Here is a 569,625-nt window from a genome sequence, read left to right as displayed (position 1 = left end):
GGAGTAGTGTTTGAAGATGATCAAGCGTAGTAAATCCAAATTTTTGCATCGATATCTGACAATGGATGAAATATGACTCCATCATTTCACTCTGAAATCCAATCGACAGTCATCTCAGTGGACTACACACGATGAACCCGCTCCAAAGCACGAGAAAACGCAAACAGTCGCCTAGGTTATGTTGTGTGTGGTTTTAGATGTGCATGGAATAATTTTCACTGACTATCTTGGAGAAGGAAGGACCATCAACAGCGACTATTACATAGCCTTATTCGACCGTTTGAAGGACGAAATCGCCAAAAAACGGCCGCATATGAAGAAAAAGAAAGTGCTGCTTCACCAAGAATGCACCGTGTCACAAGTCAGTAAAAACGATGGCAAAAATCCATGAGTTGGGCTTCGAATTGCTTCCTCATCCACCGTATTCTCCAGATCTGGCCCCCAGTAACTATTTCCTGTTCTCAGATCTCAAAAGAATGCTCTCTGGGAAGAAAGTTTCGTCGAATGAAGAGCTGATCGTCGAAACTGAGACCTATTTTGAAGTAAAGGACAAATCGTACTACAAAAAAGGTATCGAAAAGTTGGAGGGTAGCTATAATCAGTGAATCACCCTTGAAGGTAATTATGTTGAATAAAAGAGACTAATTTTGCCAAAAAGTGATATTTTAATATAGTAGGCCGGGGACTTTTCAATTAGAGTGTTAGTTAAAGAAAAAAGAAAAATCAGGAATCCTACAAGTAAGACAATACTAAATCATAAAATGCAAAGGCTTAGGCGACCAAAAACTAAAAGGAGATTCAAGAAAAACTACATTCAAGGACCATCAACTTACCATATTCCAATTGGTGAAGTACATAGGAATGAAATCCATAAAATTTTGAATGAATTCCGTGGTTTCGTTTGTTTTCTCCAAGCTCAACAAATAGACCGCGATCGATGACCCATAGCCCATAGCGTACAGATCATGAACAATGATCACCAAATGCAACAAGAACCTGGTCACTATCGTCGTACGTCTCATTTTCGATACCGTATGAGAACCCTGCGGAACTGAAACCCGTACCGGCTCGCGACGCCTATTTTATTTGACGAAGACGAAGTAAGAAGACAGAATCATCCGTTTCACTACTAATTTTATTTACAATTTTTAGCTGTTTAAAAAAAAGGCTATAAAAAGATAGATAATTAATTGTTTTTAGATAACGCTCGTGTGTGTGTGTGTTTATGCGTGTTCTGGGTGGTTATTACGTCAAATGCTAATGATGTCTAGTGTTGGAGTTAATCTATTTGATGTTTGTACACAATAATGATAGATTATCTAATATAGATTATCATTATAATTATTTCTCAGTGGTATTTTGCAGTGTTATGATTTAACATATATATAATTTTATTCCACTGACATCAAGCATTCTACTGACCTAACATCAAAGAGATGATTTATCAGTAAATTATAAAGCCAATTCGGACCTATGGGATGCAAATATGGGGTTGCAATAAAAATTCAAATCAACTAGTCATATAACGCTGTCAAAACAAGGTTCTTCGATTAATAACCAATGCTTATCGCTACAAAACAAACGAAGAGCTGCACGATGACCTCAGAAACAAATGGATACACAAATCCAAGATTCATGATTTCCCATTAAAACATGAAATAAGGTTGCTTGATTGCAGCAACCTGGAAACACGCAGGAAATCAGAAGATTGAACCGAACCAAACCACTCGAACTTGTTTAGTGTTAGGTATATTCTTAATATTGTAATTATAATTCTTAATAATTGTCAGTGATAAAAATGTATATTAAATATGTTTTCATCATGTGAATTTGTTTACAATTCTCATTGATCTAAAATTATCTCAAAAACCTTCAAATTTGAATATATTCTAGTGTATTACATAACTTGATGTGTATTATTCCCGAGAAATAGTACCATTAGTATCATTAATAATTAAAAACAATTACATCGTTAATAAGAGCGTTTTTTCTATTATCGAAACATAATATTTTACGTAGTAGATAATCGTAAATGAATAACATTGAAACTATTGTTGGGATATCATGAAACATCAACTTTATCTTCTTATTTAGCTTCAAATTTTACGCATATTATGTACCAAGGCAAATAAAGTCTGCATAATAATATAATTTCAAATAATAAGTTTCAAATAATTTCCAACGGGCTTAATAATCTACTATTATAATATATACAATAATAGTTCAAATTTCAGGAATTTGTTCAAATAAATGTGTTCGAGATTTAAGGAAGTCTATAAATAGTGTTATATTACGTTAGTTTCAGAAGTTACTGGGTTAGTTTGAAATATAACGGTTAGATGTCCTTAAGAATGTAAGAAGAATTTTGGATAATATTTAAGCTTCTTTCGTTCAGAATTCCTACTGTATTGGAAAGTCTGTAAAAATCTGCGGTTATCTTGATCCTTTTGAATATATCTCAGATATAATACTAAGGTTCCCTGTCGATCATAGCTGATCCAATACTGTAGAAATTCTGACTAAACAATATTCTGTTATAGTATATACAAGAACGGTCAAAATTTGAGAAATGTATTCAATTAATTGTTTGATATTTAACGAAGTCATCCGTAGAAAACCGAATAATTCGAATATAAGCGAGTATAGCCGAATATATTCGAAAACCTAATCAAGCTTTGTCGAAAATAACCAAGTTATTACGAGGATTCACGAATTTATCCGAACCCCACACAGAGTTCTTAAAAAGTTATTTAATTACGTTAATATCGAAATTTACTGGAATAGTTTGAAATATAAACGTCAGATGTCCATATAAATATTTATACTTTTGCAATACATCGTATAAGATACTGTCTTAAGAATTTTGGATAATATTTAAGCTTCTTTCGTTCAGAATTCCTACAGTATTGGAAAATCTGTAAAAATTTGCGGTTATCTTGACCATTTTGAATATATCTTAGATATAAATCTAAGGTTACCTGTCGATCATAGCTGGAAAAAACCTCAACCTGTTCTATATTATCGACCAACTCACCGAATTCCAACTAGTGAAGAACAACAGTCTGAAATCCAACAAATCCTGTACTCCTTGAGGAAGTGACGCGTAATCCATCTGCTCCAGTGTGTGATAAATGCCCAACAAACACCATATCACCACAAAATGCTGTAGAAGCACGGAGAAATGGAACAACAGCCTCACAGTCTTCCACAACATCTTGTTTGTATTTAATCCGACACGAGGCTTTTACATATTATATGAATAACGATTTTTTCGTGTTAGTTAATTAAATATTGTAAGAATATTATCAACAGAGTGTGAGATAACATAACTGAGACGGATATATACTGTACCAGTGTAAATAAAGTCTATATAATCGTATATTTTAAAATAGTTTTAAATAATTTACAACAGACTAAACAATATTCTGTTATAGTATATACAAGAACGGTCAAAACTTGAGCAATGTATTCAATAATTATGTTTGATATTTAACGAAGTCATCCGTAGAAAAACGACTTAATCAAATATTAGCGAGTTTACCCGAGTAAGTACGGAAACCTAGTAAAGCTTTTCCGAAAATAACCAAGTTATTACGAGGATTAACGAAGTTATCCGAAAGCCACATAGAGTTCTTTAACAGTTAGTTGATTACGTTAATTTTAAAAGTTACAGGGATAGTCCGAAATATAACCGTCAGATGTCCATATAAATACAATTTTAAGAAATTTGAATAGTTTTATGTTTACTTCTGCTGCTATCTTTATTCTTTTGGAAATATTCTTATAGTTTTTAGGTGTATTCTTTTTCTGTTGTTTCAAAAAAACAGACTTTAGGCTTTGGATCAAAAATGTTCTTCCTATTTTTAAAATACTTATACCAATAATATTAACATAAACCAATTTACACTCACCAAAATATCACATCAAGATTTTTTACACTTTTTCCATATATATACTCAGGAAAAATCGCGTTTTTTGTCCATTTTCAGACTTTTTACCATAACTTTCGCCTAATCGAAGATACATAGGTAAAAATATCACTACTTATCGCAAATTAGGCATTGAAAAACGTGGTAGTATTATCGTTTCAATTGAATTATTTGTTTTCAATATATTTGTTAAAATGTGATTTTAACTAAAAATGCTTTAAAAGCAATTTTTGTGGTTATCTCAAAAGCTATTTACTCTACATGAAAAATAACCACTCTATCGCATTTTTTAACACAATTTGCATATATTCTCATAGTTTCTGCTTATTTGGAGATATAAAACCTGGTAGTATTATCGTTTCCATTGAATTATTTGTTTTCAATATATTTGTTAAAATATTATTTTAACTAAAATTCCATTAAAGGCAATTTATCTAGTTATTCAAAAAACTATTTACTCTACGTGAAAAATAACCACTCTATCGCATTTTTTAACTCAATTTGCATATATTCTGGTAGTTTCTGTTTATTTGGAGATATTAAGATTTTTTACACTTTTTCCATATATATACTCAGGAAGAATCGCGTTTTTTGACCATTTTCAGACTTTTTATTATAACTTACGCATAATCAGAGATACCTAGATGAAAATATCACTACTTATGTAAAATCAGGCACTGAAAAACCTGGTAGTATTATCGTTTCCATTGAATTATTTGTTTTCAATATATTTGTTAAAATATTATTTTAACTAAAAATCCATTAAAGGTAATTTATCTAGTTATTCAAAAAACTATTTACTCTACGTGAAAAATAACCACTCTATCGCATTTTTTAACTCAATTTGCATATATTCTGATAGTTTCTGCTTATTTGGAGATATTAAGATTTTTTACACTTTTTCCATATATATACTCAGGAAAAATCGCGATTTTTGACCATTTTCAGACTTTTTATTATAACTTACGCATAATCAGAGATACATAGGTGAAAATATCACTACTTATGTAAAATCAGGCACTGAAAAACCTGGTAGTATTATCGTTTCCATTGAATTATTTGTTTTCAATATATTTGTTAAAATATTATTTTAACTAAAATTCCATTAAAGGCAATTTATCTAGTTATTCAAAAAACTATTTACTCTACGTGAAAAATAACTACTCTATCGCATTTTTTAATTCAATTTGTATATATTCTGGTAGTTTCTGTTTATTTGGAGATATTAAGATTTTTTACACTTTTTCCATATATATACTCAGGAAGAATCGCGTTTTTTGACCATTTTCAGACTTTTTATTATAACTTACGTATAATCACAGATACATAGATGAAAATATCACTACTTATGTAAAATCAGGCACTGAAAAACCTGGTAGTATTATCGTTTCCATTGAATTATTTGTTTTCAATATATTTGTTAAAATATTATTTTAACTAAAATTTCATTAAAGGCAATTTATCTAGTTATTCAAAAAACTATTTACTCTACGTGAAAAATAACCACTCTATCGCATTTTTTAACTCAATTTGCATATATTCTGATAGTTTCTGCTTATTTGGAGATATCAAGATTTTTTACACTTTTTCCATATATATATACTCAGGAAAAATCGCGATTTTTGACCATTTTCAGACTTTTTATTATAACTTACGCATAATCAGAGATACATAGGTGAAAATATCACTACTTATGTAAAATCAGGCACTGAAAAACCTGGTAGTATTATCGTTTCCATTGAATTATTTGTTTTCAATATATTTGTTAAAATATTATTTTAACTAAAATTCCATTAAAGGCAATTTATCTAGTTATTCAAAAAACTATTTACTCTACGTGAAAAATAACCACTCTATCGCATTTTTTAACTCAATTTGCATATATTCTGGTAGTTTCTGTTTATTTGGAGATATTAAGATTTTTTACACTTTTTCCATATATATACTCAGGAAGAATCGCGTTTTTTGACCATTTTCAGACTTTTTATTATAACTTACGCATAATCAGAGATACATAGATGAAAATATCACTACTTATGTAAAATCAGGCACTGAAAAACCTGGTAGTATTATCGTTTCCATTGAATTATTTGTTTTCAATATATTTGTTAAAATATTATTTTAACTAAAATTCCATTAAAGGCAATTTATCTAGTTATTCAAAAAACTATTTACTCTACGTGAAAAATAACTACTCTATCGCATTTTTTAATTCAATTTGTATATATTCTGGTAGTTTCTGTTTATTTGGAGATATTAAGATTTTTTACACTTTTTCCATATATATACTCAGGAAGAATCGCGTTTTTTGACCATTTTCAGACTTTTTATTATAACTTACGCATAATCAGAGATACATAGATGAAAATATCACTACTTATGTAAAATCAGGCACTGAAAAACCTGGTAGTATTATCGTTTCCATTGAATTATTTGTTTTCAATATATTTGTTAAAATATTATTTTAACTAAAATTCCATTAAAGGCAATTTATCTAGTTATTCAAAAAACTATTTACTCTACGTGAAAAATAACTACTCTATCGCATTTTTTAATTCAATTTGTATATATTCTGGTAGTTTCTGTTTATTTGGAGATATTAAGATTTTTTACACTTTTTCCATATATATACTCAGGAAGAATCGCGTTTTTTGACCATTTTCAGACTTTTTATTATAACTTACGCATAATCAGAGATACCTAGATGAAAATATCACTACTTATGTAAAATCAGGCACTGAAAAACCTGGTAGTATTATCGTTTCCATTGAATTATTTGTTTTCAATATATTTGTTAAAATATTATTTTAACTAAAATTCCATTAAAGGCAATTTATCTAGTTATTCCAAAAACTATTTACTCTACGTGAAAAATAACTACTCTATCGCATTTTTTAATTCAATTTGTATATATTCTGGTAGTTTCTGTTTATTTGGAGATATTAAGATTTTTTACACTTTTTCCATATATATACTCAGGAAGAATCGCGTTTTTTGACCATTTTCAGACTTTTTATTATAACTTACGCATAATCAGAGATACCTAGATGAAAATATCACTACTTATGTAAAATCAGGCACTGAAAAACCTGGTAGTATTATCGTTTCCATTGAATTATTTGTTTTCAATATATTTGTTAAAATATTATTTTAACTAAAATTCCATTAAAGGCAATTTATCTAGTTATTCAAAAAACTATTTACTCTACGTGAAAAATAACTACTCTATCGCATTTTTTAATTCAATTTGTATATATTCTGGTAGTTTCTGTTTATTTGGAGATATTAAGATTTTTTACACTTTTTCCATATATATACTCAGGAAGAATCGCGTTTTTTGACCATTTTCAGACTTTTTATTATAACTTACGCATAATCAGAGATACATAGATGAAAATATCACTACTTATATAAAATCAGGCACTGAAAAATGTGGTAGTATTATCGTTTCAATTAAATTTTTTGTTTTCAATATATTTGTTAAAATGTGATTTTAACTAAAAATGCATTAAAAGCAATTTTTCTAGTTACCCCAAAGACTATTTACTCTACATGAAAAATTACCACTCTATCGCATTTTTTAACTCAATTTACATATATTCCGATAGTTTCTGCTTATTTGGAGATCTTAATTTTCGCCTAATTGAAGATACATTGGTAAAAATATCACTACGTATGTAAAATTAGGCACTGAAAAATATCGTAGTAGTAGTAACTATCTCTTATCGATCTATTTCTTTTCGTATCGATTTTAGCTAAAAATGCTTTAAAGGCAATTTTTCTGGTTATCTCAGAAACTATTTACTCTACGCCAAAAATACCCTCTTTATTTTTATACTAACCACTTTATATGAGACGTACTATAATGTTAAAATAAATTATATTTGATAACATTGTTCAATTATTTATTTAGATTAGAATTTTTTGTATGTCAAACCCAAACTGAACAAAAACTCAGAGATGATGCAGTTGATGATGAGTTGATTTTAACATCACAAATTCATTGATCTTCGTCTTTTTTTACCCACTTACAATATAAACATTGTCAACCTAACATAGTAAATTATTGTCGAATTTCGACCACCAGTTAAAAATAAAACTACCTATAGTCAATAATGATTATATTTTAACATGGCCTCGTATACAAAATATTTAAACTAACAAAAAGTCGTGTTTATATCCCAAATTTCTTTAGTAGAGGATTCGCCCGAGAAATCCGGGTCAGATGTCATCGCGATATGGGAATAATTCCAATAATTTTTATTAGATTACATGAAAATAGTATTGAACGGCTTATAAATTATAAATAAAAGAATTATCGTGTATTTGCACGTCATCAGATGGTTTAAAATTCCATATTTGAATATTGTGCGAACTTCTGTTCGACGTACAACAAGCAGGCTTTGTAAAGGAACTCCACTTGTTCCTAGAAATTAAATAAAACCGCTGTTAGCAACACTGTTGTAAGAAAGATCAAGATAAGTTCATACCAAGGTGTCTGTAAATTGTTTTCGACTAGTTCGGATGCTTCTGATAGCTTGACACACGTCACATTCTTGTTCTAGGTTGATCTTTTCAATCAAGAAGGACATAGCTATAAAAAGACCGCTAGCAGTGGCTCCATCGCTGAAAAGAGGAAATAAAATTTAAATTAGCTGTCGATTCTGTAAACTGGTCATTATTTTAACTAATACGCGTCAGTCGTACATTGACGTTCATCGTGGAAAGATGGTATAAAACGATATAGACGTTACGAGTGTGTAGAAATTTGGTGAAATATACAAGTGATCTTTTTTATAATTTATTTATTGCATTGTTACTAGTCGTTGCCGACTAACGTACAATTTATCTTTACATTAACTGAAATCTAGGTATATTATGTTCAAAGTTATTTTGTACAAACGTCATTTAAATTTGTGACATAAGAACGTCGCAGTGTTGCCGCATCAACTCTGAGTTTTGGTTCAGTTGGTTAAGGGTTTTTATATTTACCACATCAAATGATCATTTTGTCGTCTTTTTTTTAGGTGGGACAAAAGTCCTGCTACCATACATTTTGATTGCCTATAACTTTTGAGCTAAACGTCATATAACCAGGATGGCGCGCAATGAAAACGGTAGCCGGACTTTCGCCCCACCCATTTTGATAGCCAGCAAATAACGCTATACTTGATCAAGTGCCTTTATTAGAAAGGCGATTATCGCACTTACTAGCAACTTATCAAGGCCGGAGTCGATTTCCTGCTAATCCTGATCACGTCCTCGGTAAGGGAGATGAAGTCCTCGAAATCCGGCAGGTTTACGGAGGTGTTCCATCCCTTAAACTTGATTATCTCCACCGTCATGTTCTTGTCCTGCGTAAGAGATCAACACTTGGATGAAAGGAATATTTGCCGCGCGGTCTTCCTCTTACCTCTTCCATGTACGGGGCTTCCGCTTTAATTTCAAACGTCATCACGGTGTAGAACCTCAAACTTGAGGTTTTCACGTGTTGGACGCTGATGAACTCAGTCAGTTTCATTTTGGTTTTGTTTCTTGGCCAGAAAGGTTTACAGGTCTGTGGAAAGAATATTTATTAAAACTTTTCAACTATGTCTTGGCAACAATTTAAAAACATCTGAACTAAAAATAATATAATACATATATAATTATATACAAATTGCTTAAAAATATTTTATATATATATATATGATAACTTAAATATAGGTATATAACTTGGAAGACCCATCGGCCCTATCTCAGTCTCTGGTGAAATTATGTTTATAATGTCACTGATTTATTTTTTATTATATGCACTTCACTACACAGCACTACACAGGATGAGATGCTTTGACTCTTTTGAATCTATGTCCTGTTCTGGTGGTATCCAAAAGCTGCAATTCTTCAACATTCTCATGAGAATGTAGTCTTCCCTCATGCCCCCTTGCAATTCTCTTGATTTCTTGACTGACCGTGGGTATCTGAAGGTCTCGATGAAACTAATCAGTCCTATAGTATTTGGGTGCGTCTACAATATCTTTCAGGACTCAAAAATTTGTATTTTATTAATGTTACTTTTGCAAAACATCCCCATAATTGAACTCCGTATGTCCATATAGATTTCAGTATTTGCTTATATGGTAGCAATTTATTATGTACTGATAATTGTGATTTTCTCCCAATTAGCCAGTACATTTTCCTATATTTCAATTCCAGTTCTTTTCTTTTCTTCTATATATGTTCCTTCCGGCGAAGTTTTGCATCTAGATACATTCCGAGATATTTAGCGTTGTTGCTATAGGGAATGATAGTATTATTTAATGTTATTGGTGCTTGTACGGTCTGTTTATAGATGAACTGTACAGATTTACTTTCATTAATTCTTATTTTCCAAACTTGTGTCCAATTATTTATATTGTCACTTGCTTGTTTTAATTATCGTGAGGCTTCTTCACTATTGTCTCCGACAGTTATAATCACAGTATCATCAGTAAATGTAGCCATCGTAATATTATCTATTTGTGGTATATCGCAAGTGTAGAATAAATAAAACATTGGTCACAGTACACTTCCTTGTGGTAAAATAAATATATAATAAAGAATATAGCAAGATTTACATAAAATTAGATGTGAAATAGTAAAACTTGTTTTATAATAAGGATATATTAAAACAAATAATGTACAATTGAAAACTCGTATTTATAACATCTAGGATAGTTGATTGGTTATGACGTAATTAAATTGACATTTACCTGATCTTTCGAGCTGATTTCGTTGAGACATACCACAACGTAAATGTTCTTTTCGATAATCAAACGCCAGTAGTCATCGATACAGTGCGGCAGTGGGTATGACGTGACGACATAGCGTCCTTGCTCGCCATAGCCATCTACGTGGATGGCGTTGATGTATATCGATGATTCCGTGGCAGATCCTGGCGGGAATGGGTACAAATACACCTGGGAGTGCCGCTCTAGAATCACATAATTGTTGGTGTGAAAAACCATAGACGCACATGAATTAACTATTTTTTGTACGACCTTGGACAGACGGTCTCTCGTATACAAACATTTTCACTGTTATGGAGTGATTCAAGGAGCTCGCAGAACACGATCGTGCGGGCCAAATGAATAATAACAATAGCGATAGCGTGAGTTATTTCACTGGCCCGCGTTACAACAAAAATTCGCGAATGCTAAGTCGGATTTGCTTTTTTGTAAGTAATAAAAAATATTTTAGTATTTCAGTGAGATTACATAATAATTTTGTGGGAGCTTCTTCAGTTTTTCTTTGGGAGTTCTGCAGCACTGCATCCCTTGTATACCAGCCGTCATTGCATCAGGTCTTCAAATTACACAGCGATAGGTAGTTCTTAGATTTATAGAAGTATACACAATTATTTATTACGAAGCTACTAGAGCGCATTCTAAATATCAGGGATGCTTACCGGGCTGTATATTCGGGAACCTATCTTTTTCGGGAAACAGGGTTTGGTCACTGCTCTGCTCCAGGCAGATGGTCTTCATGGAGTCATCCTGCCACTCGCACTCTCTGATGTACCGCATCTGCGATTCGGCGACGTCTTCCTCCAGGATACGTTCCACCTCCTGGCAGAAGAGCTTGTTGATCGGGATGCTCGTCCTCATTCCTTAAACATGATGAAATAATTTACCGAACTAAGTTTAACTAAGTAGAACATCTACGAAGATAGAAAAAGATCGATAAACGTAGCAGGCGTAGATTAAACTCTTTCCAGGGGCATAACCCTATGGACAGTAGGTTGAAAAATATTAAGTAAAGAAGTGGATAACATAAACCCAAAACATAGAAGCAGGACGTAGCACTACTAACACTGAATAAATAATATAGTCGAGATAAAAAAGAAAAAAGATTAGCGAACGTGAAACAGAGCAACAGTAGGCGTTAGATATGAAAGAAAAATTGATTCCCGAGCAGAACCAGTGTTGCAACACTGTCATATAGTCTATCCAAAATTGCAGTGAACTCACGTCATCGAGAGTTTGTAAATTCGTTTTAATATCAGACAGTATTTTCCTTCATATTTCATTCTATTTAAAAGGAAATACAACGCTGTCTGGTGCATATATATATATATATATATATATATATACATTAGATGCACTATAACGTTAAAGTAAATTAAGAACTTTTGACATTTTTAAAATTATTTTATTTACATTGGAATGTTGTTAAATACGACAACATTGCCACGTTTTGACGTCACGAATTTAGATGACGAGAGTCCACTGTTTTATTGGATAGACTACGGATTTATTTGCTCACCTTCAAGACAGTTGAGAATTACCAGATGAGCCAGCTTATACTGTTCCACGTTGTCCACCATGTTTGGTCGTTGGTTTCGGAGGTGTTCCATCATTGCAAGCACGTCAATCGCCCCTACTGCGGCGGCCATGTGCAGACAAATATCGCACAGGATTATGGTACCGGTACGGCCGACACCAGCGCTAGAATTCACCACACAGATCAGCATCCTTCCACCAAAGCCCTAACGAGGAACTCACCTGCAGTGAACAACAATGGGGGAGTTTACGGACCTCAGCGTCAACATCTTCTGAAGGAAGGGTACCAGGGTCTGCGGATATAGCGGTACCCCGTGGTCAGGCCAAGCCTTAAAATGCAACTGTCCTATCTAAAATTGAAGCTGCCCATCAGTGAAAGACATATACAAAACAATCCCTAACAAAGTTAATTCACAGTCTTTAAAAAGATATCAGTCACATCTCTACATAACGGACATGTCATGTTTTAAATTAATAATAGATGCCTTTAAATTAATTATGTAAAGAAATCCTTGGAAATTATTTCATAACCGATAAGTACAGCCCTAAAAAAGTAGCTACACCGCCTGTGTGGTTTCAATATCCCGTGTTTAATATGTTTTCTCAAACTTGATACAAGTTTTTTGATTATCACTGATCAAATTTTAACACAAAGCAGAAATAAGTTACAGACAATTTACCGGATTTTAAGAAACAGGTCAAAATTGTAATCGCCCTTGTGACTGGATGTGGCATTTGGAATCACTACATAGTATAAAACAAAGTCGCCTTTTCTGTCCCTATATCCCTATGTGCGCTTAAATCTTTAAAACTACGCAACGGATTTTGATGCGGTTTTTTTCAATAGATAGAGTGATTCAAGAGGAAGGTTTATATGTATAATACATGCATAATATACTAAGGCAACATTGCTAATTTTAGAGGTTTCTAACGTGATGTCGTAAATTAACCTATTTTTTTAGGCTTATTTAGCAATTAGCAAAAACGCTGCCTAACCCTACGAGTTAGATCAAATTAATGTACTACAGTATTGTACACCATAAAAAGGTCTACAAAAAAGTCCGCGATGGTATATGTTTATCTTTTAGGGATAACCCACATTAACCATTTTTATTGTTTACTTTTTACGTGAGAAAATGGCTTATTTACGAAGCTATTTTAAGCAATACGGCATCAATCCTTATCGAATTAAGTACCTTAAATACAGTGTGCAATTAATATAGATCAATATGGTTCCTTACAGCATGTAAATTAAACAAATATTTTCGGAGATATTACAAATTTAAAATTTGCGTTTAAAAATGTGTAATGTAATAAAAATTGTATGAATTTAGATATTCCAAAGATAGCAGGAAATCTTCATAGTAAGTATAGGGGAAGAGGAATTGTTTTACTCCAAATTTAATGCGTGCGGGCCAAGGGCAGTAACGAATGAACAAAAAATACTGGATCGATTTTAATCATGTTTTCATTGAGTGACATAGGCATATATATTTTATGCCCGTGCAAAGTCGGAGCGGGCCGCTATGTTTTTATATACAACGTTCATATTTTTTCTGTAGTGTATTTAATTTAGTATCAGCATTGCACCCGTGCGAAGCGGGGGCGGGTCGCTAGTTAATCTACAAAATTAGAAAACTGTTACCGTGAAATTACTGACGAGTTCTGGACTCATATCTTAGAAAATCGCATAGAAAATGTAATTTCAGTCGGTGTTAGTACATCAGTAAGTATTTCCCAAATTACTTAATTACACTTACACCCTAAACGATTTCGTGTGGTTTGGTTGCCTTCAAACTTCAGGTTTCCTGCGTGTTTTCCAGCAGCTGAATTGCTTCCACGTTACTATGATTTCTCAACTTTAGTAGAAATTTTAAGCCGACATCTTGGTTCACTTGGAATATTCATTTGATTTCGAGGTCATCGTGCAGCTCTTCGTTGGTTATGTAGCGATAACCATTGGTAATTAATCGTAAAACTTTGTTTCGACTCCGTTGGATTAGTACTTGGTTTGATGTTTAAGTGCAACCTCTATGCACCCCATGGGTCCAAATTGGCTCTATGATTGACTGATAAACCAATCTCTTTGATTTTAGGTCAAGTTGAAAGTATCTTCCGACTAACCAGTACTTTTTCTATCTGATGATGTTTCCAGTTTAACCTATCATCGGAATGTATGTCAAGGTATATGGCTGATTCTGCTTGAGGAATCGAGCATCCGTCGAGTGATATAATCAAGTGTTTGTCATTTCGACGCAACGCAAAATTAACATGAACAGATTTCAAACTACTAAGCTGCATTTTCCAGCCCCTAGTCCATTTGTAGATCTTGTTGACCGCTACTTGTACTTTTGCTACAGGCTTAGACAGAGATACATATTTTGCCATTATAACTGTGTCATCGGCGAATGTTTCAAGTACTGTTTCTTTTGTTGTTGGGATATGAGTAGTATAGACCAGATACAACAAAGATCTCAAGACACTATCCTGTGAAACTCCAGCCAAAATAGGTTTAAGTGTTGAGAAAACCCCTTCACGCGAAACTTTAAACTTTCTTTTAAAAAGATATTATTCTAGCAGTCGACGGTAATTCCGCGGTAGTAATTTAATTTGTTCATTTTGTAGATTAATTCCAGATACCATAAAAAACAATTATACAAATGCAATTAACTCGAATGTTGATAAATGTTTCGCATTCTAAATTGTAGTTAAAATATTTATGGAAAAACGCTCCGTATAAACTTTAATTGCTAATTATTGTTCGGGCTTTCTATTCACATATAACAGATTATATCCAGTGTTTTCAAATAAATTCATAAATCCGAACAATTACATTATGTAATAGATGTATGTAGTATATAATGCATGATAATCGATGGAGTGGTATCAACCAAAATTACCTTCTATATAAGAAACAACCGTTGACAACTGATTTGAGAAATGGTAACCCATTAGAGGTTTCTTTCTGACCAGCCGATAAAAAAAATAATAATTAATAACCATTGAGATCAGGATGTATTTAGTATCTGGGTCATAAGAATTATCTGACGGTACTCAGACCTCCAAATATATCATTGACGGTGAATTAAAAGAGACAAAATTGACATGACAACTGAATATATATATATATATATATATATATATATATATATATATCAATAGTAGGTGTAATTAGAAACATCATATTAGACAAAGAGCAGAGAAGACCTAAAGTCAAGCAACGACATTGAGAGTATCTTCCGACTAACCAGTACATTTTCTATCTGATGATGTTTCCAGTTTAACCTATCATCGGAATGTATGTCAAGGTATATGGCTGATTCTGCTTGAGGAATCGAGCATCCGTCGAGTGATATAATGAAGTGTTTGTCATTTCGACGCAACGCAAAATTAACATGAACAGATTTCAAACTACTAAGCTGTATTTTCCAGCCCCTAGTCCATTTGTAGATCTTGTTGACCGCTACTTGTACTTTTTCTACAGGCTTAGACAGAGATGCATATTTTGCTATTATAATTGTGTCATCGGCGAATGTTTCAAGTACTGTTTCTTTTGTTGTTGGGATATGAGTAGTATAGACCAAATACAACAAAGATCTCAAGACACTATCCTGTGAAACTCCAGCCAAAATAGGTTTAAGTGTTGAGAAAACCCCTTCACGCGAAACTTTAAACATTCTTTTAAAAAGATATTATTCTAGCAGTCGACGGTAATTCCGCGGTAGTTATTTCCGTTTAGAGTTTATAACTAAACCATAACTTAAAACAAAACGCAGAAGAAATATCGGACGTTATTTCCAACACAATTTAATATATCGAAATACTAACTAATAATATGTCTAATAGATCGGCATAATTATACCATAAAAAACAATTATACAAATGCAATTAACTCGAATGTTGATAAATGTTTCGCATTCTAAATTGTAGTTAAAATATTTATGGAAAGACGCTCCGTATTAACTTTAATTGCTAATTATTGTTCGGGCTTTCTATTCACATATAACAGATTATATCCAGTGTTTTCAAATAAATTCATAAATCCGAACAATTACATTATGTAATAGATGTATGTAGTATATAATGCATGATAATCGATGGAGTGGTATCAACCAAAATTACCTTCTATATAAGAAACAACCGTTGACAACTGATTTGAGAAATGGTAACCCATTAGAGGTTTCTTTCTGACCAGCCGATAAAAAAAATAATAATTAATAACCATTGAGATCAGGACGTATTTAGTATCTGGGTCATAAGAATTATCTGACGGTACTCAGACCTCCAAATATATCATTGACGGTGAATTAAAAGAGACAAAATTGACATGACAACTGAATATATATATATATATATATATATATATATATATATATATATATATCAATAGTAGGTGTAATTAGAAACATCATATTAGACAAAGAGCAGAGAAGACCTAAAGTCAAGCAACGACATTGAGAGTATCTTCCGACTAACCAGTACATTTTCTATCTGATGATGTTTCCAGTTTAACCTATCATCGGAATGTATGTCAAGGTATATGGCTGATTCTGCTTGAGGAATCGAGCATCCGTCGAGTGATATAATCAAGTGTTTGTCATTTCGACGCAACGCAAAATTAACATGAACAGATTTCAAACTACTAAGCTGCATTTTCCAGCCCCTAGTCCATTTGTAGATCTTGTTGACCGCTACTTGTACTTTTGCTACAGGCTTAGACAGAGATACATATTTTGCTATTATAATTGTGTCATCGGCGAATGTTTCAAGTACTGTTTCTTTTGTTGTTGGGATATGAGTAGTATAGACCAAATACAACAAAGATCCCAAGACACTATCCTGTGAAACTCCAGCCAAAATAGGTTTAAGTGTTGAGAAAACCCCTTCACGCGAAACTTTAAACTTTCTTTTAAAAAGATATTATTCTAGCAGTCGACGGTAATTCCGCGGTAGTAATTTAATTTGTTCATTTTGTAGATTAATTCCAGATACCATTACCCGGCCAGAAGCTTTAGAGTTTATAACTAAACCATAACTTAAAACAAAACGCAGAAGAAATATCGGGACGTTATTTCCAACACAATTTAATATATCGAAATACTAACTAATAATATGTCTAATAGATCGGCATAATTATACCATAAAAAACAATTATACAAATGCAATTAACTCGAATGTTGATAAATGTTTCGCATTCTAAATTGTAGTTAAAATATTTATGGAAAAACGCTCCATATAAACTTTAATTGCTAATTATTGTTCGGGCTTTCTATTCACATATAACAGATTATATCCAGTGTTTTCAAATAAATTCATAAATCCGAACAATTACATTATGTAATAGATGTATGTAGTATATAATGCATGATAATCGATGGAGTGGTATCAACCAAAATTACCTTCTATATAAGAAACAACCGTTGACAACTGATTTGAGAAATGGTAACCCATTAGAGGTTTCTTTCTGACCAGCCGATAAAAAAATAATAATTAATAACCATTGAGATCAGGATGTATTTAGTATCTGGGTCATAAGAATTATCTGACGGTACTCAGACCTCCAAATATATCATTGACGGTGAATTAAAAGAGACAAAATTGACATGACAACTGAATATATATATATATATATATATATATATATATATCAATAGTAGGTGTAATTAGAAACATCATATTAGACAAAGAGCAGAGAAGACCTAAAGTCAAGCAACGACATTGAGAGTATCTTCCGACTAACCAGTACAGTTAATCGGAAGACACTCTCAACTTGATCGACTTGATCCAAGCCAGCCATAAAAGATGAAAGAAGGTTGCTAAATCACAGCAACGCAGTAGTAATACAATTGCTGGACAACACGCAGGAAATCAGAAGATTGAAGCGAACCAAACCACACGAAATCGTTTAGTCTATAAGTGTATTCTTAACTTTAACTTAGGTAGATTAGTTTTATTCTAATTAGGGAAATACATACTGATGATTAATACATACTCTTGGGTACTCAAAAATTATAAAATAGAATATAGAGCAGAAAATATTTCAAATCGTTTACCTTTCGCGTTTCATCATTCTCTTTGGTGACTAAAAAGTTTCTGAACTCGTACCCAGCATGAAGCTCCGCTTTTTCATGAGCTATGTTGAAGTCCCCCACGTTCAATTGGTCGTCAGCATTGGGCCAGTATTGTTCGGTTTTTTTCTAATTAGAAAATAATAAGTAACATTTTTTATCGTTATATATCGACCATATCCTAACAATATAATGATGAGACTATAAGTTACTGTAGAGATCAAGCAATAATATGTGGTTGGCGAAAAGCAATACGAGTTTTTCTAATAGACAGGTTCAAAGTGACATATCTTTGATAATACTTGTTCACTCAAATCATACTGTATTCCCTGACTGCAACTGAAAATTAGTTTTAGCGACCCTCCAACTTTTCAATACCATTTTTGTAGTACGATTTGTCCTTTGCTTCAAAATAGCCCTCAGTTTCGGCGATCATCTCTTCATTCGAGGAAAATGTCTTCCCAGTGAGCATTCTTTTGAGATCTGAGAATAGGAAACAGTCACTGGGGGCCAGATCTGGAGAATACGGTGGATGGGGAAGCAATTCGAAGCCCAATTCATTGATTTTTGCGATCGTTTTCACTGACTTGTGAGACGGTGCATTGTCTTGGTGACTGTTGCGTTTTCCCACGCTTTCCCACGGAGCGGGTCCATCGTGCACAGTACACTCGGATGACTGTCGATTGGACTTCGGAGTGAAATGATGGAGCCGTGTTTCATCCATTGCCACATATCGACCAAAAACTCGGGTTTATTACGCTTGATCATCTTCAAATACTGCTCCGAATCATCAACTCGTCGTTGTTTTTGGTCAAAAGTGAGCTAGAGCGGCACCCACTTTGCACAGAGCTTTCTCATACCAAAATATTCATGAATAATATGATTCAGTTAATATCTTTACAGTGTCTATTATTTCATTCAATTTCAATTTAGGGTCATTCAAAATGATTTTGTGGATTTTTTAAATGTTTTCGTCGGTAACAACCTCTTTTGGGCGTCCACTGCGTTCACCGTCTTCGGTGCTCATTTCACCATGTCTAAACTTAGCATACCAATCCTTGATGGTTGATTTTCCTGGGGCAGTGTCCCGAAACTCGGCATCCAGACATGTTTTTACCTCAACCGTATTTTTTCCCTTCAAAAAACAATATTTTATCAACACGCATGAAATTCCCTTTTATCCATTTTTTTCACAATAATAAAAGTTGCTTCACTCAAAATGCTATAATTTACAAACTAATGATCCCACTGCTGTCAAATTTATACACGCATCTTTTGAGGGTTTTGGCTAACCGAAAAACATATGGAATTAATTCTAGTAGCACCATCTATGTGTCAGGCCGAGGACTTTTCATTTGACCTGTTATTTTCAATGAAAATGTTGGTGCTACCTTTGCAGATGAAACACTAAGACTAGTCGTTGAAGATAACAGTACTTAATCAATCGAAAAGTTACAAACACACCAAAATACAATGCTGGACAGAAAAATGGCCTATAAATATAATCAAGCAGTATATAAAAATCTACAGGTATCAACAGATTGTATTAGACATATATAGGTTAACATCTGGTAGATATCCAAGATATTTTCGGTTACATATCTAAAGAACCGTATTAGAGCAATTTCGATATGTTTGTTGAAGAGTAGTATACATCGATGGCCAACTAAAATACCTATTTTAAATTTGTCTAACACTTCTGAAGCCCTACCTTTCCACCCTCGATAACATTGGCTACTATAACTATCCATGACACCTTCTCCTGCCATATCATCCTCCAGAAATCGTAGACAGTCTGCTTCTTGGGTCCCTGAGTAGCTATATAGGCTTTGGGCATTTTGTAACCCTGAAAAATGATGTTCGGCATCAGTATTTTAGTTAAACCGACAAGAATGTCTTCTTACATCGATGTAGTTGGCGTTGATGTAGTCAGAATGCGGATCTTCCGCCAGTTTCTCCAGTTTCACCCTGGTGGCGTCGTCTGTCATCGAAAATAAAAGATGTTTAGATTGAGTTGTGAATACGCACTGATACTTACATGCCGTGAGATTGTTATAACGATTTTTCATCTTATTTTCAGGCAAGGAACCTTCGGTACAAGGTTTCACCACACCTCTCGGGAATAGCTAAATAATCGTTAAAATAATAGTGTTCAAAAAATAAATATTAGTGATTATCTTAAGGTAAGATGTTTATGATGTTTAAGATGGTTTATGTCAGATCCGCCAATACTGAAGGGATAAAATATTCTAAAATGCTCTAAAATGGTAACACTTGGAAAACGAATCAAAATTAGAGTTATACACATTAGCTCCCAAGATAATTGGGCTCCAGAAACATATCAAAAAAGTGTTTTTTGAAATCCAAAAATATTCCTCATACGTACGTCACTCAATAGTCCCAGGCCTAACTACTAAAGGAATTCTTTTGAAATCTGTAAATAAGCAATGGTCATTGGGCCCTAGATCTGGACTGTACGGTGGGTAGTAAAGCAAAACATCTTTTTATCAAGTTTACTCGAAATAAGACAGTGAACGAAGTGGTCAGAACTATAATACCAGTACCCTCGTTTGAACTTTACCTCTATCGATTAAAATTAAATAATTTAAGGTAAATTTAAAGAGTATAATTTTATCCTTTATGAGTTTCATGGATCAATTACCTCGTGCTGACGTCTGAGCTCGCCATTTTGCACGGATTCCTTCACGTAACTGGAGAAGTTTTCTAATTTTATCAGACAGGATTGTTCTGTTTTGAATAACGGATGACCCTGAAATAATCATTCATTAACAGTCCGTACGACTTACTTATTTAAAGATAACTTACGGGCACTATGGGTTCCAGTTTTTTCGGTTTCACTTTGGTAGGACCGGTCCTGGTTGGACGGGATTGATTGCTATCTGAAAATCAAAACGCTATATCAGATAAAGCGATTTCAGAGAAGAAAATGAAATATGTTCTGCGGTATTTTCAGATGTTGCTCAGGCTTTCGGCAAAATTTGGCATGAAGGCCAAAGCGTCAGCTTAAAATGGTTCTCCCTGACCAATATTCAAACATTTTAGAGTCATATATAACTGACCGATACTTCATAGTCAAACTAGAACATGTCTATTCTAACTTAACGAAAATACAAGCAGGTATGCCACAGAAAAGTATATTGGAAGCAATTCTTTATCTACTGTATACTCGAGTAAACAATTCGAAGCCCAATTCATGGATTTTTGACACGGTGCACTGTCTTGGTAAAGCAACACTTTCTTTTTCTGCAAATGCGGCCGTTTTTCGGCGATTTCGTCCTTCAAACGGTCTAATAACGCTATGTAGTAGTCACTGTTGATGGTCCTACTTTTTCAAAGTAGTCATTGAAAATTATTCCATGTGCATTCCAAAATACAGACACCATAACCTTCGACCAGCCGACTGTTGCGTTTTCCCACGCTTTGGAGCGGGTTTATTGTGTGCAGTGCACTTGGATGACTGTCGATTGGATTTCGGAGTGAAATGATGGAGCCATGTTTCATTCATTGTCACATGTCGACGCAAAAACTCGGGTTTATTACGCTTGATCATCTTCAAACACTGCTCCGAATCATCAACTCGTCGTTGCTTTTGGTAAAAGTGAGCTCGCGCGGCACCCACTTTACACAAAGCCTTCTCATACCCAAATATTCATGAATGATATCATGTACACGTTCAGTTGATATCTTTAGAGTGTCTGCTATTTCATTCACGATTTCAATTTACGATCTTTCAAAATGTTTTCGTTGGTAACAACCTCTTTTAGGCATCCACTGCGTTCACCGCTTTCGGTGCTCCTTTCACCACGTCCAAACTTAGCATACCAATCCTTGATGGTTGATTTTCCTGGGGGCAATGTCCGGAAACTCGGCATCAGGCCAAATAATCAAACCAAACAACAGCTGTCAAATTTATACACGCACCTTTTTGGGGGTTAGGGCTAACTAAAAAACATAAGGATTTAATTCTAGTAGCGCCGGGGACTTTTCAATTGACCTGTTATTGTGGATGTTCCTTGATATATTCGTAACGACAGTCTACATAAGGAACTGAAGGTAGAAACATCAGCACATCATTGATGAGGGTTTGCAGTTCCTAGATGATGGCGTATTCCGAAGATTAAGAGTAAAACCGTTAAAATAAAACTATTAAAAAAATGCCTAATTAAAAAGTGTGACATACATATTAAGCCCGAAGTGTCTATCGTATTATGTACTTTATAATTTTAAAACCATGACAAAATAGGATAAAAACAAGTAGCCTATTAGAGTTCATTTACTAGATTTTTATAATAAATAATAATAAAATATATAGTGATTAATATTTGGTCAATACTTACAAAGCGGCGTCAGTGATATGAAACTACTTTGTTGGTTCTGGTTGAAGTTCAGTTTCAAATGTCTGAAAAATTGTTTCAATAAAAAAATCTGGTAATAACATGTATGTAAATAATTTTTAGCTTTTTCTAAAGTCTTTTTCACAATCCATATCTAACTTCTCATAATTCACTATCACTATCAAAATAGTATTTCGTCTTCTATCGATATCCAGAAATGTTTATTATAGTAAATTGAAGAAAATATAGGTTTCAAATTAAAAGAAAACCAAAATAGCTAACCAATAATATCAAAATAAATCTGAAACCAGAGAAAGCAGCAGGATTCAATTAGATGGCTTTAAGCAATCTGCTTAAAATAGATTGTAAGTTAATATATGTAGCTAAATACCAAAGCTGTATAACCGAATATAATACCAAAGCCTAATAAACAATTAAGTAATAGTAAATCTTTTATACCTACATTTGAACTACCAAGAGACTTTACCTATTAAGAACTGTCTCGAAACTTTTAAGTGCTTACATATATTTTCATCAATTTCCATTGGGGAAAAAGCAAAGTATCATTGCAGAAAACTGTTAAACAACCAAATGTTCCGTCGAAGCCCATCAAATACTTTTAGAAACTTATGGTGATACTGCTTGAAGAAAGTAGTGATTTTGGTGTCAATGACGAAGGATAGCTTGGATGATGCAGTGATCGAAAAAAGAATTACAACACTTATTGGGCAAAAATTTACTTCAAGCTCCCAAAGAACCTTCATATAACATAGTTGTCAGCGAATCGACCAGTTCCCAGGCATCTACATACGATGGTAATGATTGTAAAGGCTAGAAAGAGCTAGCACGAAAATTGATTCAAAGTACTAATTCCAACTGTTTCAACATCACAGAGCTATTGCTTGCCATAAAAAAAAGTTTTCTAGAGGAGCTTACTGTGACTGGCTATGATAATTCTGTTTATTACAATAATCCCTAATGCAAAATGACTGGGTTAGACTAGTAGACATCCACATCCACACCGATAAGAAACATGGTGGTCATTGTCTGATATTTATATGATGGATTTAGCAATTACCCTGATGAGTTATAGTTGCAGCTCCAGTGAGAAATCCTGGTGCACTCATCCAGACATATCGTCTTCAAATTTCCACGTGTTCAGATTCGATACAGTAGCAGTTCAATTGAAAAGTCCCCGGCCTGGCACTAGATGGTGCTACCTGAATAAAATCCATATATTTTTTAGTTAACCCTAACCCTCAAAAGTTGCGTGTATAAATTTGACAGCTGTCGGATCATTAGTTTGTGAATTATAGCATTTTGAGTGAAGCAACTTTTGTTATTGTGAAAAAAATGGATAAAAAGAAATTTCGCGTGTTGATAAAATATTGCTCTCTGAAGGTAAAAAATACAGTTGAAGCAAAAACTTGACTTGATGCAGAGTTTCCAGACACTGCCTCAGGAAAATCAACTATCAAGGATTGTTAAAAAAATCTACAAAATGATTTTGAATGACCGTAAATTGAAATTGAATGAAGTAGTAGACACTCTAAAGATATCAACTGAACGTGTATATCATATCATTTACGAATATTTGGATATGAAAAAGCTCTGTGAAAAGTGGATGCAGCGCAAGGTCACTTTTAACCAAAAACAACGAGTTGAAGATTCGGAGCAGTGTTTTTGCGTCGATATGTGACAATGGATGAAACATGGCTCCATCATTTCACTCCGAAGTCCAATCAATAGTCATTCAAGTGAACTGCACATGATGAACCCGCTTCAAAGTGTGGGAAAACGCAATAGTCACCTGGCAAGGTTATGGCATCTGTATTTTGGGATGCGCATGGAATAATTTTCATTAACTACCTTGAAAACGGAAGGACCATCAACAGCAACTATTATATAGCGTTATTGGACCGTTTGAAGGGTGAAATCGCGGAAAAACGGCCGCAATCCAAAAAAAAGAAAGTGCTGCTTCACCAAGACAATGCACCGTGTCAGAAGTCAGTAAAAACGATGGCAAAAATCCATGAAGTGGGCTTCGAATTGCCTCCTCATCTACCGTATTCTCCTGATCTGTCCCCCAGCGACTGTTTCCCATTCTCAGATCTCAAAAGAATTTTCGCTGGGAAGAAATTTTCATCGAATGAAGAGGTAATCACCGAAACTGAGGCCTATTTTGAAGCAAAGGACAAATCGTACTACCAAAAAGGTATCGAAAAGTTGGAGGGTCGCTATAATCAGTGTATCCACCCTTGAAGGGAATTATGTTGAATAAAAAAAACTAATTTTGTCAAGAAAATGTGTTTTACTATGGTAGGTCGGGAACTTTTCAATTGACCTGCTATCTCTTAATTGGTACATGGTTTTGAAATAGAAATTGAAGGAAAATATTTCGATTGGTATATATTCTACCGATTTTTCTCAATAAACGCCCATTTAAAAATTAAAAAATTATCAATCAAAGCCTTGGATGTCTTTTGATAAACATTTAAAATTATACAGTGTGTGTGTTTTTATTACCTTATAAAATACCACCAAGAAGCTGTCACAACACCTGCTATAATTATTAGCGCCAGGAACACATAAAGTATCGTTAATGCCGAAAAACCACCTTCTACTGCCGTTACTAAAATCAAAGAAATGGTGTTAATTTTTTTTGCAAAAGTTAAAATGTATTTATTTTACTTACTGTATTCAATGTGTGTTCTGATAAACTGTTTGTATTTGAACAGCCATACCAAAGTGATGTTGTAGGCGTCGGTGCTGGTTATAAGTTGGTATATTTCCTGTTGATCAATCCGTATAGAATCAGATTTGACTGGTTGAGTGAAATTAAAGGATTTTACTATTTTCCATGAATCTGTTGGCGATAATAGCTCCAATGTATCCGTTGTATGACGTGCAGATATTTCATCTCGAGCAGTTAACAGGATATTTTCCATGTATTTTTCGTTTTTCTATTTGGTATATGTCAAATCAGAGGTAAGCACAATGAACCCGGTACTTACCACCAATAATATGTACAAAAATCGATCATAAGACGCCTTTTGCAGCAAATTTTCTTGCAATTTAAATTGTATACTTCCATTGTCATTGGAAGCCTTGGTTGAAAATATTGGTATTGGTGGTGGACTTCCAATATCCCGGAGAATTAATGGCGAAGATTCACCAGCTGAGTTTTTAGATTTTATCTCAATTTCGTAAGTTTTAGGTAATTCGATATTAAAGCTTATGATGATATCTCGTATCTGAAAATTTGATGAAAACTAGATTATTAACCGGATAACAAAGTAATTAGACTGATATATTTATAATTAATTCACTTTACCTGTTTTTGGTAAGTTATATTGTAAGATTCTTCAGATACATTATGAACATACTCTCTATTGTCAACATAAATAACAAAAGATGTGAGTGGGCCGTTCGTTCGATTCGGATGGTGCCACGATATCTCCATCGCGTTATCCTCGGTCCATTCAACACTCCCACCATATGGCGCTTCAGGTGCTACAAAGAAAGTAACGTAAAGGCCAGTATTCTAAGGATTCTCATACTTTAAAATACCTTCTTCTTCTATTTTAACATATTTATCTAAAGTAATATATTCAGAATAAACATCCACGGCTTTATTTTTTACTCGAAGCTGCAAAATAAAATTAGTATATACACATATATTAATATTATTTTAATTAAAAATAAGTACGTAATAAATAATAATAAGTGATTTATGGCAGTAATTTACTTCCTCATATCAAAATGTTTTTTGAAGTCCTTTCAGTGATTAACAAAAGAAAAATGGTCTCGAAGTTATTTATTATATGTATTCCTATTTTCTAATTTTTATATAATATTTTCATTACCGCCCCAAGTTGACAAGAGAGGGAATATTTAAATAGTTTTTGAAATAATTTTCATTTTGACTTGAAATGTTATATTGTCAAGCGTCAAAATTAAATTACTTATTGTATTTTACAATTAGAAGAAATTACTTTTTTAATTTCACAAAATTACAGTTAAAGTATTTGACAATATTATGTTTTAACGTTAAACTACCTTGAACTGGTAAGAATATGATGAATTTAAATTCTTGATTCTGTAACAGTAATATTCAGGCCATAGTTTGCATTTGTTTGCATCAAATACATCAGTCGTGTTCCAGTAATGTTTTATTGTCAACTCGTAATAGTCAATTTCCCCAGTTGGGGGATAGGGGGGCTTCCAACGTAAATCGGCATAAGTTTTACCTTTAGAAAAAACGTCAAATTCAGTGGGTCTGAGTGGAGCTGAAAATATACGAATAGTTCAATCAGTAAAGTAAATATTATTAGTTGTAACAGACAATTCCCAGTCTGATCCAAATAGAATTATACCTGTGGGGTGAGTTTGAAATCTTCCTTCTTTTTTTATGTCTACGGAAATATTACTTCGATAAATTTCTAATTGATATGTGTAGTTGCAGTACGGAACTAGTGATGAGTATGAAAATTCTACAGTCCTCATTTCTCCTACTGTCACATTATAAATTTTGGTAACATTTCCTAAGCACCATACATTTGTTCCATTTAATTTCAGTTTTGCAAGAAATGGTCCTCTGATTAAATGGCAATCACTAGATGAATATACAAATTTAAAACTTTTATTGTATACACTTAAGTTTTTAAATGTAATCTCTTCCTTTGATATTTGATCTGCAAATTAATAAAATAATTATATCCGAACTATTTACATTAATATATGTCAATCACACCTGAAGGCTTTGTCTGAATATCGATATAACCAGGGGGTCCACCTCCTATGCTGGTATAAGCCACAATTTCAACTGAATATAAGGTATATGGAATTAGGTTACTTAGCTCAATACTCGTACTATTGTGTGATATATGTGTTTTATTTGCATTAGTTTCATTTGTATTGCAAACCATAAACCGTAATACCTATGATTAGAAAAATTTTAAATTTTGATATTTCTTATTAAAATGCATTTACAAGATTGAATGTTAGTCTGATATATAAAAAGGAGTATTTATTCTTGATATGTGCCGTTCTCCGATTATAATGAATCTTTAATGGGTTTTAGATTGCCGCCCGCAAAGGTTTAGAGCCTAAAAAATGCGAAAATAGAGTAAACATAAAAGGAGGGTGATGTACAGATAGTATATATTTGAATAGATCATTCAATCTTGTAATTACATAGTGTATAGATCATAATTATATTTAATAGCGATTTTTTGTCAATAACACGCTTTTCGGTACAAAGAAGTCAATTAGATCTGTTATTTTGTGACATCTGTTGACTAAGATGTTAGTTTATAAAGTAAACTGTCATACACATATATCTTGTTGCCATCGACTAGTTGTTTACTGCTATACACTACCAGTAATGGTGATAAATATTGATCTTCAAAATTTATATCTGAAATTAAGAGCCTCTTCCAATTATAAAATGATTTCGAAACGTTTGAAAGTATTTGGGGTAATCCTCTTTTTAGTGCGTGTCTGGGTGGGTATTACAATTGACCGCAAGTATTACGTACAAGCGAAGTACCGAGATACTACCTAACTGTTAATTTTGATGGATTTAAACTTTCTCTGCATAAAATAATAGTTTTTCATTTGATATTATTGAGTTATTCAGTACATACAGCAGCCAAGCTGGGAATGCTCAAAGTTGGATCGATATTAATTACTTTTGTTACTTATTTTGTTGAAATTTACTACCAAAACCCGCCAGACCCTTTAGAAATGTGCAGTGAAACTGTTTGGACAAATCTCAATATTCGGTTTAGGTCATAATGTCTTTTAAGTGGTTGTTGGGATGTTAATGGTAAAGAACGGCCTGGAAGACCAAAGAGTCCAAATACCTTGGACTTATTACAACATATATACAACATTATACAACAAGACATATTGGTGGAAAAGTGTGATCCAACTCTTAGAGAACTTTCAAACAGTTCAGCAATTGTGGAATCAACTGTTTCCAGAAGTTTATGCACGATTGAAAAGGTCCGGAAGAAGGAGAAATACATTGATTGTCAGGTTCAAAGAAATTTCTATGGTGTATTGTGACTGCTGATGAAATGTGGATTTATTGCGATAATCCCAACGATCAAAAACCTGGATTAGTTCGAGAAGTGACTACAATACCTTCTTGTGGATCAGCAGGATGATTCACGAGTTATTAATATGTTACTACAAATATCTACCAACGTCAACTGAACATACTAAACTGAGAATTGTTGCAAAAAGGACCAGCAGTAACAGGTAGCAGATAAATAGCCACTCTTTTTCATGACAACACTCACACGTTGCAAATTATTGCAAGATTATTGAATAGCTGTCAAACCAACGTTATTCTTTCGACATGGTTTTCGTTGTCAGAAATATTGCTAGCGAAAAAGTTATAGAATTTAACGGGAAATATTCTAATTAATGTTGTAAAGTTGACTTATTTTAGCACACTATTTTAAAAAATGTTGTGTACAAAACAAACATAAAACGTATGTAGTTCGAGGGATTTTGAAACCCCCAGAATCGATTATTACATAACTTACGGTATCTGTTAAATATCGAAAACGTCTTAAGAGTAATATGATATTCTGTAATGATTTAGCTTTCTATTTGGAGCATTTATGCATTCTGCGAAAATTGAAATAACGATGATAAACTAAAATGCGAGGACGTCGCATCTACTTTTTGCTGAGTCTACTACCCTTACAGACACAAGCTACAGAAACAATTGCCATAAATGGCAACATATTTAGTCATTTTAGGCCAGATGTAATATATTCACATGTCCAAGAGACGTTAGAACTTCACAGTAGTTCATTTGTGAAGACAACACGATACTAAGAGTCACTACTTTTTATTCTTTTAATGTATTGTTTATTGTATTGTGCTTTGTGCTACCCAACCTGAAATTCATCAAATGGTGAGTGTGTTCAGAGTATTCCTGTTTTCTCTTCTTAATTTCACTCCATTCAATTTCTTTCATTAGTGATTTTCTATTTCTTTATTTATCTATTTCTCCAATTACCTTTATCTATTTTATTTTCCTGTATTTTATTGTTTATTCGTATCTTTCCCTTAATTAGTTTGTGTAAATAAAGTGTAAATTATAACTTTTTTATAATCCAGAAGCTGATGCCAAAGTCACGTAACTGATGTTAGTTATGATTTTTCAATAAATTGAAACATACGTTAACACCATCCAAAGGTTCCTGCTGGCTCTTGATGGCAGCGTGTGTAATGTGTGGGCTTTGACTTTTTTCCTTATGCGCATTGCACGTTTAGATTTACCCTACTAACGCCTACTTATCTTAGTAGCATAATCTTGTTCATCTGCTTTCCTCGATCTTATTGCCCGGCTATTATAGTTAGTGTTAGTGTAGAAGGTGGTACGTTGTGCGTTACATTCCCTTCGTACCGTCTGCACATGTCACCATGTGTATTGCTTCTTAGCATAGTTTATCATTGATATCAGTTATTAGTGATGTTTTATAATTTATCATTGTTATGGACCACTATAGACTATGGAAGATTGTCGTTAACCAGCTATTCCGACATTGCTATTGATTTGCATTATCATTATCTCTTATTAATATATTCAATACCATCAATTATCATTACAATTATTTGTTAGTACATTTATTTAGCAATATTATGATTTGTCAGCATAATTAATTACCCCTACTATTAACTGCCAGTAATTTTAGCTGTCAATATTATTATATTTCATTATTACGTGATATTTGAAGATTCTATAGTCATAATTATCAACCGTTGGTATATTTCATGTGTATTTTTGACTTCACTAGAATCATGGAAAATTGGTTGCCTAGGTACGTTTTCAATTCGTTTTCAGAACTGTCACACGCTTAGAATTCGCTTTATTTATTTTACCATTTATTGTATAAATAGTTGTGATCAGCTAGCTCAAGGAATACGTATCGGAATATTATAAAAACTCGACAAAAACACTGTTGTTATTTTATACGGGATTGTAAGCATTCAAATCGGTGAAATAGAATTGCTGCTATTTCTATTACATGACGCTTTTTCTTTTTTAAATGATAAAATTGTTATTTCTATAATTGATAATTAATATTGTCAAATAATATTTACCCTATAAGACAACATGTAATGGGTAATTACTCCGTTGGGTTCGGTCGGAGAATTCCATGTCAGTTTAACTTTTGTCGGATTTTTTTTCAACTTATAGTGGATATTCGACACGGCTCCCGGTTCTGAGAAATTTTGTATAATCTATAATTGTACCTATGCTGAAAACAGTTGATTGCTTTAACTTACTTGATTCTTTCGTTCGAAATTGTAAGAGCAATGAAATACGATTGGATTTTCTTTGTATTTTTAGATTATATGAAGTATAAGGTTTTAGATTTTGTATATGACCATTAGAAATAGTCGCACCATCAACACTAAACGTATAAAAATTGCTGGGACATCCTATTTTATCCTACAATATAATTATAGTACATATGTTAGAAATGAATTATTATAGTACATATGTTAGAAATGAATTATTATAGTACCTTTGTTGTTGCAGCAAATACGGCACTATAACTCTCTGGTTGGATTGTGATATCCGATGGCTTTATATCTGTTATAATAAAGAAATCTTACAAAACAATATTATTTGGAATATTAAAATCACCTTTGCATTTAGTAGCACACTCAGATAATTTGATATTTTGTTGCATGTGCATTAAATCCTCTAAATCATTCATAGTTGAATATCCAATAATTCTTACATCATATAAACTATTAATTTCTAAATTAGTTAAGTTCTTTTCGGAGACATATCCTGTATATGGTATTTCTTCGGTGTTAGTCCACTGATCCTCGAACCTCTAAAAGAAAAAAATTTTTACGTTAATTGAAAAACAAATGTTAAAGTATAACATATTCATAGAACAATAGACTCAATAGAGTATTGGAGACAAATGTTGTATCGTTTAGTAATTTAAGTGGCTAGGTTGCATTTTTTCTATAACCACCTATATAAAAAGAGTTATGTTTTTAGATTTGATTGGTTCTAAACAAAGCTGCGCAGTAATCGCCAAAAACTAGTTCGCTACTTGAGGAAAGAAGTACTGCCTTCTCTCTAATAAATATTATTCTTAAGTTGTCCGATTATGAAATTAGTCATAATAGAATGAAATATTTTTAAAAAATCTTACAATTTACTAAAGACAGTTAATACATTTTTCTCTAGACGAATCAGATGATTTTTTATTATAACAAAGGCTTTACGTATGTTCTGAAATATTCTTTTTGGGCATTTGTACAATTTCGTAAATTCCAATAAATTCAAAAAAAAAGGTTTATTCTTAGTCCAATATATAGATTTTAATACTTAATTAAATGTGATTTCGTTACAGAAATGAATCAGCATCACCTATTTATTTATAAGAACAAGGTAAAAATATATATCCATATGCTCTATAGAGACAATTGCATGCAAAGAAAGATAATTTATTTTATATTAAATCCAGATAATTTTGAATTTTGATCTTTTTAGGAAAACCATATATAATTTATTTGATTTTTGTTCTCAATGGAGTACACAAAGTCTTTAAACGTACTCTTCTCTAACGCAAACAAAAAATAGCAGAAGAATTCTAGTTATTGGGTGTCGCGAAACAATTCTCCAAAATCACATATAAAGTAATATCTCTATTTATTCTATGAATATATTTAACTTTAGTTGATGACAATCTCTATGGATTTAAATTTTTACACCTTGAATATTTTTAAAATACTTCAAAATTATTAATTAAAATAAAAGAAATATCTTGCCTTTTTATATTGGAAACGGTAATATTTTGGTCTTTCTCCTTTTCCTTCTATGGAATTTAAACTAAGTAGACAAGTGGTATAACTGGGTACTGTGTGTAACTTTCCTTCAAATAAATATATTCCTGCGGCTAAAACATCGTGAAGTACTTGTATTATTTTATAAAATAGTCCTATATTTTAAAAAAGTTTTTTTATTGGTAAAATTTAAAGAAGGTAAAAGGCTGTCATACTAATTGACTGAAAATGTAACTTAAATATCACAGTTTTTTGCTTATTACACTAAAAAGAAGAGTCTTCCTTGGCGTATTGAGCCTGTCAAAGAAAAATGGAACTACTAGAATAATTCCAAACATATGTTAGCTCTATAAACTGTGCATACGTTAAGGTCAACAATAAGTAACTATCAGAAGCGAATGGAACTGTTCCGGCCGGTGTCTGCCAACGTCAATTAAATAAATTGGACGACCTATTCTTGCAAAAGGGACCAGCAACAGCGAGTAACAGACACAACGACTCTCTTATATAACAACGTTCCATTATAAGTTTGAGGTTAAGAGTTGTGAGGAATACTAAAATGGAAACATATTTAGAACTTCTGATTATTACGATTAGAGTTAACATTGGAACATATTTTAATGATTTTGAAAATGAGTATAAATGCCAACCATTATCACACCCTCCTTAATCTGCGTGATACCATTATATATAGATATAGAAAAACACGCCCCTTAAATTGACCAATACGCAAACGGATTAACATATATTTAAATTTCAACTTAAATAAACCATTAAATAATCATGTCAGGCAAAAAATTAAGAGCTCATTAATTTAATTGATTCAGATTCAACAAGCCCCATTGAAAAGCGGTATCAAATCAGAATCCCTGAAGGCAAAACTAGACTAAACAATACCATTCAAGTTAACTCTATTCGCAGCTACCTAGGCTGACCATTATTATACTACAGAACACATCAATTATAAATGTTGAAGATGTATATGTATAAAATATAATATATATTTATATGTATAAATATCTGTATAAGTATAAATAATATAAAAAAGGCCCAGAAGAGATGTCCAACAACTCGAAATTATTTTCTATCTGGATGAAGTGAAGATGAAAATATAACAATTGCTACTCCAAAAGGAGGCTTTGGATTTCACGCGATTGCAGGAAATATTTTAAAGCGGTTTCTAGTTCAAGTAATCGTGTATGTTTTACACATTTAATTAATATTTATTTTTCTTTAAATCGGGTACCTATATACCTCGTCTTAAAGACTGGTCTCCTTATTGACGGTTATCTTTAAATTATCTGAAAAGTTATATTTAAAAGACTGAAACCACTAATAGATAGTAATAAAATCTCACGCGTCATTTAGGCTTCAACGACAAACACTTCACAGAATTACGAATATAATTGGAAGGTCATATAATGTGGTTCGGCCTTTTAGTAACACACTGAAAAGTCTCGGGCCTAATACATAGACGGCGCTAGTTTTATTCTGGCGCCACTTTTTCAGTTATTACTAACCTTGAAAAGAAAGCTGTAAAGAAATTTCATGAATCTACTCATAAGTTTGTGAGTTATTGTGCTAAGAGTGATACTACTTTTGTTATTTTCAAAACAATGGATCAAAACCAATTTCGTATTTTAATTTTACACTACTACTTGATGGGAAAAAAGACTCCGCTCTATCAGAAACAACAATAAAGTGTTGATCTTCTGATTTCAAACATAGTCGTAGAGACAGATGATGCAGGACGCAGTGGTCGTCCAAATGCGATGGTAACACCAGAAAACATCAAAAAATCCACAAAATCGTTTTGGATGACCGAAAAGTGAGGTTGCGTGAGTTAGCTGACATCACAAATATATCAAAAGGACGTGTTGGTTTTATATTGCATAAGCATTTGACTATGATGCGTTGGCTCACTGTTGATGATTCTGAACAGTGTTCGGCAATATTTAAATGTAACGAACCGGAGTTTTTGCGTCGATATGTCCCAATGGATGAAATATGAGTCAAATCTGAGTGAAATCGTTCCACAAAAGTGGCATTGAAACGTTAGAGCGGCGTTGGAATGATTGTGTGGATCTTAATGGAGATTACGTTGGTGAATGAAGCCAATTTGGACAAAAAAAGCATATAGGGATTTTATTTTAAATTATGCAAGACGATACCCAAATAATTTGCAGAATGGTTAAGGTCTTGAATTGAAATAAAAGCAGGAATGCTGCCATGTGGTGTGTTGAGTCCGACCATTTACCTAATGTACACTTGTTGAGTTGCAACATAGTATAATAACTACTTCTGTTAGCGATACTGCCATAATGGCTGAGTGTGCTGTTGAATATGGCTAAATCCGTCTACATCAATGTTGCGGATTAAATAAATCAACATATGCCTGCCAAAATAATCCAAATGTTATACGAGGGTCACTATTTATATTTCGGGAATAAGAAAAAACAAATAGTTAAGCTGCGAATATATTTTTATTGTTTTTCAAAATACTCGCCACGATGATCGATACCCTTTTGCATACGCTTAAACCAATTTTCAAAGCATTTATTCCATTCCGAATGAGGTATCTTCAAAACATGATTTTTGAACACTTCAGTAGCTTCTTCGGGCAATGAAAATCGTTGACCATGCACTTTATTCTTCACGGATGGGAACAAAAAAGTCTTGGGTGCCAAATCAGGACTGCATGGCGGATGACCCATCAATTCGATGTTTCGAATGCTCAAATAGTCTCTTGCTTGAGTCGATGTGTGAGAGCCGGCATTGTCATGATGAAGAACAATCCGGCGTCTTTTGTTGGTTTTCCATATTTCACTGAAGACCTATGGCAGCAAATGATTGCATACCAATCAGAATTTACTGTTTTATAATACTCTAGAGGCACTGTTACAATATGAGCAGTTTTCCCTAAAAAACAGGCCACCATTTTCATTTGAAGTGCTTCGTGCGCGAACAGCTTTTGTTGGATTTGGTTCATCTTGGAACACCCATACAGTCAACTGCTGCTTATTTTCGGGCTCATAGGAATATATCCGTGATTCGTCACCTGTCACGGTTTTATAAATGTCTTTCGAAGCACCGCGATTGAATTTCTTAAACATTTCTTTGCACCAATCGACACGACCCTTTTTTTTTGAGCGATTATCAAATTGTGTGGGATCCAACGCGAACATAACTTTCGCACAGCTAAGTGGTCATGTAAAATCGCATATATGCTGGTGGCACCAATGCTTAGGGATGCTTCACAGATGGTTCCTGGCACAGCACCCGATTTTGGACGACCTTCACAAGACTCGTCGGACAGCGAACTACGACCACGATTGAATTCACTAAACCAGCGATACACGGTGGTTTTTGGTGGAGCTTCATCACCAAAAGTCAAATTAAGTTGATTGATGCACTCTTGTTGTGATAATCCACGTCGAAAATCATAAAAAATCACCGCACGAAAATGTTCACGATTCAGTTCCATTTTATGCCGAGACGAAACTTTCAACTAAATATAAAATAAACACATAGCGTTCGTGCAATAAAATGTTCTGAGTACGTAAATCGTCAAAAATGTTAAACTTTACAATGGAACCGCCAGATGGACTCACATGACAACAGTGTTGTCAATTCCCGAAATATAAATAATGACCCTCGTAACTAAGCTAACACCGCAAAATACTTTGGAATGATATTGGACAAAAAACTACACTAGAAAACTCACTTAAATAGGGAAAAAGACGAGCTAGATATTAAATTCAGTTTGCTCTGTCGATATTTCATAAACTACTACCCTATAAACTAATATTTAAATACATATGGACATAAGAGGAGTCTTATTAATGCATCGTAGAAAAAATAGTTAAATCTGTAGATGCTTAGAAATGGACACCATTAACCAGATCATTGAAAAACTGACCCAGAGCCATAAGCAAAAAGTTTTAAACAATACCAATGTCTAGGCAGTCTGACTTCTGAATAGTGCGGAACGGCCAAGACGACTTAAGAGGACTAAATCATATGAGCAGGTATATTGTGATGTTATTATAATATAACCACAATATATTGATGAAGAGGACTTACGAACATCGCACTTTGGTCCGGAATAGTTATCCAGGCACAATTGTGAGTTGCATATTCCAGATATGGGATCATTCCAACAACCATCCTGACAGTTACTACAGTGTTGTGAACAGTCATGGCCATACTTATTCTCAGTGCAATTTGCTGTAAAATACATTGGGTATTTATATTTAAATTTTTTCGTGGCTAAATTTATTCTGTTCACTTTTACAATCTCCTCCTTTTGATCCTATAGTACAATGACATTTGACGCCGGTGCCATAATCATTTAGTTGACAATATTTATGGTTTCGTGGACAAGGTCCGTTAAAAATCGTCGGGCAACTCAAACATTCCTCCCCGAATTCATCTTCGCGACAGCGTACACCTAATAAATATGTCTCCTTTAATAAAATATTTTTATTTTATCGAATGATATGAAATTGAAGTAATTATAAATCATTACTTATATTAAAACTGCAAATACTAATTTTATAACATATACCTGACATTAATTTGGAAGCCTTTACTCCGTTTCGATTTATGACAGAATTTTCACCAACTAAAGTACAATTTGGTTCATCGTACTCTGCAGAAAAAACCCTAATCTCTGAAACAAGTACCTATAATTTTTTTTAGTTCGATATAAACATGTTTGAAGTTCGTACCATCCATGTGACAGTTTCGGATATTGTTAAAGGCCCAGAAGGGAGAAATAGAATTTTCACTTTCCCCTGTTTTAAATAGAATTTGTCTTTTTGTTTTGCCAGAAAATGGTACATTAAACTTGTGTTCCTTCCAAAGTTCGTCCTACGACGCATACATATTTAAGTTGATTAAGAATAGCACATTATTTTGTTTTACCTTTGTATCTATAGTTTCTTCAAAAATACTGTTGTTGTTCTTATCTTGAATTATTATTTTCAACCAACAATACTTACACATCACGACAAAGATAGACAAACAAACACTTCTCTCCATTTGATTCGTGAAACTTATGTCCCATACTGTCTCCGAACTATATTCAGAGTACCAATAGGTAACTAAAAGAAGAAAATTTAAATCCATTTTTTATTCATTTTATACGTAAAATAAACAGAATTCGTTAGCATGAAAGTAATTCTTACATAGACATGAATAATACAACGGTGCAACGCCATTATATACTATAAAAAGAGTAATTCTTATATACATGACCATTTCGACCAAAATCTAAGATTATGGTATTTGTGAGCCTAGAAAGTCAAATAATGTAAGTTCTACTAAATAAAAGCTTATTTTTTGGAGAATCTATGATTAGATAACTAATAAGAAAAAAATGGGTGTAAAAATCGATCTATTAACGTTTTGCTTCCCAATAAAATTATTTTTATTTCCATTTCTTTTTTTTTCTTTCTCAAGTTAGAAAAAGAAAAAAGTAAATGCAACGTTGAACGAAACAGTAACAGTTCTAGTCTATCTATCAGCGTTTTTAAATATGTTTCAAAAAAACAATAATCATTATCGTCATCAGTTACAATCCATTGATAAAAACACAAACACTTATTTGACAAAAATTTGGCAAAAATATTAAAATTATTTAATCTAATTGGAAAGAACAAAAATGTGACGCTATCTGAGACAGTTTGTCTCATATTATTAGATATTGTCCGTTCTCTCTTTATCAAACGTTACATTAGTTTATACAATGTAAAAAAGAAGAAACTATTGAACTTTATTAGAAAGTATATTGCTCCGATATGTTTAGAGGACATCTGAGAAGGACTAGTAAATAAAAGTTTCTGCCTCCGCTCTGTAAAGTTGAGCCTGTTAACTTGTAGATTCATTCTTCCAACACTTTGACTGGCCATGTTTAAACTCGTCTTTCTCTTGTTGTTAAAAGATTCAACCAAACAATGTCAGAAATTATAAATATAAAATTGTCAAAGGTTCACATTTTACGACAATTTAATACCGTGCGAAGGGCTATTTAATCTTGTAAAAGCAGGGTGCGAGAACTGCAGAGTGTTTTATGAGTAGTATATAAAGCTATCGAATAACTAGAAGATTTGCGAAAGCGTATATCTTAGCCTATGGTCAAAAATATCGTCGATAACAAGCACAGAAGAAAAACGACCATAATATAGATAGAAATATGATCAAATTATTTGGCAATGTGAAGCTCCACATTGAAACATGTAAATGAAAGGTCCCACTTCGAAAACAACACAAATTTATTGGAATCGTAGGTAGGATCAAAGTATGAAGCATTTTTAGACATTCTATCCTCATGGTGCTAGAGAAATGAGAAAAAGTAGAGCTAGTAATGGACAACATTTTCAATAAAACTGAAAATTCCAATATGTCATAATAAATACCTATCTTTTGTTTAAAAAAAACGGACGAATTAATTTGTCTTATTAACTAAGGGTGAGTGTTTGAAAAACGTACTTACAATTATGCAACTTCCAAATACCCCTAACTCTTTTGCTATGAATAAACATATATCTGGGTTCAAAAGTAATATTCTGTGGTTGTGACACAAATATCGTGTCGTTGTTTTTCATTAGGCTGTACTCCTTTCCTGATTTTGTGATTTTCATGTGAGTCCATTTGCTCTCGTTCACATAACCTGTATCTGGGGATGGAATCTGGAATATGGAGTTATATTTAATAGTTACATAAATAATTGCACACATAAGAATAAAAGTTTGACTAATACTAAATTGATAATGAATGAATATTACTAACTTTGTACGTTGAATTACCACAGGTTCCATTTGGAGCTTTGCCATCATATTTTCTTTGTATTTCGTATGCCTTGCATTGACGATGTGCCGTATATGTACCTTCCCATGCATCGATAAGAAACCAATAACAATTAGAAGACCAAACCGATTCAGATTCACACAAAAAAACATGTGCTTCGTGCTTTATTCGTAAAGAGAACGGTATAGAAAAATTAATTTCGTTAATTTCTAGAAATTTGACGTAATTCATTTCTTTTGCATCATCATCAACGTTAATTGTAACAAAACCAGGAAAATCTGAAACACAGATCGCAATGGGCATATCAAATTAGTCGTAAAGGGATCATCAACAAAAATTAATGTAAACCAATTCCTTCATCGGAATCAGACTTTCGTTCTTCTTAAAATCCCTTAACATTCATATTCAGACTTACCTTCCCAGCGGTAGTCAGTAACTAAATTGGGAACTCTATTGAGTTCAATAGCATTGGTAGATCTCCAATAAGTACAATGCTGGAAACACTGAAATGTTATTGAACTCCTAATTGGAGGAACAACAGTTGACCGACCTGAAAAACAAACGTTTAACAAACCCATATTATAAACAAATAGTAATTACCTTCTGCGAATTTACTAATACCAGAAATATTGTATATTTCTGACATAGCCTGGCTTGTGTTGGTGATACACTTATTACCGATAGAAGTCAAAATAGTTTGGCTGGTGTAGTGTATGGTTAAGAACCATAGACACAAATGACAGAATCGATGCCTATTCAACATAAAAAAAATATAGGGGGCCACTATTTGATCAACAGTACAATAGAAATGATTTTAGTGATCACAACCATAATATAATATAATAATTAAAGAATATTAATGAAGTATCAGACAGAAACTATATACACAGAGAAATAGAGATTTACTTTTATATGAAATTTTAGAGAAATGCTTTGCGACGTCCATCATCCAGATGTCGCTACTTTCAAGCTACTACTGTTGTTTATTTATTTAGGGTGCCATTTTCGGTGTGCCTAACGTAAGGCACAGCGCCTTTACATTTTTATAACGTTTGGAGAATAAGTTATTGGTATATATAAGCTGTTAGCATAATAAGAATAAGAAGTGTGGGGTACTCTAATACACAGACAGTAAAGAAATACAGAATCGCTTTCCTTCGAGGAAGTATTTGGCTGTCGGCTTGGTGGGCACTTACTGTTGCGATAGTCGCAGGCTCGAATCCCGCCGGGGCATCGTCGTAAATTTATGTTTGTGATAGTTTAATATTTGCAATTGTCTTTAGGCAAGAATGTAAAACCCGAAAAGGAAAATGATCCCGGTCACGCCAGTAACCAGGCTGGGTAAAACCGGATGTTTTCTGTTATGATCTCTAAATTTGGTCACTGGCCAATCGGTCGGCTTAATGCCGAGAACCGTGGTTCGGAACCCACGTTAGGTCCAGTCCAGACAAACCCTCGTTGGTAAAAGGACACTTTAGAACATAAAAAAGTATTTAGCTGTTTTTAAACAATGGTTGATGATATTAAAACTGCCAAACGGTCTGGATTAAGTATGAAAGAAATATATGATAGTCTATTCATATTAATAATCATATAAAATGTCAAATATCGATTTTTTAATTTTCGAAATTTTTCCCCTTTCGAAAGAATCAGATTATTTTAAAAGGTCAATTGAAAAATCTCCGGTCTGACACATAGATGGCGCTACTAGAATTAAATCCATGGGTTTTTTAGTTAGCCCTAACCCTCAAAAGATGTGTGTAAACATTTGATAGCTGTCGGATTGTTAGTTTGTGATTCACAGCATTTTGCGTGAATCAACTTTTGTTATTGTGAAAAAATGGATAGAAAGGAATTTCGCGTGTTGATAAAATATTGCTTTTTGAGGGAAAAAAATACAGTTGAAGCAAAAACTTGGCTTGATGCCGAGTTTCCGGACACTGCCCCAGGAAAATCAACCATCGAGGATTGGTATGCTAAGTTCAGACGTGGTGAAATGAATACCGAAGACGGTGAACGCAGTGGACGCCCAAAAGGGGTTGTTACCGACGGGAACATTTGAAAAATCCACAAAATGATTTTGAATGACTGTAAATTGAAATTGAATGAAATAGCAGACACTCTAAAGATATCAATTGAACGTGTACATCATATCATTCACGAATATTCGGGTATGAGAAAGCTCTGTGCAAAATGGGTGCCGCGCGAGCTCACTTTTGACCAAAAAGAACGACCAGTTGATGATTTGTAGCAGTGTTTGAAGATGATTAAGCTTAATAAACCCCAGATTTTGCGTCGGTATGTGATAATGGATGAAACATGGCTCCATCATTTTACTCCAAAGTCCAATCGACAGTCATCCGAGTGGACTACACACGATGAAACTGCTCCAAAGCGTGGGAAAACGCAACAGTCAACCGGCAAAGTTATGGCGTCTATATTTTGGTATGCGCATGGAATAATTTTCATAGACTACCCTGGAAAAGGAAGGACCATCAACAGCGACTATTACATAGCGTTATTGGACCGTTTGAAGGACCAAATCGCCGAAAAACGGCCGCATTTGAAGAAAAATAAAGTGCTGCTTCAACACGACAACGCACCGTGTCACAAGTCAGTGAAAACGATGGCAAAAATCCATGAATTGGGCTTCAAATTGCTTCTTAGTCCACCATATTCTCTAGATGTGCCCCCTAGCGACTATTTCCTGTTCTTAGATCTCAAAAGAATTCTCATTGGGAAGAAATTTTCATTGAATGAAGAGGTGATCTCCGAAACTGAGACCTATTTTGAAGCAATGTACAAATCGTGCTACAAGAATGGTATCGAAAAGTTGGAGGGTCGCTATAATCTGTGTATCACCCTTGAAGGGAATTATGTTGAATAAAAAAAATCTTGCGATAAAAGAAAATGACCTTAAAGACAAATTACAAAATAAAATATTTAAAAGAAAAATTGAACGGACTTCAAAAAATAAAGAAGGAACCCACTAAAGTTTAAAAAATAATCACTTAATTTTTAACGCAAAAAAAACGTTTGGAAATAATATATATATATATATATATATATATATATATAATAATCGTTGTAATAACTAAATAGAAATAAACAAAAAACTTATTTAACTTTTTTTATTTACACGTTTTACACGTATTTTATATTCGACTATATACACACAATTTAGCTTAATACCTACCTAAACCTATTTATCTATTTAGAATATTAGTTCAAGTACCACCAACTGATCATTTTGAAGTCGGTTCCGAACCCAAACAGTTATATTAATTTAAAGTTTTTTTGTTGGTAATGTCACAAAATTATATTATTATTTTTGTATTATACGACACCGACTTCAAAATGGTCAGTCGATGGTAGTTAAAATAACATTCTAAATAAATAATTGAAAAGTGAAATAAGTATGGGAATAATAGAAGTACCAACACTAGTGAGAACAGTGCTCAACCACAGACGTAAAAAATAGAATTAGAGTTAGTCACCACACTAAACGATAAAACAAGAAAATGTGTTCTTACAGTATGACAAGTTTGTGTTCATCTAGAAAGATTGTTTTAGGAGGTTTGTTTTCATTTCATTTAACAAGATGACTGTAAATCTATATATATATATATATATATTTATATATATATATATATATATATATATATATAATAATCGTTGCAATAACTAAATAGAAATAAACAAAAAACTTATTTAACTTATCTACTACACGTATTTTATATTGTACTATATACACACAATTTAGCTTAATACCTACCTAAACCTATTTATCTATTAAGAATATTAGTTCAAGTACCACCAACAAGTAGTAGATCACAAGTAGATCATTTTGAAGTCGGTTCCGAACCCAAACAGTTATATTAATTTAGAGTTTTTTGTTGGTAATGTAATTTTATGATATGTCACAAAATTATATTATTATTTTTGTATTATACGACACCGATTTCAAAATGGCCAGTCGATGGTAGTTATAAATAACGTTCTAAATAAATAATTGAAAAGTAAAATAAGTATGGGAATAATAGAAGTACCAACACTAGTGAGAACAGTGCTCAACCACAGACGTAAAAAATGGAATTAGAGTTAGTCACCACCCTAAACGATAGAACAAGAAAATGTGTTCTTACAGTATGACAAGTTTATGCTCATCTAGAAAGATTGTTTTAGGAGGTTTGTTTTCATTTCATTTAACAAGATGACTGTAAATCTATATATATATATATATATATATATATATATATATATATATATATATATATATATATATATACATATATATATATATATAATAATCGTTGTAATAACTAAATAGAAATAAACAAAAAACTTATTTAACTTATCTACTACACGTATTTTATATTGTACTATATACACACAATTTAGCTTAATACCTACCTAAACCTATTTATCTATTAAGAATATTAGTTCAAGTACCACCAACAAGTAGTAGATCACAAGTAGATCATTTTGAAGTCGGTTCCGAACCCAAACAGTTATATTAATTTAGAGTTTTTTGTTGGTAATGTAATTTTATGATATGTCACAAAATTATATTATTATTTTTGTATTATACGACACCGATTTCAAAATGGCCAGTCGATGGTAGTTAAAATAACATTCTAAATAAATAATTGAAAAGTAAAATAAGTATGGGAATAATAGAAGTACCAACACTAGTGAGAACAGTGCTCAACCACAGACGTAAAAAATGGAATTAGAGTTAGTCACCACCCTAAACGATAGAACAAGAAAATGTGTTCTTACAGTATGACAAGTTTATGCTCATCTAGAAAGATTGTTTTAGGAGGTTTGTTTTCATTTCATTTAACAAGATGACTGTAAATCTATATATATATATATATATATATATATATATATATATATATATATATATATATATATACATATATATATATATATAATAATCGTTGTAATAACTAAATAGAAATAAACAAAAAACTTATTTAACTTATCTACTACACGTATTTTATATTGTACTATATACACACAATTTAGCTTAATACCTACCTAAACCTATTTATCTATTAAGAATATTAGTTCAAGTACCACCAACAAGTAGTAGATCACAAGTAGATCATTTTGAAGTCGGTTCCGAACCCAAACAGTTATATTAATTTAGAGTTTTTTGTTGGTAATGTAATTTTATGATATGTCACAAAATTATATTATTATTTTTGTATTATACGACACCGATTTCAAAATGGCCAGTCGATGGTAGTTAAAATAACGTTCTAAATAAATAATTGAAAAGTAAAATAAGTATGGGAATAATAGAAGTACCAACACTAGTGAGAACAGTGCTCAACCACAGACGTAAAAAATAGAATTAGAGTTAGTCACCAGCCTAAACGATAGAACAAGAAAATGTGTTCTTACAGTATGACAAGTTTATGCTCATCTAGAAAGATTGTTTTAGGAGGTTTGTTTTCATTTCATTTAACAAGATGACTGTAAATCGTATTTTATATTTTGTAATTGATATTTTAAGTGAAACAAAATTCGACACATACTTATTAATCACACGTCTATGGCCTGATAATCCCAATCCACGCTAGGGCAGAATAACTGGATAACGACTTTTGTTTTTACTTACTGTATCATTATGTCACCATCGAATCCCCTGGTCACTATAGTATCCAAGGCTCAAAAACAAACTGTTAGTTAAAAAGTGGTTTTCGCCCATTTCCGTATTGAATATGGATAATGATTCATTTCGAATGTTGCGGTTCCACTGTATATTTATAGAGTTTTTATGTAAACGTTCTTATCACTGTTATACATATTAAATTGAAATAGTAATACCACACAAAAGGAATCGTTCAGCAATATAATAATAAACACAGTTTAAATAAAATATTTAATAAAAAATTGAACCGACTTACATTATAATCGTTTTATATTCTACTACTAACAGGTCAATTGAAAAGTCCCCGGCCTAATAGCTTCTAATTTCTTTCTTTCTAATAGGCCTTATTTCTTCCCAACGAGCATTCTTTTGAGATCTGAGAAAAGGAAATATTCGCCAGGGGCCAGATCTGGAGAATACGGTGGATGAGGAAGCAATTCGAAGCCCAATTCATGGGTTTTTGCCATCGTTTCCACTGACTTGTGACACGGTGCATTGTCTTGGTGAAGCAGCACTTTCTTTTTCTTCAAATGCGGCCGTTTTTCGGCGATTTCGTCCTTGAGACGGTCCAATAACGCTATGTAGTAGTCGCTGTTGATGGTCCTTCCTTTTTCAAGATTGTCAATGAAAATTATTCCATGCGCATCCCAAAATACAGACGCCATAACCCTGCCAGCCGACTGTTGCGTGTTCCACGCTTTGGAGCGGGTTCATCGTGTGCAGTCCACTCGGATGATTGTCGATTGGACTTCGGAGTGAAATGATGGAGCCATGTTTCATCCATTGTCACATATAGGCGCAAGAACTCGGGTTTATTACGCTTGATCATCTTCAAACACTGCTCCGAATCACCAACTCGTCGTTGTTTTTGGTCAAAAGTGAGCTCGCGCGGTACCCACTATGCACAGAGCTTTCTCATACCCAAATATTCGTGAATAATATAATGTACACGTACAGTTGATATCTTTAGAGGGTCTGCTATTTCATTCAGTTTTAATTTACGGTCATTCAAAATCATTTTGTGGATTTTTTAAATGTTGTCGTAAACAACCTCTCTTTCAACCATTTCACTACGACATACGTACAAAATAACTTTGAACAGACAGTGATCTGACAAATATTCTACCAAACTAGAACAACAAAAGGCCGTTGTCCCTGCCGGGAATCGAACCCGCGACCTCCACATGTCAACTGAACGCTCTAATCATTAAACCACAGAAGCACTTGTCCGCTATATTTCTACGACTTGTGATATGATATTATTAGTGTTTAATAAAGCAAACTACAACTTTTGCACTGAACGACTTTGGTTACGAAATATCCTCTAACTCCTAACAGTTGGGGAGTTGTCTTCCGTCACATAAGCTCAGCCAAAACATTAATCACAACTATTGAGTTATTTTAGATAAAAAATTACTTGTAAACATGGTACGTTTATTTGAAATTTGAGCGTTTCCCTTTTGGGGTGGGGGTGAAACAGTTTCAGGATACAAAACTATTCAGTTTGTTTTTAAAACACTAACTATGGCATATAAGAACTCATAGAGTTATTGTAGACAGCTGCTTCTATGGTGTAATGGTTAGAGCGTTTTACTCCCAAACGGAGATCCCGGGTTCGACTCCCGGCGGAAACCCTAACTGTTGTTTAGTTAGAACGTTTGTCAAATCACCTAGACCGGGTAGGACCGGACCCCGGGACCTGAAACATTCCTTATTTCCAATCATTGTTTCTTTATTCCTGTTTTTCTTAAAATAACTGCGTAATTTAATGAGTAAATATGGAACACTAAAAAGAGAAAAATTAAATGTTTTTAACAAAAAAATTGAACCGACTTCAAAAAATAAACAGGGAACTTTATAAAAAATTTAATAATAACCACACTTAGATTTTTAACATAAAAACAAAACATTTTAAAATAAAATATATACATAATAATCGTTGTAATAACTATATAAAAATAAACAAAAACTTTGTGTCACATGTCTACTACATCTAGTTTATATTCTACTATATACACACAATTTAGCTTAATACCTACGTAAACCTATTTATCTATTTACAATATTATTTTAACTACTACCAACTGATCATTTTTAGGTCGGTGCCGACTTTCACGAATACAAGGAATTTTACGTTTTTACAAACAGTATTTAGCAGTGTATTCTAAAAAATTCTAGTACAAAGTCTATAAGTTACAAAATTGCCTTTTACCCTGTTGTTTCGAATAAATTATATTTACTTAATCAGTCTTATTAATATTTACAAATATACAAAATATAAATTTACAAATACTTGTTACTTATATTTTACATGTCTTCCCGATAACCAAAGTGTCAAAAACTATTTCGTTAAAAAAAAAGAAAAATGAAAGCCATTGTCATTTGTCTTCAGTTGGACAACCGCTGGCTTACACCCACAAGTAGCTACGTCATTTAGTTAGAACATTACTTATTGTGCCTGTGTCTGAACAGAACGTTTATATGAATATCGCTAACAAAAACAGCAACTTTAGGGCAATTGCGGAATATCTGGCAACGCCGAGCAATTGTTTTTAATCTGCATTTTTATTGCTTTATGGGGTTATTTTGGTATCTTTAGCATATCGTCGCTCAGTATTTGATCATGTTTTATAACCGCTACCTGGCCTCTGGCTTATTTGGGATATTGAAAAATCTTTATAAATCACCACTGGCTAGAAGAGAAGGTGATTGGCAAATGCAGTTTAAATACAGCAAATACCTTTGGAATAAGCGTGACATACATGCCACCTTAAATAAGTCGAACCGAGATGTTCTAATACTCTTTCACTTAAAATCGTTCAACTCACAATTTGCGATAATTCGTGAGGTCAACAAATAGAAAGCCATAGAAGAGAAAACTGGTTTAGTTCGGCTAGTTTTTCTTATTAACAAGTATTGATTTGAAAAAATTAAATCAATTAGTAGACTATAAAAAAACTTTTTCACCGTTGATATGCTTTCTCGGCGTCTTGAATGTAACCAGCGTCCTTAAAATTAGAAAATAATTTGTCATGCAATGTTATAAAAAATTAAAATAACTGTAGATATAAAGTAATTGCAATAGATTTGGCAACGTGCTATTAGTTATAAACACAAAATAGTTTTGTGTTTACAAATTCGGGAACAACCAATGAAGAAATATAGGAATGCAGGTATCTAACATTTTTAAAAGCAGTAAAAGTAGGCTTAATATGAACAAATGTTAAATGTTAAATGTCAATTTTTTTTCGGCATTATGATGTTACGCATTAGATTTATGTTTTACTAAAATTTTCGTCGTAAACCATTGACGTCTCTTTAAAATTATAAAATAATTTATGAACATAAAAATAAAATCACCGTAGATGTACAGTAAGTGCAATGGATTTGGCAATTTGAATTTTATTGACAAACAATTTTAATTTTTTTGTTTTCTGTTTATGAATTGGGGAACTGTCAGGAGAACATAGATAGACGTGTGTAATAACAATTTATTACAAAAAGTACGCATAGAAGACTGAATGTGGACAAATAATATTACATTTATTTCTGTATTCTAATGTTACACATTAGATTTATCGTTTAATAAAAGCAACGTAGTTTTAACAGTTTATTGTTTTCAGGGTGGTCCGAGTTGGCCCTCGATGCTATCACTCTTTCTTGGCGGCCTTCTTCGACTTGGACGCCTTGGACTTGGTCGGTTTCGCCGGTTGCTTCCTCAAGAACTTCATCAGCAGGGAAATGACGATCCCAAAGACGAACGAGCCGAAACCAATCTGCAACAGGTAGGGGTTCTCTTTCATCACAGTGACGGTGAGCGCGAGCAGATCGTCGAACGGCGACTTGGGCACGGGGATCGCCTCCGGCTTGACGTTCTTGTGCCAGTCCTGCGCGAACGCCACCAGCGACCTGACGTCGAAGTCTTGGTTGTGGTACTTGTACATCTTCCCGCGCTTGAATAGAATAAACGTGGGCACCTCGAACACGTCGAAGCGTCTGGCGGTCTTGGCCCCGGTGGTGGCCCTGTTCACCCTGGCCACGTTGATGCGGCCCTTGAGTTGCGCCCCGACCGACTCCCAACGAGCGTGCAGCCGCTGGCAGTCTATACAGTCCGTGCTGTAGAACTGCACGAACCAATCTCCTAAAATCGACACACGCTAGATTCCAATCACCGAGCATATTCAGAGATTACCTGTGGTGGCCCCGGTAGCTGCCTGCGTCAGATGTTCGAAAGTGTCGTCGGTCAGTTCCTTGACGCTCGGTTCCTTGTTGTTGGTGAAGACGTGCATGATCAACTCATCGTTCAGGGGACCGTCATAAAGCAGAGGGACGCCGTGTCTGAAAAATACAATCGCCGGTTCCTAAAAAATTCCTATTTTTATAAAACATGACAACCAAAACATTACGGCTTACCAGACTGGGCGAGTACAAACGGGTCATAGAGCTGTCGACGAGTTTCACCACCCAAGCGTTGAGAGTTTCCACCAACTCCTCCCTTAAACCCGTCAGTTCTGTCTCGTAGTCCCCGCATTTCTCACAATATTTCTTCGTGAAGAGTGCCACAACGTACTTCTCGCTTCTAATTAAGTTGACTAGGTCCTCGTCTTGCACTACCTCCAGTTCGGCTCCTACGTACACTACAGGTAATAACGCTAACAATAAATACGTATGAAAATTCATATCTATCTACAAAAATTCAATATAAAATTATAAAGCTATACAACGGAATGTTCCGAGAAGTTGAAAGACACCTAACCTAAAATCTCCTATTAGTGATGGGAACTATCGATATATTCGATAATAGCGAAAATTCAAACATTTTTAAAAATAATTCTGGATATCTTCTGGTAGTAATTTTTATAAAACTGTTTCGATCTTTATATGCTAGACAGCAACCTGCAATGTAGAATTAATTTTATATCTTTTTGTAACGTTTGGTTTACAGAAAGGGAATGGCATTCGCATTCATGGACACTTTTCAGTTCGATATAATTTTAACAAACCGGATTATTTTGAGAACGACCTGCAATTCAATATAATAGATATTTTAAGTTGCCACGTATAGATCATTTTTCAACTCATGCATCTGATATATTTTTTAAAAATCAACCTTTTTTTGCTGTTCAATCTATGAAATATCCGTATTTAAAAAAAAAATTTATATATTGTTTAAATATCGATACTTTTTTGCTCTTAGTCTAAGAGTCATACGCAACTAAAATCTTACATCAACTAGTAATCAAAATGATTAACTAACTCTTAACTTCCTAAGAAAGAAATGACAAATGAAAAAACAAATGAATGAATTTTAATAAATAACTTGTTTTATTAAACCCTAAGTCAAGGAACTGTTGGCCCACTGTACGATTTCGGTCGGTATACCGTGAGATTTAGAGATGGCTTCGGAAATTTGCTGAGAGGTGACCAGCAACTTAAAAAACTGATAATCCTTCTGCACTCTGGAAGTGCCTTGACTGATCATTGACACCAGTTCTAATTTCTAGGAATATTAAAGGAAAAAATCAAGTACCCGTTGACGGCAAATCCTTTTTTTTTACCTCAATGTGTTCAAATGCCTTCATCACTACTGGCCTTTGAACGGTCTGTATGCTGGCGTGTTTGTTAGCGAATTTCACGTATCGGCTGTAAACCATCTCGAAATTCATGGGCTGATTGTCATAAATCTCCGAATGATGTTTCATAGCAATAATGAGGCATAATTCCAGTACACTCAAATCTTTTAGAACTTTAACAATGTCATCACTCTCCAACAAGTCCAGTTCATGCTCAAAAATGCGTGCTGTTAGTACTGAATTGTTTTCTGACAAGGAACAAATACATTTTAACTAAAAAATAACAAACTAAATCATCAATAACTAAGATAGAAAAACTTACCAAAATATTCTTTAACACATTAATATTCATATCTAAATCAATGAGTCTTTGTATAGTGTTTCTAAACTTTTTATCACCGATCAATGAATTGATGCTCTTATTCCACTCTTTTTTCACAGCACTCTTTATTTTCATAGATGCTTTATCGGGAAGTTCCAAATACCATTTTAAGATGTTTAATGTAAAATCTGTAATAGTTTTATTCTCACTAAAGATTATTTACCATGAAAAACCATCTTAATATCACACCTAAATCATTCAGGCTTTCATCTTCACCTGGGCCTGGATAAAGAAACATTTGTCTATGGGAAAATCTAGATTTGACACGTTTTTCCAGCAACTGTATGACATCCAGACGATATGTCACACCTAAAGACATCATAACAGTGATACTATTAATCTTAGAGGTCTAAACCATACCCAAAATGCAGACCGGAGTTTGAGCACTCTGTGAGATATCAAACAGGTTATACAGCAAAGTCTGATTGTGGTGCCCACAAAACAGATCAAAGCCTTCCAGGACGAAAATGACACTTTTAGAACTTTGTTTCTCTCCTGAAAAGTATATATGATAAACTAGAAAACACCAATCGCATCTCAAGTCACCTTTCCTAAGACAAGCAAGGAGAAAGGCTAAATTCTCCGCAAAACTACCGAAAACTTTTCCATCAACAGCATTATCCAACTTCATCTGAGAAGTTATACTCCTCAAAGATAACTTATCATCTGTATGTATCAAGCCATGTAATTTGACCAAAATAGAATCATGGTTAAAACAACCAGCAATTGATAGCTCATCAATAACACTATTTATCAGCTGAAACAAATCCGTTGTCAATGATTGTAAAACAAATGAGCGTCGGCATATACTGTTGTTTTCCCGACTCCTACAGGTCCTATAATCAGTATGGAATTCGATTCGCCATAGTTTATCGTGCGTTGTAAAAGTTCCATAAGTTGGCGCCTTTCCTTGTGGAATTTATATAGTTCATTATTGTTTAGTAATCGTTGTTTAATGTAGGATCTAATTGTGTTTATATCTTGTGCCATGATGACTGCGTTGAAGTTCGTAGAAATTAATGGCGGGAAAAATAATGTCAACCTTTTTGAAAATTTGTTCTTCTTCTTTCGGAATAAGTTGACGTGTAATTGCAAATATTTCTATTTTAGAGATATTGGCCACGGAATAAAATATCAGTATTTTTTCATAAAAACCCTTTTAAAAGCCAGTGAGATTTCAAAACAAATTTCAGTGCGCTACTGAAAAAACCTATACTCTAATTTAATTCTATCCCTACTTTTTGAAATGCTTATTTTATTTTTAACAAAATATTATATACTAGTACAACGTCCAGAGGGTGAGAAATCGATTGGAAGGTAAGACAATATTTATTTATAATTGCAAAATAAATAAAAGTTTCATACTTTTCCTATCTGGAAATTTTTAGAATGTTAAATAAAATAATGTCTTTGTTAAAAATATTTATTCGGAATTAACAACATTACATATCCTATATGAGATCAACTAAACCCGGCCTCCTTGAGGGTCTTCTCTGATTCCAGCCCTCCCTCCTATCTTGAAACGATCCGCTCTGATATCTCTCGCCAGACGGCAATTTTGGCGGCATTTGAATTTCGGAGCAAAGTTGCTCGTCCAGCGTCTGAAAAACGCAAACGATAAATCATACATGAGAAACATAGGAATTGCCCTCCACTTACGTCGTCCGAGATGTGATTCTCTTTCACCAAGGTTTCGTACAGCCTGTTAAAGTCTAGAGTTATTTCCGGGTCTTCCAGATTTTCAACTGCACTCTTCACTTTATCCAATACATTTCTATTGAAGGTCTGTAGGCTATCTACAGGTAGAACTATTAATAGAGCATCAAAAGGATATTAAGAAAATTACTTTTTGGAGCATCATTGCTCAACATCGTCTTTATTATTGTGATAATGTCATCAAACCTGCCCAGTTCGCACAGAGCGGCTACCTTGAGATTTCTGACGGTGGTGTAGTTCTGATTCTTACACAAACTGACTATTTCCAAAGCCACCTCGGGTTTGCCTTGGTTCAAGGCCAACGCCGAAGCGAATGTAGCTGCCCTTCGCATTGGTAAATGCCCGACGTTATTTAGTTCACACCACAGCTTCAGGGTGTATTCTAAGGACTCTTTGGAATTCTACAAGATAATATAATACAAGCAGGTGCAAACGAACACACCAAGAGCAAATTACCAGTTTGTAGCATGCAGCCAAAGCAAGAACCACAACGTTTCTTGGAAATTTGGTTCCATCAAATTGTTTAGTTTTAATTATTTCAGTAACCTCTAGAACCTCATCGTACTTCTGATTTTCATACAACAAATCCAGTAATATTTGGTATGTAATATATTGGTCAAAAATGCCCGATAACTCTTCAGATTTAAAGCACTAAAACAATTTTTAAAAATATGTTATATCATCACTTGTAATTAGTAAATACCTCCAGAGCCAGATCAGCCTTATTATGCACATAAAACATTCTCATAACAACAGGACCAAAAACATAATTACCAAACCTCAAGGATTTGTTTTGGGCATTGTACCTAGAAACCAAATCAATAGATGGCAAACAACTTCGACTTCCAACTCTACCTTTTCAACATCCTTACAACCAAATCAATATCTTTGTCATTATCGGTGATGTGGATCATGTTTTTCAAGTCTTCAGTGAAAATCATGTTTTTGGAATCTTCTCCAGCATACTCCGACATTTTTTCCTTGAATTTTTCTGATATACTCGTCATATGACTTTTTGTCTTTACTCTGTGTTCTTCAAAAGTGTCCAGGCCCAAAGTAGACTTTGCGTAAATAGATCTGACATCTATAAAATTATGTGTATAAATATATATATATATATATAAAATTATTAAAATGTTATATAAGAAAGACTCTTACTTTTTATGTTAAAAAAACACGAACTAAGTTTATTAAGACGACCTACAGTCTGTGATGAATTTCGAAATACCGACAACAAAGTACTAGCCATTGTTAATATTCTATCTCGATTTTATTTTTTCTACAGCAATTGGATATTATTAAAATGCGGCTCAAGTACAGGTTAAGTCATCTATTTTCTTCTCAAATGTATTTATTTACATATTAAAGAGGAATTCTTCTTCTTGGTATTTTTTTGAGACTTAATAATACATATAAGATTTTGGTGACTTGAAGCTAAGAGTGTCGCTCGCGAAGAAAAATATCAATATATCGTAGAGCTCAAAATGTCAACCAAACCAGACAATCCAAAGTTCATCTCATGAATACCGATATTAAAATCTTGGCAAAAAAAGTTCGATACTCTCATTTACAACTGTCGATAGTTGTTTATATCTAAGTTTTTTTCGACATCACTACTTGAAGTATTAAAATTTAAAATGATTAAGACATCTTTCATTTGTTTCAGTCAGTTTCAGTACATCTGTCATATTTGACGTTCGCGCCAGAAAAAGGGAGCGAACAGATGATTGAATGACAAAATCTGTTACTATGTTTCTTCATTTTTAACGGTTAGTGCTAGTTTTATTGCTTTATGTAACGGTGGTGGTCTGACTTGTTGGGTATAGTTAAAGTTTCTTCAGGTATTACCGAGATATATTTTTGTTTCTTGTTTTATATTGTCTCGCATGATTTCTGTTTATTTACGTTTAGGACACTGGTGATGTTATAAAGACGATCTTTTTTAGAACTGACTTTGACAACAATGACTACAACTTCCAGGAGGGATCGAATCTCATGGTGCCATGACCATTCGCCGTTCATCGCCGAACGGCGACGTAAACTATTCCCTACCGAGGGTTTCGATGTAGATTCGGAACTGGGCCATATAAGCCCGCTGGGTTCCGATTCGGACTGCGAGACTGAAAACACCAGTAACATATTAGACTATGACATCGTAGGTATAGTTCAAGACAATTGCCATACACCCACTGCCGTTGACCCGTTTGAGGAAACATCACCTGCGACCTCGAGTCAGTCTACCTCCAGCAGCGTAATAATCAAAGAGACGCCGAAAAAACTGTCGCCTTCTCACAACTGGAAGACCCCCCACGACACGTCGACCAAATCCAATAACGTGCTCCAGAAGGAACAGAAAATCTTGATGGAGCAGTCGAAAAGTGCGAAACGGAAGAACTTGCTGGAAGACTCTCCAGAATCGGAGAAAACGAAGCAGGACGTCAAGAATTCTAAGGTCAGAACGGCCCTGTTCCCCCCAAAGTGTTCAGAGGACATTTCATTATCGACCAAATCGTTCTATTCGAAGAATCAGGAGGATATGCTGGAAAAGATCAATCTGAAACGAGAGAGCAGTCTTAGAAAGCTAGTGAAGTCGCCGTCCGTGAAGACCAGTCATCGGGCCGGTAGGAAATACGGCCAGATAAACAACGGAGTGGGACATAAGATACGTAAACCCAAACAGAAGGTGTTGAGGAGGAACATTCAGAAGGCGACCAGGAACTTTTTGGGAGTGGGCGACGCTCTAGCCGAGTACATTCAAGATTTATCTGAACTGAAGAAGAAGCCGCTGACTGAGAGGCTTATTAATAGACCAGAGGTCGATAAAGAATCTCATCAACAATGTGCCATATCTCAAACGACTAAGTCTAAGGAAACGCTGTCTCGTGATGATAAGGAGAATGTTTGTTCGGTGGAGGATGCTCAAAAGGAATCTTTCGCGGTCGACGGGAAGTATTCAAAGACTGTTAATCAAGGGATAGAAGAGGGTAATATCTCGTCGGTGCTGACCAGCATCGAAAACAGGGTCGGGTTCGACAACAGTGACTTCCAGGACGACGACACGCAAGCGCGACCAAATATCGAGGGCATTCTGGATGCGTTGGACAACGAGACAGGTCGTTCCGCGGTCGATATCGACCACCGGCTGGTGTCTGCGGTAGCTCACGATTCTCCGTCCATCCAATGCACTCAGGTGCCCTCGGAAAACGTCGCCAATATGATCCTGTCCCCAATTTCGCAAATGTGCGACGTTACATCTGGTTTGGCTCTAGATAGTCCGAAGAAGGCGAGGAACTTGACGACCATCCTCAACAGCATGTCGAGCCCGGCGGGAACATCGCAGGACGCCACCCAGCAGGGCAAGCTGTATCCCATATTTTACGGTGGTGGTGTCAGGACGCCTCAGGGTAGAGGTGAGAAGAGGGAAAGAAGCGAATTAAAACGCAACGTGAAGCGATTCAAGGGTAAGTTGAAGCACTTTTTGTGTTTAAATTTATGTATTGCATTGTTAAATTTAAGTATTTATCTAGGAGGACCTATCGGCCTCACCTTAGTCTCTGGTATAATAATGGATACATATAACACTGCTTTTTTCATTACTTTCTTCTACTGTTATCCAAGTTGACTTGAGCCATATCTGGAGGTGTCTCGGTGTAAGTAATAAGTCCTATGGTATCTGGATACATCTACAATACACCTCGGGATTTTGTTCCGGATAATTTTTGTCGTATTTATATTACTTCTTGCAGAATATCTTGTATAAAAACCATTTATTATGTACCTGGTAATCATGATTTTGTTCCAAATAACCAATACATTTTCCTATATTTGAACTTCAGTTCTTTCCTTTTCTTTCTTAAATGTTACTTAGCGATAGAGATACTTTTCGTTGTTACTATATGGAATGATAGTATTATTTATTGTTATTGGTGACTGTGCAGTCTGATTATACGTGGACTTCGCATATATAGATTTACTTTACTTAATTTTTATTTTCCAGGTTTGGATCCAATTATTTATATTGTTACTTGCCTTTGTAAGTTTGGTGTCGTTTCTTCGCCGTTGTCTCCGACAGCAAGAATCGCAGAATCATCAGTATATGAATTGTGATATCAATTGTGTCTCAAGCATAGAAGTAGGTAAAGAATTGGTCCGAATACACGTCCTTGTGGTACACCTGCTTTAGCTTCTTTTATTGTAACATAGGCTTCCTCTTGTTTGACTGTAATCATTCTGGCTGTAATGTAAGATTTTACTAACTAAATGTGTTGTTTGTGTAACATTTTTTGTAGCTTGAATAAGGCGGTTAGGTTTTTTCTGTCTATAAACGGTTTTATACTTTTCAACAGGAGTTCAAATACCATATATATATACCTGGTAGCAGTGGAGTTTTATTTCACTTGGTGAGGTTTTGGTATAATGATCATTTCAGACATTTTCTAAACATCTGTTTTAGTCGAAATTGGCCCTTATTAGTTTTTGCAGCAGTTGTACTGTTTCAAATCATAGCCTGACGATTTCTTAACATTAATATCAACTTCTTCACTCAACTTCATTCAACTTTCTTTCGGTGTGACTAATTGAATCATAGTATTTTCATAGTCAATCATAGAATCATAGTATTCACATTCTATGTCCGGCAAATTATACACAACATACTTTCGTGTGGTTTGAAGGTTTTTTTTTTCTAAATGGTCAGAGCTAGAGAGAGGTAGTGGCCTTCCAGAGCAAATAATCCGTTTCCTTGTCACCTGTTAGATTTTGCCTATCTATGGATTTGTTTTTAATATCCAGTATTTCCTTTTGGATTATATCGTTAAAATATTTTTATTTTCAGATGCTTTATTTTGTTGACGTTCTTTTGGTAGCCTTCATTTTCTTGATGTATTTATACTATGATATATGAATCCCTTCAATTGTATTGTTGCTTGTTGGACATTAGATTGTTTGATGTTTCGGCAACTCCTTCCCAGTCTATTCTCTTGTTTGTTAATATATGGGTTTTGTTGTTTTCTTGTTATATTTTCGCTCAATGTCGTTTCAACTCATTTTTTCTCCATATTTTATGTTTTTATGTTTTATATATTTTTGTTTCTGTTGGGAAATGCCACCTTTGTTTTTTTGCTAGTCCGTTCGCTTCTAGGATGACTATATCGAAAATTCAGTTGGGTTATTGTTGTGTTTCTAGGTTTATCCTCCGACCAGATGCTCCTGGACGCCGGTCAAAAGAAATTCGGCTACACCTACTGCAGCGAGTGCAACATCGTCTACCATATGGGCGACCCTGGCGACGAAATCGAACACATGAACTACCACAACTCCAGTCACGTGCTGCGGTTCTCCGTAAGTTGATACCACCGGGTGTTCGTCGCACGCGCCCAACTAATCCTAACGTCGTTCCGAAGGGCTGGAAGAACGAGCACGTCGTCGCCGACTTCAAGCAGGACGGGCGCATCATCCGCGTGCTGCCCACCGACTCCAAGATCTGGCTGAAGAAGGTCAACGAGCTGATGGATGTGGTGAAGCGCGACCTGGGCTGCTACGAGATGGAACACGACATCTCCGAGTCGCAGGTGAGGATACGTTAAACAGAATATAATCGGAATGGTAATTAAAAAGCAATTAAAAACAAAATCTTTCAATATAATCTCAAAAAATAGAATACTCTAAAAGATAACTAAATAATGAAATTACGTTTTTTTACATGTTCTTCATTTACTGAAATTGTCTTTAAATAACATATTCCATCTTATACTTGAATTGAAACAAAAATAAGCCGCTCAATGTTGTTCAATGATTCTATATTATCAACGAGCTGAGACATAGAGTCATATTTATCTGTACTTTGACTTTCACAGGTCAACTATGCCTAAAATGTAATGACTATAGTGTAGAGTTGAATACAATTAGCAAAATTGAATATATACGTCCCTGGATGAAAATTCCTCATGTGTCTGTCTGTTCGAGTTGTTACAAAAACTTTTTGACAATATTCACACGATTTTTCTATTGTATAATCAAAATATGAACCTAACAAAGCAGAGCTCTTGTCAGGGTCAGAATTAAATTGGCCGCTGTAATTTCTCGGGTCCTACGTCTCGATCGCCTGCAAATGGCAACGGCGCAAAATTAGGGAGTCTCCAGAACTAGACGCTACTTATTCTTCGCAGGTGTTCCTCTACGTCAAGAACCGCACCATAGCCGGCTGCGTGGCCGCCACCGTACCCAGGGAGCCCGGCCACCGGATGCTGAGCACCATCAACAACGTGGCCGTCTGTTCGGAGGAGACCTACCCGATCAGGTGCGGCATATCGCACATCTGGGTAGCGAAGAACCATCGGAGGCGGGGCGTGGCCACCGCCCTCCTCAACTGCGTCAAGGCGAACTTCGTGTTCGGCCACGTGCTGTCCGACGAGGACATCGCGTTCACCTCGCCCACCGAGGATGGCGGGGCGTTCGCCGAGAAATACTTCAAGACGCCCAATTTCCTCATCTACTACGTTTAGTCAGTATTAAGTTTTGACCGGTGCGCTGCAAGTGAGCCGGGACAAGTTCATCACGTTTTTTTTTATATATATATATATTTTTTTTATTGTACATATTTTTGTTATATTAGGTAATAAGTATAGAACCCCCACCCCCTGAGAGTACAATATATGAAGGCCATTTTTTTGTATAACCGTTTATTTTTTATAGCTAATATATTTTTGTATGATTTTTTTGCATAAAGTATTTTACATGATATATCGCATAAGTAATATAAACATACTTTGCATGATTTTCTAAACCGTGTCTCTTTTATCTCTCCCGATCGAAACCCGGCCGTCATTTTGGAGAAGCGGGCCATGATTAATTTCATTTGTTTTCATCGATAACTCTAAATTGTTTCGTGACATCGTTTTGTACCTCCCGCGTTCTTTTCGATAGCTAACTGGCCTTTTTTGGCAATTTGGTGAAGGCGAGGACAATTAAAACACTGACTCGCTCTGTATTTGTACTTTACAAATAACTCGCTTAAAGCCACAACACAAGATGGCGGGATATTCATCCCTCCCGGGTGGCTGTAATACGTAATTCATATAATTTTATATTTCGAGGCATATATTCTAACATTTATTTATGCAACTATATATACACATGAGAGATAGTGATGTATAGGCGCCGCCACCCAATTATTTATATTTCCAACAATTTAAAAAAATTCATGTTCGTCCATCAAGTCTATATCTGGTTGACAATTAAATCAAAGCGAATAAAACTACAATATAAAAAAACAAATATATTAAATAATCACATGCGAAAATGACATCAAATCCTAAATAGAGTCTTGTGGCTCGGAGGAGATAGCCTCGCGATGCTCATACGCCCAGAAACCGTGGAACTCTATCAAAATACTGACGAAGGTGTCGCCTTGTCCACAGGCTATCAGATCGGCCAAAGTGATTTTTTCCGGGTGTTTCGGTCGTACCATATCGAACAGCTCGTCCTTCACGTCATGAAAAGACACCGACTGGTCGGACCCGTTCAACTTGATCTGTTCTTGTATGGCTCTAAACACTTTTGGTTGCGATGGCTCTGTTAACTAAACAGCAGTGCTACTCACCGAAAAAAATAGTTCAGGGTGAAGGCGTCCAGATATCCGCAACCCTTTATATCCAAGATCTTGAACAGAAACGTTAGGGCTTGAGGTTCGGAGCGATTCTCCAAGGCCAGCACCAGATCCAAATAGGTTTTGTAGTCCATCTCTCCGCCGTATGTCAGGCAAGTCTGGAACACCCTGTCCAAAAATGGTTGCGTCAAAGTTCCAGACCCATAGCCGGATAGTTCGGACTTGCTCAACATGCCATTGTGATCTCGATCCAAATTTAAGTAGTGACCTGGAAACATCCAGGTTGAAATCGATTTTCAACGCAACAGACGAACAAACATTACCATATATCCTAAGAGCGGATGGGGCACTGAACCAATTCTGTTCTTGCAAATCTTTACTTAAGTCCTCATCTCTTAGCTCCAACAAATCATCTAAAAAAGAACATGCCAGAATATCTAGGATTCTTACCTGGAATATAAAAATGAGCCTGTAGAGATAAAACATAGATCATGACTAAGCACAAACTCACCCTATTTGCTCTAACAACATCTAAGAAAAATAGAAACTTTCTAACGGCAGTGCATACATAAAAACTATGGAATGATTTTTCCAAACCATCCAGCTGACACAGAGTAGGCAACAAATCAGTAATGTAATTTTCAAGCTCTGTCTCTGTTAAATATCCTATAATAAGTTTCCTTATTTCTGTTCAACATAGCTAACAATTTATATCACTAAACTTACCTTGACCGTTACTATCATAAACTGATAATCCTACTCTAGTTTGATCAAGCCACACCTTCCTCATGACATAATTAAACAAGGAAATTATCGACACCCTACCCTGTGGATCACCCTGTTGAAGCTTAGCAAACATGCATGATCTAAAATATGGTTTCACTTTTGGTCCTGCTAACTGTGCGACTTTCTATAACACACAAAAATGTTTCAGGAAGTTTCAATCAGTAGGGTAGTAGTCTCACCCACTTGAAAATCGTTGTATGATATCAGTTGTTCTTCTGATGAGGTTTGATGCTGATCCAAAAGAATCCATAAATCATTTAATTCATTTCTATCTAGCAGTGGTAAGCTTTTTCTTTTCAAAAGGTTTGAACGACTCTCCTCTCGTAATTTTTGCCTTAACGGTTCTGTCTCGTTAGGGATCTTACTAAAAAATTTAGGGATGTCTTTATTTTTCTTAGTACCCTTTCCCCATTTAGCTAGTAGATCTTGAAATATTTCATCTTCTATTTTAATTGATTCATCGCTAGTTACAGCATTTTCATCTAAAAAAAAACATCTTACCATATTACAAACTTTACGACATTTATTATTTCCCCACCGTCCAGTTTTTTAATTTTCCTTTTTAATATCGCTTTTATGTCCATTCTGTTATTTGAAATACTTTCAAAACTAGTTTTAAAAATGACATCTAAACAACGGAGAAAAGGACAGAATACAATAACATTCCTGAGAGCGCCTAAAGCATACTAAATTTATGTTTATTATTGAATTTCCACTTCTGTATTTCATTCAGTACACATAATGTATTTTGATTTGCAATTCTAGGAAGCCCTGTAAAATTTAATTTAATCCCCATCCAATAATCTCAAATATTTTTAATATAATATTTAAGGAATGTATGTGTAATCCATAGACACACTTTGACTTTGACAGTTAAAAACCTTGCGCCACAGCAGCTCTTTAAAATATTTTTAGTTTTTCGAAAATTTACGGTATTTTCGTAAAATTTTATGATTTACGTGTAAAATGTGCGTTAGATTTTGAAATGTATAGTGAGTAACGGTGACTTTATTATTATCGTCAAGGTGTAAAGGGCGCCATATAAATACCAAATAAAAATGAAAGGAGGTTAGGAATGCGGGCAATCGCCCAGAGAAGTACTGAAAAGCAAGTATGTAAACTAATCGGATTTTTTAACTTTAAGGAATGTAGTAACTAATATCTTAGATTAGGCGATAGATTTACCTACCTGGGTTTTGTTTGATATAACCCTAGTTATTTTATTGTACTTGTAAAACATCTTTATATTAGTAAAATGTGTTTGAAGGTGTGCAAAACGAAAATAGAAAGCCAAATATATGGAGTTAATTCGTTGTGATTTTAGAATGAGATGATTTACCTGGAGTCATGGCAGAATTTTTGCCGCTATGCGATCTGCTATTCAACGTAGTGTCGCTAGCTGCTTACTTCTGCGATCTGGTATTCGATTTTTTGGTGGTTTATGCCCTGTATGAGCACGGACTCACCCTGCTGTTTGTACAGTGTCTCAGCGCGATTATTATCACGATGTTAATCTCGCAAATTTTGTCTCTGAAATGGTAATTATCAGCCGATATTTTTGCACCGTATACGACTATTAATAATGTGTTTTTTAGGTATTTATCCAAAAATTCCTCCGAATGTTCTAAAATCGTTGTGATGGGTTTGCACTGTTTGCAAATGGGAGTGTTATGGCGCTACGCCCGTCTTTTAGTACCTGTTCAATTATCCACTGTTAAGAGAGAAGTACGAGATCTCTGTATATTAAGACTGGTCCACGGATTTCTTCAGGCTGCCCCTATGTTATTGTTGCAGCTGAGCCTATTGCCAAGTAAGTTTTCTCCGATCCCTGTGAATGGGTAATATTTCAAGGAAATGCTGATGTTTATAGATACATCGAAATCACATGGAGTGCCTTCTGATCTAGTGACAGTGTCAGCCTCGCTATCATTGTTCTCAGTATGCTGGGCACTGGCATCATTTAGTAAACATGTACAAAGTGTAGATAGGTTAGTGTTGACGTGGTTGGGAGTTGTGTCGCAGCTGCTGTGGCGGGCTGGTACTGTAACCTCCAGAGCCCTGGCATTATCAGCCTACACGGCTGTGTATCATGGCTGGATTTTTTTGGTGAGTACCATGTAAACTTGCACTGATAGATGAAGGGAAGTCATAAATTTGCTTTGTAGGTGTTGGGGTTACACTGGGCCTGTATGTTCTTATGGTTATTGAGCCCGCGAAGCCCCTTCCACGGACAGCGAGGGCGGAAATTGGGACTGTGCGCCCTCATGGCCGCCATTTATGTGCTGGCCTACGTTAATCTGCAGGGCAAGCCGCACGGTAGGACAATGACAATTTTCTACGTCGTGATGTTGTTGGAGAATTGTCTTTTGGTGGGAGCCTGGGTGGCGGCCATATGGAATTTCCGATTCAAACACTGGGAGTTGGGTAAGTCACCGCGAGCACCGAACTTGTAATTAGTGTTTAGTAATTTAGTATTTTTTACTATCGACTATTTCAGTCGCTATTTGCGGTCCCACTGGTTTTATTACTGTTTCAGTCATGTACTTTCTTTTACTAATTTAGGACCTACTAGATTCATTCGACTGATTTTTAAGGTTCTGGCGTTGCCACCCTTGGTGTAATTTTGAAAGTAATATGTAGCTTTTATGCTTACCTAGATGTATACGGTTTTGTTTGTAATATGATTTTAGATAACAATATATTGTATATTAATATGGCTGCATTTTGGAACCCTATTTTTCAAGATTATTCATTAATGTAATAAGATAAAAAGAACAACATTTTGATTGACTTTTTCGATTTTCTAAGTATCTCGATGTTTATTCAAGCACTTTAAATGTCAAAACTTCGTTCATTCAGATTTCGACGAATCATAATCATAATAATAAAATATTTTTATATTAACGATAAATAAAATTATAATTGTATTTAAAAAGGGTGCGATGGCTAAGTGGTTGGTAAAGATCGATTGAGAATATACCATACAAATATTTAGAAACTGTTATTTTGAAGGTAATAAATTACAGGAATTATCTATTTCCTTTTCTTTCCCAAAGAAAGTTCGAAAACAAATATGTACATCTCCGTCACACTTATGGCGCGGTTGAAAAAAAATTACTAAGCACATATTGGAATGAAATAGAAATAAACCAATTACTTTTATTATATTATGTGATTGCTACTTTCCGAATATAAAAATACGATTAAATATATTTGGGGTCATTATTTCGTTCTTTGTTTCGCACTACCGCTTGCCAATTTAAAATTATTTAAAATGAACTGATCTGTACAGCACAGTCACCCAATTATCTTTTCCCTCGTACTACCTTGTACTACATCTGCGCCTGTTATCGCGAAATCGGAAAACAATGGAAGTGGGCATTTGACTGAAATAGTAACTACTATTTTCAGTCGATAGTTGCCAACGCAAGTTTTAATTTTGCAGTACCTATTCTGACGGTGGCGCTGTTCTTCCTGGGCATCGGGTTCATGCTGCTATACTACCGGTTCTTCCACGTGCGCCGTCTGGTGGAGAAACCGGCCGTTACGTCCGCTGGACCCCCCGGCGGGGTGTTCAACTGCCGCTTCGGCGCCTGCACGGGGCCGGCGAACGCGTCCGCCCTTTACCGGAAGAAGAAGAAACCCACCACGTTCGTGCCTCCGCCCTCGAACGGGACGGCGCTGGGACCGGTCGCGGTGCCCTTCTGGCGGAGACCGCTGCCCTCGAGTAGTGAGAACGAAGGTTGGTAGAGTCACCCTTCACCGGAAATTCGATCGTTTTTTACTGATTGTTCAGAATGTTTAGGCAGCAGCGTCGGCTCCAGGGTGAACATCCACCAGAAGCTGCAGGAGAAGAAGCAGAAACAGCTGGCCGAGCTGAAGATCATCGAGGAGGAGATCAAGCAGGGCAAGCTGGTGGGGCCGGAGGGCGCGGACTTCGACGATCGCCAGCCGATACCGCGCGCCAAGAAGCACCTCGAGCCGCAGCTGTTGAGCCTGGCCTCGCTCAATAACCTGGCCAGTTACGGCGTGAACTTGAACCGGAGGCCGCCGCCGCGAGCGCCCAGGAATAGGTAAGAGAATGCGGGAAAAGGTTAATACGCGCTTTTTTGTTAAGGTTTATTTTTTTTTACAAAAAAAAACAACCCTAGAGAACCAAAATAAGACCAAAGAATAACTAAAGCCTATCCAAAGTAGCAGTGAACTAATGTCATCTCAATGTATGACATCAAAGCGTCGCATTTATCTCTGGCGTTGTAGTTTAGAGTTGCTTTATTACATTTACTTGATACTTAGATCCCCCCCTAGAGGCCTAATTCACCTAATTAACAATTGTATATCCAAGTAATGTGTTTTTCTTTCATTTGAAATCTGCTGTATTTTCTTATCAAATCATTCTGATATCACTTTATTTCTCGTTGATTTCTTCTGTTACTACCTGTGCACATCTTTTTTGGTAAAATTAAGTTTAATCACTGCATTCTCCTTAATTCATTTGCCATATCTGCGTAACAGTTAGTATTCATTCTATCCTCCTATATGTTAACCAAAAGCTCATGTATATTCTAAGCAATGCGGATAAAGCCCATATTAGTTATATGCACCCTTAGTTGTTTCCACTCTCATCGTCCTGTCTTATTGCTAACATTGAATCATAATCCTACATCCAGAAAGTTAATGTTATTAATTTCCAATGTAACACTAGTTCACAATTCCATCATTTGTCAATTTCTCCTTCTGTGTGTCTGATGGGAGTTCTTGATCCAAATTGAAGGGTGTTACTGTCGACAATCCTTATACACCTGGATGACGCGAATTCATTGCTACTTTGAGACTAATTTTATGTATTTCCAATTGGAGAATCAATCTCCTATATTAAATAGAGCGAGGATTATATGCCGTTATTGTTTCCAGGACACCGGAACTGTTGTTAACGCCGCGGTACTTGTATTGCGACTGCGTGAGCGGGAACAGCGTGTCGAACGCGCAACAGCCAGCCGAACCCAGCGAGATGGCCGCGGGAAACGCGGCTGTTTCTCACCACTCCGTGGGGTCGGACCTGGAGAGTCAGGTCTCCCTCCCCCGCTCCTACACGTTACCTAGAGAGTTCAAGTACTACAGGAGGTAGGCGGTCGCTCCGTTATCGCTCCGTCCGTGCGTCTAAGGTTCCCGTTTTTTTTGTTTTTCAGGCAGAGAACGGGTCGACCCATCCAGACCGTGGCGTCCACGAACAGTAGCGACGGCGACGTGGACAGCGCGGACGACGAGTCTGATAGCAATCCACCGCCGCCGACGGTGGTCAGACCGTTGAGGAGACCCTTCAGGCACGAGACGAAGTTGTGACCAAGGCTGATCTTAGGCCTTCCTATTTATTGTATCTATTACCACTCCATTCCTAAACGAGACTATGTAAAAACGCGACGTTATTGTAAGGTCATGTATATTTGTAAAAAAGCCATTACCCCAATGCCATTTACAAGTTTTTTATATATATTTTTATATGCTGTATTATTTAACTCGGATTTTCTTATTTAATTTATTTTGTACATCGAAATAAAAACGTAAAACAACAGGTAGTCGTTTGATTTAAATCGTATACTCGTTGAAAGCGAAAACAACTACGATAGGGAAAAGACAAGCACTCATATTCATAGCCGATCGAAAGTACCTTATTAATTTAACTTTAAATTTTGATGAGCATGTTTTTGATGCCTGCCCTCGACATTAATAGACAACGGCAACGTATCCGTATTTATTATCAATCGCGCTTCTGCATCAAAATTTCGTTTAACATTTTCCTTGTCCGTGAATTCATTAGATGATAACGTATTGTTAATTTTTTCTGGATTATTGAATCGAGTGACGACAAAACAACATTGATGATTATTTTTAAGGACAGAATAAATAGTCCCTAGTTACGAGTATAAAAACGCATAAGAAATTCTTTTCTTCCGCCTTTTTAGACGGCGCGGGTGTACTTCTCACACAGAGTAAATGTTTAACTTTCTTCACTGTTATTAGACACTGCCTCGACAGATATATAAAAAAAATTATTTCCTATTTAAATTCAAAAACTTGTAAATATAAAAACAAAAGAGACTCGTTGAAATAAAAAAAGATCAAAAAATCTAGCAGCCGTAAAAACAAATGAAAACCATAAAAAACAGAATTAGGTATAGGACACATTTGCAAAAAAGTACATAAAATAACCTTAATTTTGTGTAACCATTTTATTATCATCCATCTACTAAAAATAAATACAAACGTGGATAATATATGAATACAGTAAATAAAATAAAAAACATAATCAACCAGCCGGAGTCTCGAGAAGGGGTTTACACTCTGGCACAGCACATTAACACATTCAACACAATCTTCTCCAATAGCAATTCAGTCGCTTTCGTAGATTTCATCGTCCTCGCTGAATTTCGTATCGTTCAGATCGGCCATCATCGTGTACCTAGGCGGTTTTCTCCATAGTATACTGGACGACCTAAAACAGAGAGTATTTACTGATAATCCGGAGGTAGGGGACAATGCCACGCTCGTCGTACCTCTTCAGTTTATTTGGATCTATCACTTCGAAGATCTCTTTCAAATCGGGCGTCTGGGCGTGCCGACAAAACAGCGTGTTTTTGATCTTGTCTCCGGCAGTAAGCATGGCCAACTGAGCTATTCTCGAGTACTCATCTACAAAAAAACATATGATTAACGGAGAACAACGGAGGGTCGTCTCTCGTACCCAAACACCAAGTTGGGGGCTTCACTGTTCTGTAACACGGATCGTCGGAATCGTAACAGTCCTCCGTGGGCAGCCTCGGCGGCCTGGTGGTCATGTACGTCGGCGGGTTCCGATTCTGTTCGGCCACTATTTTCTCGCGTTGCGCTTGCATCTCCTGCATCTTCTTCTTCTGCGCCAGCCGTTTCTTCTCCGCCTCCAGTTTCTGCTTCATCAAGTACTCCTCCCTTTCCAGTTCCCTCTGCCGCAGCCTCTCCTCCTTCTGTTTCTGTAACTGCACGCCACAGCGTTCGTCAGTAACGTCGGCTAATGCTAGACAAACCGAATTCTCACCTCTAATTGTTTTTGTTTCTCCGCCTCCAAGACCTTCCTCTGTTGTTGCGCCTTGAGCTGTTTCTCTTCGTTCAATTTCCTCTTGGCCTCGGCCTGCGCCAGCAGCATCGCTTCCTTCTTCTTCAGCGCCTGCTCTCGTTCCAACAATCGTCTCTGTCTGTCGCGGGAGTCTTTCTGAGCGCTCTGGAAAATATCGTCAAATCAACTTAGAGGTGAAAAAATAATCGGCGTTTGCTTTCCAATCATTCGAAAACTCTAGTTTGATAAAATGTAGACAAAAATGTTAGATTAATTAAAAAAATAGTTATCATTTTCAAACAAGTGTTGCGTTCAAACAAATTTTTTTTTGTTGAACTAATTATAAAAAAAATAAGAACATGTTCAGAAAGGTGATTATTTTCTCACCATGTTAAAGTATGAAAAAAAACAAACAAGAACAACCCATTTTGTTTTGTTGAACCACTAATAAAAACGCTAATAAAAAAAGAATAAAGAAAATCAATTTTATGAATTATGAAAAAAAAATAGGCTGGAACTTTTGATAAATATAGAGATATAAATTACTTTCTTACTACCATATTTCACAATTACCTTCATCGCTAACAGGGAATCATTATTGATAGTCTGCTGGTGACTGATCAGTCTCGACAGCTTGGACGTGCTGCTTCCGCTTGGCATAAACTTCGATCCCAAAGGGGTAAACAGTTTGGCCTGAAACACATCGCAGTAAATACAATAATAAAAGCATCAAGTCACCTGCGACCGCACCTTTTCCTTGACGGACGGGGTGGTTGACGTCTTGAGCGTCGCGTTAGCCTTGACCGGCATATCGGTGACCGTCTGCAGTTTCTCGAACGCCTCCACCTTCTTCTTCAGCGTGGTCTTCTCGTACGGACTGAACACCTCCTTGCTGCTCTTGGCCGGGACCTTCTTGGGCGTCGCCTTCAACTGAAACAACCATGCAATCAAATAAACGAGTTATTTTCGTCGAGACCGAGTGGAGACCTTTACCTCTCTGGAATCGTCGTCGGTCAGAAAACTGGCGGCTGTCGCCTCCTTGTTGAAGATGTTGAACTTGGGCTTCTCCACGATGATGGTGGCGTTAGCGTTGACGTTCTGAGGCGGTAAGTCCGATGCGGGAACCTTCTGATCACCGGTAACGTAGGTCGCGTTCAGAAGCGGTCCCTTGGCCGGTCCTGGAAATCGGGTGACTATTTTCGATCGGCCACACACACGAAAATCACGCTGGCCTTACCTAAACTCGACTCCGCATCCTCGTACTCTGTTTTGGAGGTGGTGTCGGCGTCGGCGTTGGTGTCGCGAGGCGGCGATTTCGATTTCTTCTTCGGCGCTTTCTCGACGGGATCACTCTCCATCGAGCGCGACCTAGGTCTCTTCGAGTGTCCGTCGGTGGTGGAGGTGGTGCTTTCGGGAACGTTATTTGCTTCGGCCGCTGCTTTACGGGTCTTGGTACGAGTGGATCGGGTCGCTTCGGCGACAGTCGTGTTGGTACCGTCTACCGCATCTTGATCGACTGCTTTCTTAATGGTTTTCGTGCGGGTACTTTTAGTAGGTGGTTGTTCGGTTTCTTCGACTTGTTTAGCAGGTTCCTCTGAAGCTACATAAGATAATAACTGTTAAATGATAATGCACATAACACTTAATATTTGATTTGAATTAAGGAAAATTCAGAAGTTTTAACTCAAAAATTACCGAAAATACCCGATCAAAAATAACGTGTTGTTGAGATGATAAAAACAACTAATACTACATTAATTAGAATATTTAGATGTTAAAAAAAAAACGTGACTCTCAATCAATAAAATGTGATACATCGCCAATCACTCTGGACTCAGTAGCTTTTCCTTTTCCTCTGTTGTCATGTAACAATGAATACAAACATGCCCACTAGATTTCTACTTGAAGTTAGTTTTAAGTGTACCTGTGCTTCCTTCGGTGCAATTATCAACATTGTTTGTCTCTACATTTTCTTTCTTGATATCCTTCCTGAGGGTTTTCGTTCGCGTACTTCTCGTTTCTGTCGGGATTTCCTCTTCCTCGACCTTCTTCCCTAAACAAAACGCATACAATCACCACAAAAACCTTAGGAAAAAACCACCAACATACCTTTCCTTATAGTTTTGGTTCGGGTGCTCCTCGTTTCCTTTATGACACTGCTTTCCTGTCCATTACTCTGCTCTTGACTATCTTTAAGACTCTCCACATCACTTTTGTCTTCAACCACCCCATTAACTTTGTTATTCCTAGTTTTTGTTCTAGTACTCCTGGTGGATGTTTCCCGTACTTGCGTCTTGCCACTGTCAGAGTCGTCAGAGTCTGATAAATGTATGACGGGTACAGCTGGTTGTTCAAGAACCACATCTGAATCTCTTGAATTTTTTGTTTCCAATACTAGAAATAATGTAATAAGCTTCACCATAGAGGAATAGTCTTGGAACTTACCTTTCTTTCCTTTAGTTCTTGTTACTCTAGTTGTAGTACCTTCTGTGGTACCCTTTAGTTTTCTTTTGGGAGGAATATAAGTGGGCGCAGGCATGTCGTCTTTCTCCATTTTGATATTCTCCTTCACCTCAGATATGCTCATTGCAGAATCAACTGAAGAACTTGTAACCGCCGATTGGTACCCTTCGGATACCTTCTCCCTTTTAATCTAATAATGTAATACTTAAAAAGACAGGCAATAAAATATTTTAGTCAAACGTACCAATACTGGCTCAAGAATGTTTTTATTATTAGTCTTCTTTTTAGTTCCACCGGTTGTGCTTCCATGTCCATTATGTTTGCCTAAAGCTTCCACTAAAACGACATCTATATCACCCTCTGATATTACACTCACCAAAAAACTTACCCAACTCTTTGCTTATACTTAAGTATTCACTGTCGATGGTATTCCGCAAAACGAAAGCTTCCAATGCCTTAGTGAATCCCTCTTTTCGCTAAAATAATCGCCTATTAAATACAAACACGTCCATCAAAAAATTACAAGACGTACCTTTTCGATTTTTTTAAAGCATTCTTCCGTCTGCTCCTGTAAACGTTTTCTCAGGTCGCCATAAGATTCTTCCTTGGCAAGGAATATACTTAAACTTGAATTGGTCATTTTAGATAATCGTTCGCTTTTTTTAAAAACGACAAACTAATTGAATTCCCTCATAAATAAAAACTTAAGGAAATGGCGGTTACAATACCAAAAAATCGTCAACCTCATTCAAACAACTGTCAATTTGAATTTCAAGCAGGCGCGTAACCGCCTAACCTTCTTCACTAAGACAAACCGATATTTAATACAGTAAAATTATCTAAATGTGGAAAAAAACATGATTATGGAATTGAAGACAAATTCTACTTTTCGAAGAATTATTAAACCTAATAGGTGAAACCATTCGAAAATTATAAACAAATTTATTCGTTAACTGTCAGTTTGAATTATGGCGGCCGTATATGTACCTAATATTACAGGCAACAGTATATTTAATATTGTGCCATAAATAAAGGGATTTATATAATTAATGCAAAATATATTATGATATAAATATTTAAAATATGAATATATTTTATCTAAAAGATCTAAATGCCAAACCAAACATTAGAATAGGCCTGCGTAAAAAAAAGAAGACTTTATTTTTGTTTATGTATTCATTATAAGTAAAATTTTCACGAAATACGGTAAAATAAAGGTTTTATTTTCAATGGACGATATAGAATGGAATGTAGTAAACGAGGGACAATTATTAGACGCTATGGTAGGACATAAACCAGTAGGTAAGTGTGACATGCCCTTATAATCGATCATGTTAACTGTATAACCTAACAATCACGTCAGGTGTAAATAAATATTTTCAAATGGCTTTGATCTGTGAGAAGTTGTCGGAAAGCCTAAACAAAGACGTGGACCCGCAAAAAATATGGCAGCACCTCGAGACCATGTACAACTTGGAAGCGCTGGACGATAACGAATCGGTACCTTTCCCGAATAACGAAAGGGAATTCTCTTTGCCGGCATCAGAGTTCGGGGTGTTGCTCAACAAAAAAGAGGAGGACGACAAAAAGTCCGGCCGCGAAACGCCAAAACTATCGAAGGAGGCGAAGAAAGAAGACAAGACTGCAAACAAAAATAAAGATGCCACTCCAAGGAGGGATAGCAAAGAGGGTAAGGAGGGTAAAATACCGGGCACCAATAAGAAAGAATTAAAGAAGGACAGCGAAAAAGGCGGAAAACCGCCGGGAAAAAGTCGAAATTCGTTGAGTGCTAAAGAGGACAAAGGAAAAGAAACACCGAAACCCACCAAGAGAACGAGAGGTATGAGTTAATTTGATAGGGGAATATTTTGATACTAATACCTTAATGAATTTAGGGAGTTTAAAACCAAACGACGATTCAGGATCCAGTGGGAAATCTAGTCCGGTCACAGTGACACCAAGTAGCGGAAAAAGACGAAGAATATAAAAAAAAACATTAATTACGCTGTGTGAAAAGATAGTGACAAAACTGATATTTTTGTAAATCTCCTCACCGAATTGTAAATACAATTTCGTAAAAAAAACATAAAAATATAACATTTCGAAAGACAATCATTGAGTGGAGGCTCCTACTGAGTAAAAGCTTGAGTGTTGAGTGATTGATTTGTTAATAAAACTGAAATTCATTGTTTTAAATTAAATTGATTAGATTACTTGTAAAATAAATTAGGGTAATATAAACAAATATTTTTAAGTAATTATGCTAGTTAATTTTTCTAGTCCCAAGTTAATTATTTGAATGGTCAAAACTAGTCTATTATATTTTAGTCCACAATGTTGCCAGGTTGTGTGAATCGTATTTATCTGAGAAATATAACGTACGTGTATCCTACATTTCACAATTGGTGTAAAGATTAGGAGGTAAAAAAAGGTATTAGTAAATTAAAAGTGTTATTGATCACCTGTTAAAATGAATTAATTGGTCATTTATATAGAAACCAAGAAAAAAAATTAATTTAAAGTTAGAAAAATCAACAGGGAAGTATCTGAACAAACTGGCAACACCGAGAATCCTCAAATGATTTGGACACATTAAAACGCCTAGAAATGTAAACAAACAATATCATTGGCCGCAAAAACAATTCTTTTTTGATTATGCAACCAATCATGCAAATGCCAGAAATATTTGAAAACACCTACATTAACGAAAAAAAAAAAGATGTTATTAGTTAACGAAGACCAGAGAGTAGCTCCTAGTTTATATTAAAATAGTTTAAATTACGCTTTATGAAAACATTATGCGGAAAACAACACCAGTTATCTTTCCAATCTACAGAAGAAGGCGTGTTTGGATTCGACCACATCGCTTCGGAAATACTTGTCGTAAAAATCAAGGACTACGTTTTCAACCTTGAAACCGAACTGCTGGTACAGGAAGAGCGCTGGATTGTTGATGGAGACGTGCAGCGTTATGTCGCGTCCCAAACTGGTCTGAAACAAAAATCGGAGTCGCATCGACGGAAGAGACGGATTCTTCCGTATAGCTCACCTGGATCAAATGGTAGACCATGAATTTGGCTATACCGCAGTTCCTCCATCCTGGCCTGGTGAAAACGAACGATATGTAGTTCTCGGTGTGTTTTACGTCCGGTACCAAGAAGGCGAATCCTATGATCAGCCTCTTGTACAAAACGACGCAACTAAAATCCGGATACTGCAACGAGTCGGTTACTGTGAAGACGTGCTCTTTGTATATTTTGCTGATATGAGACGATCGAATACTTACAATCAATGCCTGGCCAAAAGAACTGGTTGCACATGCTGTTGATGGCAGGTATATGTTCGGGTTGGACATAGGTGTAATCTATGGAAGCTCGCGGAGGCAGAACATAGTCGGGATTAATTCTATTGGCGGTTATTTGTAATTCCGCCATTAATTTCAGCCTGGAATGACGATATTTTCACGGACCAGTTATAATTTCTCGTCCAAAGTATACATACCAAGTGGGAAAAACTTCGGTGTCACGTCTGATGTAGGGCTTTAAGTATATGCCGCTGTACGGAGACAAAATCATCTCTTTCCTGACGCCGCCAGTGAGTTTGTTCTGTATTTTTTGCATCTTCAGTCGGGATATATCTGCAAAATCGCCATAATTTCAAAGTTAGGTCAGGGACGCATAAAATAAATCGAAAATCCTGCCGGCTAGATTCATATACATACCAATTTATAGTTAAATAATAAACTCAACTAAAAAATCGGTCAAACATAAATAAGTTTCAACTCAAAAATAGTAAAATACTAGTAGAAACAAATTATTAATACTGAAAAAAAAACAATTCCTTATTTAGTTATTCTTTAATAAATTCATTATTTAAAAAAATCCAAGTAGCCCAAAATATTTTGTTACCTTGGCAACCAGGTAATGGTAACTCCAAAATACGAGAAATGAGTTCACAAAAATAAAAATATATAAAACGTCATTTGGTTCTGCGAGAATTTTTATTGAATTTTAGTCTTTTGATTAATTGATTGAAGATAATTTATAATCGACGCACAGAATACAGGAGTTTTATGGCTTCGCGCTCAATTTTATTATATTTACTAACTGTATACCAACGTCACATCAAGATATTTATTTCTTACAATAGAATAACATTTATTGGAAGAAAATACCTGAACAAACCAACACTATGGCTTACCCCTCAACTATAAAAATACGTTCTATACCCAACGTAAAACTACACTAAACGTAAAATGGATTTTACATCTTAATACATTTAAAATGTGAAGTGATTCTCTACAGACAATTATCTCTATCCTTTTCTTTCGGAAAATTGGTACCTCTCCATCTTATGTTATTCCGAATGTTGAATATCTCCAAATGCTAGTTAAAAGTACTTACTGTTCAATGAGGTGTTATAATGACACATCGGGTCCAGTAATTTAAGAGGCGTCTTGACACTCTTCCTGACCTGCTTTTTAGATTCTCGCAACTGATCACAGATTTCCTCCCCGGATGCCTGGCACTCCTCCGTTAAGGACACCGATGAGTTTGGGGCCAGTTTGATTAATCTACACAATAATAGAAATGTTATAATTTTAACACTCGCTGTTATCAACTTCGATAACGTACTTTTTCGGTAAATCCTTGTAATTCGGTAAAATTGCCTTCCTTTTATTGGGTTTCTACAATAAATTGGGTAAATAATAAGTTGGAAGTTATCAACGCATATAAAATACCTTTCTCTCTTCTTCCACTTCACTGGCGAGGGATTCTAGATTAATGCTACCCTTGTTGGTCAGGTCAAAAGGTTGGATGAGTTCCTCGTCCACTATGTATTCCTTCAGTAAGTTTTTAAAGTGATCGGCATCAGCTATCAGTTTCTTTTCGTTTTTCAGCTTAGCTTTCTGTTTCTCCAAGTTCATCACGGCATCTAGGAGAACGATTAATTACTCAATTACCTCTATTTCGTTGATTTCTCCACTTACACACATTGGACAAGACTAGAGGGGTGATTTTGGGATACATCAAGGTCCACCAGGCTGTCTTGTTTATCACAGTTTTGCCCCCAGACAGGAAAAGGTACGTGCTGTAGTGAGATAAGCGTCCCGAAACAGTGCCTATCCACTTTTTCTTTCGTTTTACTTCATTGGGGAACAGCACGTCCCAGTTACGGTCGATGAAGGAGACTATGTGGTCTCGCCAGTGGAAGAACCCGTTGCGAGACAGTCCCGCGCTTTTGGATTGCAAGTGATATAATGATAAACTGATCGCCTGAAGCCTGTAATTTGCGTTACTATAAATTCAGTTGTTGTGTCTCAACAAAAATATACCATGACAATTTCTCCCGTATGAATATTTCAGTGCTGGTATCGGAACATTCTTGACAAGTAAAAGTGAAAAACAAGTCACCGTGTAAACCTCCGGGTACTGAACCTCTCTTAAGGCATCGAGCGTGAATATTAGCGTTACACACCGTACATTCAATCCCTTCATCTAGGCAGGGCTTTAAAGTCAGTTCGCAGTATTTACACGTTTTTATCAATAATAGTTCCTCCATTTTTTATTTTACAAGTTCAATTTTCGTTTAGTACATTTACATATTCCTTTAATTAACAATTTAATATTCCATACCAATAACAATATTTTGTTTTGATGCTTAGGTTATGTACAGATGATATACACTTCTTCTATAATCAGAATTATTTATCACTATTTTATAAAATGACATTTTAAAAAAACAATAAAAATTTCTCGATTAAACAATAATAGTAGTTCTGTTTTTCAATTCAAACATAATATATCATTAGCTTTGTACTTTTTTAATTTTAATTAACAGTATTTTGTCTTGTCTATTGTCAAAATTAAATTAAAATAAAAAATTATCTTTATATATATAAAATTTATTACAAAACGCATTATTAATAAACATTAAATTTGTCTCAGCACATTTTATTAATTGTATTTTAAAATAGATAAACCTTATAGTAACGTTGTTCATTTTTTTCTTTCCTTTTATATTTATTAGATTTGATATAATGTTTATAGATTTCTATTAACAAGAACCTAAAAAGCAATTACTACTCTCCTGCTACTACTTTTTTCTACAATTTGCAGTTTTTCTTGTGTATTACAAAATATAGAGAATGAATATGGTTCTATACGTTCGTAGTTATATCCGATTATACTGATATCATTCTATTGGTAATACGATATCCATTAACTGTAGAATACAAAAGTTTTAGTTCTCTCTTTAGTTGTTAAAATGTTTTGTGATCAACAAGACTAATCTTTTTAAAACAACTTATTACGATTTCAATTTCTGTAACAGAGAATCTTTACTTGAATTCAGGAATTTTGTGATAATACTTTCACTAATTTTTAGTAGTTACTCTAGGTTTTCAAATAAGACAAACCGATGATAGAAACATTAATAAAAATTTAATACTAGAAAACATATTGTTTACACAATGCTCGTAAAAATATACTTTTCCTTAAATTACTGGCTTCCCTTTGGATCTCTTCATTATTACTGGAGTTGAGCTCCAACATCCCGATAACCTGGGTGGCGCATTTCCTGCGCTGAAACTCGCCCCTCCTGTTGTGGATGTGGATGAGGAATTCGAGGATGTTCGTGTCCCAGAAACAGTGGTAGTAGGCGTCTACCGCGTCGTTACATGGTTTCTGTTCACCTGGAAAACGAGGAAGTTTATCGGTTTGGAGGAACGTCGAGATGTACGAGTAAGGAAAACCTGTACCCAATATCCTGAAGGCGAGAGAGTAGTCCGGGTCTTCGAGGAACTGACACAGTACGGCCGCCTGCGTGTAACATCCCAGGGCCTGACAGCACTTGATCATTCTCCTTGTGACGTGATCGTCGTAACGCACGGGGATGTTGAAATAATCGTTACAGATTATCAGGGATTTTAGGTAGTACGACATGGATATTTTGTAGTTGGCGTTGGCTGAAATGATTCCATAATGAATAGAGCGATGAGCAATTGTTTTGTACTTACCAAAGTTAATGTCACCCATCAGTCGCAACCACGGTACATTGAAGGGGTACTCTTTCAGCGCGTGAGTGAGAATCTCCGACAGCATTTCCGAGGTCGCCTTGACGTTGTACGAACCGGCGCTGCAAAAAAAAAGTTCCAAATTTTGCCATTATAATAACCGGACAGTAAAAACAAGAACTCTTGTAAAAATACATTACAATACCAAAAAAAATATAGATCCAATGGAAAGCACTTCGGAGATTTAAACGACCAATTATTAGATTAACGCCTATTAAAAATAATACAAATGAATGTGGGAAAAAACCTGAATTACTGGCAAGAACACTTATCTAACATATTCCAACCGAACGATATAGAACTCATCTATTGTGAGTCTGGTTTATCTTATATAGTAAAAGAGCTGTCACTAAAAGCAATAATCATGTTGCTAAATATATTCAATGCCTGTATGAGACTGAAGCATGTTTCGGAATGCCTTAAGGTTACTCGAATAATTATGCTTAAAAAAACCTGACAAACCGACAGAACAAGTTGGATCTAACAGTCCTATTTCGCTGGTACCTGCGATATCAAAATTATTTGAGAAACTGCTGTTAAAACGTATCAAACCATTTATAAAAATACCAGATTTCCAATTCGGATTTCGAAATCACCACTCGACAATCGACCAAGTGCGTACAACGGCTGTTGAAAAGCTATTCGAAGAAAAAAAATACTGTCCTGCAATATTTCTAAACGTCTCACAAGTTTTTTACCGGGTATGGCATTTGGGATTAATCTACAAAATGAGCAAATTTCTACCGCTGAATTATTATCGACTGCTGGAGTCATATATATTCGAAAATTTAGAGTATCGCGTGAAGGGGCATTCTCCACACTTAGACCTATTTCGGCTGGTGTTTCACAGGGCAGTGTCTTGGGACCACTATAAGTTAGAGAAGAAGAGAACTGATCCAAGATTCTGTCTTAAAACATGAAATAAGGTCGCTAAGACACAGCAATGTGGAAGCGATACTGGACAACTCGCAGGAAATCCGAAGATTGAGGCGAACCAAACCACACGAACTTGTTTAGTGTATAAGTGTGAAGTATGTCGAATTTTACATCGTGGAATAACTGTCTACAAAATACCCATAAATATAATCCCAGATGTTGAACACGGGCTGGGTGCTAGCAGCCAACTATGAAACGATAACGATTATCTGGTAACCCCGAGACTTTTATCCGTGATGTTATTGAAGGGTACTTTCGATCATTCAGTCACTGACCACAGTTCACTTCAGACGTGCCACCATCGACTGCCCAAGCTTCGTCACCAACTAACACCGCTGCCAGCCTTTTTTTACCACTTGTATTTTCACATTTTTGAATTACTTCATTAAATAACGGTCACATATTGTAAACACCAGTGTTTCATTTCGTTTTACCTCCATTCACTGAACCATATAACATGCCCAAAAAGTGTATTCTTAACTTTAGCTCAAGAAGTTTACTTTTATTTTAAATTAGAAAATACATACTGATGTATTAATCCCCTATATGCCTTGCTTGTGTATTAGTGCAAGTACAACAGAACTGTGGTAATAAATTCATTTGTAAATTAAGAAAGTACTGAGCATATTTAATGTAAGATGCAATTAATAAGCATAAATTAAAAAAAAAAACGTGGAAACCGTTGAGGTTCCCGATCTTACTTGCTCACTGAACCCGGCCACAGTCCCATGTAATCCACCTGCAGCTCCACGTTCGTCTCGTCCTTGAAGATGTTGTAGAGTCGAGTCAGCAGCGATATCACCACGGTCAAGCACCAGGAGTCCTTCAGTCGCAAGAACACCGACATGAGATTGTTCTTCATCGCGTTGGCGCCGTCGTTCGATCTTTTCGACTGAGAGGTCCCGGGGGCGAATATCGGCAGCACTGAAACAGAGGCGACGTGACAGACGCGTCCACCACCCGCCGGCCCCGGGTTCGGGGCAGCGGCGGCCTTAGGTCCTCACCCAGGTCCCACAGGTTCTTCGAGAACTTCTTGGAGCACTTGTTCTTGACGATCTCGTGACACGCCAGGGCTATGGCCGACGTGATGTCGAACATGGGCCACTTTTTCTCGTACCCGAGCAGGAACTCCCACCGGCCCAGGTTCAGAAGACAGATGGCGCATGATTCGATCACCTCGGCCCGAGGCAGTACCGAGTCGTTGGTTTGGAAACAGACCTCGCAGGCGTTGGCCAAGGCGGATTTATCTGCGGAGGGAGTGGTACGGTATGAGTATATTTGGGAGAGCATAGCGATGATGTTGGAGAAATTAATTTAAGTTTATATAGTTTATAATAGTTTATCTATGTCGGAATTATTTTACGAAAACAAAAATATATTCGAAACACATATACATTAGTTTGGAACATTCAGATAAGCTAATTTCTAAGATTTCGATTCTTAAGAGTGTGGAAAATTAGATGGGAAACTAGGCATATTTAGAACCGCAAAATACTTAAGATGAGGAGAGTGCCGACGCCCAGAGCCAGACATTTCAATCAATACATTAACATTTCATCCCCATGAAAGACATCCGACAGAGCTTATTTACACCAATATATTTTATACCAATATGATTCGTCGAGCTTCCACATAAGTTTCAATAAGTAAGGAATATAAATTCATCGAGCCTTTTTTTTTGCTAAACCGTCTTAGTGGTCTGTAGCGACACTGAGGCATCTCAACTTTTATATCGTGGAATAACGGTCTACAAAAATACCCAGAAATATAATCCCATGCGTTGAACACGGGCGAGGTGCCAGCAGCGCCAACTAGTATATAATAACAAATATCTGGCAATCCCGGAACGTTTATCTGGGATATTATTGAAAGGTACTTTCATTCATTCTACCGTTGGGAACTTTCGACTGAAATTGACTGTCGACTGTTTAGTAATTGACTACTTTTACTATCGACAGTTTCTGTCGCTATTTTTGGTTCGACTGATTTTAATACTTTTTACTAGTGACTGTTTCAGTCGTTATTTTCAGTCCGACCGATTTTGTAACTATTTATTATCGAGTGTTTCAGTCGTGTACTTTTAGTTACTATTTTTGGTTCTACTAGTTTCATACGACTGTTTTCTAACGTTCTGGCTCTGGCGTCCTAACCGTGACCTTGAAGAAAATGTATCCAATTTATGTAAATAATATATTGTATATTAATCTTATAGCATTTTGTTACGATAATTTTCAAAATTGTTAATGTAATAGGGTAAAAAGATCAAAATATTGAATGATAAATAGTAAAATAATTTTGACTGTTTTTATGGCAATAATTGTACATCTTTAGTTTTTAGGCTTTGTTTAAGCTTTATTGTATTGCCTATTTTATTATAGTATATTATTTAAAAATAGCAATTAACATATTAAAATACAATAAAACATTTTTGGGGTATTATTTCATTTCATAGAAAAATTCCATTCCTTTTTACAGATCCACAGAACATTCAAATATAAAAGTAATTCTACTACCTTTAAAATGAAATTATGAGTTCATGTTAATAGTATTCAGTAATTATTATTATCTCCGTCTCGCTTATACTACCGTTTGAAAATATAATATACAGGAAAGGGCTCGTACATCTTCGTCTGCTATCACGAATTAAAAAAAAAAAGTCGAATCGTGCATTTGACTAACTAGTTTGCTAGTTTTTTGACTATCGATTGTTTTGCGATTATCGACTGTTTTCAGTCGATAGTTCCCAACGCTAGAAAATAGGTTTGTTTCTGCGTAGGGACGATTCTCACCCACGTTGCTCCTGGGCCATTCCTCGATCAGTTGCGTGATCTGAATGAGGAGGACCTCCCAATTGACCATCTTCAGCAGCTTCAGGATGTTGGCGGGGCCCGATTGCAATTCCTTATCCAGCACGATCAGTAACTCCAGCGCCAGGTTCCAGTTCCTGTTGAACAGCTGCTCCCTGGATTTCGCCAGTAAAACGTAAGAATAATCCTGAAAGAACCCTATATCGGGAACAGGATACATTATGAACATCAGATAAGAGAACATATGTATGTGCTCACCTCGTGGGAGTCCCTTGATGACACTCTGCAGAGGAATGGGCAGCTCCCACTGTGGGTTTACCTCCCACACGGTGGTACCCAGATTCATCAGAGGCATAGTGACCAAGAGCTCCTTGATCTCTCGCCAATCATACGTGCCGACCAGTTGTCTTTCCAACAGCCTCAGTTCCATACGGGGTTTTCCTGAAAACGAGCGATGACTCAGCTACACGGAGGCACAAGAAGTTATCTTACTTTTTTTCGGGAAATCCATTAAGGTCGATTCGGTTTTGAAGAGACTGTCGGGTATGTCGTCCGCGGTGTCCTGCTTAGCGACATACTGCAGCTCGGCCTTGCTGAAAATGTTCGCCAAGGCCTCGTTGGACCTGATACGGTTTAGCAGTTCGGGTACGACACCCTGTATGATGACCTGCAGTAGATAGTTTTTGAGCAGCGCCTTGTCGGATTCTTGGTGTGCCCGCCAGTTTGTTTGTAATCCCTAAAAAACATATTTGTTAGGACGCTAGCGCGATCATCAGCCCTCTCTCTTATTCTGACCCATAGGAAGCTGTCGATGTTTTTCGCGTTAGTTAGCGGGAATTCGTTGAACATCTTTCGGTCCAGCACGCATCGGATGTGATTCAACGCCTTCACCTTGTAAAGAAGATCCCGGGCTACCGTGAACACGCCGCTGGATAGAGCGCCTTGAACATCCAACTCCAAGTTCAGTCGGTGGACCAGAGGTATCTCTTTACGAACGTTGTCGGCTTGTAGGACTGCCGTCAAACCCTAAACATACGATGACTCTTTAGAACAATGACACTGTTTATGACCTTACAGCCTGTTTGTGTTCAAAAAATTACACTTTAGTTTTATTTATACATCTGCGCTAATGTTATCATTTCCATTTTGTTCATTCACATAAGTTTGCATTATCAAATTCATATAACCTACTTAGATGAATACAATTAATATACACTGGCAACGGTGTAGATTTAATAAGTGGTATGTCACATTAATGTTCAGCCAGTGTTTCAGTGACGTTTATGTAACACAAATATAAAAAACGAAACTATCAGATGCACACCACAAACAAACAAATGAATAGTCAGATGTAAAAATGGCAATATATATTCGCAGGTCAATCATCATTAAATCAATCATTAAAAAACTTACCACAAACTGATTAACTACAGAATTATTAAGTTGCTCTGAAAGTGTTTTCGCGCCGAAATCACTGGTCGAGTCGCAGGCCTGCACATACTTCTCTAGAATGCTGCGATCAATCGAACAGAAACCATTCTGATGGGCGACTAAACGATAGAAATTGTAACACTTGTTGAAATACTGTTTGGCCAGCTCATACTCCTCCCTATAGAAGAAGCACGTCCCTAAGTCATAACATATCTGGGCACAGAACTCCTCCCTGAAATAGAGCCGATCTCTAAAACAGATCTCGTTACCGCCATAATCAGTATTGTACCTCGAAACCTTTTCCCCCTTAGTCCATTCAAAATCGAGGCCCTCGCTGGTTTCGGTGGGCATGTTAAAACAGTCACAAACCAGCATAGGTGGGATATCCTCCCATTGTAAGGCGTCGGTAAGGAAAGTGACGGTTTTTTCGATATTTTCCGGACAGCAAATAATATTTTCATCTGCCGGAGACATCTCGGACATCCTAACAACATTAATCACTACAAAAAAACCCACATAATCATTACACTTTACCCGTATCTCTGTTGCCAATTCGAGGTAACCCTGTGCATTGACGTGTTCAGTAACCACCTGTGGAACAGCAACAATGCAAACAAAAACTGGGGAGATGCTGTTTTGGTATCGGCCTGCTCTATATTGGGTATCTCCATGATGGTTTTTTCTTCACTCGTAAAATACATCAGATCCTGCAACAGACTGATCTGGGTCTTGAAAGGTAAGGATCTGATCTGACTCAAGTTCCAGTTTAAGAAAGCGGCCACCTTCAATGACAATATCTTCAGCGCAATATTTTTTATCGGATGTTTTACTTCACTGTTTCCTTCCACACCATCCAAGTTTTCTGGTTCAATCTTATTTCTGAGCGTCATAACGGTTGCATCGTAGAATTTTGTTATCAAGTCAGTCGGTGAGGGATCTGAATAAATGAGTTAGGCTTGTTTTTTAATTTTACGATAAAGGAAAAACATTACCAGCATTTGGTTTTTGCAGATGATTTAAAAGTAAATCCTTATCGAGCAAAAATTCGAATCCGATAAGGGTGTCCGGTGATATGGGAACCGTCCCTGGTCTTAATAAATCAACGTCCATTTTTCCGATTTTTTCTTATGTTATTATTCATGGAATAAATGTTATTATTCTTTCCATTACATCAATATACATAATAAAGATTAAGGTTGTTTTGATGTATATCTTCTTTTCATTATGAATTATGACTGTATTTTTTTGACAGTTGTGTGTACATTTACGCCAAAGAAGAGAATTCAAAATTTAAATCAAAGAGAAAAATAACGATTTGTTTGTGTGTTTCTTAAGTGTGAAATTATTTGTATTGAAATCAGATGCGCCTTTGCTTAATTAAAAAATACATTTTTGTTTATGATCCTCAGTCGAAGGGAGTGTAAATTATTCAAATCGTTGTTTGTTAGGTTATCAAGGGAGATTGTTTCTTGTTACAAATATTTTAAGAAATGTCGGCGAGTCAGAACAATAAGAGAAAGAATTCGCAGGATTCGGACTCTGACGATGAGGAGCTACATGGATCAGATGACGAAGGTACTACAGTAGACGGGATCTACATACCACCAGCTATAAAACCAACACTATCCTTTGATCCAACTGGGCCTCGATTGTTAATAACAAAGATACATAACAGTTTTTTTAAAAGTTACGCTCAGGACGTGGTTTTAGGCCCTTTCCATAAAGTACATATATGTGGAGCAGCTGTTTTTGTATATTATAATGGTTTGCTTTTTTGTAGTGTTTTAATGCCATTGTCGGACCAAATGGTAGCGGGAAAAGCAATGTCATCGATTCGTTGCTGTTTGTATTCGGATACAGAGCAACGAAAATCCGTTGTAAGAAAGTTTCTGTGCTGTTACATAACTCTGAAAACTTTAAAAATGTGCAATCCTGTACGGTTGCCATACATTTTGCCCTGATTATTGATAAGGTAAATATGTCATTATTTCTGTTAAATTTAGAATAACTCAAGCATCATTCCACTTTAGGATAGAGATAACTATGAAATCGTACCAGGCAGTGAGTTTGTCGTTTCACGTACTGCTAATAAAGACAATTCCTCATACTATGAATTAAATGGTAGGCGTGTACAGTTCAAAGAAGTCGGGAAATTACTAAAAAAGCACGGTATTGATTTAGACTACAACAGGTTCCTCATTCTTCAGGTAGGTATTATTTTCAATAACACCGATTATTAAATTAAATTAAAATGTATCTTAATGCCAGGGTGAGGTTGAACAAATTGCCATGATGAAAAGTAAAGGAGAAAAGGAAGGTGAGTCAGGAATGCTTGAGTATCTTGAAGACATAATAGGCACGACCAGATACAAGGTAACGTCGTTGATAGCTGCCAGATGAGATCTAACCAAACAAAATTTTAGAAACCCATTGAACAGCTGAACGAGAGGCTGGACATTTTATCAGAGAAAAGAAGCGAGAAATTAAACAGGCTCCGTTTGGTTGAGAATGAACTGGAACAATTGAAGGCTCCAATGGAGGAGGCCGTGGATTTCCTGAAAACGGAAAACAAAATAGTGCAAAGCAAAAATTTGCTCTACCAAAAGTCCATGTGAGAAATAAGGTTTGAGAAAGAAAAGGCACCGAAACGAATTGGATTTTGTGTTGCAGCAAATCGGTCAAGGAGAACATGGAAAGGGAGGAGGAGGTGAGAGCCGAAGCCGTCAGCGCTCAGAAGGCCGTGGACGAGCAGCTGGCCGACCTTGACGCGAAGAAGCGCGTGTTTATGGGGACGCAAGAGAAAGAGGCTAAAGTTTATGAACACCTGAAGAAAAAGAAGGAGGAGATAACGAAGGCGTACGACAACGCGGACAAGAAGGACGTCCAGCTGCAAGCCGACATGACCAGCACCAATAACCGACGGAAGAAGACCAAGGAAACTATTGCCGCGGAAAAAAAGAAACTGGCGAGGCTGGAGAACGCGCCCAAGGAGAGCCAGGAGGTTTGTTTGATTTTTTTTTGTTCAATATCAGTTGTATCCCATTCTCAGATTCATTGTTTAAAAAAAAGCTCCATAATTACAAATAACCACACTCTATTACAGAAAGTCGCCGAATATGAAGGCAAATTGAAGAAGACCATCAGCGAGAAGGAGCAGTACGAAGCGGAGAAGAACGTGCTGTTGAAAAAGATTCAAAAGGACACGGAACACCTGCAGCAAGAGAAGGAGAAGTTGCAGGAGAACCTGTCGAAGCTGATGGAGACCGTGGACCAGACAAAATCCGATGTAAACGCCAAGACTATATCCGTAACGGTATATGCTTCAATTAATTCTCGAATTTCTAGCTGGCTTTGGCGGAAACCGAATTGAAAGTGTGCGTAAGCAAGGAGGAAGGCGAGAAGAACAAATTGGAGAACCTGAAGCAGTTGTTCGAGTCTTCCGCGGTTACGATCAAAGAACGCGCGCGGCAAGTCCGGGAGCTGGAACAGAAGATCCCGGCGACAGAAAAGGCCGTGAATGAGGCCAACAGGGAGTTGTTGGAGGCCCGTCAAAAAGAGGCGACCCTCGTCGATAAAATAAGGTAAAAATAACCGTGGCGATAATAACAGTGATGTAATGACTGGATTTCTTGTTGCAGATCTAAGAGGAGCACCTTGGAGGACGGAAAGAGCGCCATGCAAGCGTCCAGGTCCAGCGGCCGGGTGCTGAGCGAGCTGATGAGGGCCAAGAGTCAGGGAAAATGTCCGGGACTGTTTGGAAGGCTGGTGGGTGCGCGGCGATTGTACAGCGACCTGTTGATATCGACCGGTGTTGGTTTGTTTCTAGGGCGATTTAGGCGCCATCGATCAGAAATACGACGTGGCCATATCGACAGCTTGCGGTCCCCTGGACAACATCGTTGTGGACACGGTGGACTGCGCGCAGTGGTGCATCGAGTACCTGAAGAAGCACGACATCGGACGTGCCGTGTTCATTGCCCTGGAAAAACAGGAGCATCTCCGGCATCAGGCCAACTCACAAATACAGACGTGAGTAGAATTAGATTCATCGAAACGATACATTTTTCCTTGCGACCGTCGATGTCATATCGATTAGAACAAGTGACCATCAAAAGTCGTAACACTGTTCCTAGTTCGATCCTAGTACGTTATTGTCGGAGAGCTAAATTTTTAACCCGCACAGCTAGCTGCTGGGTGGCTCTGGTTTTTGGTTATTGTCTCTCTTTGATTTTGATGTATTGTTGCATCAGTAGTTACCCTGGGGGTTGATCTAAAAAATTTTTCATTATAAAGGGTTGTCCTAGCTGTCATTTTCGTTATATTTTCACTTAAAGTTAACAAAACCCTGGAAAGAATCGAACTTTGACACAAATTCTATAGTATTTCAAAGGAGTTGAAAATCCCTGATCTTATGTACATCAATAGAAATTATAATAATCCCCATTTTTCGAATTCCACGAAAACAGGCCAGAAAACGTTCCGCGTCTGTACGACCTGGTGAGGGTCAATGACGATCGAGTAAAGACCGCCTTCTATTACGCCCTGCGAGACACCCTAGTCGCCACCAACCTGGACCAAGCCTCCAGGATAGCATACGGCGCCAGACGATATCGCGTCGTCACCCTCAACGGAGACCTGATCGAGACCACCGGAACAATGAGCGGCGGCGGCAGGAGGCAGTTGCGTGGGCGGATGGGCCAGTCGGTTGCCGTGTCCAACGTCAATCCCGTCGACATTCAGCAGATCGAGCAGGAGCTGCAACAGATGGAGAGCGCGGTGAGGGAGCTCAGATCGAAGCAGGCCGAGCTGGAGTCCAGGATCAACGAGCTGCAGCCGCAGCTGAAGACGATGAAGATGGACCTGGACAAGTTCACACGGGAGCTCAAGGTAACGTCGCGTCGATTCTGATTCTTGTTCAGGGCAATTACAGATTGAGGATTTTCAGAATCTGGAGCAGCAGCAGCCGAACCTGGCCCGCCAGATTAAACAGCAAGAGGTGCTGTCCCAGTCCACCAAGGTAGACGCTAAGCAGGTGGAGCGACTGACCGCCGTAGTGGAACAGAAGAAGGGCGAGTACGAGAAGGCCAGCGAGGCGGCCAAGGAGGTACAGGTCCAGGTCGACGCCATCAACAACGAAATCAAGGAGAAAACTACGGGCAAGATCCGAAAGATCGACAGCAGCATAAAGGCGTGCGCCAAGACCATCGACCTCTGCAAAAAGGAGATCGCCAAAGAGAAGGCCGGCGTTAAGACCGCGGAAAGGTGAGGTCGTTCAGTAAGGGTTTCTGACGTTACGATGACACTCTCGTTTAGGAATTACGCGGCCACTGAAGAAAACATCGCCCGTATGGAGCAAGAAGTCGAGGACATGGAGAAGAGCTTGAGGAGTATGAAGAAGGAGAGGGAGGACATGGAGGTGGACGCCAAGAAGCTACTAATTTGCCTGGAAGAGCTGACCGAGCAGTTACAAGACAAACAAAATCTGTTTTCAGGTAAATTTTCGCGAAAATACTGATGATAATGGCGCGAGATAACGATTCTCCGTTGCTTTGCAGAAGCCAAGTGCGAGGTCGACAAGATATCCACCGAGGAAAACAAGCTCAAGTCGCAGAAAATCGACGTGGACGAAAAGGTGAACGGCCACAACAAGAAACTGAAAGAGTATCAGGCTACCGTCCGAGCTTTCGAGTCTAAACTGTCGGAATTGTCGCTGCAAGACATACCTAATCAAGCCGCGGAGGAACTGCGCAAGTATACCGATGAGGAACTGGCGGGGCAGGACACTCACCAGGCTGAGAGAGAGTTGAAGGCGGCGGAGAGCCATCTGAAGGCGGCCAAGCCGAACCTGGATGTCATACAGGTAATTCATCATCATCATTCGTACAGTTAATCCTCAGTTCTTAATTTTTTTAACAATTTTACGGTGATTGAATTAATGGTGGTGATACTTAATCTTGATTGGATTGTTTAATTTTCGATATGGTCTGAAGAGGAGACATATAGAGCTTGACGTAAACATCGTGCCTGAAAAACTTCAAACTTACATGCCTCTATCACCAGAATCAGACTCTTAAAATCAAAGTAATATTTCCTTTCTTCCATACTCACTATCTTATAGAACCGAATTTTCCTGCAGCTTGACCAATTCCTCCAACTTGAAGAAGATTCATCGTTATATTTCTTTTCTCTCAAACGAGCAATTTCAGAGAAACAAATTCTGCTGCAGCGTGGCCAATTTCTCCAAATATAGAAGAGGTTCATTGTAATATTTCCTTTCTTTTACACACACTATCTTGAAGAAACAAATTCTTCTGCAACTTTACCTATTTATCCAAATCTAGAAGAGGTTCATTGTTATATTTCTTTTCTTTTAGACTAACTATTTTAGAGAAACAAATTATCGTGTAGTTTCGCTATTTCGTCGAACTGGAAGAGGTTCATTGTATTACTTCCTCTTTCTTCAGTGGCTTATACATTCCGTTTTCATAAAACCATAAAAATATCAGTCAAGTTATCTAACTCAACATATTTGAATATGCTCAATGCCAAATGAAACGAGTTGCAGACATTTTAATGTGCCCACAAAAAATAAGCACGAAATTAATATTAACCGAGATTATTTTCCCTAGCAATATCGGAAAAAGGAGGTCCTGTACATGGACAGAGCCAAGGAATTCGAGGAGGTCGAGATGAAGAGGACCGAAATGAGGATGCTCTACGATAAGTTGCGGAACCAGCGGAAGGACGAGTTCATCACCGGCTACAACATAATCAAGCTGAAGCTGAAGGAGATGTACCAAATGATCACGCTGGGCGGCGACGCAGACTTCGAAATGGTGGATACCTACGACCCGTTCACGGAAGGCATTCAGTTGAAGTAATAGCATCGCGTCCCGTTAATTTTGCTCTCTTTCTTCTGACTCTGGTATTTACAGCGTGCGGCCACCGCGTAAGACCTGGAAGAAGATCTCCAACCTGTCCGGCGGGGAAAAGACCTTGTCGTCGTTAGCTTTGGTTTTCGCTCTACATTATTACAAGCCATCTCCGCTGTATATTATGGATGAGATCGACGCCGCCTTGGATTTTAGGAACGTCTCAATCGTGGGAAATTACATTAAGGTGCACTATATCTGATTAATAACCACATAATTTTGAAAAATTAATACCGTTACTTACAGGAGAGAACGACTAACGCTCAATTCATCATAATTTCGCTTCGGTCCAACATGTTCGAGCTCTGCGATAATCTAGTTGGCATCTATAAGACCTACAACACCACGAAAACTATCACCATCAACCCGAAATTGTACGACAACGATCGACCAAACAGCGCCGAAGATAACGGCGGACGCGTCACTAATCCTCAAGCCAAAGACCACCGCGGAACAGTTTCGTCACAAGAGAACGAGGCCGAGAAAAACGAATCTCACCCGATTGTTATTAGTGATGGTGAGTCGGCAACAGTACTTTTTAATGTGTATTTCTAATACCTTGCTTGGTTCCAGACTCTCCAGAAAATCCCGTTCCAATGGATGAAGACCAAGTCTAACATCAATTTGTTGTTTTTTGTTTGCATTATAATAGTTATTCGATAATAATTAATAAATTTCATATTTTTTTAATTTGTTTTTATTTCTTTATAAATTACACTTAAAAGTATTGTCAAATTCTGCTGACATTTCAAACATTACCATATCGAGCGTTACCGAACAAAGCCGAAGTCTTAGGCGTCATCGAATTAACCGCTAAAATGAAATAGACGCTCCAGTATTTATTTGTAGATCAAAATAAAATTATGATTCCCCGAAATTTTAGTAGAAATTACATGGGTTAATTTATATGCATCTTTTTTTTAAACAGCTTCTTTGTCCATCAATGCCAAAAGTTGGCATTGGACAATTTCAACTTCATATGTCGTACTTTCAACTGTTTCTTCGCTAGGCCGTGTAAACAAAACGTCCCCGACAGACTATTTTATCTTCTCGCAGGCTTTTTTAAAAGATGAATTTCAATCCTACGATGGAAAACGTGAATCAAAACTTCAGCCCAATGTTCACGAATACGGGATGTTATCCGGAGAACAGTAGTAGTGACGAAAACGACTCCGGATCCGAGCACGAAAATGCCCTGCAGGTAGGATATTTTATTTTGCCAATATTTATTTTAATATTTTCGGCTATTAGATGCCGATACAGAACATTATGAACCACCCCACTGGCGGTTTGAACATGGGCTTAACGCCAATACGCAAGCGCAGAGGAAATTTACCGAAACATGCCGTCAAAATTTTAAAGCGCTGGTTGTATGAGCATAGGTATAACGCTTATCCTAGTGACGCGGAAAAATTAACGCTTTCGCAGGAAGCGGGACTTACTGTTTTGCAAGTGAGTGTTCATAATGAAGTACTTCAACCTTAGGTCCATCGCATATGTTTTTATAGGTTTGCAATTGGTTTATTAACGCTAGAAGAAGAATTCTGCCTGAAATGATTCGTAGAGAGGGTCACGATCCGCTCAACTATACCATTTCGCGTAGGGGAAAGAAGATTTCGGCTGCTAATTTCATCGGAGGTGATCAAGGTCGTATGGGGTACTTATAAAGTTTTATTAAGCAGTGCTGGGTGCCTATATATAATGTTTTGTTAGTTGGGGTGATGAATTTGAAGGACACAATGCGAAACGCATCAGAATGAAGCAGGAATTCGATGATAGCATGACGTTATTTTATCGTTCCGAGCCGGAGGACGGTATAGACTACGAGAGTTCCAGTCCCAGCGAGGAGGAGAAGTTTAACGCCTCTTGGCAGGGTCCCCTCCAGTATGGTGGCATGACTAACGAAGGACTATACAACAAGAGATACAAGTCAGGCAAGCGAAACAGTACTTGTTCATTAATTAACGCTAGTTTTTTAGTGCTCATTATCTGCCCGCCATAGTCCCCTCGCAAGCGGAACCCATGCCCAAAGTTCAGGTGCTGCCTGCAAACCAGATCGATCCTGAGCCCCCCATGACTGAAGAGGAGGAAAAGGAGCGCTTCAAGTGTCTCTATCTGCTAGTGGAGACAGCAGTGGCGGTCAGACAGCGCGAGAAAGAGCAGGAAAACTCCCAAATCGTTTAAATTGTTGATTTGTTGTTAACTTTACATTTTCTTAGTTCGTATAACAATTTACTGAGGTTCCAGGTTGTAATAATATTTTTGAAAGGTCAATAAAAATATGTTCATTAAATGTTTGTTAATTTTCATTCATTTAGTGTTTTAACTATAAAAGTCTTAAAGTTTTTAATAAGCTATCTATGGCTGTTCATAGACTGCTTAATTTAGACTGACAAAGAGATTCAAACTCACGATAGTTAACAGAGTCCAGCTTTACCAAGAACAAATTGATTCTAAGAACCTACCTATGATTCTTTAGAGTTTTACGATTCTTTAGAAATATTAAAGAGATAATAAGGGCTGGTGTCATTCTTTATTTGTTCAGTTTTAGCATACAGTCCAGCTTTATTACAAGAAGAGTGATTTTGGTTAACCTGCTATGATTTTACAGGCTTCTGATCCTAATATTATTTCAGAGCTAACACAATTTACTAATGACTGTTGGATGACATAAAAAAGAAAATACAACTGAAAATTGTAGATAATTTATTTTCGTTAAAAATAGCGGTGTTTAAATAATACCCAATATTTACATATAATTGTTTTAAACATTTACTATCAACAAATAGTGGTATATAGCTGACTCCCACAATCTACATCGTTATTGTACAAATATGCAGTTAAAAACCTGTACCATTCATTTAAAATGCTACTAAATAATCTTCCAACGCACCTTTCTCCTTCCCCATATGCCGCATCGGTAGTCGGAAGACGTATAGATCCACTCCACAGATCGAACACTTAGGAGGAGGTCAGCTTGGGCTTGTCGACGAACTCAACACCGTACTGAAAGATGTAGTAGGCGGTGGCGGCCATCATTCCGCCCCAGAACATCAGATACAGCAGGCATTCCGTGGAATATTCCGATGGGAATATCACGGAAGCCACGAACATCGTGGTAGCTACCAGCAGGACGGAGGGGAATGTGACGTAGCGCCAGCCAGGCGGCGGGGACAGCGGGGACATCACCTTCCCGTTTCCCAGGAACAAGTCGACGGAATCCTGCCGATAGCCGTCGTTGAAGTTGTTCTTGTAGTAGCGCATGAGCGAGTTTACACCGTCCTGCACCAAGCCGGCCTTGGTTCTTTTACCTGAAAATAATTACGACACATTTTAGCCACATTTTTGCATCGCTGCCAGTTTGACAATTACATTTTTCTGACTGAAGAAAGAGGATCACCCATTTATTTGTTCTGCTGAACTTCAGGAACAATAAAAACGATCAGTCAGTTCTTACAGAGCACAACTTTACCAAGAATAAATTGATTATGATTTTTTATGGTTTCATAATTTTTGCGATTATTCTAAGTGGTATTTATTTCCTTGAATTTGATAAGTTTCTGTAAATCTTAACGTATCTTGAAACCTACAGTATTAATGGATTAATTTTATTTAAACGTGGATATTATCAACGATCAATCTTGATGTATAGTGCTTCCAATAAAACCGCCAATGCGCGTCATAGATGATGTCAAATATACTACCAAATGCAGCTGGTAAAAAAGTAGAATTAGTTTTAATCTAGGAGCGAATTTTGTCTTCTCAATTTACCCTAGTTAAAAAAAAACACATACACTGGCAACGTTTTACCTTGGAATTTGTGAAAACCTCGGTTTTCCATGAATTTTATCAAACTTCATACATTTTCATGATGTTAATTATAAAAGGATGTTTATAACTTTCGAAATAAATAGATACAATCTGTTTTATATATTAGGGAAATATAGCAAGGCTTAAAAGAAATCATGACAACGTCGCAAACTGGAATATAAAAATATTGCGCGCCCATTTTTTGAAATGTTCAGAATACACTCCGGTAAATCTGAGCGAAATTAATTTTAATGACCTCGTCTGACGATTGAACAAGTAAAAAAAAATCAAGGCAACCTTATTTCTTTAATTAGCCCGCTATTTCCTGGTGTTTTTTAAAAAAATTAACAGACCTTTCACTCACCTGTTCGAGTAAAATCAGTTTTCAAAGCTCCCGTCCCCGAGTACTGGGTGCTGATGACGTCGGCATGATCGGCCCATACGTTCTTGAACAGCGTCTCGAATGACTGATGGTCCTCCAGTTTCTGCTCGGGGCCCAGCATCGAAAACCGCCTCAGAACGTTTTCTAGGTTCCTGTGCGCCAGCATGCTCTGCACCACGTTCGTGCGGTCCAGGCAGTCGATGCAGTTGGTCCTGAACACGCCCTCTTGCAGGGAGGACAACGTGCCGTCCCTCAGTATCAGGAAATAGCCCATTTCCTCTTGGTCCAGCGCCAGCCTGTCGATGAGGATGGCCAGCCGGTCCCATTTCATCTTCCGGCACTCGGCGTGAAAGTCGAACGGTTCGTAGCGGACGGACGGATGGGCCAAGGTGTCGATGGCGTCCTTGAATGCCTTCTCCAAGCGTCCTTCTGATCCCACCTGGTCCACCAGATCTATCATCACCTGTCTCCCATACACGCCCGCCAAAGTCTCGATGTGCCTGAGGCACGCGGACTGCTGGTCCAGCGAATCGATGCTCATATCCAGGGTTATAGAGGGTTTGTACCTCAGGTCTGGTTTTTGATACCAAAATAGTGGGATGGAACCGCGGATCTACAAACGTATGTTTTATTAGCAATGAGTAATGAGATTTTTTCACAAATTTCATGCACATACCTGGACAAAACTGGCTCTATCCCCCTCGCCTGACTCAAGAATCTGCTCTGTCTCCACGAAATTGGCAACATTGCCCTCTTTGTCTATACCCCTCCTAAACCACCGAGTTCCTGCTCTAAAATAACATCAACTCACATAGAAACACTCAGTTTACAATCTGATTTAAAAGAACTCACCTGTAAATACTTCTTCTTGATATAATAGCCCATGTGAAATTACAACCATTTATGACGCACTGATTAACAGACACAAAACCGTGCATCAATGGTAACCCAAATCTTTTCAATAATGGATCCCTGAACTGTTCTAATAAATGCTTATTCCATACAAATCTACATTACACAACACACATTTAACACCCTACAGTAATATCAGAAAAAACCTACCTGTAATCTGCTCTCTCTACTAAAGATTGCTGCCAAAATTCAGGATTGATATCGTGCAATCTTTGAATGGAATGAGTCAAATCATAGCTGTAACTAAAGTAAAACCCAGGCGTGGCTAATACATTCTCTACCATATGAAGATACATATTATTATCAGCCAATTTCTGACCATTTAAATGCAATAAACTTCGGCAATAAGGCAGTATTTCTGTTTTTACTAATCTCCATATCGCGTGTCCAGCAATATAGCTACAACATTATTCTTATTCTATTGGAGTCGCTAATTACTTAAATATCCTCATACCCGACTAAATCTCTTTGGGTAACTACAATTAAATATCTTCCAGCTAACAAATTAATAGAACCAAGAAGGCCGCAGAAATCTTTACGAGTGTTAACAGTGGGAATTTGTCCTGAATTGCGTTGTATAGAGACAGCTTCAGAAACGCGATCAATTACTAGTAACTCGTCGCTAGTTTTAGGCTCTATGTAATATTTTTCTGGAGTTATATATCTAGAAAAACCCCCCACGAATTAATGTATAGATTATTTTCTGGCCTAAGTAATACTTACAATGTCAAATCGTTGTATATATCGGATGAAGACATTTTTTATAAATATTTTTAAAGTGTTATAGAAGGTTATTACACGTTAATTTATATATACATAATTCTCAGCAAAACGATAGAAAACTTCAACATGACATATTTATACTCATTTGTCACATTTGACAAGTTAGATTACAATGACATCATTACCTATTTTATGTTTCTTTAATAACAGGATGTCTATTTTTTATTAATCATCGGATCAAATTCTAGAGTTTAATTAAATACCTCCCACTTGATTATATTATTTTTATAATGGAATGGTTTTTTGCATCACTAGCGTGATCTACTGAATTTCTCGTGAAATAACCCCGTAGGTGTGTCACAAAATGACAGAACAGATAACTGTACTGTCTTTTACATAACCTTCCATCATTAGACTTAGTTAACGTCCTTTTCTTCGAGGGATATGAAAAACAAAAATGCTGAACTGTATAATCCTTGCCTAAAGGAACAAAATTTAACTTACAAGTGTTACGATCGGAACAATTACGACAGGGAAAAGTGTTTTTTTGAAATCGAAAACTACAAAGCGTGCAAGAAATTTTGGGTGAGTGTATTTATAGAATTCGTGTGACTTGTAAACAGTAAACACCTACCGACGCTAAGATTTTGTCGTGTTGTAATAGCGGGAAAACAACAAAAAATTGATTTCAAAGTTTTGGTGATATAAAAGTGAGTTAATTGATGTGTTTTCGTTCAAGTAAACTCTATGCATTCGTAAATTTTTCATGTGCAGCTTGCAACTTTGAAATTAACACCTAATTTTTGTAAATCTGTCGTGGAGTCTGTTTGTATCACGTTTTTTCGTCTTTTAGGGGGAAGTTTCTTCATCTAGAAGGCGCCAGGGCATAAAGCCCCATTTACCACCGGTCGAAGAACGTGAAAAAATCAGAGAAGAATATTTAACCAAGAAAAATAAACAAAATTAATTATTTAAATTAAATTTTTAACTTGCTTTCGTTAGTCCAATATTGATATCACCATGGAATCTCCGCTTAAGGAGTTTAGGGTTAATGATTTTGTCTTTGGTAAAATGTCTGGGTTTCCACCGTGGCCAGCTATAGTAATGGCTGCCGATCCAGCTGCCCCTCCAAGACCGAAGGACAGTAAGTGGGTGTACTTTTTTGGGGAACACAATTATGCTTGGATCGAAGACAAACACATTAAGCCTTTTGAAGAATATAAGGAGCAATATAAAGCAACATACAAACAAACGAAATTCAAAAAAGCCCTAGAGGAATTAGAGAGCATTATAGGTAAGACTGTACAGGTTTGATGGTGATTTTTTGTATTGGTGTTTACGTTTTCTTTCTTGTGGTTAGAAAATATGCATAAAGACCCTGATTATAGAATAAATTTCGTCAAGTATATCTCGAAAGAGCACAGGTCGACGCCGAAAGAGAGCAAGAGCACTCCCAAGAAAATCAGAAAATCCTCTGGTCTCAACTCTACTCCTGTACCTAAAAAGAAAGCTAGGTAATGTTGTGTTTGTTGGGTTAGGTGATGTTTAGTGTTGACAGATGATTTTGCAGAACATCTAGTATGCTGAACGAGGATACCAATGATAACGATTCGATTTTATCGTCGCTTCCCTTGGTCGATAAGGTCCCGAAAACCTTGAACACCTCGAACGTGACGACTTCCGAGAAGGTTATCGGGTTCTGGGCGGGTAACTTATACGCAGGCGGCATCATAAAGGTAAGAGGTCTGGTTGATTGTTCGATTTGTGACCGTATTATCTTGTAGAATCTGATTAACTCGGGTCACCAACTGAATATATGGAGTCACAGTTCGACTTTGTGCGAGGAACTCGAGGAGTACGCTGAGCAGCAACGCACTTACCTGAAGACCTTCAATTCGCCAGCCGAAGTGGTATGTACCTTCAGACATCACGTCATAGCTATTACCCTGCGCTTTTTTTCATCAGGTCAGAAATTCCGACATCATATTCAGCTGTTTGGCGGACCCGGACAAGCCCAAGGAGCTCATCCTCGAGATGGGGGATCTTCTTAGCGGGAAAGGATACGTGGAGATGACCAGCTTGGACCCGGAAAGGTCAAAGGATCTGTCAGAGCTGATCAGTAATTCGGAGGGACGGTACCTGGAGGCCATGATCCAAGGCTGCCGGGAGGAGTCCATGAAGGGGGAGCTGGTGGTGCTGACGGCGGGTGCGGAAGAGCTCTTTCTCCAGTGTCAGTCGTCTTTCAAAGCTATGGCGAAGGTGAGCGATTTTATTCAATTTTTTCGGAAACACCCTCAACCGTTCCGTGTACTTATCACAGGCGACCTTCTTGTTGGGAGACAGCAAAAACCTGGGGGCGGCCTGCAAGGCCCACCTCATCCTGCAAGTGATGCGGGGTATTTTCCTTACCGGGTTTACTGAAGGCTTCGCCATGGCGGACAAGTGCGGCATCATCCTGAAAAGTTTCCACAACGTTTTCAGCTACACTGATCTGAGCAGCAGTTACTTGGAAGGTGAGTCTTCGAACTTCTACATGGCCGAGTGTGCTTTGCGATATTTCAAGGCACACTCCGTCTGTTTTCATTGTTATTTTGGACAAGAGTCTAGTTCTGGAAAATCCCTGCAAGTGCAAGAGTGTTCTAGTTCTCTATGTTGCCAGTAGTTGAAAATTATATGTATATTTGAAGTATATAATTATAAGTAGAATAAATTATCTTGAATTCACAAATTAACCTAATATTTGTGTTGAGACTCAAGTTAAAAATGTTTGATGAAGTATGGTCATGTAAAGTACATAGGGTCATATTTATTTGTACTTTGATCTTCACAGTCTATTATGCCTAAAATTTAATGTAAAAAAAATTATATAAATCAAAATTATTCCTCATATATTTGTTCAAATCAGTTCAGAGCTGTTACAAAAACGTTTTTGACAATATTCACACGGTTTATATAATGTAAAATCAAAATATGAATGGCACAACAAATAAACACTACGTTATTTTGACAGTTCGAACGTCACTCTACGCTGACGTAATTCGCTCTGATTGGTGTTCAACTTGTCGTGGCAAATTGCTGTACTTTCTGCTTACAGTATTTTAGTGATTGTTGATTATCTGTCACCATCCTATCTGCAAGGCCGATATGATTTTGACCTCGCTAGTTTTTTTTTCCTTTAAAACCAAAGCTTACTGGATCAAAGTGTTTTGAGTTGTTATTTCGTTACATACATGGCCGATATGATTTTTAATTTTGTTAATGTGTCTCCTTTTTCCTTTTATAACCAACCCTAACTAGATTTGAGCTGTTGTTCTTTGTTACAGGCAAAGCCGAAATGATCTTGAGCAAAAACTTCGCCAGCGCAGAAGAACCGCTGTCTCAGTTGCAGAAAGACCTGGCGTTGGGACTGGAGATGTCGAACAAATATAGGCAGCCGATGCCGCTGGCGTCGAACGCGAACGAGATACTGAAACACGCCCGCCGCCTGGGCTGTGATAACCAAGATGCCTGTTGTATATACAACCGTACGAGATATTGACACAGAGCTAGCCGGAACATTATATCATTGTCTTTTTCGTTTTCTTTCGGTTAACGTGTAATATTGCCCGCGCCCATTGCATTTATATCGGATATCAATTGTAGATTTCTCCAATTTGTCGGACGAGTCCGTAACGTTTATTTTTTAGTCTCATGGTACTAATGCTGTATTCTATATGATTTTTAATTGGTCGTTTTCCCGTCCCTGTAAATAATCTTTCCGGGTTAGTAGATGTGAAACGGATTTTAGTCTACTTTTTTTTCTTGTTTTAAATATTGTCTCTGGGCTAATAAATTTATATACAAGTTTTGCATATCATGTTTATTTTACCTCACCTCATCCCTACTCCGAATCCCATTTGTTTCCATCACATGCAGGTCTTTGTCGGATTATTGGGACAGAACCCTTGAAAGCTGGGCTACTTGGATACAATATTCATACATAACAACACTCACACATTTCACCAACTAGCTGTTCTACTTTTTTTTTTTTGAAGGGTCGAAGATTTTTAGGCTGCGAATTTTGAGGCAATGATAAAGATCGTTTGGCCAATCCTTTTTGCGAACTTAAAAAGAAGACCAGATGGATAACACGTGCTGGGAAAAACCTGAATAATCCATGGTATCTAGACATTCGGGTTCTCTTTTTTCAAGGGTTGTAAAACGGGACAAAATACAAATTTTTAAAGGTCAATTAATAATTTACGTCGAAATACTACCTAAAAATGAAATTGTTTTATTTCGACCGCCCTCGTCACCCTGCTCAGTTATACGAATTGTTAAGTTGGGTATGTGAAGAAATATTTCATGATACTAAAAATATTAAGCTATAAAAATAAAAAACAAGGTTGAAGCTAAAAACAAAACTGAATGAAATTATCATCTTCAATTGTTTTTAAACTCGTAAAACAAACATGACCTAATAATGACACTTGTGTATATCTATCATTAGCCTGAAGACTATTAATTTTTTCGCTGAAAATGAACAAATATAATAGATAATAAGACTTATTCCGAATAATATATACATATTATTTACAAATACCTGGTAGCTATATTTAAAAAGCCTAGTTTATTGTCCTTTAATTTTTCACGGAAAACATTCGAAGTGTTCGACCAATACCAAGACGATCTCGAGGATAACCGTTATCGTCGGCCAATCGAAAATCGTTCCGGTTGAAAATCTCCCGCGCATTTGTCAGTGGGTGTCAGTTTATCAAAAAGTTGGTCGTGAAGTACAAGTTTCGCGCAAGTGGCGCCACCAGCGTAATATTAAAGTGTTCTACTATTCAAGAAAACTGAATAATAAATCTTTATAATTACTATAGTTTTAGGGTTGTCAAAATTTATTTGAATTATTTAATATACCTCCAATACGTTGTTATTATTTTAAGAGTTAATGCTTTATATTATATTAGTTTAAAAAAATATTTTTAGTAGAGGATGAGGTAGAAAAATATCCATATTTGACCATCCATATTTTGAATATCCATATTTGAATATGACTATAAATATCCATATTCTATATATTTAAATTCATTAAATTGTCGATATAGGAAAAAAAATATCGATAATCGACATTAAAAATATATCTATATTATCATGAAAAAATTAAAATTTTATATATCGGCCCAAGAAAATATCGATATTGTTTAAATAATTTAGGAGATAGCCATGTTTTTAGTAAATTTTTAAGATTAAATACCAATTTTAAAGGTTTATTAAAAAGGTTGTTTTATAATGTTTAAGGAATATATTTACTTTTTTTTTAAAAATATCAAAAAAAGATCGGCTGAGAAAAATATTTATACATTCATTATAATTTATAAAAATTGTTGCTTAATATACTAAGGGTTTAGTGTATAGATCGAAAATATCGAGATATAATTTTTTTTTTAAATATCGATATATTTTTTAATATCGATATTTTTTATAGTTGCAAAAAAATCGATATTTTTTAGATTCAAAAAATTTCAATTTTTTCCTTGGATATATCGAAATTTCTCGCAGTCGGCGACACAACTAATGAATAATATATTAGAGAACAACATTTTTAAGTTTGCGTAATATATTTTTCTATTTATCTAATATAATAATTTACTAGATAAAGTTATTTCTACATTTATTTTCATGATGATACCACAGAATTTGACTTCCCCGCTTTAGATTCTCGCCAGCATGGCTGGCGTTATCTGATGGTGAGACGTCGAAACTCGGTGAATATATATAGTTGCCTGAGGCGCCCCTGTGGTTAGAAGGGTGTACTCTACGGGCGACCTGTATTTTGACAGATACCACTCAGTAGCTCTCACGCTTGTCATTTCGACATACAGTGTCAATTTTCGCAGACGTTCGAAGAGAGTCGTGTGATAGTGTAAGGTGTGACTTGCCGTCGACCTTTTTCAAAGTGTCCTGTTCGGTTCATGTACGGGTTATAGGAATTGAACGCGTGTGCGAACGCGACGCCTTTTCTTTTGATGGTTTCGTGCGTGACCTGGTTGATGCCGGAGCAGGACGGTCCAGCCAAATTGCTCTGGCTGAGAGTGTGGAATACACAGAAGGAGGTCGATAACATGAACTTGAGAGACAGTGACAACGACACGGACGGGATAACCAACGGATTCAACAACCACCAGAACACGATCATGAACGGGAAAGCCGACAAAAGTGGTAATTTTGCCCGCGCGCGGCGTACCAAGAGTGACATACGACCTAGTCAGCGGCCCCTGCATCGGAAATTCGTGACCGATTACGGCGGATGTCCCTGGAGACAGGAGAAATTCCATTACGCCAGGGGCTTAGTGGGGTAAGTACCTCGAATTTTTAGCAGTAACGAAAAAAAAACGTGCTCTCTTAACCAATATGTGCGATTGGCGTTCTGACATAAGATGGCCTATTACAGCGTTGCCGGATCTTCCGGGGGGAAAACGTCGAGATTTGTAAACAAATACGGGTTTTCTTCGAAACCACCGGGAATCCGTTTACCCCACTGACCTTTATACCGTCGTCCATTCGGCCTTTTCGATAATTTCGCCGTATACCAAACGTTTGGCTCGAGACACTCGAAAATAGGCGATTTTGTTACAAAACACTTTTTACTTATTTTATGTAACATCATTCGAGGACACATTTTGATAAGATCAAAGTAGGTTCTGAACAATATTGTTTATAACGTTTTTTTTTATTTTGTTTCCGTGTCTCTCTGACAGTTAACTATTTTTGTAAGGTTAAGTTGTTTTATTTACATTCTTCATCGCCATGGCATTTTTATCCTTATCCTGGTATATCGTCTATTAATTTTTTTAAAACCGTTTTTTTCGAATGGTCGAATTCCGACCTCGGCCCGGTGGAATAGTGTCAATTATCCGACAAATCGGCGTGTATTAGTGTGTGTTCTTATTGTGGAAATGGGTGGATATAAACTCACTAGCGTCCCCAAACCGATCGACTACAACGACGACGGTTTGAATCTGTACAAGACCTGCATGAGGTAATGAAATGGCGAATCGTTCCGTTGCTAACCTCCGAAAAAATTTCGAAAGGCATCGGTCGCTGCGCCACGACGGTTTCCAAGAGATTCTCGCGTTAACGTTCACGGATTCGGCGAATGCCGCTTTTTTTCTGCTGCCCCCTTACAATAACACGGCTCTTGCTCGGATGCCAGCGAGTTTTTGTGCGCGAGGCCTTAACGGTACCCTCGGAAGATCCGTTGGTCGAATCCATGGCCACCTACGATCCAATCGGAAGCGTCCGGATGATAGGCGATGGAAAAATCGACGCGCGATGTCGAGGAATTTCTCTTGTTCTCGGCCACGTTCTTTTCTACGGACACTTTCACGAAATTTCGATATTATGCAGGAAGAATAGCTTCGTACTTGGAATAATAAAAGTGATCGAATCCGATACGATTTCGACATGAGAGTCTACATGTGAGCGTTAACAGGTGTCTGATGTCTAGGTTTTCGGATTCGAACAGGAGTACACGGTTTTACGGCTTGGAATTATTCGGTGTACCTCCCTCAACCCCCCGTTTTCATTTCATGTCACTCCTATGGTACTAGTAGTTCCATTGTGCAGGTTTCTTAAACTCAAACCTTTGACCACACTATCTAATAGGAAGTCCACGTAGGCCTACTAGATTTATTGAGCTTGATGCACTTTGTGAACCTTGCAATGGTACATAAATGTGTTTTGCTGTAATACTTGAAAAATATAACGTCCGATGTAACAGCGCCCTCTTTCGACCCATAAAACTTATTGAACAACTCATTTAATCAGAAATAATCCGTCAGTTTGAAAGACATTTCCGTCATTATCGAGAATTACATTAACATTTAAAGCAAAAATAATAAATATTATATTATGATACAATAATCAAAAATATAATTAATAAAGATTATCGTTACCTTTTATTATTAAAGCATTTTTTTAAAATATTTACCTATAATCTAAAAGTAGTGGGTTAAGTAGCAAAAAATGACTTAACAAAAAATTAGGTTATAATTTAAGCGATGACAGTTCTCGTTATCATTATAACCTAATTTGACATCGTTTGTAATTTTGACAATTGAAAGGTGACTGTATTCTATCAGTTAAACTCTTATTATGAAATATTTCCAAGAAACACCATGATTTGTATAATATTTGATGCCAAACCTGTAAACTTATATTTCTTGTATCGCTTTTCCTTAAGTTTTACCAAATATTGTCGAAAAAAATGGGTCGTTATTTTTGACAGTTGAAATTCGATTGTTTTTTTGTTTCGCATCAAGTCAATACTAACACGGCGTTAATTTTTTCAGACTTCACCAGGAAATCGAGCATTTCTACAGCTACATGAGTCCCACGGAGGCGGAGCACAAAGTAAGAGCGGAAGTAGTCTCCCGAATAGAGGATATAATAATTTCCAAATGGCCCGAAGCACAAGTGGAGGTCTTCGGTTCATACCGTACCGGCCTGTACTTGCCAACCAGCGACATTGACCTTGTGGTCATAGGTGAGTTCAGTACTTCTTTTTTAAAGTCCGGCAATAATATATAATATATTTGACGTAAATTATGTCAGTAACTGTCAGATGTCAATGAATTTTTAAGATTATAAAAAGCACGCAGAGATGTTTACAATCGATATATTAAAAAAAATATCGATATAGTATACTTATTGAAATAAGCTACATTTTTATAATCATATAAATAACCTAATTAATTATTAATTCGTATATAATAGGCGCTGAATAAATGTAGTCTATGATAGTAATGTTTTATATTTTACAGTATGGTAAATAAATATAATAATAAATTACGTAACGAAATTGAGCTGTGGTTTTGAGGTTACCTTGTGGTTAGTTCAGTAAGTATACTATAAGTCCTAATAATTATATTCTTTATAATATATTATGCTTTACTCTATTTCAATAATTTCATAAAATCGTAAAAATAATTATTATTAAATAATTTAAAACAGTGAATAAAAATTATATTACATTTATGTAAACGTATAAAAAGAACAAAAAATTGTAATCGAATAAAAAGTACAGAAACCACAAGATATAAGCCGCGGGAAACACGTATGAGCCCGATGATAAACGAACATTATTCGTTTATTCAAGCGACGGCATTGGCCGAGCATTTCGTAATGTTAACGTATATCTTGATATTTTACTTAACTTTTTCTGTTATCTAGCAGGCGTAGTTTTCTGTTTTTTTTTAACTAATTGCAAAAAATTTGTAGAAAAGTATTACAAAATTTATGTTATCATATTTATACTGTTTGTATATTATAATGTAGACGACATGCACTTTGGGCAAACATCTATGTATACATTCTACCAATTCGTTCAAGAGGAACCGCGTTTGCCAAACCAGCGTGCTTTTTGTTTCCTTTTAGTGCAGCCACTTGATCGCCATACGTCGGATTGGTTGGGATCTCGATGCATTGTTGCCGATACCCGTTTTATATAAGCAATATAAGCAAATTCTAAAAAACGATATTACTTTCCCAGTTCATCGTCATTCTTTATTCGATTAGAATCGGTATGCTTGTTATACGTCGAGCTTACCGTAATCTGTCCGTAACCTAACGATACGATATCGTTCAGTAAGTGTTGTCGTTCGATAAAAACACGGTTTTCTGATTTGATGTACGTTTTATTCGTAATTGCGCTCGTCAATAGTCGACAGTGTAAAATCCCGACAAGTAAGACTGATGATCTCCAAGTGGCACTCTTGAAAGTAGTTTGGAGGTCGTGGTTTGCGGTGTATGCTAATGTTAAACACCGTTCCGCAGGTAAATGGACAAACTTACCTCTCCGCACGTTGGAACGAGAGTTCCTGGATAAAGGTGTTGCCCAGGAGGACAGTATAAAGGTGTTAGACAAAGCCTCCGTCCCCATCGTAAAACTGATAGACAAAAAGACTGAAATTAAGGTGAGCGCGATCAGAGAATACGCCCTCGAGAGCACGGCATCACCTCTGTTTCTCATTTCAGGTGGACATATCCTTCAATATGTCGAACGGCGTAAAGAGCGCCGAACTGATCAAGACCTACATGGAGCAGTTCCCCGTCCTGCCCAAGTTGGTGTACGTGCTCAAGCAATTCCTGCTAGAACGAGATCTGAACGAGGTATTCACAGGCGGCATTAGTAGCTATAGCCTCATACTAATGTGCATCAGTTTCCTACAAGTGAGTACATCGACCAACCCCCCTGCCTCCCCTCGACGGTTCTCGTCATCTCTTAAACCACCATCTTTATTTCCGCAGCTGCACCCGCGACAGGACGGCGTCAGGCAAAGCAATGCCAACTTGGGAGTGCTGCTCATAGAGTTCTTCGAGCTCTACGGCAGGAAGTTCAATTTCATCAACACGGGCATTCGAATAAGGGACGGCGGGATGTATATCACTAAGGTGAGTGGGTGCTTGATCACGTCTTGTCTTAAAGACACATATTTTGACCAACTTCTGTGATCTAGATAGTTGGACAGACCTAATTCTGTGTAGAACACCCCATGTTGTAGCCCATGTATTACCTACTTGGTTGAGGTACATTATTTTTTAAATTTTACATGGGTTTACAAAAACACTGGCTAAATTTAGCGGTTAGTGCCGAAAAACAGCTGGTTCCTCCCTGGTGAATCTATGCGGTCTAGCAATCGCTGGTTTTAAATGTCATATGATGGTACATATAAAACTTTTTTTGGACTTAATTGGCGAATCAATAAAGGCAGTAATAATAATGTTCGATAAAAAATATAGAAGATTACACCATTATTTAAGTCAGTAGTGAAAATTTTTCCATTCCACAATCTTTTCAGCTATAATCAAGTCAATGAGAAAAAAAATAACGTAAAGAATGCAACTTTGAGTGATCCTTTTTAACTTATCCAAGCGATAAATACGACATTTAATATATCAGTCGTGGCAGCCAACTGTCAACACTATCGGGTTTTGTATGATCCTTAGTAGTGTATAGTATATGAGACCCTAATGGTTAATTTGTATTAGTTTTAAATAGGCCTAGTGATGTGTGACAAGGGCTATAACAATTTTATTATTATTCCTATAAAATTATTGATGTAGCACAAAACTTAAGTATTCTAAATTTTTTGTCGTTTTCACTCGATCCACTCGAAAATAACTTCTAGTCATTAGAAGAGAAAGACAATTTAACTTTTCAATTGACCTGTTATGATCAACTATGATCCTAACTGCAATTTTTGCTACTATTCTTGATGGACAAACCCCATCAATGTATTGACTACCTCTAGCTTTTGGTTATTACAAGCTTAAAATGAATGGATGGTTAATTGCAATAAAATGTGTATAAAAATATTAATTACCTTTAGTATTTAGTAGTATTTCTAATACAATTATAATTGGATTTCTTATTTGATGATGTCTAGGAGGAGATGCAAAAGGATATGGTTGACGGCCATCGGCCCAGTATGTTGTGCATTGAAGACCCTCTACAGCCGTCCAACGATATTGGGCGTAGTAGTTATGGCATTCTGTTGGTGGGTAGCTCATGATAGTGAGTCAGCTCGACGTTCCCGCTATAACGATCTTGGGTTTTGTGTTACAGGTGAAGAAAGCCTTTGAATACGCCTACACCATATTGACGAACGTGGTGCATCCCCAGTCGGCCAATAACGACTGCTACCTCCAGAGTATCTTGGGCAGAATAGTTAGGGTGAGGGACAACGTGGTGCAGCATCGGCGGAAGATCGACGAGAGCGTGCGGGGGACGCAGGTCACCACCCAGGCGATCGCCTCCGTCCTGGTGGGCGCGGTAGGAGGAGGCGTCGTCGCCAAGCCGTCCAGGTCGTCGAGCACGGGCAGTACCAGCAGCGCGGAGGAGAGCGGCGTGAGCTCGGAGGTACGACCACGTCACCGCCCGGCTCCCCGAAACGCCTTCTACCCCTTCGTCTTTTGCAGGGATCGGACCGGCCCTCCCGCGACCACTCGCCCAACATCAACTACCAGGCCCGTCCGCTAAACGCGCGCAACAAGATCAGCAGGTGGAACAAGAACCAGCGCGGCGGCCCCTCCCACCACCATCATCATCAGAGTTTCAACTCGCACAATCACCGGAACAGCGGCCAGAACAACCTCACCATGACCAAGAAGAAAAAGCCGGAAAGACAATAGTGTATAGGTTAGCTTTTATTATCGTGTTGTACATATGTAGATTTAAGAGGAGGCCTTTCCCCGAGTACCCCTCCCAGAGCGCGCAATAACGCTTCTTCGTTCCGGTCCACGACTTCGAGAGACCTCTCACCGTAACTATCGTAAGACCATCTTGGTTTGCAGCGCGCGGCCTCCCGCAAGGACGCGTGTATTATCCGTGTACATAGTGAAATTGTTGGTACATCCAAATTATGTATGTTAATTCGTTCTTTCCACCTCCCCCTCTCTATCTCTCAACCCCACCCCATCACCACCACCACTCAAAATTCAGATAAACCGTACTAGATGTCCTGCCTGTTTTAAATCAACTTCGATCGTGCTAATCGGCGACGGGGAAAGGGGAAAGTACCCAAAACGCATCCAATACATTTATTCTCGAGGTGACTGGGAAGGGATTATCAACCTTCATCAATCTTTCTTATGATGAATTGCTTTCCTTTTAACCCGTAGATTTAGCACAGTGTACGTGTTTTTTTTTAATCGATTTTCTCTTCTTTTGTTTTTTAATAGTGATTATTAATTTTATCTTTTGTTCGGAGGGCATCTCGTATATTTGTAAGCGTATATATATATATTTACTGTATATATGTATAACGAAGGGAAGAAACCAGTTAAAATAGCGTTAGAAATGGTTAAAATAATAGAAAACTTACTATAAAATGTGATATATTTGATAATTACATATATTTTAAGTGAATTATGTATATATATATAGATATATGGTTTTTGTTTTTGTGTGTGTGTAATTTTGTTTATCGAGGAATAGTGATTTTTTTAGTTCATCATGACGTCGTGTCCCGTAACTCTTCTATGTTCAGTTTTTTTCTTTTTTTAACAAGAATGATGTACTTTTTTTAATCTCGTACTTTTCCGAAGAGCCGTATAACGGGGGAGCGTTCGCATTTTCTTCGGTCGAATACCACGCGACCGGTAGTGATCCTACAGATGTTCGATCGATGAAGGTGCGATCGCAGTCGCCCATAGCAAAACACACGATTCAATTTTATGTATTTTTTTTTCTTGGCCTTAGCATGTAAGATATTCTCCATTTATTATATATTATGTAAAAATTTTTTCGATCAACATCATCGTTTTTAATAGGGATGTATTTATGTAGACCTACTATGGTTAAGTACAAATTACTAAAGAAAATACCAAGAAAAAGTAAAAAAAAATCAGAATTTCTATTTGAATATATATATGTATATATATATATTTATTATGTGCGCTAAGAATATTGGATTTTTTGGGATAAAATACTGTCGAAAAATATATTTCAGATCAGAGCGCGAATCTGTGTTTTATTTCCTTTTAGTTAGTTTATTTCAAGATGTACATACCTTAAATACTGTAAAGTGAACCTACACTTGACATTAAATTTAAATTAGTCACTTGTATGTAGAGTTTTTTCTGCACTATTGGATATTTCAGAACTTCGTCGCTTTTAAAGCATTGTCGTATTTGACCGATATGTCAAATATAATGATTTACTCTTAATCAGAATAAGAAGAGATGTAAAGCTGGCTGTCAAGAAAACATTGTTTTGAAACGCCAAGAGTTATTTGGGAGATCGATTCAAAATCACCAACACTAGGTATGATATTTTGTTCCCTATAATCGTTTTTATTTTGTATTTATTTTTAATAAATTGATTTATAGAAATTTTGTTTTTGATTTGAAACCTATCCATAAAAATTACTTAACGTCCATGTTTTAAAGTTGTTATTGTCAACCTATCGACGTTGCATAAAAAGCGATATCAGCGCCACACGTATCTGTTGTCTTTCGTTTAAATAAAAAAATGAAAAATATTTTTTAATACTATTTTTCATTAATCTGCTTACAATACAGCCTAAATTTTTTGACATGCCAAGCATACCACCTTGGTTACAACAATTTATAAATTAAACTTCGGACTATTTTTCATTATTTTATTTAGTCTAAATTTTTTGACAACTACGTCAAATATATCTTCGAGGTTATAACTACTTACAAGTAAAACTTCAAACTGACTGTAGATCGAGTGACATATGATGGTAATAAAAATGAAACGCCGAAAGTAAAAATACACATTTATTTTCTTGCTATCTTTTTTCTCAATGATACCAGTGGGTATTACATAAACCACCGCGGGACATAAAAAATTATGCAATATAACAAAAAAAAATTGTAACAATGGTTAAATCTAAAACGCGATGAGGTTGGCGAATGGGGGAAGACGCGTTAAAAAATAAAGAAATTAATTAACTTCAAACAACGACTTTTTTGATAGAGTATAACTAAATAACACAACCGTACGGTATAATTTATTTTAAATGCATCGTAAGCCTAGTTTAAAATAGTTGTAGAAAATATGTCTTTAAAATATATGTATATATAGAGAGAGAAAGAGAGAAATGTATGTATGTCTTGGCGCCAGAGAGTTGACGGAAGAGTCGAGAACGTTGACACTGCTAAGTTTGTGGTTGTTCTACGTTCCCTGCTAGATAAATATGCGACGCAAGTAAAAAATAATCTCACAAAATAACACTATATAAACTATTTTGTTCAGTAAAAATAAGATTCCGTTATTTTCAGAAAACAAAAATTGTCAGACGTCAATGTTTTTTTTGAGCAGTTCATTGTTTCCTTGGGTGATCGGATTTTGGCAATTATCATAGGTAAACTATTAGTACTCGTTGAACACACAATTATAGATGCAAATGTACAAAGTGACCGATGACAATGATTAATAAAACTTCTTGGACTGGTTGTCTTTGCTGTCCCTGGAACAATGAGGTTTCAGTTAGGGTTTAGGACGCGAATTGGTATAAACATTGAAGACATTAGGGACGTGAAAAAGTAATCCGCGTTTCTTAAATTGTATTTTCTTGTTATTAAATAACGAATTAGGTTGATTACTTTCTCGCGAGCCCTATAATTAGGTGTTTTAAAAATAACGTCTGTTTTACAGTACTCTGAGACTGTAAAGTAGTAAAATGAACCCCTAAACTCACCGATAAACGTTATATCCTAAGATGATAGCAAGCTGCACTGCCACAATCACCAGTACGGTGGTCACGGTAACGCAGGATACTTGGGGACAGCTTCCTCCTCCTTGTCCGGTTTGACTGGCCATCTGATGAGAACAATTTGACGGATATATAATACGTGATCAACACACAACCGCGCCGTACTTACCTGAGCCATGTTGGATTTAACATGATTGAGCCCGTCTCGCATCTCGTTGATCAAGGCCTGCGTATCATATCCCACGGCCTGTACCTGGGCCGTGGGTGCTTTGGCCTGATTATTTATCACCGTGTCGATCCTCTGTTTTATCTCCAGTATAAACTGCCTGAAATGACGTTGGAATCAGGCCAGAACCACAGAGAAAATATAGATTTAACTTTATAGGCAATTTTGGAGGGATATTTCGCGTGTGTTATGTCTAGATGTCACTACTTTGACTTTATTACTTGTTTTAATCCCTACGCTAATAGCCGCGAAGGCATTTGATTGGTTCATTTCGTTTCTACGGTACCTTTGTTGTTTTTTTCTTGTTTTGGGCACCCTTTTCAGTGTTGGAAGTCATTAGTCGTTCGTACAATATAAGTATAATGCATCCATATCGTTTTCCTTCGAAGAAGTATCCCACTGGCTTTAAAAATGGTCTGATCCCCTACCCTAACTACGTAAACATATTCTTGGAAAAGCGTAAATTCAGTAATTAAATAGTGCAAAATTTTATGGTCCAACTAAAAACAGATGTGTTAATGTACCATCGATACTTTGAGGAGGTTCATATCAATCAAGAAAATTAGTTCCGGTAAGTATCTGAATAACTATATCGGTTTAAGGTTACTTAACCAACATAGTTTGGACATTTTTTTGGATCCATTAAAGCTCATGGAAAATTGTGAAGAGGATAGATGCTTTAGATAATTTATTTATTTACTAACGGGGGATGTATTACTAGGAGTTGAAAAATTGCAAACAAAATTTTACGTCGTACCATATGTAAATGTAATTTTTGTTTGTAATCAATTATGACTGACTTAGTAGATGGGCCAGTTGAGACTAATTTCATAGAGGCAAGGCAATGTCTCATGCTCCGAGCTCCAACAAAATTGTTTTATTATACTTCTAGTTCTAGTAGTTCTTTGAACCACCTCTTTTATTTTATCCTGCAATATTGCCACGTCGATATTATAATACAATTTTGGCAGATATTATAAAAAGTAAATTTAAGACCTTTTGATTACACAGTACATAATGATCTTGACGGTACTACACAGATATGAAAAAGGCGAAAGACTGAAGAGAGAATTTTTAATTTTTAAGTTCTTTTTATATAATCTCTATCAAAGAACCAACCAAATATTTTCAGAGCAAAATGTTTTCCTCAGAGCAACCTACAATGAAATTACCTCAATAGACGATTATCACCCCCATTCACAAACTACTCAAAATAACAGTGACCTCACTTCATCACAATGTCGAACGTATTGCCTATCGCAATTTGTAAATTCGTCTGATATATTCAAATAAGTAACTGAATTAGCCTACAAAATTCGCCTGGTTGCCAAACTTGTCTGCAAAAACATTAGTAGTAATAATTACAGGTCGTAAACTGGAAAAGTTGTTTTGGTACTTTGTTTTGATACATTACAAGTCGCCGCTTATTATTACTCTGATTTAAAATGCCGAAGCCACTAGGTAGTCAGAGTCAGAAACACATTGGGTCTCTGATGGATTAGTTCGATATGATAGATGTACTATAATGTTAAAATAAATTCTATTTAATAAACGGCAACATTGTGACGTTTTGACGTCATAAATTTAGTTGACATTTTATTGAACGGGCTATTGGTAGTGGACGTAGCGAAACTCTTCACCAAATTGAGTTTTCCCTCTAATACTCTATGGCTAGAATGCAATGAGCGCCTACCTCAACTCTCGGACGGTGTTCACGATTTGGTTCTGGTTGTTGAACATGGCGTCCACCTCGTGCCTCCGGATGGACTCCCCCGCCACAGCCGGTTGGCCGGGGGGCGGTGGGGGGATATTGGCGCCCACCGCGCCGTGCTGCTGCGACACCAGGCTGATGGTGCGCTCCTGTTTGCCGACGATCTCGTCCAGTTTCTTGTCCATCTGTTTGGCGGTGTCGTGGATGTTGATCAACCCTTGGAACAGTTGCTTGTACTCGCGTTGGTACTCGGTCTCGAACCAGTCCTCTACGTTCTCCTCCGCCTGGAACACATCGGGAACACTCAACCCTTTCAACTGAGACCACTATGCCCAGTATTACCTTTGGATGACTGCTTTTGTACTCTTCCTTCTGCTGCTCTAGCTTCGCCTGGTACTCCATGTACTCCTTTTGGAGTTTCTGTTGTTCGTCAGTTAATCCTGATTAAAAATAGGAATAACCACCCGATCTTAACAACATATAACAATTGATAACCATACCTGACTGGCTGGGAACGGAACCCGCCGTTATGTAGCTGCTGGTGAGGAAATGAATGACGTCGTGGTCATCCGCCAATCCCCCCGTGGCCGCCGACAAGCCAAAGTACCCGTTCTTGGGTAGAACCACGTTCTCGGCTCGGAAACACAATTCGTAGTCTTGCTCATTGTTGGTCATGCCGTTGTGGAACAGCAACGTCAACACGTTGTTGTAGTAGTCAATCTTGGCCCGGGTTGGAAACGGTTTATTACGGAAATCCCTCAGACATCCGGCCAGCTGTTGAGTCGAACCGTCACTAAAACACCATCGTTAACAAAAAAGAAACTGAACACCACAGACCAGGCCTTACTCTTGGTGGTAAAATTTCACGCTGCCGTCATTGACGATCGAGAAAATGTACGGGTTATTGTGCTTGTTGTCGTTGTCAAACGAATCGAAGAATATCCCCAGACCTGTCCACTGGTCCGACGATCCGAACGCCTCTCCGTCGTAGGCGCCTTTGTTTTGGGTATACCAGAACGCCTAAAAAAACACACCGTTTCTTTATTGTTCCCACCTTTACCTAAACACACTCACCATTCCGTCAGCGCCGATTCGACCTCTGCCGCTTATCCTGAACGCAATGTCCACTTCCCACGAATCGAAGTTGACGGGATTTTTCGTCCATATTGCTCCCTTCTGACTCCGCAACGAGGGAGCTAACCGCACGCTCTCCGAACTCGCTATCGCGTCTGTTGGAATGTACAAGAAAATCAAGTTAGTCTTGGTTTTACATATTCTAAAGGCATAAATTTAGTCATATTTGTGTTGAATAGAAACGGCAAAAAATGAATGAAACCAATCGGGAAAAAGGAATATATATCTTAACGTGACCGTTAAAGAATATTCTCGTAAAGGGCACATTTTAATTTAATAGAATTAAATTGTTTTTAAGAAAAAATATTAATACATATGTTTTTGGTTATATACGTGTCAAAAACTATCTATCAACGAGATACGTGTACCATGTTATTTGCATTAGATCCTATGCGCGAGAAAAAGACAGTGATATAAGGATACGTTGACATTTCAAGTAAAATTAACTGACGTGTACGAAAAAAGTCTACTTACTGCCGCCGTATTCCCAAAAGGGCACTGATCCATCTTTTTGAGCTAGATACGGAGGTTTGAATGAGTACTTATACTCGAACCTCTTTGGCACTTTAATACTACTCACTAAACTTACGAATAATAATAAAACTACCGAGGATATATTCAAAAACTTAACCAATCTCTCCATGTTTACATCTAGGCTGACAACTTGGCAAGCCGGCAAAAGTAAAATTGTGTTAGCGCACTGTTCCCAACAGAATGTCTAAAAACAATAAACCACGGCCTCTGATGGACAAAATGATGACACCGCGATGATACCTTGGTATGTGAATGTCAACAAATAACCTCAATTAGAGTGCTGATATGAGATTGTTGTCTTGGTGAAAAATGTTGCTAGCCTCGAACTATATTAGTTTCCTAACACATTTTTGTTATAATACCGTTAAGATTAATCACTCACACTCCCACTATATTTATTTGTTGTTAACCAAGGCGTAAATAATAGCAGGAGAATGAGCGAAAATAGTTGACGACAGTGGGAGTCTTGGCATTGGGCTGGCGCTTACGAGATCGGCGCTACAAGGTGAGTTAATTAGTGAAATTGACTCTCTTTATCTATTTAATTGATGCTTTTTTTCACTTTAAAATTTACCCTGGTAGTCGGTCGCTCGAAAACGAATCAACGTCCTTGCCAAAGCGCTAACCTTTTAATCAGCAGAAGTAACCCTAGAGAACGGTATTTTATGATGGATATGACCCAGAAATTTGCCCATAACGCCAAATATAAAGGCACGATTTTTTTTCGCGTTTCCCATTTCGGTCTGATCTTGACTTTCCAACCAACACTCTCTCCTAGTGCAACATGTTGAAGTCCTGCGTCGTAATTGTGAGTTTGTGTGAGTGAATTTGTGTTCCTAGGATAATATAATGGGGCCTAATTGTATACTTTTTTTTATTTTACTAGATGTTCTTGTAGAAGCTGGATATCATATAATACCTGGATCTTTACCGTATGATGGGTACCATGATTTACACCTGCCGCATGACCCCCCTCTATATCCGACGTATGCTTCAGTGCCCCATACTAACTTCAAATGTGATGACAAACCCTACGGATATTATGCAGATGTAGATACAGGTTGTCAGGTATGTATGGCTTTTTTTATATGTGTATATAAAATGTAGGAGAGACGTGAAAGTACATTTTTCAGGCTTACCATATTTGTAATGGCAAATTGATTGCCTCATTTTTGTGTACGAACGGAACCTTGTTCAACGAACAGTTCCAAATATGCGATCAGTTTTATAATGTGCGTTGTGGATCACCGTACATCGATTTATGAGTAACATAAACGCCACTGTTATTGTTGTTAATTTATTGCAATAAAGCTCCTTTATATACATGTTATAATCTTGTTTTTTTTCATTTGCTAATACCCAATAGTTTTTTTTGTAAGTACCATCGTTAATAGTTGAATCTGAGCGATGTCAATGACTTCGTCATCATATATACCTTAAAATAGAATTTTTTATATATAAAAGTATGCTATCATTTTTAACATAGGCTAGTATAATGAAATAATAATTTGCTATGGTATTCATAAATTCCTTACAGTTAAGTGATCGCAAGTAATTCTATAGAAACCATAAAATTATGTTGATTATCATTCGATAGCCCTTAATATGTTGCCAGACGATTAGGGTGTATTATATCAGTAGAAGAAAACTTTCCCTATCGGAATCAGGTATGATCACTATTATGTTCAACATTATAAAATTAATAATCAGCAATGTACATGCTCGCGAGGACCTGAACTCAAAATCATATCCAGTCGTCTAATGTCAAGACTGTCAATGTTATTCATTCGTTTCCGCTTTTTCTAGGCCTACCATTAAACTAAAAACACCGTTATATTCTTATTAATTTATTGAAATAAAGTTTTCCGAAACAAACACTATAAACTCGCTTATCTCCTGTCGGTCTTCCCGATGCCTCGTTTTCCGGTGAACAGGTGCTTTGGCATCTTGTTACCAATAAATCGATCGGCTTCACCTTTGAGACCCATCCTGGCCACCTTCTTGCTGATCGCTCTGTGTGCGATCTTCTCCAGTTTCCTCTTCATCTGAAACGCGAGAAAATCCTATGAGATCGGCCGCGATTCGCTTTTTTCTCCAAACTTACCGCCAAATCCTTGATTCCTTGCTCGTTCCTAGGCGGTTTCACCAGGGCCTTGCTCGCGGGATTGACCTTGACGTCCATGCGGGCCTTCTTAGCTATCGGGCCTGGAGAATAAAAAAATACGGGGTTAGCCACGTCGACAAAATCGCGGAGGGAGTTCATACCGACTGACCGGACCCTCTGTTTGGTTCTGGTGAAGTTGGCCTGGGTCGTTCCAGACATGTCCACGCCCAAAGCCTCCATGTTCTTGCGTAATTTGTTAACGGAGCGATCTCTGACCTAATAAAAAGCAAAAAACAGATAATTACATCGCGAATAATTCTCGCGGTAGTTGCGTTAGGTACCTTTGCACCGGATGTCCTGGGAATGACCGGCTTCCTGCTCTGTTTATTGATCCTGGCTTCGTCCTTTAGTATAGCCTTTTTGTTCCTACGGATTTTTAAAAAACATTCTAACAAAAGTCGGTATAGGTCAAGGAGTATTTGAGTCGTTCACGTATAACCATCATTAGTATACAAACAGTGAATATTTCTGACCGTTAACACAATTAGTGAAAAGAGAATAAAACTATTTAATCTAGTTCAGTCCAGAAAACGAGAGTTGCCACTTTGCATATGGATTCAGATTCGTTTATTTACGAAACATAAAAAAATGTTTACACTATGGTAAAAAATTATTATTTAAAGTTAAATCTAAACCATGACATTGGGGAATTTGTTTTTCCTAGATAATAGAATACCAATACGAGGGATGGTATGGAAGCAAGAAATTACCTTACAGATACAGTGATGGTGATACTGATATAATTTGATTTGGGCCACTTTTGTTAAATTGAACAAAGCAAAATATCAATTCTACCAAAACAAAAGGTTTCTATTTAATCCTGAAGTTTAAACTAGAGTAGTATGCTGTGGATCTCAACACGTATCAAGGCAAAAACCAAACAATTCTAGTGGTTTCTGGAAAAAAACGAAGAGAAATAAAAATAAGAGTTTAGAAAAACAAACAGAAAGCTGAAAGGTGTTTCTTCTTTATTTTTCCCATGTGTGTATAAACAGTCCAGTCGTTTTTGAAACAAGCGAATAAATTGAACAAACGATAGTTCCAAAAAACCATGTCGCAAAACTCGTTTTGCTCTCTGTGTATAGAAATAGTTTAGCAGTTTCTGGAAAAAGGAGAAATCCAGACAGCAGAGTCCTTAGAAAAACAAAAAACCAACAAAAACTGTAAGTATCAACAAATAACAATAAAAATACAAAAACATATTTTGATAGGAAGCTATTTAGACAAAGTCTTTGTGTACAGTAGTATCGGAAATATTCTAGCTCTAACGAGCTATATTATAGTTATAATTTTCACCTGATTTGTAGCGCCAACTTCTTGATTTCCATCATGGTGTCGTCCAACTCGATCTTGGGAACTACATACATGCCTGTCTGCTCCCTGATATCCTCCTCCTTCTCCAACTCACCCAACTTATCGAATATCTCTGGATCGATATAGTCGGCAATGTTGTGACCCTCCCATATTTCCGGTATGATGTCGTACCTTTCCTCTGGTAGCCGAAAAAAAACCAATTACACTCACGATTTTCAGAATTTCACTCACTCGCTCACCTTCGGGTATTTCCGTGTACTCTTTGGCCAAATCCACGACGAAATCGTCACCTTCCTCCAGTTCCACATCACGCGCGAGTTTTCGTTTCTTTTTCTCCGCCTCTCCTTGTTTCTTCAGAAGGATGCTCTCTGGTATACAGGGCGGCCTCTCTTTGTTATCCCGGGGTTTGGGCATCGCTACATGTAACCTGTTCAGGATGCCATCCACTTTTTTGGTTCTCATCTTCTGGTCCACCCGGAAACTCAGTAGTTTCTCGCAGGCCTCCATTTTCACAGACATGACGCCCTCCTCAGTGACTGTGGACATCTCGATGACCTCCAACTCCTTGTCCTCCTCAATTTCCTTCAGGGCTTCTCTTTTTTCTGATGGAAGATCTTCTAGCTTAACAATATCAGTTTTATTTGCCACAATTATAAGGGGCTTATTGGTAAACAGCGGCCTAATAGACTCAAATAATTTTACTTGTTCACTCAATGTATGTCCACACTGTTCTGATAGATCCATAAAATATAGAACACAAGCCCTTAAATGGGCTAGAGCTGTTACTGCTTGCATTTCAATAACATTCCTTTCTTCTAGTGCATGATCTAATATACCAGGAGTATCTATTACTTGCCAACGTAAATACTTGTAATCTGTGTGTCCAACATATAAACTTTTTGTTGTGAAGGCATATGGTTGGACCTCTACGTCAGCTCTGGTAATCTTGTTGATAAATGATGACTTACCCACATTGGGAAATCCTAAAATATTTCACTGAATGACAATTAAAAATTATGATTATCAAAAAATTTACCACATATAATTATTGTCCTTGTATAGGGATCAATGGAGGGTAATCTAGCTAAATGTTGTCGGACTTGTTCTAAGTACATCAAATTGGAACCCTGTCTCTTCATTATGGTGGCCATTCTCCCCAGGGCTGCCCTCTTAAGTTGCTTGCACCTATATAAAGAATCTCCATATTTCAACAACCTGACATAGTCTTTAGCTACATTGTCAATAAGATGTCGGGCCGTATTAATTTGTCCCAAAGCTAATTTGTAATGATCCTTGTCATAGAGAACGTTCATCAAGTCAGCATAGAATGGATGAACATCATCGAGTTTGGGGAATTCAGTTAAAATCTGTGTTAATCTATCGTGAAAGCTCTGTTGGGCGAATTTCACTTTTCGCATATAAAAAGCCCTTATCCTTGTGATCTTGTACTGTTTGTGGACAACAGTGGGTGTTTTTCTTTGGGTTTTTGATAAAATTATATCAATAAAGTCCTAAAAAGGTAGGGTTAAGTAATTGATTTTGCAATATTGTTTCGTATACCTTTGATGTGGGCACTACAGCAATTTTTTTAAAGTTATAGAGCGACATGATGTATACTATTGCTATTCACAGATTTTTTATTAATTTTATATTTTTTATTTTCATCGGCGAAATTTTCCCACGTGCCGAACTGACAATGGACAAATGTCAAAAGAACTACTAAGATGTTTGTTTTAACTATTTGAAGTAGAGTAGTTCATTTGTCACAAAAGGGTTTTCTTTAATGCTGAGGAACATCGAATATTACTATAAAATGTTCAGAAAGTTAATGATTTTAAACTATGGAATGTTGTTATTTCTGATCAGTTTTGTTTACCAAATTTAGAAGTGTTCCTCATCTGAAGACCCAAAAGATAAAGAAATCGGTTATTTTTACTTATACCCAAATGCCTACTTTTCTTGTTCCAAAGATGAGCGCGATTCTAGAAGAACATTGACGATGAAGATTCTAAGTATTGCCTTGGCTTATTTATCTTACTTTGCTTTAAACACTGGATCCAAAAAGCAATTTGATTGCTTTCCAGATATTGATAAACGGTGATATATTTATAAAAAAAATTTCCATTTGTAGATGTAGTAGTAGATTGGTAGTTTTAGTAGACCCAAAATATATTTAATTGTTGAATCTGATAAAATTGCTAGAAACAGTCAAATTTAATATCAGAATAAATTAACCATCGATTTATTTTAGTAGCCATCCCTATTTTTATAATTTTTAAATCAATCCAAAGTTAATGAATACTTTTTATTTGGATTGCAATTTACTTAACAATTTGTTATTCGCTTGTATCTGTAACTTATTATTTAACTCTCTGAATGTTGAAATTTGTTTATGTATAAATATATATTAAACAGAATAACAATGTTGATACTTGAAATGTCAAAGCTGTCAATGTTATTCATTTGTTATGAATATTAATTGTGTTATACTTGATGGTGATATTGATAATTTAACAAAACTTATGTAAATCATGTTTAGTGGCAGCGATAGCCATGATTGGGAGGCACATAACAGGCAAGTTGTGTTGGAAGGTACGCAAATTTTGGAACGAACCGGACAAAGTTTGGCCCGATCGAATCAAATAGCCATCGAAACAGAACAGATAGGACAGGAAGTGATATCGGAGTTGGGGCAACAAAGGGAGTCTCTTTTGCGGACGAGGGATCGCTTAGATGATGCGAACACGAATTTGGATAATACCAAAGCCATACTGAAAAGAATGGGGAGGAATGTTATATATAACAAGGTTATACTAATAAGTATTATACTTCTGGAAGTTTTAATTTTAATATTACTCGTATATAATAAGTTTTTCAAAAGATAACTACACTGTTTTTGTAGTTTTTATATTTTCATATTGTATATAAATAGTGTATAGTTTTATATTAAATAAAGTATCCAGACTTTTTAAATAAAATTTATTTTAAATAACTGTACACACTGAATATATTACATTCTTTCTGAAACTCTCGACGCAACACTTCTCAATTGTCCGTAGACCTTAGACGGTGGAGACCCCAGGATCAAGTTACATATAGCTCTTCTTGCGAGTTGGATGTTTTGAAAACTTCCTAAAATGTGTATTTTGCTATCTGCTAGCACTATCCTAGTTTTGGTCACATTCTCAATAGTAAACTTTGTTCTACCACCTTTACCGGCCAGCCGGCCAATTGCTCTTGATTGGTGATCACCTTTGAGGGTTTTTACATCCTTAATTTCAAAGGTTTCTACAAACAGATCATCTAATCGTAGAAGGGCTAAGGCATCCTCCACTTCAAAACCATATACAAAGGCCTAAAAATGATTTATTGTTTTATATCATAATATTTCTAATGCAAAGTTTGTGAAAAAGCTCTCAAAGTTTTTATATAATAATCTCTTTAGTTACAGCAAATGTCATACAATACATACCTTAACAAAATCAGCTGCTTTTTGTAAGTTGGCTATGTCTTTAGTTTCGTCACAAGATTTAATTTCCACGTTCCTCGTCTTTAAGTTAAATCTTACTTGTAGCTGTAGATGCTCAACGATTGGTGTGAAAATCTTCAACCAGTTTTCTTTTAAAGGCGTATATCTGTGTGCTGGGACTGAGACTTTTCGCATGTCGTCTTTACTCTCGGAAAATGATTTAGTCTTGTATCGTTTAGCTCTCGGTGGTCTCGTTTTACTCCTGCCCTCTATGCCGTTATGCGAGTCCACTTCCATAGCGTCTCCGACCGATTCTTTCCTCCGTTTTGGGGCTTTTATCGGTTCGAAATTGTTGGTGTCGATATTTACGTCCTCCATGTTGATTAAAGTCTACCTAACAACAATTAAATTAATTCAAATTTGTTGTTTTTACTGGAGCATCTCAAAGGCACGTGCTTGACGTAAATGTCAAAACAATGAAGGGATTGTAGGTTATAGGTTAGAACTTCTGATAACTTTAGTTTGCTAATAGAACGTTGCCGATTCTTATTGATGAAGAAGAGTGCGTTTCCATAGAAATTAGTATATACAACCAAATAATTGAGTTTCTAAAGTGTTTAAGAATAAAAGAATGCATCATTCACAGGTAATAATACGATAAAAAGAAAACAAACAATATTAAATCTATTTGTTTTAGGAGGAATTATTAGAAATGGAAGAGATAAAGTCTCCATTTAGAGATAAACTTCGAGCGTTTTCCAAGAGACAAAACAAAGTGCACACCCCACCATTTACTTCCCCAAGCCATGGCACTGATAACGACGTGACTTCGTTGTTTTCGGTGAAAAAAGTTTCGATTATGTCGGAAACCAGCGACAATACCATATCGGAGATGTCTGACGGGGTGTTCTCGTCGGCCAGCGGGAGAAAATCGAAGAACAAACAGAAGTAAGAGATCTCGGATTTCGAGGCAGTTGTTAAAACATGATTTTGCAGGTCGAAGCGCGAAAAGAAACGGTTTGGTGGGTCCATTGAACGCATTCAGGATGAATGTGCGCAAACAGACGCGAAACTACAAAGTATTCGCGAGAAATATCCATCATCAAGGAGTCGCGAAAAAGTAAACAATGTGGATTTTTTTTCGTATGAAAGACAGGCGGAAAATGAGACCCGGAGTAGTTTTGATGATGGTAGTACTCTGATTGCTTTTCGTCATGCGGAACCAATGAGTGTTAGTGTGAATATCGCTGAAGATAACCTGTATTTTGTACCAAGCAGGTGAGTGGTGCTGTAATAATGTATAAAACATATAGTCTGTTCAAAGTTATTTTATACATACGTCATTTTAATTCGTGACATCTGAACGTCGCAATGCGGCCGCATCAACTTTGAGTTTTAGTTCAGTTTGGCTTTGACATACAATAAAATTCTTATCTAAGTGAAATAATCGAACAAAACTATTGTCAAATATAATTTATTTTAACATTATAGTACATTTAAAAACTGCAGTTAATTATACAGCCACAATAGTTTATAGGTTACAGATATAATCTCTTATCACTAATGTTTTAAAGAATTTTGCATACGTCTGGCAACCGGACGACCTTGACAGCTTCGTTCGTTTACGTGTTCGAACTAATCAGACAGCATTGTGTCTCGTTTTAATTAGAATAAAATGCGAAAGAAAATATTGTCTGCTTCTAAAACTAATTTACAAATTGTGGCAGACAGATCTTGATGACGTTTACAAAAACTTTCAATAGACCTTATATGGACTACTGTGGCTATATAATTAACTGTTTTAAGTTCTTCGGTAATATATGCATTAGATGTACTATAATGTTAAAATTAATTATTTATTTTATTTATATTATTATTATTATTTATTTATTTTATTTATTTATATTATTTATATTTATTTATTTTATTTATATTTATTTTATATTTATTTATATTAGAATATTGTTATATATCAAAGCCAAAATAAACTAAATGTCAAAGTTAAATATGGTAACATTGTCACATTATGACGACATAGTTTGAGATGACGTGAGTCCACTGCTACTTTGTATAGACTGTAATTTGGTGTTATTTTAGCTGTTATATGCCATTTAAGGGAGGTGGAAAAACAGTGGAAAGGGACTGTATGGATGAGGATGGACTTTTTGTCTATACGAATAAAGATATATCGACTGTTCACTTGAATCTGATGAGAAGGAGGCTCGAGGCCGACGATGACAGGTATAGCTAAAGAAACTGAGCGATCAAACAACCTATTAGTCGCATACTTTCAGGCAGTGGTTCACCAATGGTCACCTGATCCTATTGCCGAACCCTATAACGCTCACCTCCATCAGGTCCGACCTCAGAGTGAAAAAGGAAGGTCTGGCGTACAAACCACCGAGTGCCATAGTGGACCTGGACGAAGTAGTCGTCGTCCGCGACCATATATTGGAGGTGGCTTTATCCACGATTAAATTCACCCACCACCCCTTGTTCAGCTTGGAACACGTCCTCGCCCAGCGCCTGGTGGAAGTCTTCGAGGTCTACGACGATCTCGTCAGGTCGAGCAGGGTGCAGAAGCTGAGGAACAAGATGGAGGCGTTGAGACACGCCAGGAAACTGAAAAAGGCGGACGAGGGGGACATGCAAGCGTTGAGAGACCAAGTTCTGAGCGCGGGGAAGCTGGAGAGGGACTCGGTGAGGATGATCCTGGCTGCGTGGAAGGCGATCAAGAAACTGAGACGGCACCAGAACTACGTCTGCACCAGGGTGAGGGTGGCGATCAACAAAGAAACTACAGACGTGCAAGGGGATGCAGAGGAGTACGAGGGAAATTTCAAGGAATTATTGGGGGACGTCCTGGACGAACATAGGCGGCGCTTCCGGCGGCGAATGAGACGGTATCGGATGAGGTTAAGGTCGCGGGAGGAGGAATCGTCCATGGATCAGTCAGATAGCGGCGGTGAATCCCACGAGGATCTTGCGGAACCCGTTTATGACGTCGACGAGGTGAAACTGGAACGCCGTCTACGGGCGCGATACGAAGACAGCTTTAGACCTCCAGGTACGGTATATATGGTCTATTCAAAGTTCTTTTGTGCATACGTCATCAGGATGTTTAATGTTTTGCCTGTCGCAATTTGTAAATTCGTTTTAGAATCAGACAATATTTTCCTTCTCATTTTATTCTAGTTAAAGAGAGATGCAATGTTGTCTGATTAGTTCGAACACGTAAACGAATGACTCTGTCAAAGTCGTCTGGTTGTCAGACATATGCAAAATTCTTGAATGCAATAGTGATAAGTGGTTATAATTCTATCCTATACACTATTGTGGCTCTGCAATCAACTGTACTGTGTAACAATACTTGAAGCCGGCTTAATGGCGCAGTGGTAAAGGCGACAGGACGGTCCTCCTACTGTTGCGATAGCCGCGGGTTCGAATCCTGCTGGGTCATGGTCGTAAATTTATGTTTGGACAAGAATGTAAAATCCGACAAGGAAAATGATCCCAGTCACGCCAGTAACCAGGCTGGGTAAGACCGGATGTCTTCTGGGATGATTTCTAAAGTTGGTCACCCGCCAGTCGGTGGGCTTAATGCTGAGGATCGTGGTTCGGAGCCCACGTTAAACTTTAGGCCCAGTCCAGATAAACCCATAGTTGGTAAAAGGAGAATTTAAAATATATTTAAAAAAATTACAATTGATAACATTTTTGTTCAATTTTATTTAGATTAGGATTTGGTTGTATGTCAAAGCTAAACTGAACTAAAACTCAGAGTTGATGCGGCAACATTGCGACGTTTTGATGTCACAAAATTAGATGACGTATGTACAACTTGACGTGTTTCTTCTTCGCCGATATATCGATATTTTTAGATACTAATGATCGCCCTGCATTACCATTTTCTGGTTCTGTCAGAACATACCAAGGAGACTAAATTAAAAAATATTTATTAATATTACTAAAACTTGTTTTGACAATATATTCAATATAAGATCAGAAATATATTTCATATATAACTTTCAATTAACAAATATCTGTGTATTAAAATACACGCACATTATCTCAAGAACTAACACTCACTAACCTTTTTTAAATGGCATTTAATTAAATATCTTATTTTCCATAAAATTTTAATAGTCAACAAAATATTAATAAGTGCAAATTACTACACTACTGAACATTATAATACAAGTATCATGAGCAAGATTATTTTCAGAACTGTAACAACTTCAGAGTATTAAATGTTTTCATTTACTTTTATGTTATTATCGCAAACATGAAATATTAAATGAACTAATGCATATTTGTATATTAATAAAACATTAACGAACCCAATTAGGTACTTAGTACAACGTTGCCAAATTTACGTCAAAATATAAAATTAGACGTTCGTAGTAGTCCATTTACGTACAACCGTATTAGACTTGTAGCCGAAAGCGGATCAATCAGGTTAGGGATGCTGAAAAATATCGAAATATCGATTTTTTTTTCGATGGGCAACGCTCCTAACTCAGGTCAAAATCAGTTAAAAATAATTTACTTATTTATAACGTTATAAAGTTACTATTCACTAATAATATTAATCTGACCGTTTTACTCTAATGAAGCAACATATTCACCAAGAACTTCGATGAGTGCAAATCGCGTGGAGCCAAGTCTGGACTATATGATGTCTAATTTTTTTTTTTTGAATTTTAAAGTCTGTTATTTCAGGGGAGCCAAAGATTTATCTGTTTTTAAAAAACGACGCTGTCGTCTCCGAAGACGTCGCCGAGACCGAAGACGCCAGAAGGAAAGTGGTGGCGTCGACCAAGTTTTATACGAAGTTTTTTTGCGACGGCGTATTAGTGTGTAAGACGAAACCCGTATTTCTAAACGACGACTTCGTATTGGACGTGAACGAAGCGTTCTCCATTCAACTCAATGACGTGCCGGAATTTTTGACCGTTGTGATCATCGAGCAACCGAAAGGGTAAGGAAACCCGTGCTAAAAGAATATTTTAAGCAAGTATCGTCAGTGGCGCTTCAAAAATAAACCGAAAGATGGCGCGTGCTTCATTTTCTCAACTGATTCGTTTTCGTTTTGCGTTCGTTCAGTTTACTCAAGAAGAAGGTCTGTGAACTGCAGTTGCCGCTGCCGAAGCTCAGTGAGCACAGTGGACGGTCCACACCTCAACGGATTAGTTTCGAAAAATCCGAAATAGTTCATTATAAGCACGCGGGGGTGGGAAGTGGATATACCTTCCGGAAATTGACAGATGACGTTGACATTGACTTAGATCTGGACCCGGATAAAGAATTTAACACCAGCGGGTATCATCAATTCGATCACTGTCAAAATTGTCGAGAGAAACAGTGTTTTTTTTTAGATTTTTAAAATACGAGTTCGGGTGGACCGCCGACGGTCAAGGAGCGACATCTACTGACCGAACAGCCACGCAGTTTGACGTACCGAAAATTATAAACAAATGGGGTGCCGTCAACACGAACCGTTTACTGTCCTGGATCGAAGGTAACCATGATATTCGACAAAAAATTTATGCGTCCCGTAAGAACGAGTTTTTGAACTTTTCAGGTCTCAAACTGGATCCCCAGGATCCCAAAAATTCGACGTTCTTCGACTGCGTCGGCGCCGATGGCATGAACGACTTCGCTTCGAACGGCAGGGATTTTTTTCGACTCGGCCCCTACACCGATTCCTTGACGTTCTGTAACATTTCCGAAATCGATCGGAACGTGAGGTTATTGTGTTTAAGGCTGAGAGACAAAAACGAAATCGAGTTTGACGGAGTGCCGATCGCTAGTAGGGCGAGGGAGGTACCGTTGGGACCCTTGAGAGATTTTCAACGGCGAAAATCAGCTGAAGGTAATGCGTCATAATTTTATGTCGACAGGGAAATATTCGGGAATTATAAAAAAGTTGCAGCGCCCTCTAACTAACTCTTCTTCCTCTTTTCTACACTGGCTCTTGTATCGACACAATTCATATATTTAACATTCTCGCATGCGGACGAAGGATTTGAATTTGCAACGTTGCCAGTTGTTGAAAATTATACGTACATCTGCCTATTGCAGTTTGTCGTTTTAACACCAGACGATGTTTTCTGTTTCTTTGTAAAATGTGTAGAGTAAAATGCGTTAGAGTGGTAAGTATGGATACTGTTAAATATTAAGCTGCTGGGGTTACTATTGGAAATATTTTTATTGTGTTGGAGCTACACTAAATATTAGTATAGACACAATGACTGAAATATCTAAAAAAAAGAAAAGTAATATAATTAAAAGAAAGATAAGTACAAAGTTTGGTGTTAGCTCTATTTAAGATTAAGTTTATGAAATGTAAAAAAAGGAGTACTTTAACAAAAAGGTACTTTGAATATAAACTTAACACACGAATAGATCCAATGCAACTTCCAGGCATTGCTCTTACAAGAATACAATTTTTAAGAGCATTTGATAAAATTAAAGGAGACTTCAACGTTATTTCAACTTTTGTGTACAATAATAGGTATTTTAAAATGGCCATCAACATTAAGGCATCCTTGGTAAGACGCTAACAGTTGGTGTAAAAAAGAAATAATAGTTGATTAGATTTTGCACATCATAATATTTTTAAATAATTCATTGTAGGTATATTGCATATGCTAGAAACATACGTTCCAACCAAGAGGTAAATATGTTCTCTAATGAAAATAAAATGCATTACTTAGATGTATAATCATAAATTAGGTGGATTAAGCCTCCAGAGAACACCACAGGTGGTTTAGAAAAGAGTTTATTGTAAATAATATAAAACAACAGTAACCTACAAAGTATTGTCTCTGTAGTTTACATCCTTCGATAATATACGCATTAGATATACTATAAAGTTAAAATAAATTCTGTTTTATAATATTTTTGTTTCATTATTTCATTTTCAAACGAACATTGTTATACATCAAAACTAAAATAAATTAAAGGTTAAAGCTAAATGCGGCAACGTTGCAACGTTTTGACGTCATAGATTGAGATGACGTGGGTTCACTGCTACTTTGGACAGACCATATATTTTTTATTTTGTATAATATTGGTTGCTGTACTGTCAACTTTCTTTCAGTTATCGAGGAATATGATCACGACGACACCGCTAGTGGGAGACATAAACTGAAACAGATCTATAGGAAAGTATTCCAGATGTGTAAGGGGACGGAGAACAATCTGAGCTACGAGAGCGTGGTGGATGAAAAAAACCTGGTCTACGTGGAGTATGTATAAAATAATATATATATTTTTAAATTATATCTTAAAACACTATCAATAAATCATCACATGTATACGTTTTGACGGGTGCTAGATCGGATACAGTTTGATAGGCACAGTGCAAGGATGGCTGCGATCACCTAGGGAGAAAAAGTGTATATTTTGGTGGTTTTTTTGAGTTTATCTGATTCTTACCTCGACGGCAGACACGGCGATTGCTACAATTCCTAGTAGGCGGGTGGATTTTTCGAGCCAGTCGATCAAAACCGCCCTACATCCTTGTGTGACACCGCTCGGACACTGAGGACCAGATGACGTCCAGTCACTTGGGCTGTTGTATCCGCAACATTGAAACTGTAAAGTTGTTCTTGTTTTAATGTCGGATTGGCAAAAAAGCAATATTTTTTGGGCCGATTTTTTTCGACTCGACGTATCGATAATTGTAAATGAGGATATCGAACTTTTAGTTGCAAAGTAAAATATCGATATCAAAAAGCTAGAGTTTTTGAAGCTAGAGTATCGAACATTATTTTGGGATTTCTCCCCCCGTACGTAAAGTGAATATTGCGTTGTTTTGATTTTTTTGATACATCTATCGAACTTTTGATTTGATTTTTTCGATACATGTATGAATTTTCTTTTTAATTTTTTTCGATACATGTATCGAAATTTTTTTAAATTTTTTTCGATACACATATCGAACTTTTGTTTCGAGATTCCCTGAAACATGTTTGAGTTTTCGTTTTGATTTTTTCGATACACGTATCGACTTATATTGAGATTTTTCGATCCGTGTATCGAACATTTGTTCTGATTTTTTTGATACATCTATCGACCCGGTCGGACGTATCGAACTTTCGTTTTGAGATTCCTCGATACATGTCTGAGTTTTCGTTTTGATTTTTTCGATACATGTATTGACTTATGTTTGAGATTTTTCGATACATGTATCGAACATTTGTTTGAAATTTCTCGATATATGTATCGAACTCCTGTTTTGATTTTTTTCAATACTTGTATCGAACGTTTATTTCGAATTTTTTCGATACACGTGTCGAACTTTCGTTTTGAGATTTCTGAATACATGTTTGAATTTTCGTTTTGATTGTTCTCGATACCTGTATCGAACATTTGTTTGAGACTTCTCAATACATGTATCGGAATTTTTTTTTGACTTTTTTTATACATGCATCGAACTTTTGTTGTAAAATTTGTCCCCGGTCTTCAAATAAATTTTACATGGAAAACTAGGATAGGATACAAATTCAACAAACAGAAATGACCCTCAAGAACCTTATACGGTCAACAGTTGGGTTGGAGTGTACAGTTACCCTTACGGCACAATTAGATTACAGTGGACTTTGAAGGAGATATAAGGAATCTGGAGCCGGAGGACCAGGAAGAGAGATGGTGCTCTTTGAAGCCTCTCTCCAAGGTTGAGGTACTTGACCGATCAATAATTAAGTATGTCGTTCGCAAAAAATGGCTAAAAAATTTGGTTAATGAATCTAGGACAATTATAAATAAGGTAACTGTATCCTGAGGGACTCTGGTTGAGAGTGGGTAATTGGAGGGGAGAAAACCTCCCAAAGGAACTCGAAAGGATCTGTTGGTAAAAAATTTCTTGACAAAGTCCAGGACTTTGCTCGTGAGTACAAAACAGTGTACATTTTTGATGCCTAAAGACTTACTGACTCTATTAGATGCATTTTGTAAATCTAATGATAGTGTCGGCAGATATTGATTGACTATCAACAGTCAGCCGAGTGGATTGGACACGATGAACCCGCTCCAAAGCGTGGAAAAAAGCAACAGTCGGCTGGTAAGGTTATGGTGTCTGTACTTTGGGATGCGCATGGAATAATTTTCATTGACAATCTTGAAAAAGCTAGGACCATCAACAGCGGCTACTACATAGCGTTATTGGACCGTTTGAAGGACGAAATCGCCGAAAAACGATCGCATGTGAAGAAAAAGAAAGTGCTGCTTCACCAAGACAATGCAGTCAGTGAAAACGATGGCAAAAATCCATGAATTGGCCTTCGAATCGCTTCCTCATCAACCGTATTTTCCAGATCTGGCCCCCAGCGACCATTTCCTGTTCTCAGATCTTAAAAGAATGCTCGCTGGGAAGAAATTTTCGTCGAAACAAGAGGTGATCGACGAAACTGGGGCCTATTTTGAAGCAAAGGACAAATCGTGCTACAAAAATGGTACCGAAAAGTAAATCGAATAAAAAAAAATAATTTTGCCAAAAAAATGTGTTTTACTATGGTAGGCCGGGGAATTTTCAATTGACTTGTTATAAGGGTGAAAGGAATATGGTCAGGTCCAGGAAGGGTGGGACGGTGGCGGTGGGGCCTAAGGAAAAATGCTCAGGTAAGAAGTCCGGGTTAACCGATGTATCTGAATGTTAATTACTCTTAGACCCCTCGTCAGCTAAATGAGAACAAGAGATATATACTTACAGTGTTCTGGATATCCTCCACGACTTTACAGCGATCACCTTTATTGTTCTGTTTACAATCGTCCATTAAATTTTTCAAAAGGTTTTCGACTTTGTTCGTGAAATCTGCTTTGTCCTTTATTGTGAGCAATGCATATATACCCAGGCCCACTTGTGCCAAGAATATAACGAAGAGGATGGCCCCGTACTGCAAAAAATTATGATATACTTTAAGTGATAGAAACACCTGTAGGGTTAGCTGTCATTTGAGGGGTGGCGGAAACCATCTTGTTCTGGCATTTATGCTAATTAAGCACGAACAATTCTTTTCGAAGGCAGATTGGTGCCACACTGGAGTAAGATACATCCTCGTCACGATATCCCAGCCGTCAAAAAAATTATGAATGCCATTTTATCGGAAAAGATATTTTTCCGTCAGCTTTATATATATGGTTGTACTCTTCCTGGTGTGTCAGTTGTTACTTTCCAACTTTCGTAACAGATTTCGCTAGACATAAGTATGTAACGACTGCTTTGATTGACAGCAATTACGTTCCGCCAAAATAGTGGCGTTATTTATTTATAATTATTTGAAAAATTCGAATCTGTAAACGTGCATTACTTTTCCTCTTTCATCTAAAGGAAAACGCATTTAAAAGTTACTGTGCGTATACTCCAATGAGAATGTGTGACAAGACAAACTACGTCTCGGCAGGCCGAGAGGGTTGAAGATGCGAAAATGCAGGAATTATTGAATGAAGGCCCAGCACAAACTCAGGAACCATGTACAGTGAAGTTTAATGTGTGCCGAGTATCAATCAGTGATCGATTACAAGCGATGGGACAGATTCAGAAGAGGGGAAGACTGGAACTTGAAAAATTCGTGGTTATCACCACCTATAACTTCTACGCTCCGTAGAAGAACATGTCCACCGGTCTATATCAACTGTCAACTCCCGCATATCTTGGTACGCACCTAGATCGATGCCTAACTTGGAAGAAGCACATACCCGCCAAACGGAAACAGCTTGAACTTAAACTCTACCAAATGTATTAGCTTATCGGGCGTAAATGCAAGTTATCATTAGATAACAATATATTGTTGTATAAATCTATACTGAAACCTATTTGGTCATATGGAATCCAACTATGGGCAACCGCTAGCAGGTCTAATATATCCATCACTCAACGGTTCCAAAATAAAGTGTTCAGTGTTATTGTCGATGCTCCGTACTATGTTTCAAGTGAAAAGATACAACGCGATATTCCTCTCGAGCCAATAATGAGTGTAATTCAACGTGTTTGTGTGAAGTACTTCGAAAGAGTACTCGCTAATCACCTAAATATAGGAAGTGACATATATAGACTTTAGAATCAAACTAATTTACTAAAGAGTACTCGCTAATCACCTAAATATGGGAAGTGACAGGGAACTGAGTAGACTAAAACATCTAACACCATCCGATCCGATTATTGGACATATATAGACTTTGGAATCAAACTAATTTACTAAAATAGTATTTTGTACAAAAGATAACTTAATGAAGTGATTTTTTACATGCCATGTATATATAATATAAACATAACAAATGCTTATTGCCTCACTGAACAGATTGTGAAACTACTAGGGGTAAATAAAAAAAAATCATTTGTCCTTATCTTACCGTCGTCAGCATGCAGGTGCTACTTCTCAGGGCGCCGCAGCATCCCAGGAAGCTGATGAATACGATGATGGATCCGACGCCAATGGCACTGATGCTCACGTACTTTACCGCATTATACTCACTCGGGATGATATCGTCGATAATGCTGTAGTTCCCATAGTTGAGAGCTCCAATAACAAGCAGGGCCACTCCCACCAGCTGAAAAGAGAATGGGTAATAATGAATATTCTGGCCAGTAATATTACGATTTTTCAGTCAACTGGTGTTTTTTTTTAATTGATCACAAGTTACCGAGCAACTGTTGTCAATTGCTCATGCGATAAGGGAGAGTTTTGTGTCTTGAGACTATTCCCGTGTCTGATCTACACTGGTGATGCCCCAATATCAAAATAAACAGTTCTTGGGACATTCGCCGACGACGAAGTCATTATTACAAAAGACATGTTTCTGTGTCGGGCTGTAGAAAGCAACAAGATCTGCAAGTGGACTAGATACTGGAAAATATAGCCTAATAGCTCCAAATCAGTCCATGACAATTGAGCGTTACTGCGAACTAAAAATTGAATGAGAGTGAATCACACATGAAACATGAAACGTGAGTGTATAATCACTATAATAACTGTAGGAAATATTATTGTATGGTGTTAAATATTTATGTGCACAAATATGTGTGTAGTTGTTCAGAATATACATGAGCATTTGATTAAAATATGCGAGGAGAGAAGAATAGTAACTCTTTGGCAGCTATGGCAAACTTAATCTAGTTTATCGAGAAAGATATATACAGGTAGTAACAGAACAAACTAAGAAGAAATACGGTGGTATTAAAATGATTTTACAAGGACACCCTGTACCGTAGAAAACAAGAAAAATGTGAATATGCTCTACAATGAAAGTGAAATATACTACTTGAATATACAGTAATAAATTAGGTGGATTAGGCCTCGAAAACGACCCAAAACCTACAAACTATTATAACTATATAACTAATTGTAGTTTTAAGTCCTTCGATAATATATGCATTAGATGTACTATAATATTAAAATAAATTATATTTGATAACATTTTTGTTCAATAATTTTATTTTAATTAAAATTTTTTGTATGTCAAATCAAAACTGAACTAAAACTCGGCATTGATGCGGCAGGATGCGAAGCTCTGACGTCATCACCTAGTTTTAAGTGATTCTAGTGCCGAATTGTAAGTTAATCGGCAACGACTAGTGATAACGTATTAATAAATTTTGAAAACATAATATTCCGAAAGTTAACGAGTTAGAAAAATGGGCAAATTATTAAAAACTAAACAAAGAAACCACGGGATGCATATTTTAAAATAAATACCAAGCGAGATAACGTATAGGCGCCATATTTTTTCTAGTCCCGCCGATGCTCACGCATGACACACTACGTAAACGCCATAAATTCGGAGGCGCGATAGATTTTGAATAAGCCCGCTTGGTTAGAGCAGTGGTAAATGCGACAGGACGGTCCATCTACTGCTTTGATAGTCGCGGGTTAGAATCCTGCTGGGGCATGGTTGTAAATTTATATTTGTAAGAGCGTGCAAAATGCGACAAGGAAAATGATACCAGTCACGCCAGTAACCAGGCTGCGTAAGACCGGATATCTTCTGGGTTGATTTCTAAACATATACTTAAAAAAAATTTAACAAACAAATACAGAATGATTCGCAATATTCACTATATCAAATTAAAACGCAACTTACGAAGAATGCAAAATTAACTATGAACACTAGCAGCCTCGCGAGACCTTCAGAACAGCCCATATTGATAAAAAAGTATTACTTCTGGTTTCGCGGTGATAAAACTGTAAAACTTACGTGCCGAGCCTATTTATACCTTTAAGCGACCTTATCTACTTATCTAAATCGGTAGATAAGAGTTATGAATCAACATTTCGCTGTTTTACGATTATTAATATATCCCTCTAACTGAGCGCGATACCAAATAGACTAGATACGGGCACAGTTAGGAATTTGTTTGAATCATATTGCAAATATGTGTATAACATCACAATTAAATAATACACGATTATTTCCAGAAAGTCAATATAAAATAAATAAGATAAAGAAAACATTGAGTGGAGCTTAGAATTAAAAAAAAATAATATTAAAAATTCTAAATTAAAATAATTTTTAAGACACACCCACTTCCCGGAAAATACTACGGCCTTAAGTAGGCGTGGCGTCCTTTAACTATATGGATTCGTTGGCCACGCCCATCGTCCGGTAAATACTAGGCGTTTGACCAATGGTCTCGTTAGTCACTGCCACCGTCCAATCAATACGAGGTTTTTAAGGAAATTGGGCGTAATTTTACTAAATAGATTCGTTCGGTCCCCACTACTCATTAGGAGCTACGCCCTTGAGGAGAAATTCACTTTTCATAATATAACTTAACTAATAGTCATCTAAAAATTATTTTACTATCATTTAATTTATTGCCAAACACTTTATAATGCGTCGTTATCTTGAGATTATCTGAATCGAAATGACAGCCATATACATGAACATGGTAAAAGGTTGTCGATTTTCACGACTATATATCAAAATAAAATTGCCAACTATTCTTATCTCTCGGATAAAAATAAACACTCAAAATATATGCTAAACGGCTCTAGAATGTATCGTGTTTAAGGTACTTAGGATATTTATAAACAGAAATCTTCTCATTAAAAAAAAACACTTCTCATTCTAGATCTAACAAACTAATGGTTACATAAAAATCATTATAGTATCATTCGATTCAGCGTAAAATTCTTTATTATCCGATATATTTTCATTACCCCGTGATTATTTGAATGCAAATGGCAGCAAGAAATTTGAAAATGGCAAAAAATATATATGTATGGAAAAATTGTCAATTTTTTTATCTCTGAGATAATGATAAATCACTTAAAATGTATGTACTTCAGGGTTAAAGAAACGAAAATCCATATTAAATTGCTCTAGGATTTAGAAGAATGACAAAAATAGATATTATGTATTATCTACGAAATTTTAATTAGTTAAAAAATATCATTTCAATGAATACAGAATTTTATGAGTAATATAGCAAATATGTGATTAACATCACAATCAAATAATAAACTTGGAAACGTTAATTATTAAAAAAAGCCAATATAAAAAATAAGAACATTAAGTGGAGTTTAGAATTCCTTTTTTTAAATTCAAACAATTCCTTCAGAAAATTATTATGCCACGCCTACCATCCAGTTCGTTGGTCACTCCGCCGTCCAATTAGCGCTAGGCCTTGAACCGAACGGATTCGCCTGCCACGCCCACTGCCCAATCAATAGAATGCCTTTGAAGAGGCGGGATACCACTAAATACTACGTCTTTAAAGGTGGGGGGTTGATTTCAATTCAATTAGTCAGGAGTAACAAATATTATTGATTTTAAGATTTTTGTTGAGGCAAATTGGATATTGTTCATCAATATTTAAATTATCGTACGCTGCTGGAAACTTACGATTGGCACGCTCTAACCTTAAAAACATGTGAGGCGTGGTTTCGAAGGCGTATACCGAAAAAATTTGAAGATGCCAAACTTCAAGTGTTATTGGATGAAAACCCAACACAAACTCGAAAATAATTGGCAGAAGCGTTAAATGTGGGCCAGAAAACGATTAGCGACCAAGTTAGAGCAAAGGGGAACAACCAATAGATGGGAAGTTGTTGAAACGCTGCTGAACAGTGATGGTTGATGAAAAGTAGATTCATTTTGAAAACCCTAAGCCAAGTCGTTTTGGTCGCAAGATAATGCTTCCTGTCTGGTGGTACCAGAGTGGCGTGCTGTATCACGAACAGTTAATAGTGATGGGTACCGATAATATATGATCAATTTGAATCATGAATTGGTCGATGAACGTCCAGAATGGGTTCGAAGATACGGTAGAGTTATTTTGAATCAAAACCGGTCGAGGAAGCGCATCCGTCGTACTCTCCAGACCTTGCACCGTCCGACTATCAACTTCTCGCATCAGAGCCCTTTGCCAATTTTCAAGTTCGCCGGCTTGGTAGCAACTTAAAATGTATTTTAACGCGAATTTCTCCTGTTTCACAGACAGTTTATTCAGAGGTCAATCAACGGCTTCCTGAACTGGTTTCGCGAGCGGCCCAAGGTGATCCGGCCAGTGACACGTCACGAGTCCCTCGGTTCAGACGCGGCGCCAGCCCCCCGTAGCAAGATCAGGGTGAAGGTCATCGGCGCCAAGGGCCTGCCCGTTAGGTCGTCGGGCGATGATGTTCGACCGTTCCTGCGGATAGAGCACCAGGACAGTCTGGCCAAAAGCACTAGTTGCTCCGGTAGCGATCCCTTCTGGAATGAGTCAGTGGAGCTGCCTCTGAGGTGAGTACTTTGAATGAGTTAGCGACCGTGACCAATTGTGACCGACAGCAACCGGCACGAGGATTATCTGTCGTCCGGCGCCCTGCAAGGCACGATTTCCGTGAACGTGTACGATCTAATCGATTCCCGAGCCTCCGACGACGAGCAGGACGGGGCGTTTTGGTTGGGGTTCGTCAATGTACCGTTGGTGGCGTTGGCGTCTGCCGCGGGGGTAAGGAAAGTCATGGAGACAGGAGTTTAGTTCTGGAGAATTCCCGCGTGCGCACGAGGATTTGAATTTGCAACGTTGCCAGTTGTTGGAAATTATACCTATATTTAAGGAATATAAAATATGTATAGGATAATTAATATTAAAGTTATAGTTCTTGTAGATTATTCGTATACTTGAACAGTTAAATATATATTCCGGAATTGACAAATTAACCTAAAATCTCACATAAAACTCCCGCTAAAGTTTACTGTCTATTATTTTATGTCTATGTATTATATCTAAGTTATTTAACTATTTATATTTATAAGAGGAGAAAATAAAGTAATATGTAAGGTGACAAATATAATTTTTTCATCAATACAGAAACGCAAGAATCCATTTATCAATAAAATTAATCATTAATATTTCTTGCGCGGTACTAAAATAAATGAACTATAAACAACAAAATTCTTAACCTTACAAGAAGAGCTCCTACCATTGCCAGGGTTAGATATAAAATGGCTGTTGCAGTGGGTTGGATTCTAACTCTCGATTGCTTGTAAACGGCAACGTCGCAAAATCACGCGGAATTCACCAGAAATAGCCACTACTGTCATTGAGATGGAAATCGTCTTTCAACATGCTCTTGTCTACCGGCTAGATACGGGGACATTTTAAAATGACCAAGCCAGCGGCGATGCTAGGCTACGTGGATGATGGCGACACCTACATCGACATGGATCTGAGAATTCACCCAACGGTGCCGGCGATAGAGCCCAACATGGACGAACTCCCGTCGAACGAGACCCCCTACCTGAAGGAACACATCCTCGGTTGGAACGAGTGGTACAACAACAGTTTCCCCGCCAGGAAGTTCAACGCTCTGACGATGGACAGTCAGGGTCGCACTAACTGTTTGACAAGGTACGGTGAGGTCATCCGTCATCCAACCCGAGACTCGACGAATACCTCCGTGAATGTTTCAGGTACATCAGACCTCTGGAGCCTCCCCAGGTCGAAGAAGACACGTTCGAAATAACTCCGGAGCAGTGCGTCCGGTACGTGTCACTGATACCTTTCGTGGAAGCCAGCGGTTTCTACCAAAACATTTGGTTAACTACCGAGGTAACTTAACGATAACCGAAGATAGTTGGGTTTCATTTGACTCGTGATTTTTCAGCAACTTCTCCATTACAACGTGGGTCACGTGGTTGATCATTGCGTCACGTTAACCTGCTTCCTGTTAGCGTTAAAACTGGACGCCTGGTTGCTGTTGGGTAATTATTCTAGTCTTATGCATGTTTAGGGACTGTGAATGTTTCACGGCTATATATATGGAAAAAGTGCCAATTTTTTTTACCTCTCAGATTAAGATAAAATTCTCAAAATATATGTATTCTGGGGTGAAAGAAACGAAAATCCGTGTTAAATCGGCCTAGCATTTATAGTTCTTAAGATAAGGGACATAAACCGAAATTCGCGAATTTCTTGAAAATACACTTTTCATTGCATAACTTAAAAAATAAAGGCTGTATAAAGATCATTATACTACCATTCGATTCAGCGTAAAATTCTTTATAAACCCAGTAATTTATATTAAGCTGAGACTGTTTTAACAGAAATGGGAACAAAAACATTGAAAATGGCAAAAAATCGCTAATTTTCCGACCATTTGCATGGAAAAATTGCCATATTTTTAAATTTTCGGAAAAAAATAAAACTCTCAAAATACAAGTATTTTGTAATGAAAGAACCGAAAATCCATGTTAAATTGCTTGTAAAGTGACGGTTTCAAAGATATGTAACAAAAATCGAGATCCATCAGTTTTTTGAAAATACACTTTTTATAATATATCTTAGAAACTAAACATTGTACACAATTTATTATGCCACCATTCGATTCGGCGTAAAATTCTTTATAAACCCAGTAATTTATATTAAGCTGAGACTGTTTTAACAGCAATGGGAACAAAAACATTGAAAATGGCAAAAAATCGCAAATTTTCCGACCATTTGCATGGAAAAATTGCCATATTTTTAAATTTTCGGAAAAAAATAAAACTCTCAAAATACAAGTATTTTGTAATGAAAGAAACGAAAATCCATGTTAAATTGCTTGTAAAGTGACGGTTTCAAAGATATGTAACAAAAATCGAGATCCATCAGTTTTTTGAAAATACACTTTTTATAATATATCTTAGAAACTAAACATTGTACACAATTTATTATACCACCATTCGATTCAGCGTAAAATTCTTTATAAACCCAGTAATTTATATTAAGCTGAGACTGTTTTAACAGCAATGGGAACAAAAACATTGAAAATGGCAAAAAATCGCAAATTTTCCGACCATTTGCATGGAAAAATTGCCATATTTTTAAATTTTCGGAAAAAAATAAAACTCTCAAAATACAAGTATTTTGTAATGAAAGAAACGAAAATCCATGTTAAATTGCATTTAAACTGACGGTTTCAAAGATATGTAAGAAAAACCGAGATCCATCAGTTTTTTGAAAATACACTTTTTATAATATATCTTAGAAACTAAACATTGTACACAATTTATTATACCACCATTCGATTCAGCGTAAAATTCTTTATAAACCCAGTAATTTATATTAAGCTGAGACTGTTTTAACAGCAATGGGAACAAAAACATTGAAAATGGCAAAAAATCGCAAATTTTCCGACCATTTGCATGGAAAAATTGCCATATTTTTAAATTTTCGGAAAAAAATAAAACTCTCAAAATACAAGTATTTTGTAATGAAAGAAACGAAAATCCATGTTAAATTGCATTTAAACTGACGGTTTCAAAGATATGTAAGAAAAACCGAGATCCATCAGTTTTTTGAAAATACACTTTTTATAATATATCTTAGAAACTAAACATTGTACACAATTTATTATACCACCATTCGATTCAGCGTAAAATTCTTTATAAACCCAGTAATTTATATTAAGCTGAGACTGTTTTAACAGCAATGGGAACAAAAACATTGAAAATGGCAAAAAATCGCAAATTTTCCGACCATTTGCATGGAAAAATTGGCATATTTTTAAATTTTCGGAAAAAATTAAAACTCTCAAAATACAAGTATTTTGTAATGAAAGAAACGAAAATCCATGTTAAATTGCATTTAAACTGACGGTTTCAAAGATATGTAAGAAAAACCGAGATCCATCAGTTTTTTGAAAATACACTTTTTATAATATATCTTAGAAACTAAACATTGTACACAATTTATTATACCACCATTCGATTCAGCGTAAAATTCTTTATAAACCCAGTAATTTATATTAAGCTGAGACTGTTTTAACAGCAATGGGAACAAAAACATTGAAAATGGCAAAAAATCGCAAATTTTCCGACCATTTGCATGGAAAAATTGCCATATTTTTAAATTTTCGGAAAAAAATAAAACTCTCAAAATACAAGTATTTTGTAATGAAAGAAACGAAAATCCATGTTAAATTGCTTGTAAAGTGACGGTTTCAAAGATATGTAACAAAAATCGAGATCCATCAGTTTTTTGAAAATACACTTTTTATAATATATCTTAGAAACTAAACATTGTACACAATTTATTATACCACCATTCGATTCGGCGTAAAATTCTTTATAAACCCAATATTTTATATTAAGCTGAGATTGTTTTAACAGAAATGGGAACAAAAACATTGAAAATGGCAAAAAATCGCAAATTTTCCGACCATTTGCATGGAAAAATTGCCATATTTTTAAATTTTCGGAAAAAAAAACTCTCAAAATACAAGTATTTTGTAATGAAAGAAACGAAAATCCATGTTAAATTTCTTGTAAAGTGACGGTTTCAAAGATATGTAACAAAAATCGAGATCCATCAGTTTTTTGAAAATACACTTTTTATAATATATCTTAGAAACTAAACATTGTACACAATTTATTATACCACCATTCGATTCAGCGTAAAATTCTTTATAAACCCAATATTTTATATTAAGCTGAGATTGTTTTAACAGAAATGGGAACAAAAACATTGAAAATGGCAAAAAATCGCAAATTTTCCGACCATTTGCATGGAAAAATTGCCATATTTTTAAATTTTCGGAAAAAAATTAAAACTCTCAAAATACAAGTATTTTGTAATGAAATAAACGAAAATCCATGTTAAATTGCTTGTAAAGTGACGGTTTCAAAGATATGTAACAAAAATCGAGATCCATCAGTTTTTTGAAAATACACTTTTTATAATATATCTTAGAAACTAAACATTGTACACAATTTATTATACCACCATTCGATTCAGCGTAAAATTCTTTATAAACCCAATATTTTATATTAAGCTGAGATTGTTTTAACAGAAATGGGAACAAAAACATTGAAAATGGCAAAAAATCGCAAATTTTCCGACCATTTGCATGGAAAAATTGCCATATTTTTATATTTTCGGAAAAAAAACTCTCAAAATACAAGTATTTTGTAATGAAAGAAACGAAAATCCATGTTAAATTGCTTGTAAAGTGACGGTTTCAAAGATATGTAACAATAATCGGGATCCATCAGTTTTTTGAAAATACACTTTTTATAATATATCTTAGAAACTAAACATTGTACACAATTTATTATACCACCATTCGATTCGGCGTAAAATTCTTTATAAACCCAGTAATTTATATTAAGCTGAGATTGTTTTAACAGAAATGGGAACAAAAACATTGAAAATGGCAAAAAATCGCAAATTTTCCGACCATTTGCATGGAAAAATTGCCATATTTTTAAATTTTCGGAAAAAAATAAAACTCTCAATATACAAGTATTTTGTAATGAAAGAAACGAAAATCCATGTTAAATTGCTTGTAAAGTGACGGTTTCAAAGATATGTAACAAAAATCGAGATCCATCAGTTTTTTGAAAATACACTTTTTATAATATATCTTAGAAACTAAACATTGTACACAATTTATTATGCCACCATTCGATTCGGCGTAAAATTCTTTATAAACCCAGTAATTTATATTAAGCTGAGAGTGTTTTAACAGAAATGGGAACAAAAATATTGAAAATGGCAAAAAATCGCAAATTTTCCGACCATTTGCATGGAAAAATTGCCATATTTTTAAATTTTCGGAAAAAAATAAAACTCTCAAAATACAAGTATTTTGTAATGAAAGAAACGAAAATCCATGTTAAATTGCTTGTAAAGTGACGGTTTCAAAGATATGTAACAAAAATCGAGATCCATCAGTTTTTTGGAAATACACTTTTTATAATATATCTTAGAAACTAAACATTGTACACAATTTATTATACCACCATTCGATTCGGCGTAAAATTCTTTATAAACCCAGTAATTTATATTAAGCTGAGATTGTTTTAACAGAAATGGGAACAAAAACATTGAAAATGGCAAAAAATCGCAAATTTTCCGACCATTTGCATGGAAAAATTGCCATATTTTTAAATTTTCGGAAAAAAATTAAAACTCTCAAAATACAAGTATTTTGTAATGAAAGAAACGAAAATCCATGTTAAATTGCTTGTAAAGTGACGGTTTCAAAGATATGTAACAAAAATCGGGATCCATCAGTTTTTTGAAAATACACTTTTTATAATATATCTTAGAAACTAAACATTGTACACAATTTATTATACCACCATTCGATTCAGCGTAAAATTCTTTATAAACCCAATATTTTATATTAAGCTGAGATTGTTTTAACAGAAATGGGAACAAAAACATTGAAAATGGCAAAAAATCGCAAATTTTCCGACCATTTGCATGGAAAAATTGCCATATTTTAAAATTTTCGGAAAAAAATAAAACTCTCAAAATACAAGTATTTTGTAATGAAAGAAACGAAAATCCATGTTAAATTGCTTGTAAAGTGACGGTTTCAAAGATATGTAACAAAAATCGGGATCCATCAGTTTTTTGAAAATACACTTTTTATAATATATCTTAGAAACTAAACATTGTACACAATTTATTATACCACCATTCGATTCAGCGTAAAATTCTTTATAAACCCAATATTTTATATTAAGCTGAGATTGTTTTAACAGAAATGGGAACAAAAACATTGAAAATGGCAAAAAATCGCAAATTTTCCGACCATTTGCATGGAAAAATTGCCATATTTTTAAATTTTCGGAAAAAATTAAAACTCTCAAAATACAAGTATTTTGTAATGAAAGAAACGAAAATCCATGTTAAATTGCTTGTAAAGTGACGGTTTCAAAGATATGTAACAAAAACCGAGATCCATCAGTTTTTTGAAAATACACTTTTTATAATATATCTTAGAAACTAAACATTGTACACAATTTATTATACCACCATTCGATTCGGCGTAAAATTCTTTATAAACCCAGTAATTTATATTAAGCTGAGATTGTTTTAACAGAAATGGGAACAAAAACATTGAAAATGGCAAAAAATCGCAAATTTTCCGACCATTTGCATGGAAAAATTGCCATATTTTTAAATTTTCGGAAAAAAATTAAAACTCTCAAAATACAAGTATTTTGTAATGAAAGAAACGAAAATCCATGTTAAATTGCTTGTAAAGTGACGGTTTCAAAGATATGTAACAAAAATCGGGATCCATCAGTTTTTTGAAAATACACTTTTTATAATATATCTTAGAAACTAAACATTGTACACAATTTATTATACCACCATTCGATTCGGCGTAAAATTCTTTATAAACCCAGTAATTTATATTAAGCTGAGATTGTTTTAACAGAAATGGGAACAAAAATATTGAAAATGGCAAAAAATCGCAAATTTTCCGACCATTTGCATGGAAAAATTGCCATATTTTTAAATTTTCGGAAAAAAATAAAACTATCAAAATACAAGTATTTTGTAATGAAAGAAACGAAAATCCATGTTAAATTGCTTGTAAAGTGACGGTTTCAAAGTTATGTAACAAAAATCGAGATCCATCAGTTTTTTGAAAATACACTTTTTATAATATATCTTAGAAACTAAACATTGTACACAATTTATTATACCACCATTCGATTCGGCGTAAAATTCTTTATAAACCCAGTAATTTATATTAAGCTGAGATTGTTTTAACAGAAATGGGAACAAAAACATTGAAAATGGCAAAAAATCGCAAATTTTCCGACCATTTGCATGGAAAAATTGCCATATTTTAAAATTTTCGGAAAAAAATAAAACTCTCAAAATACAAGTATTTTGTAATGAAAGAAACGAAAATCCATGTTAAATTGCTCGTAAAGTGACGGTTTCAAAGATATGTAACAAAAATCGGGATCCATCAGTTTTTTGAAAATACACTTTTTATAATATATCTTAGAAACTAAACATTGTACACAATTTATTATACCACCATTCGATTCAGCGTAAAATTCTTTATAAACCCAATATTTTATATTAAGCTGAGATTGTTTTAACAGAAATGGGAACAAAAACATTGAAAATGGCAAAAAATCGCAAATTTTCCGACCATTTGCATGGAAAAATTGCCATATTTTTAAATTTTCGGAAAAAATTAAAACTCTCAAAATACAAGTATTTTGTAATGAAAGAAACGAAAATCCATGTTAAATTGCTTGTAAAGTGACGGTTTCAAAGATATGTAACAAAAACCGAGATCCATCAGTTTTTTGAAAATACACTTTTTATAATATATCTTAGAAACTAAACATTGTACACAATTTATTATACCACCATTCGATTCAGCGTAAAATTCTTTATAAACCCAATATTTTATATTAAGCTGAGATTGTTTTAACAGAAATGGGAACAAAAACATTGAAAATGGCAAAAAATCGCAAATTTTCCGACCATTTGCATGGAAAAATTGCCATATTTTTAAATTTTCGGAAAAAAATTAAAACTCTCAAAATACAAGTATTTTGTAATGAAAGAAACGAAAATCCATGTTAAACTGCTTGTAAAGTGACGGTTTCAAAGATATGTAACAAAAACCGAGATCCATCAGTTTTTTGAAAATACACTTTTTATAATATATCTTAGAAACTAAACATTGTACACAATTTATTATACCACCATTCGATTCGGCGTAAAATTCTTTATAAACCCAGTAATTTATATTAAGCTGAGATTGTTTTAACAGAAATGGGAACAAAAACATTGAAAATGGCAAAAAATCGCAAATTTTCCGACCATTTGCATGGAAAAATTGCCATATTTTTAAATTTTCGGAAAAAAATTAAAACTCTCAAAATACAAGTATTTTGTAATGAAAGAAACGAAAATCCATGTTAAATTGCTTGTAAAGTGACGGTTTCAAAGATATGTAACAAAAATCGGGATCCATCAGTTTTTTGAAAATACACTTTTTATAATATATCTTAGAAACTAAACATTGTACACAATTTATTATACCACCATTCGATTCGGCGTAAAATTCTTTATAAACCCAGTAATTTATATTAAGCTGAGATTGTTTTAACAGAAATGGGAACAAAAACATTGAAAATGGCAAAAAATCGCAAATTTTCCGACCATTTGCATGGAAAAATTGCCATATTTTTAAATTTTCGGAAAAAAATAAAACTCTCAAAATACAAGTATTTTGTAATGAAAGAAACGAAAATCCATGTTAAATTGCTTGTAAAGTGACGGTTTCAAAGATATGTAACAAAAATCGAGATCCATCAGTTTTTTGAAAATACACTTTTTATAATATATCTTAGAAACTAAACATTGTACACAATTTATTATACCACCATTCGATTCGGCGTAAAATTCTTTATAAACCCAATATTTTATATTAAGCTGAGATTGTTTTAACAGAAATGGGAACAAAAACATTGAAAATGGCAAAAAATCGCAAATTTTCCGACCATTTGCATGGAAAAATTGCCATATTTTTAAATTTTCGGAAAAAAATTAAAACTCTCAAAATACAAGTATTTTGTAATGAAAGAAACGAAAATCCATGTTAAATTGCTTGTAAAGTGACGGTTTCAAAGATATGTAACAAAAATCGGGATCCATCAGTTTTTTGAAAATACACTTTTTATAATATATCTTAGAAACTAAACATTGTACACAATTTATTATACCACCATTCGATTCGGCGTAAAATTCTTTATAAACCCAGTAATTTATATTAAGCTGAGATTGTTTTAACAGAAATGGGAACAAAAACATTGAAAATGGCAAAAAATCGCAAATTTTCCGACCATTTGTATGGAAAAATTGCCATATTTTTAAATTTTCGAAAAAAAATAAAACTCTCAAAATACAAGTATTTTGTAATGAAAGAAACGAAAATCCATGTTAAATTGCTTGTAAAGTGACGGTTTCAAAGATATGTAACAAAAATCGAGATCCATAAGTTTTTTGAAAATACACTTTTTATAATATATCTTAGAAACTAAACATTGTACACAATTTATTATACCACCATTCGATTCGGCGTAAAATTCTTTATAAACCCAGTAATTTATATTAAGCTGAGATTGTTTTAACAGAAATGGGAACAAAAACATTGAAAATGGCAAAAAATCGCAAATTTTCCGACCATTTGCATGGAAAAATTGCCATATTTTAAAATTTTCGGAAAAAAATAAAACTCTCAAAATACAAGTATTTTGTAATGAAAGAAACGAAAATCCATGTTAAATTGCTCGTAAAGTGACGGTTTCAAAGATATGTAACAAAAATCGGGATCCATCAGTTTTTTGAAAATACACTTTTTATAATATATCTTAGAAACTAAACATTGTACACAATTTATTATACCACCATTCGATTCAGCGTAAAATTCTTTATAAACCCAATATTTTATATTAAGCTGAGATTGTTTTAACAGAAATGGGAACAAAAACATTGAAAATGGCAAAAAATCGCAAATTTTCCGACCATTTGCATGGAAAAATTGCCATATTTTTAAATTTTCGGAAAAAATTAAAACTCTCAAAATACAAGTATTTTGTAATGAAAGAAACGAAAATCCATGTTAAATTGCTTGTAAAGTGACGGTTTCAAAGATATGTAACAAAAACCGAGATCCATCAGTTTTTTGAAAATACACTTTTTATAATATATTTTAGAAACTAAACATTGTACACAATTTATTATACCACCATTCGATTCAGCGTAAAATTCTTTATAAACCCAATATTTTATATTAAGCTGAGATTGTTTTAACAGAAATGGGAACAAAAACATTGAAAATGGCAAAAAATCGCAAATTTTCCGACCATTTGCATGGAAAAATTGCCATATTTTTAAATTTTCGGAAAAAAATTAAAACTCTCAAAATACAAGTATTTTGTAATGAAAGAAACGAAAATCCATGTTAAACTGCTTGTAAAGTGACGGTTTCAAAGATATGTAACAAAAACCGAGATCCATCAGTTTTTTGAAAATACACTTTTTATAATATATCTTAGAAACTAAACATTGTACACAATTTATTATACCACCATTCGATTCGGCGTAAAATTCTTTATAAACCCAGTAATTTATATTAAGCTGAGATTGTTTTAACAGAAATGGGAACAAAAACATTGAAAATGGCAAAAAATCGCAAATTTTCCGACCATTTGCATGGAAAAATTGCCATATTTTTAAATTTTCGGAAAAAAATTAAAACTCTCAAAATACAAGTATTTTGTAATGAAAGAAACGAAAATCCATGTTAAATTGCTTGTAAAGTGACGGTTTCAAAGATATGTAACAAAAATCGGGATCCATCAGTTTTTTGAAAATACACTTTTTATAATATATCTTAGAAACTAAACATTGTACACAATTTATTATACCACCATTCGATTCGGCGTAAAATTCTTTATAAACCCAGTAATTTATATTAAGCTGAGATTGTTTTAACAGAAATGGGAACAAAAACATTGAAAATGGCAAAAAATCGCAAATTTTCCGACCATTTGCATGGAAAAATTGCCATATTTTTAAATTTTCGGAAAAAAATAAAACTCTCAAAATACAAGTATTTTGTAATGAAAGAAACGAAAATCCATGTTAAATTGCTTGTAAAGTGACGGTTTCAAAGATATGTAACAAAAATCGAGATCCATCAGTTTTTTGAAAATACACTTTTTATAATATATCTTAGAAACTAAACATTGTACACAATTTATTATACCACCATTCGATTCGGCGTAAAATTCTTTATAAACCCAATATTTTATATTAAGCTGAGATTGTTTTAACAGAAATGGGAACAAAAACATTGAAAATGGCAAAAAATCGCAAATTTTCCGACCATTTGCATGGAAAAATTGCCATATTTTTAAATTTTCGGAAAAAAATTAAAACTCTCAAAATACAAGTATTTTGTAATGAAAGAAACGAAAATCCATGTTAAACTGCTTGTAAAGTGACGGTTTCAAAGATATGTAACAAAAACCGAGATCCATCAGTTTTTTGAAAATACACTTTTTATAATATATCTTAGAAACTAAACATTGTACACAATTTATTATACCACCATTCGATTCGGCGTAAAATTCTTTATAAACCCAGTAATTTATATTAAGCTGAGATTGTTTTAACAGAAATGGGAACAAAAACATTGAAAATGGCAAAAAATCGCAAATTTTCCGACCATTTGCATGGAAAAATTGCCATATTTTTAAATTTTCGGAAAAAAATTAAAACTCTCAAAATACAAGTATTTTGTAATGAAAGAAACGAAAATCCATGTTAAATTGCTTGTAAAGTGACGGTTTCAAAGATATGTAACAAAAATCGGGATCCATCAGTTTTTTGAAAATACACTTTTTATAATATATCTTAGAAACTAAACATTGTACACAATTTATTATACCACCATTCGATTCGGCGTAAAATTCTTTATAAACCCAGTAATTTATATTAAGCTGAGATTGTTTTAACAGAAATGGGAACAAAAACATTGAAAATGGCAAAAAATCGCAAATTTTCCGACCATTTGCATGGAAAAATTGCCATATTTTTAAATTTTCGGAAAAAAATAAAACTCTCAAAATACAAGTATTTTGTAATGAAAGAAACGAAAATCCATGTTAAATTGCTTGTAAAGTGACGGTTTCAAAGATATGTAACAAAAATCGAGATCCATCAGTTTTTTGAAAATACACTTTTTATAATATATCTTAGAAACTAAACATTGTACACAATTTATTATACCACCATTCGATTCGGCGTAAAATTCTTTATAAACCCAATATTTTATATTAAGCTGAGATTGTTTTAACAGAAATGGGAACAAAAACATTGAAAATGGCAAAAAATCGCAAATTTTCCGACCATTTGCATGGAAAAATTGCCATATTTTTAAATTTTCGGAAAAAAATTAAAACTCTCAAAATACAAGTATTTTGTAATGAAAGAAACGAAAATCCATGTTAAATTGCTTGTAAAGTGACGGTTTCAAAGATATGTAACAAAAATCGGGATCCATCAGTTTTTTGAAAATACACTTTTTATAATATATCTTAGAAACTAAACATTGTACACAATTTATTATACCACCATTCGATTCGGCGTAAAATTCTTTATAAACCCAGTAATTTATATTAAGCTGAGATTGTTTTAACAGAAATGGGAACAAAAACATTGAAAATGGCAAAAAATCGCAAATTTTCCGACCATTTGTATGGAAAAATTGCCATATTTTTAAATTTTCGAAAAAAAATAAAACTCTCAAAATACAAGTATTTTGTAATGAAAGAAACGAAAATCCATGTTAAATTGCTTGTAAAGTGACGGTTTCAAAGATATGTAACAAAAATCGAGATCCATCAGTTTTTTGAAAATACACTTTTTATAATATATCTTAGAAACTAAACATTGTACACAATTTATTATACCACCATTCGATTCGGCGTAAAATTCTTTATAAACCCAGTAATTTATATTAAGCTGAGATTGTTTTAACAGAAATGGGAACAAAAACATTGAAAATGGCAAAAAATCGCAAATTTTCCGACCATTTGCATGGAAAAATTGCCATACTTTTAAATTTTCGGAAAAAAATTAAAACTCTCAAAATACAAGTATTTTGTAATGAAAGAAACGAAAATCCATGTTAAATTGCTTGTAAAGTGACGGTTTCAAAGATATGTAACAAAAATCGGGATCCATCAGTTTTTTGAAAATACACTTTTTATAATATATCCTAGAAACTAAACATTGTACACAATTTATTATACCACCATTCGATTCGGCGTAAAATTCTTTATAAACCCAGTAATTTATATTAAGCTGAGATTGTTTTAACAGAAATGGGAACAAAAACATTGAAAATGGCAAAAAATCGCAAATTTTCCGACCATTTGCATGGAAAAATTGCCATATTTTTAAATTTTCGGAAAAAAATAAAACTCTCAATATACAAGTATTTTGTAATGAAAGAAACGAAAATCCATGTTAAATTGCTTGTAAAGTGACGGTTTCAAAGATATGTAACAAAAATCGAGATCCATCAGTTTTTTGAAAATACACTTTTTATAATATATCTTAGAAACTAAACATTGTACACAATTTATTATGCCACCATTCGATTCGGCGTAAAATTCTTTATAAACCCAGTAATTTATATTAAGCTGAGATTGTTTTAACAGAAATGGGAACAAAAACCTTGAAAATGGCAAAAAATCGCAAATTTTCCGACCATTTGCATGGAAAAATTGCCATATTTTTAAATTTTCGGAAAAAAATAAAACTCTCAAAATACAAGTATTTTGTAATGAAAGAAACGAAAATCCATGTTAAATTGCTTGTAAAGTGACGGTTTCAAAGATATGTAACAAAAATCGAGATCCATCAGTTTTTTGGAAATACACTTTTTATAATATATCTTAGAAACTAAACATTGTACACAATTTATTATACCACCATTCGATTCAGCGTAAAATTCTTTATAAACCCAGTAATTTATATTAAGCTGAGACTGTTTTAACAGAAATGGAAACAAAAACATTGAAAATGTCAAAAAATCGCAAATTTTCCGACCATTTGCATGGAAAAATTGCCAAATTTTTAAATTTTCGGAAAAAAATAAAACTCTCAAAATACAAGTATTTTGTAATGAAAGAAACGAAAATCCATGTTAAATTGCTTGTAAAGTGACGGTTTCAAAGATATGTAACAAAAATCGAGATCCATCAGTTTTTTGGAAATACACTTTTTATAATATATCTTAGAAACTAAACATTGTACACAATTTATTATACCACCATTCGATTCGGCGTAAAATTCTTTATAAACCCAGTAATTTATATTAAGCTGAGATTGTTTTAACAGAAATGGGAACAAAAACATTGAAAATGGCAAAAAATCGCAAATTTTCCGACCATTTGCATGGAAAAATTGCCATATTTTTAAACTTTCGGAAAAAAATAAAACTCTCAAAATACAAGTATTTTGTAATGAAAGAAACGAAAATCCATGTTAAATTGCTTTTAAAGTGACGGTTTCAAAGATATGTAACAAAAATCGAGATCCATCAGTTTTTTGGAAATACACTTTTTATAATATATCTTAGAAACTAAACATTGTACACAATTTATTATACCACCATTCGATTCGGCGTAAAATTCTTTATAAACCCAGTAATTTATATTAAACTGAGACTGTTTTAACAGAAATGGGAACAAAAACATTGAAAATGGCAAAAAATCGCAAATTTTCCGACCATTTGCATGGAAAAATTGCCATATTTTTAAACTTTCGGAAAAAAATAAAACTCTCAAAATACAAGTATTTTGTAATGAAAGAAACGAAAATCCATGTTAAATTGCTTGTAAAGTGACGGTTTCAAAGATATGTAACAAAAATCGAGATCCATCAGTTTTTTGGAAATACACTTTTTATAATATATCTTAGAAACTAAACATTGTACACAATTTATTATACCACCATTCGATTCGGCGTAAAATTCTTTATAAACCCAGTAATTTATATTAGCTGAGATTGTTTTAACAGAAATGGGAACAAAAACATTGAAAATGGCAAAAAATCGCAAATTTTCCGACCATTTGCATGGAAAAATTGCCATATTTTTAAACTTTCGGAAAAAAATAAAACTCTCAAAATACAAGTATTTTGTAATGAAAGAAACGAAAATCCATGTTAAATTGCTTGTAAAGTGACGGTTTCAAAGATATGTAACAAAAACCGAGATCCATCAGTTTTTTGAAAATACACTTTTTATAATATATCTTAGAAACTAAACATTGTACACAATTTATTATACCACCATTCGATTCGGCGTAAAATTCTTTATAAACCCAGTAATTTATATTAAGCTGAGATTGTTATAACAGAAATGGGAACAAAAACATTGAAAATGGCAAAAAATCGCAAATTTTCCGACCATTTGCATGGAAAAATTGCCATATTTTGAAATTTTCGGAAAAAAATAAAACTCTCAAAATACAAGTATTTTGTAATGAAAGAAACGAAAATCCATGTTAAATTGCTTGTAAAGTGACGGTTTCAAAGATATGTAACAAAAATCGAGATCCATCAGTTTTTTGGAAATACACTTTTTATAATATATCTTAGAAACTAAACATTGTACACAATTTATTATACCACCATTCGATTCGGCGTAAAATTCTTTATAAACCCAGTAATTTATATTAAGCTGAGATTGTTTTAACAGAAATGGGAACAAAAACATTGAAAATGGCAAAAAATCGCAAATTTTCCGACCATTTGCATGGAAAAATTGCCATATTTTTAAATTTTCGGAAAAAATTAAAACTCTCAAAATACAAGTATTTTGTAATGAAAGAAACGAAAATCCATGTTAAATTGCTTGTAAAGTGACGGTTTCAAAGATATGTAACAAAAACCGAGATCCATCAGTTTTTTGAAAATACACTTTTTATAATATATCTTAGAAACTAAACATTGTACACAATTTATTATACCACCATTCGATTCAGCGTAAAATTCTTTATAAACCCAATATTTTATATTAAGCTGAGATTGTTTTAACAGAAATGGGAACAAAAACATTGAAAATGGCAAAAAATCGCAAATTTTCCGACCATTTGCATGGAAAAATTGCCATATTTTAAAATTTTCGGAAAAAAATAAAACTCTCAAAATACAAGTATTTTGTAATGAAAGAAACGAAAATCCATGTTAAATTGCTTGTAAAGTGACGGTTTCAAAGATATGTAACAAAAATCGGGATCCATCAGTTTTTTGAAAATACACTTTTTATAATATATCTTAGAAACTAAACATTGTACACAATTTATTATACCACCATTCGATTCAGCGTAAAATTCTTTATAAACCCAATATTTTATATTAAGCTGAGATTGTTTTAACAGAAATGGGAACAAAAACATTGAAAATGGCAAAAAATCGCAAATTTTCCGACCATTTGCATGGAAAAATTGCCATATTTTTAAATTTTCGGAAAAAATTAAAACTCTCAAAATACAAGTATTTTGTAATGAAAGAAACGAAAATCCATGTTAAATTGCTTGTAAAGTGACGGTTTCAAAGATATGTAACAAAAACCGAGATCCATCAGTTTTTTGAAAATACACTTTTTATAATATATCTTAGAAACTAAACATTGTACACAATTTATTATACCACCATTCGATTCAGCGTAAAATTCTTTATAAACCCAATATTTTATATTAAGCTGAGATTGTTTTAACAGAAATGGGAACAAAAACATTGAAAATGGCAAAAAATCGCAAATTTTCCGACCATTTGCATGGAAAAATTGCCATATTTTTAAATTTTCGGAAAAAAATTAAAACTCTCAAAATACAAGTATTTTGTAATGAAAGAAACGAAAATCCATGTTAAATTGCTTGTAAAGTGACGGTTTCAAAGATATGTAATAAAAACCGAGATCCATCAGTTTTTTGAAAATACACTTTTTATAATATATCTTAGAAACTAAACATTGTACACAATTTATTATACCACCATTCGATTCGGCGTAAAATTCTTTATAAACCCAGTAATTTATATTAAGCTGAGATTGTTTTAACAGAAATGGGAACAAAAACATTGAAAATGGCAAAAAATCGCAAATTTTCCGACCATTTGCATGGAAAAATTGCCATATTTTTAAATTTTCGGAAAAAAATTAAAACTCTCAAAATACAAGTATTTTGTAATGAAAGAAACGAAAATCCATGTTAAATTGCTTGTAAAGTGACGGTTTCAAAGATATGTAACAAAAATCGGGATCCATCAGTTTTTTGAAAATACACTTTTTATAATATATCTTAGAAACTAAACATTGTACACAATTTATTATACCACCATTCGATTCGGCGTAAAATTCTTTATAAACCCAGTAATTTATATTAAGCTGAGATTGTTTTAACAGAAATGGGAACAAAAACATTGAAAATGGCAAAAAATCGCAAATTTTCCGACCATTTGCATGGAAAAATTGCCATATTTTTAAATTTTCGGAAAAAAATAAAACTCTCAAAATACAAGTATTTTGTAATGAAAGAAACGAAAATCCATGTTAAATTGCTTGTAAAGTGACGGTTTCAAAGATATGTAACAAAAATCGAGATCCATCAGTTTTTTGAAAATACACTTTTTATAATATATCTTAGAAACTAAACATTGTACACAATTTATTATACCACCATTCGATTCGGCGTAAAATTCTTTATAAACCCAGTAATTTATATTAAGCTGAGATTGTTTTAACAGAAATGGGAACAAAAACATTGAAAATGGCAAAAAATCGCAAATTTTCCGACCATTTGCATGGAAAAATTGCCATATTTTTAAATTTTCGGAAAAAAATTAAAACTCTCAAAATACAAGTATTTTGTAATGAAAGAAACGAAAATCCATGTTAAATTGCTTGTAAAGTGACGGTTTCAAAGATATGTAACAAAAATCGGGATGCATCAGTTTTTTGAAAATACACTTTTTATAATATATCTTAGAAACTAATCTAAACATTGTACACAATTTATTATACCACCATTCGATTCAGCGTAAAATTCTTTATAAACCCAATATTTTATATTAAGCTGAGATTGTTTTAACAGAAATGGGAACAAAAACATTGAAAATGGCAAAAAATCGCAAATTTTCCGACCATTTGCATGGAAAAATTGTCATATTTTTAAATTTTCGGAAAAAATTAAAACTCTCAAAATACAAGTATTTTGTAATGAAAGAAACGAAAATCCATGTTAAATTGCTTGTAAAGTGACGGTTTCAAAGATATGTAACAAAAACCGAGATCCATCAGTTTTTTGAAAATACACTTTTTATAATATATCTTAGAAACTAAACATTGTACACAATTTATTATACCACCATTCGATTCAGCGTAAAATTCTTTATAAACCCAATATTTTATATTAAGCTGAGATTGTTTTAACAGAAATGGGAACAAAAACATTGAAAATGGCAAAAAATCGCAAATTTTCCGACCATTTGCATGGAAAAATTGCCATATTTTTAAATTTTCGGAAAAAAATTAAAACTCTCAAAATACAAGTATTTTGTAATGAAAGAAACGAAAATCCATGTTAAATTGCTTGTAAAGTGACGGTTTCAAAGATATGTAACAAAAATCGGGATCCATCAGTTTTTTGAAAATACACTTTTTATAATATATCTTAGAAACTAAACATTGTACACAATTTATTATACCACCATTCGATTCGGCGTAAAATTCTTTATAAACCCAGTAATTTATATTAAGCTGAGATTGTTTTAACAGAAATGGGAACAAAAACATTGAAAATGGCAAAAAATCGCAAATTTTCCGACCATTTGCATGGAAAAATTGCCATATTTTTAAATTTTCGGAAAAAAATAAAACTCTCAATATACAAGTATTTTGTAATGAAAGAAACGAAAATCCATGTTAAATTGCTTGTAAAGTGACGGTTTCAAAGATATGTAACAAAAATCGAGATCCATCAGTTTTTTGAAAATACACTTTTTATAATATATCTTAGAAACTAAACATTGTACACAATTTATTATACCACCATTCGATTCGGCGTAAAATTCTTTATAAACCCAGTAATTTATATTAAGCTGAGATTGTTTTAACAGAAATGGGAACAAAAACATTGAAAATGGCAAAAAATCGCAAATTTTCCGACCATTTGCATGGAAAAATTGCCATATTTTTAAATTTTCGGAAAAAAATAAAACTCTCAAAATACAAGTATTTTGTAATGAAAGAAACGAAAATCCATGTTAAATTGCTTGTAAAGTGACGGTTTCAAAGATATGTAACAAAAATCGAGATCCATCAGTTTTTTGAAAATACACTTTTTATAATATATCTTAGAAACTAAACATTGTACACAATTTATTATACCACCATTCGATTCGGCGTAAAATTCTTTATAAACCCAGTAATTTATATTAAGCTGAGATTGTTTTAACAGAAATGGGAACAAAAACATTGAAAATGGCAAAAAATCGCAAATTTTCCGACCATTTGCATGGAAAAATTGCCATATTTTTAAATTTTCGGAAAAAAATTAAAACTCTCAAAATACAAGTATTTTGTAATGAAAGAAACGAAAATCCATGTTAAATTGCTTGTAAAGTGACGGTTTCAAAGATATGTAACAAAAATCGGGATGCATCAGTTTTTTGAAAATACACTTTTTATAATATATCTTAGAAACTAAGCATTGTACACAATTTATTATACCACCATTCGATTCAGCGTAAAATTCTTTATAAACCCAATATTTTATATTAAGCTGAGATTGTTTTAACAGAAATGGGAACAAAAACATTGAAAATGGCAAAAAATCGCAAATTTTCCGACCATTTGCATGGAAAAATTGCCATATTTTTAAATTTTCGGAAAAAATTAAAACTCTCAAAATACAAGTATTTTGTAATGAAAGAAACGAAAATCCATGTTAAATTGCTTGTAAAGTGACGGTTTCAAAGATATGTAACAAAAACCGAGATCCATCAGTTTTTTGAAAATACACTTTTTATAATATATCTTAGAAACTAAACATTGTACACAATTTATTATACCACCATTCGATTCAGCGTAAAATTCTTTATAAACCCAATATTTTATATTAAGCTGAGATTGTTTTAACAGAAATGGGAACAAAAACATTGAAAATGGCAAAAAATCGCAAATTTTCCGACCATTTGCATGGAAAAATTGCCATATTTTTAAATTTTCGGAAAAAAATTAAAACTCTCAAAATACAAGTATTTTGTAATGAAAGAAACGAAAATCCATGTTAAATTGCTTGTAAAGTGACGGTTTCAAAGATATGTAACAAAAATCGGGATCCATCAGTTTTTTGAAAATACACTTTTTATAATATATCTTAGAAACTAAACATTGTACACAATTTATTATACCACCATTCGATTCGGCGTAAAATTCTTTATAAACCCAGTAATTTATATTAAGCTGAGATTGTTTTAACAGAAATGGGAACAAAAACATTGAAAATGGCAAAAAATCGCAAATTTTCCGACCATTTGCATGGAAAAATTGCCATATTTTTAAATTTTCGGAAAAAAATAAAACTCTCAATATACAAGTATTTTGTAATGAAAGAAACGAAAATCCATGTTAAATTGCTTGTAAAGTGACGGTTTCAAAGATATGTAACAAATATCGAGATCCATCAGTTTTTTGAAAATACACTTTTTATAATATATCTTAGAAACTAAACATTGTACACAATTTATTATACCACCATTCGATTCGGCGTAAAATTCTTTATAAACCCAGTAATTTATATTAAGCTGAGATTGTTTTAACAGAAATGGGAACAAAAACATTGAAAATGGCAAAAAATCGCAAATTTTCCGACCATTTGCATGGAAAAATTGCCATATTTTTAAATTTTCGGAAAAAAATTAAAACTCTCAAAATACAAGTATTTTGTAATGAAAGAAACGAAAATCCATGTTAAATTGCTTGTAAAGTGACGGTTTCAAAGATATGTAACAAAAATCGGGATCCATCAGTTTTTTGAAAATACACTTTTTATAATATATCTTAGAAACTAAACATTGTACACAATTTATTATACCACCATTCGATTCGGCGTAAAATTCTTTATAAACCCAGTAATTTATATTAAGCTGAGATTGTTTTAACAGAAATGGGAACAAAAACATTGAAAATGGCAAAAAATCGCAAATTTTCCGACCATTTGCATGGAAAAATTGCCATATTTTTAAATTTTCGGAAAAAAATAAAACTCTCAATATACAAGTATTTTGTAATGAAAGAAACGAAAATCCATGTTAAATTGCTTGTAAAGTGACGGTTTCAAAGATATGTAACAAAAATCGAGATCCATCAGTTTTTTGAAAATACACTTTTTATAATATATCTTAGAAACTAAACATTGTACACAATTTATTATACCACCATTCGATTCGGCGTAAAATTCTTTATAAACCCAGTAATTTATATTAAGCTGAGATTGTTTTAACAGAAATGGGAACAAAAACATTGAAAATGGCAAGAAATCGCAAATTTTCCGACCATTTGCATGGAAAAATTGCCATATTTTTAAATTTTCGGAAAAAAATAAAACTCTCAAAATACAAGTATTTTGTAATGAAAGAAACGAAAATCCATGTTAAATTGCTTGTAAAGTGACGGTTTCAAAGATATGTAACAAAAATCGAGATCCATCAGTTTTTTGGAAATACACTTTTTATAATATATCTTAGAAACTAAACATTGTACACAATTTATTATACCACCATTCGATTCAGCGTAAAATTCTTTATAAACCCAGTAATTTATATTAAGCTGAGACTGTTTTAACAGAAATGGAAACAAAAACATTGAAAATGTCAAAAAATCGCAAATTTTCCGACCATTTGCATGGAAAAATTGCCATATTTTTAAATTTTCGGAAAAAAATAAAACTCTCAAAATACAAGTATTTTGTAATGAAAGAAACGAAAATCCATGTTAAATTGCTTGTAAAGTGACGGTTTCAAAGATATGTAACAAAAATCGAGATCCATCAGTTTTTTGGAAATACACTTTTTATAATATATCTTAGAAACTAAACATTGTACACAATTTATTATACCACCATTCGATTCAGCGTAAAATTCTTTATAAACCCAGTAATTTATATTAAGCTGAGACTGTTTTAACAGAAATGGAAACAAAAACATTGAAAATGTCAAAAAATCGCAAATTTTCCGACCATTTGCATGGAAAAATTGCCAAATTTTTAAATTTTCGGAAAAAAATAAAACTCTCAAAATACAAGTATTTTGTAATGAAAGAAACGAAAATCCATGTTAAATTGCTTGTAAAGTGACGGTTTCAAAGATATGTAACAAAAATCGAGATCCATCAGTTTTTTGGAAATACACTTTTTATAATATATCTTAGAAACTAAACATTGTACACAATTTATTATACCACCATTCGATTCAGCGTAAAATTCTTTATAAACCCAGTAATTTATATTAAACTGAGACTGTTTTAACAGAAATGGGAACAAAAACATTGAAAATGGCAAAAAATCGCAAATTTTCCGACCATTTGCATGGAAAAATTGCCATATTTTTAAACTTTCGGAAAAAAATAAAACTCTCAAAATACAAGTATTTTGTAATGAAAGAAACGAAAATCCATGTTAAATTGCTTGTAAAGTGACGGTTTCAAAGATATGTAACAAAAATCGAGATCCATCAGTTTTTTGAAAATACACTTTTTATAATATATCTTAGAAACTAAACATTGTACACAATTTATTATACCACCATTCGATTCGGCGTAAAATTCTTTATAAACCCAGTAATTTATATTAAGCTGAGATTGTTTTAACAGAAATGGGAACAAAAACATTGAAAATGGCAAAAAATCGCAAATTTTCCGACCATTTGCATGGAAAAATTGCTATATTTTTAAACTTTCGGAAAAAAATAAAACTCTCAAAATACAAGTAATTTGTAATGAAAGAAACGAAAATCCATGTTAAATTGCTTGTAAAGTGACGGTTTCAAAGATATGTAACAAAAATCGAGATCCATCAGTTTTTTGAAAATACACTTTTTATAATATATCTTAGAAACTAAACATTGTACACAATTTATTATACCACCATTCGATTAAGCGTAAAATTCTTTATAAACCCAGTAATTTATATTAAGCTGAGACTGTTTTAACAGAAATGGGAACAAAAACATTGAAAATGGCAAAAAATCGCAAATTTTCCGACCATTTGCATGGAAAAATTGCCATATTTTTAAACTTTCGGAAAAAATAAAACTCTCAAAATACAAGTAATTTGTAATGAAAGAAACGAAAATCCATGTTAAATTGCTTGTAAAGTGACGGTTTCAAAGATATGTAACAAAAATCGAGATCCATCAGTTTTTTGAAAATACACTTTTTATAATATATCTTAGAAACTAAACATTGTACACAATTTATTATACCACCATTCGATTAAGCGTAAAATTCTTTATAAACCCAGTAATTTATATTAAGCTGAGACTGTTTTAACAGAAATGGGAACAAAAACATTGAAAATGGCAAAAAATCGCAAATTTTCCGACCATTTGCATGGAAAAATTGCCATATTTTTAAACTTTCGGAAAAAAATAAAACTCTCAAAATACAAGTAATTTGTAATGAAAGAAACGAAAATCCATGTTAAATTGCTTGTAAAGTGACGGTTTCAAAGATATGTAACAAAAATCGAGATCCATCAGTTTTTTGAAAATACACTTTTTATAATATATCTTAGAAACTAAACATTGTACACAATTTATTATACCACCATTCGATTAAGCGTAAAATTCTTTATAAACCCAGTAATTTATATTAAGCTGAGACTGTTTTAACAGAAATGGGAACAAAAACATTGAAAATGGCAAAAAATCGCAAATTTTCCGACCATTTGCATGGAAAAATTGCCATATTTTAAAATTTTCGGAAAAAAATAAAACTCTCAAAATACAAGTATTTTGTAATGAAAGAAACGAAAATCCATGTTAAATTGCTTGTAAAGTGACGGTTTCAAAGATATGTAACAAAAATCGAGATCCATCAGTTTTTTGAAAATACACTTTTTATAATATATCTTGGAAACTAAACATTGTACACAATTTATTATACCACCATTCGATTCGGCGTAAAATTCTTTATAAACGCAGTAATTTATATTAAGCTGAGATTGTTTTAACAGAAATGGGAACAAAAGCATTGAAAATGGCAAAAAATCGCTAATTTTCCGACCATTTGCATGGAAAAATTGCCATATTTTAAAATTTTCGGAAAAAAATAAAACTCTCAAAATACAAGTATTTTGTAATGAAAGAAACGAAAATCCATGTTAAATTGCTTGTAAAGTGACGGTTTCAAAGATATGTATCAAAAATCGAGATCCATCAGTTTGTTGAAAATACACTTTTTATAATATATCTTAGAAACTAAACATTGTACACAATTTATTATACCACCATTCGATTCGGCGTAAAATTCTTTATAAACCCAGTAATTTATATTAAGCTGAGATTGTTTTAACAGAAATGGGAACAAAAGCATTGAAAATGGCAAAAAATCGCTAATTTTCCGACCATTTGCATGGAAAAATTGCCATATTTTTAAATTTTCGGAAAAAAATTAAACTCTCAAAATACAAGTATTTTGTAATGAAAGAAACGAAAATCCATGTTAAATTGCTTGTAAAGTGACGGTTTCAAAGATATGTATCAAAAATCGAGATCCATCAGTTTGTTGAAAATACACTTTTTATAATATATCTTAGAAACTAAACATTGTACACAATTTATTATACCACCATTCGATTCAGCGTAAAATTCTTTATAAACCCAGTAATTTATATTAAGCTGAGATTGTTTTAACAGAAATGGGAACAAAAGCATTGAAAATGGCAAAAAATCGCTAATTTTCCGACCATTTGCATAAAAAAATTGCCATATTTTTAAATTTTCGGAAAAAAATAAAACTCTCAAAATACAAGTATTTTGTAATGAAAGAAACGGAAATCCATGTTAAATTGCTTGTAAAGTGACGGTTTCAAAGATATGTAACAAAAATCGAGATCCATCAGTTTTTTGAAAATACACTTTTTATAATATATCTTAGAAACTAAACATTGTACACAATTTATTATACCACCATTCAATTCAGCGTAAAATTATTTATAAACGCAGTAATTTATATTAAGCTGAGATTGTTTTAACAGAAATGGGAACAAAAACATTGAAAATGGCAAAAAATCGCAAATTTTCCGACCATTTGCATGGAAAAATTGCCATATTTTTAAATTTTCGGAAAAAAATTAAACTCTCAAAATACAAGTATTTTGTAATGAAAGAAACGAAAATCCATGTTAAATTGCTTGTAAAGTGACGGTTTCAAAGATATGTATCAAAAATCGAGATCCATCAGTTTGTTGAAAATACACTTTTTATAATATATCTTAGAAACTAAACATTGTACACAATTTATTATACCACCATTCGATTCGGCGTAAAATTCTTTATAAACCCAGTAATTTATATTAAGCTGAGATTGTTTTAACAGAAATGGGAACAAAAGCATTGAAAATGGCAAAAAATCGCTAATTTTCCGACCATTTGCATGGAAAAATTGCCATATTTTTAAATTTTCGGAAAAAAATTAAACTCTCAAAATACAAGTATTTTGTAATGAAAGAAACGAAAATCCATGTTAAATTGCTTGTAAAGTGACGGTTTCAAAGATATGTATCAAAAATCGAGATCCATCAGTTTGTTGAAAATACACTTTTTATAATATATCTTAGAAACTAAACATTGTACACAATTTATTATACCACCATTCGATTCAGCGTAAAATTCTTTATAAACCCAGTAATTTATATTAAGCTGAGATTGTTTTAACAGAAATGGGAACAAAAGCATTGAAAATGGCAAAAAATCACTAATTTTCCGACCATTTGCATAAAAAAATTGCCATATTTTTAAATTTTCGGAAAAAAATAAAACTCTCAAAATACAAGTATTTTGTAATGAAAGAAACGGAAATCCATGTTAAATTGCTTGTAAAGTGACGGTTTCAAAGATATGTAACAAAAATCGAGATCCATCAGTTTTTTGAAAATACACTTTTTATAATATATCTTAGAAACTAAACATTGTACACAATTTATTATACCACCATTCAATTCAGCGTAAAATTCTTTATAAACGCAGTAATTTATATTAAGCTGAGATTGTTTTAACAGAAATGGGAACAAAAACATTGAAAATGGCAAAAAATCGCAAATTTTCCGACCATTTGCATGGAAAAATTGCCATATTTTTAAATTTTCGGAAAAAAATTAAACTCTCAAAATACAAGTATTTTGTAATGAAAGAAACGAAAATCCATGTTAAATTGCTTGTAAAGTGACGGTTTCAAAGATATGTATCAAAAATCGAGATCCATCAGTTTGTTGAAAATACACTTTTTATAATATATCTTAGAAACTAAACATTGTACACAATTTATTATACCACCATTCGATTCAGCGTAAAATTCTTTATAAACCCAGTAATTTATATTAAGCTGAGATTGTTTTAACAGAAATGGGAACAAAAACATTGAAAATGGCAAAAAATCGCAAATTTTCCGACCATTTGCATGGAAAAATTGCCATATTTTTAAATTTTCGGAAAAAATTAAAACTCTCAAAATACAAGTATTTTGTAATGAAAGAAACGAAAATCCATGTTAAATTGCTTATAAAGTGACGGTTTCAAAGATATGTAACAAAAATCGAGATCCATCAGTTTTTTGAAAATACACTTTTTATAATATATCTTAGAAACTAAACATTGTACACAATTTATTATACCACCATTCGATTCGGAGTAAAATTCTTTATAAACCCAATATTTTATATTAAGCTGAGATTGTTTTAACAGAAATGGGAATAAAAACATTGAAAATGGCAAAAAATCGCAAATTTTCCGACCATTTGCATGGAAAAATTGCCATATTTTTAAATTTTCGGAAAAAAATAAAACTCTCAAAATACAAGTAATTTGTAATGAAAGAAACGAAAATACATGTTAAATTGCTTGTAAAGTGACGGTTTCAAAGATATGTAACAAAAATCGGGATCCATCAGTTTTTTGAAAATACACTTTTTATAATATATCTTAGAAACTAAACATTGTACACAATTTATTATACCACCATTCGATTCAGCGTAAAATTCTTTATAAACCCAGTAATTTATATTAAGCTGAGATTGTTTTAACAGAAATGGGAACAAAAACATTGAAAATGGCAAAAAATCGCAAATTTTCCGACCATTTGCATGGAAAAATTGCCATATTTTTAAATTTTCGGAAAAAAATTAAAACTCTCAAAATACAAGTATTTTGTAATGAAAGAAACGAAAATCCATGTTAAATTGCTTGTAAAGTGACGGTTTCAAAGATATGTAACAAAAATCGAGATCCATCAGTTTTTTGAAAATACACTTTTTATAATAAATCTTAGAAACTAAACATTGTACACAATTTATTATACCACCATTCGATTCGGCGTAAAATTCTTTATAAACCCAATATTTTATATTAAGCTGAGATTGTTTTAACAGAAATGGGAACAAAAACATTGAAAATGGCAAAAAATCGCAAATTTTCCGACCATTTGCATGGAAAAATTGCCATATTTTTAAATTTTCGGAAAAAAATTAAAACTCTCAAAATACATGTATTTTGTAATGAAAGAAACGAAAATCCATGTTAAATTGCTTTTAAAGTGACGGTTTCAAAGATATGTAACAAAAATCGGGATCCATCAGTTTTTTGAAAATACACTTTTTATAATATATCTTAGAAACTAAACATTGTACACAATTTATTATACCACCATTCGATTCGGCGTAAAATTCTTTATAAACCCAGTAATTTATATTAAGCTGAGATTGTTTTAACAGAAATGGGAACAAAAACATTGAAAATGGCAAAAAATCGCAAATTTTCCGACCATTTGCATGGAAAAATTGCCATATTTTTCAATTTTCGGAAAAAAATTAAAACTCTCAAAATACAAGTATTTTGTAATGAAAGAAACGAAAATCCATGTTAAATTGCTTGTAAAGTGACGGTTTCAAAGATATGTAACAAAAATCGAGATCCATCAGTTTTTTGAAAATACACTTTTTATAATATATCTTAGAAACTAAACATTGTACACAATTTATTATACCACCATTCGATTCGGCGTAAAATTCTTTATAAACCCAGTAATTTATATTAAGCTGAGATTGTTTTAACAGAAATGGGAACAAAAACATTGAAAATGGCAAAAAATCGCAAATTTTCCGACCATTTGCATGGAAAAATTGCCATATTTTTAAATTTTCGGAAAAAAATAAAACTCTCAAAATACAAGTATTTTGTAATGAAAGAAAAGAAAATCCATGTTAAATTGCTTGTAAAGTGACGGTTTCAAAGATATGTAACAAAAATCGAGATCCATCAGTTTTTTGAAAATACACTTTTTATAATATATCTTAGAAACTAAACATTGTACACAATTTATTATACCACCATTCGATTCGGCGTAAAATTCTTTATAAACCCAATATTTTATATTAAGCTGAGATTGTTTTAACAGAAATGGGAACAAAAACATTGAAAATGGCAAAAAATCGCTAATTTTCCGACCATTTGCATGGAAAAATTGCCATATTTTTAAATTTTCGGAAAAAAATAAAACTCTCAAAATACAAGTATTTTGTAATGAAAGAAACGAAAATCCATGTTAAATTTTTGTAAAGTGACGGTTTCAAAGATATGTAACAAAAATCGAGATCCATCAGTTTTTTGAAAATACACTTTTTATAATATATCTTAGAAACTAAACATTGTACACAATTTATTATACCACCATTCGATTCAGCGTAAAATTCTTTATAAACCCAGTAATTTATATTAAGCTGAGATTGTTTTAACAGAAATGGGAACAAAAACATTGAAAATGGCAAAAAATCGCAATTTTTCCGACCATTTGCATGGAAAAATTGCCATATTTTTAAATTTTCTGAATAAAATAAAACTCTCAAAATACAAGTAATTTGTAATGAAAGAAACGAAAATACATGTTAAATTGCTTGTAAAGTGACGGTTTCAAAGATATGTAACAAAAATCGAGATCCATCAGTTTTTTGAAAATACACTTTTTATAATATATCTTAGAAACTAAACATTGTACACAATTTATTATACCACCATTCGATTCGGCGTAAAATTCTTTATAAACCCAATATTTTATATTAAGCTGAGATTGTTTTAACAGAAATGGGAACAAAAACATTAAAAATGGCAAAAAATCGCAAATTTTCCGACCATTTGCATGGAAAAATTGCCATATTTTTAAATTTTCGGAAAAAAATTAAAACTCTCAAAATACAAGTATTTTGTAATGAAAGAAACGAAAATCCATGTTAAATTGCTTGTAAAGTGACGGTTTCAAAGATACGTAACAAAAATCGGGATCCATCAGTTTTTTGAAAATACACTTTTTATAATATATCTTAGAAACTAAACATTGTACACAATTTATTATACCACCATTCGATTCGGTGTAAAATTTTTTATAAAACCAGTAATTTATATTAAGCTGAGATTGTTTTAACAGATATGGGAACAAAAACATTGAAAATGGCAAAAAATCGCAAATTTTCCGACCATTTGCATGGAAAAATTGCCATATTTTTAAATTTTCGGAAAAAAATTAAAACTCTCAAAATACAAGTATTTTGTAATGAAAGAAACGAAAATCCATGTTAAATTGCTTGTAAAGTGACGGTTTCAAAGATATGTAATAAAAATCGAGATCCATCAGTTTTTTGAAAATACACTTTTTATAATATATCTGAGAAACTAAACATTGTACACAATTTATTATACCACCATTCGATTCGGCGTAAAATTCTTTATAAACCCAGTAATTTATATTAAGCTGAGATTGTTTTAACAGAAATGGGAACAAAAACATTGAAAATGGCAAAAAATCGCAAATTTTCCGACCATTTGCATGGAAAAATTGCCATATTTTTAAATTTTCGGAAAAAAATTAAAACTCTCAAAATACAAGTATTTTGTAATGAAAGAAACGAAAATCCATGTTAAATTGCTTGTAAAGTGACGGTTTCAAAGATATGTAACAAAAATCGAGATCCATCAGTTTTTTGAAAATACACTTTTTATAATATATCTTAGAAACTAAACATTGTACACAATTTATTATACCACCATTCGATTCAGCGTAAAATTCTTTATAAACCCAGTAATTTATATTAAGCTGAGATTGTTTTAACAGAAATGGGAACAAAAACATTGAAAATGGCAAAAAATCGCAAATTTTCCGACCATTTGCATGGAAAAATTGCCATATTTTTAAATTTTCGGAAAAAAATAAAACTCTCAAAATACAAGTATTTTGTAATGAAAGAAACGAAAATCCATGTTAAATTGCTTGTAAAGTGACGGTTTCAAAGATATGTAACAAAAATCGAGATCCATCAGTTTTTTGAAAATACACTTTTTATAATATATCTTAGAAACTAAACATTGTACACAATTTATTATACCACCATTCGATTCGGCGTAAAATTCTTTATAAACCCAATATTTTATATTAAGCTGAGATTGTTTTAACAGAAATGGGAACAAAAACATTGAAAATGGCAAAAAATCGCAAATTTTCCGACCATTTGCATGGAAAAATTGCCATATTTTTAAATTTTCGGAAAAAAATAAAACTCTCAAAATACAAGTATTTTGTAATGAAAGAAACGAAAATCCATGTTAAATTGCTTGTAAAGTGACGGTTTCAAAGATATGTAACAAAAATCGAGATCCATCAGTTTTTTGAAAATATACTTTTTATAATATATCTTAGAAACTAAACATTGTACACAATTTATTATACCACCATTCGATTCGGCGTAAAATTCTTTATAAACCCAATATTTTATATTAAGCTGAGATTGTTTTAACAGAAATGGGAACAAAAACATTGAAAATGGCAAAAAATCGCAAATTTTCCGACCATTTGCATGGAAAAATTGCCATATTTTTAAATTTTCGGAAAAAAATAAAACTCTCAATATACAAGTATTATGTAATGAAAGAAACGAAAATCCATGTTAAATTGCTTGTAAAGTGACGGTTTCAAAGATATGTAACAAAAATCGAGATCCATCAGTTTTTTGAAAATACACTTTTTATAATATATCTTAGAAACTAAACACTGTACACAATTTATTATACCACCATTCGATTCGGCGTAAAATTCTTTATAAACCCAATATTTTATATTAAGCTGAGATTGTTTTAACAGAAATGGGAACAAAAACATTGAAAATGGCAAAAAATCGCAAATTTTCCGACCATTTGCATGGAAAAATTGCCATATTTTTAAATTTTCGGAAAAAAATAAAACTCTCAAAATACAAGTATTTTGTAATGAAAGAAACGAAAATCCATGTTAAATTTCTTGTAAAGTGACGGTTTCAAAGATATGTAACAAAAATCGAGATCCATCAGTTTTTTGAAAATAAACTTTTTATAATATATCTTAGAAACTAAACATTGTACACAATTTATTATACCACCATTCGATTCGGCGTAAAATTCTTTATAAACCCAGTAATTTATATTAAGCTGAGATTGTTTTAACAGAAATGGGAACAAAAACATTGAAAATGGCAAAAAATCGCAAATTTTCCGACCATTTGCATGGAAAAATTGCCATATTTTTAAATTTTCGGAAAAAAATAAAACTCTCAAAATACAAGTATTTTGTAATGAAAGAAACGAAAATCCATGTTAAATTGCTTGTAAAGTGACGGTTTCAAAGATATGTAACAAAAATCGGGATCCATCAGTTTTTTGAAAATACACTTTTTATAATATATCTTAGAAACTAAACATTGTACACAATTTATTATACCACCATTCGATTCGGCGTAAAATTCTTTATAAACCCAATATTTTATATTAAGCTGAGATTGTTTTAACAGAAATGGGAACAAAAACATTGAAAATGGCAAAAAATCGCAAATTTTCCGACCATTTGCATGGAAAAATTGCCATATTTTTAAATTTTCGGAAAAAAATAAAACTCTCAAAATACAAGTATTTTGTAATGAAAGAAACGAAAATCCATGTTAAATTGCTTGTAAAGTGACGGTTTCAAAGATATGTAACAAAAATCGAGATCCAACAGTTTTTTGAAAATACACTTTTTATAATATATCTTAGAAACTAAACATTGTACACAATTTATTATACCACCATTCGATTCGGCGTAAAATTCTTTATAAACCCAATATTTTATATTAAGCTGAGATTGTTTTAACAGAAATGGGAACAAAAACATTGAAAATGGCAAAAAATCGCAAATTTTCCGACCATTTGCATGGAAAAATTGCCATATTTTTAAATTTTCGGAAAAAAATAAAACTCTCAAAATACAAGTATTTTGTAATGAAAGAAACGAAAATCCATGTTAAATTGCTTGTAAAGTGACGGTTTCAAAGATATGAAACAAAAATCGAGATCCAACAGTTTTTTGAAAATACACTTTTTATAATATATCTTAGAAACTAAACATTGTACACAATTTATTATACCACCATTCGATTCGGCGTAAAATTCTTTATAAACCCAATATTTTATATTAAGCTGAGATTGTTTTAACAGAAATGGGAACAAAAACATTGAAAATGGCAAAAAATCGCAAATTTTCCGACCATTTGCATGGAAAAATTGCCATATTTTTAAATTTTCGGAAAAAAATTAAAACTCTCAAAATACAAGTATTTTGTAATGAAAGAAACGAAAATCCATGTTAAATTGCTTGTAAAGTGACGGTTTCAAAGATATGTAACAAAAATCGGGATCCATCAGTTTTTTGAAAATACACTTTTTATAATATATCTTAGAAACTAAACATTGTACACAATTTATTATACCACCATTCGATTCAGCGTAAAATTCTTTATAAACCCAGTAATTTATATTAAGCTGAGATTGTTTTAACAGAAATGGGAACAAAAACATTGAAAATGGCAAAAAATCGCAAATTTTCCGACCATTTGCATGGAAAAATTGCCATATTTTTAAATTTTCGGAAAAAAATAAAACTCTCAAAATACAAGTATTTTGTAATGAAAGAAACGAAAATCCATGTTAAATTGCTTGTAAAGTGACGGTTTCAAAGATATGTAACAAAAACCGAGATCCATCAGTTTTTTGAAAATACACTTTTTATAATATATCTTAGAAACTAAACATTGTACACAATTTATTATACCACCATTCGATTCAGCGTAAAATTCTTTATAAACCCAATATTTTATATTAAGCTGAGATTGTTTTAACAGAAATGGGAACAAAAACATTGAAAATGGCAAAAAATCGCAAATTTTCCGACCATTTGCATGGAAAAATTGCCATATTTTTAAATTTTCGGAAAAAAATTAAAACTCTCAAAATACAAGTATTTTGTAATGAAAGAAACGAAAATCCATGTTAAATTGCTTGTAAAGTGACGGTTTCAAAGATATGTAACAAAAATCAAGATCCATCAGTTTTTTGAAAATACACTTTTTATAATATATCTTAGAAACTAAACATTGTACACAATTTATTATACCACCATTCGATTCGGCGTAAAATTCTTTATAAACCCAATATTTTATATTAAGCTGAGATTGTTTTAACAGAAATGGGAACAAAAACATTGAAAATGGCAAAAAATCGCAAATTTTCCGACCATTTGCATGGAAAAATTACCATATTTTTAAATTTTCGGAAAAAAATTAAAACTCTCAAAATACAAGTATTTTGTAATGAAAGAAACGAAAATCCATGTTAAATTGCTTGTAAAGTGACGGTTTCAAAGATATGTAACAAAAATCGGGATCCATCAGTTTTTTGAAAATACACTTTTTATAATATATCTTAGAAACTAAACATTGTACACAATTTCTATATTTCTACACAATACCACCATTCGATTCGGCGTAAAATTCTTTATAAACCCAGTAATTTATATTAAGTTGAGATTGTTTTAACAGAAATGGGAACAAAAACATTGAAAATGGCAAAAAATCGCAAATTTTCCTACCATTTGCATGGAAAAATTGCCATATTTTTAAATTTTTGGAAAAAAATTAAAACTCTCAAAATACAAGTATTTTGTAATGAAAGAAACGAAAATCCATGTTAAATTGCTTGTAAAGTGACGGTTTCAAACATATGTAACAAAAATCGGGATCCATCAGTTTTTTGAAAATACACTTTTTATAATATATCTTAGAAACTAAACATTGTACACAATTTATTATACCACCATTCGATTCGGCGTAAAATTCTTTATAAACCCAGTAATTTATATTAAGCTGAGATTGTTTTAACAGAAATGGGAACAAAAACATTGAAAATGGCAAAAAATCGCAAATTTTCCGACCATTTGCATGGAAAAATTGCCATATTTTTAAATTTTCGGAAAAAAATTAAAACTCTCAAAATACAAGTATTTTGTAATGAAAGAAACGAAAATCCATGTTAAATTGCTTGTAAAGTGACGGTTTCAAAGATATGTAACAAAAATCGAGATCCATCAGTTTTTTGAAAATACACTTTTTATAATATATCTTAGAAACTAAACATTGTACACAATTTATTATACCACCATTCGGTTCAGCGTAAAATTCTTTATAAACCCAGTAATTTATATTAAGCTGAGACTGTTTTAACAGAAATGGGAACAAAAACATTGAAAATGGCAAAAAATCGCAAATTTTCCGACCATTTGCATGGAAAAATTGCCATATTTTTAAATTTTCGGAAAAAAATAAAACTCTCAAAATACAAGTATTTTGTAATGAAAGAAACGAAAATCCATGTTAAATTGCTTGTAAAGTGACGGTTTCAAAGATATGTAACAAAAATCGGGATCCATCAGTTTTTTGAAAATACACTTTTTATAATATATCTTAGAAACTAAACATTGTACACAATTTATTATACCACCATTCGATTCGGCGTAAAATTCTTTATAAACCCAATATTTTATATTAAGCTGAGATTGTTTTAACAGAAATGGGAACAAAAACATTGAAAATGGCAAAAAATCGCAAATTTTCCGACCATTTGCATGGAAAAATTGCCATATTTTTAAATTTTCGGAAAAAAATAAAACTCTCAAAATACAAGTATTTTGTAATGAAAGAAACGAAAATCCATGTTAAATTGCTTGTAAAGTGACGGTTTCAAAGATATGTAACAAAAATCGAGATCCAACAGTTTTTTGAAAATACACTTTTTATAATATATCTTAGAAACTAAACATTGTACACAATTTATTATACCACCATTCGATTCGGCGTAAAATTCTTTATAAACCCAATATTTTATATTAAGCTGAGATTGTTTTAACAGAAATGGGAACAAAAACATTGAAAATGGCAAAAAATCGCAAATTTTCCGACCATTTGCATGAAAAAATTGCCATATTTTTAAATTTTCGGAAAAAAATAAAACTCTCAAAATACAAGTATTTTGTAATGAAAGAAACGAAAATCCATGTTAAATTGCTTGTAAAGTGACGGTTTCAAAGATATGTAACAAAAATCGAGATCCATCAGTTTTTTGAAAATACACTTTTTATAATATATCTTAGAAACTAAACATTGTACACAATTTATTATACCACCATTCGATTCGGCGTAAAATCCTTTATAAACCCAATATTTTATATTAAGCTGAGATTGTTTTAACAGAAATGGGAACAAAAACATTGAAAATGGCAAAAAATCGCAAATTTTCCGACCATTTGCATGGAAAAATTGCCATATTTTTAAATTTTCGGAAAAAAATTAAAACTCTCAAAATACAAGTATTTTGTAATGAAAGAAACGAAAATCCATGTTAAATTGCTTGTAAAGTGACGGTTTCAAAGATATGTAACAAAAATCGGGATCCATCAGTTTTTTGAAAATACACATTTTATAATATATCTTAGAATCTAAACATTGTACACAATTTATTATACCACCATTCGATTCAGCGTAAAATTCTTTATAAACCCAGTAATTTATATTAAGCTGAGATTGTTTTAACAGAAATGGGAACAAAAACATTGAAAATGGCAAAAAATCGCAAATTTTCCGACCATTTGCATGGAAAAATTGCCATATTTTTAAATTTTCGGAAAAAAATTAAAACTCTCAAAATACAAGTATTTTGTAATGAAAGAAACGAAAATCCATGTTAAATTGCTTGTAAAGTGACGGTTTCAAAGATATGTAACAAAAATTGGGATCCATCAGTTTTTTGAAAATACACTTTTTATAATATATCTTAGAAACTAAACATTGTACACAATTTATTATACCACCATTCGATTCAGCGTAAAATTCTTTATAAACCCAATATTTTATATTAAGCTGAGATTGTTTTAACAGAAATGGGAACAAAAACATTGAAAATGGCAAAAAATCGCAAATTTTCCGACCATTTGCATGGAAAAATTGCCATATTTTTAAATTTTCGGAAAAAAATAAAACTCTCAAAATACAAGTATTTTGTAATGAAAGAAACGAAAATCCATGTTAAATTGCTTGTAAAGTGACGGTTTCAAAGATATGTAACAAAAATCGAGATCCATCAGTTTTTTGAAAATCCACTTTTTATAATATATCTTAGAAACTAAACATTGTACACAATTTATTATACCACCATTCGATTCGGCGTAAAATTCTTTATAAACCCAATATTTTATATTAAGCTGAGATTGTTTTAACAGAAATGGGAACAAAAACATTGAAAATGGCAAAAAATCGCAAATTTTCCGACCATTTGCATGGAAAAATTGCCAAATTTTTAAATTTTCGGAAAAAAATTAAAACTCTCAAAATACAAGTATTTTGTAATGAAAGAAACGAAAATCCATGTTAAATTGCTTGTAAAGTGACGGTTTCAAAGATATGTAACAAAAATCGAGATCCATCAGTTTTTTGAAAATACACTTTTTATAATATATCTTAGAAACTAAACATTGTACACAATTTATTATACCACCATTCGGTTCAGCGTAAAATTCTTTATAAACCCAGTAATTTATATTAAGCTGAGACTGTTTTAACAGAAATGGGAACAAAAACATTGAAAATGGCAAAAAATCGCAAATTTTCCGACCATTTGCATGGAAAAATTGCCATATTTTTAAATTTTCGGAAAAAAATAAAACTCTCAAAATACAAGTATTTTGTAATGAAAGAAACGAAAATCCATGTTAAATTGCTTGTAAAGTGACGGTTTCAAAGATATGTAACAAAAATCGGGATCCATCAGTTTTTTGAAAATACACTTTTTATAATATATCTTAGAAACTAAACATTGTACACAATTTATAATACCACCATTCGATTCGGCGTAAAATTCTTTATAAACCCAATATTTTATATTAAGCTGAGATTGTTTTAACAGAAATGGGAACAAAAACATTGAAAATGGCAAAAAATCGCAAATTTTCCGACCATTTGCATGGAAAAATTGCCATATTTTTAAATTTTCGGAAAAAAATTAAAACTCTCAAAATACAAGTATTTTGTAATGAAAGAAACGAAAATCCATGTTAAATTGCTTGTAAAGTGACGGTTTCAAAGATATGTAACAAAAATCGGGATCCATCAGTTTTTTGAAAATACACATTTTATAATATATCTTAGAATCTAAACATTGTACACAATTTATTATACCACCATTCGATTCAGCGTAAAATTCTTTATAAACCCAGTAATTTATATTAAGCTGAGATTGTTTTAACAGAAATGGGAACAAAAACATTGAAAATGGCAAAAAATCGCAAATTTTCCGACCATTTGCATGGAAAAATTGCCATATTTTTAAATTTTCGGAAAAAAATTAAAACTCTCAAAATACAAGTATTTTGTAATGAAAGAAACGAAAATCCATGTTAAATTGCTTGTAAAGTGACGGTTTCAAAGATATGTAACAAAAATTGGGATCCATCAGTTTTTTGAAAATACACTTTTTATAATATATCTTAGAAACTAAACATTGTACACAATTTATTATACCACCATTCGATTCAGCGTAAAATTCTTTATAAACCCAATATTTTATATTAAGCTGAGATTGTTTTAACAGAAATGGGAACAAAAACATTGAAAATGGCAAAAAATCGCAAATTTTCCGACCATTTGCATGGAAAAATTGCCATATTTTTAAATTTTCGGAAAAAAATAAAACTCTCAAAATACAAGTATTTTGTAATGAAAGAAACGAAAATCCATGTTAAATTGCTTGTAAAGTGACGGTTTCAAAGATATGTAACAAAAATCGAGATCCATCAGTTTTTTGAAAATCCACTTTTTATAATATATCTTAGAAACTAAACATTGTACACAATTTATTATACCACCATTCGATTCGGCGTAAAATTCTTTATAAACCCAATATTTTATATTAAGCTGAGATTGTTTTAACAGAAATGGGAACAAAAACATTGAAAATGGCAAAAAATCGCAAATTTTCCGACCATTTGCATGGAAAAATTGCCAAATTTTTAAATTTTCGGAAAAAAATTAAAACTCTCAAAATACAAGTATTTTGTAATGAAAGAAACGAAAATCCATGTTAAATTGCTTGTAAAGTGACGGTTTCAAAGATATGTAACAAAAATCGAGATCCATCAGTTTTTTGAAAATACACTTTTTATAATATATCTTAGAAACTAAACATTGTACACAATTTATTATACCACCATTCGGTTCAGCGTAAAATTCTTTATAAACCCAGTAATTTATATTAAGCTGAGACTGTTTTAACAGAAATGGGAACAAAAACATTGAAAATGGCAAAAAATCGCAAATTTTCCGACCATTTGCATGGAAAAATTGCCATATTTTTAAATTTTCGGAAAAAAATAAAACTCTCAAAATACAAGTATTTTGTAATGAAAGAAACGAAAATCCATGTTAAATTGCTTGTAAAGTGACGGTTTCAAAGATATGTAACAAAAATCGGGATCCATCAGTTTTTTGAAAATACACTTTTTATAATATATCTTAGAAACTAAACATTGTACACAATTTATAATACCACCATTCGATTCGGCGTAAAATTCTTTATAAACCCAATATTTTATATTAAGCTGAGATTGTTTTAACAGAAATGGGAACAAAAACATTGAAAATGGCAAAAAATCGCAAATTTTCCGACCATTTGCATGGAAAAATTGCCATATTTTTAAATTTTCGGAAAAAAATAAAACTCTCAAAATACAAGTATTTTGTAATGAAAGAAACGAAAATCCATGTTAAATTGCTTGTAAAGTGACGGTTTCAAAGATATGTAACAAAAATCGAGATCCAACAGTTTTTTGAAAATACACTTTTTATAATATATCTTAGAAACTAAACATTGTACACAATTTATTATACCACCATTCGATTCGGCGTAAAATTCTTTATAAACCCAATATTTTATATTAAGCTGAGATTGTTTTAACAGAAATGGGAACAAAAACATTGAAAATGGCAAAAAATCGCAAATTTTCCGACCATTTGCATGGAAAAATTGCCATATTTTTAAATTTTCGGAAAAAAATAAAACTCTCAAAATACAAGTATTTTGTAATGAAAGAAACGAAAATCCATGTTAAATTGCTTGTAAAGTGACGGTTTCAAAGATATGAAACAAAAATCGAGATCCAACAGTTTTTTGAAAATACACTTTTTATAATATATCTTAGAAACTAAACATTGTACACAATTTATTATACCACCATTCGATTCGGCGTAAAATTCTTTATAAACCCAATATTTTATATTAAGCTGAGATTGTTTTAACAGAAATGGGAACAAAAACATTGAAAATGGCAAAAAATCGCAAATTTTCCGACCATTTGCATGGAAAAATTGCCATATTTTTAAATTTTCGGAAAAAAATAAAACTCTCAAAATACAAGTATTTTGTAATGAAAGAAACGAAAATCCATGTTAAATTGCTTGTAAAGTGACGGTTTCAAAGATATGAAACAAAAATCGAGATCCAACAGTTTTTTGAAAATACACTTTTTATAATATATCTTAGAAACTAAACATTGTACACAATTTATTATACCACCATTCGATTCGGCGTAAAATTCTTTATAAACCCAATATTTTATATTAAGCTGAGATTGTTTTAACAGAAATGGGAACAAAAACATTGAAAATGGCAAAAAATCGCAAATTTTCCGACCATTTGCATGGAAAAATTGCCATATTTTTAAATTTTCGGAAAAAAATTAAAACTCTCAAAATACAAGTATTTTGTAATGAAAGAAACGAAAATCCATGTTAAATTGCTTGTAAAGTGACGGTTTCAAAGATATGTAACAAAAATCGGGATCCATCAGTTTTTTGAAAATACACTTTTTATAATATATCTTAGAAACTAAACATTGTACACAATTTATTATACCACCATTCGATTCAGCGTAAAATTCTTTATAAACCCAGTAATTTATATTAAGCTGAGATTGTTTTAACAGAAATGGGAACAAAAACATTGAAAATGGCAAAAAATCGCAAATTTTCCGACCATTTGCATGGAAAAATTGCCATATTTTTAAATTTTCGGAAAAAAATAAAACTCTCAAAATACAAGTATTTTGTAATGAAAGAAACGAAAATCCATGTTAAATTGCTTGTAAAGTGACGGTTTCAAAGATATGTAACAAAAACCGAGATCCATCAGTTTTTTGAAAATACACTTTTTATAATATATCTTAGAAACTAAACATTGTACACAATTTATTATACCACCATTCGATTCAGCGTAAAATTCTTTATAAACCCAATATTTTATATTAAGCTGAGATTGTTTTAACAGAAATGGGAACAAAAACATTGAAAATGGCAAAAAATCGCAAATTTTCCGACCATTTGCATGGAAAAATTGCCATATTTTTAAATTTTCGGAAAAAAATTAAAACTCTCAAAATACAAGTATTTTGTAATGAAAGAAACGAAAATCCATGTTAAATTGCTTGTAAAGTGACGGTTTCAAAGATATGTAACAAAAACCGAGATCCATCAGTTTTTTGAAAATACACTTCTTATAATATATCTTAGAAACTAAACATTGTACACAATTTATTATACCACCATTCGATTCGGCGTAAAATTCTTTATAAACCCAATATTTTATATTAAGCTGAGATTGTTTTAACAGAAATGGGAACAAAAACATTGAAAATGGCAAAAAATCGCTAATTTTCCGACCATTTGCATGGAAAAATTGCCATATTTTTAAATTTTCGGAAAAAAATAAAACTCTCAATATACAAGTATTTTGTAATGAAAGAAACGAAAATCCATGTTAAATTTCTTGTAAAGTGACGGTTACAAAGATATGTAACAAAAATCGAGATCCATCAGTTTTTTGAAAATACACTTTTTATAATATATCTTAGAAACTAAACATTGCACACAATTTATTATACCACCATTCGATTCAGCGTAAAATTCTTTATAAACCCAGTAATTTATATTAAGCTGAGATTGTTTTAACAGAAATGGGAACAAAAACATTGAAAATGGCAAAAAATCGCAAATTTTCCGACCATTTGCATGGAAAAATTGCCATATTTTTAAATTTTCGGAAAAAAATAAAACTCTCAAAATACAAGTAATTTGTAATGAAAGAAACGAAAATACATGTTAAATTGCTTGTAAAGTGACGGTTTAAAAGATATGTAACAAAAATCGAGATCCATCAGTTTTTTGAAAATACACTTTTTATAATATATCTTAGAAACTAAACATTGTACACAATTTATTATACCACCATTCGATTCAGCGTAAAATTCTTTATAAACCCAGTAATTTATATTAAGCTGAGATTGTTTTAACAGAAATGGGAACAAAACATTGAAAATGGCAAAAAATCGCAAATTTTCCGTCCATTTGCATGGAAAAATTGCCATATTTTTAAATTTTCGGAAAAAAATTAAAACTCTCAAAATACAAGTATTTTGTAATGAAAGAAACGAAAATCCATGTTAAATTGCTTGTAAAGTGACGGTTTCAAAGATATGTAACAAAAATCAAGATCCATCAGTTTTTTGAAAATACACTTTTTATAATATATCTTAGAAACTAAACATTGTACACAATTTATTATACCACCATTCGATTCGGCGTAAAATTCTTTATAAACCCAATATTTTATATTAAGCTGAGATTGTTTTAACAGAAATGGGAACAAAAACATTGAAAATGGCAAAAAATCGCAAATTTTCCGACCATTTGCATGGAAAAATTACCATATTTTTAAATTTTCGGAAAAAAATTAAAACTCTCAAAATACAAGTATTTTGTAATGAAAGAAACGAAAATCCATGTTAAATTGCTTGTAAAGTGACGGTTTCAAACATATGTAACAAAAATCGGGATCCATCAGTTTTTTGAAAATACACTTTTTATAATATATCTTAGAAACTAAACATTGTACACAATTTATTATACCACCATTCGATTCGGCGTAAAATTCTTTATAAACCCAGTAATTTATATTAAGTTGAGATTGTTTTAACAGAAATGGGAACAAAAACATTGAAAATGGCAAAAAATCGCAAATTTTCCGACCATTTGCATGGAAAAATTGCCATATTTTTAAATTTTTGGAAAAAAATTAAAACTCTCAAAATACAAGTATTTTGTAATGAAAGAAACGAAAATCCATGTTAAATTGCTTGTAAAGTGACGGTTTCAAACATATGTAACAAAAATCGGGATCCATCAGTTTTTTGAAAATACACTTTTTATAATATATCTTAGAAACTAAACATTGTACACAATTTATTATACCACCATTCGATTCGGCGTAAAATTCTTTATAAACCCAGTAATTTATATTAAGCTGAGATTGTTTTAACAGAAATGGGAACAAAAACATTGAAAATGGCAAAAAATCGCAAATTTTCCGACCATTTGCATGGAAAAATTGCCATATTTTTAAATTTTCGGAAAAAAATTAAAACTCTCAAAATACAAGTATTTTGTAATGAAAGAAAAGAAAATCCATGTTAAATTGCTTGTAAAGTGACGGTTTCAAAGATATGTAACAAAAATCGGGATCCATCAGTTTTTTGAAAATACACTTTTTATAATATATCTTAGAAACTAAACATTGTACACAATTTATTATACCACCATTCGATTCAGCGTAAAATTCTTTATAAACCCAATATTTTATATTAAGCTGAGATTGTTTTAACAGAAATGGGAACAAAAACATTGAAAATGGCAAAAAATCGCTAATTTTCCGACCATTTGCATGGAAAAATTGCCATATTTTTAAATTTTCGGAAAAAAATAAAACTCTCAAAATACAAGTATTTTGTAATGAAAGAAACGAAAATCCATGTTAAATTGCTTGTAAAGTGACGGTTTCAAAGATATGTAACAAAAATCGGGATCTATCAGTTTTTTGAAAATACACTTTTTATAATATATCTTAGAAACTAAACATTGTACACAATTTATTATACCACCATTCGATTCGGCGTAAAATTCTTTATAAACCCAATATTTTATATTAAGCTGAGATTGTTTTAACAGAAATGGGAACAAAAACATTGAAAATGGCAAAAAATCGCAAATTTTCCGACCATTTGCATGGAAAAATTGCCATATTTTTAAATTTTCGGAAAAAAATTAAAACTCTCAAAATACAAGTATTTTGTAATGAAAGAAACGAAAATCCATGTTAAATTGCTTGTAAAGTGACGGTTTCAAAGATATGTAACAAAAATCGGGATCCATCAGTTTTTTGAAAATACACTTTTTATAATATATCTTAGAAACTAAACATTGTACACAATTTATTATACCACCATTCGATTCGGCGTAAAATTCTTTATAAACCCAGTAATTTATATTAAGCTGAGATTGTTTTAACAGAAATGGGAACAAAAACATTTAAAATGGCAAAAAATCGCAAATTTTCCGACCATTTGCATGGAAAAATTGCCATATTTTTAAATTTTCGGAAAAAAATTAAAACTCTCAAAATACAAGTATTTTGTAATGAAAGAAAAGAAAATCCATGTTAAATTGCTTGTAAAGTGACGGTTTCAAAGATATGTAACAAAAATCGGGATCTATCAGTTTTTTGAAAATACACTTTTTATAATATATCTTAGAAACTAAACATTGTACACAATTTATTATACCACCATTCGATTCAGCGTAAAATTCTTTATAAACCCAATATTTTATATTAAGCTGAGATTGTTTTAACAGAAATGGGAACAAAAACATTGAAAATGGCAAAAAATCGCTAATTTTCCGACCATTTGCATGGAAAAATTGCCATATTTTTAAATTTTCGGAAAAAAATAAAACTCTCAAAATACAAGTATTTTGTAATGAAAGAAACGAAAATCCATGTTAAATTGCTTGTAAAGTGACGGTTTCAAAGATATGTAACAAAAATCGGGATCTATCAGTTTTTTGAAAATACACTTTTTATAATATATCTTAGAAACTAAACATTGTACACAATTTATTATACCACCATTCGATTCGGCGTAAAATTCTTTATAAACCCAATATTTTATATTAAGCTGAGATTGTTTTAACAGAAATGGGAACAAAAACATTGAAAATGGCAAAAAATCGCAAATTTTCCGACCATTTGCATGGAAAAATTGCCATATTTTTAAATTTTCGGAAAAAAATTAAAACTCTCAAAATACAAGTATTTTGTAATGAAAGAAACGAAAATCCATGTTAAATTGCTTGTAAAGTGACGGTTTCAAAGATATGTAACAAAAATCGGGATCCATCAGTTTTTTGAAAATACACTTTTTATAATATATCTTAGAAACTAAACATTGTACACAATTTATTATACCACCATTCGATTCGGCGTAAAATTCTTTATAAACCCAGTAATTTATATTAAGCTGAGATTGTTTTAACAGAAATGGGAACAAAAACATTTAAAATGGCAAAAAATCGCAAATTTTCCGACCATTTGCATGGAAAAATTGCCATATTTTTAAATTTTCGGAAAAAAATTAAAACTCTCAAAATACAAGTATTTTGTAATGAAAGAAACGAAAATCCATGTTAAATTGCTTGTAAAGTGACGGTTTCAAAGATATGTAACAAAAATCGGGATCTATCAGTTTTTTGAAAATACACTTTTTATAATATATCTTAGAAACTAAACATTGTACACAATTTATTATACCACCATTCGATTCGGCGTAAAATTCTTTATAAACCCAGTAATTTATATTAAGCTGAGATTGTTTTAACAGAAATGGGAACAAAAACATTGAAAATGGCAAAAAATCGCAAATTTTCCGACCATTTGCATGGAAAAATTGCCATATTTTTAAATTTTCGGAAAAAAATTAAAACTCTCAAAATACAAGTATTTTGTAATGAAAGAAACGAAAATCCATGTTAAATTGCTTGTAAAGTGACGGTTTCAAAGATATGTAACAAAAATCGGGATCCATCAGTTTTTTGAAAATACACTATTTATAATATATCTTAGAAACTAAACATTGTACACAATTTATTATACCACCATTCGATTCGGCGTAAAATTCTTTATAAACCCAGTAATTTATATTAAGCTGAGATTGTTTTAACAGAAATGGGAACAAAAACATTGAAAATGGCAAAAAATCGCAAATTTTCCGACCATTTGCATGGAAAAATTGCCATATTTTTAAATTTTCGGAAAAAAATTAAAACTCTCAAAATACAAGTATTTTGTAATGAAAGAAACGAAAATCCATGTTAAATTGCTTGTAAAGTGACGGTTTCAAAGATATGTAACAAAAATCGGGATCCATCAGTTTTTTGAAAATACACTTTTTATAATATATCTTAGAAACTAAACATTGTACACAATTTATTATACCACCATTCGATTCAGCGTAAAATTCTTTATAAACCCAATATTTTATATTAAGCTGAGATTGTTTTAACAGAAATGGGAATAAAAACATTGAAAATGGCAAAAAATCGCAAATTTTCCGACCATTTGCATGGAAAAATTGCCATATTTTTAAATTTTCGGAAAAAATTAAAACTCTCAAAATACAAGTATTTTGTAATAAAAGAAACGAAAATCCATGTTAAATTGCTTGTAAAGTGACGGTTTCAAAGATATGTAACAAAAACCGAGATCCATCAGTTTTTTGAAAATACACTTTTTATAATATATCTTAGAAACTAAACATTGTACACAATTTATTATACCACCATTCGATTCAGCGTAAAATTCTTTATAAACCCAATATTTTATATTAAGCTGAGATTGTTTTAACAGAAATGGGAACAAAAACATTGAAAATGGCAAAAAATCGCAAATTTTCCGACCATTTGCATGGAAAAATTGCCATATTTTAAAATTTTCGGAAAAAAATAAAACTCTCAAAATACAAGTATTTTGTAATGAAAGAAACGAAAATCCATGTTAAATTGCTTGTAAAGTGACGGTTTCAAAGATATGTAACAAAAATCGGGATCCATCAGTTTTTTGAAAATACACTTTTTATAATATATCTTAGAAACTAAACATTGTACACAATTTATTATACCACCATTCGATTCGGCGTAAAATTCTTTATAAACCCAGTAATTTATATTAAGCTGAGATTGTTTTAACAGAAATGGGAACAAAAACATTGAAAATGGCAAAAAATCGCAAATTTTCCGACCATTTGCATGGAAAAATTGCCATATTTTTAAATTTTCGGAAAAAAATTAAAACTCTCAAAATACAAGTATTTTGTAATGAAAGAAACGAAAATCCATGTTAAATTGCTTGTAAAGTGACGGTTTCAAAGATATGTAACAAAAATCGGGATCCATCAGTTTTTTGAAAATACACTTTTTATAATATATCTTAGAAACTAAACATTGTACACAATTTATTATACCACCATTCGATTCGGCGTAAAATTCTTTATAAACCCAGTAATTTATATTAAGCTGAGATTGTTTTAACAGAAATGGGAACAAAAACATTGAAAATGGCAAAAAATCGCAAATTTTCCGACCATTTGCATGGAAAAATTGCCATATTTTTAAACTTTCGGAAAAAAATTAAAACTCTCAAAATACAAGTATTTTGTAATGAAAGAAACGAAAATCCATGTTAAATTGCTTGTAAAGTGACGGTTTCAAAGATATGTAACAAAAATCGAGATCCATCAGTTTTTTGAAAATACACTTTTTATAATATATCTTAGAAACTAAACATTGTACACAATTTATTATACCACCATTCGATTCGGCGTAAAATTCTTTATAAACCCAGTAATTTATATTAAGCTGAGATTGTTTTAACAGAAATGGGAACAAAAACATTGAAAATGGCAAAAAATCGCAAATTTTCCGACCATTTGCATGGAAAAATTGCCATATTTTTAAATTTTCGGAAAAAAATTAAAACTCTCAAAATACAAGTATTTTGTAATGAAAGAAACGAAAATCCATGTTAAATTGCTTGTAAAGTGACGGTTTCAAAGATATGTAACAAAAATCGAGATCCATCAGTTTTTTGAAAATACACTTTTTATAATATATCTTAGAAACTAAACATTGTACACAATTTATTATACCACCATTCGATTCGGCGTAAAATTCTTTATAAACCCAATATTTTATATTAAGCTGAGATTGTTTTAACAGAAATGGGAACACAAACATTGAAAATGGCAAAAAATCGCAAATTTTCCGACCATTTGCATGGAAAAATTGCCATATTTTTAAATTTTCGGAAAAAAATAAAAACTCTCAAAATACAAGTATTTTGTAATGAAAGAAACGAAAATCCATGTTAAATTGCTTGTAAAGTGACGGTTTCAAAGATATGTAACAAAAATCGGGATCCATCAGATTTTTGAAAATACACTTTTTATAATATATCTTAGAAACTAAACATTGTACACAATTTATTATACCACCATTCGATTCGGCGTAAAATTCTTTATAAACCCAGTAATTTATATTAAGCTGAGATTGTTTTAACAGAAATGGGAACAAAAACATTGAAAATGGCAAAAAATCGCAAATTTTCCGACCATTTGCATGGAAAAATTGCCATATTTTTAAATTTTCGGAAAAAATTAAAACTCTCAAAATACAAGTATTTTGTAATGAAAGAAACGAAAATCCATGTTAAATTGCTTGTAAAGTGACGGTTTCAAAGATATGTAACAAAAACCGAGATCCATCAGTTTTTTGAAAATACACTTTTTATAATATATCTTAGAAACTAAACATTATACACAATTTATTATACCACCATTCGATTCAGCGTAAAATTCTTTATAAACCCAATATTTTATATTAAGCTGAGATTGTTTTAACAGAAATGGGAACAAAAACATTGAAAATGGCAAAAAATCGCAAATTTTCCGACCATTTGCATGGAAAAATTGCCATATTTTTAAATTTTCGGAAAAAAATTAAAACTCTCAAAATACAAGTATTTTGTAATGAAAGAAACGAAAATCCATGTTAAATTGCTTGTAAAGTGACTGTTTCAAAGATATGTAACAAAAATCGGGATCCATCAGTTTTTTGAAAATACACTTTTTATAATATATCTTAGAAACTAAACATTGTACACAATTTATTATACCACCATTCGATTCGGCGTAAAATTCTTTATAAACCCAGTAATTTATATTAAGCTGAGATTGTTTTAACAGAAATGGGAACAAAAACATTGAAAATGGCAAAAAATCGCAAATTTTCCGACCATTTGCATGGAAAAATTGCCATATTTTTAAATTTTCGGAAAAAATTAAAACTCTCAAAATACAAGTATTTTGTAATGAAAGAAACGAAAATCCATGTTAAATTGCTTGTAAAGTGACGGTTTCAAAGATATGTAACAAAAACCGAGATCCATCAGTTTTTTGAAAATACACTTTTTATAATATATCTTAGAAACTAAACATTATACACAATTTATTATACCACCATTCGATTCAGCGTAAAATTCTTTATAAACCCAATATTTTATATTAAGCTGAGATTGTTTTAACAGAAATGGGAACAAAAACATTGAAAATGGCAAAAAATCGCAAATTTTCCGACCATTTGCATGGAAAAATTGCCATATTTTTAAATTTTCGGAAAAAAATTAAAACTCTCAAAATACAAGTATTTTGTAATGAAAGAAACGAAAATCCATGTTAAATTGCTTGTAAAGTGACTGTTTCAAAGATATGTAACAAAAATCGGGATCCATCAGTTTTTTGAAAATACACTTTTTATAATATATCTTAGAAACTAAACATTGTACACAATTTATTATACCACCATTCGATTCGGCGTAAAATTCTTTATAAACCCAGTAATTTATATTAAGCTGAGATTGTTTTAACAGAAATGGGAACAAAAACATTGAAAATGGCAAAAAATCGCAAATTTTCCGACCATTTGCATGGAAAAATTGCCATATTTTTAAATTTTCGGAAAAAAATAAAACTCTCAAAATACAAGTATTTTGTAATGAAAGAAACGAAAATCCATGTTAAATTGCTTGTAAAGTGACGGTTTCAAAGATATGTAACAAAAATCGAGATCCATCAGTTTTTTGAAAATACACTTTTTATAATATATCTTAGAAACTAAACATTGTACACAATTTATTATACCACCATTCGATTCGGCGTAAAATTCTTTATAAACCCAGTAATTTATATTAAGCTGAGATTGTTTTAACAGAAATGGGAACAAAAATATTGAAAATGGCAAAAAATCGCAAATTTTCCGACCATTTGCATGGAAAAATTGCCATATTTTTAAATTTTCGGAAAAAAATTAAAACTCTCAAAATACAAGTATTTTGTAATGAAAGAAACGAAAATCCATGTTAAATTGCTTGTAAAGTGACGGTTTCAAAGATATGTAACAAAAACCGAGATCCATCAGTTTTTTGAAAATACACTTTTTATAATATATCTTAGAAACTAATCATTGTACACAATTTATTATACCACCATTCGATTCGGCGTAAAATTCTTTATAAACCCAGTAATTTATATTAAGCTGAGATTGTTTTAACAGAAATGGGAACAAAAACATTGAAAATGGCAAAAAATCGCAAATTTTCCGACCATTTGCATGGAAAAATTGCCATATTTTTAAATTTTCGGAAAAAAATTAAAACTCTCAAAATACAAGTATTTTGTAATGAAAGAAACGAAAATCCATGTTAAATTGCTTGTAAAGTGACGGTTTCAAAGATATGTAACAAAAATCGGGATCCATCAGTTTTTTGAAAATACACTTTTTATAATATATCTTAGAAACTAAACATTGTACACAATTTATTATACCACCATTCGATTCGGCGTAAAATTCTTTATAAACCCAGTAATTTATATTAAGCTGAGATTGTTTTAACAGAAATGGGAACAAAAACATTGAAAATGGCAAAAAATCGCAAATTTTCCGACCATTTGCATGGAAAAATTGCCATATTATTAAATTTTCGGAAAAAAATTAAAACTCTCAAAATACAAGTATTTTGTAATGAAAGAAACGAAAATCCATATTAAATTGCTTGTAAAGTGACGGTTTCAAAGATATGTAACAAAAACCGATATCCATCAGTTTTTTGAAAATACACTTTTTATAATATATCTTAGAAACTAAACATTGTACACAATTTATTATACCACCATTCGATTCGGCGTAAAATTCTTTATAAACCCAATATTTTATATTAAGCTGAGATTGTTTTAACAGAAATGGGAACAAAAACATTGAAAATGGCAAAAAATCGCAAATTTTCCGACCATTTGCATGGAAAAATTGCCATATTTTTAAATTTTCGGAAAAAAATTAAAACTCTCAAAATACAAGTATTTTGTAATGAAAGAAACGAAAATCCATGTTAAATTGCTTGTAAAGTGACGGTTTCAAAGATATGTAACAAAAACCGAGATCCATCAGTTTTTTGAAAATACACTTTTTATAATATATCTTAGAAACTAAACATTGTACACAATTTATTATACCACCATTCGATTCAGCGTAAAATTCTTTATAAACCCAGTAATTTATATTAAGCTGAGATTGTTTTAACAGAAATGGGAACAAAAACATTGAAAATGGCAAAAAATCGCAAATTTTCCGACCATTTGCATGGAAAAATTGCCATATTTTTAAATTTTCGGAAAAAAATTAAAACTCTCAAAATACAAGTATTTTGTAATGAAAGAAACGAAAATCCATGTTAAATTGCTTGTAAAGTGACGGTTTCAAAGATATGTAACAAAAATCGGGATCCATCAGTTTTTTGAAAATACACTTTTTATAATATATCTTAGAAACTAAACATTGTACACAATTTATTATACCACCATTCGATTCGGCGTAAAATTCTTTATAAACCCAATATTTTATATTAAGTTGAGATTGTTTTAACAGAAATGGGAACAAAAACATTGAAAATGGCAAAAAATCGCAAATTTTCCGACCATTTGCATGGAAAAATTGCCATATTTTTAAATTTTCGGAAAAAAATTAAAACTCTCAAAATACAAGTATTTTGTAATGAAAGAAACGAAAATCCATGTTAAATTGCTTGTAAAGTGACGGTTTCAAAGATATGTAACAAAAATCGGGATCCATCAGTTTTTTGAAAATACACTTTTTATAATATATCTTAGAAACTAAACATTGTACACAATTTATTATACCACCATTCGATTCGGCGTAAAATTCTTTATAAACCCAATATATTATATTAAGCTGAGATTGTTTTAACAGAAATGGGAACAAAAACATTGAAAATGGCAAAAAATCGCAAATTTTCCGACCATTTGCATGGAAAAATTGCCATATTTTTAAATTTTCGGAAAAAAATTAAAACTCTCAAAATACAAGTATTTTGTAATGAAAGAAACGAAAATCCATGTTAAATTGCTTGTAAAGTGACGGTTTCAAAGATATGTAACAAAAATCGGGATCCATCAGTTTTTTGAAAATACACTTTTTATAATATATCTTAGAAACTAAACATTGTACACAATTTATTATACCACCATTCGATTCAGCGTAAAATTCTTTATAAACCCAGTAAATTATATTAAGCTGAGATTGTTTTAACAGAAATGGGAACAAAAACATTGAAAATGGCAAAAAATCGCAAATTTTCCGACCATTTGCATGGAAAAATTGCCATATTTTTAAATTTTCGGAAAAAAATTAAAACTCTCAAAATACAAGTATTTTGTAATGAAAGAAACGAAAATCCATGTTAAATTGCTTGTAAAGTGACGGTTTCAAAGATATGTAACAAAAACCGAGATCCATTAGTTTTTTGAAAATACACTTTTTATAATATATCTTAGAAACTAAACATTATACACAATTTATTATACCACCATTCGATTCGGCGTAAAATTCTTTATAAACCCGATATTTTATATTAAGCTGAGATTGTTTTAACAGAAATGGGAACAAAAACATTGAAAATGGCAAAAAATCGCAAATTTTCCGACCATTTGCATGGAAAAATTGCCATATTTTTAAATTTTCGGAAAAAAATTAAAACTCTCAAAATACAAGTATTTTGTAATGAAAGAAACGAAAATCCATGTTAAATTGCTTGTAAAGTGACGGTTTCAAAGATATGTAACAAAAATCGAGATCCATCAGTTTTTTGAAAATACACTTTTTATAATAGATCTTAGAAACTAAACATTGTACACAATTTATTATACCACCATTCGATTCGGCGTAAAATTCTTTATAAACCCAGTAATTTATATTAAGCTGAGATTGTTTTAACAGAAATGGGAACAAAAACATTGAAAATGGCAAAAAATCGCAAATTTTCCGACCATTTGCATGGAAAAATTGCCATATTTTTAAATTTTCGGAAAAAAATTAAAACTCTCAAAATACAAGTATTTTGTAATGAAAGAAACGAAAATCCATGTTAAATTGCTTGTAAAGTGACGGTTTCAAAGATATGTAACAAAAATCGAGATCCATCAGTTTTTTGAAAATACACTTTTATAATATATCTTAGAAACTAAACATTGTACACAATTTATTATACCACCATTCGATTCAGCGTAAAATTCTTTATAAACCCAGTAATTTATATTAAGCTGAGATTATTTTAACAGAAATGGGAACAAAAACATTGAAAATGGCAAAAAATCGCAAATTTTCCGACCATTTGCATGGAAAAATTGCCATATTTTTAAATTTTCGGAAAAAAATTAAAACTCTCAAAATACAAGTATTTTGTAATGAAAGAAACGAAAATCCATGTTAAATTGCTTGTAAAGTGACGGTTTCAAAGATATGTAACAAAAATCGAGATCCATCAGTTTTTTGAAAATACACTTTTTATAATATATCTTAGAAACTAAACATTGTACACAATTTATTATACCACCATTCGATTCAGCGTAAAATTCTTTATAAACCCAGTAATTTATACTAAGCTGAGATTGTTTTAACAGAAATGGGAACAAAAACATTGAAAATAGCAAAAAATCGCAAATTTTCCGACCATTTGCATGGAAAAATTGCCATATTTTTAAATTTTCGGAAAAAAATTAAAACTCTCAAAATACAAGTATTTTGTAATGAAAGAAACGAAAATCCATGTTAAATTGCTTGTAAAGTGACGGTTTCAAAGATATGTAACAAAAATCGAGATCCATCAGTTTTTTGAAAATACACTTTTTATAATATATCTTAGAAACTAAACATTGTACACAATTTATTATACCACCATTCGATTCAGCGTAAAATTCTTTATAAACCCAGTAATTTATATTAAGCTGAGATTGTTTTAACAGAAATGGGAACAAAAACATTGAAAATGGCAAAAAATCGCAAATTTTCCGACCATTTGCATGGAAAAATTGCCATATTTTTAAATTTTCGGAAAAAAATTAAAACTCTCAAAATACAAGTATTTTGTAATGAAAGAAACGAAAATCCATGTTAAATTGCTTGTAAAGTGACGGTTTCAAAGATATGTAACAAAAATCGAGATCCATCAGTTTTTTGAAAATACACTTTTTATAATATATCTTAGAAACTAAACATTGTACACAATTTATTATACCACCATTCGATTCGGCGTAAAATTCTTTATAAACCCAGTAATTTATATTAAGCTGAGATTGTTTTAACAGAAATGGGAACAAAAACATTGAAAATGGCAAAAAATCGCAAATTTTCCGACCATTTGCATGGAAAAATTGCCATATTTTTAAATTTTCGGAAAAAAATAAAACTCTCAAAATACAAGTATTTTGTAATGAAAGAAACGAAAATCCATGTTAAATTGCTTGTAAAGTGACGGTTTCAAAGATATGTAACAAAAATCGAGATCCATCAGTTTTTTGAAAATACACTTTTTATAATATATCTTAGAAACTAAACATTGTACACAATTTATTATACCACCATTCGATTCAGCGTAAAATTCTTTATAAACCCAGTAATTTATATTAAGCTGAGATTGTTTTAACAGAAATGGGAACAAAAACATTGAAAATGGCAAAAAATCGCAAATTTTCCGACCATTTGCATGGAAAAATTGCCATATTTTTAAATTTTCGGAAAAAAATAAAACTCTCAAAATACAAGTATTTTGTAATGAAAGAAACGAAAATCCATGTTAAATTGCTTGTAAAGTGACGGTTTCAAAGATATGTAACAAAAATCGAGATCCATCAGTTTTTTGAAAATACACTTTTTATAATATATCTTAGAAACTAAACATTGTACACAATTTATTATACCACCATTCGATTCAGCGTAAAATTCTTTATAAACCCAGTAATTTATATTAACCTGAGATTGTTTTAACAGAAATGGGAACAAAAACATTGAAAATGGCAAAAAATCGCAAATTTTCCGACCATTTGCATGGAAAAATTGCCATATTTTTAAATTTTCGGAAAAAAATTAAAACTCTCAAAATACAAGTATTTTGTAATGAAAGAAACGAAAATCCATGTTAAATTGCTTGTAAAGTGACGGTTTCAAAGATATGTAACAAAAATCGAGATCCATCAGTTTTTTGAAAATACACTTTTTATAATATATCTTAGAAACTAAACATTGTACACAATTTATTATACCACCATTCGATTCAGCGTAAAATTCTTTATAAACCCAGTAATTTATATTAAGCTGAGATTGTTTTAACAGAAATGGGAACAAAAACATTGAAAATGGCAAAAAATCGCAAATTTTCCGACCATTTGCATGGAAAAATTGCCATATTTTTAAATTTTCGGAAAAAAATTTAAACTCTCAAAATACAAGTATTTTGTAATGAAAGAAACGAAAATCCATGTTAAATTGCTTGTAAAGTGACGGTTTCAAAGATATGTAACAAAAATCGAGATCCATCAGTTTTTTGAAAATACACTTTTTATAATATATCTTAGAAACTAAACATTGTACACAATTTATTATACCACCATTCGATTCAGCGTAAAATTCTTTATAAACCCAGTAATTTATATTAAGCTGAGATTATTTTAACAGAAATGGGAACAAAAACATTGAAAATGGCAAAAAATCGCAAATTTTCCGACCATTTGCATGGAAAAATTGCCATATTTTTAAATTTTCGGAAAAAAATTAAAACTCTCAAAATACAAGTATTTTGTAATGAAAGAAACGAAAATCCATGTTAAATTGCTTGTAAAGTGACGGTTTCAAAGATATGTAACAAAAATCGAGATCCATCAGTTTTTTGAAAATACACTTTTTATAATATATCTTAGAAACTAAACATTGTACACAATTTATTATACCACCATTCGATTCAGCGTAAAATTCTTTATAAACCCAGTAATTTATACTAAGCTGAGATTGTTTTAACAGAAATGGGAACAAAAACATTGAAAATGGCAAAAAATCGCAAATTTTCCGACCATTTGCATGGAAAAATTGCCATATTTTTAAATTTTCGGAAAAAAATTAAAACTCTCAAAATACAAGTATTTTGTAATGAAAGAAACGAAAATCCATGTTAAATTGCTTGTAAAGTGACGGTTTCAAAGATATGTAACAAAAATCGAGATCCATCAGTTTTTTGAAAATACACTTTTTATAATATATCTTAGAAACTAAACATTGTACACAATTTATTATACCACCATTCGATTCAGCGTAAAATTCTTTATAAACCCAGTAATTTATATTAAGCTGAGATTGTTTTAACAGAAATGGGAACAAAAACATTGAAAATGGCAAAAAATCGCAAATTTTCCGACCATTTGCATGGAAAAATTGCCATATTTTTAAATTTTCGGAAAAAAATTAAAACTCTCAAAATACAAGTATTTTGTAATGAAAGAAACGAAAATCCATGTTAAATTGCTTGTAAAGTGACGGTTTCAAAGATATGTAACAAAAATCGAGATCCATCAGTTTTTTGAAAATACACTTTTTATAATATATCTTAGAAACTAAACATTGTACACAATTTATTATACCACCATTCGATTCGGCGTAAAATTCTTTATAAACCCAGTAATTTATATTAAGCTGAGATTGTTTTAACAGAAATGGGAACAAAAACATTGAAAATGGCAAAAAATCGCAAATTTTCCGACCATTTGCATGGAAAAATTGCCATATTTTTAAATTTTCGGAAAAAAATAAAACTCTCAAAATACAAGTATTTTGTAATGAAAGAAATGAAAATCCATGTTAAATTGCTTGTAAAGTGACGGTTTCAAAGATATGTAACAAAAATCGAGATCCATCAGTTTTTTGAAAATACACTTTTTATAATATATCTTAGAAACTAAACATTGTACACAATTTATTATACCACCATTCGATTCAGCGTAAAATTCTTTATAAACCCAGTAATTTATATTAAGCTGAGATTGTTTTAACAGAAATGGGAACAAAAACATTGAAAATGGCAAAAAATCGCAAATTTTCCGACCATTTGCATGGAAAAATTGCCATATTTTTAAATTTTCGGAAAAAAATTAAAACTCTCAAAATACAAGTATTTTGTAATGAAAGAAACGAAAATCCATGTTAAATTGCTTGTAAAGTGACGGTTTCAAAGATATGTAACAAAAATCGAGATCCATCAGTTTTTTGAAAATACACTTTTTATAATATATCTTAGAAACTAAACATTGTACACAATTTATTATACCACCATTCGATTCGGCGTAAAATTCTTTATAAACCCAGTAATTTATATTAAGCTGAGATTGTTTTAACAGAAATGGGAACAAAAACATTGAAAATGGCAAAAAATCGCAAATTTTCCGACCATTTGCATGGAAAAATTGCCATATTTTTAAATTTTCGGAAAAAAATAAAACTCTCAAAATACAAGTATTTTGTAATGAAAGAAACGAAAATCCATGTTAAATTGCTTGTAAAGTGACGGTTTCAAAGATATGTAACAAAAATCGAGATCCATCAGTTTTTTGAAAATACACTTTTTATAATATATCTTAGAAACTAAACATTGTACACAATTTATTATACCACCATTCGATTCAGCGTAAAATTCTTTATAAACCCAGTAATTTATATTAAGCTGAGATTGTTTTAACAGAAATGGGAACAAAAACATTGAAAATGGCAAAAAATCGCAAATTTTCCGACCATTTGCATGGAAAAATTGCCATATTTTTAAATTTTCGGAAAAAAATTAAAACTCTCAAAATACAAGTATTTTGTAATGAAAGAAACGAAAATCCATGTTAAATTGCTTGTAAAGTAACGGTTTCAAAGATATGTAACAAAAATCGAGATCCATCAGTTTTTTGAAAATACACTTTTTATAATATATCTTAGAAACTAAACATTGTACACAATTTATTATACCATCATTCGATTCAGCGTAAAATTCTTTATAAACCCAGTAATTTATATTAAGCTGAGATTGTTTTAACAGAAATGGGAACAAAAACATTGAAAATGGCAAAAAATCGCAAATTTTCCGACCATTTGCATCGAAAAATTGCCATATTTTTAAATTTTCGGAAAAAAATTAAAACTCTCAAAATACAAGTATTTTGTAATGAAAGAAACAAAAATCCATGTTAAATTGCTTGTAAAGTGACGGTTTCAAAGATATGTAACAAAAATCGGGATCCATCAGTTTTTTGAAAATACACTTTTTATAATATATCTTAGAAACTAAACATTGTACACAATTTATTATACCACCATTCGATTCAGCGTAAAATTCTTTATAAACCCAATATTTTATATTAAGCTGAGATTGTTTTAACAGAAATGGGAACAAAAACATTGAAAATGGCAAAAAATCGCAAATTTTCCGACCATTTGCATGGAAAAATTGCCATATTTTTAAATTTTCGGAAAAAAATTAAAACTCTCAAAATACAAGTATTTTGTAATGAAAGAAACGAAAATCCATGTTAAATTGCTTGTAAAGTGACGGTTTCAAAGATATGTAACAAAAACCGATATCCATCAGTTTTTTGAAAATACACTTTTTATAATATATCTTAGAAACTAAACATTGTACACAATTTATTATACCACCATTCGATTCGGCGTAAAATTCTTTATAAACCCAATATTTTATATTAAGCTGAGATTGTTTTAACAGAAATGGGAACAAAAACATTGAAAATGGCAAAAAATCGCAAATTTTCCGACCATTTGCATGGAAAAATTGCCATATTTTTAAATTTTCGGAAAAAAATTAAAACTCTCAAAATACAAGTATTTTGTAATGAAAGAAACGAAAATCCATGTTAAATTGCTTGTAAAGTGACGGTTTCAAAGATATGTAACAAAAATCGAGATCCATCAGTTTTTTGAAAATACACTTTTTATAATACATCTTAGAAACTAAACATTGTACACAATTTATTATACCATCATTCGATTCGGCGTAAAATTCTTTATAAACCCAGTAATTTATATTAAGCTGAGATTGTTTTAACAGAAATGGGAACAAAAACATTGAAAATGGCAAAAAATCGCAAATTTTCGGACCTGGCATGGAAAAATTGCCATATTTTTAAATTTTCGGAAAAAAATTAAAACTCTCAAAATACAAGTATTTTGTAATGAAAGAAATGAAAATCCATGTTAAATTGCTTGTAAAGTGACGGTTTCAAAGATATGTAAAAAAACCGAGATCCATCAGTTTTTTGAAAATACACTTTTTATAATATATCTTAGAAACTAAACATTGTACACAATTTATTATACCACCATTCGATTCAGCGTAAAATTCTTTATAAACCCAGTAATTTATATTAAGCTGAGATTGTTTTAACAGAAATGGGAACAAAAACATTGAAAATGGCAAAAAATCGCAAATTTTCCGACCATTTGCATGGAAAAATTGCCATATTTTTAAATTTTCGGAAAAAAATTAAAACTCTCAAAATACAAGTATTTTGTAATGAAAGAAACGAAAATCCATGTTAAATTTCTTGTAAAGTGACGGTTTCAAAGATATGTAACAAAAATCGGGATCCATCAGTTTTTTGAAAATACACTTTTTATAATATATCTTAGAAACTAAACATTGTACACAATTTATTATACCACCATTCGATTCGGCGTAAAATTCTTTATAAACCCAATATTTTATATTAAGTTGAGATTGTTTTAACAGAAATGGGAACAAAAACATTGAAAATGGCAAAAAATCGCTAATTTTCCGACCATTTGCATGGAAAAATTGCCATATTTTTAAATTTTCGGAAAAAAATAAAACTCTCAAAATACAAGTATTTTGTAATGAAAGAAACGAAAATCCATGTTAAATTGCTTGTAAAGTGACGGTTTCAAAGATATGTAACAAAAATCGGGATCCATCAGTTTTTTGAAAATACACTTTTTATAATATATCTTAGAAACTAAACATTGTACACAATTTATTATACCACCATTCGATTCGCCGTAAAATTCTTTATAAACCCAGTAATTTATATTAAGCTGAGATTGTTTTAACAGAAATGGGAACAAAAACATTGAAAATGGCAAAAAATCGCAAATTTTCCGACCATTTGCATGGAAAAATTGCCATATTTTTAAATTTTCGGAAAAAAATTAAAACTCTCAAAATACAAGTATTTTGTAATGAAAGAAACGAAAATCCATGTTAAATTGCTTGTAAAGTGACGGTTTCAAAGATATGTAACAAAAACCGAGATCCATCAGTTTTTTGAAAATACACTTTTTATAATATATCTTAGAAACTAAACATTGTACACAATTTATTATACCACCATTCGATTCGGCGTAAAATTCTTTATAAACCCAATATTTTATATTAAGCTGAGATTGTTTTAACAGAAATGGGAACAAAAACATTGAAAATGGCAAAAAATCGCAAATTTTCCGACCATTTGCATGGAAAAATTGCCATATTTTTAAATTTTCGGAAAAAAATTAAAACTCTCAAAATACAAGTATTTTGTAATGAAAGAAACGAAAATCCATGTTAAATTGCTTGTAAAGTGACGGTTTCAAAGATATGTAACAAAAATCGGGATCCATCAGTTTTTTGAAAATACACTTTTTATAATATATCTTAGAAACTAAACATTGTACACAATTTATTATACCACCATTCGATTCAGCGTAAAATTCTTTATAAACCCAGTAATTTATATTAAGCTGAGATTGTTTTAACAGAAATGGGAACAAAAACATTGAAAATGGCAAAAAATCGCAAATTTTCCGACCATTTGCATGGAAAAATTGCCATACTTTTAAATTTTCGGAAAAAAATTAAAACTCTCAAAATACAAGTATTTTGTAATGAAAGAAACGAAAATCAATGTTAAATTGCTTGTAAAGTGACGGTTTCAAAGATATGTAACAAAAATCGAGATCCATCAGTTTTTTGAAAATACACTTTTTATAATATATCTTAGAAACTAAACATTGTACACAATTTACTATACCACCATTCGATTCAGCGTAAAATTCTTTATAAACCCAGTAATTTATATTAAGCTGAGATTGTTTTAACAGAAATGGGAACAAAAACATTGAAAATGGCAAAAAATCGCAAATTTTCCGACCATTTGCATGGAAAAATTGCCATATTTTTAAATTTTCGGAAAAAAATAAAACTCTCAAAATACAAGTATTTTGTAATGAAAGAAACGAAAATCCATGTTAAATTGCTTGTAAAGTGACGGTTTCAAAGATATGTAACAAAAATCGGGATCCATCAGTTTTTTGAAAATACACTTTTTATAATATATCTTAGAAACTAAACATTGTACACAATTTATTATACCACCATTCGATTCAGCGTAAAATTCTTTATAAACCCAGTAATTTATATTAACCTGAGATTGTTTTAACAGAAATGGGAACAAAAACATTGAAAATGGCAAAAAATCGCAAATTTTCCGACCATTTGCATGGAAAAATTGCCATATTTTTAAATTTTCGGAAAAAAATTAAAACTCTCAAAATACAAGTATTTTGTAATGAAAGAAACGAAAATCCATGTTAAATTGCTTGTAAAGTGACGGTTTCAAAGATATGTAACAAAAACCGATATCCATCAGTTTTTTGAAAATACACTTTTTATAATATATCTTAGAAACTAAACATTGTACACAATTTATTATACCACCATTCGATTCGGCGTAAAATTCTTTATAAACCCAATATTTTATATTAAGCTGAGATTGTTTTAACAGAAATGGGAACAAAAACATTGAAAATGGCAAAAAATCGCAAATTTTCCGACCATTTGCATGGAAAAATTGCCATATTTTTAAATTTTCGGAAAAAAATTAAAACTCTCAAAATACAAGTATTTTGTAATGAAAGAAACGAAAATCCATGTTAAATTGCTTGTAAAGTGACGGTTTCAAAGATATGTAACAAAAATCGAGATCCATCAGTTTTTTGAAAATACACTTTTTATAATATATCTTAGAAACTAAACATTGTACACAATTTATTATACCACCATTCGATTCAGCGTAAAATTCTTTATAAACCCAGTAATTTATACTAAGCTGAGATTGTTTTAACAGAAATGGGAACAAAAACATTGAAAATAGCAAAAAATCGCAAATTTTCCGACCATTTGCATGGAAAAATTGCCATATTTTTAAATTTTCGGAAAAAAATTAAGACTCTCAAAATACAAGTATTTTGTAATGAAAGAAACGAAAATCCATGTTAAATTGCTTGTAAAGTGACGGTTTCAAAGATATGTAACAAAAATCGAGATCCATCAGTTTTTTGAAAATACACTTTTTATAATATATCTTAGAAACTAAACATTGTACACAATTTATTATACCACCATTCGATTCGGCGTAAAATTCTTTATAAACCCAGTAATTTATATTAAGCTGAGATTGTTTTAACAGAAATGGGAACAAAAACATTGAAAATGGCAAAAAATCGCAAATTTTCCGACCATTTGCATGGAAAAATTGCCATATTTTTAAATTTTCGGAAAAAAATTAAAACTCTCAAAATACAAGTATTTTGTAATGAAAGAAACGAAAATCCATGTTAAATTGCTTGTAAAGTGACGGTTTCAAAGATATGTAACAAAAACCGAGATCCACTAGTTTTTTGAAAATACACTTTTTATAATATATCCTAGAAACTAAACATTGTACACAATTTATTATACCACCATTCGATTCGGCGTAAAATTCTTTATAAACCCGATATTTTATATTAAGCTGAGATTGTTTTAACAGAAATGGGAACAAAAACATTGAAAATGGCAAAAAATCGCAAATTTTCCGATCATTTGCATGGAAAAATTGCCATATTTTAAAATTTTCGGAAAAAAATAAAACTCTCAAAATACAAGTATTTTGTAATGAAAGAAACGAAAATCCATGTTAAATTGCTTGTAAAGTGACGGTTTCAAAGATATGTAACAAAAACCGAGATCCATCAGTTTTTTGAAAATACACTTTTTATAATATATCTTAGAAACTAAACATTGTACACAATTTATTATACCACCATTCGATTCGGCGTAAAATTCTTTATAAACCCAATATTTTATATTAAGCTGAGATTGTTTTAACAGAAATGGGAACAAAAACATTGAAAATGGCAAAAAATCGCAAATTTTCCGACCATTTGCATGGAAAAATTGCCATATTTTTAAATTTTCGGAAAAAAATTAAAACTCTCAAAATACAAGTATTTTGTAATGAAAGAAACGAAAATCCATGTTAAATTGCTTGTAAAGTGACGGTTTCAAAGATATGTAACAAAAATCGGGATCCATCAGTTTTTTGAAAATACACTTTTTATAATATATCTTAGAAACTAAACATTGTACACAATTTATTAAACCACCATTCGATTCAGCGTAAAATTCTTTATAAACCCAGTAATTTATATTAAGCTGAGATCGTTTTAACAGAAATGGGAACAAAAACATTGAAAATGGCAAAAAATCGCAAATTTTCCGACCATTTGCATGGAAAAATTGCCATATTTTTAAATTTTCGGAAAAAAATTAAAACTCTCAAAATACAAGTATTTTGTAATGAAAGAAACGAAAATCCATGTTAAATTGCTTGTAAAGTGACGGTTTCAAAGATATGTAACAAAAATCGAGATCCATCAGTTTTTTGAAAATACACTTTTTATAATATATCTTAGAAACTAAACATTGTACACAATTTATTATACCACCATTCGATTCGGCGTAAAATTCTTTATAAACCCAGTAATTTATATTAAGCTGAGATTATTTTAACAGAAATGGGAACAAAAACATTGAAAATGGCAAAAAATCGCAAATTTTCCGACCATTTGCATGGAAAAATTGCCATATTTTTAAATTTTCGGAAAAAAATTAAAACTCTCAAAATACAAGTATTTTGTAATGAAAGAAACGAAAATCCATGTTAAATTGCTTGTAAAGTGACGGTTTCAAAGATATGTAACAAAAATCGAGATCCATCAGTTTTTTGAAAATACACTTTTTATAATAGATCTTAGAAACTAAACATTGTACACAATTTATTATACCACCATTCGATTCGGCGTAAAATTCTTTATAAACCCAGTAATTTATATTAAGCTGAGATTGTTTTAACAGAAATGGGAACAAAAACATTGAAAATGGCAAAAAATCGCAAATTTTCCGACCATTTGCATGGAAAAATTGCCATATTTTTAAATTTTCGGAAAAAAATTAAAACTCTCAAAATACAAGTATTTTGTAATGAAAGAAACGAAAATCCATGTTAAATTGCTTGTAAAGTGACGGTTTCAAAGATATGTAACAAAAATCGAGATCCATCAGTTTTTTGAAAATACACTTTTTATAATATATCTTAGAAACTAAACATTGTACACAATTTATTATACCACCATTCGATTCGGCGTAAAATTCTTTATAAACCCAGTAATTTATATTAAGCTGAGATTGTTTTAACAGAAATGGGAACAAAAACATTGAAAATGGCAAAAAATCGCAAATTTTCCGACCATTTGCATGGAAAAATTGCCATATTTTTAAATTTTCGGAAAAAAATTAAAACTCTCAAAATACAAGTATTTTGTAATGAAAGAAACGAAAATCCATGTTAAATTGCTTGTAAAGTGACGGTTTCAAAGATATGTAACAAAAATCGAGATCCATCAGTTTTTTGAAAATACACTTTTTATAATATATCTTAGAAACTAAACATTGTACACAATTTATTATACCACCATTCGATTCAGCGTAAAATTCTTTATAAACCCAGTAATTTATATTAAGCTGAGATTGTTTTAACAGAAATGGGAACAAAAACATTGAAAATGGCAAAAAATCGCAAATTTTCCGACCATTTGCATGGAAAAATTGCCATATTTTTAAATTTTCGGAAAAAAATTAAAACTCTCAAAATACAAGTATTTTGTAATGAAAGAAACGAAAATCCATGTTAAATTGCTTGTAAAGTGACGGTTTCAAAGATATGTAACAAAAATCGAGATCCATCAGTTTTTTGAAAATACACTTTTTATAATATATCTTAGAAACTAAACATTGTACACAATTTATTATACCACCATTCGATTCGGCGTAAAATTCTTTATAAACCCAGTAATTTATATTAAGCTGAGATTGTTTTAACAGAAATGGGAACAAAAACATTGAAAATGGCAAAAAATCGCAAATTTTCTAACCATTTGCATGGAAAAATTGCCATATTTTTAAATTTTCGGAAAAAAATAAAACTCTCAAAATACAAGTATTTTGTAATGAAAGAAACGAAAATCCATGTTAAATTGCTTGTAAAGTGACGGTTTCAAAGATATGTAACAAAAATCGAGATCCATCAGTTTTTTGAAAATACACTTTTTATAATATATCTTAGAAACTAAACATTGTACACAATTTATTATACCACCATTCGATTCGGCGTAAAATTCTTTATAAACCCAGTAATTTATATTAAGCTGAGATTGTTTTAACAGAAATGGGAACAAAAACATTGAAAATGGCAAAAAATCGCAAATTTTCTAACCATTTGCATGGAAAAATTGCCATATTTTTAAATTTTCGGAAAAAAATAAAACTCTCAAAATACAAGTATTTTGTAATGAAAGAAACGAAAATCCATGTTAAATTGCTTGTAAAGTGACGGTTTCAAAGATATGTAACAAAAATCGAGATCCATCAGTTTTTTGAAAATACACTTTTTATAATATATCTTAGAAACTAAACATTGTACACAATTTATTATACCACCATTCGATTCAGCGTAAAATTCTTTATAAACCCAGTAATTTATATTAAGCTGAGATTGTTTTAACAGAAATGGGAACAAAAACATTGAAAATGGCAAAAAATCGCAAATTTTCCGACCATTTGCATGGAAAAATTGCCATATTTTTTAATTTTCGGAAAAAAATTAAAACTCTCAAAATACAAGTATTTTGTAATGAAAGAAACGAAAATCCATGTTAAATTGCTTGTAAAGTGACGGTTTCAAAGATATGTAACAAAAATCGAGATCCATCAGTTTTTTGAAAATACACTTTTTATAATATATCTTAGAAACTAAACATTGTACACAATTTATTATACCACCATTCGATTCAGCGTAAAATTCTTTATAAACCCAGTAATTTATATTAAGCTGAGATTGTTTTAACAGAAATGGGAACAAAAACATTGAAAATGGCAAAAAATCGCAAATTTTCCGACCATTTGCATGGAAAAATTGCCATATTTTTAAATTTTCGGAAAAAAATTAAAACTCTCAAAATACAAGTATTTTGTAATGAAAGAAACGAAAATCCATGTTAAATTGCTTGTAAAGTGACGGTTTCAAAGATATGTAACAAAAATCGAGATCCATCAGTTTTTTGAAAATACACTTTTTATAATATATCTTAGAAACTAAACATTGTACACAATTTATTATACCACCATTCGATTCGGCGTAAAATTCTTTATAAACCCAGTAATTTATATTAAGCTGAGATTGTTTTAACAGAAATAGGAACAAAAACATTGAAAATGGCAAAAAATCGCAAATTTTCCGACCATTTGCATGGAAAAATTGCCATATTTTTAAATTTTCGGAAAAAAATAAAACTCTCAAAATACAAGTATTTTGTAATGAAAGAAACGAAAATCCATGTTAAATTGCTTGTAAAGTGACGGTTTCAAAGATATGTAACAAAAATCGAGATCCATCAGTTTTTTGAAAATACACTTTTTATAATATATCTTAGAAACTAAACATTGTACACAATTTATTATACCACCATTCGATTCAGCGTAAAATTCTTTATAAACCCAGTAATTTATATTAAGCTGAGATTGTTTTAACAGAAATGGGAACAAAAACATTGAAAATGGCAAAAAATCGCAAATTTTCCGACCATTTGCATGGAAAAATTGCCATATTTTTAAATTTTCGGAAAAAAATTAAAACTCTCAAAATACAAGTATTTTGTAATGAAAGAAACGAAAATCCATGTTAAATTGCTTGTAAAGTGACGGTTTCAAAGATATGTAACAAAAATCGAGATCCATCAGTTTTTTGAAAATACACTTTTTATAATATATCTTAGAAACTAAACATTGTACACAATTTATTATACCACCATTCGATTCAGCGTAAAATTCTTTATAAACCCAGTAATTTATATTAAGCTGAGATTGTTTTAACAGAAATGGGAACAAAAACATTGAAAATGGCAAAAAATCGCAAATTTTCCGACCATTTGCATGGAAAAATTGCCATATTTTTAAATTTTCGGAAAAAAATTAAAACTCTCAAAATACAAGTATTTTGTAATGAAAGAAACGAAAATCCATGTTAAATTGCTTGTAAAGTGACGGTTTCAAAGATATGTAACAAAAATCGAGATCCATCAGTTTTTTGAAAATACACTTTTTATAATATATCTTAGAAACTAAACATTGTACACAATTTATTATACCACCATTCGATTCGGCGTAAAATTCTTTATAAACCCAGTAATTTATATTAAGCTGAGATTGTTTTAACAGAAATGGGAACAAAGACATTGAAAATGGCAAAAAATCGCAAATTTTCCGACCATTTGCATGGAAAAATTGCCATATTTTTAAATTTTCGGAAAAAAATTAAACTCTCAAAATACAAGTATTTTGTAATGAAAGAAACGAAAATCCATGTTAAATTGCTTGTAAAGTGACGGTTTCAAAGATATGTAACAAAAACCGAGATCCATCAGTTTTTTGAAAATACACTTTTTAAAATATATCTTAGAAACTAAACATTGTACACAATTTATTATACCACCATTCGATTCAGCGTAAAATTCTTTATAAACCCAATATTTTATATTAAGCTGAGATTGTTTTAACAGAAATGGGAACAAAAACATTGAAAATGGCAAAAAATCGCAAATTTTCCGACCATTTGCATGGAAAAATTGCCATATTTTTAAATTTTCGGAAAAAAATTAAAACTCTCAAAATACAAGTATTTTGTAATGAAAGAAACGAAAATCCATGTTAAATTGCTTGTAAAGTGACGGTTTCAAAGATATATAACAAAAACCGAGATCCATCAGTTTTTTGAAAATACACTTTTTATAATATATCTTAGAAACTAAACATTGTACACAATTTATTATACCACCATTCGATTCAGCGTAAAATTCTTTATAAACCCAATATTTTATATTAAGCTGAGATTGTTTTAACAGAAATGGGAACAAAAACATTGAAAATGGCAAAAAATCGCAAATTTTCCGACCATTTGCATGGAAAAATTGCCATATTTTTAAATTTTCGGAAAAAAATTAAAACTCTCAAAATACAAGTATTTTGTAATGAAAGAAACGAAAATCCATGTTAAATTGCTTGTAAAGTGACGGTTTCAAAGATATGTAACAAAAATCGGGATCCATCAGTTTTTTGAAAATACACTTTTTATAATATATCTTAGAAACTAAACATTGTACACAATTTATTATACCACCATTCGATTCAGCGTAAAATTCTTTATAAACCCAATATTTTATATTAAGCTGAGATTGTTTTAACAGAAATGGGAACAAAAACATTGAAAATGGCAAAAAATCGCAAATTTTCCGACCATTTGCATGGAAAAATTGCCATATTTTTAAATTTTCGGAAAAAAATTAAAACTCTCAAAATACAAGTATTTTGTAATGAAAGAAACGAAAATCCATGTTAAATTGCTTGTAAAGTGACGGTTTCAAAGATATGTAACAAAAATCGAGATCCATCAGTTTTTTGAAAATACACTTTTTATAATATATCTTAGAAACTAAACATTGTACACAATTTATTATACCACCATTCGATTCGGCGTAAAATTCTTTATAAACCCAGTAATTTATATTAAGCTGAGATTGTTTTAACAGAAATGGGAACAAAAACATTGAAAATGGCAAAAAATCGCAAATTTTTGGACCATTTGCATGGAAAAATTGCCATATTTTTAAATTTTCGGAAAAAAATTAAAACTCTCAAAATACAAGTATTTTGTAATGAAAGAAACGAAAGTCCATGTTAAATTGCTTGTAAAGTGACGGTTTCAAAGATATGTAACAAAAACCGAGATCCATCAGTTTTTTGAAAATACACTTTTTATAATATATCTTAGAAACTAAACATTGTACACAATTTATTATACCACCATTCGATTCGGCGTAAAATTCTTTATAAACCCAATATTTTATATTAAGCTGAGATTGTTTTAACAGAAATGGGAACAAAAACATTGAAAATGGCAAAAAATCGCAAATTTTCCGACCATTTGCATGGAAAAATTGCCATATTTTTAAATTTTCGGAAAAAAATTAAAACTCTCAAAATACAAGTATTTTGTAATGAAAGAAACGAAAATCCATGTTAAATTGCTTGTAAAGTGACGGTTTCAAAGATATGTAACAAAAATCGGGATCCATCAGTTTTTTGAAAATACACTTTTTATAATATATCTTAGAAACTAAACATTGTACACAATTTATTATACCACCATTCGATTCAGCGTAAAATTCTTTATAAACCCAGTAATTTATATTAAGCTGAGATTGTTTTAACAGAAATGGGAACAAAAACATTGAAAATGGCAAAAAATCGCAAATTTTCCGACCATTTGCATGGAAAAATTGCCATATTTTTAAATTTTCGGAAAAAAATTAAAACTCTCAAAATACAAGTATTTTGTAATGAAAGAAACGAAAATCCATGTTAAATTTCTTGTAAAGTGACGGTTTCAAAGATATGTAACAAAAACCGAGATCCATTAGTTTTTTGAAAATACACTTTTTATAATATATCTTAGAAACTAAACATTGTACACAATTTATTATACCACCATTCGATTCAGCGTAAAATTCTTTATAAACCCAGTAATTTATATTAAGCTGAGATTGTTTTAACAGAAATGGGAACAAAAACATTGAAAATGGCAAAAAATCGCAAATTTTCCGACCATTTGCATGGAAAAATTGCCATATTTTTAAATTTTCGGAAAAAAATTAAAACTCCCAAAATACAAGTATTTTGTAATGAAAGAAACGAAAATCCATGTTAAATTGCTTGTAAAGTGACGGTTTCAAAGATATGTAACAAAAATCGGGATCCATCAGTTTTTTGAAAATACACTTTTTATAATATATCTTAGAAACTAAACATTGTACACAATTTATTATACCACCATTCGATTCAGCGTAAAATTCTTTATAAACCCAGTAATTTATATTAAGCTGAGATTGTTTTAACAGAAATGGGAACAAAAACATTGAAAATGGCAAAAAATCGCAAATTTTCCGACCATTTGCATGGAAAAATTGCCATATTTTTAAATTTTCGGAAAAAAATTAAAACTCTCAAAATACAAGTATTTTGTAATGAAAGAAACGAAAATCCATGTTAAATTTCTTGTAAAGTGACGGTTTCAAAGATATGTAACAAAAACCGAGATCCATTAGTTTTTTGAAAATACACTTTTTATAATATATCTTAGAAACTAAACATTGTACACAATTTATTATACCACCATTCGATTCAGCGTAAAATTCTTTATAAACCCAGTAATTTATATTAAGCTGAGATTGTTTTAACAGAAATGGGAACAAAAACATTGAAAATGGCAAAAAATCGCAAATTTTCCGACCATTTGCATGGAAAAATTGCCATATTTTTAAATTTTCGGAAAAAAATTAAAACTCTCAAAATACAAGTATTTTGTAATGAAAGAAACGAAAATCCATGTTAAATTTCTTGTAAAGTGACGGTTTCAAAGATATGTAACAAAAATCGGGATCCATCAGTTTTTTGAAAATACACTTTTTATAATATATCTTAGAAGCTAAACATTGTACACAATTTATTATACCACCATTCGATTCGGCGTAAAATTCTTTATAAACCCAATATTTTATATTAAGTTGAGATTGTTTTAACAGAAATGGGAACAAAAACATTGAAAATGGCAAAAAATCGCAAATTTTCCGACCATTTGCATGGAAAAATTGCCATATTTTTAAATTTTCGGAAAAAAATTAAAACTCTCAAAATACAAGTATTTTGTAATGAAAGAAACGAAAATCCATGTTAAATTGCTTGTAAAGTGACGGTTTCAAAGATATGTAACAAAAATCGGGATCCATCAGTTTTTTGAAAATACACTTTTTATAATATATCTTAGAAACTAAACATTGTACACAATTTATTATACCACCATTCGATTCGCCGTAAAATTCTTTATAAACCCAGTAATTTATATTAAGCTGAGATTGTTTTAACAGAAATGGGAACAAAAACATTGAAAATGGCAAAAAATCGCAAATTTTCCGACCATTTGCATGGAAAAATTGCCATATTTTTAAATTTTCGGAAAAAAATAAAACTCTCAAAATACAAGTATTTTGTAATGAAAGAAACGAAAATCCATGTTAAATTGCTTGTAAAGTGACGGTTTCAAAGATATGTAACAAAAATCGAGATCCATCAGTTTTTTGAAAATACACTTTTTATAATATATCTTAGAAACTAAACATTGTACACAATTTATTATACCACCATTCGATTCAGCGTAAAATTCTTTATAAACCCAGTAATTTATATTAAGCTGAGATTGTTTTAACAGAAATGGGAACAAAAACATTGAAAATGGCAAAAAATCGCAAATTTTCCGACCATTTCCATGGAAAAATTGCCATATTTTTAAATTTTCGGAAAAAAATTAAAACTCTCAAAATACAAGTATTTTGTAATGAAAGAAACGAAAATCCATGTTAAATTGCTTGTAAAGTGACGGTTTCAAAGATATGTAACAAAAATCGAGATCCATCAGTTTTTTGAAAATACAATTTTTAAAATATATCTTAGAAACTAAACATTGTACACAATTTACTATACCACCATTCGATTCAGCGTAAAATTCTTTATAAACCCAGTAATTTATATTAAGCTGAGATTGTTTTAACAGAAATGGGAACAAAAACATTGAAAATGGCAAAAAATCGCAAATTTTCCGACCATTTGCATGGAAAAATTGCCATATTTTTAAATTTTCGGAAAAAAATTAAAACTCTCAAAATACAAGTATTTTGTAATGAAAGAAACGAAAATCCATGTTAAATTGCTTGTAAAGTGACGGTTTCAAAGATATGTAACAAAAATCGGGATCCATCAGTTTTTTGAAAATACACTTTTTATAATATATCTTAGAAACTAAACATTGTACACAATTTACTATACCACCATTCGATTCGGCGTAAAATTCTTTATAAACCCAGTAATTTATATTAAGCTGAGATTGTTTTAACAGAAATGGGAACAAAAACATTGAAAATGGCAAAAAATCGCAAATTTTCCGACCATTTGCATGGAAAAATTGCCATATTTTTAAATTTTCGGAAAAAAATTAAAACTCTCAAAATACAAGTATTTTGTAATGAAATAAACGAAAATCCATGTTAAATTGCTTGTAAAGTGACGGTTTCAAAGATATGTAACAAAAATCGGGATCCATCAGTTTTTTGAAAATACACTTTTTATAATATATCTTAGAAACTAAACATTGTACACAATTTATTATACCACCATTCGATTCGGCGTAAAATTCTTTATAAACCCAGTAATTTATATTAAGCTGAGATTGTTTTAACAGAAATGGGAACAAAAACATTGAAAATGGCAAAAAATCGCAAATTTTCCGACCATTTGCATGGAAAAATTGCCATATTTTTAAATTTTCGGAAAAAAATTAAAACTCTCAAAATACAAGTATTTTGTAATGAAAGAAACGAAAATCCATGTTAAATTGCTTGTAAAGTGACGGTTTCAAAGATATGTAACAAAAATCGGGATCCATCAGTTTTTTGAAAATACACTTTTTATAATATATCTTAGAAACTAAACATTGTACACAATTTATTATACCACCATTCGATTCAGCGTAAAATTCTTTATAAACCCAGTAATTTATATTAAGCTGAGATTGTTTTAACAGAAATGGGAACAAAAACATTGAAAATGGCAAAAAATCGCAAATTTTCGGACCATTTGCATGGAAAAATTGCCATATTTTTAAATTTTCGGAAAAAAATTAAAACTCTCAAAATACAAGTATTTTGTAATGAAAGAAACGAAAGTCCATGTTAAATTGCTTGTAAAGTGACGGTTTCAAAGATATGTAACAAAAACCGAGATCCATCAGTTTTTTGAAAATACACTTTTTATAATATATCTTAGAAACTAAACATTGTACACAATTTATTATACCACCATTCGATTCGGCGTAAAATTCTTTATAAACCTAATATTTTATATTAAGCTGAGATTGTTTTAACAGAAATGGGAACAAAAACATTGAAAATGGCAAAAAATCGCAAATTTTCCGACCATTTGCATGGAAAAATTGCCATATTTTTAAATTTTCGGAAAAAAATTAAAACTCTCAAAATACAAGTATTTTGTAATGAAAGAAACGAAAATCCATGTTAAATTGCTTGTAAAGTGACGGTTTCAAAGATATGTAACAAAAATCGAGATCCATCAGTTTTTTGAAAATACACTTTTTATAATATATCTTAGAAACTAAACATTGTACACAATTTATTATACCACCATTCGATTCGGCGTAAAATTCTTTATAAACCCAGTAATTTATATTAAGCTGAGATTGTTTTAACAGAAATGGGAACAAAAACATTGAAAATGGCAAAAAATCGCAAATTTTCGGACCATTTGCATGGAAAAATTGCCATATTTTTAAATTTTCGGAAAAAAATTAAAACTCTCAAAATACAAGTATTTTGTAATGAAAGAAACGAAAGTCCATGTTAAATTGCTTGTAAAGTGACGGTTTCAAAGATATGTAACAAAAACCGAGATCCATCAGTTTTTTGAAAATACACTTTTTATAATATATCTTAGAAACTAAACATTGTACACAATTTATTATACCACCATTCGATTCGGCGTAAAATTCTTTATAAACCCAATATTTTATATTAAGCTGAGATTGTTTTAACAGAAATGGGAACAAAAACATTGAAAATGGCAAAAAATCGCAAATTTTCCGACCATTTGCATGGAAAAATTGCCATATTTTTAAATTTTCGGAAAAAAATTAAAACTCTCAAAATACAAGTATTTTGTAATGAAAGAAACGAAAATCCATGTTAAATTGCTTGTAAAGTGACGGTTTCAAAGATATGTAACAAAAATCGGGATCCATCAGTTTTTTGAAAATACACTTTTTATAATATATCTTAGAAACTAAACATTGTACACAATTTATTATACCACCATTCGATTCAGCGTAAAATTCTTTATAAACCCAGTAATTTATATTAAGCTGAGATTGTTTTAACAGAAATGGGAACAAAAACATTGAAAATGGCAAAAAATCGCAAATTTTCCGACCATTTGCATGGAAAAATTGCCATATTTTTAAATTTTCGGAAAAAAATTAAAACTCTCAAAATACAAGTATTTTGTAATGAAAGAAACGAAAATCCATGTTAAATTTCTTGTAAAGTGACGGTTTCAAAGATATGTAACAAAAACCGAGATCCATTAGTTTTTTGAAAATACACTTTTTATAATATATCTTAGAAACTAAACATTGTACACAATTTATTATACCACCATTCGATTCAGCGTAAAATTCTTTATAAACCCAGTAATTTATATTAAGCTGAGATTGTTTTAACAGAAATGGGAACAAAAACATTGAAAATGGCAAAAAATCGCAAATTTTCCGACCATTTGCATGGAAAAATTGCCATATTTTTAAATTTTCGGAAAAAAATTAAAACTCCCAAAATACAAGTATTTTGTAATGAAAGAAACGAAAATCCATGTTAAATTGCTTGTAAAGTGACGGTTTCAAAGATATGTAACAAAAATCGGGATCCATCAGTTTTTTGAAAATACACTTTTTATAATATATCTTAGAAACTAAACATTGTACACAATTTATTATACCACCATTCGATTCAGCGTAAAATTCTTTATAAACCCAATATTTTATATTAAGCTGAGATTGTTTTAACAGAAATGGGAACAAAAACATTGAAAATGGCAAAAAATCGCAAATTTTCCGACCATTTGCATGGAAAAATTGCCATATTTTTAAATTTTCGGAAAAAAATTAAAACTCTCAAAATACAAGTATTTTGTAATGAAAGAAACGAAAATCCATGTTAAATTGCTTGTAAAGTGACGGTTTCAAAGATATGTAACAAAAACCGATATCCATCAGTTTTTTGAAAATACACTTTTTATAATATATCTTAGAAACTAAACATTGTACACAATTTATTATACCACCATTCGATTCGGCGTAAAATTCTTTATAAACCCAATATTTTATATTAAGCTGAGATTGTTTTAACAGAAATGGGAACAAAAACATTGAAAATGGCAAAAAATCGCAAATTTTCCGACCATTTGCATGGAAAAATTGCCATATTTTTAAATTTTCGGAAAAAAATTAAAACTCTCAAAATACAAGTATTTTGTAATGAAAGAAACGAAAATCCATGTTAAATTGCTTGTAAAGTGACGGTTTCAAAGATATGTAACAAAAATCGAGATCCATCAGTTTTTTGAAAATACACTTTTTATAATATATCTTAGAAACTAAACATTGTACACAATTTATTATACCACCATTCGATTCGGCGTAAAATTCTTTATAAACCCAGTAATTTATATTAAGCTGAGATTGTTTTAACAGAAATGGGAACAAAAACATTGAAAATGGCAAAAAATCGCAAATTTTCGGACCATTTGCATGGAAAAATTGCCATATTTTTAAATTTTCGGAAAAAAATTAAAACTCTCAAAATACAAGTATTTTGTAATGAAAGAAACGAAAATCCATGTTAAATTGCTTGTAAAGTGACGGTTTCAAAGATATGTAACAAAAACCGAGATCCATCAGTTTTTTGAAAATACACTTTTTATAATATATCTTAGAAACTAAACATTGTACACAATTTATTATACCACCATTCGATTCGGCGTAAAATTCTTTATAAACCCAATATTTTATATTAAGCTGAGATTGTTTTAACAGAAATGGGAACAAAAACATTGAAAATGGCAAAAAATCGCAAATTTTCCGACCATTTGCATGGAAAAATTGCCATATTTTTAAATTTTCGGAAAAAAATTAAAACTCTCAAAATACAAGTATTTTGTAATGAAAGAAACGAAAATCCATGTTAAATTGCTTGTAAAGTGACGGTTTCAAAGATATGTAACAAAAATCGGGATCCATCAGTTTTTTGAAAATACACTTTTTATAATATATCTTAGAAACTAAACATTGTACACAATTTATTATACCACCATTCGATTCAGCGTAAAATTCTTTATAAACCCAGTAATTTATATTAAGCTGAGATTGTTTTAACAGAAATGGGAACAAAAACATTGAAAATGGCAAAAAATCGCAAATTTTCCGACCATTTGCATGGAAAAATTGCCATATTTTTAAATTTTCGGAAAAAAATTAAAACTCTCAAAATACAAGTATTTTGTAATGAAAGAAACGAAAATCCATGTTAAATTTCTTGTAAAGTGACGGTTTCAAAGATATGTAACAAAAACCGAGATCCATTAGTTTTTTGAAAATACACTTTTTATAATATATCTTAGAAACTAAACATTGTACACAATTTATTATACCACCATTCGATTCAGCGTAAAATTCTTTATAAACCCAGTAATTTATATTAAGCTGAGATTGTTTTAACAGAAATGGGAACAAAAACATTGAAAATGGCAAAAAATCGCAAATTTTCCGACCATTTGCATGGAAAAATTGCCATATTTTTAAATTTTCGGAAAAAAATTAAAACTCTCAAAATACAAGTATTTTGTAATGAAAGAAACGAAAATCCATGTTAAATTTCTTGTAAAGTGACGGTTTCAAAGATATGTAACAAAAATCGGGATCCATCAGTTTTTTGAAAATACACTTTTTATAATATATCTTAGAAGCTAAACATTGTACACAATTTATTATACCACCATTCGATTCGGCGTAAAATTCTTTATAAACCCAATATTTTATATTAAGTTGAGATTGTTTTAACAGAAATGGGAACAAAAACATTGAAAATGGCAAAAAATCGCAAATTTTCCGACCATTTGCATGGAAAAATTGCCATATTTTTAAATTTTCGGAAAAAAATTAAAACTCTCAAAATACAAGTATTTTGTAATGAAAGAAACGAAAATCCATGTTAAATTGCTTGTAAAGTGACGGTTTCAAAGATATGTAACAAAAATCGGGATCCATCAGTTTTTTGAAAATACACTTTTTATAATATATCTTAGAAACTAAACATTGTACACAATTTATTATACCACCATTCGATTCGCCGTAAAATTCTTTATAAACCCAGTAATTTATATTAAGCTGAGATTGTTTTAACAGAAATGGGAACAAAAACATTGAAAATGGCAAAAAATCGCAAATTTTCCGACCATTTGCATGGAAAAATTGCCATATTTTTAAATTTTCGGAAAAAAATAAAACTCTCAAAATACAAGTATTTTGTAATGAAAGAAACGAAAATCCATGTTAAATTGCTTGTAAAGTGACGGTTTCAAAGATATGTAACAAAAATCGAGATCCATCAGTTTTTTGAAAATACACTTTTTATAATATATCTTAGAAACTAAACATTGTACACAATTTATTATACCACCATTCGATTCAGCGTAAAATTCTTTATAAACCCAGTAATTTATATTAACCTGAGATTGTTTTAACAGAAATGGGAACAAAAACATTGAAAATGGCAAAAAATCGCAAATTTTCCGACCATTTGCATGGAAAAATTGCCATATTTTTAAATTTTCGGAAAAAAATAAAACTCTCAAAATACAAGTATTTTGTAATGAAAGAAACGAAAATCCATGTTAAATTGCTTGTAAAGTGACGGTTTCAAAGATATGTAACAAAAATCGGGATCCATCAGTTTTTTGAAAATACACTTTTTATAATATATCTTAGAAACTAAACATTGTACACAATTTATTATACCACCATTCGATTCAGCGTAAAATTCTTTATAAACCCAGTAATTTATATTAAGCTGAGACTGTTTTAACAGAAATGGGAACAAAAACATTGAAAATGGCAAAAAATCGCAAATTTTCCGACCATTTGCATGGAAAAATTGCCATATTTTTAAATTTTCGGAAAAAAATAAAACTCTCAAAATACAAGTATTTTGTAATGAAAGAAACGAAAATCCATGTTAAATTGCTTGTAAAGTGACGGTTTCAAAGATATGTAACAAAAATCGAGATCCATCAGTTTTTTGAAAATACACTTTTTATAATATATCTTAGAAACTAAACATTGTACACAATTTATTATACCACCATTCGATTCAGCGTAAAATTCTTTATAAACCCAGTAATTTATATTAAGCTGAGACTGTTTTAACAGAAATGGGAACAAAAACATTGAAAATGGCAAAAAATCGCAAATTTTCCGACCATTTGCATGGAAAAATTGCCATATTTTTAAATTTTCGGAAAAAAATAAAACTCTCAAAATACAAGTATTTTGTAATGAAAGAAACGAAAATCCATGTTAAATTGCTTGTAAAGTGACGGTTTCAAAGATATGTAACAAAAATCGGGATCCATCAGTTTTTTGAAAATACACTTTTTATAATATATCTTAGAAACTAAACATTGTACACAATTTATTATACCACCATTCGATTCAGCGTAAAATTCTTTATAAACCCAGTAATTTATATTAAGCTGAGACTGTTTTAACAGAAATGGGAACAAAAACATTGAAAATGGCAAAAAATCGCAAATTTTCCGACCATTTGCATGGAAAAATTGCCATATTTTTAAATTTTCGGAAAAAAATAAAACTCTCAAAATACAAGTATTTTGTAATGAAAGAAACGAAAATCCATGTTAAATTGCTTGTAAAGTGACGGTTTCAAAGATATGTAACAAAAATCGGGATCCATCAGTTTTTTGAAAATACACTTTTTATAATATATCTTAGAAACTAAACATTGTACACAATTTATTATACCACCATTCGATTCGGCGTAAAATTCTTTATAAACCCAATATTTTATATTAAGCTGAGATTGTTTTAACAGAAATGGGAACAAAAACATTGAAAATGGCAAAAAATCGCAAATTTTCCGACCATTTGCATGGAAAAATTGCCATATTTTTAAATTTTCGGAAAAAAATTAAAACTCTCAAAATACAAGTATTTTGTAATGAAAGAAACGAAAATCCATGTTAAATTGCTTGTAAAGTGACGGTTTCAAATATATGTAACAAAAATCGGGATCCATCAGTTTTTTGAAAATACACTTTTTATAATATATCTTAGAAACTAAACATTGTACACAATTTATTATACCACCATTCGATTCAGCGTAAAATTCTTTATAAACCCAGTAATTTATATTAAGCTGAGATTGTTTTATCAGAAATGGGAACAAAAACATTGAAAATGGCAAAAAATCGCAAATTTTCCGACCATTTGCATGGAAAAATTGCCATATTTTTAAATTTTCGGAAAAAAATTAAAACTCTCAAAATACAAGTATTTTGTAATGAAAGAAACGAAAATCCATGTTAAATTGCTTGTAAAGTGACGGTTTCAAAGATATGTAACAAAAATCGAGATCCATCAGTTTTTTGAAAATACACTTTTTATAATATATCTTAGAAACTAAACATTGTACACAATTTATTATACCACCATTCGATTCGGCGTAAAATTCTTTATAAACCCAGTAATTTATATTAAGCTGAGATTATTTTAACAGAAATGGGAACAAAAACATTGAAAATGGCAAAAAATCGCAAATTTTCCGACCATTTGCATGGAAAAATTGCCATATTTTTAAATTTTCGGAAAAAAATTAAAACTCTCAAAATACAAGTATTTTGTACTGAAAGAAACGAAAATCCATGTTAAATTGCTTGTAAAGTGACGGTTTCAAAGATATGTAACAAAAATCGAGATCCATCAGTTTTTTGAAAATACACTTTTTATAATAGATCTTAGAAACTAAACATTGTACACAATTTATTATACCACCATTCGATTCGGCGTAAAATTCTTTATAAACCCAGTAATTTATATTAAGCTGAGATTGTTTTAACAGAAATGGGAACAAAAACATTGAAAATGGCAAAAAATCGCAAATTTTCCGACCATTTGCATGGAAAAATTGCCATATTTTTAAATTTTCGGAAAAAAATTAAAACTCTCAAAATACAAGTATTTTGTAATGAAAGAAACGAAAATCCATGTTAAATTGCTTGTAAAGTGACGGTTTCAAAGATATGTAACAAAAATCGAGATCCATCAGTTTTTTGAAAATACACTTTTTATAATATATCTTAGAAACTAAACATTGTACACAATTTATTATACCACCATTCGATTCGGCGTAAAATTCTTTATAAACCCGATATTTTATATTAAGCTGAGATTGTTTTAACAGAAATGGGAACAAAAACATTGAAAATGGCAAAAAATCGCAGATTTTCCGACCATTTGCATGGAAAAATTGCCATATTTTAAAATTTTCGGAAAAAAATAAAAATCTCAAAATACAAGTATTTTGTAATGAAAGAAACGAAAATCCATGTTAAATTGCTTGTAAAGTGACGGTTTCAAAGATATGTAACAAAAACCGAGATCCATCAGTTTTTTGAAAATACACTTTTTATAATATATCTTAGAAACTAAACATTGTACACAATTTATTATACCACCATTCGATTCGGCGTAAAATTCTTTATAAACCCAATATTTTATATTAAGCTGAGATTGTTTTAACAGAAATGGGAACAAAAACATTGAAAATGGCAAAAAATCGCAAATTTTCCGACCATTTGCATGGAAAAATTGCCATATTTTTAAATTTTCGGAAAAAAATTAAAACTCTCAAAATACAAGTATTTTGTAATGAAAGAAACGAAAATCCATGTTAAATTGCTTGTAAAGTGACGGTTTCAAAGATATGTAACAAAAATCGGGATCCATCAGTTTTTTGAAAATACACTTTTTATAATATATCTTAGAAACTAAACATTGTACACAATTTATTATACCACCATTCGATTCAGCGTAAAATTCTTTATAAACCCAGTAATTTATATTAAGCTGAGATTGTTTTAACAGAAATGGGAACAAAAACATTGAAAATGGCAAAAAATCGCAAATTTTCCGACCATTTGCATGGAAAAATTGCCATATTTTTAAATTTTCGGAAAAAAATTAAAACTCTCAAAATACAAGTATTTTGTAATGAAAGAAACGAAAATCCATGTTAAATTGCTTGTAAAGTGACGGTTTCAAAGATATGTAACAAAAATCGAGATCCATCAGTTTTTTGAAAATACACTTTTTATAATAGATCTTAGAAACTAAACATTGTACACAATTTATTATACCACCATTCGATTCGGCGTAAAATTCTTTATAAACCCAGTAATTTATATTAAGCTGAGATTGTTTTAACAGAAATGGGAACAAAAACATTGAAAATGGCAAAAAATCGCAAATTTTCCGACCATTTGCATGGAAAAATTGCCAATATTTTTAAATTTTCGGAAAAAAATTAAAACTCTCAAAATACAAGTATTTTGTAATGAAAGAAACGAAAATCCATGTTAAATTGCTTGTAAAGTGACGGTTTCAAAGATATGTAACAAAAATCGAGATCCATCAGTTTTTTGAAAATACACTTTTTATAATATATCTTAGAAACTAAACATTGTACACAATTTATTATACCACCATTCGATTCGGCGTAAAATTCTTTATAAACCCAGTAATTTATATTAAGCTGAGATTGTTTTAACAGAAATGGGAACAAAAACATTGAAAATGGCAAAAAATCGCAAATTTTCCGACCATTTGCATGGAAAAATTGCCATATTTTTAAATTTTCGGAAAAAAATTAAAACTCTCAAAATACAAGTATTTTGTAATGAAAGAAACGGAAATCCATGTTAAATTGCTTGTAAAGTGACGGTTTCAAAGATATGTAACAAAAATCGAGATCCATCAGTTTTTTGAAAATACACTTTTTATAATATATCTTAGAAACTAAACATTGTACACAATTTATTATACCACCATTCGATTCAGCGTAAAATTCTTTATAAACCCAGTAATTTATACTAAGCTGAGATTGTTTTAACAGAAATGGGAACAAAAACATTGAAAATGGCAAAAAATCGCAAATTTTCCGACCATTTGCATGGAAAAATTGCCATATTTTTAAATTTTCGGAAAAAAATTAAAACTCTCAAAATACAAGAATTTTGTAATGAAAGAAACGAAAATCCATGTTAAATTGCTTGTAAAGTGACGGTTTCAAAGATATGTAACAAAAATCGAGATCCATCAGTTTTTTGAAAATAAACTTTTTATAATATATCTTAGAAACTAAACATTGTACACAATTTATTATACCACCATTCGATTCAGCGTAAAATTCTTTATAAACCCAGTAATTTATATTAAGCTGAGATTGTTTTAACAGAAATGGGAACAAAAACATTGAAAATGGCAAAAAATCGCAAATTTTCCGACCATTTGCATGGAAAAATTGCCATATCTTTAAATTTTCGGAAAAAAATTGAAACTCTCAAAATACAAGTATTTTGTAATGAAAGAAACGAAAATCCATGTTAAATTGCTTGTAAAGTGACGGTTTCAAAGATATGTAACAAAAATCGAGATCCATCAGTTTTTTGAAAATACACTTTTTATAATATATCTTAGAAACTAAACATTGTACACAATTTATTATACCACCATTCGATTCAGCGTAAAATTCTTTATAAACCCAGTAATTTATATTAATCTGAGATTGTTTTAACAGAAATGGGAACAAAAACATTGAAAATGGCAAAAAATCGCAAATTTTCCGACCATTTGCATGGAAAAATTGCCATATTTTTAAATTTTCGGAAAAAAATTAAAACTCTCAAAATACAAGTATTTTGTAATGAAAGAAACGAAAATCCATGTTAAATTGCTTGTAAAGTGACGGTTTCAAAGATATGTAACAAAAATCGAGATCCATCAGTTTTTTGAAAATACACTTTTTATAATATATCTTAGAAACTAAACATTGTACACAATTTATTATACCACCATTCGATTCGGCGTAAAATTCTTTATAAACCCAGTAATTTATATTAAGCTGAGATTGTTTTAACAGAAATGGGAACAAAAACATTGAAAATGGCAAAAAATCGCAAATTTTCCGACCATTTGCATGGAAAAATTGCCATATTTTTAAATTTTCGGAAAAAAATAAAACTCTCAAAATACAAGTATTTTGTAATGAAAGAAACGAAAATCCATGTTAAATTGCTTGTAAAGTGACGGTTTCAAAGATATGTAACAAAAACCGAGATCCATCAGTTTTTTGAAAATGCACTTTTTATAATATATCTTAGAAACTAAACATTGTACACAATTTATTATACCACCATTCGATTCAGCGTAAAATTCTTTATAAACCCAATATTTTATATTAAGCTGAGATTGTTTTAACAGAAATGGGAACAAAAACATTGAAAATGGCAAAAAATCGCAAATTTTCCGACCATTTGCATGGAAAAATTGCCATATTTTTAAATTTTCGGAAAAAAATTAAAACTCTCAAAATACAAGCATTTTGTAATGAAAGAAACGAAAATCCATGTTAAATTGCTTGTAAAGTGACGGTTTCAAAGATATGTAACAAAAATCGAGATCCATCAGTTTTTTGAAAATACACTTTTTATAATATATCTTAGAAACTAAACATTGTACACAATTTATTATACCACCATTCGATTCAGCGTAAAATTCTTTATAAACCCAGTAATTTATATTAAGGTGAGAGTGTTTTAACAGAAATGGGAACAAAAACATTGAAAATGGCAAAAAATCGCAAATTTTCCGACCATTTGCATGGAAAAATTGCCATATTTTTAAATTTTCGGAAAAAAATTAAAACTCTCAAAATACAAGTATTTTGTAATGAAAGAAACGAAAATCCATGTTAAATTGCTTGTAAAGTGACGGTTTCAAAGATATGTAACAAAAATCGGGATCCATCAGTTTTTTGAAAATACACTTTTTATAATATATCTTAGAAACTAAACATTGTACACAATTTATTATACCACCATTCGATTCGGCGTAAAATTCTTTATAAACCCAGTAATTTATATTAAGCTGAGATTGTTTTAACAGAAATGGGAACAAAAACATTGAAAATGGCAAAAAATCGCAAATTTTCCGACCATTTGCATGGAAAAATTGCCATATTTTTAAATTTTCGGAAAAAAATTAAAACTCTCAAAATACAAGTATTTTGTAATGAAAGAAACGAAAATCCATGTTAAATTGCTTGTAAAGTGACGGTTTCAAAGATATGTAACAAAAATCGGGATCCATCAGTTTTTTGAAAATACACTTTTTATAATATATCTTAGAAACTAAACATTGTACACAATTTATTATACCACCATTCGATTCGGCGTAAAATTCTTTATAAACCCAGTAATTTATATTAAGCTGAGATTGTTTTAACAGAAATGGGAACAAAAACATTGAAAATGGCAAAAAATCGCAAATTTTCCGACCATTTGCATGGAAAAATTGCCATATTTTTAAATTTTCGGAAAAAAATTAAAACTCTCAAAACACAAGTATTTTGTAATGAAAGAAACGAAAATCCATGTTAAATTGCTTGTAAAGTGACGGTTTCAAAGATATGTAACAAAAATCGAGATCCATCAGTTTTTTGAAAATACACTTTTTATAATATATCTTAGAAACTAAACATTGTACACAATTTATTATACCACCATTCGATTCGGCGTAAAAATCTTTATAAACCCAGTAATTTATATTAAGCTGAGATTGTTTTAACAGAAATGGGAACAAAAACATTGAAAATGGCAAAAAATCGCAAATTTTCCGACCATTTGCATGGAAAAATTGCCATATTTTTAAATTTTCGGAAAAAAATTAAAACTCTCAAAATACAAGTATTTTGTAATGAAAGAAACGAAAATCCATGTTAAATTGCTTGTAAAGTGACGGTTTCAAAGATATATAACAAAAACCGAGATCCATCAGTTTTTTGAAAATACACTTTTTATAATATATCTTAGAAACTAAACATTGTACACAATTTATTATACCACCATTCGATTCGGCGTAAAATTCTTTATAAACCCAGTAATTTATATTAAGCTGAGATTGTTTTAACAGAAATGGGAACAAAAACATTGAAAATGGCAAAAAATCGCAAATTTTCCGACCATTTGCATGGAAAAATTGCCATATTTTTAAATTTTCGGAAAAAAATTAAAACTCTCAAAACACAAGTATTTTGTAATGAAAGAAACGAAAATCCATGTTAAATTGCTTGTAAAGTGACGGTTTCAAAGATATGTAACAAAAACCGAGATCCATCAGTTTTTTGAAAATGCACTTTTTATAATATATCTTAGAAACTAAACATTGTACACAATTTATTATACCACCATTCGATTCAGCGTAAAATTCTTTATAAACCCAATATTTTATATTAAGCTGAGATTGTTTTAACAGAAATGGGAACAAAAACATTGAAAATGGCAAAAAATCGCAAATTTTCCGACCATTTGCATGGAAAAATTGCCATATTTTTAAATTTTCGGAAAAAAATTAAAACTCTCAAAATACAAGCATTTTGTAATGAAAGAAACGAAAATCCATGTTAAATTGCTTGTAAAGTGACGGTTTCAAAGATATGTAACAAAAATCGAGATCCATCAGTTTTTTGAAAATACACTTTTTATAATATATCTTAGAAACTAAACATTGTACACCATTTATTATACCACCATTCGATTCGGCGTAAAAATCTTTATAAACCCAGTAATTTATATTAAGCTGAGATTGTTTTAACAGAAATGGGAACAAAAACATTGAAAATGGCAAAAAATCGCAAATTTTCCGACCATTTGCATGGAAAAATTGCCATATTTTTAAATTTTCGGAAAAAAATTAAAACTCTCAAAATACAAGTATTTTGTAATGAAAGAAACGAAAATCCATGTTAAATTGCTTGTAAAGTGACGGTTTCAAAGATATGTAACAAAAATCGAGATCCATCAGTTTTTTGAAAATACACTTTTTATAATATATCTTAGAAACTAAACATTGTACACAATTTATTATACCACCATTCGATTCGGCGTAAAATTCTTTATAAACCCAGTAATTTATATTAAGCTGAGATTGTTTTAACAGAAATGGGAACAAAAACATTGAAAATGGCAAAAAATCGCAAATTTTCCGACCATTTGCATGGAAAAATTGCCATATTTTAAAATTTTCGGAAAAAAATTAAAACTTTCAAAATACAAGTATTTTGTAATGAAAGAAACGAAAATCCATGTTAAATTGCTTGTAAAGTGACGGTTTCAAAGATATGTAACAAAAACCGAGATCCATCAGTTTTTTGAAAATACACTTTTTATAATATATCTTAGAAACTAAACATTGTACACAATTTATTATACCACCATTCGATTCAGCGTAAAATTCTTTATAAACCCAATATTTTATATTAAGCTGAGATTGTTTTAACAGAAATGGGAACAAAAACATTGAAAATGGCAAAAAATCGCAAATTTTCCGACCATTTGCATGGAAAAATTGCCATATTTTTAAATTTTCGGAAAAAAATTAAAACTCTCAAAATACAAGTATTTTGTAATGAAAGAAACGAAAATCCATGTTAAATTGCTTGTAAAGTGACGGTTTCAAAGATATATAACAAAAACCGAGATCCATCAGTTTTTTGAAAATACACTTTTTATAATATATCTTAGAAACTAAACATTGTACACAATTTATTATACCACCATTCGATTCGGCGTAAAATTCTTTATAAACCCAGTAATTTATATTAAGCTGAGATTGTTTTAACAGAAATGGGAACAAAAACATTGAAAATGGCAAAAAATCGCAAATTTTCCGACCATTTGCATGGAAAAATTGCCATATTTTTAAATTTTCGGAAAAAAATTAAAACTCTCAAAACACAAGTATTTTGTAATGAAAGAAACGAAAATCCATGTTAAATTGCTTGTAAAGTGACGGTTTCAAAGATATGTAACAAAAACCGAGATCCATCAGTTTTTTGAAAATGCACTTTTTATAATATATCTTAGAAACTAAACATTGTACACAATTTATTATACCACCATTCGATTCAGCGTAAAATTCTTTATAAACCCAATATTTTATATTAAGCTGAGATTGTTTTAACAGAAATGGGAACAAAAACATTGAAAATGGCAAAAAATCGCAAATTTTCCGACCATTTGCATGGAAAAATTGCCATATTTTTAAATTTTCGGAAAAAAATTAAAACTCTCAAAATACAAGCATTTTGTAATGAAAGAAACGAAAATCCATGTTAAATTGCTTGTAAAGTGACGGTTTCAAAGATATGTAACAAAAACCGAGATCCATCAGTTTTTTGAAAATACACTTTTTATAATATATCTTAGAAACTAAACATTGTACACAATTTATTATACCACCATTCGATTCAGCGTAAAATTCTTTATAAACCCAATATTTTATATTAAGCTGAGATTGTTTTAACAGAAATGGGAACAAAAACATTGAAAATGGCAAAAAATCGCAAATTTTCCGACCATTTGCATGGAAAAATTGCCATATTTTTAAATTTTCGGAAAAAAATTAAAACTCTCAAAATACAAGTATTTTGTAATGAAAGAAACGAAAATCCATGTTAAATTGCTTGTAAAGTGACGGTTTCAAAGATATATAACAAAAACCGAGATCCATCAGTTTTTTGAAAATACACTTTTTATAATATATCTTAGAAACTAAACATTGTACACAATTTATTATACCACCATTCGATTCGGCGTAAAATTCTTTATAAACCCAGTAATTTATATTAAGCTGAGATTGTTTTAACAGAAATGGGAACAAAAACATTGAAAATGGCAAAAAATCGCAAATTTTCCGACCATTTGCATGGAAAAATTGCCATATTTTTAAATTTTCGGAAAAAAATTAAAACTCTCAAAACACAAGTATTTTGTAATGAAAGAAACGAAAATCCATGTTAAATTGCTTGTAAAGTGACGGTTTCAAAGATATGTAACAAAAACCGAGATCCATCAGTTTTTTGAAAATGCACTTTTTATAATATATCTTAGAAACTAAACATTGTACACAATTTATTATACCACCATTCGATTCAGCGTAAAATTCTTTATAAACCCAATATTTTATATTAAGCTGAGATTGTTTTAACAGAAATGGGAACAAAAACATTGAAAATGGCAAAAAATCGCAAATTTTCCGACCATTTGCATGGAAAAATTGCCATATTTTTAAATTTTCGGAAAAAAATTAAAACTCTCAAAATACAAGCATTTTGTAATGAAAGAAACGAAAATCCATGTTAAATTGCTTGTAAAGTGACGGTTTCAAAGATATATAACAAAAACCGAGATCCATCAGTTTTTTGAAAATACACTTTTTATAATATATCTTAGAAACTAAACATTGTACACAATTTATTATACCACCATTCGATTCGGCGTAAAATTCTTTATAAACCCAGTAATTTATATTAAGCTGAGATTGTTTTAACAGAAATGGGAACAAAAACATTGAAAATGGCAAAAAATCGCAAATTTTCCGACCATTTGCATGGAAAAATTGCCATATTTTTAAATTTTCGGAAAAAAATTAAAACTCTCAAAATACAAGTATTTTGTAATGAAAGAAACGAAAATCCATGTTAAATTGCTTGTAAAGTGACGGTTTCAAAGATATGTAACAAAAACCGAGATCCATCAGTTTTTTGAAAATACACTTTTTATAATATATCTTAGAAACTAAACATTGTACACAATTTATTATACCACCATTCGATTCAGCGTAAAATTCTTTATAAACCCAATATTTTATATTAAGCTGAGATTGTTTTAACAGAAATGGGAACAAAAACATTGAAAATGGCAAAAAATCGCAAATTTTCCGACCATTTGCATGGAAAAATTGCCATATTTTTAAATTTTCGGAAAAAAATTAAAACTCTCAAAATACAAGTATTTTGTAATGAAAGAAACGAAAATCCATGTTAAATTGCTTGTAAAGTGACGGTTTCAAAGATATATAACAAAAACCGAGATCCATCAGTTTTTTGAAAATACACTTTTTATAATATATCTTAGAAACTAAACATTGTACACAATTTATTATACCACCATTCGATTCAGCGTAAAATTCTTTATAAACCCAATATTTTATATTAAGCTGTTATTGTTTTAACAGAAATGGGAACAAAAACATTGAAAATGGCAAAAAATCGCAAATTTTCCGACCATTTGCATGGAAAAATTGCCATATTTTTAAATTTTCGGAAAAAAATTAAAACTCTCAAAATACAAGTATTTTGTAATGAAAGAAACGAAAATCCATGTTAAATTGCTTGTAAAGTGACGGTTTCAAAGATATGTAACAAAAATCGGGATCCATCAGTTTTTTGAAAATACACTTTTTATAATATATCTTAGAAACTAAACATTGTACACAATTTACTATACCACCATTCGATTCAGCGTAAAATTCTTTATAAACCCAGTAATTTATATTAAGCTGAGATTGTTTTAACAGAAATGGGAACAAAAACATTGAAAATGGCAAAAAATCGCAAATTTTCCGACCATTTGCATGGAAAAATTGCCATATTTTTAAATTTTCGGAAAAAAATTAAAACTCTCAAAATACAAGTATTTTGTAATGAAAGAAACGAAAATCCATGTTAAATTGCTTGTAAAGTGACGGTTTCAAAGATATGTAACAAAAATCGGGATCCATCAGTTTTTTGAAAATACACTTTTTATAATATATCTTAGAAACTAAACATTGTACACAATTTACTATACCACCATTCGATTCAGCGTAAAATTCTTTATAAACCCAGTAATTTATATTAAGCTGAGATTGTTTTAACAGAAATGGGAACAAAAACATTGAAAATGGCAAAAAATCGCAAATTTTCCGACCATTTGCATGGAAAAATTGCCATATTTTTAAATTTTCGGAAAAAAATTAAAACTCTCAAAATACAAGTATTTTGTAATGAAAGAAACGAAAATCCATGTTAAATTGCTTGTAAAGTGACGGTTTCAAAGATATGTAACAAAAATCGGGATCCATCAGTTTTTTGAAAATACACTTTTTATAATATATCTTAGAAACTAAACATTGTACACAATTTACTATACCACCATTCGATTCAGCGTAAAATTCTTTATAAACCCAGTAATTTATATTAAGCTGAGATTGTTTTAACAGAAATGGGAACAAAAACATTGAAAATGGCAAAAAATCGCAAATTTTCCGACCATTTGCATGGAAAAATTGCCATATTTTTAAATTTTCGGAAAAAAATTAAAACTCTCAAAATACAAGTATTTTGTAATGAAAGAAACGAAAATCCATGTTAAATTGCTTGTAAAGTGACGGTTTCAAAGATATGTAACAAAAATCGGGATCCATCAGTTTTTTGAAAATACACTTTTTATAATATATCTTAGAAACTAAACATTTTACACAATTTATTATACCACCATTCGATTCGGCGTAAAATTCTTTATAAACCCAGTAATTTATATTAAGCTGAGATTGTTTTAACAGAAATGGGAACAAAAACATTGAAAATGGCAAAAAATCGCAAATTTTCCGACCATTTGCATGGAAAAATTGCCATATTTTTAAATTTTCGGAAAAAAATTAAAACTCTCAAAATACAAGTATTTTGTAATGAAAGAAACGAAAATCCATGTAAAATTGCTTGTAAAGTGACGGTTTCAAAGATATGTAACAAAAATCGAGATCCATCAGTTTTTTGAAAATACACTTTTTATAATATATCTTAGAAACTAAACATTGTACACAATTTATTATACCACCATTCGATTCGGCGTAAAATTCTTTATAAACCCAGTAATTTATATTAAGCTGAGATTGTTTTAACAGAAATGGGAACAAAAACATTGAAAATGGCAAAAAATCGCAAATTTTCCGACCATTTGCATGGAAAAATTGCCATATTTTTAAATTTTCGGAAAAAAATTAAAACTCTCAAAATACAAGTATTTTGTAATGAAAGAAACGAAAATCCATGTTAAATTGCTTGTAAAGTGACGGTTTCAAAGATATGTAACAAAAATCGGGATCCATCAGTTTTTTGAAAATACACTTTTTATAATATATCTTAGAAACTAAACATTGTACACAATTTATTATACCACCATTCGATTCGGCGTAAAATTCTTTATAAACCCAGTAATTTATATTAAGCTGAGATTGTTTTAACAGAAATGGGAACAAAAACATTGAAAATGGCAAAAAATCGCAAATTTTCCGACCATTTGCATGGAAAAATTGCCATATTTTTAAATTTTCGGAAAAAAAATAAAACTCTCAAAATACAAGTATTTTGTAATGAAAGAAACGAAAATCCATGTTAAATTGCTTGTAAAGTGACGGTTTCAAAGATATGTAACAAAAATCGAGATCCATCAGTTTTTTGAAAATACACTTTTTATAATATATCTTAGAAACTAAACATTGTACACAATTTATTATACCACCATTCGATTCGGCGTAAAATTCTTTATAAACCCAGTAATTTATATTAAGCTGAGATTGTTTTAACAGAAATGGGAACAAAAACATTGAAAATGGCAAAAAATCGCAAATTTTCCGACCATTTGCATGGAAAAATTGCCATATTTTTAAATTTTCGGAAAAAAATAAAACTCTCAAAATACAAGTATTTTGTAATGAAAGAAACGAAAATCCATGTTAAATTGCTTGTAAAGTGACGGTTTCAAAGATATGTAACAAAAATCGAGATCCATCAGTTTTTTGAAAATACACTTTTTATAATATATCTTAGAAACTAAACATTGTACACAATTTATTATACCACCATTCGATTCGGCGTAAAATTCTTTATAAACCCAGTAATTTATATTAAGCTGAGATTGTTTTAACAGAAATGGGAACAAAAACATTGAAAATGGCAAAAAATCGCAAATTTTCCGACCATTTGCATGGAAAAATTGCCATATTTTTAAATTTTCGGAAAAAAATAAAACTCTCAAAATACAAGTATTTTGTAATGAAAGAAACGAAAATCCATGTTAAATTGCTTGTAAAGGGACGGTTTCAAAGATATGTAACAAAAATCGAGATCCATCAGTTTTTTGAAAATACACTTTTTATAATATATCTTAGAAACTAAACATTGTACACAATTTATTATACCACCATTCGATTCGGCGTAAAATTCTTTATAAACCCAGTAATTTATATTAAGCTGAGATTGTTTTAACAGAAATGGGAACAAAAACATTGAAAATGGCAAAAAATCGCAAATTTTCCGACCATTTGCATGGAAAAATTGCCATATTTTTAAATTTTCGGAAAAAAATTAAAACTCTCAGAATACAAGTATTTTGTAATGAAAGAAACGAAAATCCATGTTAAATTGCTTGTAAAGTGACGGTTTCAAAGATATGTAACAAAAATCGAGATCCATCAGTTTTTTGAAAATACACTTTTTATAATATATCTTAGAAACTAAACATTGTACACAATTTATTATACCACCACTCGATTCAGCGTAAAATTCTTTATAAACACAGTAATTTATATTAAGCTGAGATTGTTTTAACAGAAATGGGAACAAAAACATTGAAAATAGCAAAAAATCGCAAATTTTCCGACCATTTGCATGGAAAAATTGCCATATTTTTAAATTTTCGGAAAAAAATAAAACTCTCAAAATACAAGTATTTTGTAATGAAAGAAACGAAAATCCATGTTAAATTGCTTGTAAAGTGACGGTTTCAAAGATATGTAACAAAAATCGAGATCCATCAGTTTTTTGAAAATACACTTTTTATAATATATCTTAGAAACTAAACATTGTACACAATTTATTATACCACCATTCGATTCAGCGTAAAATTATATTAACCTGAGATTGTTTTAACAGAAATGGGAACAAAAACCTTTAAAATGACTAAAAATCGCAAATTTTCACGACTATATATATGGAAAAAGTGCCAATTTTTTTTACCTCTCAGATTAAGATAAAATTCTCAAAATAGATGTATTTTGGGACGAAAGAAAAGAAAATCCGTGTTAAATCGGCCTAGCATTTATAGTTCTTAAGATAAGGGACATAAACCGAAATTCGCGAATTTCTTGAAAATACACTTTTCATTGTATAACTTAAAAACTAAAGGCTGTATAAAGATCATTATACTACCATTCGATGCAGCGTAAAATTCTTCATAATCGCTGTAATTTTCATTGGCCTGTCATTATTTGGACAGAAATGACAACAAAAACCTTCAAAATGAGTAAAAATCGCAAATTTTCACGACTATATATATGGAAAAAGTGCCAATTTTTTTTACCTCTCAGATTAAGATAAAATTCTCAAAATAGATGTATTTTGGGACGAAAGAAAAGAAAATCCGTGTTAAATCGGCCTAGCATTTATAGTTCTTACGATAAGGGACATAAACCGAAATTCGCGAATTTCTTGAAAATACACTTTTCATTGTATAACTTAAAAACTAAAGGCTGTATAAAGATCATTATACTACCATTCGATGCAGCGTAAAATTCTTCATAATCGCTGTAATTTTCATTGGCCTGTCATTATTTGGACAGAAATGACAACAAAAACCTTCAAAATGAGTAAAAATCGCAAATTTTCACGACTATATATATGGAAAAAGTGCCAATTTTTTTTACCTCTCAGATTAAGATAAAATTCTCAAAATAGATGTATTTTGGGACGAAAGAAAAGAAAATCCGTGTTAAATCGGCCTAGCATTTATAGTTCTTAAGATAAGGGACATAAACCGAAATTCGCGAATTTCTTGAAAATACACTTTTCATTGTATAACTTAAAAACTAAAGGCTGTATAAAGATCATTATACTACCATTCGATGCAGCGTAAAATTCTTCATAATCGCTGTAATTTTCATTGGCCTGTCATTATTTGGACAGAAATGACAACAAAAACCTTCAAAATGAGTAAAAATCGCAAATTTTCACGACTATATATATGGAAAAAGTGCCAATTTTTTTTACCTCTCAGATTAAGATAAAATTCTCAAAATAGATGTATTTTGGGACGAAAGAAAAGAAAATCCGTGTTAAATCGGCCTAGCATTTATAGTTCTTAAGATAAGGGACATAAACCGAAATTCGCGAATTTCTTGAAAATACACTTTTCATTGTATAACTTAAAAACTAAAGGCTGTATAAAGATCATTATACTACCATTCGATGCAGCGTAAAATTCTTCATAATCGCTGTAATTTTCATTGGCCTGTCATTATTTGGACAGAAATGACAACAAAAACCTTCAAAATGAGTAAAAATCGCAAATTTTCACGACTATATATATGGAAAAAGTGCCAATTTTTTTTACCTCTCAGATTAAGATAAAATTCTCAAAATAGATGTATTTTGGGACGAAAGAAAAGAAAATCCGTGTTAAATCGGCCTAGCATTTATAGTTCTTAAGATAAGGGACATAAACCGAAATTCGCGAATTTCTTGAAAATACACTTTTCATTGTATAACTTAAAAACTAAAGGCTGTATAAAGATCATTATACTACCATTCGATGCAGCGTAAAATTCTTCATAATCGCTGTAATTTTCATTGGCCTGTCATTATTTGGACAGAAATGACAACAAAAACCTTCAAAATGAGTAAAAATCGCAAATTTTCACGACTATATATATGGAAAAAGTGCCAATTTTTTTTACCTCTCAGATTAAGATAAAATTCTCAAAATAGATGTATTTTGGGACGAAAGAAAAGAAAATCCGTGTTAAATCGGCCTAGCATTTATAGTTCTTAAGATAAGGGACATAAACCGAAATTCGCGAATTTCTTGAAAATACACTTTTCATTGTATAACTTAAAAACTAAAGGCTGTATAAAGATCATTATACTACCATTCGATGCAGCGTAAAATTCTTCATAATCGCTGTAATTTTCATTGGCCTGTCATTATTTGGACAGAAATGACAACAAAAACCTTCAAAATGAGTAAAAATCGCAAATTTTCACGACTATATATATGGAAAAAGTGCCAATTTTTTTTACCTCTCAGATGAACATAAAATTCTCAAAATAGATGTATTTTGGGACGAAAGAAAAGAAAATCCGTGTTAAATCGGCCTAGCATTTATAGTTCTTACGATAAGGGACATAAACCGAAATTCGCGAATTTCTTGAAAATACACTTTTCATTGTATAACTTAAAAACTAAAGGCTGTATAAAGATCATTATACTACCATTCGATGCAGCGTAAAATTCTTCATAATCGCTGTAATTTTCATTGGCCTGTCATTATTTGGACAGAAATGACAACAAAAACCTTCAAAATGAGTAAAAATCGCAAATTTTCACGACTATATATATGGAAAAAGTGCCAATTTTTTTTACCTCTCAGATTAAGATAAAATTCTCAAAATAGATGTATTTTGGGACGAAAGAAAAGAAAATCCGTGTTAAATCGGCCTAGCATTTATAGTTCTTAAGATAAGGGACATAAACCGAAATTCGCGAATTTCTTGAAAATACACTTTTCATTGTATAACTTAAAAACTAAAGGCTGTATAAAGATCATTATACTACCATTCGATGCAGCGTAAAATTCTTCATAATCGCTGTAATTTTCATTGGCCTGTCATTATTTGGACAGAAATGACAACAAAAACCTTCAAAATGAGTAAAAATCGCAAATTTTCACGACTATATATATGGAAAAAGTGCCAATTTTTTTTACCTCTCAGATGAACATAAAATTCTCAAAATAGATGTATTTTGGGACGAAAGAAAAGAAAATCCGTGTTAAATCGGCCTAGCATTTATAGTTCTTACGATAAGGGACATAAACCGAAATTCGCGAATTTCTTGAAAATACACTTTTCATTGTATAACTTAAAAACTAAAGGCTGTATAAAGATCATTATACTACCATTCGATGCAGCGTAAAATTCTTCATAATCGCTGTAATTTTCATTGGCCTGTCATTATTTGGACAGAAATGACAACAAAAACCTTCAAAATGAGTAAAAATCGCAAATTTTCACGACTATATATATGGAAAAAGTGCCAATTTTTTTTACCTCTCAGATTAAGATAAAATTCTCAAAATAGATGTATTTTGGGACGAAAGAAAAGAAAATCCGTGTTAAATCGGCCTAGCATTTATAGTTCTTAAGATAAGGGACATAAACCGAAATTCGCGAATTTCTTGAAAATACACTTTTCATTGTATAACTTAAAAACTAAAGGCTGTATAAAGATCATTATACTACCATTCGATGCAGCGTAAAATTCTTCATAATCGCTGTAATTTTCATTGGCCTGTCATTATTTGGACAGAAATGACAACAAAAACCTTCAAAATGAGTAAAAATCGCAAATTTTCACGACTATATATATGGAAAAAGTGCCAATTTTTTTTACCTCTCAGATTAAGATAAAATTCTCAAAATAGATGTGTTTTGGGACGAAAGAAAAGAAAATCCGTGTTAAATCGGCCTAGCATTTATAGTTCTTACGATAAGGGACATAAACCGAGATTCGCGAATTTCTTGAAAATACACTTTTCATTGTATAACTTAAAAACTAAAGGCTGTATAAAGATCATTATACTACCATTCGATGCAGCGTAAAATTCTTCATAATCGCTGTAATTTTCATTGGCCTGTCATTATTTGGGCAGAAATGACAACAAAAACCTTCAAAATTGGTAAAAATCGCAAATTTTCACGACTATATATTTTCACAACATGATTCAGACTTGAACTATCAGGAACAAAACATAACCTCGTTACTCGGTCATATAAATCCAAAAACCATGCTGACACATCCCGTCAAAGCCTGCTTCATTTTTTTGTGATTATAGGCGAGGGCATCCCTCAAGGTAACACCGCCTACGTGCTCATATGCGAAGAAAGTAAGGACAACAAGGAACCAGGCTACTTCATTATGGACGTTATCAGGAATGAGAAAATATCTCTATTAGATCCTTTGTGTCCTCTGCAGAGGGTCTATTGCCTAATAAATGGGTATAACGTAAGAAAATACTTTTTTAATTTGAAAACATATTTTTTAAATGATAAACCTTTGAATTGATGTCGAAAATTAAAAAAAAATTAAAAATAAAATTGCCTACGTCCACTATAACTAACTCGAATAACAGTTAATCCCATTAAAAGTTCTATCCTAATTTTTTATTTAAAATTAATATTTTTACGGAAAGAATAATGACATTTAAATAGGAATTGGAAAACTGTTCTTCGGACAAATAATAATTTTTGTACAATGATGTATTAAAAAACATAAAAATTCTCCGAATTTTCTAGACAGCATTCCTCAAATCCCATAGAGTTTAATTTATCATCATCTTATTTTTACAAATACTATTTCTAGGAAAACAAGGTTCCTATGAGAATTAAAATGATGATAATTAAGATAACGATAAGATACGGTAAAATAACAGGTAACACTCGTCGTTAACATTGTAATATATAACACAATAAATATGGATTAATAGTAAAAACAATTGCTAATATAAATTTCATTCGAAAAAAGTATATTTGAAAACGTAAATTATTTTTCTAGATATGGGCGAATATTCAACGGACTGACAACACCGCCCTCTTACGTTTCGACTTGGACAGACGCTCGGACTGGTCGGCGCTCTTCGACGTCAACGTCACAGCGCCCAGCATTTTTGTTAATAACAGGGTCAACTTTTCAACCATAATCGATATCACGACCCTAGAAACCCAATTAGAACGAAAAATCAAGAGGGCTTTCTCTAGATGGAGAGCTACGAATCGAACGACGTTCCATCATCGGTAAAACACGTCGCTGCATGCGTAACGATAATAAATCCCTTTATAATTTTAGAGTGACAACAGCATTGAAGAACTGCCTAAAAACTTTCGAACAAAATGTAGTTGTATGCAAAAATAACGTCGATATTTTATCGGATATAAACAAGATGTTTTCCCATTCTTCGGTAAATACTTTTATCAGGTTACTTCACTTTGGCATACATTATTATCTCGTAGATAACCGGGGTATTATTAAACGTGCCCTTCAGCGATGTGTCACACATTCTGAAACAAATAAAACAAACGCAAACACACGTACAACTACCGGAAACGACCGAATTCGTCCTAGCAGTGAAAATGAAAAGTTATCCCGGTCAGGTTATCTCAGTTTGGATATTTTTGGGAGTTCTCCAAGAAAAAACCGAAGACTGATTTATTGTAATAATTTTAAAACATTAATAAACAATTTCAAACATTCTTGATTTTTTTTATTTAGTAAATGCTAAACTATTACAGTAATTACACCTTAAGTAATATGTGACAAATATAAATCCAAAGGCACGCCTTAATACTTAAAAGAATCGAATTCGCTTTGACCAAAAAGTAGATATATATGCAGTTACTATTTCCTGTCATCGCTAAAATCATTTCGTAAAAATTTAAATCATAAAAATTGTAAATTAGAATTTAAATTAGTTTAGGAGAACAATCAGTTATATTACGTTGCAATGAGCGAGACCCCTCTTCAAACTAAAGTAAACTATATTTTTTATCAGTTTTATGACTAATCAGCTGTGGTATTAGCACTAGTTGTTGCCATCGTCCCTTAAATTAACGACAGATATTGCCAATTTGTCAAATAATCAATGGTGTAGCACGACCATATGTAACATACCACTTTACAATCATTTCATTCGATTTATTAATTATGTTTTGTTATACTTTTTATATTAAAATAACGGACGTCTAACGTAAAATAACACTTGTCTTTTGGTAGCGTGTTTGTAGTTGTATAATTAATAGAAAATAGAGACCAAGTTTAGTTCTTTTTAGAATTTCCTACAAAAAAGAGAAGAATGAAAATATATAATTCTATATATGTCAATACATTTAATTTTATTGCTGTTGCCATGTGTCAATTGCCTGATATATTAAGAAGAGCAAATTCCCGAACAGTTGTCATTTGTTGTTATGGAAATGTCATCTAGTAAAACGACCAAGTCTGTTTGGGTAAAAAGAATGTCAACTATGATTGTTTTTTAAATTTTACAACCGTTGACCATAAGGATAAAGTTGTAATAGTATATATCACCTTGAAGTTGTAGCCCAATGTGAGTTGGTTTTGCAATGCATTCCGGCATTGAATCGATTTTTTTCTGGTAAATACGCCGAATTAATTTTTCTTCCAGATGAGTAGCAGTCACCAGTACTTGAAAGCTTCAAGTTCTAAATCGGTAACAACCCGTTTAGGCGATATCGAGCACTTACCACAGCTGTCAGAGAATTTATCATCCCTTTGTCTCAGCCATGAGTACTCTGATATTATCCTGGTAGTTGAAGGACAAAAATTGTACGCTCATAAGGTTTGCGGACGTTATTTACGTGTGTAAATGCGATAGACAATATAATGTATATTTTAGGTCATACTAGCAGCTCGTAGTGAGTACTTTAGAGCTCTACTCTACGGGGGACTTAAGGAATCTACACAGGTAAAATCAACATTACAGTATAGTGGCATAGATTATATTACTTTCTGCGTTTAGTCGGAAATAATCCTACCAGATGCCCCCTTAAAGGCCTTCAAGATACTTTTAAAATACATCTATACAGGTAAAAGTTTTTGTTTTTACTTTCGATTAGTCCTAATTCAATTTCTATTAATCGGCGGTGTTCAGGACATATGTTCTTGATGACTTTGAAGGAAGATGTTGTATTGGACACTCTTGGATTAGCTCATCAATATGGTTTTGAGGAACTGGAAGTTGCCATATCGGATATCTTGAAACAGCTTTTGGCTTTGAGAAATGTCTGTGCTATACTGGGTAATGTTTACATGCTTTATCATAGGCAATCTAGGTTTTGTAACTTGCATGTTGTGTTGTTACAGATACTGCCCATTTGTATGGACTGGAGAAATTGGTTGGAGTTTGTCATACATTTTTAGATAAGCATGCTAGTGAGATATTATTGCATGAGTCCTTTGTCGCACTGTCACAGGTATGTTGTATATAACATAGATGTCATCTCTGGTGGCTTGGAGAAATGCTATTTCGCAGACGGCGCTGGTGGATCTGCTTCAAAGAGATTCCTTTTTCGCACCTGAAGTGGAAATCTTCAGGGGCGTCTGCAACTGGTGCAAGGCCAACGAGGACCCAGAAGACAGAGTAATGAAGTGCGTCAGGCTACCTTTGATGAGTGTCACCGACTTGTTGTCTGTCGTCAGGCCCGCTGGACTGGTAAAGCCCGATGCTTTACTGGATGCTATAGCTGACAGGACCCATTGCAGAACCAACAGTTTGCCTTACAGAGGGCAATTAGGTAGTAACCTCCGTTCGATTTTCTAGTATAATTTTTTAATATGAAGGTACCCGCTTCCTAGTGATCGATGAGAACGTAGCATGTCCCCAAACCGGGTCCAAGGTAGTCGCTGGAGAGCTCTCGGAATATCTCTTGGATGGAGATTACTACAGCTATGACATGGACAAGGGCTATTCCAGGCATGCAATCAATGGACCTGCAGATCAGGGTATTATAGTGAAACTTGGCACGCCTTCCATTATTAATCATATCAGAATGTTGCTGTGGGATAGGGATATCAGGCGAGTACTAGAATCAGTGGGAATATTTGTGAGTGACTTTGTTTCAAGAGTTTCCTCAAGATCGTTGTTATTTGATATAATAATGACTAGAAAATCGGAGGGGCAATAATAAATAATAATTGCACGAAAATATGTCAGGCCCATATGCTGGACGCGATAAAATCTTTCAGTTAATTTATCTATTCATAAAGTGATTTCATGACTGGGATGACAATCCGTTTTTAATTATCAAACACCCCAAAACGGTTCAATTACGTCGAAATACGGCAGGGTTTTTTACCCATAGTTGGAGCAAAATTTATTTAGTTTTCATGTTATCCCGTTTCATCGCAGTGGCCTTGACTGACAGGTCGTATTTTTTGTCATTATATTGTATATTATATAGGGCTTTAACGCATCTAGTTAGTCTTGTAAAGCAAACTATGGTGATTGAGTCGTACAGCCTGTCGTCGAAAGAAAAACGGAATTGTCACAAAATGTCAAACACAAAACAAACAAAAAAACACAAAATGTAAGTTTAACGTATGGGGGTTTTTAGATCTTACTCATATTATGTGGAGGTTTCCATGGAGCAAAAAGATTGGCTCAGGGTAGTGGATTACAGCCAATTCTCTTGTAGATCCTGGCAGTATCTCTATTTCGATACCAGGGTCGTTCAGTATATCCGAATCGTCGGTACACACAACACGGTCAATAAGGTAGAAATTGATCGAGGCTGGCCGTTCCGTGATTCGACTTATCATTTTTTTTAAGGTCTTTCACTTGGTTACGTTCGAATGTATGTACAAACAAAAGATTCCCAACATGGTGAACGACATCATATGCCCCAATTACAACGTGGCCACGTTGGAGAAGAGCGCCGTCGTCATCGAGGGAGTCAGGTACTTACCGAACCTTCTCGCGCTTTTATCCGAGTGCTTTTTGTTGATTCTCTATTGCAGCCGAGCCAGAAACGCCCTGCTGAACGGGGACACGAAACAGTACGATTGGGATTCCGGCTACACCTGCCATCAGTTGGGTTCGGGAGCCATACTGATCCAGTTAGGTAATGGTCGAAGATCGCGTCGGTTTCGATCGCCGTCTAGTCACCCGTGATCGGTATCTTTTCAGGCCAGCCATACATCATATCTAGTCTGAGGTTGTTGCTGTGGGACTGCGACGATAGGAGCTACAGCTACTACATCGAGTCGTCGATGAACATCTGGGAATGGGAGATGGTCGTGGATAATACCAGGGAGAGCTGCAAGTCGTGGCAGATCATCAGGTTCTCGCCCAGGCCGGTGGTGTTTATCAGGATAGTTGGGACCCGCAATACAGCGAATGAAGTAAGACGATATGTTGGTATATATATCCATAAAACTTGTCATATCAGTAGTTTAGAAATAACAAAGATAATTAAAGAATAATAATGTTCTCTAAACGTTTTTATGTGAATATTTTTTCATATTTTTCACATGAATCTTCATGAAACCTATCATATGAGTATTTAAAGTTAATGATTATATATTCGACACACTTATCTGGCATCTCTTAATTATTTATAGGACAAAAATATAATTGAGCCAACTGGCAACATCGCTCACATATGTTACTAAAACTTGTTTTCATAATATTTTCAATATAAAATCAGAAATATATTAAAATATATGCAGACTATCTTAAGAACGAACAGTCAGTAACATTTTTTAAATTACATTTAATTAAATCAAATTTCCATTAACTTTCAACAAATTACTACGCTACCAAACTTTATAACAAAGTATCATAAGTAAGATTATGTAACAACTTCAGAGCATCAAATATAAATACGTATACTTAACTTTTTTTAACCGACTTCGAAAAAGAAGGAATTTCTAAATATCTGACAGTAAAAAGAGAAAAATAAAATATTTTTAAGAAAAATATTGAACCGACTTCAAAAAATAAATAAAGAATTAGCGAGCTAGTAAAAATAATCAAACTTAGATTTGTAACGCATTAAAAAAAAAGGTTTTAAAATAAAATATGTACATAATTGTAGTAGTTTTCTGTTTAATTTTATTCAGTTATTATTTCTTTATTTTTATGTTATGAACATAAGTATGGAATAATAAGTGAAGTAATATAGTCTGTTCAATAAAGCAATGAATCCACGTCACCTAATTTGCGGCGCAATGTTGCCACATTAACTCTGGGTTCATTTGCTTTGACAGAACAAAATTCTAAACTATAATAGTGCGCTTTGCGGGTATGTACAGGGACCACAAAACATTTTACTAAATAAAGTGTTCCGAATTCGACCTTCTTTTTTTTTTGTTTAGGTGTTTCACTGCGTTCATTTTGAATGTCCATCCAGCGACGAGAATCAGAGTTGCTCCGTTACGATGACCGTAGGCAACAAGATCAAGGACTCCGCCAGCCCCGTTAACAATAGCGCCGACTCACCGGCTTCAGTTCAGTTCGCCGAGACAGCCACCGAAGCTGAAGAGATACACTAGATACATGGCGTGTAGAGCGGCGATATGGCAACAGTTCGAAAAATAAGACTAAGATTGGATACTCTTTTACGTATAGCTTCTATTTATTTCAAACTAGGACGACAATCTCTAACATATGCTTCAACGGTATGTTTGATTGATATCTTCGAATATTGTCTTTTCGATGGTTTGTTGGATGTTATGCATACACTTGTTTAATTGTTTATGATTATTGATATGATTAGTTTAAAAGTCTGTTATTTTTGTAAATAAATGTGATTGAAAAAAATTATTACAGCTTAAAATAAAAACGTCTTTTCGTCGTACTTATTTTGTTTTATTTCTTTGACAGTGATTTATCACCAACAAATAAAAAAAATACTACCCTTTGATCGTTCAATAGACATTGGTCAGAAGTTTAGCGGGAATTTCTTCCTACCAAAGAAAGTAACGCCTACCGGGCAGGTGCTCTGTATTATTAGGTTAGAAAACTGTCTTTGTTATGGTTGATTTTTAGAAAGAATTATAACCGTTTTTTTTTTCTTTCAAGCCAAAATCGTTCATCATAATGCAATCGTAAGTGATATTTGTTGTAGTTTCGATAAGTTTTCTATATGGTTTCATTGATATTGTAGGCCGAATCGTAATCTCGCCCAAGGGAACGCTAGTACCCTTTTAGAAAGAAGTCTAATACTCAACAAAAAGCGACATAAAATCAAAGACAGTCTATTTTGGTTTACCATAAACGCAGTCATTTTGTTAATTTTGATGTACGATTTGTAAGTTTCCGGTGTTGTGTATCGTAATGATCTTTAGCATGGGTTCTTTGTTTTAGATCACAGACATGTTCGATGTACTTCAATTACTATCATTACATAGAATACAGTTTAGTTATCATTTTTACCTTGAATGTTTTGTTTTATTTTGCCAAAATAGCACGACTCTATTTTAGTTCCAAGGATCAGATTTCGATTACAATGGAACAAAAAAAACTATTAGGTGTGAAGGATAGTGGTAAATATTAGTGTTAGTTTCTTTAATGATTGTTGATGTTCGTGTAACTTGTAGATCCGAATTATAAAATTGTTACTCCTGGGAAGAAAGATTTAAATGCCACTTCAGTCTCCCCAACAGTAAATACCAGTTTGAATGCTTCTCATCTAAGTTGGCGTTCTGGTATCTCCCATAATGAAAGTAAGTCAAACACAAACAATATCCTGATAAACATTGATGAACAAACATTTTTTTAGGCATGAGCGTGAATTATTCAATGCCCTCTCCCTCTTGGATTTACCACAAGGGTACTCCGGAGATGAACCAATCCCAGTATGCCAATCTATCTAACAGAAGAACGCCGAAATCGCCCCACTCTCCTTTATCTTCATATCACAACGTCTCCAGTATAGAGAATATAGATGACGAAAGTAGTTTGAATCAATACTTGAAGGAGCATGAGGAAGTTGAGAAGGTGAACAAAATGGCGAATAAATCACATAATTCTGCCAACCTATTGAGCTCATTTTGGAGTCATCCCATAACGAAATCCGCGAAAGATATGTCGACGTTTCTGAAGAAAAGCCAGTACCAGTTATCGAGTCAATCTCCTGGTAAGATTTGATGTTTTACTTTTTTGTCATAAAGAGGAATTCTGTGAGTGATATAGTAAAATTGTAGGTAGTAGCCCGTCCTCGAAACCAGAAGATAAATCAGGCGGTAACGTCCCGGCTCTCGAGGTGTGGACAAGGATAAATGTGGATACCGTAGCTCTGACTCAGTGGAATGAAAATTTACGAATAGTGAGTGGTGCTAAGGCCCAGGAATGATATTTTAATAAAACACGCATTTTAGTGGATATCTCAAACTATCTTAGAAAGACTAGTGAAGGAATTCGATGTTATTAACGATTCGCTGGAAAAACATGGAATGACTGATATTAGGATTGGTGGGGTCGGTTTGGACAGGTTGAGGAAAACTGCCCAAATGGTAAACGGTGGTTTTAGCGTTATTTTTTTTATTTATTGAATCGTCGCTTTCAGAGCCAAATTATTCAATTCATTCCATCTCTTTCGACGATATTACCGTTCCTGGAGCTGCACGCCAACCAAGATTATTTAGTGAAAAGGATCCGTGAATTGTCCCGAGGCGGTTGTATGAGTGAGTTTCGGTGGAATGCTGGTGGACATTATAACAGTAAGGAATGGGACGCTTCCTTACCCACCGATTGTTCGGTAAGTGATACCACCTCGCTTTTAAAGGATCCTGTTATCGGTTATAATTCATTCAGATCGTCATGCATCTGTTGGCGTCATATTTGGACACTCAACTGATGCCATCGCCAAACATGCCCGATACTAAAGCCTTCAGCTCTCAGTACTGCATTAGGGCTATAGACAAAGTTCCAGTGCTGACGGACCGCAGTCTCTTCATACAGGAAGTGACGGAGAAGCCGCCTCATTATCGCGTCGTAGTAGGCAAGAAAATTTACGAAATGGTGAAGGTACCTTTGTCCGTTAACGGCATCCCAAAAAGTTATTAAATCGTTTGTTTTTTTGCCAGGGTTACAATAATTTATTCCACAGCATCCTGTTCTTCATCTATCACGTGAACAAACTGGAACAGGGTATGCTGGGTAGGGTGAATTTGGGCAGAGCCGGGGTGAACATGTTGTGGATAATCGGCCAAAACGAGTGAATCGCCGCCTACTGGGATATCGATGCTGTATATTTTGCTTTTTTTTTTAGTTCTAAGCTTACTTGATTTCTTTTATTTACCAATTTAAAAAGTGTGCCAACCGGATTATCTTGTCTTATAATAAAGAATTATAATGAAATTTTGTTGATTCTTTAACAATTGTGATAGAAAAATAAATCATTTAAGTGAATACAGGACTTGAATAAGTTATTTTTTCACTGTCACAGGTCTATTTGATTCTTAACTTTAGTGTTTTAAGCGTACTCTGCTAACTTAGATGTCCAATTACAATATTCCTTGTTGATTTTTTCATCAAGCCTATTTGATTTTCATATTTAGCTATTCATGTGTATTATTGCAATTTATGTTCGTGATTGTGTCTAAATGTGACTGTCTTAAAGGCCAGACAAAGGAATGTGAGATCCGAGAAGAAAAATGATCCCGGTCATGCTGGTAACCAGGCTGGATAAGACTGGATGTCTCCAAGTCGGTAGGCTTAATGACGAGGACCGTGGTTCGGAGTCCACGTTAAGAGCAGTAGGTTTAATCGAGATAAACCCCCTAGTTGGTAAAAAGGAGTCTAAAACATAAGAAAATAATTTTTTGGCATATCAAAAGCGTCAAGGCCGACTCAACTTTAGCGATTTAAACATACTATTGATCGAGGACTAATTTAAATAAGGTGTTTCAGATGTGTTGTGTTAAAAATTGTTTTTACAGTATTTTGAATATAAGATAATTAATGTATTTGATACATAACATTAATTAAAATAATTTATTAACAGTTTTAAACTGCATTTAGTTAAATCTGATTTCCATTAACTTTCAATAACTAACAAAGTATAAATAAGTGTAAATTATTACGCCATTGAACATTATCAACATATTATAAGTAAGATTATAATTAACATTAATTAAATTAAATTAATTGTTACAACTTTAGGGCATCAAAAAATATACATGATCTTTTTCTGTATTATAAACATAAGTATGGAATAATAAATGATGTAATACATGTGTACATACTAAAACAAATATATAAACTAATTTTAAATTGATATGTGTCTTTAGCATGTATATTAATATATAAATTAGGTGATTTATTTTTTATCATTTAGGAATGTATTTACAATCACTAAATTAACTACTGATTTTCTGAACCTTAGGCCTATAAAATAAATAATCAAAATAATTGATACAAGGTTCAAAGAATTAAATGTCATATAGCAACATATGTTATTTCTTTGATCATTAAAAGCCTTAATATTTATTAATGCCTCAAAAGTTGTTGCATGTGTGTTGCATGCCTATGTGTTGCATCTATGCAAATTTTATGGTTATACATTACTTTTATCCATAATTCTCACCGAAATTATATATTATAAAAACAATAAATACACAAGACCGATTAAAAGAATACTTTATATAAAATTGAATTGTTCTTTGCTTATTTATTTCGCCTTTTGATCTCCCTCGTGCAAGATAGCTCATATTAGTTTGTCTTCTATAACTAATTTATCAATTACTTTCTACTTTGTCTTATGTTCCAAGTAATATTCTATGAAACTATTTTGTAACTGTTTATTTTGTATTGAATATTCATTTTAACTCTTGATTCGCAAATTAACGTATTTATTAGGTGCAATATTCGGTTAGTGCTTTATTAAGAAATACATTTACTAATGAAATCTAAAATTATTCAAAAGTCAATGGCAATAAAAATCTTAACAACCTTTAGTACAATGATATATTATGTCTTCGGACCATATCAATTAATAACAGTTCTTAAGGAAGAACAAATTTTCAAGCAAACAAGAACATGTCTTCTCTGAAAAAATGTAAAATATAACTTTACGTGACCGTACTACTCTTAATCGTTTTTTATTCAAACTTGTCATAACTCTTTGACAATTCCAATAATACCGAAATAATCGAAAGTAACACAAAACACTGCTTAAAATTAATTAATATCGTTTAATAATATTTTAATCACTTACTTTTCGTTTTAATAACGTCTGAAATGTAAAAAAAAACATTCACTTAATTTTAACGAACACAATTTTTTATTCCCAGCGAGATTTGACGCTAGTACGTTAATATCGGTTAGCTGACTTTTATTTAGACCGGCAGAATTTGTTAGTATATTTTGTCATCAAACTCACGGCTATTCCAGGTAACTTGATTTAGACGCTTTTTTCTTGTAGAAATACATTGATGTGTAGAGCATATTACACAAAAATATTTCGACTAGTACTTTGTTTTAATATAATGACATCCTGTTTTTTTTTAATATTGAATGTTCCGTTTTTTAATTAAGCCTATTTTATGTACGTCATATGGATAAAAAATAAAGGATTTCACTGAAGTTGTTTCCATTTTTCAATAAGTGGATGTACCAAACTTAAATAATATTGTAATCAGTAGATTTTGTAAAGACAACAGTGTAAGTTACGATTCATAATCATCCATTTGCTGGATGAAACAAAGGATGGGAATGAAATGCGAATAAGATTTCGTTTTTTTAATAATAACGAATATGACAAATGAACAGTAATGTAATCCGTATATTTTACACCTATTTTCTAATACTATTATTTACAGCTTGACCTCCTGGGTGTACAGACTCTCCGCGAAAACGATATTCCGCTTGATCGTCGCCGAGGCGTCCTCCATCTTCTTCTGCAACGCGGGATCGCCGATGATCTTGGCTGCGTCCCTCACGTCGATGATGGTCTCGTTCAGCTGCTGGATGCATCGCACGATGATGCCCTCCTGCACCTCCGTCAGCTTCATGATTTCCGCGAACGCCTCCATGTTGGCCCACCTGTAGACCACGTGGACCAGCGCGAAGTTCAGGTCGCTCTGGAACTCGTCCGTCTGGATCGCTAGCTCCTGCTCCATCTGGGCGATTTTCGCGTGGTGGTACTTGATCTTCGCGATGCCCTCCTTGAGGGTGGGCGTGAGATCTCGTTCGTAATCATTGTCCTCCGTTCTGGCGCGAAAGACGAGCGCGGATAGGAGGGCCGCCACCTCCGACGGATGTAGGTTGACGAACACGTTGTCCAGGACCAGTTCGGTTATGAGCAGCTCGTTCATGCCCATCTCGCAGGCGATGTTACCCTTGAACCTAACTGAAACCACAGAGAAAATAGAGGTTTAATTTTTATAGGCAATTTTGGAGAAGTGTGTTTTAGTCGTGTACTTTTAGTTACTATTTTCGGTTCTAGTAGTTTCATTCGACTGATTTTTAACATTCTGGCCCCGTCGTCCTAGCCGAGACCTTGAAATTATTGTACCGAATTTATGTCATATATGTTTTTTTTGTAGTTTGCTTGTAAATATTAATATATAGCAGCATTTTGGAACGATTTTTTTCAAGATTGATATTGTAATAGGGTAAAAAGATTAAAATTGTGAATGATAAATAGTAAAATACTTTTGACAGTTTTTATGGAAATAATATATTGACTTTTTTTTATTGACTTTTCGCTTCCATAACATTCTCGATTTTTGTTCAAGCCTTTTGATTGTCGAAACTTCTTTCCTAAAATGTTGAAAATTAAACAGTTTTAGGAAATCACCACAATAAGTAGTGCCTGATATATGATATCGGTAGGTGATATATCGAATATTTTTGGTACTTAATTGTAGGGGTTTATTCTCCGACGATATTTAAAAAAAAAACGAAATCGATATATCTGCAACATCAGCCCCCTCGGGACGAGTTTTCTCAAAAATTACTGAAGAAATCGCCTCACGATTGGGAGAAAATCTGAACATGATTATAATTTTGAAATATGTCCATTCAAAAATAAATGAAACTTTATTTAAAAAGGGTCTGGCAATTATTGTGCGATCATTTTTAGTTATGTCATAGATTAGTTTTCTTTCTATGATTAGGTATACATTTAGTTTAGTTCTAATGTCTTCATTGCGAATTGTTTTTTTAAATTGGCCAATCAAAATAGACGTAGCGCAACGTTTTTCCCAGCGAGCCTTATCGAGTTTTATCTCTTAATGTAGTTTTAAAGGAAGTTACCTCTGTTTTGGGGGTCTACATAATCCAGGGCCCTCAAAAGTTCGATCCTGTTCTGATAGTCGGGATAGAGGGTCAGGCTGGCGTTGGATAGTTTATACTCCAGGCTTCTCTTTTTTTCCTCTAAGAATTTCCGTGCGAAGACCATTTCAAACTGGAACATAATAAATGGTAATGGGTCGTTATTCGCGATTCATAATCTTACAAACCTGTTTCTCAAAGTTAGGTATGCGCGTACTGGATAATTGGTCGAGGTACTTCTCCTTGAGATCGTACATTTTGCTGATTCTCTCATACAACTCATAGTCGTTGACCTTCAGGTCATCGATGATGTGCAACAGCTTCAGGCTAGAGCTCCTGGGATTTTCATTGGCCCGCATCGACAACTTGATAAGTTCCTGGATAGCCTGCATGCAGTTCTGACCGGGGGGGTCGAGCTTGAACCGCTCAATCTGTCTCTTCTGCCAATCCTGCAGCACCAGATCTATCTTCACCTTAATATCCTTGGAAGATATCTCGAAGATATCCAGGCCGCTGACGGTGATTACGGTGTGACCGGCGTTGCCGCCCGGCACGAACAGCTGCTCCCTGGTCAAACCCAACATCTGGTACCACAGGTCGTTCTTATCCTGCACCGCGCTTTCCATGGTGGGGTCGGTCAGCACCATGACCTTGTAATTTATCGGGCTCTTGTATCGGTCCACCGACAGTATCAGCGCCAGCTTGTTGCAGTGGGTTTTGTGGGTTATTATAACCAAGGCCCCGGGCACCAATACTTTCTGGATCTTCGGATTGTTCAACAGTTGGGGCTAAATACGTAAAATTAACAACGAAATAGAGTCTAATCAAAATAACAGGGAACAGCTCTATATAAATAATAATAATAATAATATACTATTGAAAATATCCACAAAGATCCAAAAGATATACAGCTATTTGAGAGATGTAGAACATCAGTTCATACATTGTTGGATAATATAGGATTTAAGTGGTGTAAAGTTAATCCACGAAGGGGTTTAATGGAACTTCCAGAGATTGCTTTTAAAATGATACAATTTTTAAAAACATATAACAAAATCAAGGAAGAATTATATCAATTTATATATTTGAAAGAGACATTGATATTTCAGAATGAGACAATAGCATTAGGACAAGAAATGTTGATGGAAAAAGGTAAATGTTAGAATAACAATTTATTAGGTTTTTTTCATGCTGGAAACAGGAATGCTTAATAACACCTTCAGTTTGGATGAAATAGATCACACAAAAAGAAGAAATTGCCAAATAATGGAATCGTGAACAAATGCTGAATAGATTGGGAATTAACAGCTTAGTTATTCACTTGAATATGGGGTTATGATTCAATAGTCATAATTTCCAAGACAGGGCGAGGAGAGTGGAAACAACTAAAGGCACGCACATAATTAATAGAATAAAATTGTAGAAAATGGTACTGTAGAGCGTCAAAGATTTGTGTGCACAGATATGATTGTCATTGTTCAGAATTAAACATGAACATTAGGTTAGAAGGTATGAGGAAGAATGAATAATAATTGTTCTGTAGATATGGAAAATGCATTAGAGAGAATTCAGTGATTAATTTTATCAAGAATGGTGTACACAGGTAGTAGCAGAATATATAGAAAATACAGTGATATCAAGATGACTTAACCAGTAAACACACCATCGAAGGAAACAAGAACTAAACGTAAAAGGTAAATATGCTCTCGAATGAAAATAAAATACATTACTTTGATATATAATTGTTAATTACGTGGGCCAACGCTCCAGGGGGATACCACTATTTAAAAATATGTGCGTAGTATTTTACATCGTGGGTAGTGTAGAAAAGAGTTCAATGTAAATATAATAAAACAAGTCTAACCTACAAACTATTATAACTGTGTTCTTAATTGTAGTTTTAAGATGTTAAAATTAATTATATTTGATAACAGTATTTTTGTTTAATTATTTTATTTACATTAGAATTTTCTTGTATGTTAAAGCCAAACTGAACCAAAACGCAGAGTTGACGCGACAACATTGCGACGTTTTGACGTTACAAATTTCGATGACGCGTATACAAACACCCTTTGAACAGACTATAGATGAATTTTTTCCAACGTTACCATAATAACACTCCTGTGAGACAAGAACTCGCTGGCGGCCTTGTAGAACTTGACCAGAGGCTGCAGGTATCCGCTCAGTTCCTCGTGAGAGACCTCCTGCAGTTGCTCGTCGATTTTCTCCAGTTCCAGTTGCATGTCGGCCACTTGTTTCTGATGCTCCGCCTCACCGAAACTCCTCGACATCATACCCTCCACGCTGATGCTCTCCACCCTCAGCAAGCTCAGCACCTACGGACGTCCCATGACCTTCGAATAACGACCATCACATCGATCTTACCATTCCGTAGGTCAATCTGAACTGACTCGAGAGTTTGCTAGGCAGCCCGATCATGGTACCCTTGAGTTCGGAATCTGAGGGTACGAACAGCTTGCACAGGATGATCACAGTACCTTTTTCGTCTTTACCTCGACGTCCGGCTCGACCTACATCATTTAATACAGACGTGTTTACAATAGAATCTTTATACCTCTAGTTTTTTGTTAACAAAAAATACGTGACAAAAAACATGTCTTTAATAATAATAATAACAATAAATATGACATTAAATCAAACCAAAACCAGTGCAATAACACCGAAAGACTGAAAACAAAAAAATCAATAAACACCAAGGAGCTAAAAGTATTTTCAGTCATACTTCTCAACATGTACAGATAAGATCATAATTACTAAAAGAACGGATAACATGCTACAATAATTAATAAACTAACAATAGGGCAAAAACTGGGATTGAAAATGCATAAATAAATATCAAGAAAACAAGAGCTGAAGAGGTAGACACTCAGATATTTAAGAAAAATAAAAAGTAACAACCAAGGGTAGAGAGAGTAGCAGAAAATAAAAATGTAATAAAAATTAATAATGAATTACAGAAAGTAATAAAAAGCACAGAGTAAAGTGACTAGAATATACGCTGAGATGTACTAATAAATATAATTTCAGGATAAATGACAATCGGAAAAAGGAAAACCTAGATCAGGATGGCGAAGCCTGAAATTGGAAGGCAAAAACAGACAGAAACTGACTGTACTTCAAAGAATCAAGAAAGCCTCTTTGAGGTGTTTAGATTTTACGTCATACATTAAATACGTTAATAATCCATTAACTGTCAGATGCATATTAATGATTTCATTGTCTACTTTCAAAATTTATTTTTCCAGGGATAATAGTTTTAGGACATTGCAAATATTATAAGTGTATACCTTTTGTGTAAAATATAGCTATAAGTTATTATAATTGAGGAATACATATTGATGTATTTTCTCACACTCGTCTTGCTTGTGAATTAATCAAAATACAAATATAATTAAGATTGTACAAAGCGTATCTAATAAAGGTGTTATAAAAAAATTGCAGATATTATTCTACTAATTATTATAAATTTATATACATCTGTTTAATGTCTGCAATATTGATTGATCAAATAAAAATGTATACCGTTCTAATAAGATTTATAGCGAGCCAAGAACAACACTCGAATATCATATTTGTTTAGTATGAAGTAGCCTCGTGTCTGCCTATGTATGTATTATTATTTGAAAATTGTAGTCAGTGATTTGCATAGGTTCACCGTAAAATGCTTCAAAAATATGAAGGGCCTGTATCCTGAATATTGGATTTTAAATAATAGTTTTAGATTAATAAACAAGTTTCATTTTGGAAGTTTTCAGTTCTTTGGCACAACTTAAATACTAGAAATAAATTCTGAAAGAGAGTTGACGCCGAATCTTTCGGATTAACTCGATATTTAATAGGTCTTGACATTCTTACCTGCCATCTGTATGTATTCGGCTGGCAGAAGGTATCTTCGTTCCATCCCATCATGTTTCTTGATCGAATCGAAAATAACAGTTCTTGCAGGCATATTGACGCCCATAGCGAATGTCTCCGTCGCGAAAAGGATCTAAAATCACGTATTTAATTCCGACGCTAACTTGGTGACTTTGTATCGAGTTACTTTTATGAGACCTCGTTGGAACAACATCTCCACAATCTCCTTGACGATAGGCAACACCCCACTATGATGAATACCGATGCCCCTGCCTAGGATATTCCTCATCTTCACTATCTGGGGAATGTCTTGATCGGGCTTGGTCAACGACCTGTCCAGAGCTACCGTGATTATCGGAAAACAAACGAGCGTTGCGGGCATACCTGATGCATTTGTTGAAGAACATCGTGATGAGGCTCTTCTCCTTCTGCGTGGTCAAGTCCAAGCTAGACAAGATCTCGGCGTTCGTGTCGCACTTCTGTCGGGAGAAAATGAACACCACCACCGGTAAAAGGTCGGATTTTCTCAGGTGGTCGATCAGACTGAGCCACAGCGTTTTCTCCTGCTGCTTGTTGAAATACTTTATGTTCTTGTCCTTGATGGGCTCCAGGGCTAGCTTTGCTCTCCTGTAGCCGTCATCCAGCCATCGATCGGCGTCCAACACTAGGAACCTGTCGTTTTTACTGCCGCCCCATCGGCCGGTGTAGAGGAAATGTTGCAAGGGGACTGGTCTCTTTAACGTTGTTATCACGTAGACTTTTCTGTATTGTAAATAATAAATAGGGAATGTTATATTTCCTACAAATTTATACAATTCGTTTAAACTGGCAGCGTTGCAGAATTAATTTTTGTTAGGGATCTATGGTAATTTTTTATTTTATGATTATTGTTGGTGTTATTCATTTGTTTACAGAAGGTTACTTTGTTGTATTGTTTTCTTTGACAGGTGTATTTACCTTTGATGCGTACGTCCTAACCAATCGGCAAATTCTATGGTATTCGGGGCGGTGGCGCTCAATAGCACGACACAAACGTGGGCTGGTAACATGATAAGCACCTGTTCCCAAACGTGTCCCCTTTCCCGGTCGTTGATATAGTGTACCTCGTCGAAGATGACGTACTCCAAGTCTCGGGTGATGTCGCTGCCGCAATACAGCATCGAACGTAGGATCTCTGTGGTCATGATCAAGCAAGACGCCTTCTGATTGATCTGGAAATCACCAGTTATCAAACCGACGTCGTCGAACTCGTCTCTGGAAACATAGAGGGTAAAAAGAACGTTTTGTTTGAGAAAATACTGATGCTCTACTTAAAATCCCGGTATTTCTGGTTGGACAAGGCTTTGATGGGCGATGTGTATATTGTCCGAGTCATGTGCCGTTGCGAGAGCGCTATTGCATACTCGGCGACCACTGTCTTACCAGCGGAGGTGTGGGCCGCTACGAACACGTGATTGTGCTGCTCCAGCTGAAGAATCGCCAGTTTCTGGAAGGTGTCCAGTTCGAAGGGGAACAGCTTGGCCATTTCCGGTATTTTCTTCTCAAAGTCCTTCACGGGGTTGGTGGCGTCCAGCAGAATCGCCCATTCGCTGCCTTTGACAGGTGCTGGAGGCGGTACCGAGGTTAAGCTGATTATCTGAGGCTCTTTGGGTACCACTTCCTTCTCCTCGGGCAACATTTCGGTTTCTGCTTCCGCCTCGACTTCATCCTCATATTGCGATCCAAAGAACTCCAATTCTGACCCACCGGTTTTGGTCAGAAGGTTAGTTTCCTTATTAATAACATCTAATAAATTTACTGTTTTCGGTTTATTGAGAATGCTATAACCATCGACGTCTTCAGGTAGTTCTAGCCCACTGCTAAATCCAGGAGGTACAGTTAATAGTTCTAAAACAACACCATATAACAATAATTCTCACATAAATATGTTCGAACCTTTGTCCTCTAACAGTAAATTTCCTTTTGGAAGATTCAATACTGGTTCAGGAAAACTGCCCGGCTGAAAGGGGACGTACATTGCACTGCCCCTGACAGATTCGCTGGGTGGCGCCGGAGCCCTGTTAAATGACATGGAATTTTTCGCGTCCGCGCCCACGCATTTTAGTGGCACTTCACGAAAACCTATGATTTGACCGGTATCCATGTCTCTTTGTACCTAAAAGTTCTCAAGTCGAGAAACTATTCTATCTATTCAATTAATACTTGAATTCGTACTTGCAACGTGCTGGATATCGGGGATAAGTTGTATTTAAAGAGGGTCTGTGGATTCGGAGAGCGGCTCCAAGCCTCCTGACTTCTTTCATATTTATGTATTGGTAAATTTTCCGGACACAACAAATAATTGCTCAAGTCGTCTTCAATATCCGGTAAAACTGGCGGTGGCTTGATCGAAGTCATTTTGCATGATATAAAAACTACAGATTATAGATAAATAATCCTAAACTTATATTTTTAATGTTTTGTTTTGTTTCTCATTAGTTAGTAAAGGTTAAAGTGAAGATAATCTTCTTAAAACAAATACGTTTTTGAAACCCTGCAAATTAATAATACCCTATTTAGTAATAAAAATACTTATATTTGTGCTATATATATTAAGTGATTAATTTAATCGAGTTATAATTGTAATAAGTCATTAAATTGAATTTAATTTAAATTATAAGTTCTGCAGCATACTTCTGAAATCAATGTATATATATATATATATATATATATATATATATATATATATATAAGTAATTTAAATAGAAAAGGCACATAAGAAAATATATATTACACAAAACTTTCTAATAATTAGATAATTGAAATAATTTTTTTTCTATGGTCTTGAATTTGAAGGTAGTTACATTTTTATGACAGTTACTTTGTCGATGTAAGTTGGTCATACTGTTTTAAATGGCTGGTAGGCCGGTGAACAAAGTTTTACTCCGATGAACCACTCCCGATTTTGTTTTAAGTGATTTTTAAAAAAGACATATAACATATACAGCTCAGGTAAATATACGCCTTTTTCTCGTGTTAGTTAGACTATGCGTATAGATGGTAGAGAGGATTTCAAGAAGGAGAAAATTACAAATGACATTTTCACCTGTACACCAAACGTCATGGCTACGTTTATCGAAAATCAACTTGAAATTTACGGTTAAATTTTCGTTATTTCGCGATAGCAGAGCGGTACGCAATATTCAACTATATAAGGAAACGAAGAGATTCGCCTGCTTTATCGATAAGTGCTCCTTTGTGTTTTGGAGTCTATTTTTAGAGCGGTGCGTTGGTAATATATAGTAACGGTTGTACAACGGTTTTTGACGCATCAAAAAAGAAGCCGTACTCTTTTTTGTCCGAGGGTATTTCTCTAGTCTTTTTTGATCTCGTCCGTAGGATGATTTTTATATCTCAGCGCATTCTTGAAATTCTCGTCTGAATAGGCGGGCCTGAGAACGGCCCAGTCATGTAATAAAAAGATGTTACCGACGATCGCACACTCCTTGACGTGATCGGTAAAATTCGTCAACGTTCTGTGCGATTTGTCGCGAACAATGGCCCCCTTCGCTATCGCTAATGAAAACAATGAATGATTAGTCTGTCTTCTTGTCCTTTCAGAGATGGCAGTTAATGTTTATTCAACAAATGTAACGTCAGAAAACTTATCCAGGCATGATATGCTGGCCTGGGTGAATGAGTGCCTGCAAAGCAGTTTCAAAAAAATTGAAGAACTTTGTACTGGCGCTGCCTATTGTCAGTTTATGGACATGCTGTTTCCCGGTGAGCCTTGCCTAATACCCTTCTAGAATATTAATGGGAACAATGACCGTGTTTCATTACAGGGTCTGTCCAATTAAAGAGGGTAAAGTTCCGAACGAATTTAGAGCATGAATACATACAAAACTTCAAAATTCTGCAAGCTGCTTTCAAAAAGATGTCCGTCGATAAGGTAAGTCTACGCCGAGCACTCGTGAATATTAAATATTAGCGATTGCATACGAGAAATATGCGGTACTTTCTTCGCCAACTACGGCGCCGTCGCGGAGAAAGTACGCTGAATGTAGCAGTTTTTGAAAATTTCGGTAATTGTTCTTTTATGTCTCGACTGTTCAAGGCAAGGCCGTCGTCGATTTTTTTTTATCAAAAAACGTCTTTTGACCTTTCTCCTTCCAAAAAAAAACAAAGAAACGATTGATTAAATCGCCTTTATTACATTTTAATCGTAATTTTTTTTCAAGAATCGCTACGATATCGATTTATTTTACAAGTTGTTTGATTCGGAGGTTTCACGACGATACTCCAAGAAACCCCGCGGTAAGGGTTTCCTGTATTATTGGCGAGAAACTGTGCCAGAACTAGATCTAGAGATTTGTGACGAGAGATTACTATAGAGTGGGTTTAGAAAAAAAAACCAAAAGTAACACCGATCTTGTAGATCATTCCGGTCGACAAACTGATAAAGGGCAGGTTCCAAGACAACTTTGAGTTCCTGCAGTGGTTCAAGAAGTTCTTCGACGCCAACTACGACGGGCGCGACTACGACGCCCTGGATAGCCGGGGAAACGTGGCCCTTGGCTCGGGTTTGAACCAGTCCAACGGCAACCTCCATCACCACCACCCAGCGCCCTTGACGCACAGGGTAGCCCCGGCCACCAAACATGGTACTGTTCATATAACGACACGCGAGCAGAAGTCTCGTCGGGGCTCAGGGCGGCGGGGGAAACGTTGTTCGTCTCTTTCCGCTTTTGTGGGTTCCGGTTTGATTGTTGAGTCGGTATGGACGACGGGTTTTGGTTTTAATCGACTGTACTAGAAAATAACACAAATAGCACGAATTTCAACCTAAAGGTGTCTCTCTCAGTGGTAGTTCCCATAAGTTTAGAGTAAGTAATAAGGAAAAACATATATAAATTTAATAAATGAACGAGTGAATGCCCCAAAACTCCCACAAAGAACTATCGCTGCTTTCTATAACCTAAAATGAATATTACATTTCTACAAATGGATATTGGTAACATATTTGACGTCATCTATAACGTGAGTCAGTTGTCTTATTGGACAGGCTATACATTCTTTTGAGTGAATCACTCTTCCTGCCTTTTTTATTTGATTTGCCGTTATACCAGCAAACAATATATACTTCAAAAAAGATAGGTTTTTATCTCTGCCCCTGCTCACTATTAACATTTTTCTAGGAAAATTAAAATTCGACCGCAATAGATCTGAGATTAATGAGAGAATAGTGAACCAGTGATTTCACCAGCAGGAGATTGTTGTCGTACATGATTCAATTATCGATTTATTCAATTGTGCCATTTTTTTAAATTAAATGTATCCCTTACAGAAGTATAACAATTGCCCCAGCATTGAAAAAGTGTTACCTATTGTTTGCTGATTTTCTATGACATTGAAAGAATGAACAAACATTAAGTTAGCTTTGATTATTTGCATCTCTAAACATAAGTATTTATTGGATTAGCAAAAGCTTTTTTCCATAAAAAAAGGTCTTCGAAACAGTTATAATTGCATTGTAGTTTTCTTCGAAGAAATGCAGTTTAATTGCAAGGTACATTAAGACTTACTGAATGACAGACAAGAAGTGGTTATGGTAGATTCAATGTTCCTAGTACTATTTGTTAGTTATGCTTTATTTCGCCCAAGGCTAGTGTTCAACTGTATATTTCCTTTGTGGGTTATTATTTATTATCTTTGATCACCTTTTAATACATTTATAAACCGCTTTTTGTCCATTCTGTTTTTATTCTTATACTAGTTCTTATTGCCTCCACTTTAATGCTCGATTTTTTTCATTTCTATGATCCTAGTTATCCGTTCTCCTGATTCTTCGTTGGGCTCCACACATCATTTCTGATCTATATATGAAATTTGAGTCTGATTTTTATTTTATCTTTGTTTCTCCTCAATGCAACCGATTATCCTTCTACTATTTGTTCTAATATATTTTTCAGGGTGGGGTCTTCCTTTTAGTTTAGTTTTAGCCTGGATTTACTAAGATTATTGTCACATCAATATGTTAAACAAAGAACAAAACGTAGATCACCTCGCCGTGCTTTTATGTCCTTTTTTAGTGTAGTGTCTGTCTAATAATCAGTCCATGCCGACTGCTGTTTGTGTTTGTCGTTTCAAGCAACGTTTCCTCACCGTCGGTGAACGTTTTTCTTTAGCTAGCAGGCTTGGAACGCAGCAGGACATTCGGGAACTGTCTCTCGCTCATCCTCATGTCCCCACAACCCCGTAGAACAGCGCCCACTACTTCTGCTAATTCTAATTTTAGCGTTCCCATCGAAACTTTCATTTGATTTTTATCATTTGTTTTTCCGTTGTTTGTTATTGCTTTTTTATTATAAATGTTTTGCGTTAATAGCGATAACAAGTTGCGTTTTATAACATGGAGGATACTTGCACGATTTTTCTGTTGATTAACCAATATTTTATGATATTTATTGCGTCTGTTATCGAGGCAGGCTATTTATGGTTTATCTGTTTCGTAAGATTTCACATGAAATACCAACAATTTTTGGTTCATTTATAATTTAATGGTATGTTTTTTTTGTAAGTCAAGCTAGCTTTATTGTTAGTTTATCGAGATTCAATTGTTTCAATAGTGTATGGAAAAAATGTGATGATGCTATAAAATCTCTGGTGGAACTAATAGGTTACGAATAGACATAATTGGGTATGAGACATTTTTATTTCCGTCGAAATAACCGGGCGAAGCGCAAGTGGTAACAGAGAAAACTCAGTAGGTGTCTCTGGAGGAAAGTTTCGCAACAGCAACATTCAATATGCGATAATTTGATTGGTTAGTTTAAATTTGCATTTAAAAAAGATCTTGTTGTGAAGGTATTTTATTGGTTCTCCCCGAGGTCACATTTTATCGTCCAATAAACCTAAATTAAATTTATCAGACAGATTTATTAAATAAAATTCAATTTAAACATATATAAAGTGTATATATAGAAATAATATATAACATACATATAAAACAAATACAAAAAAGGTTTACTATATACATTTTTTAGTGGTTTCAATTTAATAAGATCTATTACAGTTCTCTATTTTGTTTTATTATACAGAAAAAAATCCTCCTCTTTCCCATTTATAATTCTAATAATTTTAATTTAAAAATATATCATACATTATTCCTTATCTTAGTATAACAGGTCAATTGAAAAGTCCCCGACCTGACGCATGGATGGCGCTACTGGAATTAAATCCATATGTTTTTTAGTTAGCCTTAACCCTCAAAAGATGAGTGTATAAATTTTAGACATGGTGAAATGAACACCGAAGACGGTGGGACGCCCAAAAGAGGTTGTTACCGACGACCACATTAAAAAAATCCACAAAAAAGATTTTGAATGGCCGTAAATTGAAATTGAATGAAATAGCAGACACTCTATAGATATCAACTGAACGTGCACATCATATGTTTCACGAATATTTGGATATGAGGAAGCTCTGTGCAAAGTGGGTGCCGCGCGAGCTCACTTTTAACCAAAAACAAGGACGAGTTGATGATTCGGAGCAGTGTTTGAAGATGATCAAGCGTAATTAACCCGAGTTTTTGCGTCTATATGTGACAGTGGATGAAACATGGCTCCATCATTTCACTCCGAAGTCCAATCGACAGTCTTCCGAGTGGACTTCACACGATGAACCCGCTCCAAAGCGTGGGAAAACGCAACAGTCGGCTGGCAAGGTTATGGCGTCTGTTTTTTGGGATGCGCATGGAATAATTTTCATTGACTACCTTGAAAAAGGAAGGACCATCAACAGCGACTATTACATAGCGTTATTGGACCGAAATCGCCGAAAAACGGCCGCATTTGAAGAAAAAGAAAGTGCTGCTTCGCCAAGAAATGCACCATGTCAAAAGTCCATGAATTGGGCTTCGAATTGCTTCCTCATCCACCGTATTCTCCATATCTGACCCCCCAGCGACTATATCCTGTTCCTGTTCTCAGATCTCAAAAGAATGCTCGCTGGGAAGAAATTTTCGTCGAATGAGGAGGTGATCGCCGAAATTGGGGCCTGTTTTAAAGCAAAGGACAAATCGTACTACAAAAATGGTATCGAAATGTAATGTGTTTTACTATGGTAGGCCGGGGACTTTTCAATTGATGTGTTACTTAACGAAAAAATGGCGTAATAAACAAACAATCGCGTTATAGAAATGAACCAATCAAATGCCTTTGTGGGGAGAATTCAGAACGAACCAATCAAATGCTTCGTACAAGTTACCCCTCAGTCTTGATGGGGCCACTCAAAACAATTCGCCTATGTAAATTAATCCTTTATTTATTAATGTATGGTGCAAGTATCCTTCGACTAGGGCGGTTGAGACGGGTTCTTACCTCTACCAATACCGACAATGACCGATCTAACTGTTCTCGCACCCATCGCCTTCACCATTACCATAACCTCACAAACTTTTAGATAGTGGCAATTGACAAGCTGGTGAAGGGCCGTTTCCAGGACAACTTCGAGTTCCTGCAATGGTTCAAGAAGTTCTTCGACGCCAACTACCGGGGAAACGATTACGACGCCCTCGCCGCCCGGGACGGACAGCCCATGGGCAACGGAGGGGCTAACGTGCCCAAGGGACCCGGCATGTTGCAGCGCAAACCGGCTCCCGTGCAAGCGGTAGCCTCGCCCACCAAAAACGACACGAGACCTGTCGGCCGGGCCAGAGCTAGTACGTCATTCATGCCTGTTGTTTACCGAACGAGTGACTGGACGCGTGCACGAGTGGATGTAGGGGAGGGTTGTTCATAAAGTAACACTGCAATATTCTAGTAATCGATTGTATTTGTGTAAGTCGTAAAACCGAACCTTATCGTTAAGTTATGGACAACCCGGAGCGAATTTTTTCATAGGCGGCCTTGTTCGCGTCAAAATCGATTGTTATTGGCGAGATTGAATTGTTTAAATGCTTGTAGCGACAGAGGACATTATTTGTCAGATCATCTGATCCAATTATCAACAAAAATAAACAAATTTTAAAGGTAGTCTTTTCGAGTACATATTTTTTGTTAACTATCGTCTAAATGATCTACTTAATGCTTAAAGTATCCACTTAAAATAATATAAATAAAATCTTTTAATTGAGGCATTGAAAACCTTAATGAAAACAAAAGAAACAATACAAAGTTAGTGAACAAACAAATATGATTTATTTCAATATTTATTTAATTAAATTTAACCATATAACACGAATAATAAACAAATAGATGTAGATTATCCTATTGCGCATGCGCAGAGCGGAGAAATCATATATTACATCTTGGCTGTTTGGATGTGTTTTTTCTTGGACTGAGTATCATTCGAGTTGGCTGTGACAAATCTAATGGAAGAGTTATTTTCGTTTTGCTTCTGTTTATTTTTTCTTTCATCAGATTTGTGGTTTGATTGTTGCGTGCTGACTTGACAGATTTTGTCTTTTTGTCAGATCAGAGAGTGTGGACTAGTACGCTGAAAATCCATCATGAAATGTATATACCGTCATCACTAACCGACTTGGCGGCGGCACAAACCTGATGAAACAATTGTTTCCGCTTTGCTGCGGTTAAATTATCGTCTTTCGTCAGGTCTGTGATCCAGGGATTGTCGTGTGCTTACTACTGTGAAGTGTAACGAAAAGAAGTGTCGGTTTTGGTAAACGTCCATCACGTACCGCCAACAAATGAAGGTCGAAGATTTTCAAGTTTTCTTGTACATAGTCTCATCGTTTTTCATTTTTTTTTCTTGGTTCCGCATGACCTTTCCAAATTAACGCTTCTCTGTCTTTCTCACTCTGTCGTTTGGCGTTTTGTTTTCGTTTTATTTTTTATTTTAATACACTTCACCGCTTCCGCAACACACAAACGCGCCCACTTCTTTCGGAACTATGTTAACCCACGCATTAATCGATCATTGCCGTTTCTAGTGCCCAAAGCAGCGCCGATCAGATCACCTGCCGCAAGAACAGCGGCTCCCAATAGAAATGCCGGCGACCTGTCCGGTAAAATAGAGGATCTTACGAATCAAATTTCGGAGTATAAGGTAAGTGTCGTTGAGTGCAGGAGAAAAGGTGTCAAGCCCTATAATTGATTTCAAATGTGCTGCTCAAAATTCAATACCCCCATAATTTATTTATTCATTTACTGTGTACACGTTTTCTAGCGTTGAATATAACCATATTATACATCATATACGATTAAATTATTTCCAAAATAAAAATTATTACCTGAGTACAACATTCTGTATAACATTGACTTGCTTTTGTTTAACAGAACACAGTCACTCTATAATTTGACATATTAGAAAATAATTGAATGAAAATAGGGATTCAAATTGTTTTAGATATATATCTCATGTGTATTCCTTATAGCAAAACAAAAAAGAGTTGACGTATATAATTAGCAAATATACAGAATTACATATTTTTCAAAAGCAGAGCAGGAAAAGCACTGCATAAATAGCATTTTTATTGGCCATATTTGAGTGAAAATAGCAAGGAATAAATAAATGTCATTCATATATAGCGATCTGTAAGATATAATGTGACTTTTAGTTTCGTTAGATTCAATACTTAAATGTACATATTTAGAAAAAATTGCCGTTCTAGTCAAATTTGAATGCTATTTGTTAACATTTTCTGTCAGTTGCATCGGTAATGTAACTCTTTCATCAAGCCTATGGTTTTAGTAAACTTAGACAATTTTTGTTTTTTGACGTTATACCTGCTTTTAAGCCTAATTCTGGAGAATCTCTGCATGCGGGCCAGGATTCGAAATTGCAACATGCCTGTTAAAAATTATATGTATATTTGAAGAATGTAATATAAATAAATTACTTTTGAATTGACATATTAACCTAATATGTTGAGACAATGGCATGTCTGTATCCACGGTTATATTTTTTTTATTTTTCATATTGTCCTTCATTTATTATGGTTAACATAAAATTTTCTAAGTTAATACGTTATGTCTGAGTTATTTAATAGAAAAAGGCAGTTTTTTTTCTTTGTAGACTTTAATTTCTTACAGATATTATATATTTTTAAGATGTAGTAATTATATTAGGTGGTGCTGGTGGTAAGAATAAGTATAAAGGCTATAACTGTCAAGTGTGATGATAATAGCGATACAGGCATAACCTTTATCATCTTACGCATGTGCACGTTGATTCATTCATAGGGCTTGACGACGTCCTGTACGTCCTATCGGGTTTGGTCGCTTGTATGTCAGCTCATTGGTCCCATTGGTTACAGTTAACTGTAGAGGGCCTTGAAAAGGAACGTGATTTCTATTTTGGAAAGCTTAGGGATATTGAAGTTATGTGTCAGGAATCGGAAGACGAAAATCCCCTGATACAGAAGATCTTAGAAGTATTATACGCAACGGAGGAGGGCTTCGCGCCTCCCGAAGAACTGGAAGGCGGTGCCGGGGACGAAGACGAATACTGAAACTAGCTAAAATAATTCGCATTTTTTTTTAACCAGAGAGAAAACGAGAAAAAAAAATCCAATTATTCACTAAGTTATTATCGATGCAATGTTAATAAATCCTAGCAACATGCCCTAACTTTTTTTACGTTAAGTTTGTTTGAAAAAATATACTTTTACCGAGTGTGTTGCTTATATGAGAATTTTACTGCTGTTGTTCTTGTAGTAGTGAAAAGAAAATAATGAGAAAACGCTTTCAGTCGTAATAACCATGCACCGATAACAGTTGCCTAAAGCTGGTGTACATACATTTTTTAAAACGCCCTCATCGTAAACGTTGTCACGTTTTTTCCCTATTTTTTAGAATTTTTCTACTATGTTTTTAATGTTAGATTATTTGTCATATACAAAACTTGTCATAAATACATTTATAATTATTCAATTCTCGTTTTATTTCCCATCGCCACTTCCGTTCTTTCTCGATTCCCAATTAGTCTTTCCGTTCTTCATCTTCGTAGAGGCAACGGTACGGTATTAAAGCAAACCTGGAGTTTTATGGCATAATAAATTTATAAGAAGAAGAAGTCATAATATGACATTCTCCGATTAACCTATTTTTAGAATGTAAATAGTCCTTGTTCCTTCAAAAAAAAAAACAAATAAGAATCTCGAACATGACAACTCGGAATCCCACCACCTTGATGACAATCCCCACGGAAGAAGCGTTCGATTTTTTATTTAAGATAGTACTAATCGGAGACTGCGGTACTGGGAAAACTTGTGTAGTTCAAAGGTTTAAAAATGGCACTTTTATTGAGAAACACGGCAATACGATAGGCGTGGACTTCTCCATGAAGACCGTGATGGTAGACGGTAAAAAAGTTAAGGTACATAGAATCGAGGTGGGCGTCGGAAGCGATCTGGTCTCGACTTAGTTGTTTTTTTTAGCTTCAAATATGGGACACTGCTGGCCAGGAAAGGTTTCGCACGATCACCCAGAGCTACTACCGGTCGGCCAATGGTGTCATTATCGTGTATGATATTACCAAGAGATCGTCGTTCCTCTCTGTTGCCAGGTACTAACCTAATTTATCCCCAAATCTAAACAATTTAAATATTATTTTAATAGATGGGTAGATGAAGTTCGTAGATACTCAGGAAGTTCTGTATTGTTAGCCTTAGTCGGTAATAAAGCTGATTTGGAAAGCTGTCGCGAGGTAGAGTTTGATGAAGCAGAGGGATTGAGTCAGTATATGCCAGAGGTACTGTTTGTCCTAGAAGCCAGTGCGAAAGATAACTCCAATATTGAAGAAGCATTTATGTATTTGGCAACGGAACTAAAGGTACCAAACCACATATTTCTCAGAATTAATCTACCTGGATATTTTATAGAGACGTCAGGACAATGGTATGCTGGAGCAGGACGAAGAGGAAACCGTTAGGTTGGGTGACAGTCGGGCTGTCTCAAAATGCAGCAGTTGTCGGAATATATTGTGAGGGTTGACGTCGAATATATCACAAGTAAAGTGCCTTATAAATTTTAGGTAATGCTCCAGTTTCTCGCCAAAGAGTGTTAGATAAAACTGGTAAAACAAATCACTTGCCAGAACTTTGATATATATCCCGCTCTTGTTTTTATATAATCTCAATTCGCTTTTGTTTTACGTTTTAAGTACAAAGAGTAAGCCCGAAAGTAACACTGATTTACATTTATTTACTCGAGCGTGTAAAGCGCTCATTGTATATTCTATTTCGTAACATGCAATATTAGGTTAGGTATTTATTTAACCAAAGTATATATATTTATGTTCAATAAGCCCGAGTAATGTGTCAATCGAGTGACAGTCGTCAATGTCAATTATGGTCAAAGGTAAATTGACTTCAAGACCTACCCTTTATACTTCTATTTTATCTCTATGATCTATAAATGTTGGTGTCGTCAAAAAAATACTCGTATAATATTTAAGATCCTATATTAAATTTAATGTATCCGTCCTAATACACCCCTAAATTTCTATCTTACTCAATATATATATTTATATAAATTATAAAACAAAAATAAATACTATTTACACTATTACGTCTCCGCACTATAGATTATCTTTTACGTATATACAATAAATAATCGAGTAACCTTTTAATAATGCCAAATAAAAACAAATACTATTTACATGTATAATTTGAGCAATGCTGTCGAATATACAGGGCCTACGTGACAATAAAGGTAACCTGCATATCGAAATTGTTTTATTTTTGTTTCACCATGCTGTTAAAAATATATTTATGTAAACGTTTACAGTCTTCATTGCTGTGTTACATCGCCCTTACCCCCTCCCCGCCAGCCCTTCTCCATTATTCGGCGTATATATTCAGAACAGAATGGCAAATGATCCTTGGACGTTGTTTTGACTTAGTTTTGATCACACTGTTTTCTAGTTTATCACTATGTTACATATTGGACGGTTGGTAGATCAGTTTGGAGGTGACCTCCTCGTCTTCCTGGGGGTCCGGTATATTGTTAGTTTCGATTTCTTCGCTGGAATAACACGGAATAAAGAAAATGAAGATTTGGTAAATTATTTCGAGGTGATTACCTGTAACGGTTATGTTTACTGGCGAATAACGATTTGGGACAGTCCTTCATGTAGGGCCAGCATTCGGACGGACTTCCCTCCAGACCTTTTCCCGCCTTCTCCGCTTCAACGTACTCCTTCATTACCTCGGAGAAAGGCGATTTGCTAGCACTAAAATGGAGAAAATTTACTGATTGGGGGGTTTTAGTATTGAGGCGGGTTGAATACCTTAAAAACAATTTGAGCATTTCTCCTAATAATCCGAATCCTTTCATCGGATAAGCGTGTACTTCACAGATAGCTCTTAATAAACACGCTCGGCCGTCCATACCAAAGTTCTCTAGTAATTCCTCGATGGCAACGTACAACAAGGCTCTTTCGCCGCCATGGAAGTGACCAGTTGCAGGCGGTTGCTGAATGGGCAGGTCCTCCGTTGATCTGTTAACGTTAATTTTAATTGCGGTTGGTCTAGTAGGCGGTGATGCGAGTCCTTACCTTTTACCTCTTCGTTCCAGTATACCACCGATGTAGTCGGCCAAGATACCGCCGGCTGCTCGGCCCATGGAGCGAGCTAGAAGCGGTGGGAGAACACCGTAGGGGTTTTCGTTGTCGGTGAGGCCCAGCTTGTCAAAATCGACTGAAAGCAATTGATACGTGAATTTTTTTATGGTTGTAGATATCGAACCGTGTTTCCTTACTTGTAAACGGCAGACTGGCGGTTAAATTAGAGAAGAAGCCTTCCGGGGGATGACGAACGAAGGGCATCGAGAGGGATGGCGATATAACCAGCGTGGTACCAGGAGGTAACGCCAATCGCCCGTCTTCAGTCACCCTTCATTAAATATCGATAATATTTAGTCTAGGGTAAGTCAAATCAGGTGTATCGCTTACCATAATATCCTTTTTTGTCTCGATTTCGGTTGATTACTATTCTGCGTGATCATTTGTTCCTTGGGCATGGCCGGAGACATCAGGAAGCTCAACAATATCACCGTCACCCAATGATTCGTCGCTGATTTCAGTGAGTAAGATGATATACAGGCCATTCTATTTAAAAGGAACAATATTAATTACGAAGATGGTTTTTATTACGGTTTTTATGTCTAGAGAAGAAATATTCTCCCTAAATAGCAGTTTTTTCCGCAAAAATTATCGATTACACGGTAACAGTTATGTTTACGTTATTTTTTGCCGTCCCTCCCAGGTAATACGATTTTTGTGTTTATGTACTGGCTGGAGGCGTCTCGGTAGGCCGTGCTCGCCGATACTCGTTATGGAAATCATTCACTCACCGTGTCCTTGGCCAAGAAATCCCAAAAGACCCAGTGGGTCACGTCCAATATTACGACTTAATTCGGATTCTGTGTTAATATCGATATTTATACGATTTTATAGGGAATTTATCGGCAAGAAAATATACGTCAATGGAAAATTGAGGTTAAGAACCTTTCATCGCGTTGAGATATAAATAATAGTGGGAACAATATGAAGATCGAAGGAGTTAATTAATTAAGCGTATAAAAAAACGAAAATTGAAGCGAAGCTTCTTGATTATCTTAATTTTATAGGACAGCAATACCGAATACAGAGACAAAATGTCAAATAATATGTAAATTAAAAAGATATATCTCTGGAGATATAATCAGGCGGCGTTGGAAGACTTTATTTCCATATAATATAGCCATAAAGTATATAATTTATTGCTGTTTGTATCATATCAGGCTTAATGTCTTATATAATTATGGTTATATTGCATAAAGTACATTCATGTTTTTTAGCTATCGATGCTTTATTCAATAAATTTGACGTTAAAATTGGAATATGTTTTTTTTATTACAAAAACTGCAACATAACGTCACTGTCAATGTCATGTAAGTTCGATAAGAAGAAAAACTTAGATTACTATTTTTTAATTGTAGAAAACTGTAAATGTCATAGTGAAATCAGTTATAATTTAGTTTTAAAAAATAATAGCACTACAAAATGTCCTATTCAAGCTGAAATGCAAAATTGCTTCATTATTTTTGTTAGAAACTGCAACGCAATACTACTGTCAATGTCAGGTAAATTCAACAAAAAGGAAAAAGAATTCTAGAAAATTATAAAAGTCATTGTCAAAATAGCTATAATTTATTTTCTACAAAATTTTTTTTTCAAACTCAAAATGGAATATTACTTTATTATTTTATTAGAAACTGTAGACAATGTCACTGTCAACGTCACGTATTTTGATTAAAAAGAAGAATTGGACTGACCTTTTTTTATTAAAAATGTAGAAGACTGTAAATGTCACTGCCAAATTAGCTTTCAGTTAATCTAAAGAAGCATAACGTCTCTTTGTTTCGATTCTCTTCTGTTATATTTTAGAGATGCGTTTACTGTTCTTGGATTTTATGCATCAGCGTTGATACTATTTGAAAACGAGGATGTTGATGTTTAGAAATTTGATCGGGGGCGCCAATATGAAATATTTTTGCTTTTCTATCGACGCGCCGTGCGATAAATATCAATCGGTTCGAGAAAGAAGGATGTCGGCGTTGCCCGACGCATTTCAATGAAGACACGCGCGCCTTCCCGCCTCTGTGATCGGAATTAGATCGAAATTAATCGAGGAAGACGGAATATTTTCAGGTTGAGAACGTCCGCTGCGTCGATAAACAGTTTTCTCCGATAACAATCACTTTAAATGATCTGCCGTTCGATCACGAGATATCCGCGATTCCCTACTGCGCCTGTAATTATTCGAAGAGTTGGCCTTGAAACGGTCTTGTTATCGTGACAGCGTAATTCGGCTGTTTTTAGTTATTGTTGTGTGGGTTTATAGTACGAATTTGGTTGTTAATTGCTCGTTTTTTTAAATTTGTTTTCATATAATATTGAATTTAGTATAAAAAGCATAAATACTAGGTAACATATAAGGCGATTTATCTGGGGACTGAAAAATTAACGGTATATCAGGTACTATCGGTTCAATCATTTCGTTTTTTTTTTGGTCGGTTTTCGTCGATAACCTGTGCTGAATTAGTGACGAAAGCGATGGTCTTGGATACTCGCACGTATTTCCGGGTCATCCGCGTGTTGGAAGCAGGTTTCGAACTATTGCGTCAGAGATATCGAGGAAATTCGGACTGCACTTCTTTAATACTAATAATATTCGAGTAGGAGCACCTTAATTAGAATGAAATATTTTTTAAAATAATTAAATACACAAACATTTGAAGGTTTGGCGTTTCTCAGGCATAAGAAAATAATATTACCTGGTGACAAATTGAAAGTATTCTTAGAAACGTCAAAATGAAGAAAATTAAAAAATAAAAGAAGAGCTTTGAAAAAAAAATTAATATTTATGTGTGTAGAAACTTCAACAAAAAGTCAATGTCAAGTTAGTTATAGGATAGAAAATCTAAGAAGTATTGTTACCAACGTCAATTTTATAGAAAACAAAATCGCTAATACTGGCTTAGTTAGAAATGAAGAAGGGTTTTAGAATTTTAGTATTAGTTAATAGAATTATTAAGTGAAACTTCAGATAATCTTTAGTTTTAAGTTAAGGAAACAGTGTCATTGTCAATGTCTAATTAGTTAATAGTTAGTTCACATTCTTTGTCATATTTCCTATGTTTTTAGGATTTCCAAATAATGTCACTGTCAATGTCATGTTAATTAAATAGGCAAAAAAAAGAAAAATAACTTGGAATAATATACTTTAAACATTGAAATTGAATATGTCAAAGTCATATTATTTACGAGTTAATTCATATTCTTTATCAAGTTCATATTCTTCAAATAAATGTCACTGTCAATGTCACGTTAGTTATATTAGCAAAAAAAGAAGAAGAAGAATTTGGAATATTATATTTTAACGTATTGAAATTATATATGTCAATGTCATATTAGTTGGGCGTTATCCATATTCTTTATCATATTCCCTATTATTTTCAGATTAGTATCACTGTCAATGTCATGTTAGTTATATTACTTAACAAAGAAAAAGAAGAACTAAGAATATCATTTTCAGGTATTGAATTTTTAAACGCATCGATATTATTTTTGCAACGGCCAAGATATTCTTGAAAACATATCGATATATTTGTTCAGTTCTGTCAATGTCAAAAAATATTTTGACCTTCTTATAAATTATTATTAGACAGATTCATCTTAAGGAAAAAAAGAGCACTAAAGCATTAGTTATTACAATGATATTAAAAATAGAGAAACCTGAAAATATAACTGAAATTGTTAATGTGGTTATATATTAAAATATATTAAATAAGCGAGAAAAACTTGTATAACATATTATTATGGTCGTTATTAAAATAAAGTAAAACTTTTTAGATATTATCTAAATGCATAAAAATGGCCATATTACAATTTTACAGTATAAATACGGCATTTGGTGCCTGGTTTGTCCAGTTGACCAAAAATAAATGGAGGTCATAAATCTTCCTTTTACTATCAGCGTATCGAAAAAAAAAGACGTCAGACTGCAAAATTTGAAGGCGCGTTTTTTTTTCATGCAGCTTCGTTAATAACAACAGTTAGTCGTTTGTCAGCTACAAATGTATAATTTCGAAAGATTAACACAGATTCATCATGTCAGGAATGTGGTTCGGCATATCTGGGAGGCATAGAGTGGTTCGTACAGCGATTCTCCTGGACAGGTGGGTTTTTTTGGTCGAGTTTCAATTCGCATCGACTCGATAGGTCAAGAGCGCCGTAAACTGTTTGGCACGGTTTTATTTTAATAACAATGTCGATAAATAACACCAACAAAAACATTAATCGACGCGTTACCCGATTTTCCTGTTCGAAATCCCTTTAATGTACACAAACATTCTTCTTATTTGTTATTAAGGAAAAACTTGGCTTATAACTTCAATGAAACGTCACTGTCGTCATGTCTTACTAGTCGTAGTAAAAAAATTAAAAGATGAGATAATTTTTATTGTTTTAAAGTCTAGATCCTTAAATTAAATGTCAATGTCAAATTAAGTACGAGTTTCTATTATACTAGTTATAGGGAAAATATAAAGAACGTGAAGTATTTTTTATAATTTCACACACACACACACACACACACACATGTCAATGTCATATTAATTATTGGTTTTAAAAAATTGAAGAAGAATTTGTTACTGTCAAATTATTTATAAGAATAACAAATTGAAAGAAGAACTTATATTCTTCATAATTTTCGGTAGGTTACATATCAATAAAATGACAACATCATATTATTTGTCAATAAAAAAAAAAACAGAAAAGAAGACTTTGTTACTATAATAATAAAAGAAGAAGAATATTGTTTATAATTTTTGGAGTTGAATCATTGAGTTGTCAATGTTATATTAGTCGCAATTAAAAAAAACAATTTTTTCCTTCGTTACTACCAAATTAGTTATAAAATAAAAAATAAAAGATGAGTAATTTGGAGTATTCATAATTTTTAAGAATTTTAAATTTATGAGTTTATATCCTGTTTTGTTGATGAAACTTAAAATGCGTCTGGAAAAATAGAAATTCCTCATTACTAATAAAATAAAACTCCATAACTCAATAAGGAATAAATATCACTTAATTTTCTCTTAATTCTTACATTCTTCTTCATAACTCATCATCTATGATGCAGATATACCACTCGGTTGCTATGGAAGTATTTAGTGGTTGCCATGGATCTAGTTGAAATGGGCGTAGCCTAGTAAATTCAAATAATATTATCGAAAGGGGAACTAGAAGTGTGTATTGTATACATTTCATTTTATCCTGTTTTAGAAGTTATTAACGTTAGTTTTTCTGTATTCATATCATATCGTTTCTCCATATTATTACAATTTTTTCACGCAGATGGCTTTTTACCGACCTGTTTTACTTATAATAAAAAATATCGATTACTATAAATATGTATTAATAGTTAGATTACGTGTTCGGAAAAATAATTGATGTAAAAGTTTTGTCCTGTAATGTATACGTATTTTTATTGCACTTTCATTCGACGAATTTATTCGGACTGATATCGAGAAACGTCAATTGTCACCGCGAATTTTCGGTTAACTTTAAATAGACGGTAGGTATTCGACCGTTTTCGTTACCTAGATCATCCGATTAAGCGCGTATGATACTTTGATAGTGTGCCATGATAAAACAATATATTATACGACGTTGGCAACGGATTTTCATTTGTTTCTATTAACTTTCATCGTTACACCGATTGCACACGTGCTGTCTTTGTTTCTTTTTTTTTCCATTAAATCAATTTCGTTTCCTCTTCTGTCGCCGCGATCGATCGAATAATATGCATGTTGGTTTTGGTCGATGTGTCCCAAAATCGAAACCGGACAGATCACAATCTGTTGTCGTCGTCCACAGCCTACTTTATTGTTTAGGAGAATCGATCGGCGTTAGATGGTTTCCGCATAACTATCCGTAATTTTTGTAATATTTGGTGTTTTATTATTGGTTACCTCATTTTCATAATGTAATCGATTCGATCGTAACGTTCATAACACATATCGACTTTCTAAATATCGGACGGTGGTCGATTTTGTTATCAGTGTCAACAGAACGGTCAGAATTGTTGTTATTTCGGTATTAAATTATTTAAGAATAAAATGCTTTAACATGTTTTGGTTTCGTTTCGTCGTATTTGATGACGTAATGATCCGAAACCTATATTTTATGAATTTCATTAAAAATTTCGAGTTTCGATAACAGTTATGAGCCGTGTTCTTAATGAATCTCGTTTTGACAAATGATTACGACGTAATTTAACCTCAATCTTCTTTTTATAGATTCAGGCCTTATTCCTTTCGAATCTTTTAAACAAAGCCGACTTGATATTTTATTGGCAGTGTTAATATGTGGTTAGAGCCGAAACAACAAGCTCATTAGAATTAAATCAACAACTGACCAACCCTATATATTATCATCACAAGACGAACAAGAAAATACCCTTTCGTACAGATTATCTCTAATAAATAATTTATAGTCGTCGGCATGCCCGTCCCCCATTGTTTTCATCATATTTTTTGACGTTTTCAGTCCACCTGCTTACATATCATTGACCCTACCACACCATCCGAATGCCAAACAATTTTCATTGACTCGACTACGAAAACATACATCCGGCAACGTCGCATCGTTGGTGGGTAATAGTGGCCGCGGTATCTTTTGACCGCGAAAGTCGGCCCATCATAGGAAATGACTTAATCCTTGTTCAATCTAGTTTATTGACAGATAATTTCGCATTACAATAATAAATTGATGTTTAAATGATGTATAAAAGAAGAAATATGCGATTATAAAAACCTGAAATCACATTAAATATATTGGCTTAATTCTCCAAACAACAATTTAAAAAACCCACGACGTTTTTTTAAATGAAAACAAAATCCTATCGAAATTTCGACGTCCCTTGCCCGTTTGTTTCCCACCGAGTCTCGATTTTTATCATCATAGATTTATAAACAAATGCCATGCGGTTTAAATTGTGTAACGAACGGTCGTAAATGGATTTAAAATGTTACTTTTGCTTTTTAACGCTTCATAATGTCTAAAAACCCGATATAAAAATAGTGGGATAGGTATTTTTATTTTATTTTATTTACTCATGATCCTATACACTCAAACCGGATTAAACCTTGTTGATAAGGACGAAATGTTGCGTTAAAATACATGAAACAATGTATGTTTTTGTTGGATGGTTATCTAAAACACGCTAGTATTTGTAAACGAAGGCTATGAAAGGTCAAATTACTAAAATAACAAAAACTGATACATTGTTATTATCATTATCATACAGAACCGTATTTTTTGTTTTATGCCACTTTATAACAAGTATATTCGAAGGGCTGTACTTACTTTGGGTTTTGTTGAGGCTGTAATGTGGCACAATATTCTCCAAACACAAATAATTATATGATAGACCGTTGAAAAACCCTTAAATTAGCGCAAGTACGGAAAATTATATGAAAAACAGCAGGCCAAGCGCGCTTGACCAACGATGTCGCGTGCCCGACTGTCAGATGCTTGCCCGGCGTTACCTGGGTTACCCAGTCGCATGGCCAACTTACTTTATCCACACCACCGAAGGCAAAATGTATTAAGGTGGCCTGAAATGAAATTACTCGATTCCTTTAACAACCTAAGTGTTGTTTTTTTTGACAGTTCCGATATATAACGTCGTTATTTTATTAATAATTATCTATTATGAATGGACAATATTTTGTGATATTTTGAACGTTGGGCCTTTTTTCGCTCATTTAATACATAATTTTTGACAAATAAGAATAACAATGAGGTTGATGAAAATGATAGGTCCACCCCCAAATACGGAACATTTTTTAATGATTGTTATTAGCGAGTCAAGAAACGTATTTTTCGGGTTTTTTAATTTCTATTGTGCAAGTGTTTATTGGGCCATATGTTCGAATATAAATCGACCCATATCCTTATGTGAAAGTAAATTAATTAACTTTGGAGTCTGGTCGAGTACGATTCTTATCAAAACGCAGGTGACCGTTGGTTTAAGTTGACCTTACTGAAGGTCGTAAAGTTCTCGCCGTTACTCTCGAACAAAAATTGTATGTTTTATTTATCATATTAGTGCAGACCGTATTTTATGACCTTGTTTTTCTTTAAAAGTCCATTGTTAAATTCTTTAATTGTCATGATAATTATGGAGAGACAATAAAATAATATCGTACTTAATCCACATCTGTGTTTTTCGAAAATATCCCTTACAATTCGCGGTTTCGTGTCAGTGGTCGGTATGGCTTTGCTGGTAGCGGCGTTCCTTTGTTTATCCTTGGCGATCATCGTTTTTTTGTTCGTCAAATGGCGATTCACGTACTGGAAGAGGAGGGGCGTATCGCAGCTTGAGCCCGAATTTTTCTATGGGGATGCTAGGTATAGAGAATGTGTAATTTTCGTCATTTCCTGACCTGATGTTTGTTATAGGCGCGCTTTGACAGGTCAAGTGTCGAATAGCGAGGAACTGAAACGTTTGTATGACATTTTCAAGGAACGAGGAGTCAGATATGGCGGGATATATTGGTCTTTCAGTCCAGAGTTAGTTATCATCGATACTAACTTGATGAAGAATATTATACAAAAGGATTTCAGTTATTTTCAAGGGCGAGGTAATTTATGCAATAACACGATCAAGCCACAACACGTAACTCATGAAAAAATCTATTTGAAAAATGTTTTAAATGTCAATTAACATAATTTCAAAAAACTTAAACCGTTACCTTGATAAATCCTCATCACAAAATATACAGACAATGTTTTGTAATCTTCATTGGGGCAAAAAACGATTTTTGTGTCTTCGAACGATTCTAAAAATACTATTATTCGTCTCTCATCAAAGTATGTGTCTGGCAACTTAGGACAATTAGCCACAAGTTAAAAGCTATTTTATGTGACAAAGTCATTGTCATAATCACTTTTTCATCTTTTTGTGCGCAGGACATTAACCAGTTACATTTTCGTTGAAAACAATTAAAAATATATGCTATTTAAATAATTATACAAAATCACTTTTACATAAAATGTAGTTATTGTTATTTATTTACTATACCATTCTATCGTAATGTGTGTCAATTTGGCACATTTATCGGCAAGTTAATGTGTCAATATAATTGTCAGAATGACTTCTTCTTCTTTATTTATTATAAGAAATTAAAAAATTAACGTCTTCTCTTGGATTATTATTAATTTTTTAGAGTTATTGTTCATTATCATACAAAATTAAGATAATTAATGTAATTATAATTTCTACAAACATCTGTTTTCATAATATGTATTATTTCATGTTAATGAAAAGGTATAAACTATTTAATATACTGCCTACGTGATTGTCACACTGTCGTCTTCTTCTTTATTTATTATTAACTGCTACCACTTAATTAATAAATAATTCATTATTTGGTATAGTAAGTAATATTTCAGAGTGGATTTTATTTCAAAATAATAATTTTTATTCTACTTAGAAAATAAAAATGTAAAATCTTGTAATTTTAATTTATGCAAGTAATTAATATATAGGTTTGTACACGCACAAGAATGATACCCTTTCGCAAAATATGTTTCGACTGGTGGGTGACCCTTGGAAAAAGTTGAGGGTGAAGTTAACCCCGACGTTCACCTCCAGTAAAATGAAGATGATGTTCGGCACCGTCCAGGAAAAAGAGAAGCGTTTGAACGACGTGATGGAAGAATATGCTGAGGATGGCGGTATCTTTGAGGTAAATGACGTCACTCGTCGCTTTACCAGCGACATCATCGGTTCCTGCGCGTTTGGTATCGAATCTGATTCTCTGCAATGCCCTAAGAGTGAATTAAGGTGTGTAGGCAGAAAGCTGGCCTGACAGATTCCTATTCATTTCAGTTTTCTGACATTTAACTTCCAGAGAATATGGAGACAAAGTGAACGATCCTAAATTACTGAGCATATGGTTAGAATCAACTCTACCCGGGACGATATTGAGCTACACCGGCTACAAATGCTACAAACATGTGTCCCAGTTCTACCACAAGGTGGTAACGGACACAATAAACTATCGTATCCAGAACAAGGTGATTAGGTAATGTTAAATCAGTGTTTTACAAGAACCAGTGGCATTGTAATCGTTGATGTTTTCACCAGGAATGACTTCATGCATTTGCTGTTGCAACTGCGTCAGAAAGGTTTCCTCGACGATGAGTCAAAGACCGAACAGGAAACCGGTAAAATCACGGACGACGATATCGTCGCCCAGTGCTTCTTGTTCTTCGTGGCTGGGTATGATACATCTGCCAGTACCCTGTCGTATGCTTTGTATGAGCTGGCACAACACCAAGACATACAGAACAAGATGCGTGAGGAAATTTGCGAGGTACTAAACCAACGTTTTCACACATTGACTGTGAAAGTCAGTGATTATACTCATTGCACATTTCCCCATGCAGGTACTGAAAAAATACGATAACCAATTGACGTACGATGCCTTGAAGGATCTGGTTTACACAGAGAAAGTGATCTGTGGTAAGAGCACTCATCGTGACACATCAAAAATAGATATTTAACGTAAACAATGTTTCAGAAACTCTGAGGAAGTATCCAGTGGTTCCCACCATCACCCGACGATGCAACCAAGCGTACAAAGTACCCGGAACTGATCTCACCATCGAGAAAGGTTCATTCAAAACAATACTATATGTTACCTATTTTAACAACATTGTGTTTAGGAACTGGGGTTAAAATATCAGTTTTTGCCGTACAAAGGGATCCAGAGTATTTTCCAGATCCAGATAAGTTCGATCCAGAGCGATTTAACGAGGAAGAAAAGGCTAAACGCCCCGAATATACTTATTTCCCGTTTGGTGACGGTCCCCGGGTTTGTATAGGTTAGTATCAGCTCCCCGGAGGCAGCAAGAGCATTCAACTTTAATAAATTCGGTAGGTAAACGTTTTGCCATGATGCAAACCAAGGCTGGTCTAGTGGGCTTGCTCAAGAACCACAAGTATTCGTTCAGTACTACAACGCCAACAAACCTGAAGTTCAAGAAAGCCATCTTACTTCTGCATACCTCCCATAAAGTACCACTGACCGTTCAGAAGATCTCACATTAAATAATCAACAAAATCAAAATGTGTTCAATATAAATTTGAAAATAAAAATTGCTAGACTGAGGTTTGGTAAGGTTTGACATTAGGATTATTTCTTTTATATATAAAATTTAAAATAAAAATGAAAAAAAAATTCTCTTAAAAAAAATATTGTTAATAACATGGGACGAATTCTTTAGTATTTATCTTCATACTCAATGGCATTAAAAAACAGTTTAATGTATCAAAGTCATTGTCAAAATGACTTCTTCTTCTTTATTGTACACGGGACATTAGAACTCTAGCGAGTTCTTCTGACCAACCACATTTTTGGTCAAAACAAATTTTAAAAATACTGTTTAAATAATTATACGAAATCAATTTTATCAAACATAAAAAGTAATTAATGTTATTTATCTAAAATACAATCAAATCAAACGTCAAGACTTTAACTGTCATTACAATATGGGTGAAATAATTTTACACAGCGGAGAAAAGTAAAAACGATCCAATGTATCAAAATCACTGTCAGAGTGACTTCTTCTTCTTTTTATTATATGTAGGAAATTAAAAAAAGATCTTCTCTTTGAGTATGACAAATAGTATAAATTAAATTTCAATGTCAGCCCAATATGTCATGTTCTATGTTAATGACAAACTAAAAACGATTTATTGACGATCCTATTTACTATATGAATTTTTTCGGAGGCGTTTCCTTTATATTAATTAAGGTAATTATTTAATTAATATGTAATAATTTACTTAATTTAATAACGTAGCATCTTAATATGATATTAAAACACAATTTTGTCTTAATATTAATAGATTTATTGTAGTATACTGCGTAACATATATGATAAAAGTTTATATTATCGATTAAAATATCCTCAAGCTCCTGGTTTTTACGTCGGATGCTATTATATCCAGAGACGCCGTTACTAGGATCCCGGAAATCCAACCGAATCCCTGCTTGCTGCCCAGTATCTTCACCAGAGTGCCGTCAGGTTTGAATACTTGAATCTGTAGCGGAAAAAAATTAATTTCGCACAAAAATAATTTAATAAACATTTGAAAAGTAATTATTTCGCGAGACGAGTAACCACCCTGTAACGCGGAAGTTTTCACAAGCGCGAAAAAATCTCCGGAGAACCCGATTCAAATCCGGCAACGTCGCGACCCATTAGTTGTCAGCGTGTTTGAAAATGAAACTCATCGGGCTTAACATATTTGTCCGGACTGGTTCGTTAGTAGATTTTTTCCGCGAAAAGGTCGCGTCCTTACCCGGGCATTGCCCGCATCTCCGACCAGAATGAAGCCCAGAGGATCGACGGCCACTACTTCAGCCGACCGGAATTGTCCGGGGTTCCTGCCGAAGGAACCGAACTCTTGCTCGACGTCGCCGTTGGCGTTGAAGATCTTCACCTGAAACAGAACATAGTCGCGAAAATAGTCGCTTGAAACTAGGAACTCGTTTTTGATTTTTTTTTTAATTTTGATTGAGATTATGTGGGTTAGTGTTACGATAATTGTTAAATGGGGAATACCGTCCGTAGAGTTTCGATATATTTTTAAGCTTCTTACCGGTATTAATTAATTTTATAAGATTACAATTCAACCGGCTATTGTATGGTTATGATATAGCGTGTGTGTAATGTCTTTTTAATACGGATTTGGATATCGCGAATTAAAATAACAAATAAGAAATTAATAGTCAGATTCTTTTCAAATGGTAACGACAAAGGTTGACATTTAGAATAATTGACGTTTTGTTTCGTTTTTCTTTTTTTCTCTCATGTAATATGTCGTATAGTTTGATGTTTATTTATCATTCAACATCGACATAAGAGGTTCTTGAGAAGTACACATTCTTAAGGTTTTATATCATTTCATGGTAACATTTAGATTTTAACATTCTACACATTTCCGTGTTGTTGTACGACAATTTGACTCGACGTACTTGACAGTGACGTATAAAGTTTGAGATTTCATTGTCATTTCATGACAGTCCTTTAAAAATTCAAACTTTTTTAGATCTTGACATTGTGTTTATATATTTGATATTGACGTTAACGTATAAAGTTTGACAGTTCACTGTCATTTCATGACAATTCTTTAAGAACTGAGTAATTTGTACATTTTGACAAACTATTCACGTATCTGACATTGACGTATAAAGTTTGACATTTCAGTGTAATTTCATGACAATTCTATAAAAATTCAAACTTTCTTAAATCTTGACAATCTGTTTATATATTTGACACCAATTTGTATATTTTGACAAACTATTCACGTATCTGACATTGACGTATAAAGTTTGACATTTCTGTGTAATTTCATGACAATTTTATAAAAATTCAAACATTTTTAGATCTTGTCATTCTGTTTATATATTTGACACTGACGTTGATGTACAAAGTTTGACAGTTCACTGTCGTTTCATGACAATTCTTTATGAATTCAAACAATTTTATATTTTGACAATATATTAATGTATTTGCCATTGACGTATAGTTTGACATTTCATGACAATTCTATAAAAATTAAAAAAATTTTATATCTTGACAATCTATTTAAATATTTGACATAAAGACGGATAAATTTTAATATTTCATTTTCACTTAATATATAAATAATATAAATAAAAGAATATATAAAATTATATAATTATAATATAAAATTTGAGATTTCAGTTTGACTTCATGACAATTTCTTTTAAACTTACATATTTTTATGATTCAATAATCCATATATTAGACATTGGGGTATAAAGTTTGACATTTCAGCGTCATTTAATGACAATTTTTTAAAAATGTATAAATTTTTAGATTTTATAATCTATTATGACGTCATATTTTATATTGTTACGTCGATGTTGTTTTATTTCATGGTAGTTTGTTCTCAGTTAAGGTTTTGTAGGTTTTGATTTCGCAATTTTATGTTCATCTGTGACGTATGCAGTTCTACGTAGAAGATCTGAACGTCCCAGAGTATTTAAAACTATAAACTCGTTTTTTCGGCGGATTTTTTTTGATACCGCCAATATCTAGGTTAGTATCACGATAATTATATGTAGTAAGATTTTATTACAGATATCACTTGATGAAACAATCTAAATCAACACTTCCATCTCGACTTAAACTTACTCTGTTATTTCCCGAATCGGCAACGATGATTTTGTTATTATAAACGGCAACGCTGGTAGGGAAATTCAGTTGCGTCGATCCGCTGTACGTCCCGAAGGTCTTCAGCTTCTCGCCGTTCTTCGGGTCCACCAAGAGAACCCTGTCATTCCCGCAATCGCATATAATAAGTTCCCCGTTGGGGCTCATGGCTAGAATTACAGAAAATCGTCAAATATACGCTCGATTTTACTAATGACGGATCGAGACCTAAACCGTCGGGCCCGCGAAGTTTTCCGTTACCCAAACTGCGGAGGTACTCTCCGGTTTTCGAAAAGACGTGAACGCAATGTTTCCATTTGTCAGACACGAATATCTCTTTGTTGGCTGTGCAGAAGGTGATTCCGGCGGGACAGTTAAGTTCAGAATGGCTTAACCTAAAAATAACGGGAGGTAAAATGGTTGATTTACTATACGGCGGGCAATTTATCACGTAGCTGAAATTTCACATCAAACAAAATTGACACTGACGTATAAAGTTTGACATTTCAGTGTCATTTTATGGTCATTTTTTAACGATCTATTTATATATTTGACGTTAACGTATAAACTGACAATTCGATGACAATTTTATTTAATTTGTAAATGTTTAGACTATGAATCTAATAATATATTTAATATTGACATTTACGTATAAAAATCGACATTTTGATTTTATTATATGACATTTTTTAAAAATTCACAATTCTTTAGATTTTGAATATCTATTCATATATTTGACATTGACGTGTAAACTTTGACATTTCGATGTCATTTCACAATATCTTTTAAAATTATTTAATCTATTAATACGTTTAATATTGACATTGACGTATAAAATCCACGTTTCGACGTCATTTCATGACATTACATTAACGTAAAAATTAGACATTTTAATGTCATTTCATAATTTTATTGATTTTAACGATCTGTCTATATGTCATTGACGTATAAGGTTTGACGTTTCAGTGTCATTTCATGACAATCTTTTAAAAATTCACACCATTTTTATATATTAACAATCTATTTATATATTTGACATTGACGTGTAAAATTTGATATTTCGATGTCATTTCGTGAATTTTTTTTTTGAGAGTTCACATTGACGTATAACGAATCAGAAACGAAATATCTCTTTATTGGTTGGACAGAAGGTGATTCCAGTTGTGCGATTCAGAGTTCAGTGGCTCTGGGTGGCTTAACCTAAAAATATGTTTATAGATTTTGATTGGAGAAAAAAGAAGAAAAAAATTGAAAGACGATTATAAACCGAAAGCTTTTTAGATGGAGCTCATTTCCATTTTAGATGTTATGCAATTTTAGCGGATTTAAATATTATTGGAATTTAATAACATGTTTTATTAATCAACCGATAGATGGCGCATCCTATAATATAAATTACGGTACCTAGCAACGAGTTTAAACTTGGCGCGGTCCACCACAAGTATCTCGTGACTATCTGTGGCCGCTATGAGAAGTTTGCTGTCGTCCCACGGCGGAATTCCTAAGCCAGCAGGTCGAGGACACTTGTTCCATAAAAGCTTCGGCGCGAAGGACCTGCAAAAAATCACAGTAGGCTCGCCCCCCACTACATCATCAAAACTTACCTGGACTTGTAGTGTTTGGTCATCGATTCCACGCTCTCCATGGGATCGGTGACGCTCTGGAACGACTGCTCCTGCCCGTTCTCCATATCGTTGTACACGCCCTCCGAGATCTGTTCCAATTTGAACGTGTCCGGATCGAAGGTGATGCGCGCCTCCCCAAAATAATTGACCTGCTCGAGCATTTTCGACGTCTGTCCGTGTAGGTTCAGATACGTGGTCACCTAGATCGAAAAAAATCGATTTTGGAGAACGACCGATAACCGTACGTACCTTTTGGGCACCGTTGCTGTTGGTAACTCTTAGGTTTATATCGTCCTCCAACCTCAGGACGCCGTCTAGTAATATCTCCGATGCTATGCGACTTTCTTTTTTTATGGTGTCTACATCGTTGAGTGTCAATTGTTCCATGCTGTCGACAACAGAAACAAAACACCAACGTAAGCGATAGAACGACATCGTTAAATTCCCCTATATAGTCTATCCAAAACAGCAGTGAACTTACGACAACAAGATGTATAATGTGTTGCCTATTACAGTTTGTACATTCGCTTTAATACCAGACAACATTTTCGTTCTCATTTTATTCCAGTTAAAAAGAGATACAATGTTGTCTGATTCGTTCGAACACGTAACTGAATCGTTCGGTTGTCGAATGTCTGCGAAATTCTTCAAAACATTGCTGATAATAAGAGATTACAATCGCTGCTCAATATTAACAATTAAAAACAAAACAGCTAAAATAATATTTGATTAGATTTTCCACATCGCAATATTTTTTAATAATTCATTGCAGACATTTTGCATATGCTAGAAACGGGGATCCAACAAAAATGTAAATATGTTCTCTAATGAAAATAAAATACACCACTTAGATGTATAATTATTAATTAGGTAGATTAAGCCTCCAGAGGATACCATAGGTGGTTTAGAAAAGAGTTCATTGTAAATAATATAAAACGACTCTAACCTATAAATTATTGTCGCTGTTTAATTAACTGTAGTTTACACCCTTCGATCATATATGCATTAGATGTACTATAATGTTAAAAAAAATTCTATTTTATAACATTAGTGTTTCATTATTTTATTTGTATTCAGGTCAAAGCTAAATGCGGCAACGTTGCGATGTTTTGACGTCATAGATTAAGATGACGTGATTTCACTGCTACTTTGAATAGCCTATACTCACGTTCTGAGCTCTTCAATTTTGCTGTTCGTGGACTTCTTGATCTTGTCCTTCAGCACGTCACATCTGCCCACGAAATTGTCCAGTTTGTGCTGCAGTCGGTCCTCGGACTCCTTCAGCTGTTTCAGCAGCAATTTCAGGTTCGATTCCAGCTCGGCCAGGTGTTCGTTCCAACAGACGTTGCAGAATATCTGACGGGATCAAGGGACGATGATTCCGGCAAGCCGATCCGGGTTATAGGTACTGACCTGCATGCAGTGCTGGCAAACTTGCTCCTGCTGCTTGGATATGGTCTGACAGTTGACGCAACGATACGTCTCGGACGGACCTTGGGCTACGGCGGAACCCTCCACTACTTTCAGCAACGATTCCAAATAAAGATTCTTCGGTAATTTTTCCAGCGAATCCAGTCCGCGTTCTAACGGTATCGTACGCTGGCACACTGGGCAAATCATCGTTTTGATATCCGAATAGAGCGTAATTTTATTGTGTCTAACGAACAATAACACGAAATCGTTAATACAATAAAAATAAAGCGAATAAATAATTACATTGACTGTATTATCTGAGAAATTGTCATATGCTATTGTCTTTTGACGCTAAAAACTATGTAAAACTAAGTTATTTTTTCAAGTAACTTAAAATATCAACGGTCATTTAACAATTCTAACCAAAAAATCATCAATATAGTAATCATTCCTTAATTGTAGTGCATTTACAACGATAGTTTGTATACAATTATTTTAAAATCAAAACAAAACACATTAAAATAACAAATAACAAAAGCCTGACATTTCCGTATAAATTCATTAAAATTTCTGAACAATTTTTGACTTTGACAATCTATCTAACAATGACGTATAAAGTTCGACATAGCAACGTTATTGTAGGGTCATTTCTTAAAATTACAGGAATTTGTCGGTTTTTTAATCTATTTATATATTTGACATTGACGTATGAAGTCTGACACTCGACATCCTTTCAATACATTTTTTTAAAATTCGCAAATGTTTAGAATTTGGCGATCTATATATTTGACATTGACGTATAAAGATCGACATTTTTAATTTAAAATTTAAAACATTAACATTAGAATAACAACCAGTAAAACAAGAAATTAGTGAATGACTTATAACATTAACGTTGTCGTATGCTCATTGAAATTGTTAGGTCTTATCTATGATGATGTGAGAGAAGTTGTCGTCTGTCGTTCGATTTTGACGTGAGACTTGACACTTGACGTTGACGTAAGTTTAAAATTACTTTAAGTGAATAAAAATGTATGTATAGTTAATTTATCAGATCTTACAGAAAATAAATACATTGGACTTTGATTTTAAATAATTTAAGATTTCAAGTCTAATTTTTTAAGATCTGTTTTGTAATAGTAGATAAATAAAGCTGAAATAGTTTTATACCTTTGGCATCGACAAGAAAAGTTTCACATTTTAATTATATTGGATATTAAGTAATAAAGTAATGCATGTTATATTATGTGTAGTTTGTGTGTGATATTTTGTCATTTGTCATCTCTTAAACGTCGGCATTTCTAGTCTATTGGTTATAATTTTAAATTAATTTTTAAAAAGCTACTTTGAGCGTAGGAAAGTTAAAAATCTTCACCCTTTTCCATCTCCAGGGGAGTGGAGACTGTTCCCACCGGCAAACCTAAGGTTCTGCACGGTGACCTGGGTCTTAAGACAGTTCAGACAGAACGTGTGCTGACAGGGCAACATGCGTGGGTTTGACAGTTTCTCCAGACATATTCCGCACTGGACCAGTTCGCCAAGGGCGGTTAGCGGTTCGCTACTGAAACAAATCAAAACGCAAAAAAAATTATCTCAACGAATGCGCTCACGAAAAAATCATCTCTACCGTTAATCCCACACTTATCACGAACATTTTAATACAGATGTCATGTTTATATCAATATTTGATAGATGTGTTTTGATAGCGTCCGAATTTAACAAAATTGGAAACAAAAGACTCCGATATTGACGAAAAAATGTTTAGGCGACGTGATTTTAATACATTTCGTTACTGTAAAATAATTACGTTGACAAACTGCACTAGTTTTCTTATATTTCCAAATAAGTACAACATTTTTAGGATGATATATATGGAAAGAGAAAACCTTTTAGTACCTCATTATAATTTTCCTTAATCATTACCATATTTAGCATAAAAAATGAAAGCCCAAAAATTATCCATTAAAATAATTCATAAAACAAAGAAGTACTTACTTTGGGTTTGGACTAGGTAACGCCCCGCCTTGATTCGAATTGTTCTTGTTAATATTAATTTTTAAATTCACCGCTTTCCGAAAACGTCTGCCTTTTTCCGGTGGTTCGCTCATGATCAACCATAAAAAGATGCACAACAAGACGTTTAAAAGGGTGTATATCAGTACAGTGTCTAGCGTGTACTGTTTTTAAATTACAAGTGATTTGAGTATTTAATTTATCATGGTTTGTAATCTCAACGATAAGTTATAGATAGTTTTTAGATCTCGATTCAATACATTTCACATATCAGCTATGCGTCCTCTATTAACGGATCATTGAATCACATATTAAAAATATTTTTGTACTGTGAAAAATCAACTAACTAAATTGTATAAAAATGGAACTACTATAGAATAACCTTTGAGCGCCCTCTATTAGTAAATGCATCAACAGTCAAGATTTCTTCTTTTAATACTACTCCTAGTCGGTAGAGGGCGGAAAGGTAATTTTAAAACGTTTTTAAAAACTATATAGAAATTTTTGTAACAATTCGGTCTTCAAATGTCTCATGGATTTCGTGTGGTTAATCTTAATTAATAAGGTACTGAGTTCTGAAGATTAGGTGAACCGAATAGGTGCTTTATAAATAATAATGAAACAAGAACCAATATTATATACATATTTATTGTTCTATGATAAGAAACCACCGTTGTTTCAAAAAATATAAAAGTATTAAGATATATAAATACTCGATTTGTATTTAGTTTATGAGTTAGTAATTTATAACGACACTTAAAGGACAACAAAATCTTAAAATTCGCCTAGCAGCCTTAGCTGACTCCGTGCTGTATCTTGCTCTGAGAAAACCAATCGACAGTTTTGATTTAGTCTTCGTCGGTGTTTCCCCCCTCTCCGTCCTCCTCTTCTTCCTCGTCATCCATCCCGTCCTCCTTGTACACCTGTCCTTCCTCTTCTTCGTCGTCATCGCCAGCGACTTCCGTATTTTCCAGTTCTGCTCTCTCCATTTGCTTGGCGAGGTCGGCTTCGTCCGTTGCCGTTACAACTTTAGGCTGGAAATGATTATTAGTTATCATTCATCACCGGTGAGGTTACCATTATAACTTACAGCCATTTGAACACTAAACACTCCTCCTAATTCATTAATTTTCTGTTTAATAACTTCAATTGCTTCGTTTAATATCCTCAGACCATCTTGCTTTTCAGGTGTTGAAGTGGTCATTACTATAACACAAGAACTAATTGTAATGCAATATATTATCACTAAAAGCAATTACCTACCATATAACGGAGGTGCTATTAAATTAATCTTAATTGGGAGTTCATCAGTGGATAGGGCAAGTCCTGCTTGTAAAGCAGCCTTTACGGCATCAATTCCTTCATATTCATAGCAGGCACAATCGATATCTGCTCTAATTTTAACAGCCTGAGATGTTAGTTTGCATTTTATGTTATGAAGAAGAACTTCTTTAGTCTTTTCATCTAAATCACATTCTGCTAATATGCTTGGATCACTAAACAAATATAATAGTTACATATTAAAAACCCTACAACTAACAATCCAAAAATATGTTACTTACGATACAGCCTGCTTGAAATAATCATAAGCAGAAGCCTTGTTCTTTTTATATTTTTCTTCAAAATACCAGGCGGTCTTCTCATATAATTCTTCTAATTGTTCATCAGATTCATATTTCAATAATTCAGCAACATATCTAAGTATAGAGTTTACTGCTTTTGCCTTAGAATATCTTTCAGTACATTTTTCTAAATCTTCAGCACTTACCCTTCTTTTTGATAAATCTATAAACAGCAATATCATAAAGATCTTCTAACCTAATGAAATCTCATACATACCTATATATCCTTTGTCTTTATCTACCCTAATTACTACCACTGGCTCTGTTTTACCAACTCTGATAAGTTTATTTATTGACCTTATACGTCTTCTGGACAACTCAGACAGTAGAATCATGCCCTCAATATCTTTGTATTCTAAAAGATGAACATAGGCGCCCATTTCGGCGATAGATCTCACATTTACCATCACTACGGAATCCACTTTGGGATATTTTTCTTTATAAAATCGACACGAGAGAGGCATCTTTACCTAAAATATGTTGGTTTGAGGTTAAGAACTGTACTGTGCTAATTCAGCGAGTTTGGTAATAAAAAGACCAACCGACACAAACTATTATCATACTTAGACTTACGTTTTACAAATATATTTGCTGATACTAGATGATGTATCTGATGTAACTTTTAGAAAAACAATCCAAATATGGTTCACATCAACCACCGGTTTAAAAGAATTGTCAACGTGAGGTTTCCAGTTTCTTTTATACTAATTATTGGCCACCCTGTTTCATAGCTACCAATACAAAATCTTCAGGAGTTAATAATGCCCTATTCAAAGTCTTAGTTTATTGTTAGTAGTTTTTAAATTAAGATGAATAGCCTTTGTACTTTCATTAAAAAATGAGAATTTTTATAACCATTATCAGTTTTATCGATACAATTATTTTTATAAATAATTGAAGAAGTAAATAACTCAGGGTTAAACTTATAGTAGACCATTAAATATTTGATGCTTATAGTTATAGACAAAGTGTCAACGGCCAAGCTGGCCAACCGCTCAAGTGCGTATGATTCTTATTGGATGCTCTTTATTTCTGGACGCGGTAGATGACATTTACAATGTCTACGGAGGGTGATTCTGTAAAAAGTGCTTTGTCAGAGGTAAGTAGCTATTTTATAAATGTATTTATACCCGAATTAATCAAGCCGCGATCGAGTATGACCCATGTATTTTCTTTTCCTCTACTTTCGTGCTATTTTCACCTAAAACGAGCCATGTTTGTTTGGTCAGTTTCCAATATGGCGTGTGTTGATAGTTGAAAAAGCGGGAAAAACATTTCCCGGCAACAGAGTGTTTTTCTTATGCAATCATTCGATTTCTTCCGAATATAGTGAACAAAAATTGGCTCTGCTAACAGAGTGAGTTCATAATATATTGTTTTAGCGGAAAATATTGCTTCAGAAAGTTGTTTGTGTTATCTCAACTATAATATTTATGATATATACGCTTCTACATTCATTTCTTTTTTAGGCAAACGATAAAAGTGTCACTGACAATCATACGGACTCGTCTCAGGATTCCGCAGATATCAAAGACGAAAAACCAGTCAATACTGAAGAAAATAACGTCAGTACTGAAACCGACGGGAAGCCCAAAGGCGACAGTATCGAGGGGGAATCGGAACAAGAGCCGGAATCCGATGATAAAAAAAATGAGACCAACGATAAATCTGTTGATGAGCCGGTCGATAAGAACGCCGTGCAGGAAAATAATGTAGAGGGTGTTAAGGAGGACGATGAGGAAAAAGTAGTTGAGGAGAAAAATGAAGATGTCATAGTAGTAGAAACTGATAATAAGGCTGCGACAGACAAGGATGAGGTAGAGGTAGATAATGAAAAGAATGAAGAGGAGAATGAAAATGAAGAGACTGTGGAGGAAGAGGAGGATGAAGAAGAGGGTAGTGATAGTGAGAAGAAATATAAGAAAACCAAGAAGGCTGTCCCATTGTTAGACCAACCTCTGGAAACCTCTGGAAAAAGAGAGAGGAAAAATGTGCAGCGTTTTGAAGAAGATTTTAAGAGCAGTGAAAGAGAACCGGTAAGTTTTATGGCTGTGTCATGGGGGACTTTTTCATTACTTACATTTGATCAGGGCAAGGTGGAGGTAGAGGAAGGCTCAGGAACACCTCTGGGAGAGATTCCTAGAGTTGAAGCTTCAATAGTCCGTTTCAAGAATGAAGATTTAAAAATCCTGCATAAAATTTTGTTCAAAACTGAGGGCAAAGCCAACTTGCTGAAGAAGAATATTAAGAAATTCAATGGGTTTACTTTTAAAAAGGACTCTGAGGATTATAAAAAGAAGATAGAGACCTGTAAAAGATTAGAGGTTGGTGTGGTTGCATGTTTGATCTCTGTTATACAGTGTTGCATGTTGTTTAGGTGAAGTCTTTAAAGAGCATCTGCGAAATGTTGGATTTAGAGAAGAAGGGGAACAAGGACGATGTTGTGGAGAGGATAGTGGATTTCTTGTTGGAGCCTAAGGACTCTGGGAAACCGGTAGGCGGCGGTAGACCGAAGCGAGCGTCGGCAGTGAGGGCCAACAATAGAGGTGAGTGGAATATGTTTGTCGGTACGGTAGATCTGGACTTGAACAAACCTTGACTTCGGGAAACCGATATTCTGATGTTGGTAACGAATCCAAGCTTTATATTTTAGGTTTAATACAATCTTTGTCTGTAGGGTATTCGTCGCATGATGACTACTCCAGCGACGAAAAGCAAGCGTCTAGATCGAGAAGAGATAAAGGTACGGTCTCACGCCCTTGTAAATTCAGTCTTATTCTCATTCATTCTCAGTCCGAATCATCATAGATAGTTTTTTTTGGAGATCTGTTTGCAGTTGGCATTGTACTTTTCGAATTATCCGCTTCGTCATTGACGTGTGCTCTATTCGTTGAAAATTGCTGACGCATCACCAGGTTGTTTCTTCCCCATTTCCTTCCGGATGACTCTTCGTGCCCGGTATCGGCGATGCGTCCCGCAACTTTCGGCGCGTAGGCGATGACGTGCGATGGTTTTTTAACCGGCGGCTTTGTTTTTCCGGTGCAGGGAAGAGGTCCAACCTCAAGGACGACACCTCCAGCGACGAGGAGTTCAAGCCGGACGACGCTTCGGATGCCAGCGACGAGAAGCCGAGGGCTGTAAGCAAGAGAAAGCGCGGGCGCGCCAAGAAGGGCTCCTCCGAGGAAGATGAGGCCAGTCTCAGCGGCGGATCGTCCGACGACAGCGACGTAAGTACTGCGCGGTGGTTTATAGAAGCTGAAAGCAAGGCCTTCCCGTTTATTGTTTCCGGTTCCTTCATCACTTTGTAACTGTTTTTTTTGCTTCTGTTTTTTAACACCACTGGTGTATTCTAATTATTAAGTTTCGTTGTTGGATGTTTTTTGTTATGGAGATTTAGGAGTTTCGATGCGAGTCTAGTAAGAGGTTATGCAGATTACAGATGAAGAATAAATGAAAATGTTGACGACCTATTGTTGCAAATCATAATGCCATAGAATAAGGGCAAGTGTAGTGAAGAACAATTTCATAGTCCCAGGTTATGATGGTTTGGACCTGTTCATCCAATAAAAAGTGCAAGAATTCCAAGATGGTTGTCAGTAATAATAATAATTTGTGCTGCACCATTAATCTGCTTTAGCCGATTAATTTCTGGTTCCCTTTAGCGAATATGTATACATATTTTTGGCTGTTATATCATTTTATAAGAATTTCTATTACAGGAGGAACCAAAATCCAAACGCCGGAAGTCTATAACCAAGTCCAACAACAAGGCCAAACCGAAGACGCCCGGACGGGGAAGGGGCAGACCACCCAAGTCCACCAACACCACCCCAGCTCGCAAGCGGTACGTTCTGTACATACCCACTAGTATTGCGTTAACACTCCCGGATTTTGTTTGTTCCAGGGGGCGAAAACCCAAAGACGTGTCGTCGGAAGAGGAAGAGGAGGAGGAGGAAGAGAAGTTGGAGGAGGGTAGTTCGTCCGAGGACGAGCCCTTAGTCAAGAAGAAGACCAAATCGAGCGAGCCCCCTACAGTAAGCTAGTTAACACCAGGTCCACGAAGATTTTACGGTATTTCGTGGTTTCAGGACGACGAGATCAAGACCTTCATCAAGGACATACTGGAAGGAGCTAATCTGGAGGAAATTACCATGAAGACTGTTTGCCAGAGGGTGTACGACAACTATCCCGATTTCGACCTTACCGCTAGAAAAAAGTTTATTAAATCCACCGTCAAATCGGTTAGTGTACCCCCCGTATATCGTACCCATAGCCATTATCCGTTTTTCTTTTTTTTCCAGTTGATATCAACGTGAACTGCGCCCAGCAAACCCACACCATCGTTGGATCACCATCTCTCGCTGTATGTTTGAGTACAAATATCCGGTTATCGTTTTGTCATTGTAATTCCTTCTCTTTCCGGATATAGATCAACATCAAAAACTATTTTAACGCGTTTGTAACACGTAAAACAAAGTTATATATATTTAAAAGGTTATTAAAGGCCGTGTAAAACCGGCCGACTTTGATCTTAAAATCTAGCACACTAATTTCGTTAGTTTAAGCCTAGGTAGTTCTCATTTGTTTCTCCCCTCGCCCCACACAAACACCTCGTTCTTTTGTTTGGTGACGATAGTGTTTTTTTTTTTAATTTCCACTCGCTGGAACTGACATCGCCAAACTATGATGATAAAAGTTACGTTTTTTATTGATTGTAAAATTATATTATCGCATGATGTATAGTGTATATTGTGTTAGATTTTGAAGATATTTATCAAAATATATTTGGGATCTAGTTTCGTTTCGCTGTGTATATTTTTGATAAAAAGTCAAGATTCGAAAAAATACAAGAAAAAAATCAAATATAAATATATTTTACTATTTCGGAAACAGAATGTTTTTGAGTGTTTTTATTTCATTCTCTCTCCAATTAGATTTTCTTTCTTTTCTTTTTATTTGTATAGAGAACATGAAAAAAATATCGAATGAACTTTATGAAATAGAGCTTTGGTGTCTCAAACTTTATCTGCTATAGTCTTAGACTTACCGTAACAGGATTGTATTAGGTTTAAGATACAATTTTTAATAAGTATGCCCTGTGGTTTCTTTTTCTACACCTTCCAACCCCATCAATAACCAAAATAAAAAACATCCACTTATATAATTACAAACTTTATTTGTAAATGTGTTGGTTGATACTTAACATAGGTACAAAAGTTACGCGTCGGCGATTGTGACTTCAACCTCTACACCTGGCTCAATGTTGATGGAGGTGATCTGTTTCACGATCTCAGATGGTGAATGCAAATCGATCACTCTCTTGTGGATCCTCATTTGGAATCTACAAACAAAATATCTTCAAGAACCATACCCCAATAAATATTAAGACTACTTTACCTGTCCCAAGTTTTAGAACCTTCACCACAAGGTGTTTTCCTCGTTGTAATCCTCAGAATCTTGTTAGGCATACGGACTGGTCCCTTGACACGCAATTTCTGCTTTTTGGCGGCTTCAATCAGGTCAGAGCACACCTTTTCCAGGGATCTCACATTACGGGAGGTTAAAGTGATTCTAATTCTGTGGATTGGGGCAGATTCCTGTCCGGGTTTCTCGGGATTGAGTTCTTTAGTCGCCTAAAAAACATTATACGTTTATAACCTCAACAACAATGTATATATTTCGATTAAAAACGCCTAAAAGACGGATTAATTTTGTAAAAGTGATAAAGGGACTTACCATTTCTTATTTTCTGGTCGAGATACTCAAATTATTTCGCGAAATTTGATTAGCGCTGAACCAGAAGATTCTGGACGATGTGTTCACACGAAAAAGAGCGTGCAAAGAGAACAGGGAAGGTTATGTTGCTCTCCTAGTAACTTTCTAGTAACTAAATAGGATTAAAAGTCACTAAATATCTGGGTTGTGTTTTATTTTGGCTACACTGCCATTTTAAAAAATCTTACTGTTATTTTTCTTCTAGCATTGTTTTAAATATCATTTAACAATATTGTTTTCTGACAACATATTATAATACATCCATAATAAATAAATAAATTATATTGTATTTGTTCCTAAACGTTTAATAAGAGTACAACATATGATTACAAATACCTTTTTTTGACCTAATTTATGTCAGTCAATGTAGTAATAATTTTGTTCTTTCATCATTTTGCAAAAAAATGAAAGATAACGTGTAATGAATGACGGCATCACTATGTATATCCATGACGTAATAACTTTAAATGACCCATCTTGCTAGCAACCATCTTGAATTCCTACGCCGAAAAATATCCGTCAAAAAGTAGCACTTATTTTAAAGTCGATTGTCGTTGTTTCGATAAAGTGATTGTTGCGATTTTGAATAGACTATTATTCTTAGGGGAATAAGGAAGCTTATCGCAGATGATTTCGTTAGGTATCGTTTATATCAACTTGATGAGGATTTTAAATTGCTAAATTTAGGTTAGTTTGCAGCTAGTTGTCGTTGAATCGTTTGGCGTTAGTTGTATCAGTCATCAAGAGAGTTGTTTATGTGTGTGGCCCATCCCAGCCAGTCTGTGAATGTGTATGCCGTATCCATATTCGATTCCCTACTAAAATCATTTAATGGATAACGCCTGTTGCTGATAAGGTAAGTCAATTAAATAAACGCAAACATTTTTAAAATAAATATTAACTTTTTATTGGTATCCGAAATGCGAGGCACCAGAAGCCCAATTTAGCCAGCCGAATACAATCAAAACAAACCAGATTCCTTTAGTGTTTATTTCTTTAGTCAAAACCCCTAATTTATAGCTGTTCGGTATCTGAATTAAGGTCTTTAATCCCAGTGGAAGAATATAAATAGGTTTTCGACTTTAAAAATAACAGATCCACAAAAGTAGGTTAACATATTTTTTTAAAGCTTCATCGGAAGGCTCTTGTTTTGTCAATAAAATCGCGAAAATCTATTTGTTCTTAATTTTTGAACCTGTCCGCGTATTTTATCGATTGCAGCCCCGTTCCCTTGCAACAGACAAAATTATGTCACCCATACACTATAGAAAATATCCTAACAATAGAGATTTTATTGCTATTTAAGTGTAATTTGTCAGATAAAGCGGCCTTGGTCATTTCGAACAGTCTTTTTATAGAACAAATTAACTGGGATTGTATTTATTTAAAAAAATGTACCTATACAGTGAAGTAGGCTGACTTAATAGTTTTATTTCTGCTAGACGTGTGTAACTCTCAACAAAGGTTATATGTTGTTGTTTATCTTGGCCGACAGCTAGAGAGGATATAACAAATTTCTAAAAATAAATATTATAGAGTTGATTGTTGTATGACAAGTTTTCTGTTGAAATATGTCCGCCTCAGTTGCGGTTCCAATGCTAACTGTTTGAATTCCATAGGTGTATCCTCTTTCATTATTGTTATTATATTATCGAGATGATGATACCAGGTCGTAAATTTAACGATGATTCAACGGTCACTTGATGCTCTAAGAGTCAAGATAGGGTCGTTATCAGTTAATTTGATAGAAATTAGGCGTGTGATTCGTGTTACTATTTTTGTAAGCTTATCGCTCGGGGAACATTGTTTTTGATGATTTCGGTAGTTGAGGTTGTTTTTGTGCCTGTGTTTGCGTGAGTTATTTGACATTTCCAGGTTGGTATTATTAGAGATTGTCGCGCCGAAAGCCTCTTGGGTCTGGCTCCGATGTGCGGGCATAACGAATCGTTGTTTGTGATTATAACTTATTTATGAGTAATTAGGGTAATAAACATCGGAGATATCTCGATATTTATGTCCAGCAATTATCATTTTTTATCTGAGGGACAATTAAATATTCCTTTCGATTGTTTGTTTCTCTTTACAATTTGTTGATTGTGTTGTCATGGTTACTAACGGACGGTAATACGATTTGGTATATTGCTGAAATCGGGTGATTTGATTTTTGTTTCTATACCGAATGTTTTTGTGTTTATAGAACCCATAAATTAATCTCCATCGTTTTCTAGAGGCAATCTGGCGGTTATCATGAGAGAATGAATGAATTTATCGGTATTTCTATATTTAAAAAATATCGATATTTTTATACTGTATGGATTTCTATACTTTTTACGTATTTGTACGGGCGAGAATGGGATGGTTCTTCAAAAATTGATTGACCAACCTAGTATAAACGCTAGTGTTACGAATAATCAAACAGCATATAAAATCAAAGTCAAAGTCAAAGTTTTTTTTAGTAATGCCTCATGGATATTTGTGACGTCGAAATATTGCAGTGTTGCCGAATTAACTCTGAGTTTTAGTTCAGTTTGGCTTTGACATACAAAAAAATTCTAATCTAAATAAAATAATTGAACAAAAATATTATGAAATATAATTTATTTTAACATTATAGTAAACCTAATACATATATTATCGAAGGCCTTAAAACTACAATTAAGACACAGCTATAATAGTCTGTAGGTTAGATTTGTTTTATTTACACTTGACTCTTTTCCACGCCATCCATGAGGTAGACTTTCTAGGAGCGTTTTTTAAGTAGTGTTAGCCCCCTAGAGGCCTAATCCATCTAATTAACAATTGTATATCTGAGAAACGTATTTTACTTTAATTCAAGAGCATATTTACTTTTTTCGTTTAGTTCTTGTTTCCTTCAATGATGTGGTTTACTTGTCAAGTCATCTTGGTATCACTGTATGTTTTATTTCTTCTGCTGCTATCTGTGTACACTATCCGTCATAAAATTAATCACTGAATTCTGTCTAATGCATTTACCGTATCTACAAAACAGGCAGTATTCATTCTCTCCTCATACATTGTAACCTAACACTCATGTTTAATTTTAAACAATTACAATCATATCTGTGCACACAAACCTTTCACGCCATACAATACCATTTTCTACAGTTATATTCTATTAATTATGTGCATACCATTAGTAGTTTCCACTCTCATCACTCTGTCTCAGGAATTTCTAGCATTGCACAGCATTATCACATATCCTGAAAGTTTCCTTCGGTCACTTTCACTTTTCCACTTGTCGTCCAATTCAATCACTAAACTGTTAATTTCTAATCAGTCTGAAACGTGTTCACAATTCCGCCATTTATCACCACTTGCTCTGTATGTCTAATTGAGTCCATCCAAACCCAAGGTGTTATGGTTGATAATGCTTCCTTCCACATATCCAAACAGTTTTTGATGGAATATCTTTCTCGACCAGCAAGATATCTGCACTTAATTATTAATAAATGTAATGATCAACATAATCTAATCGAATGCTATTGTAACTTTTACCTTTTTCCATCAATTTTTGTTGTCTTTACACTTTTTTACACTTCACACGCGACTATTGCAACAGTAGGAGGACCGTCCGGTCGTATTGACCACTGTAATCGAAGCCGGCCAGTAATCGGTTTGCTGAAGAATATCCATATATTGATATTTTTCGACAGCCCTATTGTTAGTTTTTGTTCGAACTTAATATAGAAATGAGCTACTTTAAACACTATGGAGGTTTTTAAGGATATTACGCAAATAACACGGTATCGTTATTAGGTGATAAAACATAATCGATGTTTGATTAAAATATATTCCATTAGGAATGCCAAAAGATATATCGGTATATCGACATTTTCCTAGAAAAAAGGAAAGTTGGTCCAGCAGAAGGTTATTTATTTTGCACATCTAAATAACTGCTTTTGCTCTTCGTAAGTTTCTAGCAGCAAAACGCAGCAATAATACCCCATGTGTCGTTATATGAGGGGATATGCATCCGCCTCGGGCTCTTTCAGGCGTGCCCTGTTTTCCACGCCGTTTTTTTTTTCAATTTTCCACCTGTTGTTCGTAAGCATCGCGATAGACTCGGGCGTCGGGTGTGGTGAAGGTCACCGACCTTGTCTTGGCAATTATCCGTCGTACTATTTATTTATCGGCAATGTATCGCACCGCACACCTCACACCCCTTCTACTGTTTATCGCGTATCCGTTTTTCATGCTAAAACTTCGATTCTGCGACTGCAGTGGCCCCGCGCATTGTTATCACGTTTATTTTTAGTACGTGCACGATTCACATACGAGCATATTTTTTTCTGTCTCAAAGGAAATCGAATTTAATATGTTTTAGTGTATATGGAGCCGATTTTTTTCGACAAAACCTTGTTGCCTCGAATCACGCGAATATATAATTTGGTTCGGCCCAGTTTTTCCATGTCGAGGGGTGGGAGGAGGTGATATATTTTCGTTTTCGAATAGCCGTCCCATATTTCGCAGAATGGGTCGGGAATTTAACATATATTCATAACATAACATATTCACATAATAGAGTAAAAAGAATAACATTATCTTAGGTTACTAAAACAAAAGTTTATATTCAGAATAACTATTTTCAGAACTGTAACAACTTCAGAGCATGGGGTATAAGTACTTTCTTACTTTTATATTATGAAGATAAATATAGAATAGTAAATGGAGTAATACATGTTTGTACAAGGAATATATGAATAACAACACTTTGAAATTGATATTTGACATAAATATGATACATAATTGATACAATGTTCAAAGAATAAAATAGCATATAAGTTAACAATGGCTTAAAAATTAATTCAGAATCAGATGTTGCAGGATGTCATGAAAAATTCCTTAAAAAAGCCGAAGGTTGTATAACGAATCGCGGTCACCATTTAGCCGATATAATTTTTCAATCATAACGGAAAAAAATGTATAGACCAAATAAACCTTTTATGAAAACCAAACTTACTTGTCTTTTCTATGAGCAAAGTTATTGGCAATCAAAATGGTATCGGGACTTTTGCCCCACGTTGTATATTAAAACAATAAAAAACACAGTTAGATAATTGCTTTTTTACAATTTAGAAATGTATATTAGGTATTTACAATCATTAAATGAACTATTGAGTTTTCAAAACGTAGATCTATAAATATGATACATAATTGATACAATGTTCAAGGAATAAAATAGCATATAAGTTAACAATGGCTTAAAATGTTTACAAAATTATTGTTAATAATTCATAATTTCTTAAATTTTTTTAAAAATATATTTTATGTTCTTTTTCAGAAAGGGTGTTCCTTTTCCCTGGCCTACTATAGTAAAAGACATTTTTTTAGCAAATTTAGTTTTTTTATTCAACATAATTCCCTTTAAGGATAATACACTGATTATAGTGACCCTCCAACTTTTCCATACAATTTTTTAGTATGATTTGTACTTTGCTTCAAAATAGGCCTAAGTTTCGGCGACCACCTTTTCATTCGACGAAAATTTCTTCGCAGCGAGCTTTCCTTTGAGATCTGAGAACATAAAATTGTCGCTGGGGGTCAAATCTGGAGAATTCGGTGGATGAGGAATCAATTCGAAACCCAATTCATGGATTTTTGACACGATACATTGTCTTGGTGAAGCAGCAATTTCTTTTTCTTCAAATGCGGCCGTTTTTCGGCGATTTCGTTCTTCAAACGGTCCAATAACGCTATGCAATAGTCGCTGTTGATGGTCCTTCCTTTTTCAACGTTTTTTTTTTGTTTGTTTCAATGAAAATTATTCTATGCGCATCCCAAAATACAGACGCCATAGCCTTGCCAGCCGATTGTTGCATTTTCCCACGCTTTAGAGCATGTTCATCGTGTGCAGTCCACTCGGATGACCGTCGATTGGACTTCGGAGTGAAATGATGGAGCCATGTTTCATTCATTGTAACACATCGACGCAAAAACTCGGGTTTATTACGCTTGATGATCTTCAAACACTGTTCTGAATCATCAACTCGTCGTCAAATAAAGTATCTATATATATATTTATTTATTTATTTTATATATAAAATATTATAAAATAAATAAACTTAAAATGATATAATTCACAAACTAATGATCCGAGAGCTGTCAAATTTATACACGCATCCTTTGAGGGTTAGGGCTAACTAAAAACATATGGATTTAATACTAGTTGCGCCATCTATGTGTCAAGCCGGGGACTTTTCAATTAATCTGTTATATATAAACGTTTTTCGATAGTTTTTTTTTACAAGAAAAGTAAAAATATGTCACAATAAAAATATAATATACAAAATATAAATATACAAAATACACAAACATTATCCCACTCTGTCAACAAAAATGATAAAATTAATTCTAATCGGTATATTTTGCTTGCATTGTTTTCAATCGTATAACGATGTATCTAAACAGAAGTACCTACCTATGCTTATTTGTGTTTAGCGTTGTTTAATTATCAGTAATGAGGTCTATTAACGGATACGGTTTTTTTTGCTATCTTCTGGAGATAAATGCCGTAATTTTTAAATGAATTAGTAGGGCTTTTTGTCGGTTTTTTTTCTCGGAATTGTCGTCGTCGCCATTTAACCGTTCGGTCAAGGATAATTCATCCAGATCACCATTGAGACGTCATTCGTGTCATAGCGTTTCGTTCGTGAGGACCAGAGGGTGACAGCACCAGAACAAGCCAGACGCTATAAACGCGCAGTCCTATCCTGGTCTGTAATTAATTAGGGCGTTGGTGATTAAAAATAGACGCGTGTGTATATGTGCGTTTGTGGAAGATTAATCAATATCAGGCGAATTTTAGCTTTGGGAATTGGTGGTCTGAGTATACCCAGTCAAGTGTACTGACCCACATTTCATCACGTCATTATGTGGATGTTTTTCGCGTCGAACTATGGGAGCATTCGTCAGTTCGCACTATCTATCGCGTATTTAATTATCCTTTCTGGGGTTAGTATCAGTCAGTCGACGCTTCCTGAATAGAAATGAAGATGCGCGTCCGTATATGACGAACTAGTGTTTGTGTTAGGTATGTTCGAAACAACAATCCGCTTTATATATCTTATACATAGTCAACAAGTAATTTTTTGATAACATTCGAATAATGTAGTGACATTTTTTGCATGTATTTGCCCAGCGACATTGATTGATGAAAAAGCAAAGTGTTGATATAAACAACTCTTAAATAACCTAACCTAACTGTTTGTTGTTTAGACATTTTTTACATAACAGGTATACCGGAATGTCATTGCTAGTTTTTTTTCACAGATGTCACTGCGCGTACGTATGCCATTTTATGATTTGGCACATATGTAATTTTATATGAACTAAACTGAATGCCGGTTAAACCGTTAATAGTCATCGCTACCGACAACAAGCAATAATTTTGCACCATGCATTGATCGAAAAACTTCCAGAATGTGTCCGAAGACACGATAAAATGGTTTCACAGCACGATAACGTGCCGTCTCATGAAGCAAAACCGATCAAGGAAGCGTTGAAAGCATTTGGGTAGGACCCGTCGTACCCTCCAGACCTTGCTCCGACCGACCATCAACTTTTCGCATCAATGGGACACGCACTTGTAGAGCAACACTTCGCCAATTTCGAAGAAGTTAGAAAATGAGTCCATGAATGGTTTTGCTCAAAAGGCAAACAGTTTTTTTGGATGTATACATAAATTAATTGAAAGATAGGCAAGATGTAAAGAATCAAATTCTATATAGTTTGAATAAATACATTTTTCCATTTTCTTGAAAGGTATGTAGTTTTTTTCCCAAAAAAAAAACGGTGATGACTTCGGTACACGTGGTATAATAACTAATTAAAATATTATTGAGTTATTCAGTGTATACAGACGTATATAATCATGAAACAGTCAAAATTGAATTTTCGACATTAATTACTTTGAAAGAAACCGAAGACAACAAACTGCAAAACTTATTGGATGAAACCCAACTCAAACTCTCAAATAACATTCAACTTCATTCACAATTTTTGAAGACGTTGAATACGTCATTCTTCTAAGCTTTTATTTGAACATCTTTATAGCGACGTTAAATCTATCAAACGCCAAAATCTACCTTTATAATCAATCGTGTAATCAAGATTTTGCTTCATTTCAGAATCAAGGCCATCATGCCAGAAGAGAGAAAGACGCCCGTGGACTCCGATGTCTCGCCGGCCAAGAAGCAAGCGCTGGCCAAGGACATCAGGGCCAGCAAAAACGGTTTGAGCGATTGGGCCGAGGTGACCATGCTGGACGGTACCTTACTGACCTTAAACATTGACGTACGTATTGTTTTTTCCCCTCGTTCGTTATCCCCTAACCGTTACATCCGCAGAAAAAGGCTAAGGGCAGGGACTTGTTGGATAAAGTGTGCGAGGCTATCAACTTGATCGAGAAGGACTACTTCGGGTTGGTGTACTCCGACAGGCACGACGCCCGCAATTGGTTAGAACTGGACAAGAGAATAGCCAAGTTCTTAAAAAGTAAGTCGCGCTGCTCATTCACTGTTATTTTCTGACTATGGACAATTCTGATTCCCTACAGATGAGGCATGGAGCTTCAAGTTCGAGGTCAAGTTCTATCCACCGGATCCAGCGCAGCTTCAAGAGGATATCACTCGGTGAGTATCAACGTTACCGATTCCCAGACCCCATCCGTGACGACGTGACGTGTTTCAGATACCAGTTGTGTCTCCAAATTCGTAACGACATACTCAGCGGGCGCTTACCGTGCTCCTTCGTTACCCACGCCCTTCTCGGCTCATTCCTGGCCCAATCCGAACTAGGCGATTATGACCCCGACACCATGGGCAGGGACTACCTAAAGGATTTTAAGTTCGCCCCCAACCAAAACCAGGACCTAGAGGATAAAGTCTGCGAGCTACACAAGACTCACAAGTAAGACGTCGACCTTTAATCACGGAACAGCCCAACATAAAGTCTCTTTTCTCCCAGAGGTCAAACCCCAGCCGAATCCGAGCTCCATTATCTAGAGAACGCCAAGAAACTCGCCATGTACGGGGTCGATCTGCATCCAGCCAAGGACTCCGAAGGAGTCGACATAATGCTTGGTTAGTACTAGTTGTGCGTCGTCCGTCGAAACGGTGGTATAATCGATGACGGTTTTTTAGGTGTATGCGCCTCGGGACTACTGGTTTATCGGGATAGGCTCCGTATCAACCGTTTCGCATGGCCCAAAATACTGAAGATAAGCTACAAAAGGCATAACTTCTACATCAAAATACGTCCAGGTGAGTTCGAGCAGTTCGAATCCACCATAGGGTTCAAGCTGGCGAATCACCGAGCCGCCAAGAAACTGTGGAAGACTTGCGTGGAACACCATACATTCTTCAGACTGATGTCGCCGGAAGCCACGCCAAGGAACTCCCTGTTCCCAAAACTAGGTTCAAAGTTCAGGTAAGTTGTTCTCCGTGCCGCCGGACGTCTTCTCTATAAATAACTTTCTTCTGGTAGATACTCTGGCAGGACTCATTACGAAACGCGAAAAACACCCATCGATCGACCTGCTCCCAAATTCGAAAGGTCTCTGACCGGAAAAAGGATCACCTCCAGGAGTATGGATCGTAAGTCATCATGGTTGTTTTCGTTCAACGGCACAACAACGCGTCATTTCGTTCTAGCACTAAGCGTACGACCTGAGGATGAGTACAATGACACAAACAAACGACACACCATGTCCCACCCTCCAGAATATATACCGGACGTGGACAATCAAAGTCCGGCTAAAGTCAAGTCACCGAAAGAGAAGAAAGACAAGGTACGTAAGCTGAAATAGCCTCACTAATATCACATTAAAATCAAAGCCATTTGTGTTGTTTTTAATCATTTGATTCATTGGTGTGTGGATTAATGGCAATACTCATGATTTTAACCAGACCAGCAGAGTCAGTTCGTTTTCATATATATATATATATATATATATATATATATATATATATATATATATATATATATATATATATATATATATATGCGAACGTCAAAATCGAATTTACATTTTACTTTATCTCCAACAGCTTACACGGTTTCAAAATAAATTTCGCGTTTTAAATCCCTGGTTTAATCCCTTTGTAGACATCCTGAGTTTATTGGTGTAGATAGCAAAACAACTTATCATTAAATATTTAGGTATGCCTTACATTTATTTGAGAGAAAAATTACGTTTGATTTCACTTATAGCAAAATATGTATACTTGAATTGCGATTATTTTAATTTAGTTGACCATTATAACCAATAGTTATACTGTTGGTTAAGATTAAGTTCTTTTTGATTGAGTTGAGATAATTTCGATATAGTTGCAACATTATTGGATGTTAAGACAAGCTTTTCTTGAAAATATGCCGTTAAAGAAGCTTTTAAAATTGCATATTGCACACTATCGTATATAACAATAATAAAATTCGTTAATTAAATGAAAATTTGAAGATGAAAAATAGATTGTAGTTAATTGAAAAGATTGTTACATTGATAAAAGTCTGATATTTTTAAGTTCTGAAATAAATAATTTGACATACAGTTAAGGGAAGCAATAATATTAATATATGAAGAAGATTTTTGAGCTTTGTAATTATATTATTAATACAGTTTCATGATTTTTTCTTTTCTGATTTCTCCCTTTTTTGAGGCTAGGAATTTTCACAGCCTCAATAAATTAAAACTATTTATTTTGGTGAATGGTACATTTTTTTTGTTATTTATATTTTTCGTTAGATAATTAGACATTATTTCAATGATTGGGAAAATCGAGTTAGCTGTGCAAAACAAGTGATTGTTTATTACATATCGCAGTCTCTTGTCTGTCAATGTCAATTTACTGTATAAAGTGGTTTGTTCACTATATTCAGTTCATTCCAAGCAACAATTGTTGAAACAACATCACAGTTATAGAACATCAGATTTGACTCTGTGTGAAGGAAGTTTTGAATATTTTTTCAAGTTCAAAAAAACATTTTCCAGAGGTTCTTAAAACTGACCGGTTGAATTTACGTAGAATGTTTGTTCAGTGTGTTATAGTGAAACTCAATTACATTGAAGATATTTCAAATAAAAGTTCTTAAACCTCTCATTATTTCTATTTTCGCAGTTTATAGCTTTGCTTTTGTATATGCTGTAGTGGAAATATAAATGTAAATAAAAAATAAATGGTTACAATGACCGTAAATATATGGGATGTTATTTCTTCGTTAAATATTGAAATAAATATTGTTTTGGGGATATATCAAGGGGTAGTTTGATTTTTTAAAATGGCTGGTTCAACTTGTGTAGAATGTTAGTTCAGTGTGTTATTATGAAACTGAATTACTTTGACTATATTTGAAATAAAAGTTCTTAAAATTTTATTATTTCATTTTTTCGCAATTTGGAATTTAACTTTCGTATAAGTTGTGTTGGAGATACAGCATATGAGATATTGTTTCATAGATCACTATTGAAATAATTTAATGTTGGGGGATAAATCAGGAGGTAGTGTGTTAAGAGATGGGTGTTTGCCGAATATATCATCATCAGCCTAACCTAACCATTGTCGTGTGTCTCATCATAGCATGGACGTAAACTAAGCTCCGGTTCAGCTCGTTCAGGCAGTACTGTCAGCTCAGTGGAGGGGGAGTACGAGGCGGACAAGCTCCAGAAGGTGTTCAAACTTCACTACTACTTTTTTTGTTTAATTTAGGTTTTCTTCCGCTGTATAAACTGCATTTTATCGTATCGCTTGTCGCTTGAGCTCTTTAGTCGTACCTGGGAAAGGTCGGACAGACAGTACGCTTCACTATCTCTCTCTTTTCCTTGCGCTTTAGTGACCGCTTATGTGTATCATTGATTGCGGCCTGTGTACGCTCACCGTTACTGACTCGTTGCTTTCGTGTGTGTGTTTAGAAACCGACGGGAGGCGTGGCCGTGCTGCCGGCCGGCGGCCTCTTCGGCAAGAAGAACGACAAGGACAAGGAGAACCAGAGCAACAACCTGCAGAACGGCGCGGAGCCCGACCAGGACGAGCTGAAGCGCTCCAAGGTTTGTTTTTGCTTCTCGTTCGTCATCCGATCGCTTCGTTCGATTTTTTATGTGTGTGCACGAGTAATTTATCCGTATAGATGAAGAGAACGAGTTCTATTTAAGTTAGGGTAGTCAGAGGTAGAGTCCCGCATGTACTTACGCATGTTCCTCTTTTTTTTTTCGCTTCCTCCAACCTGTAGAGTCCTCCGATCGGCAAAAAGGACAAGACCCCGGTGGCCGAGAAGATAACCGCAGCGCCCGGCTACACGAAACAATACGACTACGACACGCCCGAGGCCCAGGTGACGCCCAAGAAGCCGCAGGAGCGGGGATTCAGCTACGAAGGCCAGAAATCGCCGTCGAGTCCCAAGAACGACGCGGAGAATCAACAATCGCCGTCTAACAAGCGTGCCACGGCCACAGCGTTCAACTACGCGCCCGGTGATATCAACAAACTGAAGAGGAACGACCCCAAGGCTGATACAGCAGCGTTTCTGGCCGGCGAGCAGTACGAGAAGGAGCCTGCCAAGGAGACGAAGCCGTCCGTCGCGGTTCCCCTGGCCGCATCCGCCGCTAAGAAACGCAAGGTGAGGCTGTTCGTAGTAACGGGACCCAGGGACGCGAAGAGCGGCCGTATCGACCTGGACCAGGCCACGGCCGATACCACCACCGGTCAGCAGAACGTCGACACCGGCCTGATCGACTGCAAATATGGTCTAATCGATCCCTCCAACGGGACGGTGATAGTGACGGATCCCGCCAACGGACAGAAGGAAGTCGTGCAGGGTTACATCGATCCGGTCACCAAGCAGATCATCATCACCTCGGGCTCTGTCATCGACCCCAAGACCGGGAAGAAGTCGTCCTCCCTGGGCCAGATCATCTCGATCGGCGCCACGGATCCTAGACAGGCGGTGCCGCCGGCGATGATCGCCAAGAGGAGGGTCATCAGGGTGATCGTGATCACCGCAAAGAAGGACCCCAAGTCCGGACGGATAGAGGCGGAGAGGGGCCACGTGGAGACACTGGACGCGGTACTGGACCCGGTCAGCGGGCAGATCGACACCAAGTACGGGACTCTGGACCCGAGGAAGGGTGAGATCGTCCATAGGGACCCCAAGACGGGCAGGTCCAGTTCCCATCCTATCAAAATCGACGAAAACCTCAACCAGATCGTCGTCGAACAGGGGGTCGTTGATCCCAAGAGCGGGAAGGTGGATAACGGCCTGGGACAGATGTTCAAGATCGGGGACCGCGGCGATAACGTGGTGCCGGTGACCGCGGTCACGGCAAAGCGAGACCCGAAGACCGGCCAGCTGGACCCCGCTCAGGCCCACAAGGAGACCACCAATGGCAAAATCGACTCGAAGAACAACGTCATCGTGACGAAATACGGCACGGTCAATCCCAAGAACAAGACCATTAGCACGAGGGACCCCAAGATCAGTAGGATAGAGGACCACCCGGTCCAGCTGGACCCCAACGGCAACATCATCGTACTGAGGGGCGTCATCGATCCCGTCTCGGGTAACCGGGACGACAACCTTAGCCAGATCCTGCAAATCGACTCGGAACTGGACCCGGATGTGGTGGTCACCTCCGCGTCCGGAAAGGTGGATAAGAAGGGCCTCGACCCGAAGACCGCATCGCCGTTCGAACAGTCCCCGGGTCTCTACGACTCAGTCACGGGCAAGATATACACCAAGTACGGAGTCTACGACCCTGTGCACGAGACCCTCAGCCTGACCGACCCCAAGACCGGCAAGACGGAGGTGAGACAGGGTCAGCGCGATACCACCACCGATGCCGTGCTGTTCAAGAGCCTGGTGAACCCCAAGACGAACAAGGTCGATGCTGGTTACGGTAGGACCATCAAGGTTGAGTTCAAGCATCCCCAGGCGGACGCCAGTTTGAGTGCCGTTGATGCCCCGAAGAAGGCAGTTCCGGTAAGTCCCGTGAGGTTGCCCGACGATCGTCACTCCCTCTCCCCTGTCGAACGAAACAAGGTCATCAAACTGCTAGTGATCACCGCAAGACGGGACCCCAAGACCGGATATCTGGACCTGGAGAACGGGCACGTGGATCAGTCCGCCGGTATCCTGCATCCGAACGGCGAGATCGACTCCAAATACGGCCTGATCAATCCAAAGGACGGCACGGTGGTGATCACCGACCCCGCCACCGGCAAACAGGAGACTGTCCAGGGACAGGTGAATCCCGCATCGGGACAAATACAGCTGGTCAACGGACCCGTCATCGATCCGCGAACGGGCAAAAAAGACCCCGCCCTGGGACAGGTCATCACGGTGGTGGGCGACTACGAGACACCCAGCGAGGTGAGGACACCCATCAAGCACGCCCTGCCCAGCCACCCCATCCCCAAGAAGCGCGTGATTAAGATCCTCGTGATCACCAGCAGAAAGGACCCGAAAACCGGCAAAGTGGACACCGAGAACGGTACGGTGGAGAAATTGACGGCCACCATCGATCCGGTGAGCGGCATCATTGACTCCAAGTACGGCAAGATAGACACCCAGAACTGCAAAGTGATACAGAAAGACAAGTCGGGTAGGATCACCGTCACCCCCATCAAGGTGGACAGGGAGAACAACGGGCAGATCTTCATTAGCGACAACGTGGTGGACTCGAAGACGGGTAAGGTGGACCCCAACCTGTCCCACGTCATCAACGTGGTGGATCCTCAGCATCCCGCCGTCGTCATCACGACGATCACCGCGCGTAAAGACCCCGCCAGCGGTAAACTGGACCTCACCAACGCTCGCACCGAGGTCACCAACGGAAAAGTCATCCCGGAAACCGGCGAGATCATTACCAAGCCCGGTACCATAAACTTGAAGCTCATGAAGATATTCACACGGGACCCCAAGACCGGAAAGATCCAGGAAAGACCGGTGCAGGTCGACCAGGACGACAATATCATCATATCAAGCGGAGTGGTGGACCCTAAAACGAACAAGGTGAGTCCCGATATGGTGCAGATGGTGCAGGTCGGTCCAGAGGTGGATCCCGAGATAGAGATCAGAACCTACCTGGGTAAGATCGACGGTAAGAAGAACACCATCGATTCGAAGAACGCTACTCCCGATTCCACCCCCGGACTCTACGACCCTGATAGGAATAGGATCTACACCAAATACGGTCATTTGGACCCGGTGCAGGAGACCTTGACCATAGTCGACCCGAAAACGGGCAAGGCCGACGTCAGATCGGGTCACATCGAGCCCAACACCGGAGAGTTGGTCTTCAAGGGCGGATTCGTTAACCCCAAGACCGGAAAACTGGACAAGGACCTGGGCAGGGCGGTATCGGTGCACATCACCGAGCCCACCATCGACCCCGTGGCCTCCCAGCAACCGTCCGAGAAAGACGTCAAGAAAGCGGAGTCCGACGCGCTGAAACCGACCAAGAGCATTACCACCGCCCCGAAGGGGACCCCCGTCAAGGAGGTGGTGACGGGGGTACTGCGTCCCATAGCCAAGCACCGCATCGTCAAGATAATGGTCATCACCGGACGAAAAGACCCTAAGACCGGAAGCGTGGACGTAGAGAACGGTACCGTTGAGCATATCACGGGGGTGGTGGATCCGGCCACGGGATTCATAGAGACCAAGTACGGCCAGGTAGACCCCACCACCGGTTCGTTGATTTCGAACGATCCCACGACGGGACAGAGAGGAATTATACCTGGAAAAGTAGACGAGGCCACCGGTCACATCATCATCAACGGAGGACCGGTCGTTGATCCCAAGACCGGTAAGACCGACCCGAGTTTAGGACAAGTATTCGCGGTGGTGGGTCTGAAACAGGCGCAAGATCCCCACGCAGCACCTATCCCCAAGAAAAGGATGATTAAGATCACCGTGATCACGGCCAAGATCGACCCGAAGACCGGACAAGCCGACGTAGAGAAGGGACAGGTGGAACAGTCCACGGCGTTGTTGAACCCGGAGACGGGTCTCATCGAGTCTAAGTACGGTTTAATCGACCCTAAGAACGGAAAGGTCATCGTCAATGACCAGAAGACGGGTAAAGTGGACGCCAAGACGGCTCAGGTCAACGACGCCACGGGCCAAATCATCCTCACGGGAGTGGTCGATCCTAAAACGGGCAAGGTCGACCAGTCCATGAGTCAGATCATCAGCATCGCCGGCCAGAACGACCCGGTGATCGAGATCACCACTATCACGGCCAAGATCGACCCTGATACGGGGGCCGTGGACCTGAACAACGGCCAGATGGAGAACTCTAAGGCCAAGAAGAACTCCGCCACCGGAGAGATCGAGACCAAGTACGGCGTGATTAACTTGAAGCTGCTGAGAATCGTCACCAAGGATCCGGTCACGGGTAAGACCGAGTGGAGGCCCGTGGATCTGGACGCCGAGGGCAACATCATCATCTCGTCCGGCGTGAAGGACCCCAAGACGGACACAGTGAATCCATCGTTGTGCCAGGTGATCAAGCTGGGCGCGGAAGTCGATCCGGAAGTGCAGGTGGTGACGTTCGTAGGCAAGGTCGACCCGAAGAAGAACGTGATAGACGCGAAGAACGCGGTTCCGGAGCTATCCAACGGGTTGTATAACCCGAGCACCCACCGTATCGACACGAAGTACGGTCAAATCGATCCCGTACGCGCCACCCTTACCCACATCGATCCCAAGAGTGGCCGCCACGAGGTCAAGCAAGGCGTCATCGATCCCGCTACCGGTCAGATCCTGTTCAAGGGCGGATACAACAATCCCAAGACCGGCAAGCCCGATCCCAGCTACGGCAGGCTGGTGGGGATACTCATCACGGACCCGCGCGTGAACGACAAGGGCGAGATCGTGAAACGCGATCCGAAGACGGTCAGAATTGACACCAAATCCAACCAGATCTGGGTGTTCGACTACAACGACCCCGTCAGCAAGGAGGACGTGTACGCCACAGGAAACGTGGACGCCACCACCGGCTACGTGACGGCGGTGTACGGATACATCGATCCGAAGACCGGGAACATCACCAGGATGTCGAAGATGGACCAGAACAGCGCGCGAGTGGACAAGGAAACGAGTCAGATCTTCACCAGGACCAACCAGGTCGACGAGACGGGAGCTCCCATTTATTCCTCGTCGGAGATCGACCCGATTTCCGGACAGATCTACACGAAATACGGCAAGATCGACCCCAAGACCGGCAAGATGATCATCATCCGCATTTACGTCATCACCCAGAATGACCCGACCGGCAAGGTGCAGGAGATTGACCCGAAGGATTGTCAGTTCGACGAGAAGACCGGCAGGATCATCAACGTTACCACCCAGACCGTGTATATCTACAGCATGGTGGATCCGAAGACCGGCAAAGTGGTGCAGGTAGATCCGGACGATCCTTTGGTGAAGAGCGCCAATACCAAGGTCACCCAGGTATTAACTCTGTCTGGAGAAATCGACCCGGTGACCGGAAAGATCCACACGGAATGGGGACACATCGATCCCCAGACGGGTGATATCGACCCCAGTACGGCGCGTCGCGATCCCGTGACCGGCACCCTCATTTTGAACTACGCCCAGATAGACCCCAGCCACTTCACCGATCTAAAAGACACCCAGGTGCAGGTGAAGACTTATCTCAAAGACGGAGACGAGAGCAGCGATGATGACTTCAACGAATACGCCGCGGAAAGCCTAAAAGACATCCCCAACCTCAACGTGCCCAAAGGCGCGACATCCGTCAGCACTCCAGTTGTTGTCAAGACCACCACCAAGCAGATTATTACCAAAGACAAGGATGGAGTGACGCAAAACGTGGAAGAACGGATACAAGATGGACGAACCGGTGAAATTAAAGTCTCTACGCAGGTCAACAAGGTAACTATTAATCATTAAAAACTATAATTTAGAAAAACTAGCAAAAGCAAAAGAAAGAACAAAACCGCGTGATTGGTTCTTTGCGCCCATCGTTTTCAATTTTCATAGTTTGTAGTAAGGATGCCGGTAGCGGAGAAGAATATCGATATCTAAAGAACAAATCGATACCAAACCATAACGTTACGTTTTTGATATCGATATTTTACTTTACAAGTTCTTTTCAAGGTTGTTTTCTTTACTAAATAACTTATTATATTATCATTATAATGTCCATTAAAATCAATTTCAACAATTTATTTTCGTATTGAGAAAATATATTTACTAGATATATATCTTTTATTATTTATATCATTTTGTAGCTGTTGACAACTAGCTTATCTCCAAAAAGTCAGACATTGCCCTTAAATTTGTAGAATTCTTAATCTGTCGATGTCAATTAGTGTTTTCAATAAATCTAGTTACTTTTTTATACCTCCATAAAACGGTAGTTTGTAATGTTACTTTTTTCATAATATAATTAAACTACGTTCATTCACGAATAAACTTAAAACATAACCACAAAATGAGCAAGAGAAATGTGTATGTGCGCATTGGACCAATCACGCCAGTTGGCAGAGTTTATACATTTTAGTAAATTCTATTTTTTTGTATTTCCAGTTAAGCCTCTTCCTACTGTTGACTTTAATTTTTTTCAGTTACTTTATTTCCGTTAATTAAACGATTTTCAGTTAGTTTCAGTTTTGTTTTTACTAAAGTGTATAAACAGTTAGGAAAGGAATCCTGGTGGGTCTGGTATTCTGTAATATTTTATGGGTATATCTTAATTTTACTACTACCTGATGTAGCCATGAAAAATTACTGGATCTGTTGTTATATTTTACGTTTATTTTGATCGTTTATTTATTTTCGTTTTTTTTTCTTTTACGTTTCAATTTATATAAAAAAATAAGGCTGATACGCCACTGACTGACGACGTTAAATCGCCGTACGTCACCGCTCGAGCCGTGACCACTCGCACCGCCACCACACACGAAGACCTGGGCACCAACGCCAAAACGCAGCAGCTAGAAGAGAAGACAGTGGCACATTCTATGACCAGTAGCGCCACCAGACAAGAACAACGTACAGTGACGCAAGAAGTTAAGACGACCAGCACGGTTGTCAGCGGTGATCAGGTTAATATCGAACATTTCTTTCAGTCTCGACCTATGTTTAACCTTTCTAAGAAACTAACCCTAAAATATCATATCTTGCTACAGATTTTTTCAATAGGCGACTTATTTTTCATAATTCAATATGTTACATTAGTACTGGTTCGAGTTTTGTCGCTTTATAAGAAGAAAATATTGTTAAATTGTATTCTATGAAGTAAAACTACCAAAACATGCCTTCAAAGCTTTTGAGATATGTCCAGTTTGGTTAGGTTTTATCTCCAATATAGCATTTGAATTTTATTAGGGGCAATCATATTTTTATCTGATTTTAATTCACCGTCCAACATTCACCTCTTGCCCTTTGATATACTCTTATGAATTACTGGCCGATTACATTCAAATTTAGAAATACGGATACTTTTACCAAAATAGGACCCCCAGCTCTAAAAATATTTAAACGAGCCAAACTTTAATGTTACTTGTTCAATTTTAATGTTGTGGATTGACTATAACATCAACGAGCTGTGATTCTGATGTGATATACTCACATAAAGGACATCGAGCCATATTTATACGTACTTTTACTTTCGCAGAGTCGGCTATGCCTACAGTATAAAGAATTAACCTTACGAAACAGAACTCCTATCAACGTCGGTGTCAAATTAAAATGATTGTTGTAATACGTTGGATTTAACCTTTCAATTGCTTGTAAATGTCATTATTGCTAGCCACTACTGACCCAAGTCTCAATTATAGTGATTTCGCGAAAACGAAATACCTGTTATAGCCTATCTTACCGAACGACAAAACTTGCTGAACGACCTGTTACTGTGTGACATTTCATTTTTTCATATAAGGCTCGTGAAAGAGTAATTTAAAAAACCTGGATTACTTTTTGGCTTTTCTATTTGAACGAAATATCTTCGTACGAACTAACCTAACCGTTAAAATAAAACAAAAAAAGCACGTTACTCATTTCAACACTCGTCTCTAACTCGCATGGCTTATAGCTGGGCAGACGAGATAGCATCAGTTCGACTAGCTCAGGTGACTCCGGCACCCCCATCGACCCCCCAGATGATCCCAGCAGTCCGTACTACCGAAGCTCGCAGCAATACGACAGGGTATGTATCGCAGCGGTCTAAAAAATTGACTGTTTTTACGCACAAAATTCATTCATTTAAAACAATCGAATACAGCAATATTCGCGATGATTTATCAGGTAGGAGGCTGTGATTTCTTTGGATTGTGTGAAGTTCGAATTAGGACGTTACCTATACGCAGCATGATTTTTATTGATTTCTTTTTGATTTTATTGTATTTCGCCGTAAGTGCATGATGATTTTTCCAGTGTGTTGTAGCTAGTAGTCGGTTAAATCAAGTATCTCGCGGCACTAACCCGTTTCTGTTGTGCAGGATGACATCCATGGAGGTATCGTCAAAACGGAGAGCATCATGTACAGCGGTGATCCATCAGTCTACAGGACATCGACCACCAACGTTCCCATAGTAGCCACCGAAGCCCGGAAAGTACAACTGACGTCAGACGACGGCAGCTACGTGAAGACCGGCGAGATCGTCAGCACCCAAACGATCAGTTCCAAGACAAGAACGGTGGAAACCATTACCGTAAGTGAACACTCGTTTTTCACCACCAGCGTTTACTATTAATGCGCATTATCATTCGAATAGTACAAAACTGAACGCGACGGCATCGTGGAGACCAGAGTGGAGCAAAAAATCACGATACAATCCGACGGAGACCCGATCGACCACGACAGGGCCTTGGCCGAAGCCATCCAAGAAGCCACCGCCATGAATCCCGATATGACCGTGGAGAAAATCGAGATTCAACAACAATCTGCCCAACAACAATAAGTCCCAGTGAGTACTTTGAGGTGATACGATCATCGCTGTATCCCTGGTAACATGATTTTTTTGCTTTACAGATTTTCGGATTCACCAGACTTCTATAGCTTCGCATATTAGCTTTTGTATATTATAAATTTTTGTTTATTTAGTATATATATATATATATATATATATATATATATATATATATATATATATATATATATATATATATGTTGTGTAAGCTTTTGGTGTAAGGTCAATTTTTTTAATTATATATATATATAGTTTTTTTATGAAGTGTTGTGTATGACACAATATATTTTATTTATTTATATATTTTAATTGTATAAAAGAAACTATCCACCATTGGTGCTTTACAATGACTACAATAGTTGAATCTCAAATCAGGTCGTTCTGAGCTATATATATGTATCAAGAAAAGTGAATATAGATTGACGCTGTTACATTCCATTTAAGAAAAAATTGTCGCGTTTATTACAATAAATGAAAGTATACTATTTGAGATATGTTGAAAATTCTAAGAGGTTTTTCTAATGGGATCAAAACCTACGAAATATATTTAATATATTATCCCCCCCCCCCCTTTCATTCTTCATAGAGTAGTAAAGAGAGTTGGATTGTATTTAAAGATATTTATGACTAATATATATATTAGAATGTGTACCATGACAGTGAAAAGTTCAAAAAGCCTCCATGTCAAGTAGGTCTAGAAATTTGATCAGAAATTCCCCAAAAAGAATCAATTACTGGTCAAATTTTCTATATATTCTTTTGGATTAATTTAAAGTTTCAGCTTTGTGTACTAATATTTTTAGCTTTTGTTTTTTTTTGTTACTTTAGACACATTTCAGCTTTGGGCTATGGGTCTTCTCCCGTTCCTTTTATCAATAAACGTTGATTTATGTCGTTCGTAAGGAAAATATGTAAATATCATTTAGTTTTGGGAGAAGATCGGAGCTTTGAAGGGATTTCAATTCCTCAACCCCGCCAGGCTATACATATTAGAGTTATTATTTCTCTTTCTACAGATTTGTTTTTTATTTTATTTAATAAATTGTATGTTTCAACATAAACCATGTCTTATTTGTACCTTGTTCTTAAAAAATACAAATGGAAATCGTCCCATTAAAGAACGTTTGGGCTGAGTTGAGGCAGTTAGGTTTAGGTATACTTTGAAAATTGAAAAAATCGAAGTTTTGAGCTTGAAATACTGTGTCTGTTTCGCTCTGGTACGCATTATTCAAGTTTATGAAGTTATCATAGAAAAAAGTTATAGCGTGCCATAGGGATGCCGGCAACAGAAAAAAGTATAGATATAACATTTTCGATATTAAAAAAAATCGATATATCGATTATATTTTGCCTAAAAAATTTTTTTTCTAAATATTTCAGAGAATGATATTTTAATGAACCTTTAAAGTTAAGTAACAAAATTTGAAAATTATATTAAATTTATTTTTCAAAATTTCGATCCCAAAATTATCGATAATCAGCCAAAAACATAGATAAATTATTATATCGATATTTTTAACAAAAAATAATAAAAGTGAAATATTAGCCTAAATATATATATATATATATATATATATAATTTTTTTTTAATTTATTTTATATATTTTATTGATAAAGTTTTAAAATTAAGTACCGATTTTAAAGGTTTCTTTAAAAATCATGTTTAATCTATTCTCAAAAATTTTGGATAAAAGAATATCGATATTATTTTCAGAAAATATGGATAGAACGATATTTTTTCTGCATCCCTAATTTCAGTTCTATATGTCCTGTGAATTTATGTAATAGGTGTAAAATTGTATGTGGTACGAGATTATTTGAACTATTTTCTTCATTCTGATAATAATTATTCAAGCTTTTGCATAAGAGAAGAATGTGGAGCGATATTCAAATGTTGTACATTTGAACTACTATTAATATAATTCATTTTTAATTATTAGCAATATAATTCAACAGGTCTTAACACAACATATTTTCCAACCTCAGATTACGAATATTGAGACTTAATCCAGTAATCTATAACATAACCTAATATGGCAACCCTAAGATATACTAGTGATGCAGAGAGAACATCGTTGTATCGATATTTTCTGAAAAAAATATCGATATATTTGGCCGATATAACGATATTGTATGTTTTATATAGAATCTTTAATAAACCTTCAAAATATATATAAAATATCGATATATAAATATATTTCTATCATAAAAAAAATCACCTGTTTAAAAGATTTATTAAAAAATATATGTTCAGTTTTTTTTAAACATTGGTTTAGAAAAATATCGGTAAATCGGACAAATCAGTTTTCGGCATTCCTAGTTCACGGTACGTTATTTTAAATTAAAAATATGCTTTGGAAGCCATGGAAATGAAAGACAAAAGTATTAACAAAGTTCGTATATATATATAAAGTTCTACATTCCAAATTTCCGAGTAAATATATTAAAAAAGAACTTGATGCACATTTCCAAATATAAAAGTGTAGAAACCAACCGATAACGACTCTAATAATATGCAATTGACTATAAAAAAATATTAGCCAGTAGATCTCTTTACTTTAATTTGTACTATAGGAACAATTACATTTGCTTGGAAATTATCGAAACGTTATTACGGCACTGCCTATCGAATATGGCGACTGTATGTGTTGCAAGGCCAACTCGATGTCTCTAGGGGGGAAGACCTTATCCACCACGGTTTGGAGTACGCCGTCCTCAACCAACTCCGTCAATTTTTCCAAAGTAACATGGCACAAATGGGCTTCGTCAAAATCATCGTATACCGAACCAAACCAACTCTAAAAAAATAAATTAAAGTTCTTGGTTAACAGTTAATCTAAATATTACTATTTTTACCTTTAAATAAATATAACTAGTAAACAACAAACTAGTTAAATATCCCAGAGAATCTGATGCAAGTTGTGGCGGGTATGTTGAGAGTATTTGACCCTCTTTTGTACAGAACGTTTTAAAATCATCAGCGCTGCAAGAACATCAACTCATCAATAATTAAATACTCACTTTTATCACAAAATATCTACCTTTCATTTTTCGTCAAGATAATGAAGTCAAACTGCTTATTAATATGTTCTAATTGTTTCAAGAGGTTTTTGTTGCTTTTCATATTGTTACTATTTATTTCTGAAGCTGCATTTTCTGGATCTTCAACAGTAATGACTTCATTTGCTCCCAGAGCCTCTGCCACAGGTACAGCCCTTTTATAGCAGGTAGCTGTGACATCTGCCTTCCAACTTTTCAAAAGCTGAATCAGGACACAACCAACAGGAGTACAACCTCCCTGTATTAAGAAGCTAAAATTTAACCCATCTCTATCAGAAAACCACCGATGATTATTCACCATACCTTTTATTTTGTGCATTATTTGAGTCAATGTTGGCTTCTGATAGGGTGGATAAAGCTATACTACCAGCATAAGGAATACTGCAAGCCCCCTCGAAACCAACGTTTTTTGGTTTATGTGCTACCTATTTCACAATAATCAACATCATGTATTTTAGAAGGAAAAAAAGAAATTACCCTGTTTTCTGAAACTAAAATTGTTTGACACAAAGTTCCCTGAGACCAATATGGCAATGTAACCCATACTTCATCTCCTATCTCCAGTCTTTTAACTTTCCGGCCTAAATCCGTTATTATGCCGGTACAATCTCTTCCTAATGTTACTGGCAAGTCAGATTCCTAAAATATACTATTATTAATACAAAGATGATATAAAAGATATTTCACATATACATTATATAACTTTCTTAAAATTTTTCTAAAATTTCTACCATATCCACAACAGATCTGAGCATCTATTACTTGTACAGAAGCAGCTTTAACATTAACCAAAACATCAAAGTCCCCACATTCATATGGAGCTTGAGCATCCTGTAATACAGCTACAGACTCTGGTCCCATATAACGAACAACTTGTATTGCTTGCATATATCTATAAGGAGTTTGTGTACTTCTTATTGAGTATCCTACAGCTGCACCAATCAAACCACCCACTAAAAACCCTACACATGCTAATGTAATTTCTCTCTTTGTCCCTGAAATAATGAAATGATACACTATTCTACTAAAAATATTGAACTACATTTATATTACATTTGTTTCCAAAAGTTTGTGTTAAAAATAGAGATAAATACTTCAAATCAACTGATTCTATGAAATATTTTTTAACATCACTTGATACATCAATAACAAATTTTATAACTTCCAACAAGACACCTTTTATTTCATTAACATGGGTGTTACTCCAAATCTGTTTAAACAAATCGCTAACTTGTCTTGAATAATTATTGAAGAAGTCTTTTGTTTTAGATGCTGCAATTTCTGCCTGTACCTTATAAAAACAATATTATCCTCTATACACAAAAGACATGAAATAATAATGTACCTGCATAGATTCTATGCCCCTATTACTCCGAAACAATAATTCGTCCATTCCTGTCTTGTTTAAATGTTATTTATATAAAATTATTGTGTAACACAAATAATATGTTACATAACCTAGGTATAAAGTAGAATCATCGTTGTTTAATTGTAAAGATGCTATAAAAATATTAGTTTAAGAATAACAATATATTAGTTATAAAAATTGACTAAGTTAAAAATACATATTTGATGCTACTTGAAAAATATTCTACTAGTGTTATTTGAAAATCGAAAATTTTCGATAATTGACATAAATTCCGTCATCATATTATTGTGCCCGAAATATCTTAATATCGATAAAGTATTACTATATTAATAATATATATGACATTTAAGAGAATAAGTTCATGTTCATTCAATTTGTATCGATAAAACCCAATACTATATACGTCGGCGACACTATGATACAGACACTGACGGTATGACAACATTGTATTTTTATGACAAAAGAGCTACAGAGTCTAACGTCCTGACATACTTCAACGCTATTGGTTATCAAATCTTATTTCTTTTGGCATAAAAATCCAATATCATTGCTGACATTCATTGACATCTGGAAGTTTCACCAGTCACTTCAATCTAATTTGTTTTTATTCTGTGCTAGTTAGTTGTCAAAGTATAAGGTAAGTTTTTTCAACTTCTGTTTTTGTTTTAATACATTATTTTTCTCTGTTGTGTACACTGTCATTTTATTATAAATATTTCATCAACTAAAAAAAACATTTAACCAAAATAAAGCACGTACTAAAGATAGTTTAAAATTAGATTAAAATGAGTGACACCATGGAAGACAAAACACAAGATAGAGTTTACGGAGGTTGTGAGGGACCTGACGCCATGTATGTAAAGTTAATATCATCAGATGGCCATGAATTCATTGTGAAAAGAGAACATGCCTTGACTTCTGGTACTATCAAAGCCATGCTGAGTGGGCCAGGACAGTTTGCGGAGAATGAAGCCAATGAAGTAAATTTCCGTGAGATTCCGTAAGTTATTAAACTATTATGAAAAATAATTGCCGATCTGACCGTGAATCTATTTATTTGCAGGTCACATGTTTTACAAAAAGTTTGCATGTACTTCACATATAAAGTAAGATACACAAATAGCTCTACTGAGATTCCGGAATTCCCTATCGCTCCTGAAATTGCTTTGGAGCTTTTGATGGCAGCAAATTTCTTGGATTGCTAAATGTGGTAATAGATGCTAGATATTCGACTGTTGTTATTTTGCTGGTATACAAATATTAAATCTAAAAATCATTCTTGTTTTTTAACAGCAATCGATGGCTTCTGTTTGTTTTTGTCATCAAATAATTTGTCATCCAGCTTAGTAGTTCAGTAAATAAGAGTTCTTAAATTTTTTGATTATGTATATAGGGGTAACGATGTTTTTAATAATCTTACAGACTGAACTTAAATTAATTGATGTAGTCCAATGTGAACCTTTCCAGATAATAAAGGGATTACACTTTAATAGGTTTTTTGTATGTGTTCATATTTTTAATGTGCCTATCATACATCAAGTAACTTTTAGCTAATAAATCGTTTACCGCTATTGGATATTGTAATCAGTATCGGACCATTTGTAATTATCTTAATTTTAATTTGTAATATATTTCAGTTAGAATTACTTTTGTTGTTTCTATTTTGTTTTTTAATGAAACCAGCCTATTTCCTATTTGAGGTTAAACCTCAACTGTCAATGTCAATTTTTAATGCATTAAGAGGTGCTATAGTATAAAACTTTTGTTTCAACCATCTTTTGCATATACCTGCTGTGACTTGCAAAGCCTCCTTTTTTATTGCCAAGTACTAGTTTATGACGCTTTTCCTGGAAGGTTGTATACTTACCAAAATTTTTACCTAATTTTGTTTAAAGACTATTTTATCAAGTAGTAAGGGGATTCAGATTTCTCTGAAGAAAGTGCGGTTTTTCATTGTAGGGATAAAGCTTTTTCTGAACAGCTGCACAAACTTGAAAATCTACACAATAGAAGTCATATACCCAAGAACAAACCTGATATACAAGTATAAAAACAGAAGAAAACTCTAAATCCCTTTTTATTTATCAAATAATTTCAATCAATTCAGCGTGTAGATTAGTAAAAATAGAGATCATTGTAATCACTATTTTGTAGTAATAATTTCTAATTTATATTTTAATTTTTTATTCTCTTTTAAACAAATGTCTTTTTGCTTTGTTTAGACTGATTTTCAACGTGTGCTTATTTTTTTACTATCTGATTATCCATTTTATCAAAAATGTTGGTTTAGTTTTATTAGGTATCTTTATGGCTACACTAATTTTTTCAGGTAGATAAATTAATTGAGCTAGTCCGGTGTAGACCTTTCCGGGTATTAAATGTATAAACCGTAATAGGTTTCACATGCTAGACTATAAAACTTTTCATTTATTTCTTTAGGTACTGTGTTTGTTATTTGAACGCTGTCTTGCATACCTGCTACGATTTGCAAAACCTCATTTTTTATTACCAAGTATCGGTTTATAATTCTTTCCCTGGAAGGTTGTTTATTTACATGCCATAAAATATAGATTATTTTATTAAAGAATATTGAGAAACAATGAGGTAATAAGGGGATTATTTCATATTTCTTTGATGAAAGTGGTGGTTTCCTTGTTGAAATATAGCTTTCTCTGAACAGCTGTGCAAACTTGAAAATCTACACAATAATAGTCGTATATACTCAAGAACATACCTGATATATAAATATAAATAGAAAACTCTAAACCACTCTTTAATTATCAAATAATTTCTATCCAACTTGTAGCTCGTTAAACAATAAAGTAAATCAAGTAATAATCAGGTATTGTAATTTATAGTTTAAAATTTCGATCTTTTTCAAACTAATGACTAGTTTCTTTATTTAGAATTATTTTCAAGGTTCGCTTATTTCTTCACTTTCTAAGAAAAATTAGTTTTATTAGATAATTTATTTTTGACAACATTTTTTATGGAAGGTTGTCTATTTACTAGTCTAGGTTGTTTATTAATAAAATTGAGGTAATGGTCTTTGTTGAAATAAAACTTTTCAGACATTTTAGAATATCTAGTTATATACCAATGGGTGTACCCAATATTTCATGGCTTATTATTCAACGTTCGAAGCCCACTTTAACATTCAATGATTTTATGGGGGATATAGCTACGGGTTACTATAATAAAACTAATAGTTTATTTTATAGCAGATCTTTTCAGGGGTTCTGATAAAACTCTATGGTTTTACCGAACTCTAATTTTTATTTGGAGGGGCAGAAGTGCTCCAACACCTGCTAGATTTGAGAGTAGTTGTTATATAACTACTAACGTAATTAGGGAAGGCAAAAATAAAAGGCGTGGCGACTTGTTATGTACATTTATTAGGTTTGTCATGCTAGAAACAGTGTTGACGTCAAGATTACTAAAATTGTATTTATCACAGAATCAGTGAACACCACTCTCTCGCCTACAAAATCACCTACTTAAAATTAAAACACCCGTAATTTAACATAAACAAATACAAAAATTTTTTTAACTGTAAATTCGGTTTGGATCCAACACGCTGTACAAGTCAATTTCGCCTTCGTGTTGCTTCTCCATATATGCGCGGTTCATATTTTTTAAAACCATAACGGAATAATACTTACGAACGAATTTTAATTGATTTCTTTGTCATTACACTTGTATCTTTTTCTTCGACTTTTCTCCATCACAGCGCCGCCCGATACTCCAACAACAACAACTATTTTGAAAGGTGAATAAAAAAAATCGTTTTGGGGAGACTTAGAAATAACTTAATTGTCCTTAAGAAAATACGATTTTTTTTTGTTTGTTTTGAATTTGTTACGACCTATTAAAGAGACAATTTGAAATCCTAACTAAAAACTAAATAATAACAATAATTTATTATCGATATTTTGAACTGTTTTTCGCTCCTTTCCTCATTCTCTCGCTCTCGCTCTCGCTTCACTCGCCCATCATCGTAGTAGGAAAACAACAAAATCAGAGGTAACAACAGTGAGACGTAATAAATAACTAAATGCTCCGTAGTACTGGCGAAAAGGAACTAGAATAAGGCGTGAACTGATGACGCAAATTCAATCGCACACACTTAGAATAACGTTTTAACCCTGTGATAATACCACTGCCTGCGGTTGCAAGCCTCCCTTCCAGTTCCTTTGCGGCTCAATCGCCCTCTTCCTCCTCCACCGTCACCTTCGATGTGTAAATGCTACCGAAGTTTGTTGACGATCTTCGTCAGCTTGCCCACGGCCACCTCCAAGCTCTTGGTCTGTTGCTTGGCGCTTTGCTGATGTCTGAGCAGCTCCTTCAGCTTGAGCTCCAGCAGGCGCAGCTCGTGCTGTTTTTTGGTCAGGAGGTCTTTCGTTAAAGCTTTTCTGTGTTGCAGTTCTTCGATCTCTTGTGTTCTTTCTGTCGACAAAATATGGGGAATTGAAGAGTGCAATTATTAAGAGTTAATATATCTGAGATATTAAGAAATGTGAAAAAGCAATTTTCATATTCTCAAATGTTGTGACAACTTTACTTATTTATGTACTTATTTATTTTTATCTATTTTTATGTATAATTGTAAGGAAATTTGTTGACATTACTTTTGTAGCCTTTAAGGTAAATATTATAGCCCAGAAACTGTTATTAGTAAATAATGATAAAGTTCAGGAAGCTTCTTATATGTGGTCAGCAACTGACCATCTTCTACACGAGTAAAAATACAACTACACTACACCTTGTGTCCAATTAAGTCCATATAAAAATATACAAAGAAAAGGAGGTTTCATAATTAAAAGTATAACATATATTTACTAATGATTTTTAATGTATACTTTCTTATTTTATATTTAAGGCAATAACAATGTAGAATTAGAAAATAACTTATTAGTGGTCAAATTAGATGATGGTTTTTGATGTATTCTGAAAATATTTTAAACAAATGTTAACTAGTATTTCAATAAAATATTTTATTGAAATCTTATTTTTTAACTTCCCCCTGTAGTTAAATCAGGCCGCTTTGCGCGCCCTCCTGTGGCTTAAAGGAACAAAACTTGATTACAATTTTATACAGGGGATATTTATACATTCTAAGTCTGCCTACATTCTTCTATAGTATCAAAGTAAAATGAAACTTTTTGACAAATTACGATCGTTAAAAAACAAGATATAGGTTAGATGGTTTAGATGCCTCGTCACTAATACAGCTTTATCTTAATATAATATAAATAAGTGAAATTTTGAAAAAGGACACAACAATATACATTTTTTAATTTCTAGATTAGAATACCCCCTTAACTGAATATAAGATTGTTGAAATGTCCTCATAGCACGGATTAAAGTAGACCAACTTTGACCAATGACTCTGCCATATAGATTTGACTAAATCTGAATGGCCTGGTCGTGCCGACTTTAATGGCATCGGTTCATTGCGATTTATTGGAATATGCACAGAAGTCTGGTAAACCTCGTGTGGATTCAGGTTGTTCTTTCTCTCTAAAAACTAAGGAAATCAAATGCTCTGAAAGAAACGACACTTTTTACAACCAACATTCATTTGGACATGCTGCTCAATGGTATAACTTGGCATCAGTGATTGCATTAAAAGCAAACGTTGATAGTTGAAAAACTCTTAGTATATAGAGAAAACTTTGTTGTCATTCATAGTAACTTTTAATCCCCCGTTAATACGTAGAGATTTTTCGATACTCATTGAATGAACCGAAATATCAATGACGTTGCTATGGATGGTTTTGGTGAAAAGACGTGCCGTGAGTAGTTTTAACGCCTAAGAGGCAAACAGAAGAAGACCTAGTGTTAACGGAATCAAAAAGATGCATTTAAATTGATTATTAGTAGAGAAATGGTCGTTAGAACAGTAGAACAGCGATCAAATGACGTTCGAAAGCCTACAATTGAACATGTGAATAGAAGATACTTGTTTCAATCACTGGCATACAGCATAACTGATCAACAATTTCGTTCTTATGAACAAACAATTGAATAGTGGACAGTGATGGAAGATACCTTTAATTTTCTTACAAAGAAAATAGTGATAGCCATTTTGAAAACAAACAGCTCCAAACCTACCTCTATTGTACTGACAGTACATATGGATGATGTCCGTGATACCAGGCCATTTGGAAACCCCGTCTCCTTCATCGTCGCTTTCCTCCATCTCCTTCACACCATCGACGTCCGCTTTCTTACAACTGACGATCTGGTGCACCAGAGGTATTTTAAACACATCGCTGTCGTTCGTCTCGCGCCGGAGCACCTTCTCCGGACTGGGCACCTTGACGTCCTCTTTGGGGAGGTTTTCTTCCGTCTTAAGATAGTACTTGGTCAGGGCGGAATTGCAACGTCTTTTGACGCGATCGCGTAACACTTTCTGCCACGCCTTCTCCATTTCTATACCGAACAGAACAACAGTTTCAAATCAATTTCAGACTCGTCTATCCGATTTGATACCAACCTCTTCTGTTAGGGGTGGACACCCAGCCCAAGCCCAGCACGTTCAAGAAACTGTTCTTCAGTTTAAAGTCGTAATCGTGATTCAAGACCGTGGGCGAGCCAAAGGGGAGGGGGACGTCGAACGGGCTTAGTCTGGACGACTCCAGATGCACCTGTATGGTCAGCGGACTGTAGTAGTGCTGTTTCCGTTGAAGATTCTCGAACTCTAAACCTAAAACAACGACCATTAAGGCTTGCGTCGGTTGGGTGTTCGCGAAAAACCGACTATTTTTGCCTGTGTGTGTGGTGAGCTCGAAGGCGCGCAGAAACTTCAGCTTCTTCTTGCTAGGGGGCGCCTTCGAAGGTGGTCCGGAACGGATGCAGAGATCTACGCGGGAATCATCCTCGCTATCAGAACTGCTCGAGCTGCCGTTGACGTTGAGCCCTTTGCCTAAAATAGCCGCGCCGGTATCGTACTGCAAAAGGGATTAATACGTTTTGAGGGCAAAAGGGGGGTAATTTGATTCGAACCTCTTGATTGTTGCACAGCCGCCTCATTCGCTTCGCCTTCCTGCGCAACGTCGCCAGGTCCAGTTTGCTGACCTTCGGTTTCCTTGCTAGTTTGATGACTGGCAGTGAGACGGAAAACGACGGCACGTTTAGCACCGTGTTTGGTATTTTGGAGGCAGTGGTCGTCGCGCCGCTGTTGACCTCCGTCAGCTTCCTTTTAACTCGTTGTTTTGGATGTATCTTGGCCGTTGATAGTCTCGGTATTTCTAGGGCGGCGTTGGTCAGCTGTTTGGGATTGGGGGTTATCACACTATGGGGAACTGGAACGGATACAGCCAATCAGCGATGACGTCACAGTTTTGTAAATATCATTTGGAATATGATAATCACAAAATCATTTGTTATCAAAAGTAAGAAAAGGAATTTATTCAGGCAAATAACTTAAATTTGCTGAATATCGGGTTCTATGTTGAGTTAATATATTAAGTTGAGGTGTGTACAATTCTATATGTATATGGTAGTGTGATAAATTGATGTTTCTCGGCCAGACCTATGGCGGACACCCAGAAGAAAGTGCGCGTAGAACTCTATTTCATGGGTGGTGTGGAAAAGTTTCAATCATATATTTTTATAGAAATATAACTTTGGTTTGTTATTGTAATATTTCTGTATTTACAAATAATCTATATTTGTTGTCTTATAAATTATTTAAGCTAATTGTATTTCTAGAGGATAAAAATTTTAATAAAAAAAGTTAACTGGCAAGGAAAAGGAAAGTTCAAAGGAAATTTTAGGTTATTTGTGTTTTTAAGATAATTTATTCATTCTATTTGTTATATTCTTCAAATATATGTATAATTTGCAAGAAGTGACAACGTCGCGAGCCAGGCGTCTCGAGAATTATACTCCTGTATGGATTCTTAATGGGTTCATACTCACCACAAAATATGGTTGGTAATTCGCCCTCTTCTCTTTCTGGGATGGGCTTAACCTCGACCTGTTTGGGATTGACGGAGTCGCACACATTCGGTTTGTCTGGCGATCGGAGTGGAAGCACCGCTTGATTGGCTTTAAAATTGGCCTCGATGCCAATGGCTAACGGCGTGTGAGCGTGCTTCACTTCCAAACCCTTGTCGGCGCACGTGTAGATCTTATCGATGCTGTAGTTGTCTTCGTCCTTGGTCTTGCCGCTCTTCGACGGCTTGACGGGTTTGGTCTTGGCCGGTACCGCCGGCGGGTAATGGGGGATCTTCTGTTCTACGCTAGCTCTGGAGGCCATCGCGCTTCCCTGCACTATGGCGCCGTTCTTGTAGATCTTGAAGGTCTCCATGTCTTGTTCGAAGTTCTCGCACGGCGTCCTCTCCGACCCGACGTGAAAATCCTTGCCGGCCGGTTCCTCGTTCTTCACGTTCTCCTTGTCGGCCTCCTCTGCCGCCAGGTGGTTCTTGTAGGGGAGAACCACCTGCTTCTCACTTGCCGTTTCTCGGATGACGCCGCTGCCGTGATTCTTGCCCCCACCGCTCACCAAAAAGTCCACGTCGTAAGAGGACGACTTGATCTTGTCCTGCTTGTCGGTAGGCGGCGCTGGAGTCGAGGCCGGCGGCGGCAGCGGTTTGGCGGTTGTGTGCTTCCATGTCGTGGTGGTAGATGCTTGATTGGACACTAGCGGGAACTTCCTGGCTAAAACAATGGAAAACGGTTGAGTTTCGAGCTGGGCGAGGGAAAGACATCGTGTCAGACTTCGACGGCAACTGAATAAAAATACCTAATTTGCGTTGTATTGGTGGTGTGAAAGAGTAATCTGCGTTTGGCCGCTGAAGGTCAAATATTAACAAACAACATCCCAGGATCATTCAATTGTTAGTCCTTAAAACTAAAAACACCAATATAGTCTATCCAGAGTAGCAGTGAACTCACATCATTAAGACGTATAATGTATTGCCCAATGCAGTTTGTATATTCGTTTTTATACCAGACAATATTTTCCTTTTCATTTATTCTGGTTAAAAATGGATATGTTCGAACATGTAACCGAAACAGCCAGATTCAATAATGACAATACCAAGATTGGCTGCGGAAACAACTAAAGGGGAGTATGTAATTAATATACGATAACTGTAGAAAATCGTATCGCAGAGTGTGAAAGGTTTATGTGCATAGATATGTGTGTAATTATTCACAATATATATGAGCATTAGGTTGAAATGCACGAGGAGAGAAAGAAATAACTAATTGTTTTGCAGATATGGTAAATGCATTAGGGAGAATTCAGCGATATCAGAGTATCTTTAGGGGATACCATTGGTGGTTTAGAAAGGAGTTCAATGTAAATATAATAAAATTAACTGTAGTTTAAGTCCTTCGATAATTAGATGTACTTTGCTAAAATAAATTATATTTTATAACATTTTTGTTTCATTGTTTTATTGATATTAGAATTTAGTTATATATTGATGCTAAAATAATAAAAAATGCGTAAAATTTCAAAGTGAAATGCGGCAACATCGCGACGTTTTGACGTCAAAAATTCAGATGTGGTGAGTTCATAGCTACTTTGGATAGACTATAGATATGGCATACTTTACAGACAAAATGCGGATTACTTTTCACTCGCACCAAATATTCCTGATCTGTGACGGCGTCAAGATCGACGCTCAGTCACAGACCAGGGGTATCCGGTTCCATTCTAATTTACCGATAAACTGTCGTGTTAGATTGTTATTGATGAAATAAAAATGGGTTAGAATGAACTGACTTAGGAAACAAAGCTGAAGCGTTAATAAAAGCTCGTTACAATATATATTGACCCTTTCGGTGTTGGTACAACAAACATAATAAGGAGCAAATATCGCTGGCAAGAAACCATGGCCTTTATCAACCGCCGATATGAGTTTCTTGCCAACGTAATCTTCGTCCTATTCATCTCTTAGTATTTATCATAAAACACAGAAATATAGAATGGTGTACTCATAACCACGCTCTCATCGCGTCTTAACCACTAGAAGGCTGGAGGTATAAAAGGAATAAATCTCAAGTTATTCCTTTCTTTCTCAGGTTAGTCTATATTTGTTTCTTATTTTTGTGTATAATTTTAAGGAAATTTGTTGTCATGGCGTTATTTTAGTAACATTTCAGGTAAATATTATTTGTTTAAATGCAAAAACTTTATTCTCCAAAGGATTCTGCTTTAGTTTTATATTCAGTAAATTTAAATCTTGTGTTTTTAAGTATAATTTGGACGAATTATTTTTTAATTTATAATATTTAGGCCAGTAACAATGTATAATTAAAAAATAAGTCATCAGTAGTCAGATTATATGGTTCCTTGACGCCTTCTTAAAATGTTTCATACGAATGTTAAGTAGTATTTGAAAAAATACTTTTATTAAAATCCTTTTTCCCCACGTAGTAAATACTCTCGCTTGATGCGCCCTTGTGTGGTTAAGGCGGACAAAACTTGGTTACATCTTTAAATGTGGGAGATCACATTCTATGTTTCTTCGTTCATAGAGTAATAGAGATTTAACTTTATAGGCAATTTTGGATAAAGGTTTTGCAACGTCTAATATCTAAATGCCACTACTTTGAGCTTGTTACTTGTTTTAATCGCTAAGTCAAGTCGTTTTAAGTCAAGAGCCGTGAAGAGACGTCACTTGATAGGTTTACTTCGTTTCTATGGTGCGTTTGTTGTTTATTTGTTTTGGAGGCCATTGTCAGTAGCTTAATGTTATGAAGAGTGTGTTTAGCTTTTTTTTTAATAGGATTTATTATTTAAATTTCTTTGGTCAATGAAACGTGACCTACAGGTGCCTATAATGCAGATTTAAACTGATCAATCAAATTGTTTGAATGGGCGATTATAACCCCATCTAGATATTGGACGTAGCGGAACTTTTCACTAGAAACCACCATGGAGTTTTCTCTCTATTACTATATGTCTTTATTTTATGGTAGTAATCGAAGCGAGTCACTCTCAACGTCCCTCACAATCGGTGTTATTTATCAACAACAAAAACCCACAAAATCAACATCAGCAGAACTGATCAAATCAAGCAACCACGCACGTACAACCACACTAATAAGAAGAGAACAAACGCATACGTCACACATCCACTACAAGCACCGCGCTCACATTACGATTGTCTCAAGGCCCACAACACATTTAATTACCGAAACACAAAGGTTCAGCTGGATGGGTGTTGGATGATGATTGGCAAACGGCAAGCGAAATCGGAGGTCAGGCACAATCCCCGTTGCTCGCCTCACCTGCGGGGGGCGCCGCCGCGACTGTCCTCTCGGCCGTCGCTTCCGGCCCCGCCTCCTTGGCCGGGGGAGGGGGCGTGGGTTTCGGCGTGGGCGGCTGGGAGGTGTGAGCGGGAGGCGGCTGGGGCGCGCCCGATGCCTGGATCATCGGACCCGACGGCTGTATGACGGTGGGCGACTGGCGTGGGGGGCCTGAAAGGTTGAGCGACGCGTACGACACGTGCGGCGAGTGACGCTGGAGCGACGGCGACGACCTGGAAAAACGCTCAATCACTGAAGCACCGCCCCCGATAGTCCTTCTAATAAAACAGCCAATTCACGTCATCAACTTTCTCATTGTACTAATTAGCATTGCTCTAGTTAAAAAGAGACTGAAGTCTGATGCGTCCGAACATGTAACTAAATTGGTCTATAGGATAGGAGAAATTAAATTAACTATAGTTTAATTTCTTCTTTCTTTTTGATAACCTGCATTTGCTATTTAATTGGAAGGACTATATAGTCAATAAAATAGCCAATGTACATCATAGATGACGTTGAATGTACTGCTGAATTCAGCTCGTAAAAACGTAAAATTTAATTATTTTAACGTTCGTAATTAGTATTATTTTAATTAAAAAGAGACAGATTACTGTATGATACATCGAGATCATCAAAGTCTATAAAATTCGATTTGTGTTGGTACTGGTGGACATTGTTATAATATGCCTGTCATTGACAAAAATTAGAGGCAAAGGCAAACGTTTTAGCGCAGGTTTGGAGATATATCCAACTTGTGTTTAGTGTTTGTGATTACTGATTGAAGACGCCAAAAGCATTAAATATTCAGAGTCCGAGACTGATTGAGTCTCTAATCAGTTATTTCGAACAAGAACGAGATAACGGGGGCCTCTTTTGCCAATAGAATACGTTAGAGAGGTAAGTATTAGAGAGAGAGAGAGAGAGGTATACTATTAATTTGTTGCTGTTTTATTGGAAATGCGCTTAACGTGTTGCAGCTGCACTCAATATTAATGTAACCACCGAGAGCGGGTGACAAAGATCAAATATATGAAATGTATAAAAACAGTGAGTAGTTTTTTTCGATATAAAAATAATTCAATACAATTATTTCAGGGAACATCATCAGCATTTTGTTATGTCAGAGTCAAATCAAACTAAAATTTCGACATGACAAAATTGCGACTGTTTATTGGAAGGACTATTCTATATTGTGGTGGTGATTTACCTCGGCACTTGGGGGTAGGCCTGTGGGGGAGCGGGTAGGTAACTGGAGGGAGCACTCAGGGGGGAGTGTCGCGCCGGAGGCGGGCCTAATCCTAAGGGTCCGGTGGGAGGTAACATGCCGGCGGCCGAGGGATGCATCACCGGGAGACCCAGGAGGTGCGAGGTCGGGCCGGCGGCGTGAGGCGATACCCTCCGGACGGCTTCCGCGGCCTTTTCTCGAGCGAGGCGCTCTTTCTCCCGTTCCCGCTCGAGAATCTCCCTCTCCAGTTCGGCGTCCTTGGATCTCGCCGCCGCCACGGCGGCGTATCTCTGCCGTTGCTCCTCCTCCAGCTTCAATCTGGAACTTGTGAATGTTATTGTTGCATCGTACAGTAATGTAGAGGATTAACTTAATAGGCGAATCCGGAGAATTGTTTCGCGTGGTCTCATCAATGTAAACACTGAGACCATTTTTTTGTTTGGTTTGGCTGAACTGCCCCTGTCTGAGTTTATAGACCAGATAGTATCTCATGATTGTTTTATTATATTGTTAATAGAACCTTAAGCTGTCTCTTTAACTCCTCGATTTTACCATAATAAGAGCACAGCAGTACTTTTGATACGTATCATACATTTTAACTTTTGTTGCTGTTCTTTAAAGTATTACTTTTTGGTATTGTTTTTGCATTCTGATGTATATCATGATGATGTATGATGTATTTCACAATAACATTATAAAAATAATTAATAACTTGCCTCGATATATTTTTATGCTGAATAAGTAACATATTAATATACATCGTATTTAAATTGATAGCACTAAAGAAATACGAAAAAAGGAAAAAAAGGATTTAAATCTTTTTTATCAACGTGTTTATACTTAATTATTTTTTATTTATATATCTATATTTCATTATTTTGACTTATATGCATTATATATACTTATATTGTATTTTTTAATATTCTATATTTGTATTTATGTAAATTTAAATCTTTGATTTTTTTTGAGAATTTACATTTGGGTTCTATTTTAACTTTAATTGGACAGTAGAATGTGATGTCAGAGGTTAGTCACGTGATGCGTATGAAATATTCAACCAACGAAATGTCTTCCTAATAAAATATTTTATTTATAGGTGTCTGTAATGGCATTTTAAACTAACGAAATAAGTATGCAGCGAAATGGCGTTCTCAACGCCTTCCTGCTATGACCACGCAAAACAATTCCGATATTATATGTATTAAGTTAACGTTCTATGGTTGCGATACCCACCTTTCGTGCATATAGAGCGGCATGGGTGTACCGGGGAGCATATAATGCAGATATGGATGGCTCAGCGAAGGCCACGGCGGCCTCAACATCCTCTCGTAGTACAGCTGCTCTTCCATCAACGGGATCGGGTAGGGGCTGTAGGGCGGGTAACCCGCTGCCATATCCAGTCCGACGGCGACAGGCGGTATCCTGTGATCTTCGGGCCTGTACGGCTGGAAACCGCTCCTGCTCAGGTCGGCCATGGCCGCATTGGGATAGCGGTCCGTTGGATTCGAACTCAGCCGCGTATCGATAGCGGACCGACTAGACGGGTATATGGGAACTTCGGATGCGGTTTTGGTCTTTTCCGGTATTGGCACTGATGCTGGGCACGAAGAAATCGGTGAGAGAGGGTCCGAGACGGGAACGCGGGGAGAAACTCACCTGATTCTCTCGTTCGATGCGCGGTGGGCGGGTCGCCCGAAGGCTCCGCCCCCGGCACATTCTGCTGGGCGAGGTTACGCAGCGCCGCGGCGAACGAGTGATTGTATTGGCTGCTAGCCACGCCCGGACCGGGCACCGAATGGCCGGCGGCGGCGGGACGTGACTTTGCGTTTGAAACGGGCTGGACATTGGACAACGACACGCTGCCCAGGCTGGTCGGTGCCGATATGGCGGGAGGTAGTTTGCTGGGGCTGTTTGATACGCCTGAAAGGTAATATGTGGCGGTTAATATATGCAACATTACATACAATTTGTTTTTACAATTTAAGAACTAGGTATCTACATACGTACTTGTATATTGATGCAAGTACAAAAAAACAATAGTAATAAATTAATTTTATAATTTAATATTGTACTAAGCACGTAATAGGTGATTAAAAAAAGCTCAATATCAAGTGGTTGAATTCTTCTGAGTCTGTGTCTTGCTCGATTGTTATCCTGGAGTTACAATGCTTTGGTATTAACGCGAGAGTGGAGACTATCCTCGCGTCTCTTTTAGGATTCTCTTGATTTCCTACTTGGAAAAGTCGATATCTGAAGATCCTGGTGTAGATTTCCTACGATACCTCTTGTAGTGCAGTGAAGTATATTTAAGGACCAACGAGTTCTCCTAGGCATATTTTAAATAGTTTCTACGCCAACAACTAAGCGAATCGAACGAATAAATATTTGAATCGATTGAATTTAAAGTAGGACTAGATATAAGGATATCCTCAAAAAAGCAGGGGCGTACTAGTCGTAAGATAAAATAATACTTTTCGGAATTGAATTATATTTTAGCAATAGCACTAGTAGTAAATTAAAGCGGTTTCGTTATAGAGTCAAAACGAATTTATTTAAAGTAAATCAAATTAAAGTTCCACTATTATCGATAATGTTTCGCTGTATTTTTGAGCAAAGACGTGATGCCATCGTTGAGAGACAACTTGACTCGAGTGGTTTCTGCTGGGTTCTTTTAAAATCGTCTTAATTCATTATTATGTTTTTATTGGACCCTTCAGCTTTTCATAAATGATTCAAAACGGTTTATTGGACAATGCCTAGTTCTATATGTGCTTATCTTACTGTACTTTTAATTAACTTGTACCCTCACCGAGCATAATACACATTTATACCCAAGCCTGCACAGGGTCCCCCTTTATCATTATCAAAGGCAAACAATTTTCCAACCACTTCACCAATTTCGATGCTTCGCTAGTATGGTTGCGATATGTGTTATTTGTAATTGATACAATCTAATAAGGGAAACTTAACAACCTTTTTCGTATACCCCATACACCACAATCACTCAATGACTGACTATATATAACGCCAGTTGAACACATAATAAGCAACAGAAATATTTTCTTTTTATTATCTTTACATTATTTCCACCTTTTCTCTTACTATCGACAAGAACAATAGTGAACGGTGACCTCCGGCCACCGATCCCTACTTTAACACCCTTAACCCTCCCGGGGTGCCGCCCTTTAAATCCCAACCCCCATTTGCATAAAATCTGACTTAACCCCTCCCGACGAATGACCATCCGGCTCCGTCAACACAAAAACAACAAAAACCGATACAACACCCTTTCTGGACCCGTGTGTGTGCGTGTATACCTTCAGGATTGTCCGGCAAACGCGGGTACGACGACGGGACGCGGCAGTCCACCTTGAAATCCATCGCGGAGGCGACCCAACGACGAGGCAGACACCCTCGGGCGGCTACGATACGCGGGGGAAAATCATTATCGCGTAGGCGTTGAAAAATTCATAACGCGGGGCGCGCGGCGATACGCGACTGTTTATGCTGGCGACAAAACAAGCGACGACCGCGACCGGGGGATAGTTCGGGACGGGCGAGGGGGCGCTACGGCGGGGTTCGGCCGGGCTTATTGACGGCTGAGGACGCACTGCCGGGGAGAAAGCGAATGGCGTAGGGTTTGCGGTCGTCAGGGAGAAGCCGGTGGGACAGGACCGGACCAGCCGGTATCCGGATTTAAACGGCCACAGTTCGAGATAAATTTTAATTATCAGGATACAAAGATTTCATGAAAATGTACCGTATTTTTAAAATAATATGAGTTGCGAATCGTGCAAACGGAATATTGCGTTCGTTCAAATTTGAGAAGCATTTGATCGAAATAAACCGCTAGAATTAAAAAATATTGGGAGAAAAAATTAATGGCTTTGAGTATCGTAATAATATAGAGAAAAAAATTAAAAGGCAATGGAGCAACAAAATGAAAGTAGTTCAGAAGAACAAGGCTCCCATTTTTATTTATTTTCTCGCTTCGGATTGGTGCCAGACCACTGAGCAAACTGTATCCAATTCATCGTGCATTTGCCAATCTCCCTTTATGGTTCAAATTTTTAGAATATCTCAACAGATAATATAACACTATAGAAAAAAAAAACGAAAATGTGGAGGAGCCACAAAATATCAAACAGTTCAAAAGAATAAGGCTCCAATTCGAATTTGTTCTCTTGCTTCTAATTGGTGTCTTATCAGTGAACAAACCGTATTAATTCAAGGAATACCTCAACCCAAACTGTAATAAAACTATAGACAACAAAACTAAAAGGTGGAGGAGCCACAAAAAATCAAGAAGTACTTTTCATAATCTACAATAATGTTTGAATTTTTTTAGAAAATCCCAATAAACAGTGAAATAACAATGTAGAGAAAATATTTAAAGTCTTAGGTACCACAAAACATGACACACGACCCAATACGACCCTGTCTACTCCAATAAATCCCCCTTTATCTTTGTCGCGGTAGCGCCGGCACCCTCTTGCACAGATAAACGTCTTTATTTATCTACTTTTTGGCCGGCCTCCTCATCTCGCCATTCTTCACACGACGCCGACGACCCCTCGCGATCTCTCTCCCCCGCCCCCACGACGACTCACGCCTGTAACCGACGATTTAAACCGAGAGAATTGGTTATTGATACGAGGCAGACAGGTCCGATTACTTTTTTCTTGATTTTCTGGTGAAGGGGTCGGTTTTATAAATATAGTGTAGCACGAAAAAAAATTCACAAGCAGAATTGATATCTCATAAAATATAGCAATCGTTATAATTCGATTTTAAAAGTACTTAGTACGTGTAAAATAATTCCCCTTCAATTTTCATGGATATTGTGTTTTTTTTATTATGGAGTATTTCATTTATAATTCACTACCTGTGAAATTATCTGGCCTATAAATTGATTTTAAAGGATTCACAATTGATGGTGTTACTGTGTATTAAATCCGATAGGGTACATTTATAAACAACTTCATGTAAAAGCCTCACGGATAGGCTTGACTTTTCAGTATCATTTCATCGAAGTGTGAACAAAAGTATGTTTCAGTACGTTGAAACTGTTTGAATTTGTAGCGAGTAAATAGCGTTTGCGGGAAGTTTTAAGTGATGATTTTGATACCGAAGACAAAGAGCATTCTGGATAGTCAGAAAAAATTGAAAACGATAATCTTAAGGCATTACTCGATGCTGAAGGACTCAGTGGGAATCGCTATAGACTACAAATGATGTGTTTAATCCAAGCACTGCACGAAAAACCGCTGGAATACGAGCAAAGACACGGCAATTGTCGTGTTTGAACTAAATGTTCCAAAAACCGGTAAAAACTTACTTTACTTTTTCTGAGCAGCGCTTCACTTCTTACAAAGATACCAAAAAATTAGTAGATTCCTGAATAGTCTCAAAAGGTATATCGTTCTTTCAAGAGGGAATCTGCTATTGGTGGTCAGTACTTTCGATAAAATACATTGTACCGATTTTTCACAATAAAGCTCCTTTAAACATAATTTATAGGCCTAATATATTGTGATACTTATTAAACACCAATAACGATTAATAACTAACATGAAAATGAATAAAGTTGTATTTCGTGAATTAGTTGAATGAACCAAGATGGACAACTACGAGAACCGTAAAGACAAAGATCAAAATCAGAGACGAGGACAACCTTACCTGAGTTCTGTTCAGTCTTTGATAAAGTTCTTCTCTCCATAATCTTAGGGGAATGATTTTTTCTGGTTGGTTTGGCTAGGAACGTGGGTGGAGCCTGCGGAGAGACGGAAGGCTTGAAAGCGTCTGACGTCTACGAACGCGCCATCAGATCCAACTTACCACTTTGTCGCTCCTCTGCCCGCTGGGCAGGCGTGCAATGCCCGCCTCCGGACTGTCCTCTGGCGGCGGGGGCTGCGTGATCCAGTTGTACTGGCGCTTGTCCAGAGGCAGGCCGTACCGCTCGTACTCGAGCGACTGTGTCCTCAGGGTCTCGTAGCAGTCCAGACAGACGACGGAGTAGTCGCCGTTCTCCAGCAGGAGCGAGTTCTCCGGCTGCGGGTGGAAGCGGAGGAAGGGGAAGTCCTTGATGAGAAGGGCCCTGACCCTCTTTCGATACGTGGTCACGCCGCACACGTAACAGCAGTAATCGTGCGTGTTGTACTCCCTTCGGTCTGCTGGTGGGGCGTGGCTTCCTTGCGACTCGTACCTCCGCCATTGATGCACTAAACTATGGTAACAAAACGTACAGACGAGAGCACTGCCGTCCTCTCTGAGTTGCTCGGCGTTTGGTGGGCTCTTATGCCGCAGCAATGCGGGGAAATACGGAGCGTTCCTCCCTAAACAAACATAAAAACACTCTCAGTCACAAACGACAGCCCCTCTCCTACGGCTTTACCCTGCGGCTTGCTATAGACCACCCTGGCCAGCGTGAATTCCGAATGAAGGCCGCACAGGAAACAATAAATGCTGCTGCCGCCCGTAGTAGTGTTGCTGCACACCGTTCGCTCGCTGTTGGTGCTGGGAGGGGTGGGAATACCTCGATCGCCGTTCATCAATGGTGACTCCGGCAATGGTATGTCGTACCTGCGAGTAAAAATGTTTTTAAGGGTTTTCAAATTGAACTGAAGTAACACATGTTTCTAATTACAGGCATGTTTGAGAAACTCTCTGTATTTCTGTACATTGTGTGTAACCTAATGTGAATGTAGCAATTTCTTGACTTTATTTGATACCAAATGTATGTACAACTTAATATAAGAACATGCTTTACTTAACGTTTTATACCAGCTAATACTTGTGTTTTTAATACACTAAATAGTGTCGAGTATTCCAAACAAGTTATTGTATTTAGGAAAAATTAATACAATTGTAAGGGATACCACATTCTTCATTGCTATGTCTAAATATAATTCAGCTTCTATGGATAATGTCGAATTATATACTTATAATAAATATACATCAAAGAAAATATTAAAAAATATGTGGTCTTGGTCATAACATACATTGTATTTAAGGATTTATTTTTATATGAAATTGTATTATAGAAATATAAAATTGTTCATTCAAGACCAATGAAAAGGAACTTATTAAATTCTAATATATATAATATCATAAGTAATAGAAAATTTTATAAATTCTCATTTAAAATGATCTCAACGACGTAATATATAAAAATTGCAAAATTATATGGCACTTTTTCCTTTATTTTCCAAATATTTACTCAAAATGTTTACTGTTTTGTGGCTCGGGCCCCCTCGATTCGCCACACTTACCTTCGTCGCTCCAGGGGAACCCTGTCGGCTTCGAAGGTCTCCCACTGTTGCGCCAAGTGATTCACGCACCTCGTACAGCTCAACACTCTTCCGTGCGAATCCATGCAGCTGTTCTCCAGCGTCCTGCCGATCTACACGACAAAACACAAATGATAACAACGAAACTCGTTCGTTGGGCTGCGTGATCTGACCTTTGACAGACAGGGAAAGTGCATGGCGTGAGAGTTCATGCCTTCCGAAGAGGTACTTATCCACTCCATCTGTTCTAACGGATAGAGGACTGCGCAGATGTAACAACGGTAACTTTGCGAATTGGGATGTCCATTTAGGTCCACCAGCGGTGAGGTGGTCCGTGTAGCTAAAGCGGCCTGGAGGGAAAACATTCAAATTTGTACTAGAACTTACTCAATATAGTCCACCTGTACGTCAAAACACCGATTACACATATTTTCTCGCGTATATAAATAATAATGACGTTTTACCACTTTTAAGGTAATTTACAAAAAACTAGGAGCACGACCAAAAATACAAATGCATGCGGATTGCCTTTTCACGCCAAATATAATCGGATCATGCGCCGCATCATTTTTTTATATAAGGGGAAAACAAAATAAAACTATATATGTTTGTCGGTGATACATCCAGACATATGTTGACATTTACACGATTTCATATAAAGATATAACCGCGAAAACAATGAAAATTATGCTAATACTTTGATAAACCAATACACTCAGTGTTGAAAATTAAAGTTGCCTCGTTGAAAAAAAAACAACAATGATGCTCTTAAATTATTATGACAACAGTAGCGAAATTAAAAACATCACAATATGCGAAACCACAACAAAACCAGTCAGTTGACATTGCAGTTATCTACAGTAAATATTCACAATAGTGTTGTTGAAAATCGACAGATGGCACCAACTCGTTAATTAATAGTATCCTCGCGAACTAATAGGTAGCGGGCCTGGTTTGACGTGAGTGTTGTTATTGTTTACTAATAATATTGCCATCAATACAAATAAACGAGGAACGAGCCATATATGGTATACACCGCCAACTACGGATTTGCAATGGGAATAAAATAAACGATATGTTGTTTATAATGATATGGGTGATTATTATAAAATTACCTGTAGTCGGTGAAAGGAATTGACGAGAGGCCGATTAGAATTGAACATGAAAACGCGAGATACCCGTGATTCAAATTATCGACAACTGATGTGCGAATTACGAAAAGTGGGTCTGTCGAAGCTGCTCTATTATTCCAATTTAAGTGTTATATTTGTTGACACGTTGACCCGCCTCGTCTTACTCATAAAACGCGCAGCGCTTTCGACATAAACATATTTTCGTCGAATCCGTACCCCCGATCTCTCTCAAAAACGGAAAACAAAGCCTCCAAGACGACGTGCACTTTTACTATCTGAGACAAATCAAATTGGATTACCTTTGGGGACGCTCGCTGATATTTTGTCATTGATCCGACTGATTGGCACTGGACGGGGACCGACTATGTAAAAAAGTATGTTTTGCCAATAGAAATACACGCACACAAGCGGAGTAGATTATCTTTGGAAAAAAGCGAGTGATGTATCTGGGTGTCAGAGAGAGGTCAGAGCATTTCGTAACTTGCAGACATGGATTGTTATTGTTTGGAATGAGGCGATACCGTCGAACTTTATTTATTTTTACTAAATTAAGAACACAGATTGTCAGTCTGGAACAGTGTCGTGCGTATTTATTTATTTTTACGTTCACAAAGGAGTGGAAGGTTTTCTTTGCTTTTCAAACCCTCTAATCACACTCACATATTAGGTCCAGTATTTACTTTTACAAGAAGCATTTACAGAAGCATTTACAGAAGAAAATGTAGTTCCCATTTGGATGTGTTATTCAGTGTTATCAGCCTTCCTTAGGCAACAATTCTTCATTCAAATCTTTGACTGATCAGCAAACCTCAACAGTGATGGCTTCATTCGCATTTAGCAGCCTGTGGCACTTACTCTTTATCTATTACAAATTGCAGACGTGAGCTTGTGACTGGGTATTCTATTTTAACTGTGATGACGGTGAAGGCACCAACCGTTGATTTATTTCGGTCGATGAAGAGACACTTTTCATTATAAGCCATCATAACTCACAGAAAGTTTCTTATTCACGTCCCTACTGTTGTTTCAGCTACTCCCAGCAATTCCACCACATAATCTTAACGCGTGTAAACTTTTCTTATCTATAAATGACAGTTTTTTTGTTGATAACAAAATAAACAATAAACAAAACACTAACGATGATTTGTCACTCCTGTATTTACCGTCACTCATTCACAATATAGATCACCGTTAACTTCATATCGTTGAATTACCACGAATACACGACACTGATAACATGGAACTCCTCGTCCTAACATTATGTTATATTCCATGAAAATTAGTTGATATAATTTATAGCACAGTAAAATTGATATTTAAATTGTTTTTAAGATATTTTTGTAGATCAACAATACCAAGTGCCCATATAAAAACACTGCTCCGTATATTTAAAATAAAATCACATAAAAATATTTAAAGTGTATTAAAAATATGCCTGATTCATTATCTTATTTGCTTTGTCAATTCGTAAGTGAAACGTTCCCGATTCGAGCTCCTGCTACGTCTTTGACAAGCCAACTGGATTCGTTTTTCGTTCGGCCGCTTACCTTAGAATTTCTGTGATCCGACAAGGCTTGCTTCTTCTTGCTGTTGACTATGTTGGCTTGGTTGATGTCGTACGGCTTGTATCTGATGTCCGAACCGGCAGAGTTTGCCGGACTTTTCACGGTGCTGGGGCGCGAAGATGTGTTGTTGAGGTACTGGACCTCGGTAACGCTAACGTGGTTGTTAGTTGGGGTTTGAGATTGCGCCGAAGGATCGCCGCCGAACACCTGTGAAAGGAGTTGGAGAAAGATAAATATTCCCGCGTCGGACATAGACGGGCCTACCTGATGTTTCTGGGGTATGCTCTTGTAACAGGTGGAGCACACCTGTACCATACCTTGGGGGGACACGAAACTAGCCCCCGGTGGCGCCTTCAGGGACTGTATGAAGGGGAAGTAGGGTTCCTGGAAGGAAATAAGACCGGCGGTTAATGGTCCCGTCGTTAGGAAGCGCTATTTCGGCTTACTTTCTCGGCGTTCGGACAACAGTACAGCAACCTGATGCTGGATGATGGGTATTCCAAAGCGCACGTATAGCAGATGAAGGTGGTGGTGTCCAGGGCGGCACTCTGCCGCTTCCTCAGGGTGTACTTCCGGTCGGTGTGGGGTACTCCTGAAAAATAAGACTTATCCTCAGAGATTCGGTTCGGTTCGGTTCTGCGGCGACGATAGGTCGCGTGACTTCTGTCAGTCACCGTCGATCCGTTCCGACAATGTCAATGTCAATGACGCGGCTACGTCACCTAAATGCTGACGTCACACGACCGCGAAAAGAACGACGCGCTCCTGATTGGGATCGCGAAAACAATTGAAATTCGGAAAAAAACCACCAAGCCGCTGTTTGAGGTGAATTTTATTGATAAGGAGATAATTATTAACTAGTTCGGACTGCTTCCCAAGCGCACTTTCGCCGGTATTCGCAGGCAGCCACGGCAAACAAAGGTCTACAGGGTGTGGCAGAAAAGTTCCCTTATCTACAATTATTAAGAACGCCGCTTATAGTCTAGTTTTATATATTTTTCTTATTATTCCGCAAGAGATACAGTGTTGTTGACACCACTACTGTCCATAAGGACAGACAAATTGGAATCATCTGACCAGAACTGAAGGAACTGCTTCGGTGATCACAGTGACCTCATGGTACCAATAGAACCCATACTAAATATAACACGCTTGTCAGATTCGTCATTCAAATCAACAACATTAATACAGTCATAAAATCGTGAAAATCGAAAAAAAAAATTGCTAATGACGTCTTGCTAATCTAATTGACGTTGCTAATCAGTGTTAAACCAATTAATAAAGACATGTCACTTAGTCAGTATTTAGTTGTTTAAGTCAGTTTAATCCACCAAAATGACAATAACATGCGAATTTATCTTTAGAATATTGTTTTGACACCAACCTTCTAGATTTTTACTGAATTTATCATAGGCAATCCATAATTAATTACATGTAATGATTTATTCTGTTTATTGCTGCGGCACCTATTTCTTAAATAGTCAATACAGTTCACTGTGTTTACGGATTATATTGATACTTTCGGAGCTCACCCCGTAACAGATACGATGGTGGCCACTTCAAAGAATTCACGAAATCGTGTGTGTGCTCTAGCTTAAACTTTTTGTTTGTTCGACGCACTGATAACGTAACCAGATATATCCGGCTGAGACAGTCAACCGCGATAACCTTTTGAGCACTCGATCGTTGAACATGACTAGCGGGGAGGCCGGGTCCAGAAATGGCGAGTTCGACTGACCCAGACGATGATATCGATGATCGAGAATTTAGAGCAATGGTCGCCACCATTAGATATTGCGCGTACGAAAATATCAGACGCTGCGGTTAGGTTGGTTTTCATGGTCGTATGGCCCTCTGTCCTTCTCGTCTCTTCCTCTGTGGTAATCGGTCAAATTGTATTTACTTTTGATGTGAAACTGTTCATGTCATATATATATATATATATATATATATATATATATATATATATATATATATATATATATATATATATTTATATGAAGGAACTGCTTTTCCAACAACTGTACCGTTCAGATCCGGCCCATAATGACCGCACAATCTGTTAGCAGGCATCAAAAAGATGCTCCAGAAGATGAAGTAAGTGGCCAAAAGCAATTAGAAATCATTCTATCAAAAAGATTTATGATTTGTGAGAATAAAGCTTTAATTTTGGCTAATTCCTAAGTGATAAAAAAAACCGCATGAGAAGTTAAGTTAATAAGAGAAAAGGGCCAGTTCAACTTGAAACTTGGAAAGAAATAAAGAAGAATGGACCAAGACGGAAAATACTAGAGTAACCAACAGTATTATGTCCTAGGAATTACATGGTTATTTTCTTTTGGTTAATTTACCTTGGCCTTGAAAGGTGTGCCACTGTTTCAGCAGATGCTGTTGACAGTCGACGCACGCTTGAACGCGACCCTGAGAGTCGATGGGTCTGCTGCCCCCAGGCCTGGGGTGTTCGATCAGACTGGGGAAGAAGGGCTGCAGCGGCGCATCCGCCAATTGCTTCGATGTTATGAAGTCCAGGCTGCCCCTCTTGAACTCGTCTCCGCATACGTAGCAGACCTGCGAACGACAAGTACGGTGAAAATGAACACGCTCGGCTTATCGTTCTCGCTTCGTACCTCGGTGACTGAATTCTTGTCCGGCATCCTGAGATCGAGAATATCGGTCTCCGTGGACGAGTTCGAATTCTGGCTGTGGAAAACAGGCGGCACCGACACGGACTGGACCGGAAGCGACACCTGATGCTGGGGATGGGTTAGGTCCAAAGCACCTTCGGGCACTACCATCTCATCACGTTCGGCCACGGTGCTGACGACCTGCAACAGAAACAACAATGATCGGCGGGGGTCGAGGCCAACGGGCGAAAGGTAATACGGAACCATTGGAACCACCGCACGCCACTGGAGCTATAATGTAACAATTAGTACGACGACGCGAACCGACAAAAACTAGTTCGTGGCGATTATTTTTAATTGAATTGTATTAAATCTCTGGCGGAGTCATAGCCCGAAAGCAAACATCAGTTGAACCACAGATTTCGGATAAACGTCGACAGATTCGCCGTCGCGATAACTCTCTCTCGACTAACGGTTCGAAATATTAAACCAAAACTTACGGCGCAAATATCTCCGGATCCCTTTGCAATAACAATTAACACCTGATTTGAAGCTGCGGTCGAACTCTTACATCGCTGTAGGCTCGCGACTCGAGGATTTCGCGCAAGACCCGGCAACAGTGCGCGGGAGGCACGAGAAAAACAATGGAATATCGGCTGCGATGATGATTGTTGATCGCCGGCAGACGATTCGCGACTATAAACTTGGTTATCGCCGCGGCCAACTTGATAACAGTGTAAAATTGTATTTGTTACAGGACGGACCCAGTGGCCCGTGGTCGGGTTTCTTGACAATGTTGTCAGATGCAATCGTAACATTTATCCAGGAATTAATGGCAATACCAGCGTCCTGTCCACGTACCCTAAACGACACACGCGTTTTCTAGGTTAGAAAAACACGATTCCCATACTTGGTGCGATCGTGGTCTAGTGATAACCACCCTGTAATGTCGTTTTACCACTTATTGCGATAGTAACACGTGATCCTTGTATTGGAAACAACTTTTTATCTTGTTTGTTTTTGTTTCAATGTTAATTTATCCAAATGAGTATATTTTTGAATTTGTGTTGACGTCTCAGCTTTTATTTGTGGATACTGGCAAAGTGACTAGACGCTGTCAGCTAGTTACCGTACAAGGAATCCGAAAGGATTTCCTAGAAAACGTGCAACTTGGCTCTAGTCTCGGACATCGGACGGGACGCAACTGTTGTTGATGTTTGCGGAGATAAAGCTGTATAAATAGTGGAGGAAGCAAATGTGATATCATTCTCAAATAAAATGATACAGGATTACTTGAAAGATAGACTTTTGACTATTTAAACAAAAAAACCAAAGCGTGTACTAATATAATGATCTAAAAAAGGGACCAACAACTTTTTTCGAATCCTCAGGGCAGCAGAATTGTAACATGACAAAAACATAACTGTACAACAAAAAAGCGACAACAGTGAACAAGACACAGTATATTATTGTTTCCTTTTGCGCATACTGATTATGATCATATAGATCTGATTGTTTATTATTTGCCAATTATATGGTTATGTTCTCACTTACTTGTTAATTTCTTATATATGGTTGTGAAAATTCAATTAAATTGGTAAAAAAACACTATTTTTTGGGTTTAACTGGAACAAAATCTATTGAAAAACGCAACTAAAATTAAACTATAAATAAAAATTACAATCTATTCTAGATGTGACAATAACAACAAAATTACCAGACGGGGTTCATTTCCCAAGCTCACATAATGGCAGATGCCATAACTAGTTATCCAACATTGTTTGGTAGGGTTTGTATATATATCAATATTAATATCATGGTTCCTAGTGATTTTTCTGTTATTTATTTCATTAAGTGCGCTTGTGCTCTAACAACTATCCAATCATATACTTCATCCTGTTCATTTCCATCCGTAGTTTTTCGAAATATGGCGAATGCGCCAAATAAGAAAAGAACGCGCAAATTCTTGCATAAGCCCGCGGTTCGGTACAGAAACGAATGTTTTCCTTCGCGGATGACGAAGGCTCCAAACAAAAATCGTTATCCGTCGTTGTTTACAGACCCCCCCGGCAGATATATGGCGTTAAAAACGGCAAATTTCTGTTTGGACGGCTCGTTATCGCGTCTATCCGAATGATAACACACATTTTAAGCTTATGTAACCGTTCAAATTGTCTCGGCAAACACCGATTTTATATCGATAACAAAAATCCATTAACACAACGGTGGACCGCTGCGAACGCACATACAGGGCGAAGCTTCGTTTATCGCCGTTAAAAATAACGCCAATCGTGTTGCGTGGGCGGCCTTGGAAAGCACTTACTGTGTTGGTACCGGTACCGCCGCCATCGTTCTTTGATCAGTCGGCCGGTGCGTGAGACGTCACATCGTCGAAGGAGGGGAATTTAAAAAATGTACATGTACACTCCTTCACGAAAAAAAAAACAAATAAATCTCTAAGGCGCCTAAGAACTAAAACTTGAAAACAAAGGCTCTATAAAATTTCCAAGAACAAAAGACTATCACCGAACGAACAATTACCACACACTGTCTCTTAAAATAACCATAAACAACATTCCCATTAATATCGCGGTATTTACATAAACATTGCTCGAAGGGTACGAAATCAAATACCTTCATCAAAGTAACCGGTTGTCAATTTTGGTTATCGAAAATCCCATATTCTCCGCGAAAAAAGATTATGATGCTATGGTGAAGGCTCTCGGCGTCCAAGGCCTACCGGATCGGAGAAATTAAATGAATTTCCATGGATGTCGAAAGGAAAAAAAACGGAACGGTACCACCGATCGCGGATTTTCGCGACCGAAGGTGGTATTGGTGCAATCGTAGTGGTCCCAGGAGAAAGATTGGTCGACGATTCGAGTGCGCGGGCACGTCCGTGACGTCACCTGTCACACCTACCTGCTATAGTAGCGAAACCATTCGTTCTTGTGAGGTCTACCCGTTTCCTTTGTATCCTCCATCGACGCAGTATCACTTATCTAACGTTCCTTGAGTGTTATGAATTCCGCGACGCATGTTGCGTCAAGATCACCCCGAACCCATACGCCGATCATGTAAATCGTTAAGATAGCGAACTATACGTCCCACGGCTACCTTGATCAATGAAAGAGAAACTTAATTGAATAATAAATAACGCGGCCGAAACTACGCAAAAATAATTAACCTATTATATAACGAAATTTGCAGTTACCTCTCTGTTTCTGTAACCCAGACGGTTTTTTTGGGTCTCTACCAGACTGTCTATCTCGCGTCTTCGGAGGTCACACTGTTAAGCGTCGAATTTGTTTATGAAAAAAATACGACTTTTTGACAATCATTGACCGGTCTGACTAGAATCTAGCGGACCGCCTCCCCCCGCCGGCCAGCGGCCCCCCCGAGGCGATTTATCGCAAAAACACTACTCTCGAACATAGAAAAATACACCAGTGGCAAGTAGGTGTGACATGCGACGTCACAGCTCACTCCGACGGCTATTTTGAAATTGCCTTGTGAGTTTTTTTTGGCAGCGTCAATAATAACAGTGATAAAAAACCCGTATAACCATTCTAACGAAAACGATCTTTTGTTTCGACGCCTTCCTTCCTAATCAACCGCGATGCTTCCCCAAAGGCCATAGATCACAAAAAAATAAAAAATCCAAATACATATCCTGAGTTTGAGAATAAAAAACTAGCTGCAAATTCCGTTTGAAATGCAAAAAAAAGAAAAAAAATCACGTAAAGAAACCTATAATTATACATGAAAAACAACGCCAAAAACAACAAGAAACCTCCAAAAACAAAAAAGGAATCATAATCTTACAGAAAGTAAACTAGTCAATACAATACCCCCAATAAAAAGCTTTATCTTATCGTGGAATCCATAAAATAAATTGTTATGTTATCATTTTTTATGTAATATAAACTGATATATAATTTTTTTGAAGGGCTATCCTGATCGAAATTATTTGATGCTAACAAGAGATTAGATTACGCCCAATAATATACACACAGTACTCTGATTTTTTTTTCATGTACTGCGGTAATCAGATTTACACAGCGCAAATATAAAATGCAATGTAGAGAAAATATCGTTTTATAGCCTACTCCGATATAAACCGCTTGACATTACTGGCTGATTAGATTACATCATATACTTCAAGTGATTTCTTTCATGATTTCATAGCCTGCTTTCATAAAAACCGCTTAACATCATTTGGTGTTAATTAATTAATTTAATTGTAGATTTAAATGTAAATTTCAATGTAAAAAAAATAAAATTAATTATCACATAGCATTCTTTGGGTTTTAATGTAACAAAAAAATATGACGTGAAGCTTACCGGCGCAGAAACTGGTCTTGGTGAAGCCCTCATGCGATGAGGGTCTTCTCTGGTGGCGTTTCTGGGTGCCGGAGGCGCTGCACCTTCCGTGTTAAGGCCTAGAACTTGAGCAGCGTACTCTCCCTGCAGTCCCATGTCTGCTCCGGTGTAGGGCCCATTATCTACCCTCTTTAGCCAGTAGAGTCTTTCGGCGTGAGGTGTACAGGAATATTCGTGTTGGTTCCACTGCTGCATCAGCAAGGTGTAGCACAGGCTGCAGGCCGCATATATGGAAGGGGGATCGCTTTTACCTGAAAAATTTGAAGAAAAAAGATGCTCGTTCAATATCTTCTGTTTTATTTTAATATACAGGCAATATATATATATAAGGAATATTAGATTGTATCGATGATTTCTATGAATAAGAAACGTACCACTGTTATATCGGGTTTAATTAGGTATCGAGTAGATTAAAACAGCGCAGAACATTATCTTTTTATGAAAAATGGTGAATGCGCTACTCTTGATTGTTAAACTAGTAAATAACTTTTGCGTTACTCATACAGTTAACAAAATGAAGTTGAAAGATGCAAGAAAACAAATAGCCAATAACATTTTCTCGATTACAATAACTGGTGAATGTCCTTTGTACTTACTCCAACTTTTCGGATAGCCTTTGGGTACTTCATGGCTGTCCAAAAACGGGAAATAGGGCTCCTTAGGTCGGTCCGGCCTGGGCTTGGAACTCAGCGGGTAGGACCTGGTGTGGCCCCGGTTGCCGCAGACAAAACACACCTCTAGAGCGGGAGGAGGGGGCTCCGCGGGCTTGATACCGCCCGAAGGCGGCCTATCGTTGGGCATGGGGGACTCTCGTTTCTTTGGTTTGTCCATGACCGACGGTCGTCGCTACCTTCGAACCAAAAACACGCTCGCTCAGATCTCTGCGACCATCCAGCAACATTCCTCGTTGACGTTGACGTCGCGTCAAAGCCGTGACATCTGTCGTCGAGCGCGATTTATGTGAAACTCGACGTCGCGAAAAAAAAAACAAATACTATTCGGAAACCACACACCAACATTTATAATTTTATGGAAATTGCCGTTCGTGATAAGGCATACTTAAATTATTTTCAAACAAAAAATCGGACGAACTGCGATAACCGATGGGGTCGAAATATCGTAACCTCCGCTAGCGACCCGTGAATTGTTTTCAATTCGCTTTATTAAACAAAAACATTACGTCCGCTCCGATGTTTTTCGTTTTGAGGTTAGGACTTTATTTTTTCCGTTCCCCATTGATCTCTTTCTTTTTTGGTGAGGCGAAAACGACGAAAATCCGTGACCCAGATTTGCAGCGAGTCGTCGAAATTTCTCCTAAACCCCGTTTCCTTTTGCTCCGAAGAATCGATGCGGACCTTTGGAGGAAGGAAGCAGCTCAAAAACGGCCGTCAAGGAAGGTTTGACGGGTCCGGTTGGAAACCAGCTGTTTTTCTAGCCGGCAATGCGGGCAAATAAATAGTTTTGGACGAAAAGAACGATCCTAGGTGGAAGGTTGTCGAGGTTAATGAATGTTCTATTGCGAAACGGTCGACTTTCGTTGGCTAAGCTTTGGGAAATAAGTGAAATTCATCCGTGTTGTATTTCGAAACAGTAGATGTGCGCCATGAACGATACGCATTCAAACAGACCGAGATAAAGGCGTGTTTTCTGCCACTTATCGACCAAATCTGAGGCTTTACTTACGGGTTTCGAGCTCCCTTCGGTAATTATTACACTGAACGCCCGGTCAAACTTTGCACTTTGCCGAAAAACATACATATGAGCCGATCTTCTGCCACTTAATGTACACTTAAAACTACATTGCACCTTGAAGCTGGATAACGAAGCACAATCTATGGGAAATAGAAACGCGCGTGCTCATTTTAAAGCTTGAGGCAGTTCTTAACGGTGAATTTGACGGAAATTTGTAGGGATTAATGGGAAAACATCGTTCCGAAACTTCGCTGATCACACTTGCTCACTGCGATCAGCCATTTTGAAAGAATTTCCAACAATGCAATGTTACGTTGCCAACGGAATGTCACCAGAACATTAACATCGAACATCCCTAGATTTTTAGAAAAATCATCCCATATCAGTATCGATCGCATTATTCTGTCATAATCAACAATAACATAAATAGACTACTTGAATTATAAATTTTTAACAGTCCCAATAAAATATTTTATTTATTTCGTATTTAGATGACCTTAACTACAGTTCTTGTTAAGTGGGTTACATATATTTGAAACTTGCTAATTCATGTTTTAATAAAAACACCTGTACATATGCGTTATAAATTTAGCTGAAATGTTACACATTTTCGTAATGTGTTTGTATTGTCAAAATAAACCGACTCTACCGTTATCAAATATTCAAAACATTATTAGTAACGTGGACATATCTATTTATATGTTTCAGATCAGAACGCCGAGAGTGTTTGGGATTTTCTCAGATCAAAACGAGGGAGAAATTGAAACCACTAGATAGTGTTATATTTTTTTATTTAATAAATTCGAATTCGTTTTAAATAAACAAAAGTAGGAAAATTTATACATAACGTGTTATAAATTTTGGTCATTTTTTCAATATTTTCATATTATCACATAACGGTACTATTTAAAGCAAATTGTCATTGAAAGCCAATACTATGAATATATAAACTTAACGTACCTATATATATATATACTTTCATATAAGAATGCAATCATATCACAAAACAAAAGAAAAACATTAAAAACTATTAACACAGTTCGGTTGGGGGGGGGGTAGGGGGGTTTTGGGTTGAAGGTACAGGTATACAGCATATGGATTATTACAAAATATCTATACCTAGACTAATATCTACACTTACACATATATTTGCATTGATATTAAAGACTAAACATTTTTTCTCAGATATTACAAACATATCTATTGTCGATATAAAGGTAAGTATTCTTTACATAGTAAATAAAAGGAAGGAAATTCACACGAAATGGTAATCCTCAATATGAGAAAATAAAATAGACGGATAATCACAATGACAGTAACAGAGTCAACGATAACAGACAAAACAATTGATTGTCTTTCGATAATACTAGAGGGACGAGGACGTGGCCTGCTCGGACGACTACCAGGTGGGCATGTAGAGTTTTTGGGCCTGTTGGATCTCCGTCCGGCACAGAGGACATCTGTTGATCCTGGCCGAGCACGACGAACAGGCCACCACGTGAGCGCAGGGCATGAAAACGGAATCCAGTCGATTATCCATGCATATCTTGCAGGTCATCGCTTCAATGAACCTGGTCAGCTTCTCTTCGGAGTCCTGAGGAGATGGGGAAAAGATCGTTAATGCGGGCAACCAAACGTGCACCCAAAAGGAACTTACTTTACATGAATCTCCATCGAAATTGGATCCACTGGCGTGTTCCGCTTCTAGAGCGAGTTTTGCTTGACTCTCCTGGTAGATGGCGCGTCTGGCGTTATCGTACACCTCCCTGCAGGTTCTTCGGATGTCGAAGACGTACTTTTTGCCCAGCGTCGAGTCCTCGTTAAATATCGACACGATGGTTCCCTTCAGGTCTCGTATAAATTGGGCGGTGACGGCACTACGGACTGTCTCACAACTAAAAAAAGAACGACAAACGTTGGCTTTAGGAATTAACGGGAACACAGGCTAGAAAAAAAGGCGGAATGGTTTCTTAACGTCTGATTATGGGACGTCACGCGAAGCTGCTAAAAATACGGCAACGATCGATTGTAAGATGTTAAACCCGAGGGTCAGTGTTTTGACTCGACGGCGAATGATAGCGATTTGACAGACATGAAGATTAATATGCGAGAATTCTGCGTAGGAAATTCCAAAAAAAACCTGTAATGGTCTCTAATTTCTCGGAGAATATTAATATTTATAAAAGTGTCGGTGTCTTTGTACCGATCTGTCTTGGACAGGGGGATTGATCATACGATAAATGAAGTAAAACGAACGCTTTAGGCGCTGACAGCTCAAAAACGATATATGGTACATAGAAATGATCGAAATTTGACTTTATACCCAATTTTGGAGAAATATTTCGCGACGTCCAATATCTAGATGTCACTACTTTGAACCTATTACTTGTTTTAATCGCTATGCTAAGAGCTGTGAAGACATTTGATTGGTTCATTTCGTTTCCATGGTGCGTTTATTGTTTATTTATTTATTTATTTTGGACCCATTTTCAGCGTCCCTTAATTCCCCTAGTACCTAGTTTACCCTCCTAGTTTATTAGTATAATATTAGTCGGTAGTACAATTTTTTGTAGAAAGTTTTTGTTTTCAATTAAGTGACCGTGAAAATATTACTCTGAATAAAAACCCAGAATATGTTCAAAGGCAGGTGGATCAAAATCAAAATTACATAGAAGATAAAGGAATAAGCCACATTACTGTTATAATTGACGCCATTAATTTCTAAACTATTTTACTATATATTTGTAGTGCTTATTTCCATCATTCCAGACCCACAACTACGGGTTTTGGCTTGACGGTGAATGTTAGTGATTTGACAGACGTCAAGATTAATATGCGAAATTATGCGTAGGAAATACCGAAAAAAAACGTGTGTAGTAGTCTCGAGAGAGTCTTCGAGAATATCAATATTTATAAAACTTTAAGCGTCTTTGTACCGATCTGTCTTGGAGGGGGATTGATCATACGAAAACTGAAACAAAAAAGATCTTTTCAAGCGCTTGCCAACTGAAACAAAACAATTTAGGAGAAAACGACGATGACATTTTGTTTTAGCCGAAACTCGCGATGATTCCTGAAATTATATAAAATGCAAATAGTAGACACGCGGTTGGCTGGTGATTTAATGAAAGCGTAGGCGTCGACGACGCTTGGCGAAACACGAAAGTCGGGTGTGATTTTATACTTTATCTGCCAAAATGGTATTAAAAATAGTTTCGATTTTTCTAAGTATGCTGATTAAAAATAAACGCGCTTACCTATAGAATGCATGCTTCTCGGTGATGGCTCGGTAGAGACTGCTGGCGTTGTGGGACGAATCTAGTTTCACTTCCAACACCTTCTCCTTGTTGTCGCACTCGTAGTACTCCAACTTGAAGGTTCTCCGATGCGAAGAGGCGCTGATAATATTGGTGAACGATATCAGCTCCTTGTCGTTGGAATTTTTCTCGTATATGGTTATACCTGTAATAATAAAGCCGCAATGAACGACTTCCTCGTTGTTGCCTCGCTGTTTGCGGGTCTTACCGTGAGGTCCCACGCCCATGAAGATGTTCCCTTGGATTTTCGTGAACAGCTCCTCCCCGAAAGCCTCAAATTCCGCCACTTCCTTCAACAGCCAGTACTCGGCGGTGGAACGTTTCATACCTTTGAGTTTCTTATGCTCTCTGATGATGTTTTGAAGGAGATCGTTGGGCTTGGACGAACTGTCCATGGTACTGATAGACGAACCCTGCATGTAGACGTTGTGGGGCGGATGAAAGGCTTCGTAGTCGTCTGATTCGGCTTGAGCGATGAGAGCGATTATTCTCGAAGCGGTCTCCCAATCGTTCGCCAACAAGCGCTTGGCTATGAGGTCCGCTTTAGCGTGAAGGTAGAATTGGTGCCTGGAAAACAGGGGATTTAGATATATACGTCGGATGGGGGATTGGGGGGATGGTCTTACCGAGTGTTTTCTTGGAGGAGGAGGTGCGGGGGTACCCAAAACTTGACGCGGAGCCCTAATCGCAGCGGGCTGGTGTGACCGTGACAGTTCACCTGACGGTCGATGGGATTTCGGAGATTGAGCCATAGTTCCTCGCCCTTCTGATTCTCGTACTTGAGGCCGAAGTAGTCGGACTCGTTGGATATGCCTAGATGGTCGCATATCTGGAAATAAAAGTATCGTATTAGTTATCAGTTTTCCGACACAGCAACTGGGGACATTTAATCATAGAAATATAAGACTTAGAAGGGGAAGTTAAATGTGAGGCAGCTCTTCGTTGGTTATGCAGCGAAAAGCAATTAATTATCAAATTAATGGTAGGATTTTGTTTTGGTACCATTAGATTATTAGTTGGTTTGATATTTGCACCCTATAGATCCGCATTTATTGGCTGATAAACTGGCTCTGATGGAGAGTATCTTCCGACTAATGATTACACTTGAGGAATCGGACATTCATCAAGTGATATAATTAGGCTCTTGTCATTTCGTCGCAACGCAAAATTAACATGGACAGATTTGGTGCTATTAAGCTGTATTTTCCAGTCTCTAGTCCATTTGTAGATCTTGTTGACAGCTCTTGTACTTGTTCTATACTCTTAAGCAGAGATATATATTTAAGGCCTTTTCGCTGTTATTCTGTACACTTGGTCGATTGTAAGTGGTGATTTCTAAGTTTCTCTGACCTGTTCTGCCGATTTGACAGGTTTTTTAAGCATAACTATTTGGGCCACTTAATTGAATATGTGTGTCAACTCTTTTGATACCCTACCTATAATAGGATTGGAGAAATAGTTCGATACTCTGCTTCAAAAACCTTAAGTTTTTAATATCGATATTTCGGTTTGAAACACAAAGTATGATGCTCAGTTTTTGAAACTATCGATATTTTATTGGCCTCCCCAAGTCCCATTATTCTATGCATTTAATTAATAATGCCTGATCATCGCCCAATTTTTTGGTCTGGGCCAGTCACAACAGCCAATAATTCGGGGAATGCTGTACAGAAATAGTATCTTTAAAATTACGAGAAAAACATATAGAAGTGATATACGAGACGTGGCGTCTGAGGCGTATAGCCCAGTTAAATCGGTGACAAAAAATAAACAGCGGTGATCTGAGCAGGTGCCAGTATTTCCGACCTTATCAAAAAGCTCGAACTATTTACAAAGTTGAGAAGCTCTCTTTGAATTGGATCATTGGTAATACACACAAAAGACCCTTATTAATATGCAAATAGTTCGTTCATAATGTGGTTGAACTATATTCAGTTGAAAGCTTGCCAGAAATCTGTTGATATTGATACGAAGACCTCCAAAGCTATAGATATAGGGTAATTCATCGGTTGTCAGAATGTCATTTCAATATTAGGAATTCAATAGTCGACATAATCAAACAAATAAAAGAAAATGTCGTTTTACCTCATTAACTGACCTCAAGGTCACGTAAGGTCAATAGTATTCAATGAAACTATACTATAACGCGTCTGAGAATTAACATTCTCTTAAACATCCTAGATGTAAAACTGCATGCTGCAAGTCGACTTCTCAGTTCCCATATCAATTATGTAATCAACAACCTATCATTATCTCGGTTTACTTGATCCCTATTACACCTGGTGCGTATGTATGCAGCTGTAAGAACGCGGCTTTATCCGAATGTTTACTAAATCTAAATAACGAGACACTAAATACTTTAATAACATCAACTATGGTTAAAATTATCTTCCCCGAAATGTATTTATTTTACAACAGTTTTGTTGCCTTAACAAATAATTTTAAAAATGATAAATATCTATTTGGATTTCGTCTCGACACGCAAATACAATCAAAAACCTTACGTAACTATAGAAAGAAAACACGAAAAAGAGAAATCGGTTCTGTTTGGAGATTCTAAAATCATAATCGGAAATGTTTTAGAGGTTGTTGATATGTTGAGTTTCCATGGAGACGAATGCCTGTCGTTAACTATCGAGTGTGCTATGTCTCGAAAGAATCAAGGGACAAGACCAGTTACCGTACGAACTAACATAAGAGTTTCCATAGATAAAAGGTACGCGTGCTGTCTGCGTGACGAATTGCCCGCAACCTGTCTTGGACTTTGGACCCTGATTTCAGCCGGTACGGATACTGAGGTAACCACTTAAATTGTTAAGTAGGTTTGGGCCGGGTTTCTTTTACTGTTCGTGGCTCGCTAGATTGTTAGAACGAGTATCCGACGAGAGATATATTGAAATGAACGTTTCAATGTTAACATTCACCGAAATAAGAATAATTTCCAATAAATAGTACGAAACAACAGTTTTACGAGTGATTAACAATCTCTTTGTGTCTTACTATCATTAATAAGAGAATATTTGACAGTGACAATGATATCTGACAACAGAGCTTGATTCAATTATTTAAATTTTGAAAATAAAAATAATTCGCACTGAATTAACTGTCGAATCAGATAATAGATGGCATACCTTCTGCATTAATGGAATTTTAATAAATTATGTTATTCCTAAGATTTATATCATATAGTTCTCTTGCTTATTTTGGTAATTCTTTGACATTGACAATGAATTTATTGATAAATAACGATTTTCCACTGAGTTTTTCTGACACTAATACAGATACTGACAGTGACAGTTCAAGAGTTGTCAAATATGACACTAAGATAAATATAATATAAATTATAGATGCCGAGATATCGATATTTTTTATTCTTAAACATATCGATATTTTTTTCTCTCTGATATATCTATATTTTTAAAAATATTGCTAGAACGAATAAATAGAAACCCTAATAAAAATTTCCTAATGAGCATGACATCTTGGGTTTTACCCTGACAAACTAAATTTTTAACACTAAAAAATGACACGTAACAATTTATTAGCTTTTTGGCATAAATATTGTATAATTTTCTGAGCACCAAGCATTTTACCCTGAATTTCTTGACATTGACAAAGTTGCTGACAGTTACAGTTCATAATTTATCAAATAGTTACATAAAATTCCTAAAATTTATTGTGAATTTCGCAAAACCATGAAATTTTTGCCAAATGTATTGGTTAAGTAATTGACAGTTAATAATTAATCGTAATCGTAATTAACAGTTTATGCTTTCATTAATATTAACTTTAAAACAGTCTGAAATAGTACATTTTTGAGTGCTTGTAAAAATATATATATTCCGAATAGTTTCACAGCGATTGTATCCACGCTATTTGTACGTGAGATGTATGTAAAATCGTAACGTTAGGTTTTTTTAATTGCTCTGATCGGACTTTGGACCTACAGGTATAATACGGTTACCTTCTATCGATCAACTATCCAAACAAATTTATTTTATATAAATGACATTTTCAGTAAAAAAATTGTTGCTTATAAATAACCTTAGTCTAGATTACGAACGCTTGGACTTTGGACCGCACTCTCCCGCTAAAAGGTAGTGCATATTCGACGAGCTCGCAGTAGGATGCTTAAACTATTTAAGATAGATTAAGTTTTGTTGTATGGTTCCCAGAATTTTTTTCATTATTTGTGTGTTCTAATTTTTTAAATCTTTTTATCAAATAATTATAATTGTAATAAATATATTTTATGAATTACTAATGCACTTTAACTGTCATACTCTATTTTTAAAAATTCTGTAAATAAATGTATATATCTCTGTTCTGTTCTCTTTAATTATATATTTATTTTCAAGTTGACAATTTATTACAGCTAAATTCTGAAAAAAAAAACGAAATTGTATTGTAAAATAGCACTTAAAAATTATGAAATAAAGCAGCACATTGATCGTCAATGTCAATTCATCGAATGTCACTGTCAATATTCTACTTTCAAAAATTATAGAAACATAGTTATATTTGTAAAAGAAGTTTTGTAAAAAAAATAATATATCTTTATTCTATTGTCTTGGTTATATATTTATTTTCTTTAAAAAATAATTTTTGAGTTTTTTTTAAAAGTTAACAAATTATTTCAGCTAAATTCTAAAAAAATAAATAAATTCTATTGTAAAATAGCACTTGAAAATTATGAAATAATGCATAATGCAGCACATTGCTTGTCAGTGTCAATTCATCGAATGTCACTGTCAATATTCTGATTTCAAAAATTATAGAAACAGTTATAGTTGTAAAGGAATTTGTAAAAAATTAATATGTCTTTGTTCTGTTGTCTTGATTATCTATTTATTTTTCTAAAAAAGTATTTTTACGTTTTTTTACAAGTTGACAATTTATTACAGTTAAATTCTGAAAAAAAAAACTAAATTTTATTGCAAAACAGCATTTTAAAATTATAAAATAAAGTTAAAAAAACACGTTGCTTGTCAATGTCACTGTCAACAAGTAACTGTTGAACATTAAAGGTAAGAACTGACTAGTTTTAATATCCATTTGATAATTGAGCATCAGCTGTCACTATAGGTTATTGTCAGATTATTCTGAACGAATATTAGTGTTAAATATTATTTTACAAAAATGTCAACCACAGCTAGTTATGATGTCATGTAGATGCGTCTAAAATATAGGTACAAAATGCGAGTCAAGCAATCCGTAAACAACTATAAGAAAACTAAAGGAGAACTCTGGTGATAGGAACTCGTCGATCCATGGCCGTAGTGACTAATTGCGACCTGCGGTTAGATCGGACTTTGCCCGTTTGGATTCTCTTGGCGCGCGGATTAAATAGAAATTGCTGGCGAATTAACGTTATACAATGTCGCCGCTATTAATTTTAGCTCTGCCACCGAGTCGCCTACGTCCGGTGAAGGAAATGCCCGTTCCCAAGATGCGGTCCAAAGTTCGCTTGGACCTGCACCGTTTTAGCACGTGCTACCTCAAGGCCAGAATCCCCCATTTCAGGAGGCGATCGTAGCAGTCGGAAAAACAAACGAGCAACGCCAAGAAACGGACGGACGGACAAGGCCGCCTTATGTTAATGTCCCGCGATTTCAGGAGGAAATCCAAATGAAGAAAAACCGCCGTGAAACGTTATTAATAAATAAATAAAAACAATCGAGGTTCCGTCTTTTTTAACAACATCGGTGCCACATCGGCCAGTCAATGAACCTGCGGACCCAGAACAGTGTCCACCACCACGCTAAAAATATATCCAGAATACTGGCTAGCACGAAACTGCACTCGTTCTTCCGCGCGCTCACAGGGGGTCTGGTCCGAATAATAAGAAGGTCGTAAAACAAATTAAAAAAAAAAACAAACGCCGAACTAATTGATAAATTATCGAAAACAATTAATAATCTCGTTTATACTAATTGATTATGGCTTAAAAGTTAACGCTAATTTTTTCTGAGGATAATTTTTGATATATTAGATCATCAACGCAGCAAATAGGACTTTCGAAAAGTGGTTTTGTTACAGTGAACTTTGGACTACCTGGAGAAATTGAACTTTGGAACTGGTAAAACGTGCATTTAACAATATATATCCGTATGTATAATATTTTATTTACTATTAAAATCAAAAGCAGCATGTAATAATTTTTAAATAAATACACGCCAGAGCTTCTAGTACTCTATGGCAATATTATTTGTTTTCTTTGATATCTTTCCTACCTACCTTTTCAAGACACTTTTGTCCGATGGATTTAGGATCGACCCTCACTTCGAATATCACCGAATTGGCCTGACTGATGAGGCACCACATTTTCGCCGGGTTTATTTGAAACGAGACGAAATTACGAGTTTATAAAGAAAAACGCACAGTTCGTGAACAGAAGTCGCGACAATTCAAACGATAACAGAGAACGGACACTTCCATACTAGTCAACAGCTGGTTTCAATTTGATCGAACGGGGGCTGGCTCGCTTCATTCGTGCGCCGTTTATGTTTTGTTTTGGGTCGCGCTGTTGCCGTCTCGCCCGTTTTATCCCGGGCGAGATTAGTTTTAGGTTTTGGTTTGAATTTGCATAACTATTCGATAAAATGAATGTAATTTATAATCGTTTTGTGTGCATACATTAGCATGGCGAAAACAACATAGGAATCATGGTTTGCATAGATTATTGATGCTTTATTTTATTTATGCGTATTTTTCTGTGTTCTGTTCAAGGTGAGGATAACTCTATTAATTGATCTAGTACAACAGATGTTCATTACTCTGATATTTAAGAAACTTATGGTGTAAACAATACGTATTTCGCATGCGAGTAAGCTTCACTCAGTTCACCGATTTATGTACATAATTAATCTCAAACCAATCTTATTACTGGTATATTTTGACCACTCCTTGAAATGGATGAATGGAAAAGAGGAATTATAAATATTCCCTGAAATATCAGGATGAATTCCGATTTATAGAAGCATATTTAAAAAACTATAAAATCTCGGATATTCTCTTGATCAATTTGGGCAACACCGCTAACGTTGTCATCTCCTTTTACACCAGCGGTTCTTTACAAAAAAAGAGGCTAAACAACAAAGCACCATTTTAACCGAAATAAGATATAAATCCTTTTTCGTAAAACGGCCGAAAAGGATAGAGAAAAGAAAGCCCCAGACACAATTAAGTTGGGATTTAAGGGGCGTGTGTTTTTCCTGCACGCAGAAGGGTGTAATGACAGGAATGGGCCTCGGATTTAACTCAATCAGCGGATAAGATCGCGACTTATCGTTATTTTATTATTAAGCGGTTAAAAAACAACAACCGGTCATAGTTCAAAAATTTGTAAAAACAATTAAGATATGTATCGCAAAATTAACAAATGCCGTTGTTTTGATCGCATCAATTGACCTGTGGAGCTAGAATATCGCATATTATTAGGTATTAGATAGCCCGCTTGTGGAAAATAAATGACTAGTATATGATCTAAGTAGTCCTTGATATTCAGAACATCATTTATTTTCTAAGTAGGCCTAGATGTCGTGTTGTTCAAGTAGACTTATACGATCATTCATCGTCCAATAGGATGCGATGTTCAAAATGCTATTTATTCATTAAAAAACCATTTTTGTAGGTTGAGTCTTTAATTACAGGCATTCATAATAGATGTAAATTTTCATTACATAATCTATATATCTCCATCCAACCTGGGTTGTTTGTTTCTACACATTTTGTCTGTTTCCATATTGTCTCAAAATGATTAATTAATCTAATAATGCCTGTGAAGCAACATAACGAAAGGTCAAACAGAGCGTTGTATAATTAGAAAAAATGATAAAATTTTTATTGACACTATCCTTATAGTTGAATAACAACGGTGTAAATTTGCATGGCTAAAAAGTTATTTTTAATCTTTTTCTTTTAATAATAAGTGAAATTCTTGGCCGTATCAGAGTTGATAATTCGAGGTAAACAAATCCATTAATATGAAGATTTGTTATTTATGAAACGAATTAAGACGCGCCTACTAGATTTAGTCGCAAAAAGGTAAACGTGCTTTTTTGTTTTGCTTTGTTCCAGCGCTATCTTTATCAAGTTTATAGTGTTGTTATTTGATTAACACGCCAGAATATGATAATAAAATACAAATTAATATTCTTATTTTATTGTTTCACAATATTTTGTTTCCTTGTACATTATTCCTATTATTTATTGCAATCTTTACTTGCCTCTTGGCCTCCTCTTTGAAAGCCTCAGAGTTCATCTTCTTCTCAAGCCGTCTTTCCTTCCTATAATCTTTCAATGCCTTTTTTCTCTCTCTTCTGTCTTCTGATGTCTCATCCTTCGGTCGTATTGACAATGCTGATAGCTGTGAGATTACCGATTGACCTAAGGGGAGAAATTAAAATAAAAGAAGACAGAGATGTTTTGTCTTAAATCAAGTACCAGTAAATGATCTTGTTCCAGGATCATCCGAAATGCCGTTCTGAGCATTCAGTTGATTCAATGCCCTAGTCGTTAACTTATTGGCACCTAAAACATCTTTGGGAACTCCGGTTTTCTTATCTATTTTTATTTTGTTGCTCTAAAAATTACAATAACAGAATGTGGGTGGCTTTACTATAATATAGTACCTACTGGAGGTTCCGTGATGAGTTTGGGATGGTTATAAACATTCGAGTATGTGCTCAGAATGGTCTCACAATCCCATTTGTCTTTCTCTGCTATTTCAACATACTTCATACCATCCTCTTCTTCATCTGAACCTTGCTCCAACTGTTCCAGAATCTTGTTGGTGATCTTTTCATTATCCAGGTGTTCTTTCTTTTGATCCCTTTCAAACTCTGCCGCATATTGCATTAATATGTCAGATGATTCTGGTACATGACCCTCAATTTCCTCAGTTTCTAAAGATCCAATCTCATTATCGTCATAATCGGCATACATCTGAAATTATGTCTGCATTATATATAGCACAAAACATAACATTGACACTTACTTTCTCGAATCTGTCATCTAATAATGTTAATTGATCATTTCTCCTTATTACTGAACTAGTCATAGAATAATTTGTGAATCTTGATTTGGTTTCTTCATTATTGAATGACTTGTCTGAATAATCTAGTGAACTATTTATAGAATTTAATTATTCAATTTTTCCTATTATTAAAAAAAGTATACCCAACATCATCCATGTCAGAATCAATGTAGTTGTCTTCATCATTCTCATCAAAATACTCTTCGTCAGAAGCAACTCCTTGTGCAAGCTGTATGAAATCATCTTCTAGCTGGTTTTCAGGGTCATCATAATCAAAATCATCATCCATAGCAGCCACTATATCAGGATCTAAGTGAAGCTGGGGACCTGAGACTGGAGCTGCCTTACTTAACATTCCTACATCTTCCTCTATTTGTGATGCAAAAACCGATGATGGCAAGTTCAGTTTTGGTTTTGCTTGTTTTCTTTCTTCAAGTTCTTTTTCGACATGATCGGGCCATTCCATAACATTATCCCTTGGGTCTAAGGGCAGTATAAATGTAGTACATATGTTGCAAGTCAAAACTGTTTACCTTTCAGGTTCTGCAAATAATTATGGTCATCATCAAAATATATGCCATATTTGTGTTGTTCGTCGAGTCGTTTTTGTTTCTCGTCTTTCGTTTCCTTGTCATTTAGAGGCACTAAGACACGCTGCGGGGCAGTTTCGTCAGCTACCAAAGGATCTTGCTGACTTCTGTGTACCAGTTGGAAGGTAACTCCTTTTAGTTTGCCCTTACGTTTTGGCTAAAATATACGTACATCAAGAATAAGCTCAATATTATTAAGTGGGCTCAAACTTTACCATTTTTTAATATTTTAATACAGAACCCCAACCTTATATTATTAATGTTATTATTAAAACATGTGTTTTGAGCGCTGACACTTGATATGTCAAATATGTCATTAGCTTCACTGATGGTAAGGTATAACCTTAATTTATATTTTAATCTGTGGTGCATTTTTCTTTATATTTTTTGAGGTCATAACTCACTTATTGTTCATTGTCTTTAATTATTTTAAAAGTAAACGTATTACTACATGTTTTATATTTGTCTTGTTCCGTATCAACTTCAGGCCTAAAAAAATTGTGGGGAAAATTGTCAAAGATATATTTTATACTTACATGTAACTTATGAGACATTATATATCTGAGAAATCGAGAAAATGACGTCTCGAATTGACTTGAAAACGCAGGGTTTTATTAAAAATGCGATGGAAGCGTCAATTTTCGTACTGGACAATCTGTTTTTGAGATACTGGAAATAATTAGGTTTAAAAAATTTTCGACAAAAAATTAATTATGCCCGTATTTCTAGAATTATAACATGTACCACAAAAAAGATGATAGGAGGTTATTGAGCATACAATTTTACATATATCGTAATATTTCCACCCGTGTATCTTTGTTTAAAGTAGAGTTATAGGAAAAATAAAATATCTAAAAATAGGTAAAAATCGCAATTTTTTCTGAGTATAAATATGGAGAAAATGTAAAAAACAATAAGATATCAGAACAAGTTCAGACCTTGTCACCTTATCAATTTTAAGGCCAGAAAAACGATTAAAACGTCATTACTTTCAGATCATTTAAACCAATTCAAGTATCTGAAAAATTATATAGACCAGTTACTTAAGTACCTAATTTTACATAATCTCTTTCAATAAACTGATCTAACCGCCCTCAACAAAAGTGACAGTTTCAATCTTTATGAAATGGTACAAAAATGTATTTTATTAGATTAACATTACATAATAATAGCAATATTAGTTAGATTATTCTGAATTACAAAAAATATATTATATAACACCTTCAGCATTTAATTTTACATTTGTCACATCTGTAAGAGTATTTTTGGTGAAATTAGTTATTATATTCATCATGGGTATGTAGAAAAATAATTCATATCAATAATAAAAAAAAGTAGGCTGTATAAATTTTTATTTTTTGTTTCAGGAATATATATATATATATATATATGTATATAATCAATACATATTTAGCAATACATAAATAAATAACATCTTCTATGCTACAATTTTACGGATATCCTAAAAAGTGACAATCGTAGTGATATATTCTCGTTTATTTTTTTTGGAACTCGCCTAAATAATTTATTGACCCACCATTAAATGTAAAATAACTGGGAGTAGGGAACAAAAAAACCTGTGTTAAAAAAATAAAAGCGTTAGTGCGAACGCGCGACTTTGTCGCGGACGGCGTCCTCACAAAGAAACGAAAAGCAAATAAAACGGACATAAGAGAGAGAGATAAAGGAAAAAGAAAAAAAAAACGTTCTTAAAACATTATTTCCGAATTATACCCTACGTAGACCAACAGCCATTCTCATTCTTGGACCTCCACCGTCTCGGGAGGGGCCGGGACGGTGCTGGTGGTTGTGGTGGTGACCTCGGGGGCGGCAGGTGCGGCTTCCTCTTTTTGATTCTTGTCCTGTTCCTTGTTCTCCTTGAAATCGTTCGGCGCCACTATGGGGATGGCGGCCTTGGGCCGTTTCTGGGGGGCCGCCCTCTGCACCACCTGCTGATCGGTCGAATAATACGTTATGCCTCCCTGCGGTTGGTACAGGTCCGTCGGCTGGGTCTGGAAAGAAACAGAGGCGTGTTCCAAAATCCACCGAGTAACAATATTGGATTTAACTGACCACTGAGTTAAATTGACCTTGGTAGCCTTGGACGTAGGGAGGTTGGCCCGGGGGAACGTAGCTGACGATCTGGGGTTGCGACGGGGGGGCTATGTACGGAGGGGGGCCGGGCTGGAGGTAGGCCTGCGGAGGAGGTTGGGTGGCGAACGGGGCGCCGGGCGGAAATGGTCCGGGCAGGAGGGGCGGAGCCGCAGCCGTGACGGGAACCGGTTGGGGCACTAGGGACTGTGGCGGGATGGGACTCGGCAATATGGGCTGTTGGCTGGCGGGCGGCGGCGCTGTGGAGTTATAATCTAAAAAAAATCATGTCAGGTAAAAACGCGACGACAAACAGAACGAGCTCTTACCGCTAGGATAGAAACTGAAGTTACTGGATGGGGGAGTACCACTCTCCGGCAAGGACCTCTGCCTCATCGAGCTGTACCGCTTAGATCCCTTCTGTTCAGACTGTTGTAAACGTGGCGGCACGCTACCCTGCCTATTCTGAGTGTTATTGCTACCGGCCTTGTTACCCTTAAAAGGCCCGTCCTGTGTAAAAAAAAGAGAAAAGTCACTATAAACCTTCCTTTTCTACTTACAGTGTGTATAATCGGGCATTTTAAAGTTTGTAATAATGTAATATGTATCCCAACTTAGCTTCGCAACAATTCGAGAATAATAAGAATCGTCTGTTTTCTTTTCTTATAAAATATACAACAGGTAAATTGAAAAGTCCCCGACCTGATACATAGATGGCGCTACTAGAATTAAATCAATATATTTTTTAGTTAACTAACTAAAGCGTAAATATTTAGCTCAAGAATTATTTTTGAGTATGAATATACCATTCTATTTTAACACTATCTGTACACTTCTGTTCAAGCGGTATGAGTCTAATAGTTTTCATCAAGTTTAGTGACTTCTGACTGTGGTTTCTACACAAATGATCAATGACAAACATATCAAAACAAGTCGATTGGATTACTAGTTGCTTTGATGACTTTGACGATGTACAATTCCATATTTGCATCGCTTAACTCCAAGTAGGCCAAGTTAGGAGTACCTTTGAGTATAAGAATGAAATGAATAAGAGAAGAACAATGAATTTTATTTAAACATTTCGGCAAATAAATTATTCTTTCAATCAGCCTGGTATATGCATTATTTTTGTAATATATATTTTAGGTGAGAAATATGGATAAAAGATTAAAATTATATGATTTGCAATAAAGTTTTCGAATATAATATGACTTTTTATCTTCAAATGTTTCCGAATTTTTATTTGGTATATGCATTTGTTCCCTCTGCCTACTAATTCAAGTAAATGAAAATGGGCATGTGCCAATCCGAAATTACCTTCTGTTTACTTTATCGTCATGCTCACCTGTATATGAAGCTCGCCCAGTTCCTTCTCGACCTCGGCCACGCCACTTTTACCACTGTTCTTATTAGTGAAATTCTGGCTTTGTATGAATTCACTATCCTTCTTGATATTCCGTGGTGGCAGCACCTTTTGTTGATCGTTTCTCATGCCACGTTGCTGTCTTGTTTTCTTAGTGAAGCCCCTGAAAACACACGGATTTAACCGCTGTTGGAACAGAGCAACAACAATGTTACCTATAGTCAGAGTCTTTTATTTCCTTTTTGGGTTTCAACACTCTACCCGAACCCACCCGTCCGGATTGATTCTGTTTGATTGTCCCTGCCCCTTCCGCCTCAGCGTGACCGTCGGAGTGTTCTTGATTTTGGTCCTTAGGCCTCTCTTTGTGGTCCTGTTTACTGCAGAAAGACTCATCATTACCCTGTTGTTAATTTACATTGCGAAAACTCTAATATAAACCTTTCTGTTTTGTTCGCGGCTTTTTCTTCTTTTTCTACACTGCCCTCTCTATTGGATTCGGTTGATTTGGACCTTTGATTGTAATCTGGCAAGTAGGAATTTAAATCTCTGTGAGCATCCGGTGACTATTCCACTTACCATCAGTTTCCAATGGTGGGAACTCTTCTTGGTTACCCCTCTTTGGCCGGGTTGGGGTTCTCTGGGGTTTTTTAGGCCTTACGGGTGTTGGCTTACTGTAAGCCTCTTCATCCTCCCAGTTGCGAGTATATTTGTTAGGGCCACGGCTGTTAATCACCGACATAATAAATTAATGATCATTTATTATAGTATTTTATTCAAAACATGACTGAAAAAAACTTACTTGTTCTTCCTGGCATGATATTACAATGGAGAATGTTAGTAATACAATAAACTATAGATAAATAAAACAAAATCAATTACCCATATCTCCTTCTCCTTCTGGCTCTTGGAGGACCATCTTCATTGCGAATATCATAACCATATATTGATATTAGCTCTGAACGGCTTTTAGGTGCTTGTTCCTGGTCATTGAACCTTACAAATGCTTTATTATTATAAAAAATGGCTTTCTCCTGACTTTCTTACCTATCATGCTTCCATTTCTCCTTTTTATCTTGCCAGACTTTCTTTTTGCCATCCTTGTCAGCTTCAGCTGCTTCTTGTGCTTCACTAAAAAAGCCGCTGTGTCATACATTTACAGTTATAACAGTTTTTTTCCCATAACTTACATATCATCTGCGGTTCTGTCATCATGTTCATAGAAAGTCCCTCTTTTGGGAATGTACTGTGGATTCTTTTTGTCCTCGTCATCGTCAACCTTTTTAGTTGGTGCACTCTCCTGACCATCACCTTCCTCCCTTTCTAGAATCACACTCCCTGAAAACCCAGCCTCAAGCACACTAAGCTAGCGGTTTTGGCTGAAACTTACCTTCTGTTTCCGAATCCAAACCGGACGCTTTCGATCTGGCCTTTACGATCGGCTGTTCATCGTCGCTGTAGCTATCTACACTGTCGTATTCCGAATTCTCTGGTGAAGTTTTTTCCTCTACAACTGCTGCTGAAACTTCAGGATTCTCCTGCAAAATCATCACGACATGCAGACGTTTATCTAGCGATTATACGGTCCCGACCAAGGTGAAAACACAATTGCGGTGAAGGTGCTCCACTTTGTGAACTTGCGACCCAGATTAAACAGCCGCTATATGCGATCTTTCACTTTTACGAGGCTGCCAGGCCGGTGTGATGTCTTACCTGAGTTTTCTCTACGCACACCTCGGATTCTTTTGCGTCTTCCATTGCCACTCTGTTAAAACGGTAGCTAATTTTTTTACCTAAAAATTAGAAAAAAGATTTTGTTTAGAGGTAGATTGATACCTCATAAATTATTTCGGATCCTTCTCCCTCTGCGTGTAGGCAACAAGGACAGAACTCTTGGCGTACGTCTGTGTCTTGAGAAAAAGTCTAGGTTCAGTCAACTGATTGAGGTTATGATACGATTTCCATTTTTGTCTTGATGGCCAAACAAGGTCTTTTTAGTAGACATTCTAGTCAATAGGTGGCTCTCGACAAATAATGCAATTAAATAAATAATCAATTAGTAACAATTTAAATTGTACTTGATCTCATTAACTACAACTGACTAATATCTAATGATAAAAAAATTAAATAAAAATGTTGAAATGCTATTGAAGAACTAATTGGTTTTGACGCAACTAAAAATACTTGTATTTGGTTGTTGTGTTACCATAACAACAATAAATCAAACACAGGCATCTTGGGTTTGTCGTTAAAAATGGATTACTTATTTACCCGGTAAAAAGAAACAATGTACCATGGGTTTGTTTCAGAAATTAGTGAGTTTCCTCGGGGTAGGAAAGAAAGATGTTAATGTTTTGGTGGTTGGTCTGAATAATAGTGGAAAGTCGACGGTGGTTAATAATTTTAAAGCGGACGATGACAAAGTTACGGATATCGTGCCGACGGTTGGTTTTAGCGTGGAAAGATTTCAGAGTGAGTTCGAATTGACCCTATTTTGCTGGTAATTAGACAATGGAACATATTTTAGAACAAAATTTAGGATTTACAGCCTTCGATATGTCCGGACATGGACGCTACAGGGACCTCTGGGAGTATTACTATAAAGATTGCCAGGGAATCATATTTGTAATCGATAGCAGTGATCGTTTACGATTGGTCGTAGTTAAGGAAGAACTGGATTTGCTTCTACAACACCCCGATATATGTCAAAAGAAAATTCCGATATTGTTTTTCGCCAATAAAATGGACTGTAGGGAAGCTCTGAGTAGTGTTAAAATAGCCGCAGCTTTAGGTGAGATAACATAAATTTATTACAAAGTATTTCATGGCGTTATATACCGTAGGTTTGGATAAAATCATGGATAAACCCTGGCATATATCGGCGAGTAACGCTCTGACCGGCGAGGGTTTACAAGAAGGCGTTGAATGGTTGACACAACAAATTCGGGAATTATTAAGTGTCAAAGTTTAGTAATCATTTTTTACCCAAAAATAATTTAGTGTTTCGTATGTATGCAATTGCAAATAAATAAAGTATTTTAAAAACCTTTATATTCTTGTATTATCTTCACCCATGTAGGCGTTGAAACGCCATCGACTTCTTTTGTTTTTCAGTTATTGACAGGTTGCCGCGGTTTTGGACGTACGGAAGGTCCTTTAGGCACTCAACAAGTGCAAAAGTGGAATTAAGGTGTTTATAAAAGTTTTTTTTGGTAGGAAAATTAGGCGATAATGTCGAAGAAAGCGGAATTAGACCGCGCGGCGTTGTATGACCTTTATAGGTCCTACGCGCGCAACGAAAAATCGCTCTTACTGTCCGAAAAATTTGGTAGAAAATCGGGAGACGAAGATATAGCAAAAGATGATGGTGATGGCAATATTACGGTTAGGAAAAATCCGAAAAGAAGGGCGAAAATGACGGTGACCAGTTATTTCGAGGGCTGCGAAAATGAGGAAGACCGACTGATATGTACGTATTAAGTACTTTTGATAATGTGTATTTGTAAGCGTTGTTTTTATGTAGTTTGCGATAATTGCAATAAAGACGTGTTGGATTTTTGTCCCACCTGCGGAATGTTGGTGATGATTAGTGATAATCCTGTGCCTATGGCCGTACCGGATAGGGCGAAGAAAACCGCTCCCAAGTTATTGGATATACGTAGTTCGTCGATACACGGCCTGGGAGTGTTTGCTAGAAGACCATTGCCTGCGGGGATTAAATTTGGACCTTATGAGGGTGAAGTGACCAGAGTGAGTACGACCAATGGTTATAGCTGGAAATTAAGGAATGGAAAGTTGGTACGTACCCTGTTTTTTTTTGTATATATAGTCCGTGCAAAGTAGCGGTAAACTCACGTCATCAAGATCTATAATGTCTGTCTATATTGCCTATTGCAACTTCAAAATTCGTTTCAATACCAGTCAATATTTCCCTTCTCGTTTTATACCAGTTAAAAAGAGATACAATGCCCTTAGTGCGTTTGTCAAATGTCAGCAATATTCTTCAAAACATTAGTGATAAGAGGTTATAAACCGGCAGACGTTTCGGCTCTTTGTTTTGATAAATTTGAAATTGCTGTTTAATATTTTTGATTATTCTGATTAAAAAATGCCGAAGTTAAATAAACAGTCAGTCAGAAACAGATACACCTTTAATCAATAGGGTAAGTATTGATACTATTAAATATTAGGGAGCTGGGATTTTTATCGGAAATATTTTTATTATGTTGCAGCTGCACCGAATATTAGTATGAGCACATTAACTCACAGTTAAAAAATGTCAAATTAAAGAAAAACGTAAGGAAAGAATCTATATACCTAGCTCTATTAACATTAAATTTATGAAACATATAAAAACAGTGAGTAGTTAAACAGTTAAGATAAAAATAATTTAATACAATTATTTTATAGATAACTGTTAGTATGGAAAGTATCCATAAAAAACATAAATATATGCAACTCTTTGAGGGATATATAAGTTATAACTTCAAACACAGTTAAGAAGCATAGGATTTAAATAGTATAAAGATAACCCAGGAAGAGGTCCAATACCACTTCCAGACATTTCCTTTACAATAATACAATTTTTAAATCCATATAATAAAATTAAGGGAGACTTGATTTTTCAATTTGTGTTCGGCAAGTTCGTTTTTAATAATTCATTGCAGATATATTGTTCTTCATGCCAGAAATAGGAATCCAACAAAAAGATGCCAACAAGTGGTGGTACGAGGAGAGAATGAATACTAATTGTTTTGCAGATATGGCAAATGCATTAGGGTGAATGTAGTGATTAAATCTGATTTTATCAAGAAAAATGAATACAGGTAGTAACTAAAGATAAATGCAGTGATATCGGAATGATTTTGCCAGAAAACACTGCAACGAAGGAAACAACTAAACATAAAAAGGCAAATATGTTCTCTAATGAAAATAAAATACATTACTTGGATGTACAATTATTAATTATGTGAAAAGAGTTAAATGTAAATAAAATAATGTAACTCTAACGTACAGACTATTGTGGCTGTTTCATTGACTGTAGTTTAAGTGTTTCGATAATATATGCATTAGATGTAATGTTAATTTTATAATCTTAAAATAAATTATATATTATAAGATTTTTGTTGCATTATTTTATTAATATTAGAATGTTGTTATATATCGAGGCTAAAATACACTTAAATGCGTCAACATTGCACCATATTTAGGTCATAAATTGAGAAAACGTGAGTTGACTGCTGCTTCGGAAGCACTTTTATATATATATTCATTACACATTCTTTTATGTAGATGAAGTCAGGTCGGCTAATGTTGTTTAGGATAATTATTAAAACAATTTGATCGTGCAATAGATCGACGCTGCCGATGAGACCAAATCAAACTGGCTTAGATATGTGAATTGTGCCCCTCACATGTCGATGCAGAACGTTGTGGCTTTTCAGTACCGAGGTGGTCTGTACTACCGAACGACCAGGTTGATTAAAACCGACGAAGAATTGCTGGTGTATTATGGCGACAGTTTTGCAAGGGAACTCGGCATTGAGCCTAAAAGGTAAGTGTTTTGATTGTAGAGTCATAGAGAGTTAACTCAATAGGGGTTTCTGGAGAAAAGTTTCGCTACGTCCAATATCTAAGTGGGGCTATAATCGACCATTCAACTAATTTGATATCTATAAGTCAATTTAAATATCTATTATAACAGGTCACTTGGAAAGTCCCAGGCCTACCACAGTAAAACACATTTTTTTGGCGAAATTGCAAAATACACTGATTATATAGCGACCCTCCAGCTTTTCGATACCATTTTTGTAGTACGATTTGTGTTTTGTTTCGTCGATCACTTCTTCATTCGACGAAATGTTTTTCCCAGCGAGTATTGTTTTGAGATATGAGAACAGGAAATAGTCGCTCGGGGCCAGATCTTGCCAGATGCCAGATTTCGCACAATAACTACTAGTGTTTTTTTTAAAATAAAGTAAATGCTTTATTTATTATTGAACGAAAATATTTTTTAACAAAAAATCGAGACAGTAATCGAAATATTACCTATTATTATCATAAAAACTAACCACTTGCCATAACTACTACGTCAAAAGTATTTTAGTATTATTTATCATTCACAATTTTAATCTTTTTACCCTATCACATTAACAATCTTGAAAAATGTCATTTCACATGTTGTTAAGCAAACTACCAAAAAATTCATAAAACTATATAGATTACATATAAATCTATGTAAGCATAAATTGGGTACATTTTCGTCAAGGTCGCGGCTAGAACGACAGAGCCAGAATGTTAAAAATGAGTCGAATGAAACTAATAGAACTAAAAATAGTAACTAAAAGTACAGGGCTGAACAGTCGATAGTAAATAAAATAATAAAATCAGTTGTATCTTGAATAACGACTGAAACAGTGACTAGTAAAAAGTAGTTCAAAATCAGTCGAACCAAAAATAGCGACTGAAACAGTCGATAGTAAAAAGTAGTCAATTACTAAAACAGTCGATAGTTCCCAATGCAAATCTTAATCCAGATAATTTGGGATTTTTTACAAGACATATTTTTGACATATATTTAATTAGGAGTCGAAATGTGCCATACAAACAAAACTGATATATCGCATACGCAGCATAGCGATTCAAACAACTAATATGTTCAAAGTGGTGACATCTATACATTTGACGTCGTGAAACATTTCTCCAAAATAGTCTACAAAGTTAAATCTCTATTTTTTCTGTGGTTTTAATCGAAAATTTGATAAAACGTCATTGTTTTTTTTGTTTTTTTTTGCGTAGGTATTTTGATCCGACGTTAGAAACGGTGTTGGAAGATTTTTACTGCTGTCGGTATTGTAAAATTGGTTTGTCGACGATAAAGTTCCGGGATAATCATGAATTAAAGTGCAAGTTTAAGAAGCCGCCAGTCAATTTAGAAAAATGGTATGGATGCAAACACTGTCCGTGTTATCTGTTATCAGAATCTGAAAGGGATTTGCACCAGAAAAGGTGTGAACGAAAAAGGTAAACTGCACAAAATTCTAATCTGATAAAATAATTGATCAGAAATGTGATGAAATATAATTTATTTTAACATTATAGTACATCTAAAAGTATAGTTAATTATATAGCCACAATGGTTTATAAGTTGGAGTTATAACCTCTTATCACTATTGCTTTTAAGAATATTGCATACGTCTGACAACCAGACGACTTTAACAGACTCATTCCCTTACGCGTTTGAACTATTCAAATAGCATTGTGTCTCTTTTTAACTAGAATAAAATGAGAAGGAAAATATTGTCTGATTTTGAAACGTATTTACAAATTACGGCAGGCAATACATTAAACATCTTGATGACGTATGTACAAAAAGACTTTGAATGAACTATAACAGGTCAATTGAAAAGTCCCCGGCCTACCATTTTTTGGCAAAATTAGTTTTTTTTTATTCAGCCATAATTCCCTTCAAGGTTGATACACAGATTATAGGGACCCTCCGACTTCTCGATACCATTTTCGTAGTACGATTTGTCCTTTGCTTCAAAATAGGCCTCAGTTTCGTCGATCACCTCTTCATTCGACGAAAATTTCATCCCAGCGAGTATTCTTTTGAGATCTGAGAAAAGGAAATAGTCGCCGGGGGCCAGATCTGGAGAATACGGTGGATGAGAAAGTAATTCGAAGCCCAATTTATGGATTTTTGACACGGTACATCGTCTTGGCGAAGCAGCACTTTCTTTTTCTTCAAATGCGGCCGTTTTTCGGCGATATCGTCGTTCAAACGGTCCAATAACGCTATGTAATAGTTGCTGTTAATACAGATGCAAAATTGTAAAATACAGATGCCATAACCTTGCCAGCCGACTGTTTTCTGATGCTTTGGAACGGGTTTATCGTGTGCAGTCCATTCGAATGGCCGTCGATTGGATTTCGGAGTGAAATGATGGAGCCATGTTTCATCCATTGTCACATATCGACGCAAAAACTCAGGTTCATGACGCTTGATCATCTTCAAACACTGCTCCGAATCATCAACTTGTCGTTGATTTTGTTTTTTTCATTTGTCATTTTTTCACAATAACAAAAGTTGCTTCACTCAAAATGCTATAATTCACAAACTAATGATCCGACAGCTGTCAAATTTACACACGCATCTTTTGAGGGTTAGGGCAAACTAAAAAACATATAGATTTAATTCTAGTAGCTCCATCTATGTGTCACACTTTTCAATTGACCTGTTATGTATAATCTGTTTAAAGTTATATTGTACGCACGTCATTTAAATTTGTGACGTCACAATGTCGCAATGTTGCCGCGTCAACTCCGAATTTTAGTTCATTTTGGTTTCGACATACAACAAAATTCTAATCTAAATGAAATAATTGAACAAAACTGTTATCAAATATAATTTATTTTAACCAAAAACTACAGTTAATTAGAATAAAATTTAACTAGAATAAAATGAGACGGAAAATATTCTATAATTCTGAAACGGATTTACAAATTCGGACAGGCAATACGTTAAACATCTTAATGACGTATGTACAAAGAAACTTTGAATAGGCTATATATCTATATATAATTTGTAGTATGTGGTATTTGTATTTGTCTCTTTTATTTCTTTAATTTTATTGTTTTTAGGGAGAAAATGGATGATGACAATGGCAGTAAACGTGCAAAATCGAACAGGAAAAAGGCAGTTAGGGAAGACAAGGATCAGATACCTAGTAAAACATATTTTTGTAATGTGTGTGATTTTAAAACACGATATAAACGTAGTTTAAAAACACATCTCAATATACACTATTCAACACGGTTATATTCTTGCCGATTTTGTGACAAGTTTTTCAAACAAAATTTTCATTTAAATAAGCATTATTTTCGAAGGCATAAAGATCATATACAAGAGGTTAATATCACTTCAAAACCACGTGTTTGTAGTTTGTGTGGTATTGAAACGTTTGATCTCAAAAGCCACAAACAAGTACATATGGATTACAATGATTCTAGCTACAAATGTCAGATATGCGAAAGAATGTTTAAACGGAGATTCGATTTCGAAAGACATCTGAAAACACATACAGGGATTCAGACATATTGTTGTATTTCATGTAAACAGAAATTCTCCTCAAAACAGATTTTAGAAAATCACATTTTAGCAAAACACTCAAAGGAAATGGAACTTATGCAATCTGTGACGAATAAAATTCATCCGTGTGATTCTTGCAGCTACAGAACGTCTTTTATATCAAATTTAAAAAGTCATATAAAGACCTGTAAGAAATAAACAATATATAGGAACATTAAACGTGTTTCACATCAAACATTTGTTACTTTTCCCTTTTCTGTCTGTCATTAATATTGTTGGTTCAATGAAGTTGATGTTCCATGGACTAATTACGTTAACAAATAAATAATTACGTTAGAGTCATTCGTGATTTTTATTTATTTTATATATGTATTTCTAAAAAAACTAGCCGAGGTACTGTCGAATTACTTGACGTAATTCAGTGAGTAGTGGTCGGAAGTAGGGGTAGGGCCGTTGGCCACCGAAAAAAATCGATATATCGAAGAAAAAAAAATCGATATCAAATCGATAGTAAAATCGAACAGGAAAAAAGCAGTTAGGGAAGACAAGGATCAGATACCTAATAAAATATATTTTTGTCATGTGTGTGATTTTAAAACGCGATATGAATGTAGTTTAAAAACACATCTCAATATACACTATTCAACACGGTTATATTCTTGCCGATTTTGTGACAAGTTTTTCAAACAAAATTTTCATTTAAATATACATTATTTTCGAAGGCATAAAGATCATATACAAGAGGTTAATATCACTTCAAAACCACGTATTTGTAGTCTGTGTGGTATTGAAACGTTTCATCTCAAAAGCCACAAACAAGTACATATGGATTACAATGATTCTAGCTACAAATGTCAGATATGCGAAAGAATGTTTAAACATGGATCCAGTTTCAAAACACATCTGAAAACACATACAGGGATTCAGACATATTGTTGTATTTCATGTAAACAGAAATTCTCCTCAAAACAGATTTTAGAAAATCACATTTTAGCAAAACACTCAAAGGAAATGGAACTTACCCAGTCTGTGACGAATAAAATTCATCCGTGTGATTCTTGCAGCTACAGAACGTCTTTTATATCAAATTTAAAAATGCATATAAAGACCTGTAAGAAATAAACAATATATAGGAACATTAAACGTGTTTCACATCAAACATTTGTTACTTTTCCCTTTTCTGTCTGTCATTAATATTGTTGGTTCAATGAAGTTGATGTTCCATGGACTAATTACGTTAACAAATAAATAATTACGTTAGAGTCATTCGTGATTTTTATTTATTTTATATATGTATTTCTAAAAAAACTAGATGAGGTACTGTCGAATTACTTGACGTAATTCAGTGAGTAGTGGTCGGAAGTAGGGGTAGGGGCGTTGGCCACCGAAAAAAAAATCGATATATCGAAGAAAAAAAAATATCGATAAATTTTTTGAAACCAGTATAAAAAATATCGATAGTTCCAAGAAAAAATAAAGTTAAAAACCATACCTTAACAGGTCAATTGAAAAGTGCCCGGCCTGACACATAGATGGCGCTACTAGAATTAAATCCATGTTTCTTAGTTAGCCCTAACCCTCAAAAGATGCGCATATAAATTTGACCGCTGTCGGATCTTTAGTTTGTGAATTATATTATTCTGAGTGAAGCAACTCTTGTTATTGTGAAAAAAAATGGATAAAGAGGAATTTCGAGTGTTGATAAAATATTGCTTCTTGAAGGGAAAAAATACAGTTGAGGCTTGATGCCGAGTTTCCGGACACTGCCCCAGGAGAATCAATCATCAAGGATTGGATTGCTAAGTTTAGACGTGGTGAAATGAGCACCGAAGACGGTGAACGCAGTGGACGACCAAAAGAGGTTACCGACGAAAACATTAAAAAATCCACAAAATGATTTTGAATGACCGTAAATTGAAACTGAATGAAATAGCAGACATTCTATAGATATCAACTGAACGTATCATATCATTCACAAATATTTGGGTATGAGAAAGCTCTGTGCAAAGTGGATGCCGCGCGAGCTCACTTTTGACCAAAAACAACGACGAGTTGATGATTCGGAACAGTGTTTGAAGATGATAAAGCGTAATAACCCCGACTACCTTGAAAAAGAAAGTGCTGCTTCACCAAGACAATGCACCGTGTCAAAAATCCATGAATTGGGCTTTGAATTGCTTCCTCATCCACCGTATTCTCCAGATCTCGCCCACAGCGATTATTTCCTGTTCCCATATCTCAAAAGACTGCTCGCTGGGAAGACATTTTTGTCGAATGAAGAAGTGATCGACGAAACTGAGGTCTATTTTGAAGCAAAGAACACGATTAACCCGCTCCATAGCGTGGGAAAACACAACATTCAGCTGACAAAGTTATGGTGTCTGTATTTTGGGATGTGCATGGAATAGTTTTTATTGACTACCTTGAAAAAGGAAGGACCATCAACACCTACTATTATATAGCGTTACTAGCTGACCCGACAGACTTCGTCCTGTCAAAAAGATTTGTAATGTGGCAGTTTTTGTGCCTACGTATTTTAAAAAATTCTCCTGAACAGAACCATCACCCTGGTGATAGGGCGTTGTGAATAAAAAATAATTAAATAAAACATATATAAGGATTGAAAAGTAAGTAATCGCTTTATTGTTAATCATGTGAATCATAATTATTATTATTATTATCATTATATTGCTTTGTGGTATACGATGTTTTTTGTTTGATTACCTGGCGCATAGATAAACAAATCTGATGGTTTTCCAACACGGGAACAGGCAACATACAATTGACCATGTGAGAAACATGGGTTTTCTAGATTAATACCACAAACACTTAATGATTGCCCCTGGGACTTGTTTATAGTCATAGCAAAAGCAAGCCGTCAACATGTCTATAGGAAATTTGCCATTACCAATGTCAATGAGTTGTTTAGAGAATATGTTTCCAGATTGGTCATTTTGCAACTCGACACGCATATTCTTGCTTAAATGAAGTACTTTAACATGTTTCCACAAATTGGAGGACTTTAGACATGCATTGAGTTCATCAGCTGGCGTTGATCGTGGAATTACTGGCAATGTTTGACGAAAATCTCCTGCTAATAAAATCATTGCACCACCAAATCGGTTATTATTGCTACGTAGATCTTTTAAGGTTCTGTCTAAAGCCTCCAAAGATTTTTTATGTGCCATCGTGCATTCATCCCAAACAATCAATTTACATTGCTGCAAAACCTTTGCCATTGCAGAGTTCTTCGAAACGTTGCAGGTTGGAGTTTCATTGCTTTGCATATTTAATGGCAATTTTAGTGCTGAATGGGCTGTTCGACCACCTTCAAGCAAAGTTGCTGCGATTCCCGACGAAGCGAGTGCAAGTGCAATTTTATTTTGTGAGCGAATTGTTGCTAATATTAATGAAATAAAAAAAGTTTTTCCTGTACCACCAGGTGCATCTAAGAAATAAATCCCTCCAGTTTCATCATTTGTTACTTTCATAAGAGTTTCAAATACATACTTCTGTTGTTCATTTAACAGTGGAAGATTTGTTTGAATTTATTCTTTCAAAGCGTTGAGATCATACAGTCTTTCTCGATGCAACTCTTGGTTAAAAGCGTCATGCATTGGACGATTGGGCGCGGTCAGGCCTAATTGAATTAATAGTTTGTTTGACATTATCAAGCACATGTCCTCAATTGAAATCAATGCTTCATTGTAAATTTCTTCACTGATTTGTATATTTGGATTTCCCATTCTATTCCGTATTTGATACAAAATATCATCACACATATAATCTTTGTACTTCATCCACAAATCAATTGGGTTTGATGGGAAGCATGTAGATATGATTATAGAAAACAATGTTCGTATTTGATGAGTGTGTGATGATATTACAGCATCATTGAGAGTTTGATCCCAATGAGCGTCATTTTCAAGCAATTGCAAACGTTGACAGGCTTCTCTGTAGGATCCACACAATTCACCATCAACAGTTCGTAACTGTTGGAATGATGTTGGGCCACGTACATTGACTAATAGCAGTCGTAAATAAAAACATTCATCATTGCTTGGATGTACTGAATAAATCCGGCCAATCGCATCGGTGGAATATACATCTGTATATCCTGGAACTGGTTTTCCTTGTTTCCGTCGTATAAATCTCCTTGAGGATTGATTCCAGGTATAATATTTTGGCATTTCAGAATATAGCAATGTTTGTGCGAAATCATCGTTTTGGCATGTCTCAAAAAAACTGGTTAATGTAGTAGATGGTGGCTGAGCAGCTCTTTGTACTGCGTTCTGTGCTGTAAAATACACTCTTTGTCCATTTTCTAAATGCACAGCTAAGTGAACAACAGAAGGGTGTCTCTCATGAATAGGAAAAGAAAATATTCGCCAAACTGCTTCATTACTACTGACATAGCGGCCCATTTGGTATTGGGTAACTTCATCATTAGAATTCTCTGCACCAATTCCAATCACAGCCATATCACTCCCTTTGGTTACATATTTGCAAATGTATTTAATCGATTTCACTGAATGGCAAGATTCAACGTTGATGTGTGCTTTGAATGTCTTTGATAAAATGGGTGAATATGGAACAATCCAACGATTATCTATTTCAATATCTTGTTAATTTAATTTGACAATTGTTGATTTTCCATTGTCTGCTGTCGATCTGCGACGATACAATGAATAACCGTCATTACCAGTAATTGTTTCCGATATTAATGTCCGTGGATATCGTTTTGAACATTTACCATCCATCATACACGGTGAATTTTGATTAAGAGTTCCACAGGGACCATGTATCATGTTTTTGATAACTACCTCATGCAATCCAGGATCTACTTGTACATTAGGGATTTCAGCTGATATCACTGCATCAACTTCATTTGGCCTTATCTTTTCAACCAACCAAATCAAAATGTGTGCATGTGGCAATCCTCGTTTCTGCCACTCCACAGAATACATCCAGCAGCGTGTCTCACCAAACACATTATGTTTTACGATGAAATTCATTAAAGATTTCAACTTTTGTCTAAAGACTCTGGCTGTAATATCATGACGATCAATGGGTGATTGCCCAGGGAATAACTCCTGCTTAATTTCCATCCATTGCGGATTGCATGTAAATGTGATGAACAAATCTGCTGTACCATAATGACGAACATACGACATGGCATCTTGAGTATATTCGTGCATATGCCGAGGGCTTCCGATGTATGTTGCTGGAAGAATAGTCATCCGACCGACATTCTGTGCATTTCCATCAGTATTAATCGCATCTCGAAGGTGAATATACTCTTCAGATCGGAGTTTGGTTTGATTCAACCTGATGAATGTTAATCTCTCCGTTTCAATTTTAACATAAATGTCAACAACATATTTGTGATATAATCGCCGACATTTCAATATGTGATTATCTTCATTTTCCCGAATCATTAGGCGGTATGAATAGTTCATTGAACTGACTTTTTTGTTGGTTTCAGAACCTGTAAATAGATTTTGTTTTAATAACATTCAAATATAAAATTAAAATACGTAATATAGTGACTGAGATATTATCGCCATAGCTAAACTAATATTTTAGTTACCTGTAATGGGATTTATCATTTTTATTGAGAAATCGTAGCCATCTTCACCTTGCCAAAATATAATGGGATATTGCAGTGCATCATATGAGCGGTGTGTTTCCTTTATACGTTGTAATTGATCATTCCGACGATGTAAAACAATATCACGGGATTCCAAGTTTTCTCCAACTACAACGACAGCAACTTCATCAATAGTTGGTGCATTAAAACGTCTTGTATGTTGACCTGCAGGTGTTTTATCAGCTCTGATTACAATTTTGTGATTATCGGATGGCATCAGATCCAGGGCAGTTTTAAACAATATAATCAATTGATTGTGTTGATGAAATAAAGTTTGTAATTGTTCTACAATAGACCTTTTTACTAAATTGTTATGTGCACAACGCAGATCAATTTCTTGTGGTGAATTGCCCATAAAATAAATTTGCAGGAATTTGTTGTCGCTATCTGACACTGGTAACAGTGAACCTGCTCTGTGATATATTTGCCCTTTTATCTGTAAATAAAAAAAATATTATGGTGTGGTATAAATTAATGGATTGTCAATGATCAAACTTAAATAATATTTGATCTTAAAAAGTATATATTTAGTTTTAACTAATATCTATCAAATATAAAATATAATAAAAGTGTCACTGAAACTGAATCACCATATAATATGATGACTAAGTGATATATTTCGTAATGATTAAGAAATTGAAGATTAGTAACACATCTTAACTTTGGTGACAGAAAATTTTGTTCGCTAAAATAATTATGAGTAACTGCTATAATACATACCTTGAAAGTTGGCATAAAATTTTCCCGAACTGCATTTGTTGCCCCAAATGAAGTCATTTGAAAGCAATTGTTATATTGTTGAATATGTGTCAAAAAGTGTATAGAATCTGTTCCTATTCCTGAAACCAATGAGTACAATGGTTCTGGTGGTGGATCCAATTGTATCAATTTCACTTTACCATTTGCGCAACACAATCCATTGGCTTCGTTTTTGTATTTTAATGCCTTACAGTGTGAGCAAACCAAGTTCATAGAACCAATAACAACACATTGGTAGTTACTGTAGTCAATTGACACATCGTAACTGAAAGCAGCTGGATTCAAACTTGCGCGATTATTAGTTGAATGTCGCGCTCGCGCTTCACGCGTTTGTGATATCCGAATTCTTTCACGTTCATTTCCGTCGTCACGTTCTTGTGCAGTACGATTAGATCGGTAATTAGCTTGGTTTATAGCATTTCTGGTTCTTCTACCTAAATTGCTTCGTCTTATAGGAGGCATATCAAATATAAATTATTTTTTCACTAATCACGAACTAAACAAACACTAACTAACTAAACACTCTGCACAAAACACGATATACGAATTTGTTTCGTGTATCACTTGACAATTCATCTGTCATCTGTCAAAAGTCATCTGTAACAGACAACTTTTTTTTTTAAATTTGATATGACTTGAACTCAAATCCTTTTAAGCCGTACGAATTGTTTTATTTATTTAAAATTTGAATAAAATTTTAAACAAATAAAAAATTTTAAATAAATAAAACAATTCGTACGGATTAAAAGGATTTGAGTTCAAGTCATATCAAATTTAAAAAAAAAAAGTTGTCTGTTACAGATGACTTTTGACAGATGACAGATGAATTGTCAACTGATACACGAAACAAATTCAAACAAAAAGGGCTATTTTTAGGGTTTTTCCAGCAATAATTCTAATTTTTCTCGCCGTAAAAACCATCCCTGAACTTCAACGAACATTTTAAAAAAAGATTTGGCCAAATTGGTCCAGGCGTTGTTGAGTTATGCGCTTAGGAACATATTTTGCGATTCATTTTTATATATAAGATTGGACCATTTGAAGGACGAAATCGTCGAAAACGGCCGCATTTGAAGAAAAAGAAAGTGCTGCTTCACCAAAATAATGCACTGTATCACAAATCAGTGAAAACAAGGGCAAATATCCATGAATTGGGCTTCGAATTGCTTCCTCATCCACCGTATTCTCCAGATTTGGCCCTCAGCGACTATTTCCTGTTCTCAGATCTCAAAAGAATGCTCGCTGGGAAGAAATTTTCGTCGAATGAAGAGGTTATCGCCGAAACTGAGGTCTATTTTGAAGCAAAGGACAAATCGTGCTACAAAAATTACCCTTGAAGGAAAGTATGTTGAACAAAAAAAATAATTTTGCCAATAAACCATTCTTTTACTATGGATGACCGGGGACTTTTCAATTGACCTGTTATTACTTGTTGAGCTTCTTTGACGGTGAATTTTATATGTATTATGTGGTAGTTATTTTACTTTCGTTATTTTTACATAGCTCATTGTTGAATTACTCGGTGGAATTAAGCAGGTAGTAGTCAGAACTAGGGGTGTCGACCACCGAGAAAAATATCGATATATCGATACATCGCAGGAAAAAAATTTATAATATTTTGCAACATATATTGATAATTTTAATATACCCTTATAGTTAAATACTAAAATATACTAATACTTTAAAATTAAATACTAATTTGGAAGTTTATTAAAAATAATGAAATGGTTTTTTATAATGTTTAAGAAATACAGTTAATTTTTTTGAAAAAAATATCGATATATCGATATTTTATCGATATCACTATTTTATATATCGATATTTTGTCGGCATCCCTAGTCGGAAACATGTTAGACAAAAAGCAAAACCCATTAGAACCAAAATGAAACAACTATACTGGTTAGTCGGAGGATACTCTCAACTTGATCTAAAATCAAAGAGGTTGATCTATAATACAATTATAAAGCCAATTTGGACCTATGGGGTTTAAATATGGGGTTGCACTAAAAATTCAAATCAGCTAGTCATCCAATGCTGTCAAAACAAGGCTCTTCGACTGAGCACCAATGCCTATAGCTACGTAACCAACGAAGAACTACACGATGATCTGCGAATCAAATGGATTTGCAAAGTTATCCAAGATTTCGCCCTGAAATACGAAAGAATATTACTAAATCATACTAACGTGGAAGCAATACAGCTGCTGGACAGAGCGCAGGATTTCAGGAGATTGAAGCGAACCAAACCATAACTTATATAAAATGTATACCTTTGGTGTAAATCATAGCTTAAGTTATTGTAATACATATTGATGCATTTTCTCGCACTCGTCTTGCTTGTGAATTAATCCAAGTACAAATGAAAAGTAGTAATAAATTAATTTATAATTAAGACTCTACTAAGCGTATCTAAAAAGATGTTATAAAAAAAATCCCTAGTCGGAACGCTATGAACTGACGTCATTTGAACTTATGTTTACGTGCAATGTTGCCGTATTTAACTTTGACTAAGTATTGCAATTTATGAAAGCAATTAAAGCGTCATATCAATCATACCAACAATATCCATGAGAGAATGCTTAAGCAGCTGGGTGACTTACCTCTTGTACTTTTTACTTAAGAGTAATTTACTAAATCTCTTTAGTCAGCCTTTACTCCATAAACAATTACAAACATCGCATCCCTTGATGTTAACGAAAATGCAATCAGTGTGAGCACAGACCAAGAAATATATTTTAATTCCATACATTATTCTCGGAGCGGATTTTTCTTATTCCACATCTCTGGGGCACCGTTTGGACCGCATCTGCCGCACACCCGACTCCAGATGCGTCCGAGCTGCTGCTCCTGAAATATTAAAAACACATTATGTGAAATACGGAAATTATATGCTAATTCTCTTTACGTTTTTCATATTCACCTCCCGCTATGTTTAATTAGCTTTTAATACTCGATTTATTAGTTGAATAATACAATTTTTTAAAATTAATTACATCTTACTTCTACAGTATATTCAAAGTTATTTTGTACATACGTCATCTAAATTTGTGCCGTCAAAATGTCGCAATGTTGCCGCATCAACGCTTAGAGTTTTAGTTCAGTTTGGCTTTGACGTACAACAAAATACTAATCTAAATAAAATAATTAAGCAAGAATGTTATTAAATATAATTTATTTTAACATTATAGTATATCTAAAAACTACAGTTAATTATACAGCCACAATAGTTTATAGGTTACAGTTATAATCTCTTATCACTATAGCTTTCAGGAATTTTGCATACGTCTGACAACCGTACGACTTCGACAGGCTCATTCGTTTACGTTTTTGAACTAATCAAACTGAATTGTGTCTCTTTTTAACTAGAATAAAATGAGAAGGAAAATATTGTCTGATTCTAAACCGAATTTACAATTTGTGGCAGACAATACATTAAAAATCTTGATGACGTATGAACCAAAAAACTTTGAATAGACTATACTTGCATTAGTACACTAGCAAGACGAGTATGGGATTAATACATCAGTACGCATTTCCCAAATTATAATAAAACTAATTTACTTAAACTAACGTTAGAAATACACTTATATACTAAACAAGTTCGTGAGGTTTGATTCGCTTCAATCATATGTTTTCCTGAGTGTTGTTCAGTAGCTGTATTGCCTCCATATTGCTGTGATTTAGCAACCTTATTTCATGTATTAACTCGAAATCTTGCATCACTTCATGTACCGATTTGATTTCGAGGTCATCGTGCAGCTCAGAACTCTGTTTTGGGGTAGATGTTTTAGTGCAACCCCATATTTGCATCCCATAGATCCAAATTGACTTTATGATTGACTGATAAACCAATCTCTTTGATTTTCAAGAGATCAAGTTGAGCGTATCTTTCGAGTAACTAATACAGTTGTTTAACTTTGAGTCTAATCTGCTCTGCATTTTATCTAACATGATCTCTTCAGTACCATCGAGATATATTCCGAGGTATTTAGCTGATTCTGCTTGAGGAATTGGGAATTCGTCAAGTGATATAATTGGGTTTTTGTCATTTCGCCGCAACGCAAAATTAACATGGACAGATTTGGAGCTATTAATCTGAAGTTTCTAGTCCCTAGTTCATTTGTTCAAACTCTTTTGCCATGGTAACTGTATCGTCCGTAAATGTTCCCAGTACTGTTCCTTTTGTTGTTGGGATATTATCAGTATAGAGCAGATATAAGAGTGGTCCCAAGCACTACCCAGTGGAACTACAGCTGAAATAGGTTTAAATATTAAGAATGTCTCTTCACGTGAGATTCTAAATTTTCTTTCGAAAAGATATAATTCCAGCAGTCGACAGTAATTCCGTGGTAACTATTTGCTCATTTTGTAGAATAATCCCAAATGACATATCCGGTTAAAAGCTTGTGAGGCACTCAGGGCTGTAGTATTTTTTTTATTACCTTTTCAACAACCGCTGTCACTCTACTCTACTCTACTGTGCGCTTGGTCGATTGTCGGCTGGTGATTTTGCAGTCCAAACTGGAAATCTGCTGTTTCTATAAATGGTTCAATATGTTCTAACAGCAGCATATATATGTCAACATGATTATTAATGATCATGGAAGCTCTTTAACAACCCAGGTGAAATATCATCAATTTCAAAAGCCTTCTTATGATTAAGGTTGTTGTCAATATCTGTGGCAACTCTACAACAAGATTTGTAGCTGACATAGGACCGATAGATAGGATTTATATCTACTGTAGATACTATATCATTTGGTTAGAATACATTAGCTAAATGTTCTGCGAATAATTCGGGTTTTTTCATCGTTTCGTCCCACCTATTCATTTTGATAATTTTCAATAGGCGGTACTCTAATAACTGGTCTTTTAAATCTCCGAGTAGTTTTCGAATATCTTCTTCGGGTGATGAAAATCGTTGACCATGCAGTTTATTCTTCACTGATGGGAATAAAAAGAAGTCATTGGGTGCCAAATCAGGGTTGTACGGCGGATGACCCATCAATTCCATGTTTTGAGCGCTCAAATAGTCTCTTGTTTGAGCCGATGTGTGATAGATCGCATTGTCATGATGAAGAACAATCCGGCGCCTATTGTTTGTTTTCCTTATTTCACCGAAGACTTCTGGCAAACAAATGACAAACGAATGTACCAGTCAGAATTTACTGTTCTACGATACTCTAGAGGCACTGTTGCAATATGACCAGTTTTCCCGAAGAAACAGGCCACCATTTTCTTTGAAGTGTTTTGTACGCGAACAATTTTTGTTGTACAGTCGACTGCTGCTTACTTTCGGGCTCATACGAATATATCCATGATTCGTCACCCGTCACGGTTTTATAAATGTCTTTCGAAGCACCGCGATTGAATTTCTTAAGCATTTCTTTGCACCAATCGACACGAGCCTTTTTTTGAGCGATTGTCAAATTGAGTGGCATCCAACACGAACGTAACTTTCGCACAGCTAAGTGTTTATGTAAAATCTCATATATGTTGGTGGAACTAATGCTTAGATCATTTCACACACAGCATCGATGTTTTCTGGCACAACAGTTCATTTTGGATGACAGCGATACACGGTGGATTTTGGTGGAGCTTCATCGGCAGAAGACAAATTAAGTTGATTGATGCACTCTTGTTGTGATAATGCACGTCGAAAATCGTAAAAAATCATCGCACGAAAATGTTCACGACTCAGTTCCATTTTTTGCCGAGACGAAATATAAAATAGCGTCCGTGCGACAAAGTGTCCTGTGTACGTATATCGTCAAAAATGTCAAACTTTACGACGGAACCGTCAGATGGACTCAGATAACATTGTTGCCAATTACCGAAATATAAATAGTGACCCTCGTATAATGAATAAAATTTAAAAAATAGTCTAAATTCTTGTTGCCTCTATGGAATTTTTCTTAATTAATCTACTAAACATGAACACAAAATCGTTTGAAACACCTTGTATATAATTATACAGGCATCGGCGTTCGTCAGCACGGTTAAAGACTATCGATAATTTTCATTATTTTTATGTTGATTTTAAATGATAAACACGCCCCCTTCCCCTCTCTCCCTCTCGCCAGCCGCCCTTTCTCTCTCTCGTTACTTGCCGAACAACTGTCTTATGCCGATAGATCGGAACTAATCCCCAAAAATCGCAAGAATGGCACGCTCTGTTGCTTGCTTCGGTATGGGGACGTGTAGTTCCGACGCACAGTTAGCGTCGGGACGCCAGACGCAGCAGACGCCTCCTTCGACGGTCCACGCTACCCCACACGCTTTTCATTTGTTTACCGACCTGTCATGTTTTCGGCCTATTCGTAAGGTACTCTGATTCATAACGGTGATCGAATATGAGAAAGGTAAGTAAGGACAGATTATTATTGCATGGCATACTTAGATATTTGATAATGTTATTGTTTTTTAAAAATATTTTAAGTGTTGTTATTCTGGACTTTCAAATGTCTCCAATAAGTATAAATCATTCAAAGTAACTAGCTCTATTTCTCGTTGTGTTCGACAGGCTTCATACGTTAGAACAGGAAAATTGCTTTTATATCAGTCACGACGAGACTGTTAATAAAATATTAAAAATCACAGTATAAGTTGGTTCGGCATGGTTTTAAACTTGTGTACTTTCAGAACTATCTGAATCCTATATCTATTAGTCTTATATTCATGGAACTACCATCTAGTAAGTTAATTCTTTCCAACTTGTTTTATTTGAATGATAATATTTGTTTACATTACTTCCGAATATATATAAAAGTAATTTAATATTATTTTAAAAGTATTTTAAACCCTCAAAGGTTTAGGTATAGGAAAGAAAGGGTTACGCAATAATTTTTTTAGAAGTGGAAACGTATATATTTTGTTATTTTAATGATATTTTGACATGTTGAAAATTACTAAAAATTGACTATTTTTAGTAACTTTCAGTAATTTTGTTATAACTTTTCTTCTACTAGAACTATACAAATAAAAATATGGCCTGATATATAAAATTCTACATAGAATAATGTAGGTATTTATTCATTACCGTATCTACTTTATTTTCAAAGATATGTCAGAATAATTAGATATTGAATAAATTAAGGTTGTATTAATAAATTCTCAACTATTTAAATATAGAAATGAAATAGTTGTCTGATGGTTTCATACAGGTGGATATGTATATATTCTGTCATTTTTGTATGAATCCAAATTGTACAGTGTTTTGTATATTTTTTCTTTTGCTTCATATAGTCATAGAAATTGAGAATTTTGGATAATTTTCAATGATTTTGTTATGACTTTTTTTCTAGTGGGACTAAGCAAATAAAAATATGGCGAGATACATAAAATTCTACGTAGAATAATGTAGATATTTATTCAATACCGTATCTATTTTATTTTCAAAGATATGTCAGAATAATTAGATATTGAATAAATTAAGGTTGTATTAATAAATTCTCAACTATTTAAATATAGAAATGAAATAGTTGTCTGATGGTTTCATACAGGTGGATATGTATATATTCTGTCATTTTTGTATGAATCCAAATTGTACAGTGTTTTGTATATTTTTTCTTTTGCTTCATATGGTCATAGAAATTGAGAATTTTGGATAATTTTCAGTGATTTTGTTATAACTTTTCTTCTAGTGGGACTAAGCAGATAAAAATATGGCGAGACACATAAAATTCTACGTAGAATAATGTAGGTATTTATTCATTACCGTATCTATTTCATTTTCAAAGATATGTCAGAACAATTAGATGTTGAAGAAAATAAGGTTGTATTAATAAATTCTCAACTATTTAAATATAGAAATGAAATAGTTGTCTGATGGTTTCATACAGGTGGATATGTATATATTCTGTCATTTTTGTATGAATCCAAATTATACAGTGTTTTGTATATTTTTTCTTTTGCTTCATATGGTCATAGAAATTGAGAATTTTGGATAATTTTCAGTGATTTTGTTATAACTTTTCTTCTAGTGAGACTAAGCAGATAAAAATATGGCGAGATAGATAAAATTCTACGTAGAATAATGTAGGTATTTATTCATTACCGTATCTATTTTATTTTCAAAGATATGTCAGAATAATTAGATATTGAAGAAAATAAGGTTATATTAATAAATTCTCAACTATTTAAATATAGAAATGAAATAGTTTTCTGATGGTTTCATACAGGTGGATATGTATATATTCTGTCATTTTTGTATGAATCCAAATTATACAGTGTTTTGTATATTTTTTCTTTTGCTTCATATGGTCATAGAAATTGAGAATTGTGGATAATTTTCAGTGATTTTGTTATAACTTTTCTTCTAGTGGGACTAAACAGATAAAAATATGGCGAGATACATACAATTCTACATAGAATAATGTAGGTAATTATTCATTACCGTATGTATTTTATTTTCAAAGGTATGTGGTATTAACAATACATTAAAGAAAATAAGGCTGTTCCAATTCTTTCGTAAGACATTCAAATAATTAGATATAAAGATGAGGGGGTTGTGCTATGGTTTTGATGAGAATAACATCATGAGAACTTTATTATAACGCAAGCTTCATCTGAAATAAAAGCTGGAAGACTTGAATAAGTACACTCTTTAGAATAATCCCGTTCTACATCCCGTACATGTTAATATTCGAAGATCCCGAACTCTAAGATCTTCTCCAGACCACTACGCATTTTTACCGGCTTCAAGTTATGAAAATAAATCGGCGGCAGCAAGCAACAAGCCCGATATCCCGTACCTGCACATCTCGTCGAGTCGATCTCCAGCCAGCAGAAGGCATCGGGCAACATTCGACGTCACGCCGTCACGCCTTGCGTAACCAACGGATAAACAATGAACGCAATCTGGAATGTGTTGGCTAGAGGAGAATTTGCCAGTTTCGAAACTTTTTCGAACCCGTCAAGTTGCTTCTGGTCAGTGTTTACTTTTACCGTCTTGTTTTTGTTAAGTGGGCGAGCTGGATTGATATATCACAGAACACGATACATTTTCTAAAACTTCATATATATATATATATATATATATATATATATATATATATAATTTTATAATATTTAACAGGTCAATTGAGAAGTCTCCGGCCTATCATGGTAAAACACTTTTTTTGGCAAAATTATTTTTTTTTATTCAACATAATTCCCTACAAGGGTGATACACTCATTATAGCCACCATTCAACTCTTCGATACCATTTTTGTAGTATGATTTGTCATTTCCATCAAAATAGGCCTCAGATTTGGCGATCACCTGTTCATTCGATGAAAATTTCTTCCCAGCGAGCATTCTTTTGAGATCTGAGAACTAGAAATAGTCGCTGGGTGCCAGATCTGGAGAATACGGTGGATGAGGAAACAATTCGAAGCCCAATTTATGGATTTTTGTTACCGTTTTCACTGACTTGTGACACGGTGCATTCTCTTGGTGAAGCAACATTTTCTTTTCTCTAAATGCGGCCGTTTTTTCAGCGATTTCGTCCTTCAAATGTGGTCCAATAACGCTATGTAATAGTCGCTGTTGATGGTCCTTCCTTTTTTAAGGTAGCCAATGAAAGTTATTCCATGCGCATCCGAAAATACAGACGCCATAACCTTGCTCGCCACTCTTGCTTTTCCCACGATTTGGAGCGGGTTAATCGTGTGCAGTTCACTTGGATGACTATTGATTGGACTTCGGAGTGAAATGATGAAGCCATGTTTCATCCATCGTCACATATGTGAACGCAAAAACTCGGGTTTATTACGCTTGATCATATTTAAACACTGCCCGAATCATCAACTTGTCGTTGTTTTTTGGCAAAAGTGAGCTCGCGATGCACCCACTTTACACAGAGCTTTCTCATATCCAAATATTCGTAAATGATATGATGGACACTTTCAGTTGATATTTTTAGAGTATTGCTATTTCATTCAATTTCAATTTACGGTCGTTCAAAATCATTTTGTCAATTTTTTTAATGTTTTTGTCGGTAACAACCTCTTTTGGGCGTCCACTGCGTTCACCGTCTTCGGTGCTCACTTCACCACGTCTAAACTTAGTAGACCAATCCTTGATGGTTGATTTTCCTGGGACAGTGAAACTCGGCATCAAGCCAAGTTTTAACTTCAACTGTATTTTTTCCCTTCCAAAAGCAATATTTTATCAACACTAGAAATTCCTTTTTATCACTTTTTTCATAATAACAAAAGTTGCTTCACTCAAAATGCTATAATTTACAAACTGTTGCCGCATCAACTCTGAGTTTTAGTTCAGTTTGACTTTGAAATGCAACAAAATTCGATTCTAAATAAAATAATTGAAAAAAAAATGTTATCAAATATAATTTATCTTAACATTATAGTACATTTAAAAACTACAGTTAATTCCATAGCTATAATAGTTTATAGGTTAGGGTTATAAAATTTACAAATTGCGTTAGGCAATACATTAAACATCACTATATATACAAATACATTTTGAATAGACTCTCTCTCTCTCTCTCTCTAAAATATATATAGTATATATAGTAAACCAACAGGGATTAAAATATATTATTCAGTTAATTTTGCTTATATCTTTGACTACTAATAAAACAATTAGTGTTTTGTAATTTTTTTTTGATTTTCATCAAGTTTCTACAATCGCATTTAAGAAATCAACAAGTAAGTGAAAACATAACCTTAGAAAATCGCAAACAATAAACAATCAGATGTAGATTGTCTTCTTGGGCATGCGCAGAACGAACCCATCGTACACTACATATTGTTCTCTTGCTTGTAGGGATATTCTTGGACTTTCAGGATTACACTATATCTATAGCGATATTTCTTTGAAAAAAAGGCGCACTAAACGTGAATTACGGAGACGCGGCCATCTATGATGTTGGGCGCGTATTAATTACGATTTCAAAAATGGCGATCTCCATCGGGCACATACACGTACGCGTACGCAGACACACAAAAAAGCCGGGATGCCGCAGGACGTCATGCTGGCCGAATCGCGAGCCTGCTGCTAATAATTGCCGTGGCCGAAATGGTCGTTGCACGTTTTTCTCGTTAAAATGGCCGATGATTTTTGTTTTATGACGTCACCGTGACCGGAATCACCGACTGATTGACGCCCCACAATAGGCAGTATCACTAATTTTGAAAAACTACTTTATGACAATTCTACGAGGAGGAATCAAATCGTTTGAGGACAAATTGCACACATACTCCTCTACTTTTTCATTGCTTTCAATTGTATTGTCTCTAAGGGATTCTTTCAAGGGCGATCAAGATGACCAGTCAGGGCTATAAGGAGGATGTTTGTGCATTTCTTCCAATTGCAAAGGAAATGGCGTGTACAGCCTACTATTTCCTCTACTCTGCAGAAATAGCAAACGAAAAAAAAATTCTTCCAATTTGAGCAATAAGTAAAACTGCTACTGTTGCTGCTGTTAAAACTGCGGTATGTGACCTAGCGTTGTCATGAAGGATGATGGCGTCTTATGAATGGCATTTCATAAGTTTATACATTTCATTTCCAGTTACTCTCGAATACAATTGTGATATACCAATAAGCCTATTATCATTTTCTGTAGTCTTATAAACCTTTGAAGAACATAAAGGGCGCTGAAAGTCATATTTATTCCTATTTTTACTCTAGCAGAGTCAACTATGCCTAAAATATAAATACTTCGCTATAGAATTGTATCAAATTTGGGAATCTAAAATAAAAATTGAATCGATATGCACCTGGATGGAATTTCTTGTCCATTGACATATGTTGATAATATCCACAAATCGATTATTTATCCACTACTGCTTACCATTTATAATCAAAATATGAACAGTACAAAAAAAATTTAAGCTTAGAAAAGATAACTGGCCGTTGTAGTTCGTTGGATTCAACCTCTCCATTGCTTGTAAATGGCAACGCCGCATAATCAGACGGAAACAACCGAAGTTCACCGAATACCAGTTAGGATTCTCCGGAAATAGCCACTACTCCCGATTTATCGAGGACAGCCGTGCCCCGTGCGAGAAAAAAGACTATTTTGATTACATTACCCAAAGAAAATGTTGTTCCATATGCGCGCATACCCAGCGCCGTTTGCTTTCTGACGCGGCACGATTTATTTGCTAGTTCTATCAGAGGAAAAACAACAGACTGTCCCTGGATCTTAGCGAGCACGTTTTCTAGGCGGTCCGCCGCCCCGTCCCCCGGCTCCCCCCAGACGGCCCTCACGCTTCGCCTCGCATCCCACGCCGCTTCGTCGCCGCCTTTCAATTGTTATCCATGGCCTCCCGCGCTCAGGTTATCTCGGCTTGCCATTCGGCCACCTGCGAAGCGTCCACATTTCATCGGCCGGTCTTTCCTCCTGTGGACCGCTAAATTTCCAGGCTCCCTGTCCGTTTCGATTATATCGCAGTAGAACGCGATATATGGGATTAAAAATGTATAACATAACTTAGTGAAATAGAAATTAAAATTTTATTAATAAGAAATTGTAGAGAGAAAAAACTTAACGCCTACATACCAGTTCGAGTTTATTAACAAACATTCAACAATTGGGTTCATAGAATAATAGATGTAATTGAGGAAGCCTATGAAGATAGCCTTCGATAAGGTATGATGGCCTTGTTCATAAGCTACAAAATGTGTTACCGAAACAACAAACTGAACTATCAAAATATTATATTACTGCCAGAATGGTTAGAGTTTCTTTTTTTAAAATTTTCTAAAACGTCAACAATCTGCCCGTGGGTAATAAGTATTATTATATGATTTTAGTTATATAATATAACCATCCTGATATGTAGAAGATCACTTCAGTAAGTGATCTACTGTATAACTTATAATCTAAATCTTATTCCAGATACTATTCTAACTTATTTTAAAGACTATTCTAACTTATTCTAGAAATTATTAAATTTCACTCTATGTGTCTATTAACCAGTTCATATGGTAGTTTGCGTTTGAGCCATGCTGTGATCGCGCACATTTAACTATTTGGCGAGTGCATTGGGATGCACTAATAGTCTTACAGAGTACTTCTCACTAACACTCCCAATCACACTTGTTATGGGTTTTATGGGGATATCACGCTAAATCAGTTTATTGGAGATATAATGTGGGGCATCGACGATTATTTTGAAGATTTTGCTTCAAAATAACTCTAACTCTATTTTTAATATCAATGATTGGGCATCATCATATAATCATCATTTTACTAATACTGCTACTGTTATTACTAGGCATTATTTCATGTTTTTTCTAATTTACTTCTGAGGAATAAGATTTACAAGACGGCTGAAGGTCATCTAATATTGAGATGTGTCAATACGTGTCTGAATACGGGTGTTTCGATGTTTTAAGAGTGGTAACTTGGACACCTAAGACAGAAGACGTTCAGAAGGCATTTCTAGGTGAAACCATCTAGGAGAATCGCTATCGATTACTTGTAGTAAGACAACACAAGACACACATGCTGCAAAATCGATGAAAACCTTTGGAAACATTAATATGGGAAGGTAGCACGATCCGCCCTTTTGCTCCTTTTGATTACCACTTGTTCTGACATATGAGTCATATATAAAGAAAGAAAGGTAAACAGTAGCTGCTATCGACGGACAATACTTTCAGGCAGATTAATCGACGTACGACAGTAGACAGGCCTCGTTCTGAAAGACAACGGATGTCTCGTTCAACATCAATTCGGAGACGTGGTTCCCAGTTACACATTTTTGCATGCAGTAATGCAATCCTAAGGCTGTCTGGTGAAAATGAAGATTTTCCGTCTAAATTGATAATGAGCGATGAAGCTCATTTTCTTCTCAGTGGCCACGTTAATAAACAGAAGAGTTGGTTTTGGGGAACACAGACTCCTCAGTTAATTCACGAAACATCATTGCATCCACTAAAAACAACAGTATGGTGTGGTATTCATGCTGGAAACATCATTGGTCCATAATTTTTTGAAAATGACCAAGGTGTAGCTGTTAATGTTGCTGCTGAATGATACCAGGATATGATTCAGCAAGATGGGGCCACAGCACACACAGCTCGTTCAACAATTCAACTATTGAATGACGTTTTTCTACGAGGACTAATTTCACGAAGTGGCATTTAGCATGGCCGGCTAGATCTACGTATTTAACAGCACCAGACTTTTTCTTATGGGGTTTTTTAAAAGTAAAAGTATATGGGAATAAGCCTAAACGATTCAACATCTTGAAGACAATTCTCGACACGAAATTGAAGAAATTCAGTCTCAGATGTTGTAGGATGTCATGAAAAGTGCGTTATAAAAAGTGCGTTAGCTGATATAATTTTTCAATCACAACGATTTTACATAATAAAGACCAAATAAACTCTCTATGGAAACCAAACTTACTTATCTTTTCTTTGAGCAAAGTTATAGGCAATCAAAATGTTAGCGGGATTTTTGCCCCACGTTGTACATGTTGAAAAATGAGCGACATGGTGAATTTTATATCGATATCCAAATCAATCTTTTATACAGGCTTTTTGCTGTGAAACGGAATTATAATATAACCATAAAATAATGCGTTATTTATCGAACGACGGAACTTATTGGACGGCCCGGTATAACGACACATGCACGACCGTTTTATCCCCATCCCGTACCACCGAAAACGTCGGTAAATTGATTTACCAATTTTCCAAAAAGGTTAAACAGGTAGTATTGCTTTCAACCTCAATATATTCCCCGCTGTGGTCGAACGAAACTATACACCTGTGCCCCCCTAACACTCCCCCTACGTCAAAGGGGTAGATAACCTATCCACCCTAACGTTCACCCCTCGATCAGTGGTGGGTTAAAACATATTTATCTTATTTTTACCATTTTTATGCATATAAAAGGTTCTTGAAAAGTGGATCAAGCTAATTTTAAATGTTGTTATACAAGATGTCTCAAAACAACGAATTAAAAAGTTCTAGACTATCAAAAAAATTAAAAAGACATTCTTAATCAATTTTTTTTGTTTTAATTAATGTATTTAATATACGAAATACAATATAACAGGTCAGTTTAAAAGTCCCCGACCTGACACATAAATGGCGCTACTAGAATTAAATTCATATGTTTTTCAGTTAGCTCTAACCCTCAAAAGATGCGTGTATAAATTTGAGAGCTGTCGGATCACTAGTTTGCGAATTATAACATTTTGAGTGTAGCAACTTTTGTTATTGTGAAAAAATGGATAAAAGGAATTTCGCGTGTTGATAAAATATTGCTTTTTGAAGGGGAAAAATACAGTTGAAGCAAAAACTTGGATTGATGCCGAGTTTCCGGACACTGCCCCAGGAAAATCAACCATCAAGGATTGGTATGCTAAGTTTAGACGTGGTGAAATAAGTACCGAAGACGGTGAACGCAGTGGACGCCAAAAAGGGGTTGTTACCTACAAAAATATTTAAAAAATCCACAAAATGATTTTGAATAACGGTAAATTGAAATTGAATGAAATAGCAGATACTCTAAAGATATCAACTGAACGTGTATATCATATCATTTTCGAATATTTGGGTATGAGAAAGCTCTGTGCAAAGTGGGTACCGCGAGAGCTCACTTTTGACCAAAAACAACGACGAGTTGATGATTCAGAGCAGTGTTTGAAGATGATCAAGCGTAATAAACCCCCGTTTTTCCATCGATATGTGACAATGGATGAAACATGGCTCCATTATTTCACTCCTAAGTCCAATTTACAGTCATCCGAGTGGACTGTTCAGGATGAACCTGCTCCAAAGCGTGGGAAAACTCTACAGTCGGCTGGCAAAGTTACGGCGTCTGTAATTTGGGATGCGCATAGAATAATTTTCATTAACTACCTTGAAAAAGGAAGGACCATCAACAGCGACTATTACATAGCGTTATTGGAGCGTTTGAAAGACGAAATCGCCGAAAAACCGCCGCATTTGAAGAAAAAGAGTGCTGCTTCACCAAGACAATGCACCGTGTCAAATATCCATAAATTGGTCTTCGCATCTTCATCCACCGTTTTCTCCAGGGCTGGCTCCAGGCGACTATTTCCTGTTCTCAGATCTCAAAAGAATGCTCGCTAGGAAGAAATTTTCACCTATTTTGAAGCAAAGGACAAATCGTACTACAAAAATGGTATCGAAAAGTTGGAGGGTCGCTATAATCAGTGTATCACCCTTGAAGGGAATTATGTTAAATAAAAAAAAACTATTTTTACCAAACAAATGTGTTTTACTATGGTAGGCCGGGAACTTTTCAATTGACCTGTTACGGTATTTTAACTATTTTTATTTAAAATAAAAAATACATATTACAAAGTAGTCAATATCATCAGTACATCGGTATCGTCAGTACATCAATAAGTAAAGTAAAATTTTTCTTTCATAAACACTAAATGTTTAAATGCACTATCATACAAACAGCTTCTCGTCGGGGAATGAATAAAATCTGCTGAAGAAAATAATTTTTATACAGGTCCTAATTAGTATAACCATGTGTTATATAAAGACTTTTTGGTATTTGGATAGCGATATATTTGGATAGATCATTTTTGATATTTGTATTACAATCACTGTGTTTTTTTCATAAAAGCAACAAAATCATTCTGTTTTTTAATAGTACTGCTACTCCTGTTAATCGTAGGCATTATTTCAAGTCTTTTTTTTATAATTTGTCCTTGAGAAACGATTTACTTTGAATACTTTGAATTATTTGACTCTCATCTGTTACAATACTTTCAGCAAACTAAAGAATTTTGTCACTATGGTAACATGACGCCAATATAACTCCATATATTTCAAGTGACAGTTTAAAAAATTACCAAATCCTCAAACAGTTTATCAAAGATCGCTAAATATATTTGTATATTTTGAACACGTTTGTTTCTTTAGCGTCAGGTTATATATGACAAATATTAATTACAAATTACAAAGAAGTAGTACGAAGAAGTACAAATAGTTAACGCATTGCCAAACCTTGCATAATCCGGCTGCTTCTTTAACTGTTGTGTGACATATGTCTATGACTATCATTTCAATTATTGAGGTACGAGCTGAACAAAATTATTTTGAAGAAATTCATGAGTTTATATAATTGAAAAACATTAATTTCTTTGATTCCTAATATACTATATTTGTATATCTTTTACCTAACATTGTAAGTATTAACGTAAACTGACCTTTTTTGTCTTAGGGTGTGGAATCTAAAACGGTAAAGGAGGAATCTCTAGAGAAGGAGGGCAACTTTATAGAGACACCACGAAGTAAATCATCAAAAGGTGAGTTTTAGACATATTTACTATATATATATATGGGATGGGATTTATTTTCGTGGTTCATGCCTATTAGTCTATTAAGTCGTTTTAACTTTTTTATTTCTCTTTTCTATTTTTTATCATGTTATGTGTTGTGGAATGTTAAAAGTTGTTTGTAAAACGTGGGGCAAAAATCACGCTACCATTTTGATTACCTATAACATTGTTCAAAGCAAAGATAAGTAAGTTTGGTTTTCATAAAAATTTATTTGGTCTTTACATTTTTTTTCCGTTGTGATCGAAAATTTATATTGTGTAAATGATGACCGCGATTCGTTAGGCAACTTTCGGCTCTTTTTAAGGCATTTTTCATGACCATCGTGCAACATCTGAAGCTGAATTTCTTCAATTTCGTGACGAATATTGTCTTTAAGATGTTGAATCCTCTGGGGCTTATTCACATAAACTTTTGATTTTAGAAAAACCCCATAAGAATAAGTCTGATGCTGATAAATCCTGGGATGTGGCTGGCTAAATGGCCACTTCGCAAAATTGGTCTGAGTGGAAAAACATCATTCAATAATTGAGTTGATGAATGAGCTGTGTATGCTCTGGAATCATCTTGCTGAAATCACATGTCCTCTAGTCCTTGCTCTGGACCTTTCAGATGTAACAGTAACAGCAACACCTTAGTCATTTTCAAAAAAATAGGACCCAATGATGTTTCCAGCATGAATACCACATCATTCAGCTGTTTTTAGTGAGTGCAATGATGTTTCATGAATTAATTGAGGAGTCAGTCTCCTCAATCAATTAATTGAGGGAAATGTCTAATTGAGGAACTAGTTAAAAAAAAATATGTATTTAGAAAAAACGTCAGTATCAAAGTAGTAAATAACTAACAATAAAACCCCGGCAAATCAAGCTAATCGGCAATCAACCTTCATCGATGAATCATGCCAAGACTCTTTCTTATCAAGCTCGCATGGAATGAATAAAAAGAAACTATATGACATGGATTCCCCGATACAAGAACGTAACAAACGACGATGGGCGACTCACCCAACTTTGTCCCGTTCACAGTCATCGTCGCTGTTTTCGTTTCCCATTTCTTCGGCGGGCGCCTTTTAATAAACGGCATGGGTATGTTTTCCATCCATTCAGAATGAAATAACAGACGTTGCTGATAGGGGCATTATAAGCCCGCAGAGATGGATGACACTCTTCAGCAGTCGATACTTTCCAAGTGGAAACCGAGCATCTGTGTTCGGGTGGCGTGGGGTGGCGGGGGGTGGCGGTAGGTGGGGACGTCCCCCTTTAGCGAGACCTGTTTGGCGTTACTGTATGAGTGTACGTACGTACGGTGGAAGGTAATCGGGGGATTTCTCAGGTAAAAACGTATCTCCATCTTGGTTAATATTTATTTTAATTTTTTGAAAGTTTAGAAGAAATGTTTAAAAAAAGGAACAAGTAACACATTTACTAAATGAAAAAAAATGACGTCTTCAAAATATCCACCATTGTTTTTAATTATTTGTTCACAGTATTCATAGTACAGTGTCTTCTTTTCACATTGTAAGTATTTTCACAACTTTGCTAGGTTCGAAAATATTGTATTTTTTCTGTGTATATATATATATATATATATATATATATATATATATATATATATATATATATATATATATATATGTATATATCTTAGAAATCATCCCAGAAGACATCCGGTCTTACCCAGCCCGGTTACTGGTGTGACTGGGATAATTTTCCTTGTTAGATTTAGCACTATTTCCTAGGACAGTCACAAACATTAACAATCAAACAGAAATTTTACGACTACGATCCAACAGGATTCGAACCCGCGACTATCGCAACAGTGGGTCGACCGTCCTGTCGCCATTACCACTGCACCAACCAAGTTTCTTTATTTGTGGTATTTAGTTAACTGGTTTTGTGATATAGAAAAAAATAAGGTTTAAATAATATTTGGCATAAATTTGACTATAGTCACGTTACTAAGCACTACATTTTACGTAAGTACTGATATTTTCATTACTATATATCAATTTAATTCAAATTTATAAGGAAAATTCTGAAAATGGGCAAAAATCACAATTTGTTCTTTACATGTATGGAAAAGGGACAAAGAAAGTTTGGATCACCAAATGCTCCTAAACCTCGGCACTGTATCATTTACAAGGTAAAAAATCCATATCTACACGGATTTTTTCTATAATTACAAATAATTCGCCACTATTTTAAAATACGCGTCAAAGGGAACCGGAAATCCGGCCGGGGCCGTTACATAGTAGGCCGTGACATTTTTCACGATCGTCTGCTTTCGTGTAGCGCTCCGGAGTATTAGCGGCTAATGTAGAACGTGCCCGGAGTCGAATCTCCCGGACTTGGACAGTAGGCACGGATCCCACCGAACAACTGTGCCGGTTCTCATAGTCTTCGCCGCCTCTCCGGCCCCCCTACCCTTGCCCCGCGTCGCCATCTACGACCGATAAGTAAATAGATTTTATTTATTTAAATTATATATTCGGGCAATCACGCGGAGGTACGGGGTTCGGCCGCAAAAAAAAAATGAAGATCGCACGCCGCCCTCGATGTGAGCGCTGTTAGTTTTTTTTTCGAATTCCCGAACGTATTACGATGCTGCAAGGTTTCCGACGCCCACTAGATGACGAAAAAAAAAGTATGAAATCCTTCGAAATAATATCGTCAGTATTTTTTCGTTATTCAATCGCTCTTGCCCGTATTCCTCTACCAGCAGGAGGTACCAGCAGGAAAAGACTGCGTCGATGTTAAGCAGGCGCCTCCATTTTTATTTTGCGATAAATTTAAATCGATAGCCGATTATTGACTAACTAGCTAAAAACAATTAAGGGCTCTCTTTGTGTTTAATTTTTTTCTTCTTGTTGCCATTATTTTGGTTCGATTTAAATATACTTGTCGTACAATAACTTGTAAATCTTCTTCAAAAATTAATTTTTCCAAATGCTATGCTTCCAAGGTATTATTTCAAATAATTACTAGTGATAATTATTTGAACTTTCTTCATAATCTATCCTTCAATGAGACTTATTTACTTGTAATTTTTTTATAACCGTGAATTTCAATAAATTTCGATCTTCATAAGCTTCTTTTGAATTAAGGTAGCCTTGCAGATGGTGGAAAAATGGTTTTATGTTCCTTTCACCATTCCTTTAGTAAAACTTAATTGTTGTACCGTAAGTTGTAAACCCTTTAATACCAATCCTGAAGCATATTTTTTTCAATTCGGGAAAATTATTTAGAATAATCATTAGCTAGAATCAGCCATTTGGATATTCTTCATAATTTATCTTTGAATGATACTCATTTACTTGTAAAATTTCCTACAACTGTGAATTTTAATAAATCGTGATCTTCACAAGCTGCTTTTGAATCTATCCTTACACAGTTAATAGAACTTTTTAGAAACTGAAAAATGGCAATCAGGGAGAGCCAGCTCCTAGCTATACGACCAACTTCTGTCAATTTTTAATTTAGTGCTATAGTATGGTTTTATTGTTATTATTTATTGATCATAATTCATTGTGGAACGATACTCATTTATTTGTAAAATTTTATACGTTTGAATCTATCCTTACACAGTTAATAGAACCAATATTTTTTCGTAACCTATCCTAATATATCAAACAATATCAAACGCTTTATTGCTGCCAATATACTTCAAAAGTGTGGCAACAGATGGTCTACTAGATCAAAACGGTAACTAGTGTTCGATGTGCTTGTTTTTTTGCTGTCAGTTATTTTAGAGGCGGACACGATGAAAAAAGAGGAACACGCGGCACTAACCGACTCGTCCCGAACGGGGCTCAGGTGCGGACCTTCCCAATTAACGATGTTTCGGCGTCGACATGCCGACATTGCAGCGGCTCCTGCTAATATCTATAAATTGCAGGATAATCCTTAACATAAACAGCCACTTCCCACGGTGATATAACGTTTCCTATTTATTAAAACCGTCCGGAGGTCTCGCTGCCGGCTAGATTCGGATATTTATCGCGGGGCCAGCAGGTGTTTTCGGTGTCCTTGGTTGACAAATGGTTGCCCGAATACATCCTCCTCGGGTGAAGAGATCCTGTCGTTCCTGTATTTGTACGGATTTTGGTTAGAGACAATGAAAGGGTTTCCTCGCGTTTTTTTTAAACCCAAGTACTGTTGGTCAGTAGAAATATGTAATAATACAAAATAAGTAAAGTTAGCTGGCATAGGTTCACTGGTATTTCAACTTTTCTTTAATATTTCTGACAACGACCAACAAAAAAATGTACGGATATATGGATTCATTGCCGTATCATTTAAAGCAGAAGTGAAACAAAATTGATGAATTCATTACTTTTGTATTTAAGAACAACGTACAATTTATCAGAATAGAGTTTCAATAAAATGTGACCCAAACATAACAGTCAGCAAATCTACAAATATGTTGAAATAAGAACAGACGTACGTACCAATATTTTCAGTACTATATCTTTATTTAAACAAAAGTTATAAGGAAAAGTTTGAAAATGGCCAAAAATCGTTAATTTTCCTGAGTATATATATGGAAAAATCGCAAAAAAATTTAGGGCCACTAAATGCACTGAAACTTTGTCATTTTATCATTTATAAGGTGAAAAAAACGATAAACATATTACTTTTGGCACTTAGTTAACTGTTTTTGAGATATGGATAGAAATGTGATTTAAATAATTTGTGGCCCAAAAATGATTGTAGTCATATCTATCAAACTAATAAAATGCAAGCAATATCAACATCATCACGTTATTAAGCAGCAAATTTTACATAACCACCAATAGTTTCAGTACTATATCTCTATTTAAACAAAAGTTATAAGGAAAAGTTTGAAAATGGCTAAATATCGTTAATTTTCCTGAGTATATATATGGAAAAATCGCAAAAAAATTAAGGGTCACCAAATGCACTGAAACTTTGTCATTTTATCATTTATAAGGTGAAAAAAACGATAAACTTATTACTTTTGGCACTTAGTTAACTGTTTTTGAGATATGGATAGAAATGTGATTTAAATAATTTTTGGCCCAAAAATGATTGTAGTCATATCTATCAAACTAATAAAATGCAAGCAATATCAACATCATCACGTTATTAAGCAGCAAATTTTACATAACCACCAATAGTTTCAGTACTATATCTCTATTTAAACAAAAGTTATAAGGAAAAGTTTGAAAATGGCTAAATATCGTTAATTTTCCTGAGTATATATATGGAAAAATCGCAAAAAAATTAAGGGTCACCAAATGCACTGAAACTTTGTCATTTTATCATTTATAAGGTGAAAAAAACGATAAACTTATTACTTTTGGCACTTAGTTAACTGTTTTTGAGATATGGATAGAAATGTGATTTAAATAATTTTTGGCCCAAAAATGATTGTAGTCATATCTATCAAACTAATAAAATGCAAGCAATATCAACATCATCACGTTATTAAGCAGCAAATTTTACATAACCACCAATAGTTTCAGTACTATATCTCTATTTAAACAAAAGTTATAAGGAAAAGTTTGAAAATGGCTAAATATCGTTAATTTTCCTGAGTATATATATGGAAAAATCGCAAAAAAATTAAGGGTCACCAAATGCACTGAAACTTTGTCATTTTATCATTTATAAGGTGAAAAAAACGATAAACTTATTACTTTTGGCACTTATTTAACTGTTTTCGAGATATGGATAGAAATGTGATTTAAATACTTTTTGGCCCAAAAATGAATGTAGTCATATCTACCAAACTAATAAAATGTAAGCAATATCAACATCATCACGTTATTAAGCAGCAAATTTTATATACCCACCAATATTTTCAGTACTATATCTCTCTTTAAACAAAAGTTATGAGGGAAAGTTTGAAATTGGCCAAAAATTGTGAACTTCCAATATAATTATATGATATGTTAAATATAGAAAAAATGTAAAAAAATATGATTTACCAAATATCCTTATATCTCCACCTGTTTCTTACTATAATAGTTATAAAAGCATTGGAGATGATATCCTTCAGGATTATTGTACAGCTACACAAAAGATTATTCTCTGGCTTGTTGCTGATATTTACTATTTTACAATTGAAGTTCTTTATATAAAGCGGCAAACCAAGGATCGGATGTCCTAACGTCCGAACAAAACTTAAATTTTCATAATACTCTTCATAGTCATCAGAATGAAGAGGACCGCAGCACTTTATTAATTCACTCCCTTCATTTATCGATATGTTTAATAATTACTAATTACTAATACTGTTAACTAACCGGCGCATGTGTTAAATGTCGATGTTTATGCAGGGCAAGACCGGTCTGATTCTCGCGAATCGAACGTAACGGGAGCCTTGGCGAACAGGTGCCTTAGAAATACGTACACCATTTAATATAATTCAAATATAAAGTCAAAATTCCTCTGAGGCAGACACGTGGTGCTGACGTTTCCCATCAAGCAGCTGGCTGTGCCAGCCGTTTCCCCCTGCTGCTCGTTCTCGATTGATTCTCTTTGCCAACAGACGCCGCCGTGGGCCGCCCCCGCCTTCCCGCGACCCCCGTCTCCCTCTCCCAGCAGCCGCCGCCGCCGCCTTCCCTGCCCTCGCGGCGCTTTTAATCTTTTTCTCGAAAATTACGTATAGTCAAAATATGTCAGACACCGCCTTCTTCTGGACGACTAACCGAAACAAAAGAACTACAACTCGGACTGTTGTAATTCGACTCGATGGTGGTAACGCACTAGTTACCGTACAATCGATTGCTTTTTGTTAAATGTTTAAATAACAATTTATCGTATTATATAATTACTGAATAAAAGTATCACACTAAATACTTTTACGATGTTGTCAAATGATAATTTAATCTCTAATTTCTCATGGATCTCTTAATCTAGTTTTATCTTAATGATTTGATGGACTTAATTTTCATGTGTTCATAATTTATTATTGTATGATATACCCTTTTTAAAGTTATTCATCTTGGTTCTAAATAATTACTTATAACCATCAACCATTATAAATTATTATTATGATTTATATGTATTTAGTGTTTTATGTACTACAGTATATCCAAAATAGCCAACCAACTCATGTCATCTCAATTTATAACGTCAAAACGTCACAATTAATAATTTTACTTCTAAGTAATGTATTTAATTTTCATTAGAGCATCGTTGCTATGTTTTCTTTTCAAATCATTGTGATATCACTGTGTGTATTGATGTATTTCTCCTTATTTTCTTCTATCACTATCTATGTAAATTTTTTTACAAAGTTAAATATCTTTGCCTTTGCCATATCTGGAAAACAGCTGCCATCCATTCTCTCCTGGTATTTTACCGGAATGCTCAAGTATATATTCTGAACAATTACACACATATCTATACGCGTAAATCTTTCATAGTCTACACTACCATTTTCTACTGTTATCCTATGTTAATTATATACTCACCTTAATAATTATTTCCACTCTCATCACACTGTTTTGGTAATCCCATATCCAGTAAGTTTCTTTCACTTATTGTCATATTCTAATCCACTGTTTAAATCAATAACTAATTCATCATCACAATTTCATCATTAGTTGTATCAAGTTTTTCTATATATCCAAATAATTAAACAGTTCTTGCTTGTATATTTTTCTTGGCTTACATGTCTATTATATTTATTCTATGCCACATCCTTTAACAATTCGATTGGGTTGAATATGCAGTGATAGGGAGCAAGATGTTATCCTCTATGGCCATTTCGCTCAGACATCTGAACTACTCTGTATCTTTTTTCAGGCCTAAAAAAAAGTAAAAATGTTAATTAAATAAAACAATTCTCGTTCCTGTTCGAAGTTGTCAGTTGGGCATCAGCATTTTCAATTAGAGTAATCACAAATATTAAGCAGCGAATTTATCAAAACAAGCAATACACTAAAACAGCAATTGCAATTGATTCTGTTACATGTTCGAACATAGTATCTTTTTTTAACTAGAATGAAATGAAAAGGAAAATATCGTTTGGTGTTAAAACGAATTTACAAAATACAATAGGCGATAAATTATACATTTGGTTGACGTGAGTTCATTCATATGGGAATATTAAATGGTGAATGCGCTCACTATGTGAAATTATGATTGTCGTTTTCTTATATATGTTCATTTTATGGAAACAAAAATACTGAAATCGTTTCAATATATTGATAGGTACATATAGGTATAATTATTTAAATATGACTTAATATATGACAGTTCTATTTGATGAATAGTAGTAAGAAGAAATATATACGAAAAGAAGAAATGTCATCTGGCTGTAAATACGAGCAGAAATAATATTATAACATCATTAATCACCGCATTTTATATACATATCGAAAGTTTCAGCTTATAAGCACTATCGCATAATATCTCCTTATTAAAACAAAGAAGAGAGACAGAGAGTAAATAAAGACATGGTCAAATGTCAATTTAATCAATTAATATGAAATATCTGCAATTTGTCAAGGATATCTTAATCTCGTTACATTTTAAATATTTCATGGGTTTATAAACTTAATTTTGATGCTTTCAAAAGGTATCGTTGTATATATCTTTTAGTTATTCATCAGAAATATAAGCACTTACTTGTGATAACCAATAGTCCAATGTAAATATGTAATTTTCATTTACTATTTCTTATATTCTTATATAAGGTCGGGCAAAAGTTCTGCTAAGATTGACGCAATTTCCGCTAAATGTCAATAATGGAAAGATAATTTTCAGTAAACATTGTCAGTATTTCTGTTCGTTTTAGTGGCTATATTTATTCATAATACAATTTGGACGTCTACACAACACAATGGTTAAAGCGAAACTGATCTAAACGTCACATAACCAAGATGGCGCGCAATAAAAATGGTAGCGGGACTTTTGCCCCACTTTAAATATATATAAAATATATATAAATATGAAATGGCGAATGCGCCCACTATATGGTATGGTGATTGCGATTTTCTTATATAAGTTGTTTTGAGAAAAAAACAATTTTAAATTCGTCATAACATTTTTTTTCAATATATAAATAACTACACATATTCATAATTCGTAGAGAGAAAAGCCTAATACCAACACAATAGTTTGGGTTTATTAACAAGTATTTAACAATTGACCAGGTCCACAGAATAACAGATGTTATTGAAAGAGCCTACGAAAGTAAAAAATATACTTCGCTATATTCTTAGATGTAGCACAAGCCTTCAATAAGGTTTGGCATGAAGGCCTTTCTCATAAACTACAGAAAATGTTACCAAAACAACACACCGAACTATTAAAATAGTACATTACATCCAGAATGTTTAGAGTTAAACAAAAAGGAGCTTACTCTACAACAAAATAAGCTAAAGCAGGTGTAACATGAGAAAATGTACTGGAACCAATACTGTATCTACTTTACACTTGTGATATACCACAAATAGAGAATATTACGATGGCTACATTTGCTGATGATACTGCGATTATAACTGTCGGAGAAAATAGTGAAGAAGAAAATTACAACAGGCAAGTGACAATATAAATAATTGGACACAAGCTTGGAAAATAAAAATTAATGAACGTAAATCTGTGCATGTGCAGTTCAAATATAAACAGATCACACAAGCACCAATAACATTAAATAATACTATCATTCTATATAGCAAGAACGCTAAATATCTCGGAATGAATCTTGATACAAAACTTCACTTGAATGAACATATAAAAAAGAAAAGAACCAATTATTTGGTATTGAAATATAGGAAAATGTACTGGCAATTGGAAGAAAATCACAATTATCAGTAGATAATAAATTGCTATTAAAATATAAGCAATGTATGCAAATACTAAAACGTATATGGACATACGGAGTTCAATTGTGGGGATATTCTGCAAAGAGTAACATAAATAAAATAAAAAATTTTCAGAACAAAGTCCTGAGAGGTACGGTAGGCGCACCCAAATACTATAGAACTGATTACCTACATCGAGACCTTTAGATACCCACAGTCAGTCAAGAAATCAAGAGAATTGGAAGGGGGCATGAGAAAAGACTTCATTCCCATGAGAATATTGGAGTATTGCAGTCTTTGGATACCACCAGAACAGGACACAGACTCAAAATAATTAAACCGTCTGATCTTGTGTAGTGTTGTGTAGTGGGGTGCATATAATAAAAAATACAGCAGTATAAACATTATTTCACCAGAGACTGAGATAGGGCTGATGGGTCCTCCTAGTTATATACCTAGATTTAAGTTATCATAAAGACAAATTGTAGGTTAGTTGGAAACGGCTAGTAACAATGTAATTATTAAATAATAATAAAAAAATATTCATAATGACTCAAAACTTATGTACCTGTAACTTGTACCAAAAATACGAAAAAAAGAACAGGCGGAAAAAATTCCCATTCGCACACAAGGCCACAACGTCATCTGACTGGATCGTGTGGAGTTTTTATCCAGAATAATCCCAGTTGGCGGCCCATTGCCTTATCGGTCTGAAACAGTGTGGACTTTGTCATCGTCTGGTTCTATCCACTGACGGGATCCAAGCTGGTGTCTGCTACAGATAGCGTCGTGCACTCTAATTTTTAGGTTAGGTAAACAGAGGGGGGACGACGACAAACCGATTTCCCAGAGAAATATTGGGATACGTCCTTCTCATCTCGGTTTGTGTGTATATTTTTTCCTTGTTTGTCCTCAATGGTATTGTAATACCGCGCAAATAAAGGCTCATTACTGAACAATAATAATAATAAATATATATTTCTTTCTAAATAAATGTTGTTTTAATGTATTAAAATCGGACATATATTAACATAACATAAAATGGCGAACGCGCTTATTGAGCGAGCGAATAAACAACTTGATAAATTAGCAAATGAGTTTTGCACAACATAATATATATTTGTTGTCTTTCAAAATATGTTTGAACTTTGATAATCACTTCGTCAGTGGGGCCAAACCTAAAGCATTCTTTTGAGATCTACAAACAACCAATAGTCACTGGGGAAGTGATCCGAACTATACGGCCGATAGGAAATAAATTCGTTTAAATTGTTCAATTCAACTTCATTGTACCGAAAATAATAAAAGTTGTTCCAGAATAATCGTAGACCTTGGTGATATATATGTTATATGGGGGTAATCTGGATTTTAACCGAAAAGAATTTAAACGAAATGGTGAAGGCGCGAAATGGTGAAGGCGCGAAATGGTGAATGCACCGTCAAAATTCATCATTCATCGTACTAAAATAAAACGCTCGTTCGTTCTATTGTTAATAATAATCATAATAGTTGTTCCGCGGTCTCCTGTTTTTTATCGCCCGGGGCCGCTTTTGTGGTACGCGTAAGCCGAAAACGCCCCCGCCTGAACCGCCGCGCTCGCCGCTGAAACGATAAATTCATTATTTTGTGTTCAAACAGGGATAAAAATGTTCGGGATCCCGTTCGGCGGTCCCCGGGACTCCCGAAAACAAAACTAAAATAATAATTAATCTGTCAAAATCACGCACGTAACATCATAATGCGCAAATCGCACTCTGTGTATGTGTGTGTGTGGTGCTGCTGCTGTCGACGGCATGCCGGGGGAGCCCGGGGCCGCCTAGATAGGTAGGGCCCGGCGAGAGAGGGAACCGGGACGCGGTTGTATGCCTCTGTGCAGTTGAAAGGTAGATTTAAAAGTTTCGGTAAGAGATACAGGGAATTTTTTACCGCTGGGTTTAGTTTTTTAATATCCGCTTCGTTATTTTTTAAATGGTATTCATCTTACGGCCTAGTAATTAGTTTTTCGAAAAACATAAAACCATAAGCCATTTTCTATAAGCTGCAAATATATCACCGTATTTTCTATATACTTGGCTATTATTCTTTAGATACAGTGCCAGTGTTTATCATGTGTTTTTGTAAAATATTAATTTACTCTATTAATATAAAACATTAAACAAATATCATAATCTGGTTACCTTCTGAAGCTTTAATTAGCTCACTTACTTAATTTTCGTATGACTTCATAATTTATCATTTTGTGATACATCATTTTTAATATTTTCAATCTTAGACCTAATTAATTACTTGTAATTACCAATCAACCATTCTAAATATATCACTGTATATTCTAGATTTGTATTCATTATTATTTAGATACAGTACTGGTGTTTACTATCTTTTTCTGGGTTTCAAGAGAATTATTTAACTAAAATACCAATTAATATGGAACATTGATTAAATATCTTAATCTAGTTACATCCTAAATCTTTAATTAGCTCACTTACTTAATTTTCGAATGCCTTCAAAATTTATCATTTTATGATACATCATTTTTAATATTTCATTCTTAGACCTAAATAATTACTTATAATTACCAATCAACCATTCTAAATATATCATTGTATATTCTAGATTTGTATTTATTATTATTTAGATACAGTACTGGTATTTACTATCTGTTTCTGGGTTTCAAGAGAATTTTTAAATAAAATACCAATTAATATGGAACATTGATTAAATATCTTAATCTAGTTAGATCCTAAATCTTTAATTAGCTCATCTACTTAGATTTCATATGCCTCCATAATTTTTCATATTATGGTACACCATTTTTTAACTACCTACTTCTAAATATATCACTACACTTTTTTTTTTTTTGTTATTTTGTTTTATTTGGATTTTAATTTGTTATTTCCTGTATATGTGTAGAGTGTGTAGAGCATTTTGCTCTATGATATAACGGAATACATAAATATGAAATGGTGAATTCGTTCACTACGCGAAATGGTGATTGCGATTTTATTATATATGTTTTATATATAAAAACAGTACATGTGGTTTGTTCACAAACAGTTTTAACACATATGTAGTTTTTAAATGAAATGATGAATGCGCTCATCGATCAAAATGGTGAAGGTGCTTCTTTTATATAGTTAAAATCCTAGTAAATTGATGTTGAAAGCCGGATTCTTCTCTATTATTGTAGTAATTAATGATGTACGACCCGGAGGTTAAATATAAAACGTATAACGCCGGATTTCAACCCGTTCCAGATTAACCCCGCTAATTATGACGTCGCACACTTTCCAATCATGCCACCCTTTTTATTCCGGGTTCAACCCCCTCGCGCTCAACCCCTTTGCGACCGGTAAAAAGCGGGCGCCGTCGACAAAAGATGCCGTTCCTCCTTTGGCGCTGCGCGTCTCGGATCTTAGAACTTTTCCTCTTTCTTTTGTTTCCCTAATTAAAACAAAGCCCGATAACCAGATGGCGTTGGCCGCGGCTGCGATTGTTTTTTGTGATAGATTGCCCCCGCTGTCTGTATTGTGCATAGTTTTGATTGTTTTTCGAGCTGCCGTCTGAAAGGTAAAATTTATAACTCTGACTTGGATTTGATTTCAATGTGGGTCCCCCTCTAGCTCGGTCTTACTAATTTATTATCAAAATTTCGATAAGAGCAAACATTTTCTTGTGTCTTAAAAAACAGCTCCAACAAAATTTACTAAAAATTATTAATTACTAAATAGGTATCACTATAAGTATATAAAAACATTATCGTCTGCCATGAAATTATTTGAATTAACTGTATTTTACTATCCAGAATTTCTCATATATCTTATTAAATATTAAGAATAATATATTTGCTAAAACACGATAGATATAATATTGAAAACTACTCTACTACTCTATTAAAATATTTTAGAATAGATTATTGGACTTTATGGGTGCAATTTTTAAAATGCATGTGTTCAAAAAATCATATATAGTTCATGTAAATGCAGTATAAGTTTGTAAATATATTATTTTTTGTCATGAGATAAAATTTGATTTTATTCTATAGTCCATAAGTACCCATATAATTTACTATATACTTTATTAGCATGAATGTATTACTGAACTTCATATGGAATGCAATATCCAAAGAGGAAGTTTTCAAACAAATTCATATATAGCTCATATAAATATAGCATAACCTTATGAACATAAATATTTAAGCATATTTTGCCAGTTCTTTCTAAAAATAGATTATTTTAAAAAAATTAATTAAATGCTCTAGTACTAACAATCTTTATTTTAACATCACTCGTTTATCTGGCCCACTATTGTCGAACTTTCTCTTGTATTTGGACCTGAATAGGAAAAAGGAACGTATAGGCTATAGGATAGGTCAACAAAATAAGTTATTATACGTCAGCGGCAGGCCCGTATGGTCAAAGTCCTGCTGCTCTGTGGTGTCGCCGGCTGCCTGCGAACAATTGGCTGCATTGACCGGTTCCTGCAGGTCATTAATGGCCTTCCAGCGGCTGCAGGTGATAGAAACCCTATATTCTACTTTTGCTTGTGTGAAATATTAATTTTCCCATCCAATATCGGCGCTAATTTTCGTCAGACGTCAGCCGATCCCTAGTATTTTTCGATTTTTTCATGTTGTGTGGATATTTATTGGGAAAAACCCGATCGTTTTGTCGGCAGGTCCGTTGAAATCGTAAAAGATATCGTCTTTGACACGTATGCAGAACGATAGCGATGGTATGGTCATCTCCTAGATTCGGCTTTAATATTGCAGACGTCATGTGGTCCGGATGACCAAGGATATCGCGGAACTTCTGTGTATATGACCAATATCGAGCTGATTATTTATCTGTCACCCTCTTATGTCGACTTAAAATGATCATATCCTAATGTAAGTGGCATTTATTATACCAATATACAAGAATGAAATATGTTATGGGAATAGAAAAATGTTTTTTTGCTTAGAAAGCCTTGTCTGATGCTGTGCAAGCGATATAATGTTTTTCTTCATTTTTACACAGACAGTATTATTTTTACATACTTTTAGGCAAGTATTTTATTTATTTTTGATATTTTTTATAGTAATATTGGATATCTAAACTTTTGCACTACTTCAAAATCCTTAGCTATCAATTTTTGTTTTGTTCTATGTTAGTATTTCCTATCTGGGATATTTTTATTTGCTTATTCCTCGATTTATAGTATTAATACTTCTAGAATATTTAATTTTAATTGTGAAATTCAACATTTGACTCTTTATGGTTTATATTAAAGAAAAGCCCATCAATTTTAATTTTAATCGTAATATTTTATACAAATAACGCGTGATATCGATGTGGATGGTAATTACTTGGGTTTGGAAGGACGCAGCAATCAGAGGCATCTGCGCCATCCGGAGCAATTGTCTTAAACGAGTGTTTGACAAAGTACTAAGAATATAAGTAGATATCTTGTCTTAAATGGCTAGTCTATCATAAATATACTAACACATTAGATTCACAAACTGTTAGTTTAAAAATGTATAGTTCTTGACATGAAAAAATTATGTAATATATTTCTGGAGTTACATTGATGTATAAGGGGTTTCATAATTTTGTAGTATATGATGACCATTTTTTAATATTTGATTAATTTTAGTCTTAGTATTTTATGTAATTTAGTTTTGTTTAGAAACAAGAATGGAAATATATACACTGTAGAATATGACATTGTCTACAATATTACCTTCGTTTTTATAAACTCCATCAGACAGAAAATGAAATTGAAAAATGGTGGAATCGTTAACAAATGTTCAATGGATTAGAAATTAATAAGTTTGTAATTGATATGAGCAGTCATTCTAATAGTAAAAGAGGCTCAATGAAACTTTTTTGTTGTGGGCTTATGGCCCAATGCTGATAATTATGAACACAGGGTGATAAGAGCAGATATAACTGAAGATAAATATAAAATAATATAGGTTAACTGTGGAAAATCATACTGTAGAATGTGAAATATTGGTATGCATAGATATTTTGTAATTGTTCAGAATATACATAAGCATTAGGTTAGAATTTATGGCCGTTTAATTAAATGTAGTTTAAGTCCTTCGAAAATATATGCATTATATCGAAATTATATTTGGTAACGTTGTTTTTGTTTCATTAGTTTATTTACGATGGCATTTGGTATTTCGGAATAAAAATAAACCAAAACTTAAATTTGATGCGGCAACGTCGCATTATAAGTTTTGATAAGGTTAGTTTGCTGTTTTATTAGATGGATTCTATTACAAGTATTAATTAAAGAACCACAACATTAAAAAATCTTTAGAGCTTATATAACTTATGTTAAAACGATCATAAAAGATGTTGTCATAAGTATGTCAGTGTGTTTCCCAATAATCAGGAAGGAACAGTCAATTAGACAAGGCGATGGACCGTGGATCGGTATCGCGACCGACGCACTGCCTCCTAGAGCACGCCGGGGAAGCTATTAAACGTCGTCGAGTGTCAGTGACGGCCTCTCAAACGCAACCGAGACGATCAAACAATGGCCGCGAGCCTGTCGCTGACACCTCTCCATGGAAATGGCTTTCATTTACTATTTCCATCAGCGCCAGCTGGGCTACGATCGCGGTTCGTTATAGTCGACATATTTTTCCCCCGGTAACAGCGTTTCAGGAATATATATTAAATCCCGCTGCTGCAGACCGGGAGCCATCGAACACGCTCGGACTTTCGAGCAATAACCTTTCAAGGAAAATAAAAAATAACCGGCCACAGTCCTATTTATATATTAGGTCAACAATTAATGTTTATCAGTGCCGTCTACTTGCCATAATGTTGTTACTACAGAGTATATTCTATAAGCCTTTAAGTATTTTCCTTGCTCACTTTTCCATAGAATTTCAGTGTCATTTCATGTAAGAAACGACAATCATAAACTGCAAAATTATGATTTATGAAAAAAATTAGAAAACTTTCATATATGTTTACCAAGCTATATAAACTATTTCTAATTGCTTTTTTGTCAGCTGCTATGTCGGAAGCTTTTTACAGAGCATATTCTGAGCTTCTGGGAATTCCGCTTGTCCTTTTTCCTTACGACTTTAGCTTGCCTTTTAATGCAAAAAATGGCAATCGTAAACTGCGAAATTATGTGTTATGGAAAAAATAAAAAATTATGACATATGTTTACCAAGCTATACAAACAATTTCTAACTGTTTATATATCAACTGTTATATCAGAAGCTTTGTACAGAGCATATTTGTACAAATCTCATAGGCCTCCAAGAATTTTGCTTGTTCGTTTTTCCATCGGATTTCAATTTATGATTTAATATAAGAAACGTCAATCTTAAGATGCAAAATTATGAGTTATGAAAATATTCATAAATTTATGGTACCCAATTATCAATTTCTTTTCTCTTAAATTTTTCCTCATTGCCACATATTATATTATATTTCTTAAAACTTCTCATCATAGAGCCTTTTCTGGACTACTACATTTAAATATGTCAGGACTATAATTTTGGCATATGTAAAGCATAGATATTACTTGACTCGTTGTCTTAGAAGTGTAGCCTATATAATGACCACATGTAGATCATGGAATCTATATGCTGAAAAACTTTATATATTCAATATTAGATGATTTTAACGAGTGGTAGTTTGTAAAATTCAGTGTAATGAAGGGTGTTTTAAATTATTTCTTTAGTTTCTGTAAAACAGTGAACATTTTTATAAAAACCTAGATGACGTAAAACTCATTTCTTTACAGGATTAGTGAAAGACCGATGCAAGACACCTGACTCGCCAGAGGGCGCTAGACAAGCCAACACGCCTCACTCACCGACCCAATCATCACCCCCACCCCGCAACGTCACTCCGCCATCGAACAACGCGACAGCAGAGAGTCTGACCCCACCACCCCCGGCCGGACCACCAACGGTAACCGATTCATCTTAACAGCTCTTCGGCGCAGTTTTAAATATCCCCGGTAGAGGGAGCCCGTCCGAAGCAAAACCACCTTTCGGGATTCGGGGAAAAAATCAAGCAGCTGCAGGGATTTTTTACCAGGAAAGCGGAAGTGTGCGGAAGGACTGTTCTTGAAGGCGACGTTGCCGCTTACTTTTCTCGAGGGCCCTTTACTTTTTCGATGCGTGTATCTGACTCAATGGGAACTTGAGTCGGTCAACCAAGAAGTAGTCCCTCTCTCTCCCACCGCATTCCGTTGGTTTCTCAAAATAAATAGTTGTTTATTAAATCGTCTTCTTTAGTCTTTTTTTAATTCTGGTTAATAGTTAAAAAACTATCTCGAGATTTTGTCTTAGGACTCATTATGATTTACTTATTTTAATTTTTATTAGTATATTTTTATTATAGAAAACTGTTTTATTTCATTAATTATAACTTACATTAGATATGCTTAGTACAATCTTTTAATCCATTTATAATTAATTTATTACTACTGTTCCGTTGTACTTAAGTTAATACAAGAACAAGACGAGCACGTTATAAATATATCAGTATGTATTTCGCACATTCAAATAAAATTAAACTACTTAAGCTGAAGTTAATAGTAACACTTATACACTATACCGGTTCGTGTGGTTTAGTTAATTTTAGTCTTCTGATTTCCTGCGTGATGTCCAGCAGCTGTATTGCTTCCACGATGCTGTGATTTAGCATCGTGTAATTCTTAGTTACATAGCAATAGGCATTGATGATTAAGCGAAGAACTTGTTTTGTTTTGGCGGCGTTGGAGTTAATTTGATGTTTTAGGTCCAAATTATAATAATAAACCAAACACAGTTTTGGTTACAGCATTTCTGGTTCTGTTGTAGAAAGGTGTGATAATACTTTGCATTGATTTCTTCAAATTAAAAACAAATATATTTAAGAACATATGTTGTCAATGTAAAGATAATGTAATAGAATATCTGTTCATTTATCTTAATATTTTACACATTATTAGCTTTTAAATGGTGCCACAAAACAAAAAAATACAATTAAAAAGCTATTTTTTAAACCATTGTTGATATTAGTTTAATATTTAGGCCTTATCTTTATCTTTGGATACCACCAGACCTTTTACCGACCTTCAGTATGGGGCTTTTGGATGCTTTCCACCCGGTCGACAGCTGACCAAGGTTAAAAAGTTTCTCAGCACATTGGTACAGTTTGGGAACGACATCAATCAGGACGTAGGAGAGCGAGTGAAAAGTCTAGTACTCAATTTAGTTGTGAGTAGATAAAATCAAAGCTTTCTCCCCGTTTTGTATTGATAAATAATTGTGTTAATAATTAAGATAATAATTATTGATTGTCGTTCGTTTTTTTACAGAGTTCAAATTTAACAATAGAAGAGTTTCATCATTCCTTGCAGGACGTCACCAACTTCCCTCTCAAGCCTTTCGTGTTACCGTTCTTGAAGACTCATATGCCCGTTTTACAGCGAGAAATACACGCTCTAGCGCGAATGAATAAACAGGTAAACCCTTCTAGTTATTTGTACAAATTATTAAAACGAATTTTGCAAACAGTAAATTAATTTTCAAAGATTATTTTTGGAAAATAAAACCTACTTTTTATCCTTTTCCTTTTTCGACAACTTTTAACAACATTTGAGGCTTAGACAAGCAGCTATGTAATGGCAACTTTATAATGACCCAATCTTTGAACAATTTTGATTAATCTTAACTGTGTTGTTTATGTTATTCATGATATGAACACACATGTTAACACATTTTTGATAAAATTTCCACAAAATTATTATAACGAAAAAGACGAGACAATAACAAGAACATTATTGTTACAGTCAGCTCTGCAATACGTACGCAACCATGACAACATTATCCTTGACTCTATACATTCTCCTTCAGAGGTGTCCGAGATATTTATGTCCAACGATGGCGCTCCACTAAGTGGCGTTAAGAGAAGATCCTCCGAAGGGTAAGCAAATTTATGTTGTTCAATAATACCAAGTCCAAAGATAAATCTCTGATCGTTTTCCATAAGAAAAATGAAAAAAATAATGTACGTAACGTGTATATACCGTCCTTTGTTCTATTATCAGGATCACGTTATATAACCAAGATTTGACAGATGACATTTATGTATTTACCTACTTTGACAGGTGCCATAAGAAATATAAGAGACCGATTATAGCCAAAATTTAACTAATGTGCTGCTGTATAGACAAATAATATTTTTCCGTTTTAGTCGAACAGTAATTTTCCCGTAAATAAGTCAAAATCAGTCGAAGCCAACCGACGAAATAAATAAATAACAATACTGGAACGTTAAACGATCTATTCAGAAATTTTAATCGAATCGTACAAATGAAATGTCAGTTTTGCTGTACAGAAAATTTAAATTATGTTTACTGAATGGACCCCCAAAACGAACTCGTTCGATAACTTTTAACTGAGACTGTGGCGGGTTTTTAACCACGTGTAGAACGAAAAAACAAAGGAAGTTTCTGTCCAAAATTTCTTTCGGCATCAGGATGTACGTTAACTTCAATATCGAGCATATTGTTTATTTTAATAAAAAAAATAAATCAATTCTTTTTATAATGTATTTAGTTCTATTAAAAAATTCCTGAGACAAATTTATTTAAGTTTTTCAAATTAAGGTTCTGAAAAAATTAAATTCTACTAAGATTTTTAATTAAAGCCGTGAAAACTAAAAAGAAGATTTGACGTATTTATACATTCTGGTATTTTTAAAAGAAGAACTGACGTATTTATGACATTGACAGTGCCAGTGTATGAAGGCACATTAAATATTTTTTAGTCATTGTTATAATATACTATTTTAGTGGGTATAATAGAAACTTATTATTTAAATTATTTACGCATATTTCTTTTTTGTAAATTCTACTATAACTATTTAATCAAGGCCACAAAACTTTTTGAAGAAATATCTGACGTATTTGCGATATTGACAGCGCCAATTTATTAAAAATACAAGTATTTTAATATAATTTTGTTTTTTAGCGAGTTCAATGGAGACTTGAAGGCATTTAATTAATTTTTCAAAATTCCGTAAAGTATTAAGTCAAGCCCAAAGATAATGTTAAGGAAATTTCACAAATGTTATTAATAGGCTTATAACCTGAAATATTTGGAAGAAGATTTGACGTGTTTGTGTCATTGACTATGTTTGTGATTTGATGTGTTTGTGTTCGTGATGAAACATTAAATATTCATTAATAATTGTCAATAAACTAGTACTTCAGTGAGTATAATGGAGACTTGAAGGTTTGAAATGTTCTTATTAATTATTTTTGGACATGGTAATTATTTTTCTCATAATTCTATAAAGTATTAAATCAAGGTCAGCAAAATGATTTGATACATGTCATTGATCGACGTCTGATCGTTCTAGTCTGAAACACTTAAAAGAAAATTGAACGTATTTGTGACATTGACAGTGGCCGTTTATAAAAAACATTAAATATTTTTTAATAATTGTTAATAATTTAGCGTTTAGAATGTTCTTATAAATTAAGTAATTATTATTTTTTAAATTCTGTAGAGTTTCAAATCAAGTTAACTAATATTGAACAGAAACCTGAAAGATTTTAAAGAAGATATGACATAGTTGTGACATTGACAGTGTCAGTTCACGAAGTAACATTAAATATTCATTAATAATTGTCAATGAACTGGTACTTCAGTGAGTATAATGGAGACTTGAAGGTTTGAAATGTTCTTATTAATTATTTTTGGACATGGTAATTATTTTTCTCATAATTCTATAAAGTATTAAATCAAGGTCAGCAAAATGATTTGATACATGTCATTGATCGACGTCTGATCGTTCTAGTCTGAAACACTTAAAAGAAAATTGAAACATTAAATATTTTTTAATAATTGTTAATAATTTAGCGTTTAGTATGTTCTTATAAATTAAGTAATTATTATTTTTTAAATTCTATAGACTTTCAAATCAAGTTAACTAATATTGAACAGAAACCTGAAAGATTTTAAAGAAGATATGACATAGTTGTGACATTGACAGTGTCAGTTCACGAAGTAACATTAAATATTCATTAATAATTGTCAATGAACTGGTACTTCAGTGAGTATAATGGAGACTTGAAGGTTTGAAATGTTCTTATTAATTATTTTTGGACATGTTAATCATTTTTTTTCATAATTCTATAAAGTATTAAATCAAATTCAGCAAAATGATTTGATACATGTCATTGATAGACGTCTAATCGTTCTAGTCTGAAACACTTAAAAGAAAATTGAACGTATTTGTGACATCGACAGTGGCCGTTTATAAAAAACATTAAATATTTTTTAATAATTGTTAATAATTTAGCGTTTAGAATGTTCTTATAAATTAAGTAATTATTATTTTTTAAATTCTGTAGAGTTTCAAATCAAGTTAACCGATATTGAACAGAAACCTGAAGGATTTTAAAGAAGATATGGCATAGTTGTGACGTTGACAATGTCAGTTCACGAAGTAACATTAAATATTCATTAATAATTGTCAATAAACTAGTACTTCAGTGAGTATAATGGAGACTTGAAGGTTAGAAATGTTCTTATTAATTATTTTTGGACATGGTAATTATTTTTTTCATAATTCTATAAAGTATTAAATCAAATTCAGCAAAATGATTTGATACATGTCATTGATAGACGTCTGATCGTTCTAGTCTGAAACACTTAAAAGAAAATTGAACGTATTTGTGACATTGACAGTGGCCGTTTATAAAAAACATTAAATATTTTTTAATAATTGTTAATAATTTAGCGTTTGGAATGTTCTTATAAATTAAGTAATTATTATTTTTTAAATTCTATAGAGTTTCAAATCAAGTTAACTAATATTGAACAGAAACCTGAAGGATTTTAAAGAAGATATGACATAGTTGTGACGTTGACAATGTCAGTTCACGAAGTAACATTAAATATTCATTAATAATTGTCAATAAACTAGTACTTCAGTGAGTATAATGGAGACTTGAAGGTTTGAAATGTTCTTATTAATTATTTTTGGACATGGTAATTATTTTTTTCATAATTCAATAAAGTATTAAATCAAATTCAGCAAAATGATTTGATACATGTCATTGATCGACGTCTGATCGTTCTAGTCTGAAACACTTAAAAGAAAATTGAACGTATTTGTGACATTGACAGTGGCCGTTTATAAAAAACATTAAATATTTTTTAATAATTGTTAATAATTTAGCGTTTAGAATGTTCTTATAAATTAAGTAATTATTATTTTTTAAATTCTGTAGAGTTTCAAATCAAGTTAACCGATATTGAACAGAAACCTGAAGGATTTTAAAGAAGATATGGCATAGTTGTGACGTTGACAATGTCAGTTCACGAAGTAACATTAAATATTCATTAATAATTGTCAATAAACTAGTACTTCAGTGAGTATAATGGAGACTTGAAGGTTTGAAATGTTCTTATTAATTATTTTTGGACATGGTAATTATTTTTTTCATAATTCAATAAAGTATTAAATCAAATTCAGCAAAATAATTTGATACATGTCATTGATCGACGTCTGATCGTTCTAGTCTGAAACACTTAAAAGAAAATTGAACGTATTTGTTACATTGACAGTGGCCGTTTATAAAAAATATTAAATATTTTTTAATAATTGTTAATAATTTAGCGTTTAGAATGTTCTTATAAATTAAGTAATTATTATTTTTTAAATTCTGTAGAGTTTCAAATCAAGTTAACTGATATTGAACAGAAACCTGAAGGATTTTAAAGAAGATATGGCATAGTTGTGACGTTGACAATGTCAGTTCACGAAGTAACATTAAATATTCATTAATAATTGTCAATAAACTAGTACTTCAGTGAGTATAATGGAGACTTGAAGGTTTGAAATGTTCTTATTAATTATTTTTGGACATGGTAATTATTTTTTTCATAATTCAATAAAGTATTAAATCAAATTCAGCAAAATAATTTGATACATGTCATTGATCGACGTCTGATCGTTCTAGTCTGAAACACTTAAAAGAAAATTGAACGTATTTGTTACATTGACAGTGGCCGTTTATAAAAAATATTAAATATTTTTTAATAATTGTTAATAATTTAGCGTTTAGAATGTTCTTATAAATTAAGTAATTATTATTTTTTAAATTCTGTAGAGTTTCAAATCAAGTTAACTGATATTGAACAGAAACCTGAAGGATTTTAAAGAAGATATGACATAGTTGTGACATTGACAGTGTCAGTTCACGAAGTAACATTAAATATTCATTAATAATGGTTAATATTTTGACAATCGGTATTTGAGCGAGTTGAATGGAGACTTGAAAGTTCGCAACGTTCTTAATATGTAACTTCTGACCTTGAATTAAACAATTATCATTCCGGATAAATCTCGGCCGTACATAAATCCCAAATCGAAGGCGGCGCTGTTCCTTGATATTTTCCTTCGGTGCGTTTTTCCGGGTCATCGATTAACATGACAGCAACAGCAGGAATTGCCGTTTTGCTGCGAAAATTTCAAAAGTTTACGTCAGCGCGGCCCGAGATGTAATTAAAAGGAGTGTGCCCTGCAAGTGACGTGGCGGCGGTGGTGGCGGCAGAGGAGGAGGAGGAGGAGGAGGAATGAGGCGCGGAGAGGTGGAGGAGGGCTGTGCGGCGGCTGCCAACAGATGGCGCGGGCACAAGTGTGAATTAAAGAGGGTGCACCTGTCGTTTCTCGAACCTCCTACGTTCGTAGGAGGCCGTTGTTTTGTATTAATTGAACATATTAAGAGGGTATTTACTAAAATCTCGTCGCGTCCTTTGGCAATACTAACCAATTTTTATACGATTAATTTACGTCCCACAAACATTCTATAGTCAGTTGAATAAAACAGTGGACCGCGTCATCTGAATTGATGACGTAAAAACGTCACAATGTTGCCGGATCAACTATGGGTTTTAGTTAATTTTTGGCTTTGATATAGAACAACATTCTAAACTAAATAAATAATTAACTAAAAATTAAACTGTTCAAATATAATTAAAATGAAATCAAATATAACTTATTTTAACATTGTAATACATCTAATGCATATATTATCGAAGGACTGGAACTACAATTAGTTATACAGTTGTTTTTTTGTTTTTGCATTATGAGTAAATAGTAGAGTAGATACAGGAGTGGTTCCAAGATAACTCATCGCAGAATCAAGTCAAGAGTTCATGCGAGATTAAATTTTCTTTCGAAAAAATACTACTCCAGCAATTTATTGTGCTCAATTGAGCTCAGTGGTAGCAATTTGCTCATCTTGTAAAATAGACTGAAATAAAACAGAAGGTCGAAAGCTCGTGAAATATGCAGGGATATTGTAGAAACCTACCGAAATGAGGTAATTCCATTAATCGAGCAATTTTATTGACACAGGGCGTATGAAAATGGTATTAATGGCAATCAGCACACCGCTGATGAGTACGTACCTCCAACGAAGCGGGCCACCCCGTTCTTGTTCAATCATCATCAAAACTTTTTCCTGCCGAGTGTCCAGACCGGGAATTTATTTGATTACCAAGCCGCGGCGCAGTCCAACATAAAAATCGAAGACTCCATGTCCAGCAGGGGTGACGAGGAATGGAGAAATATACACGTCATGCTGAACTGTATACTATCCATGGTGGAAAAAACCAAAAGGTAAGTTCTGTTACTTACTGAAATATGTTTCCGCCTATTTTAAAGTAGCCAACATTAATATTAGAGTGTTGTTGGGAAAAATTACTTTATTTTTCAGTAATATATCCTCCAAATTCAGTAAACTTGTTCTAACAATCGTCTATAAACTGATTACCATCAATATCTTGGTAGTTTTGAACGGTAGTAAAGCATGAAAATACTTTAACATAAATAGATTTTTTGAGGCATGGAAAGCGTCAGAACTTAAAGGGAGCTAAACTTGGGAGGATTGCTGATACTAACTTGCTTTGGAGTTAGATATTCGGGTTCGTACCACTCTGGTATCTTGTTTTAGTTCAGGTTCGTGATGATATTGCCACTTATTGCAAATTGCCGCACAGTGCTCTTTGTTTTATTATATATTTGTATGTACATATCCTTCATATGCATTCCACTCAAGACTTGTACCGCCAAGTTTGAAGATAAGACACACATTTTGGAAACGAATTCCTAGTTTCAGTGCGTGACAACAAATGTCCACCTTTTTTTTCACTGTTGGAGGTAATATTGACTCTAGTTTTTTTCTACGAAGGCCACAGCCACATTTGATTAACAAAACTTGCCAAAATTATTTCAACAAACTGTTTACTAAACCAAGTTCCAAGATCTGACATTATAATGTCACTGAATTATTTTCTTGGAAAGTTGGATTGATCAATTCAGTTTCCCCAAAGATAGAGTTGTGATATCAATGATAGTTTTTTCAATGATTTTAAATTTGATTTATATGAATTTTTATTAAAAATCACCGGTTTAGTCGCACAAAGGCTGAATCATACTTGTACAACTGTCGAACGTTCAAAGAATCGAAACCCAAGTCCATTTTTCAGGGCTCTGACCATCTTGCAACAACGTAACCCTGGCGTACCTCAAGACCCAACAGCCGAATGGCTTAAGAAGCAGGACTTGAGCCAAGACCTGAAAAAGGCGGCTAACGATATTCTGAGTGCTGCTGTGCGGGCTGCTGAGGAACGTGTCGCTGAGGTATGAAAGCTGCCGGTCGTCCAATCTCGGACTAACATTAATTTTATCGTCCAGGTACGCAGGAAAGCTGAGGAGGCTGTTGGTGACGTTAAAAGGCAAGCTGTCTTGGAATTACAGCGAGCAGTAGCTGCTGCCGAAGCTCGGGCTGGTGAATTACTGGCGGCCGAACGTGCCAGAGTGGAGAAGGTTCTCGGAGGTACCACGCAACAAACCTCCACCGCTAGAATTGATCAATTAACATTATTTTCAGAAACCAGAAAACAGACAGACGATTCTTCTAGCGGGAACCACGCGGATTTCGGCGATAACAGTCAGTCTCCCTCGAGTCAGCCAGCGCCCTCGCAACAAAACGTCAGTACCATGTTCAATAATAAATCAAATTCCCTCAATATTACTTAATCATTTTCAGGCTTGTTGGAACTGTGGCAGAAAAGCTCACGATACTTGCTCAGGATGTAGCCTAGCACGGTACTGCGGACCGTTCTGTCAGCACAAAGATTGGGAAAATCATCATCAGGTAAAAAAATGCCCGATTTTTTTTTAATACAACTAAAAATATTTAAATTAGGTATGCAACAAGGATAAAAGACCAGCTCTGGCAACAACGCCCGTCGTGTCATCCGTAGCGGCACCGGTGGCACCGCCAGCGGCCGATGCTCGAATCAAAAAGTGACACGTGAGGAAAGGTCGCAAATATAGGAAATTTTACTGATAGGGGGCGAGCTTCGGCCGAACAAAACTAAACAATGTCAGCAATATGAAGCAACCACTCAAGATTTAAGGAAATATTCTAGTCATTTTGAACGTTTATCATGTAGTATTTTTAATAATAAGAATAATATTTAATACAATCGTACGTAAATGGGCGTAAATTAAGATCTACATCGTTGTGTTTCGGGTTTTTGCTCTCGCATTATCAGACCGTTTCTATTTCGAAAATAAGGAAGACCTAACGTACCTAGTGATATGGTTTTTTTAAACTAATTTTTGAGGTCCCACAAATCTCCGATATTTTCGTAGATTCTAGTGTTGTATTATATCTAAGTTTTTTGTTGTTAATAAATGTTTACTATTAATAGTGTTATTGTTCCCATTATCTCTGCTAACAAGAAATCTTGTTATTGATTTATTATTTTAAAAGATTTGACGTCTATGACATTTGAAACTGTCAAATCTATTAGTGACAATTAATATATTTACGGTAAGTAGTTTTTTATTAATCTGTTCATGGCTATTTTGAATATATATAAATATTGAACAATATTTACTACATTGATTTATTTTAATGCTATATTGGCACAATATAAATGACACTCATTAATCAAGGATGCCAAAACTGTCATAATAAGGAAGCAGGTGTTCCATATGCTTCCTGTAGCGCTCGTTATTATAAGCATGGTATCTAAAACCGTCCTTGCCCGTGTCCTTGATGATATTTTCAAAAGAAGCATCAACTCGGCCAGCTTCCACCTTCACAAAAGCCAAAACAGTAGCGGCTCCCATTAATCCTAGGGAAAAAACGAATTTCGTAAAGTTACTGATTGGTTTTGACGGGTTTTGACAACTGAATTGTCAAATTTGTAAACAAAGTATAACTTTGCTGTGTTGTCAGGTTTACTTTATTTACGCTAGATCGAATGTTTTTAAAGAATTGACAAACTTTTTCATATCACCAATATTATATTATATCAAACTTTCTGATATATCAAAAAAATACTTTTGCGTAATTATAAAGCTTTCAGTTTTCTATACCTTGATATTTTGAGCAAATATATACTTTGAAATTATACTTATAGAAAAGCGAAAAAGTTTCAAAAACACGATATAAATATAGAATAGCGATAAAATGAGGATATTGTAGTTTAATTCTACTTAAGACACTTAAGACTTTTATGGATATGCTTAAATTTGGACTAGATTTTTAACGAGATATCTGAATGGTTTAAAAACGAACTTATGGCAAATAAAAAATCTAAATTCATATCTCTTACCATAGAATGCTCTGTAGTTATAGTCCCGTTTAAATTGTTCTCTTGTAGGGACCCTCTCAAGAGAATATTGCATTTTAGCCAAATTCGCAAGCAGCTGGGCATAATAATGATCCAATATAATGTCAATATGATCTAGTTTCACTTGGATTTTTGTGCTAGTGGCTATGAAATAATGGAGATCAATTGCGGGACTGGTAAATATATTCATTTGGAAATCAATCTGGAAGAAACAACGTTATCAATGAAGTCTAAAAGCTCCAAAAACCTACAAAACGCATGTCTCTTAATTTTCTGTCCGGATAATAAGAGAACATCATATTGTTCACCCACAAATCACCGTGATTCAGGACATTGAAGCCGCCCAGACGGCGTTTCTGGGCATTGAAGCCCCGTTGTAGAGCTTGCTCACCCAAAGCCTTTAATTTGTAACCGTATTTCTCGAAACCTATTAATTTATTGTGTTAATTCTTACTACGATACTTGAGAGCAACATACCAGGCCACCTAGAACAAGCATCTATCAATCCCGCGTAACCAGCCTCCACCCACTGTCTGGTTAGAGGTTTGTCGCTATACAAACCCTCGGAAAACAGCTTAACCAATGAAGGATCCTAAAAAGACGCTTTTTAATGATTTGAAGAAAACACGCACAATCTGGCAACCTTCTCGTACATGATGACCGAGGCGGCGTGCATCTGCGCCATCTTCTCGACAACCAGGAAACAGTGTTCCAGATCGAATCCAATCTGCCGGGGAAGTACGTCAAAACCCAACGTTGTCAGATCCTCCAGAATTATTATGGAGTGGGGGTTAAGTGACGTGTACAGGCATTTTGAGGAAAGGGTATAATAGTCTCCCAAAATTTCGTACATAGCCGGAAAGGTTTTAGCGAACATTTCGATTTCCTTTTCGAAAAGATTCAGTTTCTTCGCCAAATCTTCTTTAACTCCGCCTTCCTCATTCCCACATTTGACTATAACGGACACGGTTTCTGTTTTTGAGCTGAAAATAGCGGTGAAGTTGAGAAATAAGTACGGTAATCGATCTAACTTACTGTTTGCCACTTTTGTAGTACACTGTGGTTCGAAACAAATCACTAGTATAGTTCTCACCGACGGGTATGGCATCCTGAGTGTTCAGAGCCGTAACCTCCACGTCAGGGTTCTTAAAGAAGGCCCTCAGCGCGTCTTTAAACAGGTCATTTGTGAACCAAATTGGTACCTTCATCTTATAATCTCGCGTGGGCGCCTATATGGAGGTACTGAGACTGTAATGCGATAAAAACTCGTGTGCGTCCTGCTTTAAATGAAAAATTTCCACTGTCTTGCATGATAATTATAAAGAATTTCGTATTTTGAACAATCGAATACAAATACTTTACTTTATCAGCTCAAATTATAGCTAGGAAGTTATATCTGATTGATGCAAATATAAATTACTATTGTTCAGCAATTATAAATACCATATTTACATTTTGAGTCCAATGATTTGATTGAACAGTTTAATATTTGGTTTTGTTCCTTATATGTTATTATCGAATCATAACAAAACATAGTATTATTATACCATATGGGGAGATATATACTCAATTTTAAACAATAATGAAAACATAAATATTATTTCTTCTTTATATGAATATTATCATAGTTGTCCTCAAAATATTAAAGAATAAAATACTGTTTTTAGAACTATTTCCAACATTTGGCAATGATGATGATGGTGCATGGACATGTTTTTTTTATAAATTAAGAACAGCTTCTAATACGGTAATAAAATTATTAATAAATTATTTATATTAGTAGTATAAATTTAATCTAATGTGAATTTTGTTAATGAATTCATCTCTATTTTATTCATTACAACCTTCATTTTTGATTTCCATAAATTTGGCAATGATGCATTCAGTCATTCCTCCTTTGACAGATGACAAATTGACATACTAGACGGTACTGACGGAAATAAACTAAAGTTAATTCTCATATGTTTACTAAACATTTAAACCAATAATGCCAGTATATATTTCATTTAGTTACTTTATTATATTAATTTTCAGAGATTTGGTTAAGGTTCATTTGGTCTAGCCCACTGTCAAAATAACGTTATCAATATGTTGAGAATATATTTGTTTTACCCTAAAATATCAAAAATAAGAAGTTTAAGACAGTTCTATGTTAACTCTGAAAGTTAGTTTATTAATAACAAAACTATATATAAGATTTTTTTTTTCTTATTAATAAGTCATGATATTTCAAGATGTATTTACTGATCCTTCCCAACAAATGTTGGGAAGTTGTGTAAATACTCCGAAAAATCAAGATTTTTTGGAGTTAATGAAACATCATTTTATATATTGGTTATTTATTTGTAATCTGTAAGGGAATCAGGCAAAATAAAGGTGACTGGAATAATTGTAACTAAGAAATCGAATTACATCTGCTGGGTGGAGTTACCATTCCAGGTGTTGTTGTCATCGTCATCCTTCTTCAGGTCCCCCAGTCTGCGGATGTTACCTTGCTTCTTCACCGTGGTGGGGTCGGAAAGTTTTTTCGGCGGAGATGGAGGTTCTTGCTTACTGAAAAACGTTGTAGTTATTGCGTATAATGGAAATTCAATTCAATTAATCGTGTTAAAGTTAACTTAAAAAGCTGGAGAAAAAAAAACAGACAGGAGGGTCCGGTATGTTTTGAGGAATGAAACTATCGTTTAACGTTTAAAAAATATTTTATTAATCATTATTAAACATAAAAGACAAGAATTGTAATAAAAAAAAACACCTCTAAGAACCTTTAATATCAGTAATCTAAAGTTTATAGTGTGAGTTATAGTATGTAATGAAATATTGCGGTTTATCTGTAGCGTTGGATCGTGGATCTGAGTTGGTATGAGTCGGCGCCTTGAAAACGCGTAACTTCTCTTCGGTTCTTGACGAAGACGAAGGTGGGCATCGCGGACACGCTGTACTCCCTCGAAATGTCCCCGTTCTGGTCCACGTCGACCTTAAGGAATAGCACGTTGGAGAACTCCTTCGCCATCCTGTCCAATTCGGGCGCGATCATCTTGCACGGCCCGCACCAGGTGGCAAAGAAATCGATCACCACCAGCTTCGTTCCTGCCGCCTTGAGACGATTATCCAGGTCGTATTTACTTCGGATGTGGATGACTGAGTTGGCCCTGGAACATACCGATCGTCTTATCTTCGCAACGACACGATGTTAAGCTTCAAATGGTACTAAATTCGTGTTAAATTCGGGTGTACTAAAAGTGATTACCGAAGTTACCATTTCAAGCTTACTTAGGACATTATTTCATAGTTTCTTACCTGCTTGATAACAGAAAAGAGCAAATGATATTTCACTTTTCGTACACCGATATTAACAGCGGAAAAATCATAAAAATTAGAGGAAAAAAAAACACTATGTCGCCAAGGAACACTATTTTAACTACAGGGACTCACCTGCTTCCACCACTATAGCCTCCACTGGTGGATGGGGCGCTACCATCACCCCCTGCTGTACCAGGACTACCAAATCCCAAGAAGGCTTTAATAAAATTTAAAATTCCCAACAAGGGTGTAAGCAGGGTCCACACAAAACCAAACAAACCTCCTTGTCCAGTATTGGTTGATACAGTACCATTGTTAATGGGCAGAACAAGTATAACTGCATTTGGTGTTAGATTAAGGTCAGTCAAAGTATCATTGTAATCTTTTTCAGCAAACTGTCTCCTGGAACAATGAACCCAATAAAATCAGAATACAAAATATTCTATGTCCACAATGGAATACCTGGGAAATGTTGTGGATAAAGTGAACTTATTCAAAGGCAACTTCAACTCAGATTTCAGATAATTTAAGACTGATTGTAACTTATCTGTGCTAGCAAAGTCCTGGGTTTTTGTTGAACCATCTGGCAATTTAAACTGTAGGACTGCTGTCCTAGGGTCTGATCGGTTCACTGAGGGCCCAGGGGTTGCCTGAAAAGTAAAAAATAAAGCAGACCGTGCTAAAACAAAAACAAACATTGACTACTTCTTGCTCTTTTAATGTGGGGGTAGAGGATGCCACTGGTTGGAATCTTGCAGCTCTATCAGCTTTATCCTGAGCAATTTGAGCTAATACTCTTTCTCTTGCTTCCCTTTCTTGTTTTTTCTCTTTTTCACGCTCCTCCATCAGTTGCTTTAGTTCCTGATCCTCTTGCCATTTCTTCATTTTCTGCACTTCCTGACCTACCTTCCTTCTTTCTATCTCTTTTAATCTTTCAGTCTGACAAAATTACAAAACATACATATTCCCATACTAAATATTGTTTCACCTCACCTCTTTCTCCTCCTTCTCTTTTTCCAATCTCTTAGCCTCAAGTAATTGTTTGGCTTTTTCTATTTTTTCTTCTGTGGTTGGTGCTGAGCCTTCACCTTCTGTGCTTGTAGATGGAGCACTTGGTTGGGTATCTTTTTTAATGGTACAGACCCCATTTTCACATACAACATTATCAGGTTTTGCAGATGAAGATTGTTCAGTATCAATAAAACTTTGTGATACTAAAATCACCATTTAGAATTTATCAGAATATTATTCAAAATGTATATGAAATACCTGCACTATTGCTTGTATTGATTCCTGATTTGACCAAAACATCATCTAATTGTGTTATTAAAGTACCTGAGTCTGAGGCCTCTGTTACAATTTTTAATGGTGAACCATTTTTACCAATAAAATATATTGAAGGTACAGGTGTTTGTTTATCTAGAGTCATATTAAGGATATATAAGCATTACAGTGAAAAGTCAACCTAATATAATGGTTATAAAGAGGATACATAATGCACTAAACTGTTGATGAGGCACTGAATCTGCTTCTACCTTAATAGCTACAAAGTTGTCACCGCCTAACATTGATTCTACATCAGGCAATTCAAGTAACGTGGATATATGTTGTGACTTTTCATCTTTTCCTATAAATATTCAATTGATATAGTGACTCACTAAATCGATAGCTATTTAAATAGAGATTAAATATCATCATTTCTGACATCTATTCTCTACCTTCAATATATATAACAAAGATTGCTCCTTTAGTCTTTGATGCGGCGACTGCCTCGGCAATTCCACCCGCGTACCACTTCATATTTTTTCTTTATAAGCTACTTCCGAAAATATATTTTATTGTAATTTTTAAAATGACGTAGCCTTTACTCGTTCTGACATTTATTGCAGATTATTCAATAAATTGAAGTTAGCTAGTAAATTCTAAAATATACGTGACCCAGATCAAAAAACTTATCATGACTTACGTCGTAACTAATTTTATCACGTAACTTCACCTAACACTTAACCTTAACTTTTATTTATTTTCTAGTGTGTTCATGGTGTGTTCTAAGGAATTAAATTGTAAGAGAGGAAGTTACATAGCGTTGAGTGTAACAATATTTCATAATTGTTATAGTTCATTGTGTTTGTAAGTTAAAAAATGTCAGAAGCTGTTACTACGAAACCATATAAAAGAAAACGCAAGAAGACTTTTTTATCGAATGCTAGAAAATATGCTAAAAGGGGATATTATGGAAGAGGATCTCATATGGATGCTGATACTTATCAATATTTTGTCAGGATTTTGGAAGTCTTTAAACAAGGATTTGAAAATGACGAAGAAAAAGGTTGGTATATTGATAAATTAATAGCAATTAAAATATATTGTTGAAATTGTTTTTTCAGCAATATTTGTAGGAAATGTTTTTGAGCAAACTGAAAATAAAGAAATTGACTGCTCTTGTAATCAAGTTGGCTGTAGAGTAATTGAAATGCTTTTACCATTTGCCAATGATCATGTTATTCAAAGATTTATAACTAAATTTAATGAAGACATAAGACCTCTGAGTAAAGACAGGTTTGCTAGTTTTGTACTGCAAACATTGGTGAGGATATCTGCTACAAAGTTCTTTGATACTAACACCATTGTAGAACAGAAAGAAAATTACAAATCGTTTTGCATTAAAACCAGTAAATTTTTATTAAATAACTTGGAAGACTATATTTGGGATAATTTTGGTAATAGAATAATTAGGACATGCTTATGTAGTTTAATGCAAGTGCCTGAAGAGGAAAATATTACAAAACCCCTAGAAGATATTAAATGTGAAGCTGGTTTGGAGATTCCAGATGAATTTATTGAAATTGTTCAAGAATATGGTCAAAGGTTAATAGTATGGCCACAGTTTAATGAGCTGTGCAACTTGGAACTAACCTCTGGTTTTTTACAAGTCTTACTAAGAGTTTTAAAAAAGGCTGATTCAAAACTCTTGAAGGCTTATTTAGAGAAATTGTTGAGTGGATGTTTTGTGAGTGATACTGTGGATCAGGAAAACTCAAAGAACCTGCCACCCGGTTTTATGTCAAAGAGCTTGTTAATGTTAGTAGAAACCTTCATTCAAGTAGCAGGAAAGAAAATGTTTAAGAAAAATTTAGAAACAATGTTCAAGGGGAGAATGTTGAAACTTGCATTGTTAAAGAGCACACATTTCTCTGTGCAAAAAGTTATGAAATTTTGTAATAACAAGGAACAGGTAACTAGATTTTTATAATGTTAGTGTTTCCTTAATGTAACATATTTTAATTTTTTTGCTAGTTTGATCCATTATTTGATGAATTGTGTGATCATTTAGGTGAAATAATTCAGAAAGGGCATTCCTCAGTTGTTTTAGCTTTAGCTCAATCTTGTCAGCGTTTATCCACCAAACAAGGTACTTTTATACAGGTAATTATTTTACAATATTCGTATATTTATTTAAGTACATATGATTTTCATTTTGTAGAGTTTGATAAAAGCCTTAAACTGTTCTGACTGCGAAGAGTATTTTGCGATATCATGTTGTCGCTTGCTACCATATGATAAACAAAATATGCCCAGTAATGATGGTCTTCAAAAGGAGAAACTGAGTTTGCAGGGATCTCTCCTCCTTCAGACTATGTTAAACTTCAACAAACCAATCAAGATAGTTAATAGCTTACTCAGCATGGACACCAATGATTTAAAAGGTTTATTTTCAAATCCCATGGGTAGTCATATCGTGGATTCATATGTAAAAGCCACATATGTTGGCGAGAAGAGCCGCGAGAAGCTTGCCAGAAAGATGCAGGGCACATATCAGGAATTGGCAGCTTCTAAATATGGCTCCAGATCATTTGAAGCTATATGGAGTGTGGCTAATATGAAGGCTAAGCTCCATATTATGGAAGAGCTATCTAACAAGGATGGGTCTTGGTCGAATAGCGAGCACGGTAAAATAATTGCTGCCAAGATCAATTTGGCATTGTACAAACGGAACAAGGAAAATTGGAAGACCAGTTTCAACAAGGGTTTAAATGTAACGAAAGTATTGGAGGATATTTTAAATTAGATATATGAAAATATATTTTTATAAACAATAAAATTTGCTGTTCATTATTGTTTTGTTCTTATTTCCAAAGAAGAAAAGATATAGGGAATGAAATCAAGGTGGCCTTTATTTTTCGTATAATGTTCATTTGTCTTGTTCCTCACGAGACGTATCGGAATCCGCCTGAGCCATCTGCGATTCAGGATCGTCAACGATCGCTTGTATCGCTTCGTCCTTCATCTCAATTAGAGAAATGTGATTTCTTGTCCCGGTCCTCCTGACACTGTATTCCTGATGAAGACGATCAATCAGCTCCCGCTTGGTTTTAGGGAATCTGATCTAGAATTTGAAAATGTCTCGTGACCCTATGCCGGCATCCTGGGCGAGCATACTTTTACCTACTTGGGATTGTCTCTCGAATAGTGTTGGCTGCTGGTTGACTCTACCCAACATCTGTTGCATTCTCAGGCGGTGTTCTTCGTGTCGTAGTTTCTCCTCGTCCCTGCGTAGTTGGAGTCTCATGGCGAGGTCCTCCTCGTGGCTGTAGGCCAGAGCCTGCCACACTGGTTTCTTTCGCATGATTTTCTCCCGCCATCGGGCTTCCTCTTGCAGCTTCGCCTCTTCCAGCTTCTTCATCATATCTAATTCCAAGCGTCTCCTAAAATACGACGTTGTTAGTGAGTTTGATGATTAGTTTTCAGTTATGGTGCCTTGCGGATTGAATACGTAAAACCGCGGCCAAGTTAGATCTGTTAATTGATGACATGTCCAGTGATGAAATGGTTCTGGCGTCAGAGCTGCACTTGCTGCTTTTGCTGGTAGCTGACGAGCTTCTGTACGAATGTTTCTTACTCTGGAAAAACAAAGATAAGGACGGCCATTGTCGGTATTGTCCTGACATACTTTTCGGTCTCTCCTGCCAGATTTTAGTTTGAAAGGTCTGGGACTGGTCGATATGAATTCTTTCTTCAGTTCTTCCAGTTCTCGTTCATATTGATCGTGGTAAGCCTGCAAATTCTTTAATGTAATAAGGTTCTAATAAAAGAATTTATAAACCCTTTAATTCTGAAGGGAAATGTTGATTATTTTTACATGTGAACAAAAAAATACTACAAACCTGATAGTTTGGTATTTTTTTGGATTTATGTACGGTACTTTCAAGTTCTAAGTCACGATATGATCTAGGACATACGTCCGCCTTTGGTTTGGACTTTTCCCTCTTGGCCATCGATGGAGGCAATGACGCGTGCTTCAGCATTTCTTCCGCTCTCACCTTCTTCTGCAGCGCCCTTGAAGCAACGTTATATAAATGCTGACCCTTGAACGAATATATATATTGTTTAGATACCTGTAAAATTCATCTTCATGCATCTTTTTGTATATATAATTACTGAACAAATTCTTGGGGATAGGTTTAGCTTTGAATTTCTTGATTTTTAACGGGACCTCATCGTTGTAGACGCAGGGCAGCGATTTCGAAAATTGCTTCGACAGCTCTTGGATCTCTTCATCTCTCCTAGTGAAAGAAAACGGTTTCATTTCAGCCTGTAACGCTGCCTTACGTTTCTCCTTGGCAATGAAGCTTCTGCGCGCAAAAATTAACGTGTTTTCAACGAGGGAAACCGTTATTGTCTCGCTGTTACCTTCTCTGTTGGTCCTCCATGATTTTGTCGAAGAGGGGGATCTGAGATTCGATGGGGACGTTATGGGCGCGGAACTGTTGAGGTTTCTCTTCTTTGGGTTTGTTGATCTTGAGGAACAGTTCGTCGACAATCTTGTTTTCTTCATCTCTGATGCGGAAAGGGTAGTTTTTGGGGTTTAAACGTGGTGGTAATTGATCTTTTTTACCTGACAGTCATCTGAAAGGGTTTGGGGATGGTTATGCCGTCATAACCGTCAGTCTCGGTGGTTTTTCTGTTCCTCATTGGGCTGCTTGGTGCGCTTTTAATCTCTGTGGGTAACGGTGTGTTTTCTTCCGTGGTCAAGTCTCCCCATTCCGAATGCAATGTCTTCTCGTCATCGGGTTGCTGTTGCATGAACGATCTTGGATATGATCGTTCCATTGTAAGGTCCGGGGATGATTTAGTGCTTGGCGTTTCAATCCTCACCGATCTTAAAGAATCATCGATTAATATAGACCTTTTTTGCTTCGTTACAAAATAATGGACCTTCTAGAAGGAGGTTTGGTATTACATTCCCTATCCGACAGATAATCATCGTCGAAGAACGACCTTTTCGGTATTGGGGTCGGGCAGAACGGTTTCAGAGACGACTTCCGTTGTTTCGGGGTCGATTTTATGTCCTTGTCATCGATCCTCAGATGCTTGTAATCGTCGATCCACTCGGAATCCTGAAATTACTTCGTATATTGTCTGCCGACGTATATATGGTTGCATACCTTCAAGTCGAATTTTATTTGCGTCTTCAGATAATCGTTGAATTCTTTCTGTTTCTCCTTGAGACGTTCCAGCTTCTTGTAGAACTCCTGGTTGGAGAGGTGGTTGATTTCGTGATATTCCGGAATGCTGTCGTAGAAATCTATGAAGGAGTTCGATTCGTTCTTCGTAGAGTCTATTATAGTTGCCTTCATCCTTATTTTAAAAATAGAGGTACTTAGTATCGGTTTTTAATCTAACCTAAATGTTGTTCTGTCAACGTCAACTAATGTCAAAATCGGTGACAGATGTTTTTCGAAACAAATTTTTTTCTAGACCACTTGATAATGATTGTAAGTAAGAATTAGTTGAACTATTTTACAAATCGAATTTCTCTTTTCGTTAATGTACTGGAATACCAAACATAATTGCAAAATTACGTAATTTGGGTGATTCCGTAAACTATGTTGAGATAGTGAAAGTCGATGTATCGTTAACTTACTTTTGATTCAGATTTTTGGTCACTTCGTTATGGAGATCATGGAGAAACTTCTGATCGTACAAGGTCTGAGGTTTGTCGTTGTTTGGGTTTCTTGGTACTGTAAGACAGCTGTTGTTGTAAACCGACAAGGTGTGGTTATACATATTGCACTGCAGTACAATGGATTGCAACGCCTTCAAGTAAAATGGGCTCGTGTTACCATAGATATGGGTAAACAATAGCAGAGATGGTTTAGTACGTTTTTAATTCCGTCTGATAAGTTCTATAGATATCTTTTTCGAACGAATAAAATTCGAAATCGTTGAAATAACTCTAGATGTTTAACAAATTTTATCAGTATAATTACGACCTTTAACACGACATTTCTTTTATAATTATTGAAACTCGAAATGCCGTTGATACGGTCCTGTCAGCAAGGAATATTGATCGCTACATTCTTGTTATTTATGTTTATAAAACACACGACCAACTGATAGTCATTAACATGAAAATTAAAAACGGGTTCAAGAGTAACTGCTTTATTTAATTTTATTGAAAAAAAAAGACATTAATTCTACTTTATTTAATATACAATATCATTTTTGTTACATGTGCGATATAAACAGTCTTGATTTTGGAGGATCTTCGTACTCTCTCACTAGTAATGTTGATTTTAATTTTTCATGGTATTCAGTATCCAGTCCATGTAAAACTTTATCAGCGTGTAGACCCCGGCGTAATTCTCCAATCCGCAGTATTTTGGACCAAATGACACTACGGCCTGGAAATCAAAATGTCGTATTATATAGGGTGGGACATCTAATGTATTTTATATCAGTATAAAGGTTTTCAAAACATTTGCTAATGTACGAGTGGGGATGAAATATACACAACGAAGGCGTTAAACCATCGTAAATTTTCACTAGTTTGAAGGCACAATTTGGGGATGCTACACTGTCTCAGAATCAAGTGTATATATGATTGATGCTCACGAACAACATCCGTGCTGTTCGAGAGAATGTACATTTTTGCTGTTCGAGAAGGAAGAAATGCGCTGGGAAACCCTCTAGCATCCTCCTTATAATCCCAACTTGTCACCTTGTAATTATGTCTTGTTTGTGCCCTCGAAAGAATCACTTGGAGCCAAAAGATTTGAAAGCAATGAAGAAGTAGAGGGGTACGAGCACGGAGGTGGCTATATTAACAAATGTTGAATGTATATTTGATCCACCCTCGTATATTTTAACCTAAACATTCTTTCGAATTCCTGCAAATATCCTAAAAACTATTCACATTTTTTTGCTTATTTTTCGACATGATTTTCGTAAATTTTGATAGTTCTACAGATTCGCAGGTATAAATAATGTTTGTATTTGTTGGATATACAGAGGGTGTGCAAAATAGTATGAATACCTGGCATATAAACATTATTTGTTTATTAAAAAGGTAATGGAGTTTTTTTGGAAAGTCCCCGGCCTGATACATAGATGTCGCTACAAAAATTAAATCCATATGTTTTTAGTCCTAACCCTCAAATGATGCGTGTATAAATTTGACAGCTGTCGGATTATTAGTTTGTGAATTATAGCATTTCGAGTGACCCAACTTTTGTTATTGTGAAAAAAATCAATGAGAAGGAATTTCGCGTGTTGATAAAATATTGCTTTTTGAGGAGAAAAAATACAGTTGAAGCAAAAACTTGGCTTGATGCCGAGTTTCCGGACACTGCCCCAGGAAAATCAAATCGCCGAAAAACGGCCGAATTTGAATTATGTTGAATAAAAAAAGACTAATTTTGCCAAAAAAATGTGTTTTATTCTGCTAGACCGAGGACTTTTCAGTTGACCTGTTATATGAGCGTATTAGCTTGGAAGGACAGAGCAGTGTTTCGTCACTGAGTCTGATCAGTGATCAGTGGAGCCGTTGACGTTCTGTTTCTATCGAAACAGTATTACTCTAGTGAGTGTTGAGTTGTGCTGTCCCTTTTGCCGCGGTAGTTGTACGTCTCCTGGCCATAATCCATTTTAATATTCGTCTGTCTCTATTTGACGCAGCGTTGCCTACGTCACAAGATGTATTACATTGCATAGCATTCATATTATTTTGTTTATCCCCTGTAGATATATTGCGTTTATAGAACATACAAGCCGCCGATAGAAGTTAACATTAAAATTAAAAACTGATCCAAGATTAATTGTTATATTTATAAAAAAAAATATCGTACAAGCTTCAGTAACTAATAATGCTGATTTTAAGATGTCATCGTATTTAATATCCAGTCCATGTAGTATTTTATCAGCGTATAGACGCCGGCGTAATTCTCCAATCCACAGAATCTTGGACCGAACGACACAATGGCCTGGAAATCAAAATGTTTTTAGAACAGAACCGAGAGACCTAATCGGTATTCGGTAAGTTTCGGTAGTTTCCGCCTGATTCTGCGACGCTGCCATTTACAAGTGATCGAGAGGTAGAATCCAACGAATTACAACAGCCATTTTGGATTTGACTCTGGTACCGGTAGGAGCTCTGTTTTGTAAGGTTAAGCCATAACACGCATATTATATTATAAGCATATTGTATTGCCAAAAAATCTATTATAACACTTTTAATCTGAACAGACATATGAGAACATTCCATCCAGGTACGTATGCATTAAATTTTTATTTTAATTTTACAAATTCGATTTAATTCTATATCAAATTCATTATATTTTAGGCATAGTTGATACTGTGAAAGTAAAACACAGATAATATGACTCGATATCCTTTATGTGGGTGTACTTATATCTGAGGAATATGATAAATATAAGTATAAATTTCAACAACCGGCAACGTGGCAAAATCAAATCTTATCGTGCAACCTCACGCGTCCCTATTAGTAGACTATTGCCATTACAATGCGGGGCTTACCTGTTGAATATACTGGGCGTCGCCAAATTCGTTAGCCACCGGAACCACCAACGGACCACCGCTGTCACCTGAACAGGAATCTTTGTTTTTCAATCCACCAGCGCACAGCTGATAATCGTGCAGTACGACGCCGTGAGGCTGGTATATTTTTTGACAGTCCGCTCTCGAAACAACTGGCAGTCGTATCTTTTGTAGGATATCCGACGAAACGCCTGTTTCAAACGAAAGAAAAGGATCATTAACGGTTCATCCAGAACGAAACAAAAGAAGAGAATCTTACGTGATTCGGGGTTGGTCACTCCCCAACCGGTCACGATGACTCGATTTAGCGCGACGTTTTTACGGTCTTCTGTGATCGGTAGACATACCGGTCGAGTACTCTCTGGAAACAAAAGCGAAACTCATTTGTTTAAAATCTAAAAATAACTTGAAAGGTTCTTCAGAAATTGTTACAAGATCGCGTTTGACACATGACAAAGACGCAAACAATTTAAAGGTGTTATAACCCATAGCTCGCGATGTTGCCAAATTGTGCGAATTGTATTTAGTGTCAAAGCATGGTTCATACAAATTAGAAATATTAGTTGCTGAAAAAATGGTAGTATTATTTATTTTATGGAATATTTTCAAAAACTTTATTGAAATATATTTCGGCTAAAATATCTGAAATGTTCTGTGAGTGTAATGCATTGAAATATTACTAATAAATGATGTTATTACCTAAATTTAAGTTGATATTGGAAACCCTAATCAGTCCTATGTCATTGGTTAACGTGGTCTTGTTGAAGTAGGGATGAGGTATGATTTCTTCAACCCTCAAATCCTGCACGGGAGGATTACATTTCAACTTCTTATTTGGCTGGATCTCGCAGTCCGTGGAATTTTTGATGCTGTGCTCACCCACTCTTACTGTAACTCTATTTTCACGGAAATGCAAACGCCACATGATCTTTTCTCTTTGATTTCTTCGTTATTTTACTTACAATTGTTTCTTACCCAAGTTAGCGATGCAATGGGCCGCCGTTAAAATATAGTTCTTGTTGATGATGGATCCGCCACAGCTAAAACTAATTTGTCCAGTCCCAGATACTGAAATGTAATTCCATGCTATATCATAATTATTAAACTATAAGTAATAACTATAGAATGTCACGGAATAACTATCAACTGTCAATTGTCAATGTAAAGTCATTAAGACGGATAAATAATAATGATGAATAATCATGATGGAATAGAGCAGAATAATGTCAGCTGCCAATTGTTAATATAATTTTATTAAGACAGCGTTAGTTCGTTTTAGAATAAACCATGGATTATTAAAATATAATTAACCATCATAGAATGCGATTGAACAAATGCCAATTCGCAATTGTCAACATAATGTCCTTAAGATGAGTTATGATGCGTCATTAAGTCATAATCAGTTCGCTCTAGATTAAAAGCCTTAGAATAAATACTATGGATTATTAAAACATAAATAACCATCACAGAATATGACTGGACAAATGTCAACTGTCAATTGTCACCATAATGTCACTAAGACAGCGTTAGTTTTCTTTAGAATAAATACTATGGATTATTAAAACATAAATAACCATCAGAGAATGTAACTGGACAAATGTCAGCTGTCAATTGTCAACATATTGTCATTAAAACAACGTTAGTTTATTCTAGATTCAAAGCCCTAAAATAAATACCTCGGATTATTAAAACATAAATAACCATCAGAGAATGTAACTGGACAAATGTCAGCTGTCAATTGTCAACATATTGTCATTAAAACAACGTTAGTTTATTCTAGATTCAAAGCCCTAAAATAAATACCTCGAGAATGTAACTGGACAAATGTCAGCTGTCAACATAATGTCATTAAGACAGCGTTAGTTTGTTGTAGATTAAAATTTCTAGAATAAACACTATGGATCATTAAAACATAAATAACCATCAGAGAATATAAGTGGACAAATGTCAGCTGTCAATTGTCAACATAATGTCATTAAGACAGCGTTAGTTTGTTGTAGATTAAACTTTCTAGAATAAACACTATGGATCATTAAAACATAAATAACCATCAGAGAATGTAACTGGACAAATGTCAGCTGTCAACATAATGTCATTAAGACAGCGTTAGTTTGTTGTAGATTAAACTTTCTAGAATAAACACTATGGATCATTAAAACGTAAATAACCATCAGAGAATGTAACTGGACAAATGTCAGCTGTCAATTGTCAACATAATGTCATTAAGACAGCGTTAGTTTGTTGTAGATTAAACTTTCTAGAATAAACACTATGGATCATTAAAACGTAAATAACCATCAGAGAATGTAACTGGACAAATGTCAACTGTCAATTGTCAACATATTTTCATTAGACAGCGTTAGTTATTTGTAGATTGAAAGCCCTAGAATAAATACCTTGGATTATTAAAACATAAATAACCATCACAGAATATGACTTGACAAATGACCACTGTCAATTGTCAACATACTGTTATTGAGACACACTCTGTTTGGTCTACATTAGTCCTAGAATAAATAATATGGGTTAAGTAACAGTCATAGAATGTGATTGAACAAACGTTAATTATCAATTGTTAACTGTCAACGTCATCAAGACATTGTATGCAACGTGTTTTACTAAATTGCAATTATTAGAGATTGCCACTAAATACATTTTAGTTGTCAATGTTATTAAGACAAAGTTATTTTGATATAGATACTCGTATAATACAAATCAGTAAACCGTAAAATCAGTAAAAATGATAACACTGTTTTTTAACGTTAACGTTACTGCGTATCGAGTACTTAATACGTACTACGTAATAGAAGTTTAACAAAAAAGTGAGATTGATATTTGGATAAAAGCTAAAAATTCAAATTCGAACATATTCAACTATAAATAATGGATAAGGTTCTAGATAGTCCGTCGAGTTGTACGCGACATGACTATTAACTAGCGAGAAATACGAAAATATTAATTATACTGCAGATATTCACCCAAGGGATTGACCTTGAAAACAAACACAAGAAAGAAATATAGAAAGACATCTCACTGGATTTATATCCCAGCAACGCCATCCATGGAAATTCGTTGAGGTAGGCATCTTCCCCGTTCACGATCCTGTTTTCCGTGTCCAGATAGCCGCAATCTTCCGGCAAAAGTTTGAGGTTCTGGTGGCGACTGATGTCTGGAGGTGTGGATGGATTTGATACGGTCACCCCCAGATCTAGGTTGATGGGGCCAAAAGGACAACATACCTAGAAAAATAAAGTCACTAATAAAATCATCTGACATATGCCTTAACCGCCTGATTTAGCATCGTGTTATTTCTACTTCGGAGCACTCGTTATATCGGTGTCTTCTACAGTATATCCAAAATAATAAATAGATAGTGAGTTACATTTGAGAGACAAGTATTGATACTATTAAATATTATGTTTCTGCAGTTTTACTGGAAATATTTTTTAGCGCGTTGAAGCTGATATGCAGCCCTTTGGGGGTTGTAAGTCATCCTTTCATATACTGTTTTTAAAAGCATATAATAAATTGTGTTCTTCATGCTGAAAACAGGAATGGTTTTATTCTTGGAGTAGAGTTAGTGATCCCCTCCAAGTCCAAGGGCGACTACCATAAGAAATGAACATGTTTCTGTTCTAGTTTGAAAATCAGCTGTTAAAGAACCTGGAGGAACCATCAGTTGTCATCTATGTACGGACAATGTATCATGCCACAGTACACTGGTAGAAAAGATTCTAACAAGAGCATCGACAAAGGCTATAATTAAAGAATGATACTATGTTAAAGAGTGAATTATTTAATATTGTTACTCGGTAAACTATAACAAAAAAATGGTTTAACAATATATTTAATTGTGTTTTGTGTAACTTACTTTTTTTGCAATAAGCCTGAAAAAGGATACACAGTAAAACATATGGTCACAAACATATGGTGGCAAAGTGATCAGGAGAAGGATTGAGAAGGAAAGAAGCCTTGTCTACAATAATATCTTGGGTTTGCGAGAACTCACACACACACTGAACAGACACACCGAAGAAGAAAATGACAATGACTGAATGTAGTTTTCGGGACATGGGATTATGATCCAATTACCAAGGGAGGGTGATGAGAGTGCAAATAACTAAAGCTGTGCTAATAATTAATAGAGAATAGGTGTAGAAAATTGTGTTGTAGAGTGTGAAATATTTGAGTGCATAGATAACAGGTCAATTGAATAATTGAAATACGGTTGAAGCAAAAATTTAGCTTGATAACGAGTTTCCGGATACTGCCCCAGGAAAATCAACCATCAAGGATTGGTATGCTAAGTATAGACGTGATGAAATGAACACTGAAGATGGTGAACGCAGTGGACGTTCAAAAAAGGTTGTTATCGACGAAAACATTAAAAAAAATCCACAAAATGATTTTGAATGACCGTAAATTGCAATTGAATGAAATAACAGACTCTCGAAATATATTAACTGAACGTGTACATTATAGCATTCACGAATATTTGGGTATGAGAAAGCTCTGTGCAAAGTGGGTGTCGCGCGAGCTCACTTTTGACCAGAAACAACGACGACTTGATGATTCAGAGCAGTGTTTGAAAATGATCAAGCATAATAAACCCGAGTTTTTGCGTCGATATATGACAACGGATGAAACATGGCTCCATCATTTCACTCCGAAGTCCAATCGACAGTCATCCAAGTGGACTGCATACGATGAATCCACTCCAAAGCGTGGGAAAACGGCTTGCAAGTTTTATGGCGCCTGTATTTTGGGATGCTCATGGAATAATTTTCATTGATTACCTTGAAAAAGAAAGGACCATCAACAGCGACTATTACATAGCGTTATTAGACTGTTTGAAGGATTAAATCCTCGAAAAACGGCCGCATTTCAAGAAAAAGAAAGTGCTGCTTCACCAAGACAATGCACCGTGTCACAAGTCAGTGAAAACGATGGTAAAACTCCATGAATTGGGCTTCGAATTGCTTCCTCATCCACCGTATTCTCCAGATCTACCCCCAGCGGCTATTTCCTTTTCTCAGATCTCAAAAGAATGCTCGCTGGGAAGAAATTTTCGTCGAATGCGAAGGTGATCGCCGAAACTGAGGCCTATTTTGAAGCAAAAGACAAATCGTATTACAAAAATGGTATCATATACATGGTATATCAGTGTATCACCCTTGAAGGGAATTATGTTGAATGAAAAAAACTAATTTTGCCAAAAAAATGTGTTTTACTATGGTAGGCCGGGGACTTTTCAATTGACCTGTTATGAATACTTCTTGCAGATATGCTAAATTAGTAAGAATGCAGTAATTAAATTTAATTTTATTAAGAGAAATAGACACAGGTAGTAACAGAAAAAACTAATGAGAAATATGGTGATATCAAAACGACTTTGCAAGGAAACATAGCAAGGAAGGAAACAAGAACTAGACGTAAACAAGTAAATATGCTCTCTACTTAGACAACTCTAATCTACAAACTATAGTAGATGTATAATTAAGAGTAGTTCAAGTTCTTTATGGTAATATATGCATTAGATTTACTAAAATATTAAAATAAATTATATTTATTTTTGTTTAATTGTTTTATTTACATTTAAATGTTGTCAAAATAAACTAAAACCCAATATTGATGCTTTTTTGTTAAAGACGGTCTAAATTCTATACCACACAAAATGATAATATCATTTAAAAAATGATTTGAATAACTATATGTCACGAGGTCTTAAGGAAGCAATTTTTGCAAAATCTATTTGGAAATCCAAGGATTTATCAATTGGATTTTTGCCGCGGCAAGATCAGGAATTTCCTGCGCTTAATCTACTGTCATGACCTTACTGCTATCGGTTACTTGTTTTAGAAGGTGACTAACTCGGAGTAGCCCGGGACCGATTGTTCTGTGAACCAGTCGGGAATTTTATAAAAAATTATGACGTCCGAAGTCATTCGCTTCGAACATGAAACATTTCTTCGAGATATTTCGATTCGCAACACCCGGTACAACTTCTGAAGGCGAAAGAAATGCTGACGACCTACCGTAACATTGCAAAATCATATTTAGCATCTCACTGAATAAGTGTCAACTGTTAATTGTCAATGTAAAGTCATTAAGACAGATGAATAATCATGACAGTATAGAACAGAATAATCTCAGCTGTCAATTGTTAATATAATTTTATTAAGACAGCATTAATTGGCTCTAGAATAGATACCATGGACTATTAAAATATAATTAACCATCATAGAATGCGACTGAACAAATGCCAACTCGCAATTGTCAACATAATGTCCTTAAGACAGCGTTAGTTTGTTAGAGATTGAAAGCCCTAGAATAAATACGTCGAATTATAAATAACCGTCACAGAATATGACTGGATGAATTTCAACTATCAATTGTTAACATAATGTTATTAATATAACTTTTCTTTATTCTAGATTGAAAGTTCAAGAATATCACGGACTATTAAAATATAAATAACTTTCACAGAGTGTCAGTGGATGAATTTCAACTGTCAATTGTCAACATAATGTCATTAAGACAGTGCTAGTTCGCTAGAGATTGAAAGCCCTAGAATAATTACCTGGAATTATTAAAATATAAATAAACACTACAGAATGTGACTGGATGAATTTCAACTCTCAATTGTTAACATAATGTCATTAATATAGCGTTACTTTATTCTAGATTGAAAGTCCAAGAATATCATGGAATATTAAAGTATAAATAACTTTCACAGAGTGTCAGTGGATGAATTTCAACTGTCAATTGTCAACATAATGTCATTAAGACAGCGTTAGTTCGCTAGAGATTGAAAGCCCTAGAATAATTACCTCGAATTATTAAAATATAAATAAACACCACAGAATGTGACTGGATGAATTTCAACTGTTAATTGTTAACATAAAGTCATTAAGACAGCGTTAATTTGCTCTAGATTGAACTCCTTAGAATAAACCCATCGAATTATTAAAATATAAATAACCATCACAGTCGGGATTTTTATAAAAAAATTATGACGTCCGAAGTCACTCGTTTCGAACATGAAACGTTTCTTCGAGATATTTCGATTCGCAACACCCGGTACAACTTCTGAAGGCGAAAGAAATGCTGACGACCTACCGTAACATTGTAAAATCATATTTGTTATACGAGATAACCAATTAGTAGGTTATACTGAAAGAATACTCGATAAATATTAATTTAAAAGCAAAAATACCACTTATACGATTTGATGAAGTATTTATGTTGACGTCACTATATGGGAAAAACGTATACTTATAGATTATACCTTGAGAGTTTTTTGTTTTGTGTGAAGGCATATCTGTAACCGTGGTCACCAGAGGGTCGTAGTTATCAAAGGACAAGAACTGACAGCATTTTAGTTATTATATTATTTATATTATAGAAGAGCTAATGATTTTTGTCATATTAGTTAAACGCTGTCATCTCAGTAAATCATCATGGGAGGAATCCTTAAACTAAAAAAAGCTTAAACCAGCTTGAAACTCTATATTGAGAAGCAGTTGATGTCGTAATGGAAGTTCGACCTGCTGGGGCATGGTCGTAAATTTATGTTTGCGACTGTTTAATATTTGTGATTGTCCTAGGCAAGAGTGCAAAATCTGACATGGAAAATAATCCCAGTCACGCCAGTAGCCAGGCTGGATAAGACCGGATGTCTTCTGGGGTGATTTCTAAGTTGGTCACTCGCCAGTCGGTAGACTTAATGCTGAGGACCGTGGTTTGGAGTCCACGTTAAACTAGTGGTCCAGTACAGAAAAAAAACCCCAGTTGGTAAAAAGAGTCTTTAAAATATATTTAAAAAAATGTAGAACAGATAACAAGTTTTAAGCTTCAAGACAAGAATGGTGGATGCTGTGAATTCGTCAACCATTAGAGAAAAACACGTGCTATAAGGAGCATTTGATTCCTGGAATCCAAAGTAAATTTTTGTTCAGGAATAGATAAAGAAAGCATTAACGTTAGTTTTATGGGATGCGAAAGAATTGAGTTCGTAAATAACCTCCGAAATGATGAAACAAAAGAGAAAATAACGATCTCTTTCAATATGCAGCTTATTACCTTACATAGATTTATATTTCCTTGGCTCTTGTTTTTTATTTCATAGCTGTAAAGATTATTTCGTTGAAAACCATTTTAATCAAAATGTTATACAGAGACAATTTAAATAGTATTAGAGACTGAATAGAGAGAATAGTTGCTGTTAGAGACATCAAAAGACTTCAGAGATTTATGTAAACACCTCAGATTTTGATAAACTGTCTCTTGCTGACTTTTGGTGCTAATTGTGTTAAAAACAGTAATAAATAATGAGTCTCCTTAGTGTTATATATGTATGTATGTATATAAAAATAAACTGTTCTCGATGACTAATATGTTTACAAGGTGGTACTCACTTTGGAACCTATAGAGTCACTGCCACAGGTGTAGGCTTGCAGTTTGGCAGCCACAGATGCTGGAACCCTGCCTTTATACACCTCCGAAGCCTTCCTCAGTACCGTCACCATAGGAGAGCAAGTAGCAATGTTCTTACAAATACCCTGTTGTTGATCGGGCGTTTGACAATTGTTGTATTCGTCTTTGTTCACCCATTCTGCCCATAAAATAATGAAAAACTGTTAGAGACATTGCGTGGTGGCATGTCGGTGAAAAACTCACGCGTATCACTGCAGGCAGACAACAACAACAGCAGGAAGGCGAGTCGGGCCAGTACGGGACGGTGGGACACCATCCTGCTAATTCAGAATACGACCGAAGACTGATGATTCCGACCGACTGACAATACAACAAGAACGGCAACGGCAAGGTCAGCCGCACTAGACGAAAGCAGGTTAGACGAAGACGGAAAGTCGCGTTGTCTCGCTCTCTCTACGTACGGATTTTTATTGATGATGCAGTACAGAAATGTCTCTTTTTAAAATTTTATGTTGTTGTTTATAGGGGGGACCGATTACTATTGGAAAAATATCTGCCTGGATGCAGGCTTCACAGAACCAATAAAACCCATGAAGTAACGAGTTCCCAAACGGTCCGCTGTAATAATTAATTTTTTATCAAGTTTTCAGAAACTCTGCGTCATTTGAATTTCCAACATCAATAGATATTGAACTAGTAACTGCGTTTGTTATAATAATTACAAAATCGTTTAAAGAGATATGAGAAAATAAAGGTGTATAATAGTCGAACGATATTTTTTGGTATTTAACGACTGGCGAGTGACCAACTTTATCTTACCCAGCCTGGTTACTGACGTGACTGGGATCATTTCCCTTGTGGGATTTTACACTTTTGCCTAGGACAATCACAAATTTTAAACAATCACAAACACACCTTTACGACCATGGCCCAGCAGGATTCGAACCCGCGGCTATCGCAACATTAGGTGGACCGTCCAGTCGCCTTTACCACTGCGCCAACCAAGCTGTTTCCATATTTATTTTGTATACAGGTCTGTGCGATTGTTCTATAGTTTTTTTTTTTGGACTGGAACCGGGTAGGGGAATCCTGTTACGGATACCTGGTCGGGAAGACCCGCAGGAATAAGCGAGTTGGACTGGTTATGTGAAGATTGCCTCTGGGCTACCCACTAAACCCCACCCTATCAGCTGATCCAATGACCCCAACGGATAAACTATAGTTACGTGCTTATTAGGAAACCCAAATATATTTTTTTATAATTTTACTCACTTCATCACCACGTTCGAAGCAGTTTGAAGACAGCATGTCATAACAGTGACGTTTTGGACTCTGAAGAAATACTCTCTTAGATTTTGAGGCAATTATTTGTATTGCATATGGAGGTTTTACTGTTGAACTCTGTTATAACTAGATGGTTGTTGACACTGCGTCCTGTATTTCATAAGGGTTTTGCTTACATTGATATGTTCAACAAGTTCAACATTCTTGAGAATTTGGCTGTGAGTAGCAGGTTTTTTTTATTATATCTTATGTTAGATACGTTTAGTACAATCTTAATTTATAAAATTAATTTATTACTGTTGTTTTGTTGGACTTGCATCATTACAGGAGCAATACTAGTATGGGACAAAAACATATTATATATATATATATATATATATATATATATATATATATATATATATATATATATATATATATTCCAAATTAAAAATAAATTAGACTACTTAAGCTAAAGTTAAGAATAAGCACTTATAGACTGTAAGTTCGTGTGGTTTAGCGATAAAAATTGTTAGTTAATAATAGAGTATTCCGACTAACCAGCACCTGAAGAACTTGGCAATACCTTCCTTGTTCAGATTTGGATTACCTTCTTGTTCTTCTTCTTCTTCTTCCTCTGTTAATCTAGATGAGTCGCTTGTTTATTTTTCTCCTGTTGGACTTCTATTATCTAATCATTTGTTCAGTTTGAATCAGTCCCTCATTTCAGTTCTTTCTTTATGTATGTGACATAATATGACTCCTCATTGCCTTGCTAATCCTGGATTTTTATTTCACCAACTAATTCTTCATTTCCTTATGTATGTGATGATATCATCATTGGCGTATATATCTTTCTTATATATATATATATATATATATATATATATATATATATATACGGTCTACAAAATACCCAGAAATATAATCCCAGATGTTGAACACGGGCGGGGTGCCAGCAGCGCCAACTAGAACCCGATAACGAATAGCTGGCGGCAATCCCGAGACGTTTATCTGGTATGTTATGGAAGGGTATTTCGAATCATTCAGTGCTCAACCCTCGTTTGGTTTAGACGTGCCACCATCGACTGCCCAAGCCTCGTCTTTATCGAATTGTATTTTTCACATTTTTTTATATAGCCAATAAATAACGGTCACATAATGTAAACACCACTGTTTCGTTTCGTTTTACTTCCATTCACCGAGCCACATCATTTACCCTAAAAGTATGAGGAAGCCAGGATATTATTTGCATTTAAATCTGATTTATTTAATTTGGTTTTGGTCTCTCCTTTCAACATTAAACTCTCATCATCTGAGATGTCATCTCTTCTTATTCTTTAGCTTTCAATGAGCTATATTTGAGTTAATTATCTCATATTGCAACTCCTTGCCTCCTATATTATTTATTTGGACTAATTCGTTGGTTTGTAGTCATTCGTTGAGTCAATTATTTCTATAAAATTGCTTAAGACGGTTGGCGGAACCTTTGTAATATACACAGGAGGAGAGAACAGCAATTTCTTTGAACATAATTGAAATAAATTTAGCTATAAATTTTGCCATTAATGTTATTTTCGCTCGTATTTCAAGAAATTTATTTTTTCGACCGATCAAGTGTCATCAAACTTATTTATTGCGATTTATGTTGTTTGTGAAGATCTTACCACGTCTTATTAACAACGTTCTTTGTATAAAAGTAGAATCTGTTCAGGTCAATTAGTCAAATGTGTTTGTTATCGTTGACGTGTGAGTACCGTGGGCAGTAAAACAGGTAGTGCAACGTTCGAAATGTTGTAAGTTCTTGAGGGAAATCACAGACAATACAAATTCGATTAGTTTTTATTGCGCTTGTTCTGTGACAGTGACATTTTAATGACTTTACCGGTTTTTGTTTACGATATGAGGTTTGTAATATAGTTTTAATGTTACAAGTTATTGCTTCCTATATCTATACGATATATTAAAATATAATTATTGGGTTGGTCAATAAGTTCGTAAAGACATTTAGATATTATTGTTATATTAGGATTATATATTACACAATGCACCTTACTTAAAACATCACTGTTAGATAGTTCCATCTAAGTTTGTCCAACAGGTATTCGGCAGACTTCGGTGGTTTATGTCTGATTTTGCAACGTTGCCATTTACAAGCAATCGAGTGGTATAATCCATCGCACTGCAACTTTTGTTTCAACCCTGGTAATGGTCAGAGCTCTGTTTTGTAAGGTTAAGAATTTTGTTATTTATAGTTTATTTGTGTATAATGTGAACGGACATACGAGGCCATTCCATCCAGGTGGTGTGTAAAAAATATGTTCATACAAAGTTCTTCATATTAAATTCTATATATTATACGAAATAAAAAATTTACCAACTCCGTTGGGTTTTCAAATATTAAAAAGGTTTTTTTTTCGAAAACCTCTATCTTTCCCCTAAATTAATATTTTTTTAAGGGATAGTAAGTAGTTTTCGAAAAATACTCGTCAGCTGAATTGTTGCTTAAATAAATTGTTCTTCAATTGAACTGTCGCGAACTGAGTTTTAAAAAATAAACTATCTTACTATTGAACTGCCCCACTATTTGATTGTTACTTAAATAAGTTGTTCTTCAATTGAACTGCCGCGAAGTTAAATTATTAAAAAATACACTACCTTACCGTTGAACTGCTCCACTATTTAATTGTTACTTAAATAAACACTGCCTTTCCGTTGAACTGCTCCACTATTTAATTGTTACTTAAATAAACTGTTCATCAATTGAGCTGCCGCGAAGATAAATTATTTAAAAATAAACTGCCCTACTCTTGAACTGCTCCACAATTTGATTGTTACTTAAATAAACTGTTCATCAATTGAGCTGCCGCGAAGTTAAATTATTAAAAAATAAACTGCCCACAATTTGATTGTTACTTAAATAAACTGTTCATCAATTGAGCTACCGCGAAGTTAAATTATTAAAAAATAAACTGCCCTACTCTTGAACTGCTCCACAATTTGATTGTTGCTACCGCGAAGTTAAATTATTAAAAAATAAACTGCCCTACTCTTGAACTGCTCCACAATTTGATTGTTACTTAAATAAACTGTTCATCAATTGAACTGCCGCGAAGTTAAATTATTAAAAAATAAACGGCCCTACTCTTGAACTGCTCCACAATTTGATTGTTACTTAAATAAACTGTTCATCAATTGAAGTGTCGCGAAGATAAATTACTAAACAAATAAATTGCTTTATAGTTGAACTGCTGACTCATTAAATAATCTATTAAATATAAAAAATATAAGTTCTATCTTTAAATGCCTATAAACTTATGTTACAGCGATAAATTAATAAAAGCCGTTTCTATCGGATAGTACTTTATTTAATCTGGTCTTATATGATCGAGTATCCACGTCAAATAACTTCCCACTCTGGTGTAGATGCCCGGCTGGCCGTCGGTGCCGCATTCGCTCGGTCCGAACGACACGATACCGTACTGGATGAACCTGGGCGTGCCCTGGATCAGCCCGACGTACATCATGGGACCTCCGCTATCGCCCTTGCAGGAATCCTGGCCCTTGTAACCTCCGGCGCAGATCTGTCGATCGGTGAGGTTGGTGAAACGTTTGTAGAGGTTCTTGCAGGTCTCGATCGGTATCACAGGCACGGACGCCTTGAGCAACACGGGACTCTTGTGTCCTTCCTCCGTGACGCCCCATCCGGAAATGACCGCAAATTTTCCTGATAAATCGTCGTTGATTTCCTCAACTGGCAGACAAATGGGCTGGACATTGGCTGGAAGATAAAACAGGAGTTGGTGTGAGTAACTAGAGGGTTTTTCAAGGCCTGGGTCGATACTTCCCTCATAATATAAAAATTGTGAAAATGGTATATCAACCAGGTATACCGTATTGTTAACACATATTGTTAGGGTTAAGTATACAGTGTCATTATTTGACACACATGTCATTTTTTCATCAATCTTCAAAGCATACATGTTATATTTTGTAAAAGTAATATAGTTATAGTATTATACCTCTTTGAAAATGTCCAGTTTAGTGCCTGAAAACATGCATTTGCGGCACGCTTTAGTAATCTTATTTAACAAAAAGAAAGAAACAAAAAGAAGCTTATCTGCTGCTCTCATTTGCTGGTAGAAAATACTATAACCTTAAAAATATGTGAGGCGTGGTTTCGAAAAAGTTTAAAGTTGCGAAACTGCAAGAGTTATTGGATGAAGACCCGATCCAAACTCAAAATCGATTGACAGAAGCGTTAAATGTGGCCCAAGAAATGATTAGTGACAGGTTACGAGCAAGGAGACTGAAAAGATGGGAAGATGGGTGCCACATCAGTTGAATGACAGGCAAATGGAAAATCGAAGAATCCTCTGTGAAATGGTTATCAACTGGCGAAATCGATCAGTCGACTCCAAGGCCAAATCCTTTTGGTAGCACGACAATGCTCTGTGTTTGGTTGGATACAAATTGGCGAGGTGTATTGGGAAGTGATGAAAACTAGTGAAACAGTTAATAATGATCGCTATCGACAACAAATGATCAATTTGAACCATGCATTGATCAAAAAACGCCCAGAGTGGACCCGAAGATAATGCAAAAATGATTTTAGAGCACGATAACGCGGCGTCTCATAAAGCAAATCCGGCCAAGTAACCGTTGAAAGCACTTGTATGGGACGTATTATCAGACGCACCGTATTCTACAGACTTTGTCCCGTCGAATATTAATTTTTGCATCAATGGGACACATTGAAGAAGTTAGAAAATAGCTCGACGTGGTTTTGCTCAAAGGACAAACAGTTTTTTTTGGGATGACATCCATAAATTGTCTGAAAGATAGACAAGATGAATAAATACATTTTTCCATTTTCTTGAAAATTATGTTTTTTTACGAAAAACCATTTCTTTATGCTATAATGAAATCATTATCCATGTTCTTCAACTGAATTCTTTAAGTTCTCCACTGAAGTTTCCAAGAAAAACGTCAAAATGGTTGTGCAAGGAATAGGCTTCAAGGCAAGGGTTTTGTACGTATTTGTCGTACTAGTTATGATAAGTTTCTATGTAGGAGCTTTAACATTGTCTTAAAAATTCAGTCCCAACTTCTTGTAATCGCATATAAAACTTGGAGACCTCGTAAGTATCTTTTGTTGACCGAAGAGCATAAAGACCATCGACAAGTCCTTATTGAAAAACCCTATAGACAAAATTGCACTTACCGTAACTAAAATTTGCAGGAACGGATAAACGTAGCAGCGCTATGTCATTGTCGAAGGTTTTTGGATCGTAGTTTGTATGAATAACGGTTTCATCAATGTAGAAATCTTGCACAGGCGGTGAACAGTAGTTGCCGTCACAATCTTGCTTGTTATTGTTGATGTCATATTCCCCAAGTCTAACTCCAATGCTAAAATGTTGATTTATTTTAAGAAACTGGTCAATATGCGGTATATTTATGTCTAATTTTAATCAGAATTAACTGTGATCCTTCTAATCTCTAAAAAGTATAAAAGTATCAACTTATAAGTCAAGAAAGTTTTTATTAATCATCATTAACTTCAAGAACATCTTTAACAGATTTAAAACACGCGTCGATTTTGTATTTTAGAAATATAATACTGCATAAAAAATGAAAAAGAAAAATTAGTAATGATATGAAACTGCAAGAATATCACATATTATTATTTATTACCATTCATGGAAACTTACTATTAACCTATATATTGAAATAATTGAATATACAAAGACATATTAAAAGAGAATATATATATATATATATATATATATATATATAATGTCAAATGTAGTTTAATATTTTTTTTATTAGTTATGACATTTGATAAACATCCCACTAGAGAAAGGAGAATTTAAAAAATATATATCTTTGTATATTTTTTTTATATTACTTTGCACTATTTATTAATTTCTATTAATTAATTAGATGAAATGAGAAAACTGGACTTTTTCTGTGAAATTATCCCCTGTCAAAATTGTCAAGTTGGTTATATGTCAAAATTGTCATAGGTCACTTGTTAAACTTGATAAACATCAAAACGGTCACCTATTAAACGTGTTAAACGTCAAAAATAACTGAAATTTACGTATTGTACTGAAATCTCGTAGAAAAGGGTATTGCACTTACATTGTTGAGGAGTTATGTACGCAATGGGCGGCAGTTAAAACATATCTATCGCTGATAATGGTTCCTCCGCATCTAAACTCAATACCCACGTCTAAAAATTAACAGGAAATGAGAGAAAATGATGCTGTAGCATAAATAATTCTTTAATCTGCTACCTGGTGTGTTGTAGGCTATCAATGCCATCCAAGGAAACTCTTCCAGGCTCGTTTTCTTACCAGAAGTTATTCTCGAGTTCGATGATATGGGGCCACATGCGGTGGTGGGTAGGAGAGGGTAGTTCTTGTGCAAAGTTAGGTGTCGCTTGATCGTTTGGAACATGTCAGGCAAGTTCGAGGTTCTGTGCCCTCTAGGAGGGTCGGTGTGGAGTTGAACAGTACTCGTAGTCGTACTGGTAGTCGTTGATGTGCTGGAAATCGAGATACTGAGTCGAGATCAACGATGACACGTCTGTCTTACATGCAGCAAACTTTAGGTTTGTTGTTCTCGAAACCGCATTGGTGATCTCTGATGATCTTCACTATGCTGCGTGGTCTCGGTTTCGGTGACCTGTCGAGCAGTTCGGAGAAAAACGGACATTGTCGTATTTCGATGCAGATATCGCCGAGAGGTGGCGTACAGATCGTGTCTTCATAACCTACAAAAAATATTATAAAATGTCATAAAATGTAACTTATATCAATATATTGTATATAAAAATGATTTCTTCTTCATTAGGCTCGGTGAACTTTGAGAACGGCTAGTCATCAATAGTTTGGCTATTTCAAAAGATCAACATAGAGATTTTGTTTTGTGGAAAGCTGATAAGACATGAAAGTTTGAATTCATTTTGTCATATGACAATTTTTTAATTTTTTTCCATATATACACTCAGGAAAAACTGCAACTTTTTGCCATTTTCAGATTTTTAATTCTAACTTTACTATAACTTAAGATACATTGTTGAAAATATCACCACTTATGTTAAATTGAATGCATTATATGGTGGTAATATAATATATTCGATATTCGAGGTGATTTTAAAGATACATTTTTACTAGCACCCTGAAAACAGTTAGTCATATAGCAAAAATAATAGGATTTTCGTTCTTTTCATCTAAAAACTGATAAGACATGAAAGTTTGAACTCATTTTGTGATATGACAATTTTTCGATTTTTTTCCATATATATACTCAGGAAAAATAGCGATTTCTTGCCATTTTCAGACTTTTTATTCCAACTTTACTATAAATTAAGATACATTGTTGAAAATATCACCACTTATGTTAAATTGGATGCTTTATATGGTGGTAATATAATTTTTTCGATATTCGAGGTGATTTTAAAAATATAGACATAATGAAATTTTGGCCAAAAATTCTTTGAGATACATTTTTACTAGCACCCTGAAAACAGTTAGTCATATAGCAAAAATAATAGGATATTCGTTCTTTTCATCTAAAAACTGATAAGACATGAAAGTTTGAACTCATTTTGTGATATGACAATTTTTCGATTTTTTTCCATATATATACTCAGGAAAAATAGAGATTTCTTGCCATTTTCAGACTTTTTATTCCAACTTTACTATAAATTAAGATAAATTGTTTAAAATATCACCACTTATGTTAAATTGGATGCTTTATATGGTGGTAATATAATTTTTTCGATATTCGAGGTGATTTTAAAAATATTGACATATTGACATTTTAGCCAAAAATTTTTTGAGATACATTTTTACTAGCACCCTGAAAACAGTTAGTCATATAGCAAAAATAATAGGGTTTTCGTTCTTTTCATCTAAAAACTGATAAGACATGAAAGTTTGAACTCATTTTGTGATATGACAATTTTTCGATTTTTTTCCATATCATTTTTCATTTTTTTTCCACTCAGGAAAAATAGCGATTTTTGGCCATTTTCAGACTTTTTATTGTAGCTTTAGTATTAGTTAATATACATTAACGAAAAAATCACTATCTATGTTAAATTTGATGCTTTATATGGTGGCACTATAATATTTATGCTTTATAAGTTGGTAATATTATTTCTTCGATGAAATGATTATAATATTGAGAGTACTTACTAACTAAATATCTAGATATAATCCCACCATCTACAACTAAAAACACCGTAAATGCTAACACCACCAAACAAATGCTATTTGGCGAAAAAGCCATAGTTTTGTTGTATATATATAACAATTACTGCACTACTATCACTATCAATCGTCATCCTAGCCTGAAAAACCTCCTTAAACAACTACTATTTGCATCACCATTAGACTTCACACCTGGTAAAATGAGTCTGCAGAAGCGACAGCAAAGTATTTTGCAAATATTAACATCAATTTTATTAACTATAGCATAATAACTGCAAAAAATATGTTATAATTAAGTGTAGTTAGGTTTACAGTTGTTGACAAGGTTAATAAATATTCCAAGTTTTTTTTGCTGTACTCCAAACAAACACGGTTAAAGTACGCGATAAAATTCGATCGGTTTTATTTTCATTACAGTTTTATTTGATTATTTTAAATATTGTTGAAAATATTTTTCTAAATAAAAAGCTGCTTTTATTAAGGGAATATTTTTTGGGGATTGTTTCCAAAGCTTTCTTCAGTTTTTTATAGAAATTTATAAATATTATAGAAATGTTCATAGATTTTTTTTTATTTAATTAATATATTGTTACTAGTCGTTTCCGTCTAACCTACTATTTGTCTTTATGCTAACTTAAATCTAGGTATATAACTAGGAGGACCCATCGGCCCTAACTCAGTTTCTGGTGAAATAATGTTTATACATGTCACTGCTGAATTTTTATTATATGCACTTCACTACACAACACTACACCAGATCAGATGGTTTGATTCTTTTGAGTCTGTGTCCTGTTCTGATGGTGTCCAAAAGTTGCAATATTTCAATATTAGTATGAGAGTGGAATCTTTCCTCATGCCCCCTTGCAATTCTCTTGATTTCTTGACTGAGTGTGGGTATCTGAGGGTCTCGATGTAGGTAATCAGTCCTATAGTATTTGGGTACCTCTATATAGGTATACCTCTCAGGACTTTGTTCTGAAAAATTTGTATTTTATTAATGTTATTCTTTGCAGAACATCCCCATAATAACCATAATAGAGGTTTCAATATTTGCTTATATAATAGCAATTTATTATGTACTGACAATTGGGATTTTCTTCCATTTAGCCAGTACATTTTCCTATATTTCAATTCCAGTTCTTTTGTTTTCTTCTTTATATGTTCCTTCCAGCGAAGTTTTGCATAGAGATTCATTCCGAGATATTTAGCGTTGATGTTATATGGAATGATAGCGTTATTTAATGTTATTGATGCTTGTACGGTCTGTTTATAGGTGAACTGCATATGTACAGATTTACTTTAATTAATTTTTATTTTCCAAGTTTGTGTCCAATTATTTATATTGTCACTTGCCTGTTGTAATTTCCGTGAGGCTTCTTCACTATTGTCTCCGACAGCTATTATCGCAGTATCAAGAGCAAATGTAGCCATCGTGATATTTTCCATTTGTGGTATATCACAAGTGTAAAGTAGATAATAAAGTAGATAATATAAAGCATTGGTCTCAGTACACTTCCTTGTGGAACGCCTGCTTTAGCTTCTTTTATTATAGAGTAAGCTCCTTCTTGCTTGATTCTAAACATTCTGGTTGTAATGTATGATTTTGATAGTTCGGTGTGTAGTTTTGGTAACATTTTCTGCATTTTAAGAACTAGGCCTTCATGTCAAAGCTTATCGAAGGTTTGTGCTACATATAAGAATATAGCTGAGAATACTTTTTGACTTTCGTAGGCTCTTTCAATAACATCTGTTATTCTGTGGACCTGGTCAATTGTTGAGTGTTTGTAAATAAACCCAAACTAGTGTGTTGGTATTAGGTTTTTTCTCTCTATTTCATAGATAATGAGGTACTTTTTTATATATTTTAAAGTCTCCTTTTCATCTGGACTGGGCCTAAAGTTTAACGTGGGCTCCGAACCACGGTCCTCAGCATTAAGCCTACCGACTGGCGAGTGACCAACTTTAGAAATCATACCAGAAGACATCCGGTCTTACCAAGCCTGGTTACTGGCGTAACTAGGATCATTTTCCTTGTCGCATTTTACACTCTTGCCTAGGACAATCACAAACATCAAACAATCATGAACATAAATTTGCGACCATGCCCCAGCAGGATTCGAACCCGCAACTATCGCAACAGTATGTGGACCGTCCTGTTGCCTTTACCACTGCGCCAACCAAGCCGGTCATTTAATTTTCATTCATATAACAAAAACAAGTTGTTAAAATGCAACATTAGAAATATGAATTCTTTGTTTTTTTCTCACCATAACATATTGTTTTTAAATTTTCAGTTCATTTGACAAATAAGTTTTCTTCTATTCTTTTAATTATTCTTCGATATAGATTAGACTATTAGAATTTGGGCCATTTTAAAACTTTTCTTTGTAGGTTTTACGTAAAATTCATTTGTCCCCAGTAATATTTTGACATAATCTATCATTTTATGGACAGAAACAATGGCAACATTTGAAGATGACCTGCTACATTTCACTGTGTAAAAAGTTATTTTAATCAATTCTGATAAGCTCTGATTTTATTAAAAAATATGAACAAGATATAAAATAGAAGTAAATGCAACAGTTTCATTTATCGAAAACCTCTGACCCCCGTAAATTCCAAAAATGATAATAATAATAAGTATTTCCATGAAATAATCATGAATTGCCATGGCATTGCTTAAGATTAAGGAACTATTGACGATGTACAAGTTTACTTGTTTCTATTTTTAGCTGGTTTAATATATAGGGATTCTTATTTTTATTCTTACATTATCTAATATAATAATAAAAATAAATAATACATTCTCCTAAACCTAAACATCAATATTCAATAAAATTTAGGTTATAGATCCCAAACATTATTGTAGCATTGTCATTGAACAGTTATTGATAAATTCTATGTATTTTATTTTTATAAAGCATTTTGTTATTGTTTACTTCAAGCTGTTATTGTCGATTGCTATAAAACTATTATATCCTATGACGGAAATGTCAACTAGCGATTAAATATTCAATGTACTATTTAAAATCAAGTGTGCTATTATTAAATGTAACATAACATCGTCAATAAGCAATAAAAAATACGGGAAATCTTAGGTGTGTTATTTGTCCTTCCACGTTCATTTGACACTGAACACATTGAATTTATTCAATTAACATATCACGTCACAATAATATCTCCACTTGTTCGTTTATAGGTTTTATTCTCGTAATAACATAATTTCATAGTATAGGTTAGGTTGAGAGTCTCATTCTTTACCGACATGGTTTAATTAAATATGTACATAGAAAAAAGCGTTTGGGGTTATTTAATTTTTGGTGTTGTTCTTCATTTCTTCTAGCATTCTTCTGACGAAAAAATAGTCCATGTTAGATAAAACGAAGGCAGTGTTAAAAGCATCAATTTTATCTTGCAACTGATCTTTGATTTTCTCTTGACCGGCATCTTCAAAAGAAACGTGGCTGTGTAAATAAATATCAACGGCATTATTCATTCTTACTGATTTTATCTTTTGACATTTCTTCGGCATTGCTACCGTTGAAACAACACACCATGGGGTAGGAACCATCAAAACCGCACTCTTGCTTTCTTAAAAATTTTACCGCTGCCGGCTGAAGAGGTTTCCTCAGACTTTTAATCAAGTTCATGTAACTGGGACATGTTGTCATCCGAACACAATGTTCTCCATCTCTACAACTTGTATATGTTGATGCTGAAACACCTCCAAACTCTATTTAACCATCTCCAGTTGAACGTTTCACTTCAAACTTACCGTAAACTGTAACACTTGCCACAAAAACAATCAAAATATTTACTATGAAGAACCCGAACATTTTTTCGTCCACTTTATCAGATAAAATGTTAAAATACAATCGTATGAATTGAGTTCAATGAAAATAAAGTCGTTCTATGTTATCCCTAAATAAGTGTCATTTAATTGTTTTGAATATTAAAGAAAAACTGTAAAGTAATTAGAAAACTGAATAATTAGATGATATTATGGTGCCATCTAGTTTGGTATGGAGACATTATAACAATAAACGACAAAATAGATTGCTACACTTTCGCTCGCTGTAATACGCAGTTATTTTGAGAGATGTCGCGCCGGATAACCCTAAATAAAATGCCAAATAATCTTTCATTAATTAAAGAGTATATATTATCCGGTTCTTTATTCTACATGTATCTTAATACTAATTAATAATGTTATACTATTTTTTGTAAGTAAGTAATTTTGGATATTGTATAGGGTGTGTTATTTATTGATTTATTTATAATTTCCCTGATAATTTTGACGTTTTCTAAAACTAATACATTAAAACAGGCAGATTTAGAATGCCATCTCCCCAGTATAAGTTGTAACCAAGTTTTGTTCGTTCTAAACACCTGAGAGTGCGCAAAGCGGTTTTTTTTACTACAGGAAATACATAGGACAGGAATACAGTAAAAAATTATAAATGAAAAGATTATTTGTCCAAGTTATACTTAAAAATACAATAATTGAATTTACTGAATATTGTAAATATCTGTTAGAATTTTGAGTAAGAAACCTCCTTTTCTTCATTATATATTTTTATAAGAACTTAATTACATATTTCAATTAAATTATCGACATAGATTTTAATGTATAATACTGCGTTATGACATAATACTTTGGAAAATAATTAATTTTATTTAAACCATCATATCCTGAAAAATAATACTCATATTATGATTTTATACAGTTATACTCAAAATAGAAAAAAATATATAGCCTGTCACAAAGACGTCAGACAAAATTTCAAATTAAAGAAAAATAACAGAAATCTGTAATGTTGTTACCACTAGTGATTCGGACGGGCAAAATATGGTTATGGGTCTGCCCATTCTATATTTCTATGTTTTGTGAACTAATACTCTCAAAGAAAAAATACTCTTGACATTGACATTTTTAAATGCTAAGTCATTGCTGCCAGATATCTTTGTTTAATTCTTGTATACTTTGGGGGATATTAAAGAATGAGTGATTTTTCAATGAAGTTAATTTTATACCCTCTATAGGTTGAGGATGTATTCTGAAGAGCGGTTATTTCATGTGGGTTTTAGGTCTTTATTTTTGTTGGTTTCTTTTCTTGTCCAGAATAAAAACGAAGTGTGCTCTGAATACATATTTTGGGGGAATTATTTGTATTTGTCAATTGGTTTATACTATATTTTTTACAAAAGGATACAGGAAACTATAATATAGATATTTGTGATATTTTAGTATCGCCGTTACCCGTTAGATGGCACAGTAAGCTATCTCATTTGTTAAGTTCATTACTAAAGAATTTTTGTGTATATTATTGTTTTTTTGAAGATTCATACTAGGTTTTTGAATTGTGTAGTGATTGTTTGGTAATAAATATCAGTTTTATGCTGAAGTAATTGACATTTATGGGGTAACTTTGTTTTAGAAATATTTCTTGTTGTATTAAAGAGGATTTCAATCAAGCTTGAGAAATATTTTATGGATATCGGTGTCAGAAATGGTAATGTGTCAAATTTTGATTTTCAACAAATTGGAGATTAATATGTTGTGATATATACTGAAGTTTTTATGCAGTTTACTGTTAATGTAATTAATTTTGAGGTTTTTATTGCGGACATGTTTTAAAAAGCTTTTGTTTCTGGGATAATTTCGTTTTTTTCGTGAACTGTTGCCGGTGGATGATATTATCAACAAATTGGGTGGATTTAACGGGATTCCGTCGTAGCACGTGTAAGGGGGCGCGGCCTGTACACGCCTTCCAGTCTGGGCCGTGCCGTAACCGCCCTTCCTTTCCCTCTAACTTCATCAGCCATCCAGTCTGGTTCGCGTTGTGGAATCTTGCGGTCGTCGCGTACGCTAGTCCGATACGGGTTTGAGATCGCAGTTTACGAGACGGATTTTGTGCGCTTGGTGATCGAGAGGAAGTTTGTGTTAGGGCCCTGGGGGGCAGTACCGCGGAGGCGCTTTTATTGGGGGGCAGCTACCATCCCGATGAGGTGCGACAAATTCTTGCGGTTTCTCGCCGCTGCCGGCGTCTTCTTCTGGTCGACGCTGGTTCCGGTCACCGTAGCTGATTGGTGGTGAGTCGTTGATTTGGTTGGTTTTGTCTATCGAAGTCGAAAAAGAACGCCGGCAACTCTTATTAAACAACAAAAAAATGGAAAGTTCCTAGTTAATATTCTCTCCCGACAACAGCATCAAAAGATTTATTATCGCATGATCGGAATTAAAAGAACTTTGGCCGTGGTACCGCCGTACACGTAAAAGACAAGAAAATATCGTTTTTTTTCCTAATATAACCCATTACTTAATAGCCAGATATTGATGTACAATCATGAGCTCATTATTTTCGTCGATGTAACAGATTTAACTCTACAACAACGTTTTTGTTCATTGTTATTCACGTCAGAAGTACCGAAATGTTTACGATATAGTGGATTCTTTGAAAACGCCACAGTTTTAATGAGTTATTTCTTTGGTTTTCTTCATCATTATTTGATTGTGATACACATAGTTGTTGTAGTAATCAAAATTATTTTAAGAACTAGACGATCCTATTTCTAGTACTATCAAGGTTTGTTCAAGAACCGAAAGTACCAAGTATGAAGATGCATTCAAAAAAATGGTCTAAACATTACATAATAACATATACAATTCATTGGATATGATGAAAAAATATTACAGATTATAATAGCCAGAAACTATCAAAATATCGAACAAGAAAATTAATGGAGTTGATTGATTTGATCTTAAGTGATTGCCTAAGGCATCAAAATATAGACAAATAGTTATTCAAACGAAGTTATATACAAAAAATGATCTAAATATTCTAGAACAACATACAGAAATCATTTGGATTCAGGAATAAAAGTACTAGACTTTGTTAATAACCAGAAACTGACAAAATGTCAACTGAGGCTCTGAGCATGTCATTCATTTCTTCTATTTGACTAAATGTACCAGAGTCTGCTGAACTCAATCTTAAATGGTTGCCTAAAGCATCAAAATATGGACAAATAGTCACAAAAATCAAGGCTCATATAAAAATGGTTTAAAAGTTTTAGAATAACCCCTAATTCATTGGAGTTCACGGAACCAACCACAGCTTATTAACAACCAGTAACTGCATAAACTTCAGACAAGAAAATTACTAGAATTCGAGCAAATGAAGATATCTGGAAACTTTGTTTTTGTTTCCTTTTATTTAACTCTATATAATTGGTATACGAACAAAAGAGTCACCAATAAAAAAAGAAACTCTCATCTTGAAGGGCCCGAATCCGGCTTCTCTCGTAGAGAAACACATTTTGTAGAAAAAAAATCAGTATAACTATATCGCGAAAAAATAATCGAATCCTCAACCATCGAAAACAATTTCGCAAAGCCTCGCCATAAAAAGATCGTAGTACTAAGTCTCGATATTTCTTGATTTATTGTAACTAATCGGAAATCACAACTGTGTCAAATAATCGATAATATAGATCAATAAAATTCTTTCGAATTATCCGTTCTTTTGCTCCTTGGCGTTTGTTGCGAGCTTGTGTGTGTGTGTGTGTGTGTGTATTTGTGTGAGTGTGTATACGGTCACAATCAATCATACTGTCACGCCGATTCAACGGACTGATAAGTTAGATACGCGTTTTTTATGAGTGTATAATAGTTTATTAAATGATATTTAAAGGCTTAAAACGGTTTTTATAAATATGGGAGAGGTAATTGTTTGAAAATCAGGTATTAGTGCTAATCTCTTGGATATTGATAAAAATGTGGGTCCTACTAAGGTCAATTCAGTACAAACACCAGTGGAGAACTTTGTATTATGATATTATTTAATTCTCGATTAATAAGATTTATATAACACAACTAAAGAAAATCGAAAGACTATTTCTAAACAATCCGAGCTCGATTAACCCTTACTGAAATACCATTTTAAATAAATTATTTGTATGGTCACAGTTGTAATGGAATTTTGTTACATTAAGGCTTAATTAAGACAAAAATCATAGTTGTTTTGGACCTTGATAATAATAAAATATTCAGTGGAAACAAAAGAATCTAGGATTAAAAGGTATTGATAAAATAACGATTGTAATAGTGCAGTTTTATTAAAAATAAACGTTTAAAATTCTTTTATTATTGCACATATATGTGATAATAAAAACAAGGATACAGTATTGACGATTATTGAATAGCAGAAATTATACTAGGACATTTTACATCAAAATTAGTATCTAGTAAACTTTATGTACTTTATTTATATTTCTAAGAAAAAGAAGATTGGTAAGGATACTGGAACAGTTTTGATCAAAAGAAAGACCAAAGTCTCTGTTGCATAACAACGATCTAATAGTGAGTATGCAGATTATCATAGATATATGATAATTTAATCATATGTATTATATTCATTCATATTTTTGAAAAAGATGCAATGCAAGAGTGGGTATTTTATAGGTTTCCACGCTATAATTTCTTATAGAAATCGTGATTCATTTGAATCTCTATTTGGAATAATTGCTGATTTTTAATATATCATTTCATTCATAATATTTAACATAACAATAATAAGATTTTAAACAATTGATTGACAGAAAATTAATACGTTTATTCATTATTTGAACACTAAATCATTGCTGAGTCCTATACTATAAAAGAAACAACATTTGAGTTATATCAGTAATTATAGGTAATCACATACATTATATAATTACTGATTATTACTATAACCTTAATTTTATTTCTAATATATATGCAAATAATTGAACTTAATAAATACTACATCTCTTTTTGAGATATTTGCTGGTTCTTAATATAATACTGCTTTTATTACAAATTCAATCGGTAATATATTTTTAAACTATTCATTAACAATAAATTAAATGTATTAATTTCATTATTTCATTCACTATTTTAACAATAAATCATCGCTGATTATTTACAGCGTAACATAAATAACGTGACAATTATGTAACAAATATAAGTGGTAATATACATTACATGATTACTGACTCTTAGCATAAATTTGATTTTATTATAACTTTGTCTATGAATAATTGATGTACTAGATTAATAAATACTATATCTCTATTTAAAATAATTGCTGATTCTTAATATAACACATTTTGTCAATCAGCAATAACCCATTAAGCTATATTTTAACAGTAAATAAAAACATTTTTTCTTTATTTAAATAATAAATTCAGTCGAATTCGTCAACTCAGTTATCATAATATTTAAATTATTGGTTAAAGTTTAGTGTATTATATGCTTTTTTAAAAATTTAACACAAATATAATTTGAATTATCTGTAAATTTAGATTAGTAAATTATTGCTGATTCTTAATATTATGTTGGTAACAATATAACATAATAATTATCTGTAACTTTAGAATAATATATTATTGCTGATTCTTAATATATTAAGAGGAATAGATATCAGTGTATTATATGCTTTTTTTAAACTTAACACAAATATAATTTGAATTATCTGTAAATTTAGATTAGTAAATTATTGCTGATTCTTAATATTATGTTGGTAACAATATAACATAATAATTATCCGTAAATTTAGAATAGTGTATTATCGCTGATTCTTAATATATTAAGAGACATAGATATCAGTGTATTAAATGCTTTTTTTTAAATTTAATACCAATATAATTTGAATTATCTGTAAATTTAGATTAGTAAATTATTGCTGATTCTTAATATTATGTTGGTTACAATATAACATAATAATTATCTGTAAATTTAGAACAGTATGTTATCGCTGATTCTTAATATATTAAGAGGAATAGATATCAGTGTATTATTTGCTTTTTTTTAAACTTAACACAAATACAGTTTGAATTATCTGTAAATTTAGATTAGTAAATTATAGCTGATTCTTAATATGATGTTGTTAACAACATAACAGTGAATAGTTTATAGGGTACCACGATGTTATTTCTTGTTTTTCTGTTAATACTTTGATTTTGTCGTACGAATCATAATTAATTCGAGAATTTACTTACGGACCACTAATTAAAGCGCCACAAAACATATATTGATAAATAATAAGAACACGGATGGCTTTATGCAATTACGATCGTCCATATTAATTGGTACAAAACGTGTTGTAATATCAGCGTGGCTAGAAACAAAAAAGAAACATTCGGTTCCATTAAGGATCACTTGATTAAATTAATAGAAAAAAATAGGTATATGTTTCGCTCTCTGGTCATACTTTAATTGCTTCAAGAACTGGTATTTCTAGCTTGTCAGCTATTAACATAATTCCACAATATATCTCAGGCTGTTAATTAAGATGTAATTGAAAAGATTCTGCGGTACGTAAAAATAATTTAAATTGGTTTTCTCATTTGCCTACTATTTTAATCATATCTCAATAAAAAAAAGTACTACATATAGATAATGTTAATAACCCTTGTAGGTTTAATTAAAACTATGAATTTGGTTTTAGGGGTTTGGTTTTTAGTGTCGTCGTCGAACAATTATTTATCACGACTTTAACAACATTTTTTAATTTAATTTTTAACTAAAATTTAACATAACCTAACTGTTTTCGCAGTCCTTTATATAGAATAACTCATTCAATGTATATAGATGGTAATCTTGGAGAGATCAAAGAATAACGTCAATTAAACAAATTGAACTTGAACTTGAATGCTTGGACGTACATTGCAAGATTTGTGAAAGATACACTGTTGCAACTCTAATTTTGTATTTACATTTTGTTGAGGTAATATAATTATTTCATACACAAAATTAGCGGCGCATAATGCGAAAATATTAGTATAAGATATGAAATATTAATAAAATATTATCATTTTATAACACCAATCTTGTAGATTGTTATGGAACAAAGGATATCTTAAATAATATGGAAACAGAACTTATTTGAAGATTATAGTAAAGGTAAGAATGAAGTATGGTAATTTTGTGCCTATTTGTTATTATATTATATCTTTCTGATTTTACAGATATTTCAAAAAAAAGCTATAACGAAACTAAAAATTAACGAAGTATCATTGATTTTCAGCATAGTGTAAATATAAGGTGTATTTAATAGAAAGAGGTTGGAAATTAGTATTGATATGTAAAATTTTTGCATATGCCCTAATAATAATGTTGAATAATTATATAATATTGGATATAACATGTTACATTATCTACTATTATGTGAGCCTTGAAAATAATCCAACCCTGATACTTTTGTTGATATTGCCACATCTAGAATATATTATAATAATACAATTTTTATTTATAGTTTAATTTTAGTTACATTTTCGAATGTATTTTGTTGCAGTTATATGTAGTATACCAATAGATACTTACTGGTATTAATATATATTCGTAAACCCAATTTGTTGTCTCAGCTTTCCTATAATTTCTTCATTTCATCGATTACCTATGAAAAAACTAGTCATTTGTTATTTTTTTTCTGCATTTCATTAAATCTCCCTGAATCTTTTCCTTAAACCTGAAAACATAACTACGAAATTAACAAATAATAAAAATAATCAAATGTAGAATATAGTAACGCGCATGCGCAGAACGAACCAATCATATACTACATCTTGTTCACATCCCTGTAGTCTGCGGGACACCCCCTCCATCAACGAATACCCTGAACTCTATCGTATCAGTCGGGCTACCTGACTCCTTTATCTCCACATCGATTACCTCACAACCACTATTTTATCATCTAATAACGATCTGACTACGTTCTGTCGAAGCAGAGAAGAAAAAAAAACGAAGAAGAAATCCTCACGGCTGACCAAGTTACATGTGTCCATTATTCTGGTCCTCGGAGCCGTCGATACCGATTAGCTGACGCCCCACTGAACGGGCCCGAAGAGACAACGAGAGATCAGGTGTTACCATTTACTCAAAATGTGAATGACTACCTTTCTGTAAACGTTCGATATAATCGCCGTGTATAGTATGTCGTTGTTTTGCATAGATAAGATCACCATCTGACATTCGGTCGAGATGGGAGAACGGTCCCGGAAAATACATGTTGTCTATCGATGGCTCTGATCTCGTTCTTTCCTATCCTCACAATATATAAACACTAAATAATATTCCAATCTAATTTTAATCAATTATTCTCTGTCCATAAGTTTCATTATTTATATCATCTATAACAAAATACATTCACACTATGTAAAGATTAATAAATACTATATTAATAACTGAAATTGCTGATTCTTAACAACCTTCGCTTCTTATGTACTTATATTGCGTGTTATATCAGTAAGTATCTGTAGCAATATATAGGATTGCTGTATCGCAAATTAATTCGTTGTATGAACAACAAATAATTGCTGATTCTTTGCATCATAAGAGAAAAAAAACATCGATATGGATTTATTTATTTTTATAAGTAAGTAAGTTAGTATATGATTGCTGATTCTTAATATAACACTGAACCTATTTTAGTTTTCAGCAATAACATTTTAAGTTATTTATTAACAGTAAATGATTGCTGATTATTTATGTCTGAACATAAACTAAACATTTAAATCATCTGATAATATTGTTGATTTCTGATTCTTTATATAACTATTTACTATTGATTAATATTAGTGCTGAGAAATATCGACTGAAATCGACTATCGATTGTTTAGTGACGACTACTTTTTACTATCAACTGTTTCAGTCGCTATTTTTGGTTCGACTGATTTTACCACTTTTTACTAGTGACTGTTTTCAGTCGCTGTTTTCGGTCCGACTGATTTTGTTACTATTTACTATGGACTGTTTCAGTCGTGGTACTTTTAGTTACCATTTTTGTTTCATTCGACTGATTTTAAACGTTCTGGCTCTGTCGTCCTTGACAAAAATGTACCCAACTTATGCTTACCTAGATTTATATGTAATACATATAGTTTTATGATTTTTTTAGTAGTTTCCTTATAAATAACAATATATTGTATATTAATATAGCAGCATTTTGGAACGATATTTTTCAAAATTGTTAATGTAATAGGGTAAAAAGATTAAAATTGTGAATGATAATTATTAAAATGCTTTTAAAATAGTAATTACTATTTTCAGTCGCTAGATTTTTGACTATCGACTGTTTCGACAATTTTCGACAAATTAATCCGTTTATATGCATTATTTGATGAACAATAAATGATTGCTGATTCTTTTTTCTTCCTTTTTGTAATTAATTACAAATATTATTTAAATTATCAGTAAGTAGATTGGTATATGATTGCTGATTCTTAATATAATTTATGAATATGATGATGTTTCGAAAGAAAAGAATAATATTTCTTATCTGCTGGTTCAAAATTATTTTAATTCGATAAAATAAGCTAAAGAATGTCTATTTTGTTTTGCTTAGTAAAAACTTATTCTGATTTAATAAAACAAGTGTGATAGTTTTAGGATAATATGAATTATGCAACCAATTTCCCTGGTTGTTTTCGTGTAATGGCCGTACTACACACGCAGGGACTATTGCATATTAATTAATTACCCTAGATCGTTTGACGATAAGGGGAACAACACGAATGTTCACAAACAACAACCGAATCGAGATTAATACATCCGATTTGGCGAAATATAAATATATAAAAACACACACACATACGGTACGCTCGAATTTTTTCGGAATATTCACGCGCTGTGCGTGACCAACCGCCATCGTCTACCAGCCTTCGTCATTAATTACCCACTTACCCATAAAATACCCCTACACCATCATTACCAGCGGGGCTAGCAGCCTGTTTACGAGCCTAACACCATAAAGAAGTCGCTGACATTGGCCTGATAGTTCAGGTCCGCCCCTGATTTACGACAGAAAAGGGATGCTCCGTTGTACCCTAGGGTATGTATCTTTAATTAGTGTCCCCGCTACGTGAAACATCCGAAAGGAGACGATCCAGAACGCTTTCGGTGGTTATTATGGGTTCAATTTCATGATGATTACTTCTTATATTTCATTAACTAGCATTTCTGATTGGATGATTTTTTTTATTATTTAATTATTACATTGTTACTAGTCGTTTCCGACTAACCTACAATTTGTCTTTATGATAACCTAAATCTAGGTATATACTTAGGATAATAACTAGAAGAAATATATATATTATGAAATATATATATAAAGAAATAACTAGAAATAACGTTTATACATGTCACTGCTGTAATTTTTATTATATACACCTCACTACACAATATCAGATGGTTTGATTCTTTTGAGCCTGTGTCCTGCTCTGGTGGTATCCAAAAGCTGCAATACTTCAATATTCTCATGAGAATATAATATAGTCTTTCCTCATACCCTCTTGCAATTCTCTTTATTTCTTGACTGACTGTGGGTATCTGAAGGTCTCGATGTAGGTAATTAGTCCTATAGTATTTGAGTGCGCCCAAAATACTTCTCAGGACTTTGTTCTGAAAAATTTGTATTTTTATTTATGTTACTCTTTGCAAAACATCCCCATAATTGAACTCCGTATGTCCATATGGGTTTTAGTATTTGCTTATATAATTGCAATTTATTATGTACTGATAATTGTGATCTATTTAGCCAGTACATTTTCCTATATTTCAATTCCAATTCTTTTCTTTTCTTCTTTATGTGTTCCTTCCAGCGAGGTTTTGCATCCAGATTCATTTCGAGATATGAATGAGAATTATTTAATGTTATGCATGCTTGTACGGTCTGTTTGTAGGTCAACTACTCATGTACAAATTTACTTAATTAATTTTTATTTTCAGAGCTTGTGTCCAATTATTTATATTGTCACTTACCTGTGTTGTAATTTTCGTGAAGCTTAGTCACTATTGTCTCCGACAGCTATAATCTCAGTATCATCAGCAAATGTAGCCATCGTAATATTCTCCATTTGTGGTATATCACAAGTGTAGAGTAGATAAATTGGCCCCAGTACACTTTCTTGTGGTACACCTGCTTTAGCGTCTTTTATTGTAGAGTAAGCTTCTTCTTGTTTGACTCTAAATATTCTGGTTGTAATATACGATTTTAATAGTTCGATGTGTTGTTTTGGTAACATTTTCTGAAGTTTATGAACAAGGCCTTCATGCCAAACTTTATCGAAGGCTTGTGCTACATCTATGAATATAGCTGAGCATACTTTTTTACTTTCGTAGGCTTTTTCAATAACATCTGTCATTCTGTGAACCTGGTCAATTGTTGAATGTTTATTAATAAACCCAAACTGGTGTGTTGGTATTAGGTTTTTTCTCTCTATGATCGGTTTAATTCTTTTCAACAGGAGTTTTTCAAAAACTGTAGATATTACTGGCAGCAGTGATATAGGTCTATGCTGCTTTTATTTCGTTTGGTGACCTCCCAGGTTTTGGGATAATTATAATTTCCACCATATTCCAAATTCCTGGCACATGTTTTAATCTAAATGCTGTATTGATCAAGTTGAAGTAGTGAGTTTTATAATTCCCTTTTTTGGTAGTTTCTGCAATAATTCTCCTGTTATTAAATCGTAGCCTGGTGATTTCCTGGGGGATTGGATGATGATGAAATTAATACTCTTTGGTGCTTCTCACACAAGTTCTTGTTTTTTGTCCGTTTTTTTTAATTAAGATATCAATTTGGAGTGAAAAGGATCCTCAAGCTTTTAAGACTGTATTGAAAAGACAACAGATATTGTGTAATTTACACGCCGAAATCAGTTCGTGTCGATAGAGATTATAGGACGGAACTAATTTCAAAAAAATAAACAGTATAACATCACCTTTCAGCCTTTTATTTTAATTTATATAATATTTATTTTAATTCACTTATATACATTTCAAAAAATCCTTTATTTCTTACATCTGGAAATATTTAGTTCATAAATGTTCTATATATAAACATCCATGAAAATTTAAACTTTATTGAAACAAACTTGTAAAAAATAAATTTTGCTCGACTTTTTAATTTTGTTTTTCATAGAGAGATAGAGAAAGAGAGATAATATAGATATTTTTTATGAATATATACATTCGTTTATAATTTTAAATATCTAATCCACTTTATATAAATAATGCTGATACTGACTCTTAAAATATTATATATTGATTTATATATTCTTTCTTACAAATACTTACATTATTATCTACTGATAATATATGTGTGTACGTTATACGTTTACGTACGTTAAAACCATTAACACGTTTGAAACAATTGCTGATTCTTAATATACTAATTACGTTCCAGTCATTATTAACCATAAATAGTATTTGTATGTATGTTATACATGCAAATTCGTGCTTATTGAAGACTAAATCATTGGTAGGTTTAAAATAATTGCTGATTCTTGATATACTGATTGCAAAACAGTAAATATTAACTACATATAACCTAATGAATAGTGAAGTTTAAATAATTGGCAAGTTTGGATAAATTGCTGATTCTTAATGTACTGATTACAAGCCAGTTAACTACTAATATTATATGCATGTCTATGATGCATACAAATTCAAACTTATTAAAGCATACATCATTAATAAGTTTAAAATATTTGCTGATTCTTAATATACTAATTATGTTCCAGTCATTATTAACTACAAATGGTATCTGTATGTATGTTATACATGCAAATTCGTGTTTATTGAAGACTAAATCATTGGTAGGTTTAAAATAATTGCTGGTTCTTGACATACTGATTGCAAAACAGTAATTATTAACTACATATTACCTAATGAATAATGAAGTTTAAATAATTGACAACTTTGGATAAATTGCTGATTCTTATTGTACTGATTACACGCCAGTTAATTACTAATATTATATCTATGTTGCATACATGTCTATGATGCATACAATTTCAAACTTATTGAAGTATACATCATTGATAAGTTTAAAATAATTGCTGATTCATAATATACTAATTACGTTCCAGTCATTATTAACTACAAATAGTATCTGTAGGTATGTTATATATGCAAATTCGTGTTTATTGAAGACTAAATCATTGGTAGGTTTAAAATAATTGCTGATTCTTGATATATTGATTGCAAAACAGTAAATATTAACTACATATAACCTAATGAATAGTGAAGTTTAAATAATTGGCAAGTTTGGATAAATTGCTGATTCTTAATGTACTGATTACAAGCCAGTTAACTACTAATATTATATGCATGTCTATGATGCATACAAATTCAAACTTATTAAAGCATACATCATTAATAAGTTTAAAATATTTGCTGATTCTTAATATACTAATTATGTTCCAGTCATTATTAACTACAAATGGTATCTGTATGTATGTTATACATGCAAATTCGTGTTTATTGAAGACTAAATCATTGGTAGGTTTAAAATAATTGCTGGTTCTTGACATACTGATTGCAAAACAGTAATTATTAACTACATATTACCTAATGAATAATGAAGTTTAAATAATTGACAAGTTTGGATAAATTTCTGATTCCTAATATACTGATTACAGGCCAGTTAACTACTAATATTATATGTGTGTCTATGATACATACAAATTCAAACTTATTGAAGCATACATCATTGATGAGTTTAAAATAATTGCTGATTCTTAATATATTGATTGCATATTAGCCATTATTGTTTGTTAAGCACTGTTCTCTAATAACATTTTTTGATATAAGTGTGGTCATGAAGGTGGTAAAATGTCGTAGATCAAAATGACACTGACTTGATTAGTGCTTGAAATGTGTGTAAAATTCAACTACATATAAACAAAAGTCTTTTATTTAGACTGGATGCTTTCGTGTCCAAAGATTGATTATATTTTCTCGTGGGCCAGTGTAATTTCTACGTCAATCCACGTGTTTGGATGTAGCACTAAAGACCGCGGAAAAAGTCTCGTAACGTCAAGCGATCCGCTCCATTTCCTTTCACGGCTGAAACTTTAATTAACGATTTACGCTACGGTTTCGTCGAGATTCGTTCGTTTTGTCGCTGCCTCGGCTCACTCTCATTTATCCAATTATCTAATTTGTTCGGCGTTGGGCGGCCAATCTTATAAATAACACCGAAAAGTCCCCAATAACTTACTGGATATGTCGCGATCAAAAAGCGAGGAAAAAAACTATTTTTCGCCCCGTTGATTTTGATTTAATGAGCTGGTTTTTCTTTATTTTTTCCCTACTAAAGAGTTCCATGAAAATCTACAAAAAAAAACATTGAGTTTTATTTGTTTTCATTTAAGAGGTACTCTTGTATTTCTAAAATACTACCACCTATTTAAATAATTATCAAGCACTTAATATATGTATTATTATATGTCAGAAATTATAAATCTGATTTTACAGTAGTGTATATATAAATTAAAAATTAAAATAATGCGGTGAAAAATTAAGTGATTCTAAAAAATCTAATGAGGTTATCAAAAATTAGCTGTAATTTCCATTAAAACTAATACTAACGGAATTTATAAGTCAAAAACCTATATTTCTCGTCTTCTGACTGATTAGAATAATCACAAATAACGAGAAGAATATAATATTTAATATACATCATTGCTGGTTTTTGTATATATGTATATTTAATAATACTAATAATAATATATTAGCTGTAAATAATATCTAATTAGGTTAATAAATTATTGCTGACTATGCATTATAAAAGAAGCAATATATCGGTAATTATAGGTAATATTATTACAATATGCTATTACTCATTATTTATATAATGCTGATTTAATTAGTAATTTGTTTAGAAATAATTGAAGTATTAGGTTAATTAACACTATATCTTTTTTTCAGAAAATTGCTGATTCTTAATATAACACCAATTTTGTTTCAATTATTAGTAATATCTTTTTAAACTGCTGATTAACAGCTAATTATTTGAACAATAGACCATTGCTGATTCTTTACATCATAACATAAATAATAAATAGTAGTAATGCCAGCAAATATGTGTAGTACGTTACTTATACATATGATTACTGATTCTTAATATAATTTTAATTAACTATACTTTTATCTATAAATAATTGATGTATTTGGTTATTAAAAATTATATCTCTATTCGAAGTAATTGCTGATTCTTAATTGAAACTGAACTCATTTAAATTATCAGCAATTAAATTTTTCATCTCTTTTTTAACTGTAAGTAAATACATCACAATTATCACTAATCTTTACGTGTTTTAACATAAACTCAACATTTAAATAATCTGTAAGTATAGTTGATTTCTGATTCTTAATATATTAGTACAGGTAAATTGTCAGTTATATTATTTGAAATATTGATTAAACTTTAGTTTATTATATTTTATCTTAATACAGATATCATTTAAATTATCAGAAACATTAGATTGCTGATTCTTAATATGATGTTGATTAAAACATAATTTCATATCGGTAAATAAATACGTTTTTGACGTCTTTTTTGTCATGTCAAACATAATATTAAGTCTGAACGAGATTGTTTTGAAGAAAGCTAATTTAGTTTTGATGAACCGATTAGGCGATAATGAAAAGTCCCGTTCATTTTGCGCGCACCTTGTAATAGCGCGATGCCTCCGTCTAGATACAGCGGCAGACAGAGTCTTGGGCCGCTCAAGTTTAGGCCATTTGTTTTACTAGTTTTAATTTGTTGAAAAGAGAAACCTGTTCGGTCGGTAACTGCCCTTTTACACACATCCACACATAGCTGACGTTGAGAATTACGGCTCGAACTGTTAATAACCGATGCGTTCGAAATTTATACATAAATTACGTTAGGTCTGCAACTAAATTGATGAAACAATTGTATAATTACGCGAACGTCTAGAAAAATTGATAGATTTTGTACGTATATTAGAAAGCTATTTATTTTGCATGTTTAAATATATTCTTCTATCCCTAATAATTATAATTTGATGCTCGTAACGACAATAACAAAGAACATCTTCCTTTTTTCCTTTCTCAGTCTGCACTCTCAACCAACAGCAACAGGCTATCGGGACATAAAAGTGTACTAAAGATAAAGGTGTCAGTTTGATTGAGGTCATTCTTTTTTCTCGACCCATTCGTAGTGTGTAATTTGTCACCCCGTAGCCATGCGTGGACGATTATCAAGTAAGAATGTCCCTCGATAAATCCTCCTAATAGCTAGGTCCAAAAAAAAAACAAGAAGTGGTACCTTGCCTCGGACAATCTGCATTCCTCGGAGATCTGAATATGGTTTACTCTCGAAGGAAACTTTTAATAGTATTTTTATGAAAATCAAAATAAGTATAGTCGCCAAAATACAATACAACTATGCTCAAATTTGTATCCAACCTCCTATATATATTCAATCGTTATTTTTTAGAGATTACGATGTTGTTTTTATCGGAAGAAGAGTTTCAAAAGTGTCTTTACTGAAAATTAAAATAAATGTATTCATCAGAATTACAATACAACTATGTTAGAATTTGGATCCAATGTCTAATATATCCAATATATATATTTCATAGAGGTCATAATGTCGTTTCTGTTCAAAGAAGAGTTTCAGAAGTGTTTTTAACGAAAATGAAAACAAATTTATTCGTCAGGATTACAATAAAACTATGATAGAACTTGGATCCAACCTCCTATATATATATATATATATATATATATATATATATATTCAATCTTTATTTCTTAGAGATTACAATGTCGTTTTTGTTGGAAGAAGAGTTTCAAAAGTGTTTTTACTGAAAATTAAAATAAATGTATTCATGAGAATTACAATAGAACTATGTTAGAATTTGGATCCAATGTCTCATATATCCAATATACATTTCATAGAGGTCAGAATGTCGTTTCTGTTCAAAGAAGAGTTTCAGAAATGTTTTTAATAAAGATGAAAACAAGTTTATTCGTCAGGATTACAATAAAACTATGATAGAACTTGGATCCAACCTCATAGAGGTCATAATGTCGTTTCTGTTCAAAGAAGACTTTCAGGAATGTTTTTAATGAAGATGAAAACTATATATATATATATATATATATATATATATATATATATATATATATATATATATATATATTCAATCTTTATTTCTTAGAGATTACAATGTCGTTTTTGTTGGAAGAAGAGTTTCAAAAGTGTTTTTACTGAAAATTAAAATAAATGTATTCATGAGAATTACAATAGAACTATGTTAGAATTTGGATCCAATGTCTCATATATCCAATATACATTTCATAGAGGTCAGAATGTCGTTTCTGTTCAAAGAAGAGTTTTAGAAATGTTTTTAATAAAGATGAAAACAAGTTTATTCGTCAGGATTACAATAAAACTATGATAGAACTTGGATCCAAACTCCTATATATATATATATATATATATATATATATATATATATATATATATATATATATATATATATATATATATTCAATCTTTATTTCTTAGAGATTACAATGTCGTTTTTGTTGGAAGAAGAATTTCAAAAGTGTTTTTACTGGAAATTAAAATAAATGTATTCATCAGAATTACAATACAACTATGTTAGTATTTGAATCCAATGTCTAATATATCCAATATATATATTTCATAGAGGTCATAATGTCGTTTCTGTTCAAAGAAGACTTTCAGAAATGTTTTTAATGAAGATAAAAACTACAAAAACAAGCAAAAAAACAAGTTTATTCGTCAGGATTACAATAAAACTATGTTAGAACTTGGATCCAACCTCTCCCATATCCAATCTGCATTCCTTAGAGGTCACACTATCATTTTTGTTCGAAGGGAAGTTTCAAAAGCAGTTTTAATGAATTTACTTGTCAGAAATATAACGCATGTTGGCACTAGATCTGATCTCTCTATACTGGATACAACTCGAAATAAATTTATCAGTTTCGTAGAATTAAGATTAAAACAATTATCGTGATGTTGATCATGGTGATGATCATGCTTGTCAACATCGTTAATTCTGTTAGGATTTTCTCTTAACGACTGATATATTTTGATTCGATTTTTTCATTTACGTTAAGTTTAATGTCTATTGTACCAAATCAAACCCAGTAGGTGTTTCAGTACTAGATTGTTCAATACCTTCGCGGAAATTATATATTCCTATGATTTTTTAATACATAATCTATAAATGGCATGATTATGATGATTGTCGTTTTGTTTGTTGATGAAAACTAACTTTTTTCGAGGAAGCCGGGGAACTAAATCGGATAAATAAGACGGAAATTGAAAGTTTTTTTTTCGTGTGTCAACTTTTTTTGCAAAAGGTTGCAGTGATAATTTGAGTTTATTGTTTTACCAGTTTGGACGTGATTTACCAACACAATTTTTAATCTTTTCATTTCCTTTGTCTTGTCCGGTAGCTATAGTTTATTTCATGTTTTAGTGCGAAATCTTGAATAACATTGTGAATCCATTGGATTTCGGTTATCGTGCAGTTTTTTCTGTGACTTGACTATAAGCATCGGTAATTAATCAAAGAACTTTGTGCTGACAGTGTTGAGTTAGTAATTGGTTTGATGACTTAGTGCATCCCTATATATGAACTCCATCAGTTCAAGTAGGGTTTATTATGGACTGGCAAGTCAGTGTCTTTGATATTAGGACCAGTTGAGTCTATTTTTCGACTAACCGGTACGATTTTTTCTGTGTGCATCTCTTTTTTGTCAAAAGGAAGGAAGATATTCAGTAGTTAATGTTATAGTTGCAGATTGAATCCGTACATCATCAGGAATATGTAATCCGCGAATAAAGACGTCCACTCCGTCCCCTAAACCCGCAACGTCGCCACCATTTACCGTCGGGATTTAGGAAAATGCCTCGCGCCACACAAATCCGAATCTTTAACGGGCAGTGTCGTGTCGCCGCGCTCTCAGATCTCCTCGAAATAAAACAAATGCCGTCGGCGATTCTTCAAAGCCATCGTGAGAATCTCTAAGGGCCTTCCCGCTAGAATAACGAGACGTTAGCCGGCCGACAAATATTTGTAAATAGCGTAGAAGCGATCGGGTACGTTCACTGTGTCAACGACACCACAAGAATTGTCGATGTCGGCCGGCTGAGGTAGCTGTTTGTTTTGCTTTGGTTTTTTTCACGCTTTCCGGCTTTTGCCTCATGCAGCCGTGATTATATCGCGGGTGGCTTTTGTTCCGTCTCCGTCTCGTCGTTATTCCGTCATTACCGGCCGAAAGGTGCGGGAAATCGCGTTGTAGATGGCGCTACCGTCGTTATTTTGTAGGAATGTTCGTTTTGTCGGTCGGTATGTATGACTGTCGATGCGATTGTTTGTCTGAACACTCACTATTATTTTGGTGTCCCAGGGGAACAGGAAACACCGGCCGAATAAAATCTTGTTTATTCCGATCTTAAATGATACAAGTGTTCGACGGGAGAATGGAACGGGGGTACGGAAGCGCTATGGAAGTGGTACTGTTAAAAGGGGGTAGAGAAAAGAGAGAGAGAGACGTCGTCGTGATGGTCTTTTATAGTCCGGAACAGCATGGTACCGACCCACCAGCGTTACCAACCTTTGAACTCGATGTAGGTGAATACGTGGTGGCCTAAAGGGCCGTAGCGGTCTCTAAATGACTCTCCTCCTAGTGGAGCTGCCGTGGGACGTACTTCCATGTGGTGCAGGTTTTTGCGTGCACCCGCAATCACGCAATCAATCGCCCAGAGACTGCTTCTGAGATGGGGATCCAACCTTAGTAAGGAGTTTTACAGGATCAGGTGCCATCGAAGGAATAGCAGGACGTCGTTCGTCTTGGGGCGTTCCGATTTATTTTAGGGTACATACAAGTGTGGTGCCTTACGTCTCCCGTTTCGTGATGCAAGGGTTCATATGTTGATGGCCCCTTGCATGATGAGCTACTGTGGTCTTCGTTCATCGCGTTAGTCTCGTAGGATAACGTCGACCATGTGATGGTGATGGGTTACTTGCGCTATTCTTCCATGAAGATGTCGAGCACCTGTCGAGTGGATTCTTTTGAGCTGGTCTATCTGTTAGAAACTTCGATTACGTCGGGGTCACCGATTGTAAGAATGATCCATGTGTTCGACGGGAGAATGGACAGGATATTAGGTTCGGTAAAGGAAGTGCCTAAGCGCTAGCGGAAGTGGTACTGTTATAATGGGGTAGAGAAAAGAGAGAGAGACGTCGTCGTGATTGTCTTTTATAGCCGGGAACCGCATGGTATCGATACAGAACAGTAGTAATAAATTAATTTGAGAAGTAAGATTGTAGTAAGCATATCTAATATAAGGTGTAGTTAATAAGAAGTGACACTTTTACATGTTGGACATAACACTGAAAATTGGAACAGCATCACCATAAGCTTTTAAAAGTGTTTGATAGGTTTTTGGCAACAGATTTCATCAAATCAAACAACAAAAGTATGATTAGCTCCTATACACACTGAACAACTCACGAAAACTAAAATGGAAACTGTTTTCTTATGTAGAGAAGTGTTAAAATCATCGAATTTGACAGTTGGGTTATGTTGTTCAACAATTGTTTACATTAACACCTCGTAGTTTTACCAATAGATGTCGCTGATCACCAAATATTTCAAACTGGTCATGGTTGTTAATAATGTTGGTTCACAGGATCGATTTTTATCTAAATACACCTGCGAGAAGACCATTTTTTTCCCTTTTTTGCGTCAATCAACAGCTGTGGGAAAAAATTCGAGGAGGGGGGGTAGAGGCAGACCAATACGCCATTAATAACCTCCCCTGGGACCAGGAGGAGACTAACTTATAATTGTAGATTGCGAGCACCACTTAGAGGAATCGTGATTAAAGCCTTTTGTGGTGGGCGATAGGCGACATCGCTTTCGTTTTAATTTAATAGCGAGTCGACCTGGGCATTTTTAATCTTCGGTCGGCAGACATCGCCTGGGACCTCGAAATTTGATGAACGCCTTCCTATTGTGTATTTAATTACCCAATATTGCGGCACAGGTATCCGACCGACGCTGTCACCTGTGCCATATTGGGCTGGTCCGAAATTACTTCAAAGCTAACAACTAAATATGAAACTAATTATTCAATATATATTTGTTAAATTTATCAACATCAAGCTGATAAATACATTTTGAGGTTGTTGAAGTCTCACTGACACTTTTCAGTGTATTACGAAAATATTTTTAGTGCGTTGAAAATGTCTGTAATTGTACCGAGTACCATACTTTCTTATTTCATGTTGAAGAAAAAGGCGGCTGAAGATCATCGAATGCTATGTGAAGCTTATGACAACTCATGCCTCATTGTTCTCAACATGCGAATACTGGTTTCGACGTTTTGAAAGTGGTAATTTTGACTCGACGATCGTCTCTGTAAAACTCAAGAAGGATATGCAGAACTTTTGAGAGTAACCCACGAAATAATTTCAAACTACTTGAAGAACATGGAAATTCTAAATGTTTTCCCTGTTTCCCTTTCCCTGCTCCTGATTGCTGCTTGTTCCGACATATGAATTGTGACCTGAGCCGGAGCTTATGAAGATACCAAAAACGAGATAGATTTGTAGATAGTCTCAAAAATAGTCTCCGAAATCCAATCGACAGTCATCTCAGTTGACTGCACACGATTAACCCGCTCTAAAACGTGGGAAAACGCAACAGTCGGCTGACAAGGTTATGGTGCCTGTATTTTGGGATGCGCATGGAATAATTTTCATTGGCTACCTTGTAAAAGGAAAGACCATCAACAGCGACTATTACATAGCGTTATTGGACCGTTTCAGGACGAAAAATGGTCGCACACCAAGACAATGCACCGTGTCAAAAATCCATGGATTGGGCTTCGAATTTCTTCCTCGTCCACCGTTTTCTCCAGATCTGGCCGCCAGCGACTATTTCCTGTTCTCAGGTCTCAAAAGAATGTTCGCTGGGAAGAAATTTTCATCGAATGAAGAGGTGATCGCCGAAACTGAGGCCTATTTTGAAGCAAAGGACGAATCGTACTACAAAAATGGTATCGAAAAGTTGGAGGGTCGCTATAATCAGTGTATCACCCTTGAAGGCAATTATGTTGAATAAAAAAAACTAATTTTGCCAAAAGATGTGTTTTACTATGGTAGGCCGGGGACTTTTCAATTGACTTGTTAAGTTTAAAAATGTTGTAGCACTGCCAGTTTTTGGAGCAATTATAAAAGATAAAAAATGTTTTATATTTATCACTCAACTGTCATATACAATAGAAAATTTTCTGAATATGTGTGATCATTGATGTAGAAGTGTTAGTGCCAATGTCATGCTGTTGTATCAAATATAACGTATAAAGATGAAAGTAAATCTGTGATCTGTGCATGTGCAGTTCAAATATAATAATATTTAGTAACAACGTTAAGTAGTTCGGAATGAATGTTGATGCAAAACTTCACTGGAAGGAACATGTAAAAAAAAAAGAAAAGGACCGGAGTTAAAATATAGGAATATGTATTATATGAATACATGCTATCATACGCACAAGTGTTGAAACCTACATGGACATAAGGAATCAGCTTATGTGGATGTTCCGTGAAAAGTAATAAAAATACAATAAAAGTTTTCCATAACAAAGTTCTGAGAAGTATTGTAGGTGTACCCAGATATTACAGAGTTGATTACTAACCCCGATATCTTCACATACCAAGTGTCACTCAGGAAACCAATAAAATTTCAAGGAAACATGAGGACAGACTCTATTCTCATCTCTTGGATAACACCAGAACAGACTCAAAAGAACCATTTAGTCTTGCATAGTCTCACGTAATGAGATGCATTTAATAGAAGATTAGCAATAAACATTATTTCACCAGAGAGTGAGATAGGGCCCATGGGTCCTCCTAGTTATATACCGAGATTTAACTTATTATAAAGACATATTGTAGCTTGGTCGGAAACGACTAGTAACAATGTAATAAATATATTAATTTACAAATAACGTAAGGGTTATTTTTATATAGATTTTCTCTTTGTGCTGATTTATTTTCAATAGCATTAGTTATTATTTGATAGTTGAAAAATTACGTTGTTGGTTAGTTTTCTTTTAATCTTATATTTGAGGGTTATACTATTTACGGTCTGTTCCATTTTTGCCAAAGACTAATGATAATAAGGCCGCGCCCTAAACTATATCAACCCTGCGCTTTGAATTAGAAGAATATTTCCGAAACTGAGTCAAAGATGTGCCGCTGCTTTGTCGTTAGCCGCCATTTCCATCTAACAAAACCCACCTTTTCCACACTTAGTCGGTATTATGTCGACAGGTAGAGAAAGACCATCGTTTTTGTTAGGTTGTACGGCTACTAAATAGTTCTTCGACAGCCGAAGTGGATGCAGAGGCGTGCGGAAGAAGATATCGACTTTGTTCAATGTATCTCCGTCATTATTACTATAATAGATTGCATAATAATATCGTCTTCAATTGTAATCTCAATCAATTATCCAAGTTATGAGTAGCAGTAGTTTTTTTTTTCCAACGCCTTTAAAATATCTCTGACCTGAAGCCAGAGAGTACTAAATCAGGCGAATATACTGGATGTTGGACTTTGTGAGAAGTAAAACTGACGCTTGATCATGAAAATTGTGATTTTCTTCCAATTAGCCAGTACATTTTCCTATATTTCAATTCCAGTTCTTTTCTTTTCTTCTTTATATGTTCATTCCAGCGAAGTTTTGCATCGAGATTCATTCCGAGATATATAGCGTTGTTGCTATATGGAATGATAGTGTTATTTAATGTTATTGGTGCTTGTAAGGTCTGTTTATAGGTGAACTGCACATGTACAGATTTACTTTCATTAATTCTTATTTTCCAAGCTTTTGTCCAATTATTTATACTGTCACTTGCCCGTTGTAATTTTCGTTAGGCTTCTTCACTATTTTCTCCGACAGTTATAATCGCAGGACCATCAGCAAATGTAGCCATCGTAATATTCTCCATTTGTGGTATATCATAAGTGTAAAGTAGATAAAGTATAGGGCCCAGTACACTTCCTTGTGGTACACCTGCTTTAGCTTCTTTTATTGTAGAGTAAGCTTCTTCTTGTTTGACTCTAAATATTCTGGTTGTAATGGATGATTTTAATAATTCTTTGTGTTGTTTTGGTAGCATTTTCTGTAGTTTATGAACAAGGCCTTCATGCCAAACCTTATCGAAGTCTTGTGCTACATCTAAGAATATAGCTTAGAATACTTTTTGACTTCCGTAGGCTTTTTAACATCTGTTATTCTGTGGACCTGGTCAATTGTTGAGTGCTTGTTAATGCCAATAATGCCAAACTGGTGTTTTGGTACTACGTTTTCTCTCTCTATGATCGGTTTTATTCTTTTCAACAGTAGTTTTTCAAAAACCTTAGATATTACTGGCAGCAGTGATATAGGTCTATAGGATTTTATATCGTTTGGTGACTTACCAGGTTTTCGGAAGTATTATTAGTTGAATTTTTATAGTAAAACAAAGTTGTTCCGCCTCTGGTTACAGTCTCAACTAACCTGTTAAAATAAAGCCCCGAAAAGCCTCCTCAACTTCAACTCATCTTCAACACTGTTAAAATAACACGTTTCGAAATACGCATAAACTTTTATTGAGACAGTTATTTCGGCCGGGAGACACACCGAACTCCTCTCTCTACACTAGACAAAGGTCAACAAGAGCCGCGTCGGAAGAGATCTTATGTTAACACCGGGTTTTATCGCGATCTATCTTCAAGAAATAACAAATTTAAGGATGTTCTTGTGGTAAATGCGTGCCTTAATTTGTATATCGGCGGTTTTATCTCCGGTATATTGTACCGTGTTGAATCGTAGGCCCAGTTATCAACGCGTGTTTGTGATGTTGAAGGTTTTTTTTTATCTGGCTTTCCTGGAACCGCCTGTAAATCTGGGGACCGGCTGACGTACGAGACAAACATTAGAACCCTTTTAAGTTTTATCGTTTATATTCGAATTAAAAGCGTATAAATATAGATTGCATCGGTGCCTTTGATATTAACTCCGTTCGATTTCGGGTGCATGGGAATGTGATATGAATTATCTTTTCATCGTTTCACACATTGTTTATTGTTTATTTATATATTCATATATTTATAACCAAAAAACATCTTTTGTATTAACAGGTCAATTGAAAAGTTCCCGGCCTGACACATAGATGGCGCTACTAGAATTAAATACATATGTTTTTTAGTTCCCTATATATCCTCAAAATCCTATTCCTCAAAAGATGCGCGTATAAATTTGCAGCTGTCGGATCATTAGTTTGTGAATTATAACATTTTGGCTGAAGCAACTTTTGTTATTGTGAAGAAAATGGATAAAAAAGAATTTCGCGTGTTGATAAAATATTGCTTTTTAAAGGAAAAAGATACAGTTGAAACAAAAGCACTGCCCCAGGAAAATCAACCATCACGCTGTGTCGGTATGCTGTAAGTTTAGACGTGGTGAAATGAGCACCGAAGACGGTGAAGGTAGTGGGTGCCCAAAAGAGGTTGTTACCGACGAAAACATTAAAAAAATCCACAAAATGATTTTGAATGACCGTAAATTGAAATTGAACGAAATAGCAGATACTCTAAAGACATCAACTGAACGTGTACATCATATCATTCACGAATATTTGGGTATGAGAAAGCTCTGTGCAAAGTGGGTGCCGCGTGAACTCACTTTTGATCAAAATCAACGACGAGCTGATTATTCGGAGCAGTGTTTGAAGATAATCAAGCGTAATAAACCCGAGTTTTTGCGTCGATATGTGATAATGGATGAAACATGGCTCCATCATTTCACTCCGAAGTCCAATCGACATCCGAGTGGACTGCACACGCTCCGCTCCAAAGCGTGCGAAAACACAACAGTCGGCTGGCAAGGTTATAGCGTCTATATTTTGGGGTGCGCATGGAATAATTTTCATTGACTACCTTGAAAAAGGAACGACCATCAACAGCGACTATTACATAGCGTTATTGGACCGTCTGAAGGACGAAATCGCCGAAAAACGGTCGCATTTGAAGAAAAAGAAAGTGCTGCTTCACCAAGACAAAACACCGTGCCACAAGTCAGTGAAATCGATGGCAAAAATCCACGAATTGAGCTTCGAATTGCTTCTTCATCCACCGTATTCTCCAGATCTGGACTACAACCACTATTTCATGTTCTCAGATCTCAAAAGAATGCTCGCTGGGAAGAAATTTTCGTCGAACGAAGAGGTGATCGTCGAAACTGAGGCCTATTTTGAAGCAAAGGACAAATCGTACTACAAAATGGTATCGAAAAGTTGGAGGGTCGCTATAATCAGTGTATCACCCTCGAAGGGAATTATGTTGAATAAAAAAACATACATGTCAGGATAGTTATATTGGCACGGGCAGATTGTAGAATTTCTAAGAGGTTAATAAAAACAAGTTTAAATTCATTATGTATTTCGCTCAGCTCTGCTTTCACTCACGTAACCCCCGTAAACGCGATTTAATATCGGACCTTTATTTTATCGCTGGTGATGTCGAAGAGACTTTGTAATCAAGTTTTTCGGAATGAGAACGAACGTGCGACAGGCGACCGTAGAGGAAAAAGCGCAATACGTTGGCGATAAGTGCAAGATGCGGTACCAATCGGATCGGTCAGAGTGCCCAATAAATGGCGGTGTTTCGCGCTGCCATCAGCAGTAAAGAGGGACGCTGACTGCACTCGCCGCGATATGAGAAGCCGGATCTGTGCCCTCGACAGTTTTAAATGCCATCGAGTCGAGATTAAATGGAAATAGTCGCCTTCCTAAGGAAAAACACGACAATGTCACATTGTTTTGCGCTAAACGATGGCATTTTATATAAAGTGTTGGTCGTAATTGTTTTGTTCGTTCCGACCGATTCAGCCTGACGCTGCATCTAAGGAAAATGCGTTTCATCGTCTTAAACACTAGATGACTGTAATACATAATCACAAGAATATTGGTTTTTAGTAATAGTATATTTAGGGAGCTTATTAAAATTACACTTATTTTAAAACTAAAAACACAATTAGAACTATTTAGCAATTTTTTAAAATTAATCACTTAGAATTTCAACAATTTGCGCGTGGGCAATACGTATTATTATATGATTTCCGTTATATAATATAACTATACTGACATGTAGAAGATCGCTTTAGTAAGTGATCTACTGTACAACTTATAATCTACATCTTATTCTAGATACTATTCTAACTTATTTTAAAGAATGTTTCAACTTATTATAGAGACTAGCGACCCGCCCCGGCTTCGCACGGGTGCAATGCTGATACTAAATTAAATACACTACAGAAAAAATATGAACGTTGTATATAAAAACATAGCGGCCCGCTCCGACTTTGCACGGGCGTAAAATATATATGCCTATGTCACTCAATGAAAACATGATTAAAATCGATCCAGTATTTTTGGTTCATTCATTACTGCCCTTGGCCTGCACGCATTAAATTTGGAGTAAAACAATTCCTCTTCCCCTATACTTACTATGAAGATTTCCTGCTATCTTTGGAATATCTAAATTCATACAATTTTTATTACATTACACATTTTTAAACGCAAATTTTAAATTTGTAATATCTCCGAAAATATTTGTTTAATTTACATGCTGTAAGGAACCATATTGATCTATATTAATTGCACACTGGATTTAAGGTACTTAATTCGATAAGGATTAATGCCGTATTGCTTAAAATAGCTTCGTAAATAAGACATTTTCTCACGTAAAAAGTAAACAATAAAAATGGTTAATGTATCCCTAAAAGATAAACATATACCATCGGGGACTTTTTTGTAGACCTTTTTATGGTGTACAATACTGTAGTACATTAATTTGATCTAACTCGTAGGGTTAGGCAGCGTTTTTGCTAATTGCTAAATAAGCCTAAAAAAATAGGTTAATTTACGACATCACGTTAGAAACCTCTAAAATTAGCAATGTTGCCTTAGTATATTATGCATGTATTATACATATAAACCTTCCTCTTGAGTCACTCTATCTATTGAAAAAAACCGCATCAAAATCCGTTGCGTAGTTTTAAAGATTTAAGCGCACATAGGGATATAGGGATAGAAAAGGCGACTGTTTTATACTATGTAGTGATTATTAAATCTCACTCTATGTGTCTATTAATTAGTCCGTATGGTAGTTTGCGTTTGAACCTATGCACTACGTTGTCATTACGCACATTTAACTGTTTGGCGAGTACATTGAGATACTCTAATAGTCTTTCAGAGTACTTCGCACTAGCTATCGCGCTAAGTTAGTTTATTGGCCAAGTAATATGAGGCATCGACGATGACTCCCAACACTCTATTCTGGAACCTCTAGAGGATAGCTATGTTAGATTTGCTAGTTGTACCCCACCGTTCAATATCAATGGTCCAAATGGGCCTAACTATTGACTTATACAGCAAAACCTTAGTTACTTTATTAGCCAATACCACTCAGGTTTAGTTTAAGCCCAAGTTGTTTGAGTTTTGTCACTATATGTTGCCTGCTTGCAGAAATTCATAATTATTCAACTTTACTGAGGGATATGTTGTTCTACAAAGGGTGGATGTCATACGGGTTGATTTTGTCTCATTTGCTTTGATACGCCACGTTTTCAAACACAATTCGACTTTGTTAAGACGAAGCTGGAGGTTTCTTGGGGCTGATATTGGATCCTCATATGATGATAAAATCGCCGTATCATCAGCATATATTGCGACAGTAGTGTTTCTTGAGGTCGGTAGGTCAGCTGTATGCATAAGGTACAACAATGGGCTAAGAACATTGCTCTGCGGAATACCCGAATATATTGGATGTAGGTAGGTGTATTCGCCACCCTGATTGACAATAAAATGTCTGTCTGTGGGGTATGATTTCAGCAGTTGAAAGTGGGTATGGGGCAAAAGCTTTTCCAATATAATAGGCCATACCTTGTCGAGAGCTTGAGATATATCAATATATAGACAAATTGATGGTCTGGAATAATATTTCTCCTTTTACGATTATTTTGTGTCTCTTAATGTATAGTTTCTCAAAAAGTTTAGAGATCACAGGTAACAGATAGTTATAGGACGATAAAAAGAGACGTCCCCTGATTTTTGCCCAAGTTTAAGAATCATAATGATTTGAGCCACTTTCCAAGTGCTAGGAAAGTAATTGAGTCTTAACAAGGCATTAAATATGAATGTTTTTAATTTGACGCACTTTTCTGAGAGCTGTTTTAAAATTCTTCCAGTAATTTAAGTCGAAACCAGGATCTTTTTTAGCAGTTCAACTTATCATGGTGCCTTTTTACATTTCCTGGTTATATTTTATCATATAAATGTCGAATTAAGCGTGAAACTAGATGCTTTTTGATAAATCCATTAGGTATATACAATACTTGTGTTATTGTTGATTACTGTCATTACCCCAATAGAATACACATGAGCCAGATGCATAGCAAACAAACCTGTTGTAGATGTCATTGAAAAGCGACAGTATAATAATCTAAAACAAAAAAAAATGAAGCTAACAATATTATGCCTTAAATACCGCCATCATTATTATTGGGCCAATGGCCATTATGCGACAGCTAATGCGACAGCTGTGAAATCTTCCAATTCCTTCCAATAAATCAAAAGCGCTGGCTTGTTGTTATCAATACCAGAACGGATGCCAATGATGGGGATCAAACAATGGTCACTGATCGGACTTACGGCGTCGAATTAGTTACGTGTGATGAAACCCTGACCAAGAACACCCTCACCATAAATCAGTCGATTTGATGAAGAGATTCGTCACAGTGAGATGACCTTAACAATGGTCTCTCTCCCGACTAAACGCCATACCTTGTCCTTTACGAGTTCTTTTCTGATTTTATTATCAAAATTCTCATAATATATAATAGAATCGGTGGTTATTTTGTGTAATTTCTATAATATCTGGAGATGGGGCAGGTTTATCGAATTTTTTGATGAAATATTTGATGTCCTTAATGAAAATACTGTAACAATTCAGTCGTATAGTTAATATTTTAAATTCTAGTTTATTCTTCGGTCATTCCTGTTCTGTAAAATAACATAAGGATTTTTTTTGAATAAATCTTGAATTAATTGTCGAATAACCTTTTGTTATGTATGTGAATTTATCCAATATTTTAACTGCTGTTTTTCTGTATTTGTTTCATCAAAACTACCTGTTTTGTTTCTTTTCTTCTTCTGCTGATTTTGATATTGAACTCGAATGAAATTGAATTGTTTAATTGATGTTTTATGTAATTAATTATTACAAATTTCTTCACAAGACGAGATTTTATAAAATTAGTTATATCTTACATTAGATATGCTTAGTACAATCTTAATTTACAAATTAATTACTACTGTTCTGTTGTACGTGCATTAATACACAAATAAGGCGTACGGGATCTGTATCTGTATGTACTTACGAAATTATAATAAATCTAAACTGTAAAGTTAAGTTTAAGAATACACTTCTACACTAAAGAAATTCGTATGGTAAGATTCGTTTAAAACTTCCTGTATGATGTCCAGTAGCTGATAATTAATAGCAGAACTTTGTTTCTGATACGTTGGATGACTAGTTGGTTTGATGTCTCTGATGATTGAGCACAAACCTATATTTGCAACTCAATCTTTTTGACTTTGGGTCAATTGGAGAGTAACAAGATGAGATGAAAATAATTCAGATCTTGCATTTAAAAGTTCTAAAATTCTTTATATATGAAACTATTACAATAATTACAATGTTGCTTAGAGGTAAAGACATTTATTTGTTTATATATTATAGATCCATCAGCCTTCTGGACTATTTAGGGTCTGTTTACAAATATAACACATTTACATCAGTTAAACTATATAATGTTATTACAAGTACAGAATGCAAAGTACAATATAAATACATGGTGGGAATATAAAGTCTAGAGTTAAATGTGTAGGATAAAGAGTACATATTGCAAGATGACAGGTAAAAATATAAAAAAATGTACAAGTATACAGATGCATGAATATATGAATTCCACATTACAATGGTCGCACAAGCCATGACACTAATAAGGATACAAGATACACAAAATGTAATCCTGATACCTGTTAATCCAGTAGTCCTGTTACGATTAGAAAATGAATCAGCTTGTCCAGGTTCTCCAGCCTAAGACACTGGTCCATCGTCTCTCTCAGGTTGACCAACCATCTCTTGTATCTTCGACATTCAGTTAGTATATGTTTGACAGTAAGGAACCACACTCGACGCAAAGTAGTGAACATCTTCCCTTAATGAGAAACTCATGGGTCAGTTTGCAGTAACCAATCCTGAGACGCGAGAATAAGCTTAAGTTGCGTCTGCTGGTGTTAGTGGTGTTAAGATAATACTCTTCTTCTACTTTTCACCTCCCAAAGCTTGTTGTTTTCTGTTAAATCCCATCTGAGTTGGTCTAGAAATCCTAAAGATCCTAGTAGAGTGGTGCTTCATATCTCTACTCCCAAAGAGGAAGTTTTCCGTAAGTGATCCTTCCCTTTTCTTCGCTTCGAAGGGAGCCACATAAAGGTGATGGTTTTGCCGCTTTTTTCCAATTTAGAGATTAGTTCACAGATAAGCACTCCCAGCGGGCGTAGAGGTAGAGATGGTTGGAGGCACTTTAAGTGTAAATGCTGCACCCACGTAGTCGTTGCTCTTGGAGACATCCGAGAATATGAAAAGGTAAAGGTAACATTTATTCCTTACATAGTTAATATGCGGGAGCCAGATGAGGTGAGGGTCTAATATAAGTTCCAAAAATTTATGGTCAAGTTTATTAAGATCTATACAGTAAAGTGCTTGCCAAAAAAATGGAAACATTTTAGCATTAGAATTCATAATATTACAGTTTATTTTATAATATGAAAAGATAAAAAATAAATATTGTTTTTCATTTTCTAAGTTAATTTTGAGTCTTTGGGAATTTGTCTTGTGCCATTGGGGAATTTGACAAATTGATATTGACAAACCTATTTAGGAGACCTATTTTAATGTCGAATTCAATTTAGACAATGTCTTTATATCACAATTTTTAACACAGTTTTTGAACCAATATGTCCTAATACTCTTCAAGAGTATAACCTTGCCCACCCTATATATCCTCCGTGATGCTCCAGAAATTCCAGATTACAGAATAATTTCCCCTCCGTTAGTATCAAACCCCGATATTTCTCATCAAAGCGCTCCTAATATCAACCTGCAGTTATTAGAACAGGTTATATGTCCAACCAAATTTATGTACAAGCAATAACTGTCCAATATTAGCGGCCGAGCAAACACAACCATCCCCGCACATGGTCTCAGGTCGTAAAATACGTCGTTCCCTCTCGGTTTTCTCGTTATTTTTTGTCGTCACATATCCCTCCTGCTGAATCGAGAGAAACAGACGCGAATATCTATCGAAATTGCCGAAAATTCTTGACCGGATCGTATTGGGACCGGGTAATCTCGGAAATAATAGATTCTGATTGTTCAAATAGTTCATGGGACACAAGAAAAATGTTGATCAAGCTGACCAGAACTTAGTTATTGCGTGCATTATTCATATCTGGGGTCGGAGAAAAGGGTAAACTGATAAAAATATATGTTTAATACTGTTTAAGGTTATTTTATTGAAGTAATAATGGCGTCAGAATGGATTTGCTCGTTTTTTTTTTGTTGAAAATTTCGATGCTGAAGATGGTCCTCAATAAACATCTTTAAAATATCGAGAAATTTGATATGTTACATGGACTATGGGACTATAATAGATACTACTAAAAATAAATAAGGAACTAAAAAGTAAAAAATAATCAAACTTAGATTTTTAACACTAAAAATCGTTTTAAATCAAAATATGTACATAATAGTCGTTGTAACAAATAAATAAATATAAACAAAAACCTTATTTAACTTATCTACTACACGCATTTTATATTCTACTATATACACACAATTTAGCTTAATACCTACCTAAACCTATTTACCTATTTAAAATATTATTTTAACTACTACCAACTGATTTACCTTGAGGTCGGTGCCGAACCCAAACAGTTATATTAATTTAGATGTCACAAAATTATACAATTCCATTGGTTAGTACAGAATAAGAGTTTAAGGAATATTCCTAATGTTTTATAACTGTGTAGAGTGCTCTAGTGGGAATACCTTCATCAAACGCTACTTAAATTTTAGTCTGAAATCCTAGATCTAGAAGAGTTAATGAAAATAACACTGTTTATATAAAATTTAGTTCTTAACAATGTGCTCTACCTATTTTAAATACGTCTGGAATATCTACAACTGTGGAACTGTGGAACGTCTAGTCTATAGAACTCTAGACTAGACGTTCCTTTTCATGTGGCAACAATTTAGATTTGTTTAGTTCGTAATTTAATTTTGTGTATATGTCACAAAATTATATTACTTTTGTATCGTTTGAGCTCGGCACCGACTTCAAACTCGAACTTCGAATTGAACCCGACCTCTTCGCGTGTTAGCTGAACGCTCTAACCACTGCACCATAGAAATAGTTGCGTGCAATATTACTACTACTTCCCATATGATATATTTAGTGCTTATAAGCCAAACTGAACGGCTTTTGCGATAACTTTGTACTTACCTTTGAAATGATTTGAGGGTTCTCCTCGATTTCCCCGGATTCCACCATCAAATCCTGACTTGCTGCCAATGGGTATCCAATCGGATACATGTATCCAAACAGTACCCTGTTTCGAATAAATAAATAATTCTGAAAATCGGTCCATATTTGGCGGAAAAGTCAGTGAACATACATTAAATGAATATATACCGTCGAACATAGAACCTCCCCCTTTTTTGAAGTTGGTTAAAACTATTGATCAGTTTTATTTAACTAACTGTGCCATGGTTTTGTCGTGTTGTTCGAAGATACTATTTTACGCAGAATCCATAATTAAACAATAGCTATTTCTTTGTTTGTTTTCCTCTGATTATCAACCCGATGTAGATCTAATTTCTCTATTGGAAGTTGCCACTGAAGTTGATAACCTCAATTGTAAATAGGCACCTGGTATAGATGACATTTCACCTGTATTATTGAAAGAACTGCCACGAAAAGCAATAATCATGTTCACATATATATTTAGTGCCTCTTTAAGACTGAAGCATGTTCGGGAATGCTTAAAGGTGGCGCAAATAATTATGCTAAAAAAACCTGACAAACCTGCAGAACAAGTCGAAGCTTACAGGCCTATTACGCTACCACCTGCAATATCAAAACTATTTGAGAAGCTAATATTTAAACGTGTTAAAAATTTTATAATAATACCAGATATCCAGTTTGGTTTTCGAAATTACCATTCAACAATCGATCAAGTGCACAGAGTAACTGCAGCTATTGAAAAGGCGTTTGAGGAAAAGAAATACTACCCTGCAATATTCCTGGATATCTCACAAGCTTTCGATCGGGTATCTCTGCCTAGGGCAGTGGAAAAAGTACAAATTGACTGCCAACAAAATCTAGAAATGGACGAAAGATTGGAAAATTCAACTTAATAGCTCCAAATCTGTCCACGTTAATTTTGCATTGCGGCGAAATAATAAAAACTTAATTATATCACTCAATGGATGCCCGATTCCTCAAGCAGAATCAGCTAAATACCTCGGAATTATCATGTTAGACAAAAAGCAATTACACACATTAGACACATTAGAACCAAAATAAAACAACTATACCGGTTAGTCGGTAGGTTGGTTTATAAGACAATTATAAAGCCAATTTGGACCTATGGGGTGCAATTATGGGGTTGCACTAAAAATTAGTCACTAAAACTAGTCATACAACGCTGTCAAAACAAGGTTCTTCGACTGATTACCAATACCTATCGCTACGTAACCAACGAAGAACTGCACGATGACCAAATGGATTTGCGAAGTTATCCAAGATTTCACCCTGTAACACGAATGAAGATCACTAAATCATACTAACTTGGAAGCAATACAACTGCTGGACAGCGCGCAGGATGTCAGCAGTTTGAAGCGGACCAAACCATACGAACTTATATAAAGTGTATACCTTTAGTGTAATCTATAGCTTAAGATATTATAACTTTATAATTGAGGAATACATTTTGATGTATTTTCTCGCACTTGTCTTGCTTGTGAATTAATCCAAGTAAAAATGAAATGCAGTAATAAATTGATTTATAATTAAGATTGTACTAAGCGTATCTAATAAAGATGTTATAAAAAAAATTAAGAGCGGTAAAGAAGAAAAAAGTGCTGTGTGCTAAAGTTTTGTCGCGGTTTGTATACAATAGTTAGTGTTTGAAATTAACGTACACGGACGTCAATTCGATGATACATATATATCGTACGTTGTAAATATCATGATTCTAAACAAATTACGGTTCCCATTTTTATTTCGTACTCGCGAGCGATAAAAAGCAACAATTTATTTCGAATAAAAAAAAATCCGCCTCACTCCAACCGTCATCGAAACAAATGCTGCGTTGTTCGGACGATATGCAATAAAAAAAGCGCTTCAAGTGCCCCGTATGAATACGTGAATGGGCACCACTCGAACAGACGCAGAACGAACAACACAGTCAACAAAAGATTACCATCCTATTTGATTTTCGCGTTCATTTTCTTTTTTATTCCGGGGAAAAAACTCAATTACGACCCCCTCCGCCCTCCCACACTCTCCCGCCCTCGCTCTCTCGCTCTCCCGGTGTCTATCTCTCTCCGGTATATTATGGAGGTCATCTACTTCATAATAGATACCGAGCCAATTAAAACGCCGCCACCACTTCCACGGTCCTCCCGCATCGGTCCCTCTTAAAGGTCTAGCAGGAATTCTCTCCCGCACTGCTGCAAAAAGGCTAATTAACACGGTCGTTGTTGACTGGAGATGGAGTCGTGAAGGACTAGAATCGACGACTGTATGAAAGTGGAGTAGGTTAAAACAATGCAAATATTTCTTCTGGTAAGTAGCTCGACGCGAACGCTGATATGACGACGAAGAAGCCGTCAGTTATTTGGCTTCTTGTGATACTGTTTAGGTTTTCCACTACCAAAAAGGGATTTCCTTGGAAATGCGTTATTACAATATATTGTTAATTATTAGTGTTGAGAACTATCGATTGAAATCGACTATCGACTGTTTAGTAATTGGCTACTGATTTTGTTACTATTTACTATCGACTATTTCTGTCGTGTACTTTTAGTTACTATTTATGGTTCTACTAGTTCAGTTCAACTAATTTTTAACGTTATGACTCTGTCGTCCCAGCCGTGACCTTGGCAAAAATGTACCCAATTTACAGTTACATAGAATTATATGTAATATACATAGTTTTACAATTATTTTGGTCGTTTGTTTGTAAATAACAATATTTTGTATATTAATATAGCAGCATATTGGAACGATATTTTTGAAGATTTTTAATGTAATAAAGATTAAAATTCTGAATGATAAATGGCAAAATACTTTTGACTGTTTTTATGCTTATACTACCGTTGGAAAATATAAGTACATATAAAATAACAGCTTCAAGCAATTATCTCCGTCCTTTCCTCTCTCACAGTTTATACAGGAAAGCGTTCGTACATCTACATCTGACATCACGAATTGAACAAAATAGTCGAACCGTGCATTTGACTGAAAATAGTAATTACTATTTTCAGTCGCTAGTTTATTGACTATCGACTGTTTCGACAGTTTTGTTACTATCGACTGTTTCGACTGTTTTCAGTCGATAGTTTCCAACGCTAATTACAATGGATAGCCCAAGTAAGATTACAACTCGTATGAGGAAAAATAGGAATAAAAAAACAATGTTTGAAAATAAGGAACGTTGAGTTCCGATACCTCATTTAGGTAATTTAACAATTGTTTCAATCAGACTAGAACAAAAACCCTGATGCCCTGTTAGGAATCGAATCCACGACCTCTTCGTTTGAGCTCAACGTTCTAACCCTTACACGATAGAAACAGTTGCCTAGAACCTTTCTCCGATGTCTCATATGATATGTTTAGAGCTTAAAAAGTAAACTGACCTTTTTTTCGCCACATCAGTTTAGCAATAACTTTATACTGAAATATTTGATTATTTTAGATAAAAAATATGTGAAAACACTGTAGGTACCTTTGAAATTAGAAGTTTTCACTCGATTTTATCCCTTCCCCCATCAGACCAAAACTTGGTTCCAATGGAATCACCTCGGAAGTGTACTCTTTCGAATAAAAAAAGAATTTGGAAATCTACAATTGACGGAGAAATCACCGAACATAGAACATCTTCTTTTTTCGAATTCAGCATACCCCAAAATATAAAGATTACGTCACAAATCCTAAATATTAAACAATTTCTATTGACTGAGATAGCAATGTTCAATTTTATATCGAGCAAAATCGATTGGAAGTCTATTGAATTCTAAATTGTTCCATTTTAGAGACCAAGCCTCCTTTTATTGTACATTATCCGTTTGCAATCGATTGTTATCAACTCCCAATGACATAACTCTATACTACTGGTCATTAAACTAGTCAATCTCTTTTGAAAGGCTGCCCAGATTAATTGCTACTAACATATAATATCAACGGAACAAAGGCGGCCGATTGAAAACGATCAAAACTATCCCGTTGCAAGCCACAATGGCTCTCTTGGTCGTAAACCGTCGCTGTCGTCAGTAAAACCGTTTGTTCTAAACCGAAGTCGGACCATAAAATCGAATTTGATGGAAATGAGCCGGGATGGGCCATCGGCCGCTTTGCTCTAGTAGAAGGGAGTAGAAAGGATCTTAATTCGTAGCCGAGATCATTTTTTTTTAGAAAAAAATTGAACCGACTTCAAAAAATAAATAAGGAACTCACTAATAAGTAAAAAATAATTAAACTTAGATTTTTAACACAAAAAAAACGTTTTGAAATAAATTATGTAAATAATAATCGTTGTAATAAAATAAAAATAAACAAAAACCTTATTTGACCTATATACTACATGTATTATATATTCTACTATATACACACAATTTAGCTTAATACCTAGCTAAATCTATTTATCTATTTACGATATTATTTTGCATGTGCTTGCAGTTTTCTGTTAAGCTTAAGTTGATTTATCGTTAGCTGAAGCTTCTTTTTAGATATTCTTTAGTTTTAATCCACTACTAATAGAGCTATCATCTACGAATGTGACTATCCTAATGTCCTCCAATTTACAAATATAACCGGATAGAGCAGATAGAGTATAGGTCTCAAGACACTACCCTGCATGTCTCCTGCTTGTATTTCGTTCACCTCACAATGTTTATCCTTTAGTTTGATTCTGAAGAGCCTGGTAGCGATATAGGATGTTAATATGACTGCATGTTGTAGAAATATTTTGTTTTGTGTATGTATCAAGCAAAGGAAATATGTAGTATATATTTGTTTTTCTTCTAAAGAATGTTCATCGTTATTTTCTCGAAAACTTTCGATGCCATTAGTGCAATATAAAAATTGCTTTGCAAGCTTTCATATCATTCAGTTGCTTACTAGGCTTTAGTGTTATAATCACCTCGATAACTTTTCAGTATGCAGTTACATGTCTCAGTCTAAATAGTCTAATATATATATATATATATATATATATATATATATATATATGTATATATATATATATATATATATATATAGTTGCTTGAAGTTTTCTATTAAGCTTAAGTTGATTTATCGTTAGCTGAAGCTTCTTTTTAGATATTCTTTGGTTTTGATCCACTACAAATAGAGCTATCATCTACGAATGTGACTATCCTAATGTCCTCCAATTTACAAATATAACCGGATAGAGCAGATAGAGTATAGGTCTCAAGACACTACCCTGCATGTCTCCTGCTTGTATTTCGTTCACCTCACAATGTTTATCCTTTAGTTTGATTCTGAAGAGCCTGGTAGCGATATAGGATGTTAATATGACTGCATGTTGTAGAAATATTTTGTTTTGTGTATGTATCAAGCAAAGGAAATATGTAGTATATATTTGTTTTTCTTCTAAAGAATGTTCATCGTTATTTTCTCGAAAACTTTCGATGCCATTAGTGCAATATAAAAATTGCTTTGCAAGCTTTCATATCATTCAGTTGCTTACTAGGCTTTAGTGTTATAATCACCTCGATAACTTTTCAGTATGCAGTTACATGTCTCAGTCTAAATAGTCTAATATATATATATATATATATATATATATATATATATATATATATATATATATATATATATATATATATATATATATATATATATATATATATATATATATATATATATATAGTTGCTTGAAGTTTTCTATTAAGCTTAAGTTGATTTATCGTTAGCTGAAGCTTCTTTTTAGATATTCTTTGGTTTTGATCCACTACTAATAGAGCTATCATCTACGAATGTGACTATCCTAATGTCCTCCAGTTTACAAATATAACTGGATAGAGCAGATAGAGTATAGGTCTCAATACGCTACCCTGCATGTCTCCTGCTTGTATTTCTTTCACCTCACAATGTTTATCCTTTAGTTTGATTCTGAAGAGCCTGGTAGCGATATAGGATGTTAATATGACTGCATGTTGTAGAAATATTTTGTTTTGTTTATGTATCAAGCAAAATCTGTAGTATATATTTGTTTTTCTTTCAAAGAATGTTCATCGTTATTTTCTCGAAAAGTTTCGATGCCATTAATGCAATATAAAAATTGCTTTGCAAGCTTTCATATCATTCAGTTGCTTACTAGGCTTTAGTGTTATAATCACCTCGATAACTTTTCAGTATGCAGTTACATGTCTCAGTCTAAATAGGTTGGTAAATTTTTAGCTTTCCTAGGAAATTCTTTTAACATTTATCCAGTAATTAGATCCCTTGTGCTTTCTTCGGATTCAAATTTCTTCTTATCTCCTTGCTTTGTTCTTTTGGGGTACTAGTGGATAGTTTCACTATTAACTATTATGTAATTCATCTGTCTTCGATTACGTTCAGCAAAGAGCTGTGTTTTTATCGTCTTTACTGTATGGTTCAATGCTGTTTTTTTTAGGGAGAAAATAGTTTTTATATGCAGTTACATGTCTCAGTCTAAATAGTCTAATATATATATATATATATATATATATATATATATATATATATATATATATATATATATATATATATATATATATATATATATATATATAGTTGCTTGAAGTTTTCTATTAATCTTAAGTTGATTTATCGTTAGCTGAAGCTTCTTTTTAGATATTCTTTAGTTTTGATCCACTACAAATAGAGCTATCATCTACGAATGTGACTATCCTAATGTCCTCCAGTTTACAAATATAACTGGATAGAGCAGATAGAGTATAGGTCTCAAGACGCTACCCTGCATGTCTCCTGCTTGTATTTCGTTCACCTCACAATGTTTATCCTTTAGTTTGATTCTGAAGAGCCTGGTAGCGATATAGGATGTTAATATGACTGCATGTTGTAGAAATATTTTGTTTTGTTTATGTATCAAACAAAATCTGTAGTATATATTTGTTTTTCTTTCAAAGAATGTTCATCGTTATTTTCTCGAAAAGTTTCGATGCCATTAATGCAATATAAAAATTGCTTTGCAAGCTTTCATATCATTCAGTTGCTTACTAGGCTTTAGTGTTATAATCACCTCGATAACTTTTCAGTATGCAGTTACATGTCTCAGTCTAAATAGGTTGGTAAATTTTTAGCTTTCCTAGGAAATTGTTTTAACATTTATCCAGTAATTAGATCCCTTGTGCTTTCTTCGGATTCAGATTTCTTCTTATCTCCTTGCTTTGTTCTTTTGGGGTGACTAGTGGATAGTTTACTATTACTTTAGTGTTAATAGTACACTATATAGTTTTTATATATATATATATATATATATATATATATATATATATATATATATATATATAGTTGCTTGAAGTTTTCTATTAATCTTAAGTTGATTTATCGTTAGCTGAAGCTTCTTTTTAGATATTCTTGAGTTTTGATCCACTACTAATAGAGCTATCATCTACGAATGTGACTATCCTAATGTCCTCCAATTTACAAATATAACCGGATAGAGCAGATAGAGTATAGGTCTCAAGACACTACCCTGCATGTCTCCTGCTTGTATTTCGTTCACCTCACAATGTTTATCCTTTAGTTTGATTCTGAAGAGCCTGGTAGCGATATAGGATGTTAATATGACTGCATGTTGTAGAAATATTTTGTTTTGTTTATGTATCAAGCAAAATCTGTAGTATATATTTGTTTTTCTTTCAAAGAATGTTCATCGTTATTTTCTCGAAAAGTTTCGATGCCATTAATGCAATATAAAAATTGCTTTGCAAGCTTTCATATCATTCAGTCGCTTACTAGGCTTTAGTGTTATAATCACCTCGATAACTTTTCAGTATGCAGTTACATGTCTCAGTATAAATAGGTTGGTAAATTTTTAGCTTTCCTAGGAAATTCTTTTAACATTTATCCAGTAATTAGATCCCTTGTGCTTTCTTCGGATTCAAATTTCTTCTTATCTCCTTGCTTTGTTCTTTTGGGGTGACTAGTGGATAGTTTACTATTACTTTAGTGTTAATAGTACACTATTAACTATTATGTAATTCATCTGCCTTCGATTACGTTCAGTAAAGAGCTCTGTTTTTATCGTCTTTGCTGTATGGTTCAATGATGTTTTTTTTACCGAGAAAATAGTTTTTATATGCAGTTACATGTCTCAGTCTAAATAGTCTAATATATATATATATATATATATATATATATATATATATATATATATATATATATATATATATATATATATATATAGTTGCTTGAAGTTTTCTATTAATCTTAAGTTGATTTATCGTTAGCTGAAGCTTCTTTTTAGATATTCTTTGGTTTTGATCCACTACTAATAGAGCTATCATCTACGAATGTGACTATCCTAATGTCCTCCAGTTTACAAATATAACCGGATAGAGCAGATAGAGTATAGGTCTCAAGACGCTACCCTGCATGTCTCCTGCTTGTATTTCGTTCACCTCACAATGTTTATCCTTTAGTTTGATTCTGAAGAGCCTGGTAGCGATATAGGATGTTAATATGACTGCATGTTGTAGAAATATTTTGTTTTGTTTATGTATCAAGCAAAATCTGTAGTATGTATTTGTTTTTCTTCTAAAGAATGTTCATCGTTATTTTCTCTAAAAGTTTCGATGCCATTAATGCAATATAAAAATTGCTCGATAACTTTTCAGTATGCAGTTACATGTCTCAGTCTAAATAGGTTGGTAAATTTTTAGCTTTCCTAGGAAATTGTTTTAACATTTATCCAGTAATTAGATCCCTTGTGCTTTCTTCGGATTCAGATTTCTTCTTATCTCCTTGCTTTGTTCTTTTGGGGTGACTAGTGGATAGTTTCACTATTAACTATTATGTAATTCATCTGCCTTCGATTACGTTCAGCAAAGAGCTCTGTTTTTATCGTCTTTGCTGTATGGTTCAATGATGTTTTTTTACGGAGAAAATAGTTTTTATATGCTGTAGAGTAAGTAACAGGAGTCTTCATATGCTAGTTCTGCTTTATATGTTATTTTTTGTAGATTCTATATCATTGATTTTTGTTTTTTTTTCGTATCTCATCTAAACTTTTGTGTTGTATTGTTAATATTTGTTGTCACGTAATTCAGACTTTAATAATATTATTTTTTAGGCAGGAAAGTGTTATAGACTAGTGCTAGACCACCAGTATGCAGTAAATATACTGAGCGATTAGTAAACTGAAGTCATAAACAATGAACTACATAGTGGAAAATTAAGCTTGACAGTTGAACAATTTATTATTTCATTTCAAGACATTTTTAAATATTTTCCTTTCTTATTTTACAATTTTGACGTTTTCAACAACAATATATACTATTTATTCTAAAGTTTTTGCTGATCTTTACTTACATCTTACATTTTTTTATATCAACTTATTTTTAACCACAACAGATCATCATAGAGTTTCAACATAGTAAAATATTACTGAAACTATGGGATATACTAGCGATACAACGTTATTTTAATGATCCGTACAAAATTAAGCTTACTAATTGAGATACTTTGGCGTTTATGTGCAGCGAATGACCCGCTGGCTGGGTGCACAAGGTCATCGTAGGTACATTGCCATCAGAAGAAATGATTTTAAGAATTCCTCTCGCTCAGTTTGTATCAAGGTAATTCTTAGGTTCCTGCGTACTAATCGTTAACAGGTCGATAATATTACGTTTAATGACGGCACGATAAATGTCCCCGTTTATTATAATCGTCAATAAATGTCATTAACTAATTATTTTTTAATGAACGCTTTTAGTGACTAAGTTTTAAGGTATTTCATCGATTTAGTTCGGATTGCGGTTATAAATCAAGTTTAAAGTCAATGTATATTTTGCGTGGAGAGAAAACGAACATAAAAATCCAAAGGTTTCGAAAATATGGTGGGGGCGCCTCGATGTCGAGAAAATGGTGAATGCGTTTTGGTAGAGAAACTTAAGGTTTCAGTTTTCGGATTTTGAATCAGTTACATATTCACCATATTTGACAACATTGCACATAGTAATAACGGTTATAGAAAAGGCATTCGAAGGAAATAAATACTGCCCTGCAATATTCCTGGATGTCCTAAAACCTTTTGAGCGGGTTTGGCATTTGGGGTTAATATACCAAATGAGCAATTTGCTACCGTGGAATTACTGTCTACTGCTGGAATTATATCTTTTCGAAAGAACATATAGAGGCTCGCATGAAGGGGCACTCTCAACACTTATGCTTATTTCGGCTGGAGTTTCTGTTGATATCCCAACAACAAAAGAAACAGTACTTGGAACATTTGCCAACGACACAATTATCATGGCAAAAATGTATCTCTGTCTAAGACTCTAGAAAAAGTACAAGTGGCAGTCAACAAGATCTACAAATGGACTAGAGACCAGAAAATACAGCTTAATAGCTCCAAATATGTCAAATTATGAAATTATAAAAACCTAATTATATCACTCGACGGATGCCCAATTCCTCGAGCAGAATTTACATATGTCAGAATATATCTCGGTGGTAGGTTAAACTGGAAACATTATGTTAGATAAATAGCAGAGCAGATTAGACTCAAAGTCGAGGAACTGTACTGGTTAGTCGGAAGATACCTAAACTTGACCTAAAATCAAAGAGATTGGTGTATCAGTCAATCATAAAGCCAATTGGGACTTATGGGGTGCAAGTATTCAGTTGCACTAAGACATCAAACCAACTAGTAATCCAACGTACCCAAAATAAAGTTCTACGATTAATTACCAATGCTTAACTCTCCATAACCAATGAAGACTGCATGAGCGAAATGACTTCGAAATACAACAGAACAGTAGTAATAAATATGATATGATATATATATATATATATATATATATATATATATATATATATATTCACTTATAACTTATAGGGATCAAAAATAATATTATTGGCCTATAAAGAAACCTTGACTTCTTAAAAAACTACTCCAGCGATTATTAGAATTTTTAACATTTTGCCCCTATGTCCAATTATATTTTTATATGTATGTAATCAATTTTATTTTTATATAAAATGTCATAAATTGATCAAGTTCTTCAGTTGCTAGTTAAATCTGACTCATATGTTCGATTGTCGTACAGTTTTTGTTCTTATTAGCATTTTTTGCTTGAAAATCCTAATCCCTCTTAATATTAGCTCTTTCATTCAAGTTATTTTTGGTAATTTTGATATTACTTCTTGAATTTGAGATCGTCTTGTATTTGTTGAAACATCTGCAAAAGTCTTCTTGCGTGAAAATGCTGTAGAGGGATAGTAGTATCGAAATTGTTTAGTAAATATCACAAATTTCCTTGTAACTCTTGTTTAAACAATGATACCTTATAACCTTATAACTTATAACATTTAACCTGTATAACCGACTTATAACTTATAGTGATACAAAATAATATAATTAATCTACAGAAAAAATTGTTTCCTTGAATGAAATAATTCTTTAATCCAAACTGTACACCAATTAAGCTAAAGTAAACAACGTTAATTTGCCTAAAATCACCGATATGTTTCTTTATTAAATCATCCTCCTCTGATACGCGTATAGTCACGATATCACCCCCCCCCCCCTCCTCCTCATGCACCCCGTATTGACTTAACTGGTGCTGACTCAAAGCAGTTAATATCAATTATACCTTTCGTTGAATTTGGCCACGGTTTAAACGATAAATATTTGTTCTAGGAGATGGATTATTATGGGGCGTAATTGGTGGTGGAAATGGGAAAGGGCTAATAATCGTTGTGGTCTGAAATGGGGGGTTGAAAGTGTTGTTTGGCGGACTAGGTATTAGGCAGACGCAAAATATTAATAAGAATTGTGATTTGATTTTGAGATATTACCAAATTATAGTGTAGTTGACGATATCACATTGATATTCCATCATACATTGGTTAAAATTGTTGTTAGTCGCGTCCTCTTTTGACGTAAAAAAATATTTTTCAGTATATCAATGTAAAATGAATGGTAATAACACATAAGTATAAAATATTGTTTTTCGTAGAAAAGAACATAACTTAACAAAACAGACTCAGTCTTAGTTAACATATATGTTACTGAAATATAAAGATTATGTTTACTGTTCAACAATTACAAAAAAAGGACAGTTTACCAATTCCTCCATCATCCCAAATGTATAAATTCGAAATAAAAAATGAAGACATTGTTTAAGAAGTTTTTCAACACAATTTCATGACTCTAATTTGTAAAAAAATCAGTCATATAAATTGAGCTGTTAATGGTGTAGAATGTAATGTGTTACAGTAATAGAATCTTCAGCAGAATGATGGAGAGGGACTCTTGCAAGAGAAAAAACAATGGACAATAATCGTGAGCCACAAGTTGATTCTATATAGCCCCTACTATCTGATATTATCAATTATGTTATTCATTATATGATTGATAAGCGCTTTTTTAATATTAAAGTTGCTTTATAAAATATTCTCTTTATTTTTGTTAATTTTTTATAGAATTGTTATATAAAGAAAAGTGATTTGTCTATAGATACAAATATTGCTGTCCATAGACATAATTATAAGAAGTATCCATGGAAAAATTAGTGTTTAACAATTATAATTTGCACACAACTAAAGAGTACTAATAATTAAGCTTTAGCTATTCCTGTAGCAGTATTTGTGGTGTTTTCCTGTTGTATGTAGACTCATTTCCATTCATTTTTCGACGATTAAAATGTGCAAACAATTATCTCGAAAACACTTACATTCAAGCAACAGATGTATATTCTTCACGATCATTAGACTGATTGACAGTTAGTAATAACAAATCGCTCAATCGCATCGTCGATATCGCGCTACATCGGTCTAGAATCTGTAGATAGATGCGCGTCATTCGACAGCTCCTACTTATCCAAATATTTTCTGGCCAACAAATAGTCTGGATGATTTTTCGAAAAATATTTACGGACCGTAGACTTATGGAACGTGTATCTTAATGATTTTGATAATGAAATCAAATCAGTTCGGAAGTTTTTTTATTTATTTATTCGAAAAAAGTATTTTCGAGCTTTTAAAATTCAAAATAGTTCCGGTATATACATCATTTCTTTTGTCCCAATTTCTGACCACGTGTTTGACAACACCTATTCTTCTGACGCGAACTGCAGCTCAGAAAATAGGCTACAGTAATGTTGAACTAATATATATATATATATATATATATATATATATATATATATATATATATATATATATATATCCTGTCAATTCGTTTTGACATCCGAATTATACGATTAGCGGTTAGTTTATACAACCATGCGGTGCTGCCAGCTCTATCTTTTATACGGTAGATTCACTGTTTCTGTTGAACCCATTAGGTGCTTGTATATATCTTAATTAGCGATAGCAATTGCTGAAAATTTGCAGTATACATGTAAACAACTGTTAAATTCGATGATATTGATACAACTCTACATAAGATAAGACCATTTTCCATTTATTATCATTCCATTAACTTATTAACTTATTAAGTTTTTATTCCTGAATATTGAAGTCCAATAAGTTCGAAAACAATGACTTGTAAGACTTATTGGGCTTAAACCAAGTTCAAACTGTCGAATCAGACCACTTAGCAATATATAATCAACTGTTCTCAGCAATCCTATTTGAATTTTAATAAATTTGATGAAATGTCTATCTTGGGCACATATGGTTGCAGAACAAGTTTTTCTGCTGAAGAAATTATATAAATCGAAGTAGTTTGGGGGGCACAATATAGCATCGCATTACAAGATATGTTACTATATGCTATGTCATTCTTTGAACCGTTTGTACCAATTATTTTGATTATTTATTTTATAGAATTAAGTTTCGAAAATTAGTCCATTTAATGATTGTAGATAAGTTATAAAAACATAAAAAATAAATACCTAACTGTGTTCCTTATTGCTATAATATACATGCCAAAATGTAATATCAATTTCAAAATTGTTTCATTCATATATTATCTGTTTTAATATAACAGGTCAATTGAAAAGTCCCCGGCCTGGCACATAGATGGCGCTACTAGAATTAAATCCATACGTTTTTTTAATTAGCCCTAACCGTCAAAGGATGCGTGTATAAATTTGACTGTTGTCGGATTATTAGTTTGTGAATTATAGCATTTTGAGTGAAGTGTTTGATTTTGACTGTCGATTGGCCTTCGGAGTGAAATGATGGAGCCATTTTTCATCCATTGTCACATATCAACGCAAAAACTCGGGTTTATTACGCTTGATCATCTTCAAACACTGCTCCGAATCATCAACTCGTTGTTGTTTTTGGTCAAAAGTGAGCTCGCGCGGCACCCACTTTGCACAGAGCTTTCTCATGCCCAAATATTCGTGAATGATATGATGTACACGTTCAGTTGATATCTTTAGAGTATCTGCTATTTCACTCAATTTCAATTTACTGTATTTCAAAATCATTTTGTGGATTTTTTAATGTTTTCGTCGGTAACAACCTCTTTTGGGCGTCCACTGCGTTCACCGTCTTCGGTGCTTACTTCACCACGTCTAAGCTTAGCATACCAATCCTTGATGGTTGATTTTCCTGGGGCAGTGTCCGGAAACTCGACATCAAGCCAAGTTTTTACTTCAACTGTATTTTTTTCCTTCAAAAAGCAATATTTTATCAACACGCGAAATTCCTTTTTATCCATTTTTTTCACAATAATAAAAGTTGCTTCACTCAAAATGCTATAATTCAAAATCTTGTGATCTGGCACCTGTTAAATTTATACATGCATCTTTTGAGGGTTAGGGCTAACTAAAAAACATATGGATTTAATTCTAGTAGCGCCGTCTACTTGTATTACTTATTATTCCATATTTATGTTATAACATAAAAGAAAGAAAGAAAAATGTATTTATACATTTATTATATTTGATACTGTGTTAGTTATATTATTTATAAAACTTTGTTATAATATTCGGTGGTGTGTTGATTTAAATTTATCAATACTTTCTTAAATTTCATTTAATAGAAATTATTTTTAATTAAATTTTAAGTAAACACCGTTTAAAAAAGGTTAGTGAGGTTAGTTTGTATATATTTTAATATGCAGACATATATTACATTAATTAATATTATATCTCAAATATATTTCTGATTTTATATTGATAATTTTGTTAGAACAACTTTTAGTAGCAGATCATTTTTAAATTATTTCTTTACTCTATTATGACAGTGTATCATAAGAAATTGTAGTCGAATTTCGACCACAGGGCGATCACTAGTAATTATTCTTTTACGAATAAAAATTATTACATACGAAACTAGCAGAAATTCGTTGTTAAATATGAAACGAACTAGAATAGAAACTCGAGAACGAGAGAACAAGACAATTTAAAACAGGACCGAAAAAGGGGAGGGGAAAACGTGTAGTTAACCACATGACATTACCGATTATTACACACAACTGGCACGGTAGATATAAATCAAAGACGCACCCTTATGGAATACGTCCCGCTAAGAACCGATTCTTTCAAAATTAAATCAAACCCCCCTACCCCTAAATCGCTATTAATAATTTAACGGGGTATGGGGCTAGCGATCGGCTCCCTTGGGATCGACGTGTATTTATTGTCGTGCTCGCCATCAGGACCACCCAAGCAGTCGAGCATCTTGTCAGTTGTTAATCGGCCAGCGTTTTCGGCACCTCTAGCGAACGGACTCGTTGGTCATCGCTGGTAAACCCTCGGGTTTAACCCTATCCATTCCGGGGTGGGCCTGGGAAGATACAGATCTCGGCGGAGATATTTACGGGATGGTTGCTAATATATATTTAATTTTTATTGATATTACCCCTGGAGGTGGCGGATGGGAAGGGATGATACGACGTCATAAAGGCGATATTGTGGATTATTCAGATTCAGACAACGATAGTTTTATCTGTTGGTTGTTCTTCACCTTTCCCATTTCCGATTGGAACTTTCTGGAGAGGAAACTCATAATCATAATAAATATCAGAACCCTTTCAATTTTATAGAATTGTTATAAGTAAGCTACAGACAATTTATTCTCTTGCTTGCAGAGTATATTAGTTTGACCAAGTTTTCTTAAGTTTCTACTAGTTTTTCCAGTTTTACATTTGATAGCTTAAGAAAGAATTCATGAGAAGTAACGCCTAAACAATTCTGTTTATTATGTAGACTTTTTATTATATACTGACTGTTGATATCGAGATGCCTTTTATAATTTTTCTAATTATAATTTATAATTGTTAATTATTATATAAATCCCTTATAATGAGTTTTCTTACTGTTACTTTCCAAATATAAATAGTTTAAAATATTCAACATACATAAATTAATGTTTTTTATGTAGAATTAATTTTTTTGCGTTATTACCGCATTTATGTGAGTGAGAGCAAGTTAAAAGTCCTTATAGTGAGTTTTCTGACTGTTTCTTATGGATAATTAATTATATTTTATATTATCTACACAGTTATGTGAATAAGAGTAAGTTAGAAGCCCTTATATTGAGTTCTTCGACTGTTAAGTCAAAGCGTTATCGAAATCAATAGACGCATCATTATCTGTGAGTGATAATAGCTGTTTGATGACCATAATAACTCTTCTCACTGCAGAGACATCGACGCTCCATCGGTGAAAAGGTCAACGACGAGCTCTCGTCCCAAACTCAATCAATCAATCGACGCCGCGGAAACAAATGCGCTCTACCAGTTATCAAGTAGCCGGTGGAGCGCTCGAACAACATCGGATACCGATGATTGGTACCGATTTTGCTGACGACCGGCATTTTTTCTCTCGCCCGTTCGTTATGGAGCCTGTTTTCGAGATGCTGGAAAGATATTCGAGACAGTTTGTTTATGTTTACTGTCTCTCTTGGCGTTCGGTGGTGTCGACTGATGGATCTTTCCAGAAAGCTCGTGTTCACTACACCCACGGACTTTGTTTGAGTTACGAGCGGTATCGCGACGTTGCCGCACTGCTCCGGGTTTCTTTTAATCCAGCGATTTTTCTTATACGATAATAAATTTTGATTTTTTTCTAATAGAGGTCTTTGAAGGTACATAGCTCCAGAAATACTTATTCAATGAAGCCATACTATGGCGTTCTATGAAAAGTAACCGTCCATAGAACATACTCGCTGTAAAGGTAACGTTATTGGTTTGCTGACTCAAAAGCCTAATCGTTTTACGTCGATCCATATGGTTTTTAATATTCTTAAGGTCTTTGTTCCATTGTTTATACCCGAGAACATCTTGGAAACCAGAACTTCTTCATGTTCTGAATCTACTAGTCGATCTAATTTGCTTAGAATTTTAGTCAAGTTGACATTTATAGTCAATATGCCATAAAACAAGAATAGACGCGTAATATTGTAAAGTTTTCATCTTAATTTTTTATTAAATTTTTTCTTTTTGTTCATTAAAATTACATTTAATTTTCAGAAAAAAAAATTGTATAAATGTTAGGCCTATAACTGTGCTGAGACAGGTCACAACTTATATGTCGGAATAAGTGATAATCAGAAGGAGCAAAGTCTGGAAAATACGGACGGTGAGCTAGTACTTCCCATTTTCCTGTTTCCAAGTATGTTTTTACTAGTTTTACTACATGTGGTCGAGGGTATTCAAGATGAAGAATAACATTGCATTTTGATTATGAGGATACATAACAAAAAACATATTATCCAACAGAATTTATATTTATGGTGATATTTACAAGTCTCAGCTTAATTAATTTCATTATTAAATGGTGAGAATTGGCTGCTCTATATCTGAAGATAATATAGAACGTTACAAGTATTAAAAACTGGATAGAATGAAAATTATGTTGTTGATTATGTAAATTATGTTATTATTATCTCTCATATTATTGATTAACTTCATCATTAAATGATTAAAGCTGTCTATTTTATGTCTGAAGACAATGTATAGTGTTACAAGTATCAGAAACTGGAAAGAGTGAAGATAATGTTGTTGTAAGAATAAATATCTCTAAGAGAATACAAAATTATGATTAATTTGATTTAGTTTTCTTGATTGATTGATATTTAAATGCTTGTACAATCAATTATATTCTTTTTGTAGTCATATATCTTTATATTCAGGTTTTATAAAACGTATATTTTTTCCCGATTATAAATGTTATAATCCAGAATATTATGTTACAATATTATATTGTTTTTGTGACGGGCCTTTAGTAATTCAGTTTCGAAATTCACTCTCTCATCAACATCTAGTGGCTTGCAAATCTTTTAGTTTTAATGGGGAATAAGCGCACGATCTGGCAACGTCGCCGGATCTGGATCTATTCTTAATATCCTGTTTATTTTTCTAGCGGTATTGCCGTTCGAAAATAAAAGATTTGCGCTCGGGCCTCGCGATTATTAAGTAATTTCGATAATAGGTTTTGATTGATAGTTTTATGAAATTTCAATTAAGTCCCGATACTAACCTGCGTCAAAACAACGTCACACCTCCTCCGCACCTGCCCCTGCGCGACGACTCCGGATCGTCCGGTTCAGTTTGCGTTATGGCGAATGCGCTTTTTTCCGAAAACAAGCCTTAAGCGCTCGGATTAGAGACTTAAAGGGTATTAGGCACTTGTCGAATCTCGTAAGCTTTATTTTCTGTCAAAATAACATTAGATTTATGATAGATGACACATGATATCGGTATTACATCGATTATAGTCGATGAGTATAATGTTGTTATAATCGATTACTAAAAGTTCACGAAAAAATAGTTGATAATATGATTTTTCAATCCAGTGGGCTTAGATAACAAGGTATTTGTATCTAAACCGTACGGTTATTCAATAGGATTTGATGAAATGCAAAATCATCGTGGAAAACTTGGTCGAAGAATCCATTTTTGGGAATATTCGAATAAATAATTGTGATAATAAGCATTTCCGTGAATATATTCATACGTAGACTATAATTTAAGGTTACTCTGTTATAATTATCATTATGTTGAAAAATAAACATGCTTTCTCCCAACTCTGAAAATGTTCTGTTCAATTAAAGAAAATGTACAGCTAATAATTTACAATAAATCGCTATCCAAGAGATAAAAAAACTGGCACTTTTTTCATATATATAGAAAATTTTTTTGTCGTTTTCGATTTTTTTGTTATAATTTCTGTTCAAACAACTGTACATTAATGAAAATTACCAGAATTATAAAGAATTTTATGCTGAAACGAATGGTAGTTATATAACTTTTATACAACTTTTAGTTTTCAAGTTATCTTGAAGTTACTTTTTTCATACATATAGTCGTGAAAATTTGCGATTTTTAGCTATTTTAAAGATTTTTGTTATCATTTCTGTTCATACAATTGTACATTAATGAAAATTACCAGATTTATAAAGAATTTTATGCTGAATCGAATGGTGGTCATATAACTTTTATACAACTTTTAGTTTTCACGTTACACCATGAAAAATATATTTTAAAAATTGAGTGGAATTTAGTTTTATGCAGATATCTTTTAAAATATTCATTTTAAAGCAATTTAACATGGATTTTCGTTTATTTCACATCAAAATACGTATATTTTGGGAATTTCATCTCTATCTAAGAGATAAAAAAAATTGGCACTTTTTCCATACATATAGTCGTGAAAACTTGCGATTTTTAGCCATTTTGAAGGTTTTTGTTGTCATTTCTGTTCAAATAATTGTACATTAATGAAAATTACCAGATTTATAAAGAATTTTATGCTGAATCGAATGGTGGTCATATAACTTTTATACAACTTTTAGTTTTCAAGTTATACCATGAAAAATATATTTTCAAAAAATGAGTGGAATTTAGTTTTATGCAGATATCTTTTAAAATATTCATTTTAAAGCAATTTAACATGGATTTTCGTTTCTTCCACCTCCAAATACGTATATTTTGGGAATTTCATCCCTATCTAAAATATAAAAAAAATTGGCACTTTTTCCATACATATAGTCGTGAAAATTTGGGATTTTTAGCCATTTTAAAGTTTTTTGTTGTCATTTCTGTTCAAATAATTGTACATTAATGAAAATTGCCAGATTTATAAAGAATTTTATGCTGAATCGAATGGTAGTCATATAACTTTTATACAACTTTTAGTTTTCAAGTTATACCACAAAAAATGTATTTTCGAAAAATGACTAGAATTTAGTTTTATGCAGATATCTTTTAAAATATTCATTTTAAAGCAATATAACATGGATTTTCGTTTCTTCCACCTCAAAATACGTATATTTTGGGAATTTCATCTCTATCTAAGAGATAAAAAAAATTGGCACTTTTTCGATACATATAGTCGTGAAAATTTGGGATTTTTAGCTATTTTAAAAGTTTTTGTTGTCATTTCTGTTGAAATAATTGTACATTAATGAAAATTACCAAATTTATAAAGAATTTTATGCTGAATCGAATGGTGGTCATATAACTTTTATACAACTTTTAGATTTCAAGTTATACCACGAAAAATGTATATCTTTTAAATACTCAGATATCTTTTAAAATATTCATTTTAAAGCAATTTAACATGGATTTCCGTTTCTTAGGCACTTAAAGTAATCTAACATGGATTTTCATTTATTTCACCCGAAAATACATGTATTTTGAGAATTTTGTCTTTATTCGAGGGGTAAATAATTTTGCCACTTCTTTATTACAAAATGTAGCATGGAGCATGGATCATCGCGCGCAAAATTATATTTTAAAATTGTTGAATCATACCTATGTTATATTTCGTAATACCAAATGGGTCTAAATATTGATTTCTAGAAGAAAATTCTGTTTTCTAAGGATAACATCCATAAAATATCATTTGGGACTCATATATTTTTGATTTAATTGCCTGAATTCATAGAAACATAATTCACAGACGCGTTAGTAAGTACGATTTATCGAAACAGTATGAAAATTTCGATTGTTATAGGCCCGAATTCGTTTAAACTTGATTGTTGTCTGGTTTTTCTTTTCGCTCCAGTCTGCAGCAACGTCTACGGTCCTAAGCGTCGACTCCGACCAGTTTTTTGCTGGCCGCCCGATGCTGTCGTCGTCGATGATTCGCTAATTATTACTTTTTGTTGAATACTAATGGAGGATTAAATTAAATGACCCGATCTTATATGGCTATCAATCAGGGGGACTGGTGATTTTTCGCGGGAGTATCCGAAACGTCGGTCGCCATCGGTTGTCTGTGACTCGATTACGTCGAACTGGTTTCGGCTTATTATATGGGGCCCGAGAAAGAGTTCGTGATGTTCTTATTCTGTAGGTTCTATTGGAAGAAAGAACTCAAGAGATTTTCACAAACTTCTTTCGGACTTGTAGTTCTTAGATTTACGTCTGATTTTAGAATATTCAATTAAGACCGTTTTCTGTCAATCGTCTGACTTAACATCGGTAGTTGTTCACAGTAGAGTTCATATTTCCTGTATTTTCAAACGCCGTTGAGAGCATACCTGTTCGTGATTATTGAAGCCCCTTAAAAACACATTTTTTTGGCAAAATTACTTTTTTTTTATTCAACATAATTCCCTTCACACTAATGTGAAGGTGATACACTGATTATAGCGACCCTCCAACTTTTCGATACCATTTTTGTACTACGATGTGTCCTTTGCTTCAAAATAGGCCTCAGTTTCGTCGGTCACCTCTTCATTCGACGAAAATTTCTTCCCAGCGAGCATTCTTTTGAGATCTGAGAACAGGAAATAGTCGCTGGCGGCCAGATCTGGAGAATACGGAGATTTCAGTGACTTGTAACACGGTGCATTGTCCTGGTGAAGCAGCACTTTCTTTTTCTTCAAATTCGCCCACTATACTTCTCTGGCCTTTGTTCTGAAAAATTTGTATTTTGTTTATGTTACTCTTTGCAGAACATCCCCGTATATCCATATAGGTTTCAGTATTTGCTTATATTATAGAAATGTATTATGTGATAATTGTAATTTTCTTCCAATTAGCCAATAGATTTTCCTATATTTCAATTTCAGTTCTTGTCTTTTCTTCTTTATATGTTCCTTCCAGTGAAGTTTTCTATCAATATTCATTCCGAGATATTTAGCATTGTTGCTATATGGAATGATAATATTATTTAATGTTATTGGTGCTTGTACAGTCTGATTGTAGGTGAACTGCACATGCATCGATTTACTTTTCCAAGCTTGTATATTATTTATATTGTCACTTGCCTATTTTTTCGTGTGGCTTCTTTACTATTGTCTCCGACAGTTATAATCACAGTAATATTCTCCATTTGTGGTATATCACAAGTGTAGAGTCGATAAAGCATTGACCCCAATACACTTCCTTGTGTTACACCTGCTTTAGCTTCTTTTATTGTAGAGTAAGCTTTTCTTGTTTAACTCTAGATATGCGGTGTGTTGTTTTGGTAATATTTTTTGTAGTTTATGAACAAGGCCTTCATGCCAAACCTTATCGAAGGCTTGTGCTACATCTAAGAATATTGCTGAGCATATTTTTTTACTTTCGTAGGCTTTTTCAATAACATTCTTATTCTGTGGATCTGCTCAATTGTTGAATGCTTGTTAATAAACCTAAACTGTTGTTTTTCAAAAATCTTAGATATTACTGGCAGCAGTGATATAGGTCTATAGGCTTTTGTTTTGTTGGATGAATTTCCAAGTTTAGGGATCATTATAATTTCCGCCATTCTTATAGATGTTGATGCCGGCTTGGTTTGCGCAGTGGTAAAGGCGACAGGACGGTCCTCCTGCTGTTGCGATAGTTGCGGGTTCGAATTCTACTGGGATATGGTCATAAATCGATAAATGATTATTCAAGTCACGCCAGGGTGGATAAGACCGGATGTCTTCCGGGATGATCTCCAAGGTGCTCACTGCCCGGCCGGTAGGCTTAATGCCCAGGGCCGTAGTTCGGAGCCTACGTTAAACAGTAGGTCCAGTCCAAATAAACCCTCGTTGGACAAAAGGAGACTAAACTGTATTCAAAAACTCATTTTGTTGTTTAACTATTGTTGAACATTCACATCCTAATCAAAGTTAAGTAAATATCGAATGTGTACCAGATATATTACATATATTACTGCAATCACAAAGAAATGAGACTTAAAAACGAAAAGTTCGTCGAAATAATTTTATTCATCCAAGACTCAATCTTCATCTGTACGTAATCTAATCATATATGACGAAATAAAATATATTATGTCGCTTCCGATGAAGTTGGCTGTCAAACGATGAAGTAAAACATAAATTACCAGGTAATTGGCGAACAAGTACTGCGGAAAAAGCAGGAGAAAAACTGAATGAACATATACCGTCATCAATAATTCAAAACCAGCTAATAACGTATTGGTTCATGAGATATATCGGTTACAAATTGAACTACATTGATGTCAATGGACGGTAGGACTATTTCCAGATATAAAATGCACTTATGTTGATTATATTATGCCCGTGGAAAAGTAATGCATGTAATAATGCACGTAATAAGTGTATGTGATGGTTTTGTGTGAAAAGTTAACGGAAAATCATACAGAAAATTAATTTTTAAATAAATTAGATGTAGAATTTCGCCAACTTCTTCTTCTTCTTCTTCAACAACATCTTCCACAACTGACAGGGAGTAACAGAAACAATAAAGGGTAAAGAAGATGACTATTTTATTGGTTTTGCGAACATAGGCATCAAATATAGGGATAAAAAATGGAGTTAGAGTTATTGAACTTTATAAATGATGAAAGCAAAATTGCGTAAAATCTTTGAACGCTATCCAAAAATAAAAATTATGTTCATACGACATAATACAAGACTGTGCTCATCAGGACCTGCAGAAAGACTATTTTCTTTAGCAGGTTCTATTTACTCCCCAACTAGAGGGTCTTTGTCTGATAAATCATTTAAAAATCTAGTAATCACGGAAGTAAATTCTTCTTTTACTGATTATTAGGCTGGTCTAGATCAGTTCTATTATATTTACTTAACCTAACATCTGACTGTATTTTGAAATTTGTAATTTGTATTTTATATTTTAAATACAGGAAAATATTTCGTATTATAAATAAAAATAGTTGTGGTAAAAAAAGTGGAGTATCAAAGCAAATGAGACAAAATCTAACTAAGTGACATTCAGCATTTGTAGAATAACATGTCCCTCAGTAAAATTGAATAATCATAAACTCAAGCAGACCACGTTACATGTCTGGAAATGCATTTTGATCAACGTTTGACATGGAAAAAACATATAGTGACAAAACGCAAACAGCTTGGGCTTAAACTAAACCAAATGTACTGGCTGATAGGGCGTAAGTCTAAATTATCATTAGATAACAAGGTTTTGCTGTATAAGTCAATACTTAGGCCCATCTGGACCCATGGTATTGATCTGAGGGATAAAACTAGCAAATCTAACATAGATATCCTCCAGAGGTTCCAGAATAAAGTGTTGCGAGTTATCGTCGATGCCCCATATTACGTGTCCAACAAACTGATTCAACGCGATATCTTCATAGAACCCATAACGAGTGTGGTTCGAAGTACTCTGAAAGACAGACAGTGCATCCCAATGCACTCGTCAAACAGTTAAATGTGCACGATGACATTAAATAAGTTAGAATAGTATCCAGAATAAGATTTAGATTATAAGTTGTACAGCAGATCACTTATTGAACCGATCCACTGCATGTCAGAATAACTATATTATATAACGGAAATGATATAATAATACTTATTGCCCACTGGTAGATTGTTGAAGTTCTAAGAGATTAATTTAAAAAAAATATAGTTAAAATAAAGTATTTTGTATTTTATAGTTCAAATACACAACATAAAAATATTTCGTATTTTGTTTATTAAATAAATGCGATGCAAGGCATGTATTTTGCCCAGCTCAGCCCATAAAATGAAAGAAAAAATTGGATTACATTTTCTCGCGCCATCACGTAAATACGGAACACTTCAAGAACTATTTTTATAGGTTATTTTCTCTATACCACCTGCTCAGCCGGTTTCTTATTTAATTAAAGTTCGGAATTTTTCTAGTTACGAGAGGACGTCTTGTCAATGGGGGGACAAACAAAGGGGTCAGTGGCAGTTAGCCGGCATTATTTACCTAATAAATCTAGTCGTATCATCGGTATCCGCAGGGAATCTGTGATTAGTGGGCTCGAACATGGCTGCCGCAGACAGAACCTTCTCGATATAATGTGCAGACAATGAGAAGAAAGGTGAACGAAGAGGAGGGCCCGGGTTGCGGACCGACTGCACCAACGTGGACGGGTTTGGCGCCTTATGATCAGAGAGCTGGACAAAATACAAGCTTCAATTAAAATATTTAATAATTAATAATATACTTTAATAAAAATATAAATTACAAAATACTATTTCGTATATATTTAGAATGCGAGATACTAAATAGCAGGTAAATTGAAAAGTCCCCGGCCTGACACATAGATGGCGCTACTAGAATTAAATCCATATGCTTTTTAGTTAGCCCTAACCCTTAAAAGATGGGAAAAAATCTTTCTGACGGGAAAAAATACAATGACAACGTGGCTTGATGCCGAGTTTCCGGACACTGTCCCAGGAAAATCAACCGTGAAGGATTGGTAGGCTAAGTTTAGACGTAGTGACATGAGCACCGAAGACGGTGCACGCAGTGGACGCCCAAAAGAGATTGTTACCAACGAAAACATTAAAATAATCCACAAAATCATTTTGAGTGACCGTAAATTGAAACTGAATGAAATAGCAGACACTCTAAAGATATCAACTGAACGTGTACATCATATCATTCACAAATATCTGGGTATGAGAAAGCTCTGTGCAAAGTGCGTGCGGAGCAGTGTTTGAAGATGATCAAACGTAATAAACCAGAGTTTTTGCGTCGATATGTGACAATAGATGAAACATGGCTTCATCATTTCACTCCGAAGTCCAATGGACAGTCATCCGAGTGGACTGCACACGATGCACCCGCTCGAAACTGTTCGAAAACGCAACAGTCGGCTGGTAAGGTTATAGCGTCTGTATTTTGGGATGCGCATGGAATAATTTTCATTAAAACGGTGGCCAAAATCCATGATTTGGGCTTCGAATTGCTTCCTCATCCATCATATTCTCCAGATCTGGCCCCCCTGCGACTATTTCGTGTTCTCAGATCTCAAAAGAATGCCCGCTGTGAAGAAATTTTCATCGAATGAAAAGGTGATTGTCGAAACTGAGGCCTATTTTGGAACAAAGGACAAATCGTACAACAAAAATGGTATCGAAAAGTTGGAGGGTCGCTATAGTCGGTGTACCACCCTTGAAGGGAATTATGTTGAATAAAACAAACTAATTTTGTCAAAAAAAATGTGTTTTACTATGGTAGGCCGAGTACTTTTCAATTGACCTGTTATTTTCAAGTCGTGTATTTGAAATATAAAATACAAAATACAGTCAATGGTTGTAAGATATGTAAATATGAATAGAACTAAATAATATCCATTATTCCCTAATTGTACATTGTTATTGTCTTAAATTTAATGCAATTTAATATCTGCCGGCTTTGTTGGTGCAGTGGTTAAGGCGACAGGACGGTCCTCATACTATTGCGATAGTCTCTGGTTCGAATCCTATTGGGACATGGATGTACTTCATATTTGTGGTTGTGATTGTAAATGTTTTTAGGCAACAGTGGAAAATCCGATAGGGAATAACGGGTAAGACCTGGGATGGTCCCTAACTAGGTTGGTCACTGGCTACTCGGTAGGCTTAATGCGGAGGACCGTGGTTCGAAGCCCACGTTAAACTGTACGTCCCGTCCAGATAAACCCTCGTTAGTAAAAAGGACACTATTTTTAAAATTATTCTGAATAAAAGCTACAAAATGATTCCGAAACAATTAAATGTAATTGGTACTACGAAATATGTCACAATTATATTCATTTAACACAGTGCACCAAATATTTCGTATAAAATCTAAACAAAAGACAAAATAGTTTGATGCACTGGTGCAGACTGTCCGAGCCCTAATTGGGAAGAAATCGCCCTTAGGTTATTACAATTTTTAGCCTTTTCAGTTGGATATCGTAATGGGGTCTAAACCAACTTAGAAAAAACTTTTTTTTGCTTAATATTATAGGGTTTTTTCTTAAATTTTTAATAACATTTTACAGTTTATTACGAAAAACACTTTTTAATGGCCATAAAATACCAATAAATCATCGGTTTCTCAATTTTAATTGACCCATCGGTACAGCCTCTCTGTCCGATGGTCGATATTTACATTTTTTTCTAATTATTACTTGAAATTATGTCTATATTTTATAGTTTACAACAAACGGAAACATCATACAAACTCGAGACTTCATATAAATTTTCGTTGCGGTCAAAGAAGGCTTCCAATTAACGGTAATAAATTTTAAAAAAAAGAATATCGTCCTAGAAAACGATACGATTCGCTTCGATCCTATTAAATGGTTTCTAAACAGTCATCATCGATGGTTAATAAGGTTTTTGTGAAAGAATTTCTCAAATCCAATGACTGATACATTTTAAATAACTTTGCATAGCTTCAGTGCTTTAGGCATTTTCTTTTATCACAAACAGGACAATTGAAAAGTCCCGGCTTACAAATAGTAAAAGAGTACTAGTAAAACACATTTTTTTGCCAAAATTAGTTTTTTGATTATAGCGACCTTCCAGTATTTCGACAGCATTTTTTAGTACTATTTGTCCTTTGCTTCAAAATAAGCCTCAGTTTCGGCGATTCATTCGACGAAAATGTCTTCCCAGCGAGCATTCTTCTGCGATCTGAGAACAGGAAATAGTCGCTGGGGTTCAGATCTGGAGAATACGGTGGATGAGGAAGCAATTCAAAGCCCAATTCATGGATTCTTGCCATCGTTTTCACTGACTTGTGACACGGTGCATTGTCTTGGTGAAGCAGCACTTTCTTTTTCTTAAAATGCGACCGTTTTTCGGCGATTTCGTCCTTCAAACAGTCCAATAATGCTATGTAATAGTCGCTGTTGATGGTCCTTCCTTTTTCAAGGTAGTCAATGAAAATTATTCCATGCGCATCTCAAAATACAGACGCCATAACCTTACCAGCCGAACGGTTTGGAGCGGGTGCATCGTGTGCAGTCCACTAATTGGACTTCGGAATGAAATGATGGAGCCATATTTCATCCATTGTAACATATCAACGTAAAAACTCGGGTTTATTACGCTTTATCATCTTCAAACACTGCTCCGAATCATCAACTCGTATGTAATCAATATGTATCGTATGTATCGTATGTAATCAGTATGTATGTATATAATCGTATGTAATGTATCAACTCGAATGATATGATCTACACGTTCAGTTGATATATTTAGAGTGTCTGTTATTTCATTCAATTTCAATTTACGATCATTCAAAATCATTTTGTGGTTTTTTTAAATGTTTTCGTCGGTAACAACCTCTTTTGGGCGTCCACTGCGTTCACCATCTTCGGTACTCATTTCGTCTAAACTTAGCATACCAATCCTTGATAGTTGATTTTCTTAGGGCAGTGTCCGGAAACTCGATATCAAGCCAAGTTTTTGCTGCAACTGTATTTTTTCCCTTCAAAAAGCAATATTTTCTCAACACGTGAAATTCCTTTTTATCCATTTTGTTCACAATAACAAAAGTTGCTTCACTCATAATGCTGTAATTCACAAACTAATGATTCGACAGTTATCTAATTTATATACGCATCTTTTTATAGATAGGGCTAACTAAAAAACATATGGATTTAATTCTAGTAGCGCAATCTATGTGTCAGGCCGGGGACTTTTCAATCGACCTGTTAGTTAAGTTCCCCAGTTGCTTTTTAATGAATTCATGTATCAAATAGTGTTCATAAAATATTTCATTATCATTTATTGAAATTACACATCTGAGTCTTATTAGATACGTATAAAAGCTTATAGTGATGCTGGTCTATCATATCGATCATGTAGTTTTATTTCAGTAGTTTAAAAACAGAGATTTTGATAACTATCACAAAGAGCACCCAAGATAGATCCAATACAGTGAATATAGGCTTTCTTTATGGCTTTCCAAGAAATGAAATAAGAATATTTTGTGATATACAACAATTCTAGTTAAAAAAACATGTACAAACATATATCTGAGGCCAAATAGATTAAGTTTAAGTTTAAACTTAAGTTAACTAAGATTAAATTTTAAATTTTCTCTTATTGTCTTCCATTTCTACTTGTTGTTTTTGGTTTCATATCTTCATTTTCTGCTGAGATGTGGATGATATGTGGCTCTGTCTCTCTTTAAGAGTCGCATTCTTGCTTCTTCTACAGCCTTTTCGCTTTTTAAAGGCTTATTTATAGAAGTCCTTCTATCTGGTCTTAGAGAGACAAAGCTTATGGTAACTTTGGTGATAGCTTTTGAAAAGAATGTTATGAAAGATGTGTTTCTGTATCAATATTTTTAGTAATACAAAAGCCTACATTGTCGATCTTCTTTCTAATAGTCCATATGTTAATTCTCCTATAAATATATGTTGCAGATTTTCTGTTTTATTGTCTTAACCAATTATCTGCCTCTTTTTGCTATCAGTTTCAACCTTCTAGCCTCCTCTGGCAATAAATATATTACCCAATCAACTAAAGAATGCTAAAAAATGCTTGAAGAAATAGGTAAAAAAAAGTTTGTACGCATTATTAAAGTATTTAGTCGACAAATCCACTTAAAGACCTATTACTTACTATGGATTTATTCAAAAGAATAATTAAGTGGATATTTACCTCTATTTATGAATAGTGTTTGAAGTCTTGCTGACTGTTTCTCTAACTCGGAGGTAAAGAGGATAAAGTTTCAGTTAATTAAACTTTTTTATGTTGTACTATATACAAGGAAAGATTTTCTATAATTTGTTCAAACGCCATTTGGTTTTCTCAAACAACGAGTTATCGAGTTATCAAAAAAATCTTATACTGTTGTAATTTTTCATCAACACAAACCTGTTATCTCCGCGCAATCATCATAGTGGTGTTGTCTATGATGAAAGCTCTGAAAATTACCGATAATCAATTTATAAACCAGAAGATTGGACGCCAGATACCTATACATCAATTTAAATGAATTTTACCAAGATTTATCGACTCAAAATAAAAAATAACACTGTTTACAGATAAGGACACCAGCGATTATTCATTAGCGTCAAAGAGCAGTCTTCCAGAATACTAATAATGAAGATTCTAATCCCCGTACAAGCAATAAATAACGATTAGATAAATAGTGAGACGAGTATATAAATCAGTCTCATTTTTACTGGCTTATTTTCGATACGTAAACGGATATTAATGTTATTTTGACGGGCCCTTGACTTACGACCACTTACGCGCCAGATTTATGACTGTTTGTTTCGTTTGCGCGCACTTTGGTTTACATATTTTCCGGATTGTCTTTTTGTTCGTCTTTTCGGTCGACTACTTACGATGGTGATGGACACCCTAGCGGGCTACAAAGTAACTATAAGAAACGGTTTCGCGGAAGTAGTACTGAGGAGATGGATGTACTCCTAACTACTTTAACTTTACTTTAACTTTAACTACTATTTATTGATAATTTTGTCTTATACTGGGGATTAAATATGCACAATATTTGTTTATCTGTAAGGTATTGAGTGTCCATTTGCCTTTAGAACTGCTGCAATTCTGGACGGAATAGATTTGTATAGTGTCTGAATAGTTTTCAATGGAATATTGTACCATACTTTTATCAAATCATTCGCCATTTGCTTCAATGTTATGTGGAAATCTACTCGCTGTTTCTTGCAAAGTCCATAAAATTTGAAATGTGAAGATTGTAGGATTGTAGATTAATTTTCGTTAAAAATAATGCTACCACCTTATTCAGGATGTAATTTTACATAATTTCTGCAATTTTCATTCATATATTTTGGTTTGATACAAAGTTATAAGAAAAAGCCTGAAAATGGCCAAATATCGCGATTTTTCCTGAGTATATATATGGAAAAATTGGGAAAAAATATCATGTCTCCAAATGGACTGAAACTTTAATATTTTATCAATATTATAACGAGAAAAACGATACAATCATTAGTTTTCATGTAAAGTTAACTATTTTTAAGACAATAACAAAAATAGAGATCAAAGGATTTTCGATAAAAAATTCAAAAGGCTTATATTTACAAAACTACTTAATTTTCGTTAAAACTAATGCCACCACCTTATTCAGGATGCTATTTTACATAATTTCGGCAATTTTCATTCATATATTTTGGTTTGATACAAAGTTATAAGAAAAAGTCTGAAAATGGTCAAAAATCACGATTTTTCCTGAGTATATATATATGGAAAAATTGGCAAAAAATATCATATCTTCAAATGGATTGAAACTTCAATATTTTATCAATATTATGACGAGAAAAACGATACAATCATTAGTTTTCATGTAAAGTTAACTATTTTTGAGATAATAACAAAAATAGAGATCAAAGGATTTTCGATAAAAAATTCAAAAGGCTTATATTTACAAAACTACTTAATTTTCGTTAAAACTAATGCCACTACCTTATTCAGGATACAATTTTACATAATTTCTGCAATTTTCATTCATATATTTTGGTTTGATACAAAGTTATAAGAAAAAGTATGAAAATTGCCAAAAATCGCGATTTTTCCTGAGTATATATATGGAAAAATTGGGAAAAAAAATCATGTCTCCAAATGGGCTGAAACTTTAATATTTTGTCAATATTATAACGAGAATAACGATACAATCATTAGTTTTCATGTAAAGTTAACTATTTTTGAGATAATAACAAAAATAGAGATCAAAGGATTTTCGATAAAAAATTCAAAAGGCTTATATTTACAAAACTACTTAATTTTCGTTAAAACAAATGCCACCACCTTATTCAGGATGCAATTTTACATAATTTCTGCAATTTTCATTCATATATTTTGGTTTGATACAAAGTTATAAGAAAAAGTCTGAAAATGGCCAAAAATCGCGATTTTTCCTGAGTATATATATGGAAAAATTGGGAAAAAAAATCATGTCTCCAAATGGGCTGAAACTTTAATATTTTGTCAATATTATGACGGGAATAACGATACAATCATTAGTTTTCATGTAAAGTTAACTATTTTTGAGATAATAACAAAAATAGAGATAAAAGGATCTTCGATAAAAAATTCAAAAGGCTTATATTTACAAAACTACTTAATTTTCGTTAAAACTAATAACACCACCTTATTCAGGATGTAATTCTACATAACTTCTGCAATTTTCATTCATATATTTTGGTTTCATCCAAAGTTATAAGAAAAAGTATGAAAATGGCCAAAAATCGCGATTTTTCCTGAGTATATATATGGAAAAATTGGGAAAAAAAATCATGTCTCCAAATGGGCTGAAACTTTAATATTTTGTCAATATTATGACGAGAATAACGATACAATCATTAGTTTTCATGTAAAGTTAACTATTTTTGAGATAATAACAAAAATAGAGATCAAAGGATTTTCGATAAAAAATTCAAAAGGCTTATATTTACAAAACTACTTAATTTTCGTTAAAACTAATGCCACTACCTTATTCAGGATGCAATTTTACATAATTTCTGCAATTTTCATTCATATATTTTGGTTTGATACAAAGTTATAAGAAAAAGTCTGAAAATGGCCAAAAATCGCGATTTTTCCTGAGTATATATATGGAAAAATTGGGAAAAAAAATCATGTCTCCAAATGGGCTGAAACTTTAATATTATGTCAATATTATGACGAGAATAACGATACAATCATTAGTTTTCATGTAAAGTTAACTATTTTTGAGATAATAACAAAAATAGAGATCAAAGGATTTTCGATAAAAAATTCAAAAGGCTTATATTTACAAACCTACTTAATTTTCGTTAAAACTAATACCACTACCTTATTCAGGATGCAATTTTACATAATTTCTGCAATTTTCATTCATATATTTTGGTTTGATACAAAGTTATAAGAAAAAGTCTGAAAATGGCCAAAAATCGCGAATTTCCTGAGTATATATATGGAAAAATTGGGAAAGAAAATCATGTCTCCAAATGGGCTGAAACTTTAATATTTTATCAATATTATGACGAGAAAAACGATACAATCATTAGTTTTCATGTAAAGTTAACTATTTTTGAGATAATAACAAAAATAGAGATCAAAGGATTTTCGATAAAAAATTCAAAAGGCTTATATTTACAAAACTACTTAATTTTCGTTAAAACTAATGCCACTACCTTATTCAGGATGCAATTTTACATAATTTCTGCAATTTTCATTCATATATTTTGGTTTGATACAAAGTTATAAGAAAAAGTCTGAAAATTGCCAAAAATCGCGATTTTTCCTGATATGGAAAAATTGGGAAAAAATCATGTCTCCAAATGGGCTGAAACTTTAATATTTTGTCAATATTATGACGAGAATAACGATACAATCATTAGTTTTCATGTAAAGTTAACTATTTTTGAGATAATAACAAAAATAGAGATCAAAGGATTTTCGATAAAAAATTCAAAAGGCTTATATTTTCGTCCTTCAAGCGGTCTAATAACGCTATGTAATAGTCGCTGTTGATGGTCCTTCCTTTTTCAAGGTAGTCAATGAAAATTATTCCATGCGCATCCCAAAATACAGACGCCATAACCGTGCCAGCCAACTGTTGCGTTTTCCCACGCTTTGGACCGGGTTCATCGTAGCAGTCCACTCGGATAACTGTCAATTGGACTTTGGAGTGAAGTGATGGAGCCATGTTTCATCCATTGTTACATATCGACGCAAAATTTCGGGTTTATTACGCTTGATCATGTTCAAACACTGGTCCGAATCATCAACTCGTCGTTGTTTTTGGTCAAAAATGAGCTCGCGTGGCATCCACTTTGCACAGAACATTCTCATACCCAAATATTCGTGAATCATATGATGTACACGTTCAGTTGATATCTTTAGAGTGACTGCTGTTTTATCGAGTTTCAATTTACGATCATTCAAAATCATTTTGTCGATTTTTTAAATGTTTTTGTCGGTAACAACCTCTTTTGGGCTTCCACTGCGTTCACCGTCTTCGGTGCTCATTTCATCACGTCTAAACTTAGCATACCAATCCTTGATGGTTGATTTTGCAAAACGCTATAATTCACAAACTAATGATCCGACAGCTGTCAAATTTATACACGCATCTTTTGAGGCTTGGGGTTAACTAAAAACTTACGGATTTAATTCTAGTAGCGCCCTCTATGTGTCAGGCCGGGGACTTTCCAATTGACTTGTAATATGTGAACTGCACATGCACAGGTTTACTTTCCTTAAATTTTATTTTCCAAGCTTGGCTCTTATTTATATTTTCGCCATACACTGCTTGTTGTAATTTTCGTGGCTTCTTCGATGTTGTCTCAAAACAAATAGTATTTCGTCTTTATGTAATTCTTTATGTAATCTTATGTCTTTAGATTTGCGTGCCTTAAGGATTTACTCTTCTTTAATGAATGGTGAATACAGTATTTATAAGAATTACTTTCCGTCAAACGATTATTTGACAACGCCATCAAAGATACAATGTTATATATTCGATTACTAATTACAGGTTATTAAAACCGAAGCAAATTAACATGATAAAGAGGGAGAGACCGACAGAACGAGAGGGAAAACGATAAAAAATACTGGGGAACAAGAAGGATATAGGGATTGTAATGGGCTGTGCCTTATGCAATATAATATTTTCTAATTATGAAGCGGCCGATTGGAGAATAACTGCAAGGCCTTTATGATGGGCCTTTTGTGTTGTTTTCACTGCTACGTCAATCATCGCGGCTCGTTCATAAACCGAAGAACGAAGAAAAAGTTTCGGTTCAACGAGCTGCGATTGTTAGAGTTCGTTAACATTGTTAGAGATCGATGGACGTCCTTTATGGCGTTTGTTCTGATACGAGGTACGACGATTTTCAATGTATATGGATAATTATGTGTGTGTATGATATTAAAAACGTAGAAGTTTGACCTCAAAGTATTCCTTTCTGAATTTTAATGAAATGCCCACTACTTCCCAGCTTTACCACGATTGCTGTTCGGTAATAAGAATATTTCGTTTCATCTCTAGCCCTACGAACTCGTCGACATCTTCAAAACAAATGCATTGTCTAAGAGGTAGCCTGAGGCCACTCCGGAGATTTTTCCCTTTTATACATCCCTGGGTAGAAATAGAACAGCTTCAATTTGTTTCATATTTCTCTGTATGATCCACATATCAGCTTTAAGAGTGCATTGACGCTAGGGTGGTTTTTTAAAGGTTTTTTTTTTATTTCGCTGACATTTTCTTTGGTTTTCTTTCGGTATGGTTTAAGACTTGATGATTTGATAAAGATTTTCCTCAACTATAAACAGTTTTTTCACTATATTAATTTATCACACATTTACCTATTAGCTAAATCTGGTGAATAAGGTGGACGTTGCAGTAATTCACCTATTTGCGATGATTTTATGAGTTCTGTGAAAACATTCGTTGCTTTGATTAAAAATCCTCGTTTCCTTTAGTAAATCAATCTTTGTAGTGCGAATTTTATATCTATATGGTCCAAAAATTGCTAGAATGGACGTAATTCACGATAAAAATTCCTTTTGCATCCCAACAAAACTGTTTCAGTGACGAAATACCTTCTGATTTGCACATTTGACTTCGGAATCCAAGAAAAGATTTCAAGCTACTCGTTAGTTTATTGATTTTTTTGATGGTGATGTCTTGTACATAGCTATGAGAGAACACCCAAAACCTATTAAGGCTGTTGTCTTCTAAGGCTAATATTAGATCTCCATATTTTCGAGTAAATTTGGCGAATTAGATTAACATTCCAGTGATTCATCCATTTTTGCGATGATTTTTTGAATTTTGTGAAGACATACGTTACCTTGATGGAAAATCCTCGTTTCCTTTAGTAAACCAAACTTTTTCTATCAAATTATATATCTGTCTGGTTCAAATATTGCTAAAATGGAGGTAATTCCGACAAAAATTCCTTTTGCATCCCAAAAAAACTGCTTCAATGACGAAATACCTTCTGGTTTTCACATTTGACTTCGGAATCCAAGAAAAGATTTCAAGCTACTCGTTAGTTTTTTGATTTCTTTGGTTGTGATGTTACATAGCTATGAGAGAACACCCAAAATCCATTAAGACTGTTGTCTTCTAAGGCTAATATTAGATCTTCACATTTTCGGGTAAATTTGGCGAAGTAGATGTACATTCCAGTGATTCATCCATTTTTGTGATATTTTTTTGAGTTTTGTGAAGGCATACGTTAACTTGATGGAAAATCCTCGTTTCCTTTAGTAAATCAATCTTTGTAGTGCGAATTTTATATCTATATGGTCCAAAAATTGCTAGAATGGACGTAATTCACGATAAAAATTCCTTTTGCATCCCAAAAAAACTGTTTCAGTGACGAAATACCTTCTGGTTTTCACATTTGACTTTGGAATCCAAGAAAAGTTTTCAAGCAACTCGTTAGTTTTTTGATTTGTTTGATTGTGATGTCTTATACATAGCTATGAGAGAACACCCAAAACCCATTAGGGCTGTTGTCTTCTAAGGCTAATATTAGATCTACAGATTTTCACGTAAATTTGGCGAATAAGATGGACATTCCAGTGATTTATCCATTTTTGCGATGATTTTTTGAATTTTGTGAAGACATACGTTACCTTGATGGAAAATCCTCGTTTCCTTTAGTAAACCAAACTTTTTCTATCGAATTTTATATCTATATGGTTCAAATATTGCTAAAATGGAGGTAATTCACGATAAAAATTCCTTTTGCATCCCAAAAAAACTGTTTCAGTGACGAAATACCTTCTGGTTTTCACATTTGACTTTGGAATCCAAGAAAAGTTTTCAAGCAACTCGTTAGATTTTTGATTTCTTTGATTGTGATGTCTTATACATAGCTATGAGAGAACACCCAAAACCTATTAAGGCTGTTGTCTTCTAAGGCTAATATTAGATCTCCATATTTTCGAGTAAATTTGGCGAATTAGATTAACATTCCAGTGATTCATCCATTTTTGCGATGATTTTTTGAATTTTGTGAAGACATACGTTACCTTGATGGAAAATCCTCGTTTCCTTTAGTAAACCAAACTTTTTCTATCAAATTATATATCTGTCTGGTTCAAATATTGCTAAAATGGAGGTAATTCCGACAAAAATTCCTTTTGCATCCCAAAAAAACTGTTTCAGTGACGAAATACCTTCTGGTTTGCACATTTCACTTCGGAATCCAAGAAAAGATTTCAAGCTACTCGTTAGTTTTTTGATTTGTTTGATTGTGATGTCGTATACGTAGCTATGAGAGAACACCCAAAACCCATTAGGGCTGTTGTCTTCTAAGGCTAATATTAGATCTACAGATTTTCACGTAAATTTGGCGAATAAGATGGACATTGCAGTGATTTATCCATTTTTGCGATGATTTTTTGAGTTTTGTGAAAACATACGTTACCTTGACGGAAAATCCTCGTTTCCTTTAGTAAACCAAACTTTTTCTATCAAATTTTATATCTATCTGGTTCAAACATTGCTAAAATGGAGGTAGTTCACGACAAAAATTCATTTTGTATCCCAAAAAAAAATGTTTCAGTCACGGAATATTTTTTATCACATCTTTATTAGATACGCTTAGTACAATCTTAATTTACAATTCATTTATTACTACTTTTTCTATGTACTTGGATTAATTCACAAGCAAGACGAGTGCGAGAAAATACATCAATATGTATTCCTCAATTATAAAATTATAATAACTTATAACTATAGTGTACACTAAAGGTATACACTTTATATAACTTCGTATGGTTTTGTTCGCTTCAATCTCCTGACATCCTGCACGCTGTCCAGCAGTCGTATTGCTTCCACGTTAGTATGATTTAGTAATCTTCTTTCGTGTTTCAAGGCGAAATATTGGATAACTTCACTAATCCATTTGATTTCCAGGTCATCGCGCAGTTCTTCGTTGATTACACAGCGATAGGCATAATAATCAATCGAAGAATCTTGTTTTAACAGCGTTGTATGACTAGTTGATTTGAATTTTTAGTGCAACCCCATATTTGCACCCCATAGGTCCAAATTGGCTTTATAATTGTTTTATAGATCAACCTCTTTGATTTTAGATCAAGTTGAGAGTATCTTCCGACTAACCAGTATAGTTGTTTTATTTTGATTCTAATGTGTTTTGCTTTTTGTCTAACGTGATGTTGCCAACGGAATATAGGAAAAAGTTTCACACCACTCGTTAGTTTTTTGATCGTGATGCCTTACACATAGCTATGAATGGACACCCAAAACTCGTTAAAGCTGTTATCGTCAGATAATAAGCTCTCTTCCTATTCTAATCGCGGCGAATGGCATTTTCACCACGACTTGCATTGAAATAAAAATAATCTCTCCTCCGAATAAAGAGTGGTACATTTTAACGGCGCGGTAATAAAACTGACGCCATATTGAACATTAAATCGGACTGAGGCCCTTTATCGTCACTGTAACAGTAAATCGGTATAGCGACGATGAACACTGTTATTTTGGCACTTACCCGACTTTATATCTGGACTTTACGAGCTCCATGCAGCTGAAATAGGCCATTAGCTATGCGATCCCCTTCCGTCCCGTTACCAAAAACTAGTTATTTTTAGTATCAAAGTCAATATTCTTATATTAACCATTAAAGAAGTTACGGCCCCGCGAGACAACCAATACCTACCGGGACACCTCGCAACGTACGCTCATTCACCCGCGAATCCGGGATATAGAGTGAAATTTAAAAAAATATTGATACTAGCGAAATATTTAATGAGAAAGAACAGCTTTAACTTTTTTCTTATTAATCGCTTAGAACTTCAACAATCTGCCAGTGCAAATATCACTAACTCCATCATGAGGCTGCAACATTTCCCCGCGCCTTGGAAACACGCACATATAGCGGTTATTCCGAAGAAAGGAGCAAAATCATCTCCATCTGACTACAGGACCATCCGCCTTCTCAGTGTTATTTTGAGGATTACCGAGAGAGCAATATTCTATGCCCTCAACTGTTTCACAAAGGAAAACAACATCATTCCTGACAGACAATTCGGCTTTCTCGTTCACCATTCATCCGTCTATGTAGTATGCATTTGATTCTGCGCACTTCACTGTCATCGCGCACAATTAACTATTTAGCTAGAGCATTGGGTTGCTCTGAAGAAAGAACAGCCTTAAGAACGCACGATTATGCATAAATATGTATCAGAAACGACAGCCTTAACCACGATATAAGAACACGATGAAAATCGTCTATTTCTATTTCGTTTTCGAACAACGCGTACAGCCTTAAGGGAAACCGTTTTTGCACTGAATGAACCTACGAGAGACGCGTAATCAATGTTAATGGGGAACTTTTTGCGCGTTTCGCCTTTTTACGATATCGTGGTCATAGTCATTGGCCTTTACCGCCAATTCCACATACACCGTTGTCCTATAACAGTTTTTATAACTACAATAACTACTAGTAGCGTAGCATTAAAGCTTTTAACAGATAAAAATGTACCACACCTACAGATCGATTAAAGAATGTTCATTTATTCGGATTTGTACAGTGGGTACGCTTTAATTAACGATAGCTTAGGGGAAATTACTTACTCTCTACAAAGGGAACGTTTTATGCGTAATAACTTGGATATATCCGATGGATCTGATATTGCTGAAGACGTAATGTTGTACTGAGTAAGTTTTCCTGGGAATAAAACAACCATAAATAAAATCAGTTTCAGTACCAGGGGCTTAATAAACTTTATGGTTGCTCTTACGCGATTTCATTATATTTGATGGACCATTACTATTATTATTGGGTATTTAATTTGGAATTTAAAATAGTACTTCGATGGAAGGGAACAGCCTTAAGGAATCTGAGTTAATTTCGTCGATTTTCTTTGTGAATTTTGAGACATATTTGTTAAAAATGGGCGGGTTATTATTATTTTTTAAATATTGTTCATCGCTAGTCACAATTTAGTAGCATCTTTCTAAAAAAAATCATATATTTTATCATGGTATTAATGAGTCATGAAACAATCTACAGGAAAATTTGTTTTTAGTCATTGAGCAGAACATAATTCCTTTAGGAATTATACTACAGGTCTCCTTTTACCAACAATGGATTTATCTGGACAGTTTTAACGTGGGCTCAGAACCACGGTCCTCAGCACCGACTGGCAGCCTGGTTACTGGCGTGACTGGGATCATTTTCCTTGTCGTATTTTACACTCTTGCCTAGAACATTTACAAATTTTATTAAACAATCACAAACCTAAATTTACGACCATGCCCCAGCAGGATTCGAACACTCGGCTATCGCAACAGTAGCAGGACTGTCCCATCGCCTTTACCACTGCGCCACCAAGCCGGCCAAATATTTTATTTATTATTCTATTGATTATATTACCCAACAAAAAAAGACACTAACTCACTTTATTATTGCTTTTCTTTCTTATTTGAATTATTTGTATTCGAAATATGTAATTGAAATACAGATAAATATTCACAATTACTTCTAAAAAGTGTAATATGTAATAGGTATTTGAAATACTTACGGCTTCAAAATACATATGAACATAAATACATTTATCATTCAGTCCAAATTGGTTGAAGTCGTAAAATACTGTTTTGGACATGAGTTACTATATTCCTATCCCATATAATGGGACTCTTTACGATTCTCTAGTGTAGCTTATGAGAAGTAAATGAGATCTAAACTACTTATTTGGTAATTTGGGCAAGACTAACTCTTTCTCAACTCCTTGGAGTGTTGAAATCAATAGCTGCAGAATTAGATTATATTCAGGGCAATAATTATTGTTATGACAAAGAAAAAAGAAGAAAAAGCCACATACAACAAAAACGGAGATGGAGTTAGCTTCGAAAATGATAAAATCAAGATGTTAAGACATTTTTGAACGCTATCCAAATATACAAAATGTGGTCTATGAAGTTTGTGCCTATCAGGATCTGTAGAAGGACTGTTTTCTTTAGCAGATTGTATTCATTCCCCAACAACAGACTATGTATTTGCAGAATAATGTATTTTGTATATTATATTTCAAAACACCACTTAAAATATTTTGTATTAAGGCAATTCATATAATTTACCTGACTCCAGTATTACAGTTGTAGCGACGTTGAGGCATGTTGAATTTTACATCGTGGAATAACGGTCTACAAAATACTCAGAAATATAATCCCAGATGTTGAACACGGGCGAGGTACCAGCAGCGCCAACTAGAACCCGAGAACGAATAGCTGGCAACCCCGAGACGTTTATCTGGGATGTTATTGAAGGGTATTTCCATTCTTTCAGTGCTCAACCATCGTTTGGTTTAGACGTGCCACCATCGACTGCCCAAGCCTCGTCTCCAGGTAACATCGTTGCCATCCGTTTTATCTAATTGTATTTTTCGCATTTTTTATATAGCCAATAAATAACGGTCACATAATGTAAACACCACTTCATTTCGTTTTACCTCCACTCACCGAGCCACATCATTTACCCTAAACAGTATTATTATGTGGCATGTTCTGACAATGTCGATTATATCACAAACCGATTAAGTCTTCGATCGAGTAGAACAGGCTTAAGGGGGAATCGTTCGAATGACGTTATTAAAATCGCGTAATAACTTTTAATACGGGAATTTTTGCGCGTTTCACCTTTTTACGATCGTGCCACCGCATCACTTACCCACCTACAGGCTCCCCCGACTCACCCCCCACCCTCCACCAAGCGAGATCGGGTCCGAAACGATATCGTAAACTCGGACCGGATTCGTTGCCAATTTCCGAGAGTGTTGAGTGGAAATAAAAATTTAAAGCGGCCCATTAAGAGCCAACATTGTGCGGCACCGGGTCCAATAACTACCGGGTGTAAAGCGGATTTTTATAGGGTTCGTTGCGGTTTCTTCTTCTTGTTGTTCTGTCGGCGATCAGCGGATGGAGATCGGACATTGGGCCTACAAGAGTCTTGTTCTGGAGAATCATCACCGTATACGCACAAGGATTTGAATTTGCAACGTTGCCAGTTGTTGAAAATTATACGTATATTTGAAGAATTTAATAGAAATAGAATAAATTATCTTAGGTTCTCAGAAATTATTTCTATACTTTAAAAGTATAATTTATATTCTCAAATTAACCTAAAATCTCCATTTAAATCTATGTCCAAATTTAACAAAGTTTACTGTTTATTATTTCAAGTTTATATATTATGTCCAAGTTATTTGACTTTTTATACACATATTTAATTTTAAAAGGAAACATAAAAAAATCATTTACCTTAACACCCTCAATTTATAGCGTCACTTTTATGTTTGGTACCTGTGGAATTCAATAAACCATAAGCAATAAAGTTTTTAACCTTAAAAAACAAAACACCTATCAATAACCGGGATCAAATCAAAAATTGGCAACGTTGTAAAATCAGACGGAAATTACCGAAGTTTACCGAATACCGGTTAAGATTCTCCAGAAACAGCCACTACTACTCCGCTGCTGTTTCTTTCGTTCTTCCTCTTCTTCTTCTTCATCGTGGGCCGTCGGGGTCCACCCCCGCGCCCCCACCGTTCTTTTACGATTATTAGCCGGACCGGGCCGCGGTCGTAACCTCAAGCGACGATTTATGCGGAATTTGGGCATCGGTTTCGAGTTCTGCGGTCCTTCCCAGCCTCCATATCGTCCCCCCTCCTTCTCCCCCCACGCCACCGTTCAATCACGCGTTTCTCGATTGTCTTTTGTCTGTACGTAGTCCGAAACGTGGCGCTTATTACCGGCCCGGACTGTTGTTAAGGCTGTTCTGGCACTCCACGATTTTTTCGGCCGAATTTAAGGCTGTTTTCCCAGGTGAGTAATTTCAATAGAAAGTATGGTTACATGAAGTCCGTCACGACAAATGTCATTTGAATTAATACGATGACGATATGACGCTTATTACCTGTCCGGACTGTCGTTTCCCTGTAGGCTGTTCTCGCATTGCACAATTTTTTTACATGAGTTTAAGGCTGTTTTCTCGGACGAGTAATTTCAATAGAAAGTATGGTTACATGAAGTCACTAAAGGTAACTGTCATCTGATAGATGGCGTAAGCTAATTTTATAAATAAATGGTGAAAATTATTAAGGCTGTTTTCGCAGATAAGTAAACTAGTTCGTATGGCTTGTTTCTCTGCACTCTTCTGATTTCCTGCGCGTTGTCCAGTAAGTGTATTGCTTCCACGTTGCTGTTATTTAGCAACCTTATTTCATGTTTTAAGGCGAAATCTTGGATCACTCCGTGTATACATTTGATTCCGAGGTCATCGTGCAGCTCTTCGTTGGTTACGCAGCGATAAGGATTGGTAATTAATCGTAGAACTTTGATTTGGGTGCGTTGGATTACTAGTTGGTTAGGACAACCCAATATTTGAGAGTAAATTCCGACTAACCAATGCAGTTCTTTGATTTTGAGTCTGATCTGCCCGGATTTTTGTCTAACGTTATATGAAAGTTATGATGAAAACATACGTTACAACATTATTAGCTTCAAACATATTTTATATAACTTCAATCTTGTTTCAATCAGCGTAACCGCTTCAACAAAAAAAATAGCTGAATATTGCAAAAAAGAATCCACTTTTCATGCTTCGTAAATCCGAAAAATCTTTCTCGCCAACCCAATCGATATTATTACTCAGATTCATTATAGCATAAGTACCACGAGAATAAAAAAGCGTTACTAGTCGCTGGGTACCCGTAACACGTCCAAGATTGATTGCCCTGATTAGGTACTTTTAATCAGATATCCTCGTACTATAGCGAGGTGATGGATAAGTGGGTTATTAAGGCTGTTATCCCGGACGATCGTTAATTAAAACAAAAACGCGTCTGCGATCACTCTCTTCACCCTTCCAGAATATTGTTAATTTTCGCAGTCAGAATATAAACCCAGATTTGTTAAGGCTGTTCTAACACATCATTAATTTAGTTTAGTTCTTAACGTAACATTGTCGAATGGCACTGTTTACTTTAATTGGATCTGGTCGTCGGTTGTGCGAGGTCCGGCGTCAACCGCGACGTATCCTTAAGGCTGTTCCGTCGCATGCACGTCACCGTGGAATGTCGGAGATAAAAATATCGACACACAATGCCCGCGAAGAGATTATACTAGATGCGCGGTATAGGAAACGGCCTCCCTAATAAATCTTCGCGGGAAGCATGGTTACGCTCGTCTCGCGTTAACCTATCGCCCGGAATTACATGTTGTTATATTGACGTTAATGTGACTTTTACCAAATATTTTAAGGAGCACTTAAGATATATGTGGATGTGTATATCGTTAGATATGCGTGTGTTTTTATTGGGTCTAATGGCATCAACGCGCGTAATCGAGTTGGATTTTTTAAATTTTTATGCGTCCTAAGGCTGTTCTTCCGCATGAGAAATTTTCATCGATAGTAAATGGCGCTTTAGTTTTATTTCTTAGTATTAAAATGCTGTTGCCTGACATTATCAATTCCCGTTTATTATCCAAAGTATTAAGGCTGTTTTTGCACATCACTAGATATTTTTATTATTGCCTGATTGTTATTGTAGTTTATATATTAATTATTGTCACATCAGCCGCTAGGATTTTTCACGATTGCTCTTAATAGAATATAGTTTAGCATTTCAGATAAAGATAACAAAATAGATCGTAAAAATAACAAAAGATACGTATATTTGAACATTTTTGTTGTTTTTTTTTATTATTATTCTCTTAGAATTCCACAATCTGTCCAAAGGGCAATAAGTATTTGAAGGGATTTCTGTTATACAATGACAACTTTATAAACTGGTACTTCTACTATCTTCTACTTCTTCTATCTATTGAAGCTATCCACAAATGGACCTCTCATGGTATCTTCCTGAGAAATGAAGCACTGCTCAGACAGGTCATGACGTAAATATTGAAACAAGTAGTAGTCAGAAGGAGCAAAGTCTGAAAAATACGATGGGTAATGCGTTCAGCGTTTTCATGCTGAAGAATAATATTGTTGGGTACAGAATGCTCTTTATCTTCGGTGTCAAAATCACCATTTTTCGCTTCTTATATAAAACTCTTAATTTATATAAAACACCACTTTTGTGACCAGATATATTTACCTTCGATCTCATGGCCAACTATCGAATAGTTGTGCGTTTTAGGGTAGGCATCCGTTAATAACTGAGAAAACAAACGAACAGAAACGATTATTGTGGCTAGACCGTCGAACGAATATCCCCTAGGAATTATTTTTAAACCGGATTATCAAAATAGTCTGAAATTCACGCATTGGAAAATAAACTAAGCGTCCGTTCGTCACTGACACCTTCGAAAATCACAATAAAAAATCAAGTAAACACCGAAATTATTATCCAAACATATAAAATTCGAAATTTCTCACGAGGCTTCTGTCGGTTAAGGACTGATGAAATCCACATGTGTTTTATGGGCGTTTTATAAGCGATAGCTATGAGCATCGGACGTCGATGTCGACGACTCCTGCTGCAACGACACACGGATTTCGAGGAAAACCGGGAAACTTACCGCGCTTTCTCCACTTTTTCCATGATCCGGACCGGTCCGACTCCCATTCACTTGCCACGTAAACACCGGGTTATTATTTCGTCGTTGCGGTTCCGAGAAAACCACTCATAAATCACCGTTTTCGGGTTTTAAGTGTTTAATCGTTAAGGCTGTTTCCTTTCATTAAAAATCGCTGGATTTGCGTATGACCACTTTTTATTTCAATATTTACCGCAGACTTGACGAAGATTTCGAAAGGACTCTATAACTCCGTGGTTTCAGTTTTTAAGTGTTCAATCATTAAGGCTGTTTTCTTTTATTAAAAAGCACTGAATTCGCGTAGGATCATTTTTCGTATAATTCTTTATTGTTGACTTGACACGCTGGTTTCCTGTTTTAGGTGTTGAATCATCATTAAGGCTGTTTTCTTCCATTAAAAATCGCTGGATTCCCGAATAATCCACTTCAACTTGCCTAACCTAAGCTTATAGTAACACTCTGTTCTCCAAGTAGTAGTTGTAGAAGGCGCAAGTTCAATGTTAAATATCGATACATTAAGACCATTAAATTCATTATTATTCCATTAAAAAAATCGCCATTTTGTTTTTTTTTCTGTGAAAATTAGTTAGATTCTAAAAGACCATAATTTTATATTATTATTATATTTGTGACCACTCAACTAAAACATATTCCTGTCGTGTCGAAGAAAGCACTATATAACCACAATATGTACTATTTTTATTTTGAAAATTTTCAAAAATTAAGGCTGTTTCCTTTCATTAGAAAATCCGACAGTTACGCCTATAATATGGGTTTGGTTATTGCAATAGCAATCAATATTAACTTAATATCCAAGCATTGTATGTTTTCATGATAAATCTAACAATGCCAAATGAAAAACCTTTAAATTGGAACTCCATTATTTTCTTTGATTGAAGGCACTCTATAACACTTGATGACGAATTATTTTTTATCAATAACCTAACAGTTTTCGATGAAGAATTCTTAACAGTCGAACTATATTTACAAGAATACAAAATTAGTTATTTTCTTTCATTAATAGTGTGAAAGAGTATATTGTCTGTGTATGTTCAAATCATCTTTTAATGATAATTTGAACTTATGTTACCGTCGTTTCCAAGAAAAAGGAAAAAAACGATTTTTAGTTCAATACACCGAGTCTTGGAGGTTGTTTTCGTGCATTAAAAAAGTCATACTACGGTTGCTTGATTATTATTACAGTACTCATTATTACAATCAGTCTTCAAGCGTATTATTTTCTCGTGGGAAATCAGAGAGCTTAATGGAAAGTCGTTAAAGATCCAGCTACAATCACAGGCATCCACATTATTACCTTTCTCTCTTTTATAACATCTGCGTACATGTACATCATTCAACGATAAGTTACCTTAGTTAAATTTTGGTTAATAATCAGAGTTCAATACAATATATTACTATGAAAGTTAAATCCTAAGTATTAAGGCTGTTTTCGTTTATTTAAAAAATTCGATTTATGAATACTGTAGTCTTATTTTAACGCTAATCACTATTATTTTAACAGGTACTCAATCGAGAAGGTTGTTTTTCTCCATTTTACCTAGACCACACTTTAGGAGAGTTAAGTTTCATGTTCTAAACAGTTTGGGAGTGTGCGAGACCGCCTTAAGGGCTCGAGACCAACGAGTGCGGTGCCAATAAAATAAATCACTCCGTGTTTATAGAAAACCTTTAAATTGTAATACAAACGATCGTGTTTTGGGCCGTTAACACGCTTGTTATCCTTGTTACAACCAGAACGTTTGTAAATATCATCGATATTTCCGAATCATATCGCCTGTGTGGTCCGGTATACACTTTGCATTTTATTCTCCAAGCTTTTAATGGACAACAAGTTAATTTATATGGCGTTCGAAGCAAGCAACAACGAAAAAATTACGGAGTTTCTGTTTGGGATCGGCGGGAACGGTCTTAATGGCGATGTCCCGACTCCGTCACGCATTTTCATTGATAAATTAATGCAATTAATTTAGTTCAACTGTCTGTTGTGCCATTTAGTGCCAACAACTGCGATTTTTCATCGTCATAAGTCGACTTAAGGCTGTTCACTCAGAGGCACAATCGAAATCCGTTTATCGTGCATTCGATGAACTGATCAAGGTAGGCGACGACGAATCGACAGACTACCGGAGGTACAAGAACAAAAGAGGGCCGTGGCGGTCGACATAAATTACGGGCTGAGTGAAATTCGGTCGGAAATATGCTTTTAAGTAAAAATAGACTTTGGCGGCACTAATTAGCCTTATGGGCGCAAGTAAGAATCTATCATCGCCGAGGTTCGATAGTTAGAGTGCGCGAATATTGTTAATTTCGCTCATTTTTTTGCCCGGGAGAAAGTCAACACTGCACTTTTTGATAAAACAATACCAACGAGCTCAGACATCTAGAACAATTAACGATACGTTATTTAGAAACATGATATCGGATTGGCGCACGCGTATGTACAGCTTCATTTACTTTAGAATGTATATAGAGATAAATTCTATAAATATTTGGTTTGATTTATTTGGATAAAATAACATATATTGAATGAAATATTTGTATATTTAAATTAAATAATAAAAATGTAATTAATATATGTCCAGTCTTTCTATTTTTACAAAAACACCATACACAACTACAATGATCCCTATTACAATTTTTACTACTATTCTTGATAGATAAACCCCATTAATGAATTGACTACCTCCAGCTTTTGGTTGACGTGTAGTACTGGCTTAAAACAAATGGATGGTTAATCGCAATCGATGGTTTTAGTACAATTGTATATTTTTTATCTCATACCCTTTACATTTTTTCACTTTGAACAACAATAATAATTTTCTTCTCTGCTTCTTGTTACCCTTTTGGGTGTGAAATGTTGACATATATTGATTCCTATTTTTTGTTCAATGACAATGTTTTGTTATAAATTTTGCAGATTTTAATTCCGACTATAAATAAAATTGATGCTGTTAGGAGTTTTTTTTTAATTTAACCTTTTAGTTACACAGTTAGAACAATTACGTTATAATATTTCTAATAACTATACACTTCGACGACTTAATAGAACATTAGACAGTATCTATAATAATATAATATTGGATCCAAGAAACATATCTTTGTAGATAACACAATAAATTATTGAGAAAATCACGACTCGAAACTCTATCACTACGAACTCGCCGACGAGAGTTTCCAAAAAAAGCCTAAGAAACTTCGCATCGGCAATTCGCTTTGATATTCCGCTGTGGGCATTAGTCGTAGTGGTGTGGTTTGTTTTTTTGTTGCTCTTTGCAATCTTAGAACCATTTCAACAGTTGGAGGCAAAGTTTTAATGTTTTATGAAAACGTACAGCGTTAACTATAAGACTATAATTAATTTTTTTCTATATAATTCAATGGAAGTGTAATTGTTTCTAGTATATTCCTCCTTTAGTTATTATAATAGGCTTAGGAAGGAATAGGACTATTTTACTATTTTTATCAGCATGATTTTTTTAATGTTTTTTGTTTACTTTATGTAATTTGACGGAAATAAGTCACTAACATTTAACTTTTATCAAAAATAACTGTAATAAAAGTAACTGTAAAATAACTAATAAATAATAATAAAGTGGATTTATTGAACTCTAACTTACCGAACTTGTTGAATTATTTTTTTCTTCTCGAAAAAAGGTTCTTTCTGATTTCCCAGATATTTTCTTTTTCGTAAACAATAAGCAAGTAGTCGAATATTAATGGTCAATGGCTATTTTCTCTATAAAGTACAATAATTCTTGAAATGCAGCAAGTTCCCATTTTAAATATTATGTCGTTCATTATTTCGCAAAATCACTTAAAGTTTAATTGATATATGCAATAATTTATGAAATTTGATGTAAATAAGTCGATAACTTTTAACTATTATTAAAAATACCTAATGTGGATTTACTGAATTCTATTTTACCGAACTCGTTGGATTTCATTTTCCAAGAAAAGCTGGAAAATCAGTTCTCTTTGATTTTCCACTTGTTTTCTTTCGTTTGCATGATGCTTTTACCAGTTTATTGTTAGTTTATTGAGGTTAACTCAAGCTGATAATTCATTACCCCATGATGACTTGTGGTTTAGGTGATCATCGACCAAGATGCCTGCAATGAATCCTCGTTCACTGAGCTACAAATAACCAATTAAAGGCAACGAGAGAAAGAAATAGGCGGCTGTGTTGCGCCGCTACGATCTGCAGATTGTTTATTACTTCCTTGAACGCGGCTGCAACTCTTACACAATCAGTTTTACCATCGTTGCTATGAATTAAACTTTCATTGTCACTCGAGGGCTCTACGTTTTTGTCGGTCGTTACTTTGTCGTTACAAAACGGATTTTCTTTCTTCCCCGTTTAATTTTATGAAAATATCTGGTCTTACTACCTTACAACAATATTTCTCTTACGTAATATTGTGCCAGGTGCGGATTGCTAGCTTGGAATGTGATAAAAATGCATAAATAATAGTTTCGCCACGGTATTCTACAAAAATCCTTTATAATAAAACGAACCTTGATACTATGCAAACGATATCAATTGAAATAATTGCATACCCGTTGTTTTTGTTTCTTTTTTTGTTGCTTTCGTACGTATATATCCGTTTATAATTCCGCGAAATTATTATTTACGATGTTGCAATGAACTCCGAGTTTATAGACGTTTTCTGAAACAAAAACGGTAGCGAGAATATAATTTCAGTTTTTCCTTATAGATGACTTTAAATAGTCCCATATTTCCATGAAGTAATGCTACAGAGTGTTTGAATGAAAACTGAATATTATGGATTTTTCTTTAAAATACTGAAAAAAATGGAAATTTGGCAACATTTTTTAAAAATTTTAATTAATAGATATTTCCCGACTATATTAATTTTACTTACCATATAATAACCTAAAATATGAACATAAATATACACAAAGCATTTGTGTATATGTATATTTTACATTAAAGGCGACTGATTTAACAAATAGGAAGAAGAATAAATTGATATGAATATGTATGAATCAGAATTATAAGAACATGAAGATACTTCTACTTAGAAATGCTTAAATTAGAAAATTTAACCTGATCCGTCCTTTCGTCAGAACGTAAAAGTTTAGAAAAAGTTTTTGGAATCATAGTTTAGGTACTATGACCAAAGTTAGTTTTATGGCAACTTATATTCAACTGACTCTGAACAAACTTATTTGTGCTTGGCAATCTCTTATTAAGACCTATATTGATTTCTTCTTCTGCTAAGTATTTCAAGTCACTGCGCTCATCTGAGCTACTTTACTTTTTTCTTTATTAACATAACCTTTCTATATTGCTCCCAGCCAAATCACTTAGATCTCTCTTATAACTCTATAATTCTGTCACATTGTGTGTCCCGTAACATCATCTTTCCTTCTTTCTCGTTGACAGATTTAAATATATTCTTATTGAATTTTAAATTTTTAGTGAATTGTTTTAATATATCTTACCTGTTCTGTTATGTAAAAAGTAATGAATGAATAATAAAACGTGGATTACTTTTTCCGCCATTTAGAATTTTTATTTGACACTTAAAAAGATAATATTAGATCAATATCTATCAATATGTCGGCGAGTGACGTGTCAACGCTAACGAATCCCGCGCCAATAAGCCTGTCGATCCGGCGAAGAGTTATTAATAATAATTTCGTTGGGCCTCCTAACAGTTTTCGTCGGGCACGTCGCCCGGACTAAAATTAAAATCGCGACCGGCTCCATCTAGCGGCCGTCGTCAAGGCGAAGACGAAGCCGCGTCGACTGAGACCCTTCCGACGCGTTCCGAAACGACGACGACGGCCCGTTGTCTGTGTCTTGTCCGTCACTCCACCACGTCTTGGCTGCGTCAGTTTGACACTAAAAATTTTACAGTTTTACACCCTGCCACTTTGTTTACTCTCCAACCAAAACAAATCTATTCGCCTTTACGATCCATAAAATATTATTTGTTAATTTTAACGTGCGCGCCGTGATGCCGCCGCGATTCCTAATAAATCACGGGAATATCGGCCATCCCGAAACTTTTCTGTGACGTTGACATTGACATTGACAGACGCTGACATAACGAACGTTAGATTGGGACTATCTTCCTTGATCTACTCTCTTTGTATTTTGAGTCTACTTGTGGGGACGCCTGGCATACGCACTAAAATTTTATTTTGCGGCGTTGCCAGCTCTTGTAAATTATATGTTCATTTCAAGAAATATATATAGTCTGTTCAAAGTTATTTTGTACATACGTCATTTAAATTTGTGACATCGAAACGTCGCAATGTTGCCGCATCAACTCTGAGTTTTAGCTCAGTTTGGCTTTGAGATCCAACAAAAATCTAATCTAAATAAAATTATTGAAACAAATGTTATCAAATATAATTTATTTTGAATAAAATGATTAGGAAAATATTGTCTGATGTATATATATATATATATATATATATATATATATATATATATATATATATATATATATATATACTGTCGAAAGTATTGCCAAATTCAGTTTATAAAGACGTAAAATCCCTTTTTTCTTCTATTACTTTAGTATTCAGTTTTCTCTGCATAAAATTCGATTTATGTTGGTAGCGGTCGATACCGTTGTCATATGTCAATATAAATGTAATAAAACCACTCTAACCTACAAATTATTGTGACTGTTTAATTAACCTTAATATTAGTCATTCAGTAAATATACATTAGACGTACCATAACGTTAAAATAAATTATATTTTATAACGTTATTTTTGCTTCATTATTTTATTTATTTTAGTGTTTTGTTGTCACAGTCAAAATAAACGAAAATTTAAATTTGGTGCGGCAACGTTGCATTATATATTTTGATGACGTGCATTGGCTGTTTTATCGCAAGGACTATATTCTTCGTCATGATCCAAATTCAAAATCACGTAGTCACTACATAGTATAAAACAAAGTCGCCTTTTCTGTCCCTATATCCCTATGTGCGCTTAAATCTTTAAAACTACGCAACGGATTTTGATGCGGTTTTTTTCAATAGATAGAGTGATTCAAGAGAAAGGTTTATATGTATAATACATGCATAATATACTAAGGCAACATTGCTAATTTTAGAGGTTTCTAATGTGATGTCGTAAATTAACCTATTTTTTTAGGCTTATTTAGCAATTAGCAAAAACGCTGCCTAACCCTACGAGTTAGCCATTTTTATTGTTTACTTTTTACGTGAGAAAATGGCTTATTTACGAAGCTATTTTAAGCAATACGGCATTAATCCTTATCGAATTAAGTACCTTAAATACAGTGTGCAATTAATATAGATCAATATGGTTCCTTACAGCATGTAAATTAAACAAATATTTTCGGAGATATTACAAATTTAAAATTTGCGTTTAAAAATGTGTAATGTAATAAAAATTGTATGAATTTAGATATTCCAAAGATAGCAGGAAATCTTCATAGTAAGTATAGGGGAAGAGGAATTGTTTTACTCCAAATTTAATGCGTGCAGGCCAAGGGCAGTAATGAATGAACCAAAAATACTGGATCGATTTTAATCATGTTTTCATTGAGTGACATAGGCATATATATTTTATGCCCGTGCAAAGTCGGAGCGGGCCGCTATGTTTTTATATACAACGTTCATATTTTTTCTGTAGTGTATTTAATTTAGTATCAGCATTGCACCCGTGCGAAGCCGGGGCGGGTCGCTAGTTATATAATACACCAATGTTGATTCTTCGTAACAGTGAAACATTAGGTGAGAAAACAAAATTGTCATTTTTACTGTATTCCTCGTAATCATTCCATAATTTATGACCTTCCCTGGACTTCCACAAATGTTTCAAAACCAGAATTAGCCAAATCGATCCAGCCAATCTCAACTTTTAGCGAGAATCAAGTCATTTTTAATGAATTGGATTCCATAAATTAGTTGAAAACATATTATATCTCTAAATTATCGAAGGGATCTTCCGTTATATCTCTAGGTAAGAATAACGTCCACCCCTGCAGGGGACAGGCTACCCCCTTGCGATATATCGCGAGTATATTTCACCTCGACGAAGGAAAAAAAAACCTGTCGTCGGCTAGGAAATATTCTCGAAATCGAACTAATGGGGTATGCAGGTCTCCCCCTCACGATAGCCGCCCCCCTCGGTCGCTTTATGTATCTCATAAAATACGATCTAGGTTCTTTTTTATGGTCGGCGGCCCCCCGCACCCCCATAAATAACGTATTGTCCTGTCTGGAGCCGCGATCGTTCGAAATTTGTTCGGCTTTCATAAACTATACCCTGCAGTTACTTTTTACGACGCCATTTTTGGCGGGGACAATGCCCGGCGAGCGCTTGACCACGCCGCACCGCGCTCCCCCCTGCCCCTCTCACTCTCCGGCCAGCCGGGGGAGGTTTAATTCCAGAAACTACGGGGATGTTGTTTGAATGATGCTCTCCGGACCGGTTTTTTTGTGTCCGTGTTCACCACGAAGTGGAATTTCGTTCCGGTAGCCCGGCAATGCCGTCAGGTTGGGCTCAAAAATTTCCCCGATGCTTGTAATCCCGCGATAGAACTTTTAACACAATACACGTCTTTCATTACAAGTCTTGATAAAAATAATTGTTCAACTTTTAGATTCTGCGATTAAAGGCTATTATTCATAGTATGATTAGTCAATATTACAAAGAGGCCACTATTGTTTATTTGTAGGAACCGCGTAATGTCACAAAACGATATATAGCACAGTTAGGTAAAAAAGATCTTTTTTTATTCATCTTTTCAACCCACCAGGGTTTATCTTGACTGGACCTACTGATTAACGTGGCCTCCGAATCACCGTACTCGACGTTAAGCCTACCGACTGGCTAGTGACCAACTTAGAAATCATCCCAGAAGACATCTGGTCTTACCCAGCCCGGTTACTGGCGCGACTAGGATTATTTTCCTTGTCGGATTTTGCACTCTGCCTAAGAGCAATCACAAATCTTATATTCATTAATATGTATTCATATAAATATTATAAAGAGACCACTACTTTTTTTATTACTTTTAGTAATTCCACAAACTGTCCAGAGGGCAATAAGTATATAATACATGGCATGTAGAAAATACTTCATTAAGTGGTCTGTATAAAATACTATTTCAATTAATTATTCTTATTCTAAACTCTATATATGTCCAATAATCAGATCGGATGGTTAGACGTTTTAGTTTACGCACTTCACTGTCACTTCGCATATTTAGCTGATTAGCGAGTACATTGGGATGCACTGACACTCTTTCGAAGTATTTCACACAAACACGTTGAATTATGCTCGTTATTGGTTCTAGAGGAACATCGCATTGTATCACTTCATTTGAAATATAGTACGGAGCATCAACAATGGCATGCAACACCTTATTTTGAAACCATTGTATGATGGATATATCAGACTTGCTAGCGTTTCCCCATATTTGGAAACCATACGATCAAGTAGGCTTGAGTATAGATTTATACAGTAACATCTTGTTATCTGATGACAACTTGGATTTGTGCCCGATAAGCCAATATATTTGATAGAGTTTAAGTCCAAGTTTCCGTTTGGAAAGTATATACTTCTTCCAAGTTTGACGTCGATCTAGGTGCATACCAATATATTTACTATCCTCGGCTTGCGAGAGTTAACAATTATTTATATAGAGTGTAAAATTTATACGACTGGATTTTGATTCGTTGGCTTTTATACATTATCTTTTGAGCCACATTTGTACTTGATTTTTGTGTGTTTGTAGATTAAATGATGCAATGACAGGATCTTCATGAGAGGCTAAGACTGCCGTGTCGTCTGCGTATGTTGCCACAGTGATCATTTTTGTTGTAGGTCTGCTGTGTACAGAATATATGGTACTGGACCCAATACACTACCTTGCGGAACTCCTGAATATTTTGCATGTAATTCGGTGCGTTCATCGCCTTGTTTTACAGTAAAATGACGAACGCGATTGAGGTATGATTTAAGTAGCTCATAATCCTGATGAGGGTGATGAGTACTATTGTTTTTTTAAAGGTTCCACGTAAAATAACGCTCAAGGAATCCGTCAAGTGATATAATTAGGTTTCTGTCATTTCGCCGCCATGCAAAATTAACATGGACAAATTTGGAGCTATTAAGCTGTATATTCCAGTCTCTATTCCACTTGTAGATCTTTTTGACAGCTACTTGTACTTTTTCTACAGCCTTAAACAGAGATATATCTTTTGTCATTATAACTGTGTCATCGGTAAATGTTCTAAATGTTTCTGTTATTGTTGGACTATCAGCATTATAGAGCAGATATAAGAGTGGTCCCAAGATACTACCCTGTGGAACTCCCGGCGAAATAGGCTTAAGGGTTGAAAATGCCCTTTCATGCGAGAATTCAAATATATGAATATGTATAATAAAAGCTCAAGTAAAACCTTCACAGTTTGTATAGAAAAATTAAGTGTTTGAAATATTAACTACAAAATACTTCAGCGTCAGGTATTTGAAATACAAATTACATTTTTAAAAAGTAATTCGAATACAAATACATTTATTTATATAACGAAATACATCTAATTAGAAAAAACAAAAAGCAGAGCAGATTAGGCTCAAAATCAAACAACTATACTGGTTAGTCGAAAGATACTCTCAAGTTGACCTAAAATCAAAGAGATTGGTTTATCAGTCAGTCATAAAGCCAATTTGGACCTATGGTGTGTAAATATGGGGTCGCACCAAAACATCAAACCAACTAGTAGTCCAACGCATCCAAAAGAAAGTTCTACGATTAATTACCAATGCTTATCGTTATGTAACCAACGAAGAGCTCCACGATGACCTCGAAATCAAATGGATACACGAAGTGATCCAAGATTTTCCCTTAAAACGTGAAATAAGGTTGCTAAATTACAGCAACGCGGAAGCAATACAGTTGCCGGACAACACGCAGAAAATCAGAAGCATGAAGCTAGTAGGTTAATTTCCTTTTAATTTGGGAATATAACTAGGAGGGCCCATCGGCCCTAACTCAGTCTCTGGTGAAATGTTTATACATGTCACTGCTGATTTTTTTTAATATATGCACCTCACTACACAACACTACACAAGATCAGATCGTTTGATTCTTGGGTATTTGGGTGCCCCCACAATACCTCTCAGGACTTTGTTCTGAAAAATTTGTATTTTATTAATGTTACTCTTTGCAGAACATCCCCATAATTGAACTCCGTATGTCCATATAGATTTCAATATTTGCTTATATAATAGCAATTTATTATGTACTGATAATTGTGATTTTCTTCCAATTAGCCAGTACATTTTCCTATATTTCAATTCCAGTTCTTCTTTTCTTTTCTTCCTTATATGTTCCTTCCAGCGAAGTTTTGCATCGAGATTCATTCCGAGATATTTAGCGTTGTTGCTATATGGAATGATAGTGTTATTTAATGTTATTGGAGCTTGCACGGTCTGTTTATAGGTGAACTACACATGTACAGATGTACACATGTACTTTCATTAATTCTTATTTTCCAAGCTTGTGTCCAATTATTTATATTGTCACTTGCCTGTTGTAATTTTCGTGAGGCTTCTTCACTATTGTCTCCAACTGCAATAATCGCAGTATCATCAGCAAATGTAGCCATCGTGATATTTTCCATTTGTGGTATATCACAAGTGTAAAGTAGATAAAGCATTGGTCCCAGTACACTTCCTTGTGGTACACCTGCTTTAGCTTCTTTTATTGTAGAGTAAGCTTCTTCTTGCTTGACTCTAAACATTCTGGTTGTAATGTATGATTTTAATAGTTTGGTGTGTTCTTTTGGTAGCATTTTCTATAGTTTATGAACAAGGCCATTCACCCAATAATAAGTCATCTTTTTGTCAACCCCTGTATAACTCAGGAATTCCTAAGGTTTACCTCGACGAAGGCCGCGTTCAGTGCCGATTTTCCCGCAGGAAAATGTTCCACCGAACAACGACGAATTACGGCGAAGACCGACCTTTCCGGTCATCCCATCGGGAGGTGGTCCCCAGCGTTCATTAAAGCCATTTCTTCATCGTCTTCAGCTGGCCCCATTAATACCAAGGTACATGTCGCGACGTGTGAGCTGGGTGGTCAGGATTTTTCGCCTCGGCCCGCGATCATCTCCGGCATTCCACCTTAATTATCGTTCGCAATAAACCGACAGATATCTATATCTGGTTTTTTATGGGCCCAGGGTTTATGGGGAGTCAGCAGCGAGGCGTACACGGAAAGCCCGACGAAAGATCTACTCGGTATTTTTACTGCGGGCTGCCGTAAATAACGATAATTCGTATTCGGGGACCATCTTTCGTGTATGGGGCTTAAGAAAAAGGATTGTGTTGTTTAATAATGCTAGTATAGGCTATTCAAAGTTTTTTTGTACATACGTCATTACAGATGTTTAATGTATTGTCTGCCACAATTTGTAAATTCGTTTTAGAGCCAGACAATATTTTCCTCATTTTATTCTAGTTAAAAAGAGACACTATGCTGTCTGATTAGATCGAACACGTAAAAGAACGAGCCTGTCAAAGTCGTCCGGTTGTCAGGTGTATGCAAAATGCTTGAAAACAGTAGTGATAAGAGGTTATAACTCTAACCTATAAACTATTGTGGCTGTATAATTAACTGTAGTTTTTAGATGCACTATAATGTTAAAATAAATTATATTTGATAACATTTTTGTTCAATTATTTTATTTAGATTAGACTTTTGTTGTATGTCAAACTTAAATCTAGATACAGATCTCGGAGGACCCATCGGCCTTAGGTGTATTAATCTTTATGTGTTAACATTGCTGTTTTGTGTTAAATGCACCTCACTACAGGACACTACATTAAATTTAATTTTTTTTCTCCATTTTTCAAGATTCTAGAACTTCATTCATTTACTGTACGTTTGATGATTGGTTAGGAATATTTACTTAATAATATGTTATTTATTTTATAATATAATGTATATTTTTGTGCTTTATAATTATTATTTTAAATTTCTAAAAGGTTTTTTTTTGTTATTAGAGTAATTTAAACAGATCTGTTTTGTTTATACGAGTATTCGTTAGAATATTTACACGTTGCCAAATTTAATGGTTTTCCTATTGTTCCCTGCTATACTATTATTCAAGGATTTAGAATTTCTATCATATGTTATATCTTTATTGATGATTGATTAAGAATATTTACTTGTAACAATTATATTATTTGTTTTTTACAACTTAATGTTTATTTTCATTGTTTTTTAATGATTTAACTAAACTAAAAATTTTTTATCATTGAGGTTATTTGAACAAATCAATCTAATTGTAACATATATTTCATAAAACGTTGCCAATTTTTTTTCCTATTTTTATCAGTCAAATTTTCTACAATTTTTAGCGAAATTTAATTGTTTTCGGAAATGATGGAGGGTAACATTATAAAGAAACGTTATCCTATTCTCCGTCTCGCGACCTGATGATCAAAAAGAAACCCTCAATCGCACTCCACTCGACGGAAACGGGGATTGAGAATCATACGCCTGAAAAACAGACCAGATGCAACGCACTTGTCAAGCGGCCCGTCGATTTTTCGTCATTTGTGATCGGGCGCACAAAGACCGAGCGGCGAAGGGGCGGCGGGGGCGGTGGTCGAGAGGAGGTAGGGGGAGGCAACGCGAGTCGCGGGGGTTCGAGACAAAGCCCGTTAAAGACCAACTACAAATTAGCCGGAACAGAACGGCGAGCAGCTCCTCCCCCACCCGAGACACCTGGCTGCCTTCGTCGTCGTTATCGGAGAAGCCGCCCCTCCCATCCCCTCGGCTATGCCGCCCCGATTCTTCGTCGTGATCGAGCGCGGCTATTGTGCGTGTGTGTGTCCGCCGGTCTCCATCAGCTAATTAGTGAAGGGATTGGTTCACGATGGCCAATTGAAACGGGGGGACCCATAGTGGCCCCATTGGCGGCCTCTCCATTGTCTACCCTCCATTATTTCGTCGTTTAGGCGGAGGAGCCGTGGCCCGACGACTGTTTCTCGCGATTTTTAAATATTTTTTATATTCGCCTTCGCCATTTGCTCAGAATACAATTCTATGAGCTTTTTTATTTTTTTTTATCATATTAGCTAACGAATTTATATGATATATTATTACTGTTTAATTATCCTAACAGCAACTGGTCATTTATTTCCTATAACTAGTTTAACGCAAAATATTGTAACCAATAACAAATATAGGATCCTTCACCATTTCGTAATAAGTACTAGAATAAACATACTAGGTGCTTATATGCATTTTAATAATTTCTTCATTTTAAAAGGACATGTTTCATCACCCTCAACATTTTTTTCCCGCCATAACATACGCACAAGGATTTGAATTTGTAACGTTGCCAGTTCTTGCAAATGTTACATGCACTTGGAGTATCACTACATAGTATAAAACAAAGTCGCCTTTTCTGTCCCTATATCCCTATGTGCGCTTAAATCTTTAAAACTACGCAACGGATTTTGATGCGGTTTTTTTCAATAGATAGAGTGATTCAAGAGGAAGGTTTATATGTATAATACATGCATAATATACTAAGGCAACATTGCTAATTTTAGAGGTTTCTAACGTGATGTCGTAAATTAACCTATTTTTTTAGGCTTATTTAGCAATTAGCAAAAACGCTGCCTAACCCTACGAGTTAGATCAAATTATTGTACTACAGTATTGTACACCATAAAAAGGTCTACAAAAAAGTCCGCGATGGTATATGTTTATCTTTTAGGGATAACCCACATTAACCATTTTTATTGTTTACTTTTTACGTGAGAAAATGGCTTATTTACGAAGCTATTTTAAGCAATACGGCATTAATCCTTATCGAATTAAGTACCTTAAATACAGTGTGCAATTAATATAGATCAATATGGTTCCTTACAGCATGTAAATTAAACAAATATTTTCGGAGATATTACAAATTTAAAATTTGCGTTTAAAAATGTGTAATGTAATAAAAATTGTATGAATTTAGATATTCCAAAGATAGCAGGAAATCTTCATAGTAAGTAGAGGGGAAAAAGAATTGTTTTACTCCAAATTTAATGCGTGCAGGCCAAGGGCAGTAATGAATGAACCAAAAATACTGGATCGATTTTAATCATGTTTTCATTGAGTGACATAGGCATATATATTTTATGCCCGTGCAAAGTCGGAGCGGGCCGCTATGTTTTTATATACAACGTTCATATTTTTTCTGTAGTGTATTTAATTTAGTATCAGCATTGCACCCGTGCGAAGCCGGGGCGGGTCGCTAGTATAATATAAATAGAATAAATTTTCTTAAGACTTAAGTTGTTTTTTTTTGTAAATTTTTCATCTCCAATGCAACATGTGATCGAATGTTATCATATAATAAGATGCCTTGGTATCTGTTACTCGCTATTGACAACAATACGTCGTTAATTTTATTTCATTGACGTCGGTATGCATCTGCAGTAACAGTCACTATAATTGTCGTAGTAAATCTACTTTTCGTTGCCAGTCATAGTATGCCGTTTTGTATCAATTTTCCCTTCTTCATTTGGATATTTCTGAAGACATTTCAACAGTTGATTCACCAACTTCCATACCGTCTGGAAGTTGAGGGTTTGAGCTCTCATTTTCGAGCATGTTCGGTCCTCTGAGCGGTTTTTTGTCATTGACAATCAATGTCACCATTTTTAATAGTTGATATCAAAAACAAAAACTGAGATATGATGCAGCAGCATCACCGTCAGTCTCTAAGAGTGTTTAATGAAGCAAAGAAGGAAATGAATGTCGAAAATACAATATCAAAATGTATCAACAGTTTAACTTGATTGTTCTATAACCGTTTATATTGAGACCTCGCATTTTCTAACAGTTTTGTCTCAACTCGGTCAAATCCAAGCGATTTCGTCGAGAGAAATCTCAACCAAAAAAGCTCGAGAAACAGCGGCTTCTTTCGCTTTTCAGTTAATTGCAATGATCGAGATCATTGATAGGGTGACGCCCTAGATCTAAAACGCGTTAATTTACTGCGGTTATAATAAGTTTTTCTTCACAGCACTATTGGAGATACTAGCGGCCATACTAAGGCCTGTTAATAGGCATTTAAATGAAGGAATAAAATGTTTTAAATGTTTAAATATTTTAGAAGTACTCAATCGAAAATATCCGAATTTGTACCGAGTAAATCGCATTTACGAGAAGTTTTTAAGTTATTAAGTTGCTATTAATTTTCCAATCTTTCGTCCATTTATAGATCTTGTTGACTGCCACGTGTACTTTTTCTACTGCCCTAGGCAGAGACATGTCGTTTGCCATAGTAATTGTCAGCAAAGGTTCCAAGTAATGTTGGTCCTTTGTTGTTGAGATGTCAGCAGTGTAGAGCAGATACAGGAGAGGTCCTAAGACGCTACCTTATGGAACTCCAGCCGAAATAGTTTTAAATGTCGAGAACGCCATTTCCTGCGATACTCTAAATTTTCTTCCGAAAGGATATGACTCCAGCAATTGACAATAGTTACGCGGTAACAATTTGCTCATCTTACAGATTAATCCCAAATACCAAACTCGATCAAAAGCTTGTGAGACATCCAGGAATATTGCAGTGCAGTATTTCCTTTCCTCAAACGCTTTTTCAATAGCCGTAACTGTGCGCTTGATCGATTGTTGAGTGGTGATTTCGAAAACCAAACTGGAAATCTGGTATTTTTACCAAATGTTTAACACGTTTAAATATCAGTTTCTCAAATAGCTTTGATATTGCAGGTAGTTGCGAAATAGGCCTGTAAGATTCGTGTAAAATGCTTCAGTCTTAAACAGGCATTAAATATATATGTCAACATGATGATTGCTTTTCGTGGCAGTTCTTTCAATAATTCAGGTAAAGTGGCATCTGTTCCAGCTGCCTTTTTGGGATTGAGGTTATCAATTTCAGTGGCAACTTCCAGTGGAGAAATTAGATTTAGATCTAAATCGGGTTAATAAACGTTGATTTTCATCATTGCGTCAAACCCATTCATTTCGATCATTTTTAATTGGTGGTACTTGAATACTTGTGCTTTTAAATCTTCGAGTTGCTTTTTGGGTTTAATACACTTATATATTTTTGAAAGCAACTCTGTTAATATACTTTAATCTTTTGATTCGTCTGATTACTAGTTCTATTAAAAGTAGTTTTGTCTGCAGCATTTCTGATTCTGTGCCTTGCTCTTCTAGCTTTTCGCCATTCTTTTGTCATTTCTCTAATTTCGAGGGAGTAAATTACTTCATATTCTGATTTCTCTTGCTATTGCGGTAGCATCTTTTGCAGCTGACCGAATTTGTTCAGTTATATGTTTGGTTTGTTGCTCAAAATGGACTATATTTTTAAGTTTTACTTTTAAACTGATTTGGTCCTGCAGTATTAATCTGAATTTGTCCCCATCAATATATTTGTTGGAAAGATTAGGCTTTTTTGTTTTTCTTAGGATTGTCGCGCCCGGTGTTAACAATACTGGAGTGTGATCAGATGTTAGATCGCACAAGCTTTCTGTACTAATTTGATTTAATGAGATGCCTTTTGAAATGTAGAAATCCAGCAGGTCTGGGACTTTATTACTGTCTGTGGGCCAGTAAGTGGGTTGGCGCCCTGTGTGATAATTACAATTTGTAAGGTTAATGGCTTTGAGTAATTCATTTCCGTTTCCAAGTGTTATTACTCGTAAACCCCAAGTTGTATGTTTAACATTAAAGTCTCCACCAATAATAAACCTTGGGCCTAATTTTTAAAATATATCTTTATATTGTTACATTGTACAAAAGAAAACGTGTTAATATGCATTTATATGAAGGAATAGAAGGTTTTATATGAGAAGATATATCAATTACGAGAAGTTTTGCTTTTTATTTCAAATTAAAGAAAGATGCAAAGAAGATAATCGAATGCTATGCGATGTTTCACTGATTTAAACAGGTTAATACTGATTTTGCGACTTTAAAAGTAGTGATTTTGACAGCACTAAAAAATTTGAATGTATTTGAAGGCATTACTCGATGATCATCCGTGTGAAATACAAAGAAAAATATGCAGAATGATTGGGAGTAACACAAAAAAACCGTTTTCGAATCAAAATGGGTTTGTTGCATCGTATTGTTACTGTTGATGAAAATTAAATCCATTACGATAATCCAAATCAAAGAAAATCCTGGAGACCACCGGGTCATGCATCAACATCAAGGGCAAAGCCATATATCGATCCAGACTCCAACTTTAATTTCCTGAGATCAGTTTGATGTGGTGTACTATAAGCTGTCAAAACCTACGGAAATCCTCAATAGGGATCGCTGGCAATAATTGGCGCGTTTAAGCAGAATACTGCGCATATTCTCCAGACCTTGCTCCTTCTGACTACTACCGGTTCCGACATATGAGTCCCGTTCTGTCCGGGCAACGTTGAGATGTAAGACGTAAATAGCCTGAACGATGGGGAAAAGTAGCTAATGATAGATAATACTTTGAATAACATACATTGTACCGATTTTTTTACAATATAGCTTTAAACTTTTAAAAGATCCTTCAAACCTACTTTATTGACATAAACATATACAGTCTATTCAAAGTCATTTTGTATATACGTCACCTAAATTTGTGACGTTTGTATAATTTATTTTAACTTGATGGTACATCTAACTTGTCATCTTATCACTATTGGTTTCAAGAATTTTGCATATAACAACTAACTAACAAGACAGCATTGTGTCTCCTTTTCACTAGTATAAAATGAGAAGGAAGATATTGTCTGATTCTGAAACGAATTTACCAATTGCGGCAGGCAATACGTTAAACATCTTGATGACGTAGGTACAAAAAATTTTTGAATGGACTATAACTTCTTATACATTTTAGTTTACCATATTTTCTATTTTCTTTACAGTTTTCTCTCCATTAACTATTCGGGAGACTCTTTGAGATTCACAGGAATGACTCTTGAAATTGATTTGTTACTATAGGCTCTAGCAATTTTTCAATATAGGCTCTAGCAATTGTCTATGACAATTCGAATCCTACAATTTTCTACATGGATTCTTTGTTCCAGGCAAATGGGCTTTCCCACCGTTCTGAACACTATGCTCAATCTGACCCCCACCGAACACAAAGACAGATGCATGAAGATGGACTTCCTCATCGATAAGCAGAGGGAGCTTTGCGCGAAATATGACAAGATCCTACCGGTAAGTAATTATAGCGTGTTAGAAACTAAAATAAAACGAGAACCTTTGATTTTAGATAATCGGCAACGGCGCTAAAATGGCCATAGAAGAATGTCAGAATCAGTTCAGTTTCAGTCGATGGAACTGTACAACGTTTCCAGACAAGAATAATACCTTCGGCAATGTGGCGACGATAAGTAAGGATTTTAATTAATATCATGTCATCTCCCAGGGGTCGAAAATCGACCACATTAACCGACTTCGAAAAAGGAGAAGTTTCTATGTTCGGCTGTATAACAGGTCAATTGAAAAGTCCCCAGCCTACCATAGTAAAACAAATTTTTTTGGCAAAATTAGTTTTTTGTATTCAACATAATTCCCTTCAAGAGTGATACACTGATTATAGCGACCCTCCAACATTTCGATACCATTTTTGTAATACGAATTGTCCTTTGCTTCAAAATAGGCCTCAGTTTCGGCGATCACCCCTTCATTCGACGAAAATTTGTTCCCAGCGAGTATAATTTTGATATTTGAGAACAGGAAATAGTCGCTGGGGGCCAAATCTGGAGAATACGGTAGATTAGGAAGCGATTTTCGTCCTTGAAACGGTCCAATAACGCTATGTAATAGTAGCTGTTGATGGTCCTTCCTTTTTCAGGGTAGTCAATGAAAATTATTCCATGCGCATCCCAAAATACCGACGCCATAACCTTGCCAGCCAACTGTTGCGTTTTCCCATGCTTTGGAGAGGGTTCATCGTGTGCGGTCCACTCGGATGACTGTCGATTGATCTTCGGAGTGAAATGATAGAGCCATGTTTCATCCATTGTCACATATCGATGCAAAAACTCAGGTTTATTACTCTTGATCATCTTCAAACACTGCTCCGAATCATCAACTCGTCGTTGTTTTTGATCAAAAGTGAGCTCGGGCGGCACCCACTTTGCACAGAGCTTTCTGTGTCCTGTCTGTTGTTTCATTAAATTTCAATATACGGTCATTCAAAATCATTTTGTGGATTTTTTAATGTTTTCGTCGGTAACAACCTCTTTTTGGCGTCCACTGCGTTCACCGTCTTCGGTGCTTATTTCACCACATCTAAACTTAGCATAGCAATCATTGATGATTGATTTTCCGGGGGCAGTGTCCGGAAACTCGGCATCAAGGCAATTTTTTGGTTCAACCGTGTTTTTACCTTCAAAAAGCAATATTTTATCAACACTCGAAATTCCTTTTTATCCATTTTTTTGTAATAACAAAAGGTGCTTCACTCAAATTGCTATAATTCACAAAGTAATGATCCGACTTTGAGGTTAGATTTTTTGAGGGTTAGATCTAACTAAAAAACCAATGGATTTAATGCTAGTAGCGCCGTCTATGTGTCAGGCCGGGGACTTTTCAATTAACCTGTTAAATTGTTATGGTTATTCAAAACAATTTTGTTATTTTCCTTCAGAGAGCCGTGAAGCAGCCTACTTGAACGCTATAGCAGCGGCGTCCATGGCCTACGCCGTTACCAGAGCGTGTACCAAAGGCGAGCTCTCGGAGTACTGCAATTGTGATCAAAAGATCAGGTACAGTACCCTCGACAATCATCCGGTCCCAAAATTTTCATCAACAACGTTTATTTTAGACAGAAGAAGAACCAAAAATGGAAGTGGGGCGGTTGTTCCGACGATATCCGTTACGGCGAGCGGTTCTCCAAGGATTTCCTGGATATCAAGGAAGATCCGAACACCGCTCTAGGCTTGATGAACCTTCACAACAACGAGGCCGGTCGTAGAGTAAGTCTTTCGACGATTTTAAGCTTGTTTTTGGCGTTATCCGGATTCTTTTACAGGCAGTCCGTTCAAGAATGTTGCGGACGTGCAAATGTCATGGTGTGTCCGGCTCTTGTAGCATGCAGATCTGTTGGAGACGCCTTCCACCCCTGAGGAAGGTCTCCGAAGGACTATACAAGAGGTAATGGATTCCGTTCAGAAAAAAAAACGATGATTTCCATTCAAAAATCTTAATAATGTTGTTTAAAATTGAAAAAAAAAGGTTTTTCATAGAAATTGGTTCAAAATATTGAATATCTTCGACTTCATTAAATTGTTTGCCAGTCTTCTGGTAAAAATAATATTGTTGGTGTTTTGTCAATGTTGAGACTAAGTTTTTATCGCGATTAACTAAAAATTCCATTTCAGAACGACTTGTTCGCAATTGCACTAATTTAATCTATAAAAAAACCCTTGGATTTCCAGAGAAAACCTGCAGTATACTCTTATCCAGCCAACAACTTTACAACTATCTGCAGTAACTCTACCTAATTGTAAACGTTTACCTTAAAATAATATATAACACGTCTATAGGCGTATAAACATGTACAACATAACAAATACAGATATATAGATTTTATAATAACCCAGGTTATTTTTTAAACAAAGGCAAACTTTTAGTAAAATCATTCTACATTCAAAAAATAATCAAATTTGCATTGTCCTTCCATCTATCGACATAAAAAACGAACAAAATCTACCGATAGTTCTGGAATCGGCCGAGAGATGGCAGGCTAAACAAAATTTTGAGGAATATTGTAAATTTTTAACATTCGTTGTAGATACGAGGGAGCCTATTTCATGAAATACGTGGAGAAACGACGAAAAAAACTTAAGGTGGCTAATCCAGGCTTCAAAAAACCGAACCGAACAGACCTGGTGTATTTGGAAACCGCGCCGGATTACTGCGAGAAGAACGAGACGTAAGAAAAACGGCTAACGCCGGTACCCAATGGTAAAATCACATCGATTTCAGATTAAACATCCTCGGTACCAGCGGGCGCATCTGTAACGTCACCAGTCCGGGGCTAGACGGGTGTCCTCTTCTGTGTTGCGGACGTGGCTACCAAACCAGGGTCAAGGACGTGGAGGAGAAATGCGATTGCAAGTTCGTTTGGTGCTGTGACGTCGTTTGCGAAACGTGCAAGTCCAGGAAAGAAGAGCACATATGCAACTAGACATGCAGTCGACGGCGAATCCTCTGGTCTCACTTATGTCATACATATCCTTAATTTAGTCAACTCTTCATAAAGAAACAATCTGTCCGTAAAATGGTAATATTAATTAAGCGAGAAAAAAATTGACCTTTTTAATACTGTTCTCAATGTTGTAAAATTAGTCTCCCAGCACCATCTATAAATTTTCGACAACTATTCCGACCCTAATATTACAGAAACCTGTTTGTAATTGACATTATTACAAGTCTCGTTTTCTGTCAACGTTTACTTGAAAAAAGAAGTACTTAAAATTGTTACCTATATCGTAGGCACGGTATTAACAATTTATTGACTGTTGACGGTTGTTTTCCTGCTTTATACCTAACGAGGAACATAATAGACTTTTTGTATATAGTTTCTTTTGTACACTTTTTAATTTTGTTAATATCATTTCGACGCTGTACCTAAACACACGCAACCGTCGAGATCGTTGTATATTTATTTTTTTATATTGTCTCAAACAAGAAGAATACTCGGTACGAATTTATATGTTACTTATAAAAGATGAAGTTTGTACATAGATAGGGTTTTAATATATTCTCAGCTATATTTAAGTGGAACTTTAACGATTTGTAAATATACGTAGGTGTCCAAGTAGGCGACGGTATCTTGATATATAGTGTTCATTCGGAAGGAAAAATTTTTTTGTAGTAATATTGACTAAATTTCAAATATTCCTACCACTCCACATCCCCGACGATGACACCCTTTATATAACATAAGCTGTGCCATAGTGTTAAGAAAGTACTTAAAGAGATGAAATCATCAAAAAATATATATTGTATGGTAATGATATTATTCTGTATGTACCTCCTTGTTTGAATGAAAAGTAATTTGTATCATTGTACTGTAATTTATTAATTTAAATGTTAAATGTACGAAAATATGCAGTATTATATTAAAATCTTTGTGTAGAAAAAGATATATTTTTGATCCCCACCGAATAAATCAACACGGTCTGTTTTAAACCGATTTATTTTGTACAACAGTACACATCTAATAAACAAAGTATAGTGTAAGAATAAACTTAGAATGTACTTACATGCCCTTCATCGTTTTTTCTGATATAAATTCCTCAGATTCATTTTAAACCGTACATTGATATAATGACAAAAAAAAATATCTAGAACATTGTAGATGTAAAAAATAAAATGAGTCTGCTTTTTGATTGCCTAAAAAAAGTTATAATAAATGGATTCGTGCCTTAGGCTTTAGCTAAGAGGGCCAAGTCGGCGATGCACTTGTTGATGTTTTGTTTCTCTTGGTCTGGGGTGATGGAAGCCTTAACTCTGGCCACGACAAACTCTACTAAGTTTCTCTGGGAAATCCTACGCTCCGCATTAGCTTTCTCCAGTTGGTAATCAAGACGGTTCTTGACGGCTTGGTAGGCTAAGGCTAGTCTTTCTCTGTAGCTAGCTTCAAGTTGAAGGGCGACGTTCTCGCGCTTAGCAGCGATCAAGAAATTTTGACCTTGAAATGTGCACCAATAATTCCCTAATTCACATTATGAGAAAATAACATACCTTCAAAACTCCACTGAGCTTTTTCTTCATCAGCAATAGATCCCTCAAGGGACGCTTTCTCTTGCACACGGCCCTCATTCCATTCTTTCTCTATATTCTAGAATGATTACACCATAATTTCATGGACTAATTAAATATATGAAATATACATACATCGACTTGTTTATCTAAAACATTAGCCAGTTTTGGTCCCAAAATCTTGATACCGGCAATCCACATTATCGCCAAAGAAAGACCTGAGTAGTACTCATGCTCCAGAATATAGACTTCCTTGCTCACCAAGTATGTGGAGAGGGTGAATAGGAAAGTGTACGGTCCAGTTACACCAGTTTTATTGTAAAAAGCTTGGAACCATTCTTCAGGAATGAATCCGTGGCGGACTTTGCCTGGTTCTTGTCTCACCTGAAAAAACCGTTTATTGGTATTGACACTTTCTGAATATATGGACAAAACTTACAGGCCTAACAATTGATGTGTCAGGAGAAGAGGCAGCAGCATTATTTGCTGCAGAAGTGGCAGTAGCTCTAGCCAAAGCGACGAGGGTTTTGGTGCTCTGGCCTTAAAAAAAGTAAAATCAGTATATCACTACGTCAGTATCACTAACCCAGCCTCCTATGTTACATAAAACAGTTCTAACCTTTACAAGTTTTTCACCATATAACAATTTATTATTTTTATAATATAATCCACATAGTACTTACTGGAGAGTGCAGCAGCTCTCGAAAGCATGATTATTATGTGGAAATTCAGAAAAACTTAATGGAAAATATGCTCCCTGGCCTAATGAGATTTTACAAGTGCGAATACGCAAAGCGAGACAGATATATCGCACTCCCATAAAATAGAAAGAGATGATATGTTACGTAATGATAAAATTGTAATTCTATCTTCGACGTACGGGCTCTCTTCTTTCTGTAATATCGGGCGGTGATAGATACACTGACAGAATTGTCACTTTTTCTAATGTACCGGCATTTATCAGTTGACACGTCAGTTTGTTCTCACCGAGAGGCCAAAATAAAGATTAAAGAAACATGGCAAAAACTGTAGGGGTTTTAAGCAAGTTTTATTGCGAGTATTCAGCAAAAACATCGAAAAAACTGAAAGTAATTGATGCCTACCTGTTTTATATATTGTTAACCGGCATCTTCCAGTTTGTTTACTGTATGCTGGTGGGCACTTTTCCTTTTAATTCTTTCTTGAGTGGATTTATATCGACCGTTAGCTCGTTTGTTTTAGGAGGTACTTGAATAAGTAATGTTGGAATGGAAAGGAGTCCTGCAATATGTTTGTTTTAGTTTGCCTGAGATTACAAGTGAATCCAGAGAACAAGAACCAGTTCCATGGCATCAGTCCTGAAAGGGGATTCGCAGACTTCATCTTCGCCCATGCCATCCTGCACTTGGTAGTGATGAACTTCATTGGTTAAACTATTTGTTATATAAATAAAAAACTAATCATTATTATAGAGAAATAAGAAATACATTTTTTATGATTTACGGTGGCTTTTTTTAAGACTCGCAAGCGGCAAGCAGGAAATGATATTAACTGTAGTAAATTAAACAACAATCTAGATGTGTTTCGCAACGATTTGTTTACGTTAACAGTCGCCGAAGAGGAAATTGTTTAGTAAAGGGATTATGCACACAACTTTCACACTGTTTTCTTCAGCTCTCTGATCAATATCTGATTTTTCAACAGTTAATGCCATTTCACCGGGCAGGCTGTAATAATTGGTAATATATCCGCCGATTGAAACGACAGATAAGAGTATATCGGCTAATTAAAAATCAATTTTGATACAGCATAAATTAAGAATCCTTGGAAACCATATACTGTAATGTAACCATAAAAAAAATAAGTAGGTAAGTATCACTTTGCCAAGCCCATAAAAGGTTTCATTATTTACTTAATTTAAAATCATTAAAACGGCTGCGGTAGCGTTAATTTTTAATTACGGAAACAATAAACCAAAATCCGCGGAAAGGATGAATGAGATGCCGAGTCTCCCAAATCGAAAAGCCTACTTTCGGAATCTCTGGTAGAGATAATCGCGTGCGCGTGTATCTAGAGACTCGCGTCATGATCCACTCCTAAACATAACAAAGGTCACTGGGACTTAATAATCCGAAAATTGTTTTATTGATCCTGATTCCGTCAACATCCTACAATTCCTTTTATGTCAAGCAACAGACTATATCGGTTATTATTATTTAACTACTGTTATGCTGTTATTGAAATACTGCTCGAATAGTTAGCGATTCTGCTGCATCTGCTTCCAAGAAAGGACGAGGATAGATATTGAAAATAATGCGGCCGAAATGACAGCATGCATGAATGCAGAACGTACAACGGTACGTCTAATCAAGTAGGCAATGGATATAATCGTTCGAAAAAATGACCGTTTTTTTCTGTTAATCGTTACGTTATTAATCCGTTCTCCAAGCCGAATACAAGAAAAATTCGATTCGGATATACCCATACTTGATGATGATGTTGTAAATGAAATAAAAACGATTATAATGTAATTCTAATAAGGTCATTAGGGGGAAACCTTATGATATTATGGTAATGCGATTTGTCAGCGCAATAGTAAAATAAATTGTTTAAAAGTTATTCACCTAGGAGTACTTGAACCAGTTGTTTAGATAAAAAGTTAATAACATTATAAAATCAACATTAAAAACAAAGTATTATACTAATAGGTGGAAAGTCAAGTAGCGACGTCTCTCAGTGTTTTGACATTTGATGTCACTCGGTCATTTAGGTTAAGTGCTAGTAATTTCCTTAGTTCATGTCATTTTTTGTAATATTTTATCTGAAAGCGCTTTAGTGGTGCACAGTAAATAGATCTGTGCATCTCCCTCGAATAGTAATAGTACTTTGATGGGCGTACAGTTGAGTATTATTATAATGAGTAATTGTTGTAATGTAACACCAGTACCGTTACAGAACTTGTACAGAATTATTTGTACGAATCAGATTGCTTTGATTGAATCGTAATGGTTGTGTATAATTCTTTGAAAGGGTTTGAATTATTAAAATACTTGTACCTATATAATTTTATATAACATGGATATTTAAATAAAATAGAATAACTGTTAGTTATAAGGGGGTTTATAAGTTTAAATATCAATATTTAGGTTAAGGTAACTATATAATCATTGTCATATTAAGGTTATATAATTTACAAAGTTAAATGAAGTATAGTTGGCTGTGTTTTATTATCTATAGACCATCAAAATCTTAATTATTACTGATATAAAAATTTAAAAAATATATGCTTTCTTTTTTCGATAAAACTTATTTAATAGGAAATAAGGAAGCTAATGATTATATATTGTTGATATATTTGCATATAAGTTTAAGTTTCGATATCTAGGTTAAGTTAACTGTCTAGCAATTAAAATAATTGCATTATTATAGCTCATTGTGTCGAGCTTTTATGGTTGGCTGTTTATTTTTCTGAGTTTTCTTAAGAACGGAAAGACTGATAGTTAAATTACTGACTATATATGACAATAATTATGAATAGTTTTCTATGTGTACCCATCAAGTTTACATATTGACATTAAGGTTGTGGCAAATAACAAATATGTTTTGGTGGCGTTGTTTTTTAAAACTGAATATTTACAATGTAATTAAATCTTATGTAATTTTTCAGTTCTTTACTTATTCACAGCATGTCTTTTATTTTTGGACTCTAAAAAGTATTATCTTGCCTTCTATGACCTTATCTATGAAGCAACTATAGGAATAGAAAAGTTGGGACAAGTTTATTTGCTCTAATAATTAAATGTTGTTGATATATTTACGTATAAATTTAAATCACGATATTGAGGTTATGACAAATGAATGACAATATAGTTCATTGAAGTATTAAATTCTATGGTATCATTTTTTTTATTATCAACATGGGGTCATCAGCATATACATACATACATATATTTATATAGAAAGTAACTTTGGTTTATTGTTGATATATAGATAAATAAATTATATTTGTCATTATGTATATTGTTTTTTTTTCTTTACTATAACAAAACATATTTCTATAAAAAGTTCTTGGTATTACTTTTAATACATCATAGAAGATGATTTAGTATAATCTTTTTAAAATCTGAACTTGAATTTAAAGCTATTTTTGACAAAATACAAAGTACAATCAGGTGTTAGGTTATTTAAATAAAACAGAACTAATTTTGCTAGTTTATTACCGAGTAAATTAACTTTAATTATTTGCCTGTCATCTGTTCTGATTCTTTGATATAATCAACACAATATTGTAACTAGGGTGACAGCATAACGCAATATAGCTCCTTTTATTTCAGATGACAGTTTAAAAAACTTATTTACGCCCAAAAAAGGTGGTTACTGACGAAAACATTTAAAAAATCAACAAAATGATTTTGAATGACCGTAAATTGAAACTGAATGAAATAGCAGACACTCTAAATATATCAACTGAACGTGTACATCATATCATACATGAATATTTGAGTATGGGAAATCTCTGTGCAAAGTGAGTGCCGCACGAGCTCACTTTTGACCAAAAACAACGACGAGTTGATGATTCGGAGCAACATTTAAAGATCCCGTGTCACAACTTCGTGAAAATGATGGCAAAAATCCACGAATTGGGCTTCGAATTGCTTCCTCGTCCAACGTTTTCTTCAGATCTGCCCCCCAGCGACTATTTCCTGTTCTCAGATTTCAAAAGAATGCTCGCTGGGAAGAAATTTTCGTCAAATGAAGAGGTGATCGCTGAAACTGAGGTCTATTTTGAAGCAAAGGACAAATCGTGCTACAAAAATGATATCGAAACGTTGGAGGGTAGCTATAATCAGTGCATCACCCTTGAAGGGAATTATGTTGTATAAAAAAAATTGCCAAAAAAGTGTGTTTTAATATGGTAGGCCGCTGATTTTTACAATTGAACTGTTAAGTTCTAACTTTTTTTCTAGTCTCTCTTTTAGTTGTGATGCAACATCACTAAAATACCTCTAATTGTAATACTATAGCCGATGTAATCTGACTCGTACAGACATTAAAGTTTCCTGCCCCCATTG

The 569,625-nt window shown here is 34.3% G+C and overlaps 57 protein-coding genes and 1 long non-coding RNA gene across 105 annotated transcripts in view; 25 read left to right on the top strand and 33 right to left on the bottom strand.

Moving 5' to 3' along the window:
* LOC143201639 (androgen-dependent TFPI-regulating protein) overlaps window positions 1-3,319 on the bottom strand; it is a 9,379-nt gene extending 6,060 nt beyond the window's left edge. Inside the window, exon 1 of the mRNA XM_076412819.1 lies at window positions 3,035-3,319. Coding sequence (XP_076268934.1) covers window positions 3,035-3,214 — 180 coding nt within the window. The 5' untranslated portion in view covers window positions 3,215-3,319. The remainder of the gene's footprint in view (window positions 1-3,034) is intronic.
* Window positions 3,320-8,035: 4,716 nt separating this feature from the next.
* On the bottom strand, window positions 8,036-45,056 carry LOC143201631 (uncharacterized). The gene is made up of 38 exons (XM_076412802.1): window positions 44,932-45,056; window positions 39,900-40,051; window positions 39,715-39,849; window positions 39,282-39,577; window positions 38,986-39,181; window positions 37,416-37,594; window positions 37,220-37,361; window positions 37,057-37,161; window positions 36,778-36,939; window positions 36,573-36,716; window positions 32,475-32,602; window positions 31,330-31,525; window positions 31,208-31,275; window positions 30,966-31,131; window positions 30,780-30,901; window positions 27,406-27,592; window positions 27,029-27,346; window positions 26,712-26,941; window positions 26,223-26,301; window positions 25,987-26,165; window positions 25,667-25,906; window positions 25,348-25,615; window positions 25,179-25,284; window positions 22,656-22,717; window positions 21,124-21,197; window positions 20,960-21,067; window positions 20,336-20,423; window positions 20,202-20,278; window positions 20,009-20,143; window positions 18,283-18,426; window positions 12,452-12,579; window positions 12,213-12,394; window positions 11,356-11,556; window positions 10,661-10,881; window positions 9,343-9,486; window positions 9,141-9,283; window positions 8,420-8,555; window positions 8,036-8,355 (listed from the first exon to the last, which is right to left on the bottom strand). The coding sequence occupies exons 1-38, from the start codon at window positions 44,937-44,939 to the stop codon at window positions 8,275-8,277; spliced, it is 5,730 nt and encodes a 1,909-aa protein (XP_076268917.1). The 5' UTR covers window positions 44,940-45,056; the 3' UTR covers window positions 8,036-8,274.
* Window positions 45,057-48,441: 3,385 nt separating this feature from the next.
* Window positions 48,442-49,726, bottom strand: LOC143201023 (thioredoxin domain-containing protein). Its single transcript, XM_076411869.1, has 3 exons — window positions 49,378-49,726; window positions 49,157-49,325; window positions 48,442-49,105 (listed from the first exon to the last, which is right to left on the bottom strand). Exons 1-3 carry the CDS (start codon window positions 49,642-49,644, stop codon window positions 48,615-48,617), a joined length of 927 nt encoding a protein of 308 aa, XP_076267984.1. The 5' UTR covers window positions 49,645-49,726; the 3' UTR covers window positions 48,442-48,614.
* Window positions 49,727-50,266: 540 nt separating this feature from the next.
* On the bottom strand, window positions 50,267-51,958 carry Orc4 (Origin recognition complex subunit 4). Its single transcript, XM_076411867.1, has 7 exons — window positions 51,730-51,958; window positions 51,466-51,676; window positions 51,280-51,414; window positions 51,109-51,228; window positions 50,860-51,047; window positions 50,523-50,810; window positions 50,267-50,464 (listed from the first exon to the last, which is right to left on the bottom strand). The coding sequence occupies exons 1-7, from the start codon at window positions 51,907-51,909 to the stop codon at window positions 50,300-50,302; spliced, it is 1,287 nt and encodes a 428-aa protein (XP_076267982.1). The 5' UTR covers window positions 51,910-51,958; the 3' UTR covers window positions 50,267-50,299.
* Window positions 51,959-52,328: 370 nt separating this feature from the next.
* On the bottom strand, window positions 52,329-53,977 carry LOC143201022 (pentatricopeptide repeat-containing protein 2, mitochondrial). The gene is made up of 7 exons (XM_076411868.1): window positions 53,794-53,977; window positions 53,491-53,719; window positions 53,339-53,441; window positions 53,092-53,286; window positions 52,766-53,036; window positions 52,579-52,715; window positions 52,329-52,520 (listed from the first exon to the last, which is right to left on the bottom strand). The coding sequence occupies exons 1-7, from the start codon at window positions 53,882-53,884 to the stop codon at window positions 52,371-52,373; spliced, it is 1,176 nt and encodes a 391-aa protein (XP_076267983.1). The 5' UTR covers window positions 53,885-53,977; the 3' UTR covers window positions 52,329-52,370.
* Window positions 53,978-54,282: 305 nt separating this feature from the next.
* eco (Establishment of cohesion) lies at window positions 54,283-59,419 on the top strand. 3 transcript variants are annotated; one of them, XM_076411864.1, is made up of 5 exons: window positions 54,283-54,404; window positions 54,582-56,096; window positions 57,821-57,975; window positions 58,038-58,205; window positions 58,803-59,419. In XM_076411864.1, the coding sequence occupies exons 2-5, from the start codon at window positions 54,599-54,601 to the stop codon at window positions 59,136-59,138; spliced, it is 2,157 nt and encodes a 718-aa protein (XP_076267979.1). In that variant the 5' UTR covers window positions 54,283-54,404; window positions 54,582-54,598; the 3' UTR covers window positions 59,139-59,419. The 3 variants fall into 3 exon arrangements, with proteins under 3 accessions (XP_076267979.1, XP_076267980.1, XP_076267981.1); XM_076411865.1 differs by having other exon boundaries at window positions 54,335-54,476; XM_076411866.1 differs by having other exon boundaries at window positions 54,335-54,476; window positions 54,547-56,096.
* Window positions 59,420-59,898: 479 nt separating this feature from the next.
* Window positions 59,899-61,895, bottom strand: LOC143201369 (serine/threonine-protein phosphatase 2A regulatory subunit B'' subunit gamma). Its single transcript, XM_076412381.1, has 7 exons — window positions 61,566-61,895; window positions 61,211-61,509; window positions 60,968-61,151; window positions 60,753-60,907; window positions 60,565-60,691; window positions 60,236-60,509; window positions 59,899-60,182 (listed from the first exon to the last, which is right to left on the bottom strand). Exons 1-7 carry the CDS (start codon window positions 61,609-61,611, stop codon window positions 59,948-59,950), a joined length of 1,320 nt encoding a protein of 439 aa, XP_076268496.1. The 5' UTR covers window positions 61,612-61,895; the 3' UTR covers window positions 59,899-59,947.
* On the top strand, window positions 61,884-66,599 carry LOC143201368 (XK-related protein 6). Of its 3 annotated transcripts, none has more exons than XM_076412380.1 (9): window positions 61,884-62,138; window positions 62,352-62,565; window positions 62,623-62,837; window positions 62,898-63,133; window positions 63,193-63,451; window positions 64,473-64,769; window positions 64,833-65,100; window positions 65,942-66,151; window positions 66,217-66,599. In XM_076412380.1, the coding sequence occupies exons 2-9, from the start codon at window positions 62,375-62,377 to the stop codon at window positions 66,368-66,370; spliced, it is 1,830 nt and encodes a 609-aa protein (XP_076268495.1). In that variant the 5' UTR covers window positions 61,884-62,138; window positions 62,352-62,374; the 3' UTR covers window positions 66,371-66,599. The 3 variants fall into 3 exon arrangements, with proteins under 3 accessions (XP_076268495.1, XP_076268493.1, XP_076268494.1); XM_076412378.1 differs by having other exon boundaries at window positions 64,824-65,100; XM_076412379.1 differs by lacking the exon at window positions 61,884-62,138 and adding an exon at window positions 62,154-62,294 and having other exon boundaries at window positions 64,824-65,100.
* A 643-nt stretch (window positions 66,600-67,242) lies between these two features.
* On the bottom strand, window positions 67,243-71,659 carry LOC143201357 (uncharacterized). Of its 2 annotated transcripts, none has more exons than XM_076412359.1 (14): window positions 71,113-71,659; window positions 70,969-71,056; window positions 70,825-70,916; window positions 70,563-70,770; window positions 70,227-70,511; window positions 70,042-70,170; window positions 69,355-69,717; window positions 69,111-69,295; window positions 68,868-69,047; window positions 68,691-68,810; window positions 68,100-68,282; window positions 67,770-68,040; window positions 67,582-67,717; window positions 67,243-67,520 (listed from the first exon to the last, which is right to left on the bottom strand). In XM_076412359.1, exons 1-14 carry the CDS (start codon window positions 71,218-71,220, stop codon window positions 67,418-67,420), a joined length of 2,451 nt encoding a protein of 816 aa, XP_076268474.1. In that variant the 5' UTR covers window positions 71,221-71,659; the 3' UTR covers window positions 67,243-67,417. The 2 variants fall into 2 exon arrangements, with proteins under 2 accessions (XP_076268474.1, XP_076268473.1); XM_076412358.1 differs by having other exon boundaries at window positions 69,105-69,295; window positions 71,113-71,591.
* An 89-nt stretch (window positions 71,660-71,748) lies between these two features.
* Window positions 71,749-72,838, top strand: MrgBP (MRG/MORF4L binding protein). Its single transcript, XM_076412361.1, has 3 exons — window positions 71,749-71,882; window positions 71,944-72,420; window positions 72,476-72,838. Exons 1-3 carry the CDS (start codon window positions 71,810-71,812, stop codon window positions 72,565-72,567), a joined length of 642 nt encoding a protein of 213 aa, XP_076268476.1. The 5' UTR covers window positions 71,749-71,809; the 3' UTR covers window positions 72,568-72,838.
* Atac2 (Ada2a-containing complex component 2) lies at window positions 72,763-76,268 on the bottom strand. The gene is made up of 9 exons (XM_076412360.1): window positions 75,916-76,268; window positions 75,571-75,863; window positions 75,322-75,515; window positions 75,215-75,267; window positions 74,984-75,153; window positions 74,082-74,217; window positions 73,867-74,024; window positions 73,630-73,811; window positions 72,763-73,571 (listed from the first exon to the last, which is right to left on the bottom strand). Exons 1-9 carry the CDS (start codon window positions 76,140-76,142, stop codon window positions 73,398-73,400), a joined length of 1,587 nt encoding a protein of 528 aa, XP_076268475.1. The 5' UTR covers window positions 76,143-76,268; the 3' UTR covers window positions 72,763-73,397.
* A 733-nt stretch (window positions 76,269-77,001) lies between these two features.
* On the bottom strand, window positions 77,002-84,037 carry IntS8 (integrator complex subunit 8). 2 transcript variants are annotated; one of them, XM_076411863.1, is made up of 14 exons: window positions 83,822-84,014; window positions 83,665-83,766; window positions 83,364-83,611; window positions 83,119-83,313; window positions 82,812-83,061; window positions 82,194-82,424; window positions 81,891-82,134; window positions 81,657-81,839; window positions 81,381-81,596; window positions 79,596-79,838; window positions 79,293-79,515; window positions 77,599-77,717; window positions 77,341-77,547; window positions 77,002-77,274 (listed from the first exon to the last, which is right to left on the bottom strand). In XM_076411863.1, the coding sequence occupies exons 2-14, from the start codon at window positions 83,680-83,682 to the stop codon at window positions 77,030-77,032; spliced, it is 2,622 nt and encodes an 873-aa protein (XP_076267978.1). In that variant the 5' UTR covers window positions 83,683-83,766; window positions 83,822-84,014; the 3' UTR covers window positions 77,002-77,029. The 2 variants fall into 2 exon arrangements, with proteins under 2 accessions (XP_076267978.1, XP_076267977.1); XM_076411862.1 differs by having other exon boundaries at window positions 83,364-83,766; window positions 83,822-84,037.
* Window positions 84,038-84,079: 42 nt separating this feature from the next.
* Window positions 84,080-90,451, top strand: glu (structural maintenance of chromosomes 4-like protein gluon). The gene is made up of 18 exons (XM_076411861.1): window positions 84,080-84,553; window positions 84,610-84,801; window positions 84,860-85,036; window positions 85,098-85,202; window positions 85,253-85,440; window positions 85,500-85,830; window positions 85,933-86,115; window positions 86,175-86,410; window positions 86,468-86,594; window positions 86,656-86,858; window positions 87,296-87,716; window positions 87,775-88,091; window positions 88,143-88,321; window positions 88,385-88,689; window positions 89,459-89,706; window positions 89,765-89,948; window positions 90,008-90,278; window positions 90,335-90,451. Exons 1-18 carry the CDS (start codon window positions 84,320-84,322, stop codon window positions 90,376-90,378), a joined length of 3,945 nt encoding a protein of 1,314 aa, XP_076267976.1. The 5' UTR covers window positions 84,080-84,319; the 3' UTR covers window positions 90,379-90,451.
* A 297-nt stretch (window positions 90,452-90,748) lies between these two features.
* On the top strand, window positions 90,749-92,054 carry LOC143201628 (uncharacterized). The gene is made up of 5 exons (XM_076412798.1): window positions 90,749-90,962; window positions 91,013-91,213; window positions 91,270-91,418; window positions 91,475-91,690; window positions 91,741-92,054. Exons 1-5 carry the CDS (start codon window positions 90,831-90,833, stop codon window positions 91,943-91,945), a joined length of 903 nt encoding a protein of 300 aa, XP_076268913.1. The 5' UTR covers window positions 90,749-90,830; the 3' UTR covers window positions 91,946-92,054.
* A 396-nt stretch (window positions 92,055-92,450) lies between these two features.
* Window positions 92,451-95,892, bottom strand: Sac1 (phosphatidylinositol-3-phosphatase SAC1). The gene is made up of 7 exons (XM_076412796.1): window positions 95,589-95,892; window positions 95,320-95,529; window positions 95,016-95,264; window positions 94,806-94,961; window positions 94,630-94,744; window positions 93,936-94,566; window positions 92,451-93,072 (listed from the first exon to the last, which is right to left on the bottom strand). The coding sequence occupies exons 1-7, from the start codon at window positions 95,621-95,623 to the stop codon at window positions 92,723-92,725; spliced, it is 1,746 nt and encodes a 581-aa protein (XP_076268911.1). The 5' UTR covers window positions 95,624-95,892; the 3' UTR covers window positions 92,451-92,722.
* A 140-nt stretch (window positions 95,893-96,032) lies between these two features.
* Window positions 96,033-96,882, top strand: LOC143201629 (coiled-coil-helix-coiled-coil-helix domain-containing protein 7). The gene is made up of 2 exons (XM_076412799.1): window positions 96,033-96,173; window positions 96,442-96,882. Exons 1-2 carry the CDS (start codon window positions 96,033-96,035, stop codon window positions 96,553-96,555), a joined length of 255 nt encoding a protein of 84 aa, XP_076268914.1. The 3' UTR covers window positions 96,556-96,882.
* On the top strand, window positions 96,609-99,439 carry LOC143201627 (cytokine-like nuclear factor N-PAC). The gene is made up of 7 exons (XM_076412797.1): window positions 96,609-96,882; window positions 96,949-97,102; window positions 97,159-97,324; window positions 97,373-97,498; window positions 97,554-97,847; window positions 97,909-98,101; window positions 98,912-99,439. The coding sequence occupies exons 1-7, from the start codon at window positions 96,609-96,611 to the stop codon at window positions 99,124-99,126; spliced, it is 1,422 nt and encodes a 473-aa protein (XP_076268912.1). The 3' UTR covers window positions 99,127-99,439.
* A 2,004-nt stretch (window positions 99,440-101,443) lies between these two features.
* LOC143201618 (terminal nucleotidyltransferase 4B) lies at window positions 101,444-109,100 on the top strand. Of its 2 annotated transcripts, none has more exons than XM_076412787.1 (8): window positions 101,444-101,931; window positions 103,928-104,121; window positions 105,411-105,550; window positions 105,612-105,806; window positions 105,885-106,028; window positions 107,024-107,134; window positions 107,203-107,496; window positions 107,556-109,100. In XM_076412787.1, exons 1-8 carry the CDS (start codon window positions 101,603-101,605, stop codon window positions 107,766-107,768), a joined length of 1,620 nt encoding a protein of 539 aa, XP_076268902.1. In that variant the 5' UTR covers window positions 101,444-101,602; the 3' UTR covers window positions 107,769-109,100. The 2 variants fall into 2 exon arrangements, with proteins under 2 accessions (XP_076268902.1, XP_076268903.1); XM_076412788.1 differs by lacking the exon at window positions 101,444-101,931 and adding an exon at window positions 102,457-102,615.
* Window positions 109,101-109,867: 767 nt separating this feature from the next.
* Window positions 109,868-114,614, bottom strand: ergic53 (lectin, mannose binding protein ergic53). The gene is made up of 9 exons (XM_076412791.1): window positions 114,364-114,614; window positions 113,830-113,984; window positions 113,603-113,775; window positions 113,256-113,548; window positions 113,098-113,195; window positions 112,738-113,039; window positions 110,988-111,144; window positions 110,804-110,925; window positions 109,868-110,572 (listed from the first exon to the last, which is right to left on the bottom strand). Exons 1-9 carry the CDS (start codon window positions 114,530-114,532, stop codon window positions 110,536-110,538), a joined length of 1,506 nt encoding a protein of 501 aa, XP_076268906.1. The 5' UTR covers window positions 114,533-114,614; the 3' UTR covers window positions 109,868-110,535.
* A 247-nt stretch (window positions 114,615-114,861) lies between these two features.
* Cpap1-d (cuticular protein analogous to peritrophins 1-D) lies at window positions 114,862-115,756 on the top strand (the record flags this gene model as incomplete). Its single annotated transcript, XM_076412795.1, has 3 exons — window positions 114,862-114,928; window positions 115,310-115,491; window positions 115,557-115,756. Coding segments are annotated over 3 exons (381 nt in total), but the record flags the coding sequence as incomplete, so codon positions are not given.
* A 498-nt stretch (window positions 115,757-116,254) lies between these two features.
* Non1 (nucleolar GTP-binding protein 1) lies at window positions 116,255-119,631 on the bottom strand. 2 transcript variants are annotated; one of them, XM_076412785.1, is made up of 8 exons: window positions 119,462-119,631; window positions 118,938-119,412; window positions 118,141-118,884; window positions 117,884-118,079; window positions 116,869-116,953; window positions 116,689-116,803; window positions 116,528-116,628; window positions 116,255-116,468 (listed from the first exon to the last, which is right to left on the bottom strand). In XM_076412785.1, the coding sequence occupies exons 1-8, from the start codon at window positions 119,507-119,509 to the stop codon at window positions 116,313-116,315; spliced, it is 1,920 nt and encodes a 639-aa protein (XP_076268900.1). In that variant the 5' UTR covers window positions 119,510-119,631; the 3' UTR covers window positions 116,255-116,312. The 2 variants fall into 2 exon arrangements, with proteins under 2 accessions (XP_076268900.1, XP_076268899.1); XM_076412784.1 differs by having other exon boundaries at window positions 116,528-116,803.
* A 692-nt stretch (window positions 119,632-120,323) lies between these two features.
* Window positions 120,324-120,879, top strand: Vti1b (Vesicle transport through interaction with t-SNAREs 1b). The gene has a single exon (XM_076412794.1). The coding sequence runs from the start codon at window positions 120,433-120,435 to the stop codon at window positions 120,784-120,786; it is 354 nt and encodes a 117-aa protein (XP_076268909.1). The 5' UTR covers window positions 120,324-120,432; the 3' UTR covers window positions 120,787-120,879.
* Window positions 120,866-121,860, bottom strand: l(1)G0004 (RNA-binding protein pno1). The gene is made up of 2 exons (XM_076412792.1): window positions 121,374-121,860; window positions 120,866-121,256 (listed from the first exon to the last, which is right to left on the bottom strand). The coding sequence occupies exons 1-2, from the start codon at window positions 121,746-121,748 to the stop codon at window positions 120,912-120,914; spliced, it is 720 nt and encodes a 239-aa protein (XP_076268907.1). The 5' UTR covers window positions 121,749-121,860; the 3' UTR covers window positions 120,866-120,911.
* Window positions 121,861-121,887: 27 nt separating this feature from the next.
* Window positions 121,888-235,808, top strand: Cc2d2a (Coiled-coil and C2 domain containing 2A). Of its 2 annotated transcripts, XM_076412782.1 has the most exons (19): window positions 121,888-122,016; window positions 122,068-122,318; window positions 122,367-122,648; window positions 123,468-123,611; window positions 123,665-124,437; window positions 126,093-126,351; window positions 126,477-126,692; window positions 126,749-126,891; window positions 126,955-127,245; window positions 128,476-128,623; window positions 136,815-137,099; window positions 137,148-137,310; window positions 137,951-138,213; window positions 138,276-138,414; window positions 138,470-138,566; window positions 234,395-234,564; window positions 235,114-235,352; window positions 235,405-235,516; window positions 235,569-235,808. In XM_076412782.1, the coding sequence occupies exons 1-19, from the start codon at window positions 122,002-122,004 to the stop codon at window positions 235,761-235,763; spliced, it is 4,185 nt and encodes a 1,394-aa protein (XP_076268897.1). In that variant the 5' UTR covers window positions 121,888-122,001; the 3' UTR covers window positions 235,764-235,808. The 2 variants fall into 2 exon arrangements, 1 of the variants encoding a protein (XP_076268897.1); XR_013006977.1 differs by lacking the exon at window positions 235,569-235,808 and having other exon boundaries at window positions 234,395-234,557.
* LOC143201622 (leukocyte surface antigen CD53) lies at window positions 128,625-134,613 on the bottom strand. Its single transcript, XM_076412793.1, has 5 exons — window positions 134,457-134,613; window positions 132,729-132,926; window positions 131,087-131,272; window positions 128,814-128,972; window positions 128,625-128,758 (listed from the first exon to the last, which is right to left on the bottom strand). The coding sequence occupies exons 1-5, from the start codon at window positions 134,514-134,516 to the stop codon at window positions 128,684-128,686; spliced, it is 678 nt and encodes a 225-aa protein (XP_076268908.1). The 5' UTR covers window positions 134,517-134,613; the 3' UTR covers window positions 128,625-128,683.
* Window positions 235,809-236,479: 671 nt separating the features above from the next.
* On the top strand, window positions 236,480-240,932 carry BTBD9 (BTB (POZ) domain containing 9). The gene is made up of 13 exons (XM_076412786.1): window positions 236,480-236,662; window positions 236,741-236,914; window positions 236,972-237,040; window positions 237,095-237,161; window positions 237,227-237,373; window positions 237,439-237,548; window positions 237,608-237,869; window positions 237,931-238,150; window positions 238,689-238,848; window positions 238,904-239,031; window positions 239,092-239,195; window positions 239,261-239,475; window positions 240,451-240,932. Exons 2-13 carry the CDS (start codon window positions 236,741-236,743, stop codon window positions 240,625-240,627), a joined length of 1,833 nt encoding a protein of 610 aa, XP_076268901.1. The 5' UTR covers window positions 236,480-236,662; the 3' UTR covers window positions 240,628-240,932.
* A 114-nt stretch (window positions 240,933-241,046) lies between these two features.
* Window positions 241,047-243,436, top strand: LOC143201619 (transmembrane protein 209). Its single transcript, XM_076412790.1, has 10 exons — window positions 241,047-241,182; window positions 241,242-241,385; window positions 241,442-241,620; window positions 241,675-241,800; window positions 241,857-242,213; window positions 242,281-242,402; window positions 242,455-242,589; window positions 242,643-242,834; window positions 242,891-243,103; window positions 243,163-243,436. The coding sequence occupies exons 1-10, from the start codon at window positions 241,175-241,177 to the stop codon at window positions 243,295-243,297; spliced, it is 1,611 nt and encodes a 536-aa protein (XP_076268905.1). The 5' UTR covers window positions 241,047-241,174; the 3' UTR covers window positions 243,298-243,436.
* Window positions 243,437-245,803: 2,367 nt separating this feature from the next.
* tst (superkiller complex helicase subunit twister) lies at window positions 245,804-253,731 on the bottom strand. The gene is made up of 12 exons (XM_076412783.1): window positions 253,445-253,731; window positions 253,166-253,385; window positions 252,541-253,117; window positions 252,188-252,484; window positions 251,615-251,992; window positions 251,418-251,562; window positions 251,231-251,363; window positions 249,740-249,885; window positions 249,463-249,690; window positions 247,543-248,142; window positions 247,337-247,487; window positions 245,804-246,428 (listed from the first exon to the last, which is right to left on the bottom strand). Exons 1-12 carry the CDS (start codon window positions 253,625-253,627, stop codon window positions 245,893-245,895), a joined length of 3,594 nt encoding a protein of 1,197 aa, XP_076268898.1. The 5' UTR covers window positions 253,628-253,731; the 3' UTR covers window positions 245,804-245,892.
* Window positions 253,732-254,084: 353 nt separating this feature from the next.
* Eb1 (microtubule-associated protein RP/EB family member 1) lies at window positions 254,085-263,103 on the top strand. 2 transcript variants are annotated; one of them, XM_076412776.1, is made up of 6 exons: window positions 254,085-254,221; window positions 254,831-254,992; window positions 255,055-255,161; window positions 259,673-259,931; window positions 261,162-261,277; window positions 262,488-263,103. In XM_076412776.1, the coding sequence occupies exons 2-6, from the start codon at window positions 254,833-254,835 to the stop codon at window positions 262,680-262,682; spliced, it is 837 nt and encodes a 278-aa protein (XP_076268891.1). In that variant the 5' UTR covers window positions 254,085-254,221; window positions 254,831-254,832; the 3' UTR covers window positions 262,683-263,103. The 2 variants fall into 2 exon arrangements, with proteins under 2 accessions (XP_076268891.1, XP_076268892.1); XM_076412777.1 differs by lacking the exon at window positions 259,673-259,931 and adding an exon at window positions 255,648-255,873.
* A 151-nt stretch (window positions 263,104-263,254) lies between these two features.
* Window positions 263,255-264,346, top strand: Rab19 (RAS oncogene family member Rab19). The gene is made up of 5 exons (XM_076412778.1): window positions 263,255-263,548; window positions 263,610-263,737; window positions 263,791-264,004; window positions 264,054-264,154; window positions 264,206-264,346. The coding sequence occupies exons 1-5, from the start codon at window positions 263,336-263,338 to the stop codon at window positions 264,207-264,209; spliced, it is 660 nt and encodes a 219-aa protein (XP_076268893.1). The 5' UTR covers window positions 263,255-263,335; the 3' UTR covers window positions 264,210-264,346.
* A 271-nt stretch (window positions 264,347-264,617) lies between these two features.
* On the bottom strand, window positions 264,618-266,527 carry LOC143201607 (uncharacterized). Its single transcript, XM_076412775.1, has 7 exons — window positions 266,415-266,527; window positions 266,126-266,281; window positions 265,933-266,066; window positions 265,730-265,871; window positions 265,463-265,672; window positions 265,256-265,405; window positions 264,618-265,197 (listed from the first exon to the last, which is right to left on the bottom strand). The coding sequence occupies exons 1-7, from the start codon at window positions 266,516-266,518 to the stop codon at window positions 265,110-265,112; spliced, it is 984 nt and encodes a 327-aa protein (XP_076268890.1). The 5' UTR covers window positions 266,519-266,527; the 3' UTR covers window positions 264,618-265,109.
* Window positions 266,528-273,792: 7,265 nt separating this feature from the next.
* Window positions 273,793-276,919, top strand: LOC143201603 (cytochrome P450 6k1). The gene is made up of 9 exons (XM_076412769.1): window positions 273,793-274,135; window positions 274,187-274,368; window positions 275,276-275,573; window positions 275,641-275,814; window positions 275,877-276,105; window positions 276,179-276,254; window positions 276,313-276,405; window positions 276,458-276,616; window positions 276,673-276,919. Exons 1-9 carry the CDS (start codon window positions 273,999-274,001, stop codon window positions 276,840-276,842), a joined length of 1,518 nt encoding a protein of 505 aa, XP_076268884.1. The 5' UTR covers window positions 273,793-273,998; the 3' UTR covers window positions 276,843-276,919.
* A 704-nt stretch (window positions 276,920-277,623) lies between these two features.
* On the bottom strand, window positions 277,624-285,216 carry LOC143201601 (uncharacterized). Of its 4 annotated transcripts, none has more exons than XM_076412764.1 (11): window positions 285,013-285,216; window positions 284,393-284,575; window positions 283,018-283,261; window positions 282,773-282,960; window positions 281,854-281,992; window positions 281,584-281,804; window positions 281,384-281,533; window positions 280,208-280,374; window positions 279,962-280,149; window positions 278,100-278,240; window positions 277,624-277,838 (listed from the first exon to the last, which is right to left on the bottom strand). In XM_076412764.1, exons 1-11 carry the CDS (start codon window positions 285,123-285,125, stop codon window positions 277,695-277,697), a joined length of 1,878 nt encoding a protein of 625 aa, XP_076268879.1. In that variant the 5' UTR covers window positions 285,126-285,216; the 3' UTR covers window positions 277,624-277,694. The 4 variants fall into 4 exon arrangements, 2 of the variants coding, with proteins under 2 accessions (XP_076268879.1, XP_076268878.1); XM_076412763.1 differs by having other exon boundaries at window positions 284,393-284,578; window positions 285,013-285,215; XR_013006974.1 differs by lacking the exons at window positions 277,624-277,838; window positions 278,100-278,240 and adding an exon at window positions 278,290-279,215 and having other exon boundaries at window positions 279,282-280,149; window positions 284,393-284,578.
* A 446-nt stretch (window positions 285,217-285,662) lies between these two features.
* eIF2alpha (eukaryotic translation initiation factor 2 subunit alpha) lies at window positions 285,663-287,362 on the bottom strand. Its single transcript, XM_076412774.1, has 6 exons — window positions 287,226-287,362; window positions 286,870-287,122; window positions 286,593-286,815; window positions 286,294-286,526; window positions 286,121-286,236; window positions 285,663-286,064 (listed from the first exon to the last, which is right to left on the bottom strand). Exons 2-6 carry the CDS (start codon window positions 287,114-287,116, stop codon window positions 285,879-285,881), a joined length of 1,005 nt encoding a protein of 334 aa, XP_076268889.1. The 5' UTR covers window positions 287,117-287,122; window positions 287,226-287,362; the 3' UTR covers window positions 285,663-285,878.
* A 232-nt stretch (window positions 287,363-287,594) lies between these two features.
* Dek (protein) lies at window positions 287,595-291,744 on the top strand. Of its 3 annotated transcripts, none has more exons than XM_076412767.1 (10): window positions 287,595-287,751; window positions 288,122-288,688; window positions 288,743-288,976; window positions 289,030-289,198; window positions 289,330-289,395; window positions 289,698-289,879; window positions 290,372-290,496; window positions 290,557-290,686; window positions 290,741-290,893; window positions 290,954-291,744. In XM_076412767.1, exons 1-10 carry the CDS (start codon window positions 287,698-287,700, stop codon window positions 290,966-290,968), a joined length of 1,695 nt encoding a protein of 564 aa, XP_076268882.1. In that variant the 5' UTR covers window positions 287,595-287,697; the 3' UTR covers window positions 290,969-291,744. The 3 variants fall into 3 exon arrangements, with proteins under 3 accessions (XP_076268882.1, XP_076268880.1, XP_076268883.1); XM_076412765.1 differs by having other exon boundaries at window positions 289,306-289,395; XM_076412768.1 differs by lacking the exon at window positions 289,330-289,395.
* Window positions 291,745-291,808: 64 nt separating this feature from the next.
* RpS20 (Ribosomal protein S20) lies at window positions 291,809-292,529 on the bottom strand. Its single transcript, XM_076412780.1, has 3 exons — window positions 292,389-292,529; window positions 292,050-292,285; window positions 291,809-291,993 (listed from the first exon to the last, which is right to left on the bottom strand). The coding sequence occupies exons 1-3, from the start codon at window positions 292,389-292,391 to the stop codon at window positions 291,870-291,872; spliced, it is 363 nt and encodes a 120-aa protein (XP_076268895.1). The 5' UTR covers window positions 292,392-292,529; the 3' UTR covers window positions 291,809-291,869.
* A 412-nt stretch (window positions 292,530-292,941) lies between these two features.
* On the top strand, window positions 292,942-313,577 carry LOC143201596 (protein 4.1 homolog). Of its 9 annotated transcripts, none has more exons than XM_076412744.1 (17): window positions 292,942-293,067; window positions 293,127-293,283; window positions 300,575-300,740; window positions 300,794-300,941; window positions 301,003-301,078; window positions 301,137-301,355; window positions 301,413-301,528; window positions 301,589-301,874; window positions 301,932-302,041; window positions 302,099-302,235; window positions 304,354-304,488; window positions 304,671-310,337; window positions 311,288-311,512; window positions 312,502-312,615; window positions 312,908-313,120; window positions 313,184-313,375; window positions 313,441-313,577. In XM_076412744.1, the coding sequence occupies exons 3-16, from the start codon at window positions 300,588-300,590 to the stop codon at window positions 313,367-313,369; spliced, it is 7,785 nt and encodes a 2,594-aa protein (XP_076268859.1). In that variant the 5' UTR covers window positions 292,942-293,067; window positions 293,127-293,283; window positions 300,575-300,587; the 3' UTR covers window positions 313,370-313,375; window positions 313,441-313,577. The 9 variants fall into 9 exon arrangements, with proteins under 9 accessions (XP_076268859.1, XP_076268863.1, XP_076268856.1 ...); XM_076412741.1 differs by lacking the exon at window positions 292,942-293,067 and adding an exon at window positions 304,022-304,111 and having other exon boundaries at window positions 293,129-293,283; XM_076412742.1 differs by lacking the exons at window positions 292,942-293,067; window positions 293,127-293,283 and adding exons at window positions 294,162-294,302; window positions 304,022-304,111.
* On the bottom strand, window positions 295,788-296,082 carry LOC143201612 (uncharacterized). The gene is made up of 2 exons (XR_013006976.1): window positions 295,944-296,082; window positions 295,788-295,882 (listed from the first exon to the last, which is right to left on the bottom strand). It is a non-coding gene; the product is annotated as an uncharacterized LOC143201612 (long non-coding RNA).
* A 2,184-nt stretch (window positions 313,578-315,761) lies between the features above and the next one.
* LOC143201604 (NAD(P)H oxidoreductase RTN4IP1, mitochondrial) lies at window positions 315,762-318,067 on the bottom strand. 4 transcript variants are annotated; one of them, XM_076412772.1, is made up of 8 exons: window positions 317,784-318,067; window positions 317,492-317,729; window positions 317,132-317,433; window positions 316,916-317,077; window positions 316,742-316,863; window positions 316,420-316,689; window positions 316,235-316,361; window positions 315,762-316,176 (listed from the first exon to the last, which is right to left on the bottom strand). In XM_076412772.1, exons 1-8 carry the CDS (start codon window positions 317,829-317,831, stop codon window positions 315,976-315,978), a joined length of 1,470 nt encoding a protein of 489 aa, XP_076268887.1. In that variant the 5' UTR covers window positions 317,832-318,067; the 3' UTR covers window positions 315,762-315,975. The 4 variants fall into 4 exon arrangements, with proteins under 4 accessions (XP_076268887.1, XP_076268885.1, XP_076268888.1 ...); XM_076412770.1 differs by having other exon boundaries at window positions 316,226-316,361; window positions 317,784-318,066; XM_076412773.1 differs by having other exon boundaries at window positions 317,492-317,723; window positions 317,784-318,066.
* A 230-nt stretch (window positions 318,068-318,297) lies between these two features.
* On the top strand, window positions 318,298-319,453 carry EloC (transcription elongation factor elongin C). Its single transcript, XM_076412781.1, has 3 exons — window positions 318,298-318,444; window positions 318,587-318,807; window positions 318,871-319,453. Exons 2-3 carry the CDS (start codon window positions 318,593-318,595, stop codon window positions 319,010-319,012), a joined length of 357 nt encoding a protein of 118 aa, XP_076268896.1. The 5' UTR covers window positions 318,298-318,444; window positions 318,587-318,592; the 3' UTR covers window positions 319,013-319,453.
* Window positions 319,454-321,183: 1,730 nt separating this feature from the next.
* LOC143201598 (MAP7 domain-containing protein plexus) lies at window positions 321,184-349,302 on the bottom strand. Of its 12 annotated transcripts, none has more exons than XM_076412750.1 (23): window positions 348,981-349,302; window positions 347,894-348,147; window positions 347,259-347,548; window positions 342,918-343,115; window positions 342,642-342,858; window positions 340,737-340,882; window positions 340,555-340,674; window positions 340,273-340,497; window positions 337,766-337,942; window positions 337,575-337,705; window positions 336,698-336,885; window positions 336,142-336,638; window positions 335,983-336,094; window positions 331,960-332,223; window positions 331,537-331,900; window positions 330,286-330,627; window positions 329,061-329,311; window positions 325,734-326,474; window positions 324,816-325,114; window positions 324,571-324,760; window positions 324,307-324,516; window positions 323,922-324,242; window positions 321,184-322,253 (listed from the first exon to the last, which is right to left on the bottom strand). In XM_076412750.1, exons 2-23 carry the CDS (start codon window positions 348,126-348,128, stop codon window positions 322,054-322,056), a joined length of 5,718 nt encoding a protein of 1,905 aa, XP_076268865.1. In that variant the 5' UTR covers window positions 348,129-348,147; window positions 348,981-349,302; the 3' UTR covers window positions 321,184-322,053. The 12 variants fall into 12 exon arrangements, with proteins under 12 accessions (XP_076268865.1, XP_076268868.1, XP_076268869.1 ...); XM_076412753.1 differs by having other exon boundaries at window positions 330,286-330,621; XM_076412754.1 differs by having other exon boundaries at window positions 335,983-336,076.
* Window positions 349,303-349,763: 461 nt separating this feature from the next.
* On the bottom strand, window positions 349,764-358,774 carry dnr1 (E3 ubiquitin-protein ligase defense repressor 1). Its single transcript, XM_076412740.1, has 6 exons — window positions 358,544-358,774; window positions 352,933-353,135; window positions 352,515-352,873; window positions 352,247-352,451; window positions 350,647-350,884; window positions 349,764-350,583 (listed from the first exon to the last, which is right to left on the bottom strand). The coding sequence occupies exons 1-6, from the start codon at window positions 358,628-358,630 to the stop codon at window positions 350,389-350,391; spliced, it is 1,287 nt and encodes a 428-aa protein (XP_076268855.1). The 5' UTR covers window positions 358,631-358,774; the 3' UTR covers window positions 349,764-350,388.
* Window positions 358,775-360,454: 1,680 nt separating this feature from the next.
* LTV1 (LTV1 ribosome biogenesis factor) lies at window positions 360,455-362,290 on the bottom strand. Its single transcript, XM_076412739.1, has 7 exons — window positions 362,149-362,290; window positions 361,877-362,090; window positions 361,487-361,826; window positions 361,305-361,434; window positions 360,944-361,252; window positions 360,752-360,890; window positions 360,455-360,694 (listed from the first exon to the last, which is right to left on the bottom strand). Exons 1-7 carry the CDS (start codon window positions 362,149-362,151, stop codon window positions 360,477-360,479), a joined length of 1,353 nt encoding a protein of 450 aa, XP_076268854.1. The 5' UTR covers window positions 362,152-362,290; the 3' UTR covers window positions 360,455-360,476.
* Window positions 362,291-363,270: 980 nt separating this feature from the next.
* On the bottom strand, window positions 363,271-367,310 carry btz (CASC3 exon junction complex subunit). Of its 2 annotated transcripts, none has more exons than XM_076412736.1 (12): window positions 367,098-367,310; window positions 366,775-366,922; window positions 366,575-366,722; window positions 366,432-366,515; window positions 366,267-366,380; window positions 365,964-366,109; window positions 365,826-365,910; window positions 365,603-365,764; window positions 365,370-365,550; window positions 364,354-364,534; window positions 364,007-364,299; window positions 363,271-363,945 (listed from the first exon to the last, which is right to left on the bottom strand). In XM_076412736.1, exons 1-12 carry the CDS (start codon window positions 367,140-367,142, stop codon window positions 363,691-363,693), a joined length of 1,842 nt encoding a protein of 613 aa, XP_076268851.1. In that variant the 5' UTR covers window positions 367,143-367,310; the 3' UTR covers window positions 363,271-363,690. The 2 variants fall into 2 exon arrangements, with proteins under 2 accessions (XP_076268851.1, XP_076268852.1); XM_076412737.1 differs by having other exon boundaries at window positions 366,575-366,707; window positions 367,098-367,289.
* Window positions 367,311-367,598: 288 nt separating this feature from the next.
* Window positions 367,599-368,435, top strand: Arl6 (ADP ribosylation factor-like 6). 2 transcript variants are annotated; one of them, XM_076412735.1, is made up of 3 exons: window positions 367,599-367,856; window positions 367,924-368,175; window positions 368,228-368,435. In XM_076412735.1, the coding sequence occupies exons 1-3, from the start codon at window positions 367,679-367,681 to the stop codon at window positions 368,353-368,355; spliced, it is 558 nt and encodes a 185-aa protein (XP_076268850.1). In that variant the 5' UTR covers window positions 367,599-367,678; the 3' UTR covers window positions 368,356-368,435. The 2 variants fall into 2 exon arrangements, with proteins under 2 accessions (XP_076268850.1, XP_076268849.1); XM_076412734.1 differs by having other exon boundaries at window positions 367,912-368,175.
* Window positions 368,436-370,697: 2,262 nt separating this feature from the next.
* Window positions 370,698-374,805, top strand: LOC143201591 (zinc finger Y-chromosomal protein-like). Its single transcript, XM_076412733.1, has 3 exons — window positions 370,698-370,938; window positions 372,183-372,407; window positions 374,028-374,805. The coding sequence occupies exons 1-3, from the start codon at window positions 370,799-370,801 to the stop codon at window positions 374,671-374,673; spliced, it is 1,011 nt and encodes a 336-aa protein (XP_076268848.1). The 5' UTR covers window positions 370,698-370,798; the 3' UTR covers window positions 374,674-374,805.
* Window positions 374,806-379,088: 4,283 nt separating this feature from the next.
* On the bottom strand, window positions 379,089-381,135 carry LOC143200581 (uncharacterized). 2 transcript variants are annotated; one of them, XM_076411044.1, is made up of 4 exons: window positions 381,025-381,135; window positions 380,846-380,964; window positions 380,066-380,561; window positions 379,089-379,963 (listed from the first exon to the last, which is right to left on the bottom strand). In XM_076411044.1, exons 1-4 carry the CDS (start codon window positions 381,095-381,097, stop codon window positions 379,101-379,103), a joined length of 1,551 nt encoding a protein of 516 aa, XP_076267159.1. In that variant the 5' UTR covers window positions 381,098-381,135; the 3' UTR covers window positions 379,089-379,100. The 2 variants fall into 2 exon arrangements, with proteins under 2 accessions (XP_076267159.1, XP_076267157.1); XM_076411042.1 differs by having other exon boundaries at window positions 380,846-381,135.
* A 5,974-nt stretch (window positions 381,136-387,109) lies between these two features.
* Window positions 387,110-425,690, top strand: nvy (CBFA2/RUNX1 partner transcriptional co-repressor nervy). Its single transcript, XM_076412731.1, has 12 exons — window positions 387,110-387,245; window positions 398,057-398,141; window positions 415,709-415,878; window positions 416,988-417,173; window positions 417,275-417,421; window positions 417,749-417,882; window positions 423,334-423,597; window positions 424,467-424,620; window positions 424,675-424,816; window positions 424,871-424,971; window positions 425,030-425,137; window positions 425,189-425,690. The coding sequence occupies exons 1-12, from the start codon at window positions 387,237-387,239 to the stop codon at window positions 425,291-425,293; spliced, it is 1,605 nt and encodes a 534-aa protein (XP_076268846.1). The 5' UTR covers window positions 387,110-387,236; the 3' UTR covers window positions 425,294-425,690.
* A 125-nt stretch (window positions 425,691-425,815) lies between these two features.
* Window positions 425,816-427,897, bottom strand: LOC143201590 (uncharacterized). The gene is made up of 6 exons (XM_076412732.1): window positions 427,665-427,897; window positions 427,273-427,612; window positions 427,107-427,221; window positions 426,881-427,056; window positions 426,612-426,831; window positions 425,816-426,128 (listed from the first exon to the last, which is right to left on the bottom strand). The coding sequence occupies exons 1-6, from the start codon at window positions 427,835-427,837 to the stop codon at window positions 425,938-425,940; spliced, it is 1,215 nt and encodes a 404-aa protein (XP_076268847.1). The 5' UTR covers window positions 427,838-427,897; the 3' UTR covers window positions 425,816-425,937.
* A 1,054-nt stretch (window positions 427,898-428,951) lies between these two features.
* Window positions 428,952-431,837, bottom strand: LOC143201587 (UBX domain-containing protein 4). Of its 3 annotated transcripts, none has more exons than XM_076412726.1 (8): window positions 431,651-431,837; window positions 431,425-431,559; window positions 431,202-431,351; window positions 430,926-431,146; window positions 430,638-430,871; window positions 430,395-430,582; window positions 430,065-430,334; window positions 428,952-429,182 (listed from the first exon to the last, which is right to left on the bottom strand). In XM_076412726.1, exons 1-8 carry the CDS (start codon window positions 431,730-431,732, stop codon window positions 429,038-429,040), a joined length of 1,425 nt encoding a protein of 474 aa, XP_076268841.1. In that variant the 5' UTR covers window positions 431,733-431,837; the 3' UTR covers window positions 428,952-429,037. The 3 variants fall into 3 exon arrangements, with proteins under 3 accessions (XP_076268841.1, XP_076268840.1, XP_076268842.1); XM_076412725.1 differs by lacking the exon at window positions 428,952-429,182 and adding an exon at window positions 429,313-429,781; XM_076412727.1 differs by lacking the exons at window positions 428,952-429,182; window positions 430,638-430,871 and adding an exon at window positions 429,313-429,781 and having other exon boundaries at window positions 431,651-431,826.
* Window positions 431,838-431,927: 90 nt separating this feature from the next.
* On the top strand, window positions 431,928-434,048 carry LOC143201586 (nucleolar protein 9). 2 transcript variants are annotated; one of them, XM_076412724.1, is made up of 5 exons: window positions 431,928-431,995; window positions 432,051-432,261; window positions 432,320-433,167; window positions 433,230-433,358; window positions 433,417-434,048. In XM_076412724.1, the coding sequence occupies exons 2-5, from the start codon at window positions 432,075-432,077 to the stop codon at window positions 433,999-434,001; spliced, it is 1,749 nt and encodes a 582-aa protein (XP_076268839.1). In that variant the 5' UTR covers window positions 431,928-431,995; window positions 432,051-432,074; the 3' UTR covers window positions 434,002-434,048. The 2 variants fall into 2 exon arrangements, with proteins under 2 accessions (XP_076268839.1, XP_076268838.1); XM_076412723.1 differs by having other exon boundaries at window positions 431,936-432,261.
* Window positions 434,049-434,089: 41 nt separating this feature from the next.
* LOC143201585 (uncharacterized) lies at window positions 434,090-437,230 on the bottom strand. Of its 2 annotated transcripts, none has more exons than XM_076412722.1 (11): window positions 436,858-437,230; window positions 436,379-436,571; window positions 436,149-436,330; window positions 435,829-436,092; window positions 435,624-435,770; window positions 435,329-435,565; window positions 435,098-435,269; window positions 434,884-434,988; window positions 434,691-434,833; window positions 434,379-434,638; window positions 434,090-434,319 (listed from the first exon to the last, which is right to left on the bottom strand). In XM_076412722.1, the coding sequence occupies exons 1-11, from the start codon at window positions 436,998-437,000 to the stop codon at window positions 434,306-434,308; spliced, it is 1,860 nt and encodes a 619-aa protein (XP_076268837.1). In that variant the 5' UTR covers window positions 437,001-437,230; the 3' UTR covers window positions 434,090-434,305. The 2 variants fall into 2 exon arrangements, with proteins under 2 accessions (XP_076268837.1, XP_076268836.1); XM_076412721.1 differs by having other exon boundaries at window positions 434,383-434,638.
* Window positions 437,231-437,359: 129 nt separating this feature from the next.
* On the bottom strand, window positions 437,360-448,606 carry LOC143201588 (phenoloxidase-activating factor 3). Of its 2 annotated transcripts, XM_076412728.1 has the most exons (9): window positions 448,449-448,606; window positions 448,187-448,383; window positions 442,804-443,008; window positions 440,732-440,837; window positions 440,469-440,665; window positions 440,029-440,130; window positions 439,749-439,960; window positions 439,061-439,195; window positions 437,360-437,617 (listed from the first exon to the last, which is right to left on the bottom strand). In XM_076412728.1, the coding sequence occupies exons 1-8, from the start codon at window positions 448,519-448,521 to the stop codon at window positions 439,088-439,090; spliced, it is 1,200 nt and encodes a 399-aa protein (XP_076268843.1). In that variant the 5' UTR covers window positions 448,522-448,606; the 3' UTR covers window positions 437,360-437,617; window positions 439,061-439,087. The 2 variants fall into 2 exon arrangements, with proteins under 2 accessions (XP_076268843.1, XP_076268845.1); XM_076412730.1 differs by lacking the exon at window positions 439,061-439,195.
* Window positions 448,607-451,220: 2,614 nt separating this feature from the next.
* On the top strand, window positions 451,221-563,953 carry LOC143201575 (protein Wnt-4). Of its 2 annotated transcripts, none has more exons than XM_076412709.1 (8): window positions 451,221-451,375; window positions 559,879-560,014; window positions 560,070-560,190; window positions 561,453-561,570; window positions 561,630-561,780; window positions 561,837-561,958; window positions 562,599-562,739; window positions 562,793-563,953. In XM_076412709.1, the coding sequence occupies exons 1-8, from the start codon at window positions 451,344-451,346 to the stop codon at window positions 562,992-562,994; spliced, it is 1,023 nt and encodes a 340-aa protein (XP_076268824.1). In that variant the 5' UTR covers window positions 451,221-451,343; the 3' UTR covers window positions 562,995-563,953. The 2 variants fall into 2 exon arrangements, with proteins under 2 accessions (XP_076268824.1, XP_076268825.1); XM_076412710.1 differs by lacking the exon at window positions 451,221-451,375 and adding an exon at window positions 463,445-463,786.
* Window positions 452,815-457,916, bottom strand: LOC143201573 (CLIP domain-containing serine protease HP8). The gene is made up of 6 exons (XM_076412705.1): window positions 457,679-457,916; window positions 456,072-456,249; window positions 455,771-456,021; window positions 455,616-455,706; window positions 454,693-454,880; window positions 452,815-453,249 (listed from the first exon to the last, which is right to left on the bottom strand). Exons 1-6 carry the CDS (start codon window positions 457,770-457,772, stop codon window positions 452,837-452,839), a joined length of 1,215 nt encoding a protein of 404 aa, XP_076268820.1. The 5' UTR covers window positions 457,773-457,916; the 3' UTR covers window positions 452,815-452,836.
* On the bottom strand, window positions 460,879-461,646 carry LOC143201580 (uncharacterized). Of its 2 annotated transcripts, none has more exons than XM_076412716.1 (3): window positions 461,469-461,646; window positions 461,196-461,426; window positions 460,879-461,140 (listed from the first exon to the last, which is right to left on the bottom strand). In XM_076412716.1, exons 1-3 carry the CDS (start codon window positions 461,527-461,529, stop codon window positions 461,004-461,006), a joined length of 429 nt encoding a protein of 142 aa, XP_076268831.1. In that variant the 5' UTR covers window positions 461,530-461,646; the 3' UTR covers window positions 460,879-461,003. The 2 variants fall into 2 exon arrangements, with proteins under 2 accessions (XP_076268831.1, XP_076268832.1); XM_076412717.1 differs by having other exon boundaries at window positions 461,196-461,408; window positions 461,469-461,645.
* A 37-nt stretch (window positions 563,954-563,990) lies between the features above and the next one.
* On the bottom strand, window positions 563,991-565,417 carry ATPsynB (ATP synthase subunit b, mitochondrial). Its single transcript, XM_076412713.1, has 5 exons — window positions 565,258-565,417; window positions 565,014-565,114; window positions 564,710-564,958; window positions 564,557-564,653; window positions 563,991-564,503 (listed from the first exon to the last, which is right to left on the bottom strand). Exons 1-5 carry the CDS (start codon window positions 565,283-565,285, stop codon window positions 564,238-564,240), a joined length of 741 nt encoding a protein of 246 aa, XP_076268828.1. The 5' UTR covers window positions 565,286-565,417; the 3' UTR covers window positions 563,991-564,237.
* Window positions 565,418-565,521: 104 nt separating this feature from the next.
* Window positions 565,522-566,055, top strand: Dad1 (dolichyl-diphosphooligosaccharide--protein glycosyltransferase subunit). Its single transcript, XM_076412719.1, has 2 exons — window positions 565,522-565,798; window positions 565,855-566,055. Exons 1-2 carry the CDS (start codon window positions 565,591-565,593, stop codon window positions 565,983-565,985), a joined length of 339 nt encoding a protein of 112 aa, XP_076268834.1. The 5' UTR covers window positions 565,522-565,590; the 3' UTR covers window positions 565,986-566,055.
* The last annotated feature ends 3,570 nt before the right edge of the window (window positions 566,056-569,625 follow it).

This window comes from Rhynchophorus ferrugineus, unplaced genomic scaffold, assembly GCF_030347505.1.
Source record: "Rhynchophorus ferrugineus isolate W39M unplaced genomic scaffold, kcgeb_rfMv2 rfM8, whole genome shotgun sequence".
In the NCBI taxonomy this organism is placed as follows: Eukaryota; Metazoa; Arthropoda; class Insecta; order Coleoptera; family Curculionidae; genus Rhynchophorus; species Rhynchophorus ferrugineus.
The sequence above is the reverse complement of the archived record's forward strand: the minus strand, read 5'-3'. Positions and strand labels throughout refer to the sequence as shown.

What these genes read in the sequence shown, in the direction of transcription:
- LOC143201587 (XM_076412725.1), bottom strand. Translation starts at nt 431,732, where the DNA reads ATGAAGTGGTACGCGGGTGGAATTGCCGAGGCAGTCGCCGCATCAAAG. An exon ending in CAATACAAGCAATAGTGCAG is followed by an intron (nt 431,147 to 431,201) that starts GTATTTCATATA and finishes TGGTGATTTTAG; the next exon opens with TATCACAAAGTTTTATTGAT. An exon ending in AAGAGAAGGAGGAGAAAGAG is followed by an intron (nt 430,872 to 430,925) that starts GTGAGGTGAAAC and finishes TAATTTTGTCAG; the next exon opens with ACTGAAAGATTAAAAGAGAT.
- ergic53 (XM_076412791.1), bottom strand. Translation starts at nt 114,532, where the DNA reads ATGGAGAGATTGGTTAAGTTTTTGAATATATCCTCGGTAGTTTTATTA. An exon ending in TTAAATCCAACATGGCTCAG is followed by an intron (nt 110,926 to 110,987) that starts GTAAGTACGGCG and finishes TGTTCTCATCAG; the next exon opens with ATGGCCAGTCAAACCGGACA. An exon ending in TTAGGATATAACGTTTATCG is followed by an intron (nt 110,573 to 110,803) that starts GTGAGTTTAGGG and finishes TCATTGTTCCAG; the next exon opens with GGACAGCAAAGACAACCAGT.
- LOC143201607 (XM_076412775.1), bottom strand. Translation starts at nt 266,518, where the DNA reads ATGATTTCCATAACGAGTATCGGCGAGCACGGCCTACCGAGACGCCTC. An exon ending in GAGGGACGGCAAAAAATAAC is followed by an intron (nt 266,282 to 266,414) that starts GTAAACATAACT and finishes CCTTTTAAATAG; the next exon opens with AATGGCCTGTATATCATCTT. An exon ending in AGACAAAAAAGGATATTATG is followed by an intron (nt 266,067 to 266,125) that starts GTAAGCGATACA and finishes TATTTAATGAAG; the next exon opens with GGTGACTGAAGACGGGCGAT.
- LOC143201022 (XM_076411868.1), bottom strand. Translation starts at nt 53,884, where the DNA reads ATGGCTAGTACTTTGTTGTCGGTATTTCGAAATTCATCACAGACTGTA. An exon ending in GTGTTTTTTTAACATAAAAA is followed by an intron (nt 53,720 to 53,793) that starts GTAAGAGTCTTT and finishes ATAATTTTATAG; the next exon opens with ATGTCAGATCTATTTACGCA. An exon ending in AGAATCACATCTCGGACGAC is followed by an intron (nt 52,521 to 52,578) that starts GTAAGTGGAGGG and finishes TGCGTTTTTCAG; the next exon opens with ACGCTGGACGAGCAACTTTG.
- LOC143201604 (XM_076412770.1), bottom strand. Translation starts at nt 317,831, where the DNA reads ATGGACGAATTATTGTTTCGGAGTAATAGGGGCATAGAATCTATGCAG. An exon ending in TTTTAAGAAAGTTATATAAT is followed by an intron (nt 317,078 to 317,131) that starts GTATATGTGAAA and finishes AGTATATTTTAG; the next exon opens with GAATCTGACTTGCCAGTAAC. An exon ending in TTTATTTAAAGGTAAAAATA is followed by an intron (nt 316,177 to 316,225) that starts GTAATATTTAGA and finishes TTATTTTTTTAG; the next exon opens with AGTTGGTTTGGTTCGGTATA.
- MrgBP (XM_076412361.1), top strand. Translation starts at nt 71,810, where the DNA reads ATGGACGATATAGAATGGAATGTAGTAAACGAGGGACAATTATTAGAC. An exon ending in GGTAGGACATAAACCAGTAG is followed by an intron (nt 71,883 to 71,943) that starts GTAAGTGTGACA and finishes CAATCACGTCAG; the next exon opens with GTGTAAATAAATATTTTCAA. An exon ending in ACCCACCAAGAGAACGAGAG is followed by an intron (nt 72,421 to 72,475) that starts GTATGAGTTAAT and finishes TAATGAATTTAG; the next exon opens with GGAGTTTAAAACCAAACGAC.
- eco (XM_076411864.1), top strand. Translation starts at nt 54,599, where the DNA reads ATGACTACAACTTCCAGGAGGGATCGAATCTCATGGTGCCATGACCAT. An exon ending in CAACGTGAAGCGATTCAAGG is followed by an intron (nt 56,097 to 57,820) that starts GTAAGTTGAAGC and finishes TTGTGTTTCTAG; the next exon opens with GTTTATCCTCCGACCAGATG. An exon ending in GTCACGTGCTGCGGTTCTCC is followed by an intron (nt 57,976 to 58,037) that starts GTAAGTTGATAC and finishes GTCGTTCCGAAG; the next exon opens with GGCTGGAAGAACGAGCACGT.
- LOC143201357 (XM_076412358.1), bottom strand. Translation starts at nt 71,220, where the DNA reads ATGACCAATTCAAGTTTAAGTATATTCCTTGCCAAGGAAGAATCTTAT. An exon ending in TTGCACCGAAGGAAGCACAG is followed by an intron (nt 69,718 to 70,041) that starts GTACACTTAAAA and finishes TATCTTATGTAG; the next exon opens with CTTCAGAGGAACCTGCTAAA. An exon ending in GGATGCGGAGTCGAGTTTAG is followed by an intron (nt 69,296 to 69,354) that starts GTAAGGCCAGCG and finishes CCCGATTTCCAG; the next exon opens with GACCGGCCAAGGGACCGCTT.
- LOC143201628 (XM_076412798.1), top strand. Translation starts at nt 90,831, where the DNA reads ATGAATTTCAATCCTACGATGGAAAACGTGAATCAAAACTTCAGCCCA. An exon ending in AGCACGAAAATGCCCTGCAG is followed by an intron (nt 90,963 to 91,012) that starts GTAGGATATTTT and finishes TTCGGCTATTAG; the next exon opens with ATGCCGATACAGAACATTAT. An exon ending in GGTGATCAAGGTCGTATGGG is followed by an intron (nt 91,419 to 91,474) that starts GTACTTATAAAG and finishes ATGTTTTGTTAG; the next exon opens with TTGGGGTGATGAATTTGAAG.
- nvy (XM_076412731.1), top strand. An exon ending in AAGAGAAGATCCTCCGAAGG is followed by an intron (nt 417,883 to 423,333) that starts GTAAGCAAATTT and finishes TTATTGACACAG; the next exon opens with GGCGTATGAAAATGGTATTA. An exon ending in CAGCGCCCTCGCAACAAAAC is followed by an intron (nt 424,972 to 425,029) that starts GTCAGTACCATG and finishes AATCATTTTCAG; the next exon opens with GCTTGTTGGAACTGTGGCAG.
- LTV1 (XM_076412739.1), bottom strand. An exon ending in TAGATGACAGATTCGAGAAA is followed by an intron (nt 361,253 to 361,304) that starts GTAAGTGTCAAT and finishes ACATAATTTCAG; the next exon opens with ATGTATGCCGATTATGACGA. An exon ending in AACTCATCACGGAACCTCCA is followed by an intron (nt 360,891 to 360,943) that starts GTAGGTACTATA and finishes TGTAATTTTTAG; the next exon opens with AGCAACAAAATAAAAATAGA.
- IntS8 (XM_076411862.1), bottom strand. Translation starts at nt 83,939, where the DNA reads ATGGACGTTGATTTATTAAGACCAGGGACGGTTCCCATATCACCGGAC. An exon ending in TCTGCAAAAACCAAATGCTG is followed by an intron (nt 83,767 to 83,821) that starts GTAATGTTTTTC and finishes TCATTTATTCAG; the next exon opens with ATCCCTCACCGACTGACTTG. An exon ending in AAGGGGGAAAAGGTTTCGAG is followed by an intron (nt 83,062 to 83,118) that starts GTACAATACTGA and finishes GCTCTATTTCAG; the next exon opens with GGAGGAGTTCTGTGCCCAGA.
- LOC143201622 (XM_076412793.1), bottom strand. Translation starts at nt 134,516, where the DNA reads ATGGGCTGTTCTGAAGGTCTCGCGAGGCTGCTAGTGTTCATAGTTAAT. An exon ending in TAGTTAATTTTGCATTCTTC is followed by an intron (nt 132,927 to 134,456) that starts GTAAGTTGCGTT and finishes TTCTCTTTTCAG; the next exon opens with CTGGTGGGAGTGGCCCTGCT. An exon ending in TGGAGGATATCCAGAACACT is followed by an intron (nt 128,973 to 131,086) that starts GTAAGTATATAT and finishes ACAACTTTACAG; the next exon opens with TTTCAATGTTGCGGATACAA.
- LOC143201369 (XM_076412381.1), bottom strand. Translation starts at nt 61,611, where the DNA reads ATGGACATAAAAGCGATATTAAAAAGGAAAATTAAAAAACTGGACG. An exon ending in TTATGATAGTAACGGTCAAG is followed by an intron (nt 60,908 to 60,967) that starts GTAAGTTTAGTG and finishes AACTTATTATAG; the next exon opens with GATATTTAACAGAGACAGAG. An exon ending in ATCCGCTCTTAGGATATATG is followed by an intron (nt 60,510 to 60,564) that starts GTAATGTTTGTT and finishes GGATGTTTCCAG; the next exon opens with GTCACTACTTAAATTTGGAT.
- Eb1 (XM_076412776.1), top strand. Translation starts at nt 254,833, where the DNA reads ATGGCAGTTAATGTTTATTCAACAAATGTAACGTCAGAAAACTTATCC. An exon ending in TATGGACATGCTGTTTCCCG is followed by an intron (nt 254,993 to 255,054) that starts GTGAGCCTTGCC and finishes GTTTCATTACAG; the next exon opens with GGTCTGTCCAATTAAAGAGG. An exon ending in AAAAGATGTCCGTCGATAAG is followed by an intron (nt 255,162 to 259,672) that starts GTAAGTCTACGC and finishes ACAAACTTTTAG; the next exon opens with ATAGTGGCAATTGACAAGCT.
- RpS20 (XM_076412780.1), bottom strand. An exon ending in GGTTCTAAAACTTGGGACAG is followed by an intron (nt 291,994 to 292,049) that starts GTAAAGTAGTCT and finishes TTTTGTTTGTAG; the next exon opens with ATTCCAAATGAGGATCCACA.
- LOC143201619 (XM_076412790.1), top strand. An exon ending in GTTATCGAGTCAATCTCCTG is followed by an intron (nt 242,214 to 242,280) that starts GTAAGATTTGAT and finishes GTAAAATTGTAG; the next exon opens with GTAGTAGCCCGTCCTCGAAA. An exon ending in TGAGGAAAACTGCCCAAATG is followed by an intron (nt 242,590 to 242,642) that starts GTAAACGGTGGT and finishes CGTCGCTTTCAG; the next exon opens with AGCCAAATTATTCAATTCAT.
- Arl6 (XM_076412734.1), top strand. Translation starts at nt 367,679, where the DNA reads ATGGGTTTGTTTCAGAAATTAGTGAGTTTCCTCGGGGTAGGAAAGAAA. An exon ending in TAGCGTGGAAAGATTTCAGA is followed by an intron (nt 367,857 to 367,911) that starts GTGAGTTCGAAT and finishes AACATATTTTAG; the next exon opens with AACAAAATTTAGGATTTACA. An exon ending in TAAAATAGCCGCAGCTTTAG is followed by an intron (nt 368,176 to 368,227) that starts GTGAGATAACAT and finishes TATATACCGTAG; the next exon opens with GTTTGGATAAAATCATGGAT.
- dnr1 (XM_076412740.1), bottom strand. Translation starts at nt 358,630, where the DNA reads ATGTGGTGCCTCATCAGTCAGGCCAATTCGGTGATATTCGAAGTGAGG. An exon ending in GACAAAAGTGTCTTGAAAAG is followed by an intron (nt 353,136 to 358,543) that starts GTAGGTAGGAAA and finishes TTTTATTTCCAG; the next exon opens with ATATGCGACCATCTAGGCAT. An exon ending in GAGAAGCATGCATTCTATAG is followed by an intron (nt 350,885 to 352,246) that starts GTAAGCGCGTTT and finishes TTCTTTTTTTAG; the next exon opens with TTGTGAGACAGTCCGTAGTG.
- LOC143201023 (XM_076411869.1), bottom strand. Translation starts at nt 49,644, where the DNA reads ATGAATTTTCATACGTATTTATTGTTAGCGTTATTACCTGTAGTGTAC. An exon ending in GTTTGTACTCGCCCAGTCTG is followed by an intron (nt 49,326 to 49,377) that starts GTAAGCCGTAAT and finishes GGAATTTTTTAG; the next exon opens with GAACCGGCGATTGTATTTTT. An exon ending in AGCTACCGGGGCCACCACAG is followed by an intron (nt 49,106 to 49,156) that starts GTAATCTCTGAA and finishes TGTCGATTTTAG; the next exon opens with GAGATTGGTTCGTGCAGTTC.
- LOC143201585 (XM_076412721.1), bottom strand. Translation starts at nt 437,000, where the DNA reads ATGTATAACCACACCTTGTCGGTTTACAACAACAGCTGTCTTACAGTA. An exon ending in ACCAAACCTCCTTCTAGAAG is followed by an intron (nt 436,093 to 436,148) that starts GTCCATTATTTT and finishes TGATTCTTTAAG; the next exon opens with ATCGGTGAGGATTGAAACGC. An exon ending in ATGGAGGACCAACAGAGAAG is followed by an intron (nt 435,566 to 435,623) that starts GTAACAGCGAGA and finishes TTTTGCGCGCAG; the next exon opens with AAGCTTCATTGCCAAGGAGA.
- LOC143201627 (XM_076412797.1), top strand. Translation starts at nt 96,609, where the DNA reads ATGGAATCTCCGCTTAAGGAGTTTAGGGTTAATGATTTTGTCTTTGGT. An exon ending in GGAATTAGAGAGCATTATAG is followed by an intron (nt 96,883 to 96,948) that starts GTAAGACTGTAC and finishes TCTTGTGGTTAG; the next exon opens with AAAATATGCATAAAGACCCT. An exon ending in ACGCAGGCGGCATCATAAAG is followed by an intron (nt 97,325 to 97,372) that starts GTAAGAGGTCTG and finishes ATTATCTTGTAG; the next exon opens with AATCTGATTAACTCGGGTCA.
- EloC (XM_076412781.1), top strand. Translation starts at nt 318,593, where the DNA reads ATGAGTGACACCATGGAAGACAAAACACAAGATAGAGTTTACGGAGGT. An exon ending in GTAAATTTCCGTGAGATTCC is followed by an intron (nt 318,808 to 318,870) that starts GTAAGTTATTAA and finishes ATTTATTTGCAG; the next exon opens with GTCACATGTTTTACAAAAAG.
- Dad1 (XM_076412719.1), top strand. Translation starts at nt 565,591, where the DNA reads ATGGCAAAAACTGTAGGGGTTTTAAGCAAGTTTTATTGCGAGTATTCA. An exon ending in TAGCTCGTTTGTTTTAGGAG is followed by an intron (nt 565,799 to 565,854) that starts GTACTTGAATAA and finishes TGTTTGTTTTAG; the next exon opens with TTTGCCTGAGATTACAAGTG.
- Atac2 (XM_076412360.1), bottom strand. Translation starts at nt 76,142, where the DNA reads ATGGAGGAACTATTATTGATAAAAACGTGTAAATACTGCGAACTGACT. An exon ending in TTATAACACCTCATTGAACA is followed by an intron (nt 74,218 to 74,983) that starts GTAAGTACTTTT and finishes GCGATTTTGCAG; the next exon opens with ATATATCCCGACTGAAGATG. An exon ending in TGGTCTACCATTTGATCCAG is followed by an intron (nt 73,572 to 73,629) that starts GTGAGCTATACG and finishes TTTTTGTTTCAG; the next exon opens with ACCAGTTTGGGACGCGACAT.
- tst (XM_076412783.1), bottom strand. Translation starts at nt 253,627, where the DNA reads ATGACTTCGATCAAGCCACCGCCAGTTTTACCGGATATTGAAGACGAC. An exon ending in CGAATACATACAGATGGCAG is followed by an intron (nt 249,886 to 251,230) that starts GTAAGAATGTCA and finishes TAAATGATGTAG; the next exon opens with GTCGAGCCGGACGTCGAGGT. An exon ending in CTCACAGGAGTGTTATTATG is followed by an intron (nt 248,143 to 249,462) that starts GTAACGTTGGAA and finishes TTACGTATTTAG; the next exon opens with CCCCAACTGTTGAACAATCC.
- Non1 (XM_076412784.1), bottom strand. Translation starts at nt 119,509, where the DNA reads ATGTCGCTCTATAACTTTAAAAAAATTGCTGTAGTGCCCACATCAAAG. An exon ending in AAGTTGGCGCTACAAATCAG is followed by an intron (nt 116,954 to 117,883) that starts GTGAAAATTATA and finishes AAAAATCCGTAG; the next exon opens with GAACAAAAAGGCTATACTAA. An exon ending in AAGGAATCAAGGATTTGGCG is followed by an intron (nt 116,469 to 116,527) that starts GTAAGTTTGGAG and finishes CTCGCGTTTCAG; the next exon opens with ATGAAGAGGAAACTGGAGAA.
- eIF2alpha (XM_076412774.1), bottom strand. Translation starts at nt 287,116, where the DNA reads ATGCCTCTCTCGTGTCGATTTTATAAAGAAAAATATCCCAAAGTGGAT. An exon ending in TATTTCAAGCAGGCTGTATC is followed by an intron (nt 286,527 to 286,592) that starts GTAAGTAACATA and finishes ATATTTGTTTAG; the next exon opens with TGATCCAAGCATATTAGCAG. An exon ending in TGTTTAGTGTTCAAATGGCT is followed by an intron (nt 286,065 to 286,120) that starts GTAAGTTATAAT and finishes AATCATTTCCAG; the next exon opens with CCTAAAGTTGTAACGGCAAC.
- LOC143201629 (XM_076412799.1), top strand. Translation starts at nt 96,033, where the DNA reads ATGAAAAACAAAAATGCTGAACTGTATAATCCTTGCCTAAAGGAACAA. An exon ending in AAGCGTGCAAGAAATTTTGG is followed by an intron (nt 96,174 to 96,441) that starts GTGAGTGTATTT and finishes TTCGTCTTTTAG; the next exon opens with GGGGAAGTTTCTTCATCTAG.
- LOC143201601 (XM_076412763.1), bottom strand. Translation starts at nt 285,125, where the DNA reads ATGAGCGAACCACCGGAAAAAGGCAGACGTTTTCGGAAAGCGGTGAAT. An exon ending in AAAATTGAAGAGCTCAGAAC is followed by an intron (nt 281,993 to 282,772) that starts GTGAGTATAGGC and finishes TGTTGTCGACAG; the next exon opens with CATGGAACAATTGACACTCA. An exon ending in GAGATGCGGGCAATGCCCGG is followed by an intron (nt 277,839 to 278,099) that starts GTAAGGACGCGA and finishes TTTCCGCTACAG; the next exon opens with ATTCAAGTATTCAAACCTGA.
- glu (XM_076411861.1), top strand. Translation starts at nt 84,320, where the DNA reads ATGTCGGCGAGTCAGAACAATAAGAGAAAGAATTCGCAGGATTCGGAC. An exon ending in ACAGGTTCCTCATTCTTCAG is followed by an intron (nt 85,037 to 85,097) that starts GTAGGTATTATT and finishes TCTTAATGCCAG; the next exon opens with GGTGAGGTTGAACAAATTGC. An exon ending in TAGGCACGACCAGATACAAG is followed by an intron (nt 85,203 to 85,252) that starts GTAACGTCGTTG and finishes ACAAAATTTTAG; the next exon opens with AAACCCATTGAACAGCTGAA.
- Sac1 (XM_076412796.1), bottom strand. Translation starts at nt 95,623, where the DNA reads ATGTCTTCATCCGATATATACAACGATTTGACATT. An exon ending in GTAGAGAGAGCAGATTACAG is followed by an intron (nt 94,962 to 95,015) that starts GTAGGTTTTTTC and finishes TGTGTAATGTAG; the next exon opens with ATTTGTATGGAATAAGCATT. An exon ending in ATAGAGCCAGTTTTGTCCAG is followed by an intron (nt 94,567 to 94,629) that starts GTATGTGCATGA and finishes ATACGTTTGTAG; the next exon opens with ATCCGCGGTTCCATCCCACT.
- LOC143201586 (XM_076412724.1), top strand. Translation starts at nt 432,075, where the DNA reads ATGTCAGAAGCTGTTACTACGAAACCATATAAAAGAAAACGCAAGAAG. An exon ending in TTTGTAATAACAAGGAACAG is followed by an intron (nt 433,168 to 433,229) that starts GTAACTAGATTT and finishes TTTTTTTGCTAG; the next exon opens with TTTGATCCATTATTTGATGA. An exon ending in AACAAGGTACTTTTATACAG is followed by an intron (nt 433,359 to 433,416) that starts GTAATTATTTTA and finishes TTCATTTTGTAG; the next exon opens with AGTTTGATAAAAGCCTTAAA.
- Dek (XM_076412765.1), top strand. Translation starts at nt 287,698, where the DNA reads ATGACATTTACAATGTCTACGGAGGGTGATTCTGTAAAAAGTGCTTTG. An exon ending in AGAGCAGTGAAAGAGAACCG is followed by an intron (nt 288,689 to 288,742) that starts GTAAGTTTTATG and finishes ACATTTGATCAG; the next exon opens with GGCAAGGTGGAGGTAGAGGA. An exon ending in TAGATCGAGAAGAGATAAAG is followed by an intron (nt 289,396 to 289,697) that starts GTACGGTCTCAC and finishes TTTCCGGTGCAG; the next exon opens with GGAAGAGGTCCAACCTCAAG.
- Vti1b (XM_076412794.1), top strand. Translation starts at nt 120,433, where the DNA reads ATGTTTAGTGGCAGCGATAGCCATGATTGGGAGGCACATAACAGGCAA.
- LOC143201591 (XM_076412733.1), top strand. Translation starts at nt 370,799, where the DNA reads ATGTCGATGCAGAACGTTGTGGCTTTTCAGTACCGAGGTGGTCTGTAC. An exon ending in CTCGGCATTGAGCCTAAAAG is followed by an intron (nt 370,939 to 372,182) that starts GTAAGTGTTTTG and finishes TTTTTTGCGTAG; the next exon opens with GTATTTTGATCCGACGTTAG. An exon ending in AAAAGGTGTGAACGAAAAAG is followed by an intron (nt 372,408 to 374,027) that starts GTAAACTGCACA and finishes TATTGTTTTTAG; the next exon opens with GGAGAAAATGGATGATGACA.
- btz (XM_076412736.1), bottom strand. Translation starts at nt 367,142, where the DNA reads ATGGAAGACGCAAAAGAATCCGAGGTGTGCGTAGAGAAAACTCAG. An exon ending in CCCACCATTGGAAACTGATG is followed by an intron (nt 365,911 to 365,963) that starts GTAAGTGGAATA and finishes CCTACTTGCCAG; the next exon opens with ATTACAATCAAAGGTCCAAA. An exon ending in CTTCAGTTTCTATCCTAGCG is followed by an intron (nt 364,300 to 364,353) that starts GTAAGAGCTCGT and finishes GATTTTTTTTAG; the next exon opens with ATTATAACTCCACAGCGCCG.
- LOC143201368 (XM_076412378.1), top strand. Translation starts at nt 62,375, where the DNA reads ATGGCAGAATTTTTGCCGCTATGCGATCTGCTATTCAACGTAGTGTCG. An exon ending in CAAATTTTGTCTCTGAAATG is followed by an intron (nt 62,566 to 62,622) that starts GTAATTATCAGC and finishes TGTGTTTTTTAG; the next exon opens with GTATTTATCCAAAAATTCCT. An exon ending in CCGCGAGCGCCCAGGAATAG is followed by an intron (nt 65,101 to 65,941) that starts GTAAGAGAATGC and finishes TATTGTTTCCAG; the next exon opens with GACACCGGAACTGTTGTTAA.
- LOC143201580 (XM_076412716.1), bottom strand. Translation starts at nt 461,529, where the DNA reads ATGTTCGGGTTCTTCATAGTAAATATTTTGATTGTTTTTGTGGCAAGT. An exon ending in GGCAAGTGTTACAGTTTACG is followed by an intron (nt 461,427 to 461,468) that starts GTAAGTTTGAAG and finishes ATGGTTAAATAG; the next exon opens with AGTTTGGAGGTGTTTCAGCA. An exon ending in AATGTCAAAAGATAAAATCA is followed by an intron (nt 461,141 to 461,195) that starts GTAAGAATGAAT and finishes TTTCTTTTGAAG; the next exon opens with ATGCCGGTCAAGAGAAAATC.
- LOC143201596 (XM_076412741.1), top strand. Translation starts at nt 300,588, where the DNA reads ATGCCAGAAGAGAGAAAGACGCCCGTGGACTCCGATGTCTCGCCGGCC. An exon ending in TCTCTACGCAGGTCAACAAG is followed by an intron (nt 310,338 to 311,287) that starts GTAACTATTAAT and finishes TAAAAAAATAAG; the next exon opens with GCTGATACGCCACTGACTGA. An exon ending in CGGTTGTCAGCGGTGATCAG is followed by an intron (nt 311,513 to 312,501) that starts GTTAATATCGAA and finishes CATGGCTTATAG; the next exon opens with CTGGGCAGACGAGATAGCAT.
- Cc2d2a (XM_076412782.1), top strand. An exon ending in ATCATCGAGCAACCGAAAGG is followed by an intron (nt 126,352 to 126,476) that starts GTAAGGAAACCC and finishes GCGTTCGTTCAG; the next exon opens with TTTACTCAAGAAGAAGGTCT. An exon ending in GCCTAATAAATGGGTATAAC is followed by an intron (nt 234,565 to 235,113) that starts GTAAGAAAATAC and finishes TTATTTTTCTAG; the next exon opens with ATATGGGCGAATATTCAACG.
- LOC143201590 (XM_076412732.1), bottom strand. Translation starts at nt 427,837, where the DNA reads ATGAAGGTACCAATTTGGTTCACAAATGACCTGTTTAAAGACGCGCTG. An exon ending in TACTACAAAAGTGGCAAACA is followed by an intron (nt 427,613 to 427,664) that starts GTAAGTTAGATC and finishes CGCTATTTTCAG; the next exon opens with CTCAAAAACAGAAACCGTGT. An exon ending in CGGTCATCATGTACGAGAAG is followed by an intron (nt 427,222 to 427,272) that starts GTTGCCAGATTG and finishes GCGTCTTTTTAG; the next exon opens with GATCCTTCATTGGTTAAGCT.
- LOC143201575 (XM_076412710.1), top strand. Translation starts at nt 463,698, where the DNA reads ATGAGGTGCGACAAATTCTTGCGGTTTCTCGCCGCTGCCGGCGTCTTC. An exon ending in CGGCAATGTGGCGACGATAA is followed by an intron (nt 560,191 to 561,452) that starts GTAAGGATTTTA and finishes ATTTTCCTTCAG; the next exon opens with AGAGCCGTGAAGCAGCCTAC. An exon ending in ACAACGAGGCCGGTCGTAGA is followed by an intron (nt 561,781 to 561,836) that starts GTAAGTCTTTCG and finishes ATTCTTTTACAG; the next exon opens with GCAGTCCGTTCAAGAATGTT.
- LOC143201603 (XM_076412769.1), top strand. Translation starts at nt 273,999, where the DNA reads ATGGCTTTGCTGGTAGCGGCGTTCCTTTGTTTATCCTTGGCGATCATC. An exon ending in TTTTTCTATGGGGATGCTAG is followed by an intron (nt 274,136 to 274,186) that starts GTATAGAGAATG and finishes TGTTTGTTATAG; the next exon opens with GCGCGCTTTGACAGGTCAAG. An exon ending in TGCCCTAAGAGTGAATTAAG is followed by an intron (nt 275,574 to 275,640) that starts GTGTGTAGGCAG and finishes TTTAACTTCCAG; the next exon opens with AGAATATGGAGACAAAGTGA.
- LOC143201631 (XM_076412802.1), bottom strand. An exon ending in TATTTGGAAGTTGCATAATT is followed by an intron (nt 37,595 to 38,985) that starts GTAAGTACGTTT and finishes TTCTTCTTTTAG; the next exon opens with TTACCTATTGGTACTCTGAA. An exon ending in TTATAACAATCTCACGGCAT is followed by an intron (nt 20,279 to 20,335) that starts GTAAGTATCAGT and finishes TTTCGATGACAG; the next exon opens with ACGACGCCACCAGGGTGAAA.
- LOC143201598 (XM_076412750.1), bottom strand. Translation starts at nt 348,128, where the DNA reads ATGGACAAACCAAAGAAACGAGAGTCCCCCATGCCCAACGATAGGCCG. An exon ending in CGGATCACAGAAATTCTAAG is followed by an intron (nt 337,943 to 340,272) that starts GTAAGCGGCCGA and finishes TTTTCCCTCCAG; the next exon opens with GCCGCTTTAGCTACACGGAC. An exon ending in AAAGACTGAACAGAACTCAG is followed by an intron (nt 332,224 to 335,982) that starts GTAAGGTTGTCC and finishes ATTACCTTTCAG; the next exon opens with GCGTATCAAACAGCCCCAGC.
- LOC143200581 (XM_076411042.1), bottom strand. Translation starts at nt 381,097, where the DNA reads ATGAACTTGGTTTGCTCACACTGTAAGGCATTAAAATACAAAAACGAA. An exon ending in ATTTTATGCCAACTTTCAAG is followed by an intron (nt 380,562 to 380,845) that starts GTATGTATTATA and finishes TTTTATTTACAG; the next exon opens with ATAAAAGGGCAAATATATCA. An exon ending in AATGATAAATCCCATTACAG is followed by an intron (nt 379,964 to 380,065) that starts GTAACTAAAATA and finishes ATCTATTTACAG; the next exon opens with GTTCTGAAACCAACAAAAAA.
- LOC143201618 (XM_076412787.1), top strand. Translation starts at nt 101,603, where the DNA reads ATGGTTTCGTGCGTGACCTGGTTGATGCCGGAGCAGGACGGTCCAGCC. An exon ending in CATTGACCTTGTGGTCATAG is followed by an intron (nt 104,122 to 105,410) that starts GTGAGTTCAGTA and finishes ACCGTTCCGCAG; the next exon opens with GTAAATGGACAAACTTACCT. An exon ending in GTAGTTATGGCATTCTGTTG is followed by an intron (nt 107,135 to 107,202) that starts GTGGGTAGCTCA and finishes TTTGTGTTACAG; the next exon opens with GTGAAGAAAGCCTTTGAATA.
- LOC143201588 (XM_076412728.1), bottom strand. Translation starts at nt 448,521, where the DNA reads ATGGTGTCCCACCGTCCCGTACTGGCCCGACTCGCCTTCCTGCTGTTG. An exon ending in GTGACTCTATAGGTTCCAAA is followed by an intron (nt 443,009 to 448,186) that starts GTGAGTACCACC and finishes TTATTTTTCTAG; the next exon opens with GTATGTTGTCCTTTTGGCCC. An exon ending in GTTGCTGGGATATAAATCCA is followed by an intron (nt 440,838 to 442,803) that starts GTGAGATGTCTT and finishes ATTACATTTCAG; the next exon opens with TATCTGGGACTGGACAAATT.
- Rab19 (XM_076412778.1), top strand. Translation starts at nt 263,336, where the DNA reads ATGACAACTCGGAATCCCACCACCTTGATGACAATCCCCACGGAAGAA. An exon ending in TAGACGGTAAAAAAGTTAAG is followed by an intron (nt 263,549 to 263,609) that starts GTACATAGAATC and finishes TGTTTTTTTTAG; the next exon opens with CTTCAAATATGGGACACTGC. An exon ending in TCGTTCCTCTCTGTTGCCAG is followed by an intron (nt 263,738 to 263,790) that starts GTACTAACCTAA and finishes TTATTTTAATAG; the next exon opens with ATGGGTAGATGAAGTTCGTA.
- LOC143201573 (XM_076412705.1), bottom strand. Translation starts at nt 457,772, where the DNA reads ATGGCTTTTTCGCCAAATAGCATTTGTTTGGTGGTGTTAGCATTTACG. An exon ending in AAACCTAAAGTTTGCTGCAT is followed by an intron (nt 456,022 to 456,071) that starts GTAAGACAGACG and finishes CTCGATTTCCAG; the next exon opens with CACATCAACGACTACCAGTA. An exon ending in TCCTGCAAATTTTAGTTACG is followed by an intron (nt 453,250 to 454,692) that starts GTAAGTGCAATT and finishes TTTATCTTCCAG; the next exon opens with CCAATGTCCAGCCCATTTGT.
- Orc4 (XM_076411867.1), bottom strand. Translation starts at nt 51,909, where the DNA reads ATGGCACAAGATATAAACACAATTAGATCCTACATTAAACAACGATTA. An exon ending in CCTTGCTTGTCTTAGGAAAG is followed by an intron (nt 51,415 to 51,465) that starts GTGACTTGAGAT and finishes TATACTTTTCAG; the next exon opens with GAGAGAAACAAAGTTCTAAA. An exon ending in ATGTGTTAAAGAATATTTTG is followed by an intron (nt 50,811 to 50,859) that starts GTAAGTTTTTCT and finishes GTTATTTTTTAG; the next exon opens with TTAAAATGTATTTGTTCCTT.
- ATPsynB (XM_076412713.1), bottom strand. Translation starts at nt 565,285, where the DNA reads ATGCTTTCGAGAGCTGCTGCACTCTCCA. An exon ending in ACACATCAATTGTTAGGCCT is followed by an intron (nt 564,959 to 565,013) that starts GTAAGTTTTGTC and finishes CGGTTTTTTCAG; the next exon opens with GTGAGACAAGAACCAGGCAA. An exon ending in TTTTAGATAAACAAGTCGAT is followed by an intron (nt 564,654 to 564,709) that starts GTATGTATATTT and finishes TAATCATTCTAG; the next exon opens with AATATAGAGAAAGAATGGAA.
- BTBD9 (XM_076412786.1), top strand. Translation starts at nt 236,741, where the DNA reads ATGAGTAGCAGTCACCAGTACTTGAAAGCTTCAAGTTCTAAATCGGTA. An exon ending in GACTTAAGGAATCTACACAG is followed by an intron (nt 237,041 to 237,094) that starts GTAAAATCAACA and finishes TTCTGCGTTTAG; the next exon opens with TCGGAAATAATCCTACCAGA. An exon ending in CTGTGGGATAGGGATATCAG is followed by an intron (nt 238,151 to 238,688) that starts GCGAGTACTAGA and finishes GGGGGTTTTTAG; the next exon opens with ATCTTACTCATATTATGTGG.